Here is a 576716-nt window from a genome sequence, read left to right on the forward strand (position 1 = left end):
CACTTTATTGCAATATTTGCTTTGTTGCTGTGGCCTGGAACTGAACTGGCAATATCTCTGAGATTTGCCTGTTTTACAAAAAATTATATAGCCACGAATTGTATAATCAAGAGGAAATGGGTTAATTTCTTGACACATGCAACCTACCAACACTGAATTATGAAGAAATAGAAAATCTCAACCAATCAATAAGGATTAATCAGATCAAATCAGTAATAAATAGATAAATAGTGTCCTATCACAAAGTCCAGGCTTTACTGCTGAATCCTACCAAACTTTTAAAGAACTAATACCAATTCTTCTGAAACCTCTTCAAAAAAATTGAAGAAGAAAGAATACCTCCAAACTCATTTTACAAGGTCAGCATCACCTTGATACTAGCAAACCAGGCCAGGCTGGCCTGGAACTTCTGACGCTAGGTGATTCGCCTGCCTCGGCCTCCCACAGTGCTGGGATTAGAGGCATGAGCCACAGCCCCAGCCTAGCAAACCAAATTTAACAGCACATTAAAAATATCATTCACCATGATCAAGTAGGATTCATCCCAGGGATGCAAGGATGTTTCAACATACATAATCAATAAATGTGATAGATCACATTAACAGAATTAAGGACAAAAACCACATAATCATTTCAATAGATGCAGAAAGAGCATTTGACAAAATTCAGCATCTTTTATGCTAAACATTCTCAAGAAATTAGGTATAGAAGCTTACCTCTCAACACAATAAAGGCCATATATGACAAACCCACAGCTAACATCATACTCAAAGGGGAGATGAAAGTTTTTCCCTTTAAAACCTAGAAAATGGCTGGGTGTGATGGCCCATGCCTATAATCCTAGTGCTTTGGGAGGCTGTGGTGGGAGGTTTACTTGAGGCTGGGAGCTTGAGACCAGCCTGGGCAACATAGTGAGACCCTATCTCCACACACACACACACACACACACACACACACACACACACACACACAAATAAATTAGCTGGGCATAGTAGTGCACACCTATAGTCCCAGCTACTTGGCAGACTGAGGTGGGAGGATCTCTTGAGCCCTGGAGTTGCAGGCTGCAGCGAGCTATAATGATGCCACTTGCATGCCAGCATAGGTAACAGGGTGAGACCTTGCCTCTAAAAGAAAAAAAATTGGAACAAGACAAGAATACCTATTCTTACCACCTCCATCCAATATAGTACTGAAGGTCCCAGTCAGACCAATTTGTCAAGAGGAAGAAATCAAAGCCATCCAAATTGGAAAAGAAAAAGTTAAATTGTACCTGTTTGCAGATGAGATAATTTTATGTATAGAAAACTCTGAAAAATTGAAAAATTGTTATAAACAAATTCACTAAAGTTGCAGGATACAAAATCAACATATAAAAACAAATAACATTTCTGTACACTAATAGCAAACTATCTGAAAAAGAAATCAAGAAAACAATCTCATTTGTAATAGCTACAAGAAAACCTTGGGAATAAATTTAACCAAGGAGGTGAAAGATCTCTACACTGAAAAGTACAAAACATTGATAAAAGAAATGAAAGAAGACAGGAAAAATGGAAAGATATCCTATGTTCATGAATGGCAAGAATTAATACTGTTAAAATGTTCATTCTACCCAAAGTGTTGTATAGATTGAATGTAATCCCTATCAAAATACCAATGACATTTTTCACAGAAATAGGAAATAAAAAACCCTAAAATTGATATGAAACCACCAAAGACTCTAAACAGCCAAAGCAATCTGAGTAAACAAACAAGCAACAACAGAAAAACCAAATCTGGATTCATCACATTACCTGACTTGAAAATATACTGCAAAGTTACAGTAACCAAAGCAGTATAAAAACAGAAGCTGGAAAAAAAAATAGAAATGTACAGCAATGGAACAGAATACAAAGCCAAGAAATGAACCTGTTCATTTATAGCCAATCGATTTTTGTTAAAGACGCTCAGCACACACAATGGGGGGAAGTCTCTTCAATAAAGGGTGTTGGGAAAACTGGATATCCACATGCAGAAAAATAAAATTATCTCACACCATATGCAAAAATTAACTCAAAATGGATTAAAGATTTAATGTAAGAACCAAATTATGAAATTACTCAAAGATGATATGGGGAAAAATTCCATGACATTGGTCTGGGCAATGATTTTTATAGATATGATCCCAAAAGCACAGACTAAGAAAGCAAAAATAGCAAATTTAAAAGCTTCTGCACAGCAATGGAAACAATCAACACAGTGAAGAGACAATCTACAGAACGGGGAAAAATATTTGCAGACTGTACATGGGATACGAGGTTAATATCCAAAGTATATAAGGAGTTCAGACAATTCAACGGCAAGAAAAAAAAAAGCCCAATTAAATAACGGGAACAGAATCCGGCTATAATTTGAGTTTGTCCCCACCAAAACCTTTGTTGAAATTTGATTTCCAACGTGGTGGTATTGGGAGGTGGGACCTAGTGGGAGTTGCTTGGGCTGTGGGGGTAGGTCCCTCATGAATAAGTTGGTGCTATTCTTGTGGTAGTGAGTGAGTTCTTGCTCTGGAAATACTGGATTAGTTCTGGTGGGAATGGACTAGTTCTCCTGAGAGTGGGTTATAAAGCCAGGATGCCCCTTCGGTTTTGCTTCTCCTTTGATCTTCTCTGCCATGTCATGATTCAGCAGAGAAATCCTTGCCAGAAGCCAGGGCCACGCCCTTGAACTTCCCAGCCTGCAGGACCTTAAGCTAAATAAACTTAGGAAATGAGTTTTGGAGAAGCTTGGAGAAATTACTGTTTCCAGGGCTGGGACAGTGAAGGTTCCAGAACTTGGGTCATCTTGTAGTGCTGAAATGTAAGTACTAAAACAACTTACAGAGACTTACCAAAAGGACACAAGCCTGCTTAAAGGGGATGTCACTGGCCAGACCTGGTAAAAATTGAAAATCAAAATAAATAAGGATAATAATGTACTATAACTCATTAAATAAAATAGTAATCAATGAATCTACACTGAGAGTAAATAGATAAGTGGATGGATGAACAGATGGATAGAAAGAAAGATAGAAAGATGGAAAGAAAGATAAAAATATAAATAGACAAATAAAGGGAAAATATTATTCCTTCAGTAAATGACCAATTGATAAATGTGGAGGGAATGATAGAGTTGGAAAATCATCGTTTAAAACTCAGTATATGAAAGACTTCTTCAGATAATAATTGTCAATAGATTCTGTATAAGGAGATGAAAATGTGATTAGGAACAGGATGCATGAGATGAAAGTGTCTCCCTTCAAATAATGTAATAGTTACAAGTGGATGATAGCAATTACACAGAGAAATTGAACAATGCCTTTATCACATGAGCAAAATGAAAATTACCAATGAGGAGACAGAATCACATCATGTGACCCCAGCTGCACTTTCCTGAGAATACGTCATTTTTACAATATTTCATCCAGGAATGTATAACATGAATCTAATCACAAGGAAACATCAGGCCAACCCAAATTGAGGGAGGATCTATACTTGCCACGTTTTACAAAAATGTTTGTTATAAGAAATAAAATGCTAAGAACTGTTTCCAGATTAAAGGAGACTAAAGAGCTATAACAATTAAATGTAATATGTGACTCTGAACTGGATCCTCTATTGGAGGGAAAAAAATGTCTTAGAAGACATTATTAGGACAACTGGCAAAATTAACTTATATTGTGAAGTAGATAAAAGTGATATATCAATGTTAAAATTCCTAACCTTGATAACTGAAACATAACACATGAGAATATCCTTGTTTTGAAAAAACATACAGTAAATACTAGGGGATAAATTGGTATAATATATGCAAACTTCTGAAATCAGAAAGAATTAGAAAAACAGGAGGAGAGAAACGTGAATGATAAAATGAATGTGGCATGGTAAAATGTGAAAAACTGGTAAATCTTGTTAAAAGATGTTTGGGAGTTTTATGCATTAATCTTATAAATGTTCTGACAATTAATTACTTTCTCAAAATTAAAAAGTTAAAAATAACTGTGGGTAAAATTATAAATTGGTACTGATGTCAACTTTTTGATATTATGAAATACATGTACTAGTTGACAGAGCAATTATTCTGCTTTTATATATACATACCCAAACACACAAGTATATATACATGTATACACGTATATATATATATGTATACTCACACACGCACTCCCAAATTGAAAATAACCTATATGTCCATCAGTCGAGGAATTATTTAATATCTTATTATAGATGCAGCCTCTGTAATACTCTGTAGTCATTAAAAGGAGTAGGGTAGATCTATGTGTACTGATAGGAAAAGTCTCCTAAATATTTGGAACAACAAGAATTTAGTAAATAATGTTATTTATTATATAATCTGATTTGCATTTATAACGGAAGAAAAAGGCTAGTGCCTATCAAACTGATAACCATGGTAACTTAGGGCAAGTTTATACTTTGGGATAGATTTGGTTCTGAATGGATGTTTGTAAGCCCCATATGTTAATTAAGTCCAAAGTAACTAAGACAGATTTAAACTTGTGGTCTCCATTGCATTTCTGCCTAACAGGAATGTGAATCAATTCTTTTGAAGCTTGAGAAGCAGGCATATTCTTCGCCTTCTTACACATATATTTTCTAGCAGATTTATTTTCCTCAAATAGATAAATTTTGTCTTCCGTGGAAATCAGTTAAGGTAGATATTTGTCTCTTCCTGCATAATCTTTGCTAGTGACATACATTCATTATTCTCCAGCAGTTTGAAGTCTACCTGTGCTAGTTTGCCATTCACATTGATGGTGTGCAGATTCAGATATGCCCAAAATCCAGGTGGGAATCACCTGTGAGACAGAGAAGTCAGAGGCCACCCTTTTACAAACTACTGATTTTTAAATTCTCTGTATCAATTAACACCAGGTGAGTGGCTGGGCATCTGACTTTGATGTTGATCCTATTGCCATAGATTCAAGGTGGGGTTTTTTTGCCCCTTCACTTAGCTGTTTTTTATTTTTATTTTTTCCCCACTTCTTGATGAATATGGTAGATTTCATAGCCACAATTCTCTTCTGGTCTTACGCAATTCATTCTTACCTCCAAATCATCCATGCTCTTCTATAATTTGCACAGGATACATGTGCCACGTTCCTCATTCTCTCCCCTTTCATTTCTATACATCTCTCATTTGTTTCCTTTTTATTTCTGCTCCCTTTCCTAGTAACTTGGCCAATGTCCTTGCTGCTATTTCACTTCTGTCAATAATACTTGTAAGATATCTGAACACTAACGGTAAGCGTGGCAAATACACTACAAACTGAGCCTCTGCAGAAAGACCAGGGCGAACAGGACCATAGGGTCAGTGGGCAACTTGATGCCCTTTTACTTTGAAGAGTAGCTTTCATTATATCTACGAGAATTTGTAAGCTCAATATTTCTTAATAGAGGAGCTTCCAATTTCATCTGTATTCTTGGATTTATTTTTTGTTTGACTTACTAGTATGTACTCATATTTTATTTTGTAATTAACAAACAGAAAATAAAAAAGAAAGGAAGATAGCTTATAATTGTGTTATTTACTGGCAGGCAGAATTGCATTTCTGCACATTTTTATTCTCTTGTGAAAAATGTTTTTGGTTTCTTGTTTGTTTGTTTTGATCTAATCATGGTTGGAGAGTCCTTTGTGTCCAGAAATACAACTGACTCTTGTCTTTTATGTAAAAGAACATTGTTTAACTGGGGGCCCTGCCAAGTTCTGGCCCCAGTTAGAAGCCCTAACCCTGTGGAAAGATATATTCCAGAAAACTGAGCCAAATCAGAATACCTCAAGGGACTGTAAAAAGGTAAAACAATTGAAGGAGTTTCACATGGTATGCATTAAGAATAAGTGATCATGGCTGGGTGCAGTGGCTCACACTTGTAATCTCAGTACTTTGGGAGGCTGAGGCGGGCGGATCAGTTGAGGTCAGGAGTTCGAGACCAGCCTGGCCAACGTGGTGAAACCCTGTCTCTACTAAAAATACAAATATTGGCCAGGTGTCATGGCACGCATCTGTAATCCCAGCTACTTGGGAGGCTGAGACACAAGAATCACTTGAACCTGAGAGACAGAGCTTGCGGTGAGCCAAGATGGTGCCACTGCACTCCAGCCTGAGCGATAGAGTGAGACTGAAAAAAAAAAAAGTGAATAAGTGATTATATAAATATAGGTTGAAAACACATGCACATATAAAATAAGTTTCTAATAAAGAAGACATATCATGTTAAAATACTGATTTAGAAACAATAAATCTACAATTTCAAAGTGAACACCAAAGATTAGGTGAGGGAAATGTTGCAAGGAGCTGAGAGTAAAAACTGGATAATTTATTTTATGTGGAAGGTGTGATTGGCAATTTTTTTTTTTTTTGAGACAGGTCTCATTCTGTCATCTAGGCTGGAGTGCAGTGGTTTGATCACGGCTCACTGCAGCCTCAACCTCCCCAGGCTCAGGTAATCCTCCCACCTCAGCCTCCTGAGTAGCTGGGACTATAGGTACATACCACCACATCCAGCGAACTTCTATATCTTTTGTAGAGATGAGGTCTTGCTGTGTTGTCCTGGCTGGTCTTGAACTCCTGGACTCAAGCGATCCACCCACCTCAGTCTCCCAAAGTGCTGGGATTACAGGCATAAGCCACTGAGCCTGGCCCGATGAGTAATTTTATGTGTCAACTTGACCGTTTACGAGATGCTCACATATTTGGTACAACATTCTGGCTGTGTCTGAGAGGGTGTTTCTGGGTTGACTGAGTTGGTGGACTGAGATGGAGATTTGATCCAATCTGTTGAAGGCCTGAATAGAACAAAAAGGCTCACCTTCCCCTGAGTAAGGAGGAATTTTCATTTTCCCTGTCTTTAGACTGGAACTAAAAAAATAGCTCTTCTCATGCCCAGGACTTTGAATTTGAACTGGATTTACACCATCAGCCTCCTTGTGAACTGCAGCTCTTGGGGGCTTGTCAGCCTTTATAATCATCTGAGCCACTTCCTCGTAATAAATTACTTTACATATCTCCTATTGGTTCTGTTTTTTTCTGGAGAATCCTGACTAACATAAGAGGAGTTAATGCTCTTTTATTTATGATGTTTAAATTTAATTATTTGAAATTCTTAGTTATGACTCTAGGAGGCAGACTACTTGCTGTTTGTCCAAATCCACATTTTCCTCCCAGTCCTGGGCACACAGCTAAGCTCAGTGGCCCAGCTGTTTGCAGTGAGGTGTGGTGCGGGACTAACTTTCCATTGGCACCTTAATGGAATGGGAGTGAAAACGATGTGCACTTTTTCCAGGCTGGAACTTCTGTCCAGGTGTGTCTTCTGTCTGCATCCTTTTTTTCCTTGTGCAGTTTGGTTTCAGGCAATGATAATGCCCTCGGGGTGCCAGAGCCAACACAGACAAGATTCTGGGGAACTGACACATTCTCTGAAGGACAGCCATCTGCCAAACTGTTACCAGAAAGGGGTCTCCATCCAGACCCCAAGAGAGGGTTCTTGGATCTCCCGCAAGAAAGAATTTGAGGTTAATCTGTAAAGTGAAAGCACATTTATTAGAGAAGTAAAGAAACAAAAGAATAGCTACTCCAACAGGCGGAGGCTGCTGGTTGACCATTTTTGTGGTTATTTCTTGATTATATGCTAAACAAGCTGTGGATTATTCATGAGTTTTCCAGGAAAGGGGTGAGCAATTCCCAGAACTGAGTGTCCCTCCCCTTTTTAGACCATATAGGGTAACTTCCTGACATTGCCATGGTATTTGTAAAGTGTCCTGGCGCTGGTGGGAGTGTCTCTTAGCATGCTAATGCATTATCATTAGCATATAATGAGCAGTGAGGACGACTACAGGTTACTTTCGTTGCTATCTTGGTTTTGGCCAACTTTTTTACTGTAAGCTGTCTTATCAGCCAGGTCTTTATGACCTGTATCTTGTGCCGATCTCCTGTCATCCTGTGACTTAGACTGCCTAACCTCCTGGGAATGAAGCCCAGTAGGTCTCAGCCTCATTTTACCCAGCCCCTATTCCAGACGGAGTTGCTCTGGTTCAAACATCACACTCTGGGGACTGTTGTGGGGTGGGGGGAGGGGGGAGGGATAGCATTGGGAGATATACCTAATGCTAGATGACGAGTTAGTGGGTGCAGCACACCAGCATGGCACATGTATACGTATGTAACTAACCTGCACAATGTGCACATGTACCCTAAAACTTAAAGTATAATAATAAAAAATAAATAAATAAATAAATAAAAAATAAAATATTCACTGTAAAAAAAAAAACTGCCATAGCCACCTTGGCCTATAAAGTGACCACAGATAAATTTTTACTGCATTTGAGCCATTCTTTTTAGAAAATCTGCTTGCTATTTATTTATTTTTTTATCTTTCATTTTTCTGTGGAGATAGGGTCTCACTATGTTACCCAGGCGGGTCTTGAACTCCTGGCCTCAAGTGATTCTCCTGCCTCAGCCTCCCAAAGTGCTGGGATTACAGGTGTGAGCCACCATGCCTGGCCATTTTCTTAACTAACATAGGCATATTTAAACACACAAAAATATGATATTACCTATATTTGTGGTCCTAATACCTAAAATATACAGATGTTACATTTTGCCATATTTGCTTTACATGTTGTGTTGGTTTACTAAAGCTTCCCTAACAAAATCCCATAGACCAAGTGGCTTAAACCACAGAAACATATATTCTCACAATTCTGGAGGCTAGAAGTCTGAGATCAAGGTGTTGGCAGGGCTGGTTTCTTCTGAGGTCCCTCTTTTTGGCTTGTGGATGGTCATCATCCTGATCTTCTACAAGGATATCATTCATATTGGATTAGGACCCACCTATATGACTTCATTTTACCTTAATCACCTCTTTAAAGGCCCTGTCTCCAAATACGGTCACATTCTGAGATACTGGGGTTAAGACTTCAACATGCGAATTTTGGGGAGATATAATTCAGCTCATAAAAACGTCTTTGTTTTTAAGGAGTAAAATATTGCAGTTACACCTCCAACTTCATTTTTCCAGTTCATTATCTTTCATCTTAGGTATGAATGCCCTGAAATTAATATGAAACATTCTGAGAATATATATGTGTATGTATAGAATATTAACAAACCATTATAATTTTATGCATTTTTAAAATGTACATAAATGGCATCATGCTGCACGTATCCTTCTGTGATCACCCCTTATTAATCAATCAGCTTTCTTAGCTATATCCATGTTAAGATATGTAGGCCGGGTGCGGTGGCTCACACCTGTAATCCCAGCACTTTGGGAGGCTGAGGCGGGTGGATCACAAGATCAGGAGATCGAGACCATCCTGGCTAATACAGCGAAACCCCATCTCTACTAAAAAAAAAAAAACAAAAACAAAAAATTAGCCGGGCATGGTGGCGGGTGCCTGTAGTCACAGGCTGCTCGGGAGGCTGAGGCAGGAGAATGGCATGAACCCTGGAGGCAGAGCTTGCAGTGAGCCGAGATTGCGCCACTGCACTCCAGCCTGGGCGACAGAGCGAGACTCCATCTCAAAAAAAAAAAAAGATGTGGAGAACTGGTTTGTTCTCTTTAACTGCAGAATCACATTACAATATATGAATAAACTTCAGCAATCCATTTCCTTACTGATGGAACAATTGTTTCCCGTTATACTATGCAAAGCAACACTCTACATACGTCTTGTGTTTAGAAGTGAGCATTTTTTAGTGAAGACACCAGGAAGTGGTGTTTGGTCGTACAATGACCCATGTTTACTTTGACCTGATACTGTTACAGGTATTTCTTCTCCAGTGCAGTTGTGCCAATTTACATTCCTTTCAGAAATATGTGATATTATTTTCCTCTACATTCTTGCTAAGATTTGAAGCTAAAAGACATTACATTTTGCCACTCTAAAGAGCATGACATGGAATATCACCTGTGTTTTAATTTTCACTTTTCTGATTAATAGCGAGGTTGAATATAATCTCTTATGATTATTTGCCATCCAGATTTTCTCCTTGGTGAACTGCCTATTTATATCCTTTTCATTATTTTAGTGATTTTCAAGTTATTTGTTGGATTTTTTTTTTGTATATATTCTGTTTTGCTTTGGTTTTTTGTTTGTTTGCTTTTTGAGACGGAGTCTTGCTCTGTCCCCCAGGCTGGAGTGCAGTGGCGCTATCTCGGCTCACTGCAACCTCCACCTCCCAGGTTCAAGCGATTCTCCTACCTCAGCCTTGCAAGTAGCTGGGACTATAGGCACCTGCCACCACACCCGGCTAATTGTTGTATTTTTTTTTTTTTTAGTAGAGACGGGGTTTCACCATGTTGGCCAGGCTGGTTTTGAACTCCTGACCTCAAGTGATCCGTCCACCTTGGCCTCCCAAAGTGCTGGGATTACAGGTGTGAGCCACTGAGCCCAGCCCCTTTTGTATATATTCTGAATATTAAGGCATTCTCCCAGGTTATTTTTTCTTTCATCCTTTTAATGGCATCCTTTGATTAAAATAAATTTAAAACATAGGCCAATTCAGTCTTTGTCAGTCTTTTCCTCTATGACATATGCTTTTTGTTTTCTGTTTATGACACTCCTACCTGAATGTTATAGGGATAATATCCTATGTTTTCTTACAAAACCGAAAAAGCTTTTCTTTTCTTTTTTCTTTTCTTTTCTTTTCTTTTCTTTTCTTTTCTTTTCTTTTCTTTTCTTTTCTTTTCTTTTCTTTTCTTTTCTTTTCAGAGAGGGTCTTTTCTGTTGCTCAGGCCGGACTGCAGTGGTGCAATTATGGCTCACTGCAGCCTCGACCTCCTGGGCTGAAGTGATCATCCCATCCCAGCCTAAGTGGCTGGGATTGCAGACCCAAGCCACCATACCCATTTATTTTTTATAGAGACAGGGTACCCCTATGTTGCCCAGGCTGGTCTTGAACCCCTGGGCCTAAACAATTCTCTTGTTTTGGCCTCCCAAAGTGCTGGGATTACAGGTGTGAGCCACTGCACCCGCCCATAAGCTTTTCTTTTCATAGTTATGTCTTTAATCTGTCTAGATTTTCTTTTCTGTCTGGTGGCAGGGGGAAACTGGTTTTCTCTTCTTGCTTATGATTTGCCTAATGCCTTATTTAATAAATAGCTCATTTTTTTTCTCACTTATAATACCTCCAGTACCTGTGAGTCGGACCCTATTTAGAAATAGGGTCATTGTAGATGAAAGCAAGTTAGGATAAGATTGTTAGGTTATGACCTTGCCCACTACGACAGGTGACCTTACAAGAAGACAAAGGCAGGTGCCTGTAATCTCAGCTACTTGGGAGGCTGAGGCAGGAGAATTGCTTGAACCTGGGAGGCAGAGGTTGCAGTGAGCTGAGATCGCGCCACTGCACTCCAGCGTGGGTGACAGAGTGAGACTCAGTCTCAAAAAAAAAAAAAGAAAAAGAAAAATAGAGGCCCACAGGAAAAATGACCTGTGATGACAGAGACAGAAACCGGAGTGACAGAGCTGCAAGCCAAGGAACACCAAGAATTGGCCACCACCAGAAGCTAGGAAGAGGCAAAGAAGGATTTTCCCCAGAGTCACAGAGGCAGCATATCCTACTGACACCTTGATTTCAGACATCTAGCTTCCAGAACTGTATGACAATAAATTTCTGTTGTTAAATAAGTATTAGTTTGCTTGCCATTTATTGTTTATTTCTAAGTACTTATTGGAATTTATTGTAGTTCTGAATAAGTCTTTTACAGTTATATTTTCTTTACAGTTATATTTATTCTTTTACAGTTATATTTTCAAGTTGTATCCTGATTGTATATAGAAATGCAGTTACTCTTTCAATTTTGAATTTTTGTTTTTAATGTTTTTTGGTAGAAATGGGGTCTTGTAATGTTGCCCAGGCTGGTCTTGAACTCTTGGCCTCAAGTGATCCTCCTGCTTCAGCCTCCCAAAGTGCTGGGATTACAGGTGTGAGCCTCTGCACTTGACCTGTATTTTGAATTTTATTCACCAGCTTTGCCAAGCTTTTTTGTTGGTAGATTTTCTTTTGCCAATAAACATATAGTTGGCAAATAATAATCTGTTTATTTCTTCCCAACTCTCATGTCCTTATTATGTTTTCTTATCTTACTGCATTAACTGCAGATGCCAGTATACTGATGAATAGAAGCTACATTGGAAGGCACACTTGCATTGTTCCTTCCATTAAATGGTTTGGTTTTAATATTTCATCACGTTTTATCATAATGTTAACTGTAGTTTTTGGCAAATACTTGTTTTTCTCTTAGGGAAGTTGCCTTCAATTTAAGTTGCTAAGTGTATGTATAATGAGTGAAATGGATGGATGTTGCACATACTAAAAATAATGTCCTTCTTTCTTTACCTGGTTAATCCAATTTTTTCTTTATACTGCATATAGACATACATGTCCCTTCCTCTGTGAAGGGTTCTCTCATGCCTGTACTCTAGGTTAGGTGCTTTAACAATGTGCTTCCTTTACACTGTTGGTGGGACTGTAAACTAGTTAAACTATTGTGGAAGATAGTGTGGCAATTCCTCAAGTATCTAGAACTAGTAATACCATTTGACCCAGCCATCCCATTACTGGGTATATACCCAAAGGATTATAAATCATGCTGCTGTAAAGACACATGCGGCCAGGTGCGGTGGCTCATGCCTGTAATCCCAGCACTTTGGGAGGCCGAGGTGGGTGGATCACGAGGTCAAGAGATCGAGACTACCCTGGCCAACATGGTGAAACCCCATCTCTACTAAAAATACAAAAACTTAGCCGGATGTGGTAGCAGGTGCCTGTAGTCCCAGCTACTCGGGAGGCTGAGGAGGAGAATGGCATGAACCTGGGAGGTGGAGCTTGCAGTGAGCCAAAATCGTGCCACTGCATTCCAGCCTGGGTGACAGAGCGAGACTCCGTCTCAAAAAAAAAAAAAAAAAAAAACGACACATGCACACATATGTTTATTGCAGCACTATTCATAATAGCAAAGACTTGGAACCAATCCAAATGTCCATTGATGATGGACTAGATTAAGAAAATGTGGCACATATACACCATGGAATACTATGCAGCCATAAAAAAGGATGACTTCATGTCCTTTGTAGGGACATGGATGAAGCTGGAAACCATCATTCTGAGCAAACACTGCATGTTCTCACTCATAGGTGGGAATTGAACAATGAGAACACTTGGACACAGGGTGGGGAACACCACACACCGGGGCCTGTTGTGGGGTGGGGGGAGGGGGGAGGGATAGCATTAGGAGAAATACCTAATGTAAATGACGAGTTAATGGGTGCAGCACACCAACATGGCACATGTATACGTACGTAACAAACCTGCACGTTGTGCACATGTACCCTAGAACTTAAAGTATGTATTAAAAAATGTGCTTCCACAGCAGGGCATTCTGTATTCTCTCTCTCTCTCTTGTTTTAGAGATGGCATCTTTCTCTGTCACCCAGGTTGGAATGCAATGGTGTGATCATAGCTCACTGCAGCCTCCAACTCCTGGGCTCAAGTGATCCTTCTGCCTCAAACTCTTGATAAGCTAGGACTACAGAGGTGCACCACTGCACCAGGCTAATTTTTTAAATATTTTGTAGAGATGGTGGTCTTACTATGTTGCTCAGGCTGGTCTGAAACTCCTGGCCTCAAGTGATCTTCTCACCTCCACCTCCCAGAGCACCGGGATTACAGGCGTGAGCCACCATGCCTAACTGTATTTTCTCTCTTTTAGTACTTGTCTCACTTTATTAAACTTTAATGAGGACAGAGACCTTGCTGTCTGTCTCACTACTTTATCGTCAATGTCTAATCCAGGGCCAGGAATATACTAGTCGCTTAAAAATGACAATTGAAAGAATGAATAAATAAGTGAAACAAAAGAAGAGCAAGAGGTTTATAAAACTGAACAAAGCAGCATTAGACGTCAAAACACTAATCCAGTTCCAGGTTTGTGAAGGGTTTATGTCAATGAAATTACAGAAGGTCCAATAAGATAAAATATTTGAATTAATGGAGATTGGCCCCCTATATTTCTAGATGGGAAAATTCCAACATTATGGATTTATTATGACATTGGAGTTTCAAACTGTTGAGAAATAACCAGTGCTAGGAAAAAAAAGAAAGAGTTAGATAGCTTGGTAAAACTATACACAAACATGAATTTCAGATGGTTTAAACATTTGTGTGTAGAAAATAAACAAAAAATGTCCTAGAAGAAAGTATAGATGAATGTTTACACAGTTTGAGGGATGCCTTTTTCCATCAAAGGTAAAATACACAAAAAACATCACTGAGACATTGACTACATAATAATGAAAAACATATGTCATCAGAAACACTAAAACCAGTTAATTGGTAAAGGCAAATTGGTAAGTCAATAATTGGAAGATATCTGTTAGAAAAAAAAACCAGATACCTCTAATAAAAAAAGACTTTTTTGAATCAACGAGCTAGCAACCAAGCAATAGAAAACTTATAAAAATACAATAAACAGGCAAATAAACATAAAACATGAAAGATAAATGTCAGATCAAGCGGCTGTAACAAAATATAATAGATTAAGTGGCTTAAAAAAAGGAAATTTCTTTTCTTTTTTTTTTTTAGACGGAGTCTTGCTCTGTCCCCCAGGCTGGAGTGCAGTGGCACTATCTTGGCTCACTGCAACCTCCGTGTCCTGGGTTAAAGTGATTCTCTGGCCTTAGGCTCCAGAGTAGCTGGGACCTCAGACGCGTGCCACCATGCCCAGCTAATTTTTTGTATTTTTAGTAGAGACTGGGTTTCACCGTGTTAGCCAGGATGTTCTTGATCTCCTGACCTCATGATCCGCCCACGTCGGCCTCCCAAACTGCTAGGATTACGGGCATGAGCCACTGCGCCCAGCCTAGGAAATTTATTTTCTCACAGTTCTGAAAACCGGAAGTCCAAGATCAGGTGTCCAGCATGGTCCAGTTCTGGCACAGGCTCTCTTTTTGTCTTGCAGATGGCAACCTTCTTACTGTGTCTTCACATGGAGAGGGAGAAAGAGAGGGAGTGGAATAGAGATCATTTCTTCTTCTCCAGCTACAGTCCTATCTAATTAGGATTCTATATGTATGACCTCATTTAACCTTAATCACCTCTTAAAGACCCTGTTGTCCGATACAGTCACATTGGAGGTTAGGGCTTCAGCATTTTGAATTTGGAGACAGGGGGAGGGTGGCACAATTCAGTCCATAACAAGAAATAAACAGCCACTAAATATAAACATAAGCTTGGCTCTTCTCTTTATTATTTCCTTACTTCCTGACTCTTGCTCTTTTTTTAACTTCTCGAGTTGAACATGTAGCTCATTTGTTTTAAAATTTTGTTTCGGGGGGATAAGTATATTTGAATCTATAATCTTTCTTATGAGTATTGCTCAATTCTATCCACCAGATTTTGTCCTGTTGTGCTTTCTGCTCTAAGCAATTTCTATTTCCTATGTAAACACAAGGTCTTTTCAATGCAAGGTCTTTTCAGTGCAAGGTCTTATATGTTCATGGCTACTATTATTCTGTTTTAAATCTTTTTACAAGTATACAATGTTGTCCTTTGGGCTTTGTCTGGAGGCTTACCTCCAAATCTTTATAGATACACTTTTATTTGTTTGTTTGTTTGTTTTTTGTAGAGATGGGGTTTCACTATGTTGCCCAGGCTGCTCTTGAACTACTGAGCTCAAGGGATCTTCTTGCCTCGGCCTCTTTAAGTGCTGGGATTGCTGGTGTCAGCCACCATGCCTAGCTTATAGATATACTTTTTAATCAACAGATGAAAGATGAACTGAGGAAATAGAGTTGCTACATACGAGACAAGAATTCTGCTTATATTTCTGGAAAACTTTTCTTTTTTACCTGATGGGCTTTTAATCTTTCATTTATCTACTTTTGTGAAGGGGAATTCTAATATTGGAGGAGTGAAGCCATTGTGGCCAACAGCAAGGAAAATTAATAGCATGTGTGCTTTAATCAGTCAGATAGTCTAGGTTGTGCTGTGGTAATAACCAAGCCGTAAGTCTCAGGAGCTGAAAACAGCACAGATCTATTTCTTGATCATGTACCTGTCATGAGGGGCTGGATCTGTATTATCCTTAATCAACGTGCGGGATTGAGTAGATGGGTGCTGAAATAGTTTGCATGTGTGTCTCTGCCCAAATCTCATGTTGAATTGCAATTCCCAGTGTTGGAGGTGGGGCCTGGTGGGAGGTAAATGGATCTTGGGGGCAGATTTCTCATGAATAGTTTACCACTACCCCCTTGGTAATATTCTAGTGACAGTGAGTGAGTTCTCTGAGGTTTACATCACCTCCTGCCTCGCTCTCTTGCTCCTGCTCTGGCCATGCGATGTGACTGTGGCCCCTTCACCTTCCGCCATGATTGTAACTTTCCTGAGGCCTCCCAGAAGCCAAGCAGATGGCAACATAATGGTTCCTATACAGCCTGCAGAACCATGAGCCAATTAAACCTCTTTTCTTTACAAATTACCCAGTCTCAGGTATTTATTTATAGCAGTAAGAGAAAGGCCTAATACAGAAGCTAAGACCCTGTATTCAACCCTTTTCTTCTGCAATTGCTCAGGAGGGAAAACAGACCCTGGCAAATCTCCTCCTGCCTCTCAAGGCTTCTGCCTGGAAGGGACAAACCTCACTTCCGTTCATATTTCAGTAGCCAGAGCAGCACATAGTCACACCTAACTTTAAGGGGTCAGGGAAGTATATCCCTACCAGATGTCCACAACGAGACTGGACAATATTTGACGAATGTCAGTAATGACCACCACACACTGTACTGTCCTTTCCAAAGCCAATTTTGCTGTTTGTTTGTTGATTTTTAAAAATTCCCTTTAGTTATTTGAGTTACTATGAATCCTTCCAGTGATTTTATTTTATAGAAAATAAGCAAACAAAAAACCCTAAAACTTTACCAATATTCCAGAAGGCATTAGACTTGACATTATAAATGTTACAAACAGAACATCTTAGGACAGTGAACTTTAGCTGATACACTGGGATAGTTTTGAAGAAAGAGTACACACATATTTTTCAAGAATAAAGTTTTAATAGGAAAAGGAAGCAGAGCATGGCATAGGCCAATATTTAGATTTGAATAATTATTGGTAGGCACCCCATGTCGGGCAGGGAGCCAGGGATTTTTGCATATTCTAGCTAATTCAATTTAATTCTTTATAAAAACAATTTGAGGTGAGTCTTATCCATAATTTATACATGCAGAAACTGAGGCTGAGGGAGGTAAAATGACCTTTCCAAAAGCCACTTGGCTAGCAAATGACAGCTTTGCTCAAATGCTATCATCTGATACTACGGAGACAGAAGAGAAGGACGCAGTGTGTATGTTTGGACAGCATGCACTGTTTGGTTTGGCAGGACTGCGAGATACACCAAAGGTAGGGGGAATCTTGAGTACCAAGGTAAAGAGGTTGGAGTTTATTAGTTAGGTAGTGAGATAATGGTTTTTTGAGTCGGGGGGACATTGGTAGAGCTAAAAAAACATTGCCTCAGAAACATTGATCTGCTATTGTTTTCTAGGATGAAGGGAAATGAGGCAGAGTGAGGCCAGGAGACCAGTTAGAGGAATTCTGTGGGTGTTGGCAGGGGAGACAGAAAACTATCTTCCATCGAGTCTTCGGATCCATTGGGAATGCCTGGATGACGTCAGAGTTCGCCCTGTGTAGGTAGCTCCCACTTTTCATTGTAGGTTTCTCAAGGACTTGCTCCTAGAAAAAGCGTGGCTCAAAAGTAGATAAAAAATAGGCAACTGCCTAAGTGTGAAATTTACAAAGTTCCTCTCCAAAAAAGCCCGCCTCCTCCCTATCACTTGTGGGCCTGACATTTTACCAAAGGGGCTCTATTCTTTCAAGAGTTTGTTATTAAAGCGTGACTATTTGAGGATTGGAGGCAAAAGGGATACTGAGAAATGTCCTTACTAGCAGTGTCAAGGCAAGTGACATAAATGTGTGGGGGGGCAACTTGTATGAGCACTGTGAAAACGGCAGCATGTTCACTCTACTTCTCAGCTCTGACTGAGGGGCTCAAAGTTCAGGATCTGCTGATTTTTCAACAGTAACGTCCTCTCCAAGGTGTTTTTTTTTTTTCCTTTTTTGGGAAAGCCCCCAGTTTAAACTATTGCAGCCAGTTTACATTTCTTAATGTCACTGTGCTGGCCACATTCAGAGCTCCATTTGCCACCATCGGTTTTGATACCTTTTTACCAAAACCTTTCGAAATTTGAGAGCCCATCTTTAGTAAAACTGGGCATGGAGCAGATTCGTTTGGATTGCTGAGAGGGGAGATAGAAAAGTTTGGGTGCTAGGCAGGAACTGCAAGGAGGACCTGGGCCATATGCCAGACATCTAGTGCCTGGGCCTTGAAAGGGAGACTGGTCGCTGACAAGGCAATATCTGTTGCAACCCAGGCTTCCTAGATGACCACCTTGGATCATGGCTCGGAGCACAGGGAGGGCTGGGCAGTGCTTGTGTTTCTCTCCGTTCCAGTTGGCCCCTTCCCATTGACATTACAGTAATGCAGTTGTGTGCTGTTTGAAAAAGCATCCCTAGTTACACAGAATGATTTACAGGACACCAGACTCTGCATTTCAGAGGTCTCCAGTGTACCATAAAAAATATATTATAAAAGAATAATCTTTATCTGAACTAAAGCTGCAGTGAAGGAAACTCGTGTCCAGCTGAGAGCAGCAGTGAGCTTTTGTTCACTCAGGGAAAAGTCCGTGTTCTTTATCTTATTTGATTAACATTTTTTTTCTCTTTGGCACTAGGTATCTCGTTAATATTTAGACATTATATACATTTTCTTTCAACTGGTTTTCCTATTACGTGATCAAACAAAACCAGAGATGCCAGCCACAGCAGCCAACAAGGGAAAAGCAGCCCCGTCAGGCACCCAGCTGTGGCTGGGGGGCAAATGGTACTCACTAGAGCCACCCCCAGGAGGCACCTGGCAGAGCTCTGTGCAGAGCCAGCCCCGGTTGCAGAAAGCTGAGTTTGTTGGAGTGCCTCAGTTGATCACTCTGTCTCTTTCTCCCATTTCCCTCACTTCCCTGAGCAAAATGCAACAGGAAGCAAAGTCTAGTTGTGAATCTTCCAAAGCCTTCTGATGTTTACCATGTTCCCCCAGGAGAGGGAGGTGAGGGGTGGAGATCTCTCTGCAAAGAAAATACACTTAAAAAATTTCAGCGAGCCGATGCACAGACACCCAGCAACCCAGCTTGTCTCCGCTTATTAGGTGTTCAGAGCGACAGTGGTCCCACACTATTTCAGTCCAGGAAACCATGAACTCCGTTAGTGGCAATGCCCCCGAAGAGGCGCAGGTGTGTGCACCTGTGATTAAGGGTGTCGAGGAGGGGCAGCCTCATCTCTTGAAGCAGAAAGTGTTGTCACCTGGTGATGGGACAGAGGGAAAAGCTCTGGGGCTGGGAAACCTGGGGGCTTGTGTCAAAGCTCCACCCATCAGGAGCTTCAAGAGAAGATGGGGGGCGGGGGGCGGTGGCTGGAAAGATGGAAGTTGGGATGGGAAAGCGGTTGTAGAAAAGGATTCACTCCTGGACCGAAGGCAGGAGGATATCCCGGGCGAGAGAAGGGAGGGTCGGGGATGGGCTGAGTTGGAGTCCCAGAGGAAAAGCGGAAGCGAGAGCTTCGTCACCCGCTGTCTTCCAGCTCCCGGTGCGCGGCACCGGAGGCAGGCGTTGGGCTTTACCTCTCTAAAAGTACTGGGGCAAAGGAATGGAGAACACGGCGTCCCGAGCTCCCAAGGGAGGGGAGTAAACGAGGTGGGGTGGGGAACACCCCAAGTGCGTGCGTGCTGGGGGCTGGGGGGCACGATCTCCGTTCTCCCGGGTGCCCCAGCCCTAGCGCACGCCTCCGCTCCCCCGCCCCCTTCGCAGGCGCGCGCGAGGCGCACCCCCCTTCCCTCGGCGGCGCCGGGCGCGCGCCCGGCCCCCTCCTCCTCCCCTCCGCGCCTCTCCTCTCTCCCGGCAGAAAGTTAGCAGCGGGGAAGGAACTCCGGGCTGCAACAGCGCGCGGCGGCGGCGGCAGAGGCTGAAGCAGAAGCCGCGGCGGAGCCGGGGAAGCGGGGGCGCTGCAGACGGAGCAGGTGCCGCCGGCGGGTCCGCGCGCCCCCCTCGGTCCCCTTGCCTGAGGCTGAGGGGGGGGCGGTGGTGGGGGGGCCACCCGGACTCGGCGGGCAGCGTGGGGCGGGGGGCCATGCGGCCGGGCTCCCCCCTGGCGCAGCGGGACAGCGGCCAGGGCCGGGGGCGCAGCGGCGTCGCTTCATGCAGCCGGGGCGGCTGGGCAGCGGCGGCGGCGGCGGCGGCGGCGGCGGCGGCGGGGGCGGCGGCTGAAACCATGTCCGGGCAGCGCCGGGGGCTGCCGCCGCCGCCGCCGCCGCCGCGAGCCGGGAGCCGCGATGGCCCGGTGGCCCGCACCTCCTCCGCCTCCGCCTCCGCCTCCACCTCTGGCCGCGCCGCCGCCGCCCGGCGCCTCTGCTAAGGGGCCGCCGGCGCGCAAGCTGCTTTTTATGTGCACCTTGTCCCTGTCTGTCACCTACCTGTGCTACAGCCTCCTGGGCGGCTCGGGCTCCCTGCAATTCCCTCTGGCGCTGCAGGAGTCGCCGGGCGCCGCCGCCGAGCCCCCGCCGAGCCCGCCGCCACCCTCTCTGCTGCCTACCCCCGTGCGCCTCGGCGCCCCCTCGCAGCCGCCCGCGCCGCCGCCGCTGGACAACGCGAGCCACGGGGAGCCGCCCGAGCCCCCAGAGCAGCCAGCCGCCCCCGGGACCGACGGCTGGGGGCTGCCGAGCGGCGGCGGAGGCGCCCAGGACGCCTGGCTCCGGACCCCGCTGGCCCCCAGCGAGATGATCACGGCTCAGAGCGCGCTGCCGGAGAGGGAAGCGCAGGAGTCCAGCACCACCGACGAGGATCTCGCAGGCCGGAGAGCGGCCAACGGGAGCAGCGAGAGGGGCGGCGCCGTCAGCACCCCCGACTATGGGGAGAAGAAGCTGCCACAGGCGCTCATCATCGGGGTCAAGAAAGGAGGGACCCGCGCGCTGCTGGAGGCGATCCGCGTGCACCCGGACGTGCGGGCGGTGGGCGTAGAGCCGCACTTCTTCGACAGGAACTACGAAAAGGGGTTGGAGTGGTACAGGTAGGACCCTGGGCTCCGCGGGCTGGTGGAGACGCGTGGGGGAGACGCGGAGGGGAAGCCGCGGCTTTCCACGCCCTTCGAGCATCCAGGCACCGTCCCGAGAGGCCCAAGCCCCCGCGAGGGCTCTGCAAACCCTGGCGGCGTTGCTCAGGGGGATCGGCTGAGAGGGCTGGACTCCAGCGAAAGGTCACTTTATTTCAGGGCGAGGGGAGGAGGTGTCACCCTGCCCTGCCTCCCGCGCTCCTCATCCAAGGAGGTGCTGTCTGAATCTGCCCAGCTCCAAGCCTGGGAACCCCCAGCCCTCCTGCCTGCTGGGTGTTTCCGAAACCAGGCTCTTGCGGGGTTCTGGGATTCTGGGCAGAGGACTTTGAGGAGTGAGACAGGATGGCTAAATTGACTAAGGGGATTTGAGGTCCCCTGGAATCTCTTAAAATCACCCTCAAACGCATTTGCGTGGCTGGAATTCAACTTTAGTGTGTTAAGGTCAGAGCAAAATGAATAGGGAACAGTTACAAAGATCATGCTGGCGTTTTGGCTTTCTAGTAAAGAAAGGATGCCTCCCACCTCCGTAACTTTCCATCCCCCTTGGCTGAATGAGCACGGAGTTGATTTTGCACCAGAAGCCTCAATGTCTGCATGACAGTTGGTGCCCTGAGAGTTTTTATGCCTCAGACCGTGCCCTGTCTAATCTCCGCCTCCTTCGCAACAGATTGGAGCTTCTGTCTTGTGAGATGTTCATCTCCCTCCTTTCCCACCGTCTGCCGGTGGTGAGAGAAAGGTAGGAGAGAGGACTAGAAAGTTAAGTGCAGGTAAAATAAATTAATAATCCAGCTTTCCTGCCAGCCATAACATTTTAAACGGCACTGGTGCAGATGCCCCAAACGCAAACCTCCTTCGCCTTTGTTGTTTCTCTTTCTCTCTTTCCTCCTGTTTTATATCTTTCTGGGAAACAGATCTGCATGGCTGGCTGCATCTCCATTGCATTTCGGTAATTAATTGCAAATGTCAAACAGAAACACAGCCTTTGTCAGCTGAAGTGATGTTATCATCTTAGCAGAGCCAATAGGTAAAATCAAGATTGTTTCTCTGACAGGTTGCCTGCCCGTTGAGGAGATGTGCTTTCTAGGTTTAAATTACAGCCTGGGAAAGTTTTAGAAATAACTTAACTGAAGAAATACATAATAAATGTGTGCATTATGATTGATTTCTTCCACTTTTAAAAATATGCCTTATGCTTTAAAAGCTTGAGAGAAGTACACTTAGTCATAAACATTCCAGCACATTACAGGGAAGCAGCAAATGTGTCTGTTAACGTCTTGTCTGTTTCAACAGAGAGAACTAATTGCAGTATTTTAGGAGGCTTCAAACAGCCCCTTCCTATCAAAACATAAAACAGCAAATGCCTAATTTAACTGGAAAATCAGTATTTATAACATCAGAAGCCATGGCTTCCAGTTTGTGATTATAATTAAAAAGGTGTTAGGATGATTAATGCAGCAACAGCAAAATAAAGAAGGGGCACGATGTCTGGGAAGGTTTTAGTTGTTTAATTGCTGGTTGTAGGAATGTTCTGGTTTCTTCTGTGGAGTAGCTTTGGCCTTATGAGGGTAATTGCGTTTTTTTTTTTTCCAATTCTAATTTTAGAATTATGAGAATTGTCAAATGCCCCTTCAGGGAGGCAGAAAGATCAAATCTTTCCAAGATCTGAGGTGTTTGGGTTTGTGGCAGCTGGAAACAGAGGGCCGGGGGTGTTTTATTTGGGTGACTTAAAATAAAGTTAATGAAGGATGTGTGGTGGAATGTGTATCAGGAAGTCTTATCACTGGGTCTGGAGAGTTTTCCGAATGAAAGAATAGAAGATGCCAGATTTTCCTAGATTCCTTTATGCTGATGTTAGGAAGAGAAGGTATAGAAACTACCTTGTTTGACGTGGCTCCTGATTATGTTATTCCAGCGCTGTGGTATGCCCAGCCTTCTACTCCCAACCAATGCTTGTGGTATTTGGGACTCAGTGTCATATTTGGTAGCCACTCACAGAACTGTTAAAGTGAAGAGGTGTGGATAGAACAAGATTCCCCTGGTCCTCACTTAAGGGGACCATGTGGTATCTCTGTGTCCTTCATCCCCACCCCAGCATCTAGTCCAGGGGTGCTGATTGAAAGCACTGGACACAAAATTCTCTTAGGAACAAGCTTCCTGCCAATACATGTCTGTCTAACATAGAGGAGATCATTAGCCCCCAGCTCTGCTTTTGGGAAGACCCGTTGGACCCACAGGATCTGAGTGTGCTGGGACTGCTTTGGACCACTCTCCAGCCTTACCACAGACAGCGGTGCTTTGAGGCATTTGTGAAATTTTCATCAGTTCCATCTATCTCTTCAGACTCCTCTCTCACTCCCGTATAGGAAGAGGGGCAGCATTCTCACTGTATTGTAGAAAAGGAAACAGTGGCATTGATTTGGTATCAGATGGCACTGATCAGTGGCATCGATTCCAGTATCAGAAACTCTTTCTCCTGGTTTCCTAGTCCAACTCTTCATCTTTTAAATGATGGTATCTGTACCTAAACAGTATAGTTCCTTCCTATAACAGGTATGCTATCTGGGATCTATTTGACTGATTAGAGATCCACAGGTTAATTAAAGGTTTTAATTTTTCCACTGTTTATTTATTGTTATTTTGTTTAAATGTGCTTCCAGTAGCCTATGAATTCTGCACATGTTTCTGGTTTTTGTGTTTTCAGCAAGAGGGAGAGCCAAGAAGAAATTGGGGCTGCTCTCTGCACAGCTGGCTTGGGGTTTTCTCATATTCAACTCAAGAGCCCTAGCAGGTTCAGTTCCTCAGTGTCACTCCAGTTATCTCTAAATCCGGGTTTTGCTTTCCTCCTATGCTGTTGATCTAATGTGATATAAAAATACATCTGAGATTAGAACGTGTGCATCAGATTTTCAGGGCAAGATAGACTAATGGATTGGGATGCATGTGTTAAAATCTACAGAGAAGCGAGCCTCACTTGGTGGATTGACACAGGCCAGTGATTAATAAATTTGGTGAGATTAAACCCTCCATGCCCTCTTCCCTCTCCCTTTCCAAAAAAAGGCAAAGCCACAGTGCACTTTTCAGAATGAGCTGATTACAAGCTGTCTAGGCAGAGACTTTAAACTCTTCTAAGGGATGGGACCTCGGGCCAGGCCAACTGGCTGCCAATGCAGAACTCATCAAGGTGACAGAGACAACATGAGCTGTTTGCTCTCTCATGGTTTGCAGAGCATACGGTAACCATGACCACTTTACACTGGAAACCATTCAGCCCCAGGGCAATGGGAAGTGATTGTCCATGGTTTGTTTGTTTTTTTTTTTCTTTTGAGATGAAGTCTTGCTCTGTCGCCCAGGCTGGAGTGCAGTGGCGCAATCTCGTCTCACTGCAACCTCCGCCTCCCGGATTCAAGCGATTCTCCTGCCTCAGCCTCCCGAGTACCTGGGAGCTCTTCCATGGTTTTAAGTTGTCTTCAGTGTCAACAGTGAATACACACATTCCATTGGCTAGGGGAAAGTAACTCAGGAAAATGCTCTACAAAGTCACGCTTATGCTACCCAGAGGAAAATGGTCAGTGCTCAGCAGCATATTTTGCATGTGGCAACTGGGGAGAGAATGGAGAAGGATGGAATTTCATTGGTGTTTACCGAATGCCTGCCATTGTGGCAATTGGTGCTACCTACAATTATAGACCTGTTATTTCATTTGAGCATTTTGATGATATGCTGAGATATGTAGCAGCATTTCCACTTTACACGTGGCTCCGAGAGGGTAAATGATTAACTCAGGGTCACTTGGCTGTTCAGTGCCTCTGCTGAGATTTGAACCTGCTGTCTAATTTCAAAGGGCTGATTTCTTCCCTTGTACCACACTGCCACACATAAAGTACTAGGAAGCATATACCCTGTGTTCATTCATTCATTCATTCAATTATTTAAAAAATATCTACCATATGCCGTGCACTGTATTAGGTACTGGGGATAAAATGGTGAATAAGATAGATGAAGCACCTGTTCTCCTGGAACTAACATTTTAGTGGGAGGGTTGTGGAGACAGCAGACAAAGAGCCAAATAATATGTAATACAAATTCTGGTGGTGATAAAGACTACAAAGAAAAATAAAGTAATGGATGGCCCAGAGCTGTTTTGTCTAGTATGGTAGCTACTGTCTGTATGTGGCTATTGAATAGGTAAAATGTCCAAATTGAAATGTGCTGTAAGTGTAAGATACACAGAATACTAAATTACTCAATAATAATTTTAGATTGCTTACATGTTGAAATTATACTCATATCAAGTAAAACGTCTTGCAATTAAGTCCACCTCTTTTTACCTTTTCAATGTGGCTACTAGAAAATTTAAAAGTACACTTGTGACTCACATATTTCTACTGGGCAGCACCTGTGTGGTGTAGTGCTTTGTAAACTTTAGGATCATCTAGGGATCTTGTTAACATGTAGATTTGGATTCAGCCAGTCTGAAGAGGAGCCTGGGAGTCCACATTTCGTCTTTCTTTTCTTTTTTTTTGAGACGGGGTCTCGCTCTGTTGCCAGGCTGGAGTGCAGTGGTGTGATCTCTGCTTCAAGCGATTATCCTGTCTCAGCCTCCTGAGTAGCTGGGACTACAGGTGCGCACCACCACGTCCAGCAAATTTTTGTATCTTTAGTAGAGACGGGGTTTCACCATGTTGGCCAGGATGGTCTCGATCGCTTGACTTTGTGATCTGCCTGCCTCGGCCTCCCAAAGTGCTGGGATTAGAGGCATGAGCCACCGTGCCCGGCCCAGGAGTCCACATTTCTACAAGGTTGCTAGATGCTGCTGCTGCTGCTGCTGTCTGGATCTCACTTTGAGTAGCAAAGTCCTGGAAAGTAATTGGGGAATGTGTGTGTGCATGTTGGTTATTATTATTTGAAAAAATTTTTTTAAAGACAGGGGTCTCACTTTGTTGCCCAGGCTGGTCTCAAACTCCTGGCCTCAAGGAATCCGCCGTTCTCAGCCTCCCAAAGTGCTGGGATACGGGCATGTACCACGAGGCCAGGACAACATATGAGTTATATTAAGTAGAATGATTAGGGAAAACCTCTCTTTGGAGGTGATGTAAATGGAGTAACAGAGTAAGACCCTCCCATGTGAAGATCTGGGTGGAGAGGTCTCCACTTGGAGGGAACAGCCAGTGTCAAAGCCCTGGGGTGGAAACAAGCTTCGTGGCCCTACAGAGTGTCCTTTCTTGATTCTAAAAGCACTGTTTTTGTTGCTGGACAAATCCAGGTTCAAAACGTGGCTTTAAGACTTATGAATTGGATGATCTTGGTTGAATAACTTATTTGACATCGCTTAGCTTCAGTTGTTTATCTGAGGGTAATTGCTTCCTTTTAGATTGTTGGGAGGAATAAATGAAATAATAAAAGTGAATGTATTTTCTAAACAAAATGAGTATCCTAGAGCAGAAATCCAAATAGAGTCTCAGCTACCGAGTCTGTCCATTTCTCAAATCAGTTTAGTCTCGTGTATGCTCTACTTCCTATCACAGCTGTCATAATATTGTCCAAAGAGGCTGTTATTTGGGATGGTTTGGGAAAACCCCAGTAATGATTGGCTTTGCAGTGTGCATCTCCTTACCCTTTTAAACCGAAGGTCACACAACTTCAGGGCTCAGACAGGTCGTATAAATGAGCGAGGTAGACTAGGTGGAGAGAAGCTAAAGTGCCTGCCTGTGCTCTGGCTGAAGGGGAAGCCACTGCTGCAGTCTAGCTACTTTTTTCCCAATGTGCAAGTGTGGCATTGGGGTTATGAGATCTTCCACTGTGTAAGAGAAACTGGAAATCCAGGTTTTGATTTGAAATCTTTTGATTTTTAATATTGGCAACAGATTTAAGTTTCTTAAAAGCCCAGTGGGGGCCAACATTGTGGGACAAACAAAATACATCTGTGGGCTGGATACAGCCAGCTGGCTACCAGTTTGTGACCTCTGGTTTAAACTCATTTCAGAAAACAACGGACATGCCCATACCCTGTGTACCCTGTGCAGTGGCCAGAATCGTGGCTTACATGTGCTATTTTAGTGTAGGGTTTTTTCTTTTTCTTCCTTTACAGATTTTGTAACAGCATGGGGGAAATACCTCCCGGATATATTGCAACATCCACAAAAGCCTGATATAAACAAGAACATTGAGGCAGAAAAAAGAAAATTCGCAAATACATTCCCCTCCGTTCTCAATTAACGTTCTCTTGAAACTGGGGAAATTCTCAATTTTTCACTCGTTAATCAGGAGTGCTTGTATTTGATCTATATCGATAACTTGCACTTATAAAATAGATTACGCTCAGTCGTATTAAGATCTTAGAGTTAGAAAAACTGGATTCCAGGCTTGGCTTTGCCACATACTAGTTTTATTGGACAACAGGTTACTTATATTAATCTCTGTTTCTTAGGTGATGAAGGTATTTTAACTCCATAGGGTCCATTCACCTACGAAAAGACTTTGGTTCCAGAACACATTTCTGTATTAGACTCTTCAGAAAGAGGAAGCTGTGGAATAGAAGCAACATGGTTTGGAGCATGTTTTGTATGTCTGAGCCAGAATCTATTGGACAAATTACTTAATATAGCTAAGCCTCAATTTCTCCATCTGCAGAATGAGCTCAATATTACCCGCTGCCAAAGGATTACGTGAGGATGACACGAAATGGCATTTAAAGTGCCCTATGTAGAGCTTGTGACAGAGTAAATGTCTCTCTCCTCTTCTTTCCTCTCTCTCCCATTTTTCTTTTCTCTCTTACTCTTCTCCTTCATTTTCCTTCAATGCCTTCCTTTATCCTGCCCATCAGTACTGACGGCCCTAAAGAGAAAGCTGTAATGTATTTTTCATTTAAATGTAGTCTTTTATTTCAAGATTAGGTCTGAATGAGGGATTTTAAACCCTGAAGCAGCTCTTAAGTAGCTCTCCAGAGAATAATCAGAACCGGATTCCAGAATTTGGTCTATTGTAACTTGAGCTGAAGGAGGAAAAAAAGTATGATTTCATGAGGTAACTGCAGCCAGAATTCTCCACAAAAGAAATGCGGTAAGGAGGTGGACAGGCTCTGTGGACTTCCATGCTGACATTCTCTTGAGCCTCCAGTAGGAATGGATGCCACTTGCCCCGGGTAAGTTCAGAGACATTTAGGATGCCAGGAGCCTGTTTGCCTTTCGTGCTTCTGCAGAACCGAAGGCATTTGGGAATGCAGGATTGCTCCCCAAGACCCTACGAAACCCTCTATTTTGAGATTTGGCTGCTTTCACCGGTGTTCTCTAGACATCCTAACATGATTTATTTATTTTTATTTTTTATTTTTGAAAATCATACCAGGCATTTTCACTTTTAAATCAAGTCAGGAGAGAGGCCTCGAGACTTTAGATGAATGAAAGATTGCTAGGGTTGTTTGTCAGAAAGTTTTAAGGGTTTTGGTTTTGCATAATGGATGATCTCTCTGGAATGGATTGAACCACCGCCCCGTTCAAGTAATCTCCTGATTTCATTGGTTTTTGCGGTTTAACAAGCTCCTCTGTAACTGTCTTGGGAATTGCGTTCTGAAATTATAATTCACTAAGGGAGCTTTTCAGCCCATCTTGCCATTAATTAAAAGAAGGTGGTTGGCTTTTTTGTTGTTGCTGTTTGTACTCACTACTTAGGACTTACTTGCCTTAGACATTTTTTTTTCAACCTTATTTAAGAATATACAAGGAAACAAAGCAACACGTGAATTAGACAATATTTTTTTCAGTTGCAAATGACAGAAATGGAACTTACACTATTGTAAACAACAAAAGACATTTGATTGCCTTACGTGATTGAGAAGTCTGGGGATAACTTGGTTTCAGGAAAAACTGGATCCAGGGGCTCAAATGATGTCACTAGGCCCCTGTCTCTTTCCATTCTTTGCCGTGTTTGTCTCTACCTGGCTTCATTCTCAGACAGGCTGTCTCACCACAGTTTAGGCAAGATGGTAAGAAGCATTCCTAGACAAACATATTTTATGTTTATTAATCTTTTTGGAAACAGTTTTTCTTAAGAACTTCTGTAGGAAATTCCTAGAGATGCCTTGGGCCCAGGTTGGGTCCTGTGCCCCATTCCTAAAGCAATAATTGTGTGGGATTCTAATCAGGCCTAGGAGATGTAGCTAGCCCTTTGGCTTGGGGTGGTGGTAAGAGTAGAGAAGCAGGGTTCTCTATTCTTTACGGGGAAACTGTTCCATGTAATTTCCCCATTGCAACCACATGAAATAGTTTCCCCATAGAGAAAGAGGGGTTCAAGGGTGCTATTTTTAGAAAAGTGGGGGCCAGTTAAGCCAGATGTACGTTAAGTATATAAAGATCCATCCCCGGCCAGGCATATGATCTCTCTAATCCACTGGAGGGATTAGAGAGACTGGAGGGAGGTGCAGAGGGTGTTTGGGGACTTGTTATTTAGTTATTAATTCTGTGCAGCTGTTATTTAGTTATTCATTCATGTATTTATTCATTAAACATGTATTATCAACCATGTGCTATGTGCTTGGCTGAAACATGAACCAATCATGGCCAGCGATCTGAAAGAACTCACAGAGTGGAGAAATGGACATGTAAATGATCACATTGAAAGGTGTTATCAGTCTTGACAGAATGGGATTTATTCTAAGAATGGAAGGATGGTTCAATCTTGGGGAATGTAATAATGTGATTTATTGTTAATACAGGCAAATGAGAAAAATTTGTGATTTATTTTATGGATGCTGAAAAGATATCTTATAAAAAGAAATATCTATTTCTGATTTTCAGAACAACCTGCTATTAAAATAGGGTCATACCTAAAGCCAGCATCATCTTTAGTGGTTTAACACTAGAAGCATTTCCACTAAATCCAGAACCAGCCTGAAGTGCTCATTACTGTTACTATTATTTAACCATTGTTCAGGACTTATTAGATAATACAATTAGAAAAACAAAAGGAGAAAGGGGGGAGGTAGAATTATTACTATTTGCAAAGTAATTTTAACTTTTCCTTTTTGGAAAACCTAAGATTACCAATCCTCCTATGAATCTATTGGAAACAATAATAGAATTCATTAAGGTGGCTGGTAAGGAAAAAACAATGTATAATTTATAGATTTCCTATATGCCTATGCCACCCATTGTGAAAATATAATGGGAAAAAATACTGTGTGTATAGAACCAACCAGAGAGACGAAATAACTAGGAATAAATTTAGCAAAAATTGCAAGGGACTTGTAAAAACAAAATATTAATACTCTACTAAGGGGCGCTGGAGAGGACAGGAGTAAATGGAGAGACATCCTTCTCTAGGGTGGCATTTCTTTCTTTTCCTTCCTTCCTCCTCCCCTTTCCTGTCTCCCTTTTCTTTCCCATTCTTGTTTGTTTGTTTGTCTAAGTCATTGATGCCTAAATTGAGATCAGATGTGTTTGAGGGTGATCTGAAAATATTGTTTATATAAACTTGACCAAAATGTACTTCATATATGGGATATCCTTCCTTTGCACATTTTATTTGACAGAGGAAAGGGTGGCAAAATAACTGTCACTGTTTAGATTCATAAACTATTATAATCCCTTGCAGAGGGGCTGACTGCCTTACACCCCCAATTCAGGGGTAGAAGAACCATGCCCAAGGAGTGGATTAAGAGTTGAGCTAGCGGCTCAACTCAACTCTTAAGAGTTGAGCACGATGGCTCACAACTGTAATCCCAGCACTTTGGGAGCCTGAGGCAGGTGGATCACAGGGTCAAGAGATTGAGACCATCCTGGCTCACGTGGTGAAACCCCGTCTCTACTAAAAATACAAAAATTAGCCGGGCATGGTGATGCGTGCCTGTAATCCCTGCTACTCAGGAGGCTGAGGCAGGAGAATCGCCTGAACCCAGGATGCAGAGGTTGCATTGAGCCGAGATTGCACCACTGTACTCCAGCCAGCCTGGTGACAGAGCAAGAGTCTGTCTCAAAACAAACAAACAAAAAAAAAGAGTTGAGCTGGTGCACATTAGTCAATGTGGATGCACTCATGTTGCCACATAGCAAAAAGTGAATCAGAGACAAACCATGGTTATTTTAGGACGGGAGGGGGAGATGGAGGTTCGAATCTGATGGAATAACAGTCGCCGTGGGAGTGGCAGCACTGGTGGTAGATGATATTGTATCACGTGTGCCAGGCTTGGCTCCGAGTATTGAATTCCTTTAGGCTTCACTGGCACCTCGTGAGATAGGCACTGATATTACCCACGCCTTACAGGCGAGGGAACTGAGGCACAGTGCTGGTAAGTCACTCGCTCAAACTGTGGAGTTGGGATTCAAACCTAGGTGTATGGCCTCAAGCATACGTTCTTACCTTTATTTGTCTCAGAGTTCATTTCCACTGGAAGTGGTGTCTTCCAGCCTCATGGGAGTAAATAATAAGCTTCAGCATTTCCCTGCTTTTAGTTCCAGTGTGCAGATGGACAGGCTGCTGCAGGAGTCTTGCCCTCACAGTAAACAGTGGAAGTGGTTTTCTTTCTGTTCAGGGACTATGCCAAGCTCATTCCCCCTTTAGGGCCATTTTATTCTCTTTTCCCTCCTCCTGGAATATTCTGTCCCTAGATCCCTAAACTACTGGTATCTCCTTATCTTTCCTTTAGGTGTTGGCTGAAATTTCAGCTCCTCTAAAAGGCCTTTCCTGACTACCTAATTTAAATAACTTCTTCCACTTCTGAGCTTGTTATGCTGTTTTATTTTCTCCAGCACATCTATTGCTCTCCAAAGTTATCCTCATTACTTATCTCCCCCTCACTAGAAGGTAAACTGCATAGGACCAGAAATCGATCTTGTCCATTTTGTTTCAAGCCAGAGCCCAGAACAGTGCCTGGCAGATAGTAGATGCTCAATGCATGGTGATTTATTAATCACCAATGATAAATCAGTGAATTCATGAACAAAAAGAGGACCTTGTATGTACGATACTCCAGGCTTCTGGAAAGAAAGAACCCTCACATTTCTTGGGAAGTGTAGCTAAGAATTGTTCTCAGCTTTTTCACATACTCTTTTTTTGCAAGCCTATTTTGGGTGCAGAAAGAGAAACCCACTCAAATAAGCTGTGTGGGCTAGCTAGTCTCCCCCAAAGGTTCCTATAGCACACAACATTATTTCATTTATTCCTCACAGTGGCCTCATGAAGTAGATGTTTTCTTACAGATAGAGAGATTGAGACTTTGGAAGGGCAAGTGACATTCCTGAGCTCCCATAGCAGGATGTCCTGAGCTGGATGTCTTATTTATTTATTTTTAGAGATGGTGTCTCGCTCTGTTGCCCAGCCTGGAGTACAGTGGCATGATCATAGCTCACAGCAGCTTTGAACTCCTGGGCTCAAGTGATCTCCTGCCTCTAGTAGCTGGACTATATAGGTGCTCCACTGTGCCTGGCTAATTTTTAAAAAAATTGCTTTGGGAGGCCGAGGCAGGTGGATCACCTGAGGTCAGGAGTTCGAGACCAGCCTGGCCAACATGGTGAAACCCCGTCTCTACTAAAAACACAAAAAATTAGCCAAGCGTGGTGACAGGCACCTGTAATCCCAGCTACTGGGGAGGCTGAGGCAGGAGAATCGCTTGAACCCAGAAGGCAGAGGTTGCAGTGAGCTGAGATCATGCCATCACACTCCAGCCTGGGCAACAAGAGCAAAACTCCATCTCAAAAAAAAAAAAAAAAATTGTAGAGAAGACATCTTGCTCTGTTGGTTGCCCAGGCTAGTCTCAAACTCCTGCACTCAAGTAATCCTACAGCTGAGGCTTGCCGAGGTGCTGGGATTACCTGTGAGCCACCGCACCCGGCCCTGGGTGCCTTCCTACTATTCCTGGCCTCTGTTGCTGTAGCACAGTTGTAGGAGATGAGCACGGATTATTACTGATAGATCATTATGCTCCATGAGTAGTTGGATTGTCTTTCTCTGGATGTATTATCAAAATTACCTAATTGCCATATAATAATCAGGCCATGACACGGGGGCCCCCTGTTTGACTTTTGTTACCTCCTAGAGGTGTCCGCACACCATTCCCTCCAGGTTAAAGCTTCTGCAGAGGGTTAGAGATTTGGGAGCCCCTGGAGATGAGGAAATATTTGAGTCAAACTACGTGGGCACCTCTGTCATAGGACAGTTTGATTGCTTGGAGCTCTGTGGTATTTTGAAAAGGAAGCTGGGCTGGCTGCGGTGGCTCACGCCTGTAATCCCAGCACTTTGGGAGGCCGAGGCAGGCAGACCACAAGGTCAGGAGGTCGAGACCACCCTGGCTAACACGGTGAAACCCCATCTCTACTAAAAATACAAAAAATTAGCTAGGCGTGGTGGCACGCACCTGTAGTCCCAGCTACTCAGGAGGTTGAAGTAGGAAAATTGCTTGAACCCAGAGGCGGAGGTTGCAGTGAGCTGAGATCGCACCACTACACTCCAGCCTGGTGATGAAGCCAGTTTCCATCCCAAAAAAAAATAAAAATAAAAATAATTGAATAAAAGAAAGAAAAGGAAGCTGAAGGTGGAATCAGAAATTAAGGATTTGAGTCTGAGTTCTGCACCTTGTGGGACTTGTTTTGTGTGCATAGATTGGTGTGTAGAGCCTTTGTTTTCTCATCTCTAAAATGGGAATAACAACCTCTACTAACTCCACAGTGATTTTGCAAGGGTAGAATAGTGACTGTGTGTTGGGATCGACTTAGTCTACATATGTTAGTTGTTATTAATCCATGCACGTTTTCATGAATTCCCCCAGGTTATTGGTTTCCTGGAATGTTGCAGTCCAGGGAGTACCTGAAATACAGGACAAGCACTCTTATAAAGTTAGATTAAGAGGTTTAATTTACAGAAACTATTTTATAGCATGGATATCAAACGTTCTCAGGGCAGACTGCGTAAAGATCTGGGGAATTCCTGGACAATCTCAGACTGTGTAACTGTTTCACCGGATTCATCATTGTTACGTCATTTTTAAAATACCGAAACAACATAAAAACCTACGGAGCTACGGGTCACACTTGCTTCTTAAAACTGCCCTGCAGTTGTTGAGCTTTGGGAGTGACCAGAAGATTCTGTCATTTGGTTCTCAATTGACCTATCCTCTCTTTTCAGGCTGTGTTTCCCAGGTTGGTGTATTAACTTTCCACCTTCTAGTTGTCTGCCTAACATGCTTTCTTTTTAAATCTTTTTTAATATATATATTTTTTAATTTTACTTTAAGTTCTGGGATACATGTGCAGAACATGTGCCATGGTGGTTTGCTGCACCTATCAACCCGTCATCTAGGTTTTAAGCCCGGCATGCATTAGGTATTTGTCCTAATGCTCTCCGTCCCCTAGCTCCCCACCCCCCGACAGGCCCTGGTGTGTGATGTTCCCCTCCCTGTGTCCATGTGTTCTCACTGTTCGGCTCCCACTTATGAATGAGAACGTGCGGTGGCCTAACCTGCTTTCTAACCCTCTGTGCTAGACAGAATAATGACCTCCCTGAAATGCCTGCATCCTAATCCCTGGAACCTGCAAATATGTTAGATTAGCTGGCAAAGGGGAATTAGGTTGCAGATGGAATGAAGATTATGAACCAACTGACTTTAAATGGGAGATTGTCCTGAATTATTTGGTTGGAGCCAATGTAATTCCAAGGAATTGTATACAGAAGGCTTCTCTTATCCGCAGTTTCACTTTCTGAGGTTTCAGTTACCCATGGTTAACTGTGCTCTGAAAATATTAATGGGAAATTTCAGAAATAAATGTTCATAGGTTTTAAGTTGCTCATCATTCTGAGTAGTGTGGTGACATCTTGCGCTGTCCTGCTCTGTGCCACCCAGGATGTGAATTATCCCTTTGTCCAGCATGTCCACCCTGTAGACTCTACCCATCCTTGAGTCACTCAGCAGCTGTCTTGGTTATCAGATTGACTGTCGTGGTATCTCAGTGCTTATGTGTGAGTAACCTTTACTTTACTTAATGATGGCCCCAGAGTGCAAGAGTAGTGATGCTGGTAATTCAGATATGCCCAAAGAGAACCCATGAAGTGCTTCTTTTAAGTGAAAAGGCAAAACTTTTCAATTTAGAAAGGGTAAGAATAGTAAAATAAAATATTTTGAGAGAGAGACCATAATCACGTAACTTTTATTATAATATATTGTTATAATTCTATCTTATTATGAGTTGTTAATCTCTTACTGTACCTAATTTATAAATTTAACTTTATCATAGCTATGTATGTATAGGAAATAACATAATATCTATAGGGTTTTGTATTATTGATGGTTTTAGGAAGTCACTGGGGGTCTTGGAGCATATCCTCTGTAGATGAGGGGGCACTATTGTAAATGGAAGAGGGAGGCAGAGAGAGAACCAGAAGGTAGTATGAGAAGGACTCAATCACTGTTGCTGGCTTTGGCAATAGAGGAAGAGGCTACAAGCCAATGTGGGCAGCTTCTAGAAACTGGAGAAAAGGCAAGGATCTGACCCCTATTCACTGCTTTAGCCACATTCAGTTGCCTTATTTTCTTTGTTCCTCTGCTTGAGCTTTGCTAGCCTCCTTGCTGTACCTGAGAAGTCAAACATGGCCCTGCCCCAGGGCCTTTGCACTTGCTGCTTCCACCACTTACAATGTTTCTTTGCATTAGATAATTGCATGTCTTATGTCCTCCCTTCATTCGGGTCTCTGCTCAATCATCTTATCCTCAGGGTGGCTTTTTCTTGTACCACCTGGACTCACCTGCTAGTGGTAAGAGCATCACTTATTGGAAAATGCTGGTGAACAGTGTCATCATTGACATATGCCTGTATTCCATAGTTACTCCACACCCACCCAGGTTTCTGGTATCCTAATTTCCTGTTTTTTAATTCCCCTATTCTGGAGAGAGGATCTAGTCATTGATCCGGTACCACAAAATGACCTTAATGTTGCTGGGGTCAAAATTTAAAAGATGTTTATGTAACACTCAGCTATCCCTGCTATTTAAGTATGCTGCCACCAGGTGGTGATTGTGGGACACAGGTTGGGTCCAAAGTCAGGCATTTCCTGAGATACAAAACGAGTGGCTCCTTGCTCCTTCCAATCTGGATTAACCCTGCATATTTTGTTCTTATATCATAAAATAAGAGGCTTTATAAAATATTCACTTTCAGTAAACAATAAGCAAGTATCAAAACAGATGTGTAAAGCCGTGTTTAAAACATACTGGAATACAGTTGTGTATTTGTTTTTTCTCTTCCCCATTCTGAACCAATTTCTTCATTTGTGTTCAGATATAGAAAAAATCTTGGCAGGTGGAATTTTTCTTTCCTTCTTAGCATTCTTATGACTATCTAAATATGGACAAAAATGAAAATGCCATGTTGCCATAAGTATATCTTAAAGCAATTAATATTAAGAAATATTATTATAACACATATGCCATATATTAAATTGCTACATTACCCATTTAGAATTTGAAAATTGCATGTTGATTTCAACCAAGAAACCTCTTGACCTCAATGAGAACCATGGATTTCCTCATTTAGAACAAAACAATGAGTTTCTTCTGTATTTATGGGTTCTCACTAGCCTGTGTATCTGTGTCAAAAGTTCCTTCCTTCTTTTAGTTTACCTTCAACTCTTGGCCTTGGGACTTTTCAATTTTCCTGGGATTCCCTTTTCCCATCCTTCCATTTTTCATCCACTAGGAGGAAGAAATTGCCCCAAATCACAATATGTTAGAACATCTTTAAGGATAATCATTTTCAGTGGTGGTTCAAAACTTCATTTCAGCTCCAGAACTCTATTGGCTAGAATTCCTCTGGTTATAACACAGAAATCCAAGGTAAAATCTGAACCGAGCATAAATCAAAAAGGAATTTAATGGCTCATGTATCTGAGAAGTCCCAGGAATTGGGGATATCTTTTTTTTTTTTTTGGCTTAATTAGTGTTTAAACAATGTCACCAGATCTCTGCTTCTGGATTCTCTGTCGCCGCTCAGATGGTTGACTGAGTTCTCAAAACTTCTCTCCTTGTGGCTGTAAAGTGGGTGCTAGCCTGATTCTCTTTCCCCAAGTATAGGTGGAGAAGCTTGTCATCTTTGTCCTGGAAGTCTTTGCTGAAGACTCGATGTAGCTCATTAGTTCTTAGGGGTCGTGCACACATCCATCAAGCGGTTTCTGTTGCCAGCGGGGTGTGAGGCTTGAGGCACTGCCTCCCTGGAGCCTAGGGAGGAGTTAGTTTCCCTGGAGGCCCCTGGATCTGGTTATCAAAGACAGGAAATGAATGCTGCTGCCAAAACAACAGATGTCTGTTTCTAGACACTCCTCTGTTCAAATGCAATCTTTCCCCGAAGTACAACCGAATAAAACAGACACAGTGAGGTTCCACCGGCTTGCATGGAGATAGAGGACCTAGGTTCTGTTTTGTCTTTCTACCAAGGTGGACACAAACAGAGCAGCTCAAAATCTCCCTGTCTAGGTCTCTGCTTGAAGATTCTGCATCTTTTCTTTAACCGAGAGGGGAAGAATGGAAGGAAGAGAAGAAGAGAGAGAGGGAGGCAATGCAGGAAAAAAAATGTATCCAGTCTCTAAACCTAAGATGTGTTCAATCCTGAAAAAAGTATCTATGGAATCTGCCCCTCAGAAATCACTAATTATTTATTTAGAATATTTTCTATTTTCATCCCTTCCTTAGCAACCCCTAGCAGCTGCCTAGAAAATTTTAAAGGAATTGTGTATCTTACAAGAGAATTCTTCAAATAGCAAGTGAAATAGTTTCATCACATTAAGTCTTCCTGCCCGGATTCGCTTCAAGTGGAGAGGGAGAAATGATTTGGCATTTGATCAGTCTTAATTTAACAACTAGATAGCCTAGAATTTCTAGAAAATCTTTGATTTTATGCCATTCTTTTCATTTAAAGTGAGGCTCACAATATAGAATTAAGTGTGATTTAATTTTTTCTGCTTCTGTAAGACGTTTTAGGAAAATAAATCAGTGTTCTGGAGAAGAAAAATTCCCTTGTCCAATCTAGTGTTTTGACTTAAAAATATATGTATATCTGTCCACCTTGTGTGTTGTTTGGGAGATTCTTATTAGCACACAAGGATATTTTCTTCTTCAGCTTATGTGTGTGTGTGAGAAAATTATATCCTGGAGGATCTTGAAGGTTCTTCAGCAGGAATTCCTGGGGGAACCTGAGGACCTTGGACTTGTTAAGCCCCAGGGTCATTGATTAGGTCCCGGTCAATTTCCTATGGACTTTTGATGGCTTCAGGGCTTTATCCTCCATTTTTACCTCTGCCATCTGACCATCCTTTTTGCCTTAGGGTCCTTCCCCATATCCTGGCTGTGGAGCAGGTTGGAGTCTGGCTCGTTCCTTATTTCCCCCAAGATGGAGAAACTAGGAGTAGAAATAGAAAGACTTCCTATTGCTCATCCAGTCGCTATTAGGCCTATGTACTAGAATGGTTCTTTTTATAAAGAGATTTCTTTTCCTGGTTTCTTGCTACTTATTTTAAGATTCTGAAGACTTCTTCAGAAACTTATTTTATTTCAGAAAAAGGCAAAATTTAAAAGCAGATTGTACAGAAAGTTAAGTTTTGTGATTTCTAATTTCCAGCAGTTGTGCTTTTGCATATTATCCTTTTTTTTTTTTTTTTTTTTTTTTTAATGACAGGATCTTGCTTCGTCACTCAGGCTGGAGTACAGTGGCTCAATCATAGCTCACTGCAGCCTAGAACTCCTGGGCTCAAGTGATCCTCCAGCCTCAGCCTCCTGAGTACCTGGGACTACAGACATGCACCACTATGCCCAACTAATTTTTTATTTTTATTTTTGTGTAGTGATGGGGTCTTGCTTTTTTGCTTAGGCTGGTCTCGAACTCCTGGCCTCAAGCGATCTTCTTGCCTCAGTCTCCCAAAGGGGCTGGGATTACAGGCATGAACCACTGTGTCCAGCTCACATTTTGAGGCTTCTAGGGAAGTAAACCCATCTTCTAATTCCATGAAAGACTTTGGCGATGTCTACTTACTGTCGTTTGGTTTAAAGGTCTCAGCACGTTGGGTAACTTCAGAGAGAGGTACTGATTTTCCGAGCCCTGCTGTGCGTTGGCAGTTTCAGAGACTGCATGACTTAGCTACCCCTTCCCAATGTGGGGCAGCTGAGGTAGGAGAGTTGCCCTGGGCTGTGTATTCTTTAAAAGGAAAGGGAGAAAAAAAAAAATCCCTTCCGCCTGGGCTATTTCAAGGCAGCATGAAGGAGGGAAAGCAGTGCTTCTCTGCTACCTTGCTTAGAAATGCTGCTGACCCTGCTGCTGCCTTGGTGGTGTGGTGGCCCCGTAAAGAGGAGCTGGTGGCAGAGACATCAGGTGTTTGCTCAGTGACACAGTGACATCACGGCCACCTCTTATTTCATGGTGAAGATTTTTTTTTAGCCACCCCTCCCAAAATTGACTACTGCCTTTAGAAAAGTGTTCTCATGAGTAGAACTTAGCTAGAATTTTAGTAGTAACATCACTCTCTTGTTATGAAGCTCTGTGACACAAACACTCCCTGACTTTATAAGGTGCAAAGTACCTGGTCTGGAGTGGAAAAGCTTACGAAGCCTTTCTCCTCGCTGTCTGAGTTTATTTATTGCTTCATTTTTTCCTGTACTATCAGGGCCGATTTTGCCCAGGCTGGTCTTGAACTCCTGGCCTCAAGTGACCTGCTCGCCTCAGCCTCCCAAAGTGCTGGGATTATAGGCATAAGCCACTGTGCCCAGCCTCTTCTATAAATTTTTAATACTTATAAAGTATACATAATTTATTTCAAAAATGTGTATTTTAAAATAATTTGCTTCTTTCACTTGAAAGTATATTATGACCATCTTTTTGTGTCAAAAATATACTCCTGTAACATCATTTAACACTTTTACGTTTATAAAAATGATAGATTTTTGTCAGTCATACCTCAATAAAGCTGGGAAAACAGTAATATAGACAAGATACTATTCTTCCAGGAAAAAAAACCCCAAATTTTGAGCCTGACCACACATGAATTATAGAAATAAATTGCAGGTAAAGAAGGAAACAAAAGGCCAGGCGCGGTGGCTCACCTCTATACTCCCAGCACTTTCAGAAGCTAGGGCAGGCAGATTACTTGAGTCAAGGGGTTTGAGACCAGCTTGGGCAACATAGTGAAACTCCATCTCTACTAAAAATACAAAAATTAGCCTGCGTGGTGGTGCATGCCTTTAGTCCCAGTTACTCGGGAGGCTGAGGTGGGAGGATCCCTTGAGCCCGGGAATTGGTGGCTGCAGTGAGCTGTGATCATGCCACTGCACTCCAGCCTGGGAGACAGAGTGAGACCCTGTATCTATAAAAAAATAAAAAGAATGAAACAAAAGAAGCACCATAAGACAAGAACGTCAACAATGACAACAACAAAAATTGTTAAGAGTATTAGAAGGCAGTACGGATATATCTTAATAATATTGGGATGGCAAAATCCTTTCAAATCAAGATTGTTAAAAAAAAACAAAAACCCAGAAGCCATAAAGGGAAAAGGGAAAGATTGATGGATTTGCACAGAGAAAATGTAAAATTCTTTCATATGAGAAAAGAATCCCCAACAGAGTGTATTCGCTTGATAGGCTGCTGTAACAGAACACAAGAGACTGGGTGACAAACAACAGAAATATATTTTCTCACAATTCTGGAAGCTGGAAGTCTGAGATTAGAGTTGGAAAGTTAGTTTCTTCTGAGGCCTCTCTCCTTGGCTTGCAGACGGCTCTATTCTCCCTGTGTCTTCACATGGTCTTCCCTCTGTTTGTTTCTGTCTTAATCTCTTCTTATAAGGACAGCTATCATATTTCACCCATTTGACCTCATTTAAATGTTTTTTTTAATTTTTATTTATTTATTTATTTTTTGTAAGTTCTGGGATACACATGCAGGTTTGTTACATAGGTATGTATACATGTGCCATGGTAGTTTGCTGCACCTGTCAACCTGTCGTCTAGGTTTTAAGCCCCGGATACCTTAGGTATTTGCTATATGACCTCATTTTAAATTAATCACCTCTTTAAAGATCCTGTCTCCAAGGTCAGGTGTGGTGGCTCACATCTGTAATCCCAGCACTTTGGGGGCTGAGGTGGGAGGATCACTTGAGCCCAGGAGTTTGAGACCAGCCTGGGCAACATAGTGAGACCCTGTCTCTACAAAAAATACGAAAATGAGCTGGGTGTGGTGGTGTGTGCCTGTGGTCCCAGCTACTAGGGAGGCTGAGGTGAGAGGATTGCTTGAGCCTGGGATGTCAAGGCTGCAGTGAGCTGTGATTGCACCACTGCACTCCAGCCTGGGTGACAAGGCAAGACCCTGTCTCAAAAACAAACAAACAAACAAACAAACAAACAAACATCCTGTCTCCTTAGCTCAACACAAAAGGCCTTGGTTCCTTGCATGACCTGGGTTCCAAGGAATGGGCCAGGATCCAGTTGTTCTTCATAGGTATGGCGTAAACATCCAGGTTGGCCATTCCATGGCTCGGAGCACTGAACAAACACTCACCAAAGATCACAGGGTCATTCTCAGGGTATGCTTGAGTTCTTGCTGGCTAGCAAGACATGCCCACCTCAGAGAGAACACAACTCGGTCCATAACACAGAACAAATACTGTGTGAGGAGCCTGGGGGACACATTTGCAAATATGGGTCTAAGGGATCCAATTCCCTTGGCCCTGCCTGTTGCTTGGATGGCCTTGCTACCTCTGTTGTCTCTCTTCCTCCCAAGCTGCTAGGACTCCGTGGCATCCCCACCCCCCAGCCCATCTGTAGTCATATTCTTTCTTTAGACATGTTCCTGTTTCCAGTTAAGTTACCAGCAGGTCCTGGGGCTTAGAGTCTCCTCGGGGAATTTTGCAGATCTCTGTACTAATCCATTACAAGATGCTATTCAGGTTTAACTGTTAGAGGCCAATTGTTAAAGAACCTCCCCGTTCCAAAAAAAAGCACCCTTTATTATGACAGTAACATGAGCTCATTGTAAAAGAAAAAAGACAACTAACAAATACATGAAAATAAAATAAAGACTCTCTCCACGGCTCATCATCCTCCTTCCCGCACTGCCAACCTCATTCGCCAGACGGGAACCACTGCTTAGAGCCGGCTGTGTCTCCTCCCCTTTGTCTGATTAATACAGTAGATTAAGATGTGGTCATTGATAGAGTACGATGACACTGACGAGAAGTTATCCAGAGTGAACACGGCTGCTGATCCCTCTAGTTAACACACCATGCTGACTCACCGCCTCCTAGACTAGTTGGTGTGTTTAATCCTCACAAAGATCCTATGAGATATCCTGTTGTTATCTCATTTTATTAGATGAAGAAATTGTGGTTTAGAGATGATGCAGAACTTGTCCACAGTCGCTGAGCTGGGAAGTACTTAAGCCACCCTGGTTAACTTCAGAAGCTGCATCTGTTTTGTCTCCTTGTTTGTTATATGTTGATGGCTTTGTTTACTTATTTGCCTGTTTTGTTTGCTTTGTTTTCTTGTCATGAGATGGTGAACACTTTTCCCTGACATGGCAGAGAAGTCTAGCTCGTTATTTGGTAGTATCTACATTGTATTTTTCCATGGGGTTGGGTCATGCTTTATTTAACCACTTCTCTCCTGATGGACATCTCTGTAGTTTCCATCCTTTTACAAACAAGGCTGCAGAAAGTATTCTTGTGCTCTGGAAATGTTTGTATAGAAAATGGAAGGAGTATGCACTTTAAAATTCTGGATGCCTTTTGATAAGTGGTCAGAAGACAATCTTATTTCTAAGTTCTTGGGAGAGACCTCCATGTATTCCCCCATGTACTGATAGATATAGATTTAGTAAAACTCAGCGCCGGCCGGGCGCGGTGGCTCACGCCTGTAATCCCAGCACTTTGGGAGGCCGAGGCGGGTGGATCACGAGGTCAGGAGATCGAGACCATCCTGGCTAACAAGGTGAAACCCCGTCTCTACTAAAAATACAAAAAATTAGCCGGGCGCGGTGGCGGGCGCCTGTAGTCCCAGCTACTCGGGAGGCTGAGGCAGGAGAATGGCGTGAACCCGGGAAGCGGAGCTTGCAGTGAGCCGAGATCGCGCCACTGCAGTCCGCAGTCCGGCCTGGGCGACAGAGCGAGACTCCGTCTCAAAAAAAAAAAAAAAAACCAAAAAAAAAAAAAACTCAGCGCCTTTTGTGCCCCAGGCACCTACTGGCACTGGATAAAAGCTTTTAATAATAAGGATGGTGATTCCATATGCAATTACCATGAGATGAAAGAAAATATGTGGTTTGTGTGTGGTTATTGCTCTTGGATGCTATTATTTAGAGTTTAGTTTCTGTTATCAAAATAATACTCAATGCTCCTTTCTCTTCTGCATGAAAGGGAAAAAAAGCAAATACTTCTCTTCTCTCTTTGAACTGCTGCGGAATCATTTTTCTGTAAGACTTGGGGATTCACCGTGAGGCCAAAGATTCCTTTTTTAAACTTTTCCGAAGTGAATTGGAGCGGAGTGACAGGATGGCTTTAGCTCTGAACCAAGATTAAGTTTCTGAAGCAGTGGTTAGTGACAGATGGAGATGCCCTCAGTGCATCAGGTACAACAAAGCCGGAGTCCCTCTGTCCATGATTTGCCCTATAGGGGGATTCTGTGGTCAGAAGACTGCCTTGGGGCTTCCTGAGAAGTCCAGCTTGGCAGCTGTCAGCACCTTGTATATATCCAGAGAGCAATTCCCCCTATAGTCATAGGAGAATGACAATGCCAAGGACCTCTCAAAGCTCCTCTTCCATCGTGGCAGGGAAAGAGGTCAGGGGGATCCTGAGCAGGAGCAGAGCTAGACAGCTTCCCTGTGAAGCATGTCCTGTGGATTAAGAAGGGTCACATCTGGTGTGGCGATGGTAGTGGTTTTTCTTAAAATTCAACAAATACATTTATGTGTCGCTTACTGCAACAAGATGAGTTGCTGTGGATGGTGCTTCTGCAGACTTCTTTTCCCATATAATCTTTTATGGAGATGCTCCTTGACATAAAATCCCCAGTGTTCATAGAAGGATTCTCTTTTCGCTGTCTTGCTGAGATAGAGGTTGTTTCTTGTGTCTCCATTTTTCTTGGGCACCTGACAATCTGGAATAAAGACTACATTTCCCAGTCTGCTTTCTGGCTGATGTGGCTTCATGAGGTTAAGTTTGGACCAATGGGATTTGAGAGTAGCTGCTGTGGCAACTTCTGGGAAACAGCCTTATGAGGAAGCTCCCCTCTTTGCTGTTGGTGAAAGGGAGAACCTGATGGTTGAAGCTTGAACAGTCATTAGGTGCCAGGTAGAGAAAGCCGCATCTTGAAAATGCTGAGGCAACCAGATAAAAAGAGCCCAATGGGAGCCCTTTGGCTAAGACAGGCATACATTTCTTCATTGTTTAAGCCATATCATTTTGGGGTTTCAGTTGCTCTTAGCTAAACTTAATTGTAATGGATACATCTGCCTTCTCTGTTCCAGGCATCGTGCTGAGGGTTTCAGGCAGAGCATCTTATGAAGCCCTCATGAGAAACTTTGCTGTTATCCACATTTTACAGATAAATAAAGAAGGGGAATTAGGTCAGACGCGGTGGCTCACGCCTGTAATCCTAGCACTTTGGGAGGCTGAGACAGGCGGATCACCTGAAGTTGGGAGTTTGAGACCAGCCTGGCCAACATGGTGAAACCCCATCTCTGCTAAAAATACAAAAATTAGCCGGGCATGATGGTGCACACCTATAATTCCAGCTACTCGGGAGGCTGAGGCAGGAGAATCACTTGAACCTGGGAGGTGGAGGTCACAGTGAGCCGAGTTCGGGCCATTGCACTCCAGCCTGGGCAACAAGAGCAAAACTTTGTCTTAAAAAAAAAAGGGAGGCAGGGAGGGAATTACAAGTGACTTGTCCAGAGTGACACACACAAATCAACTTAAAGAAGAGGAACCTTGGCTGACCTTAGATTTGGCTCCAGAATCTGTACTTTTAATCTCCGTGCCTTCCAGAAATTATTCGGACATGAATTCAGGCATTGTGGTTGGTGCTGGAAAGACAAGGGTACGCAGAAGCAATGGATTCTTGTTCTTGTGGCATTTGCCTTCCAGTAGAGAAGAAAGATGTAATCAATTAAAGTAAATAAGGTTAAAATTACAAGCATAATGACTACTCTGAAGGAACAATACCCAGTACTGTAAGATAATATAATAAAGGCTGCAATTTGAGCATATTTAGTGAGAGATCTAACCTATTGGAGGACCAGGGAGATTCCTCTGAATAAGTGGCATTTGAGATGAGATCTGAAGGATGAGTAGAAGGTGAAGGGGTGTGTGTGTGTGTGTGTGTGTGTGTGTGTGTGTGTGTGTGTGTTTGGCAATCCAAGCAGAGGAAATAGCATGTGTAAAAACCTCACAGTGGGAAGGTGCATCGCATGCTGGAAAAACTAAAAGCTCAGAGTGCTGGAGCTCTGGGAGACACGGAGAAGGATGACTTAGGATGAAGCTGGAGAGGAAAGACATGCAAGGACTTGTAGGCCACGTTAAAGAGTTAGGGTTTTGTCCTAGGAAAGATGGAGAACTGTTTAATGGTTTTAGCAGAGGGGTGGCACGTTCAGGCATATTCTTTGAAATGATCATCCTAATTGCTATGTGGGCAATGGATAGGAGGGACAAGAGTACGTACATCTAGGAAGTTCTTCCAGTAGTCCAGGAAAAACATTTCTGGTGGCTTAGACTAGGGAGATGGCAGTGATGATGGAAAGAAGTGGCTGACTTTGAATGATATTTGGGAGGTAAAACTGAATGGCTATGTCACTGGCTTGCCTTTGAGGGGTGAGAGAGAGGAAAGTCAGCAGGAACTCCTAGGTTTGTGGCTGGCTTGTGTAACAGGATGGGAGAATGATGGTTTTATTCACCAAGACAAACCATAAGGACAGGAGCAGGGTTGGGGGTAGAACACCTGTGCTCACTTAATCTGTTCAGCACACCCTATACCCACTTCCTTTGAAGAACTGTTAATCCAGTCATAGGGTTTTTGGTTACATTTACCTTCAGAAAGCCCTGCTGACCTGGCTGTAGTGCACTGTGCTTCAGTGTGGTAACAGTGTTGATGCAGGCAGTGGCTTAGTGACCCAGGCTTGCACGATGAGATTCCTTTTCATGAATGTTTAAGGTTGGAAGTGAAAATGAACGGGACTTACCTTTAGAGTCTTGGAGCAGCAAGGATAGGGTGTCGGAGCTGCTTTCTGGTCATTTCTTACCTATGGAGAAAAGTAGTTGGCAATAGGAGAGAAGGTAGATAGAGGTAAGCAGAAATGGGAGAGAGAGAGAGAGAGAAAGAAAGAGAGACTTTCTTTTGTTGTTTAAATTCCTAAATCCAGGCATGCTCAAGACTAACTCTATCCAAGAAATTTCTAGTTACTTAAGCCAATATATTTCCTTTTAAGTCTCAACCCAGTTTGAGGTGAGTTTCTCCAATTAGGTATGATAACGAGCCTCCAAGAATGTTGAGTTTCAGGTGATTTTGAGACATCTATGTATAGATATCAGATAGGCAGTGGGATGCATGTACCTGAGCTCAGAAGAGAGGACAGGGATAGGAGATATAAATTTGGAAATTATCGGCATAAAGGCAATAATTGAAGCCATGGTCTGTGGTGATTTTGCACAGGGAGTAAGTATATGCTGATAAGAGAAGGGGGTTTAGGATTGGACTTTGAAATTGGAGAATATAGAAAGATGAGCTTGTAAAGGATGCAAAGACATAGGAGGACAATAAGAAAGAAGATGTAGTTTGATGGAAGTAAGGGTTTTAAAAGGGAGGGAGTGATCAACCATGTTGGATGTCACTAAAAGATCTTCTGCACTGAAGTCTGAAAAATGTCCACTTAGTTTAGATGTAGCTGGAGAAAGAGTTGACTTTTTAAAGATATGTCTTAACATCGTGAGAGCTAGGAGATGCCAGTGTAATACTAAAGATATCTCTAAAGGTCCAGAAAGACAGAAATGGGTCAGCATTTAGTTTTAGTTCTCAGGAAGTTGCTGGGGCAAAGGGAGGGAAATGAATTGCTTGTTTAAGAAATACTTAAGGCATCCATTCTTTACCAGGTGTTGTACGAGATGCCAGGGAGATGGTAAATAATAAGGCACTTTTATCCTTGTGAAACTTGATCTAAATAAGAAGACAGACAGACAAGTGACAATCACAATTTAGCTTAATAAATGCAAAGTGTGTCAATTTGAATACTTTTGGCTGTAAGCAAGAGGAAACTTAATGAACAGTGACTTAGGACATTTAGATTTCACTTCGCAAGAAATCCAGATAGGTAGTGCTGGGATAGATTCAGCAGTTTATCGGTATAGGAAGGGAAAGCTGTTTACATCCTTCCATTTGGCCACTGTTACCTGTTGGATTTTGAACTATAGTTTGTTGCAGCATGAACTCAAGATGGTAGCTGCAGTTCTGGGCATCATATGCTAGCATAAGAGTATGTGAAGAAAGAGTAGAGGAAAAGTAGCAAAAAGACTTTTTCTTCAGGCAGCCCTTAACTTTTATGGGGCAGAGAATTCCTTCCAGAAGACCACAGTATATTTGCTCTACATCCTCCTGCCCATAACTGGATCACATTCATTTATCATATTATCCATTTATTTTTTTAAAATCTGTTCACCAGACACTGTTGTGGATATGGAGTATACACCAGTGAGCAAAACAAACTTCCTTCTTAAATAAGTCAATATGGGAAAATGCTCATTGTAGTGTCTGGCCCATAGTAAAGGTTCTTTCCGTGAGTGTTATACACAATTTCATGGAACTTATATTCTATGGGGGAAGACAGATAATAAACAGGTAAATTTATAATATGTCAGGTGATGGTAAATGAAATGAAGGAAAATAAGGCACAGGAGAGAAAATAATGGACAATTAAAGAATGTAGTTAGGGGAGGCTTGTGGGATAGATCACTGAAGGACATAAGTGAGGAATATCATGTGGAAATCTGGAAGAAGGACATTCCAGCTGAGGGAATAGCCTTAATGCATGGCTGTGATTGGCATGTTTGAGAGGCTGCAAGGAGGTCAATGAGACTGGGACACAGTGAGGAAGCAGGAGAGTTAAGACATGAAGTCAGCTAGATAGGTAGGAGCCAGATCCCATAAGACCCCTAGTAAGATGGGAGCCCTGGTGGGATTGAACAGAAGGTATACATGATATGATATATGCAAGTGCTGGTGAAGAATCATTTATAGGGAGACAAGAGAGAATGCAGGGAAAAAATGGCAAGGTTACCGTAGGACCCCAAGTTTGAGAGGTAATTGTTGTTTGGACTGGCTGGTGAGCATAGGACTGGTAAGAATTGCTAAGAATTGGTTCTTCCTGCTCTAAGGCTCCTTCCCTTCATTTTCACCTCCAACCTTAAAAAATCCATGAAAAAGAATCCCATTGTGCAAGCCGGGGTCACTAATCCAATGCTTGCACCAGTCACATCACCACACTAAAATACAGTGTTTGGAATATATTTGGAAGATTATGTCTGGGTTACTGGACAAAATGAGAAGTCATGGATGAATTATAGATTTATGGCTGGACAGCTGGAAGAATGGAGTTTCTATTTAATGAAGAGGAGTAGTTTTAAGGGGAAAGATCAGGACTTTCATATTGGACATGAGATGCCCATTAGACTTCCAAGTGGACAGTTGGATGAACAAGTCTGTCTCATCTTGGACTACTCAGTCTTTGGCAAAAAAGAGCAGGCTGTCTTAGTCCAACCATGAGTCATCTTCTAGAGCTGGGCACGTTGTTGCCCAAACAAAAGATGAGTTCTGTTAGCAAGAAAAGAAGGGGATGCCTGTTAGGTAGGCAAGTAACAGTGCCTACCACAGTGACCCAAAGGAAGTGACACTTCAACTGAGAAGTGAGAGTTTTGTAGGAATGAGTCACAGACTAAGAGTTAGTAGTGAGGGAAGAGTGTTTGGGCATAAGGAACAGTGTGTGCAAAGGCTTGGAGGAGGAGAGGACATGGTACATAAACATCCCATGGTGAAATGATTCTTTTCTTTAAATGTGCCTGTGGTGTGTGTTATTACAGGTGGGGGTTTAGGGGGGCTGTAAGTCCTGTCTAACCTTAGGGATCCCAGGGAACACTCACTTACTTTGAATTGAGGATTGCCTTGCAGAACTACCTTTTATGGGCTTGCCTTAGTCTTTTTTTTACATTTTTTTCCTTTTCATTTTTCCCCTCTGATGGCACATGCCTGCATAATAATGAAATACCCTTCTTTCCCATAAAGCAATATTTTTTTCACAAATTGCATTCAAAGGAATTAACATTTCCAGCTTGTCTGACTCACTTGGCAGGAACATGTTTGCCTGCCCACATGTGGGATGGCCCAGTTGACCATCACACTGAAAATGAAAGCCCGTCAGCGTATTTATGCACAGACAGTTCTTGAGAGGCTGTTGAGTAGTTGTTTTTCCTTCCATTTTCACAGTGACATCTGTTGGATTACACCTGACATTCTGCAAAGTGTGTATGTGGGATACTGCCCAGTGCAAGAGGAGAATGAAAGAGAAGGAGGGAAAGAACGTCATGAGGGAAAGAAAGACAAACACATTTCCATTTTATAGTTTCTGCCTAAATATTTGTCTGGCAACCTCTGTTCCTGAAAGAGTATTGGGTGCATTTGTTTCATGATTCAAATGCATATTTATGCCAAAATGTCCCTTCTCTGTGCAAGACACATAAAGCTGCAAGGAAGACGTAGAAGATGTGGGGAGGCTTTTATACATCTTCCTGCTCAACTGTGACTGGATTTCTCTAGTGCACCCTATTTTATTAAACTCTGAAAGAAGATTTCGATCCTTTGTTGTCAGTGTTCTGTTTTGGCAGCGTGTAGCCCATTCAGGAAACTTCCATTTGTTAGATAACTGCCTGAAGGATTCTACTGGGAGTGGGTTGACATACTTAGGGTTTTTCAAAGAATAAAACTACTCAATTAATTCTGTCCTAAAATTAACTTGCTACCTTGTGTACCTTACAGTGCAAATGGTTTTCATTAAAACCTGCAGGGCTCTACCAGATCTCAGAGGGTACAAACCCCAGAACTGACAGAGCTGTCTTCCTGCATACCTTGGAGACTCCATGAGAAGGGTTATTTGGTCTACCAAAGGTAGATATATGTTCTCACGTATCATTTTACTAACACCATTTTATTTGTGTAGGTCCAATACACACACTGCCCAACAACCCTCATGTTCCTTTTCTTTTGTTTGATTTTGATTTGCTTTTCACCTACTGAGGAATGATGCTGGCCTTACGGGAACTTACGTTGATTTCTCAGACAATACCGGGCCAGGGCATATGGATACAGTGTCACCTGGGAAAGGTCACAATATTTTAACAGGCTATTTCAAGTGGATTTTGGAAGAAATGATGTGGTACAGTCTGCTGAACATTTATACAGCCTTGAAAACACAGGGCAGTGAGGCATCACAGGCTCTGGAGCCAACTGCTTGGCTGTGGTTATTGACTGCATGACCTGCTGGCTGTGGGGCCTGGGATGAGTTATTGACCTAGTATGTGACTCAGTTTGCTTATCAGTAAAATGGAACTACTAATAGCAGGACTTCATGGGGGTAGTTGTAAGGATTACATGAGATGGCACATGAGTATTAGTCTGTTTTCATGCTGCTGATAAAGACATACCCAATAATGGGTTATTTATAAAGAAAAAGAGGTTTAATGGACTCACAGTTCCACATGGCTGAGGAGGCCTCACAATCATGGTGGAAGGGGAAAGTCACGTCTTACATGACAGGAGACAAGAGAGAATGAGAAACAAGTAAAAGAGGTTTCCCCTTATAAAACCATCAGATCTTGTGAGACTTATTCACTACCGTAAGAACAATATTGGGGAAATCACCCTTATGATTCAGTTATCTCCCCGGGTCCCTCCCCCATGAGGGAATTGTGGGAGCTACAATTCAAGATCAGATTTGGGTAGTGACACGGCTAAACCATATTAACATGCAAAGCTCTAGAAAATAAACACGATAAAGGAAGAAGATGTAGATTTTGTTTTTAAAAATTAAGAAGTCAGTTATCAATATAAATATAGAATATATGGACAAGTTAATTCAGGTGCCTTTGGTAGTTTCTTTTTAAACCAGCTATGTATGTTCCTTTAGCATGTATGATTCTTTCCTCAAATCTTCATTGGATTTCAACCAAGCAACCATATTTATCTAACATTGGATGGTTATTTATAACTGTCTGCTAACTCTAGTACTGTTCAGGGTTCTAGGAATACACAAATAAATCATAAGCCATGAAAAAGTGGTACAAATTTGACCAGTATACCCTTTGAAAATCACATGTGATCATTGAAGCCGTCTTAGTTTGGGCCCACATTTTTGCAGTAACATCTGAAAGAATGGATTTGTCCATTTGCCTAACAATTTTTTATCTCTTTTACTCAAAATATCCTCGATGAAGCTCAGATGCTTTTCTTCTTCAGCCTAGAAGTGATTTACTACTGTTCTCCAGTCATCATACTTTTCTCCCATCATTCTTTGTATTTATGTTCTTTATATTTATGTCTTGTCTGAATATTTCTAAATCACCTACTAAATAGAAATCTACCAGCTGCTGGCTGGGTGCAGTGGCTCACGCCTGTAATCCCAGCACTTTGGGAGGCCGAGGAGGGTGGATCACGAGGTCAAGAGATCGAGACCATCTTGGCCAACATGGTGAAACCCTGTCTCTACTAAACATACAAAAAAATTAGCTGGGTGTGTCGGCGGGTGCCTGTAATCATAGCTACTCAGGAGGCTGAGGCAGCAGAATCGCTTGAACCCAGGAGGTGGAGGTTGCAGAGAGCCGAGGTCGTGCCATTGCACTCCAGCCTGGCGACAGAGCGAGACTCCATCTCAAAAAAAAAAAAAAAAAAAAAAAAATCTACCACCTGCCATTGTTTCCCCCAAAAAATATAAACATTTTGAGCCAGGATAGTGTCTGTATTCAAGAAAGATTTGGAAAATAAAGCAGTGAAATGAATACAGAAGAGCCATCTTTTTCTTGTTCAATGCTGAGCAATTTCAGCAGATACCTGCCACACTGGGGCGAAACAGAAGTTTAAATAAAGTCACTAATGACTATGTTTCCATACTAAAGCTCCCCTCAACTTTTTTTTTTTTTTTTGAGATGGAGTCTTGCTCTGTCACCCAAGCTGGAGTGTGATGGTACCATCTTGGTTCACTGCAACCTCCATCTCCCAGGTTCAAGCGATTCTCCTGCCTCAGTCTCCCGAGTAGCTGGGACTACAGGTGTGCACCACCACGCCTGGCTCATTTTTGTATTTTTAGTAGAGACGGGGTTTCACTGTGTTGGCCAGGCTAGTCTCGAACTCCTGAACTCGTGATCCCCCCACCTCGGCCTCCCAAAGTGCTGGGATTACAGGCATGAGCCACTGCGCTCGGCCCCCTCAACTTTTTTTTAAATGTAACTCTGTTCGTCTAACAGCGAAGTCATCACCTGAACCCGAAGTAGAGCTGGCTCATAAAATTCCTCATCCAATATTAAAGGAGGTCAGGTCACTGGCAACTTCGTTAACTCGTTGTGAATTAAAACAATGAGTTTGTTGAGTTCGTGGACATTTTAAAATTTAATAACTTTAGAAAGATATTTGGTGGCTGAAATCTCTAGTCATTATGTGAAAACCTCGTCAAGTTTTTTTTTTTTGCTGCTATTTTTCAAAGATAGGCTTTCCTTTTGTCCCCTGGGGAGATTAGGTATTTTTTGTGCTTTCTTGCCTTTTCTCCCTCTTCTATTTCATTATCTTCCTTCCTCCCTCTTTTTTTTTTTTTTTTTTTTAAATAGGAACAGCAGTCACTTGTGTATGTTATCACACCATGATACAGGATACTTTTAATTCTACTACTATTTTTGTTTTTCATAGGCACCCTTTTCCAGAAATGCTGCTTCTCTAAATGCATGGGCATGCAGCATTTCTGAAAGATGATTTTTCACAGGAGTGTATCAGAGGATGGAATGGCTTCCTGGTCATCTCATTTATTTATTCTGTCACCATTGACTTGCTCTTAGGAGCCATCTAAAGGTTGTGATTTACTTACCACAACCATATCCGAAAAATAGCCTTTCTTCCCCTTAGCCCCCGGTTTTTAACGTAAACATTGTACATTATAAGAAGTTTAGAAAATACCAAAAGTACATAGAGAAAAATTACATTCTCCCATAATCCTACCATCCAGAGGATATCTTTTCTGTGCCAAAAGCCTTTAAATCATTCTAACTGCTCCCCCTTTAACCCAGTGATATATGCCAGAGTTTATTAAAAGCTATAGTATAATCCCAAATTTGAGATAATACTAATAGTTAAATATATATGCACATATACTAATTTGCATATAATGCAAACAATTGGATGCAATTTGAAAATTATATTTAATTGTAAATTCTATATTGTGTATAGAACTTATATATTGCAATTTATATATAATTTAAAAATATAGATTGCACATTAAATAGAATGCAAATACATATAATTTACATATAATGAATATAAATATACATATATACATATAATTAAATAAATGCATATATTTAATTATTGGTATTATCTCAAATTTGGGATTATACAATAGTTTTTAACTATGTTTTCCACTTACACATAGAATATTGTCATAGTCTCATGCTTTTGAATATTCTATTACAACAGTGGCTTTCAATTTTTCTTTTACTATGCCTTGCAGTCAGAAATGCATTTTATATAATGACCTAGTATAAACACACATGCATTAGAAAAAAAGTTTCACAAAACCATGCTTACTATGAATAATGGACTCTTACATTTTCTGTTCTTTCATTCTATTTAAAAGGCTGGCCAAGGCCCACTAAATTGGTTTCCTGACTCATTAATGATTTGTGACCCACAGTTTGAAAACTGCTTTGTTACTGCATGAATTTTATTGGTTGTGTAGTGTTCATTGTATGGAATGGGTGTATTATAATGTATTTACCTGATGTTATACAGTTGAACATGTAAATTGCTTTCAATGTTTTTCTAGTCCTAAAACATTGCAGTGAACAAGTGGGTACGAAACACGTCCACACACACACACGTACACACACATTTTCTTTGTATTTCTAATGTATTTACTTGATGTTATACAGTTGAACATGTAAATTGCTTTCAATGTTTTTCTAGTCCTAAAACATTGCAGTGAACAAATGGGTATGAAACACACACACACATACACACACACATACACACACAGACCCCATTTTCTTTGAATAAATTTCTGGGCATTTATCACTGGGTTAAAGGGTGAGCAGTCAGGGTGATTTAAAGGCTTTTGGTACACATTACTAAATTTTTCTCCAGGAAGCTTATATAAATATTTACACTCTTGCCAGCTTTGTCTGGATATGCCCTTGTTCTCCCTGCCCTCACATATGAAAACCATATTCTTTGAGTTGACTTAGAATCTCAGTCACAGATGAAATTCGTGGCATCAGTCAATAGCGAGGGGAGAAGTGTTTTCAGCAGTGATTGGTTTGATATATGACTGAAATTGCTATTGTGTCTAAATTGTATTATGTTAATGTCCCATGCAACGTGCTCTGTAGGTGACGTTTAGCATTGCATTTACATTTCTCACATATGCTGCCAAAAAGAAATGCATACTTTAAGAATTTCATGATGCTTTGTAGATCCTTTCTATTTTCCATTCTCAGTGGTCATGGATTCACTGATTCTCAGAAGGGGTGTGGATTCGGCAACCCCACATGGCACAATTGTCAGGACAGGCCTCACTTCAAATGCTCAAGCTATCCATAGGTCTACTTAACATTTCTTACTTGGTATCCCTACTTTGGAGTTGGAGAATATAATCTCTGTAAGAACAGGTATGTACTTAGATTTAGAGCAGCTATTACTCAGCATTGTTTGCAAAATCTCAATTGTCTAGCAAAAAGGACCCATATATATAAGATCCATTTTATTATTAATAGCAAAAGACTGGAAACCACCTAAGTGTATCAGAAGCTGGTTAAAAACATTATGGCATATCTGCAGAAGGGATGCAATGCAGTTACGGAAAAGAATGAGACAGAGATGTATATAGAGATATGAAGCAATCTCCAAGATCTGCTGTTGAAGAGAAAAACAAGATGCAGAGTGACATGTAGTATACATCCTTTACACCATGAATTTCCCTTTAAAAAATATGTTTGTATTACTTCAATTAAAAATAGATAATGGAAAAAAAGGTTAGCAAGTATAAGATACTTTAGAAAAATATATCCATCAGGGAAAAAATAACACTCAATTGTCTAATATTGATAGTGTGTTGTTTCTGGTTGAGGATTTTGAACCAAGTTCTGCCAGAGTGGAGAAAATCTAACAGACACTTGGAAAGAGTTAACTCCTCCTTCTACAATGCCCCATTCACTTCCATGGCTTCCACCCCATTCACACCCAGGGAGAACCCACATCATTCAGTCATACTTAATCCATTTACGGGGTGACTTTTTGATGCTGAATTATGCCATTCGGTACACCTCATGACTAGAATTATGATCAGCTTCTAGGGTTGCTGATCATTCAGGTGTTTTATGGAAGACTAAAACTAGGACAAAAATACACATGTGCACACATACTTTAAAATTATGATTTCAACATTATGGACCTCGTGGAAATACTGGGGTGAGCTTGAAGAAAGTAGGTTTGGCTTAGTGTGGAGGTCCAGAAAAGCTATCACTTGAATTTAACCTTACTCTTGTTCTGATTATTACTATTATTAATATATAGATTTTTTGAGACAGAGTCACACTACATCATCCAGGGTAGAGTGCAGTGGTGCCATCTCGGCTCACTGCAACCTTCGACTCCCTGGTTCAAGCAATTCTCCTGCCTCAGCCTCCTGAGTAGCTGGGATTACAGGCACGCGCCATCACACCCAGCCAATTTTTGTATTTTTAGTAGAGACAGGGTTTCACCATGTTGGCCAGGATGGTCTCGATCTCCTGACCTCATGATCTGACTGCCTTGGCCTCTCAAAGTGCTTGGATTACAGGCGTGAGCCACTGTGCCTGGCCTGTATTTTTTCAGTAAGTTTATTATATTCAGCTTTTAGAGTAATTCTGACTCAGGCTCAAATATCAGGTCTGTGTGACCTTGGGCCAGTAGCTTGGCTTCTCTGTGCTTATTATTTTGATTTGCAAAGAACATATAATACTTTTGCCATATCGCTGTTGATTGGATTAAATAAAATAAAGTATATAAAGAGCCTAGCCTGACGGCAGACCCTTCATAAGGACTGAATAACTGATAACCGTTTATGATGATGATGATGATTAGGGAAGAGAGACTGTAGGTAAGGAAAGTATTCATGGGAATTAAAGAAAGCCTCTGGGCAGAGTAGGGCCAGCAGGATCAGAGCAACCAACAGCGCCCTCAGTAATACGGAATCAGAGACTCGGTGGGATAGTGGCAACGATACAAACCAACACTCCAGAAGAGTCTCCAGTGTTTGTTTCCTTACATCTTCTGTTTCTCAGTAATGATAACTAGTAACACCCTTAAAAAGTTTTAGTCTTGGCAAAACACAGTGGTTCATGGCTATAATCCCGACACTTTGGGAGGCCAAGGCAGAAGGATCTTGTGAGCCCAGGAGTTTGAGATCAGCCAGGGCAACATAGTGAGACCCCCATTTCTATAAAAAAATAAAAATTAGCTGAGTATGGTGGCCTGTGCCTGTAGTCCCAGCTACTTGGGAGGCTGAGGTGGGAGGATCTCTTGAGCCCAGGAGTTTGAGACTGCAGTGAGCTATGACTGCACCACTGCACTCCAGCCTGGGCGACGGAACAAGACCTTATCTTGAAAAAAAAGGAAAAAGGAAAGAGAAAAAAAATAGTAATTTTGGGGTACATCAAGAAGGAGTCTGGATAGATGGGACCCCACTCAGGAGCCGGGCTAAGAGTGACAAACCAAGAAATCCAGTGGGGAATAGTGAGAGTTTCTTTCTGGGTTCTTCCTGAAAAAGAAATGAGACACAGCGTTTGGAAGATGACCCTAGACATCTAATGGTGTGAAAATCTTGTGGTTTCCTGCATTGGCCACAAGTTCTAAATATATGCATATGGAATCTTGTGAAATCCCAGCCTTGCTATAAACGCCACAGCACGCCCACATCCTTCTGATTTGGGACAGGCAGAAAGCATGGAGTAGATTCAGGTTCCATCCTGGTGCCTGGATCCCCATCCTCTTTTGATGACGTGTAGTTAGGTTCCACGCTACCACCTGGGCAGGCAGAACAGCAATAGAGAGGAAGTTCCTTTCTGGGATTGCAATCGCAAAGACAGATTTCGAAGTACAAATTAGTGATGCCTTGTATTGTAACAGACTTGAATCCTCTAATTTTTCACTCATTTCCTTTCCCTTCTTGTTGTCATGGGGACTTCTTTTCCCTGAGTTATTATATCTTGCACTTCGGCAAAAATTTTATTGCTTTGGGACCATCGAGTCTCACGTGGGTCGTTTTTCACTGCTCGTGGTATAATACACAGAGGTAATTTCTTTCAAATGATTTTTGCTTGAAGTGGTTTTCAATGAATTGAGAAGGATAAGAGGACCGAGCTTCCAGCCTCGGGTACAGGTATGGAGTTTGTACCCTCCGCCTTTCCAGAGCATTAAATGAGAGCTGTCCAATTGCTCTGGTGGCTCATACACAGGCAGCAATCTGTTTGATTCCCTTGTCTAACCACAAAGAGAAAAGAAAAAGGGCATTATTTAATGCTATAATCTGTTTAAATCTCTTCCAGGTCACTTTTGAGAGTTTTATTTTATTTTGAAACTGGATGGTTTTATCAAAGAAGGAATAGTTATTACTTCTCAAAGGTGTACTGGGGAAATGGTTAGACAATGCAGTCTCAATGGCGGCATGGTGGTGTTAAATTATGTCCTGGGTCTTGCTCTGGTAGCCTCTGGTTTTTATCTATTTTTGGTGTTTTTCAAGGCTCTTGTATAGGTGACATTTTTTTCTTCCTGTTGGTACTTTGAGCCTAAACAGTAAGAAAGTTGGTACTAGAACAGCTCCTTGGGTTGTTTTCTTCTTGTTTCATTTTATATTTCCTTCCTTCCTTCCTTCTCCTCCCTCCCTCCCTTCCTTCTTTCCTTCCTCCCCTCCCTCGTCCTTCTCTCCCTCTCTCCCTCTCTTCCTTATCTCCCTCTCTTCCTCCCTCTCTCCCTTCTTCCTTCCTTCCTTCTCCTTCCTTCCTTCCTTCTTTCCTTCTCTTTTCCTTCCTTCCTTCCCTCCCTCTGTCCTTCTCTCCCTCTCTTCCTTATCTCCCTCTGTTCCTCCCTCTCTCCCTTCTTCCTCCCTTCTCCTTCCTTCCTTCCTTCTTTCCTTCTCTTTTCCTTCCTTCTTTCCTTCCCTCCCTCCGTCCTTCTCTCCCTCTCTTCCTTCTCTCCCTCTGTTCCTCCCTCTCTCCCTTCTTCCTTCCTTCCGTCCTTCCTTCCTTCCTTCTCTCCCTCCCTTTTTCCTCCCTCTTTTTCCTCTTTTCCTCCGTTCTTTACTCTCTTCCTCCCTCACTTTCTCCCATCCTTCTATCCCTCTTCCCTCCCTGCCTGACTTGGGGGTCTCCAACACCACCTTTGTGTTCTGTGATTTACCAGAAGGACTCACAGAACGCAGAAAAGTTGTCATATTTGCATTTATGGCTTATTACAGTGAAATGACACACATTAAAATCAGCAGAGGACAAAGACACATACAGGGTGGAGTCCAGGAGAAACCAGACATGAGCTTCCAGGTGCCCTCCCCCAGCCAACTCACCTAGGCAGCGCTTGATCCTCCCAGCAACAAGATGTGAGAACATGTGCCCAGTGTTGCCAGCTGAGGACGCTTGCCTGAGGCTTGGTGTCCCGAAATTTGATTGGGGGTCTGTCACATAGGCATGGGGCACCCACATGACTGATCTTAGCTATCAGTCTTCAGCCTCCTGCCATTGGAGGTCAGATTGAAATGTCATGGCCCAGGGCCCTACATGAACAAAAACAGCTGTTCACTGCATATCACATTGTTAGCATAAAGTATTTGGTATGGCCTAATTTTTCAGGTATACAAAGATACTCTTATTTTTTCTTTTTTCTTTTTGAGACAAGGCCTCCCTGTGTTGCCCAGGCTGGAGTGCAGTGGCACAATTACGGTTCACTGCAGCCTCAACCTCCTGGACTCAAGCAATCCTCCCACCTCAGCCTCTTGTGCAGCTTGGATTACAGGCATGCAACAGCATACTCAACTAATTTTTGTATTTTTTTAAGAGATGGAGTCTTGCTATGTTGCCCAGGCTCATCTTGAGCTCCTGGACTCAAGTGATCTTCCCACCTTGGCTTCCCAAAGTGCTGGGATTACAGGTGTGAGCCACCACACTTGACCTACAGAGACACTCTTATGAGGTAGGATATTCCAAGGGTTCAGAGATTATCTCCCAGGAGCTGGTCAAAAGTTGGTCCTTTCTTTGGAATGTGGAGGGTTTGGACATCCTTAGCCTGCTGAATAAACCCTTTATAACACACTGCCACAGTCACACAGACTCCGGTTGAGGCAAGTGCAAGCTGCTAGGAAAATAAAGATGCTTCATTAGATTGTGTGTAAATCTGAAGACTTGCTTGAGACTAATAGAAAGATTTGCTTTTCTCTCTTTGCTACCCCACAGTGAGCAGACGATTTGTTAGAATCTACTTTGGAAGAACAAACCTTTTCATATTGTTTGCAAAGGAGCAGTTTAATCACATTGCTGTATTTCTGTTTGACCCCTCCTGATCCAAAATTGGGGTAGACACATTGCAAAACCCATAAGGGGTTGACTAGAGATGGTCTGACAATTGCTTTAGTCACAGTAACTGGATCAGGCTGCTGGCTTTCCATAATTGAATTTTAGATCTTTAAAAAATCTAAACCAATATTGTCTAGAACACATATTGTGATTTTTCCCCTTTTCCACTTTCTCTTCTGCCCACCCCTACCCCCCAAACCCTTGGCATCAAATAAGCATTAGTAAAAATTGACAAGTTGGCAGTACTTTTTGGCGGCAGTTTAGACCAGCTACCTTTTTACATTGTAGGAATTACGTTGACACGTGCTTGCAAAAATAAATTGATATTCCCATCTTGACTGGCTCATTTGGTGAGCCACGTTGATATGCCATCTCCGAGGCTGACCTCTGTAGCTCTACCACCAAACAATAAGAAATGCATGATTATTTTCATGCTAACAAGCTCTGTAGAGCAACAAGCTTTTTCTTTTCCAGCTTTTCACAGTGACACCCCGTCACCTTCAGCTGGTGTTCTGGGTGCCACAATGAATGGTCAGAGTCTGTGGAGCTCTTGATACCCTAAAGGAGTATCAAAAAAAAGGAGTATCAAATAAGATGGCTGCAATCATCTTATCATGCAGTCTTGACTGATTTAACAGCAACAACAATCATAAAAAAGCATTCCATAACTTGGATGGAACCAGTTAAATTTCTGGAAGGAGGCAGTATAGCATGGATTATCGGAAGCCCTGTGTCTTCATTGTCGGTTTCTTTCTCCCTGCTACTTCCTAGCTGTGGGACTTCGGACATGTCGCCCAATCGGTCGCAATAGTTCCTCCTTCTTAGTATTGCTGTGCTGATGAGCAAGATGAAACATATCAGGCTTATAGCCCTGTGCCTAGCCCTGCTACACATCAATAAAATGGCAACGTCTGTCTTCATCATTAGTAGTAATAATAAAAACAACACACTCAGGATCTCTCTACCTACCCTGCAGATTTATGGGTTGGAGGTGCCTTCCAAAGAAGACCATCTCTGAGGTCCATCTAATGTAGGGACTTTCTAGAACGTTATACCTAGGCTTTCTCTTCCTCTGGGATGCAGAGAAATGCAGACATGGGAAAATGTATTTTAGAGATTATCAAGATGCAAACACATGCATCTTATTTTGTTTTATGTGCCAAGAAATTGGTGACGTGAGACACGCTTTTTCTATCTTTGGTTATTATTTATCGGAATAATCTTGATTCTTTATTTCCCTGCTGGGCTAACTGGATTTGTTAGTCTCCACTTGTGAGCATCTTGGTGGAGGATAACAGGTTCACTGAAAGTCCTCTGTTTGCTGGTAGGTCCCTGTGCACAAGCCCACACTGGACGTTCCTCTGTATTCAGGTCTGTGGCCACATTCACCTGAGCATCTAGCCCCGTCATGAGGCATCATGTTTTACAAGGTAGTGAGTGAGACTCTGTAAAATGACTCAATTATCTTGGTTCAGAAGGAAGGAACATGAGAGTTTAAACCCAGTACAGGTTGCAGGATTAAAAATCATGGTGCAGAGAAGACCATGGGCTTGAACACAAGGAGGCTGGGATTCTGTCCTGTCCCAAATTTGCTTGGATTCTGTCCTGTCCCCTGCCCTGTCCCAAATTTGCTGTATGAATCTGGGGGGCGGGGGGAAACGCATCACTTGCTATCTCTGGATCTCAACTTTCCTGTCTGAAAAATGGTGTGGAATTAGGGGATATTAGTTAACAGGTGAGTGCAGCAGATGGGGTGTGAGTTAGGCTGGATTCTTTCAGCTCAAAGACACATTGGGTGCCGGACGCAGTGGCTCACGCCTGTAATCTCAACACTTTGGGAGGCAGAAGCAGGCAGATCACGAGGTCAGGAGTTCGAGACCAACCTGACCAATATGATGAAACCCTGTCTCTACTAAAAATACAAAAATTAGTTGGGAGTGGTGGCATGCACCTGTAGTCCCAGCTACTTGGGAGGCTGAGGCAGAAGAATCGCTTGAACCCTGGAGGCAGAGGTTGCAGTGAGCCGAGATTGCGCCATTGCACTCCAGCCTGGGTGACAGAGCGAGACTCCGTCTCAAAAAAACAAAACAAAACAAAACAAAAACACATTGTAGCGACATATACTAGGTGTGCTTCTCTTTTCTGGCTATGTGTGCAATATGGGTTCAGTTTTGCCAGAACATCCATTTTTCAAGAAAAGCCAGAAATCTGAATTTTTATATGAAATTTCCCAACTCTTTACATTGCCACAAGTATGTAAAAATCGCAGAATGTGCCAAACGCATCCATCTGTACAGGTCTTCCAGCTTGGATCTTAAATTTCAGGGGTCCACCTCCTCATATTTCTGGGAAGAGGGCCCAGGCTCCCAGAGAGGCATTGCGTGAATGTGAGTGTGTAGACTTGGGCAGAGCTAGGACCAGCAATTAGTCCTCCTAACTCCCACCTCCAGGGTTGTCTACCATAAATCATTCATCCAATAAATATTTATTGTGGATTTCCGGGCACTCTGTGAGGTGCTGGGGTATGATGGAGCTCAGAAAGATGTAATTCCTCCCTTTTATGGAATTTACAGTGTAGTGGAACATTCTGGCCACAATCATGCAAACAGTCCCAGGCATGTGTGATTTCCCTAGGAAGCTGTCAGCTCATGTAATGAGCTGGGTGATATGAAGATGAGCTGGTGAGTTCAGGTGCCCCTTTGTGTGACACAGATGTATTCCAACAGAAGCCTTTGAGAGAGAAAGAGGGAGTGCTAGAAGCCTAAGGAGTCACCTGATGGTGGGGATTTCAGGATTTATTTTGGGATGCTGGGGCGACCAAAGCCTACACTGGCCCAGGGGAGTTTTCTGGTGCTTCCCACATCATTCCTCCTGGGGACACCTGTGCCAGGCTGTGAGTCAGCTCACCCACCCTGGAATGTTCTCTACAAAGGAGTGTGTTTTGTGGATTCTGAAGCTGACTTTAGTTTAGAAAACTCTTGGTCAAGGAACTGACTCCTTGGGAGCACACTTCAGATGTCTGTGCCTTGAAGGGTTTGACAACCAGCCCCTTGCTCTCTAACAGAAAATACTGCCTTCAACCCTTGGGTAAGAGGCCAACATGTCTACCTGCCTGAATGTGTAGGCAGTGAGCACTGTAAGATATAGTAGTACACAGTGTCATGTAAGTCAGGACTCTGACATCATGCTTCCCCTTGCAATAATTTATATGTTCAGCTAACTAAAAATTCTAGCATCATCCAGAAGCTTCAGGCAAAACTGGATCCAGAGACTCAAATCATCAGGGATCTGTCTCTTTCCAATTCTTTGCTCTGCTCTGTGTTGACTCTGTTCTCATGTGTACTTTTTCTTTTTTTTTTTTATTTGAGATGGGGATCTTTATTTGTCACCCAGGCTAGAGTGCAGTGGTGCAATCATGGCTTACTGCAGCCTTGAACTCCTGGGCTTAAGCAACCCTCCACTCTCAGCCTCCTGAGTAGCTGGGACTGCAGGTGTGCACTACCACAACGGGCCCATTTTAAAAGTTGTTTTGTAGAGATGGGGTTTCACTGTGTTGCCCAGTCTGGTCTCGAACTCTTGGTCTCAAGCAGTCCTCCTGCCGTGGCCTCCCTAAGTGCTGGGGATTACGGGTATGAGCCACCATGCCCAGCCCAGGTATACTTTTAAATGGCTCAGCCACAGCAGAGGAAAGGGAATGCTGCTTTCCAAACAGTTTCAGCAAAAGTTTTAAGGCTGACTTTCACTGGCCCAGATTCAGTTACATACTCATCCCTGAGCCTACCACTGTGAGCCTAATGACATAGACCTGGAGCTAGGGGGTGGCATCAGCCTGCCTCAGACAATGCAGAACTGGAGGAGGAAGAGCTGTCCCCTAAAGGAAAATTGAGGCACTAATTACCAGAAGACAGAAGAAAAAAGATATGCAGAGAGGGTCTGGGGGATCAAATTCTTTGTTTATTATCTTGTAACAGTTGTAATTTACTTGATCACCAAGTTCTACCTAACTTTGCAATACTTCTCAAGAATCCCACTCTGTCAGTGCATCTGTCCTAGGCTAGGTTTTCATCTCCTCATACCACAGATTTGCTTCAAAACAGGGCTTCCCACGTTGTCTGAGCAGAGGTCAAAGGATATTTTTCCAGGGAATAGTGGGGAAGTTAATTGGAATGGCATTCATAACGACGTTGGAAGAACATGTTTTTGAGGCTATGACCACCCTTTGTCATCATGTCTCTGCAGTGTGGCTTTGGCCTTTACCTACTGGATGTGGTTCATTTGAAGCGAGAAAACAAACCTTGCCATATGAAGTCACTTATTAACATCTGTGAGGTGGAGTTTATAATATGGATTTTGAGAGTGTGACTGTGAAGATTACGTGCTATATGGCACATATAAAATTCTTGGCACTCACTGGATGCTCTGTAAATGTTCTCAGATTTCCTCGAATCTGTAAGATGCACTCTTATTCATGTGATCCCTAAGAATAAAACATTGCTAATTAAAGCATGACAATACATTTACATTTAGAGCTTTAACATTTTATTTTCATGGAAAGAACATCCTTATACTAAGACATTTATCTTCTATCACTCTTGTGTATTCAATTATCAGAAAAAATAAATTGGTTCCAGTATTCCAAAGATTTCCTATTCAAAGTCTGATCCTTCTAAATCACCTCCAGTTCCCAGTGTCCTCCTCCCCTCCCCATACTATCATTCATTGTTCCATCAAATCTCTTGCAGAGTTTCTAAAGAGTGTTGGGTTATTGTCCCTAGGATTTTCTTCCATGATGCTGCTGGTTTTTCTTTTCTTTTTATTTTTTTTTGGGGATGGAGTCTCACACTGTCGCCCAGGCTGGAGTGCAGTGGCGTGATCTCGGCTCACTGCAACCTCCACTTCCTGGGTTCAAGGGATTCTTCTGCTTTAGCCTCCCGAGTAGCTGGGAGTACAGGCACCTGCCATCATGCTTGGCTAATTTTTGTATTTTTGTAGAGATGGGTTTTTTTTTTAACTTTTATTTTAGATTTGGGGGTACATATGCAGGTTTGTTATATAGGTAAGCTCATAACAGATTGGATAAAGAAAATGCGGTGCATGTGCACCATTGAATACTACACAGCCATAAAAAAGTACGAGATCATGTCCTTCATGGGAACATGGGTGGAGGTGGATGCTGCTGGTTACGATGCACATTTTGATGTGCATGCTCAGGCGATGACCGTATGTCATGACTACACTTGGCCAGTGGTGATACTTGTGAGACATGTTCTGGTTTGATGTAGATTAAAATGTGAATAAAAGTATATGTTTTAAGTGACCCCCCCCACACACAAACACACACACACACACTCAGTGGAATACTATTCAGCCATAAAAAGAATGCAAGCATATCTTTTACAGCAATGTGAGTAAAATTGGAGGCCATGATTTTAAGTGAAACATCTCGTAAACAGAAAGTCAAATACTGCATTTTCTCACTTATAAGTGGGAGCTAAGTAATATGTGCACATAGACATAGAGAGTGTAATGATAAATATTGGAGGCTTCGAAGGGTAGGAGAGTGGGAGGGGGGTGAGATATTACTTACTGGGTACAATGTACATTACTTGAGTAATGGTTACACCAAAAGCCCAGAAGTCACCACTATGCAATATATTCATGTAACACAACTGTACTTGTACCCCTTACAAGTATACAAATAAAGAAACAATGTATACATTTTAGGATAATGAAACAAGGCAATTTGCCCACCTCCCTCTCCCTTCTCCCATCTTTGCTAATAGCAGCATCTGGGCAGCAAAACTTCATGTAATTGTGTCCCATTTCCTGATATTGTGAGGAAACCATGTAGATACCTGTAGCTTCTTTTTTTTTTTTTTTTTTTGGTGGAGTCTCACTTTGTTGCCCAGGCTGGTGTGCAGTGGAGCAATCTCGGCTCACTGCAACCTCCGCCTCCTGGGTTCAAGCAATTCTCCTGCCTCAGCCTCCCAAGTACCTGGGATTACAGGCACGTGCCACCACGCCCAGCTAGTATTTTGTATTTTTAGTAGAGATGGGGTTTCACCGTGTTAGCCAGGATGGTCTCGATTTCCTGACCTCATGATCTACCCTCCTCGGCCTGCCCAAATGCTGGGATTACAGGCGTGACCTACCACGCCCAGCCGATACCTGTAGCTTCTATGCCTTGCTCATCCTCTGTCTCCTACGGGAAGTTTTCCTAGGCTGATGGTGTGGAGACCTAGTAAACCACAGCTAAGCATTTATGACTATCAGCGCAGCTCTTACCTCTTTCCCCATCACTCCTTACATGCCAGGCACCCTGGCCTTCTCTCTCTTCTTTGAATAGTCCAATCTTGTTTCTAACTGAGGGCCTTCATCCTAGTTCTCCCTTTTGATCAGTGGTTCTCGAACAGGGAGTTATTGCCTGTCCTTTTGGGAAGTGGGCAGGGACATTTTTGGCTGCTCTAGTGCCAAGAGAAGGGACCCTACAGATGTTAGGTGGGTGGGGTGGGGTGTCAGGAGTTGCTGAATGTCCCACAATGCTCAGGACAGACCCACACAAGAAAAGCAATCCTACTTCAAGTGACAGTAGCATCCCTTTGAGGAAACCTGCCCCTCAATGCCTGTTTCCCTTAGTTTTTCCTGGCTTTCTCCCTGGTCACTTATTCACCGTGTGGATGACGTCTGCTGTAAGTGTCAGAGCACAGCCTACATTGTTAGGCTTCTCCCTCCAGCTCACCTCCCTCCAGCTTGTCTGTGTGTCTGTTTTTGTCCCAGAACCATACTCTCTGATTACTGTAGCTTTGTAATATAACTTGAAGCAAGGAAGTATGATGCTTCCAGCTTTGTTCTTGCTCAAGATTGACTTGGCTATTCAGGGTCTTTTGTAATTTCTTATAATATCTGTTGCTCCATGTAGTTTAATACCCTTCATAGCACTTGCCACTGCCTAGTATTATCTTTACTGCTCTATATTCAGCCCCCAGAACAGAACCTTGCACTTTATAAATACTTGTTGAGGTTGGGCGCAGTGGCTCATGCGTGTAATCCCAGCACTTTGGGAGGCTGAGGCGGGCAGATCATCTGAGGTCAGGAGTTCAAGACAAGCCTGGCCAACATGGAGAAACCCCATCTCAACTAAAAATACAAAAATTAGCTAGGCGTGGTGGCGGGCACCTGTAATCCCAGCTACTCGGGAGGTTGAGGCAGGAGAATTGCTTGAGCCTGGGAGGCGGAGGTTTCAGTGAGCCAAGTTCACGCCACTGGACTCCAGCCTGGGCAACAAAGTGAAACTCTGTCTCAAAAAACACACAAACAAAAGCAAACAAATAAACGAACAAAAAAAACTTGCTGAGTGAATGAATGAAGGCTTAGAATTGTCTGCCAATTGCCCTAAGCCTCTGGTTACATGGCAGTTTCTATCTGCCTACTTTTGCTGTCTCCTTTTCTGTGCATGACATGCTTAAAAACAAACAAACAAACAAACAAAAAACTCGAAAGACTCACCAATGGTTAGCTGGCTGTCATCATGACTATATGCCACTCCTGTTTCATTTTTCTGAGGAGCGATGACACTGTTCATCAGAGTCAAAGTGAATTGGATGGGTGATGTCTTAAGCTGATTGTTTCCTGAAAAGTGCTTCACAGAGCAGGACTCCCTGGATGTCTCTGTCTGTTGGGATGGTAGTACATGGGAAAGATGATGATGTTGGTTATTGAAAGATGTCCTTTCCACTTAAGCTTTCTTTGAGATTCCAAGTTTGGGTTTTCAGATCTTTTTCTTATAAGTGAAAAATGCCATTCTGAATTTGACATCTTCCTGTGGTTGAAGTGACTAAAGAAACAGCATCTGTTGAAGGCTTTTTCTTTTTACAGAAAGGTAGAGATGAGACCTGGGTGAGACTCTTTACCCAGTGCTCAGTGTTCCTTCCAAGACAAGGACCTATTTCTGCCTGTTTCTTTTTCTTCCTTTTTTTCTTTCTTTCCTTATTTTTTTAGCCCCCAAGGATTCTGACTTGGTATGCCTGGGGTGGCCTGAGAATCTGTAGTTGGATGATCGTCATCTGCATCCAGGATTTGAAAAGCACTGAGCTGAGAGAGCTGAGAGCCTACTGCATCGTTCTAGGATTGGGGTCATGAGGCACTGGACTACCGTCGTGGCAATGGCAGTAGAAAGGACTGTTTGCATTTGAATGACATCTTAAAGAAACAGAGAAATTGATGATAGGTTGACTAGAGGGGATTTAAAGGGAGAAAAAAGTCAAAAATTACTTCCAAGTTTCTACTCTGACAGAAAAAAAGATAGTTTGAGATAAATTGTGGCACCATTGAGTTTGAGTAGATGTCTGCCTGTTTCGTTAGTATAAATATTTGCCTGCTCCAAATAGGTCCAGTTTCTTGGATGCACTGAGCCCCAAAGATCCTAGTTTCTAAGTGACTCCTTTAACAGAAGGTGAATTAACTTGATCCAGGTGAGACGAGTAGAAGGACAGCAATGAATAACAACCCGGTATTCTGGTTGTAGCTTCCTTCTTGCTGGGGGAATCATTTAGATTTTGTGGTGGCTAATTTAAACCATGTAAAATAAAAGGATCATTAAAAGAATGATCACTTCTTTATGGTAACCACTTTCTGTGCCTTTGTCTCACCAATCCCAACAACCTGTGAGGACAGTGTTATCACAATCCCTGATACTCATAAGGAAACTGAGGCTCAGCGAGATGGAGTCACTTGCCCAGGGTCACACAGTGCCAGAACCAGGGGTTCACATATCCTTTGCCCCTCAAAACTCACATTCCTAATTACTAAGTGGATGGAGTTCCCCTAATTATTTACTTTTTAATCTTATTTGCTAAGATCCATGGAAAAAAGGAGTGTGTGAGTAAATACAGTTGAAAGACATAGTGAAATTTCTCATTACTGGGCCTAGCATAGATTTTTAGTTTCTGTCTAGCGTCTGCTACTATTACATTTTTGATTATACTACATAAAGTGTGTGTCTGTGTGTGTGTGTCTGTATGTACTTTACTTTTGCAAAAAATGTTTGAAGGGATTTCTTTTTTTGAATTACTTGTCTTATTTCCTTCCCATGCAGGACTTTAACAAATCTTGAAACATGTATTGTACGCAGACTTTTTTTGTGTCCTATTTTACATTTGAAAATCTGAGATGGATCATAAATTGCTTTTTTATTGCTTTAAATGATGTACTCCTCAGTCTTTTTTGTTTTGTTTTGTTTTTGCATAAAGAAATGCATTTACCTTGCCAAAATTTCATTTTAAGTACCAGCACTGCATTTCTTAAAGGATGAGTTTGAATTCAAGGTAAAAAAAAAAAAAAAAAAAAAAAAAGGCGGGGGGAGGAGGGGAGGCAATGGGGCCAGATTTTAGGATTATACATAACTGTACAAAGTACTTTGAGGGTCCTGCTTCTTGTTGAACTTGGTTGAACTTCAGATTCAATTCATTTGCTTTAAAAAAGAGGGGCTATTGTATCATCTATGAGATGATAATAATGAATACTTTGGAGCTTATAAAACCCTTTTGTCTGCAGTATTTCATTTAATTGATTCAAATAATTTCAATGAGGTTTGTTTCTGTTGTTAACATACCCGGCCCTGTGCTAGTTTCTGCCCCATGGAGGAGACCACATATGTTGCTCTTGAGTTTATGCTGTAATAAAAAGGCATGGAGGTGTGCAGGAATCCATGCTGTGATAGAGGTCTCTCTGACACTATTATCACAATCCCTTATACCAGTAAGGACACCAAGGCTCAGAGGGATGGAGTCACTTGCCCAAGGCCACACAGTGCCAGAACCAGGGACTCACATGTTCTCTGGCCCTCCAAACCCACATTCTTAATTGCTAAGTGGATAGGGCTCCCCTGTTATTTACTTTTTAATCTTTTTGCTAAGATCTATGGTTAAAAAAAAGAGTATGTGAGTAAATACAGTTGAAAGACATAGTGAGTGTTTCTCATTACTGGGAAATTATAATGAATAGTGACCGTTACTCTCAGAGGCAAATGACAGAGACATACTGGAAATAATTCATTTTTGCTGGCATAATTGAAAAATCCAGGGAATATATGTAACTATTCAAAATGCTGGCTTTGAGTGTGCAAATCCACATCCCCCACCTCACTGCCAAACCGGCGCCTTGACACTGCTTTTTGTCACATTGGTTTCATTTATGGACAAGCCCTCTTCACATAGTCCCAGAAATGGTACGCAGAAGCTCCATGCATTCATCTTACTAGCTTAGGTACCTGGGTGGTAAAGAGAAGCCTCCTTCCTGATAATTCCACCAAAAATCTCAGTGTTGATTCTCACTGGACCCACTTAGGTCATCTATTCACTCTAAACCAGCCACAGTGGTCAACAGTGATCAGGGGAATAGACTGTGGCTATCAGCCAGGTCAGAAACATGGGAACCTTGGATTCAGGGGAGTAATGCCAGGGTAAATACAGGGTAAATCCCACCAGGTAAACATGACAGAGAAGCATGGTTCCCAGAGGATAATAGGGGTGCTATTAGAAGAATAAGGGTGAATAGATTCTGGGCAAGTGAAAGCAACAGAGGTCTCTGACTCTTCTGGATCAGTCAGCCTTTTGAAAGTGCCATGCCCTCTCTTCTGTAGCATTTGGCTATTTCCATGCTTAGCTGCTGCCGACCTTTTGTTTTACTCTCAGCATGCAGTGCATGGTTCATGGGTTGAGCTTAGTATCTGCCATCCTCTGCTTTCAACCTTCTCAAATATGAATGCTTCATAACTTCCGTTGTCACATATCCAAGGGTGGATTTCAAATCCTTTCTCTCTAGCCTTGACCATTCTGACAAATTTGTGCCTCTGATTTCTAATGCATCTCTTGAACTACCTTCCAATTGTGTTACCTTCCCATGATGCTCCACATGTTGTTATACAAACCCAGCATATCCACTGCTTCACAAAACCAGAATCCCATTGAACTTCCGCAAAGCCCCTGGTCATTGAAGATATCACAGAAGTAAGTCCACGATACCCAGTTGCAACCTCAACATTCCAGAGAGTTAGCTGTCAAAGTCTCTTCCAGTAACATGGCACTCACGGGAAACCTTGCATGTTTCAGTGAGGAAGAGGCAGTGTAGCCTCCTGGTGATGACTGTGTGGGCTCCGAGGACCAGAACACTGGAATCTTGGCTGTGCATGCATCTTCTTATCTGTGTGACCTTGGGCATGTTATTAAACCTTTCCTTCTCAGTTTGCTTATCTGTACAAATAGGGATAATAATAGTACTTACTTTAGAGAGTCCTGTGAATGAAATGAATTAAACATATAAAGCACTCAGAATAGTGTTATCACATAATCACTTTAAAATGTTAGGTATTTATTTTGGGAACAAGTTGAGGTGTAAGTCAATTAATCAATCGGCATATCAGAGGAGGCTGGATTGCATAAGGCAGCTTACTTTTTGTTTGATGGGTCTTTATTTTATTCTTTTTTGAGGTGGAGTCTCACTCTGTCACCCAGGCTGGAGTGCAGTGGTACGATATCGGCTCACTACAACCTCTGCCTCCCGGATTCAAGTGATTCTTCTGCCTCAGCCTCCTGAGTAGCTGGGATTACAGGCGTGCTTCACCATGACCATCTAATTTCTGTATTTCTAGTAGAAATGGGTTTTCACCATGTTAGCCAGGCTGGTCTCGTACTCTTGGCCTCAAGTGACCTGCCCACCTCGGCCTCCCAAAGTGCTGGGATTACAGGTGTGAGCCACCCACCTTGGCCATTTGATGGATCTTATGCTGATTTCCTCTGACTCTCACATCTTGTTCCCCTAGCTCCTTCTGTAGCAACATGGAATGAGTCTTACTGTTCTAGAACTTGCTGACTCTTCATACATTTCCCATAGTCTTTATCACACATCTCAGTATTCTCTTCTCCAGTTTAAATAGCCTAGATTTTTCAGTTGACATTTTTCAAGGCCTTTGATTACACTTGACTCCATTCTGAACCATCTCAATTTTATCAGCATTCTTCTTCAAATGAAGTGTTCAGGAATGAATTAACTATTCCAGCTGTTGTCTAAAAAGCATACTAGAAAATCTGTCTTCTCTGTTCCTTATCGTCTACCTTTATTAATGTAACCTGACAATGAATTAGCTTTTTAAAATCAGCTGCAATACAAGGTTGACTAATATTGAGTAAAGTGGTTAACTAAGATCCTGGAGAGGTATAACTTTTTAAATTCAGCCTGATTTCAGCTAGATACTTTTAATACCTTCATTTTTTAATGGGTCTGAAAATCTGCCTGACATTTGATTCTGTCACCTAGTACACTGGATAATCAAATCAGCTTCGTGTGAGAAATTCGAAGTTAATAAGCTGCAGGTATGAGTTAGGACTAGGTTCCACTGGATATAGTAGAAACATCCTAAATAGCAGTGCCTTAAATATCACTGAAGTTTGTTTTTCTCTTAGATATATAAAAAAAGTCCAGAATTAGGCATGGTGTAACATGGTCTGTCATTTTTCTATCATCATCATCATCATCATCAATATGATGCCTCAGGGATCAAGATGGCTACTGGGACTCCAGCCACTGCATTTACATTCTGATATGGTTTGGCTGTGTCCCCACCCAAATCTCATCTTGAATTCCCATGTGTTGTGGGAGGGACCTGGTGGGAGGTAATTGAATCACAGGGGCAGGTCTTTCCCATACTGTTCTTGTGATAGTGAATAAGTCTCATGAGATCTGATGGTTTTGAAAAACGGGAGTCTCCCCTGCACAAGCTCTCTCTTTGCCTGCTGCCATCCATGTAAGACGTGAATTGCTCCTCCTTGCCTTCCACCATGATTGTGAGGCTTCCCCAGCCATGTGGAACTATAAATCCAATTAAACCACTTTCCTTTGTAAATTGCCCAGGCTTGGGTATGTCTTTATCAGCATTGTGAAAGCGGACTAATATACATCCTAAATGGGAGGAATAGAGAAGAGATAAAGAAGGCACATCTCTTCCTCTTAAGGGAATTTTCATGAAAGTCTTGAAAACGATTCTCATTGGCCAGGACTTAGTCATATTGGCCAGGACTTAGTCACACGCTTAGTTGCAAGAGGGCCTGGAAAAGATAGTCTTTTGGCTGGGTAATTACATACCCAGATAAAAATAAGTGTTCTATTACTAAAGATGAAGGAGAGAATAATTGGAGAGTTGGGTCACTGGCAATCTTGGCCACACATTTTTGTTGATAATATTTTGAACAAGATCAAGGATCTTGTCCTCCCATTGAGCATCAGGTGCTTGGTCCATGTGCTACCATTGTTCTGTGGACTTACACATTGATTCTAAGCATTACTGAATGCTTAGAGCAAGCTTAGAATCAGTAATTAGAAAAACCATTTCTGAAATAACTGTTTTCAGACCATCCTTGTTAGATTTGCCAGAGATGCTTATTAAAGTTGCAGAATCCTGGGCCATGTCCTATATTTTTAAACCTGGTAAATATTTTATTACTCCCTGTTCAATAACATTCACAAAATTTAAGTGTTAAATTGGTGGATTTTGATGAATGCACACAGTCATGTAACTACCACAACCATCAGGGCATAAAACATTTGTATCACCCAGAAAAATTCCACTGTGTCCCTTTGAAGTCCTCTCTCCTACTCTGGCCCCTAGAAATATGCTGTATGTCAGTTTGTGTTTATCTTGTCTAGAGTTTTATATAAAAAGAATCATATAATGTGTAGTCTTTTGCATATCATTAAAATTGGAAATTCACCAATCTACATGTTTTGGATAAAAATAAGCTCTGACTTATCCTAACCATTTTTTCACTTGGATTTGATTTCTTCATCTGGTCTGTATAGTATCGTGGGGCAGTTTGTCAGATGTTACGTTTGGCAAATATTGAAACACAATGTCCACTGCATACAGGCTTCCCCTCTTCATTTTCACCTGATTAAGTTATCCTCCAGATCTTAGCATAGATTTACCTTCTATTGGAAATCCTTCTTCAGTTCTCCCATTGTGCATCAAGTGCTTTGCCCATTGTTCCATGGATTTACCTGTTGATTCCCACCTCACCCTAAGTCTTCTCAATTAGACTATGAGCTTCTGAAGGTCAGCACCTATTCCTTGCTCATCATTGAATTCCCAGTGCCTTGGCCATGTTTAATTGAAAGTACTTGGAAAACATTTTCAAGTGAATTAATTGAGTACAAAATAGTGTTATAAGTGTTATAATGGGATATTAAAGGTGATGGATCAGCCAGGGAATATGGCTGAGGAGATTCAGAGAATGATTTTCAGGTCATAATCTGGATCCTGAAGGAATTTTTCCAAACAAATAATGGGATTAGAGGATCTTGAGTAAAGCCATCAATGTGGGCAAAGGCATGGAGACATGACTGAATATGAGGAGTTTGGAGAGGAAGAAAGAGTTACAAGTGATTACAGCACATGGTGCGTAGTCAGAAAGAAGGCGATAAAACTTTGAGTCAAAAGTTGATGCCAGCCATCACAATTGGTTGGTTTTTTTTTTTTTTTAGACGGAGTCTCACCTTGTCTCCCAGGCTGGAGTGCAATGGCATGTTCTTGGCTCACTGCAATCTCTGCCTCCTGGGTTCAAGCAATTCTCCTGCCTCAGCCTCCTGAGTAGCTGGGATTACAGGTGCATGCCATGACTCCCAGCTAATTTTTTGTATCTTTAGTAGAGACGGGGTTTCACCATGTTGGTCAAGCTGGTCTCAAACTCCTGACCTCATGATCTGCCCACCTTGGCCTCCCAAAGTGCTGGAATTACAGGTGTGAGCCACTGCGCCCAGCCCACAATTGTTTTTATAGAGAGGGGGTCTTGCTCCATCACCCGTGCTGAAATGCAGTGGCATAATCATAGCTCACTGAAGCCTGGAACTCCAGGGCTCAAGCAATCCTCCTGCCTCAGTCTCCCGAGTAGCTAAGACCACAGGTGTGCACCATCACACCAGCTTGATTTATTTTTTAATTTTAATTTTCTGTAGAGATGGAAGTTGCTATGTTTTCCAGACTTGTCTTGAACTCCTGGCTTCAAGCAATACTGCCTCAGCCTCTCAAAGTGTTGGGATGACAGGTGAGAGCCACTGCACACAGCCAACCATCACAATTACTCAGAAAGAAGTGAGAGAAACTTGATATTTGGCATGGAAAAATACCTTCATCATTATTCCTTGATCCTGGTGACTACTCCTCTTTCCATAGATTTCTAGCCATTACAGGCTGGTGACACCACAGGCATACAGATAACGCTATTTCAGAAGACACAGAAATGGCTTGTCTTCAGCACCGTTGGCCGTGGACAGCTCCCCAGGCAAAGCTGAGCTTTTGCTTTTGCTACCAAACCAAATGGTCCAGCCCTTTGGTTTGTCTCCATGCAGGGCATGTGGCAGTCCAGAACTCGCAACCTGTGGTGGCAGAGCATTCCACATTTCAGAACCAAGAAGTAACAGCTACCCTCACTGGCATAGCTTCAGCATTTCCTCATTTAATCCTCACGACTCTTATCAGGCAGATGTTATTTTTGTTCCTCTTTTGCAGAGAAAACTGAAGCAAAGAGAGAAGAGATGAGTGGAAGAACCAGAACTCAAGCCTGGTTCCTTCTGACACCAATGTCTGTGCTCTCAGTCCCTGCGCTTGTTTTCTAGCGATCACTAGCAGACACTTACAGAGGTCTCCACTGCCTCTCAGATGCCCAAGCATGGATGTTTTCTCTAGCATTGCAGACAATTCGTAGTTGGAGTCTTACTAGAGCAAACTCAACAATCCTGGGAGGGATAGGAGGAGAGAAGGCTTTTCCTAGCTCACCCCCTCCTGAGTTTGAAAGGGCGCTCTCAGCTTAATGTGTCATCTGGCAAGCAGGTGTGTGCTCCTGAAATGTTCTGGCAATTGCACCTGTGAAAGGGAAGTTAGTGAAATTCAGGGATTAAATATCTCTGTTACCAATAGAAGTCGCTGAAGCTGCAGTTGGTGGTGGTGGTTGCAGGGAGGAATGGCTACTTTCTCACTAATTTTATTTATAATTATACTTCCCTAATGATTGTCTGGGACCTGGGCATTGGGAGGTCCATCTCGATGTCTGCAGGGGAGATGCATTGAGCTCTCCCCAGAGCTGCTGCATCCTGGCTGTGCTTGGGTGGGCGTGCTCACATATGGCATAAGTATTTCTTTCTTAATGGTTGCATGCCGCTCCCCTCCCCCCCTTTAAAATGAACCCATACTGTGCCCCATTAGCTGAAATTGACATGATGCTTATTTTCAATACCATTTCTTTACAGAACTCAGTCTCACTGTGCATTGCTAGCTTTTTCCCTTTGCTAAGTGGAATGAAGAACCCCTGGGAAAGTGTAGTGGCAGCTTTTCAGAAACTGCAGAGCCCAGCTCCTACCTTCCCACCCCCACACCTGCAGCTCAGAGAGCATCACATATTATGCAAACATTAAGAATTCCTCCTTCAATGCAGAATCCTCTGGAAATCTCAGAATCAAAAAGCTCCATGATAAAAATGCATGAAGCAGTGTCCTTATTGGTAAACTTACATATCCAGCTGAGATACTGTACATGATAATGCAATTTTCTATGCAAAAAGGGTTTATCTCCATCCAAATATTATTCCATGTCATTATTCATTCTGGAGAAGTGATTGCTGTCCTAGGTTAACTGATTGAACTTTTAGAACCAAAGCTTCAAGCTTATCTTACTGGCTATTGCCTGACTTCTCATAAATTGCCATTAGATTGGTAGGAATGAATAAATGTACACTCTATTAGGAAATATTAAAGTTTTTATACTGGTTTAGAATAAAAACAGGATTAAAGGGGCATTTCTTAGATTCAGTACAGCATGAAATTGAAATCTTTTTTGGCATGTGAAATATACAGTATGAATATTCTTCCCATTTTCTGATAGCCAGGGGATTATGAAGACTGGACAAACCATTCCAGAGTTCGCCTATAGATGCTAAAACAGGAGAGGTAGGAAAAGCCCATCTTGGTATTTCCCAAGTGTGTGTCTATTAATTATCAGACTCTTAAATAATAACAATAACAGCAGCAGCAATAAACATTTCTTAAGTTTAGATATACGCCAGGCATTCTTATAGGCTTTTTCACCTTTAGACGTATTTTTTAGGCTGATTAAGAAGCTGGGGCTGTGGGGCCGGGTGCAGTGGCTCACACCTGTAATCCCAGCACTTTGGGAGGCCTAGGTGGGCAAATTGCTTGAGCCCAGGAGTTCAAGACCAGCCTGGGCAACATGAGGAAACCCTGTCTCTACTAAAAATACAAAAAATTAGCTGGGCGTGGTGACATGCACCTGTAGTTCCAGCTACTTGGGAGGCTGAGGTGGGAGGATCACCTGAACCTGGGAAGTTGAAGCCGCTATGAGCCATCATTGCACCACTGTATTCCAGCCTGGGCAATGGGAGTGAGATCCCATATCAAAAAAGAAGAAGAAGAGAAAGAAGAAGAGGGAGAGGAAGAGGAAGAGGAAGAAGAAGAGGGAGAGGAAGAGGAAGAAGAAGAAGAAGGAGAAGCTGGAACAAGGCTGCCTGCCTTAGTCCTTCTATGTGAGTTTGGGCAAGCTGTTGTCCTCTATGTGCCTCAGTTTCCCATTTGTAAAAGGGATAATAGCTTTCTACCTCATGAGATTAAGTGATTTGAATGATGTAATACATGTAAAATGGGTCTGGAAACATAGACAGCTCTAAATAATTCTTTGTTGTTGTTTTTATTATCGTTTTATTTTGATGATTCTTCCAAGAACCTTATGTGGTAGATATTATTAGTCTTAGTCCCATTTTCTAGATGCTAAAACTAATAAGGTAGAAATTGATGATTCACCGAAGTAACAGTAGGTGTTTATAACACATACTATTCTGGCTGGCAATGTGGTATAACAAATTCACAAAACTTTATACCATTACACAACCACAATTTTATTATGCTCATATATTCTGTGGTGGAAGGACTAGAGCACTATACAAAAAGGTTGTTTCCCTCCATGGTATCTGGTGTCTTAGATGGAAAATCCCAAATGGTTGCTACTGAAATCCTCTGGAGTCTTCTTAATTTATATGTTTTGGATCTAGGCTGGTATGAAACAAAAACTGGGTCACCTGGGATGGTTGATTGGCGTTTCTACATATGGCCTCTCCATATGGCTTGGGCTTCCTCACAGCATGGAGACCTCAGAGTAGTCCAACTTCTTAGAGCAGCTCAGAGCTCCAAAATTTAATGTTCTAGTGACAAAGTTAGAAGCCGCATGATCTTTATAACCTAACCTTGGACATCACGTACCATCATTTCATACTCTAGTGGTCAAAGCAATCACTAGCCCAACTGTGTTCAAGGCAAGAAGACATAGACTCATTTTCCATGGGAGAAATGTCATGGACTTTGCAGCTATGCTTTATAGCCAACACACAAACTGTTAGACCTGATGCTACCTTTGTGTCTAGATGTTGACAGCTGTTACTTACTCCATCAAGAGTACAGTGTGGCTCTTGAAAAGCTCAAAGCTCAGAGTATGAACTACTTGAGGCACTTTCTCAGTACTTGTGAGCCCAGCCCTTGGCAGCATTGCCATCTTGGAAGCTATTTGCATTCACACTTATGCAATTTCTCTCCCATGAATATTCAGGTTCCCACTCACTTGCCTGGGCCTGTGTGTGCCTGTGTGTGTGCATGTGAACGTGTATGCCTGCATAGTATCAGCCTCTTCTGTCTTCATCATTCCACCCTCCTACTTCATTTTCCTTCCCCGCTTTTCCCTTCTACTTCTTTCTTTCCAGTGGATTCAATTAGTTCTCTTTGCTGCCTTAGGAATAAAACAGTTCCCTCCGCAGCATTTGAATGAGTCTCTATCATTATTTCATTTAGATTGTTGTTATGTTTGAAAACTTCAGGGCAGGGCAGGCAGGAGGAAAGGAATGTTAATTTGCAGGGAGTCCCCATTGTGTGGTGGAAGTGCTGTGGAACAGGAGCCAAGAAGCTGCCACTTGATGTGCTCATAGATACGTAAAGAATTGATGAGGAATGCTTAAAACTGCACAACTCCTGTGTCTGCTCCTGCTGAGACCCATGACCTTGCAGGAGAGAGCAGTTGCGCAGGTTCTGACCATGGCCCGGTTTGCAATGGCTGATTGACACAACTCCTTTTGCCTTTTGAATAGAAATATTTCCTCTGAAAGTGCGTGTGTGCGGATGTGGATGGATGTGTGTATTTATGTGTGCTCATGTGTGTGTGTATGCATGTGGCGTCATTCAGTTTCCCTCCATACACTCCTATTATGGAGATGCTCTTTCACTATGGCCATCACTGGGAAAATGCAGTAGGTGGCAGAGACTGCACTTAGTATCCTTGTAATTTGACTCACAGAATGTCAGAGGATGTTACACAAAGCAAGGAATTAAGCTCCGTGAGTGCTGGAGTGACATTGATTATGTAGGAATGACATATAAATAATTACAAAGCACTCAGGGTTTTTGTTAGTAATCTGTGTTTGGAGTCCCCTTTCAGGAGTTTGAAATGTCATCATGTAGCTGAATAGTGCTAACAGACCTGCATTTCACTCCTGCTTCACACTGTGCTAAACAGGAATCATATTTGTTACTATGCTGAAGAACATCTTAGTGGAAAAAATAAAAAGGGCTGGTGTGGAGTAAGCAGGATTAGATTTAAATCTAATCGCCTTTCCTGTTTTCCACTGCTATTTGGCTTACACACAGTGGTAGTATTTGTGGGAAACAAGGGTTAGTTTGCTTGCTGGAAGGTACAAGGAGGAAAGGCTGGTACTGGAGCAATCGGGAGCAATCCCAGACCACAGTGGATGAAAGGAGGTCCCTACGTTGTTGTACATTAGATTGTTTTTTAGAAAATGGCCTTCCTGCTGTGTTTCTGTGACTAGTAAGTTTTAAATCTACTCAACTGCTTCCATTTCCCTTTTTTTTTTTCTCATCCTGAGATTAAACCTGGGACTGTCTGAAAGCTTTCAAACTGGAGAATGGATCAGACCAGCTTTGGAATACAAGTGGAGATTGGACTAGGAAGGTACCTCTCCATTCATTATTCAGTGAATAAATATGTCACACAAAGAGAAGTTTCATGACAGACTCTGGGGTCACAGTCACTAATTACGCCAACTAATTATCAAGTCAAGGTGTTGGGCTCTTTAGCTTTAGATAAGTTTCACAACAGCAAGTGGCCAACTGAATGGGCCAATTGAAAACTAGTATTAATAACATGAAGACATAAAATGGAAATGCTTTGGGAGGGGGTGTGGATATGTGTACTTGGACAAGAAAGGCCATTTTGCTCATGAAAAATGAGTCCTTAGAGTTGTGTAAGAATGAGGGAAAATTTTAGTAATTAATCACATTTGTCATAATGAGGAGAGGAAATCAACATGATAAAAGGATTTGACGGAACGGATTATAGGCAAATTTAAAAGAGGGAGGAAAAAAAAGGCAACAAAGGGCATTGCTGCATTGCTGGCTTGGGAATTGTGCTGTTTAAAAATCCTCAATCATTCTTACAGTCAATTCTACATTTTCTCAATAGCCACATGAAACACAGCTCTCTCTTCATTGTCTTAGATTAACCACTAATGGCAAACCATACATTAAACAAAGTATTGAGTATTTGTCTTCCAAAAATACACTTAAATGTTGTTTATTTCCCCGATAGGTCTGCTATGATGCATTTAGGTGCCATATTGCTAACTACATACTGTACTTTAATATCTGCACCAGCTAGTCTTCAACTGCCTTACTTAGGAAGCAGCTGTGCTGGGGCCCTGCAATTACAGATAGAGTTTTTCTCATAAACTGTTTAATTGTTTGCTTCTGGAAACAATTAGACTGACGGTATTATAGAGGGAGTGTCGTATTGCAGGCAGCAATCCTCTTTATGAGTTTTCTTAGCAAAATGCCATGTTGGCATATGTTGGACCCACAAAGAAGATTCAGTTAGATGGTGACCTGACCTCCAAGAAAATTGTGCTCAACAGTATGATGGCTCAGTAGAGGCCTCCCTGGAAAATGGCTCTGCCAAGGGGAAGTCAGTCTATAAATAAGAGCTGTCCTGGCATGGGTTGCTTCTGATGAGAATGGCACTAGGTATGGATGACACCCTTTCCCCTCTGCTACAGTGGTGGTAAACCTTGTAGTTTTCTTCAAGGCTGATTCAATAGCAGAACATTATCATAATTCATCATTCATGACGTTTGTCCAACTTGAGACATTTTCACGGGGCTGATGGTTTGCAAAGCCCTGGGAAGTAAATTGCTCTGGGAAGGAGTCAGATGTGTTGATATCTTTCTTTCATAGTCCAGGTCTCATAACATTAGTGATTGATGGCCAGAATGGCCTCACAGCTCCCTGGTGCTGGTGAGTTTCAGTTGGGTGTTTAGTTTGTGCGAGATACTGTGTTATGTGTTATTCATGCATGATTATCTCATTTATTCCTGAGAAGCTCTTTACGCATTTGTGTTACTATTTTCATGTGAAAGGTGAGGAAACAGAGGCTTAGCAAAATTAAGTGCTGGTGTGTTCAAGATCACTTAGTGATATCAAGTAACGAGTCCTAGTCTCAAGCCCAGGCCTGTCTGGCTCTAATCCCCTGGCTTTTAACAATGGTAACATACAGTTTCCTGCATCTTAATAAGGAAAGGAGATTTCTTATTCCCAGTGTTGTCTTTTATGCCACAAGGCCAATAAAAGCACCAAACAAATGGGTTTCACTTATTTTTTTAATTGCTTATTTCTTCTGTTACAAATCAATAAATTTATTAAATTTTCCCGTATTTATTCAGCACCTACAATGTGTCTGACACAACGGTAGGTATAGATCTATAGCAATGCCTTCATGCAATTTGCTAGTGGAGGCAAGTGGGAGGCATAAAATAAACAGGTAAACAGAAATATACAACGTAATTTAAGACAGCCAGAATCGCTAACAAGGACAATAATGTAATAATTATTGACTTGGTTGTGGTTCTTATGATGGGAATGGTTGAACAAGACTTTTCTGAGGAAGTTTTATCTGAGTTGAAGCCTGAATCATGAGAAAGTGCCGGTCTTATAAAGAGCTGGGGAAAGGGCAAGTTCAAAGTTCTCAGTAATGAAATGAGCTTTGTATCTTCTAGCTAAGCTAGAACTTACATAAAGCCAGAGTGTCTAGACTAATCCATGGCAGCTCTATTTAAGGCCCTGGTAAGGAGCCTCCAATCACACACTCCATACAGCTACCCATCCACTTATCCATCCATCCACCCACCCACCCATCCATTCATTTAGCCATTCATCCACCCACCCACCCATTCACTTAGCCATTCATCCACCCACCCACGTGTCTGTGGATTCATTCACCTACCACCCATCCATCTATCCATCCATCCATCTACCCATCCATCCACCCATCCACCTACCCATCTGTACTAGCCCATTCTCATGCTGTTAATAAAGACATACCCAAGACTCGGTAATCTATAAAGGAAAGGGGTTTTAATTGACTCACAATTCTGCATTGCTGGGGAAGTCTCAGGAAACTTAACAATCATGGCAAAAAGCACTTCTTCATAGGGTGGCAGGAGAGAGAATAAGTGCCCAGTGAAGGGGAAAGCCCCTTTAAAACCCTCAGATCTCCTGAGGACTATCACGATCACAAGAACAGGATGGGGAAAACCACCCCCATGATTAAATTATCTCCACCTGGTCCCTCCCACAACACATGGGGATTATGGGAACTACAATTCAAGATGAGATTTGGGTGGGGACATAACCAAACCATATCACCATCCATCCATCCATTCATCCACCCATCCATCTATCCACCTACCCATCAACCTGCCCATCCACCCATCCATCCATTCATCCACCCATCTGCCTATCTATCTACCCATCCAGGTACCCATTCATCCACCCACCCAGTCATCCATCCATCTACCCATCATCCATCCATCTGTCCATCCATCTGCCCACCCATCCACCCACCTATCCATCCACTCAGCCTACTATCCATCCATTCATTTATTCATTAATCTGTCCATCCATTCATCCTTCCACCCCTCCACCCCTCCACCCACACATCCATTCATTCAACAAGCAGTCACCTAGTCCTACTCCACAAGTCCCCTTGCTAACATGGAAATCACAGAGATCAATAGGGCATACTTCTTGCCTTTAAGAAACTCCATACTATTAAAAGAGTCAGAAATTAATACAAATAATATGAAAGTGTGTTCATAATGTAATCCTCAGGAGACTAAAGGAGCCTGAGAGAGGCAACAATAAACTGTGGAGGTGACATTCCGGGCATGCTTTGGAGAAGGAGTATTTCCAGATAGAAAAAGAGGAAGAGGAAATAGCATGCCCAAAGACCCAGATTTTGGAAAAACCATGGCATGCATGGAGAGGTTTGAGGGTGAATGGCTGACACAGGGTAGTGCTGGGAGATGAGGATGGAGAACTTCGTAGATCATGTGGTTCTAGGTCAGAGGTCATAAAATGGAAGTAAGAGGCTGTAGCCTTTTGGCTTGCAGGTGTGCTTTCTTTACCTTGGCCCGAGGTTTTAAAAGAATACATCAATTTCTTAATGTTTAATTAGGACATCTTTTACATTACTTAGATTTCTAGCTTCTCTTGGAAAAATCAGAAAATTTGGCCACACTGCACCCATATTTCTGTAAGGTTACAATGGGCTGGCCATCAAAGCAAAACTGCCCTCTTCAACTGGGGCATATGTTCCCTAATTTTCCAGGATCCCTGCCCTTTCCAACTGTATTCCCAAAATTGATGCCGAGTATCAGTTTTTTTTCATCATCACACTGGCACTATTGTCTTATAGTAAAGAGGAAAGTGAAATATTTCCTTGACTTATGTCTTCATCAGACACAAAAGGAGGCAAACAAAAGCTAGTTTGAGAGATCTGTCTGATTCAAGAACAGTAAAAGAGAAACTACATTTTTTTGTGGAAGTGAAGAATATTCCTTGATCTTTAATATGCAAACAAAGTATGTCATTGTGGGAAGGATACAACTCTAGGTGGTGTTATAGAAACACACACACACACATACACACACACACACACACACACACACGCACACACACACACACACACACACCCTGCCTTATTCCTTTCTGTTACATGGTTGGCCCTCAAACACATGTGAGTCTGTGACCATTACTGCAAGGATTGGAGAATCTTGAAGGATTTTAAGCAGGGGAGAGATACAAATATTGTTTGATCAGTGGTTTAGTAAAATCACTCTGGTGGCAGTGAGGAGGGCTGCAGAAGATGATGATGATTTTGCGGTGGGAGGTGAGTGCAGGGTACATCTAAAAGCTGAACTGTTAAATAGAAAGGCTGTTACAATGATCCAGTTGAGGGATGATTAAGACAAGACAGTGGCTGGAGGAGTTGAGAGCAAGGGCAAGACTGACAATTTAGACTGTGCATGAAAGTGATGAATCACATGACAACCATTTGAGTCCCTTCCCATGCTCTGATTTCACTCCAAAGAAGATCGCAGATCTTCAGATTCAATATTGACCACAAACCTTCCTGCAGAAGTAGAGGCATCTGTAGCCTCTTGAAACCTACAGTACATCCTTGCGGTGAAACTGCTTTGTTGATAAAAATGATCCCTGTGTGAAACAGATGTCACTGGTGCTGGCACAGAGAGATGAGGAAGGATAAAGAATTACAGTGGAGTTGAAAACACTGTTAAAAAAATAAAAGACCTAACAGTATAGCACAGCAAAGAAGCAAAACTGCTTTGAAGCTACATATTTTTTCTGCACCTGACAGTGAAAACCTGTGAAACTTCATACTTCATGGAAAAAACTGAAGTGAAATTTGTTACAGTAGCTCCCTTCAATTTGTGCTATACATACGTCTTATCTCTTTAATATGACCAAGAGCAACCTGAGGGAAGGTACCTAGCCATGTGTCTCCTAGCTTATTTTAATAACCCTGTGCCTATGTTTATAGTTAAATAAACTCAGTTTTCTGATGCAGAACTGGCATGTAAGGCTGAGCAGGTTGTGCACAAAATAGTGTCCTAGGAGGACACTGTTTACATAGATATCATTGTGAATAGTGTTCTCTAGATTTTTGCCATGGTTCAGCCTGTGTAACTGTACTTGGCAACCTTATTAGACTAGATCCCAGTACCACATTATTTTGATTACTGTAGCTTTGTAGTATATTTTGAAATTGGGAGTTGTGAGATCTCCAGCTTTGTTCTAATAAAACTTTTAAAAACCTTGGTTCAAGTTATTTAACTACTTTGAGCCTTATGTTCCTTATCTTTATAGCCATACCTCATTTTATCACACTTCACTTTATTGCACTTTGCAGATATTGCATTTCTTATAAGTTGAAGATTTGTGGCAACCCTGCATTGAGAAAGTCTATAGGCATCATTTTTCCAGCAATGGGTGCTCACTTTATGTCTCTGTGTCACATTTTAGTAATTCTTGCAATACTGTAAACCTTTTCAGTATTACTATATATAATATAGTAATATATTATATAATATATATAATAGAGAGAGTGTAAAAATAACGAATGTGTCCTCCCGTCATGCCCTGGTCATATGTTCTGGAATTTCCATCCCTCTTCCTTTTCATCTTGTCAGGTGTCTAATTTAGAGGGAACATCAAACTCGGCATTTTTCTTCCTGGAGGCTACCATGGGGGCCATCTAGATGCAAGTATCTCGTCGGGTGGGGCTTTTAGAGAATCAAAACTTCTAGAGGTCAAGGACTGAGCCTGTCTTGTAAACTGTAGAGTTCCCAGCTCCCTTGATGGCACCTGGCACATTGAAGAATCACAGTAAACATTTAGAATTTATGTTCCTGGGTTGGGCCTTTGAATGGAAGGTAACTTTAGTTCTGTAGAGAGATGTTATCTTCTAAGCGGCACACAATCCCTGTGTGTGCCTTCTCCCCTGCCTCTCTCCAGAGCCCCCAGAATAACTTGCAGCATTATCAGTCTGTCATAGAAAGATTCCTCCTGCACCTATGACGAGATAAGGGAGATACCTTGGTTACCCCTGTTCTCCATTTCCCCTAATTCTCTCCACCCTCAAACGGGAGAGAGAAATAAGAAGTTCTGAATAGAAGAGGTGCTTCCTGCTTCTTTCTTACCCACTTAAACAATGTCTTTGCTCTAACCCTTATATCATTCCCATTCGATACTAGTATTGATCCTGTCATTGATTGTCTTTTTAGCTATTTCTAATTGGTTACAAATGTTAATCATGGTCTCTCTGCCTAACAGATTGTTTCTGTTATCAATACCTGTGCTCAAATTGCCATAGCTTTGTAGTTTTAACCCATTGTCAGGACTGTTGAGCGTACCCCAGCTTGCTGTCTCTTATGTCATCGAACCAAGTCTGCTCCCTTTAGGGTCCTTCTTTCCATGTGGGTGTAACTGTCTGGGGCCTCAAGGATGCCTAGGCCTGGGCTTTCTCATTTATCTGAACTTCAGAAATGGATAGTTCATTGACTGATCCCCATCCTCTACAAGGATAAAAAGACCACCTTGGCTCAGAGCACCACAGCCACCTATGCTGCCTCTTTTATGCCATATGAAGGGAGATAGAAAGTGTTTGATTTGAAGCTTGGTGGCTCATGCCTGTAATCCCAGCACTTTGGGAGGCTGAAGTGGGCAGATCACCTGAGGTTGGGAGTTTGAAACCAGCCTGACCAACATGGTGAAACCCTGTCTCTACTAAAAATACAAAAATTAGCCGGGCGTGGTGGTGCACGCCTGTAATCCCAGCTACTCGGGAGGCTGAGGCATGAGAATCACTTGAACACGGGAGGCGGAGGTTGCAGTGAGCTGAGATCACACCACTGCCTTGCAGCCTGGGTAACAGAGTGAGACTCTGTCTCAAAAAAAACAAAAAACAAAAAAACAAAAAAAAACCCCAGAAAAACAAAAAACAAAAAACTCGAAATGGAAGTGTTTGATGTGGATGATCTAAATAGCTGTAGCCAGGGAAACAGAGGGGCCTTCCAGGTGCAAATGAAGAACCTAGAAAGGTGAGCATGGCTCAGAGATAGTTTGCTTAGAATAGGAATGGAGGGGCTGCAGTCATTCAGGTGACTGACAAATGATCAGAGCTCTTTTAAATAAAGCAATTTACTAAAAATTACAATAGCTTGCAGTTAGAAACAACTTACTCTGCCCTGGGCACTGTGTTAAGGGCTGTGTATCAACAATCTAGCTTAATCTTCCCAATAGTCCTTCCATCCTTCCATGTTGTCACATAGTAGCTTCTGTTCATCTTCCAGGCACAGTGCTAGGTGCTGGGATGCTAAGATGAGCAAAAGAAAACAGCGTTTCTGCCTTGAGTAGCTTGCAGTCTAGTGGTGCAAACTTGAAATGAAATGACCACACATACCATGTCGACAGGTGCCAGGAAAGGCGAGGGCCACAGAGATAGCAGAGATTATAATGGTGGAGTGGGGGTTGACCCCATCAGGAGGTCCGAGTTGTGACTGTTAGCTGAGAGCCGAAGGATGGAGTTCCGTGTTAGAAGAGAGGAGGGAGAGGCTTCCTTAGAAAAGGAAACAGCCAGCGAGGCTCAGTGGCCCATGCCTGTCATTCCAGCACTTTGGAGGCTGAGGTGGGGAGGATCGCTTGAGGCCAGGAGTTTGAGACCAGACTATGCAACATAGTGAGACGCCATCTCTATGAAAAAAATTTAAAAAATTAACCAGACATGATGGTGGGCTCCTGTAGTCCCAGCTACTCGGGAGGCTGCAGTGAGCTATGATGACACCACTACACTCCAGCCTGGGTGACAAAGCAAGACCCTGTCTTAAAAATAATAAAGAGAAAAAAAAAGGAAATAGCCACAGAACAAGAGAATGGTGAGTATGAAGGAGTAAAACCCTGTGAAATAGGAAGTAGTGTTTCCCTGGCTTATAAACAGGAAAACTGAGGCTAACAGAGATGAAGGTGAAGGTCAATGGCATCTCCGGGACTTGAACTTCAATCTGGGAGACTTTGTGCGTCTATGAGGGCTGCCATAGCCCTAACCCTAACCCTAACCCTAACCCTAACTCTAACCCTAACCCTAACCCTAACACTTTGTTTAGGGCTCAACAACACTGTTAAAGCCACTGGGTGCCTTAAAAAACAGAAATTAATTTTCTCACAGTTCCAGAGGATGGAAGCTCAAGATCAAAGTCTCAGAGAGGTTGGTTTCTTTGGAGGCCTCTTTCCTTGGCTTGCAGATGATGCCTTCTCACAGTGTCCTCACCTGGTCATCCATTGGTCTGTATTTTCTGTCTAATCCCTTTTGTTATAAGAACACCTGTCTGTTGGATTAGGACCCACCCTAATGACTCCATGTTTTTTTTTTTTTTTGATGGAATTTCACTCTGTCACCTTGGCTGGAGTGCAGTGGAGCAATCTGGGCTCACTGCAACCTCCACCTCCCTGATTCAAGCAGTTTTCCCACCTCAGTCTCCCAAGTAGCTAGGATTACAGGCACCTGCCACCACACCTAGCTAATTTTTGTATTTTTAGTAGAGATGGGGTTTCATCATGTTGGCTAGGCTGGTGTCGAACTCCTGACCTCAAATGATCCACCCACCTTGGCCTCCCAAAGTGCTAGGATTACAGGTGTGAACCACAGCACCGGGCTCTAATTACCCCATTTTAACCTTAATTACTTCTTCAAAGGTACTGTCTCTAAATATAGTCACATTCTGAGGTACTGGGGGTTAGGACTTCAACATACAATGTTTATTTTGTGGGGAGATATAATTCAGCCCATAACAGTGACCTCTAGAAGAGACTTGGGATATTCTAAGGAAGTGGAGCAGGGCTGAAGGAAGTTAATGCTGAGGCAGAACCCAGGTAGAACAACTGCATAAGCCCCTGATAAAGGACTCAGGGCCAGGGTGTGTAGCAAATAGCAAAAGGCAAGCCAGATGGCAGAGAGAGTGATTGCAGCTTGCCAGGGTGAATGCATGCATGGAGACCGACCTCCCCATCAGACCCCAGAGCCAAAAGGAGTCAGGTTGGAATCAGGAGCAAGCTGGGTGAGGCTCAGGTCTTGGGGACACCAGGGCCTGGTCAGGACCCACCTGGTGGATCTGCTTCAGTCGTATCTTGCCTATAATTTCCAGTGAAGTCCATCACCATGCATCATTACACAGCTGCCATCCAATTCACGGGGCTCTGGACCTGCCCTGCTCAATAGGACATTCTGTGAGATGGAAATGTTCTCTGTGCTGTCCAAAAGGGTGGCCACTGGTCCCAGGTGGATGCTGAGTCCTTGAAATGTGTTTAGTGTGACTGAGAGTTGACTTTTACTTTTACTGAAGAGTTAATAAATTTACATTATTTAAAAGGTCACAGGTACCTAGCAGCTACCATCTTGGAGAGCATAGTCCTGGACAGTCAACCTCAGCCTAAACTGATTGGCAGGTCAGCCAGGAGAGGTTTGGCATCTCCATCAGCCAGGCACGGAGTTGACTTTGTTGGATGGAGAAAGTCATCCACATCAGCCTAACATGAAGATTGAGCTGAGAAATGGATGGGAACCAGATCTTGAGAGTCAGTTCTCCAATTTCCCCTTCTAAACAAAAGGCAGAGCATGTGCACACTCATTCATCCAACAGAGATCTCCTGAGTGCCTCATCTATGTCTCTGCTCTGACACCTCTATTGTGCCCCACGGGCATAATAATCATGATCTGATTATAACATTAACAGAGGGGTTGCCACGTGCCAGCTACACACTCTTTCTATATGTACTAATGTAATCCTCATGGCGATCCTCTGAGGTAGATATTACCTTTCTCGTTTTACAACAGGGGAAAGTGGGTTTTGGAGAGGTTGAGTGACTTTCTCAGTGATATGGAATGAATGTATGTGTTCCCCCGAAATTCATAGTTTGAAGCCCTCACCCCACTCAGAGCAAAGATGATGGGAGATGTAGTCTTGGGGAGTCACTTAGGTTTAGATGAACTCATAAGAGTGGAGTCCCCATGATAGGATTAGTGTCCCTCTGAGAAGAGGAGGATCCATGAAGCCATAAGAGGATGTAACCGAGAAAGGGGGCCCTCATTGAGGAACTGACTGTGCTGGCACCCTGATCTTCTAGCCTCCAGACCATGAGAAATAAATGTTGGTTGTTTAAGCCAACAGAGTCTATGGTATTCCGTTACAGCAGCACAGCTGACTGAGACACCCAGGTACTTGGGAGAGGCAGGATTTGAACGTGGGTCAGTCAGATTCCAGAGCCCATACTCATCTTCAAAGTACTTTTTTGGAATTTCTCGCTGGAGAAGGGGTGTGGGTGATGGGCATGGGCTGGGCAGTTCCTTGAAGAGCAAAGAACCAGAACATCTTGTTGACTTCTGGAGATGCTGTTACTTGCTAGACCAGCCGACAGAAGGAGGGTGCTGAGGCAAGGCTTTCAGAGGCATTGGCAAGGGATTTAACTCCAGCAAAAGCCAGGGGGAAGCTGACTGAAAATGCCAAACGTGGCCAGGCATGGTGGCTCACACCTGCAACCCCAGCACACCTGCAGTCCCAGCACTTGGGAGGCTGAGGTGGGAGGATTGCTTGAGCTCAGGAGGTTGAGATCAGCCTGGGCAACATGGAGAAACCCTGTCCCTACTAAAACAAACAAACAAACAAACAAACAAAAAAACCACCCGACGTGTACCTCTAGTCCCAGCTACTTGGGATGCTGAGATGGGAGGATCCTTTGAACTCAGGAGGTTGAGGCCGCAGTGAGCTGTGTTTGTGCCACTACACTCCAGCCTGGGTGACAGAGCAAGACCCTGTCTCAAAAAAAAAAAAAAAAAAAAAAAGAAAAAAGAAAGAAAATGCTCAACCAGAAGGGCCAGGTGCCCAGGCCCAGGCACAGACCCAAATCTGCTCAGCTACTAGCTTCTGAAATGCATGTTAGAGACAAGAGACAGACACCAAGGTACCCAGGAGCCAGGAAGCCAAAGAGCTGGTCTCGTCTACCTGATTTTGATTATTTCCCACACCCTTATCCCCTCTGGCAGCTGCACTATTTCCATCTTAGAGCAGCAATCCACTCAGGTAGCAGGCTGCCTGCTAAGAAGGCTGCCACTACCCCAGGTAAGGTCATGTGAGGTCTAAGAGTTATGGCAGGAAAACTTCAGGTTTATAGGAGAAACTTGCCTTTGGGGAAGCTGTGGCAACTTTTGATTTCAATGGCTGTTTTGTTTTCTCCTCAGCTGCATCTCCAGGATGGAAAACAGCCCAGGCAGAAGGAAATGCCACCTGATGGCTGTCTCCCAAGTCTCCCCCTAGCAGACTTCTACCAGATTATGAGAATGGGGTTTGCAAAAGTAAACACAAGCAGGGCTCTTGGGGAGTGCAGGTTAGACGTTTTCCTGCCACGTCTAGGCAAACCCTTGAGTGTCAAATTATTCTTGCATTTACCAACGATCACCAGGCACTGTGATGGGTGCTGGGATGTAATTGTGTGCAGTAATAGACACTGTCTAAGTTAAATATCTGAAGGAAGAAGAAGGGTTAGCCATGTGAAGTGTGGCTAGGGGAGAGACATGGAATATTGCAGGCAGAGGGAAGGAATATGTGCGGGGCTCTGGAGCATGCATTCAGCTGGAAAGAAATTCATTGTGGACCCCAAAAGCAAGAGGGGCAAGAGGTGTGGCTAAAGACAATGAAGGCTTCAGATGCCACCACATATAAACAGATTGTATTCTATGTTGAGGGCAGTGGTGAGCTGTGGAAGATTTTAAGGCAAGCAAGAGACTTGTTTAGATTTGAATATTTAGAAAAATTTCTCTAGCTGTGGGGTTGGAGAATGGGTTAGATGGGGACAGGAAAGGTTGCCTGGAGATCAGTTAAAAACTGTTGTAGGTTGTGGCCTGCACTGAATTAGGGAGACAGAAGCAAGAATGGGGAGAAGTGGATGAATTCAAAAAATGGAGGGGTAGGTTCTAACGGAGCTGATGAAGGAGAATGCGGCATACCAGCTGATTCCTGGCTTAGGCAACTGGGTGGAAGGTGGTCCCAGGCAGTGATGCAGGGAGCACAGAAGGAGGAGCAGGTGTGTGCGGGAAGATGATGGATTCTCCTTGGGACATATTGGGACATTGCAGGGAGGTGCTCACAGGCAGTCAGATGCAGAGGTCTGGAACTCAGCAGTTGATCTGGACTGGGGATGACTTGCAGAGCTGCAGGAGAAAGAGAGGGTGAGAAAGGGCATATTTGCACCTACTCTAGGGCAGACACATTTATCAATGTCTTTTAATTTAGCATTCACAGTACAATACCATTTTACAGATGGGGAAGCAGAGGCACAAAAAGGCTAGGGATCACATACAGCCAGGACATATCCAAGCTTAGATTTGAACCTCACCCTGTGTGTGTGTGTACATGTGTGTGTGCCTGCAACAGTGTGCACCCGCATGTGTATGTGCGTGTTTTTTCCCCAAAAGGCAATGCTATCATCACTTTTTCCTGTGCCAGCCACTGTTTGAAAATATCATAGTTGCTTTTGCCAGCTTGGCACATCTCACTGGCTTAATTCTACAGGACATCTAGCTTTGACTGCCCCTAGAATAGGGATGGCACATTGATACCAGAGCTTGGGATCCAAATCAGTGCTAGCTTGATGGATAGGAAAATGAAGGGAGAATAATGTAACCATGAGTGGTGAATGCTAGATTTAGAAGGTTCTTTTTTGCACCCTGCCATATGGGCCACTTGCATGGCCATGAACATAGATCTTGGTGAAATCCTTTTCTAGTGAAGATCAGAAAATAATTCAGCTCAGTGCTGTGTGTGCATGAACTTGCTGTGGTATTATTTGCAGTAAGAGTAACCGGCAAGAGGCTACCTTCTGATCCTGCTAGCCATTTCCTTTACCTGGAAAAAAAGCTTAGACATAAAAGAAGAGAAATGGCTTAAGAAGAAATGGAGGTGAGCAGAAGAAATAAATAGCCCAGGCTGGTAGCACAGCCATGTTTTTGAGCTCTCTTGACCATTGGAGCATGGCGGAGGGAGAGTCTGTGTGAAGCATTTCAAGAAATAGCAGAGAGCAAGACCACAGCCACTGGGCTTCCAGAGGCCGCAGCCTTATTTAAAGTTATGTTTTGATCCTTAGAAGCAGACTCTTTTTTTTGAATGTGAAAAGGAAACGAATTCTGGCATGAAATTCTGTTCCACTGAATTTATTCTCAAAGGTACTCCTGTTCAGTGGGCCAAGGTGTTATGAAAATGCGGAGACGCCGCTGGGAAGCCAATTCTAAGGGATTCAGATTGTCAAGACCCAATCGCCAGGAGCCGCTTGCCGCTTCTGCTGAATCCCCGAATGCTCCTGAATCAAGGGCCAATTCAGAATGGGTTTAGAGCTGGGATTAGGGTACATGGACCTGGATTCTAAATCAGATCCAAAGGCAGGAGGGGCTACCATTGCATTGGTCAGAGAGATTCAGTGGAGGCTGATTGCATCCTTCTGTGAGTAGGACTCAGGACTGGGGCACATCCTCAGCTAAGGGCTGTGACAATCTCGGAGCCTCTTTTATGCCCTGCCTGGGCTCCTGGCTTCAGAGCATTTCTTGGTTAATTTGCCGCTACCAGTCCCAGGGGAGCACCCTCATCTGCTTAACTTAGTCGCATCACCTGCTAATGGGCAGAGCCCCCTACAACAAACCTCATGTAATTGTTGGCCAACCTGTAGACCTATTTTCTTTGAGTCAGGTGCCCCATGTAGTCCAAGCAGTGGGCCAAGTCAGACAAAACGTGTCACTTTGCTGAGGGGGCTGTGCTGGGAGGGGGTTTGGATGTGGTTGGACCGTGGCTGACTTGCCAGCGTCTCTAGTCAAGGGAGAGGGCTTGGCTCAAGGCTGAGTTGGTGTGTTAGCTGACCACTGTGGTTAGGGAGCGGTCCCAGAAGAGCACAGTGCATTGATTAGCAAGTCGGAAATCCCAGAATGATACAAACACCTCTTAGGCTCATCTGTTCTACTCTGTCAGAGATGTGAGGACATCTCTGGACTTGTGTCAAAGAGCACGGCTCAGAAATAGGCACCATCATCTAGTAGCTGTGTGGTCTTAGGGAGCTTGGTTAATCAGACAGAGCCTCAGTGTCTTATGCTGTGAACTGGGCTATCAACAAGGCCCACCTCCCAGGGTAGTGAGGATGAAGTGAGATGAAGGCGTCTCCCCAATCTCCTGGCACCCAGGAGGCATGGAATAAAGTTAGCCTCCTTCCAGTGAAATACAAGTGGCCAATCAGTACAGAAGGAATTGTAGAAGGAGTATTTCTACCCAGGGACAAATGAGGAATATAACTAGCAGAGATTTTAGTTATTGGAGTCAAAAGAGCTTGGTAGACTATGGCCAAACTTTCTAGGTCAGTACCCAGAGAGAAGCGAATATAGATGGTGTTAGGTGGTGACAGTTCTGTCTGTTTTTCCTGTCCACTCACTCACTGTTTGACTTTATTTAATCTATTTGTTTATATATTATCAATTATTTCATCTATTAGTCATCTGTGTGCACACACATCATTTTAAAACCAAGAAATATTTATTGAATGTCTGTTATATGTCAGACACTGTAATAAACATTGGTGATACAATGATGAAAAACACCCAAATACCCTGACTTCATAAAGCTTACATTTTTTGGATGGGGGTGCAAGCAGGCGATACAAGCAAAATCACTGCAGATGCCTGTAATGACAGTGTAATGAGCAACCACAGGCCTTGCCTCAGTTTACCCTCAAGACATCTCTGTGAAGTAAGAGGGTCCTGTCATCTCCATTTTAAAGATAAGAAAAGTGAAACTGAAAAAATGCATTGATTTTACCAGATACACGCACCTAGTCTGGGCAAGAGCCTCCCACTTCCAAATCCTGCATTCTTTTGACTTCCCCATAATCTAACTTCTGGGAGGAAGGAAGAAATGCAAACTGACAAAAAAAAAGGAAGGTTTTCAAAATATGACTTTATAAATGTACCTTAAGAAGTTCCATGAATTGCAAAGGGAAAAAATAGCTCACTCAGTTACTTTTATTTTTATTTCTGCCTTTAAATTCCCATAGCACACTTCCTCTGAGTGGTTGGGGGAACTTTAGCTTCTTGTTTTGCCAGGCAAATGTTTATTTATACGGATAAGGCAATGCCATAGTCATCTGCATGGTCGTACTAAAGAAAGTCTCCCCTCACTCTGGGGTTTTATCATCCAGTGTTCTTGAGGAGTTTCCTCCTTTCTTCTTGGATTAGCCCAGGGACTACAGTGCAAATACCCAGTGCAAACAGATGTGTCAAATTAGTGAAGGGGGCCAGGTGGGAATATTGTGAACCCTAAGCGAATATGTCTCCTCGGGGGGTGGCTGAGTGTCAACTCCATCCAGTTTCCATGGGAGGTGGGGGGTGACAGTCCTCAGTATTGTCAAAACTTCTCATTTTGAAAGAGAAACGTAAGTCAAATATTTTTGTGTAATACTTTCATTTTAAGTTTTAGCTCAGATTCAACAAAACAGAACAAAACTCACAGTGTGGGCCAAGCCAAACACAGGTACAGGCCATTTTGGACCAGAGGCTGAGAGTTTTTGGTCTCTGGATTATGGCAGTTTCTGGTTATGGGATACTGATAACTTCTGAGCACCCACTCTGTGCTCGAGTACTCAGCCATGTCTGGCACATGGCAAACGCTCAAGAGATATTTCTGAATGGGAAGGGAAACTCAAAAAGGCAAAGTCCCATACTCAGGGTTGCACAGCTAGTGAGTGCCAAAGCTGCCACTCAGCTGCATATGAAAGTGTTCTCTTTGGTTTCTTAATGGTGCCCCAGTCAATTAGTTCATTCCTAATATGCTGTGTCCCTGGCACTGTGCCACCCCTAAGGGTGGGTACATGAACGAGTAGAGTCACATCTTTTCTTCTTGGAACTCATGGTGGAGATGAGAAATTTGAAACTTAAAGCTTGAGCTTCCCATTTTACAGGGGGTGGCAGGGGAGTGCGGGGGAGCAGAAGCCCAGCAGAGAGAGTGACTGGTCCTGTGAACATCACATGTCTGGGGCGGAGCAAGATGCAGAGTTGGGTCATCAGTTTTGGAGGCCACTGCTCCTTCTGATGCCCAACATTTGTGCCACTTCTGTCTTTTCTCCCCAATGCATGTCTAAATCAATATGTACGTACACACACATTCATCAGTGCATACCCTTCCAGACTCATTTATTTGCTTATTTTAAAAAATTGACATAACTTTGCTGAATAGGGAGTGTGTCTCTTGGGGAAATCAGACTGATTCACAGGCCCTAGTAGGGCATCTGCATTAGATCCCTCTCTTCTCTACCCCCTTCCTTTCCCTCTCTCTGTTTGTTTTGCTTGGTGAACAGACACACAGATGAGCTTCTGGATGATGGGAATTCAGGGCAGGGGATCTCACCAGGTGTGAGCCGACCAGGAGCTGAGAAGCCAGAACTTGGCTTAGGGATGTAGATTGGACATTTTGCAGACCGCATGTGGAGTGGAACAGGGCCTGCCGGTCTTGTGAGTGAGCTTCCTAGGGTAACTTTGGGTCTAAAGCTGTATGGCCTGAATGACCTTCCTGCATTTTGTATTGTAAAAGTTGCTCTGGGAGAGTCACTGAGGTCCTCCCTGTCTCAGTGGAGAGGAGAGATGGTTATATATCAGAAATCAGATTTGATTTGTTTGGCCCTGATGTTTTAAGACAATTTTGAATCAGTGGCTAATATTTTAAAATTGGGAGATGTCATATTAAAAATCTGGATTTCTGGCTTCTTTAAAAGATGGAACAGCATTGGATCCCACTCAGCTGCATTGCACTGGCTCTGGTTGGTAGCAGTCCGTTTAAGCAGTTAGGAGCTCTCTAGTTTGCCATAGTCCCCACCATTCCCTGTTGTTGACCTTTGGTCCACTCCACTCACTGATGTGGTCTTTCTGGCATCATAAAGGCATTTGAGTTTGTGATCCTGGGTTCAAAACTGTGTTGGGTCAGAACATGAAACCCAGGGCACACATACGAATCTGGAGTCAGTGTGGATTGGCAGCAAGAATCAGAGTTCTGTCCTTCGCCAAGCAGGAGACAGCTTGCAAGAGCAAAGTCAGGCCTGCTGGAATTGTGCTACCTCAAGATTTGTTGGGGGTGGAAGGTGAAGGTCTCTCTGTGTGTGTAGGGGTGGGGAGGGTGTGTGGGTGGCTCAGTGTGTGTCTGTGTGTGTGTGCCCACCATGTCATGGAGGTTTGATCTTTCTCACCTCTTCATCCCTCTCTCTTTCCCACTACACAGTTATCTCTGCAGTCTTCAGCACTGACTCTCAGGTTTGGTAAAGTAGTCCGTAGCTAACAGGGCAGGGAGGACTAGGGGTCTTCAGTCTCACTGCAGGGCCCTTTGAGTGGCTGTCCATCTAGGCATTTTACCTGTTGTTTGCCTGTCACAATAGTTTTCCATTTGTGATGCTCTGAAATCTTAGCCGTCTCCTTGAGAGATGTGTGCTCAGCAGGTGGTACCAGGCAGGGCTTTATCCCTCTGTTCCGGCACCAGCACCCTTCCTACGGAAAGGATTTGAAAAGGAAGCCTTGACTTTCTATTGATTTTTTAATAAGCACATATTTAGCTGTTAGTACTTGAAGTACAGGCTGTATTATATTCATCCAGCTAGCAAACAGTGTTTTAATTGATTCCGCTCCTAGATAATGAACGCAGGGTGTCTGCAGGTAATTCTGCAGCAGCCTCCCTTTGTGTAGATGCCAGAGATGAACCTGATATTTACAAGGTTGTAGCCAACACAGGGGCAATGGGGAGACAACAAGAAGCAAAGGCAGGAGGAGAACCCTCCCTCCTCTCTCCATCCTTCCTCCTTAGATGTCTCTCCAGCCCCTTCTCCTCCTTTCTAGTTCTGTCACCATATTTTTGGGGGTCACTGAAAGGATTTTTTTTACCCCACTTCTAAGTGCAAAATGCAGACTAGGATGTATTGTTTGGTTGTTAATCTTGTGGGATTTCCAGTAAAGATCGTGGGACCGAGTGCTTAAAATTGCAACAGAACTTAAAAGTTTCAGAATTCATAGTTGCCTCCCACTCGGTGAATATATTTCTCTGCTTTTTCTAGGGATGCCTAGAATTTAAAATGCTTTCAACAAGAGATGAATAAAAGTTCCTGCTCCTCCACTATGACTTCCTAAAGAGTGAGAAAGAAAACATATTCTCCTTTCCTTCAAGTAATCATGGCCTTGGAGATGATAAGTAAAATAGCTAGCAGTTACCCACTGCTCCCTTTATGCTGGATGCTGGGCTCAGTGCCTTACATGATCATCTCATTTCATTTTCACAACCACCTTAGGAATTTGGTTCTATTATCACCTCTAGCTTATAGATCGAAAGACTAACACACAAGAGGGCAGGCAACCTCTCTCAGGCCACACATTGAGGAAGGGATGGTGCCTGAACTTGAGCTCAGCTCACTCTTTTAAGCCTAACACGCTCTACAATGGCTGAGGGGTGCAGTTGGGACATTTTGCAGACCAGGTGTGTGGAGTGGAACAGGGCCTGCCAGTCCTGTGAGTGAGCTACCTGGGGTAACTTTGCATCTGGAGCTGTACGGCCTGAATGGCTGCCCTGCTTTTTGTACATATATTGATGCATTTCGTTTGGGCTGCTTGCTTCCTGATACATTTCTCTCAACCAGTTAAAGCTTCGATGGAAGCTGAATGTTGCAACTGATGAAAAGCAATTAGTTTGGATGACATTTCTGATTGGCTTCCATATCATACTATTAATCATAACGGTGAATGTCTATTCAGTGCTTATGACGTGTTGGGAACTGCGCTAAGTGTTTTATACACATTGTCACTTTGGGTCCTCAGGATGATCCTGGGACGTGGCTACAGAAGTCACTTATTATGGTCCAACAGCCAGGATTTTTTTTTTTAAGTTCTGAGATACATGTGCAGAACATGCAGGTTTGTTACGTAGGTATACACGTGCCATGGTGGTTTGCTGCACCTATCAACCTGTCATCCAGGTTTTAAGCCCACATGCATTAGCTATTTGTCCTAATGCTCTCCCTTCCCTTGCCCCCCACACCCCAACAGGCTCCAGTATGTGATGTTCCCCTCCCTGTGTCCATGTGTTCTCATTGTTCAACTCCTACTTATGAGTGAGAACATGTGGTGTTCAGTTTTTCTGTTCCTGTGTGAGTTTCAACAGCCAGGATTTGAACCAGGACTTGGTAGAGTAGGGCCAAACCTCTGGAGCCTGTTCTTAGAAACTACCATCTGGCCACCATGTTGCAAGTTCATTTTCTGCTGTTCCCCATCCAGTGCTCTGTCTGCCCCAGCCACAGGACAGCTCCCTGTTGTGGGTTTCACATGCTAAGTGATTTCCTACCCCAGGGCCTTTGCACAGACTCTCCTCTCTGCTTGGTGTACCTTTCCTCCTCCTTTCCCCTTGGCAAACCACACTTCAAGACCTAGTTCAGATGTTACTATGGGAAGCCTTCCTTATCTTCTGTGGAAAGAACGGGTTGCTTTTTTCTCTGAAGACTTCTCATTGCTCTCCTTAGACTTTGGTGTCATAACTTGTGTGCCCCATGTAGTTGTCAATTCTTTGAAGCAGAGAATATAAGGGAACTATCTCACTAGCACTTGCAGTTTATGTTTATTGCAGTCTCCTCAATACCTAGTCCAATGACTGGAACAGAGTAGGTGCTCAAGGGCTTAATAAATATTTGTTGAGTGAATGAGTCTGTGTTCCTAGTGCCTTGGCTGGAGGAGAATAGAACATTGAGTACATACTGTAGGAGCTCAATGCATTTTTATGGATGGCTTCTTATCTTTCTGTTCCCTCTCTTTTACCTCTTTTTATCTTCTGGTTCCAAACAGCATTTAGTGGAAGATAGGATAACGTTTCTAGTCTGGCGTTGGCAAACTTTTTCTGTAAAGGGACAGATAAGAATTTTAGGCTTCATGAGCCATATGGTCTCTGTCACACCTACTCAACTCTGCCCTTGTAGCATGAAATAAAACTTTATGTACAAAACAAGGCAGCAGGCTAGATTTGGAACACAAGCTGTAGCCCGTGGACCCTTATTGTAGAGTATTCTTGTCATGACAAGTACTGAAAGATGGTATTTGGGCTTCTCTTATCACAATCAACATTATCTTAGTTGCCTAAACCACAGTCTTAAACTGAGCCTTGAAGAAAGTCTTCTCTGTTTGTTGTCATGCATAGTGTTTCTCTGAATGCATCATTGATAGCCCATTTAGCTGACATCTTACTAGAGAATTACAGTAGAGCTATGGTTATGTTTTGGAGTCAACTATATTTGGTTAGGATTCTGTGTTTATGCTGTGTGATCCCGGGTAAGTTACAGAGCCTCTCTGATCCTCTCTTTTGTCATCCGTGATACTGGCCTTAGGTCAGCATACTTATCTCCAAGAGTTTTAATGGGTTGATCCAAGTGAAAATGTTCAGTGTGTTTCAGTGTGTTTAGGGATTGAACAAATATTAGTTACTTTATCTTCTTATGGGCTTTTATTCAGAACCTCAGCCTTTCAACTGAAACATGGAAATACACACTGTAAAAGTCAGTGGAGCTCAGAAAGGCCCCCATGTCTATAGGATTCTAGAAAGAGTCTTTGAAAAGTGAGAGACATTTAAGTCTGAGGAATTCAGCGCTTCTAACTGTCTCACCATTCTCTTAGAGAGAGAGGGTGAGAAACGTTTGACATTTCATTTTCACACCTGTAATGTTACAAGTCTAATGCAAGCCTGGGAATCAAAGGTGGCTATGACGTCGAGAGATGGAGAAACGGCCATGGCAGGGTAGGTGCTGGACAGACCAAGGTTGAAGATGCCACGTTCAGCTCTGCTAGGTAGGTACCTTTGAAACTACAAGGTATCGAAGGGATTCTTAAGAAAATTCTGGGATGGGAAGGAGTAAGTATTCAGATTCTCTATTAGGAAAAAGAAGAAATTGGATCAGACAACCATACATAGCGATACATGCCACATACCGTACTTATATACATTCCTCAAGGACTTGTGTGTGGCTTACAGCAACTAAATGTCACACAAAACTGCTGCTGTCTGGTTCCTTATCTACCCACACTTCCCCAGTTTTGTTCCCAGACAGGATCTCTGCACAGCATTCTCAAATGTCTCCGTTCAGTTCAGGCTGACTTCTGTGTTCCTCAGCTCCAGCACCTCCATATTTTTACTGCTGAACTTTGGTGGCCTTCGATATTTTATGTCCTGGGAGTGGGGTCTACCGTGGCTTGGAAGACTGAGATGCTCCTTCCTGTCCAGTCCCATTGGTTTTGGCTCCTAATACTACAGAACACTTAAAACTTGAATTTGCCTTGGTTGTGAATTTGTCTCCCTAATAGATGAAAAGCTCCTTGAAGACAGGGGTTGTACCTCATAAACCCCTTTAACTCTCATCCCTAGCATGGTGTGTGGCACTTAATAAATGTTTGATGAGTGTTGCTGAATTTGAAAATAGGAAGTTATTTATCAATTTGGAGACACTTTCAAGTAGACAAACTGAAAACATCTTGAAATGCTGGCGATGCAGGAAAACAGGTTAAAAAAATTCAGTAGCTTTAGGGATAAAAGTGGTTTTTGGTGACATGGATGAATTGTATAGAGGTGGACTCTGGGCTTTCCATGTACTTGTCACAGAATATTGTACATTGTACCCAATAGGTAATTTTTCATTCTTCACCCCCTGCCATCCTCCTCTCTTCTGAGTCTCCCGTGTCGATTATACTACTCTGTATGCCCCTGTGCAAAACAGATTTTGTGCTGACTTCAAGATAGAGTGACCTGTCCCTTTAAACCAGCCCCCCTAAACCCTTGATGAATCTGACTATCTCGGTGACCAAAGCAACATCACTAGAGACTTGTTGCAATTGGTTGTATCATTGTCATTCCAAATGTCTGTTTTCTGGCACTTTCTTGTGGGAGCTCCTAGGAAGACAGCAGTCCCTCCAGAAATACCCCAGTTTCTGAAAGTTTTGTTGCTAAGAACTAGTCCCTGCCCATGCAGGTAAATAAGTAAGAGATAGTGTGATTGGGGAACAGGATGAATGAGCTAAATGAAGTACTTTGTGGAAAGTATTTAATATTTGGTAAGCGTGAGCTATTAAATCAGGGTAAACAGCCACAGTGAGAGTGCTTTGGATGGTTTCGCAGTTTGGGATTTAGCAAACATTGACCAGCTGCCTATGTGCCAGGCACTTCCTTAGTTGGTTCAAGACCTTCTGAGATAAACATTACTATTCTTTTCATTTTATAGTTGGTAAAACCAAGGTTCAGAAGATTAAGCAACTATCCCAAGACTTACAGCTCAAGGGCTGGAGCAACTAAAATTCAAACTCAAGTCTTCTGCCTTCAAGAAGCAGTCTCTTCCCTTGCTACAGCAATGGTGGTTTAGACCAAGAACCCTAAGGCCAGACTGCCTGAGCTTTAATTCAGACTCTGTTGCTTATGAACTGTGTGACCTTGGACAAGTTACTTATTAATATGTCTATACTTCACTTTCCTTCTGCAAAAAGTGAGGATAATAATAGCTTCTACCCCAACGTGTGGATGAAATAATGCAATGTGTAGGAAGTGCCAAGTGTGCGTGGCATACTATAGGCACTGTGTAAGTATTCATTTTGATTACATTGGACCACCTCTTCTGCATGCAGTACCTACATGATCTATTAGTTGTGTAGTTTCACCTTCAGAATCTTGATGGGCCAATTGACTGGCAGCAGTCTGCTTGCATTCCACAATGCACTCTTCACCCACTGTCCCTGTCCCCAGCAGCACTGAATTTCCAGGGATGCAGACACCTTTGCTTCATAATGCCCCAGCTCATAGCATGGCATCTGGTGGCTTTGTTATTTTTCTTCTGCAAGATTATGCATCTCAGGGATTTCTCTGTTAGCATTGACTAAATAGAGTGTTATTTATGCAGGGGCCTTGGTGACTGAGTCGCTGTCGCACCCACCACATTTATGTATAGTTCGTGAACTGGCAGATTGATCCATCAAGGATTCGAGGAGCAGAAGTGCATTTCATTCTGTTATTCTATGAAGACCTTGGCGACGCTGTCTGTTTGATGTGTCGGAGGATGGTTTGCTAAGGGCCTCTGGCTTACAGGACATCAATACTGAGGATTCTAGAGAATGGATTTGGACAATAAGTGTTGTTGGCATGTGTCTGCAGGATGAGCAGCTGTTGCCTGCCTCTTGCCCTCCCATAAAAAAGACAGCACGTGACTACAGAATGCTCTGTGGCTGAAGGGACACTGATTCTGTCATTAAAAGACATCAGGGCTTGTTATATGGTTTACTAGGAAAAGCCCTTCCTGTGCCAATTCGAGCATCTCACCTAACCACTTGTTGGCCCGTTAAGTACAAAGTGAACTCCAAACTCCTTAGCTGACATCTAAAGCCTTTATGATCCCAGGTGCCCCACATCTTGCTGTGTCTGAAAAGTCACTCCATCCCCACCACATGCACCTCGTAATCACTTTCCCCTGAATTCTTGACTGGTCTCCAGATAGCTTACAATTCCTCACAACTTTTGTCTGTGCACGTGTTCTTCTTTTTTCTGAATGCTCTTCCTCCTCTTTGCCAATGGCAAACTCCTACTTATTCTTCAAAACCCAGCTCCAATAGCACCAAATCCTCTAAGCAGCATTACTTGCCTTCTCTTCTGTCCCTTTCCTTGATGCTCTTCTCTGCTGTGACTGTGAATCCACTTTCTTTTTGTTATGTCTCTTCATCAGATCAAATTCCATGATGGCACAGACCATTTATCTTGGAACTCCGCATACAGTCTTAGTCCTGTGTTTTCTTGACAGGAATGAAAAATGAGTTAGAAGTCTTAGTTTGAAGTCTGGTTTCTGCAGAGCCATGCACACTTGGTGAAGCTCAGCTTTGGGTCCAGCAGTGGTATTTTGCCAAAGAAGTTAGCCTCCTCCTCTCAGTCCAGGAGTCTGGCCTTTGGTTGTCTTGCAACCTTAGTACTGATGGCTGGTTCCTCCTCTTGACTCCTGTACCTTGATTTGGCTCAGAGTTTTTCTACATAGCAATGTAGGAACATGAGGCGGGTGACACAATCTCAGTCCTCAAATGCTTGACTCAGTCACACTGGCTATGACTGTGAAAGGAATATATGCTGGGCCCCAGAATCACTAAGTTAAAGGGAAAAGTCAACCTGGGAACTGCTTAGAGCAAACCTGCCTCCCATTCTATTCAAAGTTACCCCTCTGCTCACTGAGATAAATGGATATCTGATTGCCTCCTTTGGAGAGGCTCATCAGAAACTCAAAAGAATGCAACCATTTGTCTCTTATCTACCTATGACCTGGAAGCCACCTCCCCACTTTGAGTTGTCCTGTTTTTCATCTTACATATGTTGATTGATGTCTCATGTCTCCCTAAAATGTACAAAACCAAACTGTGCTCTGACCATCTTGGGCAAATGTTGTTAGGACCTCCTGAGGCTGTGTCACGGGTGCGCATCCTCAACCTTGGCAAAATAAACTTTCTAAATTAACTGAGGCCTGTGTCAAATTTTCAAGGATGATCATGCCTACCGGAGAAAAAATGATCAGATACCGTGGTCAGTGTATTCTCAGATACACACACTCAACACATTCCCTTTTATCTGAAGCTCAAACCCTTTCACGAATGTTCTTCAGTTCTTTCCTTGTTCCATCTTTTCTCTCCTGGCCTCGACAATGTTTAAACTCTAAAATCTCTTTCTTTGTATCATTTCTAAGTTTCTACATATCTTGGAGACTGAGATGTCATGTTCTTGCTGACTAAGTCATGTTTGTCTAATTCTACTGATTGAATACGTTCTGTTTTTACTAACAAAATATAACAGAGATATCCCCAATATGCATGCCCTCATTACAGGATACTTTTTTCCATTGCAGGATACTTTTTTCCATGGTTATTATTTATCCAGTATTTTCTCTTCATTTTAATCCATGTCTCTTCCTATAGTGCTTCGTCACTGAAAAGCATTAGGTGTCCACAATGCTCCCCTGAAATGTGGGTAGGGGTTCTCTCTTGACTCACGCACATTAATCTCTCCACATAAGTGAGTGACTCATGTTGGAATCGATACCACCTTAGAATTAACATTGCCTATCCTCCTTATGCATTTTGTTTGTTTTTCTAAACTTCTGCTTTTCTTGATATCTGCCAATATCCCCCACACCTCTATAACTTTGTTAGGATTTAGTAATCACTTATTTATTCAGCAAACATTTGTTGTGTGCTTTCTGTGTGTCCAAGACAGCTCTAGGCACTGGAGATACAGCAGAAAGCACACCAAAGTGTGTGTGTGTGTGTGTGTGTGTGTGTGTGTGTGCACGTCCGTGTGTGTGTGCATAAGATACAGCTTATACAAGGCTGGGCGCGGTGGCTCGCGCCTGTAATCCCAGCACTTTGGGAGGCTGAGGCGGGTGGATCACCTGAGGTCAGGAGTTTGAGACGAGCCTGGCCAACATGGCGAAAAACATCTCTACTAAAAATACAAAAATTAGCCGGGCATGGTGCCAGGCGCCTGTAGTCCCAGTTACTTGGGAGGCTGGGGCAGGAGAATCACTTGAACCCAGGAGACAGAAGTTGCAGTGAGCTGAGATCGCGCCACTGCACTCCAGCCTGGGCGACAGAGTGAGACTCCATCTCAAAACAAACAAACAAAGAAATCGAAACAGCAAAAAAAGAAATATGTTGTACTGAAAAGAAATTGTGTAGACCTCCAATATGCCAATATAGAATGCCTTCTGGTGACATTTTAAGAGAAAATAAGTAAAATGAAGCACACCATGTATAGTTTGTTTCCATTTGCATAGAGAGAGAAATAGATAGACACACATGGTGTATGCTTAGGAGAGTTCTGGAGAGGGGTGAGAAATTGGAAATAGTGTTTGATTGCTAGGTTGGGCCAGGTGGATTGGGGGTCCATGTGGGTGGGTGACTTATTTTTCAGTATTTCTTTTATGCTGTTTGATATTTTAAAAAGTGTGATTACTCATATACACACATACATACTAAAATATATATATATATTTTTTCTACAAAATCTGGATAATAAAAAGTACTTCCCAGGTGTAACTGACATATTTTATCACCTTCTAAGACCTAGTTGGCCTCACCTATCTCCAGGGATGTTGGCCATTTGGCCTGGGACAGCCATGGTTGAGGGCCTTAGCTCTGGTAGACTGGCTCCTGAGTTTGCAACAATCCAGTGCCTCACCTTATGGTTCCCCTTTGAGCCTCCTACCTCCTGCCCTCAGTTTCTGTCCTCACATCCTTTCAGGCTTAGGTACAGCAGGAAGGAGAAAGTTGGCTTCTCTTACAGCTCAAACAAGTACTAGGACTGAATCTTATTGACTACTGTCATGGCTAATTTGATGTCAGCTTGGCAGGGCAATGGTGCACATTTGTTTGGTCCAACACCAGTCTAGATGTTGCTGTGAAGGTATTTTTAAAGATGTGATTAACTTTGAAATCAGTAGATTTTGAATAGAGCAGCTGACCCTTTATAATATGAGTGGGCCTCATCCAATCAGTTGGTGGCCTTAAGAGTGAAGAAGGAGAGTTCTTGAAGAAGAAGAAAGAGGAGGAGGAGAAGCAGGAGAAGGAGGAGAAGGAGAAGGAGGAGAAGAAGGAGGAGGAGAAGAAGGAGAAGGAGAAGGAGATGAAGACGAAGGAGAAGAAGAAGAAATTTTACTTGAAGACTGCAACATAGAAACCCTGTCTGAGTTTCCAGCTTTCTACCTGGCCCTGCGGATTTTGGACTCAACGATTGCAAATCAAATCTTACCTGATTCTCCAGACTGTTAGTTTACCACATGGATTTTGGACTTACTAGCCCCCATATCATGTGAGCCAAAGTCTTAAATCTCTCTGTGTCTCTACACACACACACACACGCACACACCCTACTGGTTCTGTTTTTATGGAAAACCTTGTCTCTTACAGCTGTGATTGACCTGACTAATGCAGTCCTTCCCTCTGTAAGAATGCAACACAGGGGTTGGCCTAGGCTAAACATATAAGTGCACTCCTGGGACTGTGGGTGGAGTTGGATCCACCCAAATCACCATGCTACTGAGGATGGGAGAAAGGTGGGTCACCAAACCAAAATCAGGGTGTTACAGGGAGTAAGATCAATGGAGGCTGGAAGAAAACAAAGCTAAACAGCGAATGGAAGTCCATCACTGTAGCTATCATTATATCTTTTTACAAATGTGTTAACAGGCTCAGAGAGGTCAAGTGGCTTGGCCAAGTCACACAGGAAGTTGGTGGCTGAGTAGGATCCAAGGCTATGTAAGTCTGATCTTGAAGCCCATATTCTTTCCTTTGTACCAATCATTTCATTCGTTTGCTCATTTATTCATTTAATCAACCAACCAATTAGCATTAAACTAACATTTACTACCTGTCCACTTCATGCTTGGAGTGTGTCAGACCCTGAGGAGTCTAAACCGTCTAACCTCAAAAGTGTCCCTTGTAGGAGAAAACATTTCCTGTGCTAAAGACCACTTTTCAGATATTCTGAACAAAATCTACTTTTCTTGAGCTTCTCAGAGCAGGCACACTTAAATCCTGATTGGTCTTCAGAGATGAATACAAATTCTTTTTTCCACCAAGCTCACTTGTTTTTAATTCACTCCATAAAGCCAGGCAGAGAAACAGGAAGGTAAAAACAATAATAACAACAACACCCACTGCTGTTTACAAGAGGGAAACATTCCTGATGGATGAGAGGAAGATGTACGGCGCCTCTGTGCCAGAGCTGGCTTGGCATCTTGGCACGCTGCGGATTTATGGCACTGGCATTGTCAAAGGAGGAGTCCATTTCCACTGATTTCATTCCGAGGTCCCCAGGTTGGTTATTGCTCCATTTCTTCGTAACGTGAGTGATGAGAGTGTCCTAGGAGGCAAGCGGGCGCACAAGTGTGAACAGTTGTTTCATGGATTTATTGTTTATTCTCCACTTGATTCACTTCCCTGGCTGCCCCTGTGAATGAGTTCCTCAGTGAGAGCAATTCCTGGGCTTGTAGCTTCTAGGATGCACCGTGTTCAATCCTGCCTCTGGGCCCTGGCTCTTGCCTTTGCCTGACATGCCCTCTCTGTTATTTTAGGTCAGGCCAAGCCCCGACCTTTCCATATGGCCAAGCTATAATAATAATGGTCCCATTTGACATTTGCAGTAGATCACACTGGTTAGGAGCATGGTCTTTGGAGCTAAACTGCCTGGGTTCAAATCCCAGTTTAGCCTCCATAGCTTGACAATCTTGTGCCACTGACTGTCTGTCTCTCTCTGCATCGGTAAAGTTTGGGTGATCATAGGGGTCTCTTGTTGAGAATAATTTGAGCTAATTCATGCAAGTCACAGAGTAAGCCCTAAATAAAGGATCATTATTATTTTTATTATTTAAGCCATCCCTAAAGAAGGAGGAGAAGCAAAGAATTGGCATAGTGGCTTGAAATCCTTGCTTTGTCACTAACTCTCATGACCTTAGGCAAATTATCAGTTTTTCTTGTGTATAAAGTGGGAGAAATAACAGTGCGTACCTCATCTGTTGTGTTGGTAAATTGGGGCGTTGCATGTAAACTGTTGACCACAGTCAGTCCCTGGAACTCAGTAAACTGCCTAATGGAAATAATTGTTTTTAACTATTGCTATGAAACTTAAGACATTTAACCACTAGGTTAAATGAGCATGATTTGTGTGATGTCATCCTAAACTGACTTCATTTTTGTCTGCTACTGTCTCTTTATATTTACTCAGTGGAGTTGGTCTGTTTTTGCTTTGGGTTGAAAATTCTGGAAGGCCCCACTGACTTACCGGTACCTATTCAGTAGTAGAAGGCTGGCCCCACACCCCCAGGAAGTTGCAAAACACAGTTGCACATTAATAATTAAAATATGGAAGCCTGTGCAATTACCAAGACTTTGGACTTGGTTTATTGGGCTTGCATGCAACATACAGGGCAGCTTGTTGTTATAAAAGGGAAGTGGTTGACTTCTCTCTGTCTTCTACCTCACCTACCTTCTGTCCTCTCCAGGATTGAAGCTGGGTCAAGAAGGAGAGGAAAGGAGGACATAAAAGTGTTTACTTGACTGGAACTGCCGTGAGCTGGTATCAGCGCTTTCTGGACTTGGCAGAGGTTTAAAGTAGGCTCTTTTGCTCATGACTGCTGATGGGTTTCTTTGGAGTTTCCCATACACACCAGCACCCTTAGTTGCTAGAGGTCCCTCATCAGCGGTTCTCTTGAGGGCAGTAATTGCACTTCTATTTCTGCATTGTACTTACTAGTTCTTCTTCGGCCCTTAGGAGAGGAGAATTTCATTTTCATCCTCTTTCTACCGAGGTTTCGATTCTCTTCAAAAGCATCCTCTTGGATAGAATCTCCTCTCTCACACACATAACTCACATCTAGACCATGGACACATGAGCTTCTGCACAAACTAATTTAATCCTCACCCCTCCTTATGTGATAGGAGCTGCCGTTACCTGCATTTGAAGGAGACACAACCTGAGACCTTGAATATCTATGTAACTTACCCAAGACCCCACAGCTGGTATGTGATAAAGTTGGGATCTTCATCCCAGAGCCCAAGGTTTGGACCATCCACACTCTACTGCCCAACTGAAAGTTTAGCAGTATTATTTCTTTTACTATCTGAGGAAAGATGTTTGAAGATGATGCACAGTTATCCTTCTTCTCTTTCGGGTGGTTGTGTGGGGCTGAAAGCTTCTAGTCATCTTCATTGAGTGTTTCCTCCCTTCTTGCTTCTCCACTCCAAAAAACCTTACTGTACAGAAAAACAAAAACAAACTCAGTATATTAGTTTGTTTTCATACTGCTAAAAAGAACTGCCCAAGACTGGGTAATTTATAAAGGAAAGAGATTTAATTGGCTTACAGTTCAGCATGGCTGGGGAGGCCTCGGGAAATTTACAATCATGGCAGAAGGTGAAGGGGAAGCAAGACACCTTCTTCACAAGGCGGCAGGAAGGAGAAGTGTGTGAGAGCGCAGGAAAAACTATAATTTACAAAATCATCCGATCTTGTGAGAATTCACTCATTATCACAAGAACAGCATGGGAAACCGCCCCCATAATCCAATCACTTCCCACCAGGTTCCTCCCTTAACACCTGGGGATTACAATTCAAGATGAGATTTGGGTGGGGACACAAAGCTAACCATGTCACTCAGCCACCAAACGGAAGTACCTCCTGGCTCTTGCTTTTGCTAGTGTTGGTTTGTTTGACTTCATAGAACTTGGTCCTGTGGACTGTCTCCTTCCCCCAAGTTGTCTTTTTGCCTCTTGCTTTTTCTGTGTGTTTCACGACAGCTCTCTCTAGCTCATGCTTGCATTTTTTCCACCATTGGATTTTAGCCGTATGGTTCAGAATTCAATTTATAAGAAAAATACATTACACTTGATCAGGTTGCACTGGATACCCTCTGTATCTGTTTACCAATGTCTCTGGTGTCTCAGGATTATATTATAGCAAACCTGATTAAGGCAGTTCTAGATTAGTTAAAGTCAGATGCACCTTACAGCTGCTTGGATAGCCCATTTCTCTTTAATAAAATATTGGATAATCTGAAGCAAGCAACTCAAATATCAGCTTATTTTATTAATTTCCTAACCTCTTTTAAAATTAATGAGATTTTATTAAATGTTATTAAATTCAAAGCTCCAAATAAGTTAAAATAAAATGGATTCATCTATGTTTGCAAACATGAGCGTATGAAATGCCCGTCTTATTGGCTTAATAGTTTAAAAAATCCTTTTCATAGATTTTAGTTCTCTTGTGGTAATAGCTTGTCTGTTTCAGTGGTCTTGGGTCTCTTGTCAAAGGCTTTCATTGTAATCGGCATCTTCTTTCCCCACTTAACACAAAGAAAGTCTAATCCACCCTCATTTTGTTGCTTTCTTTGAAAAAAAGAAGAGGGTTGGGAGCCATGTAGCCAATCTGCCTGGCTCCAATTTATCACATCAGAGGAAGCTGTTCTTTTTTTTTCTTTTTATTTTGTGGATTGCAAATATGTCTGAAGATGTCATTGTCAGTGAAAGCAGTCTATTCAATTTTCCAATATGTTTCTTTTCACCAATCTAATTATCACTTTAACCATTGCTTTTATTTATAGATTGGGACTCCTCCTCCAAGCCTTTGAATATTTTCCAGAATGGTTCCATTTTTAAATGTACTGCTGATTGCCCATATCTCTAGTTTTTGCAGTTAGAACCACAGGGGTTTAACTTCCCTGCCCTCTGTTTTAACAGCCGCTGCATTGATGTCAGTTGTCATTGAAAATCACTTTTCTCCTTTCCACCAGAGTTGTGGTAATCAAGCCAATTCTAGTTTTTTTTTTTTTCTGCCAGTGGCATAATGACAATTTCCTGCATTCCAGACTCTTGAGCTGCTTTGATACTTTAGCTACTCTTGGGGAGAAATCTGTTATATTGAAGGATAGGGCAAGGTAACAGCAAAAAGTATAATTAAGGTAGAATTTGTGCTTATTCAGCCGCTGAGGTTAATTTTTTTTACACTCAGAAAAAGATGTTTCTGAACTTTTTTATTGTGGTAAAATATACAAAACATTAAATTTACCATTTAAATCATTTCTAAGGGCACAGTCACGATGCAACCATCACCACTATGCTTTTCCAGAACTCTTGGAGATTTTAGAGATTTCAAAATACTTGGGTAACCAAATTTCTTAAACGCTTTAAGTTATATACAGGTATACTTTAATTTTTGTGCTTCACTGCAGTGCAATTTGCAGATACTGTGTTTTTGTTTGTTTGTTTGTTTACACATTGAGGGTTTCTGGCGACTGCATTAAGCAAGTCTATAAGTGCCATTTTTTCAACAGTGTGTGCTCACTTCACATCTGTGTGTCATATTTTGGTAATTCTTGCAATATTTGAAACTTTTTCATTATTCTTATATCTGTTATGATGATCTGTGATCAGTGATCTTTGATGTTACCATTGTAATTATTTTGGGGCATCATGAACCTTGGCCATATAAGACAGCAAAATTAATCAATAAATTGGTGTGTCCTGACTGCTCTGCCGACTGGACATGCCCTTACCTCTCTCCCTCTACTTGGGACTTCCAATTCCCTGAGACACAACAATATTCAAATTAGACCAGTTCATAACCCTACAATGACCTCTAAGTGTTCAAGTGAAAGGAAGAATCTCATGTCTCTCACTTTAAATCAGAAGCTAGAAATGATGGAGCTCAGTGAGAAACGCATGTCTGCAGCTGAGATAAGCCAAAAGCTAGACCTCTTGCACCAAACAATTAACCAAGTTGTGAGTGCAAAAGGAAAGTTTTTGAAGGAAATTAAAAGTTCCACTCCAGTGAACAAATGAATGATAAGAAAGCAACACAGCTTTATTGCTGATATGGGGGAAGTTTTAGTGGTCTGGTTAGAAGATCAAACCAGCTACAGAATTCTTTTAAGTCAAAGTCTAATCTAGAGTAAATCCCTAACTCTCTTCAGTTCTATGAAGGCTAAACGAGGTGAGAAAGCTGTAGAAGAAAATTTGGAATCTAGCATGGGTTGGTTCATGAGGTTTAAGGAAAGAAGCCATCTCCATAACATAAAAATGCGAGGTAAAGCAGCAAGTGCTGATGTAGAAGCTGCAGCAAATTATCTAGAAGATCTAGATAAAGTAATTGATGAAGGTGGCTACACTAAACAACAGATTTTCAATGTAGATGAAATAGTCATTCTATTGGAAGAAGATGCCATCTAGAACTTTCAGGGCTAGAGAGGAGAAGTCAATGCCTGGCTTCAAAGCTTCAAATGACAGGCTAACTTTTGTTAGGAAGTAATGCAGCTGGTGACTTTAAGTTGAAGCTCATTCACCATTCTGAAAATCCTAGGGCCCTTAAGAATTATGCTAAAGTTACTCTGCCTGTGCTCTAGAAATGGAACAACAAAGCCTCATTGACAGCATATCTGTTTACAGTGTGGTTTACTGAATATTATAAGCCCACTGTTAAGACCTACTGCTTTTTAAAAAAGATTCCTTTCAAAATATTGCTTCTCACAGTCAAGGCTCTTGGTCACCCAAGAGCACTGATAAAAATGTACAAGGAGATTAATGTTTTCATGTGTGTTAACACAATATCCCTTTTGCAGCCCATGGATAGAGGAGTAATTTGGACTTCCAAGTCTTATTATTAAAAAGGTCACTCAGCTAGAGATGAGTGTAAGTAGAGTGTAAATAGTGCTAAGTAGAGTCAGGATTCAATTCGACTCCCTGACCTCGAAGCATGTGCCATTACCATTTTACCACACCATCTCTTGTTGTCTGTTAATTCAGGAATTTCAATCATTCAGAAAGAATTTCATTCTAATTAGTCCAAGTAAATGATCTAGTAGTCATGGAGCTACAAAGGTAAATTGTGGCGAGTATTTCAATGGAGAGATAAGTGGTTTTATGTCAGAAGATTGGCATGATCTCAGCCATCCCTCAGCTTCTCTGTCTCAGCTTCCCTGAGGCAGTTAGATAATGAGTAGAGATTTGAAGGGTGAATAAGAGTTAAGCAGGTAAAGAGGAAGAGACTTCTGAGCAGAAGGAACACCATGAACCAAAGCTGTGATTAGAGGGACCTTACAGCTTCCGGTAACCCAAAAGTCCATTTGTGTAAAGCACAGAGAAGAAGAGGGGAAGTGAGTGACACAAGCCGGGAGAGGGGTGGTAATGGGCGGTGCAGGGCAGGCAGGCAAGGTGCCTTCAGTGAGAACAAACTGGACATGGCCCAGACTGGAAGGTAAAGAAAGCTGCCATATTTGAAGACATAATGGTGGCTTGGACAAGACTGGCAGTGGTGAAGATGGGGAGGTGTACATTGATAGAATTGCTCTTGAAGACGTAGAATCAACAGGTCTGTGAGAGAGATTGAATTTGGGTGGGGAAGTAGGGAGAATATGAATAATACTGTTTCCTGAATTCCGGGCTGAGCAGCGCAATGGAAAATTGGTGACATTGTGACACTCACTAAACCAGGGAAGATTGGAAAATGACTAGGTCTGGGGGGAAATGAGGAAATGGGCATTATTGCGCAGGGTAGAAGACTGGGTTGATCTCCTAAAAACCCTCCCAACTTTATAGGCAGTGAATGGTTGGGTGGTTAAGAACATAGTCCCTGTTATCAGATACCGACTGGAGTCCATGCTCTGAAACTGACAGCAGCTGACAGTCACTTCTGTGAGTCTCAATCTCCTCTTAGGATATTATCGATACCTGCCTTAAAGGGTTGAGAGGATTAAGCAAAAAATGGGCATGCAACATTTAGGCCAGTGTTCTGCAGATAGTAAGTACTCAATCAGGTTACCAAGATCATTATCATTATCACTATTGTTATTATTCTAAAATGATTTGTAACTAAAATTCTAAGTGACCTCTGGATGACAGAGGAGATAACTCTTTACCCTTTCACTATATCCCAATGAAATCTTCTTCTTGACTTAACAATGGACTCCCCTGAACAATGTGATCTTGTTCTCTGTAGAGAACATTTTATTACAAGTAAATCAGACAAACAGTAGCCTTTGAATGCATGTTGTACAAGAACTATCGCACATAATTGGAAAGGTCACTAGTGACAGTTTTAAATTAATTTTTCCCTTTCTTTAATAGTTCAGATCAAATGCTTGATTATACTATTTAAAAAAAAACCCTATAATTTCAGAGTATGCTACTGCTTCAAGAGTGACAGCCACGTGACTGTGATTCCGGGAGGGGGATGCTGTCAGCAGCATGAATGGAAAAAATTACTTTTATGAACAGCAGATTCTCATGGGAGGACCCCCAGCTTCTGACATGTATCAAGAAGTAGCTGCCAAATTATTCTCTTCTCCATACTTGCTAAATTAAAAGCAATTCAAATATTGCTGGTCGAGGTTGAAACTTCGAGGCTGTTAAAAATATCATATAAAATGTGAGTGTATCTATTGGAAAAGGGTAATTTTCCTTCTAGAGATTGCTTAGGTAAAGCCATCTGATTTTCAGAATATATAATATAGTTTCACTAAATAAATATATGCCAAGGCTTCTGTGCCTGATCTCTGTTTGAAAGAAAAATGTTTTATAAGAAGAAAAATGCTGGTTATTTGGGGAATGGATGTTAGCAACAGTGTAAGTATTGCCCATATGTTAGGTGGGAAATACGAGAATGTATGCTCAAAATCAGAGCTGAGGAAGTGTTCACACTGTATTCATCTTGCAGATGTGTTTGACCAGCATGGGGATTAAAAGAACATACAGTTGAGTGGAGCTGCCCACCTTGGACTGGGCTTGTGCTGGCTTTCTTGTATACACTCTTGCCTTACAACTGGCCCATTACAACATACCTGCCTGACCCTTGTAGGGATTTGAGTTTGTAACCTCTCCCTAAATCTGTTCTTCTAAAATAGGGATATGCTGCTGCCAGGAGCACCATAAATGGTAGGATGCAGATGGTCTGGGTCACCTGCCACCTGCACACTTAGGTCCTGCCTAAGAGTAAATCAAAAATAGAGGAAGCCAGGCCTGAAGGCTCACACCTTTGTGGGGCTGAGGTGGAAGTATCGCTTGAGCTCAGGGGCTCCTTGGACTCTCGATTTTATGTGACAATTTGAAGGAAATAGTTACATTAAGAGAAACAAAATATTATGGAATAGGTTAGAAAATTCATATGATTTTCTGTTTTTTAAGATGCAATGTAAGACTTGAAAGAAATGTCAAGGTTGCTGGTGGAGGAACGTAACCCCTGAGTGTGTTGCTTGTTATTTTAGGCCATAATGCATGCTTAGTTGGCAAAGTTTGGAATGCATTGTGTACGTCATAGAATGTTAAAGCTGGAAGTGGCCTTGGACATTTGAACAGTCAGGGCTGTTAGTTACAAGTGACAAAATCCCAACTTACCACCTCAAGCAAAAGTGAGAATTTATTGGCTTGCAAAGTTGAAAAGTCCAAGAGTGTATGTGATTATATTCAGGTTCTCACAAAAGATGCCAGGCCGGTGCAGTGGCTCACACCTGGAATACCAACACTTCGGGAGGCTGAGAAGTGTGAATCACCTGAGGTCAGGAGTTTGAGACCAGCCTGGTCAATATGGCGAAAACTTATCTTTACTAAAAATACAAAAAAAATAGCTGTGTGTGGTGATGGGTGTCTGTAATCCCAGCTACTCTGGAGGCTGAGGCGGGAGAATCACTTGAACCTGGGAGGCGGAGGTTGCAGTGAGTCAAGGTTGTGCCATTGCACTCCAGCCTGGGCAACAAGAGTGAAATTCTGTCTCAAAAAAAAAAAAATGCCATTACAATTCAGTAAGTCTCTGTGAATAATCTACGTATTATTTCACTTTCTCCCTGTTATCATTATCTTCTTCTTCTCTATCTTCCTACATTTTTTTTTCTTTTCTTCTTTCTTTTTTTTTTTTTTTTGACAGGGTCTTGGTCTGTTGCCCGGGCTGGAGTGCAGTGGCATGATCCTAGCTCACTGCAGCCTCAAACTCCTGGGCTCAAGCTATCCTCCCACCTTTGCCTCCCAAGTAGTTGGGACTATAGGCATGCACCACCACACTGGGCTAAATAATTTTTTTTTTGTAGAGATGGGATCTTGTGTGTTGCCCAGGCTGGTCTTGAACCCCTGAGCTCAAGCTGTCCTCCCACCTCACCCCCACAAAGTGTTGAGACTACAGGTATGAGCCATCATGCCTGACTTCCTCTATTTTTGCTTGATTCTTAGGCAGGACTTGTCAGTGTGATAGCAATGCCAAGATTATGTTTACAGGTGGGTTATCAATGTCGATGGTGAACTTTCTTGTTCTTTTCAGATAATTACATCCAAAAGCTGCCCTAAAATCAAGTCTCATTGGCCCAATTTGGGTTATATGTGCATTTCTTTATCAATCCATGGTGGGGCCAGGAGATAGAATGCTCTGATTGATCAGGCCTGGGTCATGTGGGGCTGGAAGTCAATTTTACCTCAGCTTCCTCGTCTGTGAGTGGATGATGTGTGTTTGCCCCCAGAAGAAGATGAAATGAGAGCCATAAAGGATGTTATTTAGTCTCAATTCCTCATTTTACTGATAGAAGGTTCCAGGTCCATCACCTTCTCCTCCTCCTCCAACTGGTCTTCTTCTTCCTCCTTCTTGTCCTCTTCTTCCTCCATCTCCTCTTCTTTCTTTCTTTCTTTCTCCTCCTCCTCCATTTTCTCCTCCCTCTCCTTCCTTCTTTCCTTTCCCTCTCTCTCTTTCTCTTTCTTTCTTTCTCTTTCTTTGTTTTTTCCTTCCTTCCTTCCTTCCTTCCTTCCTTCCTTCCTTCCTTCCTTCCTTCCTTCCTTCCTTCCTTCTTTCTTTCTTTCTCTTTCCTTCTTTCTTTCTTTCTCTCTCTTTCTTTCCTCCCCCTCCTCCTCTTTTTTTCTTCTTTTGTCTCATGAAAAAATAATGATGAATACAACTGGATTTTTCTAAAGTAATTGTAATGTTAATATAACATGTACATGAATGTGCCTAAATCCTAAGTGTACAGCATGATGAATTATCACAAAGGGAATACACCCATGTAGTCACCACCTAGATCCAGAACACTGCCCAGAAGGTCCTCCACCTGTGCTCCTCATAGTCACTACTCTCCAATAACTAGGACTATTATTGCTTCTATTTCCACAGATTAATACTGCCTATTCGAACTTCATATATATGGAATAGTAAAGTATATAATTCTTGTGTCTGGTTTAATAGTCCCACGTTGTTTGTGAGATACATCCAGTTGTAGTGTGTTCTTTTTCATCACCATGTAGTATTCCACTGTATGAATATACTGAAAATAATGTATCCATTCTACTATTGATGAATGCTTAGAATGCTTCTAGGTTTTGGCTATTATAAACAGTGCTGCTATGGACATTCTTAAACATTCCTTTAGGATGGTATATACACATTCCTGTTGAGTATATTCACATAGTGGAATTCCTTGGTCATAATGTGTACTTACCTTCAAATTTTGGCTGGATGCCATGGTTCATGCCTGTAATCCCAGCACTTTGGGATGCCAAGGTGAGCAGGTGATCACCTGAAGTCAGGAGTTCAAGACCACCGTGGCCAACATGGTGAAACCCCGTCTCTACAAAAATACAAAAATTAGCTGGATGTGATGGCAGGTGCCTGTAATCCCATCTACTCAGAGGCTGAGGCAGGAGAATTGCTTGAACCCAGGAGGTGGAGGTTGCAGTGAGCCGAGATCGCACCATTGCACTCCAGCCCGGGCAACAGAGTGAGACGCTGTCTCAAAAACAAAAACATAAAGAAAAACAAACAAATAAAAACTAAATTTAGTTGATATTATAAGCAGTTTTCTGTATTTTGTTAACAATTTAAATTCCCATCAGCAATGTTTGTGAGTCCAGGATGTAACACATCTTCACCAGCACTTGGTATTGTCAATTGTTTTAATTTTTTAGCTTTTCCAGTGGTTGTAGTATATCATGTGGTTTTAATTTGCATTTCTCTGACCACTGATAAGATTGACCACTCTTTCATATACTTACTGAACACTTGGCTGTACAATGTACTCTCTCATGAGGTGCATTTTAAAGTGTTTTGCCCATTAAAAAAATCGATTTGCTTTTTTCCTCTCCTATTGGTTTATAGATGTTCTTTACATATTCTGGGTAAAAGTCCTTTGTTGGATATAATTATTGAAAATATATTCAACTAGTCTGTGCCGATGTTTTTTCATACACTCTATGGTCTTTCTGAGTAGTAATTCTTAATTTTTATATAGCCTAGTTAATCAATATCTTTCTTTATAGTAAGAGATTTTTCATCCTGCTTAAAAATTAAGACTTTATCTCAAGGTTTTGAAAATATTCTCCTTTTTCTTCTTAAAAGTTTATTCTGTATTTTTCAAACAGAGCTCCAATTTATATATGATTGATTTTTTTTATAAGGCATGAAGTGGAGGCGAAGCATCTTTTTTTTTTCTGATGGGGTATCCATGTGATATAGAATCATTTATTAAAAATCCACTTTCCCCGCATTGCAGTATAATGTTACTTTTGTCACAAATCAAGTTATTATATGTTTGTGGGGCTATATCTGTTCTCTGTATTCTGTTTTGCTAGACTATTTTTCTGACTTTGAGCCAATTTCACACCATTTTAGTTCCTGTAGCTTTAGAATAACTGGATATCAGCAAGTCTAAGCCCTTTAGGTTTGCTCATTTTCTTCATGGTTGTCTTGTCTATTCCTGGCCCTCTGTGTTTCCATTTATATTTTAGAATCGTCTTGTTAATTTCCACAAAAACAAAATATTGGCTTTTGATTGGAATTACATCCAATTTGATTGGAATTACCCCCAAATTTACAGCCTGATTTGGGGGACAATTGGCATATTTACTTAATTGATCTTTTAGTCTAAGAATGTGGTATAACCTTTCATTTATTAAAGTGTCTTTTAATTTATCTCAATAATATTTTGTAGACTTTTGTATAGAGTTTTATGTATCTTTTCTTAGATTTAGTCCTAAGTATTTGATGATATTGCAAATGGTATTTTGAAATGCTTTCATTTTTGAATTGTTACTAATGTGTAGAAATACAATTAATGATTTGGATATTGGCCAGATTCACTTTTACTTTTAGTAATTTGACTGTATATTCTTTTGTATTTCCTGTATATAAGCCAGTAAGTGGCGAATAATGACAGTTATACTTTTTCCTTTTTAATGTTCTTATTTCATTTTCTTGTCTTATGGCACCATAGGTCTGATATATTGTTGGATACCAGTGAGGAGAGCAGACATCTTTACTTGTCTCTTATTTCAGAGAGGAAACTTGCAATATTTTAAATTTAGTTATGATCATTGCTCTAGGGTTTTAGTTGCTTTTTTGTTAGATTTTAAGAACATTTCATTTCATAAACAATTTGCTTCAAATGATTATGAATGGATATTATACTTATCATTTTTATGGATCTGTTGGTATAACTTTTTCACCCTTTTTTATTAACATGGTGAGTTACTTTGATTGTTTTTTGAATTACTGGGATTTATTATATTCACTTACTAGACATATTTTTAATTTCATTTAAAATTTGTTTATTCATGAATATTAAAGAGATTAATCTGTAGTGTTTCTTTCTTGTACCAGTCATGTCAAGTTTTGGCATTAAATTAATGCTTGCCTCATAAAACTAGATGGGAAATATTCCTGTTATTTTTTTCCCTTCAGGAATGTTTCGTGAAAAACTGGTGTTAAATAATATAATTTAAATATACGGAAAAATTTGCTGATGAAGCTGTCAGGGCCTGGAAATGTCTCTGTTTGGCAGTTTTTATTTACATGTATAATTTCCCTTATTTATAGAGGACTGTTGAGGCTCACCACATCTTCCTGCATCAGTTTTGCTAAATTGTGTTTTTCTAGAATATTTTTTATTGATTTGAATTTTCAAATACATGGGAATAAATTTCTAAATATTCTTATGCTACCTTTAAAATATCTGTAGGATTTGTAATGTTATCGCTCCTCTGATTCTTGATATTGTAATTTATGCAGTTTCTCTGTTTTTCTTGACCAGTTTTGTTAGGTGTTTATCAATTTTTTTTTAGGTGTTTATCAATTTTGTGTGTCTTTTCAAAGAGCCAACTTTTACTTCTTTGATTTTCCTTGTTTTCTTATTAGGTTTGCCTTCATATTATTTCTCTTCTTCTACTTTTTAGTGTATTTAGCTGTTTTCCAAATTTTTGAGCTAGACAATTGTTTTTAACTTCTTTTCTAATGGGTGCATTAAAAGCTGTACATTTCCCTCTTAATTACAATTTCAGCTGCATTCTACCAACTATATTTTCATTAATAGATAAATATTTTCTAATTTTTATGGTAATTTTTGTTTTACTCATGGTTACTAACAATTGTGTTACTTACTTTCCAAACATTTTGGATATTTTAGTTTTTTTCTAGTTTTCCTTTGGTTATCAACCTGTGGCTTAATTCTAATATAATCAAATGGTATAGTCTGAATAGTTTCAGCCCTTGATGTTTGGATTTACTTTGTAACTTTACTTTATAATCCAGAGTATGGCAAGTTTTAATAAACATTCAGATACACTTGAAAATTTTGTTTATTAAATTATTGTTAAATGCAGCATTGCGTATATTTCAATTAGATAAACATCGTTAATCTTATTGATTAACATGATTTTTTTGGATATTTTGCTCTGCTTGTTCTACCAGTTACTGTGAGTTACTGGGAGAGTTTGTTAAAGTCTTCTATTATGTTTGTGCATTTATTTAGTTCTTTTTTAGTTGTGTCAATTTTTGGTTTATATATGTGACATGTTATTAGTTGCAGACAGATTTAGAATGCTTGTATCTTCCAGAAGGAATGACCCTTTCATCACTGTGAAACATTCTTCATCTTTAATTATGTTTCTTGCCTTAAAGGCTACTTTGCTGCATATTAGTATACCTGTATCAACTTAATTTTCTTCAGCGTTTGCAAGGTATAGCTTTCCCAGTCCCTTACTGTCAACCTTTATTTGTTCTTATATTTAAGTTGTGTCTCTTACAAGATCAGCATATAGTTTTAATTTTAATTCAGTTTGATGCTTTCAATTGGTGTATTTAGACTATATTTAATTACTGATATGCTGGGATTTATAAATATTATATAAACATTTCTTTTTTACCTTTTTACAGTTTTGTATTCTTCCTCCCTATTTTTGCTTTCAGTTTGGTTAAACATTTTTTATTACTTTATTTTTTCCCTCTATTTGTTTTTAGATTTTTAGTTTTCCATGTCTTCCTGTATCACATTTTCTAGGATTTGTTTCATTGATCTGAATTTTTAAATGTGCTGGAATAAAGTTCTTCTTAATATTCTTGTGCTATCTTTTAAATATTTGTAGGATTTGTACTGATGTTGGTCCTTTGATTCTTGGTGTTGTAATTTACGCTATTTCTCTTCTTTTCTTGACCAGTCTTGGATTAAGGTATGAATTTTTGAATTATTACTGCTTAATATTAACCAATTCACAAATAACACTAGGAATGTAGGACATTTTAACTTCTCTCTCTTCTAGGCTTTTGCATGATCATTGTCATGCATTTTAATTCTTCATTATTTTATGCATTATAAAACATGATACTTCTCTGTAAAGTCAGTATTTCATTATATTCACTCTCATATTTAATCTTTCTTTATTTCTTCTTGCATTTCCTGTTTGTATATGGGATATGGGATCATTTTCCTCCTTCCTGTAGAATTCTCTACAGTATTTCCTTAGCACAGGTCCCTGGCAATGAATTCTCTCGGGTTTTATCGTTTAAAAATGTCCTTATTTTTTTTTTTCACTAGCGAAAAATGTTTTCTCTGATTATAGAATTTTAGACTGGTGATTATCTTTCCCACCACTTTAAAGATGTCATTTTGTTGTGTTCTGGTTTCCAATGTTTTCTTGAAAAATCACTTATTAGTCTAATTTTTGCTCCTTTGACAGTTAATCTTTTTCCCCTGGATGCTTTGAAATTTTTCTCTGTTTTTTGTTTTCTCTGTTTGTTTCATTTTCAGCAGTTTATCTATGAGGTATTTAGGTGTAATTGTTTTCTATGTATTCTTATTGGGAGTTGTTTCACTTCCTGAATCCATACCTTGATATTCACCAGTGTTAGAAAATTCTGAGTTATTATCTATTCCGATATTGACCTGGTCCCATTCTCTTTACTCTTCTTTTAGGATGCAAATTCTATATGTGGTAAACCTTTACTCAAGAATACACACACACACACACACACACACACACACACACACACACACATATATATTCATAATTTTCATCTTTTTTTCTTTACTTTTTTTTTTTTTTTGGTGATGCAGTCTCTCACTGTCGCCTGGGCAGGAGTGCAATGGCACAATCTCAGCTCACTGTAACCTCCGCTTCCCGGGTTCAAGTGATTCTTCTGCCTCAGCCTTCCGAGTAGCTGGGATTACAGGCGCCTGCCACCACACCCGGCTAATTTTTTGTATTTTTAGTAGAGACGAAGTTTCACTATGTTGGCCAGGTTGGTCTTGAATTCCTGACCTCGTGATCCGCCTGCCTAGGCCTCCCAAAGTGCTGGGATTACAGGCGTGAGCCACCGCACCTGGCCCCCCATCCCGCCTTTTCTTTTCTTTTCTCTTTTTTTTTACTTTTTATGCTTTAGTCTGAGCCTTTCTACCCATGCATCTTCCAGCTCTCTTCACCTTTGTCCAACCCACTGCTTAACTTACATACTGAATTCTTAATTTCAGTTATTGTAGTTTTCAGTTCTAGGATTTCTATTTTATTCCTTTTTATTTAATTTCAGTTATGTGCTCAAACTTTCTAACTTCTCATCTATTTTATTGAACATTTAAATCAAAGTTCAAAGTGAGTCTCATAACTCCAGTAACAGAGTCAATCGTGAGTCTCTTTTTATTGTTTGTTCCTTTTCCCATTGATGCTACTTTTTGATATATGTGGTAATTTCAATTGGATGTTGGAGATTATGTATATCAAACTGTAGGGTTTCTGGAGGCTATTATTGCCCTCCTGTGTGGGTTCGACCTTTTCTGTGGCAGGCAGCAGGGGAACAGGCATCTCAGACCATCATAGATAGAGCTGATTTGAGGGTGAGTTGCATTCTTTGTGTGGCTCAGTCTATCTTTTGTTCGAGTCCAATCCCAGTGCATCACCCTCTACGTGTCCCAACTTAGGCCTTGTGATATTTCCTAGAACACTTCTCGCTGGCGGGTATTTCCATCTAATTTTTCTCTCTTCATCACTGTGAGACTGTCAAAACTCTTTTTTTTTTAATCCCTTTTAGTTTGATTTCTTAGTCTTCTCCCCTGTAATATTTCATAGATAAATGCCAAGAGGAAAATTGGTGCTGTTGAATGCTGGTCTCACTGACCTGTTCTTTCCTTCTGTCTCGGATATTTCCTCCTCAAGCCCTTGCTAATTAGGCAGCCCTGAACCCGTTTACTTTGCCTCCACCCTCGTGCAATTGCCTATCTCTTTACTTGTTTCTATCCCTTGTAACAATTGTCCCTGCCTATCCTTTCAGCCTCTTAACCTGTCGCAGTCATTGATCAATGTCCTGTGGAAAGTATCAACATGCAGAAAATTGAGCTCACCCTGGTGAGCATCCCTTTCTTTTGGGGGTTTGGGGGTTTGGCTTTTAAATCCCAGCTGCCTCTTAAACTCTCTGGATGTTTTCAAACAGATGAATTTTGATGTGTTACTGGCTTTTATTATTGCTTGTAGTGGGAGTGCTGGTTCTCCACAAGTGACTCAACCTTAGAAGAAACCGCATGCTCAGATTTGATATGACACTCATGTCTGTCTTCCGGTCTATAGTGCTTGTCACTATCAGTTCATTGTTGCCACTGAGCAACCGAGTATGGCATTGCAAAAAAAAATTGTAAATGACATTTAACATTTTGGGTTTTACATCTACCACTGATGCAGGGCAGGTTCTTGGCTTTGCTCGGGAAGGAATTCAGGAATGTGTTGGTGGTGGAAGAAAGCAGCTTTACTGAGGCAGCTGCAGTGCTAGAGTTCTATGAAGGCTCCTGCCTCGCAGCACTAGCCCATAGGCAGTGCACTGAGAGTAGCAGTGTATGTATGGTTTGCAGTCATATTTAGACTCACTTTTAATGACATGCTAATTAAGGGGCGGGTTATTCAGAAATAGAAAATGGGAGGTAACTTTTGCCATGGCAAGGGGTGGGAACTTCCGGGCGTTGCGGTCGCATTGGTAAACTGTCATGGCACTGGTGGGAGTGCCTTAGTGTCATGGGCCACTAGAGCCAGAGGTATTTTCTGGGCCTCCTTCGGGTTTCAGCCAGTCTTAATTCCGGTCCAGAGAGAAGTCCTCCTGCCCTTGTCCCTCACTACCATTTTCTGTCCTCACTGTAGCCCTATAAAACGAGAATTATTGTCTTCATTCTATAAACGAAGTAACTGGTTTTTCAGGAGTGGTTGCATGCCGCGTCCAAAATATCACAGTGAAGAAATGCCATTGTTTCGAATTTGAGAAAAACCACGTAGACAGGTTTTCAACTTTATCCATGTAACTTCTCTTGAAAGAAGATTCTAGATGGGAAAGAATTCCCAAATATTTCTATGTATTTATATCCTTAATCTCAGGCAGTATGATAGGATGATTAGGTATTTGAACTCTGATGTTAAGATATCTGAATTCAAAATCACGGTATTGCGTTGAATTATGACATGGCGTTTTGCAAGCTACCTTTTAAATCTTCTATTTTCTCATCTTTAAGGTATGGAGAACAAATAGTACCTTATTCTCAGGTTAGTTAGGAATGGCAAATGAATTAATACATGCGAGGGGCTTAGGACACCAAAGACAGCTAGCAAGGGCACATGTTAGCTGTTAGATTTAATAATAATATCATTGTTGTTGCTATTGTTGTTATTAATACCTCTTGACCATTCCAAACACTCCTTGTATTTTCATTTCCTTCTGAAGCTTCCTCTGTAATAATCAAGTGATATGTTTGCAGAGGTCCAAAAGTACTGCTCATATACCATTTACAAAGCAGGTACTTGCACTTTATTGCCAGTGACGATGATGCCTTGTTAATGTCTAGAGCAATGGATAACAGTTAGAATCCTGGACTCTTGGAAATTGGCATTACTCAAACTGTAAGTTTCTTTATGCTGGAGAAATCAAGAGCCCTCAAGGATGCTGGCTAGAACAGGCATTTTCTGTTTCATCATCTTTTGGCTGTGTGTGAAGGCTGGCTTCATTCTCCACTGGTCAAGCTCTTCATTGCTTTTCATACCCTGTTATCACATGCATGGCAGAGGCCATATGACAGGCTGGAAGAGGAGATTTTTGATGTAAGTATGTGTTGAGTGTGGGGTAGAAGGAGGGCTTGAGGAAATCAGTCTGTCAGTCTACTCCAGAGAGGGACCAGTGAGTTAAGTCATCATATCTCAAAGGGAGTAAAAAACTCCCTCACTTCCAAGGAGAAAGATGCACTCAGGCCAACTTCTCTATCTCTAAGAGTGCAGAGAATTGCCGCAGAGCTTCTAGAAGGAAGTGATTCCTGGTGTTAGGTGGGTCTTGAGTATGAAAGCCAGGATACAGTAGTGTATCAGTCAGTTTAGGCTAAGATATGCTGCAGTAACAAATCAGCCCCAAATCTCTGGCTTACAACCACAAAAGTTCATTTCTCACTCACATTTCATGTTTATGTTGGGTCAGCTGTACTTATCCTACAAAACTTATTTATTCTTGGATTCAGGCTAATAGAGCTCCCCTCATCTGGGATGTTAATGATTTTATGACAGAAAAGAGAGCATAGCTGAATATGGCAATCATACAATGACTCTTAAAGCTTCCAATTAGAAATGTGTACTTGCAAGTTTCATTTTTATTTCATTGGCTAAAGAAAGCCACATGGACCATTCTGATGCTAATGGGGTGGTGGAAAACAGTCCCTCCACAGTGAATATTTTGAACAATAATAAAATCTAGCACAAGGACAAGTTCATCCACAAGGAAAGGGATAGGATGCCCTAGGGTAGTAAGGCAGGAGAAAAATCGGAATTTTAAGCACTGGCAGTTGGGAGCATTAAATCATGTGGGGCTTCACGGCACCCTCATTCTTTAGATGCTTGTCTCTAATCCTCCCCTGGAGCCTGTAGTCCCAGTATGACATATTCCCATCTAAAGACCTTGATTCATCAGACATGCCCGTCTGCCTGTTCCAGCCATGAGTTTGTCCTTCCAGCACCTCCCTGGACATTGGGTTACCATTGTTGGCAGTGAAGCATAGACGTTACATGTTCTCTCTAATGGGCAAATAAAGACTTCCTTAATGGATCCAAGTCCAGTTTTCTTGTTGGTATATAAGCAGCAAGAATGGCTGTGCTACTTGAATACCCCGGTTGTCAAAGTCTCTTCAGTGAGGAAAAGGCGCTTGTTCATTTTCATTAACAGACTGGAAGTTTGAGCTAAAATTTTTCTGAGCCTTCACGTGTTTATTTTTTGGTTGACAGCTGCAGTCTGGAAGTGGATGGAGGTGTTGTAAGTGATTTCCATGCCACCCACATTCAAATTCCCATTGTTACCTTGAAGTACCATGTTTTTTCAAAACTCTATGCCTTTCAAAGGTTCTTTCTCTGCTGGTTGGATTTTGTAGAGCTTGTCCTCTTAGTGAGTTCTTATTCATTTTTATTAATAGAACAAAAAGTCCCCAATTAAATATTTATCACATTGCCCAAGTAATATATAATCTTCAGAGATAAGAGAAATTACAGACATAAATGAAAACAAAATTTAAATTACCTTTAATTTTATGACCCAGTTGTTAATGTTTCAGTGTCTAACCTTTCAGCCTTTTCTCTGTGAACCATCATCAACAATTTAAATGATATCATATTATACCTGCTGCTCTCAGCACAGTTATTACCAATGTGAACTCTGGAGACATAGACATGGGATCACAAGCTGGCCTCACTACTCACTACTTTGGTGGTCTTGGGCATATGATTGAGACTCTCACATGTTTCCTCATCTGTAAAATGGTAATTTCACTTTTCTACATGGTTGTTAGGGCTAAGTGAATTATTTTTTATAAAGTTCTTAGAATTCTGCCTGCCGTGTATTAAGTGCTTAATGTTGATAGTTCTGTCTGTCTGTCTATCTATCTATGTATCTACCCATCTATCTATCTATCCATTTTTTTAGAAATGGGTATCTCACTATGTTGGTCAGGCTAGAGTGCATGGCTATTCAGAAGCATGGTCATAGCACAGCCTTGAACCTCTGGGCTCAAGTGATCCTTCCGCATAGCTGGAATTCCATGTGTGCACCACTACACATGATCTGACAGCTATATTTTTGTTTCTCTCCCTCTCCTTCCTTCCTTCCTTCCTTCTTGCCTTCCTGCCTTCCTTCCTTCCTTCCTTCCTTCCTGCCTTCCTTCCTTCCTGCCTTCCTGCCTTCCTGCCTTCCTCTGAGTGTCCCCTAGATCATTGACTCCATTGGTTTTATTATTTTTCTTAATGCTGTTTATTTGATAAGTAGAAATAGTTGTCAAATTTTAATGTAAGTTTCTTTTAACCTTAGTTGAATAGAATGTTTGAAACCTACCATTATTGAGCAATTTTGGCCTATTTATGGGAGTGGAATCACCCACTTAAATATCTTGTCTATTTTTCTGTTAGCTGGTAACACTTTTCTTCTTTCCCTTTTTCTTTTTCTCTGTCTCTTTTTCTCTCCCCCTCTCTCTTTTTCTCTCTCCCTTCCCCCTACTTTCTCTCCCACCTCTTTCTCTCTCTGATGGAAATATATCTACTTTTTTCTTTGTTATTAACTTCAAATACAATACATGGCAGTTGGAATACAGAAGTATATAAAGCAGAAAATGAGTTTTCCTCTGAAACGCTACCCTAAGACCATGATTATAAACAATTTAGTGTCTTTTTTTTAAGATTTGGCAGTGGTTCTCAGAGTTAGTGTGCATGAGAATCTCTTAGATGATGCTGTTGTCTAAATGGGTTCCTCTAAAATTCATATGTTGAAACTTGATCTTCAGTGTGATCATGTGAAGAGGTGGGGCCTTTAGGAGGTGATTAAGTGATGAGGGCAGAGCCCTCATGAATGGTATTAGTGACCTTATAGGAGGGGTGCAAAGTTGCTGATTGCCTCTTCTGCCTTTTGAGGATGGAGCAAGAAATACTGTCCTCAAAGCAGAAAATGAGCCCTCACCAGACATTGAATTTGCTGGCACCTTGATCTTGGACTTCCCAGCTTTCAGAACTGCAAAAAATACCTTTCTATTATTTATAAATCACCCAATCCAAGGTATTTTGTTACAGCCGCGTGAACAGACTAAGACAGATGGCTTGTGAAAACAGATTGCTAGGTCCTATAATGAAGTTTATGATTCAGTAGGGTTGGGGTGAGGCCTGAAAATTTGCATTTCTGACAAGCTCCCAGGTAATGTTGATGCCGCTGGTCTGGGGGATTCATTTGGAGGACCACTGTTATATACGCACACAGACAGGATACTCATGCTGCCTGGTAACTTTGGCATCTTTTGCTTAATTTATCGTGGGTAGTATTTCATGAAGTTCTGACCTATGCTGGTATGCAACATAGTGCATGACATTCCATTGTGTTGGTGTACCCTAATTTATTATCATAGATGTGTAAGTTGCTTGCAGTTTTTAATATTATTATGATAGCAGTGCATCAAAACATTCTTGCTCCTGTATGTCTGTGTACTTGTGCAAGTCTTTCTGTGAGGCAGCTTCTTAGAAGTGGAATTTCTGGTAAACATGCATTGACAAATACAATTTGGACACATTTTAATGTTCTCTAGAAAGATTGGACTAAAATAACTACTTGCTGTTTGCTGGGTGTTAAGAGTTCCTGTTTTCTCATACCCTGGAGGAAGATAAGGTCTGGTGAGACTTTGCCAGTTAGTGAGGAGATGAATTATGTTTCACTTTTATTTAGTTTAATTCTTTTGGTATCTGTGATGTTACACATTTTAAATGCTTACTCGCCCTTAACGTTTTTCTTTGGGACATCGTCTTTGTCCATTTTTCATTCTAATCGTTTTATAAAGGCTATTTATTTAATCATAAATATTCAGCCTCTTACAATATAGGTTACAAATATTTTTACAACCTATCATATAATTTTGTTGCTTTTTTTGATGTAGACAAAAATTTAATTTCCTTTATATTTTATGTATATATTTTTGTTTCTTCATACTCTCCTCTTGGATTTTATACTTAAATAAATGTTTTGCAATCTGATCGTGTTCATTTATTCACTTACGCAAATATTTTCTTTTTTTTTTTTTGCTTAGCTAATATGTATTAGAAGGCATCCTAGACACTGGGGACGAGCAGTTAAAAATTCTGTCTTCATGGATCTTACACTCTAATGTGAAGGGACAGACAGCAAACAACATGAGACAGACAGCAAATAACATATTAAAAATTGATATGATATTTTAGAAGCTGATGAGTGCTGTGGAGAAAAACAAACAGGGAAGGATGCTAGGAATGTTTATTTAGATTTAACTCTGTAAACAGAATTTTATAAATTTTTCAACTTTAGAATTTTTATTCATTTACGTATTACATTGGTGAAAGAACTGAGGTGCAGTTCAAACCTTTTATCTAAATTTGTTTATTGAATGTTATTCTTTTCCTACATATCTGAAATATCCATTTCTGGGCTCACTAAATGCTTATATATTGGGGTCTGTTTTCTTTCCTTTTTATTATATTCTGTTGATCTACCTCTGTTATGGTTTCAGTATACAGCGGCAAATACAACAATTTTTTACTGTTCCCTTCTGTTATAGTTTATTCTTTAATACTGCAGTCTCTCCTTCCTTGTCATTCTTTTTCAATATATTTTGGGCTATTTTGATCTGCTTATACTTGCAGATTAATTTTGGAATCATGTTGTCAAGTTCTGAATGAAATCACTGTAGAATTTTATTTAATAATATTACATTTGTAGATTACTGTTTAAGGACTTAAAATCAATACAGTATTGAGTTGTCCCATCTAGGGACATGGCTTGTTTAGCAATGTATTCGTTATGTTTATATCCTCCATCAAAATGTTGTAAATCGTTTCCATCTGGGTTGCGTGTATTTTTTTCTCTGAAGTTATTTCAAGGTGTCTTACACTTTTGTTGCTAGTGTGAATGTGATAATTACGTATTATATTTTTAGTTGGATATTATTGCCTTATAAGGAAGGTAGTAGCTTTTAAGTTATATATGTGTGTGTGTGTGTGTGTGTGTGTGTGTGTGTGTGTATATATTTCTTTCTCTGTTTCTTTTCTCATATATATAGTTTTATATACATATATATTTCTCTTTCTCTGCCTCTCTTCTCATCTATATAGTTTTATGTATATGTATTTCTCTTTTTCTGTCTCTTTTCTCACATATATATATATGTAGAGAGAGAGAGTGCCTGTACACACTATTGAATGATTGTAATTGTAATAAGTTTGCAGTGGCCTCTCTTGGATTTCTGAGTGTTGTTGTGTGATCCACAAATAACGATACATCTGTCTCTTCCTTCTCAATATTTGTATGGTATTACTTCATCTTGTGTTTTCACATTCCCTATAATTTCCGGAATGATGTTAAATAAAAACTGAGACAATTTTCTTTTCTTGCTCTTGACTTTAGTGAGAATTCCTCCCTGTCTCATCATTCATAAACATGGTGGAGCAGACATTTCTTGAGCACTTGTTCTTTTCTTTGTTGTTCGTTGATCTGAGCACTGGAGCCAGGAGAATAGAAGATGTAATGTTTTCAGCACTCACCTCTCATGATGCTTTGGTGTTTTTGTGACTTGTCTTCCCCCAAAATGAAGTTTTTTCCCAAATTATTATTTTTAAATTCATGCCTTATTTTACTGAGTTTTTCTTGTAGACTTTTTAGTTTTTCATGAGAAGTAAATGAAGACTTCCTATCTTTGGTTCTCTTTGTGTCAGAGAATTTTTTTCTGACTTTCATAAAGGAGTTTCCACTTGTTCAAATATTAAATTCCTGGGTTACAACTGTTTTTCATCAAAAGGACATGCTTTGTTTCATTGTTTCTGACATCCATTGCAGCAGAGATGCAGGAGATAGGGACCAGTTCAGTCTCTGCTTCTTGGTTTGTGATCAGCACCCCTGTTCCTTGGTAGAACTAAAAATCACAATGTGTGTCTAGAAGTGCTTTATTTTCCCTTTCTTAGGTAATCAGTGAGTCCTTTCATTTTTCATATTTTGGTTCCCCCTCCCCCTCTCCTTCCCTCTCCTCCTCACCTCCAGAGTCCAGTAGCCTCTGGGTATAAATTCTGGGTGTAAATTCCAACTCTGTCCCCTGAGGTTATCACAGACTTGAAAACTCTGAGTAGGTTACTACCTTTTCTAGCCCTCAGTTTCATCATCTTTAGAATTAGTATAAAATGATATCTTCCTCATAGATAAGACGTGAGAATTCGATGTGATAGTGCTAGGTGTAGTCATGTTAATATGAATATATTTTATATTTCAGGATTTCTAGTTTGTAATTTCTAGGAGCATTATCAACATATCATCTATAGAAACCACGATAACAGCAATTTCTAAATAATTTTAACCTTTTTCATTTTTCTTCTGCATCCAGAAAGAGCTCTGCAAATTTGTTTTGCTCAACGAGGTGATGAAATTTCCCGTATTGTCAATTCAGCTCTTCACCACCTTTAATGTTTTAATCCCATAAGTCATTCTTCGTTTCCTTGAATTAATTCCTTAACTCCATCAGGTTTCCCTTTCCCCATTCAGCAAATTGCCTCATTATTTCTTCTTATTTTACAAAGTCTGTGTTTTCTATGATTTCCTTGAGAGTGGAAAGCAGATGGTATCTAAAATTTCCTGAGCAATTCTGCTTGAAAATATGATCCTCCTCTGCTTGTTGTATGTTATGTTTAAATCCTTTTTCAAAGTTACAAGTTCTTTTCCTAGGCCTCTTGTGGTGATGGAGGTGGTGTTTGTTCTTTAAATTTATCCTTGGATGTCATATACTAGCTTGTTATTTGCCCCCCAAAACCGCACAACATTTTTTTCTAGGGTTTTATCCTGTCCTCCCTTAGGCCATTGGGAGCCTTATCTCAGACCTTGTAAGACTATTGTATGATGAAACGAGATAATGTGTTTAAAGGGCTTAACCCATTGGCTAACACTTAATATTAACACTTAATAATTGCTTAGTTACTATTATTGTCTATTACTGTTATTACAGTATTTTCTCAAGCTGAAGAGGAGGTTGATCTAGGTTGGCATCAGCAGGTCAAGGGTACCCCAACCTCAGGTGGGGTACACAGGGGCTTGGGACCAAAGCAGTTCCATCATCTTCTCCTCCAAGTGTGTTAAGACCCCAGAGCTTGTGTCTGTTTGGTTGATTGCTTGGATGAGTGGTGTCAACCTAAAAAATTTTCAGAGGAAAATATCTCCTAATATGATAAATTTATTCACCAGTAAAAAAGGATTATAATCCCAGATGCACGGCTGTAGCAAGCCACAGATACACTTGAGGAGGGGAGGACAAAGGGAAGCTTTTATTGGCAAAAGGAGAAGTTCACATAAGCTGCTTAGAAACAGAATTCATTGATTTTGGAGACTGAAAGCCATAGCTGGCATCAGTTCATTGGTGGAGATGCCGTTACTGGGCAGGTATTCTTTCGAAGGCATCTTATCTGAATTACTGCAGTCCTAAAGAAGGAATTTCTTGTGGGATTATATTAGAAAGTCCTTGAGACAGTCTTTATCTCAGACATGCGAACATGAGCTCTCCCACTTCATGATTTCCCGCCTCTAATTTGATTGGTTCTGACAAAAAGTGATTTCACCCTGGTATCGGCAACTTTCACGGTGGGATGACTGAATCAGTCCTCTTCCTTGATGTGCTGGCTACTGAGCTGGGCTGTGCCTGACCCCGGACTCCTATCTTTGTGTCTCTAAGAAGATCCTTATGGGATTCTGTTCAATTTGCCTCAAATTACTTCTTTTTAAAAATTTTTTATTTTAATTTTAAGTTCTGGGGTACATGTGCAGGGTGTGCAGGTTTGTTACACAGGTAAACGTGTGCCATGGTGGTTTGCTGCACCTATCAACCGAAGACCTAGGTCCAGCTTGCATTAGCTATTTTTCCTAATGCTCCCTCCCCTCAGGACCCCACTCCCCGACGGGCCCCATTGTGTGTTTTTCCCCTTTCTGTGTCCATGTGTTCTCATTGTTCAGCTCCCACTTATAAGTGAGAACATAACAGTGTTTGGTTTTCTGTTCCTGCGTTAGTTTGCTGAGGATAATGGCTTCCAGCTCCATCCATGTCCCTGCATAGGACATTATTTCATTCCTTTTTATGGCTACATAGTATTTCATGGTGTATGTGTACCATGTTTTCTTTATCTAGTCTGTTATTGATGGGCATTTGGATTGATTCCATGTCTTTGCTATTGTGAATAGTGTGCCCATGGTAATTTACTTCCAAATACTTACCTCTGCAGTGCACATTGCCTACATCTCTCAGAGTATTGGTAAGTAGATGGCACTCTTTTGTTAATTCAGCACAGGCACAAAGGTTTGCCATTTTGATTTTTCTCTGGTCAATTCATCTGTGTATGTGAGTGCAAGCGTGTGTGTGTGTGTATGTGTCTACGTGGGGGCAGGACATTAGTCCAATCCTCGTGCCTCCATTTTCCTCAAGTCCCCTACTCATGAAGTGCCAGCTCAGTGGCCATTCCCCATGCTCTCCCAGACAGTCCAGGGAGAAGTGGGAGTTACATCCACCAAATCCCTGTGCCAACCGTGTGCACTTGTACTGTGATAGTGAACACAATCCATTTTATATTTATTTAAAGTGTTTGTCTTCTCCAGCTGCTATCATATTTTCTAGTGTGGAGTCTTCTTTTGCTCATTTTTTTTAATTGAACTTTTTATTTTGAAATAGTTGCAAGTTCACATACAGTGGTAAGAAATAATGTGGAGAGATAGCATACATTCCTCATGCAGTTTTTCCCTAATGGTAACATATTGCACAACTATAGCTTAATGTCAAAATCAGGATATTGGCATAGATAAAATCCACCAATTTTATTGAGATGTTTCCAGTTGTACTTGTACTCATTTGTGTGTGTGTTCATATGCATGCATATGTGTGCATATGGGTGCGTGTGTGTGCATGAATATTTAGTTCTGTGCAGTTTTCTCACATGCATAGGTTCATGAATCCATCACCACGGTCAAGACACAAAACTTTCCATTACCACAGGGACCCCTTTTGTTGCCTTTTTTGTTTTGTTTTGAGAGGGAGTTTCACTCTTGTTGCTCAGGCTGGAGTGCAATGGTGCAGTCTCGACTCATTGCAACCTCGACTTCCCAGGTACAAGCAATTCTCCTGCCCCAGCCTCCTGAGTAGCTGGGATTACAGGCGCCTGCTACCATGCCTGGCTAATTTTTTATATTTTTAGTAGAGACGGAGTTTCGCCATGTTGACTGGGCTGGTCTCGAACTCCTGACCTCAGGTGATCCACCCACCTTGGCCTTCCAAAGTGCTGGGATTACAGGCGTGAGCCACCACGCCCGGCCTCTGGTTGCCTTTTTATAGCCACACCCCTTCTTCCCCAACACTCTCCACCTCAGTCTAATCCCTGGCAACTATGAATCTATTTTCAATTTCTATAATTTTGCCATTGCAAAAACATTATGTAAATGGTACCATAAGATATGAAACCTCTGGACTCTGACTTTTTTTTATTCAACATGATTCCCTGGTGATACATTCAAGTTGTTGTATGTATCAGCAGTTACTTCTTTTTATTACTAAGTGGTATTCCATAATATTGATGTAGCCCAATTTGTTTAAACATTCATCTGTTGAAAGACTTCTGAGCTGTTTCCAGCTGTATTAGAAATAAGGCTGCTGTGAAACTTTATTTACAATTTTTTAGGTAAACATAAATTTCTATGTTTTTTCTAGAATAAATGCCCAAGAGCGCAGTTGGTGGGTTTCCATGTTTAGTTTTCTAAGAAAATGTCAAACATTTCCAGAATGGTGGTACCATTTTACATTTCCGCTAGCAATGTCTGAGTGATCCAGGTTCTCTGCAGTCTTGCCAGTATTGGAGTTGTCATTATTTTTAATATTAACCATTTAAATAGGTGAGTAGTGGTATCTCATTGTGATTTTAATTTGCATTTTTCTAATGGCTAATGCGGTTGAACATCTCGTCATGTGCTTATTTTCCATTTTCTTTGGTGTGTTCATGTCTTGCGTATATTTTCTATTTGGATTGTTTGATTTTTAATATTGAGTTTTGAGAGTTCTTTATTCTAGATACCAATCCTTTTTCAGATGTGTGATTTGTAGATATTTTCTTCTAGTCTGGAGCTTGTCTTTTTATGCTCTTATTAGGATCTCTCACACAGCAAAAGTTTTTAATTTTGATGAAATTACAGTTACCAAAATTTTATTTTATGGATCATGCTTTTGGTGTCAAGTCTAAGAATTCTTTGCCTAGCCTGGATCCCAAAGACTTTCATCTATTTTTATTCTAAAAGTGTTATAATTTTATGTTTTACATTTAAGTGCACAATCCATTTTTGAGTTAACTTTCCTCTAAGGTTTGAGGTTTAAGTCTGTGTTTGTATTTTGCCTATGCAAATTGTCTAATTGCCCAAACATGATTTATTTAAAAGGCTGTGTTTCTTTTTTTGTGCTGTTTTGATACTTTTGTCAAAAATTTGTGTGGGTGTATTTCTAGCTTATGTTTTCTCTTCCACTGATTTATGTGTTTATCCTTCTACTGATACCACACTATCCTTATTACTGTGGCTATATAGTAGGCCTTAAAGTGAATGGATTACTCTCCTTTTATTTTTCTTTTTCAAGATTGTTTTAAACATTCTAGGGCCTGTGCCTTGCCATATAAATTTTAGAATGTGTTTGTTTACCTCTACAAAAACCTTGTGCAGTTTTTGATAGAAATACAGTAAATCTATAGATCACTATGGGGAGACTTGACATCTTTACTGTGCTGCTGAGTCTTCCAGTTCCTGAACATGGCATGTCTTTTCACTTATTTAGCTCTTCTTTGATTACTTTTATTGGCATTTTATAACTTTTAGCCTACAGATACTATACCTATTAAGCTTATAACTATTTTATTTTCTTTGGAGCAGTTGTAAATTATAGTGTGATTAATTTTGGTTTCTACATGCCCATTGTTAGTATATAGACATGCAAATGATTTTTGTGTATTGACCTTGTATGCTGCAACCTTGGTGGACACACTTACTAGTTTTATAAGTTTTTTGGAAGTAGGAATCTATGTTACAAGCATGTTATCTGCAAACAGGGCTAATTTTGGTTCTTCCTTTCCGATATCTATAGCTTTTCTTTCTTTTCCTTCCCTTATTGCATGCCTACAACGTCTAGTACTATATTGAATAAGAGTGGTGAGAGTGGACATCCTTGCCTTGTTTCTGATATTAGTGAGAAAGTACGTAGTTTTTCACCACTAAGTATGATGTTATGTATAGGTTTTTGTGGATTATCTTTATTAGGAAGATTTAGTTACACTCTATTCCTAACTTGATTTTGTCAAATGGTTTTGATGCATCATTTTTTAAAATCATTAGCTTGCTGATATAGTGGATTACATTGATTGACTTTTGAATCTGCTTTGCATACCTGGAATAAATCCCACTTGGTCATGATACATTGTTGGACTTGCTAACATTTTGTTAAGAATTTTTGCATCTAGTTCATGTGAAGTATTGATCGGTATTTTCTTTTTTGTACTGTCTTCATCTGGTTTTTGTAACTAGATAATAAAATGGTTTGAAAGTGGTTTCTCCTCTTCTATATTTGGGAAGAGACTGTGTCCAATTGATGTATATTCTTGTTGAAATGTTTGGTAGAATTTTCCAGTGAAACCATCTGGGTCTGAAGAGTTTTTTTTGGAATGTTAAAATTATAAATTCAATTTCTTTTTTGGTTATAGGACTATTCAATTTTTTTGTTTCATTTTTGAGTTTTGTTAGTGGCTTTTGAGGAATTGGTTCATTTCTTCTAAGTTGTTGAATAGTGTATAGTTGTTCATGGTATTTCTCTATCTTTTTAATGATCCCAGGACCTGCAGTGAGATACCCTGTTCCATTCCTCTTATTGGTGACTTGTGTCTTCTTTTTATTTTGTAGGTTTTGCTATAATTTTATCAAATTTATTGACTTTTCTTCAAAGAACCAGCTATTTGTTTCATTGATTTTTTTCCTGTTTTCAATTTCATTGATTGCTACTCATTAGTGTTTCTTCTGCTTGCTTTGAGTATAGATTGTTCTTCTTCATCTGGTTTCTTGAGGTAGAACTTACATTATTGATTTGAGATCTTTCCTCTTTTCTAAAGTAAGAATTTAGTGCTGTAAATTTCCCTGTCAGTACTACTTTAGCAGCATCTAACATATGTAGTTACGGTGTACTTTCAATTTTATTTAGTCCTCTATATTTTTTTGAGACTTTGTCTCGGACTCTTGAATTATTTAGAAGTGTGGTGTTTAATTTCTAAATGATGAGAGGTTTCTTCTGTTGTCTTTCTGCTATTGATTTTTAGTTTGGTTCCATTGTGGTGGAGAAGATAGTTTGTATGAGTTCCATTCTTTTAAATTTGTTAAAGTTTATTTTACATCCCAGGGTATGCCCTTTTGTAATGAATATCCTATGGTGGTTGAAAAAATATATATTCTGCTGTTGTTGGGTGGAGTGCTACATATAGGCCAGCGAGATCCTGTGGGCTGCTTGTTTTGTTGAGCTCTACTTCTCTGTTGCGTTTCTCTCTAGTAGTTCTCTCATTTGCTGAGAATAGGGTGTTGACGCCCCCAGTTTCTCCTTTCAGCATTGTCAGTTTTTGCTTCATTCTTTTCAGGTTCTGTTGTTTGGTGAGTACACATTTAGAACCATTCTTTTACTCATTTTTATATTGCTAATGCAGTGCCTAGCATATAATATGGGCTTTCAGTAAATATTCCCTGAATGACTTAGCAAGTTAAAATTAAATAAGTACATAAATGAAAGATAGGAGTGATTTCACTTTCTCAAGCTGTGTTTTCCCCCGGTTGTATAAATTATGCATCACATAGTTTTCAATTAAATGTCCTTATTTCCTCATTTATGTTTTGTAGCTTTGATTTGAATATTTTTAAGTGTGAGAAAAAGCAAAACTCAGGAGAAAAAAAATGGACTTTTGAGTGAGACAGATTTGATGTTAAATATCAGCTGTGTGACCAAACAGATAATGTATCTTTAATCTTCAGCTTCTTCTTTTGGAGAATGACAATGATGGCACTTGATTAATTAAGAAACGGTTGGTGGTGAGCTACAAAACTGCTGGCTTAAAAAACAACAAAAAATTGGTTTATTTAACAGAAAAATTTCACAAATGACTACAGTTGGTCCTTAACAGCATGGGCTTGAAATGCGTGGGTTCACTTACATGTGGATTTTTTTTTCAATAAAACACCTGCCTTTCCTACCTCCCCTTCCATCTGCTCCACCTCTTCCACCTCTGTCAACCCCAAGAGAGCAAGACCAACCCCTCCTCTTCTCCTTCCTCCTCTTCCTCAGCCTACTCAACATGAAGAAGAGGAAGATGAAGACCTTTCTGATTATCCACTTTCACTTAATGAATAGTAAATATATTTTCTCTTCTGCATGACTTTCTTAATAACATTTTCTTCTTCTTTTTTTTTTTTTCTTTTTTTTTTTTTTGAGATGGAGTTTCGCTCTTGTTGCCCAGGCTGGAGTGCAATGTCACGATCTCGGCCCACTGCAACCTCCGCCTCCCAGGTTCAAGTGATTCTCCTGCCTCAGCCTCCCGAGTAGCTGGGATTACAGGCATGTCCCACCACGCCTGGCTAATTTTGTATTTTTAGTAGAGACGGGGTTTCTCCTTTTTGGTCATGCTGGTCTCGAACTCCCAACCTCAGGTGATACCCCCGCCTCGGCCTCCCAAAGTGCTGGGATTACAGGCATGAGCCACTGCGCCCGGCCAGTAACATTTTCTTTTGTCTAGCTTACTTTATTGTAAGAATACAATATATAATAAAAATAACATACATGTGTTAATCAACCGTTTATGTTATTAGTAAGACTTCCAGTCAATGATAGAGTATTAGTAGTTAAGTTTTTAGGGAGTCAAAAGTTGTATGTAGATTTCTGACTGTGTGTGGGGTTGGCGCCCCTAACCCCAATGTTGTTCAAGGGTCAACAACTGGCCCCCAGCTGCATCCAAGTTACTGCAAAGGACATGATTTTGTTCTTTTTTTAGTGCTGTGTAGTATTCCATGGTGCATATGTACCACGTTTTCTTTATGCGGTCTACTGTTGATGGGCATTGAGGTTGATCCCATCAGATTTTCTTTTCATATGAATCACATGAGATATTGTCAAAATACAGATTTTGTTTTGATCATTTCTAACCAGCTCCTAGGTGAGGCTGAAGTTGCTGCTCTGAGGATCACACTTTGAGAAGCTAAGTCTACGGGACAGGGAATACATACTCCATGTGGCAAATGTCACAAATATCTAACCTCACCTACATCCCTAGCCTCATCTTCCATTACGTCCCAGCTCACACCACATGCTGCAGCATTGCCTAAATGCCCACAGGATTTACATCTCGGTAAACACTGTACGTGTCCTTCCTGCTGTGCAGCAACTCTATCTTCTCTGCCGTTTCCCTTTCAAGTCTTACTATTGCCTAATAGTCTTCTAGTCTTTTTTGGAAAGTTTATTTGACATGCCTTTTCAGGTTTAATTAAGAGATTTTCCTGTAAATTTCCATGACACCAAATTCTTCTTACCTCTCTTCTCCTATAGAGTTGCTTTAAAAATATATTAGTAAGAACAATGAAGACCAGCTTATTATGTGCTAGGCACTGTGTTAAAGACCTTCCCATGCAGTATCCCACTCAATCTCATTTAATCCTCATTTCTATTCTGAGACTCTGCAAAGTACTTCCTTTTTTTTTTTTGTTCTTGAGACAGAGTTTTGCTGTTACCCAAGCTGGAATGCAGTGGAGTGATCATAGCTCACTGCAGCCTCGACCTCCTAGTCTCAAGCGATCCCTCCACCTCTGTCTCTCGAGTAGCTGGGACTATAGGTGTGCACCACCTTGCCCAGCTGGTATTTCTTAAATTGTTAAGCAGGATTCCCACTTTTAAGGTACAAGAGATTCAGTTCAATTTACCTCTTATAGAAAGAATTTTCTTGGTTCATGTAACTGAAAACTCCTGGAGGTAGGTGTGGTTACAGATATGGCTCAACTCACAGACTAGATAAACAACACTCACAGTACATCTATCTGACAAAGGGCTCATGTCCAGAACGTATAAAGAACGCCTACGTATCTACAATACAAATACACAAGCACATTAAAATGAGCAGAAGGCTTGAACAGACACTTTATAAAAGAAAGTCTACGAATGGCTAATAAGTGGATGAAAAGATGTTCAATATCATTAATCATTGAGGAAATGCACATTAAAATCATGAGATACCATTCTACAGCCACTAAAATGGCAAACACAAGCCAACCAACAAAATTAACAAAACAGGTGTTAGGATGTGGAGCAACTGGGCGGAACATTAACATTGCTTGGGCCGGGTGCGGTGGCTCACACTTGTAATCCCAGCACTTTGGGAGGCTGAGGCGGGCGGATCACTTGAGGCATGGAGAAACCCCGTCTCCACTAAAAATACAAAATTAGCCAGGCGTGGTGGTGCATGCCTGTAATCTCAGCTACTTGGGAGGCTGAGGGAGAGGAATCGCTTGAACCTGGGAGGCGGAGGTTGTGGTGAGCCGAGATCACGCCATTGCAATCTAGCCTGGGCAGCAACAGCGAAACTGTCTCAAACAAATAAACAGACAAAAACATTGCTTGCTGGGGGAGGTGTCAAGTGGTACAACCACTTTGGAGAACTGTTCATTAATTTCCTATAAAGTTAAACATCCATTAACCCAATGACCCAGAAATTCCACTCCTAGATATTTACCCAAGAAAAATGTAATCATGTGTCCACAAAAAGACTTGCACACAAATGTTCACAGCAGCTTTATTTGCAATAGCTAACACCTGGAAACAACCCAAATGTCCATTATCGGGTGAGTGGATAAATAAATTGTGGTGAGATAGGAATATTCCATTCACACAGTGGAATATTAACAACAACAAAAAGACAAGCAGCTAAAAGACAAGCAGCTGATGATACAGTGGCATAGATGCAGCTCAGAAAACATTATGTTGAGCAAATGAAGCCAGACCCAAAAAGATAGTTACAGCTGATAATATTTATCTATGATGAGTAAAGTCAGGAAGTGGTTGTTTCTGTAGGGCACAGAATTGGTCCAAAAGGGGGAAGAAGGGAATCTCTGCGGGTGATGGAACTCTTCTATATCTTGTTTTCAGTGGAGGCTAAATGGAATTACATGGCTTCATTAAGTTGAACACTGAACAACTGTGAATGTTAGTGTATGGAAACGATATGTGAATAAAAATAATTATGGAATGCAGCAGAAAATTAAACAAGAAAGAAAAACTTGTGGGACGGGCAGAAATAGAAGATGCTCACTGATGTTGTTATGTCTGGTTTTGTTTTGTTTTTTTTTGGCGGGGGCGGGGGGAGATGGAGTCTCACTCTGTCACCCAGGCTGGAGTGCAGTGGCGCAATATCAGCTCACTGCAACCTCTGCTTCCCGGATTTAAGCCATTCTCCTGCCTCAGCCTCCTGAGTAGCTGGGATTACAGGTGCACACCACCATGCCCAGCTAATTTTTCTATCTTTAGTAGAGACGGAGTTTCACCATGTTGGTCAGGCTGGTCTGGAAGTCCTGACCTTGTGATCCGCCTGCCTTGCCTCCCAAAGCGCTGGGATTACAGGGGTGAGCCACAGCGCCCGGCCTATGTCTGTTTTTTAGTGGAGATAAGTTTGGACGCAGGCCAAATGACTTGCACAAGTTCACATAGTCAATGGGAGAGTGAGAATGCAACAGCTCCGCATTAACCACCATGGTACCCCATCTTTTCCACAGCTACAAGATCTGCTGTATGGTTGTGGAGTAAATGAATGCATTTGCAATGATTTCTGGTGTAATTGCACGTTGTCCAGATAATGGAGCCACAAATTCAGGAAGGCATAAGACATATAGAGACGCATCTTCATGCTAGGGTTGGTGCAAAGGCCAGCCTTCGCACATCCATCTCAGGACTAGTGCATTTGTCTGTGAGTGAAGCATGCCTGGAGAAATTAGACCTGCAGGATTTGCTGGATTGAACCTGATGGTGACAGTGGATGGGACACAGTGACCATGCAGCGACATGTCTGTGTCCATATGTGGACTGTGCAGAAAGCAAATCTGAACAGCTTAGTCTGTTTCACTGCTTTGGAATAGGAAATGGCAAACAAGAAAGTTTATTCTTGAGGGAGGAAGAGTGTCCAGTGACTTTTGTGCACAGAGGGTTGTGTCACTTCTTTGCTTAATCTCACCCATGTGTTCCCCATCATTGAAGTGTGAATTTCACCCCCGTGGGGCTGGGTGCAGGGTTTGTGGGGCCCTCTATATACAATTTTGGAGTCTTTCTTTAAGCACAAAGGAAATATTTTTCAAGTCTCGCTTTATTGCCCAAGCTGAAGTGCAGTGGCTCCATCTCGGCTCACTGCAACCTCCGCCTCCCAAGTTCAAGCGATTCTTCTGCCTCAGCCTCACGAGTAGCTGGGATTACAGGCATGTGCCACCATGCCCAGCTAATTTTTGTACTTTTAGTAGAGACGGGATTTCACCTTGTTGGCCAGGCTAGTCTCGAACTCCTGACCTCAGGTGATCCACCCCCTTGACCCCCCACAGTGCTGGGATTCCAGGCATGAGCTACTGTGCCCGGCCATAAGTATTATATTTTTAAAAGCAAGCAAATATATGACTGTATGAACCCTCCTAGGGCCTTGGATGGGCCCCAAGCATGTGAGGGGCTAACTGAAACTTCAGCTTCATTAGCTTCATGGTCAACTTTTGCCCAAGGATTTTTAGATAATCTACATCTTCCTTAACTCACTCAACTCATCACCTGGTAACTCCTACCCTCAAGCCTCCACTCAGCTCCAGCCTCACGAAACTTTCCACTGCTCCCTGAATTCTCTAAGCTAATGATTTTCAATATCCATTTGGCCCAATGTCCCTTTTTTATAACAATTATTTTGGAGGGCCTTCTCAAATGAAATTCATAGATAACATAATCAATTTACATGTATAACTAAAAATCAAAATAATGATCTAATTGGAATGATCTTATGTTTGCTTGCTTTTAAAAATCTAAAGGAGAAATAAAATAAAGGGAATTTATTATAAAATACATATATATTCTATGTGAAGTACTTGGTCATGATTTATACCAAAATCCCAATCATGTGACCATGATTTACTACTCACCCTCCGTGGCTTTGCAGGGCATGGTGCCTTCCTAGTTGGAAAGCTGCATGAGACCATTTCTGACTCTAATTTTAGCATACCTTGTACCTCCATTCTGGGCTACCTTTAGGGACTGTCCTATCTTCTAAAATCCTCCAGACGCAAGGTGGAGGCCGTGGCCCTCATCTCATCACTTCCGAAAGCTTCCATTGACAGTCAGAGGCGATCGATACCTTTGCCATCTGTACCTCCAGCACCCGTCCAGACTCGTGGACTGTCTTAGGTGCACCACATCATTCCAACTGATGTCTGATCTGCTTCATATGATTCATTATTTTTGTCCAAAGGTAGAGGTGGTGGCAGAATTGTGAGACTTCAGGCAGAGATAAGGCTAGAATTGTCTCTATTTATGATTCCAAGAGGCTAGAACATAAACGGAATCAGAACTAAGAGTATGAATCTCTGGTGTTGATTTCAGAGGTGTCTTAGTCTTTTTTTTCTGTTGCTTGTAACAAAGTACCCCAAACTGGGTAATTTATAAATAAAAGGAATTTATCTCTTACAGTTACAGGCTTACAGGCTACGAAGTCAGGCTTACAGGCTACGAAGTCAGAGGTCGAGGAGCCACACCTGGTGAGGGCTTTCTTGCTGGTGGGTTCTCTCCCCAGAGTCCCAAGAGGTGACACAGGGCATCACATGGTGAGGGGGCTGAATGTTCTAGCCTAGGTCTCTTTTCCTCTTATAAAGCCACCAATCCCACTCCCGAGATAACCCATTAATCCATTAACCCATGAATGGATTGTCCATTCATGAGGGCAGAGCCTTTATTATCCACACCTTAAAGGCCCCACCTCTCAATACTGGCACATTGGGAATTAGATTTCAACATGTGTTTTGCAGGGGACAAAAATTCAAACCATAGCAAGCTGCATTGCATTTCAAAGCTGCAGTTTGAGTCTTAGCTCTTCCCTTTACTAGCTGCATGGCTTTGGCAGGTTATTTAACCTTCTCACTCTTCAGTGTCCTCAACCTTAGAGTTAATAACAGTACTTGCCCAATGGGGCTGTTGATAGAGTAAAATGAGAGATGCTTGCAAAGTGGTTGCATGGACTGGCACGTATGTAAATGCTTAGTTAATATGGCTGTGGTTTCAGAACGCCACTACTCCAAGATTCTTGGACAGACTAGTACAGAGGTTGGCGAATTTCTTAGGAAAAGGGCCAGATAGGAAGTGTTTTAGGTTTTGAGGGTCATACAACCTCGTTGCGGCTACTTAACTCTGCTGTTATAGTGTAAAATCAGCCATAGATAATATGTAAATGAATGAATATGTCTGTGTTCTAATAAAACTTTATTTACAAAAATAGGCAGCAAGCCATATTTGGCCATGGGCTATACTTGACTCACGGCTGTACTAAAGGATCAGATAACAAGATGGATGGTACCCAGAAGAGAGAAAGTATAACGTGGCAGTTAAAAGCCTGAGTGATGTTTCTGTGCCTTTTCTTTTATCTTTTAATAAAAATGGGATTATATTTTGCAATCTGTTCTGTATCCTATTTTGTATTTATTCATCAACATACAGAGGACATATTTTAGGTAAATAACTGTATTTATACAGCCTCATTTTTATTGCTTACATTAGTAATTCACTGTATATGGTTGAACCATGATTTCAACTGTGCCTCTGTGGCTAGGGATATAGATCCAGTTTTGCTTATTGTGGTTCACAATCACATATTTGTTACATCATTTAGGTAATACCTTTCCCCCACCAGACTGTATGTCACTGGAAGGCAGGAATTAGTGTGTACCGGTAAGCACATGCCTGAAACTTGGGAGTCATAAAATCCTTGTCTTGACACCACTGTCTCGCGGCAAGCCAGCCTACTTCTTCCAGCCAAGGTTTCTTCACCAGTAAATACAGATCCAGATGGAATAGTGTGAGGGACACGTGACCTAATGTTTGTAGAAGGCTTTGGAAACTGCAAAGCAAATGTTCTATGCTATGGGCTAAAAGTTTGTGTATCCCCCAAAATCCATATGTTGAAATTTAATCTCCAGTGTGATGGTATTAGGAGGTGGGGCCCTTGGGGGTGATTAGATCATGAGAGTGAAGTTCTCATAAACTGGATTAGTGCCCTAATAAAGGGGCTGAAGGGACCAGAGTTGTTCCCTTCCATCAAGTGAGCACACAGCTAGAAGGTGTCATCTATAAACCAGAAAGCAGGCCCTTGCTAGACACTGAATCCACCAGCCCCTTGATTTTGGACTTCCCAGCCTCTGGAACCATGAGAAATAAACTTCTGTTGTTTAAAAGCTACTCAGTTTCTGGTATTTTTTGTAGCAGCCCAAACAGACTAAGTCTAAAGTGTCACTAGGGTTGCAAAACATCTTCTTTTTTGGCTTAATGTGACATTTATTTTCTTGCTGGCCAAGGAGAGAACATACTTATTTCCCATGAGAAATGTCAGCTCTATATCATGAGATAGGAAAAAACATTGCTTCTCTGAAGGCCTTTGATAAAAAATTAGGAAAGTTAGAAAATAAAAGCAAGTGAGGAAAGAAACTACCTGGGCGTCTACATTTAGTTACCATGTAACACTATAAAAGCTCTTAACCTCATGTTTGATTGTTCAGTTCAGTTTTAATTTCTTTCTATTTTTATTCCCACTTTTTTTTTTCTTTTGCATTCATTGATGTTCTCAGTAGTGGTGATATCTGAAGACAGAGGATGGATTCAGAGATAGAGACAGAGAGGCTAGAGCTCAAACTGTGAAAAGGTATTATTTCAAAGAACTGTGCTGGGTGCAAACTTGTCAGGCATATAAACTGGGGTTCCATGCAGGACCCCAGATTCTACAGGGCCTGCATGGAAGTCAGGGAAACTGAGGCAGAAGAAAGGGAGTCAGAAGGGGATTACCCCGGGGTCACCCAATTCCTAGCTCTTTGCTGATCGGACCACCATTCTCTTCCTAGGAAGATTAGGTTTGAAAAACATGGTAGGGTGGATCCATTGCTGGGGGCCTCTGAGTCTGCGATCCTGTAAGTTTGTGAAGGACCAGAATAGATGCACACACATAACACATATAATATGTTATTGCACACAGAGTTTTCTTTCATCATTCCACTGCAGCCTGGGCCTTCACTCTCCTACAACATCCAAGGGAAGTTTCCCCAGGCAACATCTCAGTCCTCAAAGGGTCATGATCCCACCACAGCCCTGTGCAGTTTATGTTGGCACGTGACTGGTCTGCAGAAAGGCAGCTTTCCATAGATGAAATGCACTCAGAGATCACAGATTTCCCCCTGGAAGTCTTAAGCCCCTTCCTTCCTAATTCGGTGGGATTGTGAGACTTGCTTCTGCCTGCAAAAATGCACGGCCGTCTGTTTTGCGCTGGTGGTTCTAGTCATTAATCCTCAGAATTCAGTGATCACTCACAGAACTGTGGTCCTGTGTGAAATGTCAACTCCGCTAGACACGTCCGGGAGGAAGTGCTTTGTCATTCATAAGACAAAGACTCTTTAATAGCGGGAGGGATATTTTCCAGTCATGCTATGGGTTGTCTGTCTGTTGGAGAATAGACAGGCTGAGGGATTTGACATTCATTGGCCTGTCTTTTCCGGGACTGGAATCCCGAGGAAATGCCCATTAAGAGGAAAGGATTTCAGTTTGGCCAACATGGTGAAACCCCGTCTCTATTAAAAATACAAAAATTATCCGGGAATGGTGGTGGGCGCCTGTAACTCTAGCTACTTGGGAGGCTGAGGCAGGAGAATCACTTGAACCCGGGAGGCAGAGGCTGCAGTGAGCCGAGATCGTGCCACTGCACTCCAGCCTGGGTGACAGAGTGATACTCTGTCTCAAAAAAAAAAAAAAAAAAAAAAAAAAAAAAAAAAAAAAAGAAAAAGAAAAAAAGAGGAAAGGATTTAAAGTATTTTCCTCCTCGTGTGAATGTGTAGATCTCTAGAAACGTGCTCTTCTCCCATTACACCAACTCATGATGATTCTCATGTAAAGTACAGAGGGAGCTGTGGTTCAGGCCCTGAGTTTGCCTGATGGACAATTGCTTACTGACCACCTGTGCTGTCTTTCAGTGACTGACTGTTGACAAGCCTGGGTAGGGCCTCTGAAGAAGGCAAATCTGAGGTCAAATGCCATTTTGCTACTTCACAGCTGAAGGAACTTGGGCAAGTTAGGACAGCTCTTTGACCTTGTTCTTTGTGTGACATGAAACATTTTTACTATTTTCTTTTTTGTTTTTTAAGGCAGGGGCTTTCTCTTGTGGTCCAGGCTATTGTGCGGTGGTGCAGTCATAGCTCACTGTAGCCTCGACCTCTTGGGCTCAAGAGATCCTCCTGCCTCAGCCTCCTGAGTAGCTAGGACTACAGGTGCATGCCACCCTGCCTGGCTAATTAATACAAGTTTTGTTGTTGTTGTTGTTGTTGTTTATTTTTATTTTTATTTTTTTGTAGAGACAGATTTCTTTATGTTGCCGAGGCTGGTTTCAAACTCTTGGCCTCAAGAGATCTTCCTGCCTCAGCCTCGTGAGTAGCTAGGACTACAAGCAAGCACCACCAGACCTGGCTAATTTTTTAAATTTTTTGTAGAGACGGGGTTTGGCTATGTGGACCAGGCTTATCTTGAGCTCCTAGGCTCAAGTGATCTTCCTGCCTTGGCCTCCCAAAGCGTTGAGATTACAGGCATGAGCCACTGCCCCTGGCCTACTATTTTTTTAAAATTCATTTTTCAGCTTGATGATTGGTCCTTAGGACCAAGTCGAATAAGTGGAATTGATGAATGAAGAGTTTACTCATTTTAGGGCTTTGCTATAGCTTTTTTGATGCCCCAGAAAGCTCCTATCAATATGTAGATTTACCAGCAGACATTGACATTCATTTGCGCCTTTGAATTTTTTTTTTTTTTTTTTTTGAGACAGTCTTGCTCAGTCGCCCAGGCTGGAGTGCAGTGGTGCGATCTCGGCTCACTGCAAGCTCTGCCTCCCAGGTTCACGCCATTCTCCTGCCTCAGCCTCCCGAGTAGCTGGGACTACAGGCACCCGCCACCAAGCCTGGCTAATTTTTTGTATTTTTAGTAGAGACGGGGTTTCACTGTGTTAGTCAGGATGGTCTCGATCTCCTGACCTCGTGATCCACCTGCTTTGGCCTCCCGCACCTTTGAATTTTTTAGTGATGCTAAATCTGTTATCACTCATTTGATTATGACATTTGCATTTTTAGGTGGATTGACAGGTTTACTTATGTCCTTTGCCCATTTTTTCTAATGTGTTTTCCTCATATTGATTTATAAGAATTCTTCACATAGTAATATTCCTAGCTCTGCATTTGTTTGGTCTGTTGCAATAGCTTTTCCTCTATGATCATTTTCTTTTTAAAGCTACTTATTTTATAGATTGTTTTTATTTTTATCTGAGTAAACCTATCAATTTTTTCCATATGCTTTCTTTCTTTGTAAAATTGCTTTTAGAAAGGCTTTCGCTGCTGGGCACGGTGGCTCACACCTGTAATCCTAGCACTTTGGGAGGACGAGGAGGGTGGATTGCCTGAGCTCAGGAGTTTGAGACCAGCCTGGGCAACACAGTGAAATCCTGTCTCTACTAAAATACAAAAAATTAGCTGGGCATAGGGGCATGCACAGGCACTGAGGCAGAAGAATTGCTAGAACCTAGGATGTGGTGGTTGCAGTGACCTGAGGATCGTGCCACTACCCTCTAGCCAACTCCATCTCTTAAAGAAAAAAAAAGGTTTTCTCTTCTTGGCAGTCACAGCAGTGGAGCTTTGCATATTTGAGACTTCTCCTTTAGTTTAATGAATCAGATGTCTCATAGACTGGCTTTCTGCATCTACTTGTCTTGTTTTTCATCCTCTCCTGTATTTGTGATGCCCGGTATGTCTAGGCCCAGTCTATTCTTTGAAATCTCTGTAGGTGAAAAAGGACTGTTCTGGGAAGTCCAGCGTCTTAGTTCATTGGGGGCTCTTATAACAAAACACTGTAAACCTTGTGGCTTGTAAACAATGGAAATTTATTTCTCACCGTTCTGGAGGCTGGGAATTCCAAGATCAAGGTGCCAGCAGATCTGGTGTCTGGTGAGAGCCTGCTTCTCACTCTTGCCTCACTCAAGAGGTCTCTCTTGAGCCTCTTTTAGAAGAGTATTGGTCCGATTTATGAGTGCTCTACCCTCGTGACCTCCTCTCCTCCAAAACGCCTCACCTCTTAATACTACCACCTCGGGGAGTTGGATTTCAACATATGAATTTTGGGGGGACACAAATATTCGGTCAGACCATAGCACCCAGCTACTCCTAGACTTTATTTTTTCTCTTGGGAGTAGGAATGGTCTCTTGGCCTTGTGATGATACAAGGACTTCCCAGTTGTGACAACCAGAAATGTGTGCAGATATTGCCAAGTGTCCCTTTGTGGGAAAGCAAGGTTGCCCTCTGCTGAGGACCACTGGGTTAAGGAGAACTCTTCAGGTCCCTGATAGTGTGCTTTTTTCTTCAGCACTTGTTCCTTCATATTTGGAGGGTGGGTGGGGGAAGAAGCTGAGGTGTGTGTTCCCCCAGGATTACTTTTTTTTTTTGTTCTTTTGAGACAGGGTCTTTCTCTGTCACCCAGGCTGGAGTGCAGTGGTGCGATCTCAGCTCACTGCAACCTCCACCTCCCAGGTTCAAGTGGTTCTCCTGCCTCAGCCTCCCAAGTAGCTGGGACTACAGGCGTGCACCACCACCCCTGACTAATTTTTATATTTTTAGTAGAGAAAGGATTTCCCTATGTTGGTCAGGCTGGTCTTGAACTCCTGGCCTCAAGTGATCTGCCCTCCTTTGCCTCCTAAAGGGCTGGGATTACAGGCGTGAACCACTGCACCCAGCCCACAGGATTACTTTTAATAACAGCATCGTGTTTTCTTAGAAAGGGACCTGCAATTCAAGCCCCAGCTTCTTCTTTACACTTAGTTTTGCACCTGCTATGTTTAGGAAAGATTCCCAGAAATATGTGCCAAGTGGCCATAATTGTGCATTCCAGAAAAGGGGATTTCTTTAGCCCAGGGAACTCTTTCTATTCAGGGATGCTCTTACACGTTGTGTTTTCTGCTTCTTGATTTCCCTCAGGACTTAGGTTTGTGAAACACAGAGATCTAAACTTCTCAAAGACAAAAGCAAGAGAAAGACTTGTTTCTCTCTGTTTCTGCAACTCCTTTCCTACGATAATGACTGCTTATTTGTCCAAAAGGAGGAAGCACCCCCAGGTAAAAGGAATTGCAGGGATGAGGTATGTAGTTCATTATACAACTCCTCCCCACCTTAATTTTCCTTTCATCATTTAGGATGATTTATTATTTATTGGAATTATAAGATTTTCAGGAAGTCTTCTCCAAGGCCACTTTTTAATTTAATTTAATTTTTTATTTTTTGAGATGAAGTCTTGCTCTGTTGCCCAGACTGGAGTGCAGTGGGATGATCTTGGCTCACTGCAACCTCCACCTCCCAGGTTCAAGCGATTCTCGTGCCTCAGCCTCCTGAATACCTGGGATTACAGGCATGCACCATGATGCCCAGCTAAGTTATTTTGTATTTTTAGTAGAGATGGGGTTTCACCATGTTGGCCAGGCTGGTCTTAAACTCCTGACCTCAGGTGATCTGCCTGCCTTGGTCTCTCAAAGTCATGAGATTACAGGCTTAAGCCACTGCGCCTGGCCTAAGGCCACTGTTTTTTTATATATTCTCTTATTTTTTGCCTTATTTTGACTTAAATCAGAAAGTAATAAAATTTGCTAACAGCCTAAAAAGCAGTAGAGAACTTGAATAAAGTGATGTGAAGTCTGTTTGGAGAGGGAAACAAGAGTGAACTGAGCTGAGGAAGCACTGTGCCTGGCAACAGTGTGAGTCATTCGTCTTGGCAGCCCTGGGAGAAACAGGGCTAAGTGTGGAGTGCAGTTCACTGAGCTTGGGCTGAGAGGGCCCTGGCTGAGTCAGGTGCCCCTGAAGGGAAGACACAGAAACAGGGAGGTCTGCTGATAGGGAGGCCTGGCTCAGACAGACTCAGGATACCTCCAGGGAGAACCAAGACCTGGCCTGAATACTCAATGAGCAAATCCGATCCTTCCACATACTGTTTATGGCCAGATATGGGACATTGCCAGCACAGCACTCTCCCAGTTGCCATGTGTATTGGTCTGTTCTCACCCTGCTAATAAAGACATACCCGAGACTGGGTAATTTATAAAGGAAAGAGGCTTAATGGACTCACAGTTCCACATGGCTTTGGAGGCCTCACAGTCATGGCGGAAGGCAAAGGAGGAGAAAAGTCATGTCTTACATGGCAGCAGGCAAGAGAGCTTGTGCGGGGGAGCTCCTCTTATAAAATCATCAGATCTTATGTGACGTATTCACTATCAAGAGAACAGCATGGGGAAGACCTGCCCCCATAATTCAATTACCTCCCACCAGGTCCCTCCCATGATACGTGAGAATTATGGGAGCTACAGTTCAAGGTGAGATTTGGGTGGGGACACAGCCAAACCATATCAGCATACGAGGGTCTTGTGTGCAGATCTGGCTGTTCCTGTTCCAGGTCCCAGGGGCAGAGGTGCCACATATAGAAGTCTTTGGTCTGTTCTGGAATGGAGATGACTATCAAGTCATATATAGTGCCCTACTGGCTATCAGTTCTGCACCTTCTCCTTGTGTTTGATGATTCACATGTGGATGAGTGTTATGGGCAGAATTATGCCTTTCTCAAAATATGTTGAAGTCCTAACACCCAGAACCAGTGAATGTAGCCTCATTTGGAAATAGAGTCTCTACAGATGTGATCAAGTTAAGATGAAGTCATATTGGATAGGATGAGCCCTAATCCAATGATCGTTGTCATTACAAGAAGAGGGAAATTTGGACACAGACACACTGAGAGAAGAATTCTTTGTGAAGACATCAAGACAAAAGAGACAAACGGATTGAATCCCATGTGACAACAGAAGCCGAGATTGCACTGATGCATCTACAAGTCAAAGAATGTCAAGGATTTCAGCAACCACCGGAAGTTAGGAAGAGGCAAGTAAGGATCCTCTCGTGAAACCTTCAGAGTATGACTCTGCTTACGCCTTGATTTTGTACTTCTCAGCTCCAGAACTGTGAGAGAATTAATTGCTGTTGTTATCAGTCAGCAGATTGTGGTACTTTGCTATGGCAAACTTAGGAAGCTAACATACTGGGGTTCCCCTAGTTGCATAGATGGTGCAATGGTTTGTGATGGTGATGGTGTAGATCTTGCAGCTGGACGTCTGCAGGACATGCAAGCAGTTGAGGGTCTGGGTGTTTCAGATCTTGATGGTCTTGTAGGAGCCACTGTTCATGCTGCTGTGGGGCACCACTGGGTCCTGAGCTTACTGCTGGAGGCTGTTCAACTCCTTTAGCTCCACATTGGTATTCATAATATTCCAGAATTTTTGGTCTTTTGGAACCCACTCAACAGCATTGTGTGCAGAGACCTGTGTGAACGTAAGACTGCCATATGTGCTAACTGTGTTCACCTTATTCAGGCTCTGGATGTCCCAGATAATGATGATATCATCTGCAGAGCCACTCTAGGATTTGGTCTCTGGATGCAAAGCTTCATCATCATACTAGCATTTCTTCTAGTGTATTCTGTCACTGGAGTTGGTAAATGAGGCCCATACTTTGATGTTTTAGATGAACCGCTGAAGAGTAGATCACTCATGGAATAGTTGTGACAGGTGGTGTCCTGGTGTCCCACCAGAAATTCTTTGCCCTTTAAAGTCTCTAGGGTCTTAGAATCTTAGGATCCCCCTGTGTAGGTATGTGTTTTCCTGGGATATTTCATCATTCAGCTTGGGCACATCCCACAAGAGCTCTATAGTGTCTTTGCTGAGTCTTAGGATCTCATCCAATATGACAAACTTGAGGTGAACTTATTCTCCAGATGGCTTGTTTTTTCCTAGAACTTGCTCATTATGGAGCTCAGAAAGATGATCTCCTGCCCCTGCTGGCCACGTGCATCTTGTAGAAATGGCCTTTTTTCTGCTACAGAATTTCCTTCTGGACCTCAAGAACTCCTTCAGGCTTCAGAGCAGCATAGCTTCAAGTATGGGTGCAGGTGCCTCTTGTAGGTGTCTGTTCCTCATAAACTTGCACCCATATTTGGAGTGTCTCCAACTACAGTCACGTTCTGAGGTACTGGAGGTTAACTTAAACACATAATTTTTCTTTTTGGTGGAGAGACACAATTCAGTCCATTGCATGCAGATAAAGGGAGGACATGGCTCATAGAGGCCTGGAATTTCCCCCTGGTGGGTCTAGTGAAATGGGGAAGGGGTTGGGTGGCAAGGATATTATTGAGGAAATCAAGGATATCAAGGAAATCAAGGATATTATCAAGGAAATTGCAAAAATAAGAACCATGGACCAAATGCACCTAGCAAGGGAAATGAACATGTGAGGAGTGGGGTGGGGCTAGGGCACTATAAAAAAAAGGAAGATAGTCTAGGAACCAGTGACAAAATGTCTTGGTGAGGTCAACAAAGGAAGCAGTTGAATCGTCAAGTTGGAGGGATAGGAGCCTGTGGCTGAAGGGAGGCATGATTATTTTAGTAATTTCCCGGGTGATTTTAATAGCTTTCATGGTATATAATTTCCATGAGTGGGTTTATCTCTTTATAAATCAGACATGCTTGCCCTTTTCAAGTCTTCCAGAATGTGCCATTTTCAAGACAGTGATGATCCTCAGTATTACCTCCAACCTCAGTGAAAAGCTGCAGTCCTCGGTGTGCCTTTGTTTGCAAGTAACAGAGGATCATTCAAACTAGGCTACAGAAAAAAATAAAAAAGAAAAGGAAGGGCACTTTATTATATGGACTCAAAGATAGAAAATGGAAGTTAATAAGAAATAGAGCCAGACTTCTCAAGAGGCTAGAACCAGAAATTGAAAACCCAGCAGGGACGAGACACTAGGACCAATAATCAGAAAGCCATTGAGATCCAACGTAGCTGCTCTCAGACTCTTTCTTGGAGCCATTTGGTCTTTCTGTGTGTCAGTTGCATAGAAAGCCACACGGTCCTACAAACTGGCTTTCTCCTTGTCCGAGCCAGTAAGGGATCAGCTCCATAATAGTGTCAGAGTTTGCAATTCCTTCGTTCAAGCAATAAGCAGAGAGTGACTGCCATCCATACCCTGATCGACACCTGCAGGTGTCTATGACCCAGGCAGATGTCATTTAGGTGGGACAGGGAAGGCCACAGCATTCACTGACAAGTCAGAATACAGTTCCCCAAATTCCTTTGAAGACTTTCCTGTCTTTCAAAACTTACTGTTAATTGTCAATGTAATAAACAGAATAATGCTGTCTTCACAAAAAAAAAAAAAACAACAACAAGCTTTTGGTTTCTATCTTAGCGGAAATCAGTTATTTACTGAAGTAATCATTTGGACATAAAGTCCCAAAAAGAGGTTCTTAGAATAAAAACCACCAAGGATGCTACATTTAGCATATTCTCGTTTCTCCCTTACATTAGATAATTTTAAAGTTTAAACTTTAAAATGGTAAAGTTTTAAAGTTTCCTAATTTGTAGAAATTTCTTTCAAGAGTCAATCTGGCCTACTATGTGCCAGATTGATTTGTGAATTTTAGCTCATTTAATATTCACAAGATGCTTCTGTGAAATTATCCTCCATGTTAACAGATGAGGAAGCTTGTCACAAGCTACGGAGCTAGCAATCAGCAGAGCTCGTGTTGAAACCAAGTTTCAGATTCAGAAGATACTAAGTGAGGAAAGCTTCTTTATGAGGAGAGGAGGTTTCTTTTTTTTTAACTTCTATTTTAGGGTCAGGGGCACATGAGTAGATTTCTGATAGAGGTAAATTGTGTGCTGCAGGATGTACAGATTTGGTGTACAAATTATTTTTTCACCTAGATAAAAAGCATAGTACCTCATAAGCAGCCCTTCCCTCCCTCCCTCCCTCCCTTCTTCCTTTCCTTTCCTTCCTTTCTCTCTCTCTTTCTCTTTCTTTCTTTTCTTTCTTTCTTGCTTGCTTTCTTTCCTTTCTTTCTTTCTTTCTTTCTCTTTCTTTCTTTCTTTCTTTCTTTCTTTCTTTCTTTCTTTCTTTCTTTCTTTCTTTCCCTCTCTCTCTCTCTCTCTCTCTCTCTCTCTCTCTCTCTTTCTCCCTTTCTCTCTCTCTTTCCAGCGTCTTGCTCTGTCATTCAGCCTGGAGTGCAGTGTCATGATCTCAGCTCACTGCAACCTCCGCCTCCTGGGTTCAAGCAATTCTCCTGCCTCAGCCTGCCAAGTGGCTGGGACTACAGGCACCCGCCACCACAGTCAGCTAGTTTTTGTATTTTTAGTAGAGATGGGGTTTCATCTTGTTGGCCAGGCCAGACTCGATCTCCTGGGCTCAAGCAATCCACCCACCTCAGGCTCCCAAAGTGCTGGGATTATCGGTGTCAGCTACTGTGCCTGGCCCCCGATAAGTAGTTTTTTGATGCTTACCCTCTTCCTACCCTCTGCCCTCCAGTAGGCCCAGGTGTCCATGTGCAAACATACTTGAGGTTCAGCTCCTACTTATAAGTGAGAACATGTGCTATTTGCATTTCTGTTCTTGTGTTAGTTTGCTTAGGGTAATGGCCTCTAGCTAGAGAAGCTTTTTTACTAGTCAGTTTTGTGAACTTGGACAAGTGATTAAACTTACTTGAGCATTAGTTTTCCCATCTTTATGGTGGATCATATGAAGAACACTATAAGGTTCATGTGAGAATTTAATGCACGTGAAAGTGCCTGTTGGGGTCTTCAAGGCAGCTTGGGTTGAGCAATAAATAGCATTCCTCTCTTCTGCCTGAGTTCTAAATAAAGACCAAGAAGTGACAGACAGAGGCAATCACGTTATCTTTATTACTGACCAAGGGCAAATGGGGAATACGGCTTAGTGTGCAACAAGTGTGTCTCTTGGCTGAATTCCCACATGAACATTAAGGTTGTTACCTACTTAGGCACAGACAGATAACACTTGATTGGGAGAAGCCTCCCTTCATGGAGACTTGCCTAGAATAAGAATTTACTGTATGAAGGAGCAGAGGAGAAACCCTACATCCTTTGGGCAGCTTGCTGCCTAGAGGAGAAAAGACATTTTGCCCTAAATGTGACAATCAGGAAAATCACTTCATTTCTATCAGGGCAGAGTAGGCACATGGGTAGAGAGAAGCCAAGAGTATTTAAAATACACTATTTCATTTTTATTTTTTAATTTTACTTTAAGTTCCAGCATACATGTGCAGAATGTGCAGGTTTGTTACGTAGGTATACATGTACCGTGGTGGTTTGCTGCACCCATCAACCCATCATCTAGGTTTTGAACACTGAATGCATTAGTTATTTGTCCTAATGCTCTCCCTCCCCTTGCCCCGACCCTGCAACAGGCCCCGGTGTGTGATGTTCCCTTCCCTGTGTCTGTGTGTTCTCATTGTTCAACTCCCACTTACACGTGAGAACATGCAGTGTTTGGTTTTCTGCTCCTGTGTTAGTTTGCTGAGGATGATGGCTTCCAGTTTCATCCATGTCCCTGCAAAGGACATGAGCTCATTCTTTTTTATGACTGCATAATATTACATGGTGTAAAATACACTATTTTAAAAAATTATTTATTTATTTTTATTTTTAATTTGTTTTTGAGTTGGAGTCTTGCTCTGTCGCCCAGGTGGGAGTGCAGTGGTGCAATCTCAGCTTAATGGAACCTCTGCCTCTGGGGTCCAAGCGAGTCTCCCACCTCAGCCTCCCAAGTAGCTGGGGCTACAGGCACACACCACCACGCCTGGCTAATTTTTTGGATTTTAAGTAGAGACGTGGTTTCGGCATGTTGCCCAGGCTGGTGTCGAGCTCCTGAGTTCAGGCAATCCACCCCCTTCAGCCTCCCAAAATACTGAGATTACAGGCATGAACCACCACACCCAGCCTAAAATACATTAAATGGGCTCTTCCACATGGAAAAAAGCCTTAGTTGAAGAGATAAACTGTTACTTTTTTATAGTGCCTGGAAGATAGTAGACAATAAAAGTTAGCTAAAAACAGAACCAAAGTGGTTATCAATGTAAGATCAGTGCACGTTTCACGATGCCACATTTACATTGCTTTTCTTTTCTTTCTTTATCCTCTTTCACCATCTTGGCTTTTGTAAATTTTATCACCCCAATGGAGATTTCTTGTTTGAAGAATCATACGATGTGTCCTGAGCCTCTGTCTTGCCCACATCTTCTGCTTACAGGTTCTCTCCTCTGCAGGGGGAGGCATCACCTGTTCTTCTCAGAACCCCAGATTTAGAGCTCTGACCCCTCTGACTACTTCTCTGAGTTTGTCCTTCTATATCCAATGACTAAGTTGACTTAAAGATGTCGCCAGTGTCCCCAGTGTCCTGAAATGGATGTCTTGATTTCCCCCAAATCTGCTTTCCCTTAATCAGTGGGACTTCATTCTCTGACCAGCTGACATCAAAAACTGAGGAGTTAGTCTTGATTCTTTCTTTCCATTCATTCCCCACCTTCAATCCATGTCTTTTTTTTTTTTTAGCTGTCAGCTCTATCCCCAATTGGTCTACATCTATACGATCACAGCTCAGTCACTGTTCCAACCCACCTCTATCTCTTATCCTGAGTATAGTGACGACCTTCCAGCTGGACTCCCCTTTCTCATTTTTAATCCGTTCACACAGGGACATTTCAGAATGTGCCAATGCCTTGTGTAAGCACCCAGTGGCTTCCCACACTTCTCAGGATCAACTCTAAACTCCATATTGTGGCCTCCAGGACTCTAGCCAACCTGGCCTCACATTCTGCTGCTCTTCCTCTTCCTCCCTGCACTTCAGCCACCTGACTTTAGTCTTCTTTCCTTCTTCAGGCCTTTGCCTCTGCTGTGGCTTGAATGCCTTCCCCTCATCTTGCCATGCTTGGCTGTGTCTCCTCATTTAAGTTTTGCCTCAAATGTCATCTCTTCAGAGAAGTGTTCCCTCACCACCCCATCAAGGGTGCTCTCTCCACATGCTCCCCACTGGTTCACTCATCAGAAGCATGTCACTCACCAGTATCTGAAATAATCACCCTCACTTACTTGCATACTGACCGGGCATGGTAGATCACACCTGTAATCCTAGCACCTTGGCAGGCCAAGTTGGGAGGATGACTGGAAGCCAGGGTTTGAGACCAGCCTGGGCAACATAATGAGACCCCGTCTCTACACACACACACACACACACACACACACACACACACACACACACACAAACCTGACGTGGTCACATTCACATGTAGTCCCAGCTACTCGGGAGACTGAGGTGGGAGGATTGCTTTAGCCCTGGAGATTGAGGCTGCAATGAACTATGACCATGCCACTGTATTCCAGCCTAGGCGACAGAGTGAGACCCTGTCCAAAAAAATAAAAATAAAAATAAAGATAAAAATTTTGCATATTGACCCAAGCTCTATATTCACCTCCTATAAATTCCACAAGAACATGGGCCCTGTCTGTTATGCCCATTGTTCTAATGATGAAATCATTCCTGGCACATAGTAGGTGCTTGGTAAAAATTTGTTGAATGAATGAGTGCACAAATACATGAGTGAAGATTTGGTTAGGATATGAATAAATATTTATAATCACATAGGCTGGGCACAGTCACTCACACCTATAATCCCGGCCCTTTGAGAGGTCAAGGCAGGAGGATTGCTGGGGTCCAGGAGTTTGAGACCAGCCTGGGCAACATAGGGAGACTATGACTCTACAATAAATTTAAAAATTAGCTGTGTGTGGTGGTGCATGTCTGTGGTTCCAGCTGCTCGGGAGGCTGAGATAGGAGGATCACTTGGACCCAGGATTGTTGAGGCTGCAGTGAACCATGATGATACCATTGCACTTCAGCCTGGGTGACAGAGTGAGACCCTGTTGCAAACATACATAAAAATAAAAATATAGTCCCATATATCCTCTTTTTCACTCAACATCTTCTTACTGATCCTTTTAAGAGGATCAGGGTCTCCATCAGGGTCTTGTTCCTTAGTCAACCGGGGCTGATTCTCATCTAAAAACAAGGAAAAATTTATGGCTGCCAGTCCTCATTATTAATCCATAATAAAGAAAGTTTGTTCTCAAATGCAGAAACAAGACTTGATGCCATGAACACAGAGAGCCCCTGGGCTGGCGGAGAGGCTAGGGCCCCACTGGCTCAGAGCATCCCAGTGAATGCCACCAGGGAGGTGTCAGCTCACTTTGATGTAATTGAAAAGCACACAATGGTTCGGACTTAATTTTTCCCTGTAGTTTTGCTGACTTTGCCATTTTAGCAAAAAATAATTTATTCTAATGTGATTTGCATTGCATAAAATCATAATAAATGTTTTTAAGAACAAGGTGCTGTATATTTATGAAATCGTTGTGTTTATATGAGGAAGAGGTTTAAAATGTATTGGCATGTATTTTCTACAAACACTTATATGCAAAGCTATATACTATGCAGCCTCGACATTAGCATACATTATTTGCATAAACCATAAACAGTGGGCAATTTCTTTGTCAAACAAAAAGTACTGATTACCTTAGAAAGGATATTAATATCTTTCCTTTATCCATATTTTAAAATTTTGCTGACTGTATTTTGATGATCATTTATCTTGTCTGATAGCACAATTTGCAGCAAAGACTCTCTCAATATTTCCCCAAACAAAAAATAAGGTACAGAAAAAGCAATGGCTTCTGAATGTGAATGGTCTGGGTCTGGCTGGTTGTAGAAAAGCCCCTCTTTGGCTAAGTTCGCATCCTTTATACTGGGGCATACGCCAGCTGGGCATCTGATTCACAGAGAGGTATCAGTAAATATATTTTTAAATTAAATTTCATGTTTATTTTCAGCTTCAGTTGGAGATTTGGTCCACTAAACCTAGCTAATTTCCCCTGGAAAAAAAAATAGACTGTTCAAATAATTTTCTGTGTGTTTTGCCTTAATAGCTTGAGACCTTTGGACCGATTTCAGCTGAATTGATAGAAACCACATTGAAGTTGCATGCCCCTAAAGTTAGGATTCCGTTTTTTTATGGGAAGAAGGGAAATGACTGATATTGATCAATTGGAAAAAGAAAGAAATCTTGGATTCTTGATCCAAGATTGATCTTGGAGTCAATCTTGATCTTGGAGTCAACCAAATCTGGATTTCATGGACTGACAAGGTGACTGGGATTATGTTATTGAACGGCTCTAAACCTTTACTTTATCCATTAAGTGGCAAGAATTGTAGTATTCATACCATGGTTTGTAGTGAGGATTAAGTGAGTCAACCCATGTAAGGAACTTAGAACAGTACCTGATATATCATAAGCACTTAATAACTTTGGCTGTTGTTATCATTAGTACTGATGTTATTATTACTATTGCTCTATGAATTGGAGCCAGTAATGCTTGCAACATATACTTCTGTGAACATGAAGTGAGATTAAGTGCCCCACATGTGGTAGAAACTGATAGATGTACATTTTCTGCTTCTTCTCTGATGCCGTGGACAGGGGAGACTCAGTCTGCATGAGCTCCATTTTGGATATGCACCAAGGATTACTGGAAAAACAAGAATAATTTGAAATCCAAGGAAATCAATAAGTAAAGTCACAAAGCATGTCCCAATCACAGAAAGAGTTTTAGTTCTTGCCTCAGAGACCTGAATCGTTTCCATCCCCAGGATAAGAATGTTGTAGGAGAATCCAGATAACTGGCTAGCACTTCACCCATTCATAACAAACTTGGCAATGTGTGCTGTGTGCTAGGTCTGATGAAACTAATAAGTGATGCTTGGTGGGGAAGATTAATTGGCAAATTTGAAAAAAAAATGGCCAAGATTGGTTTTCGGGGTGCATGCGAAAATCAAAATGGGAACACATAACATTGTCAGTTCAACTGCTTTAGGAAGTAATTTACTGATCTTTAGCAAAGCTGAAGGTGTTATTTATTTTATGACCTACCACTTCTCTTAAATATAGCTTACAGCAATGGTTGTCAAAGGGTGGCCCCTAAACTAGCAACATCAACATCACTTGGAAATGTGTAAACATTCTTGGGTCTTATCTCACACTTCCTAAATAAAAACTCCAGGAGGGGGCTCAGCAATCTTTGTTTTAAGAAGTCCTCTAGGTGATGTAAATTGAGTTTCAAGTTTCAGAATTACTGGCCTAGAGAAATTCTGGCATTGAGGTGCAAAAAGAATGATGAAAGAATGTTGGATGGGAAGTAATCTAAAGGCCCTTCACCAATGAATTGTGATATATTCTTACAATGAACAGGACTACACGCTGCCATGGTGGTATGACAAAATCAATGTTGAGAGATGAAAAGCAAGTTGCACAAGTATCTATGTAATGTGTAGCCATTTATAGTATAATTTAAAAATATACAAAACATGCTATATATATGTATATAGTTGCATATTGTGTAGGGATGAATATTTATAAGAAATTAGAGGAGAAGGCCAGGCGTGGTGGCTCACGCCTGTAATCCCAGAACTTTAAGAGGCCGAGGCAGGTGGATCACTTGAGGTCAGGAGTTCGAGACCAGCCTGCCCAACATGGCGAAACTCTGTCTCTACCAAAAAATACAAAAATTAGCTGGGTGTGGGGGCACGTGCCTGTAATCACAGCTACTTGGGAGGCTGAGGCACAAGAATCGCTTGAACCTGGGAGGCAGAGGTTGCAGTGAGCTGAGATCGCACCACTGCACTCCAGCCTGGGCGACAGAGTGAGACCCTGTCTCAAAAAAACCACAAAACACAAAAAACAATAAACCAACCATCCCTCCAACCAACCAAAGAAAAAAACCCAAAAGAAATTAGAGAAAGGAAGGAATGTGGTAGAAACTACACAAGGGGTTTCATCACCATGAGTTAGGTTTTATTTCTTTAGCTAAGTGATAGGTGTGTTGGTTTTCATTCTAAGATTCTTTATGCCTATTTAATGTCTAAAATGTATCATCATTAATTAATTTTAAAAAGAGAGGCTTTCCTAAAATATGCCTCTTAAGTCTCCAGGGCAGCTTTCCTTCCCCCGTTGTTGTTTGAACATCAAAACTCCTGACTACTTGCTAAACATCCCCTGCTAGAGGAATTGCTGAACAAACACTGCCTTGCCATATGAGTCAGTTCAATTCTGTGCATGAGCCAGAGGGCAGCTTCTCTATTTTTTCCTGCTTTCCTACTTGTAGGCTCTTTTTATATTTCAAAGTATTGTCTCACACATTTCATCCTGAAAATAACTCTGTGAGTGAGTGGGGATATTATTATTCCTCAGTTGACAGATGATGAAAAAAAAAATCAAGTTGGCTAACGTTGATTGAGCATTGTACCTACCATGTGCCATCAATAGAGAAAAATGCTTTACATGCACTTCCCAGGAATCTGCTTACAGTAATCCCATTTGACAGATGAGGAAACGGAGGCATAGAGAGGTTGAGGAACTTGCTCAGGTCCAGTAAGTGGAGAAGTCAGAAGTCAAAATCAGGTCTGCATAAGGGCAATTCTGTGCTGTTTCTTTTCACTGAAGAAAAATGTGTTGTGACTTGCCGGGGGCTGATTGGGTTTGGAAACAGATCTGCATTTTCTCTCTTATACCAAAGGGTGAGCCACACTGTTTTGTTTTTGTTTTAACCATCTCTATAAAAAGTCAGACTTCTTGCTTGCGAGCAACAGAAATTGACGCTGGCTCACTGAAGCAGAAGAGAACTTAGTGGGAAAATAAGGGGACTGAGGAAAGGGAAATAGGAGACCATACTTGGAAATGGACAGAAACCAAGGGCATTCCGGAGGGCTGGGTGGCGGAAATCATAGTCATGTCCAGACCAGAAGAGGAACAAGCTGGTCTCTTCTGAGTTGGGAGGTGATCATCCTGAATTATTTTCCTACCAAGCCTACAAAACGGAAGGGCATGATGTTCCCAGGTGGCCTCCCCTCGCCAAATCAGGATATCACTAGGAAGGGGTGAAGGAGTGCTAAGGAGCCAAAATTACAAAAAAATAAATTTCTGCTGTGCCTTCTGTCTTCTTTTGGACCCCTACCCATGCATAGGGGTTCAAATGGATGACTGCACCACATGAAGATGGACTGGGGGCCAGGCAGTCTGTGTCGTAGACATGTAGACAGGAAGTTCATATCCCTAAGCAGGCAGTCCTGTTAACCAAGGAAGGAAAGAAAGAAATACATCTTTGCTGCCTGACATCTCCCAATGGGTAATTAAAATGATGCCACTGCTGATTTTACTACATTCAAAAGTGTTTTAATTTGTATTTAGCCAGAGGCTTTTTAGCAACAGGAACATTTTTACAAATCTAACAAATAATTATAAATAAATAAAGTCTCCACTTCTGCTATTTAGGGGAATGTTTCCTTCAGGTAACACATTTATAAATCCACCCGTTTGACAATATGGAGCTAAAATAACAGTAGAGCTTGAACTGGCTGCTTAAGTGACAGTTGAAATGGCGTGTTTGTCAGCGTAGAAATGAAAAACAATATCATGCAGGGAGGTAATCTAGTCCCAGAGGCACTATGGACTATAAATGTTAAATTACAATAGACCCAGAATATAACCTTGCATAATTCTTGAATAAAGGATATAAGGAACAGAAAACCCAAGGTAGCAAGAATTCATATTAAAGGAAGCCTACACAATTTATAGTTAAGGTGACTTCAGGACTATGGATATGGTACCTCCCAAAATGTACTCGACAACTGGTTCATCAGTAACACTGGCCATCGTAATGAGAAAGGACATTCAGAGAGGCATTGTTATGTGGTTTTGTGCTCACCTCTTCTCTTGGGACTCATTTTGTCCCCAGATCTTTCCAGGTCAGTATGGGTTGAGACCAGTCATGGTTGATTTTCCAATCCGCAGTTCATGGATGATTTCCAATGGAGTTAGGCGATGGCAGATCCCCTTCTCCAGTATAACAGCTGACCTTACCTTGGGGACTAGGGTCAGCCATGAGATTTCTGCTGCAGACGATCATTGTGTCAAAAAACTCATTGGATGCCATTCAGCTCATTCACGTTCAGAGGAATCACATGAGGATCCTGGGTGTGAACCCACACCCACATCTTGCTTTCCTCTCATTTTGGATGAACAAGGCCCTAGGTAGGCAAACCGGGATTATGTACAGACTCAGGGGGAAGTGTTTTTTGCTGGATAAGGAATATGTGAAAAAAATGATGAGGATTATTTTCCAGAAATTTTCCAGGAACTCTTAAGGAATGAAAGAATCTTGTTTTTAAAAAGACTAGGGCATGGGGAGAGAGCAGAGAATAAGAACGCTTTCTCATGTCAGATATGCTGACATTATAGTAGCCAAATGTCTTTAAGATGGGGAGAGCTCAGTGCCTACCTATGGCTATCTATTTGATGGGATATGTGAATATTCCAACCAGGATAGTCCTTTGTAAGGCGCATGTTAGGGTACAGGTCCTATATAACAGATTCACTGAAGAAATATGTGTAAATCATATTTTAAATGCACTGACAGGTCTCACTCTTTAAAAAAAAAATCCTGTTGCATATTAAATACTTCTCTTGGGACTTAAATCGTCACTTTATTTATTTATTTTTTTACTTTTATTTTAGGTTCAGGGGCTACATGTGCAGCTTTGTTTTATGGGTAAATCGCATGTCACTGAGGTTGGGTGTAGGAATGGTCCCATCACCCAGATAGTGAGCATAGTACCCGAAAGGTAGTTTTTGAACCCACCTCCCTCTCCCCCACTTCCCCCTCTTGTAGTCCGCAGTGTCTACTGTTGCCATCTTGATGTCCATGTTTTCCCAGTGAATAACCACTTTAATTGAAAGGAGGCAGCCCAGCATGAAGGTGCAGAGAACGGACCCTGGAACCAGATTGCCTGGGTTAGAACCCCAACTCTGCAGCTTCTCAGCTATGTAAATGTGCTTTGGTTTCCCAGATGCTAAACAGGAATACTAATAGAGAAATATGCTGGAATCGTGTATCCTACTTATTCAGTCGATATTAACGACTACCGCTGCTATTTAACTACATCAAGTTTGCTAAAAGCTATCTTAGCTTTAGTGGGACTACAGTGCAGGCTTCTTCTTATCTTAGTTAGTTTTCCCAGAAGTACTTATCTGACCCGATTCATTCTCTTTATTGCATGCTCTCTCTCTCTTTCATTCAGCATTTACTTATGCACCTGCCATTTGTCAGACATATGTGGCTGGTTCTAACAAAAGGCAAAGATAATAGTTTCAGCTCTCAAGGAGCTCAGTCTAATGGCAGAAAACCAACAAATATAGGATCGTGATTCATATTTGCAGTTCATTCTTCCATCTCTCTGTTACTGGTAAAATTTCCTCAGCATGCTATTTACCCTGGAGTCTTTGGATAATTCCACAGTGTCCTTAGTTGGCTATTTAGGATCTGGGGTGGGTTTATTTCTCACGCTCTGTCTTTAGAACACCAGTCCCTTCTAAGTCTTTTCCTAGACCCGCCCACTCTTGAGATCTATAACTGGGTTTGCGTCCTTCCAGAGAAGCTAGAATAGGTCCAGCCCACTGAGATGGCTCTTAACCACGAATCACTGCAGACTTTCAAAATAAGGCCAACACTCAGCCGAGAAAAGAGCGAAGCCCTTTTTGGGTCACTTTTTTCACTAATCCCGATGAGATGGGGGAGGTGCCACCAGAGAATTCTCTTTTGTGATTTGCCTTCCCTGCCACTAGGTGTCACTGTTCTACATAAATAAAATGAAATCAAATCGGTCTTGGCACTGTGGAATTTGGCCTTTGGTTAAGGGGATCTGGCAGGTTTAGGGACCTCTTCATTTTGAAGTTGTCAGATAACCATCACTGCCACCTAAAGACTGGCTACAGTACAGGAACCGACCCTGAGTAAAAAGTCTTGAAATTAAAGTATCTGACATGTGTAAATCCAGGACTCTGTATATATCCTCCTTGGTATTGATCCTTTAAAAACAGATCTCTAAAGATTAACTTCTTGGAACAAAGATAATATATTTATGGAATGTAGGGAGTGTATCACTTTATTATTTATGTAGCTGTTTGGGAAGATGTATCTGATTTTATGAAGACATCATGAAGAAAGCAAAGGAAATCTCACAAAGGAAGACTTGGCTGTCTTGCTGGTGACCTTCCCTTTGAAAGACAAAAGGAAGCAGAAACTCACAGAGATAACATGTGAAATCACCCATTGGATCTTCCCTTCCTCCATTTTTGTTTTAGAATATTCCCATAATTTTCTACCTTTAAGACAGTTAGTAGTGGTTTCTCAGCCATTATGCATGTTTATCAGGAAAATAAAAACATCCTCTCCACCCTCCGGACTAGCATTCTCATTGAGTGATCTCCAATTTCTGATACACAGGAGACTTCTCTTTCAGTTATTTACATGGTCTTTTTCTTTTCCTGACAATAGGGCTTTGTGTTATATTCTAGTGTTTATAAAAATGCCAGGGTCTCACAACAGTGATCAGTGAATATCGCTCTTCACTGTTTTGTCTATGATAAATTTTTAGCATGAGAGTCTAGGTCAGTCATAAGAGGCTCTAGGATGGATTTTTCTGCCTTGACATGCCCCACTCTTGGAAGAACATCTAATTTTATTGTTGAAGTGATGATCACAAAAGCCAATCAGCACTGCGAACTTTATGTGGCATTGAACTTGAGCTCCATTTTAAGGCAGGTCCAATCCCTTTGCTGAAAAAAGGTTAACACTCCTGGTCAAAAGGAAGAAAGTATAGGCCGAGAAGAAACCATATGTGGAATACTTTTATCATGAAATATTTGTATTAGAAGACAGTGGTTAAGTCCAGAATGATATGGTTGAGTTATACCTTCCATGGCCTGTCAATCAGTGGAAACTAAAATGTTCTTTCTGGTCGATCTCTTCTTACAACACCATAAGGCACCCTTGATCAACAGTATATCACTTTCATACTGATACTCACTGGTGCATGATTGGAGAGTGATAGAGACAGTTCAGATAAGGTTCCTGTCGACAATTTTCCTTAAATCTCTTTGACATAAATGTCCCAAAAATTATTTCTGGGAAGCCTTTTGTTGCAAACAGCTGACAGAGAGTTTCAGTTATGGCAGTAGGAATTTAAAATAGGTTTAGGATTCCTTTGAGCATTTTGAGACGCAACTACTACAATCCAGAAACCCACATGGCATATGGATTCTGTGAAGTCTTTTGGTATCTTGACTGTTCCACCAAAGGGTGTTTCAATAGGTTAAGTTAAATAACTCTCATATTTTATTTTACTCCTAATATCAAATAAGTTGTTGGTCATCACGTAGCTTCCAGCCTAGCTAGTGTTTCTATGCAAATAGTTCTTAGATACTATCATATTATGATGGTAAAGATAATGTAATATCAGTTTCCTGGAATATAAAAGTGATTTTTTTCCATAAAGGGCATTTTACAATGGATCATTAATTCATTTTATGAGGACCTTAATGTTTTGAGCACTGTAAAGAAATAAAGTATCAACCTACTGGGGCCAAAACTGATTCAGCAAAGAATTTAATCACCTACAGAACATCCTCTTATAAGGTATTACACATCCTTACAGCTTGGATCAAATAAACACTGTGGAGTTTTTATTGGTAGAAGCAGCACCCAAATATTACACATGAAAGAGCCTGGGATGCCAAACCCAATCCATGGGCCATCTGTGGTCAAGTAAGCTTATTGGTCTAAGACAGAAGACTCTCATAGTTGGCCAAATGAGATTTGTATTTACTTTACTTTAATTTATATTTGTTTGTTTATTTATTTATTTATTTATTTATTTATTTATTTATTTATTTATGTTGAGACAGAGTCTTGCTCTGTCACCTACGCTGGAGTGCAGTGGTGCGATCTCTGCTCACTGCAGGCTCCGCCCCCCGGGGTTCATGCCATTCTCCTGCCTCAGCCTCCCAAGTAGCTGGGACTACAGGTGCCCGCCACCTCACCTGGCTAATTTTTTGTATTTTTAGTAGAGACGGGGTTTCACTGTGTTAGCCAGGATGGTCTCGATCTCCTGACCTCGTGATCCACCCTCCTCGGCCTCCCAAAGCGCTGGGATTACAGGCGTGAGCCACCACGCCCGGCCACTTTATTTTTTTGAAACAGAGTTTTGCTCTGTCACCCAGGCTGGAGTGCAGTGGCGTGATCATGGCTCATTGCAGCCTCAACCTCCCCAGGCTCAGGGGATCCTCCCACTTCAGCCTCTGGAATAACCGGGACTATAGGCAGCTAATTTTTGTATTTTTTGTATAGATGTGGTTTCACCATGTTGCCCTAGCTGGTCTAGAACTCCTGGGCCCAAAATATCTGCCTACCTTGGCCTCTGAAAGTGCTGGGATTATAGGTGTAAGCCACTGTGCCTGGCCTGTATTTAATTTTCATATTTATTTAATATTAAATAATCTTCTAATATTTTATTCCTTCAGATTTTATTCAAAACCAGAGACAATCTCATGGAGCTCCTTGTGTCATTAGATTCACCTTCCCGAGTAGGTCTCAATTGTCTTCCAGTCTATGAGTTTCCAATGAATATGGCATAATGGGAACTAGAACCTGCGTCTGTGGGTGGTGTGGAGACTATTGCTTCAATATGTTTTCCCATTCTTGTAACTGTCATTATGGTCTTAAACCCAGAGCTGTAATGAACAGTATGGGATTATCCATAGATAAGAGTCCTAAAGACATTCTGATAGAGGCTTATAATCAGTACAAATTGTAATGGCCGTAGAAGGAGTTGTTCTGCAGATGGCTTTATTCTTGAGTACTCAGCACCATCTGGCACTTTGGGGCTGAGCCCAGCCCTACCACTACAAAAAACCATATTTGCAATATATTGGCACAAACATGCAAGTCAATGGCTCCTTGACATTTTGGACTTTTTATCGTATGGCAAGTCCAGCTGCAGAGCATGCCCTTTTCCAGTGGGCAGAGAAGTGGCTCAGTTGAGGTTGCCTTTTGTTGAAGAAAAGGTCACCTTAAGGAGTCTTAAAGCTTTAGCTTAAATTTTTGGAATTACACATGGCACTATGAACCACTTCTTCCAGGTCGAGAGAAATACTTGTAGTCCTGATATTAACATCTAAGAATTTCACATGGAAAGATCTGCATTTATGTTAACACACACTGAGATAACTGACACAGTCAAACAACATGGACTTCTTCCAATCTGCTCTTAAAAACTTCCCACAGATTTCAGTGATCGTATATGCCCCACTGTACTGTGATTTTTTATTTTTCTTGCTTCTCTTTAGCCCACGGACTGTGATGTTTTGGAAGGAAGAAGCTGCCTTTTTCATCTTTTTCTTCCCAGTATCTTGGACCTGGACTGGCATGTTTTAGATACCCAGTAAATTAACTGAATTAACCCTGAAATCTTTCTTTGTTTTTGTGTTTTATTAATCCCATTATTAGGAAGTAATTAGGAAGTATGGGTCCACCACTAGAATCCTAGAAATTAGGAACTTCAGGGACCAATAGCTATTTTGAACTCAAGAGGCTTAGTACCCCTTTATAGGTATCTGATCCTATAGACACTCTGTCTGATCATATAATCAGTCTATTCCTGGGTGAGTGAGTGTGCAGATGTACTGGCTCCACTGTTTGCTAGCTGTGTGATATTAAACAAGTTATTTTGACTCTCAAAAACCTTACTTTTTGCACCTATAAAATGAGGGCAATAATACTGGCTAACTCTGAGATGGTGGATTTTATTAAATGAAGCATTTAAAAATATGAGCAATACAACCAATAAACATAAGTTATTTACTAAGTTTGGGCAAAAAGCACGGAGTCTTCCCTGTACTTCTACAGCATACATTTTATTCCCATAGGAATATTTTCTTCTTGGAAAATGGATAACTGTCCTGATTATCTATTGCTGCATATGAACCACCCCCAAATTTAGTGAGTTAAAATAACAATTTATTCTTCTTTGTATAATAGTTATTATTTTTCACAGTTGTGTGGGTTACTTTGGCTCAGTTGGGTAGTTCTCATGTGTAGTCTCTGAAGCGGTTCTGCCTGGGTTTACTCTGCAGACAGACGATGCTATCAACTGGGAGCTGACCACTGGAGCTGTCACATGTGGCCACTCCATATGGCTTGGGATTCTTACAGCATGATGGTCTCAGGGACGCTGCCCCTTTACAAGCCAGCTGATTTCCTAGAGGAAGCATTCCAAAAGACCCCGTGGAAACTGTAAGCCTTCCTGACCTAGTCTTGGAGGCTGTTCATGACCTAGCCTCAGACCTGCATCACTTCCACAGTATTCTATCAACCAAATATAAATCCCATGGCCAGTCCAGATTTGAAAGGAGGAAGCTATATTTGGGCATGAATACCAGGAGGCATGGTTCATTGCAGGGAAAAAGGAATGGAAAGAAGGCTGTCTTTGGAGACCAACTACCAAGGGAACTCAGCTCTTTTGGCAAAGAGACTTTGGAAATGAATGTGGTGGGGTATCTGTCTAATGATCGTCTACATTTAACAACTGTAATCAGCTCTAATCTTTCAATCATGGCTATTAATGGGTGCTGTTACATATACGGCAGCAGCCTGTGACATTGCATGCAGGATTCTCTTACTATCATGCAAGTCTTAGACTGCATTATCATTTGAAGAGCTGGGATCGCTTGATGCAAGGTGATCAGCTTTGACACTGCTTGAACTTCATTTTAACGGGTTTTGAATGGCCTCTCTCATGTTGCCCCAGTCTCCTAAAGTTTGTACCCTGGATTCAACCTGAGACAGTAGACAATATTTTGCTCCAGTGTAAACTTTATGTTGTAATTCTTGAGCATATTTGCAAATGAGTTAAAGTACTAATTTCTAACTGCTGAACAGGTAAGGCAGATTTTTCACATGTTTGTTTTTTAAATCTCCCAAATAAATATATGTTTATTAAACAATAAAATAAAATAGAAGTATAAAAACAGAAAACCGTGTTGTCCCCTCCCTGGTTCACTATCATTCTCCCTAGATGTATCCATTTTTTAATGCCTTAGTATCTGTCCTCTAAGATCGTTGTTTATGCTTTTGCAAAGACACATTTATCGTTTTGTTGCTTATTAAACAAAATTGGGATCATGCATTCATTCAACTAGAAATTTATTTTTATTCATCCAGGGATTCTTTACTGAGTGCTAGTTTATCTGAAATTTTATTTTATTTTAAAACAACATATCTTGGCCAGTTTTCTATATTAGTCCTTGTAGTTGCTCTTATTCCTTTTAATTTCTGCTAGTGGTTATTCATGTAGCCATTTCTTTAATGATGTTCATGAAAAGCATTTCCATTTTTATATCTTACAGAGTCTGGTAGTGATCATTTGTGAACATGAATCTTTGAGCACACACACACAATAGGAACGCTTTTACACTATTGGTAGAAATGTTAATTAGTTCAACCATTGTGGAAGACGGTGTGGCGATTCCTCAAAGATCTAGAACCAGAAATACCATTTGACCCAGCAATCCCATTACTGGGTATACATCCAAAGGAATATAAATCATTCTATTACAAAGATGCATGCATGTGTATGTTCATTGCAGCACTATTCACAATAGCAAAGAGATGGAATCAACCCAAATGCCATCAATGATAAACTGGATAAAGAAAATGTACATATACACCAGGGAGTACTATGCAGCCATAAAAAGGAACAAGATCATGTTCTTTGCAGGACATGGATGAAGGTGAAAGCCATTATCCTCAGCAAACTAATGTGAGAACAGAAACCCAAACACTGCATGTTCTCACTTATAACTGGGAGCTGAACAATGAGAACACATGGACACAGGGAGGGGAACATCATACACTGAGGCCTGTTGGGGGGTGGGGTTGGGGAGGAAGAGCATTAGTAAAAATAGCTAATGGATGCTGGGCTTAATATCTAGGTGATGGGTTGATAGGTGCAGCAAACCACCATGGCACACCTTTGTTACCTATGTAACAAACCTGCACATGTACCCTGGAACTTAACATAAAAATAAAAATTAAAAATAAATGTAGGCCGGGCACGGGGATTCATGCCTGTAATCTCAGCACTTTGGGAGGCTGAGTCTGGCAGATCGCCTGAGGTCAGGAGTTTAAGACCAGCCTGGCCCACATGGTGAAACCCTGTATCTACTAAAAATACAAAAATTATCTGGGCATGGTGATGAGCACCTGTAATCCCAGCTATTCTGGAGGCCGAGGCAGGAGAATCGCTTGAACCTGGGAGGTGGAGGTTGCAGTGAGCTGAGATCGTGCCACTGCACTTCAGCCTGGGCGACAGAGCGAGACTTCATTTCAAAACAACAACAACAAATGTAAGAATCTAAGAAGAGGAAATGCTGGGTCAAAGAGAAGACCCATTTAAAATTTTGATTAATTGGTGCCGAAAAATTGACTTTCAAAATGATTGTGCCAAGGAATCCAAGGAATAGCATGTAATAATAATAATAATAATAATAATAATAATAATAATAGAATTCCCTACTCTCTCAAAGCCTGGATATTGTATTTCTTTCTTTCATTCTCTTTGTCTTTCTCATTCTCTCTCTTCATTTTTGCCAATCTGGAGGCTGAAAAATGCTATCTCACTGTTTTATTTGTCCTTTCGAATAAGTTTATTCTTATAAATTTAATGCACATTTATTTGTTCCTCTTTTTCTCTGCATTATCTATTCGGACCTTTACTCATTTTTCTATTGGGTTGTTTGTCTTTGTGTTAGGGTCCCTGTTTTGCTCTTATTATGTTACTGTTCGTATTTGGAGTTGTCCCCTGCAAGGAACAAAGAGCTGGATTAACAGTGACTTAAACAAATAAGGATTTATTTTTCTTCCACAATGAGAAGCCTAGAGGTAGGAGGCTGTTGGCATTTGCTCTGTAGCTCAGGCTTGTCAGCAGTGCGGTCTCTTTCTTGGCTTTTTCCTCTTGATCGTAAAGTAGCAGTGCCAGTGGCATCTGTCCTTTTTATCAGAAAGCTAAAGCATTCCCAGAAGCTGCAAGGAAGTTTATGCCTAGAATGGAGGTAGGAAAAGTCAAAATAAATTGGTGAGGAGTTTTGAGTTGACTAACCAGCAGTTCCTGCAATTTTGGTATTAATACCTTGTGTTATTTGTTAAATTGTGTTTTGTAACCTGGGCGACACAGTAAGACCCTGTCTCTACAAAAAATAAAAAATGTAGCTGGGTGCAGGGACAGGTACCTATAGTTCCAGCTACGCAGGAGGCTAAGGTGGGAGGATCTCTTGAGCCCAGGAGTTCGAGGCTGCAGTGAGCCATGATCACACCACTACACTCCAGCCTGGGCAACAATGTGAGACCCCATCTCTTAAAAAAAAAAAAAGTTGTATTTTTTTTTCCCCAGTTTGCCATCAATATCTTAAGTTTGTAGTATCTTTCAGCCCACAGATATTTACATCTTGAAGGCAGTGAATTCTGTTATATTTGTTTATAATTTGAGTGTTCATTCTTTCTATAACAGAAAATTAAAAAAATTTTCTAATATAGCCATAGTTTTGATTATATATATCTATATTTTTAATCAATCTATAATTTATTTTTATATGCAGTCTGATGTGGGAAAATACTTCTCATTCCCCCAACAGTGGAGATGAAGTTTTCTCAATACCGTCGTCAAGTTTTCCGCATGTGCACTGCATGATCTGTTTTGGTACTATCTGTTGTGTTCCACTCATTCATCTCTGTACTGGAATCCTATTCTTTTAATTACTACAGCTTCTTATATAGTCTAATGCTAATGTCTAAAACAGCACATACACTTCCTATTTTGCTCTCCCATCAACACGAGTTTTTTTTTTTTTTTGACTCTTTTTTTCACATTTACAGGTAAATTTTACAGGCAGTTTATTAGCTTTCTTTAAAACATCATATTGGAATTCTTAGCAGGATTACATTGAGACAGTAGATTAATGTATGATGTTTCAGTCAAGGAACATGGCATGTCTTTTAACTTATTTATTGTTAAATGTACTTTAGTAAGTGTGTGTAGTTTTTCTTCCATCCTATACATTTTTGTTAGGTTTATAACTAGATATTTTATATTGTACCTGGTTCATAATTGGGATCCCCCCCATATAAATTGTTATTAATGCTTAGGAGAACTATTGATTTTTGTCTGCAGTCAGCCACCTTAAATTATTTTGCTATTAATTTCAAAAATTAAGTTGAGTTTAGTAGTTTTTGTTGGGTCAAGAATGATAACACATGCAAATAGTGACAGTTTGTGACTTTCTTTACAATTTAACTCCCTTCAGTTTTGTTTGTTTTTGACTTGGTGCAATGTCTAGAATATCTAAGACAATGTTGAATGTTAACCGTGATAATCAACTTTTTAATCTAATTCTTTATTTTAATTGAAATGCTTATAGTGTGTCACTCCTGAATATATAGTTGTAGTAGATTTTTGCTAATACTCTTTATCAGTTAAAATAAAATCTGTTTCTAGATTGCTGTGAACTCTTCCTGGGAATTCAGGTAGCTCTTTGTCAAGATTTTAAACATTTATTAAGGTGAACATATAGGGTTTGTCCTCTTTTAAAAAAGAAGGTGGCTAATTTCAGAAATCCTAATGATGGATCATTATATCATTCCTGAGAAAATCCTATTTGGTTCTGTCGTTTCATTTGGTTAAGACATTGCTAAATTAAAATTACTTATCTATTTGTTACAATTTTTGGTATTTATATTTATGTATTTAAATTATTCTTTTGAGGGTCTTTACTGCTGGTAAAATACAATTTGGTTTTTGTATCAGTTTTATGTTTGTCTTTGAGAATGATTTCAACAACTTTCTTTTTCAGTGTTCTAAAATAATCACAGTGAAGTACAGATTACATATTGTGAGAATGTCAGTAGAACTCATCCATAAAACTATATGGGTCTGGTGATTTGGGAGGGTTAGGTATTTGCTAACTTTTTTTTTTTATTTTTTGAGACAGAGTCTTGCTCTGCTGCCTAGGCTGGAGTGCAGTGGCACGATCAAGGCTCACTGCAACCTCTGCCTCCCGAGTTCAAGCAATTCTCCTGCCTCAGCCTCCTGAGTAGCTGGGATTACAGGCGTGTGCCACCACGTCCGGCTAATTTTTTGTATCTTTAGTAGAGATGGGGTTTCACCATGTTGGCCAGGCTGGTCTCAAACTCCTGACATCAAATGATCCGTCCGCCTCAGCCTCCCAAAGTGCTGGGATTATAGGAGTGAACCGCTGTGCCCAGCCTAATTTTAAACGAAAAAATAATTTTTTTTTTTTGCTTTTTCTAAGCCCTTTTTGAGTTTACTTTGGTAATTTAAAAATCCTTAATAATGATCCATTTAATCTAGATGTTCAGATTTATTGATGTAAATTTATATCTAGTATAAACCTCTCCCACATTTGTAGTTATGCCCTCTTCATCATTCTGAAGATTGTTATTTGTGCTCTCTTTATTTCTTGCCAGGTCTTACAGAAGTTTGTTTATTTTATTGCTCTTTTTACAGAGCTAGCTTTTAGTTTCATTGCTGCAAATTCCTATTTTTCTTTTGTTTTCTGTTTCATTTATTTCTGCTTTTATCTTTATTCCTTCTCTTTTTTTTGTTTTACTTTCTTCAGTTTTTTTATTATGGTTTTCATGGTTCCTTTTCCAGCTTCCTGAGTTGAATGTTTAGTTCATTTATTTTCAGTCTTCCTTGTTTTCTAATACATTTAAAGTTGTAAATTTTCATCCAAGTACTGCTACATTCCATAATTTAGATATGTAGGGTTCCAGTTGTTCGTTTCTAAACAGGTTGTAATTTCGGTTTTGAATTTCTATTTAATCCATGAGTTATTTAAAAAACTGTTTTAAATTTCCAAATAGATGGTTTTGTGGTGGTGTTACTTATTTTTGGTTCTTGGCCATCTGTTTGTTAATAATGTCTACATTTACTGTGTTAATTCTTCTATGTAGCTTTAACATTTTTGACTTCTTTTTGAAATTTATTGAGATTCTGTTTATGGCCTAATAAAGACTGAAATTGTTGATAAATATATTTTTAAAGGATGTATATTTTCTGGGTACAAATATACATATACATGCAGACGTATTTATGTATATACATGTACGTGTATACATGAACATATCTGTGTCTAATCAGACTTGTTAACTGTCATCATTAAAATCCTTCTTTTGATTGGTGAATCTCTGAGCAAGAAATGTGTCACTTTTTCTTTGAAATTCTGAATCGTTTTGGTATATTTATTTTGAAGTCCTGTTATTTGATGAATAACTTTTCATAACTTTCTTTAGCGCTTCTTTTTCTTACTTATTTTTATTTTTCAGACAGGGGCTCGGTCTATCACCTAGGCTAGTCACCTAGGCAGTCATGGCTCACTGCAGCCTCCACCTCCCAGGCTCAAGCCATCCTCCCGTCTTTGCACCTCAGCCTCTAGGGTAGCTGGCATTACAGGTGTGTGCTGCCACATCCAGCTAATATTACGTATGTTTTTGTAGAGACGGGGTCTCACCATGTTGCCCAGGCTGGTCTTGAACTCCTGGGCTCAAGCAATTTGCCTGCCTTGGCCTCCCAATGTGCTGGAACTACAGGTGTGAGCCACCGTGCCTCACTTAGAGCTCCTTAATCTATCACATGTTTTATTAATAAAATATTCTCCTCTGTCTCTTATGACATCTGTCACCTTAATTCTATTTTTTTCTGATACTTATGTTGCTAATTTAATTTAATTTTATTCTCTTTTCAATCTTTTTGGATTACTTTGTTTTGTTTTATGTCGTATAATGAAAATATAGATGCCTAGATGCCTTTTTTTTTTTTTTTGAGACGGAGTTTTGCTTTTGTTGCCCAGGCTGGAGTGCAATGGTGTGATCTTGGCTCACTGCAACCTCCGCCTCCCTGGTTCAGGCAATTCTCCTGCCTCAGTCTCTCGAGTAGCTGGGATTACAGGCATGCACCACCATGCCTGGCTAATTTTGTATTTTTAGTAGAGATGGAGTTTCTCCATGTTGGTTAGGCTGGTCTTGAACCCTGATCCACCTGCCTCGGCCTCCCAAAGTGTTGGGATTACAGGCGTGAGCCACTGTGCCCGGCCCCTATTTTTTTAAACACTCACTTGTAGCATCAAATGTTTGAAAATTCTGTATGGGCTGGGAAAAAACCCCACATCCATCTCGACTGCCTTCAAAAACTCTACCCAGTCTTTAAGATGAAGTTGAAATAGCTAACCTCTTATGTGAAACTTTTCTAGAAATGCCTAGCCCCCCAAATAAGCATATTCTTCCCCTCTATGTCTAAGTTACTTCATTACTTCTAAATTCTGGCTCTTAGCACATTGTATTGGAAGTATCTACTTAACTAATTTTTTCCTGGATTCATGGAAAAGAAAACAAAATTCAAATTTCTTTGCCTCCTATTCTCCAAGCTCCCACAGCTCTCCCCAAAACAATTGCTGCAGCTATTCTTGGTTCTGCAACTCCTTACAGAGACTCCGGGGTCTCCAAGGTTATTCCTGCTGCATCTGGAAGGATTTCAAAGTTAAGAAAGAAAAGAGTGCTTCATACAAAGGCACAAAGACAGAAAAGCACTGCCCTTTTGCGGGGCTTTACTAGGTCGTTGTGTCTGGAAACTATTCTGTGTTAAGGAGGGAACAGGGAGTATGGTGGGAGAGGATGAAAAAGGAACAGATTTTCATTTGGAAACATTATTTTCATGCATAAGGCGATACTGTGTCTGTTGGCCCATTACAAAGTCTTTGAGACTCAACTTGGACCTTTTACCCAGTAATTTCCTATTTTACTTCCAGAGTTTAGTGGCTGGCAATTCTAAGCGGTTGGAGTCTTAAAGAGTGAAGCTTAATTTGGAGAAATCACTCAAGGAAAAGTTTTCCAATGAAACTGAGACATGGCCAAGCACTGTGGCACTGATAAATAAATAGTGCTGGACGTTCCCATGTTTCTGTCCCATCCTGTACTAGCACTGGGATTGACTGGACGTTTAGATTATATGTTTGTTTTTCCATGCAGATGGATGCCTGGCGGGTTGGTCACCATGCCCAAGCTGTTTCATTTTGTGTTTATTATTTGCTCACCATTTCTGATTCCAGGGAGGACGGCATGTTGCAAGTGGCTGTCATCACTGTTTCCAGTCGTTCCCATCTCTATGAGCATTCCTTCTTATGTGATATTACAGAGCGGGCTCTTTGAGTAGAGCCTTCCATTTGCCCTCTGTCCATAGAGCCATCTTCCCAAGTCTTCATTGCATGCCCACTCCTGCCATTGCCTGATTTTCTTCCTAAATGATTTCCACTGCCATTACCTTTTTTGGTTACTCGAGACCACCCTTCAGCTCCACACACTGTCTGTCCCTGCACATTTTAGTGACCAGAGGTAGTTGAAACTCAGCATTCTTTGGAAAGAAAGCTTTGGCAAAGCTGGTGCAGCACAGCTAGAGAACTTGGATATACAATCTTTGTTGCCTCAATAGAGGGAAGTGGAGTCAGGTGGGTGAACTGTGGGGCAGGCGGGGGCATGTCAGGAACTAATAGCCTTGAAATACACTAGACATAGCAAACAACCGAGAATTCATCCTAGGTTGACACTACTTCCAAAAGGCATCATTCTATTGTTCAATTTTGACGGTGTTACGGAATCTTTTCATGAGAAACGCCTAACGACACTTTCGAAGTTATTAATGGATCCTGCCATGCTATGATAACAATGGCAGGTAGTTAAGGACTATGTGCTTCAGGTCCTGCCCTGTGCAATTTTATACACTTGCTCAGTAACAGAGGTATCATATGGGTTCTATACCATCTGATTTTATAGATGAGAAAGGTGACATATAGAGGAAGTAAAGGACCCATCCAAAACTGGGTGAGTAGGTAGTGGAGTTGAGATTTGAATCATGTCTCATTCCAATGCACTAAGGCTAGATGTCTCCAAATGAGAAAGTCAGCAGGGTCTCTCATGACAAATAGAGTCCTACTCTCTCTTAGTTTTACTTGTTTCTCTTGGAATAGCCTGTCCATCTCTTCTTTAATCCCCTTTCCAATCAAACTCCTTAAGTGCTTCTGAAAGTCTGGTTTTTATTTCTTTTTTAAAAAATTAATTTTAATTATTTTTAAGTTCTGGGGTACATGTGCAGGATGTGCAGGTTTGTTACATAGGTCAACGTGTGCCATGGTGGTTTGCTGTATCTGTTAACCCATCACCTAGGTATTAAGTCCAGCATGTACCTGGCCATGCTTTGAGATTTAAATCCATTTCCCTAATTACTAGTAAACTTGACGTTCTTTTCAAATATTAGCTATTTATATTTCTTTATTCTGAATTTCATATGCACATTATTTCCCATTTTTTTTTAAATGGGCAATCTTTTTTTTTTTCTTTTAAAAGCTCTTTATAAGAGCTCTCGATACATTCTGGATTTCAATCCTATTTCTGTCATATAGGATGGAAAAAATTTCTCCTAGATTGTTACTTGTCTCTAGCTTCCTTTGCAGAATCTTTTGTCAAACAGAAGTTTTAAATTAATTACATGAAATCAAGCAGTATTTCCCTTGATTATTTTGTTTCATGCTTCATATTTCATCATTCTAAGATTATAAAGGTATTATCCTATATTCTTCTTTAATCATTTTGAATTTTTAACGTTGAAGTTTTTAATTCATCTCCAGTTTAATTTTGTGTGTGCAATGTGAAGGATGAATCTTGTACTATTTAAAAATTTCCAAATGTATACTCAGTTGTGTCAGCCCCAGTTTTTAAAGTTAGTTCCACCAGTCTTCTCTGATTTTCTGTTTCTTAACAATTCCCTCCTGTCCTGCTCTTGCCTCAACACTTGTAAAATTACTTTAGCTGATTAACCTGTTTTCCCCAGCGTTATTATCAATGTATAGATCTTTCACCTCCTTGGTTAAATTCTACCTTAGTATTTTACCTTATAAAATGCTTTTGTAAATGAAATTGTTTTCTTAATTTCTTTTTAAGAGAGTTGTTCATGTAAAGAAATGCAACTGATTTTCGTATGTTTATTTCATATCCCGCAACTTTACTGTATTTTTTCATTAGTTCTGACAGATTTTTGGTGAAATCTTTGTGAGTGTGTGTGTGTGTGTGTATATATATATATATATATTCCTCTGCAAACAGAGACAATTTAACTTCTTTTTTTTCCAATTTGGATGCGTTTAATTTCTTTCTTTCTCTGGCATAATTTCTCTTGCTGGGATTTCTAGTATTATGCTGAATAAAAGTAGCAAGAGTGGCATCCTTATTTTGTTCCTGATTTTGGAGGGAAGGCTTTAAGCTTTTCACTGTTGAGTTTGAGGTTAGTTGTGTACTTGTCATATATGACCTTTAGTATGTGAAGGTACATTTCTTCTATACCTATATTGTTGAAAGTTTTTATCATGAAAGGATGTAGAGTTTTATGCAATGCTTTTTTCTGCCCTTGCATTTTGTTAATATGATGTATCACATTTATTGATTTGCATACATTGAACCATCCCAGGGGTAAATCCCACTTCATCATGGTTTATAATTCTTTTAATTTGCTGCAGGAATTGGTTTGCTAGGATTTTTGCATTGATGTTCATTAGAAATATTGGCCTGTAATTTTCTTTTCTTGCAGTATTCTTGTCTGGCTTTTGTATCAGGGTGGTGCTAGTCTTGTAAAAATGAGTTTAGAAGTGTTCCCTCCTCTTCAAGTTCTTGAAAAAGTGTGAGAAGGATTTATGTTAATTCTTCTTGAAATGTTAGTAGAATTCACCAGTGTAGCTAACTTATCATTGTTGAGAGGTATTTGATTACTGATTTGATCTCCCTATTTGATATTGGTCTATTGAGATTTTCTATTTCTTTATGATTCAGGCTTTGTAGGTTGTATGGATTTCTTTTTTGTCCATCTGTTTAGCCACTCCATGTCTTTTTTTTTTGAGACAGGGTCTTTGTTGCCAAGGTTGGAGTGCAGTGGCACAATGATAGCTCACTGCAGTGGCATAATGATAGCTCACTGACTGAGCCTCCCGAGTAGCTGGGACGACAGGCACTTACCAACAAGCGTGGCTACTTCCTGGAACTGAGGGTTCCTTTCCTTTTTAGACCATATAGAGTAACTTCCTGACATTGTCATGGCATTTGTAAACTGTCATCGTGCCAGTGGGAGTGACTTTAAGCATGCTAATGAATTGTAATTAGCATATAATGAGCAGTGAGGATGACCCGAGGTCACTTTCATCACCATCTTGGTTTTGGTGAGTTTTGGTTGCCTTCTGTATTGCCATCTGTTTTATCAGCAAGGTCTTTGTGACCTGTATCCTGTGCCGACCTCCTATCTCATCCTGTGACTTAGAATGCCTAACCTCCTGGGAATGCAGCCCAGTAGGTCTCAGCCTTATGTAACCAGCCCATCTACAAGACAGAGTTGCTCTGGTTCAAACGCCTCTGACATTTTTGCCTCTCCTGTTGACTTTAAATTTCCTTAAATACTCTTTCTCAGAAAGAGACTACTTCTTGTGGCTCTTTCCGTTATAATCCACTGTTATTTTACTGGAGCCCTTGGTGTGGTGGTAAGGGAGGCGAGGTGTTTGTTGACAAAAAAAAAAAAAGAAAATGCAAACTGTAAAATATTTAAAGAGGTTTATTCTGAGCCAATATGAGTGAAAGTTTACAAATTTGTGTTGGGCCACATTCAAAGCCATCCTGGGCTGTCAGTTGGCCTGGGGAACAATCTCAGGAGGTCCTCAGAAAATGTGTCCGAGGTGGTTGAGTTACAGCTTGGCTTTATATATTTTGGGGAGATAGAAATACAGGTAAAGACATAAATCAATACATGTAAGGTACACATTTGCTCAGTCTGGGAAGGTGGGATCTCTCAAATGGGTCAAAAGGGTGGTGGGGAACCAATAGGTCATAGGAGGATTTCAAACGTTTTTTGATTGATGGGTGGATTGAAAGATTTTCTGATTGGCAGTTGGTTGAAAGAGTTAAGCTAGGACTTGAAGATGGTAGAAAAAAATTCTTGAGTTCAGAAAAGGGGGATGGGTGTGGAAGTCAAAGTTCTTGTTATGTAGATGAAGCCCCCACATAGCAGACTTCAGAGAGAATAGGTGGTAAATGTCTCCTTTTGGACTTTAAAGGTGTCAGACTCTTAGGTAATTTCTCCTAGATTTAGGAAAGGCCTGGCTGCATTAATAGAGATTCTCTACAAATGCAAATTTTCTCCCATAAAGATGGCTTTGCAGGGCCATTTCAAAATATGTCAAAGAAATATGTTTTAGAGTAAAATATTTTGATTTCCTTCAGAGTTTGCTATCTGTTATGTGATGCTATACCAGAGTCAGATTGGAATTTGGTATCTTATTGGCAAGGAGTCTGTTTTGTCAGTCTTATAATCACTATTTTAATGTTAGTGCTGGTCAGTTGTGACTAAACTCCGAAAGGCAAGAGGAGTGTAACAAGTTATGTCTGACCTCCCTTCCCATAATGTCTTGGAATTTAGTTTTTCAGGTTACTCTGGGCTGCTCTTCACCAAGGGGCTGTGTGTGTTTGTGTGTGTATGTTTAGTCGTTTGTGGGGGCTTAGTATTTTATTTTTGGTTTTCACTTTCTTTAATCTTATAGTTAAGTTTCAGTCCTTTAGTGGGCTTGACTGCCTGGGCTGAGAGCTTAGTAGTGTTTTTTTAAACTTTCTTCCCTCCCTTAGGTGGGACAGAAAGGATAGAGGGGCCTGGAATGAGAGAATGCCCTTTCCCCAGCTGGATAAGGCTCTGGTAAAGTCTTATTCCCTGGAGAGTAGCCCTTTGTTATGGAGAATGCTCTGGGCATACCTGGGTGTTTTCCACCCTGGATAGGTCTGTTCTCTCCAATTCCCCACCAGAGCCACAAGGGACCTTCCTCTGCTTTTCACGGGGAAAAGCTAGTAGAGTTTCTGGACGTAAAGCTGACTAAATTGTGGTGGATGCCCTGTGGTATAATAAAAATATAAATATTTGGTCTGTGTTTTGGCACAGAACTCCTAAAACCTTTGGAATTTACTGTCTTTTGTATGCTAATGAGATTACTCCAGGCAGGGGGCTCCTAGATAGCTTCAAGACTGGGGTCACCAGAAAGATTAAGCTATGATTAGGAGGCTGAACTTTCATCCCCACCCTCCAACCTTCAGGGAGGGGAAAGGGGCTGGGAGACTGAGTTCAGTCACTAGTGGACAATGATTTCATCAGTTATGCCTGCATTAAGAAACCTGCATAACAAAATCCCTAAATGATAGTGGGGTTTGGGGAGCTTTTGGGTTGGTGACATATTAATGTGCCAGGAGAATGCTATGTCCAGAGAGGACATGGAAGCTTTACACCAGCGGTGTCCAATCTTTTGACTTCCTGGGCCACAATGGAAGAAGAAGAATTGTCTTGGGCCATACATAAAATACACTAACACTAACAACAGATAATGAGCTAAAAAAAATCACACAAAGAAATCTCAAAATGTTTTAAGAATGTTTATGAATTTGTGTTGGGCTGCATTCAAAGCAGTCCTGAACCATGGGTTGGACAAGCTTGCTCTATGCCATCTTTCAACCCCCATGCCTTACCTAATGCTACTCTTCCATTTGGCTATTCCTGAGTCGTATTCTTTAAAATAAACTAGTAATATTAAGTAAAGTGCCTTCCTGAGTTCTGTGAGCCATTCTAGCTAGCAAATGATCAAGCCTGAGGGGTGGTCATGGGAACTCCTGAATTCATAGTTGGGTGGGCAGGAATGTGGGTAAACTTGACACCACATTTGCAGCCAGCATCCGAAGTAGGACACAGTTTTGTTGGACTTGACCTGTTGGGTCTGTGCTTTGAGTAGTTGGTGTCAGAATTGAATTGTGTTGTTAAACACCCAGTTGATGTCAGAGAATCAGAGACTCCCTAAGTCTGGGGGCCTTAGGAGTTGCTCACTCTCATGTTAGTCCACAGTAGTTCTTCTTTTAAATGATAATTTGTCAGAATTACCATTTAAGTGTTCCTATCAGTGTATGCCTCCAGGAGCTTCTTCTCCAGGTGGGTAGATCTTGACTCTTAACTCTCTGGATTCATCAACTGTCTCTCCTAATTATAAGGTGGCAGTTTGCCTTGTGGCTTCAGCTCTCTGAAGGATCTAAGAAAAGACATTGATTATCAGTTTGTTCAACTTTTCTGTTGTTGGAAGGATGGGAGTGATGGGTTGTCTAAGGTCTTTACATGCTGTAACTGAAACCTTACATTGTTTGAATGAGCCCTATGTGGTCATGATATATTTTTCTTTTATACACTTCTGCGTATGATTGGCTTATAGTTTGCTTCTGTGTCCCTAAGTGAGACGAGGCTGTAGTTTTTTACTGGGGTGTTTATCGTGTTTGTACAGGGATTCACAGAAAGAACTGAGACGCTTTCTAGCTTTTTAGTTTTAGGGCTTTCTATTGTGTCTTAAAGGTTTGACAGGACTATCTGTCAAATGCCTGGGTTGGTATCATTTTTTTAATTTACGCCTTGTTGGTATTTTTACTTTTTACACTTATGAATACATATAACACACACATATACGTGCATACTCAAACATACACATATATAATTCTACATAGAAGTACTCATAGCGTGAAAGCATTTTGTCCTGGAATCCTTAATTTGTCATAGATTCCTTAATTTACATGAATTTCTTTCTCTTTCTTTCTTTCTTTTTCTTTCTTCCTTCCTTCCTTCCTTCCTTTCTTTCTTTCTTTCTTTCTTTCTTTCTTTCTTTCTTTCTTTCTTTCTTTCTCTTTTCTGTCTTTCTTTTTCTTCCTTCTTTTCTTTCTGTCTTTTTCTTTCTTTCCTCTTTCTCTTTCTTCTTTCTCTTTCTTTCTTTCGTTCTTTTTCTCTCTCTCGCTTTTTTCTTTCTCTGTTTCATTCCTTCTTTCTTTTTTGCTAAACTCTTTCCTTCATGTTCCCTTCCAACTCATTCCCCAAACTCCACTTTATAATCAATGCTTACAGGTCAGTGTTACTTTCTGCAGCCTTCTCTACACTTATAAAATTATACAAACTTGCATGCACATATATAATTTCACACACACATCTTTCACTCGTTCATAGAAATATTTATTCTGATTATTATTTTGTAAAAATCAGAATACACATGCATGTACTCTGCTGTGTCCTGCTTTTCTTATTATCAATACATTCTGTAAATTGTTTCAAATTAGCTGATAAAGATCTAGCTCACTTTTCAAAGGTGTAATTTTCTGTGGTAGGGCATTCACTTTGTCTCCTCCTTAATTTTTCTTTTACAAATGATTCTGCATTAACAAAGTTAACACATATCCTATGGTACTGGTCCTTTTATTTCTATTTGATAAACTCCGAAGAGTGGGATTTCTGAGTTGCAATGTATGCTTTTTTTTAATTTTAGTAGCTATTTCCAAATTGCTTTCACTGATACTTCATTTTGAGTAGGTTTTTGACAGCATTTCCAATATTTTCAATGGTTATTTGTCTACTCATGCTTTCTACCTCTTCTTGAGTCAATTTCAGTAAGTTATATTTTCTCAGGAAGTCATTCACTTGGAATGGATTTTCAAAATTAGTGGTATAAATTTTACATAGAGTTCTTTTATAATTTTAAAAATTTTCCCCCATCTCTGTGGAGCTCTGAACACTTTGTATGTGTCCTTCCTTTTTTTATCTGGTTTCTCTGAGTGTAATTTCCCAATTCTTTAACTCGAGAATACACCAGAAACCTGCAACTTTTTGTCTTTCTTTAGTTTGGGTTTGGAACTCAAACCTACTCTTTCCTCTGCAGCAGTCATTTCCTGTAATGTGGGGGTTACTCCAACATCCCTCCCACCCCACACGTCCTTGGGTTTTTATGAATTTATTATTTAAAAGTGCTTTTTTGGTAATTTCTTGGAATTTTGGAGGGAGAAAGCAGACACTTGTTCTAAAAATCACATATGAATTCAGTCCTCTCTGTATTTCTAATGGACTAGCATTTTTAAGAAAAGGTATGTTTGGCAAGACAGAAAATAAAAATACAATGAGCTTCTTGGAAAATTTCTGAAGCAGACAGCAGCAAACGGAAATTAAATGAGCACACACTACATCAGGCTATTTCACACATATTATCTTATTTAATTCTCATAGCTGTACTATGAGTTTACTATAGCATCATGCCATCAGCTATAGCTGAGCAAACCAAGGCACTGAGAGGTAAGTAATTCACCTAATAAGTGCAGGGCCAGAACTTAAAATCAGTTTTCTTGATGTGCCCTACAACATATGTGCTTTCCTGTAGACAGCTAAGTTATTTTATTTATCCAGTAACATTTCATCAACCTGTGAAATAACAAGACTAAATTACATAGTCTGTGCTGAGAATATCTGCCCTCATGGCTGCCCGTAGTATTTTGAGCATCCTGTCTTGATAGTATTCCATGGTATAAATCTTGCCTTATCTGGATAGAATTAAAAAGAAAAAGCAAAAACAAACAAGCACAAAACAGGGTCAAAGACCTTAAAAGACACCTCACCAAAGAAAATATACAGATGGCCAATAAGTGGATGGAACAGATGTTCCCCATCATATGTCATTCAGGAATCTGGGAAATGCAGATTAAAACAATGAGATATCACTACACACCTATTAGCAGGGGTCCCTGACTCCCAGGCCATGGACCAGTAGGAGTCTGTGGCCTGTTAGGATCCAGCCGCACAGTGGAAGGTGAGTGGCAGATAAGGGAGATTTACCACCTGAGCTTCACCTCCTGTCAGATCAGCAGCGACATTAGATTCTCATAGGAGCACAGACCCTATTGTGTGTGAACTGTGCATGCGAGGGATCTAGGTTGTGAGCTCCTTATGAGAATCTAATTGACCTGAGGTGGAACAGTTTCATCCCGAAACCATCCTCCTACCCCATTCCTGGAAAAATTGTCTTTCACGAAACCAATCCCTGGTGCCAAAAAGGGTTGAGACCCCTGCTATTAGAATGACCAAAATCCAAAACACTGACAACACCAAATGCTGGTGAGGATGTGGAGCAATAGGAACTCTCATTCATTGCTGGTGGGAATGCAAATAGTACAGCCACTTTGGAAGACAGTTTGGCAGTTTCTTATAAAACTAAATATACTCTTACCATATGATGCAGCCATCATGCTCCTTGGTATTTACCCGAAGGAGAAGAAAACTTATGTCCACACAAAAACCTGCACATGAGTGTTTATAACAGCTTTATTCATAGTTGCCAAAGCTTGGAAGCAACCAGTATGCCCTTCAGTAGTTTTGGATACACAGTTTATGGATACATAAACTGTGGTACATCCAGAGAATGGACTATTATTCAGTGCTGAAAAGAAACAAGCCATTGAGCCATGAAAAGATATGAAGGAACCTTAAATGCATATTACTAAGTGAAGGAAGCCTATCTAAGGCTACATACTCTGTGATCTGACTGCATGACATTCTGGATATGGCAAAACTATAGAGATAGTAAAATGATCAGTGGTGGCCAAGGTCTGGGGATAGGGAGGGTTGAATAGGTGGAGCACAGGGTATTTTTAGGGCCATGAAATTACTCTGTATGATACTACGATGGTGGATACATGGCATTATAAATTTGCCCAGACCCGTAGGACATACAACACCAAGAATGAACTCCAATGTAAACTATGGACTTTGGGTGATAACGATGTGTCAGTGTAGGTTTATCCATTATAATAAATGCACCATGCTGCTGGGGGATGCTGATAATGAGGGAGGCTGTATGTGGAGGGGGACGGGGAGGATATGGGAAATCCCTGTTCCTTCCTCTTAATTTTGCTGTGAACCTAAAACTCCTATAAAGAAAAGTAAAGTCTTAAAAACAAACAAATACACAGCAACAATCTTATTTTCCCCAGCCTGTCTTATGTTAGGGTGCAGATGTGATTTCTGTGTGGCTAATCAGATGCCCTTGTGTGAGAGACTGATTTGAACAGAGGCAGGGGCATCCATCTTCCTAGTGTCAGTCACAGCAGAAGCAGTGAGGTCCTGGTGTCTGTCGCTGCAGTGGTGGCTTTTGATACAGGAGTTCCCTGATGGCAGTAGCTTCTTTGTGGGTTCAGTTCTGTTGTGTGGTTCTGCAAGTTCAGCTTAGAGTCTGTTTCTTCAGCTGTTTCAATGACCCTCTGAGCTGTCTACCATGAAAAATTCTATCCTGCTTACACTAATTAGAGCCAATCCTGTTATTTACAAATGAATATCCTGACCAGTAATGAAGGTCTAGACTTAACTGTAATATTTTATGACTTAAATCGTTGGCATATGTGAAAACTTTTTGTTTATTCTAAACTTTTTTGTTGTTGTTGTAAAATAAAACATTTATGAAAAGCGCACCAAAAAGGATAACAAATGAGAGTAATGCAACATACAGGCACCAGCAACTCAGGCCAGGGAGATGATATATGAGCATCCCCAATCTCCCCTTTACACTCCCTCAAATAACTCAATCAAGACCACAGTTCCTTCCCTTTCTCTCAGGAAAAACAAAAACCATCTAAACTTATTGTAATATATTTCCTGCTTTTCTTTGTAATTTTACCACTTATCCTCCCTTAACAGTAGGGCTTAGTTTTGTTAGTTTTTGAAATTTACATGAGCAAAGTTATACTGTAACTTTATGCATGATTTTATGTCTTGCTCATTTCACTCAACGTTGTGTTTGTAAGCATCACTAATTTTTGGGCATAGCTATAGTTTGTTCATTTTCCATGTCATGTAGCAGCAGTCCCCAACCATTTTGGCACTAGGGATGGGTTTCTCTTGTGGAAGACAGTTTTTCCATGGATGGAATGGGGTAGGGGAAGGTGGTTCCAGAATAAAACTGTTCCGTTCCACCTCAAATCATCAGGCTTTAGATTCTCATAAGGAGCACACAACCTAGATCCCTTGTATGCACAGTTGATTCTCCTATGAGAATTTTATTTATTTACATATTTATTTATTTATTTATTTATTTATTTATTTATTTATTTATTTTTAAGACAGAGCCTCACTCTGTTGCCCAGGCTAGAGTGCAGTGATGCCATCTCAGCTCACTGCATCCTCCACCTCTCAGGTTCAAGCTATTCTCCAGCCTCAGCCTCCTGAGTAACTGGGATTACAGGCACATGCCTCCATGCCTGGCTAATTTTTGTAGTTTTAGTAGAAACGGGGTTTCACTATATAGCCCAGGCTGGTCTCGAACTCTTGACCTCAAGTGATCCACCTGCCTGGGTCTCCCAAAGTGTTGGGATTACAGGCGTGAGCCACCTCACCCAGCCTTCCTATGAGAATGTAATGCCGATGCTGATATGACAGGAGACGGAGCCCAGGCCAGTAATGCTCGCTCGTGCTCACTTCCTGCTGTGTGGCGAGGTCCCTAACAGTCTGCAAACAGTTATTGGTCCCTGGCCTGAGGGTTGGGAACCCCTGTCGTACAGTAAGTATTCCGCTATTTAACGATACCGTTTAGTACTTACAGACATTTGCATTATTTCCAGTTTATGACAATTATGAGTGATGTAGCTATGAATATTCTTGTACCTTTATTTGGTGCATGTGCACATGACTTTCTCTCTTACAGAAGTGAAAATGTCGCATCATTGGTTATTTGTATCTTGAACTTCAATGAATAATGCTACTCTTTGCTTTACAAAGTGTTTCCCCCAGTTTTAGCCCCACCCACTGTGTCTGAGCATTCCTATTGCCTCCTATTCTTGAATATTTTTGATTTTAGGATTTTTCATCTTTGTCAAATATGTGTAGTGTGGGCTTATTATGTCTTTGATTTGCATTTCCCTCATTAGTAATGGGATTAGGCATTTCATTTGGCTATTTGGATTTCTTCTTTCGGTTGTATGATCCAGTAGTTAACTCATTTTTCTATCCTCTAACCTATTTTCTAATTGATTTGCATATCTTGGAATCCTTTGTTAGTTTTATATGAAGTTTTTTTTCTGCCTCCAGGGTTCAAGCAATTTTCCTGCCTCAGCCTCCCGAGTAGCCAGGACTACAGGGGTGCACCACCATGCCCGGCTAATTTTTCTATTTTAAGTAGAGCGGGGTTTCACCATGTTGGCCAGGATGATCTCAATCTCTTGACCTCCTGATCTGCCCGCTTCAGCCTCCCAAAGTGCTGAGATTACAGGCATGAGCCACTGTGCCTGGCCGTGTTTGAAGTCTTATGTGTTCTACTCTGTGGCTTGACTTTTCTCTCTCTTCATGATGTTTTATGATAAATAGAACAATTTAAGTGTGATCACATTTACTATACTTTTATAAGTAGAGCTTCTTGGGTCTTGTGTATTATTTCTGTCTCCACTATGAAGGCATGAAGGTATTCTACGTAATCCTCTAAAAGCCTTATAGTTTTGACTAATTAAATTAAAGAAATACTCTATCTTGCTTGAAGAGATCAGGACACTTATTAGAAATGTGTTGTTTTGATTTTATAGACAGGTGTTATGTGTTGTGTGTGTGTATGTTTTAATATTTAATCTGGATAGTTATAGATTTCAACATTTATTTCCTTTAATGTCAACTGAACAAAGAAACTTTGTGTAAAATTCCTTTCTAATCCTTGAACATCGTGCTACTCAAGAAGTCCAGTGTTTGGGTGGCTGCTTAGTCCGCCAGGGATGCCAATAACAAAATATCACAGACTGGATGGTTTAAACAAAAGAAATTAATGTTCTTACATTTCTGGAGGCTGGAAGTCCAAGATCAAGGTGTCGGCAGGTTTGGTTGGTTTATTGTGTGGCCTCTCTCCTTAAGGTGCAGAGAGCCACCTTCCTGCTGCCTGCCGCCTCTTCGCCTCTTCGCGTGGGCATCCTCTGTGCACACGCCCTCTTCTCTCTGTGTGTGTGTCCTGATCTCCTCTTCCTAAAGGGACACCACTCAGGCTGGGCTAGGGCCCACCCTAATGGCTCATATCAACCTCTTCTCTCTTTTCTCCCAGCTTTATTAAGGAAAAATTAACAAATAAAAATTGCATGTATTTACGGTGTGCAACATGATGTCTTGATATGCGTATGCAATGTGAAATTATTAAATCAAGTTAGTTAACACATCCATCACCTTAGATACTTATGTTTTGTGGTCAGAACATTTAAGATCTATACTTTTAACAACTTTTAAGTGTGCAAAGCATCATTATTATTAGGTTGGTGCAAAAGTAATTGTGTTTTTTTTTGCCATTTAAAAGTAGTGACCAAACAGAAATTATTTTTGCACCAACCTTAACTACTATAGTTATCATGCTGTGCATTAGATCTCCAGAACTGGTTCATCCTGCATAGCTGACACTTGGTCCCCTTTAACCAACTGTCTCCTCATTCCCCCTCCCACTCCCTTTCCCCTGGGAACTGCCACTCTACTCTCCTCTTCTATGGGTTCCACATTGTAAAATTCCACATATAAGGGAGGCCATGAAGTATTTGTCTTTCTGTGCCTGACATAGTTCACGTAATATTTTCCAGGTTCATGCATGTCATCTCAAGTAACAGAGTTTCCTTCTTGTTTGTGGCTGAATAATATTCCATTGTGTATATATATATTTATTGTGTGTGTGTATACATATATTTGTTGTATACATATTCCATTGTATATATATTTATAAATAAAATCCTGCATTTTGTGTGTATATATGCAATCCTGAATATATATATACAATGGAATATATATATATAGAATATATATACACACACACAATGGAATATTATATATATACACACACATATATATATACATATATACACACATACTCACACACACATACACACTCACACACACAAACACACATATGTGTATACACCACATTTCCTTTGCCCATTCTTCCATCAGTGGACACTTAGGCTGATTTCATATCTTGGCTATTGGAACAATGCTGGTATGAGCATGAGAATGCAAATATGTCTTTAACACAGATTTCATTTCCTTTGGATATATGCCCAGAAGTGAGATTGCTGGATCAAATGATAGTTGTATTTTTTATTTTGTTGAGGAACTGTTTTCTATACTTTTTTCCATAATGGCTGTACCAATTTACATTCACAGCAACAATGCACAGGGTTCCCTTTTCTTCAGATCCTCACCAACACTTGATATATTTTACCTTTTTGGTAATAGTAGCCACTCTGACAGGTGTGAGGTGGTATTTCATTGTGGTTTTTATTTGCACTTCTCTCTTCTCTGATGATTAGTGATGTTGAACACTTTTTCATGTAACTGTTGGCCATTCGTATGTCTTCTTTTAAGAAATGTCTCTTCAGGTCCTTTGCCCATTTTAAAAATCAGGTTGTTTTCCTACTGTCGAGCTGTTAGAACAGAGCTAGAGGCATCACACTACCTGATTTAAAAACATACCACAAAGCTAGAGTAATCAAATCTGCATGGTACTGGGCATAGAAACAGACATATAGACCAATGAAACATAATAGAAAAATCAGAAGTAAATCAATCAATTTATGGCTAGTTGATCCTTGACAAAGTTGCCAAGACCATGCAATAGGGAAAGGACAGCCTCTTCATTGCATAATGTTGGGAAAACTGGATACCCACATAGAGAAGGATGAAATCAAACCCTTAGCTGACACCATAGGCAAAAATCAACTCAAAAGGGATTAAAGACTTAAATGTAAGACCCAAAAGTCTAAAGCCACTAGAAAAAAACAGAAGAAAAGTTTCTCAACATTTCTATGGGCAAATTTTTTTAAAAATATAACCCCAAAAGCATAAGCAACAAAACCAAAAATAGACAAATGAAATTGCATCCAACTAAAAGTCTTCTGCACAGCCAAGAAAATAGTCAACAGTGAGGAAACAACCTTTGGAATGAGAGAAGCTATTTGCAAACTATCCATTTGTAATCTATCCATTTGCAAAATATTCAAACTGTATAAAACTCAATTCCTTAACTACCTCTTATAGGTTCTGTCTACAAATACAGTCACACTCTGCAGTGGGGGCTTCAATATGTGAATTCCAGGGGTCTACAATTCAGCCTATAATAGAGACTAATGACCCAGACTTCATATGTGTCATGTGTTAGTGTGAGTTCACTTGTACTTCTAAGTAATGTACAGATCTGATTGAAGGATTAGAGACAGATCTTTTGCTTAGAGAGTTTATTCTTCTCTATTAAAAACAGCATTTATTGCAGCACTATTCACAATAGGAAAGACTTGGAACCAACCCAAAAGCCCATCAATGATAGACTGGATAAAGAAAATGTGGTACATATACACTATGGAATACTATGCAGCCATAAAAAAGGATGAGTTCATGTCCTTTGCAGGGACATGGATGAAGCTGGAAGCCATCATTCTCAGCAAACTAACACAGGAACAGAAAACCAAACACAGCATGTTCTCACTCATAAGTGGGAGTTGAACAATGAGAACACATGGACACAAGGAGGGGAATATCACACACACGGTCTGTCATGGAGGTTGGGGGCAACAGGAGAGAGAGCATTAAGAAAAACACCTAATGCATGAGGGGCTTAAAACCTAGATGACGGGTTGATAGGTGCAGCAAACCACCATGGCACATGTATACCTAGGAAACAAGCCTGCACATTCTGCACATGCATCCCAGAACTTAAAGTAAAATAAATTAAAAAACAGAAACATTTGCCTATTTTTTAAAAAGACAGCACTTATTACTGAGGAATCAGTAAGGTTTATTCTTCCATGTACTGGGAACTTGCAGCGGAATGGTTACAGTCAGAATCTCTATTTCACGGGCCTCTCCAAGTCTTATATTCACTACTTTGTGAGTAGTTAGGGAATCCTGGAAGACCCACCCAATTCACATAAAGGAAGGGTGGGCCTGAATCTTATCAGACCATAGAAATAATATCCAACTTAGGCCATCTTTTACTTTGATAGAATTAAAACAACTTCAAAATAAAATCTATGCTTAAAATCCTATCGTCTATTGAGTTTAAAGACCTGTCAGAGCCTAAACCTTATGTCCACCCCAGATCCAGGGCTGGTTTACAGAGAGCAATAGCACTCTCTTTAGGAAATTCCCCAAAGGCTTAAGGAGAATTCAGAAAGGATGATCTCTGGAGAGGGACTGGCAGGAGGAGGGTGATGAGGAAGTTAAAACCCCGCTGATAGGAGCAGCAAATGTAGCCATTTCTCCTGTGTTGTTGAGCTGGAAGGGGAGAAATTAGGTCAACTCTTAGATTTGAAACTCTCCCTAAGAGGAGGGACTGCTGTCCCTAGAGTGGTCCATGTGCGGCTTTAGAATCCCGTGCTAGTAAGACTGATTTCCTTTACCAAATTCCTGCTGCAATGCCATCCATCTGTTTTAAAGTTGTATATCCTTTATCTTAGCCTTCAATAAACAGTCACACACACGCACGCACACACACATGCACACACACACACAATTGCTCAATACATACAAGGCTAGTGAGGTATTTTCTGTGTAGGTTTTAATTCTTGGGACTCGGCTAGTATCTCTTAATAGCTTCAGGGCTTGGCACATATTGGGTGCTCAAAAAATGATGCAGGTTGAAGGAATATTGACATCATTTATAGTCAAGAGTTACTAAATTAATGGGATTCTAGCTAAGAATATTGGGAGTGAAGCTGAAAGCACTGAGTGGATCTCATGTAGGTTAGTCTTCATCGGGCCTCAGTTTACCCAGTTGTGAAATATACACACACACAGATACACAGGTAGATAAAGAGATCGATAGATACTAGGTAGGAAGATAGACAGATAGAGACAGGCAGACAGGCAGGTGGTAGGTATTATGTAAGTATGGGTAGGTAGACTAGATATGTATGTTTCTCCTTCAGAGTGTTCTTTTAAGGCAGTAAGAAAATAAGGCAATAAAGGCCCTAGGATAATGCACGTCAGACGCACATGTGTTTGCTCAATCTGAATCTGCCCGCCTTGCTTGTCTTGTTTCTTCTGCTGCATCTCCTTCTTCTGCCTGCCTCCCACCTGAAGGAAGTGAGGTGCTGCCAGGATGGGAACAGCCAGGACCCAGCCACTTTCTCTGGAATCCTGTGAAGGGAATGAACAGACTTAGAACTTTGGCGGCTGCAGCGACTTCTATGCCAAAAAGCTGCTTTTTAAAAAAAAGCATTGAAGATTCATTGTAAGATACTAAATCCGGATGCAACAGCAGGCATCACAACCTGCTTCTCTCTCTTCCCCCTTCCCCCTTCCCTCTGTAGGAGTCCCCGGTCCTGACAACAGATGTCCCTTCCATCAGCCTGCAGCAGACGCCCAGTAGCACCTTGACACAGAGCAACAGCCTGCTAGATTTCAGGGTCATCTTAAAAGAAAAAGAAATGCAACCACTGTTTAAATTGGAGAAGAAAATATTGTGTAAACAGAGACCATTTGGTGAGACCTCCCTTTGCAAAGGTTCACCATGCAAGCAAACAGAAGAGAAACCTTGTGTTCCCTCCAGCAGCTAAACTCCTTGTGAGTAATTTTTTAAGGAGCAAATGTAATTCGGACTGTCAACTAACCTAAAAACTGGTTAGGAATCAAGAGAAACAGATTGCCCTCGTTAACCTGTAGTCATTGCTGAATCCCTGCTGCGTTCCTCACAGGGAAAGTGGGGCTGAAATGGTTAATAAACACGGCATCTTCTCTGTAAGAGAAAACCAGATTAAAAGATTTCTAGGTAGGGAGGTTCCCTGGTAGGATGATGCTTCTAGGGTTTCTTTGTCTGTGTCACAGCCATTAAAAATCCCTGTAGCATTTAAGTGCTTGTGTATATGTGTGTCTGTGTGCATGTGTGTGTACCGTGTGTGTGCCTATGCATTTACCTTTTCTGCCCTACCTTTGGAATCTTGATTTTGTTAAATGGTATTTAATGTAAGAATGATAGCAGTAATTACCAAAGGATCCTGGGGTACCAGGAAGGAGCTCAATGAGAAATGGTTTCAGAGGCAGCCATCTGCTACTCGGGAGTGGGAGGGGTTGGCATCCAAGTCATAGCCTCAGGGACCAGGCTGGCGATTTGCTCTCCGTGGAGAAACAGCATTGGTGGTGTGGGTTCACAGCTTCCCCTAGAGGAAGAGAGAGTCTGGAAAGTCTGTTAAATAATATCACTTTCTCCGCAAGCAAAGGACAGGTTGTGACGACTTTCCCCATGTAGGGAGTGGGAATGGTCAAAGAGGGTTCAGGGGCTTAGGAAGCAGACTGGTGCTGAAGGAAGACCCCTCAGGTTCAGATCCAAGTTTTGCCACATGTAAACATTGTAGCTTTGGGCATGTTATTTGACCTCTTTTTGATTTTTTTTCGAATGCAAACTAGGTGAATACTGTGTACAAGTCTCACAAGTAGTGCAGGGAGGGATCAGGAGTTCAGTTGCTTACCCCAGTCTAGTTGTGGGAGCTTGGACAGACATCAAATGTCTGCAAAACCCACCATTCAGCCACAGAGGGAGAGGCAGCACTGCTGACATTTATTGAGTCATCATCTGTTCCAAGCCTAGTATCAATTCATATGATCCTCCCAGAAACTCTATCAGTAGGTGGTGATATTAACCAGATGGGAAAAGTAAGACACAGAATAACTTATCCCTGGGAGTAGTTGGCATTTATTAAATTATGGACTCTGTGCTAGGGCATTTACATGTGTTGTTTAGGTCTTAGAACACCTCTGTTGCTATCCTACTATAACCATATTGTTATCTTAGTTTTAGAGATGAAGAAAATAAGGCTCAGAGAGGTTAAGTAACTTGGCCAAGATGCACAGGACCAGGGATCAGATCTGAAGCTTCAGGTCATCCTGGAGTGTTCATCTCTATCTCTGAGATATTCACAGGTTGAAGTCATAGGACACCGAACCTTCTGTTGTCTCACTCAGCGCCATCATTCATCCACTTATGCATCCATTCCTCCATCCATCTGTCCATCTATCCACCCTTCATTCATCCACCCATTCATCTACTCATCCATCCATCTATCCATCATTTGCCCATCCATCCATCCACCCATCCATCCATCCATCCAACCATCCATCCATCCATCCATCTATCCCCTATCTATCCATCCATATATCCCCTTTCTAGGTGCTGTGGATACAACAGTGAATAAAACAAATAAAATTACCTGCTGTCTTGGAACTTATAGTTAAGGATGGATGGACAATACCTAAGATAAAATAAGTAAAATGTCAACTATGTTACACAGTCAGGAGTGTTAGGGAGTAAAAAAAAAGCTCCCTCACTAAGAAGTGACATCTGCATAAAGATTTAAGAGGCCAGGGAGTGAATCAAATAGTTGTCCTTAGGAAAAACTGTATAGACAGAAGGAACAGCAAATGGGAAGTCCCTGAGATGGAAGCTTCAGAAGAGAAAAGTAGCTAATGTAGACATAGTGAAATGAGCAAGTGGCAGGGTGTCAGGTGGGAGCATGTCTTTTGGACCATTGTGAGACTTTTTAGTCCGAGATGGAAAGGTATTCGAAGACATTAAGTAGAGATGTTACATCATCTGACTTGGTTTTAATAGGATCGCTTAGTTTTAACCAAGCAAATTGAAGAGAAACTGGTACAGAAACAGGGATACCAGTAGGAAACTCTTGCAATAGTTCAGGCAAGAGAGGATGATGGCCCAAGGACCAAGATGGTAGTGGTGTAGGTGGGAAGGAGTGCTGAGATTCCAGATGTATTTTAAGGTAGAGGAAAACAGGATGTACGGCACATGAGAGAGATGATGCCTGTTCCAATCTATCCTGATCCACAAAGAAAGGAGACAAATGCTCTAGATCTTGGACTCTAGTTGTTTAATAGGATATTCCCTGGAGTAGCAATAAGCAGAGGAAATCAAATCACATGGGTAGAATACATTGGGTAGAATACATTGCCCAAGAGTATGTTAGTTTGGATCTTCCAAGATGCAGAAGCAGATGACAATACAGGATGAGACATACAAGAGTTTTTGGAGGAAAGCCTGTGAAGGAAAAAGGCAGCGGGGTGATGGAGGTGGCAGGGACAGTCTTCAAGTTGCAACACAGGTCTGACACCTGCAAGAGAGAGGGCAAAGGAAGGCAGGTTTTGTAGGAAGGGTTGCAGACACAATTCTAAAAAAGGTTTTGCCAGGCCAGTGGAGAGTCCTTAAGCCAGAGCTGCCCATCATTATTCTTCTAGGTGCAGCAGATCTGAGAGGCATATTTTTGTGGTTGCCACAGAGAAGGTGCACAAGGTCTAAATCAGAGAAGGCAAATCAACATTGGTGTGGAAAAATTACAGCCACATGTCAGGAGTTTGATAGATTCAGGAGAGAGGTTGGATGACAGGAGCAAGGAAGGATAATAAAAAATAATAACATATATAGTGCTTATGATGGTGAACCCGGTACTTGTACGTATGTGTATTACCTTATTTAATCCTTACAATAACCTTATAAAGTAGCAACTATTATTTGTCACATTTTTCAAAAAAAGAAAACTGAAGTACAGAGAGATTAATTAACACAAATAATAACTCCTGGATTCAGACTCAGGCAGTGGACCTCCAGAACCTGTCCCCTCACACATTATGTTAACAGCTCAGGTAGCTATCTTTCTATCTTACTGGGTACTCTCAAGCAGTGCATGGGTGGATTTTTTGGGTAAAGGTCCTGGATCAGGCTAGACAATTGTCAGAATGCCATTTTCTACTGAAAACTCTTCACCGGCAACATGAAGACAAGATGATTTTTCACTCTACTGTATGGGAACAAGAATATGAGGCTGTAGTCCCTATCTTTGAGGGGCTCAAAGTGTAATGGTGATGGAGGGTAGTGGCTGGGTATAGGTCCAGTTTGCCCTAACCTAATTCCAGCTCCTGATACAACCACTTAGCCATGTAGGGGGAGGACCCCTATCTTACCTTCCACTTTGTTTGCGGGACTTTCCCATATTGGTGCTAAATCAATGTCTGCTGAATAAATTATTTAAAAAGTGACTGAATAAATAGGTGCATGCAAGCTGTCTCTCAAATCCCAGAGCGTGGTCAGCTTATGTGCTTATACTGATGAGAAGTGGTTTTGCTGAAATTATCCCTCCACCTTAAGGGCTACTGACAGAAAGAAATGGCTTTGTCACACCAGTGTGTTCACTTAGTCTGCTGGAGTGGTTGTGGCTACTCGTGATTCTCTGTTTTTTTCAGAGCATAACACACCACCCTGAACTTCGTGGCTTATAATGATAACCATTTTATAATTTTGCATGATTCTGTGCTGGTTGGGTGGTTCTTCTGTTTGTGGGCAGACTCAGCTGATCTCTGCAGTCAGCTGCCAAGGAGCAGGGGCTTCTGTTCTAGGATGGTCCCATTCATGTTTGGCAGTTAGATCAGTGTCACCTGAGGTAGTAAGCAGAGCTCGCCCATGTGTCTCTCAGTGTCTAGCAGGCTTCATTAGCCTGAGTGTTCACAACAGTGGCTGTAAGTTTCCCAAGGCAACAAAAGAGCTAGCCCTAAAATGCAAGCACTTTTCAGCTTCTGCTGGATTCACATTGCTCATGCACCATCGACCAAAGCAAGTCACATAGACAAGGCTAGATTCAAAGAGTAGATGAATAAAATCTACCACTTGATGGGAAGAACTACAAAAGCATATGTTAAAGGATGCATCTATAAGAGTAAGAGACATTGTGGTCATTTCTGCAACATACTACAAGCTTCTCTGTGGGTCTAGCTATTTCAAGGAGTTTTGTTTTGTTTTGTTTTGTTTTGTTTCGTTTTGCCAGAAATATCTCCTGTGGCTGGGCACTCTTTCTCATCTTTCTCATGTAATCTCAGTTGAAGTCTCTGGCTTTGCCCACTTCTGCCCTGATGTTCCTATTTCATCCAGTTCTTAAATATGTTGACATTGGCTCAGAATGCACTGGCTGTGCACCTAGATTTGGCTTTTGTGGAGTTCTAACTGTTCCCATGTAGACCATTGCTTCAGCTTTCTTTCTTTCTTTCTTCCATCTGTCCATCCACCCATCACCCACACACACATTCACCCACCCATCTATCCATCCACCTACTCATTAGGCCATCTGTCCATCCATCCACCTATCCATCCAGCTAGCAAGCCATCCATCCATCCATTTGTCCATTCATCCATCCATCCATCCATCCATCCATCCATCCATCCATCCATCCTTCCTTCCTTCCTTTCATCCATCTATCCATCCATCCACCTAGCAAGCCATCCAGTCATCCATCCATCCATCCATCCATCCATCCATCCATCCACCCATCCATCCATTAATCCATCCATCCATCCACCCATCCATTTACCCACCCATCCATCTATCTCTCTATCTATCTATCTATCTATCTATCTATCTATCTATCTATCTGTCTATCTATCTATCTTTCTCTATCTATCTGTCTATACATCCATCCACCCATTTGTCCATCCATCCATTCATCCATCCATCCATCCACCCATCAATCTACCCACCCATCCATTCATCCATCCATCCATCCGTCCGTCCATCCATCCATCCATCCATCCATCCATCCATCCATCCATCCATCCATCTGTCCATCTATCCATCCATCCAGCTAGCAAGCCATCCAGTCATCCATCTGTTCACCCATTAATCCATCCATTCTTTCATCCATCCATTCATCTACCCACCTATTCTTCCATCCATGCATCCATCCATCTATCCTGCCCTACATCCAGCCTTATACCTGTTTAGTACAATTGTTTCCTCTTTAAGGGTCATGTGGACATCTCTTTAAAAGCCAGGTTTGACAGTGGGGACCAACACGTACAATAGTAGCCAGCCCAAGTGAAGCAATATGGGAACATCAAGGAGGAAAAGTGAATTATACCCTTATCAAACACTCTCATCGCACCTCACGCTTTCCTCTTCCAAACACTCATCTATCCATATGTTTTAATTCCCCTGTCCTCTCTGCTTTACCAGTATTTCTTTGAACACTAAGGGCATATTGTCTAATTTACTGTTGTATCCTTACCCCTAGTACAAAGTCTGCATAAAGAACACATTTTGTAAATATTTGTTGAATTGAGTTGAATTGAAAACTACAGAAAAAAAAAAGATGACATTTGATCTGGGCTCCAAACAATAGCAAATAACATTTAGTCCACAGCAACAGTGTGAGTAGAGTAGCTGGGGTTATTCTCATTTTCTAAGTGAAGAAACAGGTCCAGAGGGGTTAAGTGGTTTGCTCCAAATCACACAGATGGTAAAGGGTTGGAGCCAGGCTTCTAATCCTGGAGCCTGCATGAATTCCACTGACAAATTACCATTGGATGCAGGAAAAAAACAGAGAAAGACTCATGGCCTCTTCTACTGATGACTTTCCCATGACATTTAACAGGCACTTTCCACATATTTGAATCCCACCCATCCATCAATTTTTCCATCCACCAACTTATCCATACATCAACTCATCCAGCTATCCATCTGTTTACCTATCCACTCTTCCATCCATTCATTCATCCATCCGTCTATCCTTCCATCCAGAAAATGTTTAATGAGCCTCTGACTTCTGTTTATTCATAGATTGTTCCAAGTAGCTAGAAATGTGGCTGGCATATAGTAGATACTCAATTAATATTTGTCCCAGACAGTTGGAAAGTAGCATAAGTACAGTGATACCGAGAGCATGGACTCTGGAGCCATGTAGTTTTGGATTCAAATCCTGGCTCCACCATATACTAGCTGTGTGGCCTTGTTCAAGTTAGTTAGCCTGTGCTTCAATTTACTTATCTGTACATGGGATTAATAATAGTGCCTACCTCTTGGGATTATTAAAAGAATTAAACACAATTGCACACACATACCTACACACACATGTTTAGAATATTGCCTTGCCCGTTGTAGTTCCTTTGTAGTGTTACTGGTTTATTATCACTGAATAAATGGGATACAATGTTGATCCCTAAAGACAAGGTCACTGCTCTCACAGAGGCTATATTTTAGAGTATTAGACAGATAATTAACAGCTGAACAACCAGATAACCAAGACAAGTCCAGATAAGCAAACTTTTCTATCGTTTCAGCTTTATCTGAAATTGTTCCCTTGTTCCTGTTACTTGTATACCTGGATGTGAGCCCGGTGGTACTAGGAGCCCTGCTACTCTTTTACTTGGTCCCATTTGAGGAGGGAAGGAGCAGTGCTTTTTCTGTGTGGCACTGGTCATTCGCGGCACTGATGAGAATGCCAAACAGTCTATTCATGTCCATGTGCTCATGTGGCTGGTCCAGGCTGCAAGTCTGTGCTGACTCTGTAGACCTCATTTCCTTCCAAGACACAGACAGATGCACCTACATTCCCTGTGTGAAATGCGTAGAATGAATTTCTAGCAATCCCTGGTCCATCACATTCCCTGTGTGAAATGAGTAGAATCAATTTCTAGCAATCCCTGGTCCATCTTGCCCCTTGATATCTGTCACACCTGTTAAGTCCAATATGAGGTTCAGGGTCCTAGGCACGTTAAGCTGTGCCTTCAAATTTCAATTCTGTTTCCCACCCTTAGGAAAGATCTGGAGTCCAGAAGTGGGAATTTCCAGTAGCCCTAAGTGTAATTCAATTGCAAATACCTGAGGCTGGGAGACTTGGCCATGGGTCATACAGTCTGTGAAGATTATTGCCAGGTGTGTGATCCAGAAACCCAAGGACCATGGGCTCCTCCAGCTGAGGGCAATAATTCTTGCCCCTGATTCCCTGCTTCCCACCAGATTGATGGATACAGATAAAATGCCCAACAATAGGTATATTAGGATCTGAGGCCATAACTCAGGCAAGGCTGCTTCTCTTGGGCTAATGTTCCCTTTTTCTTACAAAGATTTCTGGAACATAGACTCAGAAAACCAAGGAATTTCAGAATTGGAAGGAACATAACCTCCACGATGATGCCCAAACCCAATTTGACCTAAAGTTCCTTCCAGTGAGACCTCCACCAGTCTCTTCATTCATTTCCCACTCATCAACTGCACTCAATTCTTGAGCATTCCCAGAATACAACCTGATCTTTTTGTCTCTGTGACTTCTGACATGCCAGTTTTGCAATCTGGACTGCTATTTCAATTAAGAATCATTTTGTGGTAGGTGCCAGGAAATCCAATTTCACACTGGCTTAAGCAAAATAAAATATAACTATTGACTCACATAATGAAGGTCCATGGGTAGGTATGGCCTCAGGTATGGCTGGATTCAGGGCATAAATAATGCCAACAGGATCCAGCCTTTGGCATGCTTCTTATGAGTGGCACCATTCCCAGGATCTGCTGTTGTTCTTGGCTGTTTCAAGTTTCTCTTATTAGGATTGCAAGATGGTTCTAGCAGCTGCAAGCCTCACATTCTTACAGCACTGAATTCAGTGGAATTCATACTCCTCTTTCATAAAACCCAAGCAACTGTCCCCTCATCTCTTATTGGTTCTAATTAGTCAAGAAAATGGAATATGTGGACTGACCGAAACCCTCTGGAGCTGGGGGTAGGGTCATCCCACTCAATCAACAGTGCTGGGAATGGAGGGGTGGTCTCGTAAAGGAAATTTTTTACTTTTGTTAGAAAGAGGAAGGATGAACCCTGGGCTGGAGACTACATATTTTTGCCATGCTTTTTCTGCCTGGAGAACTCTACTCATTATTGACGCTTCAGTTGTTCTCTCCTATCTCCTCTCCAAGCTGAGCTAATTCATTTAACCTCTGTGCTTCCATAGCTCTTCAGATTGAACTTCCTTGTATCATGTTTTGGTTGTTCCTTTACAGGTTTTTCTCCCCTACTAGGCTTTGAGACTCACCAGAAGAAAAACTGTGTCTTACTCATATCAGAAAACCCTAGCTACATGACTTTGTGCTAGGTATACAGTAAGTGTCAGTAAATGTTTATCGAATGAAAGGATGTCATCCTAGATGGGTCTTTAATTTTATTTCCTGCATCTTTCTTTGCTATTAAATTTTAAAATCCCTGCCTGACCATTCCTAGGGTAAGTTCATGCCCTAAATCCTAACATGGCTCCTCCTACTCAGTGATTGTACTGGGTTGAAATGTGTCCCCCAGCCTGAAATTCATGTCTACCCAGAATCTGTGAATGTGAACTTATTTGGAAGTAAGGTCTTTTCAGATACAATAAAATTAAGATGATGTCATAATGAGTTAGATTTGCCCCTAAGTCCAATGACTGGTGTACTTATGAGGAAAGGGATTATTTGGGGACACAGGGACAGACACATAGCAAAGATTTTAGAAAGAGGAATCATGTCACCCCAAGTCTTCTCTCTCTGTTAATCACTCCCAGTTTCTTCAACCACCAGAGGTGTCATTCAAAATCTCCATTACCTCTCTGGTTATATTTGTTTCATGATGCTCCAGAGTGCTAATATGACAACAGAGACAGAGATTGGCACGATGTACCTGCAAACCAAGGAATGCTGGCAGCCACCAGAAGCTAGAAATGGCAAGGGAGGATTCTTACCTAGAACCTTTGGAGGAAGCATAGCCCCTGCTGACACTTTGATTTCAGACTTCTAGCCCCCAGAGCTATGAGATAAGAAATGTCTATTGTTTTAAGCCACCCAGTTTGTGGTTTTTTGCTGCAGCAGCTCTAGGAAACAGATACCATGATGATTCTTACTACAGAGAGTTCTTCCTTGTATAACACTGTAGCTTGTCTTTGTTCACTGATTTCATCATTTCTTCAGCAGATATTTGCTAGACATTTACTGTGCGCTAAGCACTGGAGATGTGGTAATGATCAAAACAGTGTCCTATTATCTCAGGAGCTTCCAGTCTGGGTCAAAAGCAGTCAGGTAAACAGGCATTTCTTTGATTTGCCTTATGTAGGATGTGTCTCTGTGGAAGGAATCTGTCTTCCATAGAGCTTATAGGTTGTGGTTAAAGTGCTGAATCTGGAGTCAGACAGACCTAAACTCATGTCCTAGATCCACCATTCACCACCTAAATGAACTTTGGCAAATTGTCTTTTAACCTCACCAATTTCAGTTTCTTCATTTTAATTATGGATAACAATGGCATTGTGATGAGGACCAAATGAGATGATGTATGCTACCTTTTCAGCCTATTGCCTGGTTCAAAGAAGTTACTGTTTTTTATAGCTTCTTAAGATTTTGGCAAGAGCGATCTTCCAGGTCTTCCAGTGACCCCCAGTCTTCTATGTTAATCATTCCCAGATTCTTTAACCACCAGGGGTGTAATTCTAAATTCCCATCACTTCTCTCATTACGTTTGTTTAATGATGCTCAGAAGTGCTAGTATCTATCAGAATGGTACCCAAACTTACAATGAAAAGCAAAGCAGAACAGAAATCTCACCTCCATTGCTCTAGAATTCTACTTCAACTAACACAACCAAAAATGGTCCAGCTGTCTTTGAAAGCCACGTCACGCTATGGACTAGTATTGAGCTTGTAGGGAATGAAAACAAGCCAGGTGCATTTGCACCTGCTTCCCCATTAAGGACTTGTCCAGATGGTTGTTGGGACCCAAGGGCAGGACCTTGTGTTTATCTCTGTTAAATTTCATGTTATGTAATTCAGCCTTCCACACCAGCTGCTGGAGGTCTTCTGGGATACTGATTCCATTATGTAGCATATTGCCTACAAGATAAAGTCCCAACTTTGTATTGCACACAGATTTTTATCAACCTTTATTCAAACCTTCGATAAAAATACCAGATATCGGGCCAAGGGCTGAGATTTCCCTCTCTTTTGGTTAAAGTGGTAAACAGTATCTTATGGTTCCTGGTAGTGGGCTCTCAGAAGGGCTAAAGGAAGCTCTGTGCTCTGTCTGCTTCAGGAAAAAACAGTTTCCTATGCCTCTTTCTCATAGCTGGTACTCAGAAAAACTCCAGGCAGCTGGAAGAAATTAGGGTGTCACTGACTGAAGCATCTGAGCCAAATTCCCTAGGGTTAACTCTAACACACTGCACATAGCAGACCTTTAGAGGTCCATTTAATTCTGAATGATTCCAGTACTTCTTATAAATCTGATATACGTTTGGATGAGCAATGAACCCACAATTTAGGAGGCTTTTGGAAAATAATATTCATAGCTATAATTGCTCACCTTTACTGAGCAATTGCTTTGGGTAGAAAGAATGCACTGTCTCACTTAATCCTTTCAACAAAAATTTTGATGTTGGCCACTGTATTAGTCCGTTTTCATGTTGGTGATACAGACGTACTCAAGACTGGGCAATTTACAAAAGAAAGGGGTTTATTGGACTTAAAGTTCCACGTGGCAGGGGAGGTCACACATCATGGCAGAAGGTGAAAGGCACGTCTCGCATGGCAGCAGACAAGAGAAGAGAGCTTGTGCAGGGAAATTCCCGTTTTTAAAACCATCAGATCTCCTGAGACTTATTCACTGTCAGGAGAACAGCATGGGAAAGACCCACCCCCATGATTCAGTCATCTCACACTGGGTCGCTCCCACAACATGTGGGAATTATGGGAGCTACAAGATTAGATTTGGGTGAGGACACAGAGACTAACCATATCAGGCACTATTAGCTAGATGAGGAAACTGAACCTAAGGAAGAATAAGTCTAAGGGTGATGTATTAGTCTCTTCTCAAGTTGCTAATAAACACATACCCAAGACTGGGTAATTTATAAAAGAAAGAGGTTTAATGGATTCACAGTTCCACATGGCTGGGGAGGCCTCACAATCATGGCGGAAGGCAAAGGAGAAGCAAAGGCACATCTTACATCACAGCAGGCAAGAGAGCTTGTGCAGCGAAACTCCCATTTATAAAGCGATCAGATCTTGTGAGACTTATTCACTACCACGAGAACAGTATGGGGGAACTGCCCCCCATGATTCAATTATCTCCACCTGGCCCCACCCTTGACATGTGGGGATTATTACAATTCACGGTGAGATTTGGATGGGGACGCAGCCAAACCAGATTAAGTGGGTAGCTAATAATTGGTAGTACAATTATTCAAACCCAGACCTCTTTTTCCTGAGACTTAAGGTTATAACAGTTTCTCTCTTAGTATCAAGCAACTTTTCTTTATATTAGTCAGTAGGTTGTTCGTGTCATTAATGAATTCATGAGATATGTTGGATTAATGGCTGTTTCATCCCTGAGATTCTAAGTTCCATTTGGCCAGGGACCTTGTCATTTAGTGTCCCTCCCAGAGTCTAGCACAGTGCCTGACACGTGGTTAACACTCAGTGAATATTTGTTGAATGAACTCAGAGTGGCAGATGCAAATGTGCTTTCAACCACTTCTATGAAGTGTAAGGTGAACTTGATTTAGGGTTGTTTTATTTTGACACGCAACCATCTCTTTACAGTAGTTCTTGGAGTCCCAAATGGGAGTAAATACTTTCCTCCCAGCACACTGAGAATTAATTAAGGTTTGTGACATCTTTTAAAATCCCTTACAATGTATAGCCGCTTTCATCTGGCCAAGTGTAAGGCAGCATTATAGGGCCATTATTGGGCCTGGCACTAATGGGCATTTGTCACCTCCCCCTCCCCACTGCAACAGTGCATTAGACCTGTGCATACCCCAGTAATTGCTAAATAACTCATGGAGTGCTTGGGTTGCTAAATTAAGAAATGAAATAATAGAGGGAAAATAGTAACAGGCATGTGGAATGAATAGAGACATCCTAATACAGAGGATTTGCTTGCTTGTATGTCTTTTAAATAAAGAGTATGACTCCAGTTAAGATTGCAAGAATGGATTTTTATAGACTTTGGGGTAGTTCAGTGGTTTTGTGGGAGGATGTATTTGACAGGTGGTCTCCTCTAGTTCTGCCTGATATTCTATGAGATGAGAAAAGTTAGTTTTCTTATACTGATTTGAGTATGGATGGCTCACCCATCAAGGAGACAAATGAGAAGAGCCAGCTGGCTCCATGAGCAGGAGTAAAACAATGGTGATAATGCCTTTTCAACAATCATTGAAGAACAGGCTGGAAATTTAGGGAAGGGATGTCCTAGTGGAAAAAATAAATAAACAAGAATGGTAGGAGACAAGAATGAGAACCCTTCGTAGGCAAATTCATCTAAACCATTTCATTTAATGACCAAGACATTCAACTTCATTTTGAGTATTTTCATAGCTTCCTTTTGGTTTTTGGTCTGTCGATATAAATTAAAACAAATTTTGAAGAAAATAATTTAACCAAAACTCAACTCTTTAGAATTTCATAGTTAAAAAAAAGTTCTATGTCTAAGGACATAGAACATTCCTAAACTGCACTTGGGATTTGTTCAGTGTTTATTAGACATGTAAAATTAAGATGAAACTGTCCTTAGACAAATTAGTTTAAAATAAAATCCTTCGATACCAGACAATGGCAGTAAAGGGCACCTGGATGCTTGGATAGACATTCAAAAGGGGTTGAGAGGCAAACTCCAGGTGAAGTGGTTATTTGGGTGAAATGGGATGACAGCTGCTTCTTGGTGTTTGGCATGCAGACAGAGGGCTCCTGCAGTCTCTTATCATCGTGGGGCTCTTATCAGAAGGATTTGTTGTGGGCGATGAAAGCACCATCCTTCACTGTGGTAGATGGTCACTTGGCTTCCTAGATGGTCATTCTCTGTTGGTGTAGGACTGGCCAGAATGGAGGGGACAGGAATCAGAGAATGGTGAGCCTCAGGGGATGGGCTGTTAGCCAGCTCGGTGACCCACAGGGGTTTCTCACACTGAGTGCAAGTCACATTGACTATGAAATTGATTTTATTAAAAATAAAAAAAGCTTCAGATTCATAATCTGGATTCTAATCATTCTTTTTCAGGGACAGTATTGATGGAAAGTCTTTTCTGAATGAAGACAGTCAGTTCACCTTTCCTTCTTATAGTTTTGCTTTTGGCAGCTTCAGGTGGCTTTGCTTTCAGAGATTCAAAGGCTAAGCCTCTTTGGGGAAACTGAGGCAGTTACCCTCCGTCCCTCTCTCTTGTTGGTTTAAATGTGAACAGGGTCATTGTAAATTCAGGTAAGCTAGTGATGAGTGCCTTCTCTTTCATGTGCTACAGAGTCCAGAGGGCAACCCAGGATGAACACATTCCCTGAAGTGAATACACCTTTGAGAAGCCTCCTCCAGCCCTTCTTGGTCAAGGTAGTTGTTAGAGCTGCTGTAAAAGATTTCTGGAGTATGGAGTCCAGAAAGTGAAAGGGAAGAGCTTTGGAGACTTTGGGACATAGTCCCTCCAGTCTAGCACCACCTTGCAGAAGTTTATGTTCCTGAAATTTCCTTTCGGTTCCAGGAGAGGAAATGAGTTGGAAGGCAGGGGAGCAGAGGGCTATGTCAGCTTCATGGCAGGCAGTTTCAGGCACTTTTTCTCTGGGCCATTAGTTTGCCGATGGTGGATTGTCTTTCCAGCAAATGTCTTTTGATTGCAACTGTATAATGAAGGCATGTTTTAGTGTCCTTCCAGCTCTAGGGAGAAGTCAAACTGGTTCCTTTTAGTTCTACTGAAACTATCATCACTGAGGCTTATTCACCTAGATTTTTCGAGCCACTGTTCCATCTTGAGGGCTTATGACTACTCTGAAAGATAGTAAAGGGGGCTTTTCCGCATGGGCAATTCAGATGGCATGAAGCAAAGTCTTGGGGCACAGACAGATTCCTCTTTGTTGAGACATGCTGGTCACTGTCTTCACCAGATGCCCACAAGAATAATTAACATGGTGATGAACCGTGCTCATGTGAATGATGGAAGGCAGGCAAACTCGCTTCTTCCTGCAGATCCAGGGGACCCAGCTTCTTCCTCTCATCTCACCAGCTGTCATTCCTGTTCTACTGCTCTGACCTCTGGGAGGGTGACAGAGAACTCATGGATCTTGCTCACTTTCCTGGTCTCCACTTGAGATGTGAAAAGAAGCTCCCCTTTACCCTCCTCTCTGTATTTTTATTATTATCTCATATTCCACTGGCCTTGGCTAAACCAGGCTCCCTGACCAGAATCTAACTTTCTTGTTTCTTCTCTGCTGCTTCTCTCTGGCCCATACGATTTTTTTTTTTTTTTTTTTTTTCAGACAAAAATCTCATTCTCACAGATCAATGAGCATATTTTTCTACGCCTATTAGTTAGCCTAGGATTTTGTTCTTTTGAAACTCAAAAGACAGGCTCTTGAAACTCAAAAAGCCTTTTGCTCAAGACTGTAGTCCCTGCCTTGAGTTTCAAAGGACTGTTTTGAACCTCAAAGGCCAAGTACTGACTCTTTCTCTCTTTGGATCCCTGCTGAAAAAACAACAAAAAAAATACCCCACACTGAAGACAGTGGGCAGAGAATGCTCTAGCTGTTGACGGGGTAGCAGGAAGTACCTAAAACCAAAATAAATAAATAAACTACATCAGTTTCTGTTTTGTAATAATCCCAAACTCATTCAAACAGGAAAGGGCTCAGAATTCAAATTCAGGTCAGCTTTTGGAGAGGACTAGGTGTTTAGACCATGGGAACCTATGTGTCTTCTGGAATTTGTCCAAGGAAAGCAGTGACATTTCAGGAATGAGTAACCATGGTGTGGAGTGTTTACACAGGAATAAGCTGAGCATTTTATATCCATCATCTAATTTTCACAGCAATCCTATAAAATAAGTGTTATTATACTTGTTACCATTTTGCAGATGGGAAAACTGAGACTTCAACAAGATTAGTCTTATTATTAACTAGTGATGCTATTAAGAATCCAGCCCAGTTCTACAAGGTAGCTCATGCCTGTAATCTCAGCACTTTGGGAGGCCGAGGCAGGTGGATCACTTGGGGTCAGGAGATCGAGACCAGCCTGGCCAACATGGTGAAACCCCGTCTACTAAAAACACAAAAATTAGCCGACTGTGGTGGCAGGTGCCTATAATCCCAGCTACCTGGGAGGCTGAGGCGGGAGAATTGCTTGAAGTGGGGAGACTGAGGTTGCAGTGAGCCAAGATCATGCCACTGCACTTCAGCCTGGGTGACAAGAGCGAGACTCTGTCTCAAAGAAAAAAAAAAAAGAATCCAACCTAGTTCAGAGCCATGTCTCTAAATCACGGAAAAAGAAGTGGAGGGTGCATAGAGAAGGTTCAGTACTCGAGGAAAGTAAATAAAAAGGAGATGAATTGAAGGAGTTCCGTGGCATGGCTATTGTACATGCTGTCACTTTACCAGGGATGCCTTTCCCTCAGATCTTTTAAGGCTGCTTCTTTCATGCATGATTCAAGTCTCAGATCAAAATATTACAGAATTCATCACTGGCCACCTTGGCTGTCCACCCACAGCATGCACACACACATGTGCCCGCAGGCAAAGTTCAACAAATCCTGTTTAATTTTTAAAATAACATCACCTTTTCTGGAGTTATCATTTCATTTACTTATGTTCTTGTGTATTTATTGTCTGTCTCCCCTTTGTAGCATCTTTAGAACATAGGCTTTTGAGGTTAAGTACCTTGTTGGTTTGTTTGTTTTTGAGACAGAGTCTGGCTGTATTTCCCAGGCTGGAGTGCAATGGCGTGATCTCAACTCACAGCAACCTCTGCCTCCCAGGTTCAAGTGATTCTCCTGCCTCAGCCTCCCGAGTAGTGGGGATTACAGGCGTGCACCAACAAGCCTGGCTAATTTTTGTATTTTCAATAGTGATGGGGTTTCGCCATGTTGGTCAGGCTGGTCTCGAACTTCTGACCTCAGTTGATCCACCCGCCTGAGCTACCAAAACTGCTAGGATTGTTAGGATTACAGGCGTCAACCACTGCGCCCGGCCGAGGTTAAGTATTTTGTAGATTCTGACTTTTTGTTTACCCCTTAGTGTCCAGAACAGTGCCTGGTTCATAAAGGTTACTTAAATAGATTTGAATGCATTTGGTTGAGTGAGAAGGGGCAGTCAGGAAGGTTAGGAGGAGAAGAGCCCCATTTCAGAATAAAAATGACGAGCATAACCATTTCAGAATAAAAAATGACAAGCTTAACCACTCACTGCTTTTCAACCTTGATGTCCAAAGCTGCTTAGGAAGGTCTGGCTGGTTTGCTTTGGGGCTGCCTCCTTAAATGAGGATCAGAAAGTACCTTTAATGTTTAGCTTCATTTGTTTATCAAAGGCAGAAAAGCCTTTGTCCTACATCACAGCTGGGATTCAGCAAGATGGGGACTTCCTCTGCCTTGTACTTCAGAATAGCCATGTGTAGCCAAAACAGTGGTTTCTCAACTCTGCAATAATCCAGAAATGTGAAAATTTGGTTTCGAGACCCTCAGAGGAGGGGACCAAGGAGAAAAGTTCATGTTATTACCTGGTTTCTAAAACCCTCTAGGAAGCTGGGAAGATCAGCTTCAGCCAGTTTGTCGAGTTCTGCAACTTTGGGATACCTTATTTGGGGCACTCCCCACCAAACACTGCATATATTGATTAAGTTTCAAAAAAGGAAGGGGTCTTAAGGTATAGCTACTCCAGCCCATTGTTGTGGTCCCACCCCTCAACAACCCTACCTGTCCCCCAACCACAAACTCGATTCATTTGATGGTCACCTTCACAAATTTTTGTCATATCCAAGCACCAGCTGTGATTAATATTAAATATATGTAACATTATATATATTATATAGAGTATCACACATATATGTATATGTGTGTAAACATTTTCTTAGTATCTTTAGTTTGACTCTGCACTTAAATGAAAACTTTACATTATGAATATAAATGGAAAAGAAACAAAAGGTCTACCCTTCTGTAAGTAGAAGGAAATTATAAACATAATACGATGAGAAGAAAAAGTATTATACTTTCTTTTGCCTGTCCAACATGAGAGATTAGGAAAAGTTAGGTGCTAAAGACCAAGAAATAATAGAAATTAGACTTTCTCTTTTTTAAGTAATCAAAAAGAATGAAGAAGAATTGAAATGGGAGTACTTTTCTTACTGTGGTTTTTTTTTTTTTTTTTTTTTTTGAGACAGAGTCTCACTCTTTCACCCAGGCTGGAGTGCAGGGGCATGATCTCGGCACACTGCAGTGTCTGCCTCCTGGGTTCAAGCAATTCTCCTGCCTCAGCCTCCTGAGTAGCTAGGACTACAGGTGCGTGCCACCATGCCTGGCTAATTTTTGTATTTTTAGTAGAGATGGGGTTTCACCATGTTGGCCGGGCTGGTCTTGAACTCCTGACCCCAAGTGATCCGCCTGCCTCGGCCTCCCAAAGTTCTGGGATTAGAGTAGTGAGCCACCATGTCCAGCCCTTACCGTGTATTTTAATATCACCTACTGCAGTGTTTGTGTCCCACGTAAAGTCAACCGGCAGAACACCTAAAGTAATGGTGGTGCTTGTCCTGAATTTGGGGAACCACTTCGTTATCCAAATCTGCATTCCCATTTATAACATCTGGCCAAGTTATCATCAGTCCTGGCTTGATCATCTGCTCAGAGAGAAGGAAGCTCAGTTTCCCGAAGCAACCCACTCCAAGTTCTCTCTCTTTAGGGTGAGAAAGTTCTGCAACACATGAGCTTGGGTGGGGTGAGAAGGAAACAAGTTCTTTAAGAGCTTCTGAGTAGACAAGATATTTCAGGCAGATGGAACAGCATTTACAAAGGCAGAAGGAAAGAGACAGCATGGCCTATTTTAGGGGAACTGCAAGTAGTTCATTCAGCACGGCTGGATCTGCATTAAATGTCGAAAGGAAGGCGGAGAGGGGTGAGACAAGAGGTGGGAGGTGAGGCAGGTGGGAGCCTGACCCTGGAGAACCCCGCAGGTGGTGCTTCTGACTTTCAGTTTCAGCTTTGACACCAGCATGGAGCTGACTGTTTGTCCTTTGCTCTGGTATTTAGAGGTAAATTATTTTTGGGTGGCAATGGCATTTCCTTCTGGAAGAAATCTATTTTTGCTGTGTGAATATATTGATAAGTTTTTGGAGTGGGTGGAAGGGGTGTGAGAGCTTCTAGGATTTTGTTTTGCTTCGTGGGATATACAGACTAAAGGAGAGAGGGATGTGTAAGGAATCATAAAAGGGGATTTGTAGAAGGTTGGGTGACCTGGGGGTGGGGGAGAAAAGGCTGTTCGTGAAAGGAATGTCCACTGAAGGAGTAACAGAAAGCTGATGGGGAATTTGAGGAAGTTTCCGTTCTTTAGGCAGAAGCGGACACTGAGGCAAGGCTATATCATTTATTCAGGAGGGATATAGTTTACTTACACCTTTGAGGAAGTAGGAAGGTGGCACAGGGAAGGGAAAATAGGGGTGCATTAGTAAGACAGCTATCCTGGTGGGTGTCTAAAGCTTTATCCCATGGTTAAAAATACGCCTCACAGTCATCCTCACTAAAGGGCTAGGAAGGCGGAGTATTTTAACCCCCACCCTCTTAGTCAATGGGAAAGGGTTGTCTACAGGGAGATATTAATTTTCAGATATTAATTACCAGATATAAATAAATTCCCACATATTAATTACTGACTTGTGATGGGCACAGCTGGCTTCTGCAACTGGGAGCCGCCTTCCCACAAAGCTGGAGGCTCTGAAGGTTGGAAGTCAGAATGTTGAGCATGGAAATGGTAAGACATCCATATGGCTATGGGTGGAGCATCCCTAGCGCCCGCTACACCTGATTTTTTTTTTTTTTTTTTTTTTTTGAGATGGAGTCTTGCTCCATCACCCAGTCTGGAGTGCAGTGGTGCTATCTCGGCTCACTGCCAGCTCCACCTCCCAGGTTCACGCCATTCTCCTGCCTCAGCCTCCAGAGTAGCTGGGACTACAGGCGCCCACCACCACGCCCAGCTAGTTTTTTGTATTTTTAGTAGAGACGGGGTTTCACCATGTTAGCCAGGATGGTCTCGATCTTCTGACCTCATGATCTGCCTGCCTCGGCCTCCCAAATTGTTGGGATTATAGGCATGAGCCACCGCGCCCGTCCCGCTACACTTGATTTGGGGTGTGTATCCAGTTTCCCATCAATCATGTGACATCTTCCATAATATGCCTGTATGTTGTTCATGCCATGAAAGTTGAATCTGATTGGAAGATGTGACTAATTGCTTAATGTGGACTTCAGTTGGCCTCCGCAGAGCAAGCAGGCCTGCTTCATCTGGGCTATACTGCTACACTGGAACGGTTAGGTCTTTCTTAGTTGCATGACAAAAACCCAGCTAAAATTGCCTTGAAACCAAGAAAAACAAAAGGTATTGGATCTTGGAATGAAAACGTCCGGTTGATGGTCTTCAGGAGAAGTATGATCTAGGAGCTCAAATGATCTAATCGGATTTTGGGTTACCTTTCTCCCTCTCTTTATCTCTGCGTTTCTCTGGCCTGATTTTATTCACTTCTTCTTGTGATAAGATAGTTTTCAGAAGCTTCAGGTTGCATCCTTTCTCCGCAGTCACCCCAGTAGAAAGATGACTCCTTTTAACAAAAAAAATTACAGTGACTTCCAAGACTGAGCAGCATTGGCTCTGTCTGTCCTTCCTTGGGCCACGTGCACAAACCAGAACCTCTCACTGAGGGCAGGGTGCTGCTCTGCTCTGATCTGGCCAGCTGAGCTCACATGCCTGCCTACCCTTGGAGCTAGATTTGGGTTAAATTCCTCCTTATTCTTGCAGACAAAGTAGTAGAAGAGGAGCTAGTCCCTAAGATAAAGTGGGTACTATTGGATAGAAAAATAAGAGAGAGTAGATGTTGGGCAAGGAAATACAAGAGGTATTCACAACAACAACAAAACAACAACAACAACAACAACTCTGAAAAGATGCTCAGATGCTTGGAGGCCTGGAAGCTGAGGCCTATTTCAAGGGCCTATTATGAAATTAGCACATCCATTAAATCAGCTTCCATGGTTCCAAATTCCCAGTCATGGCAACCATCCCCCTTCCTGAGCCAGACCTACCGCTTCCTTTCAGAACTGCTGACACTAATGATGGATGAGGGTGTCAGGGTTTCCAAGACACTGGATTTCCATTGACTGCTATAACCTTGAGCTACAGGCTTTATTGGCAGTATTTAACGCAAATCTGTTTTCCATCCTTGTCAGATCCCACTTCAATATGCGCCACAGGAGGAGAAGTCGAATGTGAAATTGATTTCTTTAATGGGGAGTGCTCCGCAGCAGATAGCAACACTTCCGGAGATGCATTAGCTGGATTACAACTGAATCTTTTCTTGCTCGCTCTGAGGGACTCTCTCCTTTGCCAGAAGGATGTGACTCTGAGCTCATCGTTTGCCTAATTGTTTCTTAGACTGGAGAACAAGAAAGTCGGGGCTCTCCCCTCCGGCCCCTAGGTCAGAAGCAGGGACTTCCCATCGCCAGACTTGCTAGAGAAGATTGAAATTTAGGAATTAGTGTCTTATGATTGCTAAGGGTGATGGTGTCTAAATGTTTCTTAGCAACATTTAGACACAATCAATAAGCAATCAGTGGTTGAAATCATGTGAATGAACACTTAGAAATCTGAGGACTGGTATTCTTGATTCTTAGTGGGATTTTAGGGATTCTTCATGCTGTAAGTTGAGATTTCAGGGTGGTTTTTCTAGAATGTAGTGAGATTCTGCTTATGTCTGTTTAGCAAGGACCCACGCTGTTTTCGTGTATAGCAACATTAGTAATGGTCATTTTTTGGCTTTTATTGTGTGCTACACTCCCTGCATGATATTTTTTGGTTCTCTGCCCCTACCCAAATCTCATCTTGAATTGTAATAATCCCCACATGTCATGGGAGGGGCTCGGTAGGAGGTAATTGAATCATTGGGGTGGGGTTTTCCTGTGCTGTTCTCTGATAGTGAGTAAGTCTCATGAGATCTGAAGGTTTTATCAGGGGAATTCCCCTATACATGCTCTCTCTCTCTCTCTCTTGCCTGCTGCCATGTAAGATGTGCCTTTCGCCTTCCACCATGATTGTGAGGCCTCCCCAGCCATGTGGAACTGTGAGTCCATTCAACCTCTTTCTTTTATAAATTACCCAGTCTTGGGTGTGTCTTCGTTAGCAGCATGAGAACAGATACACTGTTTTAATACACTGCATTATCTCACTTAGACCTCACCACAACCCCATGAGATGAATCCTATTATTATATTATTATTCCCTCTATACTGAGGAAGGCATGGGGATTCATGGAGGTTACACAATTTGCCCCAAGTCACACAAATAATATGGTAAGTAGCAGAGCCTGTATTTATACCTTTGTCCGACTCTAAATGTTGTCCTCTTAGCCACCACTATGTATTTCCTTCCATAGGGAGGCATCACACACCCATCAAGGATGGATTTGTTATCATCTCCTAGGGTAAGGACCCAGATGACTTTACCTTGTTAGGTCTTGGAATGTGACATAGAGACAGAATAAAAATTGGAGGGTTCTGGCCAGTGCATGTCATCTTAGCCACACCTACTACATTAGCTCATGGAGAAGGACCATCTTTATTTCCTAGAGGTATTGATGACATGAATGTGTTTGCAAGGAAGGGAAATTTAGACCAGGGCTCTTGTCTTGCTGGGACATCAGGTACACTTTTTGGCTGGAGAGAAACCTAATGGCTTTTCCATCATGGAATCTATGATCTATCTTATCTTCAGTCTTCCCAGATCTGACCTCTCTGGGGAAATTGAGCCAGCTTAACCTAACTGCATGACCAAACATGGTTTATTCTTTTTGAATCTCAGGATATTCATTTGCATAATAGGGTCAATATTGTTAAATATGTAGAATAACGTGTTAAGGTTAGATGGAGTAATGTACAGTAAGGATTCAAGAGATGTCAGTTACTACTATTTTGTTTTATTTTGCTTGGTTTCCATTTTTGCATCTCTCAAATGAAGAAGGCGGATCAGCTCCATTTCTGAGCCATGATTGGGTCATTTGAAAATGGATGGGGCTGGCTGGGAAGGGAATGAGACAGGTAACTGAGATCTATGGGCAAGCTCTGAGGGGTCAGAAACAGCTTCAAGAAGGGAAGCAAGTTCAGTCTAGCTGGTAGCACTTGGTGATGTGAGGATCTGCCTACAGATAAGAAGTGGTAATTGAGGTTGGCTGTGGGCACTCAGAAAGCCCAATAAGAAGTGATGGGGTAACGTTTCAGGCTTGCAGACTACAGTGAGCCTGTCACCGGGTATTAGGAACTGAACCAGATACTGTTCAGAGGCTGAGTTCTATAGACTGGGTATATATAAGGTTGCGGATAGGAGATGATATTCCAGTTACTCTTGCTGTGTAACAAACCAGTACGAAACCTAGTGGCTTGAAATGACTATTTTTTTAGGCTTACATATTCTGTGGGTCAGGCATTTAGGAGGGCGTCTCTGCTTCCTGGTGGCTGGGACTTCAGCTGGGCAAACTTAAAGGCTAGGGGTAACTCAATGATGGGAAGCAGGAACCCTTGGAGAGATCTTTACTTACATGTTTTGTGGTGTTGCTGGCTTTTCTCTGGGACCTCAGCTGCCAGGTAGAACACTTACATGTGGTATCACCATTTGGTCTCTGTGTCGAGACTGAGTGTCCCATGAGAACAACACAGAAATGGATGGCATTTCTATTATTGAATCTCAAAGCCACATAGCATCACGTACTCTAGGTTCAAGGGGAGGAAACGTAAGCCCCAGCCCTCAAATGAAAGGGATGTTAAAATGATGTTGTAAGAAAGCTGTGGGATGGGAGATTTGTTGCCTCCATCTTTGGGGACTCTAGTCTGCCACAAGTGGTGCAGTCTTATGAAATTATTATGATAGTGTTATTGTTAGTAGCACAGGCTATAGAGTCAGACTGCCTGGCTTCACATTGCGACTTCACCACTTACTAGCTGAGTGATGTTGGGTGAGTCATTTAAACTCTGTGCCTTTGCTTCTTCATCTATGAAATGGGACTACTAGTTGTACCTATCTTATTGGATTATTATGAAGATTACATGAACTCATAGCAGGTACTCAGAACAGAGCCTGGCACACTGTAAATCCCAACTCAAGGCAAGGGTTTACTATTATTATCATCATCACTAAGTAGGTTCTCAAGACAGAGACTCAGGCTAAGGGAACAAGCAAGGAATTTAGTGGCCAAAATGAAGGAACAAAGTTCAGGCCAACCTGTTAGAAAATCTGACCTCAAAAGAATGTGAGATGAGAGATGATGAGTTGCTTCTCTTTGGGGTCAGAGCTGATCCCAGAGAGAGGGCCTGTGTTTTAGGGGCAGGCATGCGGCAAGCTGAAGTGGCCCCTGCAGGAGTGAGGAGGGCCCCAGGCACAGCAAGAGTAGAGGAGCTGATTCTGTCACTTCCAAAACATTATGACCCCGAACACACTTTCTTTCACTTTTTTCAATTTAATCTCCTCTGTGTCTCATTGAGCCTCATCTTACTTGCCAGGTAAAAGGCCTGGAACTAAGCCATGTTAAGTCAACAGTGAGTGACAGAGGACAGCAGCCTACGCCATTGTGACAAAGCCTTGTTCAAATATGTTGAGAGAATGGATGAGTTGAAACGGAAGAGAGAGCTCACAAGATTGGGCTCCACTGCCTGGTATCCGTCTTTGATTGCAGGTGACAGAAACCTAGTCCCAACCAGCATACACTAAAAAGGAAATTTATTTGCTCACTTAACTGAAAAGTCCTGGGGGAGATAGCCTCAGCTGTGTCCACATTCCTCAAAGATGTTGTGAGGAATTCTGTCTCTATCTTTCAGAGCCATTACCCGCCCTCCTTTTCCAGGGAATAAATCTATTCCCTTCTTAACTCATCCATAAGATACTTAGTAGGGGCCCCTATGCACTGGGCATGTTTCAGAAACCAGGGATATAGCAGTGAACAAGACAGCAAAGTCCTTGACCTCACGGAACTTATTTCCAGAGGGAGAAGATAGAATAAATAAGTAGACAAATGAAAGCAGATGTATAATTTTAGTTGATAGTATAATAAAGAGAATAGATTTGGGTAAGGGAATACAGAGTGAGAGCAAAGAAGTAATCACAGAAAATCTGTTTGAGCTGTTAATGTGTGTGAAGGCGCAGGTGGAGGGAGGCAGCCCACCGTGTGTGGATGTGGGGAATGGTGTGCAAGGCAGAAGGAAGAGTGCCTGAAAAGACCAGAGGCAGGGATGATTTTGCTGTGTTTGAATAAATAAAAGGAGACTAGGATGGCTGGGGCTTAGTGATCAAAGAGAAAAGTCATGTGAGAACTGCGAGAAGCCGATGAAGGATGGTGCTGGGATTATGGCCATGATAAAGAGTCTAGATTTTATTTTAAGCCTAATGGGAAGCTGTTGGAGATTTTAAAGTAAGGGAATGATGTGATCGTATTTGCCTTCACTCAAAGCTGACATGCTTCCCAGTTAGCAGCTTCTGTGGACAAAGTCCCAGGAAGGGATCCCACTGGTCAGCCTTAAGCCACATTCAAATCTGTGGACCAGGAAGGGATCCCGTTGGTCAGCCTTGTGTCACATGCAAATTCATGGGCCAGAGATGGATACCATTGGTCAGCCTTGGGTCACATGCAAATTCATGGACCAGGGAGGGTTCCCATTGGCCAGCTTTGAGCCACATGCAAATTCATGGGCCAATCACTGTGGCCATGGTGTTGTGGTATTTTGAATGACCCAGTTGGGGTCATATACCTACGTTTAGAGCCTGGAAATGGGGGCAGCCCCACCCCTTCCACTGAGCATGAAATGGTAATTTTTCAAATGAAAATTGTGGGGTCCACTTAACAAACAAGGTGATGGGCATTGGACAGGTGAAAATAATATGTGTCCTCTGTGCCTCATCTGCAATAATATCCCTGAACTGTGAACATCCCATCCCCGTTTAGGATATCCAGGGACACCCCGGGATGTCCAGGGAAGTCCTTTCTCTACCTTGCCTTCTTCACTACTTATCAGGCCAGCCAGTAGAGGATTGCTTGGGTGGTGAAGCATTTCTTCCAGGTTTTAAACCAGGGCGATTTCTACCTGTGTGGTCCTTGTACTAATGCATGTCAGGTGAGCCCAAATATTATTCCCTGTAGTCCTTTTGAACAGAACAGGAGCATCTCCCTCAAGTCGCTATTTTCTTACCCTGAATAACCTCAGTTCACTCCTTTCTCTGCTCAGGACATGGTTCCATTGCCATTTTAGTGGCTTTCCTTGGAGTGCTTTGAACTTCATCAGATTTCCAGATGCTGTGTTCTGTGAAGGGGGCAGGGAGGGTGTTTCCTAGTTTACAGGAGCAATTTCTTAGTTTAAGCCTGATTTGGCTGCAATAAAACAGTCTAGTATGCAAATGAAGTTGCTCCCAGATATAGGCAAAGAAGTCACTAGTCAATAAATCATTGATGTTGTGGGAGGCAAGGTGAGCATAAAAGCAGATCCGAAAGCAGAGTGGGAAGTTGCTAGGAGGAAAATATCCCCCGGCCCCTCTGGGATTTCTGTAATACTGTGGCGTCCTGTGGTGTAGGCCTCTTTTTCTTTCTTTTTTTTTTTTTCAGTTTTTTTTGAGATGGAGTTTTGCTCTTGTCACCCAGGCTGGAGTGCAATGGTGCGATCTCGGCTCACTGCAACCTCCGCCTCCCAGGTTCAAGTGACTCTCCTGTCTTAGCCTCCCAAGTAGCTGGGATTACAGGCACCTGACACCATGCCCAGTTAATTTTTGTATTTTTAATAGAGACAGGGTTTCACCATGTTGGCCAGGCTGGTCTCGAACTCCGGACCTCAGGTGATCCACCTGCCTCCGCCTCCCAAAGTGCTGGGGTTACAGGCATGAGCCACCGTGCCTGGTGGCCTCTTTTTATTTGTAAGAGTCAAGTTGGTAGGAAAATTCCTTCTCATATCATTCCATATTTACCTCCACTATGGAATGCGTTATGTTTAGCAATTATGTATTCATTCAGCAAACACTTATTGAGCACTTACTGCATATCAGGCACTGGACAATAGTGATGGGGAGATGAGCGAATAAAAATCCTGGTTTTAGTTTGGTGTGGGAGACAGATGAGAAAAATGGTAATGGCAAGGAAGTGTGATGAGAGTTATAACAAGAGTATGTGTTAGTGGGGTCCCTCTAGGAACTGCCTGGAACCAGGGCTGAGAGGGAAGGGTAGATGGGTGAGGCAGGATGTGTGTGTGTGTGTGTGTGCTCACAAGTGTGTGCGTGTGTGTGGCAGTTCTGGACCATGGTAACCATGCCTACAAAGGCCCTAAGACTTGGGAGAACAAGGTGATGTGAGTTAATGTATGACCAGGTAGAGGGATAAATGGGATATGGCAGGATATAAAGCTTGCTCGGTAGACAAGGATCAGACAATGTAGGTCTGGGGACGACATATGAGGACGATGGAGAATGATTGAATGTTTTGGTCATGGGCAGTGATGTGATCAGAGTTGTTTTAGAAAGATCACTCTGATAGATTTGTGGAGGGTGAATGGATGCTGGGCTGGTCACAGGAGAGTTGTCAGGGGCTCGATAAGCAGGCAGTGGACCAGAGAAGGAATGGAAACTGGAGCCGAGACTGTGGCTGTCTCGGTTGTCTGGGCTGCTGTAACTGGATGCTGTGGACTGGGCGCCTTCACCAGCAAGGATTTATGTCTCATGTTCTGGAGGCAGGAAGTCCTAGGTCAAGACCCTGGAAGATTTGAGACCTGGTGAGAGCCTGCTTCCTGGTTTGCAGATGGCTGCTTCTTGCTGTATACTCACACAGCAGAGGGAAAGAGGGAAAGAGAGAGAGAGAGAGAGAGATCATCTTCCTTGTGTCTCTTCTTATAAGGGCATAGATTTCATTCCTGAGGGCCCCCATGACCTAATCACTTCCCCAAAGCCTCATCTTCTGACAACACTATATTGGGAATTAGGCTTCAATATCTGAATTTCAAGGGGACACAAATATTCAGTCTGTAACAGTGGACAAGGGGACAGAAGGCTGGGGATGGAGGAGACTGGTGGGAGATGGGGGGAACTAATGTCCACGGCCCTGGTGAGAGACTGGTTTTGGGAATGGGAGGTGCTGGGCTAGGCTCCACATCATGTCCCTCTGGACCCCACCCTTGACCAACAGAATCTCAGTCTCTTCTTAACGATTCTCCTGGGATTTAAAGCCATGTCCCCTGACTCCAGCTCTGTTGTTTGTTACTTCTACCACAAACATGACTATGAAAGTACTGAAGGATGCTGGGATTGTCTGGGAACAGGTGGAGTGATGTGTCTTGGGTGATTCAACAGAGCCAAGTCAAAAATAATAGTACAGGGTTCTAATAGCCTTCAACCCTCATTTTGCTTAACCTTTAGGCTTCCTCAAATATTAACCTAGAGGGCAAAGGACTGAACAGACACTTCTCAAAAGAAGACATACAGGCAGGTAACAAACATATGAAAAAATGGTCTTCATTATAAATCATCAGAGAAATGCAAATCAAAAGCGCAATGAGATACCGTGTCACACCAGTCAGAATGGCTTTTGTTAAAAAGTTAAAAAATAACAGATGTTGGCAGGGCTGTGGAGAAAAGGCAACATTTATACACTGCTGGTGGGAATGTTAAGTATTTCAGCCACTGTGGAGAGGGGAGATTTCTCAAAGAACTGAGTTGAATTATTATTCAACCCAGCAATCCCATTACTGGGCACCTGCCCAAAGGACAATAAATCATTGCACCAAAAAAAGCACGTGCACCCGTATGTTCATTGCAGCGCTACTCACAATAGCAAAGACATGGAATTAACCAAGCTGTGGAATTAATCCACAGTGGATTGGATAAAGAAAATGTGGTACATATACACCATAGAATACTACACAGCTGTAAAACAAGAACAAAATCATGTCCTTTGCAGCAACAGGGATGCAGCTGGAGGCCGTTATCTTAAGTGAATTAACACAGAAACAGAAAAGCAAATACCACATGTTCTCACTTATCAGTGGGAGCTTAACATTGGGTGCTTACGGAGTAAAGATGGGAACAGTAGACACTGAGGAATACAAGATGGGGGAGGGTGGAAGGGAACACGGGTTGAAAAACTGCCTACTGGGTACTGTGTTCACTTGCTGAGTGATGGGTTCAATTGTACTCCAAACCCCAGCATTATGTAATATACCTTTGTAGCACACCTGCACATGTGCCCCCAGAGTCTAAAATAAAAGTTGAAAAAAATACTGGGGGCCAGGCACAGTAGCTCACGTGTGTAATCCCAGCACTTTGGAAGGCCAAGGCAGGAGCTCACTTGAGCTCAGGAGTTCGAGACCAGTCTGGGCAACACGGTAAAGCCCCATCTCCACAAAAAATACACAGATTAGCCAGGCATGGTGGTAAGCCTGTAGTCCTAGCTGCTTGGGAGGCTGAGGAGGGAGGATCACTTGAGCTCAAGAGGTCGAGGCTGCAGTGAGCCAGGATTGTGCTGCTGCACTCCAGCCTGGGCAACAAAGTGAGATCCTGTCCCCCCACAAAAATGATAATATAAAATTGGCCCAAAGGGGCACTTTGGACACAGACGGGCTGGCTACATGTGGTTCCGGTCCCAGAGGGGATCCTTTGCTGGCTGCGTGATCATGGGCAAGTCACCCAGTTCCTCTGAGCTCTGGCCTCTTTACAGAACTGTGATAAGGATTGAACTGGATAACACATGGGGAGTGTGTGTGGTGGTAGGGGGGCAGTAGAACCCACCCACAGCTTCCTCTCTCTCCCCCTTCTTCTCTCCCCCTCGTTCTGCCGTTCTGCCTGGGGGAGGTGCTGGATTGTGTTCCTGGCAGGGCTGCCTCACTGAAAAGACTCTGGCTGATGAGATGTTCTTTAGAGCAAGGTTTCAAATCTTTTTTTAGTTTATGTTCAGGTGCTTTGCTTTCCCCCCGCCCCCTTTCTCATTTTAGCAGATGAGGACTCTCGCTATGTGTGACAGCTGATATTCTGAAAATGACAAGGTGCCTCATTTGGGACAGAATGTGCTTGGGGATTTTTATGTGTGTGTGCACTGCGTTCATCTGAGTAGATCCGCGCAGGCGAGCCCTGGCAGTGGGTCACAGTGAGCCGCCTGGGACTCAGACAGCTTCAAGCTCCAACTGAGGGAAAGGAGGAATTCACCCCGGCCTCTGTCCCATGGAGAGCTGCAGAATCTTTCTTGCTCAATGTCTTCTCACTGTCCCTGGATTTTGCTTAGCTTCTATCAAACTAACAACCTCTTGACTCACCACCTGTGTCCAATCTCTCACCCTCAAACTCACCTTGCTTGCAAACTGAAAATGACTTTAGTAGTGCTAATGGCACTCACATAGTTAATACTTATTTTATGTGCCTGGCAGGATCCTGAGCTCCTTGCATGTCATCTACTCATTTATTAACAGCAAGTCTTTGTGAGACCAATCTGATCATTTTCCTCCCTTTCTGCAGAAATATGACTGCCTTCCCATACACTGGATCAAGATTTCCCAAACTTTCCCTTCTTGCAGATCAGCTTCATGGTTTTACGATGTAAGGACATCACTGTGGATGATCTTCATGACTGCTGTCATATAGTATACCACGTATGCCATATGTATGCAAGCTTTTCCTGTAAATTAACTCACTTTGGGAAATATTTATGTAGATTAAAATACAATAAATTATAGCTTTCATTCAAATGCACACTGCCCTTTGCCATCTCTATAAGGTCACCGGAAGCATGAATATGATGAAAACAGAACAAAACCAAACAGTGTTATTAAATCCTCTCTGGGAGCTGTTGACAAGGCACTCTGCCTGAGGCTTGCTCTCTTTGTGCTAAAAATGGGGCATGAATAAGAGAGGGAGATGTTGAAGATAGAGCAACACCAAACCAAGACTTTCTCCTTGGTGCAAAAACAAGACTTACGTGAGAATTTATAAGGGAATACTTTTTTCATGTAACTCAATGCTCTTTAGTGCTGTTTTCATCTGCCTCCTAAAATGCTCTCCTATTCGCTAACAGCAGCGTCTTATTTTGAGAAATACTGGTGGACAAGATGGACCCTAACTTGTTTCACTGTCTAGATGTCTTTCACACCGTGGCACAGTTACTTTTTCTACCAACTGCAAGCTCACCTTTCTTCCTTGATGTCTTTCTCTTTCCAATCTCTCTGTTTTTGCATCTGCTGTTCTCCATGACTGAAAGATCCTGTCCTTAACTGCAAATGGCACACGTCCATGCATTTATTTCAGATGTTACTCCAGTGTTGTCTTCTGTATAAAGTCTTCCTCAAACCCCAAAGCACAGTCAGTCAACCTCTCCTCTGTTGACAATATAAATGTTCCCCCCATATCAGTTGGTGCTGTATACTGAAGGTTTCTGAGGGAGACATTATTAGGTGGCTAACCCAACAGGCATTAACTTCCATCTTCTCTCTTGCTCCTTTCTCTGTAGAAGCTGAAAAGCTTGGGGTATACTTTACCAGCTTTCCCTGAACCTACAGAGGAAGGGCCTATGACCCAGTTCTGTCCAGTGCAATGTCAGGACAGGTATGCTGATTGAACTCCTTTTTAAATTTTTTTTTTTTAATTTTTGAGACGGAGTCTCACTCTGTTGCCCAGGCTGGAGTGCAGTGGTGCGATCTCAGCTCACTGCAACCTCTGCCGTACGTGTTCAAGCAATTTTCCTGTGTCAGCCTCCCAAGTAGCTGGGATTACAGGCGCATGCCACCACGCTCAGCTATTTTTTTTTTTTTGGTATTTTTAGTAGAGATGGGGCTTCACCATGTTGATCAGGTTGGCTGATTGACTTCTAAAAAGGTGTTTTGCTTCTTAGGGGTAAGGAAAACATGGCAAAAACCCCATGAGGACTTCTCCTTCTTCTCTCTTCCTGTCTTAAAGGCAAATGTGAGAACTCCTTCAGTGGCAGCCTGCTGTGATCACACAGTAACAAACATAAGAAGGATGGGTCAATATAACAAGGAAGGAAGAATAGAAAGGAGCACACATCCCATTAGGAAATCATGAAGCTGCCAGGCCAACCCTGGGACCAGCAACTTTCAAATTCCTGGTTAAATAAATCATAAATGTTCTCCTGCTTTGAGCCATTGTTAGCTAGAAGTTCTGTCATGCATAGTTGAAAACATTCTTAACAGATAGTTTAACTGGTCTTCATTCCTTACTGGATTTTGTGTAATTTTAAGATAGGTGTGTAACGTTTATCTTGGTAATCTTGTCATTCAAATAGGGTACGTGGTAGTATTTATTATTAGTTACCTACAAAACAGCTTATATTTATTCAAACTCTATGTTCTTCTGTTTCCCGAGCTTGGATCCTTAATCCCTATTGTTATTAATGTCATTAATGAAAGTGGAATGAATGAAAAAATGAATGAATAACTTACCAACAGGAGGATTTGCAAAAAATGCTTTTTATGCCACCTTTAACAACTTTATTAGAATTTATATTATAATGAAAAAAGTGAGTCTCTGTTGTTTGTTCTGTATTTATTTTGTTTTTGATTTATTTTTATTTTTTGCTTTTTGTATCCTAACCCATAAGAATTTACATTCTTGAGCTTTCAGGGAGGCATTTAAGGGAGACAGTCAGGGTGTTATTTGGATCCTCACATGTGCCAGGCGTGTTAGGAGTGCGGGTTAATGCAATACAACAACATTGGGATGTAGCTGTTATTGCTCCCTTATTACCCGAGGAATGATAGACTTGGGTAAACTTGATAAAGAAGCAGAGAGCTGTTGAGGCTGCAGGGCAATGGTAAAACATACACACTGGCTGGATAGATTGCTGGAATCTATAGCATCTTACCCCCAAACTCCCGGCACTGTAACATGGGACCTCAGGGAGTGACATGGGACCTCAGGGAGAACTAGGGATTTTTTTCTCCCACTATACCCTGCAAAATAAAGAGAGTTGAAGATTTTAATGTAGTCCTAGATTACATGATTACATTACTCTAGATGCCATGTTCTTCCTACTCTGTTACTCAGCACCTGCTTGAGAAGCCGCCATGATACTCTGCTACTGACATTGATCTTTTATTCTGGAAAGTCAAGACCATGGAACCCCTTGGCGCATCCTTGGAGAGAAGAGTTGAGTAATGACCTGTGTGGTATTAGGGGAGGATCTCTGGCTTCCCTGAGCTCATATGCATGGAATCCTCCTTAGCTAGTAGTTACTCTCTCATCTCCTCTGCAGTTTCCTGGTGAAGTTACCTGTGACAAATTTCTCCCTTGCCCCTGAGTACTTTTCTCTGTTTCTGCCCTAAGACTTAGTAGCTGTGGTCCATGGGGTCCCAGGGCCATGTAAAAATGTCTGAGAATGGCTCTCAGCATCTGCAGAAACTTAACCAGTCTCATGAGGGCTGGCAGTGCAATATCCCACGTCCAGCTCCAGGGAGTACTAGAAAATCTTCAGCAACCATTCTTAAAATGCTCTTTCAGACTGGGAGTGGTGGCTTACGCCTATATTCCCAGCACTTTGGGAGGCTGAGGTGGGTGGATCACTGGAGGTCAGGAGTTCAAGACCAGCCTGGCCAACATGGAGAAACCCCGTCTCTACCAAAAATGCAAAAATTAGCCAGGCGTGGTGGCTGGTGCACATCTGTAATCCCAGCTACTCAGGAGGCTGAGGAGGAGAATCGGTTGAACCCAGGAGGCAGAGGTTGCAATGAGCCGAGATCGTGCCACTGCACTCCATCCTGGGTGACAGAGCGAGACTCTGTGTCAGAAGAAAAAAAATGCTCTCTCATCTTTCTTCTTCCTTTCTCTGTTCTCACACAGAAGAGCTGTTTCAGCCCCTCTTTCCTCAAGCTACCTACTGCTCTTCCTCCATCCTTGCTTTCTCTTATCTTTTTCTTGTCCTCTCACCACTCCTTTCATTTTTTCCATTACAGAATTCTCCCAAAAAACTGGCAAGGCAGGGCCTTCCTTTAAGTTTTGGAAAATGGAGAAAAAATGAGTTTCACTTGCAAGGAAAGTTTGGAAACACAAGTGTAATAACACCGTTGTATCTTATCATATGTCTGTGTCTCCCATCTACCAGGTCTGTTGCTGGGTCTCTGCTTATGTCTACCTCTGCATCACATCTCCACCACGATATGGGTGTTAATCTATTGTTCTTTTTTTCTGCATTTCCCCATTTCTTCCTCACCTATCTCCTACTCCTGCCCCCAACCAAATTGATAATCAGCTCACTGTCCATGGCCTTGAGTGGAGATATGATAGGAAGAAAACTGATGTTGTCACCCCTACACTTTCTTCCTGGCTTTTGTATTCAAAAGATGAAGCCCGGCATCATGGTGGCTCATGCCTGCAATCCCACACGTTGTGAGGACAAGATGGGAAGATCGCTTGAGCCCAGGTGTTTGAGACCCCGTCTCTACCAAAAAATTGAAAAAATTAGCTGGGTGTGGTGGTGCACATCTGTGGTCTCAGCTACTCTGGAGGCTGAGGTGGGAGGATTGCTCAAGGCTGAAGCTGCAGTGAGTTGTGATCATGACTGCACTCCAGCCTGGGCAACAGAGTGAGATCCTATCTCAAAAAAAAGAAAATAAAAAAAGATGAAACCATAGAAAAGACAATTATTTTGGATATGAAGTAGCATCATGGGAGGAGTGTGGGTCCCCTCCTCATAACCCTGGAAAGAGGTTTTCTACCTTCAACCCATCAGTTGGGAGATGAGTGAAGAGGGTTGACAGAGAGATCTCTGGGTACAGAAGGGAGGTGACCCAGGCTACACTTCCTAGACTCATGAACGGGAACCCATAAAATCACAAGAAAGCGGCAATGTGGTGGTTCTAGGCAAATGGGACTCCAGACAGCATTAAAAACAAAAAAAACAGAACAAAAAAAACAACGTCTGGCGGATGCCTGGGTGCAGTGGCTCATGCCTGCAATTCCAGCACCTTAGGAGGCTGACGCAGATGGATTGCTCGAGCCCAGGAGTTCAAGACCAGCCTGGTCAACATGGTGAGACCCTGTCCATACAAAAAAATACAAAAATTGGCTGGGCATGGTGGCATGAGATTGTGTCACTGCACTCCAGCCTGGGTGATGGAGTGAGACTCTGCCTCAAAAAAAAAAAAAAATGTATGGTGTTAAGCTTGATAATGAAGCAGAGAGCTGTTGAGGCTGCAGGGCAATAGTAAAACATCCATACTGGCTGGAAAGATTGCTGGAGTCTACAGCATCTTACCCCCAAACTCCTTGCACTGTGACATTAGACCTCAGGGAGAAATAGTGATTCTTTTTTCTCCCACTATACCCTGCAAAATAGAGACTTAGGATAAGAACTGAAGTTGTTTTACAGGAAGATGAAGAATATACGTGTGTGTGTGTGTGTGTGTGTGTGTGTGTATGTATATGTATATATTATATATATGTATATGTATATATTATATATATGTATATGTATATCTTATATATATATATATATAAAATCACATATCACACACACACACAATTTGGACTCTCATGTTTGAATGCTGTAATTCATGCCTGATTCATTGCATCATTACCTATAACAATATGTATATTGATATGGGTATGGTTAAATTAAGTGCCCTTCAACTTTGCACAGTCCATTCTCAGGGCATCCCTTGTAGATCCACATAGCAACTGACGTTCCTTACTTATTAGAAGCAAAAGGGAGGATTGAGCATACTTGTCCACATCTTTACCTCTTCTTTCTTCCTTATGCCTGTCACTCTATACTCTCATTTCTGTTCTGCCATCTTGAACTTCCTCCAGTGCTTCCTGCATGCTAGGCTTTCTCTCACACAGAGCTTGCACACCTGTTGTTACTGATGTCTAGAACTGCTTCCATACTCCCCTCCCACATTCTCTAAACAATACGCACTTTTTTGCCTGAATAGTTTTTGCATGTCCTTCAAGCCACAGTTCAGAGGTCATTTTCCATGTTTTAGGAAAATTCATTTGACCACTATTTTCCAAACTTGACGTATTTCCAGCACCTAAATAGTTCACCTAAAATGTACTACAGCTTAATAAATATTTGGTGAATGAGAGAACATTGAAATGAATCAATGGGTGGATAAATGAATAAGTGAGTGAATACATGCATGGGTAGATTAGTGATGAAACGATGGATGGATGACTGGATGAATAGATGGATGGATGCATGGATGAATGAATGGATGAATGGATGGATGGATGGATGGATGGATGGATGGATGGATGGATGGATGAATGGATGAATGGATGGATGGATGGATGGACGGATGGACAGATGAATGGATGGATGGATGGACGGATGGATGGATGAATGGATGAATGGATGGATGGAAGAATGGATGGATGAGTGAATGATGTTTGGCATTTCTAACCTCTCATGTCTTAGTGATAAATATAAGTAAAAAATATTCACTGCTCTTCAACTTCTTTGAGTCCATCATGCTGGTCAAGCATTTCCATATCCTTCATCTTGGTGTCAAAGCATTGAAATAACAGGTGGCAACATTTGCTTTTTAAAATCGAATATACTTTTGAGCTGCCAGAGGTGAGATTATTAAATGGGAAGCATAAATCTCTTCTTTAGTTTTTATACATTAGCACTGGCCGTCAGAATAGGGCACTTTCACTGGCTTGTGGGGACAGGTTGCTTGGCTTCCCAGATATCCAAGGGCAATGAAAGTCATTCATTCATTTATTCCTATCTTCATTCATTTTTTCAATAAGTCTTTCAATATAGCTTGGTAATCAAGAGAAAGAATTTTGAGATTTTAATAATACCTAATTCTGATTCTGTTTGCCAGTTAGTAACTGTGCATCTCTGGGACAGTTATGTATCTTTTCTGAGCCACACCTCGTTCCTGTATAAAGCGGGGCTCATGTATAAAAAAAGTATTTAACTGTAGGGTTGTTTTAAGCATTATATGAGTTAATAAATGTGAAGCATTTTGGACAGCGCCTGGTACAGAGTCAATGGTCAACAAATGTTAGCTCTTATTATAAATTTCCTCATATGTGAATTCCTCCTGTCCTCAAATGTTTATTGAACTCATTGAGTAGCAGACTCTGAGCTGAGTAAAGTATGCTTTCTACCTTTTAAGACCTCACTGTCAGTTGATTTGACGGAGGCATGGGTCAGTTATTAGGAACTCTCTGACAGATTTAATGCTGGAGTATAGAAAATAGCAAGACCACCCTGCCTCATAGAGAGAAGGACTCCTCCTCTCTATGAGGAGCTGGGTGGTATAGCTGGGGACAGCTAAAAAGCTCTGGTCAAATTATGTAGGGAAGGCCATGCTGGGATTATCAAAATGTTTTAAGCTAGGAACCTGATAAGACTGGATTCCTCTCCTAAAACTTCCTTGGCAGCAGGGTGGAGGAAAAAATAAAGACAGGTGGGATTGCAAAAAAATTAGATAGGGGCGGAGGGTGGGGCAGGTGTTAAACAGGTCAGGTGTGAAAAGAGGGGGTTCTGCATTGAGGAAGAAGGTGGATGCAGCAGAGGGAACATGTTGGGAGGACTCTCTAATACCTTGTTTCTCAAAGAGTGGAGTTGGACTAGCAGCACTGGGGTTACCTGAGAGCTTGTGAAATTGTGCAGACCTTCAGACTCCACCTGAGACTTCCTGGATCTACATATCAGCAAGATCCCTGGGTGATTTGTATGGGCATGAAGGCTCGTGAAAGACAGCACACAGACTCAGTAGGATTTGGTAGCCACCTGGATGTGAGGTGAAAGGGAAAATAATTAATCAGGAACTAGAATGTCCACAAAATCAAACACACATACTAGACTTTCCTTTTTGAGAAATGGGGGAAGGCTATATACCTCATTCATGATTTTTGTTCCTTGGTATTAATTTAGGATTAGTGTTATGAAAGAGAGACAAACCCTTGGTTTCTCCTTGAGCCCCTTGGGGTGACAGCTCCAGAGGCTTCACGCATGTATCTTTGCGCATCAGGGCAGGTTTCATTCCTTTATCACCAAAGCCATAGCTGAGTGTTTATGGCTGAGTTATAAATCCCCAGAACATGGATTTCTTCCTGGAAGTGCTGAGTCAACCTTAACTTTAGCAGTGCAAATGGTGCCACAGTAAAACATATATATCAAAGTGGTGGCGACTGTAAAGGTCTTTTAAAATTGAGTTGACGTTGCAGCATGTTTCGTTGAGATAAGGTGAGGATTTACGTTCATAAATAGAATCTTGAAGCCTGAGAGGCATAATTGGCAATTTGGGGTGTTGAGATTTGGGGATCTTTTGTCCTTGATCCTAACTGAAGACTTCCTTCTCTTTGTGGGAGGCAGTCTCACTTTTTCACTTTTAATCTGGCTTTGTATACAGAGATGAAGTAATTTTGAGGACCCTCCTTCATAAGTTCTCCTGAAAAGTGCTTTTCAAGCAAATTCAATTAAACATTATTTTTTATTCTTACCCTATGTATCTAGAATACAAAATGAATAAGAAATTCTACCCTGAGTGGACTTTCATTTGCTCATTCATTAAAAAATAATATTTTAAATGCTTATTACATGCCTGGCACTAATTCCAGGATCCAGGATGCTGGGTTAGAGCAGTAACCATGAGAAAGTCCCTGCCCTCAAAAAGCTTATATTCCACTGAGGGAAGAAAGTCAATAAAACAGGTAAGCAGATAAATATAAAATATAATGCTGCAAAATAAATGCTGAAATAGAGAGATTTCTTGTGGGGTCATGAAAGGAAACATTTATACCTGTTTAAGATAATCAGGAAAATAGGACAGACAGAACACACTAGAACTTAGTGTTGATAACTAGTTTGCTGAGCAAATTCATGAAGGTGTGAAAATACAAGACATGTATATGCCAACGTGGCTGGTATCTAGGAAGCATGTTTGGAAATAGCGCTTAAGGAAGGTAAAATTAAGTGGATTCCTAATAAACTGCCAACAATTTTAGATTTCAAGCAATAGAGAGACAGGATAAGATGCCTGTCTTGATTAAAGATTATGCTGGGGCTGGGTGCAGTGGCTCACACCTGTAATCCTAGTGCTTTGAGAAGCCTAGGCAGGAGAATTGCTTGAGGCCAAGAGCTTGAGACCAACTTGGGCAACATAGCAAGACCCTATCTCTATAAAAATGTTTTAAAAATTAGACAGGCATGGTGGCACATGCCTGTAGTCCTAGCGACTAGAGAGGTAGAGGCACAAACTCACTTGAGCTCGTGAGTTTGTGGTTACAGTGAGCTATGATGGCACCACTGCACTCCAGCCTGGGTGACAGAGTGAGACCTGTCTCTAAAAATATTAAAATTAAAATAAAAAAAGATACTTTGGCAGGTGAGAGACATGGGCATAGCCAAGACCATGATGGAAGAGATGAAAAGACTGAGACTTGATGGCTAATTCCAGGAGGGCTTCAGTAGGAAAGCTTAGTGATTAAATGGTGACAGGGACATGGGGAGGCGGGGTAGGGGAGTCAAAGGTATCTAGGTGTTGGACGTGTTACCTTTTTTTCCACATTAGAGGTCACCTTGATCATGACATTCCAGCCATGCACCTTGGAGCTTATAATTTTGTCTCTATCTATTTCTAAAAGATATAATCAAATGCAGGGAGTAAAGAAAGCTGAAGCTTCATCGATGACCCAGAGACTTAGCCGCCTGCCATGGCTGGACAGCTCAAAGCACACAAAGTGAAGTCAAAGGGGCAGCTCAGAGAAGGACCCAAAGATACCCTTATCCTAACAGTCAATATTTACCCTGCTCAAAGTGCTTGATTAGGATTGTTCCTTCGGCACCCGGGCCCCCCAAAACACACACACAGTGCACATGTTCTGCATTGCAAAGTGCGTATTTTTAATATTGATCTCTCCAAATCCAACAGGCTTCATTGATTTTCACAGAACCTGGAAGAAAGACTGTGATAAACCAAAGATGCGTACAGCTTCATCAGCCAAAAGGACATGACTTATTTTCCTCTTCCTTGAACTTTCCTTGGCTTCCTGGGAAGATAACTTATTTTTATTTCTCTCTTTATTTCTTTATTTTGTATCAGCCTGTATTAAAGCCCTATAAATAACCTTAGAGACACACGGAACAGATTCATTTAATTTTCCTTTAGTTATCCTAAGTCGGAACAGATGTGTGTTTGTGATAGAAGAGGGGAGGGGGAGAATGAATCATAGGTGTGGAGAGAGAGGTGAGAAACTGGCATCTGCAGTAGAATGTCTGGCTGATTTTCGGAGCTTGGAAAACAGCGCAGGCTCAGCCTGGCTGGGTCTGCTTGGCCCTAACGACATCTGCCACAGATGAGAACCTAAAAAGCCAAGATATGAAACAATGAGCAGGGAGGGATCAAAATCATGGAGTGATGTATTTTCTAGCAGCATCACCCATGAATTGCTGAGTCCATGAACTGACCCTTCCTTCCTTACATGCTTAAAAGATGTGGTGTTGAAGGTGGGGAGCAGACCAAAGATCAGAAATGTAGCTGTAGGATTCACAGAGTAAGGAGATCAGTTGGTTGATCCACAAGTCATGATTGAACATCTGTTGTATGCCCAGCCCTGTGCTGGAAGCCTGAGTTGTGTGGGACATGGTCCAGATCCTTACAAACAAGGCATCTCACCCTAAAGGTGAGGTCGAATACTCTTTACATTGTCCAGTGAGGAATGACTGAGTGTCACATTTCAGGCATGAGGCTGGCTGGGGCATCAGGAATGAGCCAGGATGAGGACAAACCCTCAAGGTCAAGTGTAGATAGCTGTGAGTGTCCAGTGGGGGCATATCTTGCCTGCATGACATGAAACAATGTTCAATGGCAAGAGCGTGTTATCAGTTCAATGTCAGGAATCACAGCGCAGAAGCTGCAGGTGAGGTAGCAAAAGTTGTAAGGAGCAAATCCTTAGGAAAAGAAGCCTTAACAACCAAGGAAGGCATCAGAGTCCAACCAGGTGGTCTTGGCAACAGAATGGAGTGCCTCTTTTGAAAGTTTTAAGGGAGAAAACGAGGACAGAAGTCCATTTGGACAATACAGTGATGTTATAGAGATGTCCCTTGGTGCCCAGGGCTGTGCTGGGCACACAGCCTCACATTTCACATGAGTCCTTGCTCCATCATTGCTGGCTGAGGCTGATGGCATCATTCTGCCCTGGTCAGGATTTCACAATGATGGGGATTACAGCAGAGCATCTCCAACCCTAATATGCACACTAGTCGCCTAGGGATGTTATTAAAATGCATGTTCTGATTTTGTAGGTCTGGGATGGGGCTGGAGATTCTGCATTTCTTTTTCTTTTTTCTTTTTTTCGAGATGGGCTCTTGCTCTGCAGCCCAGGCTGGAGTGCAGTGGCACATTCTCAGCTCACTGCAACCTCCACCTCCAGGACTCGAGCGATTCTCCTTCCTCAGCCTCCCGAGTAGCTGGGACTACAGGCATGCACTACCGCACCCAGCTAATTTTTATATTTTTTGTGGACACAGGGTTTAGCCATGTTGTCCAGGCTGGTCTTGAGCTCCTGGACATGCCCCAGGCCTTCCAAAGTGTTAGGATGATAGGCGTGATCCACCATGCCCCGATGAGATTCTGCATTTCTAAGGAGCTCCCAAGTGATCTTTGGACCAACTTCGAGAAGTGAGGGAGCACAGGAGTCTTATCCAAAGAGATACAGTTGGGAGGAGCTAGGGAACATAGCCTGCCATCTACACATGGATATGTACTCCCCTGGGATGTAAGTAACCACTGGGGTGAATGTTTAACTGAGATCCAGCGGGTTTCTACTTGCGGTATCTCATTTAATGCTCACAACAACACTGCCAACTAGTCTTTATCGTGAGTCTCTTTGAACAAGTGTGCAAAATTAGGCAAATTGTCTTGCTTTATTTAATGAGATCCCTTGGCTTGTGAGGGTCAGTACAGGCTCAGATATCAAGATTCTAAATAAAGATGATTATTTTTTGTTTGTTAGTTTAGTTTAGTTTTGTTTTTTAGAGGAGTCTTGCTGTATTGCCCAGGCTGGAGTGCAATGGCTTGATCATATCTCACTGCAGCCTTGAACTCCTGGGCCAAAGTGATCCTCCCCACTTGGCCTCCTTAAATACTGGGATTTCAGGCAGGAGCCACTGTACCAAAGATGTGCACTGGCCAAAGATGCCAGCTGAAGGCATCAATCAGATATAGCTGATGCAACAATAGGCTTGAATGTGATTCCGACACTTGATTGTCTCATCTGTAAAATGGGATCTCATGTAGATTAAAGGACACAAAGAACCATGTATTTTGCACAGGGCTTATGCTCTAAAAACGTTGGTTATTTGGCAGGAGTTGGCAGCTCTCCGTAAAGGGCCAAACAATAAATATTTTGGGCTTTGGCGGTCTTAAGGTCTCTGTTGCAGCTGCTCAACTCCGATGTTACATCAGAGTCCATGAAACATTGGAGTTTATATAATAAACATCAGAGTCAGCCGGGCACGGTAGCTGATGCCTGTAATCCCAGCACTTTGGGAGGCCGAGGCGGGCAGATCACCTGAGGTCAGGAGTTTGAGACCAACCTGGCCAATATGGTGAAACCCTGTCTCTACTAAAAATACAAAGAATTTAGCCAGGTGTGGTGGTGGGTGCCTGTAATCCCAGCTACTTGGGAGGCTGAGGCAGGAGAATCGCTTGAACCCAGGAGGCAGAGGTTGCAGTGAGCCGAGATTGCCCTATTGTACCCACTCCAGCTTGGGCAACGAGAGAGAGACTCTGTCTCAAAAAAAAAAAAGTTAAACAAAAAAAACAAGTTTATGCAAGCGGCATAGACAATAAGTAAACAAATGGGTGTGGCCATTTTCCACTGAAATTCCACCTACAAAAACAGATGGCAGATCAGGTTTGGTCCACAGGTTGTCATTCTCCATCCTGTGTTATAGAATATTATTATGGTAATGTTATTGCTAAGAAGGCACAGCAGGAGGTCAGACGGGACAGCCTAGGAAGGAGTATAGATAAGGCTTCATTCTATCCCAGGAGCTTCGTTTGACTCACAAACAAATGGCAAATAGTGTTCAGGCCCTGCCCAGTCTGAAAGGCTTATCTCACCAGAATGGAGAATAAAACAAAATAATTGTAAGTAACTTAATGTCTGGTAATATTGGACTCTTTGGCAATGGAGCTGTAAGGGCCAATAAATAGTGACGTTGCTGCAGTTTATTGTATTGAGAAATATGAAGACATTCCCTCAGAGGCCCCAAAAATTGCAGAATGAATCTCTCTGAGGCCGAGTCAACCAGATAAGTGTTATCAGTCCAGGAAGGCTGCTCCATCCTGGGTGATTCTTATGCCTGATATTACCTTAAGCTGTCACAAAAGTGGGCCCCCTTAGAGAGTGCCTGCCCATCCCTGTTTATTAACAGGTGCCTGCAGAAATGGAGTCTCTGCAGCAGGTGTTGAAAGAGGTGGTGGGAAAATCTGAGTGTCCTGACTGTGGGCCACTCAGTTTTCAGCATAGAGGCCAAGCCAGCCTGTCAGGTAAACCCTGGGCGTTCTCTCCTCCTTGTCTCCATCTCCCATTCCCCAGCATCTGGCAGAGTGCAGAGGGAGGTGGTGTTCCGTTGTGTGGTTTTTTTTTTTTTTTTTTTTTTTTTTTTGGGACATGACCTCACTCTGTCGCCCAGGCTGGAGTGCAGTTGTGCAATCATAGCTCACTGCAGCCTCCAACCCCTGGGCTCAAGTGATCCTCCTGCCTCAGCCTCCTTAGTAGCTGGGACTATTACTGGCAGGCACCAACATACCTGGCTCATTTTTAATTTTTTGTAGAGATGGGACCTCTCTATGTTGCCCAGGCTGTTCTTGAAGTCTTGGGCTTGAGCGATCCTCCTGCCTTGGCCTCCCAAAGCGCTGGGATTACAGGTATGAGCCATTGTGCCTGACTCGGATTTTGTTTTTGTTTTTGTTTGTTTTTCTCATGTCTCTGTTCACCTCTGTGTCCTCAGGGCTTGCCACATAGAAGGACTCAATAAATGTATTGAATAAGAGTGAGTGAATGAGTGAATGATAGAGACACCTGTCTAAATGCAGCACGGAACAGGAAAAAGATGGGGTTTGGGTAAAGCAAGATCCAGCTTTCTTAGAGACCAGAAAGCGTGTGGAGGCCTTGGCTAAGAGACCTGCTGATTTAGAAAGTCTCAAGTCCATCTGGAAAAGATAGCAGTAGTTGAAGAAAGGAGATAAAGCCCATCTGTGTTCTTAGTAACAGGCTCAGAAGGGGCAGAAGTGTGTGTAGAGATAGTCATAATTAGGATATTGTCCATTTCTCCATGGTAAAACCCTCTTGGGTCTGGAATCTACCAATATCCTCAGGTCTTGCTCACTCTTGTCCCCGGCATCTCAAGGCTCAGCTATGAATTCGTTATGCTCTCGCTACCATCTTTGGGTCTTCAATGACTGTGTTCCCTCATCCTAGAAGACTTTTTACCTCATTTTGACTGTGTTCTCTCATCCTGGAAGACTTTTTACCCCATTTCTGCTGGCTAACCCTTATTCACTCTTCACTCCCAAGCTAAAATGTCACTCCTTCGAGGAGGAAGGCTGAGTCAGCAGGAGCACTGTCCCTGCCCCACACACCTGCCTGCTGACTCAGGATCTCAAGCCTTTCTGAGGTTATTTCTTCATTTACCGACTTCCTCCCCAGAACATCAGCCCCAGTGAAAGTAGGAACCAGGTCTACTTTCTTTATCACTGCATCCTCACTGCCAATTTCTGTGCTTCCTTACATAGTAAGCTCTAGTGGAATTGGACAGCGTGAGTCCTGGGTCGGCTTAATTCTGAACACCACTGACTGCGGTTGCTGAAGATGTTAACATACCCCTGTGGCTGGCCTGGAACCAACGCTGACCTTAACTGTCTGGAGAAGGACATAGTGTTTCTATCTGGCAGGAACTGGGGAAGCATGGGCAGATAGATAATTCATCTGTTTAGCCATAATACATTGGGTATCTGCTATGTGTCAGTTCTGTTTTGGTGCCAGTGATAGAAAGATGAATAAAATGACATCCTTCCCCAAATCAGAATCACAAAGTGGAGGGAAAGGCAGATGCACAAACAAGATGATTATTTGATAGTAGATAATCTGTGAATGGGGGTCTATTTGGGAGGTTCTGGGAGTGTAAAAGATGCGACAACTTGCGCTGTTTACGATAGTGTTTCTCAAGCTTTGGTGAGCGAATGGAGCCTTGGGATCCGTAGAAAGGCAGATTCTGATGGGGTTGGTCCAGGGCAGGGCCTGATTCTGCTCTTCTGATAAATTCCCGGATACTGATGCTGTTGATTAATGCTGTGGCTGAATGTTTGTGTTCATATGCTGAAACTCATGTGCTGAAACCTAACCCCCCCGGGGATGGTTAAGAGATGAGGCTTTTGGGAGGCTATTAGGTCACAAGGGCAGAGCCCCCATGAATGGGATTCGTGCCCTTTTATGAAAGCCTGAGGGAGCCTGTGCACCCCTTCCACCACCTGAGGACACAGTGAGAAGCCACTATCCAGAAAGCAGAGAGCAGGGAGTCTACCTTGATCTTGGACTTCTTGGCCTCCAAAACTGTGAGAAATCTGTGTGTGTTGTTTATTAGCCACACAGTTTATGGCCTTTGGTTATAGCAGCTCCAGTGGACTAAAGCATTCCATGAAACCCAGTTTGAGTAGTGAAGGTTTTTAGAAAGGTTTCAAAGAAGGTGACATGTTAACTCTTGAAAGGTGAATAGTGTTTTGCAGGGTAGAGAAGAAAGGAAGGGTTACTAGGTTGAGAGAAAATGGAATGCAAAGGCAGAGAGCATGTGTGTGTGTAGTGTGGTGTATGTGTATATGTAAGTAATGTGGTAGATGTGTGTGTGTATGTGTGGGGTGTATGTGGATGTGGAGGGAGGGTGTATATGTGTGGGGTGTGTGTGCACGGGGGAGGTGTATGTATGTGGATGTGGAGGGAGGGTGTGTGTGGGGGTGTGTGTGGGGTATAGTATATTTGTGGAGTGTATGTGTGTGCATATGTATGTAGGGAGAGGCTATGTGTGTGTGTGGTGTGTGTGTAAGTGATGTGGTAGATGTGTATGTGGTGTGTGTGTGCAGGGAGGTGTATGTGTGTGTATGTGGATGTGGAGGGAGCATGTGTATGTGTGTGTGGGGTGTGTGTGTGCACGGAGTGTGTGTGTGGGGGTATGATATATGTGTGTGTATGTGTATGTAGGGAGAGGGTATATGTGTGTGGTGTTTGTATGTGTTGTGATGTGTGTATGTGGGGTGGTGTGGAGGGTATGGTGTGTGTGTGGAGTGTGTGTGTGTAGGGTGTGGTGTGTGTAAGGGGTATGTAAGTGATGTGGTATATGTGTGTGTGCATGTGTGGGGTGTGTGTGGGTAGGGTGTGCACGTATATGTGTATGTATGTGTGTATAGGGGTATATGTGGTGTGATGTATGTATGTGGGGTGTGTATGTTTATGGGGCTGGATGTGATGTTTTTATAGGGAATATGTGTATGAGGCTTGTAGAATGTGCGAGTTATGTGTAGGGTGTGTACATGGTGTGGCGTGTTGTGTGTTCATGTTAGTGGGGTGTGTAAGCAATGTACATGTGTGGGGGGAGGCAGGGGAGGTGCGGTGTGCATGTATATGTGTGTATGTGTGTGGGTGTATGTTTATGTGGTTGGATGTGGTGTCTGTGGGGAGTATGTGTATGGTGTGTGTAGGGTGTGTGGGGTGTGTGTGGTGTGTGTGTGTGTGTGCACGTGTGTGGGTGTGTGGACTTTGTGTGCTTCTGTGTGTGAAAGCACCTGCAGAAGTCCTGTGCTACTGGTCTTAGCCAGAGGGAGATGAGAGCTGAAAGGCAGCGGAGGGCGGGTCTGGAGCTTGGAGCCTGCTGTGCTTGAGGGATTCTCACCCCTCTGTGAGAAACAGGGAGCCCTGGAGGCTCATGAAGGAAATCATCTAAAGGAGTATGTTTTGGAAAGATCATTTTATTGATAGGCTGAGAGTAATTTGCTTTTTAAAAGATACAATTAAAAAAAAAAGACACTCTCTCTAAAACGGGTTTCTGAACCTTAGCACCATCGACATTTCACCAGGAAATCTTAGTTATGCGGGCTGCGCTGTGCATTGAGACAGGTTTAGTAGCCTCTACCGGTTGGATGCCAGTGGCATTCACTCAGGTCCCTGATCGCCAGTCGTGACAACCAATAACGACTCCAGATGTGGCCACATGTCTGCTGGGGCACAGGATTGCTGGCAGTGGAGGACCAGTGCTCTACGACGTGCTTCATTCTTCTTTGTATTCACTTCACGGAAGCCCAGATCCTTCAAATATTCAGCAGCCCCCAAGACTCCGGGCGTGGGTTCCACCGCGGAGCATCTCCTCTGAGCCCAATAGATCTGCTTGCTGTCTCTCTGAACAGCAGCGAGGAGAGAATCTTGGCCTGGAGTGAGAAACACAAACATACCTGCTCATAAATTCTGTTTTAAAACTAATAAAATTATTTGCCTCTTCCTTCCATTTCTTGGCCCTTTTCCTCTTCTTGACGTTTTTGAGGAACATATAGTAATGAAATGAAAATTCCAAGAGCATAACATCTGTGGATGCATTTGGATTTCTAAGAATACTTTTAAAGTAAAATAATACCAAAAGTAAACTCCCACAAATGATACTGAACTCCTAGTAATTTCCTGTCCATCATCATATCAGACCAGGCTGGCTGATTCTTACATGGCCTCAGCTGACGTCTCCCATCTTCTATCTTTAAGTTTTCCTGGTGATTATACATACACATAAAATGCCACGTTAGGAAATATGATTGTGAAAATATGAATGAGCAAGAAAGCTTACACCTCTCAATATTTATTGTCTTGGAGTGTAGACAGGGTGGCAGTACAGCATAGTGGTTCAATAGTCTGGGCTTCAGCTTAAAATAGACTCAGCTTCTGCATTAAGATCAACAAGCTGTTTAACTTCTCCAAGACTCAGTTCCATGATCTGGAAGAAAAAGAAGTTGTTGGAGGATTAAGTGAAATACGGCATGTTAAGGGCTTAGCTGGGTGCCTGGCATGTAGCAAGTCCCCAGAAAAGGAAAATGATCAGTATCAGTTTTTAGAGTAAACATCATAGTGGTCCTTACTTGCTTCAGACATGGAGGAGGATAAGGGAAATTGTCATTCATTATGCATCAGTTATGTACCAGACAACCACAGAACTCATGACCACTTGGCCAGAGGTACAGAGATATTATTAATATTTAGCAAATCCCCTGACATCACATATGTCATCAGTGCAGAGGAAGAATTCAAATCTAGATCTGTCTGGCTCCAGAGCTCAGGTTATTCAACTACGTCATGCTCTGCACTGAAGATGTGGCCATGCAGGCTCAAGTAACATGCAATTGGAGATTTCCCACCCAGAAATTTACAGGGGCCTGATTTATTACTTCCTTTGTTGTGTTGTGTTTATATTCGAATGCATTTTTTTTTTTGAGACAGAGTTTCGCTCTTGTTTCCCAGGCTGGAGTACAATGGCACTATCTCGGCTCACTGCAACCTCCGCCTTCTGGGTTCAAGCAATTCTCCTGCCTCAGCCTACCGAGTAGCTGGGATTACAGGCATGTGCCAACACGCCCGGCTACTTTTGTATTTTTAGTGGAGACAAGGTTTCTCCATGTTGGTCAGGCTCGTCTGAAACTCCTGACCTCAGATGATCCGCCCGCCTTGGGCTCCCAAAGTGTTGGGATTATGGGCATGAGCCACCGTGCCCAGCCTCAAATGCATTCTTTTTTTTTTTTTTTTTTTTTTTTGAGACAGAGTCTCGCGCTGTCCCCCAGGCTGGAGTGCAGTGGCAGGATCTTGGCTCACTGCAAGCTCCGCCTCCCAGGTTCACGCCATTCTCCTGCCTCAGCCTCCCGAGTAGCTGGGACTACAGGCGCCTGCGACCACGCCCGGCTGATTTTTTGTATTTTTAGTAGACACGGGGTTTCACCGTGTTAGCCAGGATGGTCTCGATCTCCTGACCTTGTGATCCACCCGTCTCGGCCTCTCAAAGTGCTGGAATTACAGGCATGATCCACCACGCCCTGCCTCGAATGCATTCTTAAGTGCCTGTGCCACTATCTCCCACCACTTGTCAATTGTATTACCTTGGGCAAGTGCTTCAACCTACCTGAGCCTCAGTTTCTAAATCTCTAAAAAAGAAGTAACAATTTCTCTATGTAGGGGTCAAATCTGTTTTTGTAGATGGGTTTGCCTAGCCTAGTTCTAGCACATACTAGGGGCTTAATAAGTATTCATTCTATTATCACTCTTTCTATTTTTTGTTTGTTTGATTGTTTTCAAGATGGAGTCTTGCTCTGTCACCCAGGCCGGAGTGCAGTGTCATGATCTCAGCTCACTGCAACCTCCACCTCCCAGGTTCAAGCGATTCTCCTGCCTTACCCTCCCGAGTAGCTGGGATTACAGGCGCATGCCACCATGCCTGGCTAATTTTTGTATTTTTAGTAGAGATGGGGTTTCACAACATTGGCCAGGCTGGTCTTGAACTCCTGACCTCCTGATCCACCCACCTCAGCCATCTAAAGTGCTGAGATTATAGGCCTGAGCCACTGTGCCCAGCCTATCGCTCTTTCTAAACAGACCAGGATGTGAATTGGATAGGGAAGCCTTAGGTGGACTATGTGGAGTGAGTAAGTGTGTTTTTCTATTGTATGTGTGTTGGAGAGTTATGGAGGCAATGTCTGGAGCCTTTCAGATGAATTTGAGTATCCTTACACTGATCTCACTGACAGACAAGTCGCATGCCTCTCCTCCCCACCATTGCACACCTTAGCTTTTACTTCTGCTATACATGTGAAATAGACATTTGAAATTATTAAGCTTCTTTGGGAGAAGACAGACTTTCTGTAATCTGCAACTGTTTCCTTTTGCTGGCCAAACCTTCAAGCAATAAGCATCACCTTTATTGACAAACTTCAGACGCCTTTCAAAAAAATAAAACAAACAGCTAAGAAACAGAGACTTGTTCAGGGCAAAGCTTGCCCTGGGCTATAAATTTATTGATTCACCCCATCCATGCTTACTTTAATATCTCCAAACCTTATGATCAGGCTAACGCATCTTTTTGAGATAGGGTGGGGGGGAGCATCGTCTGTGGGCCAGGGAGCCAACATCAACATTTGTTTTACCTTTCTGCAGACATATAATAATAACAATTCAATTCAACACACATTTGTTGGACAGTAGGTCTTGGTGATACAAATATGGGTAGAATAATCTTTTTTTACTGGAGAATAAAAACTGTAATAAAACAGTATGCTGCCTCATGGTTTTATTTGGTCCATCAAGTAATACGTGCACAAGGAAGGGCACGTCTTATTGTCACCATGTTGTGGATGAGGACACTGACCCTCAGCCTATTATAAAGCAGATGACATTCATTCATTCACTCAAGCAATATTGATTGTATAATTCATGTGTGCTGGGCACTAGGTCTCAAGCGATGAATACTGCAGGTCATGGATGTATGCAGTTTACAGCCTACCTGAGGGGAGGTAGCACTACATGGTTAAGCATGCATGTGCACAAGAGTTAGAAAAAATAGAGAGCACTCCAAAGGAGCATGTAGCATGAGTAGTTTAGAGGGGCGCTGGCGTGAGGCCAATGGACTGAAATCTGAAGGATGAGCAGGTGTGGTTTGGTAAAGGATGAAGGCAGGTCTCCAGGAAGAGAGAAGGTGCTTCAGCAGAAAAACACCTGGTTCATCGGAGGAATAAAGCGCCAGCCAGTGTGGTCGGATCTCAGAGTGCTGAGGCTGAGGCTGGAGAATCGCTTGAACCTGGGAGGCACAGGTTGCAGTGAGCCGAGATTGTGCCACTGCACTCCAGGCTATGTGACAGAGCCAAGACTCCGTCTCAAAAAAACAAAAAGTTGCAAGAGAAGCCTGCTGGAGGGGTTGCCATATGCCTTGTAGGGGTCATGTAGGTAGTATATGTGTGTGACATGGGACAGCCAGGCTGCATCCTTGTGCCTCTTATGACAGACTGTCACCCTGTGGGAATAGGAGCTTTGTGTTAACAAATCTTTCCATGTTTTCCAGGAATTTTCTTGGCTGTTAAAGGTTGGCAATGCATTTTATTTTATTTTACTTCTTTGAGACAAAACCTCTCTTTGTCCCCCAGGCTGGAGTGCAGTGGTGTGAACATAGCTCACTCTAGCCTCAAACTCTTGGGTTCAAGTGATTCTCCTCCCTCAGCCTCTTAAGTAGCTGGGACACTACAGGTGCATGCCACCACTCCTGGCTAATTTTAAAATTTTTTTTTGTAGAGGCAAGGTCTTGCTAAGTTGCCAGGGCTGGTCTTGAACTCCTGACCTCAAGTGATCCTCAGCCTAGGCCTTCCAAAGTGTTGGGATTACAGGTGAGAGCCACTGCACTCAGCCAGTAATACATTTTAGAAGTTACCGTTATAGGAACAAAGTAGAAAAGATAGGACATTGGGGGTGGGGGAAAACATCAAGAATCCTCTTTGGATATGTCAAATTTGAAATGCCTGTTAGATACTCAAATAGAGTGGTTGAGAAAGCAGTTGTATATATTGGTCTGAGGTCATGGCACTAGTTAATTTGGGGAGTCACTGGCAATAGCTGGTATTGTAAGCGGGGGGACTTGGTGATATCACTTAGGGAGATAAGGTTGAGTGAGAAAAGATGTCCAGGCCTGAGCCATGGCAAATCTTAAAATAGCAGGGGGAGTAGGAAGACCCAGATTGGAGACTGAGCAAGAGTGGCCAGATGCTTTGAGGAAGAATTAGGGAAATAGGTGTCACCAAAGACAAGATAGTGTTTAAAAAGAATAGTCAACTTTGCCTAAACTCTGCTGAGAGGTGGAATAAATGGGGTCTTAAACATGTCCTGTGGAGTTGGAAATAATGCTAGAGGAGTGATAAGGAAAGAATTCATATTTGAGAGAGCTAAAGAATGAAATGGAGGAGAGGAATCAAAATCAGTATGTAAACAGTTTTTTAAGAAGCTTGGATTTACAGGGGGCCAGAGAAAAACACCCAATCCTCCTCCCTAAGCTATGAGTGGAGCCACAGGCTATGAGTCCAGGATGCAGAGGGTGTGGATCTGAGTCTTTTGCTTCATATGATTCTCTGGGTTCTGTGCCTCTTTCCACTGTACTGTCTTTGGTTTCCCGTGATGGCCCATGATTTCTAATGTCAGTGTTGGTGATCGGATTCTTCTGGTCTCATTGCTCAACCTTAATCTAGGCCCCCATCCTATTGTGTCTGGAATATTGCAGTAACCTAAGCTGCTCTCTCTTTCAACCCTTGCCTAGATTTCAATCCAGCAGCTATAAATTAAATCAATCAATAGATCGATCCCTTACAGGTAAGTTATATTGTACCACGTTTTTCTCAAAACTAAACTATGGTCTGTCATCTGGCTCCATCAAAGCCGTACTCATTATCATACCCTACGGGGCCCTCCATGATCTGCAACTCATTTTTTGAAGTCAATTTATCTTTGATTTTATCTCCTACCACACTTGCTTCATTCTTCAGAAGAATGAATACACTGGTCTCCTTGCTGTTTCTCAAACACTCTGGCCCTCCCTGGTCCCAGGGACTTCAGCCTCTGAAGTTATCTGCACCTGAAATGTTTGTTCTTAAATGTCCACAAGTAGAAATCCTTCCCCTCACTGCCGCCCCCACCCCTCTTTTTTTTTTTTGAAACAGGATCTCGCTGTGTCACTGGGGCTGGAGTACAGTGGTGCGGTCATGGCTCACTGCAGCCTCGAGCTTCTAAGCTCAATGGATCCTCCCACCTCAGCCTCCGAGTAGCTGGGACTACAGGCATGCACCAGCATGCCTGGCTGATTTTTGTGTTCTATTTTTTTTGGTGCAGACAGGGTGACAGGGTTTCACCATGTTGCCCAGGCTGGTCTCGAACTCCTGAGCTCAAGTGACCTGCCTGCCTTGGCCTCCCAAAATGCTGGGATTACAGGTGTGAGCCACCACGCCCAGCCTGAAATTCTTCACTTTTTTATGTCTTTGTTTATGTAGTCATACCTATCTGGGCAGTCATATCTAAAATTGTAACCCACTCCTCTCGACACTCTATCTGGGACACGTAGCACTATTTAATAACACTATACATTTTACCATAATCTTTGTCATATTTATTTTCTCCCCACTTTAATGTAAGCTTCATGAGAGCAGAGGTCTTTGTTTCTCTTGTTTACTACCTTGTCTGTAGTGCCCAGAATGGGGCTCCATGCATAGCTGATGCTCAAAGAACAGTTGTAGAATGAATGGATAAAATGATGTGTTAATTACGATACAGTCTCAAATTCCCAAGGTTGCCCAAAGTTCGGGAAAGAGATTCAGCATCCATACAAATTTACTGAGCCCTCACTATGTGTCAGTTATTGTATCTGGCAATTTTAAGTTTATCCATTATTCCTGTAAGGGGATAATCTTATCTGTTTCATAGACGAGGAATCTGTGATTCAGAGATTTTAATGATTTTTCCTTATTGGCCAAGAAATAAGCCACAAAGTCAGGCTTGGGAACCAGATTTAAATTGAGTTGACATGAGGCCTTGTCTCATTACTAGGAGGGGAGAATGGTGAGGAAATGGAGAAAGAAGAAAGTCAGAAAGCAACATTACTTTGCCTTATGGAGACTGAAGGATTTTTTGAAGAGCAGAAGCTGGTGCAATATGGTTTTCTTGTCATCTCATCAGCAGGAAAACTTTTTGGTGCCACTTCTAGTTCTCCAGATGTGAAGGAACCCAACAAACCTTAGCCTTTGCTCTCACTACCCTGGGTACCATTGATTAATTTCTCTCTTCTAAGTTTTTTTTTTCTTTTTTTTTTTTTGAGACAGGGTTCTGCTCTGTCACCCAGGCTAGAATACAGTGTCTCAATCACAGCTCACCTCAGCCTCAACCTCCTGGGCTCAAGCAAACTTCCCACCTCAGCCTTCCAAGTAGCTGGGACTACAGGCATGTGCTGCCATGCCTGGCTAATTTTTGTATTTTTTGTAGAGATGGGGTTTTGCCATGTTACCCAGGCTGGTCTCAAACTCCTGGGCTCAAGTGATTCTCCTGCCTTGGCCTCTCAAAGTACTGCAATTACAGGCGTGAGCCATGGTGCCTGGTGTCTTCTAAGTTTTGACTCACCCATGGCTAGAACAAGCTAATGGCCATGGGCTGACTTATGGCTTCTTCCTACTGCCTTCTCTGTTTGTGTCTTTTGGCTTTCTGTCTTCTGCTAACTGCTGCTATGGTCTGAAAATTGTATCTCCCTAAAATCTATAGGTTGAAACCTAATCCCTGGTGTGATGGTATTAGGAGGTGGGGCCACTGGTAGTTGATGAAGGCTCATAAGGGTAGAGCCTTTATGAATGGGATTGGTACCCTTAGCAAAGAGTCCCCAGAAAGCTGCCTTGCTCTTTGTACCATGTGAGAACACAGCAAGAAAACATCATTTGTGAACCAGTAAATAGATCCTCGCTAGACATTGGATTTGCTGACCCCTTGATCTTGGGCTTCCCAGCCTCCAGAACTGTGAGAAATACATTTCTATTGTTTATAAGCTACCCAGGCTATGGTGTTTTGTTATAGCAGCCTGAACTGACTAAGACACTGGTCACCACTAAATATTGGAACTCCTTGAGAGAGAGGGTTGTTTATTCAACAGATATTTGTTGAGCAATTACTGTGGCTTGGCACTGTTCCAGGCACGCTGGATACCTGAGTATCGTTGCCCTTGCAGAGATAACAGCTGTTAAGCCATATGCTTACACTAGTCTTGGGGACAGCAACATTAGAATTACTGGAAGCTTGTTAGAAATGCAAATTCATGGGATGCACCCAAACCTACTGAATTCCAGTCTCTGAGCATGTGTCCTAGAAAGCTGTGCCTTAAGCTTTTCAGATGCTTCTTTTGTCCATCAACCTTTAAGAACCGTTGCCATATTGAATGCCTTTCCTTGGGCTGTGCGTCTCAGCCTGGCTCACTCAGCTTTGGCAGAAGGTCAGGGCCATTGGTCAGTTTTCCTCTGAAGGGCCTGTTGGAGCGGCAGGCATCTAGAACATAATATAAATTTCTCTGATGAAAACACAGTTGTTTGATGAGCACAGCAGCTACCCTTAGAAATTAGGTTTTCTTCCTCTACTACATAAAGTTTACCAACTTGTTTTTATTACTCTTGCTTCTTCCATTTTTAGCCATTGTTGTACAAATCCATGTACAGAGAGAATTTCAAACAAGACATTCTAGGATGACTGTTCAAATTCTAGTTTTCTCTTCTCTGGAACTTCTGAAGAAGTGGCAGGGTTTCTTGTGAGTTTTTTGAACTGGGAGGAAAAGCTGATGCTAATTGGAAGATACCCAAGGCTATACTTTGTATTAAACAAAGTTATTAAATGCACGCCCTCAGCCAAGATTGCCTTATTCTTTTCTGTGTCTCTATGTCCAAGCTGGCAAGCTCAGGGCTTGGCTTGTCAAGTCTTTCCAGGACTGCTAAACAGAGACTACCCTAGGAAATTCTATTGCCTGACACTTGAGGCATCTATCAAAAAGGAGGAAATTTTGGCAGAATAAGAGTGAACAGGTTTCTGTGACTAAATTAGCTTTTTTTGTTTGTTTGTTTTGGGGGATGACCCTTCATTATACTGTATTTACCTGCAACTTCTGGCTCTACATTTTTCCTCCAAATTAAAATATATGTGTGTGTGTGTGCATGTGTGAAAGAGAGTCTAGAATTCAGGAAATAAAATTTGGTGGCAGGCCATTGTCCCCTCTCACTGCCTGCACAGAAAGATCTGATGAGCAGCTCTAGCTTTCAATCCTGTTCATGAATTGATTGATTGATTTGTTTTTTCCAGTAAGTCAATATTTACTGAGCTGGGCTTCAGGCGTTGGGTTGCGGGGAGCATTCTTGGTGAGCTGTAACATCCATCATGCTTAAGTGGATCCCATTGGCATTTTCTGGGACTGTGACCCTGGATACTCCCTTTGGAGCATCTCATGCTTACCTGTGGCTTCAATTTCGGGACAATGATGACTCAAAAGGTTTCATTTTTAGGTTTCTCCTCTGCGCTTTGGCCACCTATATTCAAATGCTTACTTGACATCTTCACTTGGCTATTTTAAATTCACCTTGCATTCAACATGCCCAAAGACTAGACTCATAACCTTTCCCATACAACTGAGCCCACTATCTGGCATCCACTGTCTCAGTTAAATGATGTAAACGGCCGTTTAGTTGTTCAGTCCAAATTCTGAGATTCATCTTGGAGCTGCTTGTTTCTTTATTCTGTACGGCCAATCTGTCACCAAGTCCTGACAATTTTACCCCTTAAATATCTCTTTAATCTATTAGCTTTTCTGAATATCTACTGATACCACTCTAGCTAAAAAATAATAGCCCCTCTCGTTTTGAAGATGGAAACAGCCTTTCATCTACCTCCTGTGTCCTCTGAGGCTCTGCACCGATCCATTTTCCTCCCCACATCCGGGGGACCTTTCAAAATCCAAAACTGAAGTTATAGCTGTGCTAGAAATCCTTTAGGTGCTTCCCACTGTCTTCAGGGTAGTAATATTAACTATTATTTACTAATGGTAATTGGTACTTGTTGTATACCAGGTACTACCCTAAGTGTTTTACATGTTTTAACCCATTTTCATATGTTACCCCATTTAAGCAAAATTGAAATCTTTGCAATGGCCATAAAGTCCTGCAAATACGACCTCTACCTGCCTCTCCTGGCTTGCCTTTGCATGTGCAATTTCTTCATTACAACTTTTCCCTCTATTATAAAATGTAGTCCCTTCTCAGGCTGGACTTGAAGTGCACTTGCTTCTGGAAACAATCACCTGAATTCTGTGTTGGTGTCTGGACTGATGAGCAACTAACCTCTATGGTTTTGGATAATGAACATCAAGGCCCCTGGTCTGGCAGGGCAGCAGGGTTCTGGTGTCAATTTTACATTGTGATTTGGGCTAGCCACTCTCTGACTCCATTAGGGTGCTTTGATTGCAAGTGTATTCATTTTCATCTTGCTTAAGCAACACGTAGGAATTTCCTGGAAGCATACAGGGCATGTAATAAATCCCATGGGTAGAGTAAAGTGGATTCAGCCTCACAGAGGGCTAAATCCAGGTACCAGACAGCAGTCAGAATGGAGGTTGGAAATCAATGGCATCTTTCTCTCTCCAGGCTGTTGTAAATGTTTTCAATACACTGAGCTCCTACTTCTACATGGGCTAAGGTTCAGTAAGCATCCTAGATGAATTAATATTCCTCTCCTTGGTTCTGAGCTCTGTAAAGAGCTCCTCTGATTGGCCCAGCTGGTGCCAGGGATCAAATCATCATCAGCCAGCAACATTAGGTCACAGACTCTAACCCTGTCTGTTAAAGAGGAAGGCAGGGGCAGCTTGAAGGGAAACAGTGGCTTGGCCAGGAACCCGGAAAGGTGCTGCTTTTGGCCTCAGCTTTCTCATCTTTAAAAGCTTCCTGGGCACCTTGATTTTTCCCCAGCTCACTCCCTGCACAGAGAGCTTGAAGCTCAGTGTCACAGATTACGCCGCGACGCTGTTGAAACACAAACCAAATGCAGCCCCAACTCTAAAGATCTGGGGATTAAGCAGAGAAACCTCTTGTGTCGTCTCAGCAAAGAAGCTGCAAATCCCCTAAGTGCCAGTGACGGGGAGGCTTTGACTGGGGAAACATCAGAGAAATTAAACACTTCACTCCACTCTCATGTCCTATGAGGGGATTTGTGGTTTCAAACAGTAAGCTCGGATGTGTCTTTCGCAAAGCCAAAGCCCTCCATTAGCACAGGAGATAGAATCTAATAGCAGAGGGCCAATGTTGCTGAGGGTGGGGTAGTGCAACAGTGTGCCTGTTCCTGGAAAGCCCCATGCCTCGTGGCTTGACACTAGGTGGAATGCCTCCACCATCCTTTCATTCACAACTTGTGTCTCTCCTTCTACCTGCAATGTTACTGATCCCTATTAGGCAAGTTGTACTCCCTCTCTGCCTCCGCTCCCATGCCAGACCCTCTGTCTGGACAGAAGCCAAATCCTTCCTATCTGTATAGTGAATATTAACCATCCTGAAGGGTTGGTTGAAATGGCACCGTTAAAAAAAAAAGTTGATCAAGGTTATGATTTATATGTCATAAAAACTTTACTACATTAAATGTACAATTCCAAGGTTTTTAGAAAATTTACATCGTTGTGCAGCCATCACTACAATCCAACTTAGAACATTACCTTCTCCCCCAAAAGATCTTTCATGCCCCTCTGTAAATCAATCCCTATTCCGACCCCAAGCCCCAAACAACCACTAATCTCTCTGTCTCTGTAGATTCACCTCTCCGAACACTGGGACTCCCCCTGGCAGTAATTCTGCCCTGTGAGCTTCTACTATCCTTCGTAAGCATTTGCAAAATAATCTGGTATTTGTTGTTTACGTGTATGTTTCTCCACCTACAGTTTAAATACCAAGACCACCTTGTTACTGTGGAGACCTCTGCATGTGGTAGGCAGACCAGAACAGTCTGTGTATGACTGGGCACACACATGAGTTAAATTCACTTGATCTAGAACAAACTTTAATACTATCTCTCTGCTAAAATAGCATAGCTAACTTTTAGTGAGCATTTACTATGTGCCAGATGCCTGCTCAGTGTTTACCTTAATTCTGAGACCTCACGATCCTTATTTAACCTTTACTTAAATTGAAGAGATAGTGATTTATGATTGGCATTTATAGATGAGGAGACTGGGGCGAAGAAAAGAACTTTTAGATAGTAAGTTGTAGTACCAGACCTTAGATCTGGTTCTGTTTAGCCTAGAAATACATTCTGTTAACCACAACACTTCAATGCCTTCCAGCCACTGATGGTTTGCCCATAAGACCCATGCCTAATGGTTTTCCTATGATCTCAGTAGGTCTGTATCCTTTAGATTTCAGTTCGTGTTTTGGTTAGCAAGCACCCCCATTTTGCATCCACTTTGGGTTCCCTCTGAAGGGGTGGGACTGTTCAGAATACTTTAAGGTCAGGAGAATTGCTTGAACCCGGGAGGTGGAGGTTGCAGTGAGCCGAGATTGTGCCGTTGCACTCCAGCCTGGGCGACAAGAGCGAAACTCCGTCTAAAAGAAAAAAAAAAGAATACTTTAAGGTCTTTGACTAACTTAGTGTGAAACTGTTTGATTTTACTGATCAGCTAAATCAACTGCATGCTTTCTTTCCACATTGATTCCTCACAGGCAATGGCCCAGGGAATATGAAGTAATAATAAACTTAGCATTTATAAAGCATTTGGGGAAAAAAATTGCCAGAGAGCTTACTAGAAAAACTGAACTGGATTCTTGGGAATTTTGAAAGATTCATGTTCAGCCTTTTGGGAATGTTGGAAGCAAAGAAAGAAGAAGATGTAGGATGGGCTTGTGACATTTTGACCTTCCATGGCCTTCAGACACTGGCAGAAATGAGGCCCCAGCTCTCTTGGGAGGAATGCCAAAGGGACTAACAATGTGAGCAATAATTCTAACTCTTCTGCCTGCATTCTCTTTCGGGACTAGGGCTGACTTAACCTGGAAAATTCCCGTGACAGCTTTGATCATGCTCAAGAAACTTAAATGCCTGTGTGCTGGCAGAAGATCAATAGAAATGAAGTGGACCCAACATAAGACAATAAGGAGTGGTGAGGAGCATGGTAAACTGGATAGAATAGCTCCCGTCTTCAAGAGGCAGCTGCTCCTCAGCCCCAGCTCGCTGTTTTTCTGTTTTTTTTTTTCCCCGATTTTTCGGATTTATAAAAAGAAGCTAGAAACCTGGATGTTTATTGAAAACCCCTCCATTCCTTTCTCCATTCATCCATCAATTCAGAAAGTGGCTATTGAGCACCTACCATGTTCCAGATCCTGTTCTAGGCACTGAGGATGTAACTGTGATTTGAAAAGACACAGTCTCTGTTCTGATTAATCATTTAGAAACATGTGAAATAGGCTGGGTGCAGTGGCTCACGCCTGTAATCTCAGCATTTTCTGAGGCTGGAGTGGGAGGATTGCTTGAGGACAGGAGTTAGAGACAAGCCTGGATAATGTGGAGATACCCCATCTCGACAAAAAAAAAAAAAAAAAAAAAAAGGTAGCCAGGCATGCCGGTGCTTGCTACTTGAAAGGCTGAGGCAGGAGGATTGCTTGCACCTGGATGTTCGAGGCTGCAATAAGCTATGATCACGCCATTGCACTCCAGCCTGGGCAATATAGCAAGACTCCATCTTTCCAAAAAAAAAAAAAAAATTTAGCCAGGCATTGTGGCCTGTGCCTGTAGTTCCAGCTACTTGGGAGGCTGAGGTAGGAGGATCGCTTGAGCCCACAAGTTCAAGGCTACAGTGAGCTATGATTGCACCATTGCACTCCAGCCTGGGCAACAGAGCGAGACCCCATCTCTATTAAAAAATAAAATAGAAGGAAACATGCAGACCAAAGGGGTCGTATTTTCAGGTCACCAAGGAAAAACAAAGCCAACAACAAAATCACAAAAGTACCCTTAATTATAAATGCAGATGCAGAGTTCTAAATGGGATATCTTCCAATCTAACAAGCACACCTCCAGACCACCTCCTGTAGAATTCATGTGGCCTCCTATGCTTTGCTTCCAAGATAGAGTACTGTCATCTCAGTAGCCTCAAAATCTCCCCTCAGATGTGCCCCACTTTCTTAGTCATCTCCTTAAGAACTTGGGAGCAATAATTGCCGTATGTTTTGAAAGGTTCTGGGTCCACTGTCTCAGGGCCAAATGTTTTCCCTGAACCCTCTCCATGGGCTTTTCCACAGGGCCATGAGTTTGGGGTTCCTCATGACCCACCTTGGGACATGAGCATTCTCGAATTACCAGAATCGATGCAGCCCAAGCCTCTTCTACCTGTAGCCCTGAAAGCGCTTGAGAAGTTCAAGTGCAAAGCTGCTGCTGTGGTAGGAATGGGCACTTTGGGATACTTTACGTTGTATCTGAGCATGGGAACTGGGAGAGAGCATTTAGAGAACTGTAAGTAATTCAGGAAAGGCTTTGGTCCAAGGTGTGCAAGAGTGAACATAGGAAACACGTGTAGAAAAACTAGAAAGGAGAAAGATGGTGAAAGCAACCCTGTTTGGCAGATGACAGGTGAAGAAACTGAGTCTCAGGTGGACCGGCGTGGGGGCTCACGCCTATAATCCCAGCAGTTTGGGAGGCTGACGTGGGTGGATCATGTGGTCAAGAGATCGAGACCATCCTGGCCAATATGGTAAAACCCCGTCTCTACTAAAAATACAAAAATTAGCTGGGTGTGATGGTGCACCCCTGTAGTCCCAGCCACTCAGGAGGCTCAGGCAGGAGAATCACTGGAATCCGGTGAGCTCAGATCACACCACTGCACTCCAGCCTGGCAACAGAGTGAGACTCCATCTCAAACAAACAAACAAAAACAAGAAGAAAAAAAAAAGAAAAGAAAGGTTCAAGGTTATCTTCAGGGGCACATACAGGGAACCAGTACTATCCTCCAGGTTTCCTACCTTCTAATCACACATCGCATCCCACTACTGTCTGGATCCCTTGCCCCATGTGAAGACCAAAGACAGGAAGACAAGCAAGAGTGCTTTGGAAAGAACATGCCCACAAAATAATTGGTCTGTCTCTGAGACCACACCTCTAAGGTGATTTGGGCTCTACTCTGTGGACGCATTTGGAGGCTCAGTTTTCAGCATTAGAATCTCAAGGGCTTCGCACAGGTGACCATCTAGAAGGTTGGCAGCAGGGAAGGAGAGAAAAGAAACAGCTATGTTCAGCTTGTCTGAGAAGAAGGCAAAAACGTGATTCTTTTTAAAAATATATTTCTTTATTTTATATTTTTAAACTTTTATTTTAGGATTGGGGTACATGGTCAGGTTTGTTATATAGGTAAACTTGCGTCATGGGCTTTTGTTGTATGGATTATTTTGTCACCCTGGTACTAAGGCCAGTGCCCAACAGTTATTTTTCCTGATGCTCTCCCTCCTTCCATCCTCCACCCTTAAGTAGGCCCCATTGTCTGTTATTCTCTGCTATGTGTCCAAGTGTTCTCATCATTTAGCTCCCACTTATAAGTGAGAACATGTTGTATTTTGGTTCTCTGTTCCTGTGTGAGTTTGCTGAGGATAATGGCCTCCAGCTCCATCCATGTTCCTGCAAAGGACGTAGTCTTGTTCTTTTTTATGGCTGCATAGTATTCCATGGTGTATATGTACCACATTTTCTTTACCTAGGCATATGAAGAACATGCTTCTGGTTGTGGAAATTTGCAAAGCTGCATGGAAGTGGCCTCACCTAAAGGATATAACTGTTTCTAGATAGTCCTGGATGGAGGCTTCACCTCTCTCAGACCTCTCTAGGCCAGCCCTGTCTAAACTCCAGCCACTCTTACTCCTTTTGTTCTAAAACACTGAAGTGAAATTCAATCTCAAAACCCATATGAGATCTGCTAAGTTCCAGATGGGGAAATGTTAATCTCTCTTCACAGAACTTTCTACTTCCTCTTTCTTTGCCTAATGCTTTAGAATTTTTTTATTTGCAAGTGACAGACACCCGTTCAAGCACTGGGGTAAGCAAAAACCTGATCAATTATCTAAAAAAGTTCAAGGTGTAATAATGGCTTCAGGCATGGCTAGATCCAGTATAATTCAGTCTGACTGCGACCAAGAGGATGTCAACATAAATCTTTCTTTCTCCATCTCTTGCCTGTCTTTTCCTATCTCCTTGTTTCATCCTCAGCCTGGTCCTCCTTAAATATTGACAAAGATATATTAGCCACTCCAGATTTATGTCCTACCGATGTAGGGATCCCAGCAGAATGAGATGACTTCTTTTCCAATGGCACCAGCAAATGTCCGGGTGCTGGCCCTCAGAGGACAACCTGGATCATGTATTTCCATTCCTGATCCAATGACCATGAGTTTTTCCTTCTGAAAAAACAAAAACAAAAACAAAAACAAAAAAAAAACTCAGCTAATTTTTGTGTTTTTTATAGAGACGGGGTCTCACTGTGTTGCCCAGGCTGGTCTTGAACTCCTAAGCTCAAGTGATCTTCTGCTTTGGCTTCTCAAAGTGCTGGGATTACAGGTGTGAGCAACTGTGCCCAACCAAGATGAACTTTCAATATAGAGTTTTGCTCCTTCCCTTTAAAAAACCTCCACCCCGGGAAATGCGGCCTTTGGGGACCGCGTACCTTTCAATGGAATTGTTTCCCCAACAAGCTGCCTTTGGGAAGCAGTGAGACAGCCCTCTGCCGTGTGACCCCTCCAAGCTGGGAAGACTTGAAGGAAGAACAGGAGCAGCCCAGCCCTGCTGCATTTCTTTTCTACCAGCCATGGAGTCCTTGTTCTCTGTGCTTCCCCTCCCTACAGAAAACAGTGAACGAATGTCCCCCTGACCTTGCCCTCTGCCAGGCCCATGGCTTTCATGCACTTAGGGGATGCATTTTTATTTCTTTGCAGGAACAAGGCCTAAAAATAGATAAAGTGCAGGGCACAAACGATAACCATTCAATGTATTGACCCAGCTGTGAGTTTATCTTGGTGAAATTCAGATTCGCTCTTTATTCCCGAAAGCAAAAGCACCTTCAATGGGCAGTTATGGAGGCATTACCAGGGCCATTTGGCAATAAAATGTGACTGACTTCATTATGCAGGATGGAGACAAGAAATAGCTGATCTTAAATCACAGGGCCACTGACCAGGATGCACTTGGCACAGGTCTATGCAGATAGATTCTGTTTGGTGGGAAGCAGTGCTACAGAAAGGGAGTCTGTTATTAAAATGCAGAATTCGTTTAAGTCCTTTGGTTTAGCTTATTGCCAAAAGGTAATTTATGTGTAATGTGTAGTAAGCCATATGGCTCTGTCTGGGGGCTGCTCCTGCTATTCCTTCAAGTCTTCCCAGCTTGGAGGGGTCACATGGCAGAGGGCCGCCTCACTGCTTCCAAAAGGCAGCTTGTGGGGGAAACAATTCTATTGAAAGGGACATGGTTCCTAAAGGCTGAATTTCCCTGGGCTGGAGGTTTTTTTAAAGGGAAGGAGCAAAACTCTATATTGAAAGTTCATCTTGGTCGGGTGAAGTTGCTCACACCTGTAATCCCAGCACTTTGAGAGGCCAAAGCCAAAGATCTCTTGAGCTTAGGAGTTCAAGACCAGACTGGGCAATATAGTGAGACCCTGTCTGTACAAAAAATACAAAAATTAGCTGGGTGTTGTGGCAGGTGCCTGTAGTCCCAGCTGCTTGGGAGGCTGAGGTGGGAGGATCGCTTGAGACCAGGAGGTCAAGGCTGCAGTGAATTGTGATTGTGCCACGGCACTGCAGCCTGGCTGCAGGGCAAGACCTTGTCTCATAAAAAGAAATGTTCATCTCTCTGCTCTGTACTTGGTGCTCTCTATCCCCACAAATTGCAATGGGGCAATAGAAGGGCTCCATGAAGCAGTTTGCTACTTATTACTTCCTTGCTGATATCTTACCTCCATTTTTTAGCCTAGGGGAGGAGTGGTAACTGCCATTTTTTTTGCCCCTGCCTCTTGTCAAGTCTAGTTGAGACCTTCACATTCTGGATCTCATGTCAACCTAACAACATCCCCATGTGACATGTTATTACTCCCACTACCTCAAGGTACTGTCTCATACTCTGATGGACAACAAAAACTGATGACAATACCTGGTATATTAGATGCTCACTGCAAGCCAGACACTGTGCTTAGCACTTTAAATGCATGATCCTATGTACCCTTCACAAAATCCTTAAGAGGTGCTTACTGCTATCATCCTATTTTACAGAGGAAGCGTCTGAGGCTTAAGAAGGTGAAAGGACTTCTTCCAGGCAAAGCAGCTCCTAAGTGGCAGACCTGGTCTTTAAACTCAGTTCAGCTTGGTTTCTAAACCTAGACATTTTCCAGACAGGGAAGGTGAAATTTAGGTGCTGAGTTTTCTCTAGAAGTGGGAAGAGAGAGCGGATCTCAGACACAGTAGATCATTTTCAATTCCTCCCTCCTTTAGCTGTCAATGATGGCAGGTAATCAGAGCCTTTCTGTTTATTCAGGTGTCTGCTTCCAGATTTCTTTGTCCCACATTTTGCCAGAGAGACTTGGGGTGATTCACACCCAACAGTTGAAACTCATATTTTGCTTCTCGGTATCTGTTTCCTTCTGAAAAGCTGCTCTCCCTCAATGCTGCTGTCTAATTCTCCTGCACTCAGACACCCAGCTCTCAGGCAATCTCATTAAACTGGCTTTAATTACTTATGTGGAGGCGAAGAGGAAGACTTCTCATATGGCTCTTCACCACAGCCATTATTGATTGGCTGCCGAGAGGTTTCTGTTAGACAGCGGATTAGAAAAGGTTAGTTTCTCTAATTCTCTAACACTCTTCCTGGTGATAATTGGTTCCCAGGTGAAACATAATCTCAAACAGAGGTGTCTTGAACTGGCTTTCCACCTTCCATAGCATTTGAAGTGAAGTTTAGCACTGCTGAAAAATCTAGATTTCCACCATTTCTTAGAGTGGAACACAAAATTTTAGATGCCACAGCGAGAGTAGGCCTCTCTTTATGAACTCTCTGGCAGTTGTCACATTTTATCTGCTTGTATTTTCTCCCCATTTACTAGAAGGGCAAATCACAGCTGGTGTATTGGTTTTGCATTGCTATAAAGGAATATCTGAGACTGGTAATTTATAAACGAAAGAGGTTTATTTGGCTCATGTTTTTTCAGGCTGCTCGTGATGCATGGTGCTGGCATATGTGTCCGGTGAGGCTTCAGGAAGCTTCCAACCATGGCAGAAGGTGAAAGGGAGATAGTGTGTCATTTGGGGAGTGAGGGAGAGAAGGAGGAGGTGTTGGGCTCTTTTAAACAACCAGATCTCCTGGGAACTCATAGAGCGAGAACCCACTCATTACCACAAAGCCAACACCAAGCAATTCATGAGGAATCCACCCCCATAACTCAAACACCAGGCCCCATCTCCAGCATTGGAGGTCGCATGTGAACATGAGATTTGGAGAGGGAACCATATCAGCTGGTTTTCCCAGTGCCCATGAATATCTTCACCTCTATCTTAGAAAGGGTCAGATGAGTCCTGAGACGCCTTTCAACCTTGAGGCCCTTGATAAATCTTGGGAGGAGGTTCCTGCTTCTCAGGCAGATATGTTTTGACTGGTTTGTAAGTGTCTGCTTCCTCCTTGGCTCTTTTAGCCTGTTAGTCCTCTGAATACTGGCAAACGTTAGTGCATTAGGAGTAGGTAACTAGGCTGAGATGTAGGGTCTAGAAGCAATTACCCATTAGAAGGGGTTGAAGAAACTGAGGTTGTTGATATGTGGAAGGAAAACAGTCTGTCTCCCCTAGGGAGAAATAAGAGGCAAAGACCTCATAGCACAGATGCCCCAACATGAGACAGAAGTGGCCATTACACTTCTTTGTGGTTCCAGAGGACAGAATTGGGTCTAATGGACAATGAAGGGAGGTTAACGAGCAACTATGACTTTTTGAGAAAGAGCATTAATGATTGGTTTTATCAGGAAAGGCAGCTTTGCAGCATTGTGGGCTCCTGGATACTGGGGATGGACAGGCCGAGGTGCTTTTCTGCTGAAGCCTCAGTTGAGGTGCATATAAAGGCATCTGGATGTGGTGATCTTGTAGCTCTGGGCAGTTGACTTAGTGTCTTAGAGAAATGCAGGAGACAGCAGAGTTTGTGAATGAGGCTGCATGTGGACTGCACCAAACCGGAGAACACTTTCCCTCCATGCTGAGCCTCTGCTGGTTGCTGTGATTTGGTAACATGGGTCCACTGTTGCCAGGTATTTGGGATTTTTTAATGTAAACTTTATGTTTCAGAGAAATTTCAGGTTCACTGCAAAATTGAGTGGAAGATACAGAGATTTCTCATATATTCCCCTGCCCCCGCAACCACGCATAGCCTCCTTCATATGGTTTGGCTGTGTCCCTACCCAAATCTCATCTTGAATTGTAATCCTTGCAATCCCCGCATGTTGAGGGACGGAAGTGATTGGATCATGAGGGTGGTTTCCCCCATGCTGTTCTCATGATAGTGAATGAATTCTTACGAGATCTGATAGTTTTATAAGTGTCTGGCATTTCCCCTGCTTGCTTTCTCTCTCTCCTGCCACCGTGTGAGAAGGTCCAATCACCTTCCACCATGATTGTAAGTTTCCTGAGGCCTCCCCAGCCATGTGGAACTGAGAGTCAATTAAACCTCTTTCCTTGAAAAATTACCCAGTCTCAGGTATTTCTTTATAGCAGTGTGAAAACGGACTAATACACTCCCCCATGATCAACATCCCCCACCAGAGTGGTACGTTGGTTGCAACTGATGCACCTACATTAACTCATCATTATCATCCAGAGTCCATAGTTTGCATTAGGGTTCACTCTTGGTGTTGTCCATTGTATAGGTTCAGACAAATGTATAATGGCTTGTGTCCATCATTATAGCATCACACAGAGTATTTTCAGTGTCCTAAAAATCCTCTGTGCTCTACCTTTTTATTCTCCCCTCCCCCAGCTCCTGGAAATCACTGGTATTTTTACTTTACTCATGGTTTTTCCTTTTCCAGAATGTCATATAGTTGGAAACATATAGTATGTGGGCATTTTCAGATTGGCTTCTCTCACTGAGTCATATGCAGTTAAGGTTCCTCTGTGTCTTTGTGGCTTGATCACTCATTCCTTTTTAGTGCTGAATAATATTCCATTGTCTGGATGTGACACAATTTGTTTATCCATTCACCTGCTAAATGACACCTGGTTGTTTCCAAGTTTTGGCAATTATGAGTAAAGCTGCTATAATGTTTATATGTTTATAGCATATTTGGACTTTTTAAAAAGATAGACATTGAGACATTTATGTGAAATCTCCCACGTTAAAAAAAAGTCAAGTTAAAAAAATAATTTCTGGGACTCAAAAAAGTATACTGAGATACTAGACTTTTTTTTAATTTTTGAAAACTAATTTTGAAAATAGGGAAGAGGTCTTGCCATGTTTCCCAGGCTTGTCTCCTAAGCTGAACTTCTGGGTTTAAGCCATCCTCTTATCTTGGCCTCCAAAAGTGCTGGGATTACAGGCATGAGCCACCACATCCAGCCGAAATACTAGAATCTCTTGACTTCTGCTGAGCAACTGAGGGATAATCTCCATGATGGTCCTGTTGACAAGAAAGGGATGTATTTAGGTGATAATGATACCATTATGTGGATTTCCAGCAGGAATGGATATTTCTTTCAGCACCTGGAGAGAGACTTCCTTTAATGATCCTTGGGGTTCTGTGTTCGATTCTGTCCTACTAAGTGATTTGGTGGGGACCTAGAAGGCTCACTAATCAGATATGCAGATGATACAAGGCTGGGTGTGGTAATTACTGAGACATGATGAAATCAGGATTTAGAACCATCTGATCAAGTTAAAGCGCTAGAGAGACACCAGTAAGTTGACATTTAGTAGGAACTCATGCAAAAATCTTGTGTTAGGTCTAAAGTACAAGTTACTTTCTCAAAAAATGAGAAGAAAAGCCAACTTGGAATGTGTTCATGTAAAAAGAGAAAAATAAGATCTAAGAAGTGTTGTTTGATCTCAAGATGAATTTAGCGAGTAATTAATAAAGATCATAAAAAAAGGTTAAAGCTGAAAATACATAGATGGTTACCCATTCATCAGCTGCTACACAGCATTTTCTCTGTGTCAGGGAATGTGCCCCTTGCAGGGAATAAAGAGATGAATAAGGCTGGTCCTGGCCCTTAATACACCTTGAGGAACTCACAGCAACAGATTAGGATGCATTGTAGTCCAATGGGATAAATTCTGCAGATGAGGTTTCTGCAGAAAACTGTGGGACTCTAGGAAATATAGGAACTGCTTTTGTAGCATAATATAATTTCACGTAGCAGGCAAGATAGAGTTTTGGAAGGAAGAACGGAAATGGAAAGTACAGTTGCAGGTGTAGTGGTAGTAGATATTTGTGCTTTGTACCACCAAATATTTGGCATTTGGCATTAGAAGACTGTAGACATCTCTCAGATTTTGTGCTTTGGATAAGATTGGTTCAGAGCCATGGAATGCATGACTGGCTCAGATAGTCAGGACATGGTATCTTTTGGCCACTCAAGTTGGAATCAATTAGGGACAAGGTCATACCTTTCTGGGACTTTTTCTTTTTTTTTTTGGTCAATAGGAAAATTGAACATCTGTCCAACTGGTTGCCAACAAAAGAGAAAGTAGGTGGAAGAACTAATGTAACTGTGGGGTGAGTTAATGGAGGGTAAGAATGGCACCAATATCAAGGAAATACAGACAGAAATGAAGAAAGGGACATTCTGTCCTACTATTATCAGTTGAACCCTAGACCAAGTTGAACTTGAAATCTTACCCATAGACTATTTATTTTTACAAACCTGTTGATTCTATTTTTGTTATATCACTTGAGCTGAACATTTTCTCATTTCTAAATAAAGGGACTCCTACGTGATCTTATTTACCTGTAGTGGTTGGTTGTAGCAAAGAAAGGGCATTCCAGGCAGAGGAACAGGAGCGTAGGAAAGCCTGTGCTCAGAAGTGTAGGAAAGCCTGCGAGTTCATGAAACCCCGAGTGGTGGTGTCACTGGTTTTGTAGAGTGTCCTGGCGAGAGGTGCAGCTGGAGGGCTAGGTGGAAGCTGGATTATGATGGGCCTGAGGACTTTCCAGAGTATGCTGTTTCATGTTGCCTGGTTGACAATGAGAAGCTTATCACAGCTTATGATTGGGGCATAGCTCTGATGTGCTGTGCAAGTGTTTTCAGAATGTACAGAGTATTTTTGTACTCATTTACCCCTTGTATCTTCCCATTGACACAGGGAAGTTGGTAAGTATATCTGTTTTGCAGCTTCAGAAACAGGAATGAGCAGATTCAGCAATTAGCCCAAAGTTACCTAGTGAAGATTCCCAGCTCTGCAGTGTTGAGGGCTCTGTTGGTGGAAATGGGTGGTGTGCTGACCACAAGGCAGTAGGAGGGAAATGCGCAGGGTTGGAGACATCTAACTGGGCTTTCTGGGGCAACCAGAAATCTTTGGGTTCAGCAGTGGCAAAGTTCTTCAGCTCCACAAGTGCTTCTGAATTCAGATTCTACTAGCAGGTGTTGAAATATACCAAACCTGACCCAAACAACTGTATCCTCTCCCCAAAGTCAAGCATAGCATTAGCAGTAGTCACCAATCAGGACAGCTGGGCCCAGCAAGACAAGAAGATCAGAGCAAACTGAAACAAAGAACATAATTCTGGACACACAGGAGGCCCAGGAAAGCTCTCCGGAACAGCTGGGAGAGAGTTGGAGGACCTCAGGCCATAATAATTTGAGTCTGCAAGAAGAGCGTAATCTCATTTTGTAGTTGCAGGCAGATGAGATTGGGGACTTTCGAGTTACATATATTTCATTGTCTTTTTAGGAAAAAAATAAGTGTGCATCTTCTGCCAGGGATCCATGCATCTGTGTAAAACCACAGGCAGGAGCTCGCACATCTATCTCTTGCTCAACAATACTGAGTATATTGGAAAGATTGCTGCTGTGATAGGGAGCTGGTACCTGTTCTTAAGAAATAAACAGAAATGAAATACTCCCAAGGTTTTATCTATGGTATTAAAAAAAAAAAGGAGAAGAAAAGCAAAAGGCCATTTTTAAATTTCCAACATGTGCTAAACTCCTTCCTGCCTCAAGGCCAGTGCACCTGGTATTTCCTTGGCCTTGAACTCTCCTGCCTCCATTTTCCATGTCCCCTGTCTACTTCCCCTTTTACTGCAGGCTCAGCTTAAATATCACATTATCAGGGAAGTCTTCTTTGATCACTTGGACAGGGCAGATTTTTCTATTATTTGTTTTAATGGTGCTCTCTGATTTTCTTTGGAAGCACTTCTCACCTTTGCAGTTCACAAGCAAAGGAGGTAACTGTTGGCTTATACCCCCTTTCTCCTGCTAAACCAGACGTTCTGCAAGGGGAATGTCTGTCTCATGCTGTGTACCTAGAATCTAGTGCAATGTCTTGTATTTAGTTAGTGATCAGCGATGATCAGTGATGGCTGAATGCATAAATTTGGCCCTCTTACTCCAAATTAGAATCGTTTAACCACTATTAATTGTTTGGCTGGTAGTTCCTGCATGCAGAGACCAGAAACACACATACCTCATTGGGCCAGGTGGGGATGGTGGTGGGGAATAGATGCTACACTGCATGGACTATTTGTTGCCCTATAAGCAATGTAGACCCAAAGTAACCAGATCTTACAGGTTTTTAAGGAAAGTTTTGAGACATTGATTTTATGGGTACTCTTTCAACTTTTAAATGCTGACAGCATTTATTATTATTATTATTATTATTATCATTATTATTATTATTATTATTATTGAGACAGAGTTTCACTCTTACTGCCCAGGCTGGAGTGCAATGGCATGATCTTGGGTCACCACAACCTCCGCCTCCCAGGTTCAAGCAATTCTCCTGCCTCAGCCTCCCGAGTAGCTGGGATTACAGGCGCCCACTACCATGCCTGGCTAATTTTTGTGTTTTTTAGTAGAGGTGGGGTTTTACCATGTTGATCAGGCTGGTCTGGAACTCCCAACCTCAGATGATCCGCCCACCTCAGTCTCCCAAAGTGTTGGGATTACAGGCGTGAGCCACCGTACCCGGCCATTATTTTTGAAAGGTAAACATCCTGTTTGTCAGCTTGCTTTCTGTGGAGAGACGCTTGCCATACTTGCCTCTTTGCACTGCTCAGGCTGCGCTGGGAGGGGAGCATTCTGTCCTCAGTGCCATTTTAAAACGTGTTCACTGGAAACCACAGGCAAAAATAGGGCAGCCAGAATGAGGAAGGTTTGGAAATTATGCCATGAAGGGAGCTATGGCCCCAAATGCAAATATTTAACGTGACTTTTCAGCTTTGCTGCCTGGCTCTCCCAGTTTGATGCCTAATTTACTGGATAAGACTCTGGACCCCAAAGTGCCCCGGGAGTTACAACCATAAATACGTGGGATGGTAGGTAGGTAATAAGGCTGATTATTCACAAATATGTTGGTTCTTATGCACCCACATGGATGTGATTCCTCTCCCAAGCAGACCTCGGAGGAGGTCAGAGCTTTATTCCGATTACATGGCAATTTCCCAGCTATTCTGGGAACTGCTCTTTGGAAATTGCCATCAGAGCCTGAACATAATTTTTAAATGTCCTCAATTGTGAGAAATCTCCAGATTTGATTTTTTTTTTTTTTTTGAAACAGCTAAGAGTTATTTGGAGCTAAGTCCAGTGAATTAGTCTGATGATTAAGCTATTCTGGGGCCACTGTGATGTACGATTAAGCCTTAATAAGAGCATGGTCAGGATAAGGCATGCTAGGGTTAGGCACCAGGCCAAAGAGGAGGAGGAAAGAGAAGGTACCAAGTAGAATCCTGGTTAGTATGGATTTAGGCTATACTTACTTGGTTCCAAAATGCCCAAGATGTCAAGGCAAAGCATAACTGAACATGGTTCAGAAGGGATTTACAACATGAGCAGGGATTTGCAGAATGAACCAGAATGTTGGAGTTCGTTCCAGCTATGCTGAGAGCTGGGAGAGCTCTCATGTTTGGGAGAGCTCTCATGTTTAGGCAAGTCTGCAAGCCTTGACCAGGGGCATGGACAGCAGAGCCAAACTCCTGGAGAAGAAGATTTGCAAGAACTATGCACAGATCATAATTCGAGGTTAGGGAGAGTACTCCAGTTCTCTTGGGAGGTTGGAGCATGAAGTAGGTTGACTGTATGGATGAAAGTGCCAATCCAGGCAGAAGGTTTGCATTCAGAGTGAACATAAAACTCCTAACCAAGTCCTTCACTGCCCAAGTGATGTGTTTTCTGGCTTCCTCTCCATCTTCATCTCCCCCCAGCTCTCTCCCTTGCTTTCTGAACTTTAACTGGAAAATCCAACCAATGGTTTTCTTTCTGTTTCTTGAGCACATCTAGTTCATTTCTGTCCCAGGGCTGTTTGTCCTTGCTGTCCTGCCTGGGATACTCTTACATTAGATTGTTAGATTTTCACTTGTCTGGCTCTTTCTCATGTAAGTCTCATCTCAGCTGTTAATTTCTGACAAAGGCCTTCCTGCACCATTGAGACCAAAATAGTTCCTCCCCACCCCAGGTACTCACAACCCAATACCCTGTTTTTTTGTTTTGTTTTGTTTTTTTGTTAGTTTGTTTGTTTTGAGACGGAGTTTCGCCCTTGTTTCCCAGGCTGGAATGCAATGGTGTGATCTCAGCTTACCACAACCTTTGCCTCCCAGGTTCAAGCATTTATCCTGCCTCCTGAGTAGCTGGGATTACAGGCATGCATGACCACATCTGGCTAATTTTGTATTTTTAGTAGAGACGAGGTTTCTTCATGTTGGTCAGGCTGGTCTTGAACTCCCACCTCAGGTGATCTGCCCCACCTTGGCCACCCGAAGTGCTAGGATTACAGGTGTGAGCCACCGTGCCTGGCCAATACCTGGTTTTTTATCCTTGTGGCATACCCAGACTTGCATTGTTATTTGTGAACTTCTTTATTTTCTTTTTGTTTTTTTGTTTGTTTTGTTTTTGTTTTTGCTTCGTTTTTGTTTTTGTTTTTCTTTCTGTTTTGAGACGGAGTCTTGCTCTGTCACCCAGGCTGGAGTGCGGTGGTGCAATCTCGGCTCACTGCAAGCTCTGCCTCCGGGGTTTACGCCATTCTCCTGCCTCAGCCTCCTGAGTAGCTCAGATTACAGGCACACGCCACCACACCCAGCTAATTTTTTGTATTTTTAGCAGAGATGGCATTTCACTATGTTGGTCAGGTTGGTCTCAATCTTCTGACCTTGTGATCCTCCCACCTCAGCCTCCCAAAGTACTGGAATTACAGGTGTGAGCCACCATGCCTGGCCAACTTCTTTATTTTCTATCTCCCAGAACTAGAATAGAATTCTGTGTGGGCAGGATCTTTGTCTGATTGTCCTCTCTTTTATCCTCAGTTATGACGCATGATAGGGGCTCATTCAATATTTGTTTAATGACTCAACAAAGGAACAACAGCTTGGACCATAGGATAGAATTAGCTCATTTAATGTAGGGGTTGAAAGAATTTGGGGGATGAATAGAATCAGCTCGCATCACTTGGTCCTGGGTCTGTTGGCAGCAAGACATAGATAGTGGGGCCTGTACCAATTGATGGATTTCAGAACTCAAGCATGTTGTAGGTCCTGGTGCCCCTAACCTGGAGACTGGGGGGAGGAGAAACAAGAGATGATGGGATATCCATTGCACAATGAATGATATAAAGAGTGGATTCTGAACAATCTGGCCGATAGAATTCTTGGAAGAAGTGAGTCACCAACCAGTGAAGAGTTCTGAATGTTTGTTGAGCAATGAGTCTCTAAGGGTTATAATCACATATCTTATTATATTTCCTCCTCTTTGACAGCCGTAGAGAGAAGGGTCATCTGGAAGTACAGAGAGGTCCTCTGCCATTCAAAATCCTTTCTCAAAGAGTACTGAAAAACAGCACTTTCATCACCCCAGGCTGGCTTACTGTTTAAAACAGGCTGTCTCTTCATAGAATTATTTCCTTAGGTCCTTGAGGCCTTTATTTTATATTATTCTACTGTGTCATCACTTCCTTTTTTTTTTTTTCTTTCCTTTTTTTTTAGAGGCAGGGTCTTTCTCTGTTGCCCAGGCTGGAGTGCAGTGGTGTGATTGTGGCTCACTGCAGTCTCGAACTTCTGGGTTCTAGTGATCCTTCTGCCTCAGCCTCCCAATTAGCTAGGATGACAGTCATCCACCATCATCCCTGGCTAATTTTTTAAAAACTTTCCTTAGAGACAGAATCCTGCTATGTTGCCCAGGCTGGTCTTGAACTCTTGGCCTCAAGCAATCCTCCCACTTCAGCCTCTCAAAGTTCTGGGATTACAGGTGCAAGCCACCATGCCCGGCCTGCCTGTCTTGCTTTTAAAATAAACTCTGTAGTACCTGGAGAGTGTTTTCTTTCTTTATCTTAAAACGTTAATAAACCAAGCAGTTCAAAAAACAATCCTCTTCATTAAAGCAAAATGATAACACTAACCATAACCATAATTCTAATAATAAAAATCTGGAAAATTGAGCCCCTGCCAATTGCCACTTATCAACTATATTTTATTTTATTATTTTATTTTTCTCACCAGCCACATTTTAAATGCTGAGATATTCTTAAGCATCTGGGGCATGGAAACTTTTTGTACCAAGATATCCCTTGGAAATATATATGGAGGACATAACAGGTGTTCCAACATGAAGGATGGATTAAATAAATTGTAATACATTGAATCCAGGAAATATGGAATAGTTCTGAATACTCTGGAGCAACATGAGGTGCTGTTTATAATATCAGTGGTAAGTGCAGGTTACAAAGTGTAGAGTCTCACAGTGCTTAACCACTATGTAAAAGACACTAATGAGAAAAGACTCAAAAGGAAGGCAGAAAAAGTCTCATATGGCAAATACTGGATGACATTTTGGGGCTATTGAAAATATGGGTGGCTTTATGTCTGTTCTATTACTGAAATGTTTAAATGTGGGTATAGTACTTATGTTTAAAAAAAAATACTGAGGATGATTTCTTGTAAAAGCAAAATTATTCTTGTAAAGTACTCACAGTCAGGGTGGATGGCTGAATAGAATACCAAACTCCATTACGAATTCCATTTTTAGCTCTGTTATCAAATTCTGATGTAAAACCAACTACAACATAATCATGGTAATAAGCAACATTTGTATACCATTTTACAATTTTCCAAGGGCATTTTCATGAGCAGTCTTATTTAATCCTCACAACAACGTGGTGAGATTTAAGAACTATTGGACTGGGTGAGACCTATGATGGTTTCTGCTTCGTGGCTTGTTTATCCTTATCTGCTTGGCATTTTCCTACACCAGAGCTTAAAAGTACTTCGTACATTTAGATATTTAACTATAAATCGCTTTCAGATGATTTATAAACTCTTTAAATGTGCCTAGTGTCAGCAATGATTCTGGGGAAATCTTTCTTTAAGAGATGTGGTAAATTTCCCTGCTTCTTGTTACTTTCCTCCTCCTCCCCTCCCCTCTCTTGTCCCTAGTTGCTGATCCACAGTGAAAGAGCCTCTTTTTCCACATTTGTTAGTGCGGCAATTTCCTTACTCCCTAGTTCAGCCAGGTCTGAGTTCTTGTCCCACAACCAAGAAGAATAAGGCACGCAGACACTGGAGAGTGGGTAAGGCAGAATAGGATTTATTAAGTGACGGAAAAGCCCTCAACAGCAAGAGGGGACCTCAAAGTGGGTTGCCAGGAATGGAGCAAAGTTCTGGGTCTTTTATGTGGCAGAAACAAGGAAGTTTTCTTTGGATTCTCCCTTAATGAAAGGGGTAAAGTTCCCCCCTGGGAATGTTGCCACCTGCACATGGTTGGGGTTGGCCATAGTGACTCCATCTTGGTTATTACCCATGAATGCCTAAGCAAAACCCCCTGGGGGGTAGGCACTAAAACCACAATTTTAATGTTTGTTAATGATATTGTAATGAGCTGGGTTAAGTTAAGGACATTTACATTGATTTATTATGACTGGGCCTAAGTTGAGACATTCCCTTCTGAGCAAACATCCTGGCATAAGAGGAGATTCTTAACTACATTTCACCCCATGAGCTACCTAACAGGTGTGGTGTGGGTGTGGTCCCATGGGTGTTTTTCTTCTCCCAAGACTCTCCCTCTCTATCTTCCTACCCGTCCTCTAACTGCCTCCTCTTTCATTATAAGTTCCTTGATACCCAGAGGTAGCACAGGGCTAGGAATGGGTGCCCAATGACCAGTCATCAATAAAAGCCCCCAGAAGCCTCAGCCAGGCGTCTGGAAACCTGGGTGTCTTTCTGAGGGAATCTCCCTTTTCAAGTATGATTTCACTCAACTGAGTTCCTTGGCTTCCATGTTACTCATTCATGCTTATTTGAACAACTCGACTTTAAAAAATTCTTTTAATTTCATAAAATGTTACTATATTATCCTCTGTGGAAAACAAAACAAAACAAAACAGAATATTAGATAGTGCTAAAATTCCCACTGATCTCCTGTACTTAATTCCAGTTCCCACTCCATCCCCAAAGATGACTGCTGTTAACCATTTATAGTATAATGTATCAGACCATCTCCTACATGCTTACAAATATATGGCTGCAGAAAATGCACAACACACAATATTATTATTGTGCATATTGTATATTATTGTGCATATTGAGTGTGTGTACTTAAGAAAATTATAACATACTGGCCATGTAATTTGATAAATTGCTTTTTCCCCCCTTTCTCAATAATATGTCTTGGAAGTATTTACATGTTAATGCATTTTTCATGATTGCATAATATTCCATAGATGACTACACCAGAGTTTGTTTAGTCAGTCCACTAGTACTAAATTTGGTTCCCAGGCTTTTGCCATGATGAACGCACTGTAGTGAACTTCTCATTATACACCTTCTTTTGTACCTGGGTGAGTGTCCTTTGGTATATTCTGAGAATAATAATTGCTGCATCACAGTAAATATGTGTCATAATTTTTAAAAGATAATGCCAAGGTGCTTCTCAAAGCAGTCAGTACAGTTTCTACTACTGCAATGTCCTCGCCAACTTTTGTTATCAACTACTTGATTTTTCTGTTCTGCAAGATTTATTCAGTCTGTGATACCACTGCAGTTGATTTTGGGATTGTAATGAAATGAGATCATATACCCTGGCACTCTACTTGCCTACTGCCCATTTTCCAAAACTCAGTTTCTCCATGTTGCCATAATGCCCATGTGTAACAACCCACCTTTCCATTCCACCTTCATTCAGATACAGGCTTCCATCTTCTGACCAAAATGAACCTAGCATATTGATCATTTATTGAATTCATTTATTCATTTCACAAATATTACATGATTGATAGATTCCCTTTTTTCCCTAGCACCCATTCAAAATGAAGTTATCATTCTGTCCTACCCATGGTCTCTTTTATTGCCAGATCCCAATTCCTAGTCACTTCCAAAGGAAATCCAGACAGTCTTTGCTTAATACTATGAAGGGGCTTAAACAGTATGTTCTGCCGCCAGCCACTCTTTCTGCTGTTCAAGAAACTCATTTCTTGTGCATCGATTTTGAAGGTGATGGTGTAGACAACCTGTCGAGAGAGTTTGCAACATCCAGATGTTTTCATCCTCTTCCAATTGCAGGAGGCTTTTGGATTGTAAAATTACAGTGCAGATGTTGAGGGACATGGGATGAACACCCATCACATAGATTGGCCATATTGCAGTGTGTTAAGGTCATATTTCCTGGTGGATAATAACAGATTGATAATGCATTCGCACCACACTGCTGCTTTGTGAGAGATCTGTCTTGGCAAAGTCTCAGAGAAATCAAGGGAGAGTTGAAAGGGCTGATGTAAGGAAGAGGGATTAGTTATGTTCTTGTGTGCTTTGGGCAACCAGAGTAATCCATTGTCTTCTCTGCTATCTAAGCTATCATCCCACAGCATTCTTTCACTCCACAGATTTCACTGAGCATCAGCAATGTGCCAGGGAGTGTGCAAATGCTGTGGATACAAAGACAAGGGGGAAAAAAGACCCTGTGGCTGCTCTCAGGAAGCAGACAAGTTAGTGGCAGACATGGACACAAATCAAATTTTATGCACAAATGTGAAATTGCAACTGCAATAAGTGAAATGTAACAGAAGTGCATGGTGCTAAGAGCATAGGGAACGGGGGCAATTTACCTAACCAAACAGATCAGGAAAGGCTTCTGGGAGGAAGTTACAATGCAAGTGAGAGGTAAGTAGGCAAAGAGATAGGGAAAAAAAACACTTCTAGCAGCAAGGAAGGCAGGTGCAAAAGTCTTGTGGCAAAAAAGTAGTGCACACTCAAGGAACTGAAGGGCAGTGTGATTGGGAGCAGCATGCAAGGGAAAGCATAACACCCAATGTCCCAATGTGGTTGGGGAGCTGAGCAGGGTCCAGACAGAAGGGCCTTGGATTATGTGAAGGGTTTGGGGTTTTGTCCTAAAAACAATGGAATACATTAGAAAGGTATTAAGCAAGTGTGTGTGTGTGGTGATGGGGAGTGGAGCTAGTGACTCCATTTATATTTTGAAAAGATGGCTCTGATCGCAATGTGGAAAATCAAAGGCATTTCATTTCATGGTTCTCCATAAAATCATTTGAAGACTCTCCATTGCTGTCAGGATGAAATTGAAAAACTTCAACATTGTTTTTAGGACATGACCCAATATGGCTAATGTTAACTTTAAATCCTCATCTCAGAAAATACTCCATTATCCATGTCACGCCCAGCAAGTCTAACAACTTGTTGTATTAGTCAGTGATTGCTGTGATAATGCTGTGTAACAACCCCCTCCGCAAAAACTCCAAATCTCAATGGCCCACAACAAGCATTCATTTTTCTCCTTCATGAGTCTGTGAGTTGGCTCAGGCAGTGCTGCCTCAGATTGTGGACTGCGTTCAGGTCTCATTTATTTGTTTCTTATTCTGCAATCCATGCGGTCACCCAGGTCATGCTTTATTTTTTTTTAATGCAAAATCACAAGTATAAGCAGCCAAGCCAAACCACAAACGCCCATTTATAGTCTCTGCTCATGTCATCTTTGTCAGCATTTCATTGGCTAAAGCAAGCCCAGTGTCAGTGCAGTGGGAAGTACAGCTTTTTTGGAACGAGAGAGGAAGGATGGAAGAATTTTGAATTAATAATGCAACCAATTGCACTTGCTCTTACTTACATCATAGTATATGTGGGTGGTCAAGTGTAATGTTTAGGAGTGCAGGCTTCGAGGCAATGCTTTGTGGCTTTGAGTCCTGGCTTTAAAACTTTCCAGCTGTGCAAGTGTGGGCAAATAATTAATTTCCTGGTACATCAGTTTCATGGTCTATGCAAAAAAAAAGATAACACCAGTGCCTACCTCCATCGGGAGGATCAACTTGGTTAAGTGCTTCGAGAAGTGCCTGGAATATAAGTGCTTAATAAATATTAGGTATTATTAATATATGTTCGTATCTTCTTATTTAAACCCAGACATATTTTGAAATTTAGAACTATTCTTACTTTAGAAAGGCAATGAGGTACGTACACCATATAATACAGAACAGCTCCGACAGTCTCAAGGTCTCAGACCTAAGTATTTATCCTTCTTCAGCTTGAGACGGTGCAACAGCTACTGACCTGATTCTGAGGCAACAGCCCATAACCAAACTCTTGTATATTCTGCCATGAAACGTGATCATTCAAAATGGGAAAATAGAATTTGTAGACATGTTTAAATCAGAGCAGCTCCAGTTTGGGACAAAAACTAGTTATATGCAATTTTTTTTTTCAGAGCATTTTGGATTTTAGGCTTCTGGATGAAGGTTGTTGGCTGGTGTTAGCTTTGCAATGTGATGGGGCCGTGCATCTTCCCCTGTGTGTGTTCTCCTCTTGAAATGCACTCGACCCCTCTTCATGTATAAATTCCAGTCATACATGGTCCCAGCATCACTGCTTTCTTTGACTATCTCTCATCCCCCAAGCTGGAAATAATTTCTCCTGTTGCTGCATTCTCACAATATTGCCCAGTCTGTACCCCTTTGTTCTAATCACTTGTATTGATTCTTGAGTTTAGGTATGGTGTAAAACTCCAGGCATTCCGTAAATGTTCTTTGATTCTGATGCTAAATGCCACTATCACCTAGTTTCTTTTCTTATGCCTAATGCTGATGGCTGCTGCAGTAGTCATCATCATGGTACCTACTGAGCACTTATAGTGACAAAACCACTCTACGGAGCACTTACACTCACCACCTGACGTGACCTCCGTGGCACTGTGCAGCAATGCCGTTGTTAAGCATATTTTACAGATGAGGAGACTGAAGCAAAGCAAGACTTAATATCTTGCCAATTCATAAATTCTGGGGTCTGAGGATGATAACATTGAACTAACAATCAGCCCAGAGACTTTGCAGATGATATTTATGACTCCCTCAGATGCAGAACAGCTGGGTCCCACTGCTTTTTGGAGCAAGTGTTATCTGGTAATTTTTTTTTTTAAAGTATTTTTAGTTTTCGTGGGTACATAGTAGGTGTATGTATTTATGGGGTAAAAGAGATTTTTTGATATAGGCGTGCAATGTGTTTATTACACATCGTGGAGAATGGGGTATCCAACCCCTCAAGCATTTATCCTTTGAGTTACAAACTATCCAGTTACACTCTTTAAGTTATTTTAAAATGTACAATTCATTTATCATGACTATAGTCATCCTATGGTGCTCTCAAATACTAGGTCTTATTCATTCTTTCTAACTATTTTTGGTACCCATTCACCGTCCCCACCTTACCTCCACAACAGCTCCACCACTGCCCTTCCCAGTCCCTGCTAACCATCCTTCTACTCTCTATGTTCATGATTTCTAGTGATGTTTTTGATTGAACAAGTGAATGTTCTTTTCCACTGGGACCTTTCTTTTATGGCATCTGTGTGTCAGAGGAAACCAGAGCTGGACAGAGGCTGAAGTGGTGAAGGTAGATTTGATTTGGGAACTACTGCAATAGGGGAAGAGAGACTTCAGTGTAGAATTAGGCTCTATTATGGCTACAGCATAGACAAGTGGAGATTTGTGGCCAAGGAGCAAGGTGAGGGGTCAGTGAATGAAAAATTACTAAGGAGAAATATCATGAATAAGGGGGATTCTGGCTAAATGGACTCAGCAGGATTCTTGTCGAAGGTGGGACAGGGTGATTGGTTATCAAGGATGGGGAATAAGGAATTTGATCACATATCAAGGGTGGAGGATTTTCACTAAACTGACCAAGCAGGATTCTTGCTAAAACTAGACTAAATGGGTCAAGGACAGAGCCCCAAGGGAAGCCTACTAAAAAATGGGTCCCAGAGGATGCTGGCCGAAGTTTGTTCAAGGAGAGAATCTTGTCCCTTGGGGAGGGTCATCAGGGTCTCCTTGAGCAGCCGCAGTGCGCCCAGTACCTCCTAGTGCACACCCCTTGCAGAAGGAATGTTCAGATTGAGAATTCCTCACAAATTCGCAAATTACCTGTGTCTTACCAGCTTGTGACATCTATTCCCTGACCTAAATTTTGGAGAATGACAGCTTTGGCATCAGTGAGGGCGGTGGGCTGGAGGAAAAAAAATGGAGGCTCTCAAGGGATACAGACTCAATCAATGCCCAGTTAGATGACCCATCTGCTCACTGGCCTTGAGTGGTCCTTTGGCCTGGGTCTTCATCTGCCTTCTTTTCCATAGCTTACTCCCATCAACACACTCAGAGACATCACATCACTCCAATGTAAACTGTAAATGAACAGAGACTGGATCTTAGTCATTTTTGTGCTTTCCCTCCCCAGAATTCTTATAGGGTCTGGCTAATAGGGTATACTCAGGCAATGTTGATTATTTGTTTAAATGAATAATTCATTAATTGGGTGGATGGATAGATCTTTGGATGAATGGATGGTCGGATGGATGAATGAATAAATGAATGAATGAATGGTTAAGTGTCAGACTGCTTGTTTAATGCCATACAGATCCAACTATTTTTTGCCTGAAATGTTTATTTTCAACCAGTTCTGTTGAGTCATTTCAAACACCTGAGACAGTAGCTGTTGCACCATCTCAAGCTGAAGAAGGATAAAGATCTAGGTTTGACACCTGGAGACTGCATTCCTGAGCCCAGGAGGTAAAAGAGCATCGACTTTGGAGTCCCACAGACTTGCACAGCATGTTGCATTGATCAGCTGAGCTTGAGTTCCTTCATCTGCAAAGTAAATGCAATAAGCCCCACCTCCGGGGGTTGTCATGAGGATTAAGTCAAATAACATATGTGATGCCCCTTGACCAAGGCTCAGCATGGGATAGGCACTCCAGGACGCCAGCTTTGATCACTCTTCCTATTATTATTGAAAACATAGTCTGTGGATGAACTCCTCAGTCCACACCCCACTGGGCACTCCTTGTCCTAAACAGCATGTAGACTCCCAGCTGTTTTTGTAGGAAGCAGGGATTATATCCAGGTGCACCCCACTGGGTCTTGAAATTAATCCCTCCTTCTGTAAACACTGACCTCCACCTGCTGCTAGGTCATAGGCCTCCTAGCATCATTTGGTGCTGGGTGGAACTGGAAGCTGAGAGGGGATTTAGATCAGAGGCTGAAGTCAGCAGCAGGCATTCCTACATGAGGCCCCAAGCAATGAATATGCAGCAGGCCAGCCTGCAGCCACTGCCAGTTTTTCCAGAGGGAAGCTGACCTTGGTTTGGTGTCTCTGCTCATCTTCTGCAGAATGCACAGTGCATAGAAACTGGAGTTAGGCAACCTTGGGTGTGAGTTCCTTCTACAATCGAGTTGATATTAGGCACATCACTTAACCTCTCTGAGTTTTGGTTTCCTTACCTATGAAATGGAGATAATAATACATTCCTAAATGTGTCTTGATGAGGATACAAGATAATAAAACACTAACATATTATACTAATTGCAGGAACTGTCACCTGGTACTATACACCCAAATGGCAATTTAAAGAATGTCCAACCTACTTAGCAAAGCTCAGGCATCCTATCTGTATCCCACTTTCTACTCTCTATGTTGCAGACATCAGTACTTCAGCTCTTGGGGTTAAGGTGCGCCAGCCCCAAACTATACTCCAATTCTCTAACTTCTTGCTGCTTTATAACAAAAACAATTCACTGCCATATCCTTTAGCATCTTTTTAAGTGGGAAAGAAAACCAGGGCTCCTAAGCACCAGTTTTCCCAGACACTTTTCTAGACCCTAGACCAAGAGTTGGCAAACTATAGCCTGTGAGTCACATTTAGTCTGCCACCTGACTTTGTACAGCCCACGAGCTAAGAATGATTTTTACATTTCTAAATGGTTGAAAACCACCATGGCACATATTTACCTATGTAACAAACCTGCACATCCTGCACATGTACCCTGGAACTTAAAAAAAAGAATTAAATAAAAAAGAAAAAGGAAAAAAAAAGAATAATATTTTGTAGTACATGAAAATCATATAGAATTCAGACTTCATTGTCCATAAGTGAAATATTATTAGAACACATTCATGCCCAACTGTTTATGTAGTGTCTATGGCTGCATTTGAGCCACAGTGACAGAGCTGAGTAGTTGTAGCAGAGACAGCATGAGTCATAAAGCTGGAAAGATTTATTGTCTGATCCTTTAAAGAAACAGTTTTCCAGGCTTGGTCCAAGGGCGAGCTTTCTTATGGGTCATTCAGTGTAAGTAATGGTCCTTCCCATGGGGTGCAACAGTCCTGGGCCTCAAAACAGTGACTGTTCAGTTGGCTTCCTCCAGGAAAGAAATGGAGTGATATAGGGGGGTATGCAGTCTCTGACCTTGAACACTTTTAGATCATGGCCCTGTGGCCACAGGTAGGCAACTCCATCAGGGGGATTCAAGCATCTGATTGGACAAGATCTTCTCTTAAATCCTGGTGTTATTCTTTACGAGCTCTTAACTTCTCTCAGTCTCAGTTTCTTCATTTGTAAGAAGGAAATTATAATAGTACTTACCTCAGGGGTTATTGTGAGGCTTGAATGGCTTAAGGATCACAGGCACTCAGCACAGGGCCTGGCACATAAAAAGAATTTAAATATGCATTATTAGTAGTATTGTTATTACTATCATTTTCAGTCTGTCTCCTACCTGCTGTGTGAGCAAGGGTGAGTTATCCTATCCACCAAAGCCTTAGTTTCTTCATCTTTAAAATGGTGCCAAACCCGCCTCATACAGGGCTTGGGAATTTTACATGTCTTCATGGATAGTGCATTTCTGCATGCAGTAAGCATTCGATGGATGTTCCTTAAACCTCCCCACTTCCCTGTGACCCTGAAATTCTATGAGTTTGCAGTGTCCTTGGAGCTTCCCAGTGTGGCTGTCACCTCTGGACCCCTCATTTGTTACAAGCCATGTGCCATCCTACATCTTTCCAATGCATCTGTCACGACTCTGTGTGAGTCATCTAGACCTTTTGAGGGCTAGGTTTCTGTATGGCCCTTCTTGGTTATCTAAAATTAAGGTGAAGTAACAGCCAGCTCCAGTGACTTTAATATACAAATTGCATCCTGGCACAGTTTGATGTAGCTGAGCCCTGGCTTGTCTCCCAGGATTGGAGAGAGTGAGTAAGTTATGCTTAGCTTGTGTCGAGGAGCAGGTGGGGAGGCAGGCACCAAGGTGTGATGGCTTCAGGGGCTGCCAGGGAAGATCTTTGTGAAATGCTATTTATGCTTCATCAGGAACCCAAACAACTGCTCGTAAGTCCTCAGCCTACTCCACAAAGCTTTGCTTTGCCTATTTCTTGAACAGTGACAAGCTGGCTTATTATAGCCATTATCCACTTCTTCCTTAGTACTAGAAAGCCTGACCTCACAGGGCATGTGACCATTCAGAATAAGAACTACATCTTCTAGCATCCTTTGCTACCCAGTGAGGCCATGTAAGTTCTGCCCAATAGGGTGTAAGCAAAGGTATCCTGGGAAACTCCCTAGAAATATTCTTTAAAGGGAGGGGACCCACCCCTTTTCATTGCTTTCTCTGTCCTCCTGGGTGAATGGGGATGAGATGGGTGGAGCATGAGTGGCCATCTTAGACCATGTCATAAATTGGATTCCCTCTGAAGAGCAGACTCTAGAGTTTGAGAGCAAGTGATTTATTTGCCAAGTGGTTCCGGGAAGCACTGGTAAGGTCAGGAGTGAGAAAGTGAGGCAGGAAGGGAAGGATGCCAATTCTGGGTGTGTTCATGAACAAATTATATTGGATCCATCCTGCTGGGGAACTCTGGTGAACTGTGCAGCACATACTTCAGAGTTGTCCACCTTGAAAGGTGAGGGAGCTGGGGTATTTATACACCCAGTTCTGTCTACCATTGATTGAGGGGTGCTCCTGCGGGTGCTACCTCTCTGGCACTTCCAGTTTCCTTTTCGTGGACTGAACACCCAGCTCAGCAGAGAAAGGGGAAGAGTCTCAGGTGCTTGCAAAAAGGAGCTATCTGAATGTTTAGAAATGGTGAATACTTAGGGGATATAGGAGAACTGGCAGCAATTGCTACAGACCAAGAGGTTGAGCATGCAGAGCAAAATGAAAGAAGTGCTTTGCTCCTTGCTGACTGTGAGACCATCAACCCAGGTTTGGATGGCTTATCTTTAGACTTTGTGTCAAAGAAAAAGAATTAACTTTTTAAAAGCCAGTGTTCAGTTTTCTGTCACTCAAAGCCAAACCTAATCCCAAATGCTGCATCACATAGTAATAATGATAGTAAAGGCAACTAGCTTGAATCTGCTTACCTGTTTATTATCCCTCTTCTCCTCCCTTTCTACCCCTGCCAAACATAAGCTTTACAACAGAAGAGACAGAACGGTTTCTAGCTGCTTGATCACACTGACCACTCCTTAATAGGGTGTCTGATACATAGAAATCACTCAGAAAATATTTATTGAATAAATGAATAAATAAACAACAAAAGAACAAAACATAAAAGAAAAAGAAGCCAAGATTTGAACACTGATGTCTGATTCCAGTTTCCCACCTCTTAATCACTATGTTATAGTGAAAATTTAGAAATCTTATTTTATAATTGGTTGAAAGAATCCAGTAAAATTAAGCATCCCAAATCCAAAAATCCAAAATCCAAAATGCTTCAAAATCTGAAACTTTTTGAGCACCAAGGTGACTCTCAAGGGAAGTGCTCTTTGGAGCATTTTGGAGTTCAGAATTTTGGATTTGGGATGCTTGGCTGGTAAGTATAATGGAAGTATTCCAAAATAAAAAAAAATCTGAAATATTTCTTGTCCCAATCATTTCATATAAGAGATTCTCAACCTGTCTAATGCCAGAGAGCCTGAGTCTTGGCAAAGACAGAAGCCTGGGATGAGAGAGACCAATGAATATGCTTATGAAATAATTTTTATAAAAATCAACATGAAGAGCTGAGTTAGAGGCTTGAAACAAAGGTCAGTGGCAGCTTTTCACCTAGAAGCTCTGTAAATGTCAATGCTAACTGAGAGAATGGGTGGTCCCATGCAGGGTGTTGGTGTCTAGCAGGGTGACTCTGGGAACAAGGTATTTCGGTAAACTCTGCTACATCCCTCCCTTGTCATTCAAAGCTCCTCTTGAGTTGCTGAACCTGTGACCAGAAAACCTTATAGGTACCCTGGACCTCTGGTGCAGTGGTATTTACCCTAGACTTGTTCAAAGAGAGGCTAGTTGGCAATGGGTCAGGGATGCTGTAGAGGGTTATGGCACTAGGCTAGGGGACAAGACAAGACAGCCTCTGCATAATGTCCTAAAGGTGCAATAAACCTCGTCAGTTGCTTTATAGCCTTCAGAATGAGTTTCTAATCCACAATTGGCAAGTACCTTTTTTCTTAGTGCAAGTTTTCATTCTTGACAGTTGGTCTCCTGGAAACCCATAAAAGTTAGAGTTTTAAGCAATTGCCTTTACTGCTAACACTTCCAATGAATTTCCCAGTAGGAACCTTTATGATAGTTCTGCAAATATATGAGTATGCAAATTATAGGGATCTGTGGGCATCATGCTAACCCCCATGCTCTGAGAACTTGACCACAAGTTTTTCAGTGGCATCTGTGTTCCCAGGGCACTTCAAATAATATAATATCATTCATGTATTCATTCAACAAGCATTTATAGGAGTGGTTGGTGTGTTTTAGGCACTAGATGGTAGAAAATGATACCAGTGTGAGTAAGACATGGTTCTGTAGCTTGCAGTGTTTTGGGAGAAATATACTCAATTATATTACAATGTGATGTATACTTTTTTTTTTTTTTTAAGTGGGAGTCTTGCTCTGTCTCCCAGGTTGGAGTGCAGTGGTGCGATCTCGGCTCACTGCAACCTCCACCTCCTGGGTTCAAGCAATTCTCCTGCCTCAGCCTCCCAAGTAGCTGGGATTACAAGTGCCTACCACCATGCCTGGCTAAGTGTTTTGTATTTTAGTTGAGATGGGGTTTCACTATATAGGTCAAGCTGGTCTTGAACTCCTAACCTCAAATGATCTGCTGGCCTCAGCCTCCCAAAGTGCTGGGATTACGGGTGTGAGCCACCATGCCCAGCCAATGTGTACTTTTTAAAGGTATGTAGAGAAAAGAGTGACTAAATTCACCTGAAATTTAGAGATGCATCCTCTCGTCTTATTCTTCAACAACATGAAACATTGTTTGCCATTTTTCAAATGCCTCCATGATTTCGTTCATATTGGTCCCTCGCCCTAGGCACCTTCTTTTCACTGCTGTCTTAGCAAAGTCTTATTCATACTTCAAGGCTATAGCAGCCCATGTTGGTAACCTACCCAGAAGTTGTTCTTGTTTGCTCTATGTTGATAGAATCTTATTTAGGGGACAAGACAAGGATGCCCCTTTTTACCACTTCTATTCAACCTAATACTCAAAGTCCTAGGCAGATCAGCTAGGCAAGAGAAAGAAATCTAGGGCATCCAAATTGGAAAAGAGGAAGTCAAACTACTCCTATTTCCAGTGATATGATCTTATACCTAGAAAACTCAAATACTCCTCCAAAAGATGTGTAGATTTGATAAATGAATTCAGTAAAGTCTAATGTTACAAATCATAACTTATGCTTTTATATGGCTGCATGTGGACAATAAATTCTCAGCTGGGGAAAAAGAAAGGAAAACCTGGTTTAAAAGCATGGGTTTTGGCTGGGCGTGGTGGCTCATGCCTGTAATCCCAGCACTTTGGGAGGCTGAGGCGGGCACATCATGAGGTCAGGAGATCAAGACCATCCTGGCTAACACGATGAAACCCCATCTCTACTAAAAATACAAAAAATTAGCCAGGTTTGGTGGTGGGCGCATGTAATCTCAGCTACTTGGGAGGCTCAGGCAGGAGAATGGTGTGAACCCGGGAGGTGGAGCTTGCAGTGAGCCAAGATTGAGCCACTGCACTCCAGCCTGGGCAACAGAGCGAGACTCCGTCTCAAAAAAAAAAAAAAAAAAAAGCATGGGTTTTGTGTTGAGTCTGGGTGGATCTGGAGACAAGGAGGCTACTACAATATTTCAGTGGAGAGACGATCAGAGCCCAAAGAGAGTGGTGAAGGCAGGAAGAGGCTGGAGAATGATGACTCCAGTGCTTTGCGGTCAGGGCTGGCCACAGTTGCTCACTGATGGCTTTTCCAAAGGCCCTCTGATTCCTCCTTTAGAAAAAACCTCCCCCATGTTTCAGCCACATAGCACAGCAGCAGCTTGAACCCCTTCCCCTGCCTCTTCTCTGGCAAAGGCCTGGAAAGGAAAATAGTTGCATGTGATTCAGAGCGGTGAGCACATTACTGCACAGATTTGTTTAATTAAATTTTATCTGCAGCAATGTAGCCTATGAAAGATCAGTGAACCTTCATAGCTCTCTCTCTCTCTTTTTTGAGATGGAGTTTTGCTCTTGTTGCCCAGGCTGGAGTGCAATGGCGCGATCTCCACTCACTGCAACCTCTGCCTCCTGGGTTCAAGCAATTCCCCTTCGTCAGCCTCCCGAGTAGCTGGGATTATAGGCATAGGCCACCACTCACCGCTAATTTTTTGTATTTTTAGTGGAGATGGGGTTTCACCATGTTGGCCAGGCTGGTCTTGAACTCCTGACCTCAGGTGATCTGCCCGCCTCGGCCTCCCAAAGTACTGGCATTACAGGTGTAAGCCACCGCACCCAGCCCTTCATAGCTCTCTTAATGCATGCACTTTAAATCACAAAACTTCTACCATGAATAAAGGAGACTTGTTGTTTGGCTCAGTTTGGTGTTTTCTGGGAGCCTGCTCTGAATTCTTGAGATACAGGTAGATGTGGAGACAGACAGTTGGCTGCTGGCTGGTGTGGGGATCAACAGGTGGCTGTTGGCTGGTGTGGGGATCAACAGGTGCTTGTGTTTCCTTAGACTCTTCTTGTAAGGAGGTCTCACACTACTCTCCAGCCAGGAAGGGTTGTTTCAGGTGTGTGTGCTACGGGTCAGGCAGAGTGAAGCTTGCTCAAGGTCACTGCATACTTCTTTCCACTAGGATTCTTTGCATACCTACTGTGTGCCAACCACTGTTCTAGACTCTGGGTACTCCACAGGGACTAAGCCCTGGGACTCGCATTAGGAAGAGAGAGAAATATTGCAGCAATAATAAATGTTCAGATAAATAACTGTTGTTATAAGGCAGATGCCATGGAAACTTTGGTTATCTTTGCTGCGTAAGAAATCACCCTGAAACTTAGTGTCTCAAATAATAACAGTCATATTTTTGTTGATGATTCTGCAATTAGAACAGAGTGAAGTTAGGAAGACTTTTTTCTTTTTTTCCTTGAGAAGGAGTCTTGCCCTGTCACCCAGGCTGGAGTGCAGTGGTGTGATCTCGGCTCACTGCAACCTCTGCCTCCTGAATTCAAGTGATTCTCCACCTCAGCCTCCCGAGTAGCTGGGACTACAGGCGTGCACCACCACACCCGGCTAATTTTTGTATTTTTAGTAGAGACGGGGTTTCACCATGTTGGCCAGGTTGGTCTCGAACTCCTGACCTCAGGTGATCCACCTTCCTTGGCCTCCCAGAGTGCTAGGATTACAGGCATGAGCCACTGCGCCTGGCCAGAAAGGCTTTTCTTTGTTCTATGTAGTGTCAATGGAAACAGTCCATCTGGGGCTGGAGGATCTACTTGTAAGGGTCTCATTCACAGGCTGACAAACCAGTACTGGCTTTCAGCTGGGAGCTCAGTTGTTGGAGGGTAGTTCTCTTCCACGGAGCTTCTCCTCATGGCTGGTGTTGGCTCCTCACAGCATGCTGGTTTCAGGGTCATCAGAAGTCTTACAAGGTGGCCGACTTCCCTCAAGGCACAAAAGCAGATGGTGCCAAGCCTTCAAAATGTGTGATCACTGACATCCCAGAATGTCACGTTCACCACATTGTATCGTAACCATAATAAGTTCATTGCACAATGCACACAGCAAGTCAATACACTGAGACATGGGTTGCAGTAGAGAAAGAGGTTTAATCATAAGGTCACCACATGAGGAGTTGGGAGTGAATCTCAAATTCATCTCCTCAAGGAATTTAGGGTTAGGATTTTTAAGGGTTTTGGAGTGGGCCGAAGTGTGGAGATTGTTATTTATTGAAGAGTGCCGGGTGAAGTCATGGGACAGGGTAAGGAAGAAGCTGTGTTCTCAACCTGATCCCGTTCCTCTTGAGGGGAGGAGGGCTTCAAACTGGTTGCCGAAAGTTGGGTCTGAAAAACATTTTAGACAATCCTTAAACAAAAGCCTTATGAGTCTAATGTCAGAAATCCTATCTATAGGAACAATGAGGATGCAATGTCAGTATCCAGTGCTATGTGACTTTTAGCAACAAGGAAGTGGGGCAGAGTGCAGCCTGATTAATGTTTAATCATAACTACATCTCTGTCCAGAACCCGGCATGCAATTCTTGTGAACCCCATAGGGGTGGTTTTACAAAGAAGTCACTGAGCCAGCACAGAGTCAAGGTGCAGGTAACTAAACTCTATCTCTTCATGGGGAAGTGGCCAGATCACATTGCAGAAAAGCCTGTGAAAAAGGGGCAATTTTTGTTGCCATCCTTGAAAATATAGTTGCCTACAGGAACACAGAAAGCGTACATCTCTAGGGAGGGTATCTAGACTAGGTATGATGTGGTTTGGATATTTGTCCCCTCCTAATCTCATCTTGAAATGTGATCCTCAATGTTGGGGATGGGGCCTGGTGGGAGGTGTTGGATCATGGGAGTGGCTCCCTCATTACCTTGGTAATGAGTGAGTTCTTGCTGTATTAGTTCATGCAAGATCTGGTTGTTGAGTCTGGGGTCGGGCGCAGTGGCTCACACCTGTAATCCCAGCACTTTGGGAGGCCGAGGTGTGTGGATCACCTGAGGTCAGGAGTTCCAGACCAGCCTGGCCAACATGGTGAAACTCCATCTCTACCAAAAATACAAAAAGTTAGTGGAGCATGGTGTTGGGTGCCTGTAATCCCAACTACTTGGGAAGCTGAGGCAGGAGAATCACTTGAACCCAGGAGGCAGAGGTTGCAGTAAGCCGAGATCATGCCATTGCACTCCAGCCTGGGCAACAAGAGTGAAACTCCGTCTCAAAAAAAAAGAATCTGGGACCTTCCCCATTTCTCCCTTGCTCACTCTCTGGCCATGTGACATACCTGCTCCCCCTTCTCCTTCCATCCTGAGTAAAAGCTTCCTGAGGCCTTACCGGAAGCTGAGCAGATGTGGGTACCATGCTTGTACAGTCTGCAGAACTGTGAGCCAAATAAACCTCTTTTCTTTATAAGTTACCCAGCCTCAGGTGTTTCTTTATAGCAACACAAAATGGACTAGTACAAGGTACCTTAAAGGAGAATAGAAAATATAAACACTGGGATTCAACCCAACTCCTAAAGTGGTTCTGCGTGATTCATCATCACAGTTGTTTCTCACATACTACTTTTCTCAATAAAACAAATGAGGAAGGAACCTCATTCTCTGGTGAGTCCAGAAGATGATTAGTTTGAGACCCAGTATCTGTCTCATCCTGGAAGAACTGTGCTACAAATTCTTTGGGGTTTGAAATTGGAAGGTCTAAGTTACATGTCCACTTTGGCTACAGACTTGCTCTATGATCTTGACTCAGTGGTTTTATATATCAGAGCCTGGGCTTCCAGATCTTGCAATAGAGACAATTTCAGTAATATTAGCAAAATGTAGAGTTTCTGGGGAGTTCAAAATGAGATAATAAATGTTAAAAATCAGAGTGATATTTTGTATGTTTGCCTTGCTTAGCCTGAAACCCTCTTTATGTGCTCTTGAAGGAGATATAAATAAAGGAAAATCTGTGCAAGGAAACATGGGTAGAAATTGCTAACTGGAGGTAGGAAGGTGAGAAGGCTCAATCCCCAAACTCACTGCTGAGAACCTCAGAGAATTAAGCTGGAGCATTTGAACTATTGCCTTCTCCTCATTCCCACTCCTACCTCTTCTGATAGTCCAAAGTATACTTATTTCGTTACATAGACTGGCATGTTCTGAAATAACTGGCCTCAATGCAGTCTCTGGGACAGTTTAATATATCTTCCATCTTCCATGTGTTTGGAAGAAAGGAGAGAGCAAGATCTGTTCTCTTCAGCTAATCTATTACGGTAGCCACAACCAACAGCAAAAGTGTCCCAATATGTATCCTGGGATCTGCTGAATGCATACTTACTCCTTCTGTGTGGAAGGCAGGAGAATGTTAAATGGAGGTAAGAAGAGAAGAGAAGTAGGAATGTTTCTCTTCCCCAGGCTAACCATGATATGAAAATGCTGAAAGATGTCCATTAGTACCTTATTGCATCTTTGGCATTTGCAACTCATGCCTTTTATGCATTTCCAAGTCATATTCCTTCTGTCTCCACTCATGTAGATTCACACTCATGTGATTTATTCATTCATTCCTTTCTAAAAAGTGTATTGAGCACTTACTTGGTGCCCTATCTCTTGCCAGACAATGGGCCTATGAACATGAACATAATGTGTTTTCTGCTTTCAAGGAATAATACCATGAGAATTACTAATAACTATACAGAGTGGGTTCCTTACTTGCAATAAGCAACAGTGTGTCGGAGGGTAACTCCAACTCATCCCAGTTCAAACATAGGAGTCCCAAGCATTATTTTATTCAAATATCAGAGAAACCTGGTGAGATAAATTCATTACTAAAAAGGAAAAAATTGATGCACAGGTAGATTGTGGAACTTGTTCTGGTCACACTACAAGCCAATGAAAGAGTTGGACAAAAAAAAATTAATGACCTAAAATCATAAAACTTACACTTAAAGTTTCTTACTTAGAAAGTTCATGTGATTAACCTCTATTTTATACTACTGTCTAGCTCCCAATTATGTATGCACATTTTCTCTGAAACTGTGAAGAACAAGTATGCTAGATAAGATGATACTGTTGATATTTAGATAATAAAAATCTTTAAGCTTTGAGATAATTTGCAAGCTTATTGGTTACTAATTCTCTTTTTAGCCAGGTTGTAGTATGTGGTTATAAAAAGAAGGAAATTGCAGACAAGTAGGCCTTGAACACACCCAGTAGCCTCTTTAGAAGAACTTTTGGTATGGGCAGCTCTTGTATACACCCAGGGAGAAAACAAGGTACGAAGTCATGGATCTCATTCCCAAATATCCAGGGAAAAGGAGGGTTTTTTTCTCGCTGTAGGGGTCACTTTAACTGTTGGAACTGATACATCAGGAAATCCATCTTGAAAAATCTTAAGAGAGCCACAGAAAGTATGAGCAAAGTGAAAGAAAAAAGAAAGAATATAAATTCTGGAGCTAGAGAGACCTGAGTTCAAATCCCATCTATGCCATTCACTGGTATGACCTGGGATACATTGCTTATCCACTTTTGCCTCAGTGTTCTCATCTTTAAAGTTGGCATAATGACTACATTTTAGTCAGGGTAATGAATTTGTGCCAGCTTCTGTAAAAAACAAGCCAACAATATTTGTGCCTAACCACAGTAACAATTTCTTGCTTATACTAACTGATGAGTGTCTCACATTTTTCCGGGGTGGCTCTCCTCCAAGCAGTAACTCAGGGATCCAGCCCCTTCATCATTTGGCTCCACTATTTTGGAATCTTTAGCCTTGAAGTCCAGCCTTGAAAATAGCATGAAGGTGAGGTGGATACTTAGCCCTCTCAGCCTGGAGTTACACACTTTATTCTGTTCCATTCGGAATAAGATACCTAACCAACCAAACCAAGGCAGGCTGGGAGATGTGGAGGTGTCATTTGCAAGCACCAAGAGTCTCTCATGTACTTTCTCATAAGTTTATTGTAACTAAATAAATTAATGCATGTACGATCACTTAGAACAGTGTCCAGCACCTAATAAGAATTCAACCAATCCTATTACTATGAGTGCCATTACTCCTCCTACTGCCACTACCTACTACCACCCAAGATGTAGAGGAAGGTGTATTTATATCAAAACGAAGAGAATGCCAGGGTTAAATTCTGAAGCAGGGGTAGCAGAAGAAAAAAATTAAATTAAATTAAATCCAGTCTAGAAAGCAATGGTGGACTTTTGAGCAAATGTAGAATCACTTACTTGATGTCACATTGACATCATCCCCGTATCCCAAATTGTAGGAAGAGAGATTTAACAGCCTGATTCTTGAACATCCAAACTCAACTCATGAACCCATGCTCTCCCCAATGCAAGGGTTAGCCACATCTGTCTTTTTTTTTCTTGACTAACTCTAGTTCGTCATGTTCCTGATAGCTGAATGTCAAGTCTGCAGTGATTTACTTTCTCCCCCAACTTCTACTTTTTTCATGCCCTCCTTCTTGTGTGTCTTAGACTGACTATCCAAATACTGCTCCCATTGTTAGTCTTGTCTGTATGGCTCTAGAATATTGGGAATATTCCCACTATAAGAAAGAAACTTCAGCCAGTTATTGGTACAGCTAAACCTCAAACTTGCCCTTCTGACTTCCTGTCCTGTTTTCACTCTCTTCCTGGCCTGAGTTTCCCATTCCTCGACAGAACAAATATCTTCAATGATTTTGACACAACAGCATGTACTCCCAAAGGCATTTCATCAGCATTTTACTCTCATCATCAAATAATTTAGTCTTGTAATGTTGGAGGCAAACGTTCTTCCTCTTAGCTCTACATTCTTGTCCTTTGCAGACCTGCAGGTATTTTAGCTGAATCAGGACAGCTTTGCTGAGGATTGACTAATCTTGTGGTGAGAGGGGACGAGCTGGCCAGGAGATGTGGTGTCCATTGTGGGCAGGATTTAATGAAACTGGACCATTCAATATAACAAAATCAAAGCACACATTTTTTAAAAAGTCCCTAAGGCTGGGCGAGGTGGCTCACACTGTAATCTCAGTGCTTTGGGAGGCCGAGGTGGGCAGATCACCTGAGGTCAGGAGTTCGAGACCAGCCTGGCCAACATGATGAAACCCCGTCTCTACTTTAAAAACGTACAAAAATTAGCTGGGCATGGTGGTGGATGCCTGTAATCCCAGCCACTTGGGAGGCTGAAACAGGAGAATCACTTGAACCCGGGAAGAGGAGGTGGCAGGGAGCCAAGACTGCACCATTGCACTCCAGCCTGAGTGACAAGATTGAAACTCCATCTCATAAAAAAAAAAAAAGGTCCCTAGAAATGGGAAAAATAGATACTGGGGCCTACAAGGGGAGGAGTGTGGGGGATGCAGTTTGAAAAACTACCGGTTGGGTACTGTGCTGACTGTCAGGGTGACGAGTTCAGTTGTACTCCAGACCTCAGCAACACACACTATACTCTGCACATGTACACCCAGAATCTAAGAGTTGAAATATAAATATATAGATATAAATAAGTAAATAATAAAAATATGTCCCAAACCCTCTCATCATGAAAGTGTACGTACCATTGAGTACTTACCATGTGAGATACTTGATGTGTTTCAACCTATATAATGCGCAGGGCAACCCTATAAGGTAGGTCCTATTGTTATTCTCATTTTGCAGAGGAGAAAACTGAGGCATCTTTAAATAACCTGCTCAAAGACCCCAGCTAGGAAATGATGGAGCTGGGTTTTGATCCCAGACAAGGCTGGCTCCAAAGCCTTTACGCTCAGTCCCTGTGAATCCTGCCGCTCAGTTAAGGACAATTAATCAGTACAATGATTCTTGTATATTTTTCTTCCAGTTCCGGCCCAGAAGTAAACATTTCCTCATCAGTTCAATCATAGTGTACACATCATTTTGTTTCCTGTAATTTTACTTAACATTATTTTATAAACATTATTTCATGTTGTTAATTATCTTGGTGATATAATGATTAAGTGATGTTCGAGTGTATTATATACATGTAATTTTACTGAACTGGTTACTTAGCCGTTTATTCATTTCATCCCATTTATTCTGCAAATATTTAATAAATACCTCCTATATGCCAGGCAATAGGCTGGGCACTAGGTACATAAAAATAAATTAGGCATATTCTCTTTTCTAAAGGCATTCACATGTTCACGCGAGACATTGTAACAGATAAAAAAGGGTGATGAGTTCAGTTCTGGAGATGCGCACCAAGTATTCTATGAAGAAAAGGAGCTCGGGAGGTGCGGGTGGGAGGATCCCTACCCTACAGTCTCTAAACATCTGGTTCCTTTCAGGGAAGGTGTAGGCAGAGTGAGTGGAACATTGGCCTCAGCATTCGGGATCCTTGGTAAGGCAAGTCCACTCATGAAGCCATGAGCAGAGGGGGCTCTGCTGTTCCTAGGGCCAGAACAGGACAGGAGAATCAATTGAACCTGGGAGGCGGAGGTTGCAGTAAGCCAAGATTGTGCCATTGGGTGACAAGAGTGAAATTTCTTGTCAAAAAAAAAAAAAAAAGTTCCTATAAATGGGAAAAATAGATCCTGGGGACTACAACGGGAGGAGTTTCCTCAGTCAGAACAGCTGAGGTTGTGTGAATTCTCAATGTTTGGTATTTTGTTCCCAAGAATTTATTGAGTCTGCAGCCTCATGCATTTCCTTCTGTGGGTAATGGACTCTTCTGCCTCTGATCTCCATCACTGTCTTCTGCAAAACTCGACCTTGCAAGTCCATTCCTTTTTATCATTCGTGTGTCTTCACACATCTTATGAACTGAAAAATTTCCTTCTCATGTCCCATGTCATGTTCACCTATCTGTACTGAGTTAAGACATTTTATTCTTTACCCAGAATCATAATGAACAAAATACTTACAAATATACTTGATTGCAACATTATGTCTTTTTACATATAGAACTCTTCACAAGGACCTCCTCTGTACATAATTAATTAATTAATGTTTTTGGAGACAGGGAATTGCTGTGTTTCCCAGGCTGGTCTCGAACTCCGTTGCTCAAGTGATCCTCCCACCTGGGCCTCCCAAAGTGCTGGGATTACAAGTGTGAACCATTGCACCTGGCCCCATGTTGTTTAATTTAACATTGTATCTCTACTTTGAAAAATGGTAACTAACATTTGTTGAGAGCCTTCATATACCATATCATGACACTATTCTAAATGCGTTATATGGAGTATCTCATTTAATTTTCATAGGAATCCACTAAGATGGCATGATCATTGCTTCTACTTCACAGGTGTAGCAACTGAGGCCCACAGAGATTAAGGGACATGGCCAAGGTCATATGGCTGGAAAACAATAGAGCTGGCTGTTTTAAACTCATGCAGTTCTGACTTCAGTGCCTGCACACTTGACCATTATGCTATGTCTGCCTCTACTAGGTAATGATATTACAGTTCTTCTCTATTTGAAGGTTGCTGGGGACCAGTATATACCCCAGGAATAAGCCCCTAGAAACCATACTCTGACTCCTGGTACAGCCCATTAGTGTGGCTGTGCCATGCCAAGCATCAAGCCTGCTCTCCTCCCTTGGAAGACTTTGCCTGGTATTCCCACCCACAGGCTGTGACCTGAAGCAACCTGAGGTGCTCTATTGCTTGCCACTGGATTCCTTCTTCTTCATAGGTACCATGAGCTCTTACAGATATTGGCCAGCAGCTGGGGCAGACTGACTTTTGACTAGGGAGTAAACAGGAAGATGAGCATCTGAAAGTTGCTCATCTCAAAGTTTCACTTTGAGTGGTGGTGAGAATTATATCACTGTTCTCTGTTTCTGCTCTCTGCATAGCTTGGTGGCAGGGAGATAGTCTTGCAACATACCTTTGCCCATTCCTACTTAATGTTTGATGGTCGTGGTGGGCAGTGGAGATGGGAGATATGCCTGGAATATGTTGTAGGGCCCTGTAGAAGCAGCAGCTCAGTAAAAGCTCCAGTTCTGAGATGAAGTGGCTGGGCAGACACTGGAGGCAGAAATGCCTCCACATCACTTGGATGGGTATATTTAAAATGTTCTAGAGCAGGAGGTCTCAGCACAGGGTACCCAGGCCTGCAGCATCAGCATCACCTGGAACCTGTTAGAAACACAATTTCTTGGGCCCCAGCCTGGACCTACAGATTGAGGAATTCTGAGGATGGGATCCAGCCCTCTGAGGTGTAAGAAACCCTCCAGGTGATTCTAGTGCAGACATATGTTTGAGAACCACTGATCCAATGCAAGACATGTATTCTATAATTCTTTGTTTTTTGTTTTTTTGAGACGGAATCTCGCTCGCTCTATTACCAGGCTGGAGTGCAGTGGTGCAATCTTGGCTCACTGCAACGTCCACCTCCTGGGTGCAAGTGGTTCTCCTGCCTCAGTCTCCCCAGTAGCTGGGACTACAGGTTCGAGCCACCACACCCACCTAATTTTTGCATTGTTTTAGTAGAGATGGAGTTTCAACATGTTGGCCAGGATGGTCTCATTCTCTTGACCTCGTGATCCGCCCACCTCAGTCTCCCCAAGTGTTGGAATTACAGGCGTGAGCCACCGCGCCTGGCCTAATTCTTATTTTAAATTCAGAAATCCAAAATATTTTGCTTTTTATTTTATAAATCATGCAATGTTCTAGAAAAATTAGGATCTGCGAAAAGAATTTTTTACAAAATTGTCCGCCAGTCTTATTTCTTAGAGGAAGGTATTCACAATTAGGTTTTTGGTATGTTTCTCTCTAGACCATTTCCTATTCAAATCATAATAAGGTTATCACTAGTTTGCCTTAATTTCAATGAGTTGATCTGAGAATCACCTCCTGGACTCAAGTGAGAAGAGAAGGAAGAGGGCAACGGTGAGGTACCTGCCTGGTGGTGGAGCTGGAACCTCTGGGAGAGGAGGGTGGAGTTTGTGACTCTGAGAGTTCCTGTGCCAGCTGTGGGCTTGTGGGTGGGAGAGGAATTGGATAGAGCCCTGGAGTCAGGAGGTGCTTGCAAAGCTGCCTTAAAGGCAGTGACCTCAGAAGCTCTAATCTGCCTGTGACTATGTTACCCTCTCTATCATTCTCATTAGATGGGATAAGACTAATGTCAGCTCAGAAATCATCCCAATGATCAAAATATGTGAAGGGTTGTCATGGGGGAGAGGGATTATTCTCTCAGTGATCACAGGAGAAGTGGGAGGCTCTTTCAGGGGAGGGAAGGGAGAGGGAAGGATGCTGGCTGGGGCAGATTTTAACTCAGGGCCAGAAAGAGTCCTTGCAATCAGAATGAACTGATGATGGAAGGACTGCGGGCGGAAGCGGATGGAGCCCCTGGCCTGAGACTTGTTCTTCCTGAGGATGAGTTGCAGATGGACATCATGCCAGCAAATGTGGCTGCAGGTGTGCTCTGTATGGCCAACACAGTGCGACATTTAAATCTGGAAATTTCACCTAAAATCCGGATGTCTGGTGTCTCTGGACGATCAGGACCTCTGGAAACCCAACTGTCATCTTTCCATGAGGCAATGCACCATGAGGGTTGAGCCGTGGTCGCCCCTTAGATGAGGCACGTGCACTCCAATTTGCTGCCCCCATCATTTGCTCTTATTTCTGTGATGCTGACACTGAGTGACAGGTGCCAATGATCATTTCCTGTGTGTTTCTATTTTCCTGCATTCAGCCTCCTTCATGTATCCGTATCAATAAGTAGCACAATGTAGTATTTAAGAGAATGGGTTCTAGATCCAGTTTGTCTGGGTTCACAGGCTGTCTCTGTCCCTTACAGGCTGTGTGACATTGGACTAATTAGTTAATCTCTCGCACATTGTATTTCTTCAACTTTAAAATTCATAAAATAAGCTTGCCAGGAGGAGGAGTTGATGTCTTAATACAGGTAAGGTGCACAGAACAGTGGTAGTCAGTTACCATCAACAAAATTTTTGTTTGTTTGTTTTGTTTTGTTTTTTCCCCAAGATGGAGTCTTGCTCTGTTGCCCAGGCTGGAGTGCAGTGGCATAATCTCAGCTCACTGCAACCTCTGCCTCCCGGGTTCAAGCAATTCTCCTGCGTCAACCTCCCGAGTAGCTGGGATTACAGGTGCATGCCAAGACATCAGGCTAATTTTTGTAATTTTAGCAGAGACGGGGGTTTCACCATGTTGGCCAAGCTGGTCTCAAACTCCTAACCTCTGGATCCACTGTCTCGGCCTCCCAAAGTGCTGGGATTACAGGCGTGAGCCACCATGCCCAACCCAACAAAGGTTTCAATTGTCACTACTAGTGATAGCTATTACTACTGCTATCCACTATGTATAATAGATTACATTATATCCCTTCTGTGTGAATGTTTGAGTTACTGACTACTGATTTAGTGTCCTTTAGTGTTTCTCTTTTGCTCTCATACTGTGGGCCCAGTGTTTTTGGAGCAAAACATGGGGCAGTTCCCTGGCTGGAATAGACATTTTATTCCTTGAGACAGACAGTTTTCTCAGATCCTGGCCACGTTGAGGATTTCAGCTTAACTGATTCAAGAATAGTGCTATCCAGCGCTGCTGGTGGCGGTCCTAGCAATCCGCTTGTACAGAGCTCGTGGGGGTGGAGGCACAGTCTGAAGTGTGCGTATAAAAGTTCATTGCGAAACAGTCAGTGAACATCACGGCATTGTGGTTAACTGGGCTGTAGACCTTTACTCAATTCCAGCTGCTCTTTGTCTGAGATATGGCCTGGGACAACTCTCTTAGCATCTCTGAGAGTCAGTTTTTTCATGAGTAAAATGAAGGCACTGGTACCTTACGGGCTCATGTCAGTGTTGAATAAGGTGCATGCATGTAGGAGGCTGGCATACTGCAGATGTGGCAGTTTTGTGCCCCTTTTCCTGTTTCCTAAGGGAAAATGAAGGGCCGCCCATGGCATGAACTTGGACTTGAGTTTGTCCTCTTCTGATAAGGAGCAGATGGTCCCCATTTCAGATCATCCAGGAGCCTGGGAAGATGAGCTGGTTATTCAGTGTGAGCTCTGTTATGGTCATGTGCCCTGAGTTCAGACAGCAGTCTGGGGCTTTCCCAGGTACAAAGCTTTGTCTCCAATCCTGGCCCCAAACACGAATGCTGCTCCTAGTGCCTAGAGCAGTGGCTGGCACAGTCAGTAATTGTGGACTAAATGAATGCATGGGGAAATAAATGGATAGTACTGTTAGTGTCAGCAGTAGACAGGACAAAACACCCTAATTCTAAATGTGAGCACAACTCCCTTCTCCAATCATTTATACAGCAGGTGCGAATGCAAGGACAGGCCAAGAAACGGCCTTTGGAGTCTAAAGCGATGAATTCTGCAGTTTGCACTCTGTGTGAATTGCATGGGCTGCATTACCTGTCCAAGCCTGACTTTGTTTTGCAAGATGGAAATGGGACAACCAAACTGTTGTGGGGATTAAACGTGATTTTAGGACAAGACCTTGAACATAATAAGTGCTCAATAAATATTGGTTTCCTTTGCCCCTCCATTATTTTAAAGTGAAAGGAGAGTTGTGGCCTATGAATAATCATTTTTATACATGAATTAGTAAAGAACTCATGGTTAAATATATCCCTGTGATAATCCTCATAAACTTATTTCATTCAATCATTCACTCATTCATCCATTATTTTTTCTCTCTCTCTTTTTTTTTCAGGGTCTAGCTCTGTTGCCCAGGCTGGTATGCAGTGATGTGATTATAACTCACTGTAGCCTCAACCCCCTGGACTCAGGCAATCCCCTTGTCTTAACCTCCTAGTTGCTAGGGCTATGGGAACATGCCACCATGCCTGGCTAAGTTTTTAATTTAAAAATATTTTTGGTAGAGATGGACACTTGCTTGTTGTCTAGGTTGGTCTCGAACTCCTGGCCTCAAGTGATCCTCCTGCCTTCACCCATTTTTTTCTTTCATTTATTCATTCATTCATTCCTTTCACAGGGGCACCCTTTACATGACACCTTTTGTACAAGCATCCTTTCTTTCTTTTTTTGAGATGGAGTCTCACTCTGTCGCTCAGGCTGGAGTGCAATGGCGTGATCTCGGCTCACTGCAACCTCTGCCTCCTGGGTTCCAGTGATTCTCCTGTCTCAGCCTCCTGAGTAGCTGGGATTACAGGTGTGTGTCACCATGCCTGTCTATTTTTTGTATTTTTAGTAGAGACGGGGTTTCACCATGTTGGCCAGGCTGGTCTTGAACTCCTGACCTCAAGTGATTTGCCCACCTCGGTCTCCCAGAGTGCTGGGATTACAGGTGTGAGCCATTGCGTTCAGCCACAAGCATCCTTTCTATGACAAACAATCCCTCTTTGAGGTGCTGGAGATATGAAAATAAATAATACCAACATTTGTTACTTGAGGACTTTACATTCTTTTGAGCCATAAAGAAAACAGTCACCTGCAACATAACTTGATAAGGTGATGTATCTGATGGAAGCCTGCTTCAACCTTGCAGCTGGCACATAATTGCATCATTTCTCAACTCATGCAATCTGTTTTTCACTCACTGTTTATCCTCCTCCCACCCAAACATCGACTTCAGCAAGACAACAGACATTCTTGCAGAGGCTACTTTTTAGTAAAATGCTCTGTCTGGGGCTGATGGTTCAACTGGTGAGATTAATAGTGAGCTCACCATGTTTCTTGGCTCCCTCAGGGCTCAGCAATAGACCCCTTCAGTGAGGGAAGAGAGAAAACTATTCATTCATCAACCTTTCCATCCATCCTTTGTTATTATTGTAGCATTAATAGTCAAGAGTACAGATTCTGGGCAGGGCGTGGTGGCTCATGCCTGTAATCCCAGAACTTTGGGAGGTCGAGGCAGGCTAATCACGAGGTCAGGAGTTCGAGACCAGCCTGGCCAACATGGTGAAACCCCGTCTCTACTAAAAATACAAAAAATTAGCTGAGTATAGTGGCAGGCCAGTGGGCCTGTAATCCCAGCTACTTGGGAGGCTGAGGTGTGAGAATCGCTTGAACCTGGGAGGCAGAGGTTGCAGTGAGCCAAGATCGTGCCACTGGACTCCAGCCTGGGCTACAGAGTGAGACTCCATCTCAAAAAAGAAAGAAAGAAAAAAAAGAGTCGAGATTCTGGACCTGGACTGCTGGGGTTCAAATCCTGGCTCTGCCACTTACTAGCTAGCTACAGGACTTTTCATGAAATTCCTGAGCTGGGCCTTGGTTCCTAGTCTACAAAATGAGGTGGTAAGAGTGGTTGTATTAGCTATTGTTGCTCTATAACAGGTGGCTTTATTAGTTAACTATTGTTTTGTAACAGGTGGTTGTAGTAGCTATTATTGCTGTTTAACGGGTGGCTGTATTAGCTAGCTATTGCTCTGTAACAGGCGGTTGTATGGGCTAGCTATTGCCGCATAACAGGTGGTTGTATTACACAGCTACTGCTGTGTAACAAATTACCCCAAAACTTGGTGGGTTGAAAGAACAACATTTATTATCACACAGTTTCTGTGGGTCAGGAAGCCAGGCACTACTTGTAGGCCTCCCTTAAGGCTGCATTCAAGGTGCTAACCAGTGCAGTTATTTTAGAGCTTGAAGCAGAGCAGCTTCCAAGCTCACTCAAGAGGGTGTTGTCAAGATTCCCTTCCTTGTGGGTTGTTGGACTAAGGGTCTCAGTTACTCCCAAGCTGTTGGCTGGAGACTTTACCTGGTGTCTTTCCACATGAATATCTGCATAGGGCAGCTCCCAACATGTCAGCTTGATTCATCAGAGCAAGTGAGAGGACTTGAGAGAGCGCCAGAAAGACAGAAGGCCCAGGCTTTTGTTACCTAATCTTGGGGATGACATCCCATCATTTTTGCATATTCTATTTATTAGAAGGAAGTCTTTAGGTCCAGCCCACACTCAAGAAGAGGGGATTATGCAGGGTGTGAATGCGAAGAGGGAGGGGGATCCTTAGGAGCCATCAGTGCTGCCAGCCACAGTGGCTGTGAGGATCAAATGAGTTCTGTATGGAATGCATTTAGAAGAGTGTCAGGAACATAGTTTGCACTCAATAACTCTATTAGCTATTATTATTACTACTACTCTGATTATTATTTATGCCATTTTTCCCAGCAAATATTTATTGAGTTTCCTACTGGATCAAATACACCCTTCTCATTGCTGTTGGGGATTATTAGAGGAATGACTGGGAACAGGTGAATTATAAATGGGTTCTTCCTCAAAGAGCTCCCTATGCACTGGGGGATGGATGTTTGTTTAAAAAATAGAGACCACAGAGTTGGAAATGATTGTTGTGCTGTCGGGGGAAGGCAGAGATGCAGAGCTCTAAGGTCCTGGATGTGCACAGGGATTAGCAATTGTTCAACTGGGCTGGAAAGCAGGACACTTGAAGGTTGGAAAATTAGGTTAGTGCCAGATTGTGACAGGAGTTTGGAGTTCATCTCCTATGAAGTGGGAAGCCAGGAAGGATTTTTATGATGAGAAATGCCGTAGGCATAGATGTATGACATAGAAGAAAGGGGACAAGATGGGAGGCTCTAAAGCCACATATTAAAGCTCAGAAAAGAAGACATCTTTCCTGCTCATAACAATGTGGCAGAAGAAAATCCAGTGTGAGAAACCCAACCGTTTCTCCTTCAAGACCCTTCTCCAAGATGTGCCCATGAAGAGTTCACTATTCTTTCCTTCCCAGTCTGTTTCTTTGCCACTGGAAAATAATCACAAGAACTCGGAGCTAATGTTAATAAGCCCTATCCTAGCACTTAGTTCTGTGACCTTGGGCGTGTGGTTTAACCTTTTGCATCTCAATTTCCTCATCTGAAAACGAAATGATTTTTTCCGACCTTGAATACTTTGACAATTACACACATGTGCCCACACCCCCACACAAATGCTGCTATTAATTCGGGACTTTTAAAGAACTTAACAGTTTTATGAGCTTTTCTTACCCCTATTGTATAGGTGAGGAAACTGAGACTCAGGTTATTTGACTTGCTAATAATTGGCAGAGTGCAACCCCAAGCTATTTGACTTTATAGTCCGTGTGCCTAAACACTCTGCTATAGTGTCCAATGTCTAAATACTTAATAAATGGCCCCTCTCCCTCTGCAAACAAGCTATCAGAGTAAAATAAATGTCTGTACGTCTGCATGAGAATTATACATACAAGACACATGCTCGTAAGCAGGGGCAGGTCACACTTAGCCCAGCTTCCTGCCCAACTCTTACCAGAGACAAGGCTCTTACATACGCTTCTTACACGATTGAAAGAATTTCAGATTTATACATTATCCCTAGTTCTTCATAATCTGCCAGCCTCTCTTTCTGAGAACTCACCTTTACATTTCTCTTAGCTGTATTTATCTAATATGCTTTTATCAGCTATCAAGCCATTTGTAACTCTTTTATCCAACACTAGATTTTGCAAATCATCAGAAAGCCCTCCATAGTCTCCAGGATCATTTGTCTCTGAAGCTATTTTTAACGTCCCCTCTGTGACATCTTAGATAGTATTATGGGACATGGAGGTGCTAAGCCGCTTAGCCATTTTTCAACACCATATCCTGGGAAGACCTCTGTTTTGAAAATTGTGTTGAAATTGAGGCTTAAAAACTAAATGATGCAAATTCCCCCAAAGAGGTCCTTTAATCTGGATTTGAGGATGGTAAACATGTCCTGGTTGAGAAGCCAGCAAAGGAAGACACTAGATCCTTAAAGCTCATGACAACAAAGAAACTCTCCCCTTTAGAGGGTGCTTGAGTGCCTTTGAACACAATATTCCAGAAGCATAGCATGGAATGTATCCTCCAAGGGTAGGAAATAACAGGAGTTATCTGTGAGACCAAGCATGATAAGCAATTTTAATTTTCTTTGTATATTTTTCTTTATTTTCTGAATTTTCTATAATGAAAGTATCATTTTTATAAGAACGCATATTTAGAAAAACATGTCATTTTAAGAAATGACACACTTCTGGTTCTTAAATAACTCATAATAGGAGAGCATTGACATATTCCAAATTACAGAATGACATGAAAGTGCCATAATATTTGGACTTAGTGTATGCAAGCCAGACACTTATTTTCTTTTGCTCTTCCAAAACTTTCTCTAATGCTGACTTCCCCATCTCAGTAAATAGCTAATCCAGTCATCCAGTTGCTCTGGTTAAATTCCTTAAAATCATCTTCCACTTCTGCTCTTACCATTTACATCCAGTGATACATCAGCAATCCTGATATTTTGAAAAATATCACCCTGGAATACTACAAAGCTGTAAAAAAGAATGAAATCTTATCCTATGCAGTGATATGGATGCAGCTGGAGGCCACGATCCCATGCAAATTCATGCAGAAACAGAAGATCAAATACAGCATGTTCTTACTTACAAGCAGGAGCTAAACATTGGGTATACATGGACACAAAGAAGGGAACAATGGACACTGGAGCCTATTAGAGGGGGAAGGGAGGGAGGGAGGGGGTTAAGGATGGAAAAATTACTTATTGGGTACCATACTGACTACCTGGGTAGCAGGATCACTCATACCCCAGACCTCAGTGTCACACAATATACCCATATATTCGGCATATTGGTAAGTTTGGGAAGAGCAAAAGAAAATAAGTGTCTGGCATGGCTACATTAAGTCCAAACATTATGGCACTTTCATGTCATTCTGTAATTTGAAAAACCTGCACATTTATGCCACAAATCTAAAGGAAAGGTTGAAATTAAAAAAAGAAAAGAAAAATATCCAGATGACGTCTTTCCATCATAACCTCACTGGTCTGAGCCAGCATCATTTCTTGCCTAGAATATTGCAGTTGCCTCTTCATTGGTCATCTTGCCCCTCCTCCAATTCACTCTTCTCATGGGAAGAGAAATCCTCTTAAAATGTTAAGTCCAAGCATGCCACTTCTCTGTCAAATCTCTTCAAGAGCTTCTCATCTCCCTCAGAATAAAATTCACACATTAAGTATTCTTCAAAAGTGTGATTCTTGCAAATGGCTACAGTGGCTAAATTGCATGATACGCCATAATTTATTTAATTATTTACCAATTGTTGGACCCCCCTGTTCCCATTTATTAATAGTACGCTGGGATGCACAGAAACATGGGTCCCTCTCTGCATCTCAGATGATTTATCTAAGATGGATCCTTAGAGGTACAATTAATGTTATTTTAGGAAGGAAATAAGTTGAATAATGTTGCCAGCTTAATTTCTTCAAAGTTTGTCCCGGTTCACAGTTCCACCAAATATTTCTGAGAGTATATGTAAAACTGTACCCTCAACAGCAATGAATTTTAAACATTTGTCCAGTATTAATTAGGTTAAAAACGTGATCCCGTATATGACTTTTTAATTTGAATTTCTTTTATTACAAGTGTCTCATATTCCTTGCTTTAAAATTCTCATTGGTCATTCATGGATTGTTGGTTGTTATCTGCTCATATTTCTCCAGGGATGTCAGTTTATTTCTTTTCTTTTTTTGAGACAGGGTCTCACTCTGTCACCCAGACTGGAGTGTAATGGTGCCATCATGGCTCACTGCAGCCTCAAATTCCAGGGCTCAGGCAACCTTTTCACCTCTGCTTCCCTAGTAGCTGGGACTACAGATGCGTACCACCATGCCCATCTCAGTTTATTTCTTGACTGTCCCCATCATGGAATCTTCAGAAGATCTTTGATGCTTCCTGCAAACACGTTTGTGGAAGGCGTGGTTGGTGTATGGCGGTGGGGGTTTTATTTAGGCATGCAATGTCTGGAATAGAGTGACAGCTTCTATCCACAGCTCTGCTGCATACCAGCTGGGTAAACTAGGCCACAGAGGGCACTGTCTAAAGTTTTGCTTCCATACCAGTAAAATGAGTCTGGGAACAGTACCTACTTATCTTCTGGAGTCAGAATTGGCAAAATCTTTTTGTAAATGACCAGAGATAATACATATTATTGGCTTTGACGGCTACACAGCTACCATTCCAACAACTCAACTCTGCTCCGGCAGTGCAAGAGGAGTGGTAGACGGCATGTAAATGAGGGGGTGTAGCTGTGTTTCAAGAAACTATTCTCTGAAATGTAAATTGCATGTAATTTTCACGTCGCAAAATATTTGTGTTTTACAAAATGTTTAAACTATTTAATAATGTAAAAACCACCCTGAGTCCACAGGTAGGATTTGGCCCATGGGCTACAGTTTGTGGACCCCTCACCCAATGTCTTTCTTGGGTTGAAATGAGAAGATATTTGTAAGTAAGTTGACTGTTATGTGGCACAGACTAAGTGCTTAGCATATGTCATTATTGTTCTTATTATATTATTATAATTTTTAAATATATTACCAGAGTTGTCATTTTTAAAATGAGGACTAATTCTCGCTTTGCATGCTCGCTGGAGCATGACTTGAATGATGTAATTTGTGTGGACATCCTCGGTCCATCACAGGCATTTAATGCTTTTGCTTCCCTTGCCTTGTGTAAATGGGGATAATAGGCCTCATATCTCATTCTTCCCACCTTCATTCTCTGCTCCAGTTGCACTGAAACCCTTTTAGTTCTCTGAGCACATCATGCCCTCTTTTCCCTCTAAATTCTCATCACACCTATGTCTTAATTCTTTAAACATGTCCCGATCTGTTTCCTATCAATGCTGAAACAGTGAATAATACAGACCCCTAGGACCTCAAAGGTCTGTACACATCTATCATTGTAATATCCAATCCAAAGTTTCTTTTTAAGTGGTTTCCCCCATAGAATCACATCCAAGTTTTCTGAACTTGCCCTTGAATGATTTTGAAAACCCTGTTCCCAAACATAACACTATTAACACTACAGCAAGTTGGTGGTTTCTTTGGAATTCAAATCCCCAGTCCCAAGATACTTGGCCTATAAAAGGAAAGTGGAAGGACATTGTTTATTCTTTAATTAAAGCCGTAGCAACCACAGCTGTTGACAGCCTGATTTAAGCTCCTGTGTGGGGACGAAGTGGAACACCAAGCACTTCTGAGTGGGTGCCCTGCTGTGTCCAGTACTGTCAGGTACAGATTGCCGCCCCCTGCCTAGAGCCCTCAGCTGGAGATCTTTCTTGGAGATGGGCAAGTTGTAATGGAAAAAAAGAAATCAAGGCTTTTGGAGAGAGGCTGACCCAAGTGTGCCATCGGCCCTAACCTCAAGCAAGTATCATCACATTTTTGAATCTCTATTTCTTCATCTGCAAAATGGAGATAAAAATGTCTACCATGCAGGAACGTGGTAGAGGAGAACAATGCTACCTTCAACGTTTTTGACACAAAATGGGTACTAAGCCTGGTAGCTACTAACTGTACTGTTTCAGCCAAAGATGTTTTTGCATTAAAGATGGGAGTGTGGGTTGCCATATAATATGCAGTGACCTAGGACAGTGACACATGGTTCTCCCAGTCTCAGAAATCCCAGCCATTAGAAGAAAGAATGGTGTCATTTTCTAGAGCAAGGGCCAGCAAACTTACTTTCTGTAAAGGATCCAAGAGTAAACATTTTAGTCTTGGCAGGCCCTACAGTCTCTGTTGTAACTACTCAGCTCTGTCCTTGAAGTGGAAAATAGCCATAGACAACACCAAATGTGCATGTCTGTGTTACAATAAAACTGTATGACAAAGACAGATGGTGACTGGATTTGGCCAGGGGCCATAGCTCACCAACCTCTGGTCTAGACCATGTGGCATGTGGAATAGTAACCAAAGTCCAGAACCCAGTGTGAATAGAACACTGTCTACATCTCTTGTGCTTTGTTGGCCAAGTAGGTGATCTGGAGCAAGTCAAACCTCAATTTTCTCATCTGAAAATCAGCATAAAAGTTACTGTCTTCTTTATGAACACTCAGCCAAAATTCAGATTGACACAGCCACCAAGTCACAGCATTCTTTTTATGGCTTGCATGGCTGACTTCCTATCGATCAGAAACAGAAAATGCAGAGAAAGGCAGAAAAACCATAGCAAGGCTCAGGCAAAGTGAGGAGGAAGCCCTGAATGAGAGAAGCTATTACCTGAAGACATAACTAGCCACGGGGACAGTGATGACGTGGGAGCTACAACTTGACCAAATGCCATCTTTGACTTGTTCTTTCTCTTTTTGTTTTTTTTTTTTTTTGAGACGAGTTTCTCTCTGCAACCTCCACCTCCCGGGTTCAAGCGATTCTCCTGCTTCAGCTTCCCAAGTAGCTGGGATTACAGGCATGCACCATCATGCCCGGCTAATTTTGTATTTTCAGTAGAGATGGGGTTTCTCCATTTTGGTCAGGCTGGTCTCGAACTCCGGACCTCAGGTGATCCGCCTGCCTCGGCCTCCCAAGTGCTGTGATTACAGACATGAGCCACTGCGTCTGGCCGACTTGTTCTCTCTCTTAAGCTCTTGATCTTGCTTCTAGCTTTGCACTGGATGTCTCTTCTTGGATATTCTATAACAGGGGTCTCCAACCCTCAGGCCATGGACCCAACCCAGTACCATTCCATGGCCTGTTAGGAGCCGGGCCACACCACAGGAGGTGAGTGGCTGGTGAGCAAGTGATGCTTCATTTGTATTTACAGCCACCCCCTATTGTTCACATTACCACCTGAGCTCTGCCTCCTGTCAGATCAGCAGAGGCATTAGATTCTCATAGAAGCATGAACACTATTGTGAACTTTGCATGCAAGGGATCTAGGTTACAGGCTCCTTATGAGAATCAGATGCCCCATGATCTGTCACTGTCTCCTATCATCCCCAGATGGGACCGTCTAGTTGCAGGAAAGCAAACTCAGGGCTCCCACTGATTCTACATTACAGTGAGTTGTATAATTATTTCATTATATATTACAACGTAAAATAGAAATAAAGTGTACAATCAGTGTAATGCGCTTGAATCATCCCGAAACCATTCCTCAACATCAAAAAAATTGTCTTCTACAAAACAAGTCTCTAGTGCCAAAAAGTTTGGGAACTGCTGTCCTGTTAGACTCTTAAACTGACCTGGGCACTTCTCCTCTCCTTGCCTAGAAGTGGCTGCTTCTCTTCCTCAGTGAATGGTAATGCCACCTACCCTGCTATGCGAATCATAAACCTAATGTCACCCTTGACCCTTCACCCTTTGTCCATGCCTCTCTCTCAACTCTGCTACCTCCATTCCATTTTCATTGCAACCACTTCGGATCCTATCACCTCTCCCTCAGATCATCTCACTACCTCCGTCCTGGTCTTCCTGCCTCTGGTCATGTCCTCCTCCAATCTGTTCTTCACATGGCAAGTGTGGCCATGTTTCTAAAATTTGTGACCTGGAGCTCCTAACTTAAGACTCTTCAATGGCTCTAGGTTGTCTCTAGGATGAAGTCTGAACCTCCTAGGAGTGACTTTCCAGGCCCTGTGTGCAGCTTCATCTGGGTCATTCCTAACATGTACTGTGAATAATAGTTTCCTAATCACAACGTGCTCTCAGCCCTCTTCCTGGGACACACCTGTTCCCTATCATTCCCTGCTTCTCCTGGATAATGTCTCCTTATCCTTCAGAACTCACTGTGGATGTCATTTCAGCTGGGAAACTTTCTCTCACACTCTTTTTCCCTCTAAGGCAGGGTCAAGTTTTCCTCTTTTTGATCTCTTGACACCCTGTACTCCCTGACCACAGCGTTTATCACCATGTATCGAGTTCCACAAAGCCAGCTACGGCTGTATTCTCCATATGCTTGGCATGGTCACCATCTCCTGTGGTTCCTGGAAACCGAAATTTAGTAGAATGGACAGAACCAGCCAGGAAGGTTATGACAAAGGCTTCTTGTTCTCTGCCATCCCATGGTATCTCTCTACTTTTGCACTTGCCCATGTAGCAAAACTCCTACTGCCTTAAAATGCACCCAGATTTGTTTTAATCAGGTATGATAAAACACAGACAAGGAAATGACTGTCATGAAGGCAGATGCTTACACTCACAGATCCCTAGACACAGGAAGCACACCACGCCACTCAGGGCCATATGGGGAAGAACTAGGGTCAGGCAGGAGGTGGACAGAGCAAGAGGAAAACATGAGTGAGTGCCTTTATTGTGGTTTTCATGGGAAAGAATGGGCGAGGCAGTGCAGGCAGCTCAGCAAGTTTAGGATTGGCTAACTTAAATACTTTCAGCAGGCTCTGGGTCATAAGGGTTATTCCTAGTTATCTGGTATCTGGCTCTAGGATGATTAGGATAGAGGAATAGTGGCTTGGCATGTGAGGGTTCCATAAAGAAGGTAGTTTAGAGGCTGGGCACGGTGCCTCAGGCCTGTAATCCTAGCATTTTGGGAGGCTGAGACAGGCAGATCACTTGAGGTCAGGAGTTTGAGACCAGCCTGGCCAACATGGTGAAACCCCATCTCTACAAAAATACAAAAATTAGCCAGGCGTGGTGACGCTTGCCTGTAATCTCACAGGAAATCGCTTGAACCCAGGAGGCGGAGGTTGCAGTGAGCTGAGATCGTGCCATTGCACTCCAGCCTGGGGGACAAGAGCAAAACTCCGTCTAAAAAAAAAAAAGAAGGTAGGTAGTTCAGGGATTTGGGTTTGGAATTGGTTGGTTTCCATATGAAAGGTGCGAGTTATTTGCTCTCTTTAGGAACTAGCTTACTCTTGGAGAGTCAAGGCCCCAAGATGACAAAGCATCAAAATAGAAAGACACGCTTAATACACCTGCCCTCATTTCACACCTGAGCTCAGATCTCTTCCTCGGGCTAGATTATTAATCACACCTGGAACAGTATACCTTTCCATCATACTGCTGATGTAATGGTGGAGTTCTTTTTTTTTTTTTTTTTAGACGGAATCTAGCTCTGTCGCCCAGGCAATGGTGGAGTACTTAGATAAACATTTGTATCCCACAAACCTTTGGACTATATAAGCCCAAGTGGACAGAGACATGAGTATTTCTCTTCATTGTATTCCCAGCCTAGCACATGATAGTCACTCAATAAAGACTTGTTAAATGAACTGCTTGATCTTGGAGACTCAATCTCTTATTGGTAGAATGGGAATAACAAGAATACCTACATTTCAGATCACAAATGGAACACACTCTGCATGGCTGTAACATGGAGTTGGTGCTCAACAAATGGCCTCGGCCTCATGAAACCTCCTTAACAGCTGCAGTCACTTTCCATGGGGAATCTAGGAGATTGTGCATGCGTGTGCAGCAGCATGTGTGTGTATATTCACATACTGAGACACACAGACACACACACAGACACACACATATGCACAGGGTTTCTGTCCACGTGCCCAGTGGCCCTCATTTACACCAACAGGTTCCACCTTTAGGAAAGCTTCTCCAGGAGAATAGAGAGCATCCAGCTTGGCCTGGGATGCACCCCCGGCTGCTGAAGGACGGCGAGAGAGACGAACTGCTGGTTCCATCTTCATTGTGTTCTCTGCCCTTCACTCACCCAGCTGGGTTTTGAATTCTTTGACGTTCTAATAGTTACTCTTTGACAAATAGCCACGCCCATGCCTTCCAAAAGACCCAGGAAGAAAGTTGGACCATGTTTGTTAAAATGCCTTGAGTCAGTGCACCATCTGGCAACCTGTGTAGGATCATCCCGACTCTTTTGCCTCAGTCTCTCTTCCTTTGTCACAAGCAGGTGTCTGGATTTACTTTTTGGGGCCAAATGCCTCCCCAGCCACAGCTCTCTTAATAAAATAGAACAGACCATGGTGCTTCCCTGTTTAAAAGCTTCAATGTTGTCAGGCACGGTGGCTTAGGCTGTAATGCCAACACTTTGGAAGGTCGAGACAAGGAGATCACTTGAGGCCTGGAGTTTGAGACCAGCCTCGTCAACATAGTGAGACCACATCTCTACGAAATTTTTTTTTAAACCGGTAGGGTATGGTGGTGTGTGCCTGTAGTCCTAGCTACTTGGGAAGCCGAGGCAGGAGGATCACTTGAGGCCAGGATTTCAAGGCTGCCGTGAGCCAAGATCACACCACTGCACTCCAGCCAGGGCCACAGAGCAAGATCCTGTTTCAAACAACAGAAAGAAAAAAATCTCTTCAACTCTTCTTTAAAAACCTGTGTCTCCAGGCTAAAGTCCTAGTCCGCAGTCTGAAACAACCTCTTACTTATTTAGCAAATATTTATTGAACATTAGCTGGGTGGCAGGCACTGTTCTGGGCACTGAAGGTATAAGAGTGAAGAAAACAGGTAGCATCCCTACCCTCATGGAGCTTACATTCCTGTGGAGGGAGATATGTGATGTCCAATAAATAAGTAAATATTTACTGTGTGTATGGTGGTAAGTGCTAGGAGGAGAATGAGTGGAATGAAGGGAGAGTGATGGGGTAGGGAATGAGGTCGCTTTCAGATCCTTCCACTAGAGAAGCCCAGCCTTTTTCTTCTGGCTCACTTTCCACCCCAACCCACTTCTATTCCAGATCTAGCAACTTTTTCACTCTTGCCTAAGTGTGTCCAGGTTCCAGATTGAGGTAGAAGAGCCCCCCTTGCTGAATATGACCTTAGGCTTAATCTCAGCTATAAAATGAAAATAATAACACCTACATCTCAGGATTTTTGTGTGGACATCAAATGGGATGACGTGCATATGACCCTTAGGGCAAGGCTTGCCCTGTGGTTTGCACACAGTATTCATGTTCCCTGTGCCTGGGATCCTCCTCTCTCCTGTTCTGCTTCCTTTTGTAGCAACCCCATCTTCCTTGGGTAGTCATTCTCTCCTGTGAAGCTTCTAAGCATCCTTTTACTATTTTTCTGGCCACACTTACCTCTGTGTGTTATCATTCGTGGTGGATGCTTGAGTCCCTGGAGGCCAGATTCAACTGTGTCTTACTCAGCTGTGATTCTCCAGCCCATGGTAGATTCTAAGCCATACATAGTCTTGGCTCTAAGTGAGTTGAATGAATGAATGAAAGTGTGAAGTGTGTGTTGTGAAATGTACATCATTCACCAGCCTGTGAGTCAGGTTTCTGAAAACCCAGAATCATGGACTCACACAGATAGTAATTTCAGGGTTGGTGGTTTATTAAAGGACAGCGTGGGGCTGTGGGGGTTGCATGGCAGCTTCTTTTACCTTTTCTTGTGTCTGTGTTTGTGTGTGTGTGTGTCTATTTCAGTTTATTTTTATTTTTATTTCTTTAAATTGACTAATGATAATTGTACAGATTCATGGGGCAGTGATGTTTTGATACATACAATGTACCAGATCAGGGTAATTTGCATATCCATCATCTCCAGCATGTGTCATTTCTTCCTGTTGGGAATGTTCAGGGTCCTCCTTGTAGCTATGTGAAATGATGTACTTACTATTGTTAACTGTAGTAGTCATCCTGCAGTGCTATAGAACACTAGAACTTATTCCTCCTATCTCACTATAATTTTGTATCTTTTAACACAGTGGTCCCCAACCTTTTTGGAACCTGGGACTGGTGGAAGACAATTTTTCCATGGCCAGGGATGGGGGACGGTTTCGGGATGAAACTGTTCTACCTCAGATCATCAGGCATTAGATTCTCATAAGGAGCAGGCAACCTAGATCCCTCTCATGCACAGTTCACAACAGGGTCCATGCTCCTATGAGAATCTAATGCCATTGCTGATCTAACAGGAGGTGGAGCTCAGGGGATAATGCCCACTTGTCTGCGGCTGACCTTGTGCTGTGTAACCAGGTTTCTAATAGGCCACTGGCAGGTACCAGCCTATGGCCTGGGGGTTTGGCACCCCTGCTTTAAGAAATCTCTCCCTAACTCTCCTTCCTCCTTGCCCTTCCATCCTCTAATATCCTCTGTCCTACTTTTTACTTCTAGGAGATCACCTATTTTTAGCTTTCTTGTATAAGTGAAAACATGCAGGAACTTTCTGTTCCTGGTTTATTTCACTAAACATAATGCCCTCCAGTTCCATCCACATTACCATGAATGACAGGACTTCATACTTTTTTACAGCTGCATAGTATTCCATTGTGTATATACACCACATTTTCTTGACCCATTCATCTATTCTCTTATCTTTAGTCCTGCAGTGGTTCTTGATCCAAGGGAGACATGCAACATGTTTCATAAAGAACTGTCGCAGCAGCTCAGATCCTTCCAAGATGGCAAGGTGTGGCAGGCAAACTCCTCTAACCTCTTGGCCTGGTCCCTGGAGAGAGAAACTCTGAGCCTCAGGCTTGGTGGTCTTAGCACCATGTAGGCCATCTTATGGTAGAAGTAGAACATAGTTATCGAGAGTGCTGGCTCTGAAATTAGCCTACTGAGTTTACATTTCCAGTTCACCAATTACTAATTTTACAACATTGGACAAGTTACTTGAATGTTCTCTGCATCTGTTTCCTTATTTAAATAGGATGGTATCTCTGGCTTACCTTACAGGGTTGCATTGGGAACTGTATGACACCTGACACATGAAAATACCCAGTTCAGTGCCTGGCATTGGAGAGTTGTTCAATGCAGGTGAATTGAGACAATGTGAAGGATGAGTTTCAGAGAAGCTAGGAGATGGTCAGTAGTTGTGGAAGGCTGGGAGAATGAGAGGCAATTTGGGCATTTAGGTGGTTGCTTGCAGTTCTGTAGAGAGTGAGTCCAGTGAAGTGGTAGGGTACAAAAATATCCCAGAGATGCAAAGCAGCTTGCTTGAGATCACAAACTTGGTAATGGTGGAAGACGGAGCTTGGGTGGAAAGAGGGTTCTCTTAACATTAAGTGCATTTTCACCCTTAAGCTTCCATAATACAATACAGCTCTTGACTATTTCCCTTCCTACTCTCTGGCTATTCTTTGTGTCCACTTATTTCTCCTCCCCCCCTTTAAAAATTTACTACTTATTTTACTTATTACTTATTTTTTATTTTTATCATTATTTTTCAAATTTTATTTCTGTTTATTTATTTATTTTTAGCGACAGGGTCTTGCTCTGTTGCCCAAGGTGGAGTGCAGTGGTGATAATGGTTCACTACAGCCTCAACCGCTGGGCTCAAGTGATCCTCCCACCTCTGCCTCTCAATTACCTGGGACTACAGGTGCACGTCAGCATGCCAGGCAATTTTTAAATATTTTGTAGAAACGGAGTCTCACTGTGTTGCCCATGCTGGTCTCAAACTCCTGTCCTCATGGTATCTTCCTGCCTTGGCCTCCCAAAGTTCCGGGATTACAGGCACGGCCCACCATAACTGGCCCTTCCTTTCCCCTTAAAGCCTACATTAATTAAAGCCCAGTTCTTGGCTTTCATTCTTTTCTTTCTTTTTCATAAATTCTACCCATCCTCTTGGTTTTACTCTCTGCTCTGACCACACTATTTAAAATTGCCAGCATCCTCTATCACCCAGTCTCCTTCTAATTTATTTTTCTCATTAATAATTATCTCTACCTAACAAAATGTATGGTATACTTATTCATTCTCTACCTTCTCCTACTAGAATGTGAGTTCCAGGAGAGTAGGTTGCTTCTGTTTTTATTACTGCCATATCCCCAGAACCAGGCATTGAAACTGGCCTTATGGATGGATTAATCAATGAGCTTAATATTTGCAACACTTCTATTAGGTTGGCTTTCTTGTTACCCCCACTTTATAGGTGATAAGACTGAGAATCAGGGGAGTGTTTTATTTTCATTGGAGGTTTTAGCTAATTTGCCCTCAATATCACAAAACAGGGAAGGCCTGAAGCGTGACCTAAGCCCAAATTCTCTTGTGTCCAGTCCTCTGCTAGCTAAGCAGCTACATCCAGGGGAAACAAGTCAATTCAGTAGCAGCCCTCGTTGACTTTGCACTGCTGTTTATGCTCGCAGTGTCCATAAAAATGTTATTTTAGTCCTGACACTGATGCTTATGAATAAAATTTAGTCCTCATTCAAAAGCAAATTAGCCGAGGCCATTTGGCATTCTGTTACGGCGTTAATTTTTATGGAGAAGAATTCACTGGCAAGGAGCTCCTTCTCCACCTTCAAACAGACCAAGATTCTCAAAGGGAGGCATGGTGGCGCTTGACTCTGATCATTAGGTGTTCCAGCCTGTGGCTGTAGCTTTTCTTATGGGACCTAGGATGTAATTTTCAGATGGCAGTTTGTTTTGCCACTGCGCTACATCTCAGGCTTGGCAATTACATTTCATTAACAGGGAAACATAAGCCATAAATCATTGATCAGAAACAGGTTGTTAATCGGTCTGGTTAAAATGTCTGCCGGCTGGCAGGGCATGGACTTCACATTGATGGATGTCTGGGCCCACAACTTGCCCAGGTAGCCCATTAAAGCAATACTGCTGAATGGGCTCTGTGGCTCACGCCTGTAATCCCAGCACTTTGGGAGGCCGAGGTGGGTGGATCACCTGAGGTCGGGAGTTCGAAACCAGCCTGACCAACATAGAGAAACCCCGTCTCTACTAAAAATACAAAATTAGCCAGGTGTGGTGGCACATGCCTGTAATCCCAGCTACTTGGGAAGCTGAGGCAGGAGAATCGCTTGAACCGGGAGGCAGAGGTTGCAGTGAGCTGAGATCACGCCATTGCAGTCCAGCCTGGGCAACAAGAGCAAAACTCCAACTCAAAAAAAAAAAAAGCAATACTTCTAATAATTTTTACTATTTATGGAGTTAGTTTTCTTTGTGCCTGTAAGTACTTTATCCTCACAGCAACCCTAAAAGGGACTGTTCCCATATTACAGATGAGAAAATTGAATTCCAAAACGGATAAATGGCTGGCTGAAGTTTGCATAATTTGAACATGGCAGAGATGGGATCCAAACTCAAGGATATGGCCTCTGAAGCTGGTGCTCTTTGCTGGCCACATGCATTCCTGTCTTTTGAACTTCACCCTTGGGAGTCTAAGGGGACAGTGCTCAGAGCCAGTGGCCAAGTGTCTGATGTGGCCGCCAGTGTTCCCATGGCAGTGTCATTCTGTGGAGTCCTACCTGGACCTTGAGGAGGTTTTGGGAGAAACTTAGATCTGCAAGATTGATTGATTGATTAATTGATTTTTTTTTTTGAGGCGGAGTCTTGCTCTGCCCCCATGGGCTGGAGTGCAGTGACACAATCCCGGCTCACTGCAACTTCTGCCTCCTGGGTTCGGGAGATTCTTCTGCATCAGCCTCTCAAGTAGCTGGGACTACAGGCATGCGCCACCATGCCTGGCTAATTTTTGCACTTTTAATAGAGACGGGGTTTCACCATATTGGCCAGGCTGGTCTCAAATTCCTGACCTTGTGATCCACCCGCCTCAGCCTCCCAAAGTGCTGGGATTACAGAAGTGAGCCACCGCTCCTGGCCAAGATTGAATTTTAACCTGTGTCTCCAGACATCTGAAGTTGACCAGCATGACCAGGCTGCCGGCTAATTCATCTGACTTCGTCTGCACGCCTGTCTTCCATGAGCAGAGAGGTGGCAGCTGGGCCCGCTCACATCCTATTAACCTTGTCTGTTGGAATGACACCTGGCTGTGCTGAAGCCTTGCTTCCTGTAATTAGGAATGTAAACATCTCCGGCTTCCTCCCATGGGTGCTGGCTCAGTGCCTGCCTCCAGATCCCACCTCCTCCTAGGCTGTACCTCCTGAAACAGATGCCCTCCCCCAAGCTGAGGCCAGGTGGGACTGTGGATGTTTTTTGGTCCTGGGCGGATCCCTTATTCTGAGCCAGAGGCTTTCTACTGCATAGACTCATTTAAATTCATGGTGACCTCACCTGGGCTGTGTATTCCTATCTTCTGGGTGAAAACACAGGCCTTTGGAGAGATTGAACACATGATCTAAGGTGATACAGCTAAGTTATCTCTAGGATAGTTTTTTATTTTGTTTTTGTTGTTAAAGGCAGGAACAGAACACCAAATACCACATGTTCTCACTTATGAGTGGGAGCTAAATGATGAGAACACATGGACATAGAGGGGAACAACACACACTGGGGACCGTCGGAGAGTGGAGGGTGGAGGGAGGGAGAGAATCAGGAAAAATAACAAATGGGTACTAGGCTTAATACCTGAGTGATGAAATAATCTGTACATCAAACCCTCATGACACAAGTTTACCTAGGTAACAAACCTGCACATGTACCCCTGAACTTAATAAAAGTAAAAAAAAAACAAAACTCAAAAAAAAATTTAAAAATTAAAAGTTAAAATTTTTAAAAAGCGTTAGAAGAAAAACCTCAGACAAGTTAAATTTCACAGAGTTTAACTGAGCAAAGAACAATTTGCAAATCAGGCAGCTCCCAGAATGAAAGCTCCACTGGTATGGTGTGGTTGAAGATTTGCGGGCAGAGAAAGGAGAGTCACAGACAGAAAACGGAAGCAAGGTACAGAAACAGCCGGAATGGTTACAGCTCAGCGTTTGGCTTATTTGAATCTGGCTTGAACAGTGGGCCGCTTTTGATTTGCCAAAACTCCGTGATTGGTGTAAGAGTAGGTTACAGTCTGTTTACACCTCCAGTTAAGTTGCAGTTCACTGTGTATGGAGAAACCTTTAAAATACATAAAGAGGCAGCTTTAGGCTAAGCTTAATGTAACAAAAGTAAAGTGAGGCACAATACAAGGTTAAGGAGTTTCTTTGAGCAAACAGTGATTTATGAAGTGAATCTATTAATATGAGTGATCTGGGGACACCACTGCGGTGACATACATGGGAAGACCTTTATGGGCAAACAGAGGTAAAGCAAAGGAAAGGTCCGATGGATTTCCATGGCATGGTTGCCTCGTTTGGTCCATCCTGCTGGAAAGTCCTCAGCTATATAAATTAGTTGGTGGCTTCTGATTAGTTAGCCTTAAATTTTATTTTTCTTTAACATAGGCATTTACAAGCAATAGCTCAACATAAGTTTCGTATGTTTGCAAATCAAGCAAAGTTAAGGTCCCGTATGAGGCCTAACTGACTTCGTCTGCTCAGGGGTTCTTCAGGTCCAGTCTCCATTTTAATTTCCTTTTGTTTGTTTGTTTTCACACCCAAAGACCATATATTAATAGATGGTCAATTAAAAAACAAAACCAAACTGTTCTACCCCAGGCACATAAGAGAGCAGTTTGCATTCAGTTCAGCAAAGACGCATTATGATGCCAGGGTCGCTATAAAGTAGTCAGTTTGTTAAAACTGTTTAATCACCGGAAGTCCATAGTTTACCTTAGGGCTAATTCTTGGTGTTTGTACGTGCCATGGGTTTTGACAAATATGTAATGATATATACCTGCCATTGTTTCCATAGTTTTACCTTTTTCAGAATGACATATAGTTGGAATCATAGAGTATATAGCACTTTCAGATTGGCATCTTTTACTTGGTTATATACACGTAAGGTTTCTCCATGTCTTCTCAGCTCATTTCTTTTTAGTGCTGAATAATATTCCATCTTCTGAATGTATCACATTCACCTACTGAAGGACATCCTCGTTGCTTCCAAATTTTGGCAATTAGTGCTTTAGCTGCTATAAACATCTGTTTGCAGGTTTTTGTGTGGACATACGTTTTCAGCTCCTTTGGGTATATATCAAACAGTGTGATTGCTGGGTTATATGGTAAGGGTATGATGAGCTTTGTGAGAAACTGCCAAACTGTCTTCCAAAGTGACTCCACCATTTTGCATTCCCACCAGCAGTGAATGAGAGTGGTTGTTGCTCCACATCCTTGCCAACTTTGAGTGTTGTCAATGTTTTGGATTTTGACCATTTTAAAGAGCTTTAGAACCCAGATGTTTCGGCTCAGGGAGCCTTCTAGTAGGATTATAATGCATATCCAAAGAGACGAGTGTGAAGATTAAATGACATCATGCACATATTCCAACAGTGCTAATATCTAACTTGGCATGTGCCAGGCACAGTGCTAAGTGACTTGGGAGGAATTAATCTTCACTGTAACCCATGATTCAGGGGCTATTATTATTCCCATTTTGCAGATAAAGAAATAGAGATCAGAGTGAATAAGAGCTATGTCCAAGGATATGCAGGGTGTGTCAGAACTCAATTCAAACCCAAATCTGCCTGACTCTGAGGCCACTGTCTCATGTATAATCAATGGTCAATTTTAAAAAAATGATCTTCTGCCCTAGACACACAAGAGGGCAGTTTCCATTCATTTCAGCAAAGGCATTCATTGTGATGACAGCGTCTCTATAAAGTAGTGTGACTTTTTGTCTGTCACCACAAGGCTTGTTGTCTTCCTTCTTATAGCTTTTGTTACAAAACCTGCAGTCAGCTCACCCCCAGTCCTCAACAGAGCCCTGATTCGATGCTTGTTGGAGAATACAGAAACCCAGAGCGTCACCGGCCTCACCAGGACCTCAGCATGCTCTCCAAGTCCTCTTATCATCAATAACATTGATACACCGGCCTCACCAGGACCTCAGCATGCTCTCCAAGTCCTCTTATCATCAATAACATTGATAGCAACTAATTTAAACCCACTGAACCAGGGAACTCGGGCAGCAGATGTGTTTATATGCAGGATACTAAATAGATATTTTAACTAAGTGGAACATTTCTTGCTTCAATTAATGCAAAAGGTAGCAACTCAAAGGAAATATTAGGAGCATTAAGTTTTATATTGGTGCCATTTATTATATATGATATTTAACACGTTTAATCACTTTATTTCTGTGTTGACACCTACTGAAAGAAAAAAAGAGAGTTCCTCATCGTGATTGTGAGCCAAATATTTCTGTCAAACTGAGACAGAGTACCATTAACCCCTGAGTTGTCATAGTCTCTTGAGGAAATAGTGAGGATTTTATTAGCTTTATTAATGGTAATCAGGAAGATTAAGTTAGTGATTAGCAAAGAATATACTTCAAATTTCTTGGAAAAGGTGAATGAAGTAGAAGGGAATTAATATTTATGGAGCACCAAGTGGGCACTAGGAATGTGCTGGGCTATCTACATGCAGAATTAAATCTCCAGGCAATCTCATGAGACTGGCTAAAATTATGTCCATTATGCAGATTAGAAAATGGCAAGGTTTGGGGGCCGGGTGCGGTGGCTCACGCCTGTAATCCCAGCACTTTGGGAGGCTGGGGCGGGTGGATCACAAGGTCAGGAGATCAAGACCATCCTGGCTAACACGGTGAAACCCCGTCTCTACTAAAAATACAAAAAATTAGCCGGGCGTGGTGGTGGGTGCCTGTAGTCCCAGCTACTCGGGAGGCTGAGGCAGGAGAATGGCGTGAACCCGGGAGGCAGAGCTTATAGTGAGCCGAGATGGCACCACTGCACTCCGGCCTGGGCGACAGAGCGAGACTCCGTCTCAAAAACAAACAAACAAACAAACAAAACAAAAAGAAGAAAATGGCAAGGTTTGTAAAGTATCTACCAAGTGCATGGTGCTAAGTCCTAGGGCTTTGTAGTTGAATACTCTGACACATTCCCTGTCCTCATGGAGTTTGTATTCTGGTGGACAAACGAGATATTTATGACTACCCTTTGATTATGATTCGTATGATTATGACAGTGAGATCAATGTTAGGACAAGGGAGGAATGGAAGTTATTCGGAAACTTGGAAAAGATGAAACCGATTTAGACCTTAGGGTGAGAAAGAGGACTTCCTAGAGAAATTGATGTTCTAAGCTGAGACATGGATGATGTCCAGCAATTAGCCAGGTAAATGGGAGAGATGGAAGAGTATTCCAGGTAGAGGAAACAGTATATATCATGGTACAGAGGTAGAGGAAAGCCACTAACTTCCCAAGGATGTTGTGTCTAAGATATGACAAAGCTAATATTTGCATCCAGGCTTATCAGACTCTTTGTACTGAAACCCAACACAGAAGAGTATCTTTGACCTTCTTCTGCACATATTCAAAATATACAGTCTTCAAAGGAAATGCCCAAATGGTTTGAGGTATGCTGGGAGCTCCCAGCAAGGGCTGTCCGGGTCTTCTGACAGTGCCACCTGTGGGTGCCACGTTGAAGGCAAAGCCCCTTGGCGAAACTTTGAGGCTAAGGGTGAAAAGCATTGTTGGCTTTCTCCAGGGCTCACTTGAATAGGGATATAAGGCTTCAAGTTTGTGTCTCAGTTTATAAATTCGAGGCTGTGAGGAAAAAATAACCCCAAGCCACACTTGCTCCAGCACTTGTATGGTGCAGGGAGTAATTTTGCTCCAGCTTTGGCTTGATTGAGGGTGAAGCGATGCCAGATGCCACCAGGACATGATTGTTCTTTCCTCTGTGCACAGCTCTGCCTTGCTTGCGTTAGGGGGCCCATTCTTAGGCAGGGTCTCTGCTTCATAGTGGACTGCCACCATTGTGAAACTGCCTCCTTTCAGTTTGGGTCCAGCTGGATGGATGTGGGATGGAGAGGGATGGGGTGAGAATCTAATTGGGAGTTCAGACCAAAGCCCCACAATCTAGAACTGCTGACTCTGACTGGCAGGCTTGGGTCATCTGCTCACCCAGGATTCTATCACAATCATTGCTGTCATGGAATGCCATAAGCTGAGGGGTTGAGTCTGGGTTCTGTGCTCCACCCCAGAGCTGGGGATGAGGTGTTATTCAGGGTTTCTGGGCTGAGAGTATAGTAGGGGTTGATTTCCAAGGAGAAATGGAACTACTAGTGAAATAATGTGGAGTGGACCCTGTGCTCCATCTAGCTTTTACTTCACATCCAAAGATACCAGTCCTGTCTTGAAATTCCTATGACCCTCAGAGAAAGCACTGGACTTTGGAGGTGCGGAAGTGTGACAGCTGTGGGGCATCCCTAGTTCTTTTTAGAAGAGGTGTAGGGGAAAGCAGGTAAGCTTTGGGAACCAAAAGACTGGAATTCCTATCTAAGCTCCACTTTTACTTACTGTGAGACCTGGGACTTGTCATTTAACCACTCTGGGACTCAGCTTCCTTGTTTACAAAATGGGAATGTTAATACCAAGCTCATACTATGATTATTAGGATCCAATGAGATACTAGATATAAAACACCTAGCACTTGGCACATGCTATGCACTCGATAAATGTCAGGAGTGGGTTGCTGACTGACAACCTGGAATCTCTCTTGTCTTAGTCAACTCAGGCTGCTATAACCAAATACTGTAAACTAAGTGGCTTAAATAGGAGCCATTTATTTCTCACAGCTGTAGAGACTGGGAAGTCCAAGATCAAGGTGCTGGCAGATTCAGTTCTTGGTGAGGGTCCATCTTTCTGGTTTGCAGACTGCTTCCATCTTGCCTATGCTCACATAACCTCGTGTGTGTGTGTGTGTGTGTGTGTGTGTGTGTGTGTGTGTGTGTGTGTGTGTGTGTGTGGTGGAGAGAGAGAGAGAGAGAGAATCTGTCTTCCCCTTCTTAGAAGAACACTTATCCCATCATGGGTAACCATCCCTCATGACCTTATCTAAATCTAATTACCTCCCAAAGGCTCCATCTCCAAATACCATCACATTTGGGGGCTAGGGCTTCAAATTTGAATCATGGGGAGACAGGCACAAATATTCAGTCCATAACATCCCCATTGCTCTTAGTACCTTATTTTATTTAACTCTCTCAGCTTTATAATACGTTTTTCTTTTCCTTACTATTTGCTTCTCACACTTTTATTTTTATTTTGTTCTGTATAGTCTTGTTTGGTATTTTTAATCCTTTAGATTTATTTTTTCTATCTGATAATAACTTATTTATTCTCTTTATTTTCCCATTTCATCTTATTTATATTGGCTACATTTCCTACCATTTCATACAGTACTGTAAAGAGCACATAATATATACTGTTTATTTATGAGTCACCATTTTTATCTTTCCCATACTGCCTTTTGGCTAATTTTTGATATTGGTAAATGCAATTAACTTGATCCCACTTATTTATTTTTTAAGAAGTATTTATGTCTTTAAATATGTTATTTGTTTTTAATGCTGAGTCTAAAGGCTCACCTTTTATATGTTGTTAATAAAGGCACAGAAAATCTAAACTGTACCAAAATACCTTGGCAACATTTAATAATACTATATTATGCCCTTTGTAACTAAAAAAAATATATAAGTACTTTAGCAGCCACAATCTCATTTGTATCTCACGAAAGCTCTTCTATCTCTCAAGAGTAAGAGAAAGAAAGCTCAGAGAATTATGCTTTCTTGCCTGAAAACATGCAGCTGAATGGTGGAACCAGAACTGTCTTTCTGCTCTTTTAACTCCGATGGATTTTTCTTTTCACTTCAATATGTCAATTTCCCTGAATACCATGTACCTACTGAATAAAACCAAATCCCTGGGAACTGGATTTCTTTTTTTTCCCAATACAATTTAAAACTTATTTCCATCAATGTCCCCAGCATGTTCTTCCCTAATCCCATTCATGAAAGACATAAAGTTCATAGCAGGCTGAGAATGTGTCAGGAATCACAGCAGGTTCTTTTGTGAATTGTACTATTCCTCTGGCTGATAAATGGTCGTTTTCCAGAAAGTATGGCCTTCATCTTGGCTTTATCACTTCTTATCTCTGTGAAACATTAATCAAGATGTTTCCTGTGCAGAGGGTAGCAGCCCAACATGAAGTGATTTAAGTAAATAAGAGAATGTATTGGTCCATATATCTGCAAATTCCAAAGGTAGCATTTGCTGCAGGTATGGCTGTATCTAGGGACTCAACCTATGCAGTTAAGATTCTGTCTCTTGTCCCAGCTCTTGGTTATGCTTTTTATCTATTCTGCGTAATTCTCAGGTTGGCTCTGTGCACAAGATGGCCTCTGGCAGCCCTAGGCTTCCAGGTTAGCTAACAAGTGGAAAAACATTGGTTTCCCAACAATTCCACTGAAAACTTAAAATGGACTGTACTAGGAGCAACCAGAGTTTCATGCCTATCCCTGAACCAACCAGGAGATGAAACAGTGATTGGTTGTGTCTCAATCGTGTGCCCATCCTGAATGCACAAGAACTGTGAATGGGGGTGGAGTGGTTTCCCAAGATGAAATCTGAGTGTGGAAGGTAAAGAACAGGCAGGAAAATGCATCAGGATACCTACTACAGTGATCTTGAGGAAGTTATTTAGCCTTGCTGAACCTTAGTCTCCTCATTTGTAAGGGAGAAATAAAAACACATACTTACTCTGGTTGTCTTTTAGAAGAGATGTTGAAAATACTTTGCACATAGTAGGTGAACAATAAATGTGAGTTATTATCCCTGTCTTTCTCTGATGCTTTCACTTCCATTTCCTCCAAACTCTACCAGGGCTGTGTATTGGAACAGCGATTGTGTGTCACCTTGCTAAGAAGTACATTTGCTTCAGTTATTTTGTTCTTCCTCCTTGAAAAAAAAAAAAAAAAGATAGCATTTGTAGATAAGATGGACCAGGAGATAATCAGTACAAATAATAATACAGGAAATTCTTTCCTTGGCTTAGAACTAGCAAAGAAACGATGAGAGACCAGATAAGATTTGGGACCAAAGCACCTTCTAATTGTTGGTTGTAGCAATTCTCTGCAGGCATTGGTGGTGACAGCCCTATACCTGATATCTTCTTAGACTCAAAGAAGTATCCGCCATTTGTTAAATGTGATTTCTATGTACCCTTCCTCCTCCACCAGAGGGCCAGGGTAAAACTGAGGACAAGTTAGATTGCTAGGAGAAAAGTTTAGAGCTTTTGGGTATTTTGCATACTTTACATATCTAGACAAATGCATATAATTTTAAATTATAACCTAGGATTTTAACTGTCTCATTTTTCCTTTACATTTAGATTTTAATCTGCCTGAAATTTAATATATAGTATAAGTTAATGGACTCCATTTTATTATTTTTTTACCAAATGATAGGCAATTGTGCCAGCACCATTTATTAAATAAAACTATGCTCTAGTTACTGTCATTTTATTATATACACAATTGTCTTATATTATGCAACTTATCTCAAGGTTAATTTTCCCCCAATCTATTTATTCACTTGTATCGATGTCCACTGTTTTATGGTAATTTCATAGTATGTTTTAGTATCTGCCAAGGCAAGTCATTTTTCACTACTATTCTCTATTTGGCTATTTGGGGAAACTTATTCTTTTACATTAAAATTGGCATTATTTTATAAAATTAACAAAAATTTGGGATCCTATTTAAAATTACATTCCATTAATATAATTTTGATGCAATTGATATTTTAAGCCATTAAATTATCCCATACATAGACATAATAGATCTTCCATTTATTGATATCTTGGTTGGTACTGTTAACACAGTTTTATAGGTTTCTTTATATAAGTCCCATGTCTTTGTGGTTTAATGCATTTTAAGTATTTTTAGCTTTTATCATGTTTATGAATAAAATATTTCTTTTCCTTTTCTAGCTAGTGAGTGCTTGATTTAAAAAATATATTGATTTTTGTACATTTATCTCACATCCAGACACTTTGTCAAAATAAAATGGGTTTTAACTGGAGCCTCTTGTACTTTCTAGATTTACAATAATATCAGCAAAGAGAAAAAAGTTTTCTCCTTTTCTTGTCTTATTGTATTTTATAAAACTTCCAGAAAAATGCAAAATAATACCATTGATGCAGGTCAACCTTTGCTTTGTTTCTGATTTCAATGAAATGATGTTTAAGAGTTTAAAGAGAGCTGTCAGGATCCCCATGTGTCATTTTAATTTCAAAATCAACAGTTCTTTTAATCATTTTTCATACAGCATGTTTTTGATACTGAATTAGGTAGAAATCTTTTCGTGGGCAAATGGCAGAAACTGAACTCAAATGAGTTAAAGAGCATTTATAGATTCACGTAACTGAAAAGTTCAGACTGACTTCAGGAAAGACTGAACCAAGGCTCTCATTCAATGGCATCAACAACCTATATCTCTTCATCTCTTAATTGTGATAATTTTTCACTGGCTTCATGGTCATGATGTCCCTAGTAACCCTAGATTTACCATCTATCAACTCAGCAACCTCAGCAGAAAGTGTTTCTATTCCCAATAGTTCCAACTGAAGTCCTAACTTGATTTGGTGATCATGAACCTAAAATCAAATTAGTCAACTTTTCCCAGGAGGATTAAAGACTGTGATTGGACCTTCCTGGATCAAGTGCCCCATGCTCTGGCTGATTTTGAGACCCAAGATGGGCTTAGAATGGGGAGTAATTGCTCCCTTAAGGATAAATAAATTATTCCCTAAAGAATAGGGATAGGCAAAAGAGCAGAATCCACCAAGTGGCTCTTCATTATCCTAGTCTTCCTCCAGATATCTTTTCTGTCTTTTCAAATAATGAATATTCAGCCAGGCATGGTGATTCATGCCAGTAATCCCAGCATGTTGTGATGCCGATGAGGGTGGATCCATTGAGGCCAGGAGTTCCAGACTAGCCTGGGCAACATAGTGAAACCACATTCCTAGAAAAAGCAAAACAAACAAACAAACAAAAACACCTTAAAACATTAGCCAGGTATGGTAGCATGCACCTGTAGTCCTTGTAGTCCCTGTAGTCCCAGTTACTCGGGAGGCTGAAGTGGGAGGATCACTTGAGCCTGGGAAGTGAAGGATACAGTGAGCTGAGGTTGCACCACTGCACTCCAGCCTGGGCAACAAAGCAAGACCCTGTCTCGAAAAAAATATATAATATTCTTATAAAACTGAGCACTGTATCAAAGTACATTTGGATACGGTAGTGCAGAGAGAGATTATCATCTTAATTCTAGATAGTATACTTCTGTTACTAAGGATTGCTTCACATTTTTGCTAACCACATCACACTTTGGAGTCATATTGAGTTAGTCGTTGAATAGCTGTTATCACAGGTGTGACTACTTTCCTGGCCTTAACTATGAAACTTTAGTGCTATATTTAGGTATTTTTAGAATTAGCTCCATCATTGCAGATTATCAGAGTATTTTCCATTCTTGATCTTGTCATTTATTTCTTTTTTCACTTTTCCCAGGCTTATGACATTTGATGAAGATTTTATCTGTGTATTCATACTTCTAAGACTTGCCAAAAAATTCTCACTTCCTGGGATGAATTTTCCTCTTTTCTGCATTTGATGAATTCATAGTCAAAATTTGAGAACTAGCAAAAAATCCTTACTTCCTGGGATGAATTTTCCTCTTTTCTGCATTTGATGAATTCATAGTCAAAATTTGAGAACTAGCAAAATGTCCCTGTTAAAGTGTCCATATAAGTTTTTAATATTTCTCTCTGAGCAATTATTATGCTGTGCTTTGAAAGAATGCCATATAACAGGTTAAATGACATAAGCATTTTCTGTTCCTGAAAGGTTTGATAGAATTCACTTCTGAAGCTTTCTGAGAAGGTATGTTTTTTTAAGTTTTAAAATCCTTTCTCATTTTTTTGTAATAAATAATGTATTTAGACTGTAAAATATCTCTTCTTCTGTCAGTTCTGATTATTTATATTTTTACTAGCTAATTCATTTCGTCTAGAGTTTTATATTAATTTACATAAAATTGAGCAGTATTCTTAGAACCTATGCAAAAGGTGTAGGTTCACCTTAGGCAGGTGAGGCAGGTTGTACACTAATTCTAAAGGACACCATTTATATTTGTAGTGATTTTGTACATGGTAGTACTAATTTCATCATTGTATTTTTTAGCATTTGGCAGTAAAATGACTTGAGAATGGGGTGGGTTTTTCTTCACTGCACATGGTGCTGCTAGGGTTAGCTGTGGGATTGCTTCTGCATCTGAGATTATTTCTCCATTTTCATTTCAATGTTACACATTTGAATTTTGCTCTTCTTTTCTTGATTAGATGCGCAGATGTTTTTTCAGAAAATATAACCATCTATGTGTGGGATTGTACTGATCACTTCAGCCACTTTTTTTCTATTCCGTAATCTAGTAATTTTTGTTTTTATCTTTGTAAATTGCCATGTATCTTGTTCTTTTTTGTAGGTCCTCAAGTTAAACATAATTTATTTATTTTCCTTTATGTAATTTAAAATCCATAATATTTAGAACTATGAGTTTTCCTCTGAGGACTACTTTAGACACATACTATGGGTTCTCAAAAATTCACATTGTACTTTCTATTTAAAGTACAATTTAAATAATTATATATGTATATTTTATATATATATTTATATATATTATATATATTTTATATATATTATATGTATATTTTATATATATATTTATATATTATATATATTTTATATATATTATATATATATTATATATTTTATATATATTATATATATATATTTTATATATATATATATATCTGTTTTTCTGTTAGACCACTCATGAGCAAGGTTTAATGGTCTGTACTGCAATGTATGAGTTTAGAATCCAAGAAATGTTTATCTATTCTGTAGATAAATGTGTACATGTTGAAAAGTAATTATCTGTATTATTGCCCAATCTGTTATCATGCTGAGCCTTCAGCAACACAGATCAGTATAAAAGAGATGAAAGTTAAGCTCTTGCAATTTGTGATACGTAGACACTCCATTTTAGCTTAAGTAACAGAAGAATTTACCAGCTTATGCAACTAAGAAGCCCTGAACAATGAAGGCTTCAGGCATGGCTGGAATCAGGTGCTTAAATGACATCATCACCTATCTCTTCCTCTCTTTCTCTCTGTCACATACACTTCAAATTATAGCTAGATTTTTCCACATTCTCAAAATGATCTCTCTACTTTTTGACAAAATGCCCTTCCTCCACAGATTCAAATATATATGCTCTTCATAATTAACAGAGCTCAAAGAAAAGTGATATATCTTGAGAGGACCAAAGAAAGTCCAGGATGGCCAAACTTGGAATACGTATGTATCCTTGATTGCATTTCTGTGACTAAGGAGACAAAGGACTTGTATTGGCCAGCCCTGGTCCTTAATGATATCCGTGGAACCAGAGAAGTGGGATCTGCTCCATGCAAGCCACTAGGATTGAGTAGCATTAGTAAGGAAGGGAGAAAGGTATGTCCTTCATAGGAATGGTTATTGGACAGGTAAACAGCTTTTACAGAGGCTGGTCCCTGGGAGGTCAGACAGTCAAGGTTCAATGAGGAATATCAAAAGGCGAGTGTGTACTCTAGGAAGAGTCAAAATTTAAGGGCATTGAATGCCACATTGTAAATATGTGAACTTCATAAATGTCTTACTCTGAGAAGGACAGGGTATTGCTTATGTGGTATTCCTTCCACTGGGTAACCATTAATTTGAATCTAATCGTGAGAAAACATCAGATGAACCCCAGCTGGGGAAAGTTTTGTTTTTAAAAAAAATTACTGTATTTTTCAAAAATGTCAAAGTCATAAAAGATAAAGAAAGATTGTGGAAATGTTCCAGATTAAAGGAGACTGAAGAGGCATAGCAATGAAGTGCAATCTCTGATTCTCAATGGATCCTGTACTAGAGGGGAAAAAAAGCAATAAAAGACATTATTTTATGTCAATTTTTATGACATAATTTTTATGACAAATTTATGTCATATTTTAAGTCAATTTACAATATTGGAATTTGGACAGTAAATTAGACAAAAATTTGAATCAATATTAAATTCAACAAAGAGGATAACTACTGTGGTTATATAAAAGCATCTCATTCTTAGCAATACCTACAAGTATTTCGGGGTAAAAGGTCATGATATATGCAGTGTACTCTACAATGGCTCTGAAAAATAAATGCATGCATGTCTATGTGAATATACATAAAGGGCAAATGATAAAGTATTTTGCTTTAATGAAATGCTAATAATAGGTAAATCTAGATAAAACATATACAGGGTTTTTTTTGTATTATGTTTATTCTTGCAACCTTTCTGTAAGTTTGAAATTATTTATGAATACAAAGTTTAAAAAATATTTGGGTTTATCTTGTAGGCCATAACAAGGTAATTGATGTTTTGATGTTTTTCAACAAGCTTGTGATAAATAATATGTTTTTAAGTCTGTTTTGAAAGACACTGCAATTAATATAAGTCGTCCCTGATTCAGAAAGAATTGAATTTATCCTGTTAGCAGAGATTTCACGTCATTCTTTCATTGGTTGTTTGAGGGCATTTTAAAGGAAAGTTGAGAAAGGGTTTCCTCAGTGCTTGCACCTACTGTAACATTTTCTCCGAGGCTCTGAAGTTTCAGTGTCTTTTGAAGAAAGATCTCACTGGTTACAATGGAGAGGGCAGTTTGGGAGGGAGACAACCTGGAAGGGGGAAGAATATTTAGGGGGGTATTGCAATAGCTCAACCAAGAAATAATGAGGAGAAGAGAAGAAAGGATGTATCTGAGAGGTGTTTAAAGAGGGAGTTTTCAGGACTTGGTAACTAATTGAACATGAGGGCCAGGGCAAGGAAAATGAACAAGCCACGTTGTCTGCTTTAGAACCCTGAGTGGATGATAATGCCTTCTGTGAAAATAAAACATAGATACTATGAGGAGGAGGTGAATAGGGAACTCTGGAGAAACATGGAAGAGAATGAATTGTTTGGCCATTGATGGTTCTGTAGGATTTTCAGCTTCACATATCTGGCAGGAAATTGGAATTACAGAGATGGTATTCAGAAGAAGAGTCAAATCTCCCTATGAAATCTGAGGATCATTTTTTATGGAGGTGGTCATTAATGTTTTGGGAATGGCTGGTATTACTCAGGAAATGTAAGGGCGTACAAAGAGAGGGATACTGACTTAAGATTGTGGGAACACTTTTTTTAATGGATTACCCCAGAGCACCTGAGACAATAGATATTCACAGTGGAAATATATGTCATGAGGCCAAGTGGGGCGTAGTTGGACCAAGTTCTAGTTTGTTTCTTATAGAGGAAATAAACCAGAAATAGTGGAAGAGGTTGACATTCAAATTCCTTGCTGACTGGAAATCTGACTAGCTGACAAATCCAGATAAATGGTGGAAGGATGTGTCTATGATTGTGCCACTCATTCCAGCCTGGGTGGCGGAGCGAGACACTGCCAAATAGTAAAAAGAAAGAGAGAAAGAGAGAGAAAGGGAGGAAAGGGAAGAAAGAGAGAGAGGGAAAGAGAAAGAGATAGAGAAAAAAGAAGGAAGGAAGAAGGGAAGGAAGGAAGGGAGGGAGGGAGGGAGAGAGGGAAAGAGAGAAAGAAAGAAAGAGAGAGAAAAAGAAGGAAAGAAAGAAAGAAAAAGAAAGAAGGAAAGAAAGAAAAAAGAAAGAAAGAAAATGTAGATTTTAGAAAGAGCACAAAGTTTGAGTTATTCAATATTTGATATTTGTCATCCTCTCCAGAAGTTTCAAGAGAAAAAAACTTTAGCTTCCTAGATGCATTCTTACATTTTTTTTTTTTTTTTTGCCTGAAAACAAGTCACAGGAGAAGGGCTTGTAAAGGCACCAATTTCTGCCTTATCCTCAAATAGTTTTGACACGCTTGGCAGGTTCCCATCAGTAATGTTGGGTAGACAAGAAATAGATTGGTTAAATCTCTGTCAGATAGAAGGGATGGAAATCTAGCTCCAATTGACTTGAATGAATATATTGGCTGACAGAACTAACAACCAGAGATTATATAACATAATGTTTCAACTTGCAGGTTGTAGAGCTAGACCTGAGTTAGAATCCTGGTTTCACCACTTACTTAGCTTGTTCAGTTTTCTCATCAGTAAACAGAGATAATTATAATACCTACATCATAGGGCTGCAATGAGGGTTAATTGATTTAATTTAAGTAAATCTCTTAGAACAGGGTCTGACACATAGTCACTGCTCAAGAAGTGTTAGCTAATTTTCTCCAGGGATAATGAGTTCCAGGGATGGTTGGATCCTGGTACTCGAGGAATGTCTATCACAAATCTGCCTCTCTCATATTTTGGACTGTCTTTCCTGTTGACTTTATTCTCAGGCAGTCTCTCCCCTGGGGAAAGATGACCACCAGAAACTGAAGACTTGGATGCCCCCAGTTTAGCAATCTTAGCAGGACTATGTCTTTTGCCTAATATTTGCAGCAAAAGTTCCAAGTGTGACTTTTGGCAGAACAACTAAGTTAAAGAGCTACCCCTGAACTGGCCACTATGGTCAGTGGATAAACTGGAGTGATCATTTTCCTGTTCTGAAGCCAAGAGTTGTGTTTGTTTCCATCTCTTTCGTGTTGGGGTGTTTCAGCATGGCACTTTGAGAAGGTGGGCTGGAGTCGGGGAAGTAGGAATTTCTTGGCAGTGCAGGGTGGGAAAAGTAGACTTCAACCAACACCATGCCATGTGCCTACCCCTGTGTGCTGGTGCCTGGTGCCTCCAAGTCCTGGGTCTTCCATGTTTCTTTGGAACAAATTTGCATTCCTCATTTTGGTGTCCATCACTGTGAGCTCCTAATCCCAATTTCTCCCATCCTGCCAAGTCCATTTCCTCACCTACTCTTGTCCCCTCTCTACTTCTGTTTGTTCATGTGTATTTCTACTGTTTGACATATATTTACAGTCGTTTCAGTGATCTTTTTGGAGGGAAAGGAGATAAATGCACGTGTTCATGCCACCTTGTAGTCCTAAGTCCCTGAAAAAGGTTTTCTTAAGGCAGTTGTTCTTGCCATCCTGACAAATAATATTCTCGAGTATAACAGATATCCAGCAGTAAGGGGTGTTGGATAAATAGAAAGTATTATGGATTGTATGCACTTCTCTCTCTGAGCAACAGGTACACTTTTTTTCTCTAACATTGATCTATAACACACCAGAACCGTGTTTTAATAGCTGCTGATAAATGAACCTATTTTTAAGTACTCTACCAAGATGCTGTGGTAAGGTTAGCATTTGGTGGAGAGATTTACAAGGTTAAGATCATGTGTCCATCAAAGTGCAATCCTATCAATCAGAAATAAAGGTAAAAGGGCCCTCAAATGAAATCTACGGAAAAACATAACACAAGAAGCAGGCACTTAAATGCTATGGACGTTTCTAGAAGCAAGCATTTCATAAGACAGCTAGAGGCCAATGTCTCTGTGATACACATATACAATAGTGTCATCTCCATGCCAATATCCTGGACTGGCTTATGGAAGTATGAAGTTAAATAAGATAAAGTCTTCACTGGGGCTCAGTTTCCAACTGGGGAAACTTAAATCATTTTGGTTAAATATGATGGCTGCCATCATGGTAGCATGGGCAATGTATGATGTGGCACATCATGATACCTCATGAAGAATAAAATTAAACACCCATTTGAAGTGGTTTTTATGATTTCATTTTTTCAGACTCCTTGGTCACTTGTTTATGCCTGAACTGGGAAGATATTTCTGGATTTTGTCTCCATATGCATTGAATCAGTGTCTATGCTTAATGTTCAGAGTTAACCCATTTTTATTACATTGCCTGTGGTTTTTGTACTTGTTGTTTTTTTAATATCCCAGTTCACCTTTCCATTTAATAACCTTTCTTCCAAGCATAAAATTTCCTCTTCTAAGCTAAAATAGCATCTTAAAGAAAAAGGATTCTCATATATGTGTGCACTTTTAGCACTAAAAGCAAAGATCATGTTAAAGTGAATGCAAAATGCTTACTTTCTGAATTTGTCCTAGAGCTAGCAAAAATCCACAGTAGGAGGAGATACTCAGGCCAGTTTGGGAAATCAATGGAAAAGTGTAAAAGTGAAATTTTTAAATAATATAGCCCATCCTGAAAACGAAGGTGACTTTGTTTTTGCCCAATAATATAATGAGTTTTATTTTGAGTGATGCTGGATTTAATGGCTAAATCAATATGTGTATTTAGCGCTGGGCTTTATTTCCACACTAAGTGACGGGAGATAAGCAGCCTTAGAGTGTGTTAATTGGTTTGTGTTTAGCATTTACGCTAATCAGCAGTAGCAGAGGTGCCCTGGGCCACTTCAGCCTGGTAATAGGGCTTATCTAAACCAGGATTTGTTTACATTATTGACTGGAGTTGAATTGTTTCTGTTTCTTATACACTTGAACGTTAAGCTGGATTTGCAAGTGTAACTCAAGACCTTCAGCATTAGTAAGAATTAGCCAGGTCTGGAACAAGGCAAACCAAATGAGAAGCAAATAAACACCATCATGGTGTCCCTGGCAGAGGATAGCCACGAGGGGATAATAAGATCTAGAGAAGATTTTACTGTGTGAAAAAAAAAAAAAAACCTTTGAAGCAGAGATCAGAGCTTGAGAGACCACTAGTTAGACCAGGATTTCTCAACTCTGGCACTATTACCATTTGGGGCTGGATAATTCTTCATTGTGGGGGCTGTCCTGTCCATCGTAGGATATTTAGAAGCATCCCTGGCCAGATTATAGTAGCATCCCCTGCTCCCAATTGTGACAAACAAGCAAGTTTCCAAACATCCCCAAATGTCTCTTTAGAGGAAAATCACAACTGGTTGAGAATCACTGGGTTAAATGAGGCTCAAGTGGCCGGGCATGGTGGCTCACACCTGTAATCCCAGTACTTTGGGAGGCTGAGGTATGTGAATCACCTGAGGTTAGGAGTTCAAGACCAGCCTGGACAACATGGTAAAACCCCATCTCTACTAAAAATATGAAAATTAGCCAGGTGTGGTGGTGCACACCTGTAGTCCCAGCTACTTGGGAGGCTGAGGCAGGAGAATTGCTTGAACCCAGGAGGCAGAGGTTGCAGTGAGGCAGGATTGCACCATTGCACTCCAGCCTAGGTGACAAAGTGAGACTCTGTTTCAGAAAAAAAAAAAAAAAAAAAAAAAAAGAGGCTCAAGTACAGTTTTGTTTGGTGTTTGCAGATATTGTTTTTCAGTTTGTTTGTTTGTTGGCTTTTTTTAAGGTGAGAGTGTAAACTGCCCAAAGGGTTCATTTTTCCTGCTGCCCAGATAGAGCCAATTTATCAAGACAGGGGGACTGCAATAGAGAATGAGTTTAACTCATGCAGAGCCAGCTGAATGAGAGGCCAGAGTTTTGCTATTATTCAAATAAGCCTTCCTGAAAATTTCAAGGATAGTTTGGCAGGCAAGGGAATGGGTGCTGCTGGTTGGATGGGCATGCAATCATAGTGGTGTAGAAAATGGTACTTGGTGCACCATTGGTGGTCAGAAGTGCAAAAACCTGAAAAGACATCTCAAAAAGCCAATTTTAGGTTTTACAATAGTGATTTCATCTACAGGAGTAATTGGAGAAGTTGCAAATCTTGTAAGCTCCAGAATAATGGCTGGTAATTATTTATATCTACACCTTGGCAGAATTCAGGCTCCTCTCATCCTCCTAACCTGGAAGTCTTTCGTTAACTTTACAAACGTGGTTCAGTTTTGGGGAAGGGCTATTATCATTTAAACTACAAATTAAATTTCTTCCAAAGTTAGCTTGGCCCAAGCCCAGAAATGCCTAAGGGCAGCTTGGAGGTTAAAGGCACGATGAGGGTTGGTTAGATCAGATCTCTTTCACTGTCATCATTTTCTCACTGTTATAATTTTTGCAAAGGCGGTTTCAAGAGCATTTTAATAGCTTGGAGATTTCATATGCTATGTGGATTTGGGGATTCTCTTGAACTATCGGAAGATCTGACAAATATGTCCTCACTGACATGTGACAATTACCAGTAGGAACTAATTAGTAGTTGCCCCTTTACAGAAAGGCACATGCTCTTCAGGTCCCCTTGGTCTTCACCCCTCATTACTGTGTTTTTCTCAGTTGGCTTTCTCCATCTACCCTGCACAGGCTTCTGGAGGTATCTGCTGTTATAAATCCTGCTTTAAATTTTGCAAAACAGGAAGCTTACCCCTTAGCACCAGGAAGGCAAAAGAGGATTCAGGATCATACGGAAGTGGATTCAGGTCTTGGCTGCACCAGTTATCAACTTTGTAACAGCCCTGTGCCTCAGTTTCCTTATCCATTCGTGAAATGGGAATGTTAACGTCTGCATTTCAGGGAAGTTAGGGGATTAAAAGGAACACTATCTGAAAGTGTCCCGGAATTCAGTACTTATTGCTGCTCCCTCCTGTTTGTTTCACATCCACCTTCATCCTCAGCTTCCGTTCAGTTACCTGCTTACAAAGTGCACAGGCTCACAAGATGAGGCCATTTCCTCCCTTCCTGATTTGTGCTTTCAGGCATTGAAGACAGAAGCCTTCACTCATCAGATGCCGTTGTCCTTCAGGGGACATTATGCTCTGTTTTCCTGAACTATTTTAGTAGAACTTTCATTTCTACTAAATGGGGGGTTATGAGGCAGTATCAAGGGAAGCTGCTTCACCATACAGCCTTTCTTCCCCCGCCCACCACCTATCCCCCTACAATCCAAGGACATAAACTTCTGGGGCCCAAGGCAGTTAGACACATGGCCACTTTTTTTTTTTTTTAAAGCAGGAATTCGGTACATGCAGCCATAGATTCAGGCTCATCTGGCATTTATTAAGCACCCACTAGGTTCTAGTATAAGGGAGCCAGAGATCACCTCCAATTCCCCTTTAGCTCTTAGTGAGCTCTTTGGCTGGATCCAGAAACCAAACAGACATCAGGCAGATTAACAAGAGAAAGGCATATCTATTTTATTAGCTATACATGTACACAGGAATCTTCAAAAGAGAGTGAAGTCTGAAGTGGCCAAAGCAAGACGCTTTTATACTTTTTAGACAAAGAATGAAAACTTTGAGAAGAAATGACACGACAAAGGAGATCTGGCTAGGAATAATACATTTCTAGGGGAGTTACTTGGAGATTTATTGGGGGGTGTAAAACAGGTAGAAGATAAGGCTTACTTCATTATGTCTGTTTATTCACATCCACTGAGGCTCCCAATTCCTAGTCTCTGGTGATAAAGGCTGTTTTTTCACCCTGACACAGGAAGGGTACCCCTCCCAGAGGGATATTTTTGGCTTGCCATATGCAGGAAGATATAGGTCAGCCAGCACTTTTTGAAACTACAACTTCTCCAATGATTTCAACTTGAAGTAAGATACCAATCCAGGGCCAGGCACGTTGGCTTATGCCTGTAATCCCAGCACTTTGGGAGGCCAAGGTAGGTGGATCACTTGAGGTCAGGAGTTCAAGACCAGCCTGACCAACATGGTGAAAGCCTGTCTCTACTAAAAATATAAAAAATAGCCAGGTGTGGTGGTGCCTGCCTGTAATCCCAGCTACTTGGGAGGCTGAGGCACGAGAATCACTAGAACCCAGGAGGCGGAGGCTGCAGTGATCCAAGATCACATCACTACACTCCAGCCTGGGCGATAGAGTGAGACCATGTCTCTAGAAAAAAACAAAACAAAACCCAAGATACCAAGAGAGCATATTTTTGGATGGCATGTCTTCACTCCTTCACTAGTCAGCTTCAGGGTCTAAGTCATTTCACATTTGCCATCTTAGCAGCACCCACGCCTAGCATGCTGGTGCTTCCATCCTGCTGGAGGTCAGAGAAACTAGGGAAGTTCCAAGCTGGTCTCATCAGAGCGACACAGGCCTTCATTCACTTCCCTAAACCCACTGCGTTATTGTCATGTGGTCTTAGTACCTGTTGTTTCCTTGACCTTACATGTTCTTCTTTCCTTCCCCAAACCCTTTGCTTAATTAATATTTCCCTTTCTTTGCTTTCTGCTCTGTAGGAATTCCTCAGGGAAGTCTTCTCTGATCCCTGATCACATGATTCCATCAGTTAATTTCATTACACCAGATTCCTCATCTCAAAGCATTTGTCACTGTTAGAAATTTAAGTGTATGTCTTTCTTAATAAATATTTGTCTTTCCCAATAGATTCTGCTTTCTACAAAGTCAAGGACCATATCTGATTTTACTCATTGTTCTATCTCTAGCCCCTAGCATTGCTCCTGAAACATGTTGATGGCTCAGTAAATATTTGTGAAGTGAGTGAGTTAATGGGTGCATATTGGTTTTTGTATCAGTCAGGATAGGCTAGCCTTTGCTGCAGTAAGATCCTCAAATACCAGTGACTTAACACAGTAAAGAGGCACTGCCTATCCATGCTTCCTGTCCACAGCAATAAGCTCGAGCTTCTGCCCCACCTTACTCGGGTGTGCAGGTGGATGCAAGCACTGCCATGTGGAATGTTGCATGGAGACTGTGGTCAAGCGAAGGAAAACGGCCAGTTGTACACAAGCTCTTATAGTCTTACACCCAGAAATAACCTATTTCACTCCCACTCACATTTTATGAGCTAAAGCAGTTCACGTGCTTATTAGCTAAAGCAGTTCACGTGCTCTCGCCTAACCTCAATGGAGCTGGAAAGTACAATTATCCTATGTTGCAGGAGAACTGCAGGTATGACTTAAAGCTCATTCCACTGTCTCAACTCTAAGACCTGAATGAACTGCAGTCACCGACCTTGGGGAATCAGCTCTGCAAAGCCAGCTTTTCACTGTAGCCTAAGTTTTCCTAGCAACACGGGCCGTATCTCCTTTATTCTTAGGGACCAGATTATCATTCATTCATTCAACTAACATTTTAAGAATCTGTGATCTGGGCCAGGCCTAAGTCTAAGCAATAAGGATCCAAGATGAGTTACAGGTCTTTAAGAGGTCTATAGACTAGAATGGGTGTGGGCTTTCAATGTTTCTGTAGTCTAAGTGGCATTAAAATGTGAAAATGTGGCCCGGCGCGGTGACTCATGCCTGTAATCCCAGCACTATGGGAGGCCAAGGAGGGTGGATCACCTGAGGTCAGGAGTTTGAGACCAGTCGGGCCAACATGGCAAAAGCCCGTCTCTACTGAAAATACAAAAATTAGCTGGGTACAGTGGCGTGCTCCTGTAATCCCAGCTCCTGGGGAGGCTGAGGTAGGAGAATGGCTTGAACCCTGGAGGCAGAGGTTACGGTGAGCCGAGATCACGCCGCTGCACTCTAGCCTGGGAGACAGAGTGAGACTCCATCTCAAAAAAAGAAAAAAAAGGAAAAAGAAAAAAAAAATGAAAATGTAATTTTTAAATACATTTTTGTTTGTTAAGATAGAGATTTTAAATTGAGGCTTAAGGAAACCTGGGAACCTATGCATATATTTTTGGGTGTCTATAATTTTCAAGTCAGAGGAATACTGTTCTAGAAGGATTTTACCTGGAATCAAATAAATGCAAAGTTATCAAATTGATAACTTTGCAAAGAGATGTTCTGCGTAGCACTTAGAGAATCATCAAGAGAAAAATAGCTAATACCGCTTGTGGCGACTCAAAGAAGGCTTCACAGAGGAGGCCATGTCTCAATTGAGCATTGAAGAATAAGGGAAAATTATTGCGATAACTTATTAGAAAAGAAAGTATGTTTTAAAGCTAATGGCTTGATTTCAAATCTGAGATTTACTATATTATATGAAACAATTATCTTAATTTCTCTAAGCCTCAGTTTTCTCTTCTCTAAAATAGGAATGACAATAGCTACTCTCTCCTAAGGGTAGTTTTGAGGAATAAATGAGCTAACGTATGAGAGTGCTCCACACAGTGTTCTGCCTATACCTTAAGCTCAGCTATTGTTAATAGCTCAGGAAGGAAAACAAGTCCAGGCCTGGATAGCAGCACGTGCACTTACATAAACCCAGGACACAGCTTGGCATGGTTAGGAAATTGGACTAGAGAGAGGGATTGCAAATTCAAGTTCCTCCAGGGGCCAAGCCAGTAAGATAAATACATGAAATTAGAGAATAAAGACTGATGGGGATTATGGCAAAATTGGAACTCTCAGATATTACTTAAAAGCATTCAATTTTGGCCAGGCGTGGTGGCTCACGCCTGTAATCCCAGCACTTCGGGTGGCCAAGGCAGGCAGATCACCTGAGGTCAGGCGTTTGAGACCAGCCTGACCAACATGGTGAAACCCCGTCTCTACTAAAAATACACAAATTAGCCAGGCGTGGTGGCACACATCTGTAATCCTGGCTATTCGGGAGGCTGAGACACTAGAAGTGCTTGAACGCAGGATGCAGAAGTTGCAGTGAGCTGAGATCGTGCCACTGCATGCCAGCCTGGGTGACAGAGCAAGACTCTGTCTCAAAAAAAAGCATTCAATTTTAACTGTTTAAAATACATGACCACGTACAATAAAACACAACCTCAGCCTGCGTTTGGTTGATGAGCTGCCAGTGACAATGTCATAACAGGTATATGTTTGTGTGTGTGTGTGTGTGTGTGTGTGTGAGAGAGAGACAGAGAGAGGTGTGTGTGTGTGTGTGCATGTGTGTAGGAAATGGGGTTAGAATGAAGACACTGTTGTGGTTATAACAGCAAGAGAAAAGACATCCCTGTTTCATTAATCTATTAGGAATACTAGGAAGGATATATGAGGTTGAGATCTATGTCACAGAAATGAGGATATGAAGTCTACAGATTGTAGGCTTGCCTTCCTAAGTATTACCCAAGCCAAGATTAATGAAAGCCAGGTTAGGGCCAAATGGCCTTTGCAGTTTCTGGAAAAGATTGAGAGGACTATAAAGTTGGGAAACAGAATAGATTCTACACCTGAATAATCGATTAATGCTCCTTTAATGATTGTGAAGGCAATATGCACAAATTCCAAATCTATCTCAAGAATTCATCAACCAGGCAACAGGGCCCTGTGCCTCAGTAGATAAGTCAGCAGGGTGTGGTTTGCAGGCGATCCTGTTTTACCATAAAACAAGGAAACAGTGATCCATGTTTTATCTCCACACATGTGGCATATGGGAAAAGGGCTCAATAGAGCTTCCTGTCAAAGTGTATCAGCTTGAGGATCGGAGAAAGGGGAAATTATATGCAATAATATCAAAAAGAAAGGGAAGGTTTGTCCCTCAATCAATCAGCCAAATATTCTGATAAAGAGGAAAGGTCAAGAGAGTAAAATCAAGATTTAGGCAGCTGAGAAGACCCGATCAGTAGAGCCTCTTCTATGTGGAACTGAAGATTTCCTGAAATTTGTAATTCTGCTTCTGTAGCTTTTGTTTCTCAGAAGCCACTAATATTTTTCCATTGTTTATGAAAATGTCCAGATATATCAGCAATAATTTTTACACATCACAACCTCTGCTGACATATACCTCTTGGGAAGATGAGCTGAAGACACATGAGACAGTTAAATGGTGTTTCAAGGCTTAAAATAGTGCATTATAATTTTGTAGCTGTCTCTACCCCCACATTTCAGAATGTATAGAAGCTGGGCCACATTCTTTATATTCTCAGTGCCTGTTCAGGGACCAGGAACTTGGCAGGTGTTTGATAAATGCTCATTGAATAAATAGATTTATTAAATAAGAAATTCACAGTAAAAGTTCAGTTGTATTTTGAGAGGTCAGAAAAAGGGGACTGAACAATGAGCTGGAGCCATTATTGTTAAAACATGAGGCCAGGCGCAGTGGCTCACGCCTGTAATCCCAGCACTTTGGGAGGCCGAGGCGGGCAGATCACGAGGTCAAGAGATTGAGACCATCCTGGCCAACATGGTGAAACCCCATCTCTACTAAAAATACAAAAATTAGCTGGGTGTGGTGGCGCGTGCCTGTAATCCCAGCTACTCGGGAGGCTGAGGCAAGAGAATCGCTTGAACTCAAGAGGCAAGAGGTTGCACTGAGCTGAGATCGTGCCACTGTACTCTAGCCTGGTGACAGAGCAAGACTCTGTCAAAAATAAATAAATACATACATAAAATAAAAACAAAAAAAACACCAAAAAAACAAAACAAACAGAAGAACACATGGTGTGGCAGAGTAGTTAGGGACAAGGTGCTCAAAAAACAACTGCCCAGGTACCATTCCTGGTTTTACCACTTAAGAGCTGTGTGAATTTGAGCAATTTACTTAATGCCTTTGCCTTAATTTCCTCATCATCTATAAAAATGGTGAAGACAATATTATCTAGCTCAAGAGGTTGTTATGAGGAGCAAATAAAGCAATTAATATAAAATATATGGTCAGCACACATAGAATTCCACCGTAATTACTCCTAGGGATGTTTTCCAAAAACACTCAGCATGCATTTATACAGATTCACCCAATAGATGCTTAAATTTTTATTTAAGTGCCAGGGACTAAGCTCATCAATTTCATAGGCTTCATTTCATTTAATCCTGGATGACTATTTTTTAAATATTTCAAATATGTCGAAAGTGTTCTCACCTCAGGGCCTTCGCATAAATGCTTCCTTCTCAGAGAGATGTTCTCAAACTACACTGTTAAAAAGCACCCACTCTGGCCGGGAGCGGTGGCTCATGCCTGTAATCCCAGCACTGTGGGAGGCTAAGGTGGGCAGATCATGAGGTCAGGAGATCGAGACCATCCTGGCCAACATGGTGAAACCCCATCTCTACTAAAAATACAAAAAAATTAGCTGGGTGTGGTGGCATGCCCGTAGTCCCAGCTACTCTGGTGGCCGAGGCAGGAGAATCTTTTGAACCTGGGAGGCAGAGGTTGCAGTAAGCTGAGATCGCGCCACCGCATTCCAGGCTGGCGACAGATAGCAACTCTGTCTCAAAATAAATAAATAAATAAATAAATAAATAAATAAAACAAAAATTAAAAAATTTTAAAAACACCCACTCCTACTCCTACTCTCCCTTTCTCTTCCGCTATTTTGCTTTATTTTCCTTTGTGGCAATTCTCATCTGAAATAATATGAAATAGTGGCATGATTGTTGTCTGTCTATCCTACTAGTATGTAAACTCTATGAGGACAGGGACCTCATCTTGTTCACTGTTGTGTCCCTGGGGCTAGATCAGTGCCTGACACATTGTGGACATTCCATGAATACTTAACAAATGAATGAATGAAAGTTCTATCGTCACCATTTTACTTTATTTATTTTTAAATTTTTAACTTTTATTTTAGGTTCAAGGTACATGTGCAGGTTTGTTATATAGGTAAATTGAGTGTTAGGAGGTTTGGTGTTCGAATTATTTCATCACCCAGGTTATAAGCATAGTACCCTATAGGTGGTTTCTCATTTCACACCCTCCTCTGACTCTCCATCCTCACATAGGTCCTGGTGTCTGTTGTTCCCTTCTTTGTGTCCATGTGTATTCAGTGTTTCACTCCCACTTATTAGCGAGAGCACACTGTATTTCATTTTCTGCTCCTACTTTAGTTCACCTAGGATAATGGCCTTCAGCTCCATCCATGTGGCTGTAAAGAACACGATCTTGATCTTTTTTATGGCTGCATAGTATTCCATGGTGTATATGTGTCATATTTTCTTTATCCAGTCCATCACTGATGAGTTTTTAAGTAGATTCTATGTCTTTGCTATTGTATCATCACCATTTTACACTTCTCAAAAGACTGAAGTGACTTTACCATCATAATATACAAGCAAAAGGGGTTGAATTAGGATTTGAACTCATGATTGAGAGGTCCAGAGCTCTTTCCACCACACCTTTGTGGTTAAATATTTAGAGACTTCTTCTGGCTAATATGGTGAACTAGAGCTAATTGAATACAGACCTTTTGCATAAGGAGCTGTGGCAAATTGTTGAAGAAAAGATTTTAAAGGCAGAATTAATGAAATTGATAGTAAAAATGGATGACCTTGTTAGAGTCGTATTTGGAGTTAGCCAAGCTAGAGGTTAAGAATATAATCTTTTAGGCTGCCAAGTCGACCTAAGACTTCTGACACCAGCAACAAGTGTGGGGGCCCTCAACCCCATCCTCATTTCAGATCAGCTGTCTGCAAATTCGGGAGCTCACAAGGTCACCGTCAGGTGCAATACCAGAGGGACTTGCAAAACTCAGGAAAGAGTAATACTTACAATTATGTTTAATTATAGTGAAACGATACGTATTACAACCAACCAAGGAAGAAATGCAGAAGCAGAATCTGGTGGGGAATGGGGGTCCCAAATGCAGAGCTTCTGTCATTTTTAGAGATGTCTTATCCTCCCAACATCAATATATGCCAATATGTGTGTAGTGTTGCCAATCCAGGAAGCTCACCCAAGTCTCTATGTCCAGAGTTTTTATTGGGACTTTTATTGGAGTCAATAACTTAATCATGACTGATTGAATTAATGCCCACATGACTGAACTCAAATTCTGGTTTTCCTTTCCTCCCTAGAGGTTAGACTAACATGGGAGTCAAAGCTCCAGCCCTCTGATTGCATGGTTGGTCTTTGTGGCATAGCCAATTCCCACCTTGAACCGTCTTGTTAAGATGAACTACTAAGTGTCATCTGAGGGTCCAAGCACAAATTCCTATCATTCAGGAAATTCTAAGGATCTAGGTGTTACTTCCCAGGAGCCAGAAGAAAAGTTAGGCCTCCTTTCTTTAGAGGCCAAATTCCTTACTTCACAAGATGTCTTTCCAATTTGGGGGGATTTAAGTTAAACTCATACTTTTTAACTAGGAGTGATTATAACTCCCACCCAGAGGCATTTATCAAGGTATAGAGACATTTTTAGTTGTCACAGCTGGGGGTGGGGTGTGCTACTGAAATCTAGTGGATGACGTCAGAGATGCTGCTAGATATTATACAATGCACAAGGCAGCCTCCTTCCTCCAACAGCAAAGAGATAGCTGCCCCAAAGTATCTGTACTGGTGAGGCCGAAAAACTCTCTGTTAGAGTAAATCCAGAAATCAGCATAGACATGTATGGCTTGCATAGATCAGAATGTATGCAGATGAATTTTATCGTCTTGCATGCTGTTTTGTTCCTGTAAACTAAGTGTGCTCTGATGAGGCTGTTCTTATGGATAAAGTATCCAATAATCTGCTTATAAATGTGGTTGTCACTCCAGGCTCCAAATATCTAATGTTGTCTACCCTGACACAGTCTAGGTCAGAGTAACTCATAGGTATAAAAGTGCTACTGGTGTATACTCAGTTATTTTAGAAGCTACGTGAACAGGGCATTGAGTAACACTGAATCACGTAGTAAAGAAGCTTTTCACATGTTACTTCTCTTTCTGTCTGATTATACCAAGGAGAATGTTTCCATTTGGCTAATATAGCTTGAATACTTCTCTATCATTAGCATATCATCCTCTTTTTTATAAAGGGAAAGTGAGTCTCAGACTTAGGCCCTTCATCCACAATAATATCTGCATTAAATTTTTTAAAATGTGTTTTGTTTCTGTTTCTGACACAATTTGTACTTACCATCTGTTTATGGCAGGGGTACCAGTGAAGATATAGCAAGTCTTCTTTATGGAAGATATAGCAAGTCTCCTTATGCAAATAATTTTTCTCAGGGAGTATATACTCTACTTTAAATGAGAATTTTTTATATAAAAATCATTCAATTTGAAGAAGATATTAAGTGAGTGTGATAGAAATGTCTAGTGCTCACTCATATTTGGTTCTTTCCTTCCTTCTGGGCACTCAAGAGGACTGTATTTCTCATATTCCTTAGAGTTAGACAGAGCCTTGACATTATCCCTGGCTAAGAGGCTGCAGGCAAGAGAAAGCCCATATTACCTCCCAACTATTTATTATTCAGCCACAGTCAATCAAGAAGTTGTGTGTTGAGATAATTGCTTCCCATTCTGGTAGAGTTTCCTCAAGGGACTATACACAGCAGAGCCTCCTGCCAACCAAGAGTGGACATGTGGCACGAACAATAAACAAACACTTGCATTCAGCAACTGACACTTACGCACTAATTTGTTATCCCAGAGTAATCTAGCCTTCTTTGTAACACAGAAATTAGTACCATGAGTGGGGTGATTTTATAACAAAATCCTAAAACATTTAGCATTCACTTAGCAGGGTAGGTGAGGAGAAAGGAAACTTCTGCTAAAGGCTACTAACATGGTGATCTCTGTTTAGCAAATGCTTGGTAAAACTGTCCCTTGTGATAACTTTGGAGGCAGGCCACATGTCTGATTAACTTGGAGCTCTAGGGGAAAAGTTGGAAAATGCGACATTAGGAGTGTGTGTTGGTTGATATTGGCTGCGTGTGGCAATACATTACATGAAAGCAATGAGCTAGGAAAAAAATTGGCCAGTTTGCAGTCAGAAATGAAAGAAAAGAGAGAGCTTCCAGAAATTGTTTGCATAGTGATGGAACAGGAGATATCTAGATCTGGCAAAAAATGAAACACTTTCATGGTAGCACTGTACCAAAGCAGCACTTTCTAATGAGGATTTACTGTTAAATGAGAATCCTCCCGTATCAGAAAGGTATTTCTTCAATATCAGTCATTAATGTCTTCCTGGAGTTCATCTTGAATCAGAATTATGGGATCTTCAAGAGAGAAAAAGTCCTCAAGGGACTGATTTTGCAGTCCCCTGATGAATAGGGATAGAACATAGGGTTAGGATGTTTAGCCATGAGAGCTAAGAGAAGAGCCTGGGAACAAATTTGGAAGGAAAGGCAGACCCCACAAATGGTACCAATGGGAGATTTGGGACAGCCAGCGTTATGACAAGGACTGTCTGTACAGGGCAGAGAGGAACTTCCTACATGAATTTTCATAATTCAGGTAACAGCAACAGGATTCTAGAATCTGTTTCATTAGGAAGGATTATAGGTGAGTTGGATGCATGGGTCAAAGAAATAAGCCAAGATGGCCCGTCGCACATGTCTCCAGTAGAGAGCTGATTATCACACTGCATCCCATGTCTGTGCTCACTTGTTGTTCAACCTCACTAGTTTGGATGTCACTTGAAAGCAGGGCTACTGCCTTTTTATCTCTGTGTGGCCAGTTCCCAGCACAGGACCTCATCCAGCATAGTGGGGCTGCATTATAGTTCCAAAGATGAATAACTAAATGAATGGAAGTGAATGAAAGAAGTATAAATTGAGCAAGTGGCTGAGTCAGGGACCAGGGTTTATATCTTGTCAACAGGAAGGGGAGTTGTTGGGGGGCACAGGATTGGTCGGAACTAACAGTAAGAAACCAGGAGACTGGTTGTGGGAATTCAGAGGACTTTCATTTATTCTTCCGTTGTTTTCAGTCATGCAACGAACATTTTTTCTCGGCATTTACTGTGTACCAGGCATTGTCCTACATTCTGGGGATATCGTGATGAACCAAAGAGACATCATGGTTGCCCTTATAGCACTTGCAGCCTAGAAGACTTTGTTTTACACATGAGAAAACTGAATCCCAGAGAGGCTATGAGATTTTTCCAGGTCAACAGAGTCAAATATTGACAAAGTCAGGAAAGGAGACAATATCCTGACTCCCTACTTTTGAGCATTTAACATTACACCAAGGATCACAAGCAGTGATCCTGGAGGCAAATTGGGTCCTCACAACATCGTGTTTGGCTTACAGTATTTTAAAAATTGGGAAACCTCAAACATCAACTTTAGTTTCTGAAAATCACCAGAAGATCTGGCAACCAAGCCTCCTCATGGAAAAAAAAAAAAAAATCACTACCAAACAAAACAAAACAAACTGGCTGAAGCTAAGTAGCAGGCAGTGGTTTAGTTTCAATACAGTCACCCTGTTCTTGATCATCTTTCAGTTGGCCCAGCTCATTTGTTTTTGTTACCTGCCTGGCTCCTGCCACTATGTGACTTTGCAATCCCTGCTCTATACTCTGTTACCTCTAATTTCCTCATCTTGATGCTGAGGATTCTTCAAGCCTTCTAACAAACGATAAAAAACATCATATTCCCGTCCTGCAAGTGGATGCTGCCAGTTACTCGTCTTTTCTCTCTCATCTGCTACCCCCCGATCCACCCCCTCAATCAATCCCTGCTTCCAAACAGTGATATGAATGTCCAGGGGGGCAGTGGGGTTCATGCATCCCTGCACCCCTAGACCTCAAGTAGCAGCATTGACTTATAAGGAAGGGCACCATCATTTAGTATTTTCACGTCCCAATCATTCTGGTCTCTAAGTTCATTCATTATGTATGCAAAAATGGTAATATGCTGGTATTTTAATGCTCTTAAGCATACAATATTCTTATTAATCCAAGTGCCTTTTTTACATCCGTAATTGAATGGTTTACTTTATTATTGCTTTATGGTAACGACTCTGCATTTTCATTTTTCTATAGGGTGCCTAATTTTAACAGGAGGGCAATCAGAGTAAGAGGGCTGGCTGTACTAATTGCCTTCATTATAAGAACAGCTAGCATTCTGGCAACAGAGTGATGGGGACTGGCAATGGATTGGAAACACACAGGGAGGGCGGCGGGTCCGTCTGGCTCCTGGGATCTAGAACACCACTTCTTATCAAAACAGATCCCAGATCTGCACAACGTTGCCTCTTTCCCTCAGTGGTGATGGTTTGAACATTAACATGGATCGAGGGCTATTTATATCAGTTTGTATATTTAATCAGTTTTTTTGCAGTTTTCAGTGAGATGTGAACTCTATCCCTGTCCAAGCCGTTTGGTTCAAATCAGCTGAGACAGAGAATAATCAAGATTTATGATTCTCATTCTGACTCGCATCACACAGCCACCACAATTGCTACTTGCCAGCTGCCTACCCCATCCCCAGCCTGACTGACACCCACTTCACTTTCTCTCCAGCGAGTGATTTAATGTCCATCTTGAAAACTGTCAAAACACTTCTGGTGCTCCAGATAACAGCTGTGTGGTTTCTGTGCTTCCCCTAAACACCGCCCCCCCTACCAAATACACTCGGATCCCACCTGTCTTGCCTTCCAAAGGATTTGCATGTCTAAAGCCCAGGGCATGCAGAGCTTCTGGAAAAAGGTGTCAAAAGCCCAGAGAACACAGTGGCAGTCACCTTTGACAGTTGACAGTGGGAACAGAGAGATGACTTGAGTCAAACTGGGATAATTTTATATTGCTTGATCTTGGCCTCAGTGGAAGGTAAATGTGCAAAAAGGAGAGTGTCTAGGGCCACAGCTCTTGCATCTATTTAAAGAAGTGCTGTTGTCTGTGGGGCACGAGAATTATAGATATACGAAGAGGCATTAGTACATTGTGTCTCCCCTCCCTAAGCAAAAATCAATGTCCTAAGAGAAAAAGCTCTGACCATTCCCACAGCCAAACGAGAGATGATCAGAAAGAGCAGCGCTGTGACAGCCGGAGGACTGAGGCTTTGCATTTCTAAGAACTTGAACCTGCATCAGAATCATCTGCAGGGCTTCACAAACACAGTTTGTTGAAACTGCATGTTGAAAGCACCCCTAGGTGATGCTGGTGCTGCTGCTCTGGGAAACACACTTTGAGAACCTCTCATGTCATGATTAAGAGCTTTGCTACTCTCAAGGTGTGGTTCATGAACCAGCAACATCAGCATCACCTGGGAGCTTGCTGGAAATGAATCTCAAGCCTCATCCCAGACCTTCTAAACCAGAATCTGCCTTCAAGTAGATCTTTAGGTGATCCGTGTGCAGGTTCAAGTGTGAGAAGCCCGGGCTGAGAACACAAACTCCAGGACCCACATTGTTTAGGTTCAAGCCCAATCTCTACATGTATTAGTTTTGCAAATTTTGGTGAATTAATGATCTATGCCTCAGTTTCCATATATGTAAAATGGGGATGGTTGGTAAGAATGGTTCTTGCCTCATAAAGGAATAGATGCATCCATGCATATAAGGCCCTTTCCACAGTTCCTGTCATGCTGTAAGCACTTCTTAAATGTGATTGTTAATATTTGAACATTTGGAGTTTGAAACATCAAAACAGCCCCGAGTGAGGTAATGATCACTGCAAACACATACATGGTGAATTTAATTTTAGTAGAGTTGCACCATAGTCAGCTATGGGCCAAATTTGTCTGGCAGATTTATTTTATGTGGTGATTTTTAAAAAGGAGTTTGTTGTCAATTTTTATATATGGGCGATTTTACATACATGTCTGATTTTCATCTTCCTTCGAAAAGTTAAAAGATCTGTCCACACTGGACCTGCATTCCTGCCCAGCGGTGATCAGCCTGCATCATTAGATGGATGAGATGGGACAGACATTCTTTCCTGTTGACTTCTGTCCTCCCCATTCCCTATTATCTTACACTCAACCCACTTTACTCATTTGTGTTACCTGTCCGCCATTGTAGATATTTGAGGTAGCAATTACTGCATCCTATTATTTAGTTTCACTGAAAAAGATAGGATGTGGTCATTCATGAATACAACAGAGACCCACAGAGATGTGAGGCTGTGAGGATGCCCAGCAGCGTACGAGGCTCACACATCAGACATGCGGCCCCTTCCCATACAAACACAACCTCTAAGCACTTCCAATCTAAGTTCTATTATTATTATTATTATTATTTTTGAGACAGAGTCTAGTTCCGTCACCAGGCTGGAGTGCAGTGGTGCGATCTCAGCTCACTGCAACCTCCGCCTCCTGAGTTCAAGTGATTCTCCTGCCTCAGCCTCCTGAGTAGCTGGGATTGCAGGCACGTGCTGCCACAACCAGCTAATTTTTGTATTTTTAGTAGCGACGGGGTTTCACCATGTTGGCCAGGCTGGTATTGATCTCCTGACCTCGTGATCTGCCCACCTTGGCTTCCCAAAGTGCTGGAATTACAGGTGTGAGCCATCACACCCAGCCTACTATTATTATTTTTTGGGGGACAGGGTCTTGCTACATCACCCAGGCTGGAGTGCAGTGGCACTTTCTTAGTCCACTGCAGCCTTGAACTTCTGGGCTCCAGTGATCTTCCTGCCTCAGCCTCCCAAGTAGCTGGGACTACAGGCACATGTCACCATGCCTGGCTAGTTTTTTAAAATTATTTTTTTGTAGCTATGGGGTCTCACTGTGTTGCCCAGGCTGATCTCAAAATCCTGGCCTCAAGCTACCCTCCTGCCTCGTCCTCCCAAAGTGTTAGGATTCTATGCATTAGCCATGGCAACCAGCTAAGTTCTCTTCTCAGCAAAATTGTAAATACCTTTTGGGTGAATCTCAGTGGAAATTAAGGAAATCTAAATCTAAAATGTTAGTGGTGGGTGATTTGTATTGGTTCACTCTTCATCTGCAATTACATAGTGGACACTTACTGAAAATTGGGGGAGGGGACATATTCATAATCCCATGCTCTAAATCAAGGGCCCACAGTCTTTTTCTATAAGAGCAGATAGCAAACATTTTAAGCTTTGTGGTCCAGGAGGCCACCTGCTCTACCTTTGTAGCATGAAAGTAGTCCCAGACTATGTGGAAATGGAGGAGTGTGTCTGTATTTACAGGCTGTACAGACAGGCAGCAGGTCAAAATCTGGCTTGTGGTTGTTAGTCAATTCAAAGGTCCATTTTTTGCACACAGAATTTTCTTCCTTTTTTTTTTTTTTTAAGAGAGTCTTGCTATGTTGCCCAGGCTGGTCTCAAACTCCTGGGCTGCTCAAGTAATCCTCCTGCCTTGGCCTCCCGATGTGCTGAGATTATACCACACCTGGCCTACAGCGCTTTTTATTCTGTGAAAACACTGTTTTAACAACTTTAATAACTGTATTTTTAGTAGAGATGGGGTTTCATCATGTTGGCCAGGCTTAGCTGGGTGTGGTGGCGCATGCCTGTAATCCCAGCTACTGGGGAGGCTGAGGCAGGAGAATCTCTTGAATCCAGGAGGCGGAGGTTGCAATGAGCCGAGGTCATGCCATTGCACTCCAGGTGGGGAAACAAGAGTGAAACTCCATCTCAAAAAAAAGAAGAAGAAAAAAAACCAACTGTATTCACTTCAGTGTACATACCATTTGCTATTTCTTTTTTTTCCTTACCTCACTGGATTTCTTAAGCATTTTTTCATGTTTTTAAAGCATCGTAATGATTTTCATTGTTAATGGCTGCAGATTATGTCATCTTGATGCACCATTTGTACCACTTACTTTCCCATAAAACTATTTTTATCTGTAGGTATAAGTATGGTGACTATATATACATAAATATATGTTTTATATATATATATATATTTCTGCCTCAAACATTGGCACAACTGCTCTGATAAGAAGAAGGTTATTCAAATAGATAGAAGAATAGAATTAAAACAATTTTTTACTGTCTTAAATTTTTTTTTTAAGACAGGGTCTCACTCTGTCACCCAGGCTAGAGTGCAATGGCATGATCATAGCCCACTGCAACCTCAAACTCCTGAGCTCAAATGATCCTCCCACCTCTACCTCCCAAGTAGCTAGTACTAGAGGCACACACCACCAGGCCTGGCTAATTTTTTTATTTTATTTTTTTGTAGAGATGGGGCCTTGTTATGTTGGCCAGGCTGGTCTCAAACTCCCGGCCTCAAGTGTTCCTCTTGTCTCAGCCTCCTAATGTGCTGGGATTTATAGACATGAGCCATCCCACCTGGCCAATAATTTAATGTGCATAAAGGAGCTCTCCTACCTAGTCTTTATCTCTGATTTTCTGGTTGATATAGCAGAGTGGGGTAGAATGCACATGATGTTTGCTGCAAGACAGAGAGGAGTTTGCACCCTGGCTTGTCACTTATAAGTTGTGTGACCTCAAGAATTATTGAGATTGAGTCTCAGTGTCCTCATCAGAAAATGCTTCCTCTGTGAGGTCATTCTGGGTATTAAAGACAATGTCAATGGGTGCGGTGGCTCACGCCTGTAATCCCAGCACTTTGGGAGGCTGAGGCAGGTGTATCACTTGAGATCGGGAGTTTGAGACCAGCCTGGCCAACATGTTGAAACCCTATCTCTACTAAAAATACAAAAATTAGCTGATGTGGTGGCACATGCCTGTAATCCCAGCTACTTGGGAGGCTGAAGCAGGAGAATCGCTTGAACCCGGAGGTGGAGGTTGCAGTGAGCAGAGATCACACCACTGCACTCCAGCCCAGGCAACAGAGAGAGACTCCGTCTCAAAAGGAAAAAAAAAAAAAAAAGGCAATGTCTGTAAAGCACTTAGCTCAGTGCATGGTATCCAGGACATGTCAGTAAGTGAGATCTCTGCTTATCATAATAGTTCATTAGTTATGCTGCCTCATGGCCCAGTTTGATAATCCATCTTCCCTTTAGAACTGTGGCATAAGAGTCCATGTAGGAAGAGCACCCTCTGGCCACTTCATTTGCTTTTAAAACAAGTCTCAGGGCTGGGCGCAGTAGCTTACACCTGTAATCCCATCACTTTAGGAGGCTGAGGCAGGCAGATCCTCTGAGGTCAGGAGTTCAAGACCAGCCTGGCCAATATGGTGAAACCCTGTCTCTACTAAAAATACAAAAACTAGCAGGGCATGGTGGTAGGTGCCTGTAATCCCAGCTACTCGGGAGGCTGAGGCAGGAGAATCGCATGAACCCAGGAGGCAGAGACTGCAGTGAGCCAAGATCGTGCCACTGCCCTCCAGCCTGGGCGACAAAAGCAAGACTCCATCTCAAAAAAAAGTCTCATTTACGTAGTGCTTTATGGTTTATAGAACACTTTTAATGATCTTTATCCTTTGTGTAATTCCAGCCTTAGCCAAATTGACAGAGTGTAATCTAGCACAGGCTGTGGGTCAAGTCCAGCACCCCCATGCTAGGTGAGTAAACCAAAAGCTGGATTATCTAAGTGACCTGCTAACAGTTGCATGGCCAGCAAAGCACTTGTTTGTGGAATATGACTTATCTTTATTCTGTGGACCTCCCCTCTCCCATTTCATTCTTAGTAAAGTTACTAATGGGTAAAGTTCCAACTTTTTTTTTTTACTAAATTTCATCCTATCCCCTTAAGACCATGTTGGGTACATGTTGCTTTTATATAGATTTGCAGAGAATAAAAAATTACATTCCTAAGATACCTCTAATGTATGAGAAGCCATGCCACTTTTTAATAAAAGGACAAATTTTTCCAAGAGGAAAGGACTGTAACATCACCTGATGTTAAGATAGGGCCTAGTTAGGTTGGTGCAAAAGTAACTGCGGTTTTTGCCTTTCAACATAATGGCAAAACCCACAATTACTTTTGCACCAATCTAATAGGTTGATTGCCAAGTCTCCTTGCACTTTCCATCATCTATTACCGTTTCATTCGTACGCTGGGTCTCACATCTGATATCCAACATGCTCCTCAGAACACTCGTGCTCTTCTTTTGAAGGGATATTTTATGGGATTATTCAGATCTACAGGCCACAAAAGCCAGCAATCCCAGAAACTCCAGCCACTTTGTTTGAAACAGAGTTTAGGTCTCAGAAGAACTGGAACGCTGCCACGCAAAGGAGTTTTTGATTGGCTTGTGATGTGCCACTGGTTCTTTATTAGAGGGTACAGAGGGCTGATGAAGTCAACTATTTGGCAAATGCTAAAGGCTAGGGCAGGCTCCTATGCCTCTGCAACATTGATTGATGTCACATCATGGGATCGTAGGCAATAACAGGGAATTCAGTTTACCAAGGAACTTCTGGAAGGCTTAGCAACAACACCACCCTTTTTTTGTTCCTTTGTTTTTGCTTTTGTTTTGAGATGGAGTCTCATTCTGTCGCCAGGCTGGAGTGCAGTGGTGTGATCTTGGCTCACTGTAACCTCTGCCTCCCGGATTTAAACAATTCTCCTGCCTCAGCCTCCCAAGTAGCTGGGACTACATGCACGTGCCACCATGCCCAGCTAATTTTTGTATTTTTAGTAGAGACAGCGTTTTACCATGTTGGCCAGGCTGGTCTCGATCTCTTGATCTCGTGGTCTGCCTGCTTCAGCCTCCTAAGTAGCTGGGACTACAGGCGTGTGCCACCATGCCCAGCTAATTTTTGTATTTTTAGTACAGACAGGGTTTTACCATGTTGGCCAAGCTGGTCTTGATCTCTTGACCTCGTGATCTGCCTGCCTCAGCCTCCCAAAGTGCTGGGATTACAGGCGTGAGCCACCGCACCCGGCCGGAAACAACATCGTTTTTGAGAAACCTCCCTAGTTTCTCCTTAGGGTGATAACCAGGACCAATGCTTGGATTTCAAAAGCCAATATACTAGGGCTTAGTCAGAAAGGATGCATTTGGTCACAACAGAAAGCTCTGGTGCATCAGTTTACACCATAAGAATAGTTCGTTATTGCACCTAGGAGGAAGTTTGGAAGGTAGAGTGGCTCCAAGGTTGGGTAATTCAGTAGCTCAATGATGTCACCAATGATCTGGTTATTCCTATCTTTCTCCTTTGCTATTATCTTATGTCAGTTTTCCATGCAGGCTAGCTTTGCCCCATAGTCATGAAACAGATACAGCAATATTAGGCATCACCTCCAGAATCAACTCTCTCCAGAAGAACAAGAATATGGAAAAACAAGATATGACATCACTTTTTGGTACCCCTGTGTCTGAGAAAGGAAACCTTTCCCAGAAGCTCCCCAGCTGATTTCTGCTCATGTCATTTCTCCAGAATTTGATTACACGTCCAGCCCCGCATGAAACACTGGCAAGAGAAGTGGGGTCGTCATAATTGTTTTGGACCAATCAGATGTACGCTCTGAGTCTGATATGAGAAATGGCACTGGTGCTCAAGCTATCAAAGAAGAAAGAGCCACCAGGAACTTCCGCTGTGTAGGGCAAAGTGGAAGGGAGATGTCCTCATGGGACATTTAAATGATAAATGCTAAACCTTTTGCGTGCACATGAATCCGTAGGCTAAGCATTTGGAAAATCCCATAGGACTCATGATAGACCTCTGAAGCAATGAATCTTTATTCATAAGGCAGTACTTTCTGTTTCTTCAGAGTACCCCTGCTTATAAATATCTACTGCCGAAGTCCCAACTGCAGACCTTTGGACTATGAAGAAATATTTATTTTACTTCTTAAAATAAAACTTAAAGTAAAATCTGTTTCACTTGTCAAAAACAAAAGTAAAACTCTGAACTGGGGATTACTTTGGACTGTAGCCATGCTGTCAGGAAACTACAGATAGTTCCATTCATAAGAAATTTCTATGGTTCTCATTGGCCAGTAGCCATCAGGAAACTACAGACAGTTCCATTCATAAGAAATTTCTGTGGTTCTCATTGGCCAGTAGTTGAAACATGACCCAGGGAACTACTTACATTCCATCTTAAAAGCCCAGGGATGCTTCCTCTTCTAAGAAGCCTTCCTTGACTCCCCCAGCCCGAGTTCCTATCTCCATATTCTCTGTGAACATTGTCTACTTTGTCATGTCATTATTTAGGTCCACATTTACTTCTCCTTCTTGAACTCCTCTAGATTTATGCCCCTATCTCATTTTGCTTCTCCAAATTATGGTATGGATCTGGCACAGTGTTTATTTATGTTGAATAAATGAATGAATGAGTGAATGAGACAGCAGAAGAATTTGGTGAGAACAGCTTCCTAGGACCACTGCCAATTATACAACTACTAACTGTTAACATTCATGAAGCACATTATAAATATGCTAGGACCATAATAATCACAGCAACTATACACAGTAGGCATTCTCTTATTAATCCTGATGTAACAGAAGAAGAAACTGAGGCTTAGGAGAAGTTTAATACTTGTTCGAGTTCACACATCTAGTGATACAAGGGGGTGGGCCTAAACTCAGTAATGGCTGACTCCATGGTCTTAACCCTTTGCAAAACTAAGGATGTGGCTGGATTGCAGTCCATCTCCCAGGAAAGAAACAATCTGGAAAACAAAGAGTCTTTTTAATTCAGAATAAAGATTAAAAAGAATAAGAGAGGGCTGGGAGCGGGGCTCATGCCTGTAATCCCAGCACTTTGGGAGGCCGAGGTGGGTGGATCACCTGAGGTCAGGAGTTCGAGACCAGCCTGACCAACATGGTGAAACCCTGTCTCTACTGAAAATACAAAAATTAGCTGGGTGTAGTAGCAGGCGCCTGTAATCTCAGCTACCTGGGAGGCTGAGGCAAGAGAATTGCTTGAACGTGGGAAGCAGAGGTTGCAGTGAGCCAAGATGGCTCAGGTGCACTCTAGCCTGGGTGACAGAGTGAGACACCGTCTCAAAAAAAAAAAAAAAAAAAAAAAGAATAAGAAAGTAAGCAAAGATGAGGTAGGGACTGTATTTTTAATCCACTTTAAAAATTGTGAAAATTAAAGATGATCATAAAGATAAAGATAACTTATTCTCTTGTGTGGGTATGACTAGTTATCAAGAAGAGAGACTTTTTAAAACAAAACTATTTATTTTGTAGAGATGGTTTATCACTGTGTTGCCCAGGTTGGTCTCCAACTCCTGGTCTGAGGCGATCCTCCTGCGTCCCAAAGTGTTGGAGTTACAAGCATGAGCCACTGTGCCCAGCCTGAGAGAGGCTTCTTGATCAGCTTGCTGAGTGCAATGTGATGGGCTAGTTTCTGTGCCAACCAGAGATGAGGGTGACGTGGCAGCAACAATGCAGTTTATAAAAAGCCCAAACTATCCCACATCTCCATGTGCACTTCTTCTCTAGGTGTTGGGGAAGATATTCATGATATTGAACAGTTGTTGACATATATATTGATTGTATCTCTGGGCGGAGCCTAGCTACTCCAGGCCACTTTTTATATTCCAGTTATGAAACCATCTACGTTTTGGATTAAACACAGAGCCCTGACCTACAGGCAGGAGGCAGAGTGGCAAAGTGTGTAAGAACGTGGGTCTTTTGTCTATGGCCATACTACCCTGAACATACCCGATCTCGTCTGATCTTGGAAACTAAGCAGGGTCAGGCCTGGTTAGTACTTGGATGGGAGAATATGGGTTTTGGTGTCAGAAAATTTTAGGTTTCGGTCGTGGGACTCCACACACATCAACTATTACTTGTTGTTTTATTTTTATTCCTATCCTGACACAGTCATTCATGAATTCTGAGAATTTGGTCAAGTCATTCTTTACCACAGAGTTTTTGTAACTGGAACTTGGATTTGATAATACTCAGTTTCCAGAATGGTCACTAGAAAAAAATGAGCTAAGAGTTATGATGCTGTGGTAGCTCAGGGAAACCTGGGGGCAGGACTGGTTTCATGGTCACATGGCCTGAACAGCCACAGGGGCCCTGCACTTGGACGGTCCCATCCCATACTTGGTTTAATGGTCCGCTATTGCCATCTTAAAATTCTTAATAATTTTTGAACAAGGGTCCCCACACTTCATTTTGCAAGGGGTAGTTCTTTTTTTTTTTTTGAGACAAAGTCTCACTCTGTCGCCCAGGCTGGAGTGCAATGGCACAATCTAGGCTCACTGCAACCTCCGATTCCTGGGTTCAAGTGATTCTCCTGCCTCAGCCTCCTGAGTAGCTGGGGTTACAGGCATGCGCCACCATGCCCGGCTAATTTTTGAATTTTTAGTAGAGATGGGGTTTCACCATGTTGGCCAGGCTGGTCTCAAACTCTTGACCTTTTGATCCACACGCCTCGGCCTCCCAAAGTGCTGGGATTATAGGCGTGAGCCACTGCGCCTGGCAATTATGTAGTTCTTTCTACCTGGGAGAGCTGCTGGGTTTATTGAAGCATCAGTTCCAGGAGAAGGGTGCTGGCCTGAAGGAGCTGACCCATGAGGGACTGTTTCCTGGTCATTCACCACCATTTCCACACGCAGTGTCAAAAGAAGTGAGTTATCCACTGGTTCGATTTTTGAGAAACCAGGATATGTCCTTTCTTAACCCCACACCTCTGCACACACTGACCTCTTTGCTGAAAAACACCCGTCCCCTGAGCACCTGTCAATACCAAATTCTTAGTCCCCCCATCGTTCGCTCTTTGTGAGAGCAAGACCTGTCCAACTTGTGAGTGCACCGCATGGCAGCATGGGTCTAGGGACATTTGGAGGTCCAGGCTTCCTCCTTTCATGTGAGATAGATTTTTGTCTCATCTTCATGTGATCACTGGGTATGGTGGTGAAGAATAGACCAGCCTGCCTAGGTTCACATCTTAGCTCTGCTCATCTCTAGCTCCATGATTTTGTGAGTTACATAAATACACAATCCCTTGTCTCTTCACCTGTAAAAAGGAAATAGCTGGGTGTGGTGGTGCACACCTGTAGTCTCAGCTACTCTGGAGGCTGTTAGGAAGATCACTTAAGCTCAGAAGTTAGAGGCTGCAGTGAGCTATGATTGTGCCGTTGCACTCTAGCCTAGGCACCGGGTGAGACGCCGTCTCTAAAAAAGAGAAAGAAATAATGCTGAAATTGTTTATATTTCTAGGTTAATGATGAGGTGCAAATAAATCAACGCAAAGCACCTGAAGCCATGGCTGGTGCATAGTAGGCAGTCATATTTGTAATTACTAGAAATATTACACTTTTTCTCCTTCTATAACCCAATTAAGTAAGACCTGTAGAGCCCATCAGAACCAGTTTTGTACTTCTCCTGGGAGCTTGCTGGCTATACATACCTAGGCACCATACACCCACTCACCTAGGTTGAGTCTCATTCCCTTCAACCATAAGAATTCTAGGAGTGAGACCTGGCATCTGCTGGAAATGGTATCATTTCATAGAATAAATATGGTCTTGGGTCCTAGAAACCCATGCTTGAAATTCATCTCTTCTACATACAAGCTATGTCAGATTCCAAGTTATGAAAACTCTTTAAGCCTTATTTTTCCCCTTTAAAAAGAAGATAATAGTGCCTGTTTAAAGAGGTGCTTTCTCCACCAAAGAACATGAACTCCATAAAAGCAGGGGGTTTTGCCTGCTTTATTCACTGCTGCATTCCTCAGACAGTGCCTAGCACGTAGGACATGCAAAAGAAGTATTTGTGAAGGATAGAATTGTTGAGAGAATGAAAGTATTAGATTTATGTAAAGTACCTAGTGTGGCGATGAGTATCTACAGAGCAGACACTGGGTAAAACCATGGCTATGGATGTTATTGAGGTAGCTGTGGGTCCAGCCAAACCAGTCCCATTCAGAGCGGGACTACCTGCCTTGGGCATGTTGCTGGGATTGGGAAGTGATTTTAGATAGCAAGAGTGAGCAGAGGAGCTGAAGCGGAAACCCAGGCACAGGGCCCCGCCACTCCCCGCCCCGGGAAGAACCAGAGAAAGAGATGGATACAGATCATTCAGCAGCTCCCAGAAATGTGGCACCAGGGATGGTCCCAGCTCACCCTCCTGTGGGCCGGGACGAGGCTCCCGAATCTGACTCATTTCTATTGGAATAAGCTTAAAATCCTTGTATAACTTAGCTTGTTCTAGGAGGACATTTGTATTCCAGCCAGGGAGGGAGCTGGGAAAAGCTGGCACACACTGAAACACACTCCACTCCACTCCAAAGGCAAGCTTGATTATCGTTGCACTTATTTTGACTAGGCGAGTGTTAGATCCTAATCAAGCAGAGAGGCGCAAATTGGCCCCAAATTAAAAACCAAAAGGGAAGAAGGATCATTTAGAAAGCATGTCAATAGGAGCCTCTGGCCCGACGCACCGGCCACAGGGCCCAGCAGAAAGATGGAGGCGTGTTTTTTTTTTTTTTCCAAGCCAAACTGTATCCAGCTTTATTAAAGATACTTTCCATAAACAATCATGGTATTTCAGGCAGGACATGGGCAGACAATCGTTAACAGTATACAACAACTTTCAAACTCCCTTCTTCAATGGACTACCAAAAATCAGAAAGCCACTATAAAACCCAATGAAGTCTTCATCTGATGCTCTGAACAGGGAAAGTTTAGAGTGAGGGTTGACATTTCACATTTAGCATGGTGTTTAACAACTTTTCACAAGCCATCTCTGACTTTCAGGAAGTGAAATGAAAATGGCAGAATTTATCTGAAGATCCACAATCTAGAAATGGAACCACTGCTCTTTTGACAGGTGCCATCTCAGTGGCATCACTGGAAAGTCCAGATTGCCTGACACACTGGTAACCAATGACTAGGGGTCAGGTCCCAACAGATGTCTGGGCTTAAGGGAGTTAAGTCTATGCTGAAAGATGGAAAGGGAGAAGAGGACATAAAAACAAATTTGTCTTTCTATACCACAAGGCTTTTGTGCCAAGGTGGCCATGTGTGTCAAAGTCAGGGAATCCCTCCTCCTGGGAGCCAAGAGGAAGTCTCTCAAAACTAGAAGGGAAAGGTGTTTTCTCCACATCAATCCAGCTTTGGAGACATTCTATTAGTGACATATGCCCCTTCCCCCAAAAACAACAATGAAGTGTTCTGTGTGCTAACAACATAGCTTTAAAAAAAAAAAAAAGTAAAACAAAATTCCACATTTTTATAAAACTTGATAAAAAATAGTATTCCAAACTGTACAGTCACCAGAAGTACACAGTTATCAAAAATGCACACACTTCACTTGGCATCTCCAGCACCTTCAGCTTTCTGTGCCTGGTCTGTTTTGGCATCTCCATTTTCTGCAGGGTTATTCCCCTCCTTGCCAGCATCAGCTTTTCCCTTTTTCCCTTTGGGTACCTTCTCTCCCTTCTTTGCAGGGGCCTTTTTAGTCTTGGGCTCTGGCTTTGGAGGAGCAGGTTTAGCAGACAACCTCGCGGATCTTCTCTGTGGTTCGTCCTTCACCTTGGCTTTATCTCCCTTAGCATCCCCTTCAGCCTTTCTCTTGGGCATGGTGGTGGCGGCGACGGCAGCAGGACGTAGGTGCTGGACGCGGGATGCAGTGGCGCGCGGGCTTTGGTCGGTCTGGGGGTCGTTCTCGCCTCTTCTTCACACTGCTCCGGAGGCGTGTTTTAAGACTGATTTAGATTCAGGCCCAAAGTATTCTTACAGTAAATTAGGAAAAAGTGGCCCTAGCTCAGGCATTTCTTTACATCCATGGGAGGGTATATACGAGGTGGGACCCATTCATTAAGACCTGAACGACAGACTGCGAAATTAAGTGGAAAGAACACAGGTGGCCGGGTGCAGTGGCTTACACCTGTAATCCCAGAATTTTGGGAGGCCATGGTAGGAGGACTGCTTGAGCTCAGGAGTTCGAGACCAGCCTGGGCAACATAGCACAGTTCCCATTTCTAACAAAATGTATATTAGCAGGCTGGGCATGGTGGGTCACGCCTGTAATCCCAGCATTTTGGGAGGCCAAGGCAGGCAGATCACCTGAGGTCAGGAGTTCAAGACCAGCCTGGCCAACATGGTGAAACCCTGTCTCTACTAAAATACAAAAATCAGCTGGGCCTGGTGGTGGAAGCCTGTAATCCCAGCTACTTGGGAGGCTGAGGCAGGAGAATTGCTTGAACCTGGGAGGCGGAGATTGCAGTGAGCTGAGATCACACCACTGCACTCCAGCATGGGTGACTGTGTGAGACTCTGTCTCAAAAAAAAAAAAAAAAGGAAAACAAAACAAAACAAAACAAAACAAAAACAAAATATATATTAGCTGGGTGTGATGGTGCACTTTGTAATTCCAGCTACTCCTGAGGCTGAGGTGGGAAGCTCGCTTGAGCACAGAAGTTTGGGGCTGCAGTGAGCCATGATCACACCACTGCGCTCCAGCCTGGGCAACAGAGCGAGACCTTGAGAAAGAAAGACGGACAGAAAGACAGAAAGAAGGGAAGGAAGGAAGCAAACAGACTGTAGAATTGAGCAGGCTTGGATTTCACTTCATGCTGCGTTGCTTGCAAGCTGGGCGATCCTAGCCTCTCTGAGCCTCAAGAGACTCATCTGAGCCTCATCTCCAATCAAAGATAGTATGAAGGCTGCGGTGTAGTCAGGATTATGTGAACAAAGAAAGGAAATGTGGTTGGTAAGAGAACACTTTGCATATAGTATTGCTTAACAAATATTCTCCCAGTCCACGCCTCCACAATCTGCAATCCCAAATTCCATGATCAGGTTTCAGGCCCTAGGTGACCCCAGGAAAGTCAATGTGTACTGCAATAAATGAGAGAGTCTCACCTCTGATTGCTTTTTCTCCAGGATCTTCCTGGAGTCTCTGCTCTCAGGCTCTGACATCCATAGGTTCCTGGAAGGAGGACAGAGCAAGGGAGCGACTGGATGAGGGCAGGCTAATGGGCATCACAATATCAGGGCAAGAGTATGGTGGGTTCTCAGTGCAGATGCCCAGTGACCCAGGCAGCATTTAAGGGAGCTGTAAGTGTGGATGCCTGAATGGCCTCTTCAGCATCTACCACCGAAGCCTGACCACAGCACCTTACATTCACCATCATCTATAGTCAGTCATTCAGTACACAGCGACTGAAGCCCACTTTATGCTAGGCCTGTGCTGGCCTGATAGGGTGCAAGTCATGGATCCTGCTCTTATGCTATGTGCCATACAGAGAAAGTCGGCTTTCCCTTCTCTTTCCAGACCTCTTGAGAATACCCCAAATTACCATTTTCCCCATTCTACATGGCTTCCAGGTTGCTCTCTGTCCTGGACCCTTGTCCAAAAGACATATTCTAGTTCATCCATTTCTGTGCTAATGTGTAATCCCTAAAACTGGAGGTGCTCCATTAAATAGCAGGGGCGGGGGGGGGTCTCACCAGCATGGAGTGAGGATTTTGGATTACAGATGTTTGGTGTCTTCATAAGGAAAGCCTATTAAAAAAAAAACTGACGTGAGTTCAAGACCAGCCTGGGCAACATAGCAAGACTCCATAACTACAAACATAAATAAATAAGTAAATAAATAATTAGCTGGGTGTGGTGGTGTGCACCTGTAGTCCCAGCTACTTGGGAAGGTGAGGTGGGAGGATCATTTGAGCCCAGGAGGCAGATCTTGCAGTGAGCCATGATCACCCCACTGCACTCCAGCTGAGCAACAGAGTGAGATCCCATCTGAAAAAAGAAGAAAGAAACAAAAAACTGATTTTGACCTCATCATCTGCCCATATCTCTTTGGCCATCTCTGTGCAAGACATTGATATAACTGTGCTGTGAACAATTTTAATGAACTCAAATCACAATCTCCAGAAATTAGCAGTGGTAAAATTCGGTTTAGGTAAGAACATGCCATGAGTGGGTACATTCTCAGAAGGAAGAATACCAATGTTGTAATTGTGAAGTGGAAAGAGACAGTTGTCAAAGGAAACACAGAGGTGGTCATTATTTGCTTGGTCTCCACCTCTTTCTTCTCCTCTCACTTATATTTTGTACGTTTTTGACTTCAGAGTTATCATCTACTCATGGACTGGCAAATTAACTTCTCCAGCCCAGACACATCCTCAGTGTTCCATATTTTTACATCCAACTGCCTCTAAATACTTCCTCCTAGATGTTTCAAAATATCCCAAACTGAAGCTGTGCTCTTCACAAATCCCTTTGCTAAAGCTGGTTCTCTTTCAGAGCTACCTCTATTGGTGAAGTCAACAATATCCATTCTTTTGCACAAAGCACAAACTTAGGAATCTTTTCTTTCTCCCTCAGTCTCCCATATATAATTAACCACTCACCTATTGATTGTAATTTTAAAAGTCACTTGAGTCTGTCTACTTCTCTTCTATCTCCTGCCAATACCCTAGTTTAAAATCCCATTTCTTTCATCAGAACTCTCAAGAGTATCCCAGTTGGTCTTCTCACATGCAATCTCTCCCTCACTGCAGCCAGAGGAATGTTTTCCAAATGCGCAGCTGATCACATTATCCTGCCATTGACTCTGTGTTCCTGGGTACATACTTAAAACTCTTAGTGGTATCTCCTTGTTCCTATGATAAAGATGACACCTTGGAGCTGAAAGTCAAGTCAACTCCCCATGACTAATTATGTGAACTATGAGTGCAGGAAGAGTCCTTTCTCAAAGCCAAATACAGGGCTGTTATCTGCATAAGAGGTGTGGATACTGGGTAGGTAAAGACAGCAGGTGTTCACTGAAAGTCTCTCTCTCCAAGAGAAGCAGCCTCTCAATGGAAAACCTTACAAGGAATAAACAGTTGTTCAAGGACCTATACAGGTGGGCTGAGATATTGAGTTTAGCAAGAGACTGGGAGGCCAGGTAAAGTTATAGTTATAGAAAAGCTACAACTAAGTGGAATCAGGACATGTGTACCAACTTTATTTCAGCCCCATTAAGATAACACTGGCTGGTGAGGCCAAGGCACTCAATATACACACTGCAGCTGAAGCATGTCTATTCATGGATTGGGGGAAGCTGGGGCTGACAGGAGTTTGGCATGACTTGGTCATAATGAATTTCTGTTGGTTTCTCCCTGCTCAAAAACCATCTGTGAATAATGCCTTCTAGAACTGAACTAGGGTTAGACGTGACCCTGCCCAATCTGTATTTCCTGGGATCCAGCCTTGATTGTTTGTCTTGCCTGAAATTGAGCTCATTTGTCTGTATCAGATCTCCTGGTGTTTTTCTCACCCACCTGCCCTGGATTTTTGTTCTTTCTTTCTTGAAGTTCAACTTTACCTTATAATGGATGCCTCCATTTAAGCCACTGATTGAAGTTCTGGGAGAGAAAGGAAGATTAGATGTACTTTTTTTCCTATGCATTCCATCTCCCATGTCTCTCCAGAGATATTAAACAATCAAGCCAGGTCACCCCCCTGTTTAAAAGCTTCCAGTTTTCTGCAGACTGAAGTTCAGGTGCTCAAATGTGGCATATAAAATTCTTTGTAACATAATCTGTATCTTGGAGGGTTTCTTTGCTGCAGACACAGAAACTATCTAGAACAAAAGGAAAGCCTTAAAAAGAATGCATTGGAAAGAGCTCATAGGATGTAAGGAAAAACTGAACAAAGAGGTGCTGAGAAAGAACTGGAACCAAGAACTGGACAGGAATCCAGGAAACAGGAATGAAGAAACAATGTCTTTAAGACCTGGTGACCAACATGAACCAGCTCCAAGACTTTTCCTTCAACCCCTCCATGACTTAAATTAATAAGAACCCTCCCATTGTGTGACTTTTGGTGTGGGTACCAATCAAGGTATCTCACTTCCCTTGGGTAAAAGGCAATGATCTAAGCTCAGCCTACTTGGGTAGAAAGAACAGCGCCATTCTTAAGCCCATGCATGGAGCATCCTTGCCTCATGCCATATACCTTAAGAGGTCTCCACTCTAGTCCTTCACCTGCTACGTGCCTTTCCATGAGATAAGGAGGCCACAGGCCAAGGGCACATACCTTCCAGGACCTGAACCCTCCCTCTGGACCTTCATGTTGCTTGCAGAGACTCCAGACTTCTCTGCCCAAGTTGCCTCTTTCTTGGATCTCTTCTCCTAAGGAGAGATTGTGTGCCAATGTTTAAGGAATATAGAGCCTGTGGTCCACTGATCTTCAGTGTGAGTGTTGTGTTGTACTCACACACTCGGAAAAAGCAACTCAGAGTAAGAGATAGAACTGGGAGTAGGAAGAGAAGTGGAGGGCAGACAGAGGGTTGGGATTTAAGAACCATAAGCTAGGAGCCAGCTCTTCCCATGCTGCCAATATTGGCAAATAAATCTGAGAAATAGAGGATTCTAAATCTAAACTTGACCTTCCAGGCCATTATGAACATAGGAGGAGAGTATATGTTTCACTGAGCAGTTTGTTGGATTGCTTTATAATTTTCAGGTACCTAGGTATGTGGTATATTTCCTTTCATTGGTGCCATTACCCTGGCCCCTGCAAATGTGCTAGATGGGTCTGTCAAAGGAAATTAGGGTGCCGCTACTTAAAGAAAGGGCACAAGAGTGGCCCACATGATGCTGACATGCTGTTTTCTCAGATCTGGTGAGCTGGCCCCCATGTGTTCAATTGCCCCAGTGCTTCCAGTCTTGCCTCTAGGGTCTTTTCTCAGCAGAGTAGCCAGAGGGATCTTTCAAAGCATATAACAGATCAGGCCACTTGCCGGGTCAAAAGCCTCCAATGACTCCCCCTGTCTCTCAGAAGAGTAAAAGTCCTTCGTGTATTTCCCAAAACCTTACATGATATGGATGTATCCCAGCCCCACTCACTCTATAACCCCTCTCTTGCCACTCTCCTGTGGCTTCCTCTGCTCCATCCACATGGTCCTCCTCATTGTCCCTCAGCGACGTCAAGCTCAGCCCTCTGGATCTGCCATCCCAGTGCCTGGAATGCTCTTCCCCGATTGCCCCTGTGGTGAGTTCTCAGGTCCTTCAACTCTCCACTGATGATGCCTTCTCTGACTCAACTAAAAAGGGAGAACTCTATTCCCAAGCAGCATTTTCCTTCCACCTTCCCTACATTATTGTCCCCAATAACACTTGTCATCACACGGTGCATTTACTTGTTGATTTGTATACTGCCTATCTAGACAGACTAGAATAAAATCACAAGGAAACCTGTGTCTGTTTCCCCACTATAGCCCCAGCACCTGAGCCTATAGCCCCCACACCTGTACTGCAAGCACCTAGAAGGGTCCTGAACTCAGAGTCTCAGACTAGGCATTGCCCTAATGTTGAGTAAATGAATGCCTACATGCCCACACCCCTGAGCCTCTGCTCATGGGCCCTCTCTACCTAGGATGACAGCATCGCATCCACTTCTCCAATGGTTCTATTTTTTTTTTAATTATGTATGTATGTATGTATGTATGTATGTATGTATTTATTTTTGAGATGGAGTCTGGCTCTCAAAATTGTCCAGGCTGGAGTGCAGTGGTGCGATCTCGGCTCACTGCAAGCTCCGCCTCCCGGGTTCATGCCATTCTCCTGCCTCAGCCTCCCGAGTAGCTGGGACTACAGTCATCTGCCACCACGCCCGGCTAATTCTTTGTATTTTTAGTAGAGACGGGGTTTCACTGTGTTAGCCAGGATGGTCTCGATCTCCTGACCTCGTGATCCACCCACCTCAGCCTCCCAAAGTGCTGGGATTACAGGCATGAGCCACTGCACCCAGCCTGGTTCTTCCTTCAAGGTCTAGCTCAGTGTTGCCTGATCTCGGTGACATCAGAGATAAGGCAACACTTTTTACTTTATCTCCATCTGACATCACTTTTTGTCCATCTCACCCCAGCAGAATTCTACACCTTCTTTTGGGTACTGCCATCATATTTTACATACACTTCTATAATAATGCTCACCCTATTAAATTACTGTCCTGTTTTTTCAAAAATGTATATAAGAAGTACATGAATACATTCACATTATTAAATATAGGTAAAGTGAAGATGTCTATTACACTCTAAATCTATCTTTCCTTCCCAGAAGGAATCTTGCCTGGGAATTTACATACATATATAGAAATAAAAATGTGAAGTTTTGTTTTGAGTGTGTGTATGTGTGCTTTTTTATATATACATTTTCTATTAGTATTTGCAGCTTCTCCATGAAATACTTTGGACAACTGTCCATTTTATTTTATTTTATTTTTATTTTATGTGGGTACATAGTGGGTGTATATATTTGTGGTATGCATGAGATGTTTTGAAACAGGCATGCAATGTGCAATAACCACATCAGGGAGAATGGGGTATCCTTTCCCTCAATCATTTATCCTTTGTGTTACAAACAATCCAATTACACTATTTTAATTATGAAATATACAATTAAGTTATTATTGACTAGAATCACCCTGTCATTCTATAAAATAGTAGGTCTTATTCATTCTATTTTTTTGTACTCATTAAGCATCTCCACCTCCCCCCACCCTTTCACTACCCTTCCTATCCTCTGGTAGCCATCCTTCTACTCTCTTATGTCCATGGGTTCAATTCAACTCATGGACATTTTATACCTGTATATATTCTCCATTTCGAAAAACTTCCGCATTGAATTACATAGAATTGCATGGCGATTTTGTCAGCCATTCTCCATCTTATAGATACTTAGATGGTTTTCATTATTGCAACAATGCCTCAGTGAATGTTCTTATACCAGTCTCTCAGTGCAGACATATTTCTGTAGACTAGACACCTAAATGGGAAATGGAGGATCTGAAAAGAGTACAGATTTTAATCTACCAATTTGCCCTCTAAAAAGCCTGCAGAAACAACACTTCGCATGAACGCACAATATTTCCAGTGTTTTTACTGTCTGCATATTTACTGGGATAAAATATCTCATTTAAGTTTTATTTTTTATTTCTCTGATTATTACTGAAGTTGGACATGTTTGTGTCTATTTACTGGAAATTAGATTCTCTCCCCCTTTGACTTGTCTGTCCATATTTGGAGGCTCATTTTTCTTTCCTATTGCTGTCAGTATCTTTCTTTCTTTTTTTTTTTTTTTTTGAGACGGAGTTTCACTCTTGTCTCTTGTTGCCCAGGCTGGAGCGCAGTGGCATGATCGCTTCTCACTGCAACATCTGCTTACTGTGTTCAAGGGATTCTCCTGCCTCAGCCTCCTGAGTAGCTGGGATTACAGGCGCATGCCAACACGCCCAGCTAATTTTTTGTATTTTTAGTAGAGATGGGGTTTCATCATGTTGGCCAGGGTGGTCTCCAGCTCCTGACCTCAGGTGATCCACCCGCCTCAGCCTCCCAAAGTGCAGGGATTACAGGGGTGAGCCACCGCATTCGGCCTGCTGTCAGTATGTTTCTATGTCTCTGCTTGTCTTACTTGACTGTGAACACTTGTGGGGTGTTCATCACATTAACCTCAGGTTCTCCCTTCCAGGACACACAGCTGGTGCTTAATGAATGTTTATTCAGTTGTGTTATGGAAGTCATAAGTATTACCCTTAACATAGTTGTCACTGTCATCTTCATCATCATCACTATTCATTTATACTTCCTGTATGCTAAGCACTGCCTTAAGAGGTATGCATCCATCTCCCTAATTTTCATATTACCTCACCCAACATGGTCACTATTGATATCTCTGTTTTGCAGATAAGCAGCCGAGATGGAAACTACCTAGGCTGTCCAAGTACACTGAGCACACTCAGCTCTGGGGAGGTGAGCTTATGAAGCTAGTGCTTCTCCTTCACAGCTATGGTCTTCATCCTGGCTACACGTTGGAATCACCTAAACAGGCTAGGCATGGTGATTCATGCTTATAATCCCACTATTTGGTGAGGCTGAGGTGGGAGGATCACTTGAGACCAGGAGTTTGAGACCAGTCTGGGCAACACAGTGAGACCTCGTCTCTATAAAAGCATTTTTAAAAAATCACCCAGGTGTGGTGGTGCATGCCTGTGGTCCCAGCTGCTCCGGAGGCTGAGGTGGGAGGATCGATTGAACCTAAGAGTCAAGGCTGCAGTGAGCTATGATCATGCACTGCACTCCAGCTTGGGCAACAGAGTGAGGCTATGTCTTTAAAAATAATAATAATGATAATAATAATAATAAAATTTTCAAAATAGAATTACATAAACATTATTTTAAAAGATTCCTTTGTTCCAGCCCTACTCTAGGCCAATCGATTCAGAATCTCAGGGAATGGGTCTGGAGAAGTAACATTAAAAAACGAACAAACAAAACAAAACCCTGAAATCCTGTAGGTGATTCTGATGCACTGAAATAATGGGAGCCATTGGTCTACATCAGAAGTACGGAAACTTTTTCTGTGAAAGGCCTGATAGTAAATATTTTAGATTTTGCAGGCCGTGAAGTCTCTGTGGCAACTACTCAACTTGGCTGTCGAGACATAGAAAAAAAAATGAGTGTGGTTGTGTTTCAATAAAACCTTATTCACAAAAACAAATGGCAGCCACATTGGGCCCATGGACTGCAATATTGGCCTCTGAGCCAATAGCACCCAAGAGTTTCTATCATAATACTTTAACAAGCCTGCAATTTAGGACTGTCCCAGTCAAACCATGATCTCTGATCACATTAAGCATCATGGTCATTCTCCATGGATGATGGCTTAAGAATCCTTGCCCGATCTCGGGAGAGTCTGCTTCAGTGGGTCTGGGCCTGGGAGTCTGCATTATAATGCAGGTCATTAAGATGTAGGTAGTAGACCTTATGGACCACACTGGAAGAATCACTGATCTACTGATGCATAATTGTTCCTGGCAAGCAGCAAAAGCTTGGCTGAAGAAGCAGAACTGGCTCTTATTCAAAAATCCTTTAAGATCACAGATAGGCATTCTGTGCCCCCCGCCTGCCTTATGTTCCAGCATCCTGCCTCCAGCGTTCTGAAACCTTTCACGCCCCAGCATCAAACCCTCCCAGACTGAATGTTGACAGAGAAGAAAGAAAGCTATCCCTTCTCTTTAACTCTGAAATTAGTCAAAGACCAAAGTCCTTGTCTATTTCAGAATATTGAAAAAGAAAGTGGCTGTTTAACCACCTACATAATAAAACTGATGCTGGCATTTATCTCTGTGTGTGTGTGTGTGTGTGTGTGTGTGTTTCAGCAGTTGTAAAATGGAGCGTCCATTCTCCTGTCATCAGCTTTAAAGCTATGTGGCGGTTGAATGCAATCATTTCTGTTTTCCTCTTTAACATCCATTATTTCTCTGTTGTCCACATCTAATAGTCACAATCCTTTTAGTTGTTGATGGCGTGGCGATTACCCGGGCTACCGCTTTAGGATTACATCCAAATGCATCTGAACAGTTGAATTTACTTACTGTTTTCCTCCTAAAAGCTTTTTAACATGATCCAACTGGGATGGTTGCATCAGGAGAATCATTATTTGCAGCTTTCTGTTTTGGGAGATGGAAATAAATTTCCCAAAAGATGAAAGCAAACTGTTCAGTGTAGATCTGCAGTGTGACTTTTTGTTCTCTCTCCTTTTTACATTCCATTTTCACAATTTTCCTCAGGAATGACTCTTCTCTTGGGAAAGAGGAATGTTTTAAAATGCACAATTGAGTCAAATCAATATTTAGAGTGGTTTGAACTTTCAGCCTTTTGCTGGATTTTGGCAGTATCATTTTACACTATAAATCCCTTTTCCCCGGTAACCTATAATATTAATATTAAACATTATTCACAGCTTTCTAACACCCCCCAATTTCACTCAGCTATCAGCAAAACAAATAGTACCCAAGAGTTAAAAAGTTGCTATTCTTCTTCTAAAGCACAAGCACTTTTATGTTAAAATGGTATTGCTGTGTGTTCTCAATATCTATATACCTACCTACCTGTGCGTGTAGTAGCTTTCAACATTGTAATTAGACATTGAAACTGCACAGTGCAAGCATAATGCACACACAGAGATTTGAAAAGCAGCTGTGACAAGTGCATGGTATGGTAAAGCAACTTTACAATAGCTAGGACAAATTCTACAATCTATTTATGGAGGGTTTCAAATAAAAAATTAGGTAGAAGAATCTGAACCCTTTCATGCGGGAGGATTGCATGGATGATGAAATCTCTCATACCTCTCCTCTCTGGTAGAGTTATTTGAAGATGGTGTTTAATACTGGAAGGCTAATAGCATGGGGAAGCCAATCTTCTTGGGTTGAAATCCCAGCCTAGCTGCTGTGTGATCTGGGGCAAGTTGCTTTACCTCTCTGAGGCTCAGTGACTGTTACATTATAGGAATAATAGGAAGACATTCACATCATGACGTTCTAGTGAGGATTAAGTGAGGTCCCAGATGTCGGGTATCAGACACAGCTTCCTCATGTGAGAATTGTAACCACAGTGTAATGATGAGAAGGAAAAGAGATCATTATTACCAGGGAGACTCTCTGAAACACGCGCAGCAATTACAATCTTCCCTTATGAACTGGCTTGGTTAACAGCATCCACATCCACTCCGCTATGCTAGTAAAAAATTGAGAAGCTGTACTTTAAACCCCTGCCCTTCTTGTACCCCCGCCTTCCATGATTAATTGGTCCCCAAATTGTGCCATTCGCCCTCCCAAGTAACTTTCAAATTCTGCCTCCCCCTCTTCATTCTCCCTGCCACTACCTCAGCCCAGGCCCTTACTAGCATTTATCTGGATGAATGCAAGAACCTCTTAACCAGTTTCACTGTCTTCAGCTAGGATCCTCCCTGAATCATTACTAGCCATATTTTGCAGCATAGGAAATTGAAGCACAGAGAAGTTTGACAAATAGCCACAAATCACACAGCTGGTAAGTGGTGTTGGTGGAATCCCAACCCAGGCTGTCTGGTCTCAGAATTTTCTGCTTTGTTTTGGAATACTGGGTTCACTGCGTCGTGTGGATAAAGAAACCCAGTGGTGGCTTTAAGCCTCATGTTTGTACTTCTGGTGAGTCCAATTTCTCCATTGACAAATCTTTCATCAGAGCTGTTACTTGATTCTGCAAGAGCTTCAAGGAGTAGCCAAGGGACCATTGCGCAGGAAGAGAGAGGGAGGAGGAAAAGACGGAAGCCGTGGAGTTTTCAGCCCCACACCCCCATTCTCTGGAGAGGGGAGAAGGGCTGGTAGTGGAATTAATCATTGATCTTTCCTATGTGATGGAGCCTTTACAAAAATCCCTGAACTATGAAGGTTGGCGGAGCTTCTGGGTTGGTGAACACATCTGAGTGCCAGGGTTATGCACCCCAACTCCATGGGGATGGAAGCTCCTGCACTTGGGTCTTTTCCAGACCTTGCCCCATGCATCTTTTCATCTGGCTATTCCTCCCTTTCCTTTATTGTATCTCTTGTTAATTACATGGTAAATGTAAGTTAAAAAAAAATAGGAGGGATCTAGATTAGGGATGGGCAAGCTAGGGATACATATCCATTTCAACATTCCAGGAGTCTAGTCCACTGGATGGGGCCAGGCAGGGGCATCTGCAGGTTGGGATGATGCTTGGATTCTGGTAGGAAGTAGGCTGCTTGCTCAGGCAGATGTAATGTTGCAGGACCATAGTGTCAATCATCCATGTCCCATTGAAGGATACAACCTGATGGAAGCTGGGACCGAGAGCTTTATTATGTCCTGTGGTCACCGGCACCAGAGTGGCAGGGAAGGTAAACTGAGACACTTAAGACCCTGGACAGGATTGATTGCTGACCAGTCTACAAATCTCAACGCTCTCCTGGGAGACTGACTGCCGTCTGTGCAACCATGATCCTGCAAAAGACACTGAGAGCCCATGCGGCTGTGTAATTTGTATATCAACCTGCTCTAAAGGCTGTGGGTGCAGCACTAAGAACACAACTAGAGAGCCTGACATATTACGATCCTGGCATTTGCTTGCTCAGGGTCTACCGTGGCATTTCTCAGCTGTGTCTGAGAGATGTCAGTAGCTGTTACAAGAGATGAAAAAGAAAGGCAGGGGGTAGCATCATGGTGAAAAGTATCAGAAAAAAAATGACCTCTACCCTTTCTGAATTTAAAAAGGCAGCATGATATCACTGACTTTGGAATTCATAATGCATCTTAGCATTAATGTTCTGGGGTAAAGAATTCTTCTTTAGTTTAGTTTAATATATTCTTGCCTGTACTTATTTGACCGAAGAACTGCTTTTACCCAGAAGAGCCAGAACATATTGAAAACATTATCCCTTGGGATTCGGTTTGGGAAATACTAATTTAGTTGAATGTAGCACTAGAACTCGCAGTACATAAGAAGGCAGAAAATGAGCAGGCTCACCAGTGTAGACTGTCCACACTGGTGGATTTTACCTGATTCCCAGGATTCTCCACACTAGATCTGAGCTCTGCTAATGTGGGCACCGTGTCTATCTTGTTCACTACTCACTCTTCCTAAGCCCTTGATGGCTGATTTTTTTGGTACATCCGACACCTTCTTTAGAACAACTATTGTTCACGAATTTTCCATCTCTCTTGACATTGTCATCTTCTTTACTGTTTTCCTGCACTTTTATAACATCCCAAGTTCTCTCTCACATGGATTATATTTTTATGGTTTGAAGCTGACCTTTTCCTTGACCACATTTAATGCATATTTTAACTCTCTTTATTTTATTTTGTTCTCTACACAATCTAGCTTACCACAACCAACCATTTATTCATTTCAGTTCATTTTTTATCATTTCAGCTTTATTTTACATTACATCGAAATTACATTTTTGAAACTTTATGGAGACCATAAAACATTTGCTTTCAAAAAATTACTCTTGTTGCCTATAGTATCTTCTCCATAGGCATATTCTACCTGTGTTTTATGATTTCTATAGCCTTCTTTCTTGCTGCACAAGTTTTGGCTGTGCTTATATTTCCTCATGTAAGGACAGGAAATTTTTTTTTTTTTTTTTTTTTTTGAGACAGAGTATCGCTCTATCGCCCAGGCTGGAGTGCAATGGCGTGATCTCGGCTCACTGCAACCTCTGCCTCCCAGGTTCAAGCGATTCTCCTGTCTCAGCCTCCTGAGTAGCTGGGATGACAGGCACTTGCCACCACGCCCAGCTAATTTTTGTGTTTTTAGTAGAGACAGGTTTTTACCATGTTGGCCAGGCTGGTCCCGAACTCTTGACTTCAGGCCATCCACCTGTCTCGGCTTCCCAAAGTGCTGGGATTACAGGCATGAGCCACGGTACCCGGCCCAGGAAAAAGTTTTATTCAGTCCTGCTGTTTGTCCATGTTAGTGTCTGTAGATCCATCTTTATTTCCCTTCTTTATTTACCTGTGGACCCTTCACTTCACTTCTGATTGCTGTTAGAACCTGTTTCTTATGTCAGTGATATTCACCACCCTGAATCAGATTTTTGGCATCTTGGAAGATGTTTAGCCAGTGTGGCTCTTTAAGACTCAGGAGGATTTTCCTATCTCAGCTTCATGTAGAGAAATTTATATATGTATATATGTGTATATATATATATATGTGTGTGTGTGTATGTGTGTAAACATTACACAATACTTACTGGGGTGCTAGGCACTGTTCCAAAGCCTTTTACATTCATTTAATCTGCACAGTAACCCTCTGAGATTGGTACTGTTAGTATTCCCATTTGACAGATGCAGAAATGAGTCACTTTAATTCATCCAACATCGCACAACTAGTAAGTGTCTAAGTCAAAATTCAAATGTAAGCAAACTGGTGCTGAAGTCTGTGCTGTTAACTAGTACAATATGTTTCCTCTTCATTCCTTTCTTGCAAAATAAAAAAAAAGAGTAAAAAGCTATAGCTGCCTTGATTTACCTGTTTCTGTGCTTTCCTGCTTAAAATAATACATGATTGCTGTGTTCCACAACTGGGCATCATAGTCCTGCATAAGTGTAGGAAGTACTCATTGGCTAATTAGAGGAATGGAGGGCTAAGTTGCCATGAGCACCTCCTAACAGAGTTCTTGCATGATGGGGAAGGCTTCCTGCCTCTGGCTGGCACAGGGTACTCATCTCTAAGCCCCTGTAGGTCAGAAGTTGTAGCAGAAGTGCCTGGCTTTATTTTTCTGCATCAAGGACTCTTCCCTTCTTTGGTTAGTGAAAATTCCTTGAGGGCCCAGAAGATTTCGATCAATATTTTTTTGTTCCCAAGACTGTAGCAACCTTTCATTTATTGGTGTGTGTATATGTTCATGAATATTCCAGTGGGAAGTTGGTGGAAAGGGAAGCTAGTCATTTGTCAGTTGGTGTCTTGCCCAGGAAGTCTCCCTTATCTAGTTTAATCCTTAAAACAACCTTGAAGGATGCTGTTATCAACCCTGCTTTCCAGGTGAGAAGATGAGAGCTCAGAGTGCTTAAGAAGTCATCCAGGTCACACAGCTAGTAAATGAAAAAGGCAGAATGCAAGCCGTGATCTCGTCTCCAAAGCCCTGTTTTCTCAGCTATTACTCACTTCCTTCAGTTTCCAGTCAGTTCATTTTAATTCCTTGTACTTAATTCAATCTTAACGAAGATGCATTTGCTGAACTCCTTTTATATGAGTAAGAACTGGACCTTGGACTCAAGAAGTTCATGATGAGAAGCCAAAGGTAGAAGGTGGTGATGATGGACCATGAGCGGTGTAACAGAGACTGCAGGATTTGGGCAAAAGTGGAATTTCTACTTTTGTGCCTGGTTTGAAAATGTCTGATGATGAGGGCACTCAGAGCAATGCTTGAGGAGAGGCATGACTCCTGCTCCAACCAGATGTGAGGCAATCACCTGAGCAGTGGCAGCACTGCAGAGCCTGGAAGTCCAAGATCAAGGTGTCGGCAGGGCTGGTATCTCCTGAGACCTTTCTCCAGGCTGTTAGATGGCTGCTTTATCCTTGTGTCTTTCCATCCTCTTCCCTTTGGGTGTCTGTGTCTTCATCTCCTCTTCTGTAAGGACACTGTTCAGATTGAATTAGGGCATAGCCTAATGACCTCATTTGAACTTAATTACCACTTTAAAGGCCCTATCTCCAAATACAATCATAACAAATGAACGTAGGAACAAACTTCAACAAATGAATGTTAGGGAGGAAGCAATTCAGTCTATAATAGTCTAGAGCCAATGGCAGGTCCAAGTGGCAACATGAGAAAGGATAGATTGTCGACCATATAGCACAACTCTTGGAATGTTACTTAAAGGAATTGGGACATAATTCTTCCTCTAGGCCACCATTTCCGTGCATGGAACATGCGTCACTGAATATGTGTGTGGTTGTATGTGTGACACAGTTTTAAGTGGTACTAGGACACAGCATTCAACAACATTGAATCCTGGCTTGGTGCAGTGGCTCATGCCTAGAATCCCAGCACTTTGGGAGGCCCAGGTGAGAGGATCCTGGGCCTTGAGAGGATCCCGAGAGTTTGAGACCAGCCTGGGCAACATAGTGAGACCCCCATCTCTATTAAAAATAATAATAAAAAAATAGCCAGGTGTGGTGGTGCATAACTATAATTTCAGCTACTTGGGAAGCTGAGGTGGGAGGATCACTTGAGCCCAAGAGTTCAAGGCTGTAGTGAGCTATGTTCACACCACTACACTCTAGCCTGGGTGACAGAGCGAGACCCTGTCTAAAAAGTAAAAAAATAACATTGAATCTCGCAGCAAGAAAGTCATTCTCTTTCCATTTTTCTTGCAGTTCTTTAAGGAGAATGTGTTAGTTGATCATACTATGTCTGTCATACCTCTCTGCCCTTTGTTAATGTCCCTTATTGAGAAAAAACGGAGATAAGAAGCCTTGAGAAATAATGATATCTAGCTAAAATCGGAGACTACTCTTTTGTTTTCACCTTATTTAATTTTTATGATTGCCTTTTATTTGTGGCAAATGATTCTGGGCTTCTGCTTGTGATATTGACATAATAATTATTATCTTATTATTTCCTTATTTTCTAAAGGTAGTCATGTGTTTAAAAAGTGAGTTAAAGAAAATATTGAACAAAGCACAATAAGTCCTGTAAGTAATGACACATATTAGGAAGGCGGAATGAAAAGCTAGAAGGCTGGGAAGTGCTGCCGTGGGTGAAGGCAAGGTGAGGGGGGAGGAAAAAGGTGGACCTGCTGGGAAGTCCGGAGGTCTACATCCGGAGGTCTACATCCGGAGGTCTACATCCGGAGGTCTACATCCGGAGGTCTACATCCGGAGAATGATGTGGCTGTGAGTAGATGTGCCCGTGCATTTGTACTAGTTGCAGTGGGGAATGCGTGCCTCTGTGTGTGTGTGTGTGTGTGTGTGTATGTGTGTGTCCTTGAGCGGAAAAACACAGTTTTTCCTCTGCTTTTACCTCACAACAGTCAACCCAGAAGAGGTCTGTGACCCCACGTGTGGATTTTCCCCCACACACCAAGCAAGCAAGCAAGCAAGCAATTCTGCAGTGGACACCAACTGCACGACCACCAATTCCATTCTGACACCATCTACCTGGAGATAGCGTCAGATTCCACAGCTTGAGGCTGGGCTCAAGCCCCAGGGCATTTTACCTGTGCCTCTAACCGGTTGGCTACAAATCGGGCTTCTCACAACCCCCTCCTTTAAGTTTGATTAATTTGCAGAAGCAGCTCATAGAGCTCAGGAGAATACTTAGGTTTACTGGTTTATTATAAAGGATGTTACAAAGGATACAGATGAAGAGGCGCACAGGACAAAGCATGTGGGAAGGAGTGAGGAGCTTCCGTGCCCTCCCTGGGTGCACCGTCCTCCAGGAGCCTCCCCCTGTCCAGCTGTCCATGAGCCCCCTGAACCCTGCCCTTTGGGTTTTAAAAGAGGCTGTATTATGTAGGCATAATTGATTAAACCATTGTCCATTGGTGATCAACTTAATCTTCTGCCCTCTCCCCCCTGGAGACTGGGAAGCGGGGCTGAAAGTTCAACCCTCTAATCTGCTTTGGTCTTTCCAGTAACCAGCCCCATCCTGAAGCTACCTAGGGGCTGCCAGCCACCAGTCCTCTCATTAATATACAAAAAGACATCACTTTGGAGATCCTAAGAATTTTAGGAGTCATATGCCAGGGAAGAGGTAGAAGACTCTCTCTCTCTGTCTCTCTCTCTCTCTTTCTATATATATATGTATGTATTTTTTTACAATGTCACAGTCCTCATACCCTGAAATCATCCCATAAGCTGAGATGAATTAGTAGGATTGGATATGCCTTGGTTTTCACTCTATAAACAGGATTGAACATGTCCACACACTCTTAGGTATGAATTACATAATGGCATGAATTCATGTTTCTCCAGAAGCAAATAGCGAATGATAAATAGTCATTGAGCACATTTCACATGCCAGGCACTGTGGAAAGTACTGCAGCTACCACATGGATTAAGACAGACAGGGTCCCAGCTAAGGGGTCAAAGACTCGCATGTGATTCCTTCCGCACCACTCACTAACCAGGCACCCTCCGCCGAGCAATTTGAGCTCCTTGAGCCTCAGCATTCTTGTGCGTCCAGCGGACAGAGGCATACCCCATGCATATTGCTCTGGTGATAAATGAGCGGAGGTGTATGAAGGCACTGCCAGTTGTGTGAAGGCATGCATCCAGTGTTATTACCGTGAGCCTTACATTCTGAGTTTCAAAAGTGCCATTCAGAGAATCCTTGCCTTTATGGCCCCCAGAAGCATATGAAAGATAGAGCTTCTACTCAGAAGGCCTAATTGCATAACTTGAGCAATTTAGCTGGAAATGTTAAACACTGTCTGCATCCTGGAGCTGGAATGGAGGGAACCACGTGGATAGGAGGTCGGGGATCTCCTTTAGGGAGCATTGAGTTTAAGGAGACTGGCACCCTCTGTGTTCATCCAGAGAGGTGTGGTGGATTAATACAGTGCAGACCCTGAGTTTTAATAATGAGCCCAACAAGCGTGCAAGGCTCCAGGGAAAATAATTGAAAGGAAACTCTCTAAGTCAGACTTGGTTCCTCCAAACCCATTTGCAATCTCCCTTCCTGTGGGGGTGGGGAGTGGGGAGAAAACTTTAGGTTAACAAGTTAATGACACCTGCCTACTGTGCCTTTAATTACCCTGCAAACCTCAAGCAGAGACTGACAACTGCAAGAGCCATATGCAGATTTCAGGGCTGTCTACACACAGATAACACAGCCTCCTCCCACAAGCTTTCCTGACAAAGACGAGCATGATTCCAGGAAGCCCACCTTCACAGGGCAAGTGAAACTAATAATTTTTTTTTTTCACAAATTGTCTCTTTTAATCTTCAGAACAGACCCTGAGTGGTCAATATTATTGTGTTTATTTACCCAGGGGGAAACTGAGGCTTAGAGATATTAAATATGTCAAAGATCACACAGACCAGAAGTAAGACAGTTGGGACGAGAGCTCTGGTCTCTCTGGCCAAGAACCTGTGTTCACGCAAGGATTTCATGCAGCTGCGGAGGGCCCCACCACTCTCCCTCTCCCTCCCTCCTCTCATCTTCCCTCCCTCTCTTTTGGTCTTTCTCTAATCTCTTTTATTGCCTCCCTCTCTGTTTTCTGTTTTCCCTCCTTCCTCCCCACCCCACACACTTTCTTTCTTTCTCTCTTTCTTTTTCCTCTCTCCCTTTCTTTCCATTCTCACTCCCTCCCGTCTCTTTCTCTCTTTCTTTTCTCCTTCCCTGCCTCCCTCCCTGCCTCCCTCCCTCCCTCCCTCCCTCCCTCCCTCCCTTCCTTCCTTCCTTCCTTCCTTCCGTCCTTCCTTCCTTCCTTCCTTCCTCTTCCCCAAGACAGGTCATAGAAACCAGAACTCCTCTTTCCTAAAGCCAGCCATGAAATCTAAAAATATTATTTTGACCTGCTGGGTAAACTAATGGCCATAAAGAAATGATCTGACCTACATTGACTATAGATCATAAGATCCCCATTCCAGAGAGGGTTGTGTCCCACACCCAGAAGGAAGGAACACTGCTCAGAGAGGCCAAGAAAAATCTAGACAGAGAGGCCTTGCTGCATGTCCCCACTCAGTCTATTGGCATTCCATCGGACCCTTTTTGTCCAATCCTATTTCTACTCGGCTGTCTACCCTTTGTTGAATCTAGCATGAAAATGGACAACTTCTTCTGTATCTTTGAGTCTTCATTCTGAATACTCCAATGTAAAAAAGTTATTCTTATTACTTCTTAATTATTATTATTTTCTTTTGCAACAGAGTCTCATTCTGTCACCCAGGCTGGAGTGCAGTGCCACAATTTCGGCTCAATGCAACCTCTGCCTCCTGGGTTCAAGTGATTCTCCTGCCTCAGCCTCCTGAGTAGCTGGGATTACAAGTGCCCACCACCACGCCTGGCTAATTTTTGTGTTTTTAGTAAAGATGAGGTTTCACCATGTTGGCCAGGCTGGTCTTGAACTCTTGACCTCTAGTGATCCGCCTGCCTCAGCCTCCCAAAGTGCTGGGATTACAGGCGTGAGCTACCACACCTGATTCCCATGTATACATGTTAAATGAAGATGTTGCCTTTTCTCCTAGGAATCTGCCTCATATCAGAGAACCTTTAGGGAGCCAAGGGCTTTGCCCTCAACAGTCCTCACCAACTCTCATGCTTCTTGGACTCTGAACTGGGATATATTTCTGTGCTCTTTTTTGCTCTCTGTGCTGCTTTGCTCTCATGTGGGGACCTTTATCTCTGGAGATCATTCCCGGTTTAAGGTGGGGATTTCCAATTTACTAAATGTCTGCTTTGTCTAGTGTCTTTAACACTGTTCATCTTGCATAACATATGTTGCTAGCTGTCTTCAGACAATTCCATGAAGTTTATTGGAAAAAGTGAAGTAAACCACAGGACAGGGCACCTAGCGTAAGTCCTGGGTCTCTAGTTTGCTGTGTTACCTTGGGCAAGCCCTTTCCTCTCTCTAAACTTCAGAGTTCCCAGCTGTAAAAGATATTCTCCCGAGATGCTTTCAGCTCTTCCATCTGCATGTAAATCCTGATACATAAGACGCTCCCCTCAACAATCAATGATGACCATGTGGTCTTTCTATAATGATCTGTGAGAGCAGGTGGAAGTCTAGGGTCTCCAAATTTACAAGAATTAAGTGAGATAAGTCATTCTGAATGCTTATCACAGCACTTGGAAAAGCTAATTAATGTTAATACTTGCTGCAATTATTATTTAGCATGCACCTCCAATGTCCTAAAAACATCACACAGAGAAAAATATACAGCAACTTCCAGAAGATTTAAGCAATAAGATCTGAGGAAAAAAGCAGTTCCTATGATGATGTGTATAACATCCTGATGGAGAATTTCAGAATTAAGTTCAGAATGAAGGGGACTGTTCTTTCTCAGGAAGACCAAATTTAAGACTTCAGGAAGTGTGGTTCTGATCATCTGGGGACAAGGAGATCTTGATTTTTGGTTTGGGACTTTCATGTATGTTCCTGTGCATGACACTGGTCAAATATTCACCACTCTGGACCCAATTAACTTGCCTGGAAACCTCAAAACAGACTCTAACATGTATATGCGATTTACCAATATATATATAAAAAATACAACAGAGTCTAGTATTTATTTTCTTATTCGTTACTTGTATTACCATTTACTGTGGATATTTTATGCAAGTGTAACAATACCACCATTTTGTGGTGGTTGCGGTAACATCCACCACAAAATCTCCATAATTTTAAATAATTTCTCACTCATAAAACATGCCTATCATGTGACGGCAGAAGTGCACTGCTCCACAGAGGCATTCAGGGATCTACACCAGGGGAGGCTCCCTTGTGACACAGATTTCTACCACCACAAAGACAAGGAAAAGGAAAGCTTAGCAGAAAATGCACCTGCTCTTAGAGTGATACACGTCACTTCCTCCTACATGTCATTGGTCAAAGCAGGTCATATGGCCGTGCCTGAGATTTAGCAGGTGGAGACAATCCTACCAGGTGCCCTGGGCAAGAGGAACAAATATTTGTGAAGGGTATCTCCTCAGGGTATAAACACAACACCATACCTGACTGGTTGGATTTACATCATAATGTATCCTCACTTCCATGAGAAGGAGAGAGAGAGACAGAGAGAGGGAGAGAGAGAGAGAGAGAGAGAGAGAGAGAAGGAGGAGGAGGAAGAAGAAGAAGAAGAAGAGAAGAAGAAGAAGAATGCATTAAGATTCCTTGTTTTTCACAAGAAAGCCAACTCTCCTCCATTCGAATTAACTTCCCCTCCCAATTGACTCAGTTTACCTAACAAGGCAAGAGCTAAACATCTGTTTCCCATGAATCCTTGTCAATTTCCATCAAGGGGCCAGGGAAGTAGGTGGTTCAGTGTCAGAACCAGTGGCCAGCAGACCAAGTTGGAAGTTTTTGAGAACAATTGGTCCGAAAACCATTGGTGCAAGAGGAATGGCTATCTTCAGCAAAATGAAATGGAAAGATAAGAACTGGGTACTGGAGTGGGACAGCACCAGGTCATTATTTTGGTGGTAATTACCCCCATCAGGGTCCAGAGTTTCAAGAGAGTCTCTGAGCTGAGGACTGGGATTGTGGCTATGGGTTCCACCAACTCATAGTCAGGAGCAGGGGGCACAGAGGTGCTCTGGGAGCCATCGCAAGGTAACAAAGCTGTGTGTTTAGACAGTGCTCTTTTATCTAGTGTGAGATGGATGTTTCTGACTGCTCTTTACCTACCTTTGACCACAGAAAGGTGTTTTCGCTTCTCTTCAGCAGAGAATCTTGACTCCTTGCTACCTCTTTACTGGCCTCTGAAGTCATGGGCATTTCCAAGTGCTGGACTAGATGTTCTATGGGGAACTGACAAAAATTATATCTGATTGTTCTGTGTTGTTCCTATGACATTAAATTCAGAGCTACCCAGCACCGCCAGATCACCATTATCTTTTCTTAAATTTGATGAGTTGTTTTTTTTTTTCTATCCTCCAAGATTGCTCTTTAATGTGAATCATTCATGAGAGAGGGTCAGGGCCCTCAGCAGGGAGGCAGCCTGCTGAGGTCAGAGAGGAAGGCACAGGATTTGAAGTTAGACTGGCTCAGCCCCAAACCTCAGCTCTGGCATTGAGAAGATGTGTGGCTGTGGCTAAGTGATTTAGCCTTTGTGAGGTTCAGTTTTCAGCTAGGAGGATAAAGGAGATGATATTTGTAAAGTACTTTACTTTGCCTAGCTCACAGCAGGAACTCAAGCAATGATGATAATTAGGAAGATCTGGGCACTAGTAGGGGAAACTCTGACACTCTTTTTGGGTCATGGTGGCTGGGAACTGAGGGGCACAATGACTTGGTGGGCACAGAGGCTATCAGGGAAGATGTCACATGCACCTGCTGCTGGAATTATGGTGGTAGCCTAGTTCTGGGTGTTACTCACTAATCTAGCTAAGGCTAGCAATACCCACCAATGCTTAGTTTTGAAAAGTTTCCCGCATAATAATCCTCAGACTTCTTATTTTAAAATCTTCAAATCCTGTAAACCTAGTCACTATCCCCTGGCTAAATGTCTTCCACTCTGTAGAACCATTGCATGTGGGTGCATATGGAAGCTCTATTTTCTTTCCTCTCCTCTTAAGTGTTTTTGGGATGAATAATATGCTGATATATTGTAGCTCACCTTGGCTGAATATACAGAAAGAAGTGGCATGCTAACCGTCTGATGGATTTGATTCATTTGGGCAGTGAAGCTTTGCAGTTTGGGCCAAGGGTTCTCAATGACCTGCTTGTCTGTTTACAGGGTTCGGGCTCACTGGACATTTGATAACAATCTCCTCAGGGTATAAACACAACACCATACCTGACCGGCTGGATTTACATCATAATGTATCCTAATTTGCATGAGAAAGAGAGAGACAGAGAGAGAGAGAGAGAGAGAGAGAGAGAGAGAGAGAGAAGAATGCATTAAGATTCATTGTTTTTCACAAGGAAGCAAACTCTCCTCCATTTGAATTAACTTCCCCTCCCAATTGACTCAGTTTACCTAACAAGGCAAGGGCTAAACATCTGTTTCTCACGAATCCTTGTCAATTTCTATCAAGGGGCCAGGGAAGTAGGTGGTTCAGTGTCAGACCCAGTGGCCAGCAGACCAGGTTGGAAGTTTTTGAGAACTATTGGTCAAAAAACCATTGGTGCAAGAATGGCTGTCTTAAGCAGAATGAAATGGGAAGATAAGAACTGGATGCTGGAGTGGGTCAGCACCAGGCCATTATTTTGGTGGTAATTACCCCATCAGAGTCCAAAGCTTCAAGACAGTCTCTGAGCTGAGGACTGGGATTGTGGCTGTGTGCTCCACCAACCCACAGTCAGGAGCAGGGGGCACAGAAGTGCTCTGAGAGCCATTGCAAGGCAGCAAAGCTGTGTGTTTAGACAGTGCTCTTCCCTCTAGTGTGAGGTGGATGTTTCTGACTGACCTTTACCTAATGTGTGCACACTGGTGGGTGCTATTAGCAGCCTCTTATTCAGTAGACAGAGCTTCTCCCTGCCACTGCCCTGCTCCCAACCTCCTAAAAAATCACAAAGGACATCATTGTGTTTCCCACAGTAATGAACCATGACACATAGACATTTATTTGTCTGTTGCTTCTTAAAAATTTTTCATGATAATGCAGATCAGCATACACTCAGCTCAGCATTCTCTGTTATGTAAATATCCTAGCAATGACAAGTTCAACATCTGTATCAATATTAGTATTATAAAATGTATACCTATTTATAATTGTACAGGTATACTTTGTGGAGTAGTTCACATTATATTGTCATATTTAATCTTCACTGTGACCTTGTAGAATTGGTCCAGGTTGAGCATTCCAAATCCCCAAATTCAAAATCCCAAATGCCCCCAGATCTGAAACTCTGAGTGTCAACATGATGCTCAAAGGAAGTGCTCATTAGAGCACTTTTGGATTTTGGATTTTCAGATTTCAGATGCTCAGCCAGTAAGTACATGATGGAAATATTCCAAAATTTGAAAATATCCAAAATCAGAAACACCTCTGGTCACAAGCATTTTGGATAAGGGGTACTCAACCTGCCCTTGATAGGTGGGAAAACTAAGGCTCAGGGAGGTTGGGTAACTTATCCAAGCTTATCCAAGATTCTCTGCTAAAGAGGAGAGCAAACACCTTTCTGTGGCCAAAGGTAGGGCCTTTCACAGGTACTTGCTTCTCTTGCCCAGGGTACATGGTAGGATCATCCCCACCTACTGAAACTCAGGTGTGGCCATATGACCTGTTTTGACCAAAGGCATGTAGGAAGAAGTGATGTGTATCACTCTAAAAGCTGGTGCAGGCTGGGCGCGGTGGCTCACGCCTGTAATCTCAGCGCTGTGGGAGGCTGAGGTGGGCAGATCATGAGGTCAAGAGATCAAGACCATCCTGGCCAACATGGTGAAACTCCGTCTCTACTAAAAATACAAAAATTAGCTGAGTGTGGTGGTGCACACCTATAGTCCCAGCTACTCAGGCAGGAGAATTGCTTGAACCTGGGAGGCGGAGGTTGCAGTGAGCCAAGATCGCTCCACTGCACTCTAGCCTGGTGACAGAATGAGGCTCTGTCTCTAAAGATAAAGAAAGAAAGAAATAAGCTAGTGCATTTCTTGCCAAGCATTCCTTTTCGTTGCCTTTGTGGGGGTCGTGCAGGTAGAGCTGAGCCTTCATCTGTCTGTGTGAAGAAGAGAGATGCAGGTCTGGGCCAGGTAAAGCCTCCCTCTTACTGTGGAGTGTATTACGGGAGTTTCAGGAAACATCTCACTGGGGCCAGGGTTGAAGGCCACAGTCCTACTCAGAAAATGTGAGAGAGAATTAAAATCGAGTTTGATGGCAATCTGAGAAGTCCTCTCTGAGATTTAATCAGGTCCTGATGGAGGAGTCAGATTGAATGGTGCCAATTGGGAGGCAACACAAGTTGTTGCAAGGAAAACAGCCCCATTAAAGCTTTGCATTATACATGTTCTCCAAGCTATGTAACTGTGGCTGTGTGATTCCTAGCAAGTGACCAAACCTTTCTGAAATTTAATTTCCTCATCTGTTGGAGAAAGGGGCTGAGCCAGGGGCTGCACCACTGCCTGTTATTTGTGCAGTATCTGGGCATCAGCTCAGAACAACCCCTGGGGATTTTCCATTTGTCAAAAGAAGAAAAAGAAATCAGGTCCCAAAGTGATGGTAATATTTTTAGATTGCATTTCTTCCTGCAGGCTTTTTGGTTGACTTAAATGTGGGCTTTGGGGCAGGGCAGCAACACGAGTGAGCTAAAGAGGCCAGCAGGAGAGAGCTCCTTGGCTGAGAACACTGGGGGTGACATGGCTCACAGGCACAGCAGGAGGTGAACGGCTCTGTGGAGCCTGTGGCTAAAAGGTCTTAATGGATTGTGCTCTCTCCTGCCTCATGATTACAGGATTCTTTCCTGTCCATCATGTCTTGGCCAGTGCTAAAGAATTACTGAATTTCCGCTGCACCCTCTCACTCTCCAGGGCAGAGGCAAATCTACTTGGCTAGAAATTGGTTCTGTTGTATCCTTTGCCTCTACTTTGTTCCACAGGGAAGCAGATACTCTGGAATCTTGGCTTTGGAAGCGTCGTCAGAACACCTGACTCAGTCCCTTTCTGGTGCAGATGCGGAAACAGGCCCAGAGAGGGAAAGGGAATAGGTGAGGTCCTAGAAGTAGAACTGCTGAATTGGCTCCTGGTGTCCTGACGATCAGTTCAAATAAGTGAATGTCAAGGAAGGATGATTTTTCTGGCCCCATTCATTGTCCCAGTTCCAACCTGGGGGCTGGGAGGAAGGTGGGTTCTGGCTTTGAAGCCTTGGACTGAGGTGGGAGGCCTGAGGGTCACACCTTGCCAAGGGAAGTGGAAAGAATGTGATTCAAAAGATGAGTTCAAGTTGTGATCAAGCAGAGAAACCCAAAGAAGCGATCCTAAGCCTCAGGTTCAAAGAATGAGACAGAGACAGAACCTGGGACCTAGAAAAAGGCGATGGCAGAGTGGAGGCGAGGGAGAGGTCTTGTCAGAGTGGCAGGTTCAAGGGTTCAGGGTGGCAAATGAGGTGGGGCTGTATTTGGGCTGTTTTTTCCCTTCCTCCTTCCTTTCCCTCCACTTGTCCCCCTCTCTCTCTTCTTCCCTCCCCTCCTCTCTCCTTGCCTCTCTCTCTTTTTTTTGAATATTGATCACAGAGTGTGATATGTGATTTGCTTACAGAAATTCACCAAGCCAGAAAAGGCAAAACCATTTCCACAAAACATTATCTTTTATGCCTAAGAATGAAATAAAGTAGGGCGGAGAGGGTCCTTTAGCTACTTATACTGGAAAAATAGGCATCGTACAAAAACTTGGGTGAGAAAACCCAAATTAATTAACGAAGTCATTCATTAATGCATTGATTGAACGGCATGACTAATAGTTGCCAGGTTTCCATCTCCATCCTCCTCTGACCGTGTGAAGCAGGCAGAACACATAAACCCTCTTAGCCTGATCTGTGAAGATCATGATAACACCTCACTGGGATTTGATAGGATTAAATTGGTTACTCCAGGAAGGTGAACACATTTTAATATCTTTCAAACGCGCTAGTATTATTATTACTATTATTATTTTATTTTATTTTTATTTTTTTTGAGATGGAGTCTTGCTCCGTCGCCCAGGCTGGCATGCAGTGGCACAATCTTGGCTCGCTGCAACCTCCGCCTCCCTGGTTCAAGCAATTCTCTTGCCTCACCCTCCTGAGTAGCTGGGATTACAGGTGCCTGCCACCACGCCCAGCTAATTTTTTTGTATATTTAGTAGAGATGGGGTTTCACTGTGTTGGCCAGGCTGGTCTCAAACTCCTGACCTTGTGATCTGCCCGCCCCGGCCTCTCAACATGCTGGGATTACAGGCGTGAGCCACTGCGCCCAGCCTATTACTATTATTTTTACTTGTGATTGTTTTGATTGTTGTCAGAACCCTGAGTCCGTGCATTAGAGGTTTCCTTATGGCCAAATCAGAGAAACCCAGCCCTGCCCCGAAGAAAGACTGGATGACTGCTCAAGCTTCCTAAGACATGAGAGGACTCAGGAGACCCATGAAGCAGGTGCAGTCATTTGAGCTTGACCTATGTTGTCCTTTTATTGGAGTCTTTGGGGTGTCCACGGCTGGTAAGGTGGGAAGAACAGTAAGGATACATTAATTGAAAGCTTTCCCACCAGATTAACTTCAATTCTACACCAGCTCGTCTTACTCCCTTGCTCCAGGGACTTCCTGGTGGCCATTGAGTTGCTGAAGTACACTGCTGTCTGACTTCCTGCTTCCTGCTCTCCAACAGCTCAACATTTTACAGTCTTCAGATACTCGTCATCTTTTCACTGCCCTCTACTTGGTTTTCCATAGCAGACATTGGTCATCAATCTTTGCACTGACACTTAGCTGTGACAGGGACTGGGACTGTTTCTCAGCATAGTTCTGCAATCTCTCATTCAGGTGGGAGATAGCCAAGGTCATCTGAAATCTGGTATAAAAACTTTTATAATGATTGAGCACCTCATATGTGTTTGGTGTTCTCCCAGACACCATACTGAGGCATAAAGCAGCAGTTTCTATTTCTCTTTGGTCTAGAAATGCCCACAACAGCAGGAGAATTTCAAGTACCACCCTGCGATCGGTTGGCTGGGATTTTGTAATTAACTCATCAGTCATTAATTACTGATTGGCTGGGTATTCCAGTTCCTCTGGCTTCTCACTAACCAGAAGAATTCACTGTTATCCACATACTGAGGTTTTTCACTCTGCAGTGAGTCCTCAGTATTTTATAAAGATGTTTAGTAAGACAAATGCTGTCTTGATCTTTGAAGAATCTCACTTATTACATGTTCCCATCTTCTAAAGGGCTTGTTTATTTCTTCTCTATTACTGCTTTCTGAGCAAATTCATGGCAAAACGCACACACATCCCAACCCCATGGTGATGCAGTGTTTTGAACAGCATTTGATGTAGAAACTTGTCAAAGTTCTTCTTATCTTTCTTCTTATTTTTTTCTCAGTCTAATTAAATCATTTCCACAGACTAGTTTAGCCAGATGCCTCTTTGCCATCTCAAAAAGCACTAATAAATTAGTTGAGCATGACTGTGGAAAACACGTTGTCTTCCTTTAACAGGAGATTGCTCATTATACAGCATGTACTTGTTGCTGAACGGCGTGGTCCTGGCTTACAATGCAGTGTTAGTCATGGCAGAGAATAGCCAGGATTACCAACTTCCAAGTCTCCACATCTCTTCTTTCTTCAAACTCTCTTTGACCTCCACCACCATCTTGGCTACACATGAGCACCAGGAACAATTATGATCAGGAGGTGGGTAGATTTAAGAATCCTGGCCAGAAGCTGTGGAACTTGGCCTACTTTTGACTTTACTGTTTGTCCAGAATTAATGTAGGACTTTTGTTGGAAGTGACGCAAAATCTGACCAAACTAGTCTAAGTGGCTGGGAGTTTCTTAGCTCAGGAATAGGAAAAGGATAAGTTATTCTATCTCTAAGTGTAGCTTGACTTAGGGGCCCAAATAATGTCATCAGGCTTTGTTTCTCAGTTTCTCTTTCTTTATTCATCTCAGGGCTCAGATATCTGTGTCAACTTCATTCTCCAACCAAATATAATCTCGTGGTGGCAAGATGGAACCAGCAACTTTATCTTCAAATTCTCCCATTCAAGTTCCATAGGGAAAAGGGAAAAGAAGCTTGCTTTTTTCATTTTTGTTTTTATTTTCTCCTTCTGGCTCCTATAAAGGTCAAAATTCACCCTAGTTGGACTGATTTAGGTCACATGCTCATCCTGAAATGAATCATTCTGTGGCCAGGGTGATGAATATTCTGGATAGGCTACATCATGTGTTCTACCATCTGGAGTTGCTGATGGAGTTCTACCTGAAGTATGTGGGCTAAAAATGGACAAAAAGATTAATGAGCTTTGAGTGGGTAAAACAGCACATGCCCATTATTCAGCCATTAAATTTCTATCTCAGGGCTGCATTCCCCAAGTCCAAATTCAACCCAACTTCTTCCAACTCAGAGCATTTAGAGAAAGACACACTGGAGTCAGACAGAGCTGGTTCAACTGGTGGATCCAGTTCTAATGTGCTGTTTAATGTCCTCTGGGCCTTAGTCTTCTCATCTGTAAAATGGGGTAGTCATAACTTTGTCAACAGTGCTTGGCACTGTGATTGGGGCACATTAAGCTTTAATCAATGGGATTCTTGCCTGTTCTTCTCATCTAGATTTCTGCCATGATAACATATTGGGTGCTGTCAATCAAATGAGGACCGACTTTGCCTTATTCATCCATTTTTGATCCCAGGGATGAGACAGTTGTACCTGAACCTTGGCCCGATGCCTGCATCCTTGCCTACCTTCCTCTATTTCGGAATCATCTTCATTGCCATGCATCATGGACTATTGGTATAGTTTTTTTTTTTTTTTTAGTTTAGATATAATTCATTTATTATAAAAGGGAGGCACGAAAATTGTTTACATGATGAAAGATTTCAGAACTTCAGTGGAATGCACGAGCTCATGTTGATGCTATTTCAATAGTGATCTATTTTAGTCTACGTACTTCCCAAGAATGTCACCATCTCTAAATAAGAAATAATTCCTGTCACCTAGCACCACTTTGGTGCCTGCATATTCTGGGAGAAGAACTTTATCTCCAACTTTCACTACATATTCTGGCACCAAAGTTGGAGAAGAACTTTATCACCAACTTTCATGCTAACTGGTTGAATCTCTTCAACCTTCACTTTAGAGCCCAATCCAACAGCTACTACTGTTACTTGCAATATTTTTTCTTGAGATATTTCTGGAAGCATATGCCTTCTTTGGTTACAGTTTCAACTGCTTTCCTTTTAACCAATACTTGGCCAAAGAGCAGAATAAACTTTCTAAATGCTTGTCTGCCATGATTCCTGCCATCAAGGCTCATACATTGCTCTCATGCTGCTGATGCCAAGACACTCTGGTATCCTGTGCTGAGCTCATCCCATGAATCTCTCCATACTTCCCAGAATTTCTGGGAAAGTCTGACTTTCTCTTGTAACCCAGAGCTGGATCTAAGCATTTCTATCATCCCCAACATCTTCCTCCCCAACCCCTTCCATTGGTTGAATTATAGCCTCTGTCTGTACCCTGCTGTCCTATCCATTTTCAGCAAATGAGACCATGCTCAGCCTTGTCATGGATGTGTGATAAGGAGAAAATGAGTCTGGGCATGGTAGTTTACACCTGTAATCCCAGCACTTTGGGAGGCTGAGGTGTTTGAAGCCAGGAGTTTGAGACCAGCCTGGGCACATAGTGAGACCTTGTCTCTACTGAAAAAAAAAAAAAAGAAAAAAACCATTAAAAATTAGCTAGGTGTGGTGGTGCACACCTATAGTCCTAGCTACTTGGGAGGTTCAGTGGGAGGAGTGCTTGAGCCTAGGAGTTTGAGGCTGCAGTGAGCTATGATTGCACCACTGCACTCCAGCCTGGATGACAGAGGAAGACCCTGTCTCTTAAAAAAATAAAGAAAGAAAATGGGTAGGTGAGATGCTCACAGAACCATATTAAGCTGAGTTGGCAAGCATGTTAAAGGGCATCTGATACAACTTTTCTCTTGTGGGGAACATCCTAGCTGATTGCATGGGCCGGGGACACAGAATGTTGTTTGGATGCCAGTAATGAACCTCCAGATGCCACAAAGCCGTGGGTAACTAGTAAACTCCAGTAAATTAGGACATTCTTGTTGGTAATTAACATCCCCTACTCCCTCAGGGAAACAACTAAAACACTGTCAGGATCCACTTTCTGGAGGAAATGGCCTTAAATTAGATCTTAGGGAGTCGATTAGGTTTATGACTAAAATATATAAGAAGCTAGGTAGGTAACATAAACAAGAGAATGGGGCTAGTGTCCACGTATGTGCTGTCTGCATGTTGGGGGCTATGGTGAGCCAGACAGCACAGACCCTCTTTAAGAAACCAGCCATTGTTCATCTCTCTCCAATAGATGTCATACAGGAGGGAATGCCCAGTGTAGCCAAATCTTCCACCTTTGCAAGAGATGATGGAAATCTTTTAAACTAAACTCAGTTTTTAAATGTTAGTTACTTTTAATCCCTATCCAAAAAAAAAGTTTCCAATGCTGTCTTAATGTCCAAGGTGCTTAGGGTATAGAGGGTAGAAGGGAGGCTTGCTAGGTGTCGGGTAGACCATGAGCAAAGGCTCAGAGGGAAGACTGAGCATCGTGCAGAAGCCACAGTGAAGCACGCAGATGTCATGGAGGATTTAGGCACTGGTGGGAAAAACACAGGGTACATAGGACCAGATTAAGGAGAGACTTGAAGTCAGCCAGAGTAGTTCAGATAGATTTATGGTGTAGGCCAGGACTGGGAAGGCCTAGGAGCAGAGACAGCAGCTAGGATTGTAGTCTTTTTTTTTTTTTTTTTTTTTTTTGAGACAGAGTTTCACTCTTGTTGCCTGGGCTGAAGTGCAATGGCGTGATCTTGGCTCACCGCAACCTCTGCTTCCCAGGTTCAAGTGATTCTCCTGCCTCAGCCTCCCCAGTAGCTGGGATCACAGGCATGTGCCATCACACCGGGCTGATTTTGTATTTTTCTTGGAGACGAGGTTTCCCCATGTTGGTCAGGCTGGTCTCGAACTCCCAACCTCAGGTGATCCACCTGCTGCGGCCTCCCAAAGTGTTGGGATTACAGGCATGAGCCACCGTGCCCAGCAGGATTGTAGTCTTAATTATGTGGCTGTTCATACCATCACCACCAGTAAAGTTAATCTGAGGTTGAATTAAAATACATTCCAGATAGTATCTCATTGTGGCTTTGATTTACATTTCTTAATGATCAATGATGTTGAGCTTTTATTCATATGATTCCTCAAAGACCTAAAGACAGAAAAACCATTTGACCCAACAATCCCATTACTGGGTATATACCCAAAGGAATATAAAACATACTATTATAAAGACACATGCATGCATATATTCATTGCAGCACTATTCACAATAGCAAAGCCATGGAGTCAACCTGAATGCCCATCAATGATAGACTGCATAAAGAAAATGTGGTACATATACACCATGGAATACTATGCAGCCATAGAAAAGAATGAGGTCATGTCCTTTGCAGGGACATGGATGGAGCTGTAGGCCATTATCACTAGCAAACTAACACAGGACAGAAAACCAAATACCATATGTTCTCACTCATAAGTGGGAGCTAAATGATGAAAACACATGGACACGCAGAGGGGAATGACACACACTGGGGCCTTTCAGAGGCTGGAGGGTGGGAGGAGGGAGAAGATAAGGAAAAATAGCTAATGGGTAGTGGGCTTAATACATGGGTGATGAAATAATCTGTACAACAGACCTGCATAACACATGTTTACCTTTGTAACAAATCTGCACTTGTACCCCTGAACTCAAAATAAAAGCGAAAAAAAAAGATAAAAATAAAATATGGTCCAGTAAGTTTGGACAGTCAGCATAGACTACACCACAAAGTAAGAGATAAAGAGGGAGAGGAGGCAAAATGATGTGCATGAATTTCAACATTTATTGAGAGTTCTTAGTTTCTAAGCTCTGTACACCAGCCTAGTCACAGGAGATTGAATATAAGTAAGAAGTGAATCACACCTTAGACTACTGACAATCTAGATGGAGAAATTCAGATAGAGGAAAATTAGAGATCAAGTTCCAAAACCTTGCACTGGCTTCTTAGTTGTGATAGAAAAGAGCAAAACAGGACAACAAAATAATTGTCTACATCACGTATACGTTAATAAGACACATGTCTGCCCATTTTTATGGCATTATGTTACTCAAAAGAGGTGGACATGAGATCCATACAGCTGCCCGTTGTATGATATGCCATATCTTTACAATCTTGTAGAGAAGAGTGGTCTTCACTATGAATCCTAAAATGCAAGGCACGAGTAAGACCACTCAATAGGAGACTTGCTTTGTAAGTGATTTGCTTACGACATGAACACCTGTATGTGGGGTAAAAGCAGAGATGGTTAAGAGTTTTACAAACAGTACAAGGGGTATGAGCTAATTATTAGATAAAGGAAGTCCTACATGTCTATCATATAAAACTTATTTTTCTTGGCCGAAAGTTTTTAAAAAGGAATTTGTAAAGAGGTGGGAGGAACGGTATTCTCTCGCAAGAGAGATGGAACATTTTAATGATGTTATTGAGAGCAAGACTATTATCACTGCATCATTTTGTACTATCTGATATTTGAGGAAATGAAATATTCTACATAAGAAATGAACAAAGGCGAAAAGTTTTAATCTGTTCCCCGTTCAGTCCCTTCCTTCTTCTTTCCTTCTCTCCCTCTCTTCTTTTCTTCCTCTTTCCATCTACTCATTCTCTGAGCATCTGCAAGAAACCTGGGTGATTTCCAACACACACCTGTCACTTAGGTAAATGAGACTCACCACCAGCAGCTGCAGTGTTGAGACACTTGAAAGGTTAATTACAGAAAGACAGTGTGCAGAAGAGCAGGTAGAATAAAGTGCTGAATTTCTCCTGCCTAATTGTCACCACAGAATTCCACACGATTTCTTGCATCTCACTTTAGAATGAGAGCCTCACTCTACATTCTTTCTATGACCAAAGGAAGGAGATCCCTTTGCAGTATGCAATGCTCAGGACATCTGTTCTGTGGACATTAGTTCTATATATGGAATGAATTCCTGTGGGGTTGTGTAGGCATCAGCAAATTTTATGTAGTAAATAATCATTGGCAGGGTCTGTGCTGTGGAACAGGACTGCAGATACAGATAAAGTCATATGAGGACTCCCAGGAGCTAGATCAGGTAGGAAAGTCCTTGTAAGTGCATGGGAATTTGACAGGTAGAGGGGATTAAGCACCATTTTTTAGGCTGCACTGGTTGCCCAGAGGGGTGGTTTGTCCCTCATCATCTCTACTTAACAACACTTCCACACCTCCTCCAAACAAATTGCAATTGAAATAAAAATAAAATATCTAAACGTGCTTCCTGTGCAAATATTATTTTCAGACAAAGTCTCCCGCTCTTAGTCCAACAAAATAGCTGCTTCCAACCACTTCCTAGAGAGAAGTTCTGAATCAGCATTGATTCTCTGTCCCTCCTCATTTTGAATGCATAATCTGAGCGCTAAAATAATAGCGTCATCCATTGCTCCCCTTCTCTGCTAGGTCATGTCCCAAGGGAGACATGACCAAATTAGTGAAAACAATTTGGTGTCAAAGATATTTGGGTGTAACTTTTCTCTGCCACTAATTGAGTTTGTGACCCTAAGTATAGCATTCCCACCACCCCCCACCCCAGCCACCCCTGTGCCACCTCACTGATTCTGTTTTCTCTTTTGTAACTTGGGAAAATGAAATTGTCCTCCCAGGGTTGATGTTAAATAAAGTCAAGAAAAATTGCTGATGGCACTAACTAATAATTAGGGAAGTTCAGCTTTCTTTACATCTCCAGAAAAGACAACATCCCTGATATGGTTTGGCTGTGTCCCTACCCAAATCTGGAACTGTAGCTCCCATAATTCCCAGGTGTCATGGGGAGGAGCTGGTGGGAGGTAATTGAATCATGAGAGCGGGTTTTTCCCATGCTGTTCTCATGGTAGTGAATAAGTTTCACAAAATCTGTTGGTTTTATAAAGGGCAGTTCCCCTACACATGGTGTCTCTTGCTTGCCTGCCACCATGCAAGACGTGACTTTGCTCCTCCTTTGCCTTCCACCATGATTGTGAGGCCGTCCCAGCCGTGTGGAACTGTGAGTCACAATTGAAGCTCTGTCCTTTGTGAATTACCCAGTCTTGGTTATGTCTTTATTAACAGCATTAGAACAGACTAGTGCAATCCTGGAATAGACATAGACTGTGCTTCACTTTCAAATATTCAAACTCTGTACAACTTGAATGCACATACTTTGCATATCTACCTCTATAACCCTTCAACATGTATGCCAAAGGTGTATTTTCCTCCTCCTCTTAATTCACATTTACTGAGCACTTACTGGGGATAGACATTATTCTAATCAGTCCACACAGATTAACCCAATCCCCTGAGGAAGACATTGCCACATTCTGTGACCCTAATATGCTATCAGTTGTAGGACACAAAATTATTTTATATTTGACTGTGACATGGCATCAATGATGTGGTACCCCAAATGTCAGCTATATTAAAAAGTTTAACGTAGATCTTAGGATCAATAAAATAGAGTAATATTCTAGCCTCATTTTACAGGTGAGGGTTCTGAGCACCATAGACATCAAGGGTCTTCCCCAAATTTACATAACCAGTCAGAGTGTGAAAGAAAATTTGAACCTAAGCCATCTGACTTTGAAGTCCACACTTTTAATCACCTCCCTAAACTTCCCCTCTCCATTCAGTAGGTGAATGAACATTTCAGGTAATTTCATCTCCGACCTCAATTATATGCCCTTTGGGGCTCAAGTGGTCGTTTGACTTTTCTGTTTTAAAGGAAGGGGATGAAATTAAAGAACAAGTACAAAATCCTGAAAATACATCCTTGGAAACTGTATCTAACATACGAGATGTATTTTGGCCTTTTTTGATATTGTTTTGCTCTCTGGAAGCCAAATGCCTTTTAATATGTAGGTGAATTGTTTGATTTTTGCATGTCCAACTTATGTGTATGATTTCAAGGATGTTTTATATGTAAATGTTGGCATCTTGATACACTGTTTGCAAAAATGACCCCAATTCTCCACTTCTGCCAATATCTATATTATTTATTTATGTATTGTGTTTGAGACGGGGTGTTGCTCTGTCGCCCAGGCTGGAGTGCAGTGACTCAGTCACAACTCACTGCAGCCTCAACCTCCTGGGTTCAAGTGATCCTTCTGCTTCAGCCTCCAGGATAGCTGGGACTACAGGCACATGCCACAATGCCCAGCTAATTTTTGCATTTTTTGTAGAGACAGAGTTTCGCCATGTTGCCCAGACTGGTCTCAAACTCCTGGGCTCAAGTGATACAACTGCCTCAGCCTCCCAAAGTGCTGAAATTATAGGCATGAGCCACTGCACCCAGCCCACATTCCTTAAAATGGGATGTTGCAGCCTCTTCCAACAAGAAATGGTATCTATTTCTACACCTTGTAAATCTGGGCTGGCTATGTGCCTTGCTTTAGTGAACAGAAGGTGGTGGAAGTGATCACTTACCAGTTCTGAACCCAGGCACCAAGGGGTCTTCTGAGATTAGGCTTTCTTTTGGAACCTTGCTCCTCCATAAAAGCACATCCAGGGTAACCTGATGGAGGATGAAAGACTACATGGAACAAAGTCAAGTAATCGCGGTTGATGCCTTCTTTTTTTTATAGTAAATTCTTTTATATATATATATTTTTTTTTATTATACTTTAAGTTCTAGGGTACATGTGCACAACGTGCAGGTTTGTTACATATGTATACATGTGCCATGTTGCTATGCTGCACCCATTAACTTGTCATCTACATTAGGTATATCTCCTAATGCTATCCCTCCCCCCTCCCCCCACCCCACAACAGGCCCTGGTGTGTGATGTTCCCCTTCTTGTGTCCAAGTGTTCTCATTATTCAATTCCCACCTATGAGTGAGAACATGCAGTGTTTGGTTTTTTGTCCTTGCCATAGTTTGCTGACAATGATGGTTTCCAGCTTCATCCATGTCCCTACAAAGGACATGAACTCATCATTTTTTATGGCTGCATAGTACTCCATGGTGCATATGTGCCACATTTTCTTAATCCAGGCTATCATTGTTGGACATTTGGGTTTGTTCCAAGTCTTTGCTATTGCGAATAGTGCCATAATAAACATACGTGTGCATATGTCTTTACAGCAGCATGATTTATATTCCTTTGGGTATATACCCAGTAATGGGATGGCTGGGTCAAATGGTATTTCTAGTTCTAGATCCCTGAGGAATTGCCACACTGTCTTCCACAATGGTTGAACTAGTTTACAGTCCCACCAACAGTGTAAAAGTGTTCCTATTTCTCCACATCCTCTCCAGCACCTGTTGTTTCCTGACTTTTTAATGATCGCCATTCTAACTGGTGTGAGATGATATGTCATTGTGGTTTTGATTTGCATTTCTCTGATGGCCAGTGATGATGAGCATTTTTTCATGTGTCTGTTGGGGGCATAAATGTCTTCTTTTGAGAAGTGTCTGTTCATATCCTTCATAGTGGCCAGCTCCCAGCTGCAGACGTCAGAACAAGCCTAGCTGAAATCCTGGGAGCATAGCCCAGATAATATAACCTGCACTTGGCACAGTTCAGCAAAACTTCCCAGCCAACCCACAGACTCATAAGATAAATAAATGGCTATTGTTTACAGTCACTAAGTTTTCAGACTGTATGTTATACAGCGTCTTAGAGATTTGGCAACCAAGCAAAATGATGGAACATCTCTTGGGTAATGTAAAAATTTCCTGGATGATCGTTCACCCTAGAAGGATGCTTTACATGTACTTTTGCATTGAAAACTTCCCTATTGAAACAACTCCATTTTCTGTATATCCAGTTGCTATAGCAACCTGATACTTTTGTTCTCTGCTCTGGTCTTCCTGATCATATCACTTTGCAGTTAGTCAACACGTTGTTGGAACCTTGGTTGTTATGGTAACCTGGGACCATTTTTTAAAAAAGGCATTCCATTGACATTGTTTTTGAGGAGACCTGCGATTTAGTCTCCTACTCATCTGGAGAAACTTGTGGTACAGAGCAGAAAGCATTTCAGGAAATGCTCCTCTGGGGAGACATTCTTCATTAAAGCCTCCTTCCAGAAACCTCAGACATTCTGTGCTTTTATGAATTTTTCCTATTTAAATGCCTCTCAGAATTTTGGTGAATTGCAAAGTGTGTTTTAAAAAGTCCTAAAAGAGGCTGAATTGCTAATAGAAAACATGTGTAGCTGAATTGTCATTAATTATGCATGAAGCCCTATAGGCGTCCCTACACGAGCTCCACAAACCCTGGAGATGCAATTCTTTGTGATGCGAGGAGGGAGCACATAAAACAGAACCCACTATGAAAACATCCTTGAGAGGAGGTGAGGGGTGAGGGAGAAAGGGGTCAGGTTTGGAGGATGATGGGGAAGCGGCTGTAGAAATTAGGAGTCCGTGGGTGCGGGGTTGTGGTGAAAAGTGCTGTTTTAGGACTGAAGAAGGAGGACAGGAAGCAAGGGGTTGAGGAATCTAAGTCCAAGGCAGACTCTAGAGGGAAAAGGAAGTATTTCAGTGCTTCAAGACATCTCAATTTTTGAGAAGCTCAGGGCACTTGCATTTTCTGAGGCTTTGGTTATATTAAAAAATCATGACATGCCAAAACAAGGTTATAAATGGTGGCATCTGTCCACTGCTTACATTTAGTGCTTTTACTAATAAAAATGTGATGCAATAGAGTCGCACTGTTTACATGATGATTAGAAGATTTATTTTAAAATACATGCATTAGTCACACACCAAAGGTCGGTTGCAGGACTCAAGTGTGAGGCTGTAGGAATACACCAGGGCTGGAACCATAATGAGGAAAGTGAAGTGCCTAGGGTATAACATTGAAGGGAGCGCTCACTCTCAGGATCAGACTTGTTTCAATTTTGTAACCTAGGTGCTTCACTTGCCTCACCCTAGGCCCTCCCCTGGAATGCACCTTTTCTTCTACCTGTCATGTTAGCATATAACTAAGTGCATCATCGCATTTGGAACACTCACGAGGGGTCTCAAATTGGAGCCAACTGGAAGCATATGACTTGGGCCAAATGACTCTCCCATCTTCTCCTCCGATGGGCCCTTCACATCTATGAAGTAGCCTTTCCCTATCTTTGGATTTTGATGCAGCTGAAGGAAGGATCATTACACATGAAGGGGAGAATAGTTTGAGAAAGTCAGCAGAGAGTCATGTGAAACTTCGGCACCAGGAGGCTTGGGTTCTGGGTCCATAAGGGGCCACTTACTTGTTGTGTGGCCTTCAGCAAATGCCTTTCCTTTCTGGGCCTCTGTGTTCTCTGCTCTCAGAAAACATTTGAATGAACTATTTGTTAGGCTTATTCTGATTCAGACTCCGTAGGATTCTAGATGAGGGGGTCTTATCTTTTAGGAGAGCAAGCCAATCTAGAAGAGGGATGTTCCGTCTTCTACCTGCTGTCTGGAATTGTGTACTCTGGCTGATGAGCTGGTGATAGCTTTGGTGTGGGACACGGAGCATCAGAATTGGTACCCAGCATCAGACCAGGAATCTCTAGAGCCCTGTAATTGGCAGGGATATATGCATGGTGGTGGTCTCAGTCTTAGAAATTTAAGATGGTGCCTAAAACAGGATAACATCCCATTTTTATACATGATAGTCAGTATAGTGCAGTGGCTAAAGGTGTGTTTTTGCACCCAAGACAACTCTTTAGAAATATTTTTCTTCAGTATTTTAGGTTGTCTTTAGATGGACAATCAGTTTTTATATTTCTTATTTTGTGGTTATCACACTTTAAAATCTTTGAGTTATTTTTTGTGTACAATGTGTATTTTATGATAAGATCCTAGAATAGTAATGTAACACTAGTGCTTTGTCCTGTAACTTTTCCATGAAAACAAGACATTTAGTTTGAAGAAAATCAGAAAAATTTAGAAAACTCTTATTGTCTAGTTACTAAGAGACACTTTCAAGATCATTGAGTTTGGTGATTCTGACGACTTGTTCATGTTGAGCCAAAAGTTGTTCATTGTAGTAGAAAAGTAAATCTCTACAAAAAATAAATCTGCTTAAGTAAAGCATCCTTTAAAAAGAGAAAAGAGCCTGTTTATGAAATGGAGCAAAACATGATGAATTATCTAATGAGCTTAAATGAGTTAATACATGCCAAGACTTAGAACAGTGTCTAGCACATAGTAAACAGCATTACCATTCTTACTATTTTTCAGTTTCTTTAATCAACAAACATTTATTGAGCACTTCCTCTGTGCCTGACAATGTGCTGAGCATGTTAGATGCACCATTTTATGCCAATTTCACAGCAGCCTTTAGAAAGAATGCAGCCCCCTCTTACAGGGACATTGGATATTAGTGTCAATGATGAGGTTGAAATTTGTGTAGTCAGAATTACTCTTGAAAACTTTTTCAGATTAGGCAAATTTGGAGATCTATCATGCTTCAAGAGTTCAGATCTTTTCTTTTCTTTTCTTTTCTTTTCTTTTTTTTCTGTGACAGGGTCTCACTCTGTTACCCAGGCTGGAGTGCAGTGACGTGATCTTGGCTCACTGTAGCCTTGACCTCCCAGGCTCAGGTGACCCTCCCACCATAGCCTCCCAAGTAGCTGGGACTACAGGTGTGCCATCATGCGTGGCTAATTTTTTGTATTTTTGTAGAGACAGGGTCTCACTATGTTGCCCAAGCTGGTCTCAAACTCCTGGGCTCAAGTGATCCTCCCTCCTCGGCCTCCCAAAGTGTTGGGATTATAGGCGTGAGCCACCGGTCCTGGTCAGAACTTTTAATATCTAAATACCTTTAAAGCATCACACGCACTGTAGGTATCATTACATTTGTTTGCTATTCTGTCAAAGAGATAGTGCAGTATTGGGGATATGGTACCAAATATCCTGGGTTTGAATTTGGTTTCTGACAGTTGCTACCTGTGTCACTTTTGGGTGGATGCCTTATTGCTTCTAGCTTCTGAGTATCTAGTTTTCTCTACCTCTCGGGTTACCACAGGACTGAATAAGACAAAGTGTAATTATTTATGTTGTAAACTCCAATGTACTACTTGAATATTACTATAAAATTATAGCAATTGGTAGAGAAGCCCGTGTTTGTACCATCAAGACCTTGCATTATTTTCCCAGGTTTGATTATTCTTACCGAATGTGTTGGTAATCCCCCTCAGCCTTCCGGTTTCCGAACAAAAAGCCTTCCACTTACATGAAGGAGCATTTCCAAGCGGCTCCCTCCGTGCCCCACATCATTATACTCAGGACCCTCTGAGGGCAGGAAACCTGTAGCTTCCCTGCAGCTTTCAGTAGTGTTTCCCTTTTATCTTCCAAAATGAAAATTCTGCTCTAAATCTCACATCAGGTACAGTTGTCTGGCTAAACCATTCACAAACAATTTTTTTTTCTGTTTCTTACGGCTGGAAAAGCTTAATATGTTTCCAGCCATCTTTGCAAACTAGGCAGGGACCTTGTGGCATGTTCCGGATGTTGAGAGGTAAGCATACATTTATTGGGGGCTGGGAATGCTTTTGACTTCTTGATAAAGAGATGTGAAGGGCCAATGCCACTTCCATCTATCCATCCTTCTTCCTGTTCGAATGTCGCTGTGATGTCTGGAGCTGGAGCATCCATCTGGCAGTGAGTGATAGGTACCAAAGACAAAAGCCAACATACTACAAATGATGGAGTGGGAAAGAGAAAGGGCTGGTTCCCTATAATACATTGTTTATTTGCTGAATATTTTCCTATCATTCTGAATATACACATTTTTTTTTTATGTTTGGCATCCATTCAAACAAAGCCTTATCTCTCAGGCTCGACACACAATGCAATGTATTACCTGGCCACTCTGACTTTCTAATTTTATCTCCTGCCTGCTTTCCTGTAACTACCATGTTCTCTATATATGTGAATGCACATGCCCCGACTCTGAGCTTCAAGCAAGCTTTTCACTTTGGGGGGTGCCTGTCCCTGTTTTCTTTGTCTGACTAACTTTAACTTAAAACTCACACCGGCAAGGCATGATGGCTCTCATGCCTGTAATCCCAGCACTTTGGGAGGCTGAGGCAGGTAGATCACGAGGTCAAGAGATCGAGGCCAGCCTGGCTGACATGGTGAAACCCTGTCTCTACTAAAAATACAAAAATTAGCTGGGCGTGGTGGTACGCGCCTGTAGTCCCAGCTACGCAGGAGGCTGAGGCAGGAGAATCGCTTGAACCCGGGAGGCAGAGGTTGCAGTGAGCCGAGGTGGTGCCAGTGCACTCCAGCCCGGCAACAGAGTGAGACTCTGTCTCAAAAAAAAAGACTCACACCATGTGTCATTAAGTTGAGAAAACTCTTCCAGACCAACCCTTTTCCTGAGTCTCTCCTGCAATATGGGCTAGCCAACCTCCTGGGTGGTTGCAAAGCACCTGTTCATATCTCCCATAGTACTCAGAGCACTCTATGACCATCATTAACAAGTCTCTCCCTCTTATTAGGTAGTAATTACCCGAGAACAGGGGCAATGCTGTATTTCTAGCACTCAACTTGGAGCCGATCCAATAATCAATGCTCAAGAAAGGTTTGTTGAAATGATGAATGAATAACAGAGTATTTTCCATTGGAATTTGTTATTTCTACTTATGGATCTAACAGGAGCCATGCATACCTCATTGCAGGATGTGGTCTTTTGCAGTTTTCTACAAATAGTGTGTAGACTTTGGGGAACATGGCAGTAAACTGGATAGAAGTGCACAGGGAATAATTATACCATGAGCCTTACATCCTTTTCTCAGCTGGCTGGGGTATAAATATGCTTGGAATCCGTTTTTCTTAAATACATTGCCTGATACATTCCCAAAGAACATTCCCATGATTCTCAAACGCCTCAATTATTCATCCATGCCAGCCTGGTTTTTCAATACTAGAAAGAATACATTATCTGCTGCAATATTGGACATCCCCTTTTTTGAAATAATTTTCAATACCTTAAACTTAGTTAGTCTCAGCATTCCTCCTTGGGATGTCTATGAAGCTTATATATTGTCAACTACAAATTTAATAGTTTGTCCCTAGCCTTTGTTTTCCGAGTATAATCCATTTCTCCATCAATGACACACAGAAAAAAGAAAAAATAACTCTCTTCAACCTTCACCACTAGTCAGTCCCAGACCAGCCAATTTTATGGATCTACTTCAAATTATTGCACCTTCTTAGAATTCTTGGTTTTATCGGTGTCTATGGCTTGAGCATACAAGCTCTGTTAAAGTACAAAGCACTTGAAGGTACAGATGATATACTAACAGCAGGAATAACGTGAGAGAGAGGCATAATGTGCTTGTAGCTGTGTGGGTTCAATGCAGAGGGAGACAGGCATCCTGGCAATTCAGTAGGAGCACGGTGTTTAGGTTAACTTGGCTAAAGCAGTGACTTTGAGTGTACTCAAACAATCTAGCTGGTTAAGCTAGACTTGCTGTGCCTGAAAGATCACATTCAGGTAGGCTGAGGTATTGGCATTAATTGAAGTGTTAATCTAGCAAGGAGTGTCTTAGGCTCATTATTACTACAAGAATGCCTGCAGTGAAAAAAGTGGGATTGGAAGAAACTACCCCAGCCAATGAGCATAAGGTGGGGGATAAGGGTTGGGAGCTAAGGAAGCATAGTGATTAAAACATGGGCTTTAGAATTAGAACAATTTTTGGTTCTCCCACTCACTACCTGGGTAGATTTGGTTAGCTGGGAAAGAAACTAGCAGTTTCTTCATCTCTGAACTGGGAAAATCCTGCCATGAGGATTAATTGAGGTAACCAGAATTATACCTCAATTGATAGCAGCTTCTGGGGTATGAGGATGGTAGGAAACAGAAGTAGCCACTGCTTGTAAGAGTTCATAGAGTAGGCACTCTGAATTCCTTAGAAATTGTTCAGAGTGGTTAAGGATTCATGCATTCATGCACATTTTCTTTCAGCCACACTGGCCACTTTGTGATTTGCTGAATCTCCCTTTCCCAAATACAGGTGCCTCAGAGTCTTGACATTACTATTCTGTTTTCTGGGAACACTCTTTATCTTGGTGTTGCAGCTAGCTAGTGCTGCATAACAAAATGTCCCAAAACTTTGTGATTCAGAACAATACTGGTATATTATTCCTCATGTTTCTGTGGAGAGGCTCTTCTGCTCTACTCACCTGGGTTCATTCATGCAGCTGCAGTCCTCCCACAGTCCATGGTGCCTCACTCACTTGACTGGCCACTGGTCTGGCTGTTCACTGGGCCACCTCAGTCTCTTTGCATCATGGTGGTCCTGGGGTTCCAAGATGGTGAACAAAAGCAGGAACTGCAAGGCCATTTAGGGCCCAGGGTCAGAGACAGGCATAAAACCATTCTCCTACATTCTATTGGTCATGTTTACTTTATGTGACATTGCTTTGATCAGTAGCAAACCCAGATTCAAGGAGACAGGGAAATAGGCCCCACCTCTTGGGAGGAACAGCCACATCATGTTGATAACAGTCTATGGTATCTGGATATCAGCATGGCTCTCTGCCCCTGTCTTTCAGCTCCTGATCACCTTTTACAATAGGCTGTATTGCCGTCATGCTTTCTTGTAGGAGCAAAAGTTAACCCCTTGTTCCACTGTGCTTATTGAGCACTTATTGCCACCTGACATGTTACACGTTTATTTGTGATATTCCAAAAAGTCCCCTTTTGGAATATCAGCTCCATGAAAGCAGGAACTTCATTGGTTTGTTCACTGCTGGATGTCCAGTTCCCAGGCTAATGGTATCCTGGGGACCCAGTGAGTATTGGTAGCATGCATGAATGCAGTCAATACAAAGGACATTTATGTAGATATGATTAAAGGGATGTTTATCTTAAGCATTTTCAATAAGCCTCAAAAATGAACCGTGTGGTTGGGCACAGTGGCTTATGCCTATAATTCCAACACTTTAGGAATCTGAAGCAGGAGGATTGCTTGAGGCTAGGAGTTTGAGACCAGCCTGGGCAACATAGCAAGACCCTACCTCTAGAAATAATTAAAAAAGAGATTAGCCAGGCTTGGCGGTACACACCTGTAGTCCTAGCTCCTAATGTGGGAGGATCACTTAAGCCCAGAAAGTTGAGGATGCAGTGAGCTATGATTGTGCCACTGCACTGCAGTGTGGGTAACAGAACAAAACTTGGTTTCAAAAAATATGTAAAAAAATGAACAGTGTCTGTGTCACTGTGGGCTGGGATGTGAAAGCTGTTTGTGCTTTATTTTATTTATTTATTTATTTTTGAGATGGAGTCTCACTGTGTCCCTCAGGCTGGAGTGCAGTGGCATGATCTCGGCACACTGCAAGCTCTGCCTCCCAGGTTCATGCCTATTCTTCTGCCTCAGCCTCTGAGTAGCTGGGACTACAGGCGCCCACGACCACATCCAGATAGTTTTTTTGTGTGTGTATTTTTTAGTAGAGACAGGGTTTTACCATGTTAGCCAGGATGGTCTCGATCTCCTGACTTCGTGATTCAGCCGCTTCGGCCTCCCAAAGTGCTGGGATTACAGGCGTGAGCCACCGCACCCAGCCTGTTTGTGCTTTATTTTTTTAAAGAAATAGACCCATGCACATGGCCCAAATCCTAAATGTGTATTTATTAGCTGGCAGCAGCAGGTTTTGTGTGGTCTTATTAGAAAGGATTGGCTGCTTTGATTTAGTAATGTGCAAGAGGATTGGGCTTCAGAGGGCTTAAAATTATTTTCAGCATTAAACACGGTATATCTGAGCTCATGCATCTAGTCTTGAATATAGATTCCCAGACCAGAAAGATTATAAGACATTAAATCTATGTAAATTCAACTATTAATTTATGTTTGAACAAATTCAACAAGAGATTTGACTTGGGGGCTTACAGGCAAATAGATTTGGTTGGGAAAAATGCATATTGCAGTCTTTAACCACGATGCTGTATTTCCCTTGAAAATTCCACGGCTGAATGAATCTCTAACAGGTCACAGTTGAGAGCCCAAGCAATTATGCCAGAATGTGTTAATAATAAAACAGGAAAACGACAGTGTTTGTCTTGTAGAAGGATGAAAGCAGCTGTTGGTACCAATTCAGAAAAATGAGAACGGAACAGTAGGCTCTCATTGTTTGTGGTGCTTGGCAGGAAGAAAAGAAGGGGCTCTTCCCAGGAACTTCTCAGCCCAACACTTTCTCAGGCCCCTTTGCTGGTGACCAGTACTGTGGGTGCCACTGTCAACATTTCACTCGGTGACAGAGGCAGGCAGATATAGTTTACAAGGCTACCCTGAGCAGGCGCCTGGGATGCCCGAGACATAATAAACGAGCTGCCTCTGCACGATAAACGACAGCTGTGACTGAAGGAATAAACAGAATAATCTGGACTTATAGAAGCCACAGGGGGCTTTTGGCAGCATGCAAATGCACAAACTTATCAAATGTATCCTTTGAAAATGAAGAGCTCATTTAAAGCTGGCAGTCAAGGAAAAGTAGTCAAGCTTGTATTCTTGAATACATTTAGGAGCAAATGCTGGCAGGACTGCCTGGAAGCCCTGTAGCTTCCCTGGGTCTAGTAATAATAACAGTAACGATAATAATAACAACAGCAAACATTGATTGCATCCTTACTATTTATCAGGCACTTTGTATGCATTATGCCATTTAAACATCACAATCACATTAGTATTATAAGGCACCATTATTATCCCTGTTATACAAATTCAGTAAACTGAGGCTCAGAGAAGTTAAGTAATTGTCCAAAATTATCAGTCCAAAAAGTTATCGGTAGCAGAGCAAGGATTTGAACTGAGGCAGAACCTCTGCTGCTATAGGCAAAGCCATTCACATTAAAGAGGAAGGAAGGGAAGCTTCCTTTTGAGGACTGTGCATCTAGATCTGCCACCTGTCTCTGTTCTCGACTCTATTTCAGACAGTCTTAAAGGCTTTAGCACGGGAGCGGACTTAATGGAGGAAGTCAATGTAAACATGGATAGTAATGGGATCCGCTACTTTCTGAGCGCAATGGTCAGGCATGTTTTGGGGAGCCAATATTCATGATCTCATTTGATCTCTACAATAACTCTACCAAAAAAAGAGGTCCCATTGATAGCCTGGTTTTAAAGATGAGGACGCTGAAGCACAGATAATTCAAGTATCCTGGGGAGAAATTGGAAGAAAGGAAATTTGAACTTATCTGTCTGACAGCTCAAATACTATTACTCTTCAGAAATGCTCTTCACCTCTGCTTGGAGAGCTCCACCCACCTTGCTCAACGTGAGGTTCGAGGAGTCAGGACAGATTAGCTAGCTCCTTCCTTCCTTCCTTCCGTCCCTCACCAACCAACACTTTTAGGAGACATACTTTTGCCTCCTTTGCTGCTAGAAAATGGCAGCACAGAAAAGAATAAAATTAGTCCCTACCTTCAAGTTTTGATTGATCTTTCATTACCTGCCCATTTGTGGAATGAACAAATGAATGAATGGATACCTGGTGAAAGCCTGAGGACGGACAGATCAGATAGCTAAAAGTTTTAGGGACCTGACTTAAATTTGTTTCCCCTGAAAGCAGCCCCTGAAAGAATGGTGTGATAACAAGTGGTTCACTTAAGTACTGATCCCAGGAAACACAAATAGAGGCATGGAAGTTAGATAGAGAAGGCAGGAAAGCAAATGGCAAATGCACTATCAAGCAGGTCACCAGTGTGGGCAACGGAAACATAATTCCATTGAGAAACTCAGGGAGACACAGTGGAGAATGTCTCAGGGCTACTCCAGCCAAGGGACAAGGGAGCTGAGGGATGTATTCACAATACACTTCAGTCACTGGTGGATGACTGCTCCCGCGGAGCATTAACTCTAAGGTACCTCCATTTTGCATAAACCCAACATGCTCCAGCAGCCAGAGAAAGACCTCAAGCAGAGAGTTACAGATGCCGGTTGTTGCTACTGATCAGGTTTGCTTTAGTGGGAATGGTGAGATTAGAGGACCTGGGTGGTGGATTGGATCAACAGCATCTGCAACATCTTGCTCATCAAAGTGCGTCCACGGACCAGCAGCTAAGAGCTTGTTGGAAATATACAGTCAGACTCCACCCCAGCCTTACTGAGTCAAAATCTGAATTTAGGCTGGGCACAGTGGCTTACACCTAAAATCTCATCAACTTTGGAAGGTCAAGGCAGACAGATCACTTGAGCTCAGGAGTTTGAGACCAGCCTGGACAACATGGTGAGACCCCATCTCTACTAAAAATACAAAAATTAGCTGGACACTGTGGCGTTTTCCTGTAGTCCCAGCTATTTGGGAGGCTGAGGCAGAAGAATCACTTGAGCCCAGGAGGCAGAGGTTGCAGTGAGCTGAGATTTCATCACTGCACTCCGGCCTGGGCAATGGGAGTGAAATCCTGTCTCAAAAAAAAAAAAAAAAATTCAGATTTAACACTATCCCTAGATAATACCTAAACACATCAAAGTTAGAGAAGCACTGAGCCACAGGATTTTGTTTTTCTAAATATAGTAATTCACTCAACAGATATTTACTGAGAATCTCCAAGGTGCCAGGTACTCTGTGAGGTGCTGAAGAGTCAGGGATGGAAAAGTCCCAGGCTGGGCCCCTGAGGAGTTTATGCAAGTGGAGGCATTTCAAATCCTGTGCAGTCTGTCCATTGATAAAGTAAGTATATAATGTCTTAGAAGATTCACTGTGGGGCATAAAACTCTGCTCAGGCTCACAGGATTGACAATGTCTAAACTGAGCCCTTAAAGACCAGGAGAAATTATCCAGGTGAAGAAATAAGAATGTTTTAGTTAGAGGAAATAGGGTGTATCAAGACCTGGAGGCCAGGAAGAGAACAAGCCACTTAGGAACTGCCGGTAGAGGTAGACCCCATGTACTTCAGGGAGTACATTCTTTTTTTTTTTTTTTTTTTTTTTTTTGAGATGAAGTTTCACTCTTGTTGCCCAGGTTGGAGTACAATGGCATGATCTTGGCTCACTGCAACCTCTGCCTCATGGGTTCAAGTGATTTTCCTGCCTCAGCCTCCCGAGTAGCTGGAATTATAGGGATGCACCACCATGCTTGGCTAATTTTGTATTTTCAGTAGAGACAGGGTTTCACCATGTTGGCTAGGCTGGTTTCGAACTTCTGTCCTCAGGTGATTCACCCGCCTTGGCCTCCCAAAGTGCTGGGATTACAGGCATGAGCCACCGGACACGGCCGGGAGTGCATTCTTTGAAATGGGAGGAGAGGTGGAAAGTAACTGAATTTCGTAGGAGTTTTACAATAGAGCCTCTATGGAGATGTGTTCTGGGCATCCTCTTCTGTCAATCACCTTTACGTTCCCTTACAATTATTCAAACCACAACATGACTACAACCATTCTTCAAAGAGCCACACTTCCCAGGCTGCAGTTGCAACTACGTGGTCTTCTGTTATTTCTCAGTGGCTTGCTGCCTTTACCCTCTGTTTCTTTAACCATTTACTTAAAGGTGTCTTAACTCTTCCCTTCTCTTCCTGAGACACTCTTGTCTACCTTTTAGATCATCACATATTTAAGGGAGCAAGTGATAGGATCAGAGAGACTGGGTTTTGAGTCTAGACTCCACTGTTACTCACTTGGGCACATTACCTAACATTTCTGCACCGTTATGTCCTCATTTGTAAATAATATTATGGTAGACATTACTCATGAATACCATATTTTCCTGTTTTCTCCTGGTACACTTCAAGCTTCCTTGAAATTAGGCGTGGTCATGTGACTTGTTTAAATCAATTAAAAATGGTACATGCTGCAGATGTTAAGAGCTGATACCTGATTTTCCATTCTCCCCTAACCTGAAGCAGCAAACCTAGAGCTTTGTTTCAATGGTGGCTTCATTAGATGACAGAGCATCCGTCATCCTGGAATTCCAGGTGCCAACTTCATGGAGCAACCTTACCTCCATCCCCTTGCATCTTACCAAGTGCATTGTCCATGTTATAGAAACAAGAAATAAACCTTTGTTGTTTTAAGACACTGAGGTATGAGGATTGGTGGTTGCTACAGAATAACTTGACCTGTTCTAACACAAGCATCCATCACAGGGGTTTGTCGTAAGAATGGGATGGGATAAGCATTTATGCAGTGCCAAGCACATAGAAAATGCTCAATGAGTGGAAGCCACTGTTAATGATATTCAAGGCCAAGGTGCCATGTCATAGATTCAGTGATGCTCTCCCTCGTCTGCTTCTGTCTCCTTACCTGACATAATTAGCTGTGCCCTCCTCTGCCCTCTGACAGCACATAGAATCACAGCAGGTTTTGTGTTAGTCTCTTTCCCATACCAGCTCTTAGAATCTCTAAAATTGGAATGATGCCTATTATTTCTATCACTTATTCCCCAGATCTAGGCACAGTGCATTGCAATCAAGTGGATATTTGAAAAAACTTTTTGTACTAAATCGAGTGAGCTGCATTGATTTGAGTATTTCTGTAGCTATTGTGGCTAGCTTAAGCATTATATAGTTTCCCCTACTCAAACCTTTATTTTATTCTATTCATTAATTTTATCAAAGGCATCTGAAGCACTGACTATTCAGTGCTAATCTAGACCAAGAGTCAACAATTTTTTTTTCCATAAAGGGCCAGGTGGTATATATATTAGATTTTGCAGACCATGAGGTCTTTGTCACAGCTACTCAATTCTTCTGGTGTAAAGTGAAACTGGCCACAGACAGTACAGAAATCAATTGGCATTGAATAAAACTTTATTTATAAAAGCAGATGCTGGGCCATATTTAACCCATGGACAATGTTTGGCTGGTCCTTGGTCTAGACAGACACAGGCTGACATTCTTATATTCTAGTCCAGGGAAGAAAAAAAAAATAAACCAGGAAAGAGTTAAATAAAGGCAGTTATCTCACATGTGCCCTAAGTAAGAAAAAAAACAGTCATGTGATGATTGGTAGAGGGAGATTATAGGGCTACTTTATTTGGACTGTGAAGTTGACATGGCCTCTCTAGGGGAGATAACATGTGAAAGAAGCCCAAAGCAGCCTTGTGGGATCCAGGGGGAAGAAAATTGCAGAGAAAATTATAGAATTACAGTAGAGTGTCAAATACTAGGGTCCTGAGACAGGAGTGAGCACAGCATGCTGAGGAACAGAAAGAGGGCAAGAATCTCGTGGTGAGATGGAAGATTTCCTGCAAAGTTTGGAGTTTGCCCTGATGGTCTGACTGACTTCCCTTGACTTAGCTTTATTGCTTTGTTCCTGGCCAGGTCCCCATGGGCTCTCTCCTGTAGTGCCAGTCTCTCCTGAGCATTTCCATCCTTCAGATGTCTATGAGTGGTTATTACACCTCCCTTTGGGCATTGCTTATCCAAGGTAAACAGACTTAATATGTTTAATCCCTCCCTGATGTTTCAGAGCCTCCAGCTTATGAGGCTCCAGCTTATCCTCCATCTATGGAGACTTTAGGGGATTTCTTTTCTCAACACCGTCAGGGTCTGAAAAGAAATTTCTGAAAAGAAATAGCCTCTTTGCTGGAATTGGCTTTCTCCAGCCCTTCTTTCACTTGTTTTCTTTCTGAATGCAAGTCTCAAAGCTCACATGCCAGCTAATCTCTCATTTTCTTTTCCTGTAAGATTGTAGGAACTGAAGTATTAAATGTTGCCTGATCTGAACAGTGATCATGCGTCTATCACCATCTTTATCTCCTGAGATCCTTATTGTGCCAATCAAATGGTTGAAAAAAATTTTTTTTTTTTGAAACAGAGACTTGCTCTGTCACCCAGGCTCTGGAGTACAGTAGCATGATCATAGCTCACTGCAGCCTCAAACTCCTGGGCGCAAACCAAGCTAGGACTACAGGCTCACACCTCCATGACTGGCTAATTATTTTAGTTGTTGTTGTTTTTTTTTTAATTTTATTTTGTAGAGACAGGGCCTTATTTTGTTGCCCAGGCTGATCTCAAAATTCTGACCTCAAGTGTTCCCCCTGCCTCAGCCTCCCAAAGTGCAGGGATTTCAGGCATGAGCCATCACACCAGGCCCCTAAGGGTTGGAATTTGTTGTAGTTTCCTTTGTTCTTTATCCTTTGAGTTCCTGGTTGCTAATAGCATAATGCTCCCTGAAGAGACTGTGGCTGAACATTGCCTCCTCCATCCAGTGGCTCCACGGTGATGAGCACATGGCCTCTCAGTTATGACTCTTTGATGGAAAGTCATGTCTCTACTGGCCTTTTGCTCAACCGGCTTTCTGGAGACTTTCTGGAGAGAGCTCAGCCTGGTGAAATGAAGCCAGGATTTAGATCCAGAAAAATTGGACTCAAATTCTGATGCTTCCTAGCAACTCTGTAATTTTGGTCAAGCATGGAAACACAACAGTAACACCCACTTCTCGGGATTGTGTAGACACTAATAAAGATGGCACATGTGAAAGTGAGTTCATTTGTGTATTCATTCAAGAAATATTTATCAAGTTTCTATTACATACCAGGCCCTGTATAGGGATCCAGAGATCCAGCAGTATCATAGATTATTAGTGAACAACATAGACCAAGCCACTGGCAGAAAGAATGATAAAATCCTTCATTAAGAAATGAATACACATTCTGCTAGTACAGGAATTAGCTAATCAGTCCTATGAAAAACATATATATATATATGTTATAAAAACAACTGACAGGTAGTTGGTTATAGGTGAAAAAATAGCTGATTAAAAGTCAGGCCAGGCCAGGCACAGTGGCTCACGCCTATAATCCCAATGTTTTGGGAGGCCCAGGAGGGAGGATTTCTTGAGATCATGACTTCAAGACCAGCCTGGGCAACATAGCGAGACCCTGTCTCTACAAAAATTTTTTTAAAAATTAGCTGTGCATGGTGATGTGCACCTATAGTCTCAGCTACTTGAGAGGTTAAGGCAGGAAGACTGCTTGAGCCCAGGAGATTGAAGCTGCAGTGAGCTATGATTGTGCCACTAAACTCCAGTCTGGGTGACAGAGCGAGACCCTGTCTCTTAAAATAATAATAATAATAATAATAATAATAATAATAACAATAATAATAAAATAAACTTAGCCCAGCCAAGGTTCAAACCTTAGCTTTGCCAGTTCCCAGCTTTACCAACATGGACACATCAACTCATCTCTCTGACCCTCCATATTGTCATCTGTAAAATGCAGTAATGGGATGTACTGTCATGAGCATTGAATGCAATTTATCTAGGGCAGTCCTGGAATGCCATCTCCCCAGTTCATCCTAATTCCGAATTTTCTCAATTCACTCATGTCCCTTGCTCAAATGACACCTCTCCATTGCTCTATTTATGATCACTCGCCCTCTAGCCCTCTTGTTCTTTTTTATTTTATAGTCCTTATAAATATAAATATGAGAATATGTCACACATTTATTTGTTATCTATTGTCTGACTCGCTCAGTAGAGTGTCAGCACTATGAAGGTGAAGATTTTTGTTTCTTTTTCTTTTTCTTTTCTTTTTTTTTCTTTTTTTTGAGACAGAGTCTTGCTCTGTCGCCCAGGCTGTAGTGCAGTGGCACGATCTCGGCTCACTGCAAGCTCCGCCTCCCAAGTTCATGCCATTCTCCTGCCTCAGCCTCCCGAGTAGCTGGGACTACAGTCGCCTGCCACCATGCCCAGCTAATTTTTTGTATTTTTAGTAGAGGCGGGGTTTCGCCGTATTAGCCAGGATGGTCTTGATCTCCCGACCTCGTGATCCGCCTGCCTCGGCCTCCCAAAGTGCTGGGATTACAGGCATGAGCCACCATGCCCAGCCTAGATTTTGTTTGTTTTTCAAGCACCTAGAACAATGCCTATCACTTAATAGGTGCACAAGAAATATTTGATGAATAAATGAAATGCACAAAGCCTTTTGACCCTTAATAAATATCAATCTCTTCCTTCATTCACTTCTGTCCTCATTGATTAGTCTCTGAATGTGTCTTCCATAACTGCACCCCTCAGTCTTTTCTCTGTATTTTCTGACAACCTGATCTTGATTTTGTTGCATCTGCTCTGAAATGCATCTGCATTTATGAGCCCAGATGCAGAGGAGGCACTACCTGGGCTGTTGCCTTCTTTCTCTTCTCCTCCACTTCTCTGCTATCACTAAGTGAAAAATTTCTTCCTCCAGACCACCTCGTTGTTCAGGGATATTTTTTTCCAAGGCTTTCATGCAGAACATGCTGATTAATTGTTCTTCAAACATGTTTGGGGTTCCAGGTTCCACCTCTGTTTGTTATTGTGACATCTGGAAGAGGAATGGTAATTAAGAGCTTGCTAGCATTTCATTTCCCTGATGGGACTTAGATTTATGTAATTTGACCATTAAAGTAGGTGGCAGACACATCACTGGCCATGCAGAGTGGACACTTCCAAGGGGCTCAGATGTATTTACTTAACAGTGAATAGGATTTCAATCATCTGGACTTGGTTAGAGCAAGCCCCAAGCTGTGCTGGAAAGTAAATAATGAACCACCTGCTCACGAGAGGCCTTTTTCTTCCCATTAAGGGACAAGCTGGCATTGGGATTGGGATTCACCCAAGCCAAGGCCTCCTAATGGAACCTAATGGAACCAAGGAACACCTGGCATTCCGTTGACCTATCTCAACATCCCTGCCTCCCTCACTCCCTCAGCGTCCAAGCCATCAGCAGGTCCTCTGATTGAAACCCTTAAAGAGCTCTGAAATCTTTCCATTTCTCACTATCTCCACCACTATAGGCTAAGCTGATGACATCTCTTGCTTGGATTATTGCAATAAGGCTGAGTATCCCTTATCTGATATGCTTGTGACCAGAAGTGTTTTGGATTTGGAATTTTTAAAAAATATTTGCATTATACTTACTGGCTAAAACTTCCTAATCAAAAAATTCAAAATCCAAATGTTCCAATCAACTTTCCCTTTGAGCACCAGGTTGGTGCCCAAAAAGTTTTGGATTTTGGAGCATTTTATATTTTAGAATTTTGGATTAAGGATGCTCAATCTTTAGCTTTGTTTCCTGACATTTCCACTCCAAATTATTTCGCTTTGCCCTGCCTCCACTCAATGCATTCTTCCCACAGTAGCTAGAGTGATGATTTAAAAACAAAATAGTTTTGATTATACCCATCACATCCCCAATTGCTTAAAAGCTTGCAATGATTTTCTAGTTCTTTCCAGAAAAAGATAATGTTCCCTAATGAGTGTGGCTTCTTCTGAGGTCCTGAGAGCCTCAATTCCTGCCTCCACATTCTTGTCTTTTTTCCTGCCACACTAGCCATTCACCCCTGCCCGGCATGCTATGGCTGCATAATCTGTTTGTGTATTGTATTCTCGTCCAGAACACGTGTTCCTCTTCCTCTAGGTAATGCATTCATCATTCAGATCTCAGTTCAACTTAAACTGTTCTTTGTGGAAGTCTTCCCAGTCCTCCCAGGGATTGTGGTGATAGTTTTATGTGATGATGTTTTGTTGGTTGTTGCTGTTGATGAGCTGTAATAATGTATGTTTAATTGTGGTGGTTAATTATTGTGTTGATTGCTTGAATTGGTTGTTTGGCTGCTGTGGTTTTTTGTGTTTGGTTGGTTGTAACAGTGGCTTGGTTGGTTTGTTGTGGTAATGTATAGTTGGTTGAGGCGAATGGTTGGTTATTTGATTGTGATAGTGGCTGGTAGTTTGTGATGATTGATTGCAGACTGAATGAGAGGCTGATAAGTTCACACAGCTCTAATTTCAGTCACAAATCCCCCAAACATACCCATTTCAGTTATGCTCAATGACTGGATAAGGTAGGAGATTGCAGCTTGTCCTGTTGTACATGTGAGAAGCTGTTCATTGCAAACCAACATCTGTGACTTTGAGCTTCAACTCTTATGTTAAGACACAGCTTGTCTTATCTGCCCTTGGATCTTACCAAGTATGCTGCATCTCCTCCAGTTAGCGATCATGAGGTCCTCCTGTGTTCTCTCAGTGTCAGATGCTTTGGATAAAGACTGCCTTTCTATTTGGAATCTTTACAGGATTCTCAACATTAATTTTTTCATGGGTCATGTAGACTATATTTTAAGTCAGATCATCCAAAATATACCTCTCAAATTCTGCAAAATCCATCCAGCCATTTTAATTGTCTCTGTATAAAAGTCTTCCCAGAGGACATATGTCTAGCTTGTTGCCTGCCTGTAGAGTTGCTCCAGGGTTCCCACAAGGGTTAGTGGGGTGTGTGTGCACACGCACACATGCAAGTGTATGCCTAACAGCAATTTCTCTGATCAAGTGTCACGTGGTAGTCCTGGTCCCACTGTGCTCCTAGAAGACTTGTTGCCAGAACCCCTCAGCACCTCACAAAGAAGGTGCACATAAGGAGACAATCTAGGACCCCTAGAAGGCAAAACAGGACCATCTGCATCTTCTCCAGATTGTGAAGGTTGACTTCTTCATGCTGGGAGGTGGAAGGGCAGTTCTCAGTCTGTGGCAGCTGAGAGCAGAGCAGGTTATGACCCTGACAGTACTGATAAAGCATGTATCCAGCTTGATTTTTGCAGTCCATTGTCAGAACTGGTGGAGAAGGAGGGTTGGAAACAGGAGCCGTAGAGATTAGGGTGGGGCGTAAAATCAGACAACAGGACAAGTGTCACTGCAGAGCAGGTCTGAAGAGCAGATAGAAGGACAAGGACACTTGAAGGAAAGAAGAAGGGAGCTTCATGTGTGCTGAGAGCTTTCTTCATGCCAGGATTTGCTCTGTTAGCATTCGCACACTTGGTCTTATTTAATCCCACAGGCAGAGTGCTTCAGGAAAAGCCAGAGTTTTGTTTAGACCCTGGACCTACCATTAGGAAGCTTTGTCACTTAAGGCCCGTTGTTTTGCTTCTGTTCGCTTTCATTTTACATCCAAAAATTGGAACAATGATGCTAAGAGATAATATAGCACACATGGGCTCGTGGCCAGTGAATTGTGAGTTTGAGTCCTGGCTTGCCAACCTTTGGTCTCTGCAACTTTGGGTAAATCACTTAACCTCTCTGTGCTTGAATCTTCTGTAGACAAAAAGCATGACCCACCTGGTATGGCCTTGTGAACTGCATGAGAAAGTGCATAGAAAACAGTTGACCTGACACCAGGCTCATAGTAAACAATATATTTTCACTCTTTTAATTATTTATATAAATTTTTACTTTATAATTTTCTTAATAGGGCTTACATGAAATAATCTATGTAAAGTATCAGACACATTACAGGTACTTAATAAATGTCACTTCCTCCATTTCTGTCCCCTAATTTTCACAACTATATTGTAGATAATTTTACAAAAAAATGAAAGTGGATTCAGATTAGTTGAGAAACTTTCCCAAGATTACACAACTGAAACCAGCAGGACTGGAATGAAACCCACTCCATCTGCCTGCAGTCCCAGTGTTCTCCTTGAGATTAAGAGTTGGCAGATCACGTGAAATCTCTCTGCATTGGGATGTTTATGATCCTTTCGTCTGTCTGCCAGAAGTCACTAATCATTGAGCTGTTGTCCACGTTGGCCCAGATTACCCAAGGTACATGGCTGACAGACGTTGAGGATGATTCTATAGAAAGCATCCAGGGTCCTTCCTAGAGGATCATCCATTCTTTTTATTCCTGCAGAGGGGCATGAAAAGGGTGCACAAAATTTCCCATGGGAGTGGGCTCTTCCTTAAGAACTGATGAGACCCAAAGAGCAGAGCCCATAAAAGCAACTAGATTCAAAAAGGTGACCTGCAAATCCTCCACTGCCACACAGCAGCCCTCCCCTTGGAGACCCTCGGGGCCCATGTAGAAGATTTGTGCCACCATCCAAAGGGCATGCGATCATAGATAGTCATAAGAGATTTTAATTTAGAGTTGCGGAGCCTCCAAGCCACAACAAAGAAAATTGGTAAAACTGAGTTATGGAAAGAGATGGCACGATGCCAGAGAGAGCTGGATAATTCTCCACCACCCTGGCCCCACCCCTCACCAGGCCCTGAAAGCACATGGAGAGACTTGCAAGAAGCCCATAGTGGGAGAATGAGGTGCATGCCTGACTCCTTGGTCACAGGATGGAGTCTCAGTTAACAAGGCTAGGTTATGAAGTGAGCACATGAGGCTAACCTGGTGTATAGGGTCAATATTACCCTGGATAATTCCTTAAATAGCCCATAAAATAAAATCTGTGCTGTTTTATTTATATAACCCTGTTAAGTTTTTGTTAGGCACACTCAAGTTTGAGAACCACTAAGGTAGACCAAAGAAAGAAGCTAGCAGCAATGTCAATATGCAGATATCTGCACATTTAAACCAGTCTTCCTTCAAGATAATGAACCGATCCCTAATAAAGAAGAGGAATGGATGGGGAATTATGAGATGTTTTTCCTTGCCTGTAATGTTTACCATGATGTATGATAATATTAAGGCTCTATAACTTTAATGCATGTGATCAGGTGTGTTGTTGGATAGATTAATCAATAGATATAGTGAAAACATGTAGCATAAGATGTGGCACATAATAGATACTCAATGAATGCCTATTGAGTATAAATCGTGCCCAATCAGATCCACATACACACTGATTTTTTAATGTAGCAGAGAAGAGCTTGGCCATCTGCTTCTTGCCGTTCCAAGGTGTTATTTGCTCCTGTGGCCCAATTTTCACGTCCTTGGGCATTGATTTCATGATACTCTAGATATACCATGGGGTCTAGCTTTCCTTCTACCTCACCAGCTGGGGACTTCTGGGCAAAGGGTAAACTGAAGTAAAGTGCAACCAAGCCATATATATAGATATCATATCCTGGAGAGATGCCAAAGTGAAGTTAGCAATGGAACATTCAAGTCACCATTCATCCTGCAATGTCATGCATACTTAGGGAGGAAGAGAAGAAGTTGGCATCTGTTAAGTTCCCATGATGTGCCAAGAATTTTACTCATAGGGAATTCAAAACACAGACTCCAAATATACATGGGATGCAGAATCCAACATTTCAAGAATTCTCTTTTTCAAGAAATATTTATTGAGCGCCTGCTCTGTACTGAGGTCTGCTATTAGTGTGGGGGCACAGCTGTGAACAATGATATGAAAACCCCTTCCCTCCTGGGGCTTGACTTCTGCAGGAGGATCACAATATGGAGTGACAGCAAGGCAGGTGGTGGGAAATTTGGGGTGAAATTTGGAAATGCCGAGCTGAGCCCATGGTGACAATTTACATTCTCCTGGCCCCACGGTGGGAGGCAACCTGGATCCTCTCAAAGGGGACAGAATGGGGTGCTCACAGGACATAACATCTTGGGACCTCTAGAACTCTCCTCCTGAGGCACTGTTCAAGGTTCTGTCTTTGGCTCATCCCTAACCCAGCCCACGTCTACACTTCTCTGGGCAGAAAAAAACGTGGCAAAGAATTGGCCAAAATAGCCTTCTCCACAGGACAATCCTAGCTCTGTTTGGCTTACAGAGGAGGATTATATGAACTTGACCAAAGAGAAACATGAGGATGTCACTAAGATACCTGCCCCAGGCAAGCAACATGGTTCCCACTGCTCCATGTCCAGTCCCCACTGCCCAAAGGTGTATACCTGATGATTCATCAGATCTGGCAGGTGAGAGGCTCTGGCTCTGGCTCCAGATCCTACAAGGTGGGAACATTGTCTTATGTACCTCTGGATCTTTAAGATATGACATGAGACTTGGTACACCATAGGTGCTTAGTATATGTTTATTGAATGCATGAGCAAGTGGTTGAATGATCAAGACAGACATAAGGAGATCCGTTCCAAGATGGCTGAATAGGAACAGCTCCGGTCTGCAGCTCCCAGTGTGATTGATGCAGAAGATGGGTGATTTCTGCATTTCCAACTGAGGCACCTGGTTCATCTCATTGGGATGGTTGGACAGTAGGTGCAGCCCACGGAGGGTGAGCTGAAGCAGGGCGGGGCATTGCCTCACCCGGGAAGTGCAAGGGGTCGGGGAATTTCCCTTTCCTAGCCAGGGAAGCCATGACAGACTGTACCTGGAAAAACGGGACACTCCCACTCAAATACTGCACTTTTCCCAAGGTCTTAGCAACTGGCAGACAAGGAGATTCTCTCCCGTGCCTGACTCGGTGGGTCCTTCGCCCACAGAGCCTTGCTCACTGCTAGCACAGCAGTCTGAGATCAAACTGTGAGGCGGCAGCCTGGCCGGGAGAGGGGTGTCCATCATTGCTGAGGCTTGAGTAGGTAAACAAAGTGGCCGGGAAGCTTGAACAGGGAGGAGCCCACCACAGCTCAGCAAGGCCTACTGCCTCTGGACTACACCTCTGTGGGCAGGGCTTAGCTGAACAAAAGGCAGCAGACAACTTCTGCAGATTTAAGTGTCCCTGTCTGACAGCTCTGAAGAGAGCAGTGGTTCTCCCAACATGGCGTTTGAGCACTGAGAACGGACAGACTGCCTCCTCAAGTGGGTCCCTGACCCCTGTGTAGCCTAACTGGGAGACATCTCCCAGTAGGGGCTGACAGACACCTCATACAGGCGGGTGCTCCTCTGGGACAAAGCTTCCAGAGGAAGGATGAGGCAGCAATATTTGCTGTTCTGCAATATTTGCTGTTCTGCAGCCTCTGCTGATGATACCCAGGCAAACAGGTCTGGAGTGGACCTCCAGCAAACCCCAACAGACCTGCAGCTGAGGAACCTGACTGTTAGAAGGAAAACTAACAAACAGAAAGGAATAGCATCAACATCAACAAAAAGGACATCAACACCAAAACCCCATCTGTAGGTCACCATCGTCAAAGACCAAAGGTAGATAAAACCACAAAGATTGGGAGAAACCACAGCAGAAAAGCTGAAAATTCTAAAAATCGAGCACCTCTTCTCCTCCAAAGGATCGCAGCTCCTTGCCAGCAACGGAACAAAGCTGGACGGGGAATGACTTTGACGAGTTGACAGAAGTAGGCTTCAGAAGGTTGGTAATAACAAACTTGTCCAAGCTAAAGGAGCTTGTTCAAACCCATCGCAAGGAAGCTAAAAACCTTGAAAAAAGGTTAGATGAATGGCTAACTAGAATAAACAGTGTAGAGAAGATCTTAAATGACCTGATGGAGCTGAAAACCATGGCGCAAGAACTTCGTGATGCATGCACAAGCTTCAATAGCTGACTTGATCAAGTGGAAGAAAGGGTATCAGTGACTGAAGATCAAATTAATGAAATAAAGTGAGAGGACAAGGTTAGAGAGAAAAGAGTAAAAAGAAATGAACAAAGCCTCCAAGAAATATGGGACTGTGTGAAAAGACCAAATCTACGTTTGATTGGTGTACCTGAAAGTGATGGGGAGAATGGAAACAAGTTGGAAAACACTCTTCAGGATATTATCCAGGAGAACTTGCCTAACCTAGCAAGGCAGGCCAACATTCAAATTCAGGAAATGCAGAGAACACCACAAAGATACTCCTCGAGAAGAGCAACCCCAAGACACATAATTGTCAGATTCACCAAGGTTGAAATGAAGGAAAAAATGTTAAGGGCAGCAAGAGAGAAAGGTCGAGTTACCCACAAAGGGAAGCCCATCAGACTAACAGTGGATCTCTTGGCAGAAACCCTACAAGCCAGAAGAGAGTGGGGGCCAATATTCAACATTCATAAAGGAAAGAATTTTCAACCCAGAATTTCATATCCAACCAAACTAAGCTTCATAAGTGAAGGAGAAATAGAATCCTTTACAGACAAGCAAATACTGAGAGATTTTGTCACCACCAGGCCTGCTTTACAAGAGCTCCTGAAGGAAGCACTGAACATGGAAAGAAACAATCAGTACCAGCCACTGCAAAAACATGCTAAATTGTAAAGACCATTGATGCTCTGAAGAAACTGCCTAAATTAATGGGCAAAATAACTAGCTAACATCATAATGACAGGATCAAATTCACACATAACAATATTAACCTTAAATGTAAATGGGCTAAATGCCCCAATTAAAAGACACAAACTAGCAAATTGGATAAAGAGTCAAGACCCATCAGTGTGCTGTATTCAGGAGACACATCTCATGTGCAAAGATGCACATAGGCTCAAAATAAAGGGATGGAGGAAGATCTACCAAGCAAATGGAAAGCAAAAAAAAGCAGGGGTTGCAATCCTAGTCTCTGATAAAACAGACTTTAAACCAAAAAAGATCAAAAGAGACAAAGAAGGCCATTACATAATGGTAAAGTGATCAATTCAACAAGAAGAGCTAAGTATCCTAAATATATTATGCTCCCAATACAGGAGTGCCCAGATTCATAAAACAAGTTTTTAGAGACCTACAAAGATACTTAGACTCCCACACAATAATAATGGGAGACTTTAACACCCCACTGTCAATATTAGACAGATCAATGAGACAGAAGGTTAACAGGAATATCCAGGACTTGAACTTAGCTCTGGACCAAGTGGACCTAATAGACATCTACAGAACTCTCCACCCCAAATCAACAGAATATACAGTCTTCTCAGCACCAAATCACACTTATTCTAAAATTGAGCACATAATTGGAAGTAAAACACTCCTCAGCAAATGTAAAAGAACAGAAATCACAACAAACTGTCTCTCAGACCACAGTGCCATCAAGTTAGAACTCAGGATTAAGAAACTCACTCAAAATCGCACAACTACATGGAAACTGAACAACTTGCTCCTGAATGACTACTGGGTAAATAATGCAATGAAGGTGGAAATAAAGATGTTCTTTGAAACCAGTGAGAACAAAGACACAAAGTACCAGAATCTCTGGGACACATTTAAAGCAGTATGTAGAGGGAAATTTATAGCACTAAATGCCCACAAGAGAAAGCAGGAAAGATCTAAAATTGACACTCTAACATCACAATTAAAAGAACTAGAGAAGCAAGAGCAAACAAATTCAAAAGCTAGCAGAAGGCAAGAAATAACTAAGATCAGAGCAGAACTGAAAGAGATAGACACACAAAAAATCCTTCAAAAAATCAGTGAATCCAGGAGCTGGTTTTTTGAAAAGATCAACAAAATTGATAGACCACTAGCAAGATTAATGAAGAAGAAAAGAGAGAAGAATCAAATAGATGCAACAAAAAATGATAAAGGGGATATCACCACCAATCCCACAGAAATACAAACTGCCATCAGAGAATACTATAAACGCCTCTATGCAAATAAATTAGAAAATCTAGAAGAAATGGATAAATTCCTATACACATACACCCTCCCAAGACTAAACCAGGAAGAAGTTGAATCTCTGAAATTGAGGCAATAATTAATAGCTTACCAACCAAAAAAGTCCAGGACCAGACAGATTCACAGCCGAATACTACCAGAGGTACAAAGAGGAGCTGGTACCATTCCTTCTGAAACTATTCCAATCAATAGAAAAAGAGGGAATCCTTCCTAACACATTTTATGAGGCCAACATCATCCTGATACCAAATCCTGGCAGAGACACAACAAAAAAAGAGAATTGTAGACCAATATCCCTGATAAATATCAATGCAAAAATCCTCAATAAAATACTGGCAAACCGAATCCAGCAGCACATCAAAAAGCTTACCCACCACGATCAGGTTGGGTTTATCCCTGGGATGCAAGGCTGGTTCAACATATGCGAATCAATAAACATAATCCATCACATAAAGAGAACCAATGACAAAAACCACATGATTATCTCAATAGATGCAGAAAAGGCCTTCAACACAATTCCACAGCACCTTTATGCTAAAAACTCTCAATAAACTAGATATTGATAGAACGTATCTCAAAATAATAAGAACTACTTATGACAATCCCACAGCCATTATCATACAGAATGGGCAAAAACTAGAAGCATTCCCTTTGAAAACCGGCACAAGACAAGGATGCCCTCTCTCACCACTCCTATTCAACATAGTGTTGGAAGTTCTGGCCAGGGCAATCAGGCAAGAGAAATAAATAAAGGAAAAGAGGAAGTCAGATTGTCCCTGTTTGCAGATGACATGATTGTATATTTAGAAAACCCCATCGTCTCAGCCCAAAATCTCCTTAAGCTGATAAGCAACTTCAGCAAAGTCTCAGGATACAAAATCAATGTGCAAAAATCACAAGCATTTCTATGCATGAATTACAGACAAACAGAGAGCCAAATCATGAGTGAACTCTCATTCACAATTGCTACAAAGAGAATAAAATACCTAGGAATCCAACTTACAAGGGATGTGAAGGACCTCTTCAAGGAGAACTACATACCACTGCTCAACAAAATAAAAGAGGACACAAACAAATGGAAGAACATTCCATGCTCATGGATAGGAAGAATCAATACCATGAAAATGACCATACTGCCCAAGGTAATTTATAGATTCAGTGCCATCCCCATCAAGCTACCAATGACTTTATTCACAGAATTGGAAAAAACTACTTTAAAGTTCATATGGAACCAAAAAGAGCCTGCATTGTGAAGGCAATCCTAAGCAAAAAGAGCAAAGCTGGAGGCATCACACTACCTGACTTCAAACTATACTACAAGGCTACAGTAACCAAAACAGCATGGTACTGGTACCAAAACAGATATATAGACCAATGGAACAGAACAGAAGCCTCAGAAATAACACCACACATCTACAACTATCTGATCTTTGACAAACCTGACAAAAACAAGAAATAGGAAAAGGATTCCCTATTTAATAAATAGTGCTGGGAAAACTGGCTAGCCATATGTAGAAAGCTGAAACTGGATCCCTTCCTTACACCTTATACAAAAATTAATTCAAGATGGATTAAAGACTTAAATGTTAGACCCAAAACTGTAGAAACCCTAGAAGCAAGCCTAGGCAATACCATTCAGGACATAGACATGGGCAAGGACTTCATGACTAAAACACCAAAAGCAATGGCAACAAAAGCCAAAATAGACAAATGGGATCTAATTAAACTAAAGAGCTTCTGCATGGCAAAATAAACTACCATCAGAGTGAACAGGCAACCTACAGAATGGGAGAAAATGTTTGCAATCTACCCATCTGACAAAGGCCTAATATCCAGAATCTACAAAGAACTCAAACAAATTTACAAGAAAAAAACAAGCAACCCCATCAAAAGGTAGGCAAAGGTTATGAACAGACACTTCTCAAAAGAACACATCTATGCAGCCAACAGACACATGAAAAAATGCTCATCATCACTGGTCATCAGAGAAATGCAAATCAAAACCACAATGAGATACCATCTCACGCCAGTTAGAATGGCGATCATTAAAAAGTCAGGAAACAACAGATGCCAGAGAGGATGTGGAGAAATAGGAATGCTTTTACACTGTTGGTGGGAGTGTAAATTAGTTCAACCATTGTGAAAGACAGCATGGTGATCCCTCAAGGATCTAGAACTAGAAATACCATTTGACCCAGCAATCCCATTACTCGGTATATACCCAAAGGATTATAAATCATGCTACTATAACGACATATGCACCCATATGTTTATTTTGCCACTATTCACAATAGCAAAGACTTGGAACCAAGCCAAATGTCCATCAGTGATAGACTGGATAAAGAAAATGTGGCACATATGCACCATGGAATACTATGCAGCCGTAAAAAAGGGTGAGTTCATGTCCTTTGCAGGGACAGGGATGAAGCTGGAAACCATCATTCTCAGCAAACTATCACAAGGACAGAAAACTGAACACTGCATGTTCTCACTCATGGGTGGGAACTGAACAATGAGATCACTTGGACACAGGGCAGGGAACATCACACACCAGGGCCTGTCAGGGGGTGGCAGGCTGGGGGAGGGATGGCATTATGAAAAATACCTAATGTAAATGACGAGTTGATGGGTGCAACAAACCAACATGGCACATGTTTACCTATGTATCAAACCTGCATGTTGTGCACATGTACCCCAGAACTTAAAGTATAATAAAAAAAAAAGACAGACTTAAGGAAGCTTGGATGTGTGGATGATGGATGGATGGATGGATATGCTGTGCAGGGGGGTAGATGTATGGTATGATTGATGGATAGAGGAAAGAAGGGAGGGTGTTGGTATACCTAACTATTGAGAATGAGCCACATGAGCTAATCCTGTCCAAGGCAACCTGCGGATACGGTTCAGGCAAAAGGGTGATATAGAGGTCCAAGAACAAAGGGCACTAAACGACAGGTGTGGTGGGAGGAATATGCCAAAATCAGCCTCTGGGAAACCCTGCTGATGACTACAGAACCCCAGACTCACATCCACCCTATTAGGTAGGCAATATCATTATGCTTATTTCAGAGATCAGAAAACAGAGGCTCACAGTAGTTAAATAATTTTCCCCAAGTCAAACATCTGGTATATGTCAGAGCTAATTTTTTTTAGAGACAGGGTCTTGCTCTGCTGCCCAGGTTGCAGTGCAATGGTGCAGTCACAGTTTACTGCAGCCTCAACGTCCTGGGCTCAAGTGATCCTCCTGCTTCAGCCCCCTGAATGGCTGAGACTACAGGTGGATGTCACCATACTGGACTAATTTTCAAAAATTTTTGTGGAGTTGGAGCCTCGCTATATGGCCCAGACTGGTCTCAAACTCCTATCCTTAAGCAATCTTCATGCCTCCACCTCAAAAAGTGCTGGGTTTACAGGCGTGAGCCACCATACCTGGCCAGAGCTGAAATTTGAACCCAGAGTCAGATTTCACTCTTATACTTAAAAGTTTAGATTAAGAACCAATCTTGGATAAAGTAAACATTGCTCTCACAGTCAATACAGAAATTTTAAAACGAAAGGAACTCCATCAGGCACTGAATACCTGTCATCATCAGACTTCATGAGAAATTTGTTCACATTCATTTATTTGTCCATTTAACAAATATGTACTGAGGGCCAAATATGTCCCAGGTACTAGGAATAGAGCAGTGAGCAGGGCAGATAAAAATCTCTATCCTTATGGAGCTTACATTCTAGTAGGCGTGGCAGACAATATATAAGTAAACACACAGACATACACATGCACACACACACGCACACACGCATGCCCACACCTGCACATATCAGTGGTGATAAGTATTAGGGAGAAAGGCTAGAGAAAATCAAGGATTTTAGATTAAGGATTTTAGAGGTTATCCTGTTTGAGTAAAGAGGAGAAGGGGCTTCCTGAGAGGGAGAAAGGGCAGAAACTTCAAGGGGCTGTGTGGCTATCTGGAGGAAGGGTCTTCTCATCTCTTACTTATCTAATTCTCACAACAGTGGAGCCTGGAAAGCATTATTAATTCCAGTGTTAGGTATGAAAAGCTGTGAATGTGATGGACATACAGACGGGAAGAACTGACAGTAGGGACTCGAAAAGGAGGGAGGGAAGGAGCAGGACCAAGGCTGAAAAACAACCTATCGAGGGTACTATGCTCACTATCTGGGTGATGAGATCAATAGAAACCCAAACTTTTGCATCACACAATATTCTCCTATAACAAACCTGCACATCTACCTCCTGGATCTAAAATAAAAATGGAAATTACACAAAATAAAGGAAAGCTTGCTATTACGAAGAAAAAGAAAGAAAATTTGTGAATACGAAATGTTGGGTGCTTCCTTCAGGGTCACAGAGCAGCAGCAAATTTGGGTCAAGTCTGCACATCCTCAACTGCAAATGCTATTTGGGGCCCTCTCAGACCCTCAAAATTTGTGCTCATGAGCAGGTATCCTCTCAGTTCCCTGAAGCTTCTAATGATGACTGACTTAGTTGCCCTAGTTTTTGAGGACTGCAGACCTCATTGTGGTGTGTTTGAGTCACTCATTTATACCTGGACACCTGCTCTGAATCCATGGGGCAACTCTCTGATAATGAGGAAACTTTTCCCCTCTGATTTATGAAAATTAGCACCATTGCATTATTTTTCATGCCTCACAAATCTCCCCCAACCAAACCCGAGTCATTAATATGAATCTAAAAGAAATTTACTTGAACTACCACCTGGCATCATAAAGAGCTTTTGCTCCTCCCATAACTCCATTACTGTTTTCATCATGATTATATTATCTTCTGTGATCCTCTTGATAGTCCTATGAGATAGTCAAGGAAGCTATTATTATCTCCATTTTGCAGATGGGGCGATGGCAGCTCTCTAACTAAGCCAGGGCTCAAAGGCAGGAGATGAAAGGAGCTAGGAGATGAGGCCCAGCAGTCTTCCCCAGCTCAGAAAAGGACATTACCATCTGCCCCGTTACTAAAGCCCAGAGCCTGGGAATCTCCTCACTGCTAATATTCAGTCTGTCAACAGAAACCGTTTACTCCAGTTGGTGTCTCCAACCTTCTTGCTCCTCTTCACTTTTCTGCAGAACCTCTGGTCCAAGTTACCATCATTTCTCCCTTCAGCAGGCTTCTGGCTTCTGCTCTCAACCCTACTCCTTTGCCCTCCATCTCCAATCCATTTCACCCAGAGGAGCTGCTCCTTATACCTGGAATGCTATTGCCTCTGGCTTTTCTTGGGGTTAGCTTGCTCTTCCTGCAGAATGCAGCCGGGAAGTTCCTGACCATCCTCGTCTCTGTCATCTCCATGTCTACTCCCTTGCTAAAGGCTAGAGCTTCCCAGTCCTCTTTCTGTAACATGTTTCCATGTGTTCCTGGTCTATACCACCACATTCCTGCCACCACTGGAGTGTAGCTCCATGAAGGCAGAGAACTTGTCCATCATCCCAGTGTCCGGGATGTGGAATGTGCTCAGTAAACACTTGGGGAATAAATGAACTTAAACAAATGGGTGAAAAGAAACATTAAGTTGGTTATGTGTATTAACAATCAGAATTTCCCTCTTCTTCTTTTCCATAGGATTCCTGATACATTTGGCACTTATATGCATAGTATCTGGGTATAAAAGTTCCTTAATCAGTGGTTAATGAAAGAATGGATGAATGAATAGATGGATGGATGAACTTTTTCCATCCATCTGGAATAGATGATGGTTGAATGAATAGATGGATGGATGAATCACTTTTTGATTCTACATATTTTTCCTTTTAAATTTCCTTTAATTTTTATAACCAAATAACCAAGTTTATATTCCTTTGTAATCTCCCTTCCCCCATCTTCTCTTTTCCAATATCTTCTCTATCTCTTTTGCGACTGTTTTGGGGTTATGTTCTCCTTAGACAAAAGGTTCTTAGGTGGCCCAAACAATGAGGTCTTACTACAATAGCATGGGCTGTTTTCCAAATGCACTACATTGTTTGTTTGTTTGTTTGTTTTGGCATTAGTTCCCTTCCTTCATAGATATAACAGAAAGAAAACATTGTATTATACAAGAACATATCCCACCTACAAGCATTTTTGATTTACAGATACAGAAAGTGGTTCATTTGAGGGTCAATATAAAAAAAACACAACATTAATCCTAAAACTGGCACCTGAAAGACTAAATCATCCAAAAATCCAGTCTCTGTAAGTTCCTATGATTCAATCACAGCAATGATTTTTTTTTTTTCTTATCAAGACAGCCTCCAAGGTATTTGGCAACATTTTCACCCATGATCCCTACTTCTGATATTTCTTCCCTACTGGGACACTGGTCATTAGTCCTCCAAGCACTCAAAAGGTGGTCCTTTCAATCTTCCCCACTGCTGTAAGGAAATGTCTCTTGGTTTCTTGTCAGCACAACCACCACTGTTTCTATTTCTTTCTTTCTCCCTTCGTGGTGCCATTTTCTTCCTATCTACTCTCTCATGTGTCACACAATGTAAAATGCCATTCCTTGAAACAGCTGTCCCTTGGGCAACATGAGGCTCTTTATCCCGTTCAAGATCGTACGTACAAAACAAATACATTCCCCCTCCATCCCACAATTGCCATGCATTATGTCTGCCTGCCACCTCTCTTGTATAATGTTACGTGATTTACTTTCTCTGGGTTTTAGCTTATTTGCTCATGTTCTTTCTTGAGGATAAGAAAAGAAGCGTTTATTTAGCACTTACTGGGTGTTGGATTCTGTCCATTTCAGTTGCAGCAAGCTAATGAAATAGGAGTTTCCTTTTTTACTTCCAGTTTTTCAAAGGCGTTGCAGGTTTTTGGACAAGGGGAGGAAAGATGTGCTCCTTACAGTGATTCAAGAGCCCAAGCTGGTAACTGCTCTGACATTTTAGACATAAAGCTAGCAAGACTGCTTTGGGTGTAAACAACCACTGTGCAGAAGTGGAAAGAACATGGATGATTATGAGTAAGAAACTTCTATGGGGGCTAGCCTAGGAATGAACATATCACTTTAGCTCATATTCCATTGGCTAGAACTCAGTCACATGACCATATCTGATTGCAAGGGAGCCTGGGAAATATAGTCTATATGTCCAGGAGAAGGAGAAAGTGGGCTTGAAGAGCAGCTAGCCTAATTTTCCAACCAGAGTTGGATGTTTTACACAGTTACCTTATTTAACCCTAATAACAATAAGGTAAAGAAGGTGTTGTTATCACCATTATTAATGAGGAAATTGAGGCCCAAAACACAAAGTAAATTGCAAGGGAGCACATCACTATTATAGCTAAGAAGTTGTAGTGTCTGATGCGAACACAGGGCCATGTGACTCCAACTCAAGTTTCTTCTCATGGAATTACAATTCTTCTCTAGGGAAGGAAACAATCTGGATCTGGAGCTCACAAAGTAGCCAAGAAAGCCGTTAACAGATACTAAATGTGTGTGTGGTAAACTCCCCACTGGCCTCACAAGAGCGTTACCCTGGCTATTTGGTTAGGAAGTACTTGTCCACCCACCCTACTCCCTACAGCCCAAGGTAACTTCTCTATCAGAACATTTGTTTTATTCCTTCAAAGGAACCTATCTGGCTACTTTATTTGATCCTAATAAATGAGATGTTTTGTGTACATTTAATCAAAATCTCCCCAGCTTAATTAATCTAACACTATTTTGCCCAGTGATAAATTTAGTTAACGACCATATCATTTAAAATTCAATACCCTTGAGTGTTTCACATTCATTTGTGGATCTCATTCGTTTTGGTCCCTGAAAACCAAATTTAAAGAATAGGTTTTTATCAATGTCACTAAAAACCACTCAGAATCTTCAGAAGTAGATAAAATATAAGACAACACCCACACCAATATAGAGAAAGCCCATCTTTCATATATTGTGAAAATTCAATAAATACACACTCACACACGAAATACAAAGTTAAATTGAAATGCTCTTAAACGTATTGCCTAGGTTCCTATGATGCCATAAAAATGTTTTTTTAAAACACTGGGAATGCATTTGACTGTATTTAGAACTCCCTAAAGGAAGAATGAGTTTCAATGATGTAACCACTAGGTGAGTTGCTGGTTAAGAGAAGTGGGTTTAGATAAACTGGTTCAGTTAGTCTTTCGTAGACCTCAGTGTTACCTTGTTTGAAGGTGTATTTCCTCTGGTACTACTAACCAGTCAACCTAGCTAAGTCTGTCAAAGACGAGATTGTGCTAATGGAAGCTTGGGAATCCAGCCCCCACTCCGTCAATTTATTCCAGTTTCTACTGCAGTTCTAGGCTTGTTGTTGACTGCTTGTGGTAGCTTTGATACAGGGATGTGATTGGGTTTGTTGACAAAGGATAATAGGCCAGGGAGTTGGAGTTACTACTGCAAAGAGACCTACTCTTCTTCCTCTAGTAAGTGATCAAAAAAAGAATTATGTGCTGGTTCCACTTGTTAAAAGTTAAGCAGATGCCTCTTTTGGAAGCTCTATCAGTTAAGGTGCTCACTGAGAGCCCCAGGACTCAGTCCTCAGTGGCTTTCTCTATTTTTACCTGTTCCCTTTTTAAGATCAGCTAGTTTCGTGGCTTCAAAGACCTTTATATTCAATGTATATCTCCCAATCCAGATCTATTAACTCTAGATTTGTAAATCCAATTCTCTCCTCAACATTCCAACTTGGATGTCTCAAAAAGCACCTCAAAATTAAAATGCCCAAAGGAAATTATTCATGTCTCAACTAAGACCCTATTTCTCTGTGAGTCTTCCTCTTCTCTAAAAATGGCAGCTCTAGTCTTCCTTTTTGCTTAAGGCAGGAACCTTAAGCAGTCCTTGGACTGGAGCAGTCCTTGGTTCTTCTCTTTCTCCCACACCTCAAACTCAATCTACTGGCAAATTCTGTTGATGCTGCCACATCTCATCACATCTCCAACACATTTATCTTCATCCAAGCCATCATCACCTGATACTTTCATTATTTCACCCACCTTCTAATTTCACCCACCTCCTTATCCTTCTTCAAGCCTTATCCCCCGAAAGCCTCTTCTCCCCACAGCAATCACAGTGATGTCTCCCACCCAGGTGCCCATCAGTGGTGGATTGGATGAAGAAAATGTGGTACATAAACACCATGGAATACTATGCAGCCATAGAAAAGAACAAAATCATGTCATTTGCAGCAATATGAATGCAACTGGAAACCATTATCCTAAGCAAACTAAGGCAGAAACAGAAAACCAAATACTGCATGTTCTCATTTATAAGTGGGAGCTAAGCATTGAGTAAACGTAGTCATAAAAATAGGAATGATAGACACTGGTGAATACAAGAGTGGGGAGGGAGGGGAGTAAGGATTGAAAAAAACTAAAATTGAATACTATGCTCATTTCCTGGGTGATTGGTTTATTCATACTCCAAACTTTAGCATCATGCAATAAACTTTTGTGACATACTTGCACATATACCCCTGTGATTCCGAAATAAAAGTCGAAAACAAGCAATCTTTCCAATGTGTAAGTCTGGCCATGCCCCTCATCCCTACCGTGGAATCCAGGCAGTGGCTCCCATTTCACTGAAGGTAAAATCTCAAGTTCTTAAAATGACCTGCAGGACTCTTCTGCCCTCATCTCTGCCCACTCTCCCAATCTTCTTTCCAGTCACGCTAACCTCTCCCTGGTCCTTGGAAAAGCCAGACGGGCTTTCGCCCCAGAATGCTGCACCTGCTATTTCCCCAGGCTTCCCCCATGGGGCTTGCTTTCTTACTTCTGCATCCCTGTTCAGATGTTACCTCTAACCTGGTCTTCTGATTAAAATCACTGCAGTGTGCACATATCGAATTGCCTCTGTTTCACTGTATATAGTCTGGGACTGTCACTCACTTAGATTCTAAACTAGGAAAATTAGATGTTTTCTACTAGGACTTTGAATATTTAGCAGGGTGGTATAGAAAGAGAAGATGAAGAAGAGTAGGAAGGGGAAGAACAGAAAAATAAGGAATGGAAGAAAGATAAAATGAAGAACAAAAGATACAGTGAAACCTGACTTGTTCCTATGGTGGTTTCCTAAGACCGTAGACCCAGTTCTGCAGCCTGTGTCCACAGAGCTTCCCAATTTCCTACCTCTTCCAAGCCTATTCATAACAGACTCCTTATCAGTCTTTCATATATCATTCAAGTAAATTTCCCTTTTACAATAGTTGGCCAGAGACATTTCTTGGTGTCTGTTGAAAATGTGTGTGGGGTAAACTCCCCATTGGCCTCACAAGACCGTCATCCTGGCTATTTGGTTAGGAAGTACTTGTCCACCCACCCTACTCCGTACGGCCCAAGGTGACTTCTCTATAAGAACATTTACTTTATGCCTTCAAAGGAACCTATCTGGCTACTTTATTTGATCCTAATAAATGAGATATTTTGTATACATGTTCTAAGTGGTGAACCAAAACACATGTGCGTAAGTTGAAGGAAAAGCCAAGAGGAGCATGTTCAAGGACACTGTAGAGTATGAGGTTTGAATAACTCAAAGGGTCCTGATTTATAGTCATGCAGCTCAAACCAACCCTCTGGTGAGACTAGCAATATGGAATAACATGTCCAGCCACATACCTTTGGGCAGTTTTGAGAATACTTGACAATGATGGTGAATAAAGGCTCAGTGACCTGCTCCAAAACTCACAGCAAAAATGTGAGCAAGAGGAAAGTGAAACCAGATACCATGTCTTCCTGTGCTGTTCCCCTAGCACAGATAAAGAGGGCAGAAAAGATCTCATGGGAACTATTCCCAAGCCCTCTGCCCATATCCTTCATGGAGTCACCTTCTCGTTAATCTCCTTCTGCTGAGTGCAGCATGAATTGTCATGCCCTGTGGGCAAGGGCTTAGGCAAAGCCAAAACAGCAACAACTGATATTTCACATCAGCATGTGCTGTTCACCTGCTGTCCTGTGGCCTCTTTGGCCATTCTAGCCCTCGACTATCTAGAATGTTCTTCCCCGTCTTCACAACTTGGGCTAGCTACCTCCTCTTTTCCAACTCTCTGAGGGGTTAGTTATTCTCTGTTCTGATCTGACAGTGCCTTGAATGGTTCTTTATTTCCATCAACTCTCATTACCTTCTAGCATGAAAAGGGCTTGGTGTTGGAGTTGGATAATCCTGGATCAAATCTCAGCCTAAGGGTGCCATACGTATATATGGAATTAAAGAATTTGTTGCCCATAGAAATCGTTTAACACAAAACTACACACACACACACATATATATGTAGTTTTATGTATGTTTATATATGTGTGTGTGTGTGTATATATATATAAAATGCCATTAGGCTGAGATTGGCATACAAACACACACACACACACACATATGCACACACACACATACATGCACATATGTATTTCAATAGCTTTTGGGGTACAAGTGGTTTTTGGTTACATGGATGAAATGTATAGTAGCAGAGTCTGATATTTCAGTGCACCTGTCACTGGAGTAGTGTATATTGTAGCCAAAATATAGTTTTTTATCCCTCACTGCCACTCACTCACCCTCTTTCTGAGTCTTCAATGTCCATTATACCACTCTGTTTGTCTTTGCATACCCATAGCGTAGCTCCCACTTACAAATGAGAACATATGATATTTGGTTTTCCATTCTTCAGTTACTTCACATAGAATAATGGCCTCCAGCTCCATCGAAGCTGCTGCAAAAGACATGATTTCATTCTCCTTATGGCTGAGTAGTATTACATGGTGTATAGGTACCACATTTTCTTTATTCACTCATCGGTTGATAGGCTCTTAGGTTGGTGCCCTATCTTTGCAATTGTGAATTTGTGCTGTGATAAACATACGTGTGCAGGTATCTTTTTGAAATAATGACTTCTTTTCCTTTGGGTAGGTAGAGAGTAGTGGGATTGCTGGAGCGAATGGTAGATCTGCTTTTAACTCTTTGAGAAATCTCCGCACTGTGGAAAACACTGTTCTATTTTCTATGGAAAATAGAGGTTTTCTATTTTCTATTTTCTATGGAAAATAGAGGTTGTGCTAATTTACATTCACATCAGCAGTGTATAAGCATTTCCTTTTCACCACATGCATGCCAACATCTATTGTGTCTTGACTTTAATAATGGCCATTCTGACTGGGGTAATATGGTATCACACTGTGGTTTTAATTTGCATTTCCCTAATGGTTAGTGATGTTGAGCCTTTTTTCATATATTTCTTGGCCATCTGTACATCTTCTTTTGAGAAGTGTCTATTCATGTCATTTGCACTAGTGGCATATTATTAGGTATTTTTGGTTGGGTTACTCTCTGAGCCTAACTCTTCTTGCTAAGATGGGAATCAGGGAGCTCACTTTTCAGAATTAGGAATTAAAGGATTTGTTGCCCATGGAAATCACCTAACACAAAACTACATCATAAATCATGTGTAATTGATGCTTAACCATAACCAACTCTCTTTTCCTTTTTGGTTGCTTATAAATCAAAAGGCAGAAGTGAATAGTGGTTAAGAGCAAGAGTGGACTTATTGGAATCCTGCCAGCTAGGTGACCTTGGACAAGTCACTGAACTTGCCTGTACCTCAGTTTCTTTATTTGTAAAATAGAAATAAAAATAATTTTCACCCCAGAGGATCATTTTAAGGATTAATTGAGTTTATTCTTGTAAAGCTTTTGGAATAGTAAGATCTTAATAAATGTGAATGTCTAACAATTGTTGGTATGAGTAAGTTTTAGATTTTGTCATGGATTTCTCAAATAGGCTAGGAACTCCTTGATGACAGGGACCATGTAATATAAATCTTTATCTTACCGGACTTAGCAGAGTGGCTGGCATATAGTGATTAATCGGAAATTCCTTAGCAAATGAATGAATAAACGTATGTTAGGTGTTGAGCATTGGAGCCTAATGGGTCCTGGCCTGGAAGCACTAAGAGGAATTCTGCCTGCCTGACCCATCCTGCCCCACCCTGCCCCACCACCTCAGCCCATCCTAGAGACACAGAGTAACCTAGATTATACAGGAACAAACATGTTGAGGCCTAAATTAAGTGTGGGATGAAACCAGAAAGATGACATCACAAATAACTCATAGAAGAAAAAGAAATGCTCGTTCAATGCACTCTCCGGCAAAATGAACTGATTTACTAGAGCAAATTACCAACTGTAAAATATTTACAGCTAATTCCCTGTACCTTCCAGGGTGGCTGTGGCAAAGGGAGGCAGGTTGTTGAGGCAGTAAAAGCTGGATGCAATTTCTATTTCAGCGGCCCCGTTTCCTGCAGCAACCTCGGGCGACAGCATCATTTATATCTTCCACGCACACAATCTTTTCTGCATGTGCGTGAGTCTCGATTACAGGCAGTTGAGGTTTGTGTGGTAGGCATTATGCATTTATGAGCCAGAGCAAACATTTACTAGTGGTAGTAATTCGTCTGAGGGTGGGGAGAGAGAAGAGCGGGAGCAACCAGGCACAGCACTGGTTCCCTGACAGTGTATCAAGGACCTGGGCATGGCTGGGGAAGAAATGTTCTGTCCATCTGGAGGCTCCTGCTCCCCCAGGCATGTCCATCACCCCACACCTCTAATCTATGAGATCAACACAGCCTTGGATCGTTTCTCATCCCTGTATACACTGCAGTGTACACGGTCTTATATTGTCAATGCCCAGTTCTCCAGCTGAGATCTCTTTTCAACTCATATACTCACTGTTTTTTTTTTTTTCTGTTTTTAGACATTTATTTTTTTTCCCAGCTCTATTTAGGTGTCATTGACAAATAAAAATTACATATGCAGTATTTATCACATACAATGTAATTCAATATATGTATGCATAGTGACATGGTTAAAATAAGCAAATTAACATATCAATCACATCACACACTTTTTTTTGTGGTGAGAATATTTAAGATCTACTTTCAGCAATTTTCAAGCATACAATATATTAATATTAGCTATAGTTACTGTGCTGTATAATAGATCTATGGAACTATCCTAAGTGAAACTTTGTACCCATTGACCGATATTTTCCTGTTTCCCACTATCCTTCACCCCCTGAACCTGGCAACCATCATTCTATTCTCTGCTTCTAGGAATTCAGTTTTTTTTAGATTCTACATATAAGTAAGATCATGAGGTATTTGTCTTTCTGTGTCTTGCTTATTTCACTTAGCATAATGTCCTCCAGGTTCATCCATGCTGTTACAATGACAAGATTTCCTTCTTTTTAAAGAATGAATAATATTCCTATATCTGTATATATTATATATATGGTATACATACATCACATTTTCTTTATATGTTCACCTGTTGATGGACACTTAGGTTGATTTCATGTCTTGGCTCAGAATATTTCCATTTGGATGTAGACGAGGCATCTCAAACATACCATGTGTGAAGCAGATCTCCTGACCTCCCTACACCATGCCCAAGTCTTCTCCTCCCAATGTCTTCCTTCAAGCTAGTAAATATTTTATTCTTCCAGTTTCTCAGGCCTGATACCTTGGAGTTACCCTGACATCCCTCTTCTTATTATATCCACACCAAATTCTATTGGCCCTTTCTTCCAAATAATGTCAAGAATCTTCCCACTTCACCGCTCTCATCGTTCTCTCTTTGTACTTCTGCAATTGCTTCCTTGTGGGTTTTCCTATGCAGTCAGTTCCCAATGCATCAGTTACAGTGGGCCTTGGAAATTGTAATTCAGATCATGACAGTTCTGTGCTCAGAAACTACTGAGGACTCCTCACGGCACTCAGAATAAAGTTTCATCATCTAGTCTTGCACTACCTCTCTGATCTCTCCTTCCACTGTCTCCCTCTCTCACGCTCTCCAGCTACACCGGCCTCCTTCTTGTCTGCGTGCACAACACTAAAAACACTCCTATCTCAGAATCTTTTCACTATTTCTTTTTAGAACAGGTTTTCCCTAGAGAGCCATGTAGTTTGTCCCTTTACTTCTTTCAGTCTGCTTAAATGCTTGTAAGGGTGTGTGTGTGTGCACGCGTTTGGGGTACAATTTATTTTTTTTGTTAAGTAGGGAAGGATTTATTTTATTTTATTTTATTTTATTTTGAGACAGGGTCTTGCTCTGTCCCCCAGGCTAGAATGCTGTTGTGCGATCATGGCTTACTGAAGCCTGGACCTTCTGGGCTTAAGTGATCCTCCCACTTGATCTTCCTCCCGCCTCAGCCTCCCGAGTAGCTGAGACTACAGGTGTATACCAGCACATCTGGCTAATTAAAAAAAAATGTTTGTAGAGATGGGCTCTGTTGTCCAAGCTGTTCTTAAACTCCTGGCCTCAAGTGATCCTCCAGCACTAGCACTGGCTTCTCAAAGTGCTGGAATTAAAGGCATAAGCCACTGTTCCTGGCCAGAAGGAGGTCTTTTTTTTTTTTTCATTTTCATTTTTTATTTTTTTCTATATCAGGCCACTGCTGGAGACATCTTTTTCTTAATTTAAAAACACAGGCAAAAATGTGTATAGTTTAGAACATAAGCATATTGAAGCTATAATGAAAACAAGGGGATGGTTAATATATAATTCAGTATAGTAGTGGCTAACTGGATGTGATGATGGAGGAGGCCACAGGGAACTTTTCCATTCCTTCAGCTGGGCAGCAAGTATGGGAATTCCTTTTATTATTTTTCTTTTAAACTGAACACATAGATTTTTATATCCTTTTTAATACATATTTTATAATGAAAATGTTTTTAAAAATTATCTTTTGGGTCAGGTGCAGTGGATCACTCCTGTAAGCCCAACACTTTGGGAGGCCAAGGCAGATGGATCACTAGGTCAAGAGATTGAGACCAACTTGGCCAACATGGTGAAACCCCATCTCTATTAAAAATACAGAAATTAGCCAGGCATGATGATGGGCGCCTGTAGTCCCAGCCACTCATGAGGCTGAGGCAGGAGAATCTCCTGAACCCGGGAGGCGGAGGTTGCAGCAAGCCAAGATCATGCCACTGCACTCCAGCCCGGCGACAGAGTGAGACTCCACTCAAAAAAAAAAAAAAAATTCTCTTTTGAGCCCTGCCACAATTTATATTTATAAACTCTTGCCCCAGTAGATGGTGCTGTGTCTTGGGAGGCTCTAAATGAAGGAGTGCACTAGCTTATTGGGTTGCAGCTTGGAGTCCATGGAAGCTCATATGTGAATCTTGAGAAAATCAATTTCAACTTTTACCCTCTGAATGGAATTTTGTGTGAAACCATGCTCGAGTGTGTGTGTGTGTGTATGTGTGTGTGTGTGTGTGTGTGTGTGGTGTCTTAAGACTGTAATATCTAAGATTAACTTGGGTGATCACTAAAACTCCAGAAGTGCTTTTCCACATTATAACCAGGCTTGAAGCCTTAAAGCCTCTACATCTTTTTTTTTTTTTTTTTTTGAGACGGAATCTAGCTCTGTCACCTGGGCTGGAGTGCAGTGACACGACCTTGGCCCACCACAAGCTCCACCCAGAAGGAGGTCTTAAACAAGAAACAAAAGTGAACTACTAGCTATGAGATAAAAAATAATAAATTAGACTACATTAACATTAAAACTTCTGACCATCTGAAGATGATAAAGAAAATGATAAATTAAGCCACAAACTGGAAGAAGATATTTGCAGTCTATATGAAAGAGAATGGAGTACTACTCAGAATATGCAAAGAACTCCTACAAATAAAAAAGAAAAAAAACAATTTGAAAGAAAAACAAGCAGATGATATAGATATTTCACCCATGAGGACACACAAATTACCAAGAAACATAGGGAAAAATCTCTTAAATTCAGGGAAATTCAAATTAAAGCAATAGCACACATTAGGTAACAAAGAGTCAGATGAATGTGAACTCATAGGCACAGGTGGAAGGAGTATAACTTGCTACAAGCATTTTGGAAAACAAAGTGGCATTAGCTTTAAGGTGAGCGTTTCCATTGCTCGGAACATACCCTAAAGAAACTCTTGCTCTTTTATGCCAGGAAGCATATACAAAAATATACATAGCAGCCTTGTTCATGAAGCAAAAATATAGAAGCAATGGCAGTGTCTATCATCAGAAAAATGAGTAAGTAGTGCCATAGTCACACAATGGATTATAATGCAGCAGTGAAAATGGATGGGCACACAAGAATTGATTTTGTTTAAATTTTTTAAATTTACAGAAGACTAAGCAGAACATTATGCCATTTTTCAAATAAAAAAGATTAAACAATATGTTGAGAAATACAACATATAGGAGTTCAAGACCAGCCTGGCCAACATGGTGAAACTCCGTCTCTACTAAAAATACCAAAATTTAGCTGGGTGTAGCGGCGGGCACCTGTAATCCCAGCTACTTGGGAGGCTGAGGCAAGAGAATCGCTTGAAACCGGGGGGTAGAGGTTGCAGTGAGCCGAGATCACGCCACTGCACTCCAGTCCAGGCAACAGAGTGAGACTCTGTCTCAAAAAAAAGAAAATACAATATATGATGTGTGTGTGTGTGTGTGTGTGTGTGTGTGTGTGTGTGTATGCAAGAGGAAGATAAACACAAAATTCAGGAAAGCAATATTTTAGTCTCCAGGCTGATTCTCCAGTTTCCAGCTCTCAGCCTTCTTGGTTTCATGTGGGTGAGTGGGTGATATGACTGGTTTTGGTCAACCATTTATCAGAGATGATGAGAATAATGGCTGGGCAAAGAATTTAATTGTCAATGTGCTATTCTTCAGAATACTCACACACTTGCTCTCCATTTCCCTCTCCTCCTCTTCCTCCTTCTCTTCCTCCTGACCCACACCCCATCCATATCTCTGGAATGACATCTGATGATATTTGGGATGAAGGGGAGCATCATGAAGATAGATGCAATGGTAGTAGTAATTTTTAGTTTGGGTTTGGGTCAGGGTTTCATGTTCATGTATGTATATATGTGTGCATATGTGGGCATACATATCTGCATGTGTGTGTATATGTAGGTATATATGTATGTATTCCAGGGAAGCTGTGCAGAGGAGACCTTTGGGTTGGGCATGCTGTGAACAAGGTTTGGTTCAGTCAGTGGTGGGGAAGGGAAGGCCATTTCAAGAATTTGGAACATCACATGCAAAATGCAAGATATGACAAATTCTGGTGTATCCAAAAGATGGCAAGAAGTTCCAAGAGGCTCAGATGCAGGTGGTGTGGGGCAAGTGGCAGGACTGTGGCTAAAACACACCGGGCTCCTTGCTGAGGAACTGAAACCCAGGGATCCACAGGGCATAGCTAATATTTATCCAGCCAGCAGACCCTTCCTTATGGTCTTTTTTTCCCTCTCATATTTCTGCTCAGTTGCACCAAACCACATTAATTTCAACATGTAATTATTTCCACATTAATATTTTTCAATGCCCAAAGCTGGCATGAAACTCTACTTGTTCCCAGTGCTGCCAGGGACACATTAGTTCCCTGCAAAGACACGTTATAGCATCTGGAAAAGTCATGGGGTTAATGGGGTCCAACCATGCAGACTTTCCCCGGGAGTCTATTTTGGCCTTTTCCCAAGGAGCTCATGGTCTAGCAGGGAAGGAAGAAAAATACATATGTGCCATATGGTGTGACGGGTCAATAGTGGAAGCAGAGTGTAATGCCCCTGCAACAGGGAGCAGAGCAGGGAGGTGTCCTGTCAGTTGGAGAAAACAGGTCATTTGAGCTGAGTCCCGCAGGATGAGTGTCAGTCACTACACTGGTAGAAATGAAGAGAAATAAGTACCATTAAAGGCTGGTGAAGGGATGTGGTACTCTCATGCATGGTGAGTGGGAACAAAATTTTGGTATAACAGCATGGAGGGCAATTTACCAGTATCTTAAGAAAATCTTTAATACACACACCCCATGACCCAGCAATTCAACCTCTTTATGGCTATATTAGGGAAATACTCAAGAAAATGCACAAAGAGACATGTACAAAGTCGCTCACTTTGGTCTTATTTGTCATAATGGAAAATCGGAAACTAAAGGACTCTCTCTAGGAGAATAGCTAAATATAAATGGCAATGGTTTGCAATATACCATAAAACATTCATTTTAAAAGTGATATGTACCCTGATATGCAAAGATCTCAAGAAGTATCGTTGAGTAGAATTCCAAATTTTAGAATACTACATAAAGTATGATAATATTTGTGTCAACATACTCCCACACATACACTGACACTCACCCAAAACACTATTATGTATTCTATATAATTTCTATGAATATATATATTCATGTATATGTGTGTATGTGTGTGTATATATATATACATATATATACACACACACACACACACACAAGTATAAACGTATATAAATATGTTTCAGAAAGATGCCAACATGAGAGAGTAGGTTTTTCCTTTGGGTAGCATAGAGAGACAGGGGATTGGTTTCCAATGAAGACTTTAACTCCAACGCAGGGTTCTGTGGAGGAGTGTTCAGCTATGAAACTAATGACAGCAGACAGTCAGGGACAGAGCTTTTCTGATGGCTGATGGAGATGGCTGAAAGGGCGGGAAACACCTGTTCAGAGAAAAGCCAATGGTACGTATTATTCTATGCATGAAGCCATCCATTTGGACCTGGAAAAAGAAATATTTTATTCACCTGGAATCCGGGTAGCATATCTATCCTAACTCAAGGTACACAGGCTTGAGGCTTACTGAGAAGATACCCAGAGAGGCTGATGAGGGAGAAGGAGCCTGTGCCTCAAGGCAGCATATCAAATATATGCTGAGCTCTGGAATGGGACAAAACATTCTATAGACTTGGCAGAGTAAGTCCAAGCAGACGATGAGCACCAAGATCATCTGGGGCCACTGCCCTGCTTCCTGTGATCTTTCAGCCAAAGCAGAATCTTACCTTGCCAGGGCAAGATCACATGCTACTCCGATTCCAGCATCTAAGGCAGGCAACAGTATTATCATTCCCTTATTTTATGGTTACCTTCTATTTGTGGCAATTGTAGTGATTCTCTATAGCTGCGTAACAAACGTAAGGGCTTAAAACACATTTATGTTCTCACAGTTTCTATGGTTCCTCTGCTTCAGGGTCTCTTACAAAGATCCAATCAAGGTGTTGGCCAGGGCCAACATCTCATCTGAAGCTCAAATCAGAAAAGATCCTCTTGCAAATGTGTGTGGTTGTGGGCAGGATTCAGTTTCATTTGGGTTATTGACTAAGGACCTCTGCTTCTTTCTGGCTGTTGGCCAGAGACATCTGCCCTCAGTTCCTTGACAAGTGAACCTCTCTATAGGGTGACTTTCTTCATCAAAGCCAGCAGAAAAAAGAGGGCCAATAGATAAAGTCTGCTAGCAAATGGAAGTTACAATTTTGTGTTACAAGTGGTGCAATTACGTTGTATTACCATTGCCAAGTTCTGTTGATTCAAAGCAAGTCCCTGATCACACCCGCATTCAAGGGGAGAAGGTTATGCAAGGACATAGTACCAGGAGGTGGGGAGTCATATTAGAGTCTGTCTCCAATGACAATTATAATTATTTTTCCCATTCAATTTATTGATATACAGTTTCTATTTTAATAGATTTTTTAATCAAGTAAGAAAAATAAATTTAAAGAAAAATATTGAGTCCATGATAGCAATAACATATGTAGCATCTGATAATGATAGAGTGTCATCAGAGATTGAGATATATATTCAATGATATCAGGATATGCTAATCATTTGTTCATTGACATTTGTTTATTTATTATTTGTTGTTTCTTAACACATTTATTTACTTATCTGCTCATCCATTCATCCATCTACTTATTCATGAAGTACAGTGTAAGTATCCCAAATCCAAAAATTCAAAATCTGTAATGCTCCAAAATCTGAAACTTTTTAAGCATCAATGTGATGTTCAAAGGAAATGCTCATTAAAACATTTCAGATTTGGGATTTTGGGGGTTTGGGATGCTCAACCAGTATAATGCAAATGTCCCAGAATCTGAAAAAAATCCCAAATCTGAAACACTTCTGGTCCCAAGCATTTTGGATAAAGTATATTCAACTTTAACAGGCTATCCTCTTGTCTTTTGAGAAATTTGGCTTAGTGATATCTTTCTAAATTCTGGCTGCACACTAAAATCCCCTGGAGAGCTTTTTAAAAAATACCAATGACCAGGAACCATCACATACGTATTGAGTTAGAATCCTCCCTGTGGGGACTAAGGAATTCGAATGTGCCTACAGAGTTGTGGTGACTTCAGGCCATCGAACCATTTGCAGTAGAATTGCAGATACAAGGATTGTTAGAGATACAGGCAGCAAGCCCCACAACCATAAATGAACCAGCACACTCAACTTATTTTTTCCCTGGAGAATAGAATTTCCAATGAGCTGGTTGACTTTGAGGAAGAGACAGGCTGAACCCTACTCAACTCCCATTCTTGTTCCTGGTCTTTGAGTTTATCCCTGACTTGTAACTTGCCTTCTAGCGTGAACTCTGAAATTGACCTTCAGTTCAAATTTAAGCCCCAGGTCTTCCTCTGCTTTGCCTTCCCAGAGACTGGAGACAGGCTATTCCATGTTATATCTGCATTTCATGGCTGAGGTCGCTCCATATCCAACTAAATGCTGTGTCTGCTGCTCCAGCCAGGGCTAAGAGTATGCAGAAGCATCTTCAGCAGGTCAGCCTCAGCCTTTACTGCCTTCTTAATATCTGGTAGCAATGAGATGGAGGCCTGCCGGAGCCCAAGCCCTGCTTAGCACACCCATCTGCTTGTGGCCTCTTTGGGTGTACAAAGTGAGTGTGTATGCTTGTGAAAATGTGAAGCTGCATATCCAGAAGGAGCCATTTATTAATCATTTATTTGTTCACTTATTAAGCACCTATGATGTACCATGCTCTGTTGTAGGTAATATGGATACAGCAGTGAACAAGGCAACATCTGCCATTATGGTGCTTGATTCCAAGTGGGGAGGTACCAGCAATAATGTGAACCAACCAGTAAATTAGTTAATTCCAGATCCTGACCAGTGCCACAGAGTGTGCTAAAGAAGATAAAACAAAACAATGGGAAAGAATGATGGGTCAGGGGCTATTTTTGGTAGAATGGTCACAGAAAGTCTCTCTTAGAGATGGCCTTTTTAAAAGACAGGGTCTCACTCTGTTGCCCACTCTGGAGTGCAGTGGTGTGATCATGGGTCACCGCAGCCTCCAACTTCTGGCCTCAAGCAATCCTCCCACCTTAGCCTCCTGAGTAGCTGGGACCACAGGTGCACACCATCACACTTGGCTAATTTTTAAAATCTTTTGTAGAGATGAGATCTTGCCATGTTGCCCAGGCTGGTCTTGAATTCCTGGGTTCAAGCAATGGGTTCAAGCAATCCTTCTGCCTTGGACTCCCAAAGTTCAAAGGGCTGGGATTACAGGGTTTGAGCCACCACACCTGGCCTAGAGATGACTTTTAAGTTGCATGTAGATGTCACAAAAACTACAGTGATGGGCTAAATTAGCATCGTCTAATGGAACTTTCTGTGATGATGAAAATAGCCTATATCTGCACCTCCAAGACAGTAGCCACTAGCCATTCGTAACTACTGGGCACTTGAAATGCAGCTAGTGTAACTGATACATTGAATCCTTAATTTTATTCAATTTTAGTTAATTTAAAATTAATAGCTACTTGTGGCTAGTTCCTTCCATATTGGATGGCACAGGTCCAGACATTTAATATAAGAGCTGAATGACAAGGAGGAGCCAGCTGTACAAAGATCTGGGGAAAGATCACTCCAGGATGAGGAAATATCAAATGCCAGGTCCCTGCAGGGAAAGGAATGTGGAGTATTTGGGGACACAGAGAAGGCCGGTGTTGCTGGGACTTTGTTGAAACGGGATATGAGGTTGGAGAACATACCATATAGGGCTCGTAATCCATGAAAAGGGACTTACTTTTTGTAACATAATGAGACATTTTTGAAAGGATTTAAGCACAGGAGTGATGTAATAATAGCAACAATAACAACAACTAATGCTTAGGTGGTTTTATTATATGGTCTTTATGTATATTGGCTTACTCAATCCTCACAATAATAGTATCAATGAAACATTATTCTTATCGTTAGAGTATTCATTTTTGATTTAAAAAACTAAAGCACAGGGAGGTTAAGTAATGTCCCAGATTGTGTACACTGCAAATAGCAGAGTTAGTATCTGAGCCCAAACATCCCACACTAAACATCCAGGCTCTTAGCCACTATGCATTTCCTACCTCCCTCTCAGCTAGCATGGGCTGTTGAAAACTCACTCTTGCTCAGTGTGGGTAATGGCATTTAGAGGAACAAGACAGGGAGAGATGGGCCATTAGAGCAGTCAAGGCTGGAGAAGGCAGTGCTGTAGACAGCAAAGTGGCAGAGGAATGATGGAGCGATGGGAAGAAGAAGTTAAATTTAGAATATGTTTTAGAAATAGAGGCCACAGACAGACTGACTAGATGCACTTATTGGATGTGCTGCAGGGTGCGTAAGGAAACAAGGAATCCGTGCTGATTCCCAGGTTTTAGACTGAGCAATTGAGTGGATGGTGATGCCCTCTCCTGAGGTTAGGGAGCCTGGAGTGGGCACGACCTGGCTGCTGGGGGAGGGAGGGGATGCTGCAATGTGGTGTGTTAGGAAATCTATTGGGTATAATTCTCTGCCTCAATTTGGGCACATTTTTCTTTCACCCACCTTTTTATTCTCCCTCCTTTCTTTCTCCTTCTCTTCTTTTCTGCTTTTCATTATTTCTTCCATCATTGAACAAATATTTATCGAGGCCTACTTCATGCCAGGCACTATGTGGCATGCTGGGAGCACACAAACTATAGAAAAGTGCAAAATCATCTCCCTTCTTAGGAGCTTGCATTCTTTAGGAGACAGGTGGACTCTACGCAAGGCAATGAACATATGAACAAGGTAATTTCAGATAACAGCAAGCCGTAGGAAATGATCAGAAAAGGCTGATGTGAAAGAGAACGTTTTTAGGTGGGGTTCTTGGGGTGGGGGATTGCTAGATGAGGAGGTGAAGTTTGCACTGAGACCTGAATAAGAGAAGGAGCCTATTATGGGAAGAGCTGAAGGAAGTGTGTGTGTGTGTGTGTATGTGTGTGTGTGTGTGTGTGTATATGTGTGTGACAGATACTCTACAGGGAATTAGCATGCATGAATGCCTGATAATATAAGAATCTTTATAGCAGAGTGTGTAGGTATGTGAATACCTCACAAGGTGTATGCATCTCTCCTTTTCTGTCTATCCATCATTTCTCCCTCTGTTATATGATCAGACTGATTGGTTTAAAAATCTGTTTAGTATTTCATGCACCCCAAGCTGTGAAAGTCAGGTCTAAATACAGCCACCGTAGGATACACTAATTAATTTATGATTATATTTTACATCATTAAAGCTGAAGCTCTTGATTTGGGGATGCAAGTGTCTGAAGGAAACAGTTCAAGGACAAGATAGAAGGCTCCAGCCTTGGCACTTCGTAAAAAGGTCGTTCTTCTGTCGTAGCCAAATGTAGAGGAAAGGGGGCTTCTGGCTGAATTTACTCAGCAGAAAGCACAAGTTCCCTTCAACACTAAATTTCAGTTGTAGCTAAACTCTAGAGCTGGTGCGTGGCAGTGTGGCAGAACACACTCGCTCTTCACAGGAACACTGACACCTGTCATGTATATGGATGAATGTTTCCATGTTGACTGACGTGTTTTACAAGTTTCTGCAGCCAGGCATGATTGACCCCAGCAACGCTTTCACCAATAAAATATCAAGTGCTTTGGCTGAACATTGTCTGTCTTGCTGACCAGGTTTCTTGGATCACAAGGAAGAAACACATACAAATTATTTACAAAGAGGAAAGTTCATTTTAAGGATGCACATGGGCTAAAAATGAAATGACCTCACTATTGGCACAGGTCCTAAGATTACATTCTCTGAGAATACACAATGAAGAAATGGGCTTCATGTGTAATAGCGACAATAATTAACACGCGTACTGAGCAGTTAATTCCTTTCAGGCACCCTGCTAAGTGCATCCTAACCACTAAGCCTTTTGATCCTGATGAAACATGCTCTGAGATGGATCTTGCTCATGATTGGAATGGTGTAAAATTGTTGTATAAAATGGGAATTGTATATGGTGAAGAAACTCAGGCTTGAGGCGGTTAAGGAGGTCTTCCAAAGTTATTTCGAGAGAGGATGGCAGAGCCAGGATCCCAGGGACAGACAGCCACTGAGTCAGCTGTGGCAGCTCGAGGGATGTTCATCCAAGTAGGTAAAAGACAGAGCTTAGGAGGCATAGCTATAAGCAGTCAATAAGTGATTTTCTGGACATGCGACTAGTGGAGATTCCATCGGGAGAATATGGTAGTGTCTTGAAAGGCAGGTGGAACAAAGTAAAGGGTGTTCCAGGAAAAGTCAAGAGCTGAATGAAAACCTGGCAAATTGGAAGTCATCTTCTGAAAGAGTAGTGTCTTTATTGCTCTGAGGCTCAGAATTGCGATGGTCCATGCTGTTTGAGGCTGCAGGACTCAGACCCATAGAAGGGTGACAGAATAAGACTCAGCGAGAGCAAACAGGGCTTGGATCAGTAGCAGGATGCAGGTGAGAAGGAAGGCAGGCTGGCAGCATCCCTGAGGCAGTGGTGAGCTGGCACACAGCTCAGAGTGGAGTGTGAGGTGGAGAGACCTGGAGCGCAGGCTTCCCGAGAGGAGCCCTCTGTTGTCACTGTCTTTTCAACTGTAAGCACGAGTGCCTGTGCAGACACACTGAGACCTCCATAATCATCATTTAATTGTTGCACCTGCCCTTTAAAACGCTGAGACCAAGGAAAGAAAACACAACAAAATAGCTAACAGACATTGGTGTGTGAGGTTCTGCAGAGGGGCACTCTTTGAGTGTTTATGAATAAAGTATCAGCGAAGTACACTCCAGGTGGGAACCCCAGTCAGGGTCAGGTGAAATTTGTTCCATAATCTTGTTATTTCACAATCAGGGAAAATGTTGTCTTAGAACCCTGAAGTGAGACGTTGCAATCACAAAAGAGAAAAGAGTAGAAGGAGAGTTGCCAGGATGAGGACAGTGATGAAATCTGAGGTTATAGGTAGGCAATGGTTTAGATTTTAGATCCACGCTACCCAACCTGTGGACTTAAGAATTATTGCAAGAGACCTCCACATCCCTATGGATACTAAACATTGAGTATAAACTAAGCAAAAAAAAAAAAAAAAATCACATATCAACACACATGCACACGCATACACACACATGCGTGGCAACCTTTCAAACATGTAGATTCAGTGATGATTCAATCACAAATGCATTTTAAGGGATTATTGAATTCATAGTTACTATCTGTCCATATGTGCTTTCTAAATCAAATGATATGGAAGGGTTTAATTGTGTTGTATGGTGGTCTATTGGTATTAAAAACCAATGAATGGTTTTAAAAACCAGTCATATTGGTATTAAAAACCAATGATCACATTGCAAAAGGTCAGGGATGACAGAAATAAATAAAAGCAATGCCTACAGTTTGTGCAGTTTGAGGCGTGGGCCCGGTGGAATGACTAAGCCCTGCCCAGCATTGAGGCTTCCCAAATGCTTGCGCACCTCAGGTGGTAAGGAGAAAGAGATTTCTAATAATTCACTAGGATATATGCCACACTGAAGCTGTTCGGTACTCTATGACTGGGTTGTATCAATGTCCATTTGAGAGGTGGGTTTCTGTGAATCAGAGCCATCATTTACATAAAGGCCCATCTATGATGCAACCAGTAATAGTCATGTAGATTAAGAATTTGAACAGGGCTGGGTGTGGTGGCTCACGTCTGAAATCCCAGCACTTTGGGACGCTGAGGCAGCAGATCACCTGAGGTCAGGAGTTTGAGACCAGCCTGACCAACACGTGAAACCTCATCTCTACAAAAAATACAAAAATCAGCTGGGCGTGGTGGCGGGCGCTTGTAATTCCAGCTACTCGGGAGGCTAAGGCAGGAGAATTGCTTGAACCTTGGAGGCGGAGTTTGCAGTGAGCTGAGATCGCGCCACTGCACCCCAGCCTGGGTGATAGAGTGAGACTCTGTCTCAAAAAAAAAAAAAACCGGGGGCTTGAACAGGGCTCTTCTCCTTTGTCTACAGAGCAGATGGGGCTGTTTGTACCTACTATGTGCACCACAATGCTAGCAGTGATAACATGAGGGAGCATTACCAAGATTTTCTCCGTGCCAAGATGCCTGATATCTTTTCTTATAAATAAATAAGAGATGTTATTATCCCCATTTGACAGAGGACAAAACTGAGGATCAAAGACAAAAATGAGTTGCTCAAAGCAAGTATGGTTCAGAGATAGAACCCAGAGACTCAACACTTCCTTAGCCACACACCTCTGTCAAGATGACGATGCACCTGGCCAGCTTCCAAAAGAGGCATTTGTGGGCTCTGGAATTCAGTTGACCCTTGGCCAGTGATTCCTACCCTGAAAGTCTTTGACCACTGTGAGTCCTAAGAGATAACGAGAGACCTCTCAAACAATTTGTACTATTTCAGAAAATGAAAAATTCTTTTTTAATACTTTTTATTTCAATAGTTTTTGGGGTACATGAATAAGCTCTTTAGTGGTGATTTCTGAGATTTTAGTGCACCTGTCAGCCGAGCAGTGTATGCTATACTCAATATGTAGTCTTTTATCCCTCACTCCCCTGTCCAAGCCTTCCCCCAAAGTCCCCAAAGTCCATTATTCATTCTTATGGCTTTGCACCTTCATAGCTTAGCTCCCACTTATAAGTGAGAACATGCGATATTTGGTTTTCCCTTCCTGAGTTACTCCACTTAGATTAATGACTTCCAGCTCCATTGAAGTTGCTGCAAAAGACATTATTTTGTTCCTTTTTATGTCTGCATAGTATTCCATGATGGATATATACCATCTTTCCTATTTTAGAAAATGAAAACTTCTTTTTTTGTTTTGAGACTTTTTTTTTTTTGCTCTTGTTGTCCAGACTGGAGTGCAATGGTGCAATCTCAGCTTACCGCAACTTGCGGCTCCCGGGTTCAAGCGATTCTCCTGCCTCAGCCTCCCGAGTAGCTGGGATTACAGGCAGGTGCCACCACACCCGTCTAATTTTGTATTTTTAGTAGAGACGGGGTTTCTCCATGTGAGTCAGGTTGGTCTTGAACTCCTGACCTCAGGTGATCCACCCGCCTCGGCCTCCTAAAGTGCTGGGATTACAGGCATGAGCCACTGCACCCAGCCCAAAAACTTTTTAAGGGCAAGGTTTTGCTCTTTGTTTTATCTTCTAATACTAGCAGAGTTCCTGCCATGCTATAGTTGCTAAATTCATGAACAAACGAAGAGTTTTTTTCTGTAGTTTTCTTTTTTTTCTCTTTCTCTCTAAGCTAAGACTTATTTCAGTATAGTGACCTTGGTTTTCCTTTAAGAAACACTAATAAGCAATTGTATATAGTTCTGATATATAAAATACAAATTTTTAAATTGTAATTACTTGGATAAGTAAAGTGGGTTCCAAAGCTCAGATCCCATGAAGGAAAACATACGTAGTACAAGAGAACAATGTGGAAATCTGTTAAGAGCATGGGAGAGAAGGCTTTCAACCCTCTGTGATAGACTTCTATGTTCTCATGAGGTATTCAGACATGCCTGTGACCCCTACACACTCTTCTGAGCACCAGAGAAAGTGCCACTTGCCCTGAATCCAACAAGCCAGTTTCTCTTTGGAGCCTGATCCAAGAACATAGCTGTGGGGGCCTTCTATTATGTGTGAACAGCTCTTGACTATTATTGAGGGAGTGAAAACACCATTAGAGTTGATGAGGAACTTCAAAGTCCTCTTTATCCTCATTTGAGAGAGAAGAAGCTACCTTTGAAAAGCTATGAGCCAACCTGCTGTAGAGGTGAAAATGAACTGAAAAGGGCTTTTCTCTTTTCTTATTTTTATTTGTCTTTTCTTATGTCTCTGGACATAAAGTTTGAGGAACTTGCCCCATGGCATAGGCAGTGTCCTTAACTTTTGATCCTTTGAGATAAAGTCCATCCAAAAGTGGTTTATGATGCTTGGGTGTACTCAGAAAAGCATCACGAACATCATTTGTTGAAATAGTTCTCAAAGTTGAATCTATTCTCATATTCTCTCTCTTCCTCTTTCTGGTTGGTAGCTCTTCTGATAGTCTGCTCTCTCACCTTATTTGTTTATGATGATATCTTCAGAAATTCGTCAGTATTATTTTTGCTTTAGCACAGAGGTCTCCAAACTGGCACCACGGACCAGTTTTGTGGAAGACAATTTTTTCCACAGATGGGGGTGGGGTGGGGATGGTTTCAGGATGAAACTGTTCCACCTCAGGTCATCAGGCATTAGTTAGATTCTCATAAGGAGCATACAACCTAGATCTCTTGCTTCCGCAGTTCACAATAGGGTTCACACTCCTATGAGAATCTAATGATGCTGCTGATCTGACAGGAGGTGGAGCTCAGGCAGTAATGCCCACTGGGCCACCACTCACGTCCCGCTGTATAGCCCCGCTCCTAACAGGACATGGACCAGTACTGGTCTGCAGCCCAGCGGTTGGGGACCCCTGCTTTAGTAGAATCCTCAAGAAAAGCATGGAAATAATTCCATTCTCTCTTCACGTTATACCCAGAGGGGCAGTCAAGCCTTCATATCCAATGTCTACATCAAGCCTTCTATGTCCTTAGTCCACCTTCTATGTCCTTAGTCCTCACTGTCTTCTTGTTCATCCACTCCCTCCTAAAATCCTTCGCTCATCGCCTGGCTGGGGACAGAAATAGGGCCCAAGGCTTGAGCACTCACAGGCATCCTCAGTTTTCTTATCTCTCAGTCATTCTGCTATAGCTGCCTTGCACTTGTCTTTAAATGTACGCCTGGAACCTGAACGCTGAGTAGGTCATTGTCAGTTCAAATTATAATTTCCAACTTCATCTGGATACTCAGTGTATTTTGCTAGTTATCTTCTGTAGAACAGATAAATTACTCCTTAGCTCTTAGGTTTTAAGAAAGATTCTTATGTTCTAACTCAAATTAAACCTGGCTTGAAATTCATGTTGCTACTTTGAACAGAAGTCCTTTACCAGTCATTATTCAGACCCGCCTCTGACACCACTTGTGGCACAACCCAGGGCCATAAGAGAGTGTCCCTCATCTTCTCTTGGTCACATGGGACTTGGCTTTGTTGATGTCTGCACACCCTCTGAGTCAATGTTGGCCAGAAGGTCTTCAAAAACTTAATACTTAGTACTCAGCCACACAAAAATCCACACAGGAATTTTCCCATATCCAGAGCTCTGTGTTAAGCAATCTCAGATATTTGCTTTCAGGAGCTGGGATGCAGCCTGCAGGTTGTCTCAGTGGTATAACCACACCCACAATAATGATAGCAAACACTTATATAGCGCTTATGATGTTTTAGGCAATAAAGACAGTACACACATGAACTCATTTCATTTTTAAAACAACCTTCTGAGATATGTGTTACAATTTTTATTATCATCCCATTTTACGTATGGGAAAATCTAGGCAGAGACAGGCTAAGTAACTTGCCCAAAGCCCCACCTCTAATGAAGGGCAGAGCCTAGATTCAAATCAAGGCAGTTTGGGTAGACAAGTCTAGGCAGTTTGGTTAGATCAGTTAAACTCGTGGCTCTCAACAGGGGATCATTTGGACCCCTGAGGGGGATGTGGCAGTGTCTGCAGACATCTGTGGTTGTCATGACTGGTGGGTGCCATGGCATCTGGCGGGTAGAGACCAGGAGTGCTTCTGACCATCTTAAAATTCACAGGACAGCCTCCACTACAAAGAATTATCCATCCCAGAATGTTGACAGTGCTGAAGTTAAGAAACCCTAGGTAAGACCTAGATTTTTGAAACATGAAGACCTCTCAGTGGGTTTGTCTAGGATGCTCTAACATCTTTTTTAGTCCACAAAATAGAGAAACTGTTCACCCTCCCTGGAGATAAAAATTAGCCGGACCATGGGAATAAGGGAATAGCTACCCTCCTTGGCAATGGGAGTGTGTGATGGTGGTGGTGGTGGGTGGGGGTGGTGATGAGTCCTCTGTCTTCCAGATGAGTCTCTGGAAGCAAAATCAAACATAAGATAATTTCTCAACAGGCCATCATAATCCATAAATTGTTAATATATCATCCATCTACATTCTGTTCCCTTTCCAGTCCCACTCCCAAGGTCCTTAAGCTCAGCAATCGACCCTACTCTTCTGTCATTGGGAAAATCAAAGCCATTAAGCAGGAAATTCCTAAACGTTGCTCCCCTTGATCTGGACCACATCCCTGCTGCCATGCCTTAAGACCTGGTGAACTTTCCTGTCTGAGTCAGTCACGATGGCTCACGCCAGTACTCTCAGGACTTTGGGAGGCCAAGGCAGGAGGATTGCTTGAAACCAGAAGTTTCAGACCAGCCTGGGCAACATAGTGAGATCCTTACTCAAAACAAAACAAAATTCATGTCTGTTGTTACCAGGGATTCTTTCCCCAAGTAAGAATGTTGACAAACCCTCATTTCTCCTCCTGAAATCACTGCTCTGTCTCCTTCTCCTGCCTCTAGTTCCATTCTGGATCTTCCTCTCCTTTGTCACACTGAATGGGGTTAAGGAGCATTGGCTCTGCTGGGTTTCAGATCCTGACTCTGCCACATACGAGCTGTGTGATCTTAGGCAAGACACTTAACTTCTCTGAGCCTCAGATTACTCACGGATATCATGGGGAATAATGAGTATCTACCTTCTCAGCCTGCTTTGGTAGGGCTATTGCCACTACAACCTCAGTGGAATGTCTCTGACAAACCTAAACCTTCTCATCCTAAAACATATGTACCTGCCTGGCACAAACTTTAAAACAACAAATATTGCTTGAGACCTCAGTTTGAAAATTTCTCCCAATGTGTGGTCATGTGTTATTTAAACCTGGGATGCTTCTTTCATTTTTTCTCAGTATTTCAATTATTTGTGCATCTTCCAAGCCGAGCTCCTCTTTCCCCTTCTCCTCCCATTCTTCCTCTTATCTTTATTCCTCCTTATTTTACCTTCTAGTCTCCTTCATCTTTCATCCTTTGCTCCTCCTCTTCCTCCTTTCCTCTTCTCTGTCCCATTCCTTTCTGTCTCCTCTCTCGTAGGCATGTGGCAATGCAGCTGAGATTTGACACTTATCATTCTGTTTGATGGGACAGCAAAAATGTCCCATCTGAACCACAGATCATGTTACTAAATGGGATATACAGACCTTTCCTCCAAAAACATACAGTCTATTGAAGGGCAGGGACCATGCCTGCTTTATCATCAACATATACCCCATAGTTGGTACGTAATAAGCACCAATACATACTCAGTGGAATTAATGAGGGAATATCTTTTAACCTGACCCTCTTGTTGCAAAGCAATTTGAGGTCCAGGGAGGGAAAGTCCCTGTTCTTACTTAATTCAGCAAGTTAGCTATTCAGTCAGAACCATAACTCAGGATTCCTTCTTTCTTGGCTGCAATTTTACTGAAAGCCCTAGAGCCTCAGGGCCATATGTACAGATCCTGTTCTTGGGTTTCTATTTAAGAATGTAGTCTCCAAATGGTTTGACTTTTTGCCTTCAGGATTTTCAGAATTCATGAATTTTGGTTTGAAAAACACAATGAACTTTCCAGCATAACTGGGCAGGGCAAGGTCTTGGCTATGCATCCCTGGACAAGGTTCTTTGTCTTTCTGACTTCCAGTTTTTGCATCTCTATAATGGGCTCAGTGAATTGTATGGTACTTGTGAGACTTAACTAGGATAATACGTGAAATTGCCCTGCTCAGTGCTTGGCAAGTAAGCAGGTGCTCCATTGAATTTTGAGTTTCTTTCTTCTGTGCAGGGGAACTGGCCCTGCTTCACCCCATGCCCTTGCTGTAACCACCATCCTCTTGGGTTCATCAGCAGGGCTCAGAAAATATTGCTAATTTATGCACCATTTGTTCCACTGGATAACACATTTGGGAAAATGTAAGATGCCCACACACCTCTAATTCAGGCAAGCCAAAGGCAAGCTCCACTCCTGACCCTTCCAGAGAGAATGGGCACTTTATATCTAATCCGGGTGATTGCTTTCTCCTTCGACATTCATGATGGTATCCATTTGCTTCAATTGAGGAGGCCCTGGAGAGAGATGTCACAAATTGAATGATGTAGCTTGATCTGGCAAGAATTTCTAGGGATTCTGGTCTGGGTGTCTGTAACTCCCAGTGGCAAGTCAGGGATAGCTCAGCTTTGCAGAACACATAATGTGTCTCCTTTTAAGATTCAACTTTGCCACCTACAAGTGACCTTGGGCCAGTCATGTAACCTTGCTGAGGTTTTACAGTTTGGTTAAGCATTGTCAGGCAGTAGCCAAGAGCTTGGGCTATGGTGTCAGACAGACTTGGGATTGAATTCCGACTCCACCTCTTCTCGCTTTGGGTAAATTAATCAAGTCATTGGATCTCAGTTTCCTGATCCGTAAAGTGGGGATTACAATAAAACCTTATTTAAAGAGTTGTTTTAAAAATTAATAGCTACTGCATTGAGAACTTACTCTATGAGAGTCACTCTTCAAGATATTAAGTCATTTCATCCTCTCAAACTCCCCATGAGAAGGGGTATTATTAGTATGATGCCTGGTTTTCAAATAATGAAATAGACCCATATTACTTAAGTTAAGTAATTTGCCAAGGATCACACAGTTAATCAGTGGATGCAAACTTGGTAAGTCTAGATCCTGGAGTCTCTGATCTTAACTACTGGGCTGGTGAGTCCAATGTCTGAAAATGCTTGGAGACGTCAGTCTAGCTTCAGAATTTGCACTCTCAGCCTCAGAACATAGCATGGAGTGAGCACTCAGTGAATGGCTGTGCTCAGTCTAGGCTGCATGTTAACTATTGTTATTGTTTCTGTGAGGACCCCAGAGGCTGACCTGCATTCAAAAGTGGCTGTGCTCCAGGAATTCAAGGTTGCAGTGAGCCATCATCGCACCACTGCATTCCAGTCTGGGCAACAGAGTGAGACCCTAACTCTTTCAAAAGAGAAACTGGGCTGTTCTTAGCAAAGCACCAGGACCAGGAGAGTGCAGTGGGGACAGGGCGAGTGAGTTGGAGAGTGTCTCATAAACATTTGGGGCTGTGAGAGCAGATGTGTGATCTTGCGGAATGATTCTCGCTTCAGGACTGTGTGTTGACGCTGATGTCACGGCTGCTCTGAGCGCCCAAGATACTGTTAACGAGCTGTGCCAAGCCCAGATGCAGTGTTTTCTCACCATATGGTTCACGCTGAAGTGCATGGTCTTTCAGACAGGGATGGGAGGAAAGTCAGAAACGCTGAACCCCATGCATGGAACACCTACTTAGATGAGCCATGTCCTGCATGTCCCAGTTCTCCTGACTTCCAGAGACCATGTATTCATTGGAATGTCGTTTGTTTTTCATCCAGTAACCACAAATAGTAATGGGGCAGCTAGTACATGTCAGACACTGTGTTTGGCGCTGGGGATACAAAGGTGATTAAAACTTTGCCTACAGCCCCAAGGAACTGAGACTAGCCATGAAAGACATGGGAACAAATCATATTATGACATTATTCTAAGCCCTGTAACGCAGGTAGTTAACAAGGACTCTGGGAATTAGAAGAAGTTCATGAACATCTTTGTAATGAAATAAAACACAATTTTTTTTGCACACCTAGCATCTGAACACCTTTCAGTTTTGAGAGAACTCCCAGCATAGGCAGAGGACAGTCGTGTCTTCTTCTAACAAAGGTAAAGAGGGCAGACATTCTTCTCCCTACTCCCTGGCAGGTGGAACTTGAACACAGGACATAGATGTCCACTTCTTATCTGGATCTCCCTTGGATTTCAGCCTCCTGTGTCAACATGATTACTCAATCCCTCCACCTGGGTATGTAGGACATATCTCATATTACAAGTCTGAAATTGACTTGGTATCTTCCCCTAAAACCTGCCCTGTTCCCAGTAGTGTCCACATCAGTAAATCATGCTACCATGTAGCCACTGGCACAGGCCAACAATGTTGGTGTCACCTGTGATGCTTCTCTTTCTCTTGCACATACATCCCACCCATCATTAAGGACTTCTGGCCTTATTTTAAAATCTACTCCTATTCTGAGCACTTCTTTCTGTGTTGCCCTCTCCACCTACACCCAGGCCCCCCACCATTTCTCTCTTTCTCTCCTAAAATTGTCTCTTAGCAGGTTACTTTCCTTCTATCTCTGCCACACTCCTATCTTTTCTCAGCAAAGTTACCAGAAAAATAAAATTAAGTGTAAATTTTATCACATTCTTCTGTGAGATATTCTTCAGTGGCTTCTCATCACATGAGGAAAACAATTCCAGTACCTTTTCCATGGCCCATAAGGCCCTCCATAGTCTATTCCCTGTCTGTCTTCCTGGCCCTATTTTCTGACTCTCTTACCTTTGCTCACTGCCCTCCAGCGTTACTGGTCTTCCTTCTGTTTCTCAAGCACACCAAAATGTGAGAACATGAGTATATTGAAGTGTCAGATGCAGTTAAAATGAACTTACTTAAAACCTAGAAGAGAGAAGAGAAATTGAGAGAAAAAGTGCCTGAAAGGTTGGAAGAGAATAAGATCCAAAGCCCAGGTTAGCAGGGGGTTTTGTCCTATCCACAGGAGGGATGCCTCCTCTAATCTTACAGGAAGAGGGAGACCAGCATGGTTTGGAAGTAGTTACTGGATCGGAGCCCCAGGTGAGAGATGAAAGTGGGGAAAAGGAAGATTAAGGCATCAAAACCTTTCACAACAAAAACCTAGCATTAGGACTGGCCTACACTTAGGAGTGGAGATTAATGGCTTGTCATTCACCCATCTATTCACTCAACAGATAGGCACTGAGAACCTGTTATTTGCCAGGACCTGTCACCGATCCTGGTGTTGAATTACTCTTGCTCAGCCACTCAACTTAGAAACAAAATACATACTTAGTGAGACCTTGGAACAAATCTTTAGCTTCTGGTCCTGTTTCCTTCTCTGTAAAACTGGAGTAATAATGATGCCTGCTCTGTTGATTTAAATACTTCATTATATGATGCTATAAAGAGCTCTTTATGTATCAGCTGTGGGAGCTAGACTGGTAGCTTAGTGGAGGAAGGGACTGCATCCGTTTTGTTTACTGTTACATTACCCATAGTGATCATTTATGGAATGAATGAAAGAATGAATGAATGACTATAACTGATTCAGAATCAGTTTGAGGAAAGGGAGCTTTGTCCTTTATAGATTTCAAGCAACTACTGGATATCTTCTCACTGACAAAATAACTGGATAACTCATGCCACATTGGTTGAATCATGGCTCAATGAGATAGTCTCCCCATGTGTGCCCCAAATGCAAAAACTCTCCTAAAGTATATACTTTTCACATTCATGGGTAGCATGAAGGTCAAAGCTATTTAGTCTCCTCTGCTCCCCTCTACTGTCTCCAAAGCCTTCTGCAATGCCTTCTCTTATTTCCTTTTGCAACAAGCAGTAAGTTAGGCACACATCTACTCTGCTAAATCTACCAGCTTATATGTTGGGTACCATTTTGTCCCAGATACTTCAGATAAAAGACTCAAGATCCACAAAGATCTTGACAGATCGTCAATCAGCTGAAGTAAAGGAGATGAATTTGAATGGGGCTCAGTGCAAAGAGAAGCATTGAGGTCTAAGAAGGCAAAGGTGAAGAATGGATGAAAAGAAAAGTTGAGCAGCTGCTCCTACACTAAAGAAAAATGCAACAAAATAATGTGTTTAGTTTTGTGTGTCAAAAGTACATCAGGGGAACTAAAATCTGGAAAAGGCCGTATAAAAATAGCTATTTTCAGGTGATGTGTTTTTGCATCAAGATTTATCTAATATTTTTATAATATGATATGAGTTGCATAATGAAACAAGGGAATATATCTCTCCACTTGAAATAAAAATAAGATGGTCAGTATATTTCCTATACTCAGGCTGAGCTAATGGTAGCTCCCTTGTTGGACACCAGCCTCCAGATCCGGAAGTGCAATTGATGATATTGGCATGAATTAGAGTATACTTTTTTCTAGATCAGTTCCTTAGATACCATGTTTTCCTGCCTTTTCCATTTGGTCAAATGAAGTATTTTTTTTTTCCTTGCCCTTCTGTAAGAATTACTGTAAGAATAATCCTGATTTTGGCCAGCTGGCTTAAGTTAAAAAAATTCTGACATTGAACCGGCATGATCCCAAGTGATTTACCTGCATTATGACATTTAATCTTCATTAAAATCCTATGAGGCATGGCCTTTTATTAACCCTATTTTCTTTGATGAAACATTAAGGGTCAAAATGGGTTAAGTAACTTCATCAAGGTAGCATGGGTAATCAGAACTCTTAATTCAGGCAAATCTGATTCCCAGGGGCTGCATTCCTTAGCCCTGTTCCTCCAAATTAGACAAATTGATCTGTTGAGAACCAAACAGACACACACAAAGGCATTCAAACTACTTTGGAGAATATGTCACTCCAAGATGAGCATGGTTGTTTATGGCCAGGGCTATTGCTTTGATCTGAAAACACCACGCTGCCCAACCATTATACTAACAACATCCAGCTCTTTGTGAATTTCTCTACGAGGCAAATTCCTCTTGCCTCATAAAAGTGCTTGCCGAGATAGCTCAAAACCCAGTTGCAATTAATTATTGACAGAGCATGTGAATTAGAGATAAAAGAAAAGTCATTCTTTCTCCACACACGCGATAGTAAATAAATTTAATTATGGTAGGAGAAGCTAGGGGATCTTTGTCTGTATTAAGTTTTATTAGCTAAGACATTTAAAAGCATGTCATCATAACAAAGAGGTCTTGTGTAATCCTAAATGCACCACTTTGGTGCAAGGCTCAGAAGTGAATAGATTTAATGGAGCACATGGTGGCAGATGGCCTGCTGTACTGACAGGTATTGAACAGGTTTATCTTCAATTAACTTTGGTCTACATATGCCTGTAGCAAATTGACTGTATAATGGCATTCTAAGCTTAATTTTATCATTGATAAGCCTGCCACATTGAGATTAGGGGAAAATGGCATCAAACCCCTTTAATATTAATATCTTGGAGCTCCCAAATAAGATAAGGCTACTCTGGAGGCAAACTCGGATGGAGGAATGGGAGTGGAGGAGCAGCCTTAGCAAAGGAACCAAGAGATACTGACCCTGGTATGGGATCTGTCAGTGGCTTTCTGGGCAATTTTGGGAGCAAAGAAAGAATAAAATCCCATATATTGAGCCATACCTATGCTAGATCTTTCATCTTATATGTCATTTTCCTCTCAACTGAATTTTCTTTTCTTTTCTTTTCTTTTCTTTTCTTTTCTTTTTTTTTTTTTTGATTGAGATGGAGTCTCACTCTGTCACCCAGACTGGAGTGCAGTGGCACAATCTCAGCTCACTGCAACCTCTGCCTCCTGGGTCCAAGTGATTTTCCTGCCTCAGCCTCCCAAGTAGCTGGGACTGCAGGCGCGTGCCACCATGCCCGGCTAATTTTTGTATTTTAGTAGTGATGGGGTTTCACCATATTGGCCAGGCTGGTCTTGAACTCCTGACCTTGTGATCTGCCTTCCTCAGCCTCCCAAAGTGCTGGGATTTGAGGTAGGTTTTAGGATTTTACAAATGAGGATAATAAGGCTCGAAGATATAATTCAATTTGCTGAGGTCACAAAGCCTGTCTGATTTCCATGTTTATTCCCTGTCCCTGGGCTTCGGTTTTCTCATTTGCACAATAATACCTTTGGACCAAGTCAGGGATCAGCAGACTCTTTCTTAAAGGAATAAGGAGTAAATACATTAGGCTTTGGGCCATATGGCCTCTGTCTTACCTCCTCAGCTCTGCTGTTTTACTGTAAAAGCAGCCTAGATGAATATGTAAATGAATGAATGTGGCTGTGTTCCAATGGAAGTTTATTTATAAACATTGAAATTTGAATTCTATATAATTTTCATGCATCACAAAATATTATTATTATCTTTTTGGTTTTTTTTTCAACAACAATTCAGTGATTACAAATCATTCTTATCTGTGAGTTAGACGAAAATAGGAGGCAGGAGGTAGTTTGCCAATCCTGGACTAGATAAGCTTTGAGGTCTTGTTGAGCTCAAAGATTTTCTAAAAACTACTATAACAATAATAATTTCTTTAATTTATTGAACTCTTACACATGCCAGCTTCATTGCTCAATGCTTTTTGAGCATTATCTCCCTTAATCCTTATACTACAGTGTGAAGTCAGTGCTATCATTATCTCTGTTTCAGGGATTATACAACTAATACGTAGAGAAATCAAGGGTGTATCTAGGTTAAACATAACTGGTAAGAGGTAGAATAGCCATTTAAACCTAGGGATATATAAGGGAGAGAATGTATATGCCTTGTGTTGCCTTTTCTGATAATACGTAGCCAGGGTAAGACTATAGTCAGGAGATATAGGTAAGAAGAACTTGCAAGAGTTTATCAATTTTATTTGGTGGTTCCAAACTAGGTTGTTTATATCACACATTTTGTGCAAAGAAGTTCAGATATTTCTGGACAGGAATAACCATTCTCTTCCTTTTTCCTCCCTCTCCTAGAAATGTGATGCCCAAGACTTTGGATGGGCAAATAACCATGGAGAAGACTCCAAGTTACTTTGTGACAAATGAGGCTCCCAAGCGCATTCACTCCATGGCCAAGGACATCAAACTGATTGTGGTGGTGAGAAACCCCGTGACCAGGGCCATCTCTGACTACACGCAGACACTGTCAAAGAAACCCGAGATCCCCACCTTTGAGGTGCTGGCCTTCAAAAACCGGACCCTCGGGCTGATCGATGCTTCCTGGAGTGCCATTCGAATAGGGATCTATGCGCTGCATCTGGAAAACTGGCTCCAGTATTTCCCCCTCTCCCAGATCCTCTTTGTCAGTGGTGAGCGACTCATTGTGGACCCCGCCGGGGAAATGGCCAAAGTACAGGATTTTCTAGGCCTCAAACGTGTTGTGACTGAGAAGCATTTCTATTTCAACAAAACCAAGGGGTTCCCTTGCCTAAAGAAGCCAGAAGACAGCAGTGCCCCGAGGTGCTTAGGCAAGAGCAAAGGTCGGACTCATCCTCGCATTGACCCAGATGTCATCCACAGACTGAGGAAATTCTACAAACCCTTCAACTTGATGTTTTACCAAATGACTGGTCAAGATTTTCAGTGGGAACAGGAAGAGGGTGATAAATGAGGCTAGAGAGGCAGAGGAAGGCTAGTCAATAAGCTAAGGAGGCTCCTTGCCTGAGTCCTTGAATACCCCAGCTTCTGCAGCTTCACTTGCTGGAGTGCCAAGTAGATCTCCTCCTCCTTCATGCAGCCAGGATTGCCTCCAGTGCTGTTAGCTTAGGCAAACAGGTGGATCCCATGGCATCCCCATGGAGGAACCAGGCCCATCTGGGCAGCAGCATCTGGTTGACCAGATGGCCACCAGAACCCACTGTTCATTCTTATCTTCTGCTAGTTAATATAGCCTGAAGACAGAGGATAAATAGTTGTCAATGTCAGAGACAGTGCTATTAATGTATATGTGAGCGACAAAAAAGGTCTGCTTTATAGGGGTTCTCACTCTAGCTTGGGGAGCCAGGGTTCTAGCCCTGTATCTGTCATGGGCACCTGCTGTCTAAACCTCTGCTTGGGCTTCTCCCCAGAATGCACTTTGTGGCTGAGTGCTCCAGGACTCCTAGGGAGCAAGGTCCTCCCTCTAAGGTGTTTCTAGTCTTCTCTTTAAAGGTCTCATCCCACAACCCCTGACTTCCTCCCTCCCCACATCATGAAGGCAGAGGCATGCACATTCCTCACTGAAAAAGAAAACACACACCCACCCACACACACACACACAGAAGAAAATGAAAGCTGACACACCTCGAAGCCTTCTTTCCAAGAGCCCTCTAAATGGGGTTGGGTCTCACTCTTCATGAGTATCCTGGGTTGTGCAGAAGCTTAGCATATGCCCTTGTGTTCGGATCAGGCCCACAGGGCTGCTCAAAGAGTAGAGTAATTGTAACCGAGGTCAGAGCTCTGGGGTTGGCAGAGATGAGTGGCCATATCTGGGGGTAAAAGAAGAAATCCTGTCCTCTTGGTGGGAGGTTACCTTACCTGAAGACCATCTCTCCCAAGCACTGTAGTTCTGAGCATGTTTTTGGGGTGGACTCTGTCCCCTAGGGTCCCTAGAAGGGCAAAGACCAGAGAGTTGACAAGTCTGTTATTAGGAATAATCCTTAGCCATGTAATGGAGAAAGGAGCAGTCAGCATTCTTCCAATTTGCCCCACCACCACCTCCTCGGGCTTCATTTTCTCTATTTAGAGATGGCAGAGAGTGAGGTAGTGGCGAGAAAGCTGACTCCATTCATCAGATCCAGTTTATGAGGGTTGGGGGTGAGCAAGGGCTGTCTGCAGAAACCCCCATCAAGAGCTGCTGAATGAAGTGTCCCTTCCCATCAGTTTGATTCAATTAAAATGCATCATTTGACATAAAGCACTTGTTCACAGATCTCCAAAACCAGGAATTGTTCTAGTAAAACTGGAAATTTGTATGAGTGGGGGGAGTTAAATCTGTTCAGCTGTTATTAAACTGTCATTTCTCCCGCTAAATGAAAACCGTGTTGTTATAAAGCTTAATGCAACCTGATTAATGAGTTTCGATGGTGTGTTTGTGTTGATCATCTCCATCTTCCCGCCTCCCCTGGAATGCCAGGAGCATCATCTCTCTGAGATGGCTAGAAAGTCCCAGAGGCAAGAATCTTCAGAAGGTTCTGTCTGCAGGGCACAGTGAATCTTGCAATAGTACAAAGCAAGTGGGTCCTAAAAGGAGTGCAGCTTTTTCCTATCTTAACCATTTCCAACAAGGAATGGACTGATATGCCAGATTCAAAAGCAACCTTACAAATAATTTTTCCAGATAGTAAAGCAGTTATTGAGCTGAAAGCAACAGATATACCTGCACTATCAATGTAAAAGAAGAAACAGATCAAAATGCGTGCATGTACATTTGAAGGAAGAAAATGCACCCATATTTAGAAGGGCAAACTGTGGGACTCATGCGGGGTTTGGTTTCATAAGCAGAGCAAGGAGTGAGTGAGTTTCAGCCCTCCCTACCCATCAGAGTCAGCCATGGAGTTTGTTCAAGCCTACTGCTTCCTGAGCTCTGTTTCAGACCTGTTAATGAGTCAGAAACTCTAAGGTGAGGCTCAGGAATTCATCCTTTCAAAAATATTCTTAGGGAAGCTGGAACTGAGAGCAACTGGAGGAAAAGGCTTGTCTGTATATTTCTTTGCCTCCACTCCCTCCCTCCTACCTCCTTTTATGCTTTTGCTTTTCTCGGAATTATTTCCAACAGAGGTGACCTCCACAGTGTTATGGCTTCCCTGCAGAAACATGTGCTCTTTTGGAGTTCAGTGGCAATAGGGTTAAGTGTTACCCTTATAACTTAGACAGTCAAAGGAGAATCTGGTTGTAGCAATGCTTTAAAGAAATAAATGACCTATTAATCTAGCTTGCTCTCATCACCTCCGTTCTGGGCAGGCACATATTCATTTGGACCCTCAGTCACACCTACTATCCATTTTCCATCTGCCTGGTTGTCTATGTGTCTTTAAAAGCCCAGAACATTAAGACTTGCCTCCAAAACATGTGTCCTCACATAAATATGTCCCCAAAATATGACAAGCAAATCCATTTTGTAATGTGGTAGCCAATGGTGAATAAGCCACTTCACCTGGGAAATAAAAGTGGAGAAGCCCCCTTAAATTATTTATACATCCTTGCATACAACAGGAGGTTAAAATTTCCTGGAGAAAGAGGGCAGAGGGCTAAGCCTTGGGACCTAGGGGATTTTTATATTTAATAGTGTTTGGTGTTATAGTTGAAAACTCGTGGTTCTGAAGAGAAATGCAAATTTGATATGTTTAAGGTCCATTTTCTTCAGTGTCTACTCTAGCTTGATCCTTGTCACTCTGGGAGTGAACCACTTAGCCACGTCCCTTTCTGCAATGTGGAGACTTGATGAAGGAATTATTTTCTATCCAGAAAAGCTAAGTCAACTTGCTGAAATAGAGTCAGGTTAATAATAATTCCGCCCTATTTAAACGTGAGCATTGCAACTCACGGGAGATTGAATTTTGTATTTGATTTCAATTAGCAAAGCATAAATTATGTTTAATTTTCTATCCCCCTCCTTTCCCTCAAATGGATGATTCATGGCTCTGGGAAGGCTGCTGCGTGTGGTTCAGAGATGGGAAAAGGAAAATTCATCCTCCCAAATAGTGCAGCTGTCATTGCTCCCGTATTCATCTCTTTCTGTCAGTATCATTCTGTACCTGAAAGGTGTGAAAGCCTTGACATTGCGACTTAGACCTACCAGCTCAAAACACAATAATAATCAAAAGCACCCAGCAGCCCATTTATCTTTTAGACTGTGTATGAAAACCACGACTTTAGAATAGTAAATATGTGACCCTTCTTTGGGATTCCTTGCAAACTTTAGGAGCCCCTCAGATCAAATTTTAAGTTCAGGAGAGTGTGGCCTGCTCAATCCCTTAGCACTAGGAGTCCAGTCTAAGCCTCACTTTTTTACGACCCCAAATCTTTTCCCCTCTCATTCACCCACCTGTTTATTTAACAAAGAAAACTTCTGCATTGCCTCACTATGGTCAGAAAAGGGGTCACTGGGTCTTATCCTTGCCTCTGTCTGTGTCTTGGACAACTAGATTTATCAATATGAACATTAGTTTTCATATCTGTAACATAAGTATACTTAATTCCTGCTGGCCTACCACCCAGAGTTTTTCTGATGATCAAAATGAGTTAATAGATAGGAAAGTATTTGAAAAGAATAAAGTACTTCATTGACACAAGAATAGTGATGATGATGATGATGATGATGCAGAGCTGATGGTAATAACGATGATGATGGTGATGGTGATGGTGATGATACTGCAGAGTGATAGGATGATGATGGTGATGACAATGATGATGATGGTGTTGATGATGCAGAGCTGATGGTGATGATGGTGGTGATGGTGATGGTAGTGATGGTGATGATGATCTGTGGAGCTAATGGTGATAAGGATGATAATGATGATGATGATGACTCAGAGCTGATGGAGATAAAGATGATGATAGTAGTGATGATGATGGTGATAATGATGGTAATGACAATGATGGTGATGCAGAGCTGATGGTGATGATTATGGTTGTGATGGTGATGATGATGATGTTGATATGATCTGTGGAGGTAATGGTGATAAGGATGATGATGGTGTTGCAATGATGATGATAATGATGCAGAGCTGATGATGATAAAGATAATGATAATGATGGTGATGGCCATCATACTGCAGGACTGATGGTGATAAAGATGACCATGGTGATGATGATGGTGAAGAAGATAATTGTGAAGAAGATTAAGAAGGAAGAAGAGGAGGAGAAAAAACGGTTCCCAAAACCCCTTCCAGAACAACATGCCTTTATAGCATTCCAGGGAGTATGTTCAGGTGAAAGTGCTGTTTTACTCAGACCAAACAATGATGAGAGTGCAAAGAGAAAGTGAAGCACCATTGATTTGCTTAAAGCCAAGGCCAGAAGAAGAGCTCCCTATAAATGGCACTGAATGGGCTGAATTTCAGACACTCAAATGCAAAACCTTCTCCCCTACCCAAAGACAGGGTCTCACCGAATTCATAGATGGGTTCTCCTCACTGTGGCCTTTCCCTTGCTACATACTCAAGGTTCTTTCAGATATAACAAGGCTTCAAGATTAATTCATACAGAGCCAAATACATTCTCTTGAAATGAAGGTGAGGGCAATGTTTTTGAGCTTGCAGGCTATGTATTCGGTGCTTGAAGCTCTGAATCCTAAAAGGTTACATGGAAGACAAAGATGTTTGGGAAGCAGGGCACATCCTTGGGAGTAGCTCTCGTAGTTTTCTGGAAATAAGTTGGGATTGGTGGATCTCCTCAGGTTCTTCCTGTAACAACTTAGGGTGGAAAGAGATGAGTTCATGCATTTCCCAGTTTCTCAAAAGAATGTAGACTTGTCATTTTCAGACATAAGAGATACATGGAACCACTGTCTCAAATTGTGAAATGTCTTACATGATGAGGTAATAATAGTACATTTTCTGTCATCAAGGCAGGAAATCAAGGCTAAGAAAATATATGTCCATGAATGGAAGATAAGCAAGAATCTCTAGTGTCCCTGGGCTATGGGAAAACAATGCTGCTGTGGAAAACAACGCTGCTCTAGAAGCTGTCATGTTTTATTCAGTCTTTAATTCACACACACACATCTGTAGAGTGACCAAGTGGCAACAGGAAGAGATATGGGGAAGAGCAAAGCTGACTCACCTTGACACTTGACACTTGGTACTCCCAGCCCAGTGGGGAAGATGGACATGGATTTAGGCTAAATGAGGAGGGACATACGGAGTGCACATGAAATGAAGCAGGGTAGGGGGAGGTAATATGGAGGATAACCAACTAGGGGGAAGGGAAGACCACCAAGTACTTGTTGCAATAGAGACCACACTCAGCAGCATTTAGTCTTATCCCAAATTATAAGACAATTCTTACAAAGCACAAAGTGGTAGACACTAACAAAAGAAAAGATAACAATTATAAGATTGGGTAATTAAGAAGACAAATATTTGGGGGGTGGGGAAGAGAGAGAGAGCGCGATGCATAAAGAATGTGATTAACAAGAAAAGTATTTGCCCAGAAGGGAAGATGCTATCTTTTTTTTAAGTGACCACAGCCAAGCCATTAATAGAGAACATAAATCCTTCCAGGCTCCTTCTACCACCTATGGTTTCCTTGGTATTGCCCTTGGTCCAAGGTCAAGGGATGTCTTTGATGCCACCCTCAGGTGTCAGCTACTTGTTGACTAATACATCAAGAAGGAAACACCAAACTACTAGAAATTCATCTTTTCTGAAAATGTGCTAAAATCAGCAATAGTTCAAATTAAAGCACACTTGCACAATACACAGCTTGAATTAAATTAAAATATAAGGTAGACTTGTCCTCTAGCTCAGGCATAATGAGGTCTTTTGACCGTATTTTAAAAGATGGGGTCTGTAAGGACTTGGGTTTGCAAGAGACTTTTCCAAACTTCCAAAGCAGGGTAGTGACTGAAGTAAAACCACGAAGTGGCTGGCTCAGAATAATGGGAGAAGGAAGTGACAGTACAGCCTGCCCTAATAATAGCAGTCAACATGATTTGAAAGGGTGTTTTCCTAAGCCCAGGAAAGGTCAGTTTGGATAGCTGTGATCCTGTCTAATCATTCCGGACCACGTGGAAAAGAATTATTTTGAAATAGGCAGGAGAATTGATATTGAGTTTTAGTTGCAGACAACAATGTCATGGGGAGTCGTCCATGAGGCTGTGAACAGACTAGAACTACAACAGTCTTTCATGTTTGGGGATCAGAAAGATCTTCATCACAGCTTCTTTCTGGCTCTGAGTGAATTCATAACTCCCTGTTGTTGTAATAACTGTGGGGCATAAGAAGGACTGACTGTGAGATATGGAGCTCTTTGGGGTTAATACTTCTCAATCTGGTCAGTCTCAGACATCACAAACCCATTCCCTGGTTCTTTTCCAGGAGAAAATAGAGATCTGCATTCAAACTGAAACCCAGAACAATAGAGATTTCTCCTATTAACCACCTGGCCCCAGGAAGTACTCCCTAGCAAGTTTCCTCGATGAATCCTTTCAGGGATGGGTTATCTCCGTATTTAGCTTCTTCTGCTTTACCATTTCCTTCCAGAGCCACATATCACATGGTGTCTACTGAGAGAAGCCTCCCCTTGCAAAGATGTCAGATTATCTATCCCATGAACCTTGGGTCCCATAGCTTTTTTTTCTAGGGCAGGCTATTTTGAGAAAAAAAAAAAAAGGCAATGGAAAGTCAGAGAGGACATTTAGGGTAGCACTGAGCACTGGGAAAAGTTGATGCAGGAATCCAAGTGCAGGTCAATAGTGGGGCTGAGAAATTTGGTGTAAAGAACCCTCGGAGTCCATGTCGTATGTCTTCATTGTACCAATGCAAAATTAGAAATCAACATGGCACATGTATACATATGTAACAAACCTGCACGTTGTGCACATGTACCCTAAAACTTAAAGTATGATAAAAAAAAAAAAAAAGGAATTACCTTGTTTTGCCTAAGATGACACAGAAGAGCAAGGCTTCCAACCTGGATCTGCTGACTTCTAGTCCTGTGCACTTCCCACTACCCTCAAATCAGAGACTCAGGAGATAACTCAAGTGTACTTAAAAGTAGCTTTTCCCCTCAAAGGACATGAACTCATTCTTCTTCATGGCTGCTTAGTATTCCATTGTGTATATGTGCCACATTTTCCTTATCCAATCTATCAATGATGGGCATTTGGGTTGGTTCCAAGGGACATGGATGGAGCTGGAAATCATCATCCTCAGCAAACTAACATAGAAACAGAAAACCAAACACCGTATGTTCTCACTCATAAGTGGGAGTTAAACAAGGAGAACACATGGACACAGGGAAGGGAACATCACACACCGGGGCAGGTTGTGGGGGTGGGGGGAAAGGGGAGGGAGAGCATTAGGACAAATAACTAATGCATGCGAGGCTTAAAACCTAGATGATGGGTTGATAGGTGCAGCAAACCACAATGGCATCTGTATACCTATGTAACAAACCTGTACGTTCAGCACATGTATCCCAGAACTTAAAGTAATTTTTTTTTTTTTTGAGACAGAATCTCGCTCTGTTGCCCAGGCTGGAGCACAGTGGTGTGCTCTCAGCTCACTGCAAGCTCTGCCTTCTCCTGCCTCAGCCTCCCAAGTAGCTGGGACTACAGGTGCCCGCCACCACGCCTGGCTAATTTTTTTGTATTTTTAGTAGAGACGGGGTTTCACCATGTTAGCCAGGATGGTCTCAATCTCCTGACCTCGTGATCCACCCGCCTCAGCCTCCCAAAGTGCTGGGATTACAGGCGTGAACTTAAAGTAAAATTTAAAAAAATTTAAAAAAAGATCTACTCATAATCCTTCAAAAAAAAAGTAGCTTTGCCTAACAGATTGGTCGTGGAAATGGAATGTTTCTAAAAATGCTAGGAGGATAGCTTTTTCTAGAGGCAGGGGTTAAGTGTATGCTTGATTCTGAATGGGCCCCAGGCTTCTCTCATTGGAATGTAGTCCAATTTTTTCTGATGGCCTTCCCAAAGTTAGAGGATACTGATGGATATTCACCATGCTGGACTGAGAGTGCTTCAGAGTCCTGCAGAGAGCACACCTGTGGGTGAACCTAGACCTGTATGTGTTAGATCAGTGCTCATAGTTGTCTACTGCCCTTTGCTGACTCTACATTTCATCTGTCAACCAGGACTTAGAGCAGTAGCTTTGCGTAAGGAGCAAGACAGTGTTCTGAGGAAGCCATGAGCAATTATCTCTATCCAGAATCAACTAAATTAGACACAAGGAGGAATATTTAGGCAGTGACAGTTGTTAAACCAAACCGAAGAGCTGTGAAATCTTCATCATTTATTTCATTCCTCTATTATTGAGTAAACATTTATATATCATCACTATGCCAGGTGCTAAAGAAAGGTTGTGGACAAGAAGTCCCATTAAACTGTCCTCATGAAACTTTAATAGGAGAAAGATGCCCATCTTTCTCTTGTTAGTACAAAAGCTGTCCAGCCAGTAAGCAGGAATGGATAGGATGGTTTCTTGGGAAAAGCAAAAATCTGGAATTTGATCATTAAAGGGAGCTTGGGCTGTAGAAGATATTGGATATCTCCTTCCTTTATATCTCAACTTGAGAGGAGAGTTGATATTAAGCTTTCTGAAAATTTCTGACTTCTTTTTCCCTGCTCCTTTCTACCTGGAAGAAACATAAAATATCCTGGAACAAAAGAGAATAAAATGAGCTGGAATTGCAGGATTAGACTAGAAGCAGGTTGGAGAAATGACAAATTATGGTTCATGAGAGGTTGAGAGACGATTATCTCATGTCCTGCTTGCCTCCACAGTGGGTCCACAGAGGCAAAGATGGGCTAATGCCCAGCAACCCTAACACGGTTCTGTGCTGGACCATGGAAGGACATGGTCTCCCTTCCCGGCCAAATTTCAAAAAGCTCCAATCTCTTTGACAGATCTACCTCTACCACATCTTTGCTTACAACTTAATTACACCTGTGTTTCTGTAACAAAGGATATTTACCATTAAATGTCTTTAGAGGCTGAATTTTTGTCACCGGTTTGTTTCTAGGATCATGGGAACAGCCTTGGGACAATCAAAAATCTACAAGAAAGGCAAAAAAGAAAAAAAAAGAAGTGGTGTATGTTCTTTCTTACAACTCATGGAAAAAGCAATATTTAGCAACCACTTTGGTTCCTTCTTTCCCTAGAGAAAAGAGCAGGACGCGTTTGAAGATGAGGCTGCAGGTTCCACTGTGACTTTGCAAATCAAAGGCGAGAGATAGCTTGATCAAGCAGGAGATATCTTCTTTTCTGTCATTTAGGGAAGAAAGCATTTCTTAGTTTTCATCCCAGTGGAAGCACCTGTAAAGGGTGTCAGGGGAGAGGACCTGCTTCCGTGAATGCTTGGGAAAAGGGCTTTGGAAATAAGTGCTTTTGTTACCCTGGGATTCCTGCTGAGAGTAAAGGAAAAAAACACACAATAAAATAGGAAGTGTTTATGCCATAGGCACCAGGACGAGGACTGAGTCTAAATCACAGACTCATAGACCAGTCCCCAAGCCAGGATGAATCCCATCATCCATTTACTCTGCTCTGGCGCTCACGGCAGAGAATACAGATTGGGGTCCTTATAAATTTCTGGTTTCTAACCTCGGCTGGGCACTCCGTTCTGCTATTTGTTTCTTTTATTGGTCCCTGGGAAGTTCTTTTTTTTCAGTCCTCTTGTATTTGTTTCTGAGACGTCCCCCTTTTGTCAAACTTTCTATCCCTATCCCTGTTCTCTCCCTCTTGTTCTCTTGGCCAAAGGAGCTGGCTTCACGGAGAAAGTTGAAGTTGCCTCTCTCTGCCTGTCATTGGACTTGGATTACCTCATGCATTAAATGTATTCAGTGATAGCACCAGCCTCAGCACATGTGAGGATAGGATGACATATATAAGGAGCTTAAAAGAGAGAATAACAACAACAAAAAAGAGCTCAGTGGGCTCACTGTTATTATTGTTATTATTATGAATTTTAAAAAGTACTAGCATGGCATGAATCCTTCATCCTCCACCCACGTTTCATCATTTCCTACTTTTGCATCGGATTCTTCACTCTTAACGTCAAGGATCATGGACTTTATTCCTGTATCCTCCTCTTCACTCAGTCTTTATAAACATCAGTCCAAAATAGAACATCTCATCCTTAATTTAAAAAATAAAATAAAAAACCTTTCTGTAGCACTTTTCAAAATACCATGCAACAGCCCACCGTTGTGGCTGAAGTCTTTGAAAGTAGATTTTACCCTCTCTCAACTCTCTCAATTACTTTCCTCTTCTCATACACCTGCCTTCTGGTATCTGCTCCCATAAGTCTAATAAAAAGCTTAATAGGGCCATTAATGATGTCTTAATTGCTAAATAGGGCTAAAGGACATTTTTAGCCCTCTTCTACTTGATCTCTCTGTAGCATTTGATGCTGCTGGCCATTTCCTTATACAAGGAAGCTCTCCCACTTCTGTTTCCATACCATTCCTCTCTCAGACACCTCTCCCAGCTCTGTTCTCATCCTGTCTCACCCTTACAGACTCCTTCTCTTCTTCATTTTTTTTTGAGACAGAGTTTGGCTCTTATTGCCCAGGCTGGAGTGCAGTGGCGTGATCTCGGCACACTGCGACCTCCGCCTCTCGGGTTCAAGCAATTCTCCTGCCTCAGCCTCCCAAGTAGCTGGGATTACAGGCATGCACCACCACGCCTGGCTAATTTTGTGTTTTTAGTAGAGACGGGGTTTCTCCATGTTGGTCAGGCTGGTCTCAAACTCCTGACCTCAGGTGATCCGCTGGCCTTGGCCTCCCAAAGTGCTGGGATTACAGACATGAGCCACTGCGCCTGGCTTTCTTTCTTTTTTTTTTTTAAATAGGGGAGGTGGCTGTCTTTGGACCAGTTCTCTTCATGCAGATGTTCTGAATGGTGTCATTCACTCCCATGGTTTAAACAATATAATAGCTAAATCCCAAACTTATGTCGTGAATGGCCATAGTTCCTAACACAGATGGTGTTATACAACAGCTATCTTCTCCCATTTCCCTTGTTAAAAGAACCCTGCTTTTGTTTTGGTAAGTGATGGTGATGTGTGGAGGGAAAGAGGACCTCTTCTCTATCCCCAAGGAATGGCCCGTGACTAATCTAAGCAATTCATGTGAGCTCCTAATAGCCAGTGGAGCCTGAGCAGTAGTCAGCTCAGAGATTCTCAGAAATAGAATCCTTAAAGATGATAGATAGATAGATGATAGATAGATAGATAGATAGATAGATAGATAGATAGATAGATAGATAGATGATAGATAGATGGATGACAGTGACCAAGGCTAAGAGGAAAGGGATCTATTTTTTCTACTTTTGAATGCTATTGTGAGGATGACAGATGTAAGAGCTGTGGCAGCCATCTTGTGACCATGAAGGCAAATATGGCTGACACTGACAATGTCAGGGAAGAACTGATGAAAAGACCCTGACTCTTTGTTGGCCTTCTTTATCTACTGAATCATGCAACCCTGCAACTACCTCCTTCCAAGCTTTTTTATCAAATGTGAGAAGAAACATCTTCATTGCTTAAGATACTTGCAATTGTGAATCCTTTTTGCATATATACATATCCAGGTTATAAGACCCTTAAGGTCCATAGGACAGAGGAGAGAATGCATGGATATTAGACCTCAGCATCTGGGAGAATCATTATGACCTTATGATGTGGACTGGCATCATGGGGTCAGGCAAGGATATATGAAACGTACATTTAAAAAAGCAGCACTGGTTTCAGACATATGTGGACCCTTTTTTGTTTCTCACATTGCAATGCATTGCTTTATCCCCTTGCAATTCTATTCCTCTATCATATTAAAAAGTAGCATTTTGTAACACATCTTTGGGTTCAGCATCTTTTCTGCACCACCACAGTTATGCAAGTTACAAATTCCCCCAGAGGCTTCTCAAATTTTGGGGGCATTAACATATTATATCCAACGTATAGATGCTCTTCTCCCAAATTTCAGGTTCAAGACATCTGAAATCCCAAGTTACCTAAATCCTATTAAATACTTGACTCTAAACAACCCCCATTAAGGTAAACAACCTCCAGAGGCTCTATCTTGAGTTAAGGACAAATACCAAGAAGAGTAACAACTAATATCTCTGGAGAAATCCTGTATTCATGGTACTTAGATTATCAGCAGCATTTATATAGTTGATCACTCATCCCTCTCTCCAACAGCTGCCTTACTTCACTTTCCAAGAACATCTATTATTTGTATGACTAATCCACACCATTGGTCACTCTTCATCCTTGCATGCTGTTTACACCTCATTTTCCAGGTCCTTCAGTCCTTGTCATGCTGGTTACACCCCATTTTCCAGGTCCTTTAGTCCTTCTTTATGTATTTGTATTACTAGGTAACCTTAAACATTCTCATGATTTTAGACACCCTCTATGCTGGTGACTACAAATTGCACATTTTTAGCCCAGAGCTTTCTCTTGAACTCCAGATTTTTCTATTGAAGTACCATTTGGGAATATCATAGGCATCTCAGTCTTAATACATCCAAATCAAATTTCAGATGTCCTAAATCATCCTAACTTGTTTCTCCCAATGTTTCTCCATCTGAGTAAATGGCTGCTTTGTCTTTCCAAGCCAAAATCTATATTCACTCTTGCTCCTTTCTTTCACTTATACTTTGCATATAATTTAAAAGAAAGTATGTCCAGAATCCAGCTACCTCTCATCAATCCCATTTAGGACTGTTAGGTTTTGCAAATAGTTGCAGAAGACATATTTATGCTAAGCATTTATTAATCTTACGGGTTCTTTTGAGATCTCCCCATAGTGGTCCACCTTTCACCAGTTTATTCCCTTTTCTATTTGTAATTTATTGTACATCTGGGGCCATGTTAACTGACAAGGGAAACTGATTATATCATCCCCTTACTAATACACTACTTGTGTAATACCTATATTAGTCACTTACTTCTTTACTTGGAAGTGACAGGCAGCACAATTCAAATATGATTCAGGACTAAATGGAATTTACTGGCTCATGGAACAGATTTACAAAAGGTGGCTGGCTTCAGGTATAATTTATATCTAATAATTTAATAATATCAGTAAGTGTTCTCTTTTTCAACCCCATCCTTTTTACCGCCTCTGTCTTTCAGCATTTTATCTCTGATGATCTCTTTTTGACTTCATTCTTAGATTTTTTTCACATGAGGTCATTACAGCTACTTGCAGACAAGCCTACATTACTCTTAACAATTCCACAGAAGAAAGCATTTTTGTAAGGGCTCCATCAAAAAAATGGGTCACATGGTCACTCAGAAACTAATCGCTGTGGCCATGGATCTGGAACACTCTGAGTCTGGCTTAAGTCACCCTCAGGGACTGGGAAGAGCCAGCCCCTACCCTTATGACTTGGGAAACATAATTATTGAATGGGGGAGCATGATTCCAAAAGGAGATCCCAGAAAAACGAATACAATGTTTTTCATGATTCCTTGTTGCCTGTATGATAGATTCCAAATGCCCCAGCTTAGTGCTTAAGGACTTGTACAGTCTGTCCCCAAACCATCCCCCTCCAGCCTCTTCTCTGGCAACTACTTCCTACTCAATGCTCCCGCTACACTGATTTTTCATCGTTCCCTACACAGTTTCTGCTGTAATTTGTACTTGTAATATCTTCCCTACACCAATCCTTTCTTTCTATGCACAGTATTACTCATGCTTAATGCTTTAAGACCTGGCTGAAATACAACTTTTGTGATTCCCTTAATGCTTTAAGACCTGGCTGAAATCTACCTTTCCTGATTCCCTGGCTGAATTGGTTGTCCCATCCTCTGCATTTTAAATGTTCTACAGTGCCACTTAAGATCATGCAATGCCACTTCTCTGAACCATTGTTTTCCACTAGACTGTGAGCTCCTTGGAGGTAGGAATGTCTCATTCATCTCTGTCTCCCTGATGCCTGGTGCTGGGATTGATACAGGAATTATTGAACAAAGGGATGAATGAAAGGTTTACCAATCAAGTAAATACATTATTTAATGAAGAGAGCACCAGGCAGAGTCTTCAATCTTCATTTAAGCCCCGCTTCCCACCTCTTTATCTAGCTTTCCCAGTTGTGGCCTCTTTATCCACTGAGCTTACTGATCTCTTATAAAGAGGTAATATGACCAATAAATGAAAGAGAAGAGCTGCTCACATTTCTGAAGAATGAGAAACTTCAGACTTTCACTGTATATTTTGCGAGACTATGGTGGGCATCTGACTTTTCATCTGAAAACCTCATTAAAGACCTCAAGAGGTAAGATAAACAGTCTGGGAAAGACAGTTTTTGTCTCTTTCTACAACTCTTTGGAGATTCCACAACCTCATTTGATGCTCCTTTTAGCATTTTATCATCAAGAGTAAGAACTCCTTTATGTCTGACTAAATGCCATCAGTGTGTAGAACTTTATCTTCAGGTGGGTTTCTTGAACACTTAACAAATGTTAGGTGCCCTTCCCTCTACCTGAAGTGCTCTCTGCCAGATATACCTGTGACTTATTGCCTCACCCTGTCGAGTTCCTGTTCAAATCTTCCCGTCTCAGAAAGGCCTTCCCCGTTGACTCCATTTAACATCACGACCCTTCCACCCTGGTCCTCTATTCCTTTAGCCTGGAGTATTTTTGTTCATAGCACTTCTCAGTCCCTGTTGTTATAACACAGCATACATTGCCTTTATGTGTTCAATTGCTTGCTACCTAGCCAGGCATAGTGGCGCACACCTGTAGCCCTAGATACTCGAGAGGCTGAGGTGGGAAGATCACTTGAGCCCAAGAGTTTGAGGTCACAGTGAGATATGATCATGCCACTGCACTGCAGTGTGGGTGACAGAGCCAGACCCTGTTTCAAAAAAAAAAATTGCTGTGTCTCTTCCACTAGAACATAAGCCATAGGAGGCCAGGGACCCACTGGCTCTTGTGTATCACTCTATTCTGGGCTCCTAGAGTAGTGCTTGGCCTAAAGTAAGCACTCCATAGATATTAGCCAGGTGAATGAAGAATATCACACACTGCGTGGATGATTGAACTCTATTTTACCCAACAACTCTATGAGGTAGGCTGTAATGTCATTCCATTTTACAGGTGAGGAAACTGCGAACCACATGAGTTAAGACGTCACCTTAAGGTTACGTAACTAAGATGTGGCAGAGTCAAGACTGCATCCCAAGGTCTAGTTGAGCATTTCTCCCTTTGGGGCTTCTCTGGGCTTCACTAGGTAAGCAGAGATGGGATTTTACATCCATCTCAAGTGCATAGTGGGACAGTTGCCCATTATGCTAGCCAGCCACTCTCTGTCACCACGGAGGAAAGAGATTTACTGAGCTATTGCTGGACTGACACAGATGAGCTATGATACTGACTTAACTTTGCAGCCTGAAGCTTATAAATCGTTTTTCAATCCATGATGTCATTTGACTCTGATTTAGGTTATGAACCCCATTCTGCAGAACAGAGAGTTAAGTCATCTGTCTCAAGAAGTTTTCCAACCCAGCCTGGTTTCCTTTTGCCCCCTTTCTCCCAGGTGGGGAACAACATATAGCCAAGTGGGGAGTGTGCAGGAACAATGGGGACTTAGAGCCAGTAGCTTCTGCCATCCAGACGGCACAGGCTATTGGCCATTTTTGCCCAATGGAATTTCTTGAAAGTACTTAACTTACTCAACCTTCTTGATAAAGCCCATTCCATTTGTAGAATTCCATCTCTTCCTTTAAAACAGTCATTACATCAGTATATTGCATTCAAACGGAGAGGCAATTTCTCATGGACGGCCAGCATTGCTAATGATGACCTTGGGAAGAGGCCCCCAGATGACATTATTCTAGCTAATGCTCCCTGGATCCTTGCTCTTACCAAGTGCTTGGTGGCCAGAGAGTGAACATCACCCAGAGGGAAATGACTACATCTTATCAGAGATGGCTTTATTAGACCATGGGAGAATGGCCCAAATAATCTGTTACCCAGGAAGATTACTAGAGTGTACCAGACTGTGAAACAATTAATTCCAATAATTTCAAAAATTGAAGTTAAGAAATACAAGGGATATTGGGGATACATTTTGGGTTGGGCAGTCCAAACATTTGTATGGTACATAATGGTAGTCCTCAGACCAAATTCACCTTGCAGAACTATTGTGTCTGGCCTGCACCATTCTGTTGTTTATCTACTGAGTTGCTTGTAGGGAGGGTGCAGGCCACCACTTTACCCCAGTCCCCACAAGCTCTTAGACTCTTACACCAACCTGCTTTACAATATGTATCTGCCCCTAAAGGGTTCATGATTTAATAATATAGATAGGGAGTTTTGATGAAGCAAAAGAATGAGTTTTCTAGGTTTATAATTCATAGAATTAAAAATAGAACTAGCATTCATAGCTGGGATGGTGGTGCATTCCTGTAGTCCCAGCTACTTGGGAGGCTGAGGCACAAGAATCACTTGAACCTGGGAGGTGGAAGTTGTAGTGAGCCAAGATTGCACCAGTGCACTCCAGCCTGGGTGAAGAAAGTGAGACTCTGTCTCAAAAAAAAAAAAAAAAATAGAACTGGCATTCAATCCAGCTATCCCACTACTGGGTATCTACCCAAAGGAAAATAAATCATTATATATAAAAGATGCCTGCATTCGTATGTGTATTGCAGCACTATTCACAATAACAAAGAGATGGAATTAACCTAAGGGTTCATCCACAGATAATTGGATACAGAAAATGTGGTGTGTTTGTGTGTGTGTGTGTACATACAATATATTGTATGTATACACAATATATACATATATACACAATATATTGTGTATGTATACACAATATATTGTGTATGTATACACAATATATACATATATACACAATATATTATGTATGTATACACTATATATACATATATACACAATATATTGTGTATGTACACACTATATATACACATACACATAGAGTGTGAAATAATGGACACTGGAGATACAGAAAGATGGCGGAGTGGGAGAGGTGAGGGATGAGAAATTGCTTAATGGGTAGAATGTACAATGTTTGGGTAATGGTACACTACAAGCCCAGACCTTACCACTATGCAATATATCCATGTGATAAAACTGCCCTTGTACCCCTTAAATTTATACAAATTTTATATATACATATACATAAAATTTATATATTATATATACATATACATAAAATTTATATATTATATATACATATACATAAAATTTATATATTATATATACATATACATAAAATTTATATATTATATATAGCAACATATACTATTATGATATAATATATAAATATATAATACATAAATTTATATATTACATATGTATTATATATTACTATATAATATAGTAATATATGATATAAATGTAATATATAATATAAAGTAATATGTAAATAAATATGTAAACATTTATATAATATATAAATTTATAATTTAAATTTATAATATATAAATATATAATACATAAATTTATATATTATATATAGTAATATATAATTACAAATATAAAATATAAATGTACATTTATATATAAATATAAAAATTTGTAAATATTATATTTTTATATATTTTTGTATTTATAAAAAGAAACAATAATATCCAGAATTTCGGTAGCGTCTTTCAATTTTCTTTCCAGGGTATATTCTCCCTTGCTTTCTTATTGGCTGCTGACAGTATCCCCATAAGACATTGGTTCTCAAACTCTAGCATGCATAAGAACTACCTGAAAATGCATTACAACACAAATATCTGCTCCATAACCCTAGAGATTCTCTTTTAATAGTTTTGAGACAAGGGTTGAAATTCTGCACCTCTAAAAGCTTTCTAGAATGCAGATGCTGCTGGTTCACAAATCACAACTTTAGTAACAAGCAGGGGAAAGATTATCATGCCCATTTCATAGATGCAGACACTGGTTATCATCTATAGAAGGATTGTAAAAGACACTGAGAGCCTCTGTACAGCAAACAAGAGCAACTCATTTCTCTATGGTGATGAATAGAGGGCCCCAGAAAGGGCCATTTGAGCTTGAGTAAAACTTCAGCAAAATGTTTGGTAAATTCATTTCTATTACTCAATTTCTCCTGTACCTCTGGGCTAGCTGGGTGGGGAGAGCGAGAGGTGAGCTAATGCGTTGTAATGAGTATTTCTATAAGCTCATTAAGGAAAGACGTATCGGGGCTAATGAGAACACAATTTTTTTCTCTACTCCCACTGCTAAGGTTAAGAGAGCCCAAGGTGAGAGCTAAGCCATCCCCAAGCTGCCTTTCTACAGCTTTCCCTTGATGTTGATTAAGGATAATTTATTGCAGATTCAATCTGAAGATTGAGACTTGGAGTGGGGGTGATGGTGGTGAAGGGAAAGAAGAAAGGGAAAGGCCTACATTCCATTCGGTGAGACTGCATAAGCAAACAATTTTTTTTCAAAATTATTTACCTCTTTATGAGACCCATGTTTACCTCCATTTTGGGCAAGTGATTTCACAGCACGTTGTATTGTGGTGCCTGATAAAACCATGGAAAAAAATTTTATCCATAAAATTAGGAAGTAGTGAGCTATAAAATTGCTAATTATTTTCTAGTAAATTTACTTTTAAATAACTTTAGGCATCAATTACAGGCACCATTAGGCACCATTAAGCACTGGGTGTGTTTACCAAACAAGGGCAGTGCATTGCTGATTCTTGTTCCATCTGTGTGGCCTCATCATTCAAGTTCAGCCCTCACCCACAACCCTCTCCCCAGACCCTCCTGACAGACACAGCATTAGTACCAAGAGCCAAAAATAATGGCAGAGTGTTTCCATTTTAAGTGTCATGTCCCAGTCAAGCCCCAGGTGTCTTAGATGAAGGTTAGTTTAGGAGGAGATTTTAATTCTAATTGTCAGTTCAAGATGTGTTTCCTTGCCTACTGTTTCGCGACCATCGCTACACATGAGAATCACCTGGGAACTTTTTTAAAAAAAAAAAAACCTATATGTCAGGGCCTCATTTCAGACTAATTACATTGGGAGCTTAAATTTTTCTCTTAAAATGTATTCCAAGTGATCCTAATGTTGCAGCCAAGGATAGCAGCCACATCTGCAGCCATCCCCAGCTGCAGACTCAGGCCTCCCAGATCAGAGAGGTAGGAGGAGCACACTGACTTCCTCCTGTCTCCTATGCCTGTCATTGAGTGGAGTTAGGAATAAGTAGCAAGCCAGAGCCACGATGCCTTGGATCAGCATTAACCATAGGATTTTCTCTGGTGGGTCTCTACCTGCCCATTAGACACATGGCTCTGGGGTCTTTATAACTGCTCATTTACAGCACTCATTTCATGATACAATTGGCCATGCTGTGGGTTCAGCCAGGCCCGGCTTCTGCACCCAGAAACCATAGGCAAACTGCACATTCCTCACCTGTCAAACAGGGACAAGGGGCTGGTGTGAGGTTGGCATGCCTCAGCTCTGACGCAGAGGTTAGAATACACACTCTGATGTGAAACCTCCGGGCTCTCAGCCTGACTCTGCCACTTAGGAGCCATATCATGTAACTTCACTGTGCCTCAGTTTCTCATTGCATCTGAGTTGCTTCATAAGATTATTGGGAGGATTAAGTGAATAAATATAATTAAAGGTGCCTACAACACTGGAGAGGCTCCATCAGTGATAGCTTTCATGTTTAGCACAGAGCACAGTGTCTGATCCACACAGTAGGTATGTTCCTCTCTACTTTTGTGTTTCCATAAAAATGAAAGCTTTGGCCGGGCATAGTGGCTCATGCCTGTAATCCCAGCACTTCGGGAGGCCAAGGCGGGTAGATCACCTGAGGTCAGGAGTTTGAGACCAGCCTGGCCAACATGGTGAAACCCTGTCTCTACTAAAAATACAAAATTAGCCGGGCATGGTGGCGTGTGCCTGTAATCCCAACTATGGGAGGCCAAGACAGGAGAATTGCTTAGAACCCAGGAGACAGAGGTTGCAGTGAGCGAAGATTGCACCGTTGCACTCCAGCCTGGTTGACAGAGTGAGACTCTGTCTCAAAAAGAAAGCTTTTGTCAATATTTCTAACCTTTTAAGAAAACATGAAAAGGGAGCTTCCATTTGTCTATTTTGTTTTTCCCCAAGTGAGATGGGGTAGCCAAGAAATTGATGAGAACCTGCTGTACTATCTATTGGGCAGCATTTGCTGGTGGATGTGGACACTGTTCATGTATACCATGGTCTCTAGCTCTTCTGGGCCAGTCTGTTCTTAGAAGAACTGAAGGTGGAGATATCAACTGTGTTCTGGCTTCTTTCCATTCATTTTTGGGTCAACTCTGGGGCTGCTCTACAGAACAACATGGCCCCAAAAGCATAGTGGGTAGAATTGGAAACCGCCTTTCTAGAGTCAGTTCCAAACCATGCTCTTCAGGTGGCCTTCTTCTGTGAGGGAAGGGGTCAAGGAGAGGGTTTGAGTATTATAAAGTTGATGGTTAAGTTCCCATTTGGCTAACACTTCCTTTCTTTCTTCCCTTTATATCCAGTCAGATCCTGGAGCAATGTAAAAATGGGTCTTAGGTACCAGAATCCATCATTGCAAATTGGTTTCATTCTCCTCTCTACTTGACTCAGTCCACAGGATGAAACTTCATTATAGGTGCTCCCAGTTAGGACTGATCAATTTCCCTTCCCAATACACCAGTCCTCTGTTCTTGCATCAGAGCCCACGTGTTCATGCATAAGGCATTTGCCATGCATAGGGCATTTGCCTAGTATGGTGTCATTTACAAAAACCCAACTCACATCATTTTCCCGATGGATGGGACTGTATGGAGTGGTAGACTTGGAGAGGGGTGGACGTATGCTTACTGTGCCTCTGACCCCCACTGTGTTTGATTATTACTTGGCTTCCATTGTGCCAGGCCTTAGCTGCTGAATTGGACTTCCCACATCATTCTGGAATTAGGACTTAGATGTTCCATCATAGATGCATCATTGCTTGAATCACCCACAATGATCTGTAAGGCCAACCTGTCATCCCTTTTGTCTCTTCACCCAGGCACTGCTTTTCTTTTTATCAATTCTTACTGCAGAACCCCAACCATTTGTTAAACATAACTTTTTTTTTTTTTTCTTCAGAAAGAGCATGGAAATTCTGGGCTGGGCTGGCCTAGCTCTTGGTGCAGGAGAGATATTTGGTTTTAATAATGCAATGAGAGCATGTGAATTCCCAAAGTAACCATAATTTCTAGTTGTAAATGCCTTGGTTGCGAGCTCTGTGGTGTAAGTGCTTGGGGCCAGCGGGTAGAATGTTGTAGTGAATTTTCCCCAGCAGGGTCTGTATTCCCGGGCAAACAGCTATGAAAGGACAGGCAGAGAAGATTAATTGATATTTTTATTATAATATTTTTCTCCCATTAAAATTATGAAATCAATATAATAACAGTATGGGGAGTCTGCAAAACAGAAAAATGACTCCTCTAAATACCAACCTTTAACACAACCCAAATTTTATTTTTGTACCTTTTCTTTTCCTTCCAGCCCTAATACATATGCAGACTTTTTTATTTTTACAAAGTCACCATCATCACTTTATTCAATAAACAATTACTGAACGCCTACTATGTGTGTAGCCTTCTGCTGGGAGGTCAAAACCGAGGAATATTCAGTCCCTGGCCTTGGCGAGCTCACAATTTAGTAAAGAAAACAGACACAGGCACAGATCATTGCAACACAAAGAGGTGTTGCACTAATAGAGGTTAATTCTCATGTTTGAATACAAGTGATGCAGATAATGGCCCAATTCTTCTTAATGTTCCACAATCTATCAAATAGGCCTGATGATTTTAGGACCTCAGGACAACATGGTATAATGCAAAGGACTCGAACTGGATCCATTTGTCACAATTCTGTAACCGGAGGCATTGGTTGGGGGAAGGGGTAGGCATAGTGCTTTGATAGAATGGAATTCATTGCTAATGTTTCTTTTAAAAAAATCAGGCGGCTTCATGTGAAAATCCAGGTTCCCGGCTCCTCTTGAAAAGTAGGTCAGGGCCAGGCACAGCGGTTCACACCTATAATCCCTGCACTGTGGGTGGCTGAGAAGGGAAGATTGCTTGAGGCCAGGAGTTCAAGATTAGCCTGGCAAAATAGCAAGACCCTATCTCTACAAAAATAAATAAAATAAAACAAAACAAAACATAAATTAGCTGGGGTGGTGACACATGCCTGTAGTCTCAGCTACTCAGGAAGCTGAGACACGAGGATTGCTTAAGCCCAGGAACTCAAGGCTGTGGTGAGCAGTGTTTGCACCACTGCACTCCAGCCTGGGCAACAGAGTGAAACCCTGTCTCTAAAAATAAAAATTAAATTAAATTTAAAAATAAATAAAAAGGTAGATCAGTCCTCATTGGCTCTGCCTTCTCTTTTGGGGACAACAGAGGTGAGCAGGAGGATGAAGCAAGCACATCTGTGCCAGTTCAGATGAGGCAGGCACATCTGTGTCCCAGTCCCTTCTGACCACACTGCTCATAACATTACTTGCTTGGCCCATGCAGGCAACTGAGTCTCTGACTATGGGTTTTCCTGTGTTTCTTGTATTAGAAAGCCAAACTCTTTGCAATGGTTCCCATGACTAATGGTTTTCACAACTTGTCCTCCTGTCTGACGTCCTCTCCTTCCACTCTTTTACAGTCTCAGTTCTCTTTGCTTTCCTGATACGGACATCCTTGCTGTCCCCAGACATGCCAGTCTGTTTCTGCCTCAGTGTTCCCACTCTCTTCCCTCTGTCTGGAATGTTCTTCTCCCAGATAGCTGCAGCCTCATTCCTTTACCGCCTTTAAAGTTCACCTCCTCATGCATTTCATACTGTAGCCTCTTTTCTAGCTCTTCAAAGCCTCTTTATTCTGTTTCATGTTTCCCATTTTAACATACCTTTTAACTTTAACATACTATATGTAGATTATTTATTTTTTGTGTTTATTGCTAATCATCCATCGCTACCCACCAAAAAGGCAGGGATGGCACCAAATTCCCACTGCCTCGATTACCTGGTGCATAGCAGGTGCTCAATCTATTTTTGTTGAAGAAATAAATGACCCTTGATTGGCCTGTTGGACTGTTAGAGTTAGAAAATCTAGTTTCTGAACCAAACTCTGCCTTGGAAGCCAACTGTCCTTGGAAAGCCACCAAAACACTCTGTTCCTTTATCAGTAAAATTCACTGGAAGCTTAAGAATCATATACACTAGACCCTTGAATAACACAAGGGTTGGGGCAGTGACTCCCTGTGCAGTCAAAAATCCAAGCATAACTTTTGACTTCCCAAAAACATAACTGCCAACATCCTACCATTGACTGGAAGCGTTACCGATAACATAAACATTGATTAACACATGTCTTGCAATGTTACATGTGTTATATACTGTATCATAAAGCTAGAGAACTAACTTTATCTTACAGTAAAGTAAGCTAGAAGAAAGAAAATGTTATTAAGAAAATCATAAGGAAGAGAAAATATATTTAGTATTCCTTAAGTGGAAGTGGATCATCATAAAGGTCTTCATCCTCATTATCTTCACACTGAGCGGGCTGAGGAGGAGAAGGAAGAAGACAAGGGGTTGGTCTTGCTGTCTCTGGGGTGGCAGAAGTGGGAGAAAGTGTGCATATAAGTTGACCTGTGCAGTTCAGACCCGTGTTGTTCAAGGGCCAACTGTATATGTGTATGACCAATGTGCTGGGCCATATCAGTGGTCGGTTATTACATGCTAAGCATATGGACCAGAAGGCATTTGTTGATAGTAGGTGTTTAGAAGTCAGTCTGGTCTCAATGTTTCCCTTAGTGACTAGGGATCCTTGGTAAGTTACTGAACTTCTCTATGCCTCAGTTTTTTCAATTGTAAAATTATGGCCTACCAGACTGCCTCTTCGTACACTACTTAGGAGCAATAAAGAATATGGTGTGTGAAGGGTCCATCATAGGCCTAACAATTATTAGATGTGTCTCCTCTTCCCCTTAATACTGAAGATTTTTAGGGGACTTGGATCAGACCCCTGGAACAGAGCTGTAAGCCTGACCTTTCAAGACCAAGAATCTTTGACCAGTGAAAATTTGAAGAAGAATTCTAGGTGGGGCAGAGGGTAAAGACTTGTGTCTTTGGATGGGAAGACTCTTAACGTGAGTTATCATTCCCAGGGAGGAGAATTCACAGAGCAACAGCACCATGGGCAGCCTGGAATTTCAGTGGGGTGGTGTGCGATGGTGGAGAGGGCAGGGAGATGGCGGAGGCTGGTGGTTAGTTCCATTTAAATGAGCCCATTGGGGTGAACTCATAAACCTTCAGTTTTCAATTTCCTCTGGGCCTCCCACAGCGTTAGCAACAGCAAGAGCACCTAGTTCAACACAGAGGAAAATAATAATGCTTTCTTCCCAGGGGTACTAATGTGTGTGAAAACATCCCCAGTCCAGTGTCTGGGCGTTGGCCTGGGTACCTAGAATCAGATGGTAACATCACCAATTTGATAGCCTCTTTTTCTTGCACTTAAAGTTTTCAAGGTGTAAACATAATCACCATGATGAGAAAAGCCATCACTGCTTAGAGCCTTCGCCAACTCTGAGCATTTTGCTAAGTGCCCTGCACAGGTAACCTCATGCCACAACAGGCCTAAGAGCTTGGTTCCATTAGGATCACAATTTTGGCCAATTCTGTCAAAATTGATTCAGGTTGGGAGCTGTAAATGGCTAGAAAAGAGGCTGATGAGGTGGCCCTGGGCTACATTGTGAAGAAATTCATACCCCTCCTGCCCTCTCCTTCCCACCTGGGGAGATGACTGAATGTTTAATCTCCAGGCCTCAGTTTCTCACCTTTTCCCCAGTGCATTTGTAAGAATTAGATGTGTCAAGCACAGTGTTTAACCTGAAGAACATTCTCCAGAGAAACCAGGTCTCTTCTCTCAACTTAACCTTTCTTAAAGCCCATGTCAGGGGTGTCCAATCTTTTGGCTTCCCTGGGTCACATTAGAAGAAGAAGAAGGGTCTTGGGCCACACATAATATACACTAACACCAACAATAGGTGATAAGCTAAAAATAAAAAATAAAAAAGACAAAAGGATTTCATTTATTTATTTTTTTTTTTTGAGACAGAGTCTCACTCTGTAACCCAGGCTGGAGTTCAGTGGCTCACTGCAACCTCTGCCTCCCAGGTTCAAGCGATTCTTGTGCCTCAGCCTCCCAAATAGCTGGCACTACAGGTGCACACCACCAGGCCCAGCTAATTTTTGTATTTTTAATAGAGATGGGGTTTCACCATGTTGGCGGGACTGATCTCAAACTCCTGACTCCTGACCTCAAGTAATCCTCCCACCTTGACCTCCCAGAGTGCTGGGATTATAGGCATGAGCCACTACACCCAGCCAAAATCTCGCAATGTTTTAAGAAAGTTTATGAGTTTGTGTTGGGCCCCATTCAAAGCTGTTCTGGGCCTGCGGGCCTCTGGTTGGACAAGCCTGGCCTATGTTATGGTCTGAATTGTGTCCCCACAAATATTATGAAATTCTAACCCCCAGCACCTCAAAATGTGACTGTATTTGGAAAAAGGGCCTCTAAAGAGGCAATTAAGTTAGAATGAGGTCACTGAGGTGGCCTCTAATCCAATGTGACTGTTGTCTTTATAAGAAGGGGAGATTAAGACCCAGAGACACAGAGAGAGGGTGAAGGGAAGACACAGGGAGCCGACAGCTGTCTGCACTCCAAGAACAGAGGCCTCAGAAGAAACCATCCCTGCTGGCACCTTGATCTCAGACTTCCGGCCTCCAGAACTGTGAGACAATACATTCCTGTTATTTCAGCCATCAAATCTCCGTGGTATTTTGTGACAGCAACCTGTATTCATCTGTTAGGGTTTTCATAACAAAATGCCACAGACTGGGTGACTCAAGCAGCAGATAACTATGTTCTCAGTTCTGGAGGCTGGAAGTGCAAGATCAAGGTCTTGGCAGGGTTGGTTTCCTCTGAGGCTTCTTTCCTTGGCTTGCAGATGAGCACCCTCTTGCTGCCTCATGTCAAGGTTATTTCTCTGTGCACACAAATCCCTGGCATCTCTTCCTCTTCTTAAAAGGACGCCAGGCCGGGTGCGGTGGCTCACGCATGTAATCCCAGCACTTTGGGAGGCTGAGGTGGGCGGATCACCTGAGGTCTGTAGTTCGAGACCAGCCTGACCAACATGGTGAAACCCCATCTCTACTAAAAATACAAAATTAGCTGGACGTGGTGGCACATGCCTGTAATCCCAGCCACTGAAGAGGCTGAAGCAGGAGAATTGCTTGAACCTAGGAGGCGAAGGTTGCAGTGAGTGGAGGTTGCAGTGAGCCGAGATCGTGCCACTGCACTCCAACCTGGGCAACAAGAGTGAAACTCCATCTCAAAAAAATAAACAAACAAAGAAAAAAAACACTTGTCAGATTGTATTTGGGCCCTACCCTCAAGGTCTCATTTTAACCTGATCATCTCTTTCCAGGCCCTATCACTGAATGTAGTCCCATTCTGAGGTTATTGTGGGTGTTAGGACTTCAACACATGAATTTTGGAGCCTCAAGACCTCATTTTAACTTAACCATCTCTTTCCATGCCCTATCTCTGAATATAGTCATATTCTGAGGTTATCATGGGTTTTAGTACATGAATTTTGGGGGAACACAAATTAGCCCATAACACAGCCCTAGCCATCAAATACAGTCTCCAAGTAACATGGATGATTTAAATCAAGGTCTGGCTGGGCTCAGGAACAAGATCAGCTTAAGATTAAAGCCAACAGACTACTCAGTGTTCATCCCTTAATGGCAAAAGTTCTGAGCACCCTCACGTGACCTTCCTACAGATTCACTAACTGAGCTTGGACTCTCATCCTGTGTGGTTCATTCAGTCTGCAATGAAGGCTGGAGGAGAGAGGAGACCCTGGACAATTTAACTCTGAAAAACTAGCTTTGGATCCTGGGTCCCAGCAGTCTCATCACCTGAATGGTGCTATAGACATAACCAATTGAGACAAAGGAAATTTTTGACCATAGACATTTTCAAGAAATTTCCTTTTAGGCACATAAAATTTATTGAAATTTCCTTGCAATATTTATTAAAAGTAGAGATTCCCAGTTCTGTTCTCCAGTTTTCATTCTCTGAGTCTGAGAGTGAGACCTGAGGATCATTTTATAAGACAAAACAAAACAAGAAACATTCCAGGTTATAACTTGGATTTTAGGCCCCCAAACCTACAATAGGAGAGGCAGGGCTACCTCGTATGGCTGCACAGGTTGTGCACTAAACAAGAAGCTGTAAAAAGCGGCCCAGGGCAGAAGTCCTAGTGTTCCACATCATCCACAGGATCACACTTACGTATTTGTCACTTTATAGTTTGCTGCACAACTCACCACTATTATTTCATAGCACAGCAATTCCATAGGGGGAGGAAGAAAGGCAAGGCCTGAGTGAGACAGTTCCAGGGTGGGAGAGAGATTCCATTTGAGAGGCCAGCAGTATAGGAATTACAGGGTTGTATGGGTCAAGAAACAGTTCTACCCGGGCACAGTAACAAACACCAAGAAGCAGCCAGGTGACAGAAGACTAAAATCAGACCCTGAGATATGAGGGAGGAAGGAAAAAAAAGAAGCAAAGCAAAATGTGACTTTTTTGGGGAAAGACAGGTAGAATGTTCTAAAATCGAGCATATCTGGATTCATATCTTGGTCCTGACACTTCATGAGCTCATGACACCAAATGAGTTCAATCTGCACGGGGCCTCAGTTGTCTTGTGGTCACAGCCTCACACATCTGCAGAGAGGATTATGTGGACTGATGTCAACAACGCTCTCATCTCAGGGACCAGCACAGAACGAATGCTCAATAAATGGCTAGTATTGAGTAGACTTGGATTCAGAGAGACGAGCTTGGCCATTGGGCTAGTCAAGTGCAGGACGGAGAGAATGACTTAAAAGTCCAATTCCATACAGTGATCAATAATCACCTGTGGGAGAATATTGATCTTCCTCTATGGGACTAGACCACCCAGCATCCGCTGCAGTAGAGATGTCCAATAAACTCATGTGAGTGGGAGAAGCTGTGATGGTTGTGTTCATGCTTCAGTCCACAGTAATGACTCCAGGTCCCAGTTGCCAATGATAAACTCCCACTGGTCAAAATTGCCTGCAGTGACATTGAGCCTGGTGGAGAAGAAGTAGAGATTAAAAGCAGTTGGGAGTTTAGGAAAATATGTGTCTTAGAAATTGTCTGATCAACTTCTCTTAATGGCCCCTGTAGCTTTTCTTCGTGGCTTGGGATTGTGAAATCTGTATGCTACTGTAGCAAAACCAAGTTTGCATTTTAGGGGCATAATTCTGGGCCTTTGCTGTTTTTGATGGTTTGTTTGTTTTTATGAGACAAGGTCAAGCTCTGTTGCTTAGGCTGGCGTACAGTGGTGTGAGCACAGCCCACTGCAGCCTTGACCTCCTAGGCTCATGTAATCTTCCCACTTCAGCCTCCCAAGTAGCTGGGACCACAGGTGTGTGCCACCACAACTGGCTAATTTTTGTATTTTTTGTAGAGACAGGGTTTTGCCGTGTTGCCCAGGCTGGTCTCAAACTCCTGGACTCAAGCAATCCTCCAGCCTTGGCCTCCCAAAGTGCTGGGATTACAGGTGTGAGCCACCACTCCCGACCTGCTGTTCTTATCACTTTAAAATCACCTCCTGGAGATATTCGGGTGGGTCATTCTCGCTTCACTCTGGTCTCTGCACAAACATTATCTCAGTATCTTCCAACTCCCCTATATAAAACAGCACCCTCCCTTATTTTATATTCCCTTATTCCACTGTATAGACTTACCACTTCCTGACTTCCTGGTTTTATGTTATAGATGGATTGATTAATTTTATCTCCCTCTAAACTGTAAGATTCTTGAAGACAGGGACTTTGTTTTGTTGGCCACTTTATCCCAATGGCTTGTCCAATGAAAATGGAGGAATGAGTGAGAGCTCCACTGTTTCAGGGTCTTGCTATCTCCAGCCACCTACCGATTTATTATTTTAAAAGAAAGTCTTCCCAAAAGAGATAAGGAAAAAAAGTTTTGTGTGTTCTATCAGTAGTCTTTCATTCATATGGGTTTATTTAATTTACAAAAATTGTGCCATAGGCTGGGCGCGGTGGCTCACGTCCGTAATCCTAGCACTTTGGGTGGCCGAGGAGGGCGGATCACCTGAGGTCGGGAGTTCGAGACCAGCCTGACCAACATGGAGAAACCCCGTCTCTACTAAAAATACAAAATTAGCGAGGCGCCCGGCCTGTAATCCCAGCTACTCAAGAGGCTAAGGCAGGAGAATCAATCGCTTGAACCCGGGAGGCGGAGATCGCGGTGAGCCGAGATCGCGCCATTGCACTCCAGCCTGGGCAACAAGAGCAAAATTCCACTATTTGGTACTTGCTTTTTCCCTTGCCATATGTCATAAAGTTTTTCCTTTAGCAATAAATAGTATTTAAAGTAATATTTTAATATTATCACAGAATACCATTTTCTAGATCCTCCAGAGTTTCCTTGACCTCTTTTTAATGAACATTTTATTTTGCCCAATTTTGTATTATTATAAATAAAGCTATCTGTTAGCTATCTATTGCCGTGTAACAAGTTACCCGGGAACTTAGTGGCCTAAAACAACATTTATTCTATCTCAGTTTCTGTGGTCAAGAATCTGGGTGTGGCTTGGCTGGATCTTCTGGCTCTAAGTCTCTGCTAGGTAGGCTGTAATCAAGGTGTCCAGGCTGTAGTCTAATCTCAAGGCTTGACTGGGAAGGGTCCAATTCTTACACCATGCATGCGGTTGTTGGCAGAATTCAGTTCTTTGTAGGTTGTTGATGTGAGTGTCTCAGTTCCTCACTGACTGTTAACTAAAGACCTCTTTTGGGTCTTTGCCACGTGGTCTCCTCCATAGGCAAGCTTGCAGCCTGGCAGCTTGCTTCATCAGAGCAAGCAAATGAAAGGATGAGAGAGAGGGAGAGAGGGGTCAGTGAGGAGGGAGGGAGGGAAAGAGGACACAAGACAAAAGTCAGTCTTTCTAACCTGAGCACAGAAATGACATTCCGTCTATTTGCCACATTCTATTTGTTATAGAAGCAAGTCACTAGGTGCAGCCCAAACCCAGTGGAATAACACAAAGGTGTGAATACCAGAAGACAGGGTAATTAAGAGCTACGTCAGAAGCTGCTTACCACAGGCTGATATGAATATTTCCATCTTTACCCAGAGATATCTACATACATTTTTTAATACATCCCTGATTGCTTATTCAGAATACATTTTCTAGAAGGAGAATCATTGGGTTGTAGTATGCAGACGTTTATTACTAAGTCAAGTGCTATGCATGTTTTATAAGGCTTTTGATACATAAAGTTGTAATGTCTTCAAAAATTAAAAATGTTACAGCAATTACCCGTCCCCACCCCCTTTTCAGTATTGTATGGGCACACCATTTGGCCCACACACCCATCAACAATAATTCTTTCATTCACTCTCAAGTTAATGGGTGCAACATATGTCACAAGAGTTTTTCAAAGTTTTTTAATTGCTAGGGCTCTAACACATTTCTTACGTTTATTGAGTTTTTGTATTTTTTTTCTGTAAAGAGCTAGTTCCTGCCCTTTGCCCATTTTTCTATCAAAACATATATACTTTTTATTGATTTGTAAGAGCTCTGCATATTTTAAATATTCTATTTCTGATACACAAATAGAAATAGAATAAACATAAGTATTTAAAAAATGTAATATCCAATTTCTGTTTTATAGTTTACAAATACTTTTTCATAGTTTGGAATAGGCTTTTTCAGTTTTGTTTATGGTGTTTTGAATATATACATAATATATACATTTGTGTATATATGAGATATATATTTATATATGTATATATTATATATACATATATGTATATGTGTATCTGTATTACATACATCAGATATATATGTAATATATACACATAATATATGTTGATATATATGTATATGTATTACATATGAGATATATATGAGATGAGATGTATATGTAATATATACATATATGTTGATATATAGAGATGGGTGTGTATATATATGTATATGTATATATGGGTGTGTATATGTATATATAAGTATACATACTTATATATACTTATATATATAAGTACATATTTAGATCTCATATATATGAGTGATATATATCACTATATGTAAATGGGTATCTATATATATGAAAAAATATATGTTTTCATATATAGGATTTCATATGTATTTTCATATTTTTAATATAATTTATATATTATGTATATTATATGTAAAAATATATATTTTTTCATATATATAGATATATACCCATTTAAGGAATATTTAAGGTAAACCAAACATATCAATATACTTCTTTATTTTTTTCTTCTGAGTTATCCTTTAAGAAGTCTTATCTATACCAACTTTGCTCATATTAAGATTTCTGCCTTCCTTCCTTTCTTTTACATTTGACATTATAATGCTTTTTTTCACCTTCTCTCATTTATTGTTTTATGTATTCAAGTAACTATTTAGCTTTTTTCATTTCCTCTTACTGTTATTATTTTTATAAATAAATATTGACCTGCTCTAAGACTATATATTGACTGACTTTTCCTTTTTCTACGGATGTGAAATGTCATATTTTTTATAGTTTACATTTTTATATATGTTTTGATCTCTTCCTGGGCTAGCTCTACTTTTTCTTTGATCAAACTATCCATTCCCACACTGTTTAATAAATATATTAATTTTATTGATAGTATAAGTTGTTAGTATATTTTCATTAGGATATTATTACATTAGTACATTAATGTATTTATATATTAATATACATTATTCTTACTAATTATTAACATTTTTCTAGCTACTCCAGATTGTTTTTTTAATGTAAGAATTATTTCATCAAGTCATAAAAATTGCTAGTTTAATCAAAATCATTTACACCTATAAATTAGGAGAGTTAATATTTTTAAATTTTCTTCTTCCAAATAAAAACATAATGCCTCTGTTTTCTCAATTCCACTTGTATGAACACTCAGTAAATATTTGTGACAATTTTTGTAGATCTTGAATATTTTGTGTCCTCCTTAACAACAATTATAGCTATTTCTATTCCACGGCTTTGTAATATTGGGGAAATTAGTTCACCTCTCTGAACTTCCATTGCTCATCTTTAAACTGGACATGTTCACTGCTACCTCTCACGGACCCTGTGAGGGGTAAATGATAAATCTAAATCTCTCAGAGCAGCTGGCAGCACACCAGGTGTTCAACATGTGTTAGTAAGAGTTGTTGTTAATTTAAAAGGAATTGTAGAACCACATTAGATAATCATGATCATGCCAGACCATGACGGAAATTCCTCTTCCACGTAACAACTCTCTGCACCTGGTGCAATTAGCCTATAAATCTTTCGAAGTGAGGCAATGAGGCAAGGGGATAGCAAACAGCAATCCAAGTTGAGATATTGTGGTTTTAACTCTTTTTGTTCAGTTCTGCTTCACACTCCTTACCAGAACCTTCCAACTCCTTATCAGATGAAAGCTGTTTAATTTCCGATGGACATGGGAATGTCAATCTTGTTGTGTCATTAAGTATGACTTGGCCATTAAGAGTGCTGTATTAATATATAAATACAGGGGTAAACAGATGCTGTTTATCTTCCTACCATCTTATCTTAGTTATTCTAACTCTGGGATTCTATATGATGGTTCCATTGTGTGGTTCTCTCTGATGGTCCTATATGATGGGTCTGTGTGTTGATGTTAAAGGATGACTTATATGATGATTTTATATGATGATTTTAAATGATGACCTATGAGCACTTTCTCTAAGGTACTTATTTTAAGACTAGTACAGAATTTCCATGGGGAGCCCCTCTACTCTGTCGTAGAAGTAGATGTTTAGTGGATGGAGAATGAATGGGGAGGAATTGAGGGTTGGCAGAAGGGTTTTCAGGAAGAGAAGGGGGACTAAGGGTGGCATGGGTGTGAGTAGTAGAAGGAATGACAGTTAGTGGGAAGAAATGACAGTTAGTGGGAAGAAATAGGGTTGGCTGAGGGATGGAGTTCTGGAGCTGAAAGACCAGCAGAAAAAAGAGGAGAGAGTTAGAGGGAAAAGAAATGAAACGAGAAGTCTTAGATTATTCAACTTCTGCAAAAATCATAGTGGAAATGTCCCAAAATGTTGCCAACAATACATTCTGTGACTAAGTCATTATGCAGAGAGATGAGCTGGGGGCTGAAGGACAGAATTAATATAGTAAGTAATTCTATCCCTTTGGCAATGTCTTTCTGCATGAAATAATGATTTTATGTCTCACTTCTCTCCAGCCCGCGCATTCCTCATAACAAACAGTTCCACAGTGAGTGAGTATTTATGTTTCAAGGCAACAGCATAGGCATAATGGACTATCCTCTGAATCTTTTTTATGGAAAGGAATGCCAGGGCTGCCTAGGAAACCTGGGAGAGCTTTCCAGTTGGGAATAATACCACTGCTGCTGGCTGCAGGAGATAGAGTGTGGAATTTGGAACCAGGCAGATCTTCGTTCAGACCCTTCCAGTGCCATTTACTGACTCACCTTCTCTGCAGCTCAGTCTTCTTCTTTGGAAAATGGGGATATTCACATTGACCTCACATGTCTAGCACAGTGGAACACAGACAGGGCTCAATAATGGTCAACCAGGAAGACGTCAAATCTCCCAGACCATGTATTTGGGGGAACACAAAGCTGGATGGCAAAATTCCAGCTTGTGAACAGAAAGGAAGTAATGAAGGGATATCTGTCAGTCCCTGCACATCCCTATGAATGCTGATATAGTTTGGATGTCTTCTCCAAATCTAAATGTAATCTCTAGTGTTGGAGGTGGGGCTTGTTGGGGGTGTTTGGATCATGGGGGCAGATCCCTCATGAATGGTTTATTGCCATCCCCTTGGTGATAAGTGAGTTCTCTGGAGAGCTGATTGTTTTAAAGTGTGTGGCAGCCAGGTACAATGGCTCATGCCTGTAATCCCAGCACTTTGGGAGGCTGCAGTGGGTGGATCATGAGGTCAAGAGTTCGAGACCAGCCTGGTCAACATGGTGAAACCCTGTCTCTACTAAAGATAGAAAACATTAGCCAAGCATGGTGGTGCATGCCTGTAATCCCAGCTACTGAGGAGGCTGAGGCAGGAGGATCGCTTGAACCAGGGAGGCGGAGGTTGCAGTGAGCCAAGATCACACCATTGCACTCCAGCCTGGTGACAGGGCAAGACTCTGTCTCAAAAAAAAAAAAAAAAAAGTGCATGGCACCTCCCCCCTTGCACTCTCTCTTGCTTCTGTTCTTGCCAAGTGGCATGCCTGTTTCCACTTTCTCTTCCACCATGAGTAAAAGCTCCCTGAGCCCCTGAGAAGCTGAACAGATGGCAGCGCCATGCTTGTACAGCCTGCAGAACCTTGAGCCAATTAAACCTCTTTTCTTCATAAATTACCCAGTATTCCTTTATAGCAAGGTAAGAACAACCTAACACAACGCTTACTTCATTCATTCAACAATAATTCATGCCACTTTTGTTCCAAACACTGTGTTGTAGTGATAAGATGGGTGATTATGAAACCTGCCTTTGGTCATCATTTTTATTGGATTACCTTTGTACACTTACTGTGTACTATATGCTAAACCACTAAATGGCATTGCTAAGCATTTTACACTTAATTCATATCATAGGAAGAACCCAAATGGGTTGCAGTTGTGCCCATTTCATAGATTAAAAATACCTCAAGCACAGTAAGTTAAATAACTTCTCTCCCCAGGATCAGACTGTGATATAGCCTGGATTTAAACCTGTATGACACCATTAAAGCCTGTATGACACCATAGTGTGAGCTCTCAACCTCTGAGCTATATTACCTTGAACCTCCCTTCCATTTCTCATAGTTTAGTGCAGGAGGCAGCTATGCAGATTAACACAACAGACTCAGTATGAAGAGCTCTGAGACTGTTGTGTAAGATTCAGTAGGATCATAAACAATGAATTATTGTCTGAATATCAATTGACTATGACTGAATTATCCTAGGCTTTTGGGGATGGCTTGACAAAGGGAATAAACATCTGATTTGAGTCCTGAAAAATTAGCAGGACTTTGCCACACAGACCTGGCTTTCTAAGTGGTGAAAATAGCCCCTTTAAAGCCATGGTGGCTTGACTATTCACAATGCCGGCAATCAGGAGGCACCAGGTACTTTGTGGCTAAAGCAGAGGAGCTCCTTTAGAAAAATGGCAGGACATGAGATGGGAGGGATCTGATGAAACTAGATTGCAGGGGACTTTATTGCCTGTCTAGAGAGTTTGCAGTCTATCCTAAGGGTAATGGAGAGCCACTGAAGCATTTTATGAGAGGAGTGACATGATCAGATTGGTGTTTTAGAAAGATCATGCCTGGTGAGTGAATGGATGGCTAAAGCCTAGTGGCAGATGACACCAATGCTGCGTTGAGCTACCAGCTCAGGTAAGAAATAATGAGATCCTGGCCGGGCGCGGTGGCTCACGCCTGTAATCCCAGCACTTTGGGAGGCCGAGGCGGCGGATCACGAGGTCAGGAGATCGAGACCACCCTGGCTAACACGGTGAAACCCCGTCTCTACTAAAAATACAAAAAATTAGCCGGGCGTGGTGGCGGGCGCCTGTAGTCCCAGCTACTCGGGAGGCTGAGGCAGGAGAATGGCGTGAACCTGGGAGGCGGAGCTTGCAGTGAGCCGAGATCGTGCCACTGCACTCCAGCCTGGGCGACAGAGCGAGACTCCGTCTCTACTAAGATATATATTAATATATATTCATATATATATCTGGTTGTTGTGGCATGCCTGTGATCCCAGCTACTTGGGAGGCTGAGGTGGAAGGATCACTTGAGCCTGGGAGGTCGAGGCTGCAGTGAACTGTGATTGCATCACTGCAATTCAGCCTCAGTGACAGAGGGAGACCTTATCTCAAAATGAAAGAAGAAAGAAGACAGAAAGAAAGACGAGAGAAAGAAAGAAAGAAAGAGAGAGAGAGAGAGAGAGAAGAAAGAAAGAAAGAAAGAAAGAAAGAAAGAAAGAAAGAAAGAAAGAAAGGAAAGAAAAGAAAGAAGAAAGGAAAAAGCTGTTAATCCTTCACTTACAGCCATAGTTGTTTAAGTGCAGTTCCAAGACTAGTCATTGTATCACCCCTGAATGTGTTAGAATTGCAGATGACTGGGGACCACCCCATATCTCCTGTATCAGAAAGTCTGGCATGGAGCCTTGCGACTGGTGATTTATCAAGCAGTGCAGGTGATTCTTGTGCATCCTCACCTTTGTTTGGGAGAGCACCAGCACTACATTGACATAATTAAATATTTGTTGAGCAGAACTGAACGAATGGACACTTACTAGGAGAGCATTATCTCTGAAGTCATGTGTAACCCCAAGTAGTCTTAGTTCCACCTTCAGGGAACAAGATGAAAGTGGAAAAGACATTGGGGGGTGGCTGATATTTTCTTTAAATCTCTCTGAAGATCACTGCATTTATATCTCAGGCCTACCTGCTTCCTAAGCTGTCTGGGAACCCCAGTTGGAAGGTGATTTTTTTTTGAGTGTTTGAGATGAGCAGTTCTTTTAAATCACTGCTTCTCAAGATTTTGAGTTCTTGTCTTCTATCTAGGACATCTTTGTGCAAACCAAGATCATAAAGAATTGTTTCTTATGTTTTGTTCCAGAAGTTTAATAGTTTTTTCTTTTATATTTTGGACTATGCATCTTATTTTTTGCATATGGCATTAGATAATGATCAATATTCATTTTCCTCCATATAGATTTCCAGTTGGTTCATCACAATTTATTGAAAAGGCAACCATTTCCTAATTAATTTGCATTTGCAACTTCATCATAAATTGGTTGACCATGTAGTTGTGTTCTATTTCTGGATTTTCTGTCTACTTCCATTGATACATATGTCTGTTTTTTTGACAATACCACATTGTCTTGTTTATTATAGTTTTATATTAAGTCTTGAAATCAAGTGGGACAAGTCCTCCAATTTTTTTTTTTCAAAATTCGTTCGGCTATTCTAGTTTCTTCACTTTTTCATATAAGTTTTAAAATCAGCTTGACACTTTCTACAAAATAGCTACTGTGATTTTTATTGGGATTTCATTTACATGTAGCTCTATTATATTTGGAGATAAATAAAATATTAACAATTTTGAGTCTTTGCATTTATGAACATGGTATACCTCTTCATTTATTTACATTGTCTTTAATTTCTTTTAGCAATGTTCCATAGTTTTCAGAGAAGAATCTTGCATATTCTTTGCTAAAATTAGTGTTGAGTCTTTTAAGTTTTTTGCACTAACACAAATGAAATTGTTGTTCTAATTTTATTGTCATCTAATTTCTGCTGCTATCCCAAAATAAAATTAAATTTTGTATACAAAATTTTATCCTGGCCAGACATGGTGGCTCATGCCTGTAATCCTAGCACTTTGGGAGGCTAAGGAGGGCAGATGGCTTGAGCCAGGAGTTCGAGACCAGCCTGGGCAACATGGTGAAATCCCATCTCTACAAAATAAACCTATAAAAAATACCCAGACATGGCAGACCACACATGTGGTTTCAGCTACTTGGGAAACTGAGGTCGGAGGATCGCCTGAGCCCTGGAGTCAGAGGTTGCAGTGAGCCAAAGTTGCACCACTGCACTCCAGCCTAGGCGACAGAGTGAGTCCCTGTCTCAAAATAAATAAATAATATATATATATTTTTAAAAATAAATTTTATTCTGCAACTGCTACATTTAATTTTTAGTTTTAGTAATTGTTTTAAGGATTCCTTAGGATTTTCTACAGCTGACAAATAAAATTGTTTTTTTCCTCTTTTCAATAAGAATATCTTTATATTTTTCTTGCCTTATTGGACTGGATCTAGTATAGTACTAAATAGAAGTGATTTGAGCAAATATCCTTGTCTTGTTCTTTAACTCAGAAGGAAAGCACTCAGTATTTCAAAATTAAGAATGTTCACTGAAGGTTTTACATAGGTCCCATCTATTAGGTTGATGATGTTTTCTTTTATTCATAACTTGCTGAGAGTTTTTCTTAATTACAAATGAATGTTAGATTTTGTCAAATTATTTTTCATTTATTAAAATGATTACATGTACTTTTCACATTTATCCTTTCATTATGATTAATATTATTAATAGATTTTGGAATGTTAAGTCAATTTTGTGTTCCTGGAGTAAACCCTGCTTGGTTATGATGCACTATCTTTTTCATATATTATTGGATTTAATTTGTTGATTTCTCAGTGGATCTTTGTGTTTATGTTATCATGAATATTGGTCTGCAATTTTATCATAAAGTTGTCAGATTTTGGTGTCAGAGTAACTCTGACTTCATATAGTGTATTGAGAATTGTTCACTCATCTATTTCCTGAAGTAATTTTTGTAAGATAATTACCATTCCTTCTTTAAGTTATATTTTAAGATGATAATGCTGCTGTTTTTCAGAATAGACTGATAGGATCAATGATTATAAGCAAGGAGAACTGTTAGAAACCTCCTATAATAATCTAGAAAAGAGATAGTGGTTGCTCATTCTAGAATGGTAATCAGATTCCAGATATATACAGGAAGTGAAGCAAACAGGATTTTCAGTAAGAGATGATGGGGGTGTACATAAGAAGGGTGATGTCAAGATTTCAGGCTTTTGGAACTGGAAGAATAGAGTTGCCCTCACATGAGTTGGGGAAGGTTGTGGTTGGAATATGATTTGGGCAAGTCAAGATTTTAGCTCTGGACATGGTAAGTTTGAGATGTCTTTTAGACGTCCTAGCAGAAATGCTGCATAAGCAGCATGATTTAGGAGTCTAAAGATTAGAAATGAATTCTCAGCAGTAGATTCAAAACTGGAATCACTAGGGAAAGTCATGAGATTGAATGTGACACTGAGTGAGTGTGTGAACATGAGAAGAGAAGAGGTGCAAGGACTCTTGGACTTGGCATGCCAATATTAATAAGCTAGGGAAAGAAGAACTACAAAATAAACTGAGAAAGAGTAACCAAGGAGATCGGGCAAAGCCAGGAAAGTCAAGTGAAGAAAGCATGTCCAGGGGGAGGGAATGAACAACAACGTGAAGGCACCTGATAGCTTATTTGTGATGAGACCAAGAATTTGTCACAGGATTTGGCAACTTAAAGGTCACTAGTGATTTGGAAAAGAGCAGTTTTTGAGGAGCAAGCTTAACAGAGAAAAGAAAGAGAAGAATTATAGACCGAAATTGTAGAAAACTACGTAATAGCTAAAGAAAAAGAACAGGAGCTGGCAGGAGAAGTGGCATCAAAACATATTTTTCTTTTGTTTTGTTCTTAAATGGGAGACATAACAACATACTCAGCTGTAAGCACCTCTTCCCTTCCCCTTTCTGTGAATGGCATTCGTGATGCATTTCATACCATTTCCTATACCAGCCCCCTTTCTATTTCAACATTTTTGAAATGGTACATTTTTTTTGTTAATAGAGTCGCTGTTCATGATGCGTGGCTTCTGAATCTCTTTCTGGCTTGAACTCAGTAAACATCTGGCTGAAGCCTCCTGTTCTGTGTCTTAAGGCTTGAAGTTGCAACACGAACAGAATGTCAAGCCTAAACTAGTGTCCTTTTCTTTATTCCCTTCTTGTACGTGAGTAGATTCTATTCATTTTCACCCCTTAAAACCTGTTATCAGTACTTCAGCTTTCAGCACAGGCATCATTTCCTTAAGAAAGGCCTCCCAACCTCCCTGACCTTCCTGCCACCCCCACTATTCTAACTCAGTGGTCCTTCTTCCCACGGTCTCCTGCACGGTGTACGTTTCCTTCAGGGCACTGATGTCAGTTTGTTGTTGCACTAGTATGATGACTTAATTACCTTCTTAAGTGTAAGCTTCATGTCAGTTTCACTTCCTTTCCATAACCTCCATACCCTGGAATTTATTCAACAACCTTCTTCTGTAGATTAGCTATGTGCTGAACCCATTAGGGCTACTGAGAAAATTATGCAATAGGACCTGCCCCTGAGGCACTCACAGTTTAACAAAAGAGATAAAGATTTAAAAAAAAAAACCCATAATTCTAGACATTGTGTTATAATATCTAGGCATACAGGAGTGACCACCCAGAACACAAAAGTAGTGATTTCATTTCCTTTATCTTATCAAAACAATAGATGAAAATAGATATAAAATAATAGGAGAGTTCATAAAAAGAAACAACAATGATTGCTGAACTTTTTTTCTCATGTTGCCTTCACTTTTAACTATTTCTTTTCTCCATTCTCTTGGTGGTTATCTCCGTAATAATACCCTCATTCTATAATTTTTTGATGTACCAACTTTACGCATTGTGATTGACTTCCTACTGTGAGAGAGCGTGAGTTAGCTCTCTTATGTCACCACCAACACAAACTTCCTGTCCCCTTTCCCATTTTCTAATATAGATTTATCACTATTCTTGGTAATTCCACTAATCTCTCCTGACCATTCAAACAGTAGAGTTAGATTTCTTACTTAGTTTGATAAACCAGAGAGACAGACAGTAGTTGTTTGAGCCTGGATTTGAAACAGTAGTGGTTTTTCAGGAGGACAAGAAATCAGTCAAGTGGCAATGACAGTGGGCACTCCAGGCTGGTGATAAATCATGCAAAATGTTGCTGAAGGGGAAAGGATTACATCAGATCTAAAGTACATATGGCATCCACACTGACATATAGAACCTAAAGTATAATTTCAAGTTGTCTGTTGAATTATCCAGGGCAATCTGTGTGCACAGAGTAGGTCCAAAAAAACAGGAAGAAGTAGGTTAGAACAGATCAGCCCTGGATTTGCACAGAAGCAATTCCTATCACCCATACAGTCTCATTAGTAAAAACAAGAAGCCCAAAGCACTTTGCATGAAAAAAATACTTTTCCATTTTGATGTGAAATATTCAAAAATGTCACAGCCTTTTTAGCTGTTTGCTTATTTTGGAAACCAAATAGAAAGAAGTATTTTTCAATTAACTCCTGTCTGCTGTAAATTTGTAAATGGAAAAGCTACATGAAAAAAATATATTTTGCTAATCTTTGGTCTGAGAATTTAATTAAAAGAACATCACATTGCTAAAACCTAAACTTTCCTCTTGTATAGGTTGCTGCATATCAGATTAAATTTTAACCAGCACATCAGAGCATTTCCTTAGAATGTGTCAGTATGCTAGGAACTTGTACGTGCCACAGTGCAAGGAATCTTCAACAAAACCATGTGAGATAAGTGTTATTAGTATTCAGTGAAACAGGTGTAGAGAGCCAGCCCAAACAGCTTAATGCCATTTATATAACAATAGCAATGATTTACATATTGAGCACTTACTAGGTGGCCTGCTCTTTGCTAATCCTTTCACCAAAATTATCTCCTTTCATCCTTACCATGTTCCTAAATAGACAGGCTTTATTTCCCCATCTTTTGGATGAAAAAATTGAGGTTCACTGTCTTGGAATATTATAAATTTCCCACACTTATTGAGTAGGTAAGCTAGGTTCTCTCTCTCTCTTTTTTTTTTTTTTTTTTTTTTTGAGATGGAGTTTTGCTCTTGTTTCGCAGGCCAGAGTGCAATGGCACAATCTCGGCTCACTGCAACCTCCACCCCTCGGGGGTCAAGCGGTCCTCCTGCCTCAGTCTCCTGAGTAGCTGGGATTACAGGTGCCTTCCACCATGCCTGGCTATTTCTTTGTATTTTTAGTAGAAATGGGGTTTCACCACGTTGCCCAGGCTGGTCTTGAACTCCAGACCTCAGGTGATCCACCCGCCTCAGCCTCCCAAAGTGCTGGGACTACAGGGGTGAGCCACTGCGTCCATCAGGATTCTCATCTTAACCCAGCCCTATACCTTAACCAGTAGACCTGGAATCAAAAGGACAATCTCACTTTACCAGCTACTAGTTCTATTCCATCCCGATTCCTAGGGCAAGAGATTGTTAGTGATTGGAACCTTTCTCAATGCCGGAAGGCACGTCATTGCATCATGATGCCTTCTAGGGTTGGAAAGAATAAATTGCCATAACTGAATTCCTTTTGAGCATGCTTGTTAACCCCTCCTAACTGAAGACAGTCTTAAGGCAAATCCACATTCCAAATCATCATACTTCCCAGGCGTCTTAGTGAGAATGCTGGAAGAAAAGACTAGCAATCCACCCACATGCTGAGCTCTAAGATACGCTAGGAATGTCTCTGCCCAAAGACACTTTGTAGAATAGATGAGTTATGGGTTCTCAGAATACGAAGAAACCTCAAAGGCCATCAGTCCATTTCTTCCTTCCTCGCACAGAGCAGGTTTCCTCTTGGTAATATCACTGGCAGAAGGTAAAAAGCACTGGTTTAATGCTTTTCCAAGTTCCCTGTTGTTTGGAGCAGAATCCTGCCACTTACCTGTGTCCATATTTCTGTCTTCTGAATCCACATTAAAAAAACTGCTTCCTTTCTTGACATTTTTTATTCATTTAGTCAACAATAGTTGTCATATTGTTACTGAGTATCAGGTAGACATAATGAGAGGAAAAGATGGTGTGGACAACTAGAAAAACACGTCCAAGAGACTAAAAGCAGAAGGAAGAGCTTGTACTACTTAAAGAATAGGGGGAAAATCCATTATGGCAGGATAAGAGATTGTCTTAGAAAGAAGCATAGCATTAGCTAGATGGAAACATCTTGTCCCTTTCAAGAATAACTTGCAGCCAGGTGCGGTGGCTCATGCCTGTAATCCCAGCACTTTGGAAGGCCAAGGTGGGTGGATCACGAGGTCAGGAGATCAGGACTATCCTGGTCAACATGGCGAAACCCTGTTTCTACTAAAATACAAAAAAAAAAAAAAAAATTAGCCGGGCGTGGTGGTTCATGTCTGTAGTCCCAGCTACTCAGGAGGCTGAGGCAGGGGAACCACTTGAACCCAGGAGGCGGAGGTTGCAGTGAGCCAAGATTGCACCAATGCACTCCAGCCTGGCAACAGAGTAAGACTCCATCTCACAAAAAAAAAAAAAAAAAAAAAAAGAATAACTTGCTTGGAATCATAGGGACACACTAAAAGGACAAAGAAGGTACAACCTCTGGCCAAGTCAGAGGCAATTTATTCCCAAGCATAAATGCTGTCAAAATGTATCCTAATCCATCAAATGAAATAAAAATCAATGAATCAGTTTTGTTACAAATTGATGAATCAATACATAAGTAAGTACTGGAGGAAGAGGTGGCTCTTCCTTATAAAAGAATGCCACTAACAAATACAGAAGAAATGATGGAGTTAGAAAATTATTGATGAGATACTTTTATTTTGGGTTTTATGGGGAACAGGATGTTTATTTATCTTCCTACAGGATACTTATTAATAGCAAAAGGAAAAATAGAAACTTTGTAATGGGTAGATTTAGTAATACCACTTTAACCAGTTGATCAAAGTTAGCATCACAGATATTGGGACAACCTGACATCATGGGTCTCTTAATGATATAATGCACTGAGAAGAATGCAACATCATCTCCATGGAGTTTCTGCCAGAATTCTTAACTCAGATTTAGTTGTGAAGAAATATCAGGTAAACTCAAATTGAGGGACATTCTACAAAATAACTGACCTTCACTCTTCACAAATGTCAGTGTCAAAAAAGACAAAGAAAGGCACAGAACAGTCTTGATTAAAGGAGACTGAAAGAGACACACACAAGTAAATTCCATGTGCAATTCTGGAGTGGATCCTAGACTAGGAAATTTAAATAGCTTAATAAGATATTATTGAGACAATTAACAAATTTTGAATATGAATAGCATTATGAATTGTGCATTACTTAATGATATTGAATTTGTATCAAAATTTCTGATTTTGATAGTTGGCTATGTAAGAGAATCATGATGTTCTTAGTAATACGGACTGAGAATACATAGCATGTCTTACAAAAAAGTGTATCTCTACATCTGTCCATCTACCCATCCATTAATTAAAAAGAAATGATAAATCAAATGATAAAACAAATTGTTTGGCCGGGTGCGGTGGCTCACGCCTGTGATCCCAGCACTTTGGGAGGCCGAGGCGGGCGGATCATCAGGTCAGGAGATCGAGAGCAAGCTGGCTAACACAGTGAAACCCCGTCTCTACTAAAAAATTAGCCGGGTGTGGTGGCGGGCACCTGTAGTCCCAGCTACTTGGGAGGCTGAGGCAGGAGAATGGCATGAACCCAGGAAGCGGAGCTTGCAGAGAGCCAAGATTGCGCCACTGCACTCTAGCCTGGGCGACAGAGTGAGACTCCGTCTCAAAAAAAAACAAAAACAAATTGTTTTTTCTGATTTTCAAAACCTCATTTGACCAGAGGTTGTCCCTTTAAACTGCTTTCTTTGTCCTTTCAGTGTGTTCCTATGATTCTGAGCAAGTTAGTCTTGTAAGGGACAAGATGTTTCCATCTAACTAATCCTATGCTTCTTTCTAAGATAATGGAAAAAAACTGATGAATCCAAGGCAGGAGAATATGGGAGTTCCATGTAGTATTCTTACAACTTTTCTATAAATTTGTTATATGAAAATACTAAAATAAAAAGTTACAAATCAAGATTAGCTGGAGGAGTAGGCAGAATCAAACACAGAGATTATGCAAGTCCTTACACGTCATCTTACAGATTCGGGGTAAGAAACTCTAGAAAGGTGTTAATCTTGACAGCATCAAGAGAGGGTGCGAGGAGGCCTCTCAGTCCAGGAGGAGGTGATAGTGGCTGTCTGGGGAAGTAGTATGGAAACTGAGAGGTGTGGAGAGATTCAGGAGGTTTAAGGGGAGGTAGAATAGGCTGGACACTATGATTAACTGAGCAAGTGAGAAAGGAGAGAGTGTGCCTTGAGCAAGCAGGAGGATGGCACCTCGGAGTTGAAATAACAGGCTTTGCAGACTCCACTGGACCTGTGATAGTTTGGCTCTGCCTTTTATGGAAAGGAAGAACCAGACCAGATGTTCTGTTCCATGCTGTGTGTTAAACTCTGAAACTTAGAGCCTGAGCATCTTTATTTTTCCTCTCTTTGGAAGGTCGTTTCACCATTTATCTACCTAGCTTCTATATCCTGTTGATGATTCTAAACCCCCCCCAATATCACATAAATCCACACTCTCTTCACTATCTTCAGTATCACTATTTTGGTCAAAACTGTTATAGTCCCTTTTCTAGACTTTCTGTCTTCTTTAGATCTTAACTTTATCTCTCCCACCCATCTCACGTTACACAATAATGTGACTAAAATGCAAATCTAGTCATCTTTTCCCTACCTTGAAACAATCCTCAATTCCAATAGAATTGTATCCAAGCTTTTTGTCTTGGCATACAATGACTTCAACTACATGGCTTTTCCCAACTTCCTATTGCCATCTCTGACTCCCTCTACTCATTGTGTCAGCAAAGCACAGCACGCAGAAGCACAGGGCGTGGATCCCACTTCTGACACATGACCATTGTGCCACTTTGTACAGGTTTGTTTTTTGTTTAATCAGAGAATCTGTTTCTCATTTAGAACATGGTAATGTTAGTATGTCCATGTTTGTATCATTATTATGAGGATTAATTGAGATAGTGTTGGTAAAGTGCTTGGCACATGGCAATTACTATACTCAAGTTACCAGGAACTTCTCAGGACTCGCCAGACATGTACCCGTCAATGCTAATTTCCTCCTCTGAGTTTTTGCATTCATTTCTATCCCTTGGATTGTACTCGTCTTTAAAGGAACTTGTCAAATGACACCTCCTTTGAAAAGCTTCTAGACTTCCCAACTTCCCGGTAGGTGTCCAGATAAGTGGTAACATAATTATTTTACCAGTTCAGCAGATATTTATTGGGAGCACAGTGTGCCACCACTGGAGACAGACCAGTAAAGAAGACTGTTGTCCCCATGGAACACACATTCTAGTATAGGGAGGCAGAAAATTAAGAAGTAAACAAACACAATTCAACAAGGTAACTGCAGAGAGTGCTAAATTTCGTATAGGAGATTGAACATAATGAAGTAAGAGAGAATGATGTGGGATGAAGGCAATGGTGGGTAAAGCAGTCAGGGAAGAATTTTTTGACTTCATAAGTGAGCTGAGTCCTGAATAAGGAGAAGAACCTATAAGAATAGCAAGAAGAAGGCTACTCCTGGCAGATACAAAGGACTCGAAATGGAACTGAGCTTGCATTGACCCAGGAACCCAAAGTATTTGGGGAATATTGAGCAAAGGCTAGAAAGGAACCAGATGAATTTGAGCAGTAGTTAGGGGCTAGAGGACATACAACCTGAGAGCCATGATTAAACCCTAGATACGTTAATACAAGGACTAATAGCCTGTATGTTCCACCCTATAATAAGAAAATCTCTGCTGGGAAAGGTGAAGCGCTATTCTTGTCTGAGATAGGAGAACAGATGAAGGTTATTTTCTAAATATATTGTTGTTAGGATTAATGTCTATAAAAGAAATATAACCAATGAAGCAAAGTCTAATTGAAAGTATATTGAGGATTACATCCTTGTGCCAAAAGTATTACCATTTGCTTTGCTTGCAAAATAAGGCAATACTGAAAGTTGGAACAAACCTTGTTTTGCACTTAAGTATCTGACCGTCACAGAAAAGATGGACATTTGAGTTGTTTCCACATTTTGGCTATTAGGAATAATGCTATTATAAATATCCATGTACATTTCTGTGTAAGCATGTTTTTATTGTTCTTGGGCATATACCTGAAAGTGGAAGTTCTGGGTAACACAGTAAACTTATGTTTAACTTTTTGAGAAACTGCTAAACTATTTGCTGTACTATTTTACTTTCCTATCAGCTATGTACAAAGGTTACTCTTTTGTTCTGTCTTTCTACACACTTGTCATTTCCTTTCGTTTTTAAAAATTAAATTCATCATAGTGGGTATGAAATGGTATCTCACCACTTTGATTTGCAGTTTCTTTTTACTTTTTTTCTTTTTAGATGGAGTCTTGCCCTATCACCAGGATGGAGTGCAGTGGCATGATCTCGGTTCTCTGCAACCTCTGACTCCCTGGTTCAAGCGATTCTCCTGCCTCAGCCTCCCAAGTAGCTGGGATTACACACACGTGCCACCACGCCCAGCTAATTTTTTGTATTTTTAGTAGAGACGGGGTTTCACCGTGTTAGCCAGGATGGTCTCGATCTCCTGACCTCATGGTCTGCCTGCCTTGGCCTCCCAAAGTGCTGGGATTATAGCCGTGAGACACCGTGCCCGGCCCTGCAGTTTCTTAATAACCAATGACATTGAGCATCTTCTTATATGCTTGTTGACCATTTGTGTATCTTCCTTGGAGAAATGTCTATTCTTTTATCCATTTTAAAAATTAGATTGTCTCTTTGTTGTTGAGTTGTAAAAGTTCTTTATATATTCTGGATATTAAACCTTTAGTCAAACCCAAAGAGATATAAAGCAGATTAGAGTTTACCAGAGTATAAGGGGAGGGGAGTGGGGAATAATTACTTAATGAATTTATGGTATTCAATGGATGATAAAAAAGTTTTGAAACTGAAGAGAGCCCCTGGTTGCATATCATTATAAATATGCCAACTATCACTGACTTGTATACTTTAAAAGGCTAATTATATGCTATGCGAATTTCACCTCAATAAAACTTTTCATGTAAAATGAAAATAAAAATCTCTGAAAGATGGGAGAGGGTTAAATAAATCATCAAGGAGATTTGCACATGTTGAATTTTCTTATATGATGAAATAATTTTTTGATACATTGATTTATCTTATTTCCTTATTATTCCTTGGGCAGAAAAATTTGCTTACCATTACAGTTCACTTCGGCCCTACCTTTAGGGACCACAGACGTATGCACATTCTTTCTTTTCTGTCTGCAAAACTTCTGTTCATTCTTCAAAGTTTAGCTTGAATCACTCTGGAAAGCAATCTCTGACTAGCTTCTACAGATTGTTCATAAGCTCTTCAGAATTAAATAAGTTGATTTCAGTTTTGTATCATGTTCAGTAGTCAGAATAATTGATGTTAGCTGATGCAACAGAAAAACTTGAAATCTTAGTGTTTCAGTCCAACCAAGGTTTATTACTCACTCTATTTACATCTGATACAGTTTCCAAAAAAAGATGAATTGATAGAAGGACATATTTTTGTCTAACGTGTGTGAAAATGACTTTTCTCAGAGTGGAAACCTCGAGGGCTGGGGCTGCAGAAGTATTCTGTGCCTTAGGCAGAAAAAGATTTCATGAGTGGATGCTGGGTGGGGGATGGCTTCTGTTCAGAATAAAACAAGAATGGGAAGGTCATGAGAGTCAAACACCAACAGAGATAGAGAGCTGGATGAATAGTCCTCAAAAGAAGCCTCTCCAAACACCAGAAACAGGTGTAGCCCACAGTAACTTCTTTGGGTCTTCATTTCATAGCCTCAAGGTTTTCAGATTTCCATTGTTAGAAACCATCCACCCCCTCATTCACCTGCCAAAAGAAACCTCCTATAACAATTTCCTGGGAGTTCTTTTCCTGTACTCAATTTATAATGCTGTAGCAGAAATTGCTTTGGCCTAGGTAGAAACGAGCAGGTCTGGGTCTCGGCTTTCACTTACTAGTTGTTTTTCAGTTTCTCATATGGAAGATGAGAGTGTGGCTTATTTTAGCTCTCAATTTTCTTTCACATTTTCATTCATTCATTAATTCACTTGTTTGTTCATCAAATGTTTACTGAAAATGTATACAAGTCACCTTATTACTTGCCAGATACACATAATCCTGTTTTTGTAGAATAATGCATACACTAGCAGGATAGGTGGAAAATTTTTTTTTTTTTTTGATTTGGAGTCTCACTGTATTGCCCAGGCCGGAGTGCAGCGGTGTAACCTTGGCTCATTGCAAACTCCACCTCCTGGGTCCAAGTGATTCTCGTGCCCTGGACTCGCCAGTAGCTGGAATTACAGGCGCCCGCCACCACGCCTGGCTAATTTTTGTATTTTTAGTAGAGACGGGGTTTCATCATGTTGGCCAGGCTGGTCTCAAACTCCTGACCTCAGGTGATATGTCTGCCTTGGCCTCCCAAAGTGCTAGGATTACAGGCGTAAGCCACCATGCCTGACAGGTAGATAATTTTTAAAGCAACTTTAGTGCTGCGAAATAAAGATGAGTAGCTTGTAGTATGGATAAGCAGAGAAAATATAATCTCCTTTAAGGTGATGGTCTGGACGAGGAAAGTCTATAGCATTGAGTTGAGTTGGTTTGGGAAGGTCACAGTGAAAGAATAGTCTAATATTTCTTGCACATGATAAACAAGCCTTGGAATTAAGAGATGATATGGCAACTTAAAGAAAGTAAAAGGATGTCAGTGTGGCTGGGGATAGTGACAGTGGCAAAGAGCTTAAAGAACCAAAGAGGAGCCTGGGCGAGATAGCTCACGCCTATAATCCCAGCACTTTGAGAGGCTGAGGTGGGTAGATCACCTGAGGTCAGGAGTTCAAGACTACCCTGGCCAACATGGTGAAGCTCCGTCTCTACTAAAAATACAAAAATTATCCAGGCATGGTGGTGGGCACCTGTAATCCCACCTACCTGGGAGGCTGAGGCAGGAGAATGGCTTGAACCCAGGAGGCAGAGGTTGAAGTGAGCTGAGATTGCGCCATTGCACTCCAGTCTAGGCAACAGAGCAAGGATCCATCTCAAAAAAAGAAAAGAAAAAAAAGAAAGAACCAAAGAGGAATTGGGTCATCAAAAGTCTCACGTGCTGTATTAAGATTCTGCAATATTCAGGTCTCTATTTATTGCTGGTCCACCCCACTCCCTAGCTGTCTGAGTTTTCTTATACTCAGGGAATGAGAGATGGAAGCCCATCCCATTACTAGAACCCAGTGTCTTTCACATCCTTTATTTACTTCCAAATGTCTCTGGCAATTGCAGTGTCTGTGCTCAGTCCAACTCTCCTGGCAGAAGATGGAAACACACTCACATCTTCCAGCCTGGGCTCAGAACATGCCTTCTTCCCTTCAGAGAGACTTGCTCCTTGAGATATCTAATTTTACAGATCATGGTTTTGGAGAAGAAAACATGTCACCCCAGGAGTGAGTGGGAAATTACTCAGTTCTGGAGAGAGGGAAATGTCAAGACAGATGGGTCAGGCTTCCAACTGGGATCCTGAGCAGCTCACCAGAGAGCCAGGAAATCCAGCACCTTCTTCTCTCCAGCCTGTCTCAATGTCGTGCAGATTTGGAAGCTGGCAAACTCACCACTGGGATCTTTCTCACCTTTGAGCCATTTTTTCCTGCTGCTTCTTCTGTCTGGCCCTTCTACTTCATTACCCTGGATAAGTCTTGCATACCCCCAGCATAAATGCCTCTTCCCTGGAATCTCCCTTCAACATAATGGTGGGTTAGGTGACCTTAGTCTGTGTTTTCACAGCATATTTTAATACAACTTTATCAAAACACTGATCATCCTGTTTGTCATTATTATTTTTATTTGTTTCATATTTTTCTCCTGTGAAACCTGATGAGGGCAGGGTACATAAGTATTTTTTTTTCCACAGGACCTAGGATAGCATGACACATAAATCATAAGACAAGGTTTGGCTGTTTGTCCCCTTCAAATCTCACGTTGAAATGTAATCCCCAGGGTTGCAGATGGACCTGGTGGGTGGTGTTTGGGTCATGAGAGCAGATCTGTCATAAATGTCTTGGTGCTGTCCTCTTGGTATTATTAAGTTCTCAAGCTATAAATGCACACGAAAGCTGCTTGTAAAAAGGGAGCCACATGCTTAACATCCCTCATTCTCTCTCTTGTTCCTACTCATGCCATGTGACACACCTGCTCGCCCTTCACATTCTTTCACAAATAAAAGCTTTCTGAGGGCTCACCAGAAAGTAAGCAGATGCTGGTGCCATGCTTGTACAGTCTGCAGACCCATGAACCAAATAAATCTCTTTTCTTTATAAATTACCCAGTCGCATTTCTTTTTCGTAATGCAAAATGAACTAACACATCGTGCTAAGTAATTTTTGTTGAATGAATGAACAGTCCTGGGCCCCTGCAGTCTCCCCTTGTTAAGCCTTTTACCATAAATCATTCTTCTTTTTTAAGGCCCCGATGCCTGGAATAATCAAACATCAAGACTAGATGAGACCTTGTGATAATAAGTTAGTGATTCCCAAGTTTGGTTGGTGAGAATGCTTCCTTTGTGAGGAAGAGCCTATCAGAATCAGTGTATATGTGAGAGCAGAGAAAATATGTAGTTTAAATAGACGTAGGGTATGCTTTCTTGAATAGGACAGAGAAAGAGAAATTACAGGTAGCTCCATAGGAATTGTACATAACCTGCTACTTGTAGGATCCTTGCAGTCTATACGTCATGCCAAAGAGGAACTAAGAGATTAAAGATTCCAGTAAAGTCTAAACTTCCATTAGTATCGTCTAACCTTTCATCAGACCTTGACATCTTAATACAGCATTGGCAAACGAACAGCCAAGTGGTCTCTGCTTAAACACCTATCCTAAAGGGGAATTCCCTACTGTCCAAGGCAACTCATCACTTAGACCAGGGACTTTTGACCTCAGCACCATTGATGGGTGGGATACAATTTATTGCAAGGGAATGCACCATGCTTCCTGGGATGCAAAGCAGCATCCCTGGCCTCTCCTCTCTAAATTCTAGTAACATCACTATCTCAAGTTGTGACAATTAAAATTGTCTTCAGATATTGCTCAATGTCCCCTGAGAGGCAAAACTGCCCTTGATAGAGAATCACCGACTTAGAACCAGGCTGTCAATAGAATGTGGGCTTCATTAGAGTGTACATCTATTGATTTTACTCTCCTGTGATCCATTTTCTTTTCTTTAAGTAAAAAACAAACCAAAAAAACCAAACCAAACAAAAAACATGACTCTGTTTTTCCTTCTGGAACTATTTCTCCCCTGTTCCCCCAGGATATTTGGTTTAAGTGGGGTTGACTACACAAATGAGAATTGGTTCTGAGAACTGTCTTTGAAACATTAGAGGACAGAATTCCTTTTCCTAATGGAGGTTCAGAGAAGACAGTAGATCTGGAACTACTGGAAACTATCTCGTCAACATAAAGAAAATATCTACCTAAAATGGGCCTAATAAAGAGGAAAACAGGGTAGACATTGTCAGATTCTTGAAGATATTGTCTGAGTCTTTGAATTAAGCTTGGTTCAAAGTTGAATTATCCCTGAGCTTTTTAGTTACATGAACAAAGAATCCCTTTCAGCCACAGTTAGTTTTAGTTGCATTTCTATCAGTTGCAACTGGAAAAAGATGTGATTTTTCACATGTATTTTTCAACTCCTTGTTCTTTCTCTGAGTAAAAAAAACATGAATTCGCTCTCTTTCTCACAATCAAACTTTGCCAGTTTTTGAAGGTGTTGAGACAGGTGAATTTGCCAAGGTCTGAGCTCACTGACCCCTAGGCTTCCACCTTGTGTGTCTCCATTTTCCTTAATTCTCCCACAGCAATCTTTGGGAAGGATAGAGCTGCTGCTCATGACCAATTTCTGTTTAACAGCCTTTGATAGCTCTAATTCCCTATAAGATATGCCCTCATTCCACAGTCTGGAGGTCAGGACCTTTACAACCTGGCCTCAGAAGACACCTGCAGCCTCAGTGTTATCTGTGCAGTGCTTTGCTATGAGATCCCCACGGCATCTCTGAGACTGCAGCATCCAGCCAAGGGCCAGGCATAATGCAAGCCTACAGTGAATGTGTGCCTAGATGAACAAATTAGAAGGATGTTGTCCAAAAGACCACCAGTGTGGCTAAATAGAAGAAAGGAGAGCTTTATTGATGATATCAGTTTGCAAACCAGGAAGAGACAATCTCCAGTCTCTTTCTTCCAAGGGGAAGGGCAGGTTGGGTTTTAATGTCTCACAGGGTCTGTATTACACAAAAGAGTTCTACATATTCAGCAGACTTGGGGGAGAAGCTATAGGTATTTATGAGAGGAGTTGAGCGCATGTGCAGTGAGTAAACGTATACATAATATACATCCCATATTCACTTTGGCATGGGGTTTTAGTATAAAAGTGAGGTTAAATTTGGCCCATTATGTCAAAAGGTGAACTACAGGACACAAAGATAGTTTGTGCACAGCCTGTATAAGCTGCTGAAACTGGCTTAAGGTCTGCAGTTGCTTATCAGAAAAGAATGTTTAAAAGGCCGATCCTCTGTCCAATCAGAGTCACAGTGGTCTGGGCTATAAATCAGAGTTAAGAGGGGTCTGATAATGTGCCTGATAGGTCTGATTATTAGGGAGTTCCGCGAGAGTGTGGTTTTTCTTGTTACCAAAGGAATTTAGAAATTTGCCATGCCCGCCAAGTCCTGAACCCTCTAGCTGTAGGGAACTTTTTGTTTCCTTAACCTCAGGGTTTGTCTTAGTTGATAAATGGGAGTCTATTTTGGTCGCTCAGATCACAAGGACCACAACATTCCTGCTCACTGTGAGAAAGCTTCTTCTCTACAGACAGGTCATCAGCTCCCTGCCTTTGCTGAATGCATGGCCCCTGTGAGATACTGAGTCGAAACAAAGCTGGCAATTCCCTTGCCTGACACTTGTCCAAGAGCCTGTCTTCGTGAGGGTGAAGGAGCCCCCCATGGCCCCTGCCCTGGTAAAGACCATCTGACGTCCAGCCTAGGATGAAAACTCTAGTCCTGACAGCTCAGCCAGCACCTCTGGGCCCTAAAATATCCTGTGACAAACTCATCTACAGGATTTACCACTCAACCTTGTGATTATTTTATTATCTTTCTGTCTCAGGCATTAAATTTGCCCTCCCCGAAGGAAGTGCACATAGCTTATTATTTTCTGTTTAGTGCCTAGGTCAGTGTATGGAACACAGCTGAAATGAACTCATTTGTACAATTAAAAAATAACTAAAGGATGAGAACATAAAAGTTGGTAATAATAAAGAATACAAATTTTGGATATAATCAGACTTGGATTCAAGTCCTGACTATTTGACTTACCAGCTGTGTCACTGTAGATATGTTTCTTAGCTCCTCAGATTCTATTTCTCTGCTTTTAAATGGGAATGTGTATCTTGCAGATCTGTTATGAGGAAAGATATATCTCACACAAGCGTACTACTAGCTGTTTTCGTGATGTTTCTCATTTAAATCTTATCTCCCTCCCTTATCCTCTCTCACAAGGGCAAATGTTCAAATTCTCATTTTACAGGAGAAAAAGTCTAAGAGAGCTTCAGCACACAAAAGTAAGAGGAAACCAAAATTTACTCACCAAGCAGGTGGAAGAGTCGGTATGAGTGCAGGATAATCAACCAAAGAAGAGGGACCTGCCTGCCCAACAGAATTTCCTAAAGTAGCGTGCTCATGTCTCTGTAGGTAGATAAGCCGATTTAATGATGATCCTTTTTATTGCAGTAATTATGTTTGTTTTAACGCATTTTAGAAAAAAATACATAACCAACGTGTTGAACTTGTGACTTGTGGATCTTGAGCTTAGTATGAGACTAAGAAAGGTATGTGACTAAGCAGGAAACAAAAAGGCTGTTCAGAGTTAAGAAAAAATATAAGCATATTATAGCAGTTGAATTAGATGGTTAGGAGGCAGGTTCTCCTTATAGGGTTTGGCTCTGTGTTCCCACCCAAATCTCACCTTGAATTGTAATTGTAATAATGTCCATGTGTTGTAGGAGGGACCCAGTGGGAGGTAATTGAATCATGGGGGTGGGTTTTTCCCATGCTGTTCTTGTGATAGTGAATAAGTCTCACAAGATCTAATGGTTTCATAAAGGGGAGTCCCCTACACATGCCCTCTTGCCTGCCACCATCTAAGACGTCCCTCTGCTCCTCATCTTCCACCATGATTGTGAGGCCTCCCCAGCCATGTGGAACTGTGAGTCCATTAAGCCTCTTTCCTTTAAAAATTATCTAGTCTCGGGTATGTCTTTATTAGCAGCATGAGAATGGACTAATGCACTCACCAACCCCTAATCATTCACTCTACTTATCAGCCCTGCGACCTTAGATAAGTCACTTAAACTATCTGTGCCACTAGTCTTCCCATTTGAGAAATAGGGGTAGTAGCATTTTGCCATATAAGATTGTGAGTGAAGATACGATGAGTTAATACATGGTAAATAGTTACGTGTTCAATAAGTGGCATTATATTATTATTTCATAGCACAGATAGTGTATAATGTCCAATCATGACTGTGGTATGTAAGAAATAACTGAAGTTTGGGAAGGATTCTATATCCTTGCAACACTTGGGATGAAGAAAAATAGTAGGAATGAGAATAAAGATGAGCGTAACATATCCAGGCCATGCAAAGAATTGGATATCCCAATATTGAAGAAGACACACGGCATCCTCTTAAATACTTAGTGAGTGTCCTCTGGCAGAAGGAGGTATTAACTTCATAAAAGCGTGCCAATAGGCTGAGTACAGTGGCTCATGCGTGTAATCCTAGCACTTTGGGAGGGCAAGGTGGACAGATGGCTTGAACTCACAAGTTTGACACCAGCCTGGGCAACATAGTGAGACCCTGTCTCTACAAAAAATACAAAAACTTGCCTGGCATGGCGGTGCGTGCCTGTAGTCCCAGCTGCTCAGGAGGCTGAGTGGGAGGATCACCTGGGCCCAGTGAGGTTGAAGCTGCAGTGAGCTGTGATTGTGCCACTATATTCAGCCTAGGGTAACAGAGTGAGACCCTGCCAAAAAAAAAAAAAAAAAGCATGCCAGTAAAGCATTTCCATGGGTCTCAGGTGTCTGCAAAGTTCTCTGCATGGAGAAAACCTGGCTGAGCTCTGCCCCAAACCTTTTATGGCTTTATTCATGTATACTAGATTATGAGCTTTGGCCAGACATACAGGAGGTCCTGCACCAGCTCTGCCCTTGCTCACATTTTGAGTTATTTAACTTGTCTTTACTGCAGTTTCTAGATTTGTAAACAGTAGTTAATCATTGTACCTACCGCATTGGGCCTAAAAAGACCTAAGACGAATTTAACATAAAGCCTGTTGTATGTTAGTAAGCCTTGGGTAAGCCCTATTTGTTATGGCTATTGTGGTTTTTATCATCATCAACATTAGGAGAAGATAAGCTGTAACACACCGTATTTAAAAAGGATTCTTTCTCAATGGAATCCAAAGAAATCCATTGAAACAAATGAGTACCACACATACTGCATATGTCTACCAAAATACATTTTATAAAACATACAAATTAGTCTGTTGTTGTTGAGATGGTAAATAAAGGGGCATACACTCAGACTCTTGGTGTCAATAGAAATTGAGACTCTCCTTTCAGAAAGTGAACTTTAAAAACATTACATATATGATTATACACACACGCACACGTATACACACACAAACACACAACATCCTTACTGATTAATCTCAGTCCTAAAAAAAATTCTAGAAATAATTTAAGAAAATAAAATCAAACTATACGCCAAGGATATTACTACAATGTTATCTTTACTAGCCAAATGTTGCTTTGCAAATTCTCCTCACTTAGGGGAGTGTTTATGAAATTATGGTACAGAAATTGGAGGCAACAATGAGTATATTTGTAAATAGTAAGTATGTGGATCTCAGAAAAATATTTAAAATGTTTAGACGTAATGATAAATAATAAAATTTTATAAAATTCCTTTGCCCTACGATTGCCACTCTGATAAAATACCTCTGCTTATGGACAAAGATGGGATGCAAGTACCCCAAGGTTGAAATAGTTGGCTATGATGGGGGGATTATAAGTGCTGCTTTTTGAGATTTTTGTGACTTTGATTGTGTAGTTTAATCAGGCCACTATGGCAACAACAGAAGAGAGGAAAGCAGGGCAACGATGTGTGATATCTTCAGTTGTAAGCAAAAGAAAAGTTACCAAGGCTAGTTTAAACAGAGAAAGAATGTATGAAGGATTCTTGATAATTCTAACTCCAGGGGACCAGAAAAAAAATACCAAATTACTCTAGTAATTTGTGGTTATTTGATATTTTCATTGACACCCCTGACTGGCCAAGTGCAGCTGGCATGCTCATACCCTAGCAGCTAAGTAGGCTGAGAAAGCAGCTTTCAGGGTGGGAAGCGGACTGTCCTGCCTAAGAAGAGGAAATCTCCCCAAAGCAGGAACTTAGCTCAGATCAAAAGTGGTCAAACAGTAGCAGTGACAGTACCCACAGCAGTAGCAGTGCCAGTACCCACAGCAGTAGCAGTATTTGTAGCCACCTTTGTAACAATAGTATAGAAGTAGCAGCTATAGTAGCAATAGTAGTTGTAATACTAGCAGTTGTAGTCCCAATAGTAAGAGAGGCAGTAGCTATAGTAATAACAGCATCAGGAGTAGTTGTCATAGTACCAGTAGTAATAGTCATAGTAGCAGTAGTAGTAATAGCAGCAGAAGTAGTTGTCATCATAGTACCAGTAGTAATAGCAAGAGTAGCAGTAGTAATAAGAGCCACAGAAATAGTTGTCATCATAGTACCACTAGTAAGAGTGGCAGTAGCTATAGTAATAATAGCAGCAATAGTAGTCGTTGTCATAGTACCAATAGTAGCAGCGGTAGTAGCAGTAGTAATAATAGCAGCAGGAGTAGTTTGTTGTTGTAGTACCAGTAATAATGGTAGTAGCAGTAGTAATAATAGCAGCAGGAGTAGTTGTCATAGTACCAGTAGTGAGAGCAGCAATAGCCATAGAAATAACAGCAGCAATAGTAGTTGTCATCATAGTGCCAGTAGTAATAACAGTATAGTAGCGGTAGTAATAATAGCAGCAATAGTGGTTGTCATCATAGTACCAGTAGTAATAGCAGTAGTAGCGGTAGTAATAATAGCAGCAGCAGTAGTTGTCATCATAGTATCAGTTGTAATAACAGTAGTAGCAGTAGCAATAATACCAGCAGGAGTAGTTGTGGTTGTAGTACCAGTAGTAATAGTGGCAATAGCAGTAGTAATAATAGCAGCAGGAGTAGTTGTCATCATAGAACCAGTAGTAAAAGTGGCAGTAGCCATAGTAATAATAGCAGCAAGAGTAGTTGTCGTAGTACCAGTAGTACCAGTGTTAGTAGGAGTAGTAATAATAGCAGTAGGAGTAGTTGTGCTTATAGTACAAGTAGTAATAATGGCAGTAGCAGAAGTAATAATAGCAGCAGGAGTAATTATAGCCATAGTGCCAGTAGTAATAGTGATAGCAGAATTAGTAATAATGGCAGCAGTAGTAGATGTCGTCACAGTTCCAGTAGTAATAATGGTAGTAACAGTAGTCATAATAGCAGCAGGAAGAGTTGTCATCATAATACCAGTAGTAATAGTGGCAGTAGCAACAGGAGTAATAGCAGCAAGAGTAGTTGTCATCATAGTACCAGCAGTAAGAGCAGCACTAGCCATAGTAATAATAACAGCAGTAGTAGTTGTCATCATAGTACCAGTAGTACAGTGGTAGTTGCAGTAGTAATAATAGCAGTGGTAGTGGTAGCAATAGCAGTTGTGGTAGTAGCAGCAGTAGTAATTGTAGAAGTGGGAGCAGCTCTTGCAGCAACCGTAGCAATGATGACAGCAATGTCAGCAGTCGACACTTGCACTACACCTATTGCCTAAGCTTTTTATACACAGCAATTTCTTATCCTCTCCACTACCCAAGGGCAGGGCTTTTTGTCCTGCTTCTTTTGTTGTGGTATTTCCAGAGCCCAGAACTACATCTTGGACATGGGATATGTGCAGTACATATGTTTTTTAAATGAATAATTCAATGAGGTGGATACCATTGTTATCCTCAGTTTACAGAGGAGGAAACTGAGGCAGCTTTACTTTAAGTAGCTTAAGTGAAGAAACCATAATTAGGACCCAGGGCATGGGTGCCCAGATTTATGTGCTAAATCACCATAAAAAACAACAAACAAACACTGGGGAAATATTCGCTATGAGGGTTACAATCAGAGACAGAGATCCATCCAGATTGGCTAAAATAAAATTAAAATTCAGGTGCTTCAATGAGCCAAACATAAAAGGGCAAATTTCAGGAAGAAGGGGCTGAGCTGGATGTGGAAGCAGGTCTCCCTGCTTCCTCAGCCATGACATATCCTCTTCAGTGAGAGCAGTGACCGGAGCTCGTTGCTAGGGGAACTGGAGAGGAAAACAACTCACTTTTCCCCAAGGCCCAGAGTATATCAGAGAGGTTGCATTTTAGATGGTAATCCAGCCAAAATAGAAACTGAGGTTTCTGACATATTAAATGCTTTCCTTGACATCATCTCACTTAATTCTCAGAAGAAAAGGTGGTTATGCCCTTTTTTTCACTTTCCAGATGAGGAAACAGAGACAGAGAGCATAATGTATGAATTCAAGATTACACAAAAAAGGTATAAGGCTTGAGCCTGAACTCAGAAATTCTGCTTATAATCTTAAACAATGGGGGACAACTGACTTCTTTTAGCATCTGATGGAAACTACAGACCATCTTCACAGATTAACTTTCCTCTCTTCTCTCCTCTTCTCCTCCTTCCCCTGCCCTTCTCTTTGATTTTGGTTCCTGAGACCCCTTAAGCCCAGCTGATGAACCTCTTGCTCTAAACCACTTTATGAAAAAGCCTCAAAAGAGAACATTAGATAAATTAGCTCATTTTCCTTTGGGAGGTCTCATTTTCCTACGTGTTAAATAAAGAGAGAAATATCATCGTGTTTTGGTGATCCCTGACATCCTCATGACCAGGAGAAATCATCACAGTGCCTGGAAATGCTGTCTCTTGAGGTGACTAGAAATTATTTAGACATGGATTCCAACAGCTAGTTGGAGACAGGAGATCTATGTTCTGTTCCCCCCACCTCCAGCATTAAAAGGTCATTATAAGAATTTGGACTGTATAATGCCTATCTGGATAATGGACCCACAGAATCAAGGTCCTGAGACACACATCACAAGTAAAGATGATGAACCCGTTATTGAATTAGAAAACTAGGAAAGGGTGGAACGGAGAGTGGTAGGTAGAAAGGGATGAAGAGAGACAATTTGGATGAATTACAAGATGGTTGATTAGTAAGGGTCAGCTGCTATAATCCAGAGACCACACATTACAGTGACTGAACCAAAATTGAGGTTTTTCTTTTCTGTTTGTCGAAAACAGTCCAGCGTTAGCCAGGTGGTAGAGAAATTGAGCAGGTGGTTCTGCCAACCTCATGAGGCTTCTGCTTGTGGTTTGAATCAGTTGACCCATTTCTTTCTTTCTCCAGCTAGTCGGGAGGGAATAAGAGACCTGAGGAGTCCCTAAGCCTAGCATTGGTTAGGTTATAATCACATGACCACACATAGCCACAGGGGAGGCTTTGAAATGTGTCCAGCTGAAATGGTATTACTCAGTGGGCAGGGTGGGTAGAGGGGAACAATTGGCAGTCTACTATAAAGAGGAAGAGAAGGCAATGCTTAAAGCTGGAATTTCATGAAGTGTGTGTTCAGGGTCTTTTTATAGGGACCAGGAGTGAGAGTCCAATCATTCCAACAGCACTTAAAGTTAAAGTAGCCTAGGTTAGAATCTTACTTGACAGTAATAGAAGTCAATAGTTAAGCACCCCACCTCCTTCTGGTATTGTAATGGAAGACCTTAATCAGGAAACTTGAGTTCTGGTCCCAGCTCTACCATTACATCCCCCAAATTTGGACCCAGCTGTACTGAACATCTGTTTTTGTAGTTGTTTTCTTGATCTACAACTTCCTGCCTTTCTCTGGTAGCCCACGTTTTTCCTCTGAGAACTAGTCACACTTTGTTTAATGATATGCTGCACAAACCTTTGGATCCAGATTTGAGCATGTAGTTTAACCCTGGCTAATCAGACCATTTCTCCAGCACGGTGATTGATTCAGGGACAGGCATATAGCTTGAGACAGGCAGACCAATGAGAACTAGTCCTGAGGATTTCTATAGAATTGCTCTCATTCTTTCAGGGTTACTAAGAAGATAAAATGCAAACCCCGAGTTATTAGTGGCCATTTTTCACCACTATAGAGGAGTGCCCACCTAGAAATGAAGCAGGGCTGAGAAATAAAGAGAGATTGTAGATGACATTATTCAGAGCTCCTGGATCCAACTATGCCTGAAGCCATTCATCCTGAAATTCATTTAATGAGCAATGAGCAACAAATCCCTGTTTTGACTTTTTCCAGTATGAATTAAGAACTTGAAATGAGAACAATTCTAATACATCACATCCCAAGTCTCCTGATTTTCCTCCTATACTGGGGGGTCTCAAATTTGTTTGTGCAGTGGAATATCTAGGGAAATTCATAAAAAATACAGATTCCCTAAACAAATTTAGTTCAGTCAATCTGAGGAAAGACCAGCAATATTCCAAGGCTTCCAATAGGAAAGCTTCCCAGAAGTTTGTAGCAGGCAGTTCAATTTGGGAACAGCAATTACTGCATGCTGCCTACCAATGTGATTAATGCTGTATGGTTTTGGAAAATCACTGACCTCTTCATGTCACTTTCTCTTTATTTAGAAAAAATCGGATGATATTTAAGTGGCCTTCCTGCTTAAAAGTCTCCCATAGTGACAGTTTCTCTGTCACAGCCCCTTCTTTCCTGTTCCAAGTTCTAATTGTTCCAACCCACACACACACACAGGCACACACTTTCCCATTGTGAGCAGGCACCTCTGAGGCCCTGGCCCATTTTCCACAGCACACTCTCGCCTTCATTGCAAGCACTGACAGGTGCGAGCTGAGAAAGATACAGGCCCCGTTTGAAGCCTCATGATAAGAGAAGCTGGGAGATGGGCTGAGAAGAAGAAACAGAAATATTGATCTCAACAGGCTGACAGGTTTTACTGAAGGTTCCAATGGTAGGAAAGGGTGAGCCCAGACTGAAAAGTTTACACTTCCTCAGTGCAATATTCAACTGCAGCAGTATCTTGATTATAACATTTTCTTGTGCTCACCATATCCCAGAATTCTATACTCCTTATCCTCTTTCTGATATGGGCAACCTTTGAAGTCGGAGGGGCTTGCTGCTTCTTGAACATGCAGTGTTCTTTCATGTCTCTGCCCTCACCTGGCCGGCTCTGCTGCCTGAACTTCCTGCTTCCTTCTGAGGCTTATGAATGACTGCCCACCCCCAGCTCAAGACCCAGGTCAAGCCAACTGTGTCTGTGAACCTTGTTGGATTGCCCCAGGCAGAGCTGTCAGCCCTTCCTTCTGCTGGGCTTCAAAAGCGTGGTGTAGGCTTAGTGACTACTATACTCTGTGTTATAATTATTTGTTCACATGTCTCCCCGACTAAGAGAGGGCAGATACTGCATTCCCAGAATGAAGTCGGAGCTCATTAATTTCTTATTGAATGAATGAACAGAAGAACTGAACAGAGGTGAAGTAAATAGGAAGAAATCTTTATTATAGTCACTTGATTGTGGGCTTAAAATGTGCTGGTGAGCCGGGCGCAGTGGCTCGCCCCTGTAATGCCAGCACTTTGAGAGGCCGAGATGGAAGGATCTCTTGAGTCCAGGAGTTCGAGACCAGCCTGGTCAACACTGTGAGACCCCCCCACTGTACAAAAAAAGTATAAAAGTTAGCTGGGTGTGGTGGCTTGGACCTACCGTCCTGGCTACTCAGGAGAATTAGGTAGCAGAATTACTTGAACCTAAGAATCTGAGGCTGCAGTGAGCTAGGACAATGCCACTGCACTCCAGCCTGGGTGATAGAGAGAGACCCCAACTCCTAAAAACAAAGGTGTTTGTGGAAATCTGTTTAAAATGTGTTAACATGCATAGACATCAAAAAGTATAATTTAATTTTACATAGTCATTATTGTTTTTTTTTGAGATGGGGTCTCACTATGTTGCTCAGGCTGATCTCAGCCTCTCAATCAGCTCAGTCTCCCGAGTAGCTGGGATTACAAACCTGTGCCACTGCACCAGGCTTCGCAGCCATCATTTTGAGCATCCAGTAGAAAAAATGGTTCTCACTCTGGAGTTCATGTCAGAATGACCTGGGGACTGGTCAACACAGATTCCTTCACCCCACCCCAGAGATTCTCATGTAGTAGATGGAGAATTTGCATTTCTGACAAGTTTCCAGGTGAGGCTGATGCTATGGTCTGGCGGTCACACTTCCAGACCTGCAGCTATCCTAGAGTCTAATCCTCTAGTTCAGCAGGATCATTAAAATGGGTAGGATTGTTGTCCCTGCACCCATTTTCTCCACTGCACCTAGTCTATTGAATTCCTCTGCTGGCTTCTCATAATGCAGTTGCAGATTCCTCTGTGACATTGAGAACTGTGTTCTTTCCATCACAAAGTGACTCCTCGCCGTGACGCTGCATTGCATGATGCAGGAAAGTGAGGGGATTTGGGCTGTAGTTGATGAGGAAAATTTACCGTAAGAGGCTAGAACTGGCACTTTTGGAGCCTGTGAGAACTAAGCCAGAGGAGTAGCCAGGGAAATGAGATCAATAAGAAGGAAAATATTAAAAGGGGTGTGAGAAGCAAGTTGAAAATTAAGAATTTTTTTTTTTTAATTTTAATTTTAAGTTCTGGGTACATGTGCAGGATGTGCAGGTTTGTTACATGGGTAAATGTGTGCCACGGTGGTTTGCTGCATCTATCAACTAATCACCTGGTTATTAAGCCCCGCAAGCATTAGCTATTTTTCCTAATGTTCTCCCTCCTACTACCCCACCCTCCAACAGGTCCCAGTGTGTGTTGTTCCCCTCCCTGTGTCCATGTGTTCTCATTGTTCAGCTCCCACTTATAAGTGAGGACACGTGGTGTTTAGTTTTCTATTCCTGTATTAGTTGCTGAGGATAATGGCTTCCAGCTCCATCCATGTCCCTGAAAAGGACATGATCTCATTCCTTTTTATGGCTACATAGTATTTCATTTGGACTATAGCAAGACAGATTGAACCTCTAGGATGTTCCTTGAACCAGTGGTTCTTGCCCATGGTTGTCCATTAGAATAACCAGGGGAACCTCTATGACAAGCCTATGCCCTGGCCCCACTCCAGACCAATGGCATCAGATTCACTGGGGCCTGGAGCTCAGGTATTGTTATGTTTTAAAGTTCCCCAGGTGATTCTGCTGGGGAGCTGAAATTGAAACTCTCTTCTAGGGCCCCTTTATTTCCCCAGGACTTAAGATTTTAATCCTTGGCCTCGGACACTGTTTAGTTGCATGCTTTAGCTATACCTGCTGTCCTCTTGCCATTCTGCTCACCATAGGGCTTCATCTGCATGGGAGAGCTAAGCCGGGGAACAATGACCTCTCCTTGCATGGGCTGTCTTGCTTTATAGATGGGCTCTTGATGGAAACTAGAAACATGGAGAGAAGCTATCTACTTGACCTTTCCTCACAAAAGCAACCAGATCAGCCTATTCCTTTGTCACCATCTACCACTTTAGCCCATTTTACTTCCAAAATAACATTACTCTCTCAACGTCGTATATATTTGTGTGTTTACTTATGAAACATACACCTCTTTCCACTAGAATGTAAGCTGTATAAGGGCAGACCTTCTCTGTCTTTTGCACCACTGTCTTGGTCTACAGCCTGGGTGGCTCAAACAGGATACTTATTTTCTTGCAGTTCTGGAGCCTGGAAGTCCATGATTAGGGGGCCGGCTTTGTTATGTCAGGGTGAAGGCTCTTTTTCTGGCTTGTGAAATAGATAGCTGCCATCTCCATGTGTGCTTACATGCCTCTTCTTTGTGTGTATGTGAAGAGAGAGAGAGAGAGGGACAGAGACAGAGAGAGTGCAGGCTCTCTTGTGTCTCTTTTATTCTAAGAGCACTCAGTCCGTTGGACCAGGGTCTTGCCCTCATGATCTGTTTATCTCCCAAAGAACTCACTCCAAACACCATTACATTGGGAGTTAGAGCATCAACGTATGAATTTTGGGGGTATACAGACTTTCAGTCCCTAACAACAACCTGGGGTCCATTCCCCAGGACCCAGCACAGTGCCTGACATATAGTAGGTACTGAACACCTATCTGTTGAAAGAATTAATTCAGGAATTCCAGAGCTGACCTTACTCACAGAGTCTTGTGAGCAAACAGAGCCTCGGTTCTTTCAGAGAAAACCAAAAATTGAAGATTCAACTAAAATGTTATTTTTTTTCTCCTTTGCCTCTCCTTCACATCTCCTTCATAATGGATACAGCTCAGCCTCCTCCATGCTGAATGCTAAAAAGGGTGGCCAATGGTGGATAGTCTACCTTGACTTTCTGAATCCTGGTTTCCACAATGTTTTGTCTTGCAAGTGCTTCCTTCCCACCCACACAGCAGTTCTGGAGAGGAACAGCAGGTTTTGAAAGGCTTCTTTTATTTTACATCCATTTGCCAAACATGAAAAAAAATGTAAAAGGAGAAGGGAGGCATAACAGAGTAAGATGTGTGTGTGTGTGTGTGTGTGTGTGTGTGTGTGTGAGTGTGTGTGTGTAAGCTTATGAATGTTTGTGCAAACTGTATAAGAAAGAGAGGGCGGTTTTTATAAATGGAAGACTCAATTATTTAAAGTCTAGTTCACTGTAGGCACTCAAAGTGCTTTTATTGGATGAATGAATGAATGAATGAATGAATGAAAATAAGACAAATGAAGGGAGAAACTGATTTGGAGAAAGAAGTGCCAGACATTTACAATGGAGTCAATAGGCAAGAGGAAAAAAGGGGGGAAATTACAGATGAATTAGAAGTTCTTAAAGAATATCCCATCTGAGAGAGCAAGATAGATGAAAGGAAAGGAGAGGGTCAGTACTAGATTTCTGCTGTACCAATAAGCTGGTCACTGCCCTAACCCCTTTTCTTTCTATTAAAGCCTACTGTATGTCATCTCATCCTCACCCGAAAATAAACATTAGCCTCAGTCCACTAGTGAATGGTACCTAATACAATTCTTCCTACTTGGAGTAGAGTGACAAATGACCACAAATTCCTCTTATCCCAGTGCTCCTTTGCAATGTGACTTTGCCATTCCTTCCATTAAGAGGTGGAGTCTATTTCTCCACCTTGAATCTGGATTAGTTATGTGACTTGCTTTGACTAAAGGGTTATTAGCAAATGTGATGGTGACAGAAACTCAAATAGCACTTAGGCCTTGGAGTTTCTTCTCTCATGCTCCCATGGGCATCCTAAGAGCATCACAGGAGGAAGCCCCAGCTAGTCTGCAGGATGATTAAAGTCATGTGGCCCAGTATCTTCTGTCACACAAGCTAACAGCCTGTCAACCATTACACCTGTGACTGAGGCTATTCCAGATCATCCAGCAGACCAGCCAGCTACCCAAAGATGCGTGGGAGAGTCTAGCAGAGATAGGTCATACTTGCCTAGACCATAAAAACACTCAATCAACCCAGAGAGCTACAAAGTAAATATGGCTGTCATTTAAGTCACTAAAGTCCTGGGGTGTGCTTGTTATACAGCACAAACTGATGCATCACCTTAGAGCTGAGATCCTTCATGTGATGAATAACAGACCATGGATTTTAGCCTGTTTGTATTAGCTTTCTTCTCCTGAGTAACAAATTACCTCAAATCTAGTGGCTGAAGGCAACACATATTTATTATCTTACAGTTTTGTGAGTCAGGCACGGCTTAACTGGGTCCTCTATTTAGGGTCTTACAAGGGTGCAGTCTAGGTTGGCTGGGGATCAGTCAATAGAGCACCAACCTTTGCTGACATATTGCAATCCGTTATGATTGTAAAACTGACAGCTTCAGTTGTCGTCTGCTCCTAGAGGTCATGCCCTATTCCTGGATACATGGACCTTCAAGCATAGGTAGCCCACAACATGGCAACTTGGTATAATCAGAGCCAACAGAGCATGAAAGAAAGACTCCAGCAAGATGAGCACTACAATCTTAGTATGATTATGTACACGTAGTACATTTATTCTGTTACCTTTACCATATTCCATTAGTTAGAAGCAAGTCATAGGTCCTCCTCATATTCAAGAGCAAGAGACTACATAAAGACATGAACATCAGGAAATGAGGATCCTTGAGAACCATTTCAGAAGCCACCTACTACATTAACTTTAACATACTGATCTGCAAGGGACATTCTGCCTCATTTACTCTTCAGTGAAAAGATATTTATTGAGTGTTTCCACATGGCAGGCACTGGGTACACAGCCATAAACCAAGTCATGGGGGAAGGGTCATGTTGATCGTTAACAGTCATGTATGTGATGGTGAAGACTTCAGCTTTTACTCTGAGAGGGAGGAGGATCCATTGGAGTGTTCTGAGTAAAGAGAGGCAGAATCTCATTAATGTTTTAAAATCACCCCTATGGCTGCTACTTAGATAAGAGAGTTCAGAGGGAACAGCTAGAAGGTTACTATAATATCTTGGAGATGAGAGAGGATTGGATCAAGAAATACCAGTAGAAGTAGAAAGAAAAGGTGAGGAGTGACTTACTTCCCAATCAGGGACTTCAGGCTTCTCCTGGGTCTCCAGCCTGCTTGGTGGGAAGCAGATACTGGGCTTCACTTTCTGTCAACTCTTTTCCTTAGGGAGACGAACCCCTTCAATGGGGCTCTGCTTTGGATGGCTGGGATACCTGCAGTGTTTTTACCACTAACCCTTGGATTTGCTCCAGTCTGCTTCTTGAACTCCATCAAAAGGCAGTTAGGTGTAAAATTTTACTGTCTTTCGTGTCAAGAAGAACTGGGATGAAACCTACTGGTGACTGGCTGAATGAGCCATATTTTCCCATCTGCAAAATGGTGGTAACAATGTCCCAGGTTTGTTTGTGGACCAAGTAAAATAATTCAATCAAATACTCGCTAGAACAAAATTGGTCTTTTCTCCCTGGATATAGTTTGAATGTACGTCTCTGTCAAATCTCCTGTTGAATTGAAACTCCCAGTGTCGGAGGTGGGGCCTGGTAGGAGATGTTTGGATTATGGGGATGGATGCCCATGAATGGTTTCGGCCATCCCCTTAGTGATGAGTGAGTTCTCGCTCTGAGTTCACATGAGATCTGGTGGTTTAAGTATGTGGCACCTCCACCCCCACTCTCTTGCTCTTTTACTCCTGCTCTGACCATGTGATGTGCCTGCTCCCGCTTCACCTTCCACTATGAGTAAAAGCTTCGTGAGGCTGCCCCAGAAGCAGAGACTGGAGCTACACTTCCTGTTCAGCCTGCAGAACTGTGAGTCAATCAAACCTCTTTTCTTAAAAATAACCCAGTCTGAAATAAGCCAGGCACAGAAAGACAAATACTGCACGTTTTCACTTATGCGTGGGATCTAAAAGTCAAAACAATTGAACTCATGGACATAGAGACTAGAAGGATGGTTGCCAGAGGCTGGGAAGGGTAGTAGGGGGCTGGCCATGGTGGGCGAGGTGCGGATGATTAATGGGTACAAAATATAATCATTAGGTTAGTGCAAAAGTAATTCTGGTTTTTGCCATTTAAAGGGCATTGCACCAACTTACTAGAAAGAATGAATGAGACCTACTATTTGATAGCACAATGGAGTGACTATAGTCAATAATAACTTAATTGTACATTTTAAAAATAACTTAAAGAATGTAATTGGATTCTTTGTAACTCAAAGGATAAATTGTTGAGTGAATGGATACCCCATTCTCCATGATGTAGTTATTTCACGTTGCATGCCTGTATCAAAACATCCCATGTACCCCATACATATATGCACCTACTATGTACCACAAAAATAAAAATAAAACATAAATAAAAATAAACTATCCAATCCCAGGTATTTCTTTACAGGAATGAAAGAATAGTCTAATGCATCCCTCCTTCCATACAATGCCTGTCTGATCTTGACCTGTCGTTGAGTAATTCTTGCCTGGTTCTGGCAGAGTCTGTCTCTATTGCCTCAATTTGACTGTGATGGTAAGGAAAGCACGTGGACTGTGGATGCTTTTGAAACCTACTGGCAGTTTATTTAGGCTGAGATGGTCAATCCCTCCTCCATTCTATTTCATTCGCAAAGGTACAGAATGCAAATCCACCTGCAGCTCAACAGAACTGCCACTCAGCTCAGAGCCAACACCATCAGCATGTCTTGGGATGGTCAAGAGGAGACAAGAAAAATTACATAGAGTAATGACACAGAATTAAGGCTGTTCCTGTCACCATCTCTGGCCAGGACCACATGTACTAGCGGAAATACCCCAGCAAGTGCCCGTGTTCCCGACCAAAATGCCGAGAAAGAGAAATCTCCCCACAGGTAGAAAAGATGTAGCATTTACAATGAAATACTTGAGACCATACATTTCTGTGTGCACCTGGTGCTTGACTGGTTACCTGACTTTTCAAAAAATTTAGGATAATGAAAAAAGAATACAATTTTCATTGAGAAGCATTTATGGAACATCTTCTCACGCCTACTACCGTGCTAACAACCTCATCGCAGGAAAATAAAGATATGAAAAGAACTCGTCTAATCGCTGGTATCTCTGAGATTCTAAGAGATAGGGCAGTACAAAGGTACTGCATCAATCGCTTGAAGGCAATTATTGCAAGGTAGAGGGCTCATAAATTAAACTGTCGGACTGGGCTGACAATGAAAACCCAAATAAATCAAGCATCAGGCAGGAAGGGGTTAATTAGAATAGGCTTTAGCTACTTCCTATAAGCTGCTAGTGACAGTCAAATCTATATTTGTATGTCCATTAATGATGTTAATTAGGCTCATTAAGATTACAAAGAAAGAAGAGACATGTAGAGACACCTGAGTTTATTGTAAGGATGCAAGGAAGTTACAGGTAACAATAAGGCCCAGGGTTTGGCTATTCTGTGATTACAAAGGAAGGCACATTAACACCAATACTCAAATCTCCCTAATTCTAACCCTGATCTTATATTTGGAAACTGGGCTCTCTCCCATGGCTTCCCTACAGAATGCAGGCAGGTCACAGGGTGACTCAGAAGGATGGGAACAGATACACTCACATTCCTGTGTGTCCCCCACTACACTGACACGTCCTCTTCTGTTGTCAGTGCCATATATAAACATGCCAGCTTTTCAGGGACTGTTTCCTAATCTTCCCCACATCCTCCAGTTATCAGAGCAGTGTTGGGTTCCACGCCAGTTTGGCAAGAATTTTGCCCCCGGTTCTGGGCTAAACTTTTGTTGCTTTGGCCCTGTGTTTTACAAAACCCTTCAGCTTTTGGTGCACTTCTGAGTGACTGAGGCCATGTTGTCCCCTGCAAATAGAAACCCTTCTCTCTACCTTTACATGAATTATCCATGGGCATAGCAATTCACAAAAATGAAATCTGAGTACTGAGGGCTGCAATGGGGAGTTGTTTCAATATACTCCTCCATGGCATCTGAGCTTCAGTTGTAACATGGGCAGAATTCCCTGTGACATTAGGCAAAGACTACAGAATTTCAGGATGAACAGGAACTTCGTTCAGAATTTATCAGCATCTCTAGGGTCTCATTGGTTTCTGGAGTCAAATTTTTCCATCTCTGACTGTGCTGTGCCTACTGGGAATCTGTCTGATTCCACTTCAGTATCTACTGTCTCTCAGCTTATTTTTTATTGCTTCTTTCTGTGGATGTCTAGACTTCTATGCTGTCTTCTGTGTCTCTATTTCTTACATGAACTCCCCAAGAGAAATAATCTGATTGAGACATTTAATGACTCTCCAATATAGTCAGTTAGTCACCATGCAATAGAGCCTGTCCATATTGGGCAAGATTCCCACGTTGGGTCAACTCATTGACTGTTGTTCTGAGATTGGTGAAACCCTGACCTTACCAGCTACAGTCATGGTTCAAAGCCTGGACAGATATGCATAAAAATGGGCTTGTGTTCTGGCTGCTCAGTAGGCACCCGTAGATGTTAAGAGGTAACCTGAGATTCAGAAACTCTTCTTCAATATAGCCAAGCTCCAGCCTCAGGTATCCAACTTTCTCCTACGTGTATCCACCTGAGCATCTCAAAGGCATCACATCTTAAAATACACTCTTCAGTCTCCCCATCAAAGCCTTATTTTATCCTTACATATCAACTCTGACTTAAGTCTTCCAGGCCAAAATCTTGAATTTTTCCCCTTGTATTTGATGAAAATACATTCAGTCCAACAGAAAAAATAACTATTGGTTACTAGGCTTAGTACCTGATTGACGAAATAAGATGTATAACAAATGCCCTAATATGAGTCTACCTATATAACATAGCTGCACATGTACCTCTGAACCTAAAATACAAGTTTTAAAAAAAGAAAACATAAAACTCCTTTAGAGGAGGAACAAGTTAAACTGTTTTGGTTTGCAGGTAATGTGATCTTATATTAAAAAACAAACAGACCAAAAAAACCTCTGAAGACTCCACCTAAAAACTGCTAGAACTAAAAAATTAACTCAATAAAGTTGCAGGATACAAAATCAATATACAAAAATTAGTAGCATTTCTATACACTAACAAAAAAACTAACCATAAGAGAAATCAAGAAAACAATCCCATTTACAATAGTTACAAAAATAACAAAATACTTAAGAATAAATTTATCTAAGGAGATGAAAGACCTGTACACTGAAAACTATAAAATACTGATGGAAGAAATTGATGAAGACCTAAATAAAAAGAAAGTAGTCTGTGTTTGTGAATTAGAAAAATTCGTACTGTGAAAAGATTTATAATATACAAAGCAATCTACAGATTCAATGCAATTTCTATCAAATGTCCAGTAATATTTTTCATAGAAATAGAAAAAACAATTCTAAAATTGGTGTGGAACCCCAAAAGACCCTGAATAGCCACAAAAATCTTGAGAGAAAATAACAAAGGTAGAGGCATCACATGACCTGTCTTCAAAATATACTACAAACCTATAGTATTTAAAACAGCATGGTACTAGCATAAAAACATATGTATAGACCAATGGAGCAGAATAGAGACCCCAGAAATAAGTCTATGCATTTAAAGTCAGTTGACTGTCATCTAAGTTGTCAAGAACACACAGTGAGGAAAGGACAATGTCTCTGATAAATGGTATTTGGACAAGTGGATATCCACATACAGAAGAATGAAATTAGATCCTTATCTCACAACATGTACAAAAATCAACAGAAAATGAACTAAAGCTTAAATGTAAGACCTGGAACTGTGAAACTACTAGAAGAAAACATAGGGAAAAAACTCCATAGCATTGCCCTGGGCAATGATTTTTTGGATATGAACCCCAAGACCACAAAAGCAAAAACTGACAAATGGGATTATATCAAACTATAAAGCTTCTGCACAGTCAAAAAGTAATCAACAAAATGAAGAGACAACCCATAGACTGGGAAAAATATTTGTGAACCATACATCTGATAAGGGGCTAATATCCAAAATATATAAGGAGCTCAACTCAACAGTAAGAAAATACATAACCCAGTTAAAAAATGGATAAAGGATTTGAATAAATATTTCTCAAAGGAAGACATACAAATATCCAACAGGTATATCAAAAATGTTCAGCCTCACTAATCACTAGAGCAATGAAAATTGAAACCAGAATGAAATATCACCTCACACCTTTTAAGATAGCTAGTGTCAAAAAGATGAAAGCTAAGTATTGGCAGAGATATGGGGAAAACAGAGACCTGGTGTACTGTTGGTGTAAATGTAAATTAAGAAAATTAAGAAAAACAGCCATTAAGGAAAATAGTATGGAGGTTCCTCAAAAAATTAAAAATAGAACTACCACATGAACCAGCAATCCCACTGCTGGGTATATATCCAAAGGAAATGAAATCAGTATTTCAAAGAGATATCTGCACTCCAATGTTTATTGCAGCACTATTCACAATAGCCAAAATGTGAAATCAACCTGTGTCCATCAACAGACGAACAGGTTTTTAAAAATGTGGTATATATGCACAATTAAATACCATTCACCCTAAAATAGAAGAAAATTCTCTTATTCGTGACAACATGGATGAACCTAGAGGACATTATACTAAGTGAAAAAAGCCAGGCATGAAAGACAAATATGATGTGATCTTACTGACGATGGAATTAAAAAAAAATTTGCACTAACAGAAGTAGTGGGTAGAATAGTGACTACCAGAGACTGGGAAAGAGGTGGGGGTTGGGGGGCTGGGTAGATGTTGGTTAAAAAAATGCACAATTTCAGTTAGATGGGAGGAATAAGTTCAAAAGATCTATTGTACCACATGGTGACTATAATTATTAGCAATGTATTGTATTATTGAAAATTGTCAAGAGAGTAGATTGTAAATGTTCTTACCTCAAGAAATAGTAAGTATGTGAAGCAATGCATATAATTTAGCACTTCATAGAGTATTAATATCTCAACATTTGTACACAAAATGTATACAATAAATGCATACAATTATTGTCAATTAGAATTTTTTAAAAATGTTAAAAATGTGAAACCAACATGAATAAGACACCACTGGCCCAAAATAGGACAATTAGAGTCAATCAGAATACTACCTGCAGTAGATTAAAATATAAGTATGTTTAAATTCATAAGTTCATGATGATTCTAAAAAAAGTAACCATTCATTGTTTACTGTCAGGAAATGCTAGGAAACCAGCTCATTGTTTGAAAATTAGTAAGTAAAGGGGAGAATTAAGCATTTATCCTGACTCTTCCATATTAATTGTGTATCCCAGCTAATGAAAGAGGAAAAAAATAAAATGCAAATATCACTATTTTGCGACTTCTAATGAATAGAGCTAGTCAATGATCAGCAGTGGGTGCTATTATCACAAAAATGGAGACAGTCAGAACTTGCACACCTTCTAATGGAAGTATGCATCTCCCATGATCGTCTTACCAAAAATTTGAAGTAGCATCTGATCAAGTCTCTGGATCTATCATTAATCCACAGAAAATACAAAAAGTGGAAAAACAACTGGCAAAATTCAGACTGTGGGACACTAGAAGAAATGACTCAGTTTTTCTCCAGCTGCCTATATTTATGTCTATGCCTGCAACTATGATTATGTTCATGTCTATGCCTATGTCTATATTTATGTTTATATCTATCTCTATGTCTATTTCTGCTTCTATGTTCATGTTTATGTCTATGTCATATCAGTCTCTGTATCTATATTTATGTCTATATCTATATATCTATGTTCATGTCTAACTTGGTATCCATGCCTTCTTTTTTTTTTTTTTTTTTTGAGACGGAGTCTCATTCTGTCACCCAGGCTGTAGTAGTGCAGTACTGCGATCTCAACCTCACAGCAACCTCTGACTCCCTGGTTCAAGCGATTCTCCTGCCTCAGCCTCCCGAGTAGCTGGGATTACAGGCGCTCGCCACCACGCCTAGCTAATTTTTGTATTTTTAGTAGAGGCGGGGTTTCACCATGTTGGCCAGGATGATCTTGATCTCCCATCCTCGTGATCCACCTGCCTCTGCCTCTGCCTCCCAAAGTGCTGGGATTATAGGTGTGAACCACAGCATCTGGCCATATCCATGCCTTCTTATCTGTCTGTTGGAAGAACATAGACAGGGGTGACCTATCTATTAAAGGAGACAAGAGACATATAAGTCAAACACAATATATGGATTTCATTTGAGTTCTGCTCAATCAAATTGTGTAACAATTTTTAAGACCATCAGTAAAATGTAAGTACTAACTGGGCATTTGGTGATATCAAATAATTATTGTTATTTTTTAAGTGTGATAATTGCATCAAGATTCTATTTCTTTTTCTAAATAAGTTCTTATCATTCATAATCATACACAAATAAACTATTTACATAATGTCTGAGAACTTTAAAAAACGTATTCTAAAAATGTAGCAACAGAGAAAAGTGGGTGAGGGTGTAAACAAAATCAGATGGAGTTGAAGCAAAGTGATGGGTACACAAGGTTTTATGATGTTATTTTTTCTACTTTTGTAAATATTTGAATTTTTATAAATGAGGGGTGGAGGAAAGTATAATTCCCCTCCTTCCTATTCCTTTTGCTACTTCTGTTATTTCTTTAAATCTCAACTCCACTGTTTTTCTCAGAGTAGCTTCAAAGGACGTATGTCATTCTTTCTGCTACCTGGAAACTGAGATGGCCAGATACTTTTGTTTTCAGAACTTCTTGCAGCTACAAAGGAGACCACAACTCCACCAAACAAATACACCTGCCCCAGATTTCAAATGGAAAGAACAGAGACTGTGTAAATTTCAGTCTGTGAGTTACCCAGTATCCTCTAATTAAATTCCCTGTCTATTTAATTTGGCTAGAGATGGATTCTGTTGCTTGTAATCAAAAGCTTTACTGAAACAAAAGCTTTCTCTGATTCCTAGTTTAGTTCATACCTTTGTTATGGGTTTTCATAAAACCATTTGCTTGCTTTTTACAGAACTTGACACAATTCTAGTTTATTTGCATGCTCACTTGATTAATACACGTGTCTCTAATCATAACGTCAGCTTCTTGAGTGCAGACGTTGCACGTGTTTTGCTTCACCTCTTTATTGCCAATGTTCAGCCCAGTGAATGCCCTGGCATATTGCATAAGTTCAGTAACTATCTGCTGAATGAATGAGTACAAAGAGGAGAATGAGGGTGTTGTATAATGTTCACAATAAAACATTATCATTTCCTTTTGGACACATGGATGATTGTACTTAATCCTGCTTTGGGCAGGTGGAATTACATAATCAGGTTATGTCAAATAGTTTGTGTTCCTTTCAGTTGAAGGCATTTAACTGTGAGTGTGAAACTTTCTACTTCTCTTTTCCTCTTGCAGAAACCAAGATGGCCCCGAGTTCCACACGGAGCACTGCAGGAGAGCAGTCTGTCAGCCTAAGTGACTGAGTCTGTCAGCCTAAGTGACTATGTATAGTGGAGATGCTGAGCTGGACTGCATGAAACATTTAGGTTGAGAAAGCACTAGAAAAAAAATAACAACAACTTCTGTTGCATTAAGCCATAGAATGTTGGGGGTGTTGTCATCTCAGCATAACCTACCCTATGCTGACAGATACAAGTAAAAGAAAACAAAATGCAAAAAAGAAGAAGTGGAAGAGTTAGATATTTGTAGACAAAAAGAAAACAGCAACAGTGAATTTAGTCTACAGTAGACAAATTTTGGGGCTTCTTGATGGATGTTTTTGGAGTTTAATCTCAACTCTACCACTTACTATCTGTGTGATATGGAGTTTCTTAACCTCCCTGATCCTCAGTTCCCTCATCTGCAAAACAGAAAAATCAAGTGATACTGACTTTCTGGAGTTGTTGCATAGATGAAAGTTAAATGAGATAATTTATGTGTAAGCACCTTACCTGTCATGCTGTGGGTGCCCAATGAATGATGATTAAATGAGTGAATGAATGGAAAGAAGTCACAGGTGAAGCCAGGAAGGGCAGAGGTGGAGGAAGCCATGGAGTTAGAGAATGCCTCCAATTGCTAAGCAGGCCCTTGCTCTGAATCTCCCAAGTCTGTCACTGTGCATTGTAATTTAGTAAATCATTTCATGCAGTGGAGTGTTTGCTTATCCAATCAAGAAGTGGATTTATGCCTAATTCTGGCGGCTTCTCTGCAAAGTGTTGTGAGCTTCAGAGGCTCCCCAGCTTGGGAGCCAGATTGCCGCATAGTGATTTATGTGATCGGGGAGGCTGGCCCCACAGCCATGAGCATAGGGCATAAATCTGAGGCATGCAGTGAGCCCTGATTCGGTCTGGCACACCTTGGCAAAGCACCAGGTACGAGCTCCTACTCACCTACTGCAGATCCTTGATGTTATAATGCAAAGGGTGAGGGCAAGGCGGAGGCTCTGAGGCTGCTCAGTCTCATTTATTCATTCGTTATTCAACCAGTAATTCTTGAGCATCCTGTAAGTGCCAGGCCCTGTGCATGGTGCTTGGGATAACCCCAGCTCTCCTGAGTCTCATATTCTGGCAAATAACTGTATTGCAATGTGAGAAGTGCTGTGATGAGGGAAACACAATTTACTGTGGCGCAGAGGGTGGCATCTAAGCTAGTCTTGGAGCATGAGAGTTGACTTTCCAGAAGAGAGGATCTCTAAACTGAGACATAAAGGACACTTCTAGGAAGGGGGAATGGCATTTGCAAAATCAAGGAAATGAGTGGCAGAATGAAAAAGAGAGAAGATAGAAAATTCTGGAGCAGAAAGTCATTTGGTAAGGCAGAAGACTAGAAGTGGAGTGAGTGGGTGGTGAGAGAAGAAGCTGGAGGGGCGGCAGGGGTCTGATGGTAGAGACCTCTCAGACTATGCTAAAGAGTTTGGACTTCATCCACAGGGCCATGGGAACTTGCTGAGGCAGGGGTGCAGAGTGATCAGAGTTTCTCTCCAGAAAGTTCCTGTGGGCTATTCTTTCTTTTTCTTTCTTCTTTTTTTTTTTTGAAAAGGTATGTTAACTTTTATTTTAAGTTCAGGAATACGTAGGAAGGTTTGTCATGCAGATAAACTCATGACTCAGGTGTTACTTAGCAGATTATTTAGTCACCAAGGTACTAAGCATGGTACCCAACAGTTTTTTTTCCCCTGAATCTCTACCTTCTACCACCCTCCTTCCTCAAGTAAGCTCCAGTATCTGTTGTTTCCCTCCTTCTGTCCATGTGTTCTTATTATTTAACTCCCACTTATATATGAGAACATGCAGTATTTGGTTTTCTGTTCCTGCATTAGTTTGCTAAGGATAAGGACCTCCAATTCCATCCACATTCCTGCAAAGGACATGATCTCTTCTTTTTTAGGGCTGCATAGTATTCCACAGTGTATATGTACTATATTTTCTTTATCCAGTCTGCTGCTGATGGGGGTTTTTGTTGATTCCGTGTCTTTGCTATTGTAAATAGTACTACAATGAACACATGCATGCATATGTCTTTATCGTAGAATGATTTATATTCCTCTGGGTATACACCAAGTAATGGGATTGCTAGGTCAAATGGTAGTTCTGTTTTTAGTTCTTCGAATAATTGCTTATGGGCTTTTCTGTGTAGCTTTGACTGGTGGAGATTGGAAGACCAGGTAGGTAGCAGAGAGCTCCAGGTGACAGATGCTGGTGACCTGAATTAGGATGTGGCCAGGGAGTTGAAAGGTTGGGCATAAAGCAAATAATAACAGTTAACATTATGTAAAGCACAGTGTCACTGATTGAATTTTTACAAGTTTAAGCTGTAAGCACTACTAGTGTGTCCTTTTTACAGATGAGAAACGTGAGGCATGGAGAGGTTAAGTAACTTTCTTAAGTTTAAACAGCTTGTAAATGACCCAGCTGGGATTCAAACCCAGGCAGTTTAATTCCAAGATCCATGCATTTCACCCATGTGCACTGACTGCTATCTTGTTAGACTATGAGCTTTCCAAAAAGTCAAGATCCAAGGTCTGTATTATCCACAGCACTTGGCACAAAGTATGGTGCCTGATAGGTGCTTAATTACTGTTGTTGAAGAAACGACTGAATTGATGAATAGCACCTGACCCGCCTAACTTTGCATAACTGCCTGGCTACTTTCTAGCTTTGACCATTCCAGCAAGTTCTGTTTACCCTGTCAAACCTCCTTCTTCTCCTCTGTAACAGAGATTTAATTAGAAAACGAGGGGACTACCTCTCCGGGTTTCTTGGCACATTCTGTGTGATAACGAATGTGAAAGTGTTTTGTAAATGACGCAGTCTTCTGCCAGTGGTGGCTATTACAATTGCTATTGTAGGAGCTGAGACGCCACATTGGAATTCCAGGCGGCATTTTTTTTTCTGTTGAGCACCAGAAGCTTCCTTTTCCTTGGAAGTCTTCAGCACAAATTAATTATTGCTATCTGTGTCTAGAGGCTGTGGCCACCTGGCCATCCATCTCTTACTGACAGCTGAGGTTCCTATGAGCTCAGGAGTAGGAATCACTTCTCCTGGAGGCGGCTCCTTTTATTCCCTATTTACTTCTACTTTAATCTGCATATTATCATCAGCACAAAGCCCTCAGAATAACATCTGACAAATGACGCCTATTAAAAAAAACTATGCACTTCTCTTTCACCGTCTTCTAATTTGGAATAGCATTATAACTATGCATCGCTAGACAAGCAATATTATGTTAAGAACATGATAAAATACCAGCAGCTCTGTAATGGCACCCACCAAATGGTAATTTCTGCTTCAGAAATTGGTCATTTATTTGCTGGTCTGTTCTTACGTTCAAATTAGATGAAGTTTAATATACTGTAAAATTGAATATATTCTGTCCTTTTCAACAAATATGGCATGTGTGAAAATGATTTATGGCTCATGGGAACCTCTAAAATGTAAAATAATCTCTTTTTTTGTGTGTTTCTTAAGTAAGTTATGGCCTGAGAGTTTAAACACAGGAAAAGCAAAACTTTATTAAGCTCCAGGCCCTAGTTCTTCTGTAATCAGGCCGTGGTAAGAACAGGAGCTGTGGCCCTGCGCAGATTACAGTGGGCTGTAAGAGCAGCCACATTAATTGCTACATTAATTTTATTCTATTAACTATAATTGGGAGAAAAGCAAGTCTTCCCCAGTGAGTGTTATAATTTGCAACTTAATTTTTAATAAAGCTGTGTCAAGACCATGGTGCTTAGCACAGGTCATTTCTTTCAATGGGTGTTTGGCATCCTGCTGCTAGCCAACCATAAGAATAGCTGCTTGAAATGTGTGGATGGGGGCAAGAGAGAAAGGAGAGGAAGATGAGGAGGGAGAGCTTACAATCCTCCCAGGGATCAGGGATGAGGAACTCCTTTCTGGAAAATGCTTGACTTTTCCCTTTCTTCTCCATCTCCTGTTCTCCATAGCCCCTCTCCAAGCCCAAGGGAAAACTTGAGAAGCCCAGATGTCTAAGGCAGTGACCGTGCCACTGACTCACTTTATGACTTCAGATAAGTCATTTGAACACTTGAGCCTTAACTTTCTCTTCTGTAAAATGGGAGATTATAATAATGATAGTAACTGACTTTTATAAAATCACATGCATCATAGACCAGGTAGTGTTCCAAGAGCTTTATATGTATAGTATTCCATTAAATGCTCATGGTCACCCCATGATGTTTGTATGTTATCATTCCCCCATTTTACAGATAAGGAAACTGAGACACAGAGACATTATGTAACTTGCCCCAGGTCACACAAATAGTAAGTGGTGGAGGCAGGGTTTGATCCCAATTTGTTCAACCTTGGATTCCATGCTTTAAACTGCTGGGCTAAGCTTGCCAGAATTATAAGGAAACGTAAGGGAGACGGTGGATGAGAATGGGCTTGGTGGTTCTTCATTGGGAAGTCTTTTGTCCAACAAACACTATTTGATCCTTATTTGCCAGACACAGCCCCCTGCACTGCGGCGGGACATGGATGAGAAGAAAATTGTGATCTTTTGTGCAATTAAAATATCATCTGGAAGTACTCTATGAGCACACATCTTTCACCCACCAGCTGATTCCTGGTGACAGCAGAACTTCCTGCCACTCAGATTTAGTGAGAAGTCCAGTTCCAGCAGGTAGAGAAGGGGAGGGAATTAATTTTTGTCAGAGTCATTCCCGACATGTGCCAGTTTACTTATGCTATTTGTTTCATTCTCATAACAACCTGACAAGGTATACTTTAATATTCCTATTTGACAGATTAAATAGCTGAGGGCTGGTCTGCAGCTATAAGACTTACCCATGATCCCACAACTTCTTAGCCTCTCGACTTCCACCTTTAGTCCAGCTTCCCCTCTCAAAGCAGATGACCCTGGTAGATCTTACCTGGAGCCAAAGGGAACAATTAGCCCAGAGCAAAAAGAAGTTTCTGAGCAGGTTACAGGGCAGTGGAGGAAAATTTGGAGATACAATGGCAACCCAGGGTAGTGTAGAGGCTAAGAGCAGAACAAACAAAAATGTAATTGATAAAGGAGCATAGAAATTACCGATGGAGACTTTCAGCCAATCAGACCTGGGTTTAAATTTTAGCTCCTTCATTCCTAGCTAAGTGACATAAGCTCTTGGAGCCTCGGTTTCCTCATTTCAAACAAGGCCATAGTGAAATGTTGACTTCCTAGTATTGCTGTGAGAATTTAATGAGATGCTCTTTGAGTGAATGATCTTAGCCCTTGTGCCCTGCAGAGAGAAAGCTCCTAATTAAAGATTACTCTAATTATATTAGGAATTCTTGTTCTCGGGTCATGTTGAAGAAGAACATCACAACCAACACAGTCCTCAGTATAATTGGGAAATATTCACCCCATAATTTATAATGGGCTTTCTTCTCAGCTCTTTCCCTTTAGGCTAGGGCAATTTATCAAATATACAGCAATCCCCAGCTGACCAGTGAAGAAAGAAAGACACATTAACCCACTGTTGCTCCCTCTGCTTCTCTCGGTCTGGGCTGGGACCCTGGACTCTGTGTGTTTCATGCATGCTTTAGGTGACTCCTATGACTGGGTCAATTTGGGAAACTTTACACCGGGTGGTGGTTCTCAGCTATACTGTGAATATCAGCCACCTGGGGAATTTTTTACATTGCAAATTTCTGATCCTCCCTCCACCCCTACAAAACTGAAATTCAGAATGTGGGATCCCAAAATCTGCATCTTGGTTTGGTTTACTCGTGTTTTCTAATTACAGCCTCAATTTTCATCAAACTATTTTATAGTTGTTTCCATATCTAGTGTCTCTGTATCTCCAGTGTCCATCATGGGGTGCTGAATGCTCAATGGGTTCAGGGGAATTCATGGACTCATTCAGTTATTCACCTATTTATTGAGCAACTAGGTTTTGACTGAGGTTCTCGTAGTATTCTTAGTGCTGAATTACAACAGAATAAAATGATGTGCTGATGCCCCAATATATGTTTCTAAAAATCTAAGTTCCTCCTTCATAATTTATAAAATATTCCCGATTTATTTGGGGGAGAGATTAACCTCATTTCGCATATAATGAAACTTCTAAATAAAAAGAGGCAGTTGTTTTCTGGGGAACTGGGGCAAGTGACTTAACCTCTAAGGAGCTTGGTTTTCTGGTCAGGAAATATGATAATACTCACATGGTAGGTTGTTCTGAGGGTCATCCCAGATGCTTGCAGAGTACCTGGTACACAATAGGGGCTTGGAAAATGGTAGATATTCAAAAAGATACACACACTCGTATGCTCCTCACAGCACTATTCACAATAGCAAAGACATGGAAGCAACCTAGGTGCTCATCAGTGGTGGACTGGAAAAAGAAAACATGGTACATATATAGTATGGAATACTATACAGCCATTAAAAAATAGGCAGGCAGATCACAAGGTCAAGAGTTCAAGACAAGCCTGGCCAACATGATGAAACCCTGTCCCTATTAAAAATACAAAAATTAGCCAGGCGTGTTAGCGTATGTCTGTAATCTCAGCTACTCAGAAGGCTGAGGCAGGAGAATGGTTTGAACCCTGGAGGCAGAGATTGAAGTAAGCAGAGATCACGCCATTGCACTCCAGCCTGGCAACAGAGTGAGACTCCATCTAAAAAAAAAAGAATGAAATTATGCCTTTTGCAGCAACATGGATGCAGCTGGAGGCCATTATTCTAAGTGAATTAACACAGAAACAGAAAAACAAATACCACATATTCTCACTGATAATTGGAAGCTAAACACTGGGTACACATGGACGTAGAGATGGGAACAATAGACAGTGGGGACTCCAAGCGGGGGAGGGAGGGCAGGTACTCCCTGATCCTGAAATAAAAGTTGAAATTAAAAAAAAAAGAAAATGGTAGATATTAATAACACAGTCTTAATTATAAAGAAATTGTCTAAAGAATAGTGTTAACTGGACATTATTTTCTCTGATGCCTATTCCCAGGTGAATAGCCAGGTAAAAACTATTAATTCTGTAAATTCATCTGACATGCCCTGTGCTCTTTGTCTAATTTCGGAGAATTTTTTTCTTCCCTCTCCATATCTGTTTCCTTGCTGCTGCATATGCAGATTAATAATTTCCATCTTGGCGTTTTCCTTTTTCTCTCTATTACTTCCCATCTTTTTCCTTTGTCACCTCTCTCCTTTTCTTACTTTCACCCCTCTTGATCTTCTCACTTTCCTCTTCCTCATTACATCCTAACGTATATCTTTTTTTTTTTTTTTTCTGATTTTCCATCTTCTCTTTTTGGCCTCTCAGGAGCCCAAAGAAGTTCTTCAATGTTTGTTCATGAAAATAGTGTGTTCCTTATTATTAATGTTAAAGTGGATAAGCTGAATGCTTCATCTTCCTCTTTCAAACCAACAACAAAAAGAGGAAAGGCATCACTTTACAATAAAATCAAATCACTTTTTTTCTTTTTATTGTGTGACTGTCAATGGAAGCGTAACCCATGCCTGCGTGTCAGCAGCGACAGCAGTGGTGTATTTCCTACAGAATGAAAGAGAAAAAACATTTTCAAGATGACCTGGTTCCAGCACTTACTCTTCTTCTAAACTAGCTTTAAGAGTCTGAGGATGTCATTTGACTTATCTGGTCTTCACTTTCACAGTTATAAAGTAAGTGGGTGTGGGTTGTACCAAACATCTCTAAGGTACTTCCTAGTGCTAAAATTTCCATGGCTTTAATCTTTCATTCATTTCCTATAGAAATGCTATCAAGTGCCAAATTTCATTCGCCTGACAAGCCTCACTAGGCACAAACAGAAGGTATTCAATTGCAAATAGAGAACAATTGACATTATTTTTTTTTAAATTTTCTCAGGGTCTAATGCACACTACTAGACTTTGCTTTTTCTCTTACCTTTGTAAATGTATTTCTACGGAGTCCCAAAGGGCAAGAGGAGAGTTATTTTAGGCATGAGGAATGTTCTCAAGACCATCTTTTCCTGCAGACAATTTTTAAATCTACTCCTTGAAGGTATTTAAAAGATGCAATAATAGTATATTTCTCGATTCTTTAGTAGCTGCCATACTGTTTGCCTTTTGGGGTCAGGCAAACTCTTTCCTTCCCTGATTGCTAATAATAATGTCCTTTCATGAAGTTTTAGTATTTCCAGGGGAAATCCTGCACACTTTGAAATAATTTAGTTATTCACAGTAATACTAAGGAGCAGATGGATAAAATACCTTGCCACCTGACACAACTCTTAGACACTTCATTGTTATGGTGCCCTTCCTTGAATTCATTCTCATTTGTCAGTTATTCCCTTGAAGTGTGACTCTGAGAATTGTCTTCAGTACTGTATTACATCGTGTCTCCAGACTCCAGATTTCTGCAGTGCTTTAGACATATTCTCAATTGCAAACATGTCTGCTTGTGGAGGATACAAACAAGTTGCACACAAAATGCCCATTAAACTCACTTCTTCCCACATTCTTCTTAGATTACCAGTTTATGTGAACTCCATTAAGACCTACTCAGTTACCCAAATTAGAAGTATCCTGAACCATTCCCTCTGCTTCTCTCCTCCCCTGGAGGTAGCTATAGCCTATCAACTTGACCTCAAAATTATTTCTTAATTCAGAATCCTCTTCTCTGTCTCCATTGTCATTATTTAATTCATAATCTAATGTTCTACCTAAATTCCTGAAACTACCTCCTAATTCATCTTCATACCCTTACTCTTGCTAATCTATTACATTTGCATTTCAGGAGATAGAATTACATTCCTAACTTGAAAACTTTCAGAGGTTCTGCATAGCTTTCATGATGAAGCGAAAATTCCTGAACTCCTTCTGGCACACAAAGCCTTTCATAATCTACTTCTTCTCTACTATTTCCATTTTTCAAACACTGTTGGGAAAATGACATTCTCTTTTTGATAGGTAGGCTAAAATGATTATAAGATGTAAGCTTAGAGCTATTGGTGGATGTCTTTGCCATCTTCTTGGGGAAATTCCCAAAATAGATAAAGGCAGAGCTATGACTCAGAGAGAGAGAGAGAGAGAGAGAAAGAAGAGGGTGTATAATAGCACCCTGATGATATGCAGATTGAAGATGTAGTTTCAGTCATGACCCTGAAGCTTTCATGAATTCCAATTATGTGACACAATAGTTGTTTTTTTCTGATTCTGTATTCATGCCAAAGTTCACAAAATTTTTCCAAATTTTATCCAATTTTTACTCAAAAGAGAACAAGTTAATTAGAATTGTCTTTTCTCCAATTGTATTTTTAAGTATACTTAAAATGGACTTTAATTATTCTATCATGTCCTTCAGTAAGAAGAATAAAAAAAAAGTTAGACCCTGAAGTCACACTGTATCTAATCTCTTTGTCTCTTTTAGTCCTCCTCTAAGAGGGAAACTTCTGTTATATTAAGGTAAGTATGTTGCAGGAGAGTGGCAGTGAAACCATAATATTATTAATAGCTTCTAATTGTTGATTACTATATACTAGACCCTTTAGACACATTATGTCTAATCATTGTCCCAACTCATGTGATATCCAATTAACCTATTTTTACATGTTAAAAAATGAGAGTCTGAGAGGTTAAATAACGTTAAAATTACATAGTCAATGGATAAGTTTGCTGAATTTAATCCCAGGTTCTGTCTGACTTCCAAAATGAATATTTAGTACATTATACTGACTATTCAAACTGTAGATTAGAGCTGTGTTCCCCATATGAAAGAATAAAATAGTATTGATTGAGCTTTGAGTATGTGTCAAACACTGGTGTTTTCATAAACGTCAACTTTATAAACTTTTGAAGAAAGGTCAAAACCAAACTGGCTAAGTAATCAGAAAAATTAGGGTGCCATGTATTCATGCCATTGAATTCAGATGTAAGTGTATTTAACATATCAAGGGAAAAAATAAAATGATGATTGATTCATCTCTAACAAAACACTCCTCTCTTTAAAGACTCAATTCTTCTTTTCTAGAATGTGGATATAGGACTTAATGACCTAAAAGCTTCCTTCCAGCTTTACAATTTTACAGTTCTATGATAAATCAATTGGTTCAGCAAAATGCAGTGGATCAGCTAGGATTCTATTTGGCAGCAACTGAGAGAGTCTGAAAAAAAAAAGTGGTTTAAAAAAAGATCAGAGTTTATCTCCTTCATGTAAAGATTGAGAGGAAGGCCATCCAAGGCTGGTATGGTGGTTTTCTTTCACAAAATCTTCCGGGATCCAAGCTCCTTCTGGCAAATGGCATCTCCATCATGATCCAAGATGGGGGAAAATATGGGTTTCTATCACACACCCTTGTTTGTAAGTAACAAATCTTTGAAAATGACCAACATCTTTGCCAAAAACTAAGTGCTATCTAAATAGTAGATCATAGCCCAAGGTAAAAGTGAGATATGAAAATTAAATTTCAGTTTTGTAAACAGGTCTCATGAGAAACAAATAATCAAAAACTTACCAACCACAACCACTCTTTGTTATTTCCAAAGTAAGGCAAATTTATTGACTTATCTTGGTCCAACATTTTTACCTCATTAAGTTTCATATTCTTTGTCCCTAACATAAAGTAATAATACCTACCTTTCAAAATTTTTGTGAGAATAAGGATGAAATGAGGCAGATACATTTGTTATTATATATTTTGTTTTTATAATATATATCATGTAGGTTTACTCTATGCAAATGATTATAAACGTATAAAGAAATTAGTTAAACTAGAGCCCTTTTGCTTATTTAGCAAGAGTAATCCAATTTAAGCAAGCTTAAGCTTTATAAAAGGGAAGCTAACTGACTATGATAATGATTTCAGGAACAGTTGGGATTCAGTTGTTCAAATGACGTTATCAGAGTTTTCTCTTTCTTCTCATCTTTGATCCACTTCACTTTCTATTGGTATAATTTTCATTCAGGTTCTTCTATTCTGGTGGCAAAGACAGCTCCAAGGGCAACCATCTTGACAATTCATCAATTCTAGCAGAAAGAAAGGGCCTCTGTTCTAATTCATCCTGGAAATATTATTAGCATCAGTCTCATTGGTTCTATTTGAGGCACACACTGAAGTCTGAACCAACCACTGACTCCCCTTTAGAGAGAATAACTTTATTGGCTATTTCCGATTTATCAAGCACTTTATGGTTTTGAGATTAGCTACCCACTTCAGTGCTGGTTGCTGTGACCAGAAGAGATGCCAGACAGATAATGCAACAATTTGAACATAGAAATTAGTTTCTATGCCCTTTTATAAATCACAGACTTTTAGAGTCTGGAGAAACTACAGAGATAATCTATTTCTGCCCCTCATTTTATATATGATTAGGACTAAAAGGTTAAGTGATTTGCCCAATGATATAGAGCTGGTTAGTGAAAGATCCAGGGTGAAAACACGTTTCTCTTGACTCCAGTTCAGTGATTTTTCTCACTATACAACTCTGGCTCTCTTTAAAGGATAACTAATCATAAGCTGATTTGTGATAAAGCCAACCAATTGCTTTTCCCCTTCCATAAGCCATTGACACTTCTCTCAACTAATTTTCGTTGTTTGTGATTCAGCTTATTACTTAGGCTGCAAAAAAATGGAACAGGAATTTAGTCTCATGAAAATCTGTGGTGCTTTATTGAAACTCTCAGCAACAATATATTTGGTATTCTCATTTTTATTTTCTAGAGCTGTGACTTAACAATTCCTCTGGAAAAAATGTATTATTATTTGTTCATATGAGCATAAATTAAAATAATATTTTTCACTCCTAAAAAATGCAAGTTTATTGAAGGAACATTAAAATAGAGGAAAATGGCATAACCTTCGTAACCCCACTGCTCAAGAAAAATGACCATTAATGTGTTGGTGTATAATGATATTATATAATGAATCATATTACACATACTGTTCTGTAACTTACTTTTTAAAATAACTAGTAGCAAACATTTTGCAAGTCAATAATTATATCTACTATAAATTAACTATAAGAAATTTATATCACCAATTTGAGTGGCTCGTTGTTTGAATTAACGCTTATTTATTTAAACTATTCTCATGTTGTAGGATATTTAGATCATTTCCAGTTTTTTTCACCATAATGAACAATATGATGATGAGCGCATTATGTTTTTGGATTGTATTTCAGTTGGGATCACATATTGTAAGAAACAGAAGTCAATCATGACTAGCTTGAATCTGAAAGGGGATAAGAGGAATTTGTGGGAATGATTGATAAAGCTCACAAACTTACTTGGATCACAAATGGAATAACTAGACATCAAAAAGGAGGTCCTGAAAATCCAATAGCAGAAATAATGGGAAGTCTGTTGATGCAACTACCATGCAGCTGTGTCCATTTCAACCATTTTCTGATTAAAGTCCAGGAAGAGGATCCACCAGGTTTATCTTGCATCCACATTCACCATTTGGCCAAGAGGACACATGGCATCTTTATTTAGAGTTCCATCAAAATAAGAAAAAGAAAAAGTCATGGCCAAAAAAATAATAATAATAATAAGGGCATCAATGAGAAAAACTGGGAATCCCTGCTAAACAACAAAAAACAACACCAGAATACACTTATTCGGTTATTTCTTAGATTAAATTGCTAGAAATAAAAGTGATTAGTCAGGGAGATATAAACTCATTTTTAAAATCTAAATAATGCAAAAAATTATTGGCAGCTGAAGAACTAATAAAGAAAGCTATTGTTCATAATAGATTTATAGTAGGTTGTTATAAGAAATCCCAGGAGGTTTGTCTCACTCTGCTTTTCATATTATATTTTAGAGTTACCATAAAAGACAGAGGGAACATGGGAGGGATCTCATGCCAAAATTCTTCATTCTATGGTTTATGAAATATGTAGCTAGTGCCTTAAAGCAGGAAGTCAAAAATAGAGGAATGTGAGCACTTTTATTCTATTGCAGAAAAGAAAAAAAATTGAACCTTTTGTACACAGGTTCTTATGTTTAAATACAATTATATAAAAGTCAGGAAAGCATAGTGGTTAAGAACAAAGGCTTTGGGTCCAAACATACCTAGTTTGAGTTCAGGCTTTGCTACTTTCTAGCTTTTTTACTTAAAAAACTATTGATATATTTGAGATTCAGTTTTCTCATTGGTAAGATATGTCTAATATTAGAACCTAACCTTATAAGGGTATTATAAAGGTGAAATTAAATAATTCTTATAAAGACACTTAGGAGAAATGACTGGACTATAATGTGATCAGCTAATATCAATACTTAAAAAATAAAAAAAAAACGTTTTGATTTATTACTGGTGGAGTGAAGTGGCTTCAGTCTTTCCTAAAAGAATGCAGAATTCTTTATCATTCCCCACCACTATCTGCAAACATAATTATGAAAGAATGGCTGGAGGATCATACAACACTGTGGGATGGGCCTTTCCTAGTCCATCCTCTCCTGAAGGAAATTTTTAAGCCATCTCCTTCCTTAGCAGTACTCTACAACAGCCATTTTCATAATAGCTTGGAAAGAGTCTTACTGCCTCATAACTACTTCACTTTTTTTTTTTTTAAGACAGAGTCTCACTGTGTTGCCCAGGCTGGAGTGCAGTGGTGCAATCTTGGCTCACTGCAACCTCCAGCTACCAGGTTCAAGTGATCCTCCTGCCTCAGCCTCCTGAGTAGCTCGGATTACAGGTGTGCACCACCATGCCCAGCTAATTTTTGTATTTTTAGTAGAGACAGGGTTTCACCATGTTGGTAGGACTGGTCTTGATCTTCTGACCTCTGGTAATCCACCTGCCTTGGCCTCCCAAAGTGCTGGGATTACAGGCGTGAGCCACTGCACCCAGCTACTACTTCACTTTAAAATTACTTTTTATTTATTATTTAAAATATATCTTACTATATGAATATATAAAAAATATGTGCAGTCTCTTAAACAAATGTTGTTGGGAAAACTAGATCTCCACATTCAAAGAATAAAGTTGGACCCTTATTTTACACCACAGATTAAAAAAAAAACCCTCAAAATAGATTAAAGTCCTAAATGAAGACCCCAAACTATACAACTTTTAGAAGAAAACATAGGGGAAAATCTTCATGACATTGGATTTGGGAATGACTTTTTGTATATGATACCAAAAGCACAGGCAAGAAAAGTAAAAATAGAAAAATGCATCTACATCAAACTTAAAAACTTTCATGCATCACATTCTACAATCAACAGCATGAAAAGGCAACCTACGCCGGGAGAAGGGTATTTGCAGATCATATATCTCATAATGGACTAATATCCAGAGTATATAAACAACTCCTACAACCTAACAACAAAAAGTCAAATAACTTTAAGGTGACCACCTATAGCTTCAACTAATGGTCATCTGTACTTCTTTCACTTTGAAAAATGAGTGACTCCACATCCCCTCCCATGGCCTAAGCCTCTTCCAACCTGCTTCCAAAATATGGTTGAATCTTCATGTACCAAGTGGCTAAATTGTTCGAGTGGTTTCTTAACTGTTAACTCTATAATGAGCCTTTGTGTATGTATATTTGTGTATATATGGATTTGTATGTATGTGAATACGTATATATTTGTGTAATGTTTGCCCATGTTCCAGTATCCACCATGATGTGGTAGGAATTACAGATGATAAGGCTGTTAGCGAATTACTCAGAATGGCTCTGCTGATTACAAACCATTTTGCTTCAGGATGGAGTACTGACCTACACATAACACTTAGGGCCTAGATGTTACTTAAAATTATGGCCCATTTGGATAAAATATCTCAAATGACAACGTGATCTTAGAGCAGCAGGCAAGAGTGCAATTGTGATCTGTGAATCTGAGAGGACGCTTCGGCTTTATTTATGTAGTTGGTTAGAGACATCAGATTTTAAAAAATCGCCAAGCTGGAAGCAGTGTCTTAATTGCACTTAATTGTCATAAAGGAGCTCAAATAAGAGAGGTTGTCAGGATTAAGAGTGGCATTCAACCAAAAGTCTATTTGACCAAGAAGGCCTTAATTACTGTGATTTACTCTAAAGTTGCCTGTATCTGCAAGTCAAACTCCTTTATTTCCTCAATTCTGCACAGAATAATATAAACCATCCTTTCTGTAGGACTTCCAATTAATGACCAGCTATATTGGTAGTAGAATATATATGTGGAAACATAAAGCTGGCATAGGATTCCTACCATTGATTGAGCCTGGTTCACAGTCCCCTCACCTCTTCCCTGGCCATTTGCTCCTATTTTTTTTTTGTTTGTTTTTTGTTTTTTGTTTTTTTTTTATTGAGACAGAGTCTCGCTCTGTTGCCCAGGCTGGAGTGTGGTGGCACGATCTTGGCTCACTGCAACCTCCACCTCCTGGGTTCAAGCAATTTCAAGCAATTCTCCTACCTCAGCCTCCTGAGTAGCTGGGATTACAGGCACCCACCACAACGCCTGGCTAATTTTTGTATTTTTAGTAGAGACAGGTTTTCACCATGTTGGCCAGGCTGGTCTCAAACTCCTGACCTCAAGTGATTCACCCGCCTCGGCCTCCCAAAGTGCTGGGATTACACAGGTGAGCCACCGCGCCTGGCCTGCTACTCTTTTATTAGGCTTAATCTGAAAGCTGTTTCCCCATGGAAGGCTTTTATGAGTCCCTTGGTCAGGCAGATTCACTTGTTTTATGGTGTCTTGGTATCATATATTTGTCCTAACATAACCCTTCTCTTCTTTGAAATTGCTAGATTATCGTTTGTCTTTCCTTTGCGAATAGCAGACAGCAAGTCTGTCTTGGGCTCTACTGTATCCCCAGGGTCTAGATCAGTGAATGGAACCGAGTATTTGCTGGATTAATGGGTGTTGAGTGACAGAATGAGTAAATGAGTGACTGAAGGGTCAGGACTAAATGTAGAAATGGAGTCTCCTGATTTCCAGGTTCAAGACACTCTTTTCCATCCACTGGGCTTATTTTAAGACTCCAGGCTCTTCTAAGGGAGTCCCAGAAGATGCCATCATTCCTCCCCATGCTTGTGCCTTTCACAAAGCATTTCTAGGTAAATTTCCCAAATGTTCATTGCCTACATTGGGCCATGTCCTATGCTTGGATTGAGGAACAAGGGGTGTAAACACCACTCTTGAAGTGCTTTTTGTTTAATAGAGGTAGAATACAAGTTCTAGAGCCAGGCTGCTTGGATTTAAAGTTCAACTCTTTCATTTCCCAGCAATAAGACCTTGAGGAAGCTATTTAATTTCTCTCTGCCTCAGTTTTCTTATCAGATAATAGCAGAATCTATCTCATAGTGTTACCATAAAGATTAAACAGTCAATAATTGCACAACACTTAGAATAATGCCTAGCTCATAGTGAACACTAAGCATTAACTGTTATTATTATTTTTGCAAGTAGGTTTTGGATAGAAGTTTAATTCTGGGGAAAAAATACCTTTTCTCTAGCACCATTTTCTTACCTTTTTATGGGTAGTCAAATAAAAAAAGAACCACTGTATTTTCTTGTCATACTGTCTCCCTACTTGCTGGCTGTGTGAACTTGGGCATATTCTTTATTTTCTCTAAGCCTCACTGTCCCCACCAGCAATATGCGACCAGTAATAATATCTCCCTCCTAGGCTGTTTTAAGAGCTAAAACAGAAAGTAAAACACCCAATACTTCCTGGTCCATGATAAGAGCTACTGAGCTGTCCACAGGAGCAGTACCTAAGAAACAGGGATATGTCCCAATTGCTGGAAAAACTGGGCCACCATCAGTCCTTTGTCCACGAAGTAGCCTTCTCTAGAAAACCAGTGACTTTCTTGATGTCACAAAGACGTACCTCTAACTTCAGCACTAACGCTTGATAGGCAACAAGGCTTAGTTGCTTTCCTGTCCATCCAACTTTTCAATGGATTTTAAATTAGTTGAGCATCTTACTGTTTCTCAAGGCAATTCACTAGGTGTTACGGAGGAGACAGTAATGAATCTGACTTCCCTCCTTCAAGTCAATTAGAAAGTATAAGGAATTCTTGCGATAGTTTACTGAGAATGATGATTTCCAATTTCATCCATGTCCCTACAAAAACCAAACACTGCATATTCTCACTCATAGGTGGGAATTGAACAATGAGATCACATGGACACAGGAAGGGGAATATCACACTCTGGGGACTGTGGTGGGGTGGGGGGAGGGGGGAGGGATAGCATTGGGAGATATACCTAATGCTAGATGACGAGTTAGTGGGTGCAGCGCACCAGCATGGCACATGTATACATATGTAACTAACCTGCACAATGTGCACATGTACCCTAAAACTTAAAGTATAATTAAAAAAAAAAAAGAAAGAAAGTATAAGGAATTCACAAATAGATCAAAGGTCAAAAGAGAGTAAAAACAGAAAACATGCTTTGTAGACATCTTATATAAATAGTATCATACAATATGAACTCCTCTCTCTCTCTCTCTCTCTCATTCGTGTGTGTGTGTGTGTGTGTGTGTGTCTAGCTTCTTTCACTTCACATTTTATTTTCATGGTTTATCTATGCCATAGAATGTATTGGTATTGTCTCCATTTTTATTCCTGAATAGTCTTTTGTTGTTTGGATACGCCATGGGTCTGGGAGTGGGGATGGGAATTCACTGTAACCAGGCATAAAGAATATTATTGGGGTGATGAAAGTGTTCTAGAACTGGATTATGGTAATGGTTGCACAACTCTTATTCAAAATCATTAAATTATATACTTAAAACGGATCCATTTTATGGTAGATAAATGATACCTCAATAAAACCATTAATCAAATATTAATTGCAAATAGAACTGAGAGTGGAGAAATCATTTCTGGTTTTGGACATTAGGAAAGGCTTCCTGGAGGAGGTGGCATACATGATGGACTTGATAAGTTGAACTGGCCCAAACGCTAATAGTGTCCAGAATTGCCTGCTATGAGCCCTTCATAAGACATCTCACTTAATTCTCAGAACAACTGCATTGTACAGATGAGGTAACCTGGAAGCAGATGTTGAGTGGCCAACGTAAAGCTACGCAAGTAACATGTAATGGAACTGAGCCTGCAGCTCATATCCCTTCAGCATCAAAGCCCAGGCCTATAACCACTCTAGAATCCCACCTCTGGTCACTGCTCTTAAATCTCTGCAAATACGGGGATGCAGTGGTTTTTTTGGAGCAATCTGTCATAATCTTGTTTGCCCAAAGACGGCCTAATTTGCCACTATCTAACCAAATTCAAACCTTATGGCAAGGTAACGTAATAAAACCACCCTTCTAATAACGCACCTGCTTAAGGCAAATGAATTGCTCAGATATAAAATTAGAATTGCGCTCTCAAAGTGCACGAGACCTGGAGGATACATTGTGCTTTAACATTGATTTCAATTACGTCTTAACCTTCAGCATGATGATGTGACATTATACTCTTCTCTCACTGACTGCTGCTGTACACTTTCTTTTATTTCTCTTGTTAAATATGAGCTTTGCCGTGTTCCATCGATCTCTGCAAATATTCTGCTGTTTACAACTTTGATAATCTTTGTGTAATCTGTAGGAGTAATTGGATTCCTGCAAATGTGCCTGAATTTTCAACAGCACTGAGATGGGGAAAAATGGGGAACCCGACACAATGGAAGAATCCCAGGTTCAGAAACCACTTTTGTTCTCTAGTTAAAGTTGACCTTTTCTCTCAGGTTTGAAAGGTTATGTCCTAATAAGTTTGGATGCTGTAACAGAAAGGATGTGGTTTCTTTAAATGAAGCAAGGCTGTAAAAGTCACTGCTCTGTGGCCCCTTAGATTCTATTACTGCTGTGGCTGGTTATTATTTTATTCAATAAAATAAGGATGAAGGGGTTCTCATGTGTTAAAAAACATCACTCTCTTCTGGCAAACAGACACACACACACACTCACACACACACACACACACACACATGCACGCACACAAAACCTTTGAGTCCTTAGTTTTGTTACTTTTTGTGCCATTAGCCCTTCCTAGGGCTCTTTTCCATCAACAAAAGGAACATGGAAGGGAAAGTGGCCAGTGCTGGTTTCTTACCTTTTAAAAAAATTCTTCTTTTTTTAATTTTTAATTTTTATCAGTACATAGTAGGTGTGTACTGGTTTCTGATCTTGACTCTGCTACTTGCTAGCTGGGTGACCTTGGGCAAAGTAACCTCTCTATGCTTTACTCCCCTGTATTTAAAATAGGAAATAATAACAATATTTACATTATAGGGTTGTTAGGAGGATACATTAGTTAATTTTTCAAATGCTTAGACCATCGGCATAGAGCAAGCATGACAAATTTTTTAGCTAAATGGAATTAAAGGGGAAAAATGTCATATGGATGCTATTTTGCTAGAGTTTAGTTTATGGTGGGGCTTGGTACTTTTATATCAGGCTCAGAAAAGCACCTTTAAAAGAAGGGAGCCACATCAAGGAGGGTGACCTCAGGGCCTGTGAGACAGAGAGGTGACGGTGTAGAAGAGATCACATGTGACAGCATTCCCACAGCCTGGCCTCCACCTGCAACAACCAGCACTGTCCATCATCACTGTCCCATTACCAATGAATTATTTTTACTCTTTTTAAATAAGTGAAGTATTAGCTTTGATGTTTTCTGATCATGACAATATTTTTAGATAAGAACATTTTAAACATTCCAACAGTAAGAGACTATTGAAAATAAATGAAATTCATTGAATAGAAGTAATTAAAATAATAATGTAACTCTTTAAGCATTGCAATGGAAAGATGTTAATGATATATTGTTATGAGCTCATTATTGGGAAAAATGTATTTAGGAGTAAGTATGGATGGTTATATGATGATTTGGCATTTTATTTGGGTTGTAAAATAGTGGCTGATTTTTTTTTTCATTTCTTTATTTTTACCCTTTTTTTGGTAAATTTCTTTATTGTTTGTCCGATTCTTCTCAATTCATGTAAAAGCTCATGCATCGTTTAAATTTATGCCAACTGTTGTACCATCTTGTCCAACCCCCCACCTCATTGCTATCTGACCTTTAGGCATTCTCTATGATGAATAAAGACTTCGGCATGTGGTCTTCAACTTCACCCCAATTACTACCACTTTTTCTGGGACTTCAATATGCAAAGGTGGCTCAAGCCAGCATCCTGTCCTCACAAGACCTTGACTTCCTTAGAGCCAAGGAGGAAGTCTTCTGTATCCCACCAACTCAGCCAGCCACACCCACCCAGAACCACCCCCTGCATGGTCCCCATTAGAAGCTGCTCCTCTCTGGAATCACTGATTCAAACACCTCAGGCTGACCACCCCCTTCTATCCCTCCAATTCTCTGTGGGATATATCTGTGTCTGTGTGTCACAGATACCTCCAACATACAATGACTGAAACTGAGAGGAGTCAGATGTACACCCATATATTTAAACTTTAATCAAATTTGCTGATGTCAGAAGATTGGGGCTCCCTTTCCTGTGAGCAGTTTTGAGGTGGAAAGGAGCTGCAAAGACTCATGCCAAAGTACAGACTCATGTGTCGATAATTCTTCATAGATCAGGGCATTTTATTAACTGCAAGACAAGTACATTCTTAAATAGGTGGCTGAGCTTGGGTTTTTTGTACACTACCATAAACACATGTATTAGAGTGATGAGCCTCTAGTTGTTGTGGCTGAGTCTTGTTGCTTCAGATGTAAGTGGTCAGATACGCAAGAATGGCAGCAAGGACACCACATGTGGACACCACAATTGTCTTTTGAACCAGTTATAACATCTATCCATTCTCTCATGAGTTGAATGGAATATTTTAAGACATGTTTGTTTTATATCTGTATGCCTGGCATGATTTTAACTTGTTTTAAGATATCCTTTACTTCTTTTAGATTTCACAACATGCTCAATGGATTTACCTACCATAGATAGGTAAACACTGTTGACAGAGAAGAGTACCTCATGCATGCTTCAAACCCAGGAGTGTTTTTTGTTTTTTTTTTGTTTGTTTTTGACTCCTCTTAATTGAATCCAAAACACCAACAGAACTTTGTTGATGTTTCGTTTTTCTATATTTAATTTTCCTCTCAAATAAATTTATATTATTGTTTTGTTTTTGGTATATTTACAGCAGATAAATTATTCCCAATTTTTGGCAGCAGTGGGTGGGAATTTATTTTTATGGTCTGATCATTGGCAATCTTTGGAACTAGATTAATGGTTTATAGAAATCTAGTCTATATTGGGTGAGAGACACAAAGAACTGGTTTGTCATTTTTGAGGTCTTTTTAGTTCAAGTCAATTAAGAATTTCATGCCTTCCAGGAGTAGAACAGCTCTTTCACGTGTGGGCCAGTGAGTTTTTCTCTTTCTGTGTTTACTCTTGATCTATGGATGAAGTTGTAGAATTGAAGATATAAGCTCTATTTCTCTGTACCTGTATGTCTATGTGTCTGAAATTCAGAAATGCCTTTACCTGTGATTGTGTGCGTAATGTTTTCCTGCCTCTGCATAGTATTAAAACATGGGCATATAAAATCTCTTAAAGGAGCTGTTTTTATTGGCGTATATGTGCTTTTATAAATCTAATATTTTTAAAATTACATGAAAATAAGGATATCATATTATGGATATTTTAAATATGCTAGATTTTAAAATCATCTTCCACAAAACTATTTTAATGATTCAAATTCACATAATTTAGGTAAATCTTTGGCAAACAAGACAAGATTAATCTTTACTGTTTAATTAAAACAACGATTTCTTCTTTGATCTATCAATATTGAATATATTACAAATGCACCTTTAAAACAATTGGGTATATTTTTCCTAAACTTATACGTGTACACTGATTACATAGATTAGTATTACTTCTAGGTATTGTTTAACATTATGAAAAACGTAAATGTAGGTTTAACCAAATTGAATCATTTTTCTGATGAACTTATATGTCCATAGTAACAAGGGTTTTGCTTCAGATTTTGAGACTCTGTTGCTAGGTGCATATATGTTTATAATTCTCATATATTCTGGATGGATTGACACTTTTATTAATTTATAAGATTCTTCTTTGTCCTTAAAACAATTTTTGAATTGATGCCTGTTTTGTGTGATGTTAGTATAGCCACCCCAGGTATCTTTTCTTTGCCATATGAATGGAATATATTTTTCCATTATCTCACTTTCAACATATTTGTGTCTTTGAAACTAAAGTAAGTCTCTTGCATAGACATCATATAGTAAGACTGTTTTTAAGAAAAAAATCATTCTTCCAATTAATGCCTTTTAATTAAATATTTTAATCCATGGTATTAAATATAGTTAGTGATAAGAAAGGACTTATCTTTGTGATGTTAAAATGTGTTTTCTTTAGGTCTTATATCTTTTTCCCCTTAATTCCTTTATTTATACCTTATTTTGTGATTAACTGATTTTTTACTAGTAAACCATTTTGATTCCCTTTTCATTTATTTTCCTTCTCATTTATTTTAGGTTTTCTCCCTGTTAGTGGTTACATGGGGGATTACAATTAACATCTATATTTTATAACAATCAAGTTTGAATTAATACTAACTTACTCTCAATAGTATACAAAAAAATACTCTTTTACAAACTGTACTCTCCCTAAGTTGTTATTATCAAAAATACAACTTAATAGATTGTGTGCCAATGAACATATGTTTATAGTTATTGTTTCAAGTATTTGTCTTTTAAATTATACAGGAAAAACTCATTTTTCTTACTTGTATACCTTAGTCTACTACTTTTAATTATCTTTAGTAGAATCAACAGATAATCAAAAGATAATCAAACGTTTAAAAATTCTAGTCTTCGAAAACATTGTGAATAGAGTGAAAAAAGCAGCTACAGAGTAGAAGAAAATATTTGTAGATGATTTATCTGATAAAAAATTCAACGCCCAGCTAATATATATATATATTTTTTGTATTTTTAGTAGAGACGGGGTTTTACCACATTAGCCAGGATGGTCTCGATCTCCTGACCTCATGATCCGCCCGCCTTGGCCTCCCAAAGTGCTGGGATTACAGGCGTGAGCCACCACGCCTGGCCAAAAATTCAAAATATGTATATATATTTTAGAAACATCACAAAATTCAATGATAAGAAAATAAGCCATCCAATAAAAAACCGGTAAACATATTTGAACATTCATTAATCAAAGAAAATATAAAAATTGCATATAAGCACACAGAAAGATTCTGAAAGTCATGAGTCATAGGAAAATGCAATCAGATGTCACAATGAGATACAGCTACCAACCAATCAGCATGGCTAAAAAAATTGACAATACCCAGTGCTGGTGAAGTGAGGAGCATATGGAATGCTCATGTATTGCTGGTAGGAAAATAAAATAGTAAGGCCACTTTGCAAAAGGATTTACACGTTTCTTATAAAATTAATCATATACCTACTGGTCAGTAGTCCATTCCTATGAATTTACTAAGTAAAATGAAAACTTATGTTTTTTTAAAAAAAACCTCTCCCAGTACTTTGGGAGACTGAGGTGGGAGGATCTCTTGAGGACAGGAGTTTGAGGCCAGCATAGACAACATAGAAAGACCCCATTTCTACAAAAGCTTAAAAAAAAAAAAAAAGCCATTCCTGGTGGTTCATGTTTATAGTCCCAGCTACTCGGGAGGCTGAGGCAGAAGGATTGCTTGTGCCCAAGAGTTTGAGGCTACAGTGAGCCATGATTGTGCCACTGCACTCTAGTCTGGGCAACAAAGTGAGACCCTGTCTCTAAAAAGCAAAAGAAAAAAAAAAACTCTATGAGAATGTTTATGATGCCTTTCTTTGTAATTTCCCACACTGAAAATAACTCATGTCCTTCAACAGATGAACGCATAAATAAACTGTAGTCAATTCCCTCCAATGGAATACTACTCAGTAATAAAAAGGAATGAACTGTACACATAACAGCACAGATAAATCTCAAATTCGTTATGCCAAGTGAAAGAAGACAAAATTAAAGGCTGCATTCTATATGACTCCATGTATATATAATTCCAGAAAATGCTTAATTATAAAGACTTGTGTTTGCCAGGGGCTGTGGGCTGGGGAAGAAGCTGACAAGGAAGACACACAGGGAAATTTGGGGGAAGATATGAAATTTTGTGTATTTTGATTGTAGTAGTGATTACATAGCTGTGTACATTTATCCACACTCAAAGAACTACACACTAAATAGGTTGAATTCTACAGTATGTAATTATACATTAATAAAAAAATGAAAATAATGCTGGGCATTGTCCTGTAAGTCTAACTAACTAAATATTCAACCATCCTATGCTGTAAAGACCATAGCTGTTCCCAGTTTTTTTTTTTTATATTTAGTCAAATTGCCTACAAGAAGAAACTGAGGCAAAGGGAAGTCTTTCCCTGGATCATCAGCCATTAAGTAGGACATGGGCGTCATGCCTTTGTTCTTCACCTCAAGGATTTGCCATCAGACAGATTCATGTCAGTCTGTTGCAGCCACTATTTTACAGAGACAATAAATTCCTAAGGACCAGAATGCCACAGCCTCTATCCAAGGCGTCATCTTTTATTTACTATGATGCCTAAGTAGTTACCATATCAAAAATGGGCAGAGGTGTGAGAAGAATAGATGAAGTTTGAAGAACTTTAATTCCAAACTATGGAAAAAAATGATGACATGAATTCTGATAAAGTAGAAAATCTTTCTTAATTATTGTATTGCTTTTGCCACCCAAATCTAATGGTGAACACTGCTAAATTCACACTGTTCAGTTTTGTTGAGCTCCTTTTTTCTTCTATGTTGAAGACAACTGATTAATGGCTATAAATAAGAATATGTATATGGATATAAATAACTCGTATTTATCCCACTGTTTAAAGTATACCAAATCCCTCTTAGAAGTCCGGGGAAATGATCTCCTCTATCTATGCATATAAATTTACATAATTTTATGCATATAGCTTTCTTAAGATTCAAACCCAGAAAATTGCAGACAGTCTCACCAAGGGAGGTGTTCACCCTTAAGTTCTCTCCAATGAATACTGTCCCATTAATTTGAGATCTGGTTCATCCATTAGCAATCACAGTTTCGAGAGCTGGCAGAACACAGAACCCTAAGGTTGGATTATACACAAAGGGATGATTTCATTTTATCTTCCAGAATACAGATTCAAAAAATATCAAACTATTTATTTTTACATCAATATAAAAATCATCCAAATAGTTACTTCATGGAGGTTGGCATACCAATTTATTTAAAAGAGCACTGTCATCTCCTTTTCAAATTCTAGAAACCTCTCACCTTATTTGAGAATTTAAAAGATAACTGCCAATTTGGGGAGAAATGGACTCTGCATATAGCCAAATAGAAGGTGAATTATTTGTCGAATAACTGCCTGTTTTCATATAGATATAAAAAAGTTGTACAGATAAAAAATATTCATTGTTTTATCTACACAGAATACAAAAAAATCTATAATCTTACACCACAGACAGAACATATTTTACAAAATTAAGATCATAGAACACATAATATATCCCAGCTTACATTCAGATTATTTTGCTTAATAGAATACCATATGCGTTGTCTTGTGTCATTAAATATTCTTCTGCAACGTGATTTTAATGGCCTTATAATCTTTCATTGTATGACCACATCATAATTTATTTTGCAAATCTTCTATTGTGAATACTTATGTCTTTGTAATTTATCACTATTATAAATAATGTCGTGGTAACAGCCTGTGTGCATTTCTGAGTATTTCCTTTGGATAAATTCCTGGAAGTAGAATTACTAGGGGAGAGGATATAAACACTTTTATGAACCTTTGGATACATCTTGCCAAATTACTCTCAAGAAAGGATAAAACAATTTATTCTCCTACCATCGTGACTTTATTATCCCACCACACCCTTGACAACAGGAGATTTTCCATATGTAATTTTATTCTTTGTCAATTTGATAGATGAATAATAGCATTTCATTGTTGTTTTAATTTGCATCTATTTGATTACAAAATAGGCTGATTCTATTAGGTCTATAGTATCCACATGTATGCTTGTGAATTTCAATTCATGTCTCTTGAGTCTTTTTTTGTTAGATGTTCCTCTTTTTTATTGATCCACTGAGGTTATTTAAATATTAAATATATTAGCTTTGGAAGAAAAGCTGGTGATAAGAATGTGCATAGAAAACATTCTGATAGCATAAACCCCCGACGATTAATGCTGGCTATTTTATCTCTGGGGATGAGGATAAGTGGCAAGAAAGAAATGATGGTTATTCTCAGTTGACCGTTTCAACCTGACCCATTCTCCAGCCTTTCCTGTTCTCTATGCCCCAGGAGGCTGATCCCTATGCATTAAATTGCTAAGGCCCCTCTTGCCCTGTATTTTCCTGTTGGTTTCGCCTAATGGGCATCCATGACAATAGATGAGAGGGCAAGAAGAGAGAGAGGAGGGGTATTTATATTCTCTCGCACTCTCTGCATGTTCTTTCTTTCTTTTTCTCTCTCCTTTCTTTCTTTCTTTCTTTCTTTCTTTCTTTCTTTCTTTCTTTCTTTCTTTCTTTCTTTCTTCTTTCTCTCTTTCTTTCTTTCCTTTTTTTTTGATTTCGAAATCTTGCTCTGTGGCCCAGGCTGGAGTGCAGTGACATGATCTTGGCTCACTGCAACTTCCATCTCCCAGGTTCAAGTGATTCTCCCACCTCAACCTCCTGAATAGCTGAGATTACAGGCACCCACCAGCACCCCTGGCTAATTTTTGTATTTTTAGTAGAGACGGGGTTTCACCATGTTGACCAGGCTGGTCTTGAACTCCTGATGTCAGGTGATACCTGCCCCTGCCTCCCAAAGTACTGGGATTACAGGCATGAGCCACCACACCCAGCCCTCTGCCTGTTTTTCTAGGATTCTGGTCTATCCTGCATTCCTCTGTGCTCATAGCTTCTGTCAGATGTGGATCCAACTGTTGGTCTAGAAACTCACCTCCTTTCTTATGGCCACTGTCAACCTGGGTGACACCAACTTCCGGCTGCTGCTGGTCCTTAGTATGCCACCATCCTCTGTTGATTCCCTTCTTGGTGCCAACATCTCTGCATATTGCACCTTTATTTAGCTTTCTGTTTAAAGTGTGTCCATTGAGTGTCTCACCTGCTTCTGGCAGGACCCTCTCACACAGCAGGTGATTAATTTTTCACCTTAAATATTCCTGTAGTGTTTGTTGATTTCATTTTTTTCACAATAATTGTGTAGGAATTTTGCAATTAATTGTGGTTTCCCTGGCCACTGAGATTTGTTCTTCTGTCATTTGATAAACACTGTTCATTTTTCTATTGAGTTATTGGCCTCTTTATCATCAGTTTGTAAGAGTTCATTGGCTATTACTGATTTTTAGCCATTGCATATTATCTACACTATAAATATAAATGTTCCCCCAAGCCTAACATTTATATTTTGATTTCGTTTAAAATATGTTTGGACATACAAACATAAAATTATATTTAGTCAAATTGCCTACATATTCTTCTGTAGCCTCTGGGTATGCTGTCCTGATTAATAAACTTCATTATCCTAAATATATACAGCCTAAATATATATAGTTTCCTTCTCGTTGATGCACATTTAGGCTATTTCCAATTTTTGGTTATTTTGAATAATGTTACGAATACTTGTGTGCAACTCTTTGTGTGAATATAAAGTTATTCTTTTATGTAATGTAAGGTAAAAGTCATTCGTAGTCAGGAAAATGAAACTAATGCAGCAATTGGAGGAGAAGCAAGATGGCAGAATAGATGGCTCCACCAATTGTCCCCCCAATAAGGACCCCAATTCAACAACTATCTACAAAGAAAAATCACCTTCATAAGAACCCCAAATCAGGCAAGTCTTCATCGTATCTGGTTTTAACTATGTATGGCTGAAAGAGGCACTGAAGAGATAGAAAAAACAGTCTTGAATCACAGATACCACCTTTCACCCACAGCAGCAACAGCGTGGTGCAGAGAGCATCTCTGGGTGCTGGGGCAAGAAGAACACAGCAATTGTAAGGCACTGAACTCAGTGCTGTCCTGTTAGAGCAGAAAGGAGAACTGGACCAGACTCAACTGAGGCCCGCCCACGGAGGGAGCATTTAAACCAGTCCTAGCCAGAGGGGAATCACCCATCCCAGGGATTAGAATGTCACTTCCTGCAAACCTCACCACTGTAGGCTATAGCACTCTGTGTCTCTAAGCAAACCTGAAAGACAGTCTAGGTCATAAGGACTATAAATCTAAGGTGAGTCCTAGGGCTGAACTGGGCTCAAAGAAAGTGGAGTGGGGGAGCATGCAACCTACTGAGACAGCAGCTGGGGTGGTTAAGGGAGTGCTGGCATCACCCCTCCCCTAACCCCAGGCTGCACAGCTTGCAGTTCTAAAAGAGACCCCTTCCTTCCACTTGAGAAGAAGAGAGGGAAGAGTGGGGGAAATAATTTGTTTTGCATCTTAGATACCAGCTCAGCCACAGCAGGATAGGGCACTGGTCAGAGTTGTGAGGTCCCTGTTCTATGCCCTAGCTCCTGGACTACATTTCTGGACACACTCTGGGCCAGAAGAAAACCCACTGCCTTGAAGGGAAGGCCCCAGTCCTGGCAGCATTTATCACCTGCTGACTGAAGAGCCCTTGGTCCCTGAAAAACCATCAGTGACACCCAGGTACTACATCAAGGGCCTTGGGTGAGTCTCTGAGACTTTCTGGCTTCAGGTGAGATTCAGCACATTACTAGCAGCAGTGGCTATTGGCCAAAATCCTATTTGAGAAAAATGGAGGAAAAAGTAAAGGGAACTTGGTCTTTACCTTTAGGTACCAGCATGGCCACAGTGGGGTAGAACACCAAGCAGGCTTCTGGAGTGCCTGATTATAGGACTTGACTTAGATGGCATCTCTAAGTGCCATCTAAGTGCATCCTGGAAGAGAGCCCACTGCCTTGAAAGGTGAGTCCCAGCCAGGTAGCATTCTTCACAAGTTGTCTTAAGAGCCCTTATGCCTTAAGGGAACGTCAGCGGTAGTCTGGCAGAACTCCCCAGGGCCTGTGGTGGCAGTGGCTACGGGGTAGGCTCCTCTGCCTTTCGAAAGGGAAGCGAAGAGTGGGAACAATTGTATCTTGTGTGTTGAGTGCCAGCTCAGCTGCGGTATAGTAGAACACAAGGTAGACTTCTCAGGATTTTGACTCTAGTCTCTGACTCCTGGGTGGCACCTCTGGACCACCTGGGCCTGAGGGAACTTGGCACTCTGAAGGGAAGGATGCATGCCTGTCTGGCTTTGCCACCTGCTGATTATAGAGATCCAGGGCCTGGAGCAAACATAGGTAGTTGCCAGGGAGTGGTTATAGCAGGCCTTGGGTGAGACCTAGTGCTGTGCTGGCTTCAGGTCTGACTCAGCACAGTCATAGTGGTGGTGGCCACAGGGGTGCTTGTGTCACTCCATCCCCAGCTTTAGGTGGCTCAGAACAGAGAGAGAGACTTTGTTTGTTTGGGAGAAAGTAAGGGAAGAGAACAAGAGTCTCGGCCTGGTAATCCAGAGAATTATCCTGGATCTTGCCGAAGACCATCAAGGTGTTACCTCTAAGAATCTGCAAAAACTACAGCATTATTGGGGTTGGGGGTGCCCATGAAGCAGTTACAGCTTAGATCACAGCACCCAAGTCTTTTCAAATATCTGGAAAGCCTTCCCAAGAAGGACAGGCACAAACAAGCTTAGATAGTAAAGACTATAATAAATATCAAACTCATCAATGCCCAGACAGCAAAGAACATCTACTAGCATCAACACCATCCAGGAAAACTTGACTTCTCAAATGAACTAAATAAGCCACCATGGACCAATCCTGGAGAAACAGAGATATGTGACCTTTCAGAGAGAGAATTCAAAATAGCTGTGTTGGGGAAACTCAAAGAAATTAAAGATAACACAGAGAAGGAATTCAGAATTGTATAAGCTAAATTTAACAAAGAGATTGAAATAATTAAAAAGAAGCAAGCAGAAATTCTGGAGCTGAAAGATGCAATTGGCATAACGGAGAATGCATTTGAGTCTTTTAATAGCAGAATTGATCAAGCAGAAGAAAGAGTTAGTGAGCCTGAAGAGAGGCTATTTTAAAATACACATTCAGAGGAGACAAAAGAAAAAAGAATAAAAAACAGTGAAGCACACCTACTGGATCTAGAAAACAGCCTCGAATTTGTTCAAGAGCATTGAACAGATCTTCCAGACAAAGAGACTGCAGCCTTAATCAGAACTATAGACCAAGTGGATCCAATAGATAGTTACAGAACATTTTATCCAAGAGTTGCAGAATACATATTCTTTTCCTCAGTACATGGATCATTCTCAAGGATAGACTATGTTAGGTCACAAAATAAGTTTTAAAACATTCAAAATAATTGAAATAATATCAAGCATATTCTCTGACCACAATGTAATAAAACTAGAAATTAACAACAAGAGGAATTTAGAAAACTATACAAATACATGGAACTTAAACAATATGCTCCTGAATGACCAGTGGGTCAATGAAGAAATTAAGACAGAAATTGAAAAATTTCTTGAAAGAAATCATAATGAAAATAGAACTTATCAAAACCTATGGGATACAGTAAAACCAGTACTAACAGGGAAGAGTATAGCTATAAGGGTCTACGTCGAAAAAGAGAAAAAACTTTCAAATAAACAATGTAACAGTGCATTTTAAAAAACTAGAAAAGCAAAAGCAAAACAAACCAACCAAAATTAGTAGAAAATAATAATAATAAAGATAAGAGCAGAAATAAATGAATTTAAAACAAAAAACACAGAAGATCAATGAAACAAAAGTTGTTTTTTAAAAAAGTTAAACAAAATTGGAAAACCTTTAGCCATCTTAAGAGAAAAAGAGAAGATACAAATAAATAAAATCGGAAATGAAAAAGGAGACATTACCACTAATACTGCAGAAATTCAAAGGGTCATTAGCATTAGTGGCTACCATGAGCAACTATATACCAATAAGTTGGACAATCTAGAAGAAATGAACACATTTCTAGACACATACAAGCTATGAAGATTGAACCAGGAAGAAATAAAAAACCTGTACAGACTGATAACAAGATTGAAGCCATAATAAAAAGTGCCCCAATAAAGAAAAGTCCAGGACCCTAAGTCTTTAAACATTTAAAGAAGAACTAATACCAATCCTACTCAACCTATTCTGAAACGATAGAGGAGAAGGAAATACTTTCAAACTCATTCTACACAGCTAGTATTACCCTGATACCAAAACTAAAGATGCATCAAAAAAAAAAAAAGAAAACTACTGACCAATGTCTTTCATGAATATTAGTGCAAAAATCCTCAATGAAATACTAGCAAAACAAATTCAGCAATACATTAGAAATATCATTCATCATAACCAAGTGGGATTTATTCCCGGGATGCAAGGATGGTTCAACATATGCAAATCAATCAGTGTGATACATCACAGCAACAGAATGAAGGATAAAATTCATATCATCATTTCAATTGACGCCAAAAAGGCATTTGATAAAATTCAACATCCCTTCATGATGAAAACCCTAAAAAGGTTATGGAAGGAACATAGCTCAATCTAATAAAAGCCATATATGACAGACCCACATCTAGTATTATACTGAATGGGGGAATCCAAAAGCCTTTCCTCTAAGATCTAGAACACAACAAGGATGTCCACTTTCACCACGTTATTCAACATAGTACTGGAAGTGCTAGCTAGGGCAATCAGAGAACAGAAAGAAATAAAGGGCATCCAAATTGGAATGGAAAGGTGAAATTATTCTGGTTTTCAGATGACATGATCTTATATTTGGAAAAACCCACAGACTCCACACAAAAAACTATTAGAACTGATACATTTAGTAAAGTTGCAGGATACAAAATCAACTCACAAAAAATCAGTAGCATATATGCCAACAGTGAGCAATCTAAAAAATAGATGAGAAAGTAATTCCATTTATAAAAGCCACAAATAAAATTAAATATCTAGGAATTCATGTAACCAAAGAAACAAACAAAAAAACCTCTATAATGAAAATGACAAAACACTGATGAAATTGAAGAGGACACCAAAAAAAATGGAAAAAATATTCCATGTTTGTGGAATAGAAGAACTGATATTGTTAAAATATATATATTCCCCAAACCAATCCACAGATTCAATGTAATCTCTATCAAAGTACTAATGACATTCTTCATAGAAATTTTAAAAAAATTCTAAAATTTATATGAAACCACAAAAGACCCAGAATAGCCAAAGCTATCCTGAGCAAAAAGAACAAAACTGGAAGAATCACATTACCTGACTTCAAATTATACTGCAGAGCTGTACTTACCAAAATAGCATGGTACTGGCATGAAAACAGACACATAGACCAATGGAACAGCATAGAGAAACAAGAAACAAATCCACACACCTACAGTGAACTCATTTTCAACAAAGGTGCCAAGAACATACACAGGGGCAAGGACAGTCTCTTCAATAAATGGTGCTGAGGAAACTGAATATCCATATCCCTGTCTCTCACCATATACAAAATTAAAATCAAAACGGATTAAAGACTTAAAGCTAAGACCTCAAATTATGAAACTACTGCAAGAAAACACTGGGGAAAATCTCCTGGACACTGGTCTGAGCAAAAACTTTTGAGCAACACCCCACATGCAACCAAAGCAAAAATGAACAAATTGGATCACATCAAGTTAGAAAGCTTCTACACAGAAAAGAAAACAATCAACACAGTGAAGAGGCAACCCCCAAAAAGGGAGAAAATATTTACAAATTACCTTTCTGACTAGGGATTAATAACTTGAATTTATAAGGAACTTGAAAAACTCTATAGGAAAAAAAATCCTATAATCCAATAAAAAATGGGCAAAATATTGGAATAAACATTTTTCAAAAGAAGACATGCAAATGGCAAACAGGCATATCTGATTATCAACATCATTGATCATCAGGGAAATGCAAATCAAAACTATAATGAGATATCATCTCACCCCGGTTAAAATGGCTCATCCAAAAAACAGAAATAACAAATGCTGGCAAAGATGTGGAGAAAAAGGTACTCTTGTACACTGTTGGTGGGAATGTAAATTAGTACAACCACTATGGAGAATAGTTTGGAGGTTCCTCAGAAAACTAAAAATAGAGCTACCATATTATCCAGCAATCCCACTGCTGGGTATATACCCCAAAGAAAGAAAATCAGTATATCAAAGAGATATCTGCACTTTCCTGTTTGTTGCAGCACCGTTTACGATAGCTAAGATTTGGAAGCAACCTACACGTCCATCAACAGATAAATGGTTAAGGAAAATGTGGTACGTATATGCAATGGAATACTATTCAGCCATAAAAAGGAAGGGAATCCTGTCATTTGCAACAATGTGAATGGAACTGGAGATCATTATGTTAAGTGAAATAAGCCAGGCACAGAAAAACAAGCATCACATGTTTTTAATTATTTGTTGGATCTAAAATTTAAAACAATTGCCCGGACATAGAGAGGAGAAGGAGGCTGGGAAGAGTAGTGAGAGGTTTGGAGGGAGGTGGGGATGGTTAATGGCCACAAAAAAAAATAGAAAGAATGAATAAAAGATTGACTGCACAACAGAGTGACTATAGTCACAAATAACTTAATTGTGCATTTTAAAATAACTAAAAGAGTATAATTGGATTGTTTGTAACACAAAATATAAATATTTGAGGGTATGGATACGCTATTCTTTATGATGTGATTATTTCACATTGCATGCCTGCATCAAAACATCTCTTGTACCTCACAAATATGTACCTACTATGTATCCACAAAAATTTTAACATCAAAAATAGAAAAAAAAACGCAGTGACAAAATATGACTTTAATTTCAAGAGTTTGGAGAAAATTGAAAATTATAAAACTTATTCCTGGTGGGCATAATGGGAAAAATGTTGTCTCAAAAGTTACTGGAGAAAGTATAAATTTTTATAGTCTTTTTGGAAAGCAAAATGGCAACAGCTCTTAAAATTAAAAGTACACATGCTGTTCAACCCAGCAATTCCACTTCTGGGAATCCAACCCATAGTAATAAAAGCATCAATATAGTAGGAGACATATACCAGGATGTTCGTTGCAACATTGCTTGTAATAGCAAAAATAAATGCCGATGACAAAGACAGGCTTGAAAAATCCATGTAATGGAATAGTTTGAAGCCACTTTAAAGAATGAATTATAGCTGTAACAGTTAGAAGGATTTCTATGAGGTATTGTTGAATAAGAAAAGAAAGGTAAAGAAATATATTTGATATACCATTTTTGTTAAGCTAACAATGATAAAAATGTGTATCTATGCACAGGTATGCATAAATTTGCAAATAGTTACATGATAATGAAGAAAAGCAGAGAAGAACTTACAACCGTTTTGTTAGCACAGTTAATTGGTTATTGGATTTGGAAGTGGGGCAAGAAAAACACTGTAATAGAAAAATAAAACTCACCACCTGTGATATGATCCCTTATTTGTTTATTATAGTAAAATAAAAGTCTTCATCTACTCACAACACTTCTGACACTAAATGTGTGGGTTTTCTACACCAGGCAATTTAATTCTCTGCAAACACCAACTGGATGTCCTACAATTAAATTCAATTTGACATCAATTACCTGAGTTAGCACAGACCCTGCAAATTAAAGGCTCAATCTCACAAGGCTGCCCCCGACCTCAGATACCAATTTCAAGTAGTGTGTCCCCAGGATATCCACACGTCTGTCTGACTTGGCTACAAATTGTGGGTTCCCCATGACCCTCTTCTCGGGCTTGATAATTTGCTATAACACCTCACAGAACCCAGGGAAAACAGCTTACTATTAGCAGTTTATTATTAAAATTATTATACAGAATACAAATGAAGTCAGATGAAGAGGTACACAGAGCAAGGTCTGGAAGGGTCTCAAGCTCAGGAGCTTCTGTCTCCCTAGAGTTATGTACATGCCACCCTCATGGCATGGGGATGTGTTGACCAATCTGAAAGCTCCTGAACTCTGTAGTTTACGGTTTTTGCACAGGTTCCATTATGTAGGCATGATTTATTAAACCATTGGCCACTGGTGACTGAACTCAATCTCCAGCCTCCCTCCCCTCAGAAGTCAAGGGATGGGGCTGAAAGTTCTAACCCTCTGATCACATGGTTGGTTCTCCCCATGACCAGCCCCCATTCTCCATGAGCCAACTCATTAGCATAAACTTGGGTTTATTATGAAAGGGGCTCATTATGAGTAACCAAAAATGCTCCTTTCACCCCTGTTACTCAGGAAATTACAAGAGTTTCAGAAGCTCCATGCCAGGAGCTTCTATATATGAAGAATATATTCCTTTCTTCTATGGGGAGAAAAACAAAATACATACTCATTATATCACAATGGAAATATGCATATGTACCTATAAATAAATTAGAAAAAGGACTAGATTTGTATCTATTGACTTGTAGAGATACCATGATAGACTGTCAAGCACAAAGGCCATGTTGCCTAGTAATATGTAAATGAGTAGCAAAGAAAACCCTATATATGCATACAGATACATAGGCTGATGTACGGTTATATGACTTAGAAGAAAAATTACAAACATCCTAGATTGTTCATTTTAGGAGAAGTGAAGGTAAGAAGGAGAAAAGGTGGGTAACGTACCAGGGTAATCGTGGTGTTGTATATACAGAGCTTTCTATTCTGTAGTATTTCAAGCAAAGTATTTTTGTCATCTGAAAAATAAAATTAAAAAAATAGGAAATAGAAAGAAGAGAGAAACCCTATGATAGGTCAATTCCAAAGGGTTTAGGGAGGTAGATATGAACACTGCCTGGGAAAAATAGGAAAGACCTAACAAGAGAGTTAGTTTGGATGTTGTCCCTGTCCAAATCTCAAGTAGAAATGTAATTCCCAGTGTTGGAGATGGGGCCTGGTGGGAGCTGATTGAATCATGGGGGTGGATTTCCATAATGGTTTAGCACCATCCCTCTTGCTACTGTCCTCATGATAGTGAGTTCTCCTGAGATTTGGTCTTTTAAGTCTGTAGCAGCCTCTTCCTAGCTCTCTTGCTGCTGCTCCGGCCCTGTGAAATGCCTTCTCCCCCTTTACCTTTCTCCATGATTGTAACTTTCCCAAGGCATTCCCAGAAGCTGAGCAGATGCCAACATCATGCTTCCTGTACAGCCTCAGAACTGTGAACCAATTAAACCTCTTTTCTTTATAAATTACCCAGTCTAAGGCTAACTAATTTAGCATATCCGCATTTCTGCTCATGCCAGTCCATCCTATTGAATCTGTCTTTCTTCCTTCACTTCCTTCTCCAAAAATTATTTAAGTTCTGTATCCTAGGCACTGAGTTTGAAATATGAACCAGAATGTAATTTGTGATTTTGAGAGATTCACAAGTGGAACAAGTGGAACAGATAGACAGAATATTAGGGCATTGTAATATAGTGTTATAAGCACCTTAGGCTCAGAACCCAGAAAAGGAATCTTCAACTCTGCCCTAGGATGGGCAGAGAAAGAAGGCTTTCCTGAGGAGGTGAAATGTGAGGCGGATCTTCACAGATGAGAGGGAGGAGAAAAAGAATTCCAGGCTATTCCTTTATAGGGCTTCTCCCCTTTTT

General features: G+C 41.6%; 1 protein-coding gene, 1 non-coding gene and 4 pseudogenes across 2 annotated transcripts, besides 13 other annotated features; 3 read left to right on the plus strand and 3 right to left on the minus strand.

Moving 5' to 3' along the window:
* The first annotated feature begins 20012 nt into the window (after window positions 1-20012).
* Window positions 20013-465739, plus strand: HS3ST4 (heparan sulfate-glucosamine 3-sulfotransferase 4). Its single transcript, NM_006040.3, has 2 exons — window positions 20013-21205; window positions 463666-465739. The coding sequence occupies exons 1-2, from the start codon at window positions 20472-20474 to the stop codon at window positions 464300-464302; spliced, it is 1371 nt and encodes a 456-aa protein (NP_006031.2). The 5' UTR covers window positions 20013-20471; the 3' UTR covers window positions 464303-465739.
* Window positions 20757-21257: an enhancer, noted in NCBI's record as "H3K4me1 hESC enhancer chr16:25704024-25704524 (GRCh37/hg19 assembly coordinates)". NCBI's record gives its function as "activates a minimal SCP1, AML or CMV promoter by ChIP-STARR-seq in naive H9 embryonic stem cells {active_cell/tissue: H9 hESC(naive)}" and the evidence as "EXISTENCE:reporter gene assay evidence [ECO:0000049][PMID:30033119]".
* Window positions 21258-21758: an enhancer, noted in NCBI's record as "H3K4me1 hESC enhancer chr16:25704525-25705025 (GRCh37/hg19 assembly coordinates)". NCBI's record gives its function as "activates a minimal SCP1, AML or CMV promoter by ChIP-STARR-seq in naive H9 embryonic stem cells {active_cell/tissue: H9 hESC(naive)}" and the evidence as "EXISTENCE:reporter gene assay evidence [ECO:0000049][PMID:30033119]".
* Window positions 153454-154386, minus strand: LOC100420641 (TNF receptor associated factor 7 pseudogene; annotated as a pseudogene).
* Window positions 172658-172915: a silencer, noted in NCBI's record as "fragment chr16:25855925-25856182 (GRCh37/hg19 assembly coordinates)". NCBI's record gives its function as "represses an EF-1alpha promoter that drives an FKBP-Casp9 reporter gene in an ReSE screen in phorbol 12-myristate 13-acetate-treated (for megakaryocytic differentiation) K562 erythroleukemia cells {active_cell/tissue: K562(+PMA)}" and the evidence as "EXISTENCE:reporter gene assay evidence [ECO:0000049][PMID:32094911]".
* Window positions 183122-183416: a silencer, noted in NCBI's record as "tiled region #8309; K562 Repressive non-DNase unmatched - State 24:Quies". NCBI's record gives its function as "represses a minimal TATA promoter and a strong SV40 promoter by Sharpr-MPRA in K562 cells {active_cell/tissue: K562}" and the evidence as "EXISTENCE:reporter gene assay evidence [ECO:0000049][PMID:27701403]".
* Window positions 212956-213530: an enhancer, noted in NCBI's record as "NANOG hESC enhancer chr16:25896223-25896797 (GRCh37/hg19 assembly coordinates)". NCBI's record gives its function as "activates a minimal SCP1, AML or CMV promoter by ChIP-STARR-seq in naive H9 embryonic stem cells {active_cell/tissue: H9 hESC(naive)}" and the evidence as "EXISTENCE:reporter gene assay evidence [ECO:0000049][PMID:30033119]".
* Window positions 216701-217900: an enhancer, noted in NCBI's record as "BRD4-independent group 4 enhancer chr16:25899968-25901167 (GRCh37/hg19 assembly coordinates)". NCBI's record gives its function as "activates an origin of replication core promoter dependent on BRD2, P300/CBP, MED14 and CDK7 cofactors, and independent of BRD4, by STARR-seq in HCT116 cells {active_cell/tissue: HCT116}" and the evidence as "EXISTENCE:reporter gene assay evidence [ECO:0000049][PMID:35650434]".
* Window positions 276509-277032: an enhancer, noted in NCBI's record as "NANOG hESC enhancer chr16:25959776-25960299 (GRCh37/hg19 assembly coordinates)". NCBI's record gives its function as "activates a minimal SCP1, AML or CMV promoter by ChIP-STARR-seq in primed H9 embryonic stem cells {active_cell/tissue: H9 hESC(primed)}" and the evidence as "EXISTENCE:reporter gene assay evidence [ECO:0000049][PMID:30033119]".
* Window positions 278553-279406: an enhancer, noted in NCBI's record as "OCT4-NANOG-H3K4me1 hESC enhancer chr16:25961820-25962673 (GRCh37/hg19 assembly coordinates)". NCBI's record gives its function as "activates a minimal SCP1, AML or CMV promoter by ChIP-STARR-seq in naive and primed H9 embryonic stem cells {active_cell/tissue: H9 hESC(naive and primed)}" and the evidence as "EXISTENCE:reporter gene assay evidence [ECO:0000049][PMID:30033119]".
* Window positions 279407-280259: an enhancer, noted in NCBI's record as "OCT4-NANOG-H3K4me1 hESC enhancer chr16:25962674-25963526 (GRCh37/hg19 assembly coordinates)". NCBI's record gives its function as "activates a minimal SCP1, AML or CMV promoter by ChIP-STARR-seq in naive H9 embryonic stem cells {active_cell/tissue: H9 hESC(naive)}" and the evidence as "EXISTENCE:reporter gene assay evidence [ECO:0000049][PMID:30033119]".
* On the plus strand, window positions 353291-353364 carry MIR548W (microRNA 548w). The gene has a single exon (NR_036146.1). It is a non-coding gene; the product is annotated as a microRNA 548w (primary transcript).
* On the plus strand, window positions 356966-357079 carry RNA5SP405 (RNA, 5S ribosomal pseudogene 405; annotated as a pseudogene).
* Window positions 359771-360985, minus strand: HMGN2P3 (high mobility group nucleosomal binding domain 2 pseudogene 3; annotated as a pseudogene).
* Window positions 372350-372531: a silencer, noted in NCBI's record as "fragment chr16:26055617-26055798 (GRCh37/hg19 assembly coordinates)". NCBI's record gives its function as "represses an EF-1alpha promoter that drives an FKBP-Casp9 reporter gene in an ReSE screen in K562 erythroleukemia cells {active_cell/tissue: K562}" and the evidence as "EXISTENCE:reporter gene assay evidence [ECO:0000049][PMID:32094911]".
* HSPE1P16 (heat shock protein family E (Hsp10) member 1 pseudogene 16) lies at window positions 390684-391119 on the minus strand (annotated as a pseudogene).
* Window positions 454607-455806: an enhancer, noted in NCBI's record as "MED14-independent group 3 enhancer chr16:26137874-26139073 (GRCh37/hg19 assembly coordinates)". NCBI's record gives its function as "activates an origin of replication core promoter dependent on BRD2, BRD4, P300/CBP and CDK7 cofactors, and independent of MED14, by STARR-seq in HCT116 cells {active_cell/tissue: HCT116}" and the evidence as "EXISTENCE:reporter gene assay evidence [ECO:0000049][PMID:35650434]".
* Window positions 461688-462200: an enhancer, noted in NCBI's record as "NANOG hESC enhancer chr16:26144955-26145467 (GRCh37/hg19 assembly coordinates)". NCBI's record gives its function as "activates a minimal SCP1, AML or CMV promoter by ChIP-STARR-seq in primed H9 embryonic stem cells {active_cell/tissue: H9 hESC(primed)}" and the evidence as "EXISTENCE:reporter gene assay evidence [ECO:0000049][PMID:30033119]".
* Window positions 505295-506125: an enhancer, noted in NCBI's record as "OCT4-NANOG-H3K27ac-H3K4me1 hESC enhancer chr16:26188562-26189392 (GRCh37/hg19 assembly coordinates)". NCBI's record gives its function as "activates a minimal SCP1, AML or CMV promoter by ChIP-STARR-seq in naive and primed H9 embryonic stem cells {active_cell/tissue: H9 hESC(naive and primed)}" and the evidence as "EXISTENCE:reporter gene assay evidence [ECO:0000049][PMID:30033119]".

The sequence above is a fragment of the Homo sapiens genome, chromosome 16 (genome assembly GCF_000001405.40).
Source record: "Homo sapiens chromosome 16, GRCh38.p14 Primary Assembly".
Classification (NCBI taxonomy): Eukaryota; Metazoa; Chordata; class Mammalia; order Primates; family Hominidae; genus Homo; species Homo sapiens.

Bases quoted from the DNA above. Each gene is read 5' to 3' on its own strand.
- HS3ST4 (NM_006040.3), top strand. From the start codon at position 20,472: ATGGCCCGGTGGCCCGCACCTCCTCCGCCTCCGCCTCCGCCTCCACCT. The intron at 21,206-463,665 runs GTAGGACCCTGG...TCCCTCTCCTAG, and splicing joins AAGGGGTTGGAGTGGTACAG to AAATGTGATGCCCAAGACTT.